The following is a 576716-nucleotide window of genomic DNA, read 5'->3' as shown; positions in this document are numbered from 1 at the left end:
TTGGCTCAGTTGCCTAAGGCCCCTTCTACCAGAGGAGCCCTAAGCGCCTGGGCCAATCAGGGCACAGGGCCCCTCCCCGGTGCATCCCATAATGCACCGGGAAGGGGCAGGCCCATCATTCGTGAGAAGGCGGGCCAGCCAGCTGGAGGCAGGAAGGATGCTTCCAGCCGGCCAACATTTTAAGATAGGGGGGTGGCTGATGGGGTCCAGGGGGATGGAGGAGCAGGATCTGGTAGAGGTGTGATATATAGGCATAAGAGCCAATTTTTCAAAATATTTGCTCAAGCTCTGACCTAGACCCCACCACCATAATAATAGAACTAATTGTAATGACATTTTTTCCATTCATTTTTTCATATATACAGGTATACACAATGTAATCTTAACAATACATAATGGTCAACCACAACATTAAACTACATAAAGCACACCGTATGGCGCTTCTCAATCTTCATTCCTACTAGAGCACCTGGCTTTGGTCACACATTCAGAACAGAGATAAATGCTATGCAAATACAAGACCACAAACTAAAAGTCCTAATATACACAAATGAAACCCTAAGATGCCAGACTTTGCATGCAGTACAACACCAGAGAAATAGAAACAAATGCATTTCTTCTTGAACAGTGCAAAATATAAACAGCAGATGCAAATTCTCAAAAGCACCATACAGTCAAACCTTGGTTTGCGAGCATAATTCGTTCCAGAAGCATGCTTGCAATCCAAAGCACTCATGTATCAAAGCGAATTTCCCCATAGGAAATAATGGAAACAATTTGTTCCACAACCCACAAACTTTAATACAAAATACTATACGTACTCATTCATTTAGAACAGTCACTACATTCCTGCAGCATCAGAGAGAGAAGAACCATCAGCTCAGTTGTGATGTGTGTACTGTATACTGTATGTACTTGTATTGCAAGACATTGCTTGTATATCAAGTTAAAATTTAATCAAATGTTTTGCTTGTCTTGCAAAACACTTGCAAACCAAGTTAATTGCAATCCAAGGTTTTACTGTATTTCAATCACTAAATTGAAAATATAATTATTTTCCTACCTTTGTCTGGTGATTTTATTTTTCTAGTAGCAAAAATGGGTGGAATCGTCCAATCAGAAAGGTGCACAAATAAAAGTGTCTTTAAACTCATCTGATTGATCTTTATTCATCCAAAGTCACTCGACCCGACATGTACATGTTTCGGCCCTAAGGCCTGCGTCAGACTCGACCCGACATGTACATGTTTCGGCCCTAAGGCCTGCGATTTTATTTTTCTAACCATGTTTTCCCAGTCTCTGGTTGAATTTCCTTCTGTCTTAACTGTGTTTCCAGGGCTTTCTTATCCATTTGTTGTTTTTCTCTCCTTCACTTTCTGTCCTACATCCATCTTTAGCTTTAACTTTTAATATTCAACTTTATTCAATTTTTCTGCTTCTTTCTCAAAATTATCTACTGTTCCATGTCTTCCCTTCCTATCTATCCATGTGCACCATCTCCTCCCTCCCTCTGCTCTTCTTCTCTCCTCCCCTCCATCCATGTGTACCATCTCTTCCCTCTTTTTCCTTTCTTTCCATCTTTTCTTAAACAGCATTTCTTGCATCTCTCTTCCCTTCCCATTCCTGTGCACCATCTCTACCCTCTCTCTTCCCCCCCTCTGGTGGTCTGATATCTTTCTCCTCTCCTTCCCACAGTCTGGCATCTTTCTCCCCTCCTTCCCTTCTCTCCTCCCACTATGTGGTCACTGTCCTTCTCTTCCCTCTCTCACCTACTTCTTTCTCCTCCTTTCCTTTCCTGTTATAGCATCTCTCTCTTCTTCCCTCTCCCTCCAGTAGGCTGACACTTCTATCCTGCCCTTTCTCCCTTCTTGCGGTCTGGTATCTCCTCTTCTCTCCTTCCCTCCATCTCCCTACCATGGTCTGGCATCTCTGTCCTCCCCTTCCCTACCCCGGAGGTCTGGCATCTCTTTCTTTTTTATCGTCTCAATCACCACAGTCCAGCATTTCTCTAATGACCACCCATGCGTTCCAACCCCCTCCTCCTGCGTTCCCCTCCACCACAGGATCCAAAAAGGCAGCTACTCAAGCACTCTTTGGGCTGCCAGTAGAGTGAGATAAATAAACATGCTGTCTTCAGCGGTCCAGAAGCTTTCTCTCTGCTGAGCTGAGAACTATTCAGCACCCCATTGTAATGGAGGGAGTCAAATCTGATCCTCTCCAGTTAGCCTCAGATGTCAGCAAGTATTTGCCTGCATGAAAGGTTGCTGTGCTCTCTACCTTAACTTTGATGTGCCTTTAACACAGATTCTTGCATGACTGGGCTTGGTGCTATCTTAAGTCAGGAACTGGAAGGCCAGGAACACATTATAGTCTATACCAGCCAAAGTTTCAGAAGGACCAAAACAAATGACAGTCATTATAGCACCTTCAGACTGGAGCTTCTTGCTCTTAAATGCACAGTCATGGAGAAATGTCCAGGCTATCAAATATATACCTTTTGTCATTCAAACCCATTATAATCTGTTACTTGAATACTGTGAATATGGCAGCTGTGGTCAACCCAACTAAGTATGAATTCTGGGTGCATAAGAAACAAGACTGGAATGCAAATATTCTGTCCTATTTGCTGACTGAGAAAGAGCCTGAAGACTTTCTTCAGATGGATACATTTTCTGCAGAACGCCAGGATATTGGCAGAGATACCTCTACATATGAGGTTAAATGTATTTATTTATTGATATAAAGCAGCTGGTAGTCTAGCAGTAGGGGTGTCTGCTTAGATCCCCATTGACCATGCAACCACAAATAAATAAAACAATACAGAAATCTTTCGCAGTTATGAGAAACCTTAGACCAGTCCGAAAATTATTTGAAAGAACACAATTCCAGCTCATAATACAATCCCTAATCCTAGGCCTACTGGACTACTGCAACATCCTCTACCTCCCCTGTCCTGCAACAATGATTAAACAATTACAAACTATTCAAAATACAGCTCTGAGACTTGTCTACTCATTGAGGAAACACGACCACATTACAGAGGCATACATCAACTCACACTGGCTTCCAATTCAGGAAAGAATACTATTTAAATTCTACTGTATACTATTTAAAGCTATAAATGGAGATAGCCCAACCTACCTGAACAACCGCCTCATCCAAACAACCGCCTCAAACAGACATAGAAAAATGCACACCCCATTCACACCCCCCAATCAAAAAAGTAAAACGGAAAAAACTATACGACGGCCTACTAGCCACTCAAGCAGCAAAATTAGATAACCAAATCGCCAATCTACTGATAACAACCCCAGACTACAAGATGTTCAGAAAAGAAATAAAAACTATACTCTTCAAGAAATCCCTGAAAAAGGCTTAATACCACGAGTACTTTCCTTCTTCTCATCTTCTCTCTAACCCACTGATACCACCTAACCCGCTCTTGGAAATGACATGTGATCTTACTTTGTAACCCTCCAGCTATACCTCTTTTTGTAATCCACCTTGAACCGCAAGGTAATAGCGGAATAGAAATCTCTAATGTAATGTAATGTAATACTACCTAGCCCAATAGGATTTTATCTCTTGTTTGACCTCAGTGGTAGGCAGGCAGATCAAAATATGAGCAGTTGAATATTCTGGCCTTTTCTGGATAGCCAGGAGAAGCTGGAGGTGACATACATATTGTATTAAGAGGGAGGACTAGTTTGTAGAAGAAAACTTCCCTTGACTATAAAACCCAACTCAATGTTGAAACCCTGTCTTTGACTTTTTCTATTCCTTCCCGTTCTCTAATCCTATTCACAAGGGGAGAGTCTGCATGCCAAAGCCTTATAACCCAGATAATATAAAGACTAGTTCTGGGCTACCCAAGACAATACAGAAAAGTCAAAGGAATGCACAGGAGTACATAGGTGATAGAAATGCTTAAGCTGCTGTCATATTAGATGGCAGAAGGAAAAGGGACCCTTACCACCCTCTAGTTTTACTAAGGAAAAGGAGAGACTGGGCTATGTTTTTATATATCTATTAAATACAGCAAGGCAACCTGGGAGTCACCTTAGCTACTGGTTGTTCAGGAATATAAAAAGGTTGAAGGAAATACATCACTTACAACATCTACAAGATTGTTGGAGATCCAAGAAATCAAGCACTGGATCCCAAGTATAGAGAGATGAATGGCCAATTAATGTGCTGATTTTATCTTTTGTAAATCACCTAGGACTGCGAGGTATCTGTGATTCATAAATAAAATTTTATGTTATGTCTATTACTAAAAAAGAACCCTAAAAAAAGGTCAGGCAGGATATACTCATATATGCTACTCCAAAGAAACACTCCTCATGATTGTTTATTTCATTTGGAATTTAAAACGGATGTTCCTATGCAACAATATATATACAACCACATGTCAATCTTGTTACTTTCCAACAAGGAGTGAATTCAGTATGAAAGGGTTCAATGCAGAGCAAAACCAGAATTTATTTTCATTGGTCCCCTTTATACTAAATTCACTCCTTGTTGAAAAGTAACGAGATTGACATGTGGTTATATACTGTATATATGGTTGAAAATGGTTGTTCCTATGCAATACTGTAGTTCCAAATGAAATAAACAATCTACGGGGATGGTTTCTTTAGAGGACAAATGCCACCTCTCTCGCAGAACACTACTGTTCACATTTCCTTCTCCCAAAGGATGCAAATTCAAATGATTCCATAACAGGACACTCTCCTTTCAAGCAGGGATATGGAACAGCACCTTAAGTGACCTAATCCTGAACGCACTAACATACCACTCATTCAGAAAAATACTAAAACCCCACTTATTCAACAAGGATATCTGATCCTTCAATTCTGCTCATCACCTACCTCGTCTTACACGTTCCTACCTCCTTCCCCTTACCTCCCCGTTACTCAACTATCTTCAACTCCTTCCCATATCTAACTGATGTAATACCACCTTGCTGTCCTCTTGCTGTTCAACATCTTGAACTGAGAAGGTATGACGGGATATAAATAAAGCTATTATTATTATTATATTATGTTACATAGCTGGTCACTGGCCAATACGGAGACTGGGATATTCAGCGTGAGATAGCTGGCTATCCCCCATTGAATATCGGTGGATAGCCGGCTATGCGCTGTTTAGATGTCCGGGAATTGTTCCCAGCTGTGTATTGAGCCCTCTATAAATACTGTATGTTGATTGACACTGTCTTTGCCTGATGCTTCAGCCACCCTAATTTATAATTTGCCAAGGATTTATTTTAGCTGTGAAGTCTGTAGGCTTGTCCATAAATGACATTATGCTCTTGGGCATAATGTGGCAATGTGTGACAAAGGGGGTTTGAACTACTGTGATGTCACAAAAGTCTTAATATAACCATCACTAAGATTATATACTGCTCAGCCTAGCTAGATAGACCTCCAACACTGAACTCATTCTAAGCCTGGACTAAGCATAACCTATAGCTCAGCCCAGTTGTTATTCAAGATACAACTGATATAGCTTTGGCTGACTCAGCTCAGGCCTGGCTTGTAATAAGGTAACACACAATATGGCCTCCAAGACTGACTGAAATTTGGTAACAGTTGATAGTTGACTATTATCCAACTATTGCTGAATATATTCAACCAACAAAATCTGAGCTTGTGGAGCAAAATTTGTTATCCAATCCAGAGATCAAAACTGATGGGATATCCAAGTGCAGTTAAGCCAGTATCTGAGGCAGATTGTGAAATGTGATGATGAAACATGCTGTTTAAAACCAAGGAGTTCATTTTTCAATGTGATTATAGACAAGTTTCTTCCACCTCCCTACCTATTGTTCAAACTAGTGAAGGACTTAGGGATTCTGAACAAATGACAGATGGAAAAACATACAAGTTTCAATCCCTATGTGCAGCTTTGAGTTTGAAGGTGAACAACATCTTTCACTGTTCAACTACAATATTTTGCAATATTTCCTAAGATCTTTACTGTCTGTCTGTATTAAATGGCAGGATATACAAGTCGTGCCATAACTATTTTGCCGCTCTGGTAATGCTACAAAAGAAAACCATACCGTCTGTTCTGACTAAATTAGTCAGACTTTTTAAAGTGGCTGCCTGTCGGGCAACATGAAATAATAGTGATTATAGCACGTTGTGAAAATGGAGAGAATGTGGAGAGGCGTGATAAAGGCAATCTGTATTTAAGGGGACTACCTCTTCCAGAAAAAAAGGTTGATGTCAACAGTCTTCCTGTCTGCACAATGGTAAATCATTTTCCCTCACCGTGGCAAGATAAATGAGTAATTAAGTTACGGAATAGCCCAGCAAACTCAAGATCATAGGCGCCAGCTCATGTGACCAGCGCCGGCACGAGGTGGTCCAAAAATCTCATCCTCTTCTGACCTCCCTCACTTCCCCGCAGGGGCTACATAGGAGGTGCTCTGAGGGCCAGCCTCAGGAAGGAAGGAGATGGCAGAGCATGGACGGGGAGGGATAGGTGCCAGACCAAGGGAAAGAGACAGAGATGCCAGACCAAAGGAAAAGGATGGAGAGGAGATGTCAGAAAATGGAGGGGGAGGGAGAAATGGAAGGGAAGGATAGAGATGCCAGAGCATGGAGGGAGAGAAGGGAAGAAGACAGATGCCTGAACAAGGGGAAAGGAAGGAGAGGAGATGCTACAGCACGGAGGGGGAGGGAGAGATGGAAGGAAAGGAGCGGAGAAAGATGCCATTGCCTAGGGTTGCCATATTTTGAGAATGAAAAACCTGGACACATGGTCCCTACCCACCCACATGGCCCCATCCCCACCCAGTTTCGTCTCCAGCCCTATCCCATTCCGCCCCCAGAAAGCCTCATTTCTTCCCTGACCTCCAAGCAACATCTGGAGGGCCTTGAGAATGCGTTGATATGTATGACATCTGCACATGCTCAGAGGCCCTCCAGATGTGGCCAAATCTTGGGGCTTTCCAAAACCTGGACAAACTGCTGGGTTTTGGAAAATCCATCCGGGCACCTGGACAATCCTCTGAAAAGAGGACATGTCCAGGTTTTCCTGGACATCTGGTAACCCTACCATTGCTAGGGCATTGGGGGACAGAAGGGAAGGAAGGAAAGAAGAGTGAGATGTCAGAACACAGGGGAAGGGTTGGAGGCAGATAGAGAAAAATGGAGAGGGAGTGAAGCTGAAATTAATTATGTACAAAAGAGAGAAGGGATACAGGCTAGACAGTTTATGGAAGGGACATAGAAAGAAGGAAGATGCCATATGGAAGTGAGAGAGAGTGGACAGTGGGTGGAAGACAGAGAAAGGGCGGAGAGTGGATGGAAAGGGCATAGAAAGAAGGCAGAGGCTGGATGAAAGGGACAGATGTATGGAAGGAAGAGAAAGGACAGACGTTGGATAGAAAGAAGAGAATGAAGAGAAGATGATTAAAGCAGAAATGACAAAAGGTATAAAAAAGATTTTTGCTTTAGAATAAAATAGTATTGTAGTTGTATTGATAAATGTTTATAAACAGAAAATGGAATGGATTAGTCCAATAAAATGGTACTTTCTTATTTTCCATTTTTTATTTTATTTCTATTTGTTAATTTGTAAAATGGTGATTGTTGTCTGTTTTTTCAAATTTACATCTGCTATCTTTATATTTTTCAGAGTATTAGGGGCCATTTGTCACTGTGTGGTGTTTCACTGTATGCAGAGTCTGGCTTCATGGCGGTTCAGTTTGAATTTTTTCTACATACACTTCTCCCTCCGTATTCGCGGTTTCTGCACTCATAGTTTCACTTATTCATGATTTTTGACATGCTGACTTCACCCAAAAAAATTACAACATGAGTAAAGTTCCTTTTCCTTTACTGTACCGATAAAAAAGTTTAGCGCTTACCAACATTCACTCTGAAAATCGCTGCTTCCATGCTTTCTCCCATAAAATCGCTACTTCAAATCTTTCACCCTCAAAATCGTTGCTTTCCAGCTTCCCAGTGTGCACAGAAAAAAATGCTGCTTCCCAGCATCCATAGAGAGAAACACTGTTTCCCAGCATGCACGGAGAAAATCGTCATTACCCTGAAAATCGCTGGGAATCGCTGCTTGCCTGCTATCAGCCTGAAAATCACTGGGATATTGCCTCTCCTTCAGGAACAGGTCAGGTCTCCCACCATGGTAACAAAGCGCAAGAGTTCAAGTGCTACCGAAAGTGCTCCCAAAAGGGAAAAAAGTGAAAACCTTACAAGAAAAGGTAGAATTACTGAATATGCTTCAGAGACTAAAGTCATCCTCCACTGTTGCTCGACATTATGGCATTAATGAGTCAACCGTTAGGTACATAAAAAAGAATGAAAAACAAATCCATGAAGCTGTTGTGGCAGCTGCGCCAGCAGGTGCGAAGACATTACATGTTGTGCGAGATGCCAATCTCTCTCGTATGGAAGCTACAACATTTCTGTGCGAGCAGGATTGCTACAAAAAGAAAATCCCACTAAACTCTGTGATGATAAGAGAAAAGGCAAAGTCTTTGTATGATAACTTGAAAAGTAGAGAAGGTGGAATGTTGCAATCCACCGACTTTCTGGCCAGTTAAGGGTGGTTTGATAAATTCTGTCACAGGTATGGCCTGCGTAATGTGAGAGTGACAGGAGAAGCAGCAGCTGCTAACCAAGACACAGCTAGAGAGTTCCCTGCTAGATTAACCATGCTGCTTTGTGCAAATGCAGTAGGCCATATGATAAAGCCAACACTGATTTATAAAGCCGCAAAGTCTTGAAGGGAAAAGATAAGTTCCAGCTGCCTGTTTACTGGAAGAGCAATAAGGCTTGGACAACCAAAGCTCTTTTCCTAGAGTGGTTTCATCAGTGTTTTGTGCCAGAAGTAAGAAAATACCTGGCAAATAAAGGAATGGAATTCAAGGTTCTGTTGGTATTGGACAATGACCCTAGACACATGAGTTCCACATTGAGGGTGTTGAGATCGTCTACATTCCCCCCAACACAACATCTCTCATCCAGCCTCTCGACCAGGGGGGTAATAAGGACCTTCAAAGCACACTACACATGGTTTTCATTGTAGAGGATTGTCCATGCTATGGATGAAAGCCCCAACGTGGAGAATATCATGAAAAATCAGAAGTACTTCACTATTGCCGATACCATCAATATTATTGAAAGAGCGGTGAAAGCTGTCAAGCCAGAGACAGCTTTTGTTTGTATTTATAGGGCTGATATATATTTAAGGCCTTTCTATATAATAAGCCAGAGACAGTAAACATATGCTGGAAGAATCTTTGGCCTGAATGTGTTAAAAGGGATAACACTGTCAATATCAAAGAGCCAGGCCAAGAAATTATGGAAGACATCATTGACTTGGCAAAGCAGGTGGGTGGGGAAGGCTTTGAAGATATGGATATGGAGGATATTCAAGACTTAATAGACACCAGAGCAAATGAACTAACGGAATATGATCTCATTGACATGACTGCTCCTGAAGAAGAGGCAATACCAGATGAAGAGGAGGAAAGAGGAGTAGAAGAAGAAGTGCTGGAAGACAAGTTTACACTGGATAATGCAGGGGGCATACGCAGGTTCAATGGTGCGATTGACTTTTTCTATGACATTGACCCATCCATGGTGCGTGCATTAAAGATGAAGGAGTTAGCAGAAGCAGCAATTTCTACATACAAAAATATATATAAAGAAATGAAGCAGAAGAGCCAGACGGAAATCACAATGTATTTCCAAAAGATACCTAGAGTCACTGCCTCTCCATCTACTGCCTCACAATCCACCTCTTCCACCCATAAGGAGGCATCAAGTTCAAGTTTCAAGTTTATTAAAATTTGATATACCATCTTATCATTTATTTCAAAGTGGTTATACATTTTAAAATAAGTTAAAAACAGATAATACAATTTAACATAACTTTAACAAAATAAACATACACGATTAGACAAAACAATAACATACATGACTGGACAAACGGGTACGAGTGGAAAAAAAGGGGAGAACTACAATGATTAAAGAAAAGTAAGATATAAAGGTATAAACAAAAGGATGGGGTTAAAAACAAGTAAGTCCAATACATGCGAACTCATAAAAGATTTAAAAATGTAAAATCCCCTTCGTCTCTTCGTCTTCCTCCTACTGAAGACCCACTTCCACTGCCTGAGGAGGCCCCTGGTGCTCACTTATCCTCTTTGTCTCCTCCTCCTGCAGTACTTGTACAGGACAATGAGAATGAAAACACTGTATATAGTACAGGTATTCCAGTATTGAACTTTTTTTTTTTCCGTGTTGAGAAACCAGTGTTGAACTTTATTTTTTACCCTGTTGAGATTATTACTGTACACTACTGTATTGTCATGCAATAAATATTGTTATTCTCCCAAAATTGTGAATTTCAATAGTAATAATAGTGACTGTTTCAAAAAAACCGCGAATATAGTAACATAGTAACATAGTAGATGAAGGCAGATAAAGACCCAAATGGTCCATCCAGTCTGCCCAACCTGATTCAATTTAAATTTTTTACATTTTTTCTTCTTAGCTATTTCTGGGCAAGAATCCAAAGCTCTACCCGGTACTGTGCTTGGATTCCAACTGCCGAAATCTCCATTAAAACCTACTCCAGCCCATCTAAACCCTCCCAGCCATTGAAGCCCTCTTTAGCCCATCCTCCCCCAAATGGCCCTTTACAGACACAGACCGTGCAAGTCTGCCCAGTACTGGCCTTAGTTCAATATTTAATATTATTTTCTGATTCTAGATTTCTAGTTCAATATTTGATTTCTGATTTCTAGTTCAATATTTCTAGTTCAATATTTAATATTTCTAGTGCCAATATTTAATATTTCTAGTGGCTGTCTGTCTGACAGCCAGTTTCTAACCCAGTTCACCACTTTGGGTCCTAACTTCAGCCCTTCATGTTTGTTCAACAGCCTCCTATGAGGAACTATATCAAAGGCTTTGCTGAAATCTAAGTAAATTACATCTAGCATATGTCCTCGATCCAGCTCTCTGGTCACCCAATCAAAAAATTCAATCAGGTTCGTTTGGCACAATTTACCTTTTGTAAAGCCATGTTGCCTCGGATCCTGTAACCCATTAGATTCAAGGAAGTACACTATCCTTTTCTTTCAGCAACACTTCCATTACTTTTCCACAACCAAAGTGAGGCTCACTGGCCTGTAGTTTCTCGCTTCATCCCTGTGACCACTGTTGTGAACAGGAACCACATCCACTCTCCTCCAATCCCCAGGAACCACTCCCATCTCCAGAGATTTGTTGAGCAAGTCTTTAACAGGACTCGCCAGAACCTCTCTGAGCTACCTTAGTATCCTGGGATGGATCCCATCTGGTCCCCTCGCTTTGTCCACCTTCAGTTTTTCAAGTTGCTCATACATACTCTCCTCCGTGAACGGCGCAGAATCTACTCCATTTTCTCATGTAACTTTGCCAGACAATCTCAGTTCTTCTCCGGGATTTTCTTCTATGAACACAGAATAGAAGTATTTGTTTAGCACATTTGCTTTTTCCTCATCACTCTCCACATATCGGTTCCCAGCATCTTTTAGTTTAGCAATTCCATTTTTCAACTTCCTCCTTTCACTAATATATCAGAAAAAATTTTTGTCTCCCTTTTTTACATTTTTAGCCATTTGTTCTTCCGCCTGTGCTTTTGCCAGACGTATCTCTCTCTTGGCTTCTTTCAGTTTCATCCTGTAGTCCTTTCTGCTCTCCTCTTCTTGGGTTTTTTATATTTCACGAACGCCATCTCTTGCGTCTTTATTTTCTCAGCCACTAGTTTGGAGAACCATATCGGCTTCCTTTTTCTCTTGTTTTTATTGATTTTCTTCACATAAAGGTCCGTAGCCATTTTTATCGCTCCTTTCAGCTTAGACCACTGTCTTTCCACTTCTCTTATGTCCTCCCATCCTAACAGCTGTTTCTTCAGGTACTCTCCCATTGCATTAAAGTCCGTACGTTTGAAATCTAGGACTTTAAGTATCGTGCGGCCGCTCTCCACTTTAGCCGTTAAATCAAATCAAACCGTTTGATGATCGCTACTTCCCAGGTGAGCACCCACTCGAACATTAGAGATACTCTCTCCATTTGTGAGAACCAGATCCAATATCGCTTTTTCCCTTGTGGGTTCCGTCACCATTTGTCTGAGCAGAGCCTCTTGAAAGGCATCCACAATCTCCCTACTTCTTTCCGATTCCGCAGACGGAACATTCCAGTCCGCATCCGGCAGGTTGAAATCTCCCAACAGCAGAACCTCCTCTTTCCTTCCAAACTTTTGGATATCCACAATCAGATCCTTATCAATTTGCTGCGATTGAGTCGGAGGTCTGTAGACTACACCCACGTAGATAGAAGTTCCATCTTCTCTTTTCAGAGCGATCCATATCGCTTCTTCCTCTCCCCAGGTCCCTTACATTTCGGTCGCTTGGATATTGATCTTCACATAGAGAGCTACTCCTCCACCTTTTTGACCATCTCTGTCCTTCCTAAAATGATTACATCTTTGAATAACAGTTGAAAAGTTATTCGTGGTTTCAATAGTAAAAACGCTGGCTGTTACAAAAAAACACAAATAACATATAAAAAGTTATTCACAGTTTTTCCATATTCCCAGCTATGTTCCGCCAGCATCCACCGCTAATACGGAAGAAGTGTATTTCTATTTTTAGTTTGTGATTACTTATTCCATACTGGGCAAGAATGTATCTGTGTTCTGTATGTAGGAAAATTACATTGTTTTCTATTAGCATTGATCTGTATTAATCTGGCTCAATTCAGTGTTTAAGATGCAGCCTGTGAGAATGGCTGCCGTGTCAGGGCCCCTCTGAAACAGAAAATTTTGACTTTGAAAGGAGACCAGGAAGTGAGGGAGGGAGATGGAAAGAAAAGGAAGAGATGCCTGGACTGCAGAGCCCCCTGGAACTATTTTAAGATATGTTTTTTTTGAGCCAAACCAGCTAACGGCCTTTCTCTCCTTGTCCCGCCTGGAGAAGGGGTAAGAATGAGGGCTTCAATAAATTAGACGCCTGAATATCAGTTTACCATGTACAGCTTATCTTTAATGAAATAAGTTTCTTTTAGTTCTGTTTAATATACATCATGGATCATAATTGTGGACTTGAGAGATTATACAAAAATTTTCATTTTCTATGTAAATTTATGAGGTTTATTTTTTTTGTTCATTTGATGTAATCACTTTCTGTACAAGATTTATCTTGAATTGTAAATTTGAAATTTATAAATAAATAATAATAAAAAAAAAAGATAGCCCAGGGGTAGGGGTGTGGGCGGGAGTGGGAGTGGGGAGTGATAAGAACAGGGGAACATCCAGAATGGGGGAGGGGAGATGTTGCACTGCAAGGGGCAGAAAGGAGGGAAAAATGTTACATGGGAGGGAGGAGAGATGACTCAAGGAAGGGAGAGAGAGATGCCAGATTGCAGTAAGGATGATTGATGGAAGAAGGGAGAGAGAGATGCCATACCAGGGAATAGAAGGGAAGGAGGGGAGAGATAGATGTCAGATTGCAGGAAAGAGAGGAGAGAGATGCCAGACCACGGGAAGGGATGGAGAGAGATGTTGGACTGTAGGAAGGGGGAGGAAAGGAAAGAGGATTGCCAGACCATGAGAGAGGAGAGAAATACCAATCAATGGGAAGGAGAGGAGAAAAATACCAGACCATAGGAGGGGGGAAGGGGGAAAACAGGGCTATCAGACCACAGGAGGAGATTGTGCACAGCGATGGGTGTGGAAGGGAAGAGAAAGAGAAGATGGGAATAGGGGAGAAGAAAGAGGGAGAAGATGGTACACATGGATAGTTGGGAAGGGAAGGGAAGACATGGAAAAGTAGATAAGTTTTGAGATGAAAGCAAAAAAATGTAAGAAAGTTGAATATTAAAAGATTGAATATTAATGCCAAAAATGGATGTAGGGCAGAAAGTGAAGTAGTGAAAAACAGCAAATGGATAAGAAGGCCCTGGAAACACAGTTAAGAGCACAGACAGAAGGAAGTGCAACTAGAGCCTGGGAAAACATGACTGGAAAATTAAAATCACCAGACAACAAAGATAGGGAAAATTATTTTATTTTCAGTTTAGTGATTGCAATGTGTCAGTTTTGAGAATGTATATCTGCTGTCTATTGTTTGCTCTGTTCGGGAAGAAATTATTTTCTTTCCATTTCTCTGGTGTTGTACTGTATATAGAGTCTGGCATCTTAGAGTTTCATGTGTGTATATTAGTACTTTTAATTTGTGGTCCTATATTTGCAAAGGTGGTTATCTATGTTCGCATTTGTGACCAAGGCCAGGTGTTCTGGTAGGAAAGAATGTTGAGAAGCATGCAGTGTAGTTTAATTTTGTGGTTAATTATTATATATTGTTAATACGATTATATTGTTATGAAAAATAAATGGAAAAATAGCATTATAATTACTACTATTACTATGTGGACAGGGTCTGGGACGAAGTTTGGGTGGGGTCTGTGAGCAGAGCTTTTGAGCATCCTCAATCATTTTGAAAAGTTGGCTCCTATGCTCAGGATTACATGGAGTTTGCAACTCTGAACTGAATTCCTTCGCTCCACTAGTGCACTGCGATACTCAGGAAAACAGAAGGGAGGTGGGACTTGAACCAATGAAGGAAACTCAAGAGAACAAGAGCACCCTAAGTACAAATAAAAAAGCCAAAAACAGAAAACTATTACTGTTGGGAGATTCCATCATCAGAGGCATTAACCTTGGAACACAGGGCGAGGAGACCAAAATAGTGAAATGTCTTCCAGGATCCTCAGCTATCAGGAGTTCCAGGCAAATACTGACTATAATTAAGGAAGAAACTAAGGATTTTAACACTGATGTTGTTATCCATCTGGGAACAAATGACCTGGCCAACAACTCCACACTTGCAGCACAGAAAGCTTTTCGGGAGCTTGGTGAGGGCGTGAAACCTTTTGTAAAGACTTTAGCTTTTTCTGAAATACTGCCTGCATATGGAAAAGGAGAGCAAAGAGTGAAAAACACAGAGGACTTTAATAGATGGCTCAGAGCCTGGTGTCATCAAGAAGGCTTCAGGTACATAGGAGGATGGGGAAATACATGGAAGGACAAGAAGCTATATTGCACTGATGGGCTACATATTACTACAGCAGGAAAAAGAAACCTTGCAGAGAAATTTAGACAATATTTTTCTAGGCATTTAAACTAGAAGGTGGGGGTGGTGTATGTACGAAGGACAATTATAGAGACCACCCCCGGCAAAAGAAAAGATGTGATAGTAGTAAAGGCTGCAACATAAGCAATATCAGCAACTCATTTCTTAGTATTGCAACGGAAAGTGAAACGACACAAAAATCCATACGAAAAAGGAGATTATCGCTGAAAAATAGCTGGAAAGCGATGACCACAAATGCTCGCAGTCTAAGCAACAAAGTTCATGATCTGCAAGCCCTGATATTAGAGGCAGATCTAGATATTGTTGCTATCACAGAGACATGGTTCAGTGAATCACATGGATGGGATGCAAACATACCGGGATATAATCTTTTTAGGAAGGACAGAGATGGTCATAAAGGTGGAGGAGTAGCTCTCTATGTAAAGATCAATATCCAAGCGACCGAAATGCAAGGGACCTGGGGAGAGGAAGAAGCGATATGGATTGCTCTGAAAAGAGAAGATGGAACTTCTATCTACGTGGGTGTAGTCTACAGACCTCCGACTCAATCACAGCAAATTGATAAGGATCTGATTGTGGATATCCAAAAGTTTGGAAGGAAAGAGGAGGTTCTGCTGTTGGGAGATTTCAACCTGCCGGATGCGGACTGGAATGTTCCGTCTGCGGAATCGGAAAGAAGTAGGGAGATTGTGGATGCCTTTCAAGAGGCTCTGCTCAGACAAATGGTGACGGAACCCACAAGGGAAAAAGCGATATTGGATCTGGTCCTCACAAATGGAGAGAGTATCTCTAATGTTCGAGTGGGTGCTCACCTGGGTAATAGCGATCATCAAACGGTTTGGTTTGATATAACGGCTAAAGTGGAGAGCGGCCGCACGATACTTAAAGTCCTAGATTTCAAACGTACGGACTTTAATGCAATGGGAAAGTACCTGAAGAAAGAGCTGTTAGGATGGGAGGACATAAGAGAAGTGGAAAGACAGTGGTCTAAGCTGAAAGGAGCGATAAAAATGGCTACGGACCTTTATGTGAAGAAAATCAATAAAAACAAGAGAAAAAGGAAGCCGATATGGTTCTCCAACCTAGTGGCTGAGAAAATAAAGGCGAAAGAGTTGGCGTTCATGAAATATAAAAAAACCCAAGAAGAGGAGAGCAGAAAGGACTACAGGGTGAAACTGAAAGAAGCCAAGAGAGAGATACGTTTGGCGAAGGCACAGGCGGAAGAACAAATGGCTAAAAATGTAAAACAGGGAGATAAATATTTTTTCAGATATATTAGTGAAAAGAGGAAGATAAAAAATGGAATTGCTAGGCTGAAAGATGCTGGGAACAAATATGTGGAGAGTGATGAGGAGAAAGCAAATGTGCTAAACAAATACTTCTGTTCTGTGTTCACAGAAGAAAATCCTGGAGAAGGACCGAGATTGTCTGGCAAAGTTACACGAGAAAATGGAGTAGATTCTGCGCCGTTCACGGAGGAGGGTGTTTATGAGCAACTTGAAAAACTGAAGGTGGACAAAGCGATGGGACCAGACGGGATCCATCCCAGGATACTAAGGGAGCTCAGAGAGGTTCTGGCGAGTCCTATTAAAGACTTGTTCAACAAATCTCTGGAGACAGGAGTGATTCCTGGGGATTGGAGGAGAGCAGATGTGGTCCCTATTCATAAAAGTGGTCACAGGGATGAAGCAGGAAACTACAGGCCGGTGAGCCTCACTTCAGTTGTTGGAAAAATAATGGAAGTGTTGCTGAAAGAAAGGATAGTGTATTTCCTTGAATCTAATGGGTTACAGGATCCGAGGCAACATGGCTTTACAAAAGGTAAATCGTGCCAAACGAACCTGATTGAATTTTTTGATTGGGTGACCAGAGAGCTGGATCGAGGACATATGCTAGATGTAATTTACTTGGATTTCAGCAAAGCCTTTGATACAGTTCCTCATAAGAGGCTGTTGAACAAACTTGAAGGGCTGAAGTTAGGACCCAAAGTGGTGAACTGGGTCAGAAACTGACTGTCGGACAGACGCCAGAGGGTGGTGGTTAATGGAAGTCGCTCGAAGGAAGGAAAGGTGACTAGTGGAGTCCCTCAGGGTTCGGTGCTGGGGCCAATCCTGTTCAATATGTATGTGAGTGACATTGCTGAAGGGTTAGAAGGAAAAGTGTGCCTTTTTGCAGATGATACCAAGATTTATAACAGAGTAGACACCGAAGAGGGAGTGGAAAATATGAAAAATGATCTGCAAAAGTTAGAGGAATGGTCTAATGCCTGGCAACTAAAATTCAATGCAAAGAAATGCAGAGTAATGCATTTGGGGATTAATAATAGGAAGGAACCGTATATGCTGGGAGGAGAGAAGCTGATATGCACGGACGGGGAGAGGGACCTTGGGGTGATAGTGTCCGAAGATCTAAAGGCGAAAAAACAGTGTGACAAGGCAGTGGCTGCTGCCAGAAGGATTCTGGGCTGTATAAAGAGAGGCGTAGTCAGTAGTAGGAAGAAGGTGTTGATGCCCCTGTACAGGTCATTGGTGAGGCCCCACTTGGAGTATTGTGTTCAGTTTTGGAGACCGTATCTGGCGAAAGACGTAAGAAGACTTGAGGCGGTCCAGAGGAGGGCGACGAAAATGATAGGAGGCTTGCGCCAGAAGACGTATGAGGAGAGACTGGAAGCCCTGAATATGTATACCCTAGAGGAAAGGAGAGACAGGGGAGATATGATTCAGACGTTCAAATACTTAAAGGGTATTAACGTAGAACAAAATCTTTTCCAGAGAAAGGAAAATGGTAAAACCAGAGGACATAATTTGAGGTTGAGGGGTGGTAGATTCAGGGGCAATGTTAGGAAATTCTACTTTACGGAGAGGGTGGTGGATGCCTGGAATGCGCTCCCGAGAGAGGTGGTGGAGAGTAAAACTGTGACTGAGTTCAAAGAAGCGTGGGATGAACACAGAAGATTTAGAATCAGAAAATAATATTAAAGATTGAACTAGGCCAGTTACTGGGCAGACTTGTACGGTCTGTGTCTGTGTATGGCCGTTTGGAGGAGGATGGGCAGGGGAGGGCTTCAATGGCTGGGAGGGTGTAGATGGGCTGGAGTAAGTCTTAACAGAGATTTCGGCAGTTGGAACCCAAGCACAGTACCGGGTAAAGCTTTGGATTCTCGCCCAGAAATAGCTAAGAAGAAAAAAAAAAATAAAATAATAATTTAAATTGAATCAGGTTGGGCAGACTGGATGGACCATTCGGGTCTTTATCTGCCGTCATCTACTATGTTACTATGTATTACCAACTGACTTAATATAGTGTTGTTTTAGCAACTGTACTATAGCGCACTATAGCAACTGTTTGCAGCAGGGCTTTTTAAATTCAGCACTTTATGTATTATGATGTTTTCCATTAGTACAGTGCCTCTTAAGTCAAGCCTTATGGCACACCCAGCCAGCTAGGTTTTCAGGATATACACAATGCATATGCATGACTAGATTTACATATCAAGGAGGCAGTGCATGGGTGTATAATCTGTATGAGAAATGTTATTCTAGTACCATAACAATAAGACATTGAAATTGCAAATTCTGATTTGTGATAGCTCATTGGCCATTCTTTACAAGCAATCCACTTTTCTGTTATATGAGTTTATGACTGACACAGTATATAAAATTTCTAATGTTATGTTTGCAGAACTTCAAATAAAATTGTATTTATTTTGTTTCCATCTCAGCTTCTTTGTTCTATTAGGTCAGTGGCCCCAACCCTGTCCTGGAGGACCACCAGGCCAATCGGGTTTTCAGGATAGCCCTAATGAATATGCTTGGAGCGGATTTGCATGCCTGTCACTTCCATTATATGCAAATCTCTCTCATGCATATTCATTAGGGCTATCCTGAAAACCCGATTGGCCTGGTGGTCCTCCAGGATAGGGTTGGGTACTACTGTATGACCAGGCAGGATAGCTATTGCCCAGTTACCTGGAGATTTATTAATTCATAGAGCCATAGAAGAAATGAAAACATGATCATGGAGGACACATGGCAGGGGAGAATGTGTTAAACATGTTCCAAAGGATCTGTTATTGCTGGGAAATCAACAAGACATCCATCACTGGATTCAAATTTGCTCTCATTGTGTATTGTCCAAGGATTTATGTCCTAGTGAAAAAGCCCCATTAAACTGTATCCACACTTCATTCTCTGCAGAGGTCTTGGACCCGGATGCACTAAATTCACCGTGCATCTAACAATCATCGTTAAACCAGTTGAACCAGTTTAGCGTTGGATGTAATTTACCGACCGATGTCCACAGTGGCTCACTGCAGACTTTTCCGTGTGTTTGTTGCAACCTCCGACTCTGCCATGCAAATGACCTCATTAGTATTAAAACAAGGTCATTAATATTAAAACGAGCACCCTGATCGATGAACAGTAACTTATAATTTTAAATTTTATTCTAATTCATCAAATCTATTTCATTGGGTTCTAACAGCTATAACGGCAGCAGGACTCATACCTGTCTTTTACCGCCAAAGTTGTATCGGCTATTGTAAATCCAAAGGTAAATCATGGTCACCTTTGCTTTGTGCCTGATAAGATGCTACGGTGAAGTACAGTGGAGGATGGTGATAGAAGGAGATCATTGCTTCCTGTGGCTGGTTGGTCGGGAAGAGGAAGGCAATCAGAAAGAACTCGGAGGTGGTGTTTCTAAAGAGAAGATGGCCCTTGAAGGTCCCCATCATGTGAGGTGAAGAAGGAGCAGTCATCCTAGGAGCTGGCCCGCTCATCTAACAAACCCTGTGGTGATCAGCGAGATTTGTATGGGCAATAAGATCCGTTTCAACCTGGATACAGGTGAGAAACAACGGTCCAAAACGACGGCCACGGTGCTGAACTTCTGAAAAGGGAATTATGAAGGGATGAGACTCATGGTGGGGAAGAAGATAAAGAAAAGGATAAGCACTGTAAAAACACTAGAGCAAGCTTGGTCCCTTTTTAAGGACACAGTCACCGAGGCACAAAATCTATATATACCGCGTATCAACAAAGGATCCAAGAGGAAAAGATCAAAGAACCGGCGTGGCTCACTGTAGAGGTGAAGAAAGCAATCAGAGACAAGAAAACTTTGTGTAAGGAATGGAAAAATGGGTGAAAACTGGAATAAGCACAAACAACATCAACGCAGATGCCATAAGGCGGTAAAAGGGGCCAAAAGAGACTACGAGGAAAAAATAGTCAAGGAGGCAAAAAACTTCAACTCGATCTTTCGATATATTAAGGGGAAACGACCTACGAAGAAAGCGGTGGGGCCAATGGATGACCATGGAATAAAGAGAGTGCTAAAGGAGGACAAAGAAATTGCCAACAAACTGAATAAATTTTTTACGTCTATATTTACCGAAGAGGATATACACAGCATACCGTAACCCATCAGGCTATATGCTGGAAACAAAGACGGGAAACTGACAGGGTTGATGGTCAGTCTAGAAGAGGTATGCAAGCAGATTGAAAAGCTTAAGAGCGATAAATCCCCTGGCCGGATGGCATCCATCTGAGGGTCATCAAGGATGAAAGGGACTATAGCTGAACTGCTTCAGCTAATAGCCAATCTGTTGATCAAATCGGGAAAGATTCCGGAAGACTGAAAGGTGGCGAACGTTACACCGATCTTCAAAAAAGGTTTGAGGGGAGATCTGGGAAACTACAGACCGATGAGTCTGACCTCGGTACTGGGAAAGATGGTAGAGGCGCTGATAAAGGACCGCATCATTGATCACCTTGACGGGCACGATCTGATGAGGACCAGCCAGCATGGTTTCAGTAAAGGCAAATTTTGCCTGACAAACTTGCTGCACTTCTTCGAGGGAGTAAACAGGGGGATAGATAAGGACGACCCGGTCAACATTGTATATCTGGATTTTCAGAAGGCGTTCAACAAAGTTCTACATGAAAGACTACTTTGGAAAATTGCATACCATGGAATCGAGGGTGAAATACTCACATGGAGTAAAAACAGGCTGGAGCATAGGAAACAGAGAGTGGGAGGTAAATGGACAATTCTCAGACTGGAAGAGCGTCACCAGCAGGGTACCGCAGGGCTCAGTGCTTGGACCTGTGCTCTTCAACATCTTTATAAATGATGTAGACATTGGTACGACAAGTGAGGTGATTAAATTTACGGACGATACGAAGTTATACAGAGTAGTGAAGACACAAGGGGATTGCGAAGATCTGCAACGTGACATAATCAGGCTCAAGAAATGGGCATCGACATGGCAAATGAGGTTCAACATGGATAAGTGCAAAGTGATGCATGTGGGGAATAAAAATCTCATGTACGAATAAAGGATGTCCGGGGCAGTACTTGGAGAGACCTCCCAGGAAAGGGACTTGGGAGTTCTGATTGACAAGTCTATGAAGTCACCTGCACAATACGCTGCAGCAGTGAAAAGAGTGAACAGAATGCTAGGAATGATTAAGAAGGGGGATCACAAACAGATCAGAGAAGGTTATCATGCTGCTGTACCGGGCCATGGTGTGTCCTCACCTGGAGTACTGCATCCAGCACTGGTTGCCATACATGAAGAAGGACACAGTATTACTCGAAAGGGTCCAGAGAAGAGCGACTAAAATGGTTAAGGGGATGGAGGAGTTGCCGTACAGTGAGAGAATGGAGAAGCTGAGCCTCTTCTTGCTTGAAAAGAGGAGACTTCGAGGGGACATGATCGAAACATTCAAGGTACTGAAGGGAATAGACTTAGTAAAGAAAGACAGACTGTTCACCCTCTCCAAGTAGGGAGAACGAGAGGACACTCTCTAAAGTTGAAAGGGGATAGATTCCGTACAAACGTAAGGAAATTCTTCTTCACCCAGAGAGTGGTGGAAAACTAGAACGCTCTTCCGGAGTCTGTTATAGGGACAAAGCTGGACAAGTTCATGCTAAACTGGTGAGACTGGACTCATTTGGAGCACTGGTCTTGACCTAGGGGCCGCTGCATGAGCGGACTGCTACGCAGGATGGACCACTGGTCTGACCCAGCAGCGGCAATTCTTATGTTTTATGTTCAATTGGCTGTCTGAGTTTTCAAGTCCCAATCTGCCTGTCATACTTTTCCTGGATCGAGTTCATTTAGAGCATGGGTGGCCTGCACTGGAATTTCTTCGTAACGGTTCTACCATTTTGACTGATCTGATTTTTAGTAATTATTTTCTTGCTTTTATTTTTAGTTTATTTTATGTTCTGTTGGATCTGTCTGGAGCTGGCATGGAGATGGTCTGTCACCTCATGTCTCTGGCAGTTGTTTGCCTCCCAGCCCTTTTGGAAAGATTGATTACGGTTGACTTTAAAGACCCTAAAAACTGAACTATTCAAAGTACAGGTAGTTTAATTCTGACAGGATCTTTTTATTTTGACTTAACTTTATTTTGGTTTTTTCCTTTGGTTTTTCTGTTTGTATTCTTAATATATAAGCTAGTGTTCATTCAGATGCTTTAATCATTTTGTGAGCCTATTTGTACAGTTAGGGATATTTTCAAAGCACCTAATATTTGTTTGTGAACCATTGTGAGAGAACGTGAGGGCACTCTCTAAAGTTAAAAGGGGATAGATTCCGTACAAACGTAAGGAAGTTCTTCTTCACCCAGAGAGTGGTAGAAATCTGGAACGCTCTTCCGCAGGCTATTATAAGGGAAAACACTCTCCAGGGATTCAAGACAAAGTTAGACAGGTTCCTGCTGAACCAGTACATATGCAGGAAAAGCTAGATTCAGTTAGGACACTGGTCTTTGACCTAAGGGCCACCGCAGGAGCGGACTGCTGGGCACGATGGACCACTGGTCTGACCCAGCAGCAGCAATTTTTATGTTCTTATGTTCACCCGGTTCCACAATGAATATGCATGAAAGAAATTTGCATATAATGGAGGAAGTATATGCAAATCAAGTTAGTGCATATTCATTGTGGATATCCTGAAAATCTGACTGGCAAGGGGGTACTCCAGAACTGAGTTGAGAAACTGCGCTAAAGCACCTGGACCCGACGGATTTCCAGCTGAGTTTTTAAAAGTCTTTAACGCTTTTATCACTCCAAAACTACTTTTGTACTATCAAAGTTTTATATCTCATTTTATATCTCATCTTCCCCTATTTTTTGTTTAACCAAATAACATACATTTAGACGAGAAGAACTAATACATATATGCACACACCATTAATAATTTATTAATCAACCATACTTTTTTCATAAATATTATAAATATATTGAATATACCACCCTCTGACTTATAACAAACACCTATTTCAACAGACAACCCAGGCAAATGCCCTTGTTGCCCCGAAAACCTGGATAATCAGTTCCACACTGTCCAGTGTTTTATTTAAAATGTCCTTGCCAAACTGGTGCTTCATGGATTAAACTCCTGCTTTTATGATAAGATCTTGTTCTCTCTTGAATAACAACTGACAAAATGTTCAAGCCAGCCTAACACAATCTTGTGTTTCGTCACATAGGCATCCTCAGGAGCTGAAGCCACTTCAGGTTTTCACTGTAGTTTTCTCGCTATAATCACGTTTGTTAATCATGCAAAAACTCAAAAACCACATCTCCCCTCTGGAAGGAATAAACCAAACTTATTCATTATTAGGGACATTTCTATTTGCTAACATTATTGTTTTACCTAGGCTTAATCATGATCCTCGATTAGTACAAAACTATCACCCAAACTCTTTGTTGAATCTTGAATACAAAATATTTACAAAAATGTTGGTTTCACAACCAAGTTGGTTGTTTGAAGGGTAGATTTAGATCAGACAATACAAGATTATTCTGTCATCTAATCCACTCTGCCTGGTCAAAGAATTAAGCTTTACTAGCAGTTGCCATCAATACAGTGGTGGGGGGGGGGGGAATGCTTTGATGGCAAAGCCTGGAAAAGTGATTGGAAGTTATCAGAGACTTCAGAAGTGATTGGAGAGGCAAAGTGACTTGTGACCAGAGCAGAGAGGAAGGTGGCCAAAGCAAACCAGACTGACCAAGCCAGATCACACACTTAGAGATAGATCAAATATTAACAACCCTCTTGTCTAAATCACTCTTATTACCCTTTTTGGTACAATCCAAATATATTAATAGATTAAAAAATGATTTCTTGGAATATTTGGCAATCTTCTAATATATGGGACTTAAATGTCCTATAAATAATATCAATCCTACATGGAGATCATTTGCTAAACTACAATCTATTAAAACCTCCATGATAATTCTATAAATGGATTCAATTATTACATTCTCTAAAAAAAAAAGTTAACCACAGAAATTAAAGACTTAAATGCTTTTCCTTCATTAATCATTTATTATAAACAATTTATGGCTACAGGTCATTTAGCATCTCAATTTTACAAGTTAATTATGTCTTAACTTTCTGAAAATCTAACAGGATTAAAACATAAATGATAGGAAGATTTACAATACAATTTCTCTAATAGTGACTGGGAAAAATTTTGGAATGTAACCTTTTCATCATCAAGGTCAGCAGCTATTATACAAACAATGTTTTATATAGCCCATAAATCATGTTGGACACCAATTAAGTCACACTATATCAATTCATCATTCTCTCATTCCTTTTGGTCTTGTAAAATTGCTTTAGATACAGTAAAACACGTTTGAATCTAAATTTGTTCCGTTATACTGGACAGAAGTATGGAATAGTAATTGTTCAATATTTAATTTGATAAACAAACTAACATATAGATGTATTAGCTTGCGATCTATATGTTTCCAACATATCCTAACTCTGCAACAATGCCTATTGTTAGATTCTTTGTTATTCATTGCTTTGAAAATTATCTTAAACTTTTGGAAAGATTTATCCAAATTATACTATATGCAGTAGTGGAATTTAGGGTTCCTTTTATGAAGGTGCGCTAGCATTTTTAGCGTGCGCTACAATGCCACGCGCGCGAAGCCCGCACTACACGGAAAATAGTAATGCAGGCTCTATGGAGTCGTTAGCATCTAGTACGTGCGGCATTGTAGTGCGCGCTGAGCGCGTAATAAAACCAATAGCGCACCTTCGTAAAAGGAGCCCATAGTTTGTTCAACATATTGATATGAAACTTACTTAACCAAAAAATCCTTATTGCATTTCCCAAAACACTGATAAATGGTCTATTTTATCTACAGGTATTTATATGGATATAGATGACATGTCTTTTACATTGTCTTAGGTTCATCTCTGTTCATGTTCTTCATAGTTATAACAATATTTGTTATATAAATTTTGCTGATTACATTGTTTTTGTAAAAAGGGTTTTTCAATAAAACATACAAGGTCAATACTCCTAGAGAGTGTATGATGTTGCATGATTGTTTAAGTGTGGATTAGGCTTTTGTCTTGTGTGAAGACTTCCTTGAGCCTTTAATTTGTGTCCAGTGTAAAGTGGATGTTACGGGCCAAGGCTTTAATACCAACCCCTGTCTTCTGTTTATTCAAGAAGGAGTGGAGCAGCAGTTTGGCCCTCAATCTGATAGAATCAAGGAGAGATAAATCTCACTCAAGAGCTGGACTACAGGAAGAGGTTCAGTAGACAAGATTATACCTCTGCAAAAGTCTGTGTGGAAGTGGATCCCAGGAATCTTCAGGCTATTGACCCATGTGCTCTCTCCACCACTGTCTCCCCCTCCTCTCAAACACTACACTATGTAAATCTGTCAATGAAGCAGTCTCTTCCTATAATACTATTCTCTCCTCTTCTCTTGATACCCTTGCTCCTCCTCCCATGTCACATCCTTTAAGGCACGCCAAATCCCAGTCCTAGCTAACCTCTTATGATCCAATACAGCAGATATGGGGAACATCACTAGCTGAAATCCTGCACTCATGCTGACTTTGTTCACTTCAAATTCCTACTGACCTCCTTCCAGTTCACCCTTTCACTTGCAAAACAATACTACACCCAAGTGATTGATTTTCTAGCATCCATCCCTCACTGTCTCTTTGCCATGCTCAACTCTCTACTCAAGGTGCCCTCATTTCTGACTCCTTCGCATTCTCCCCAGACTATGGCTAAGTACTTCCACGACAAGGTTCACAATATTAAACTTGAGTTCTCAACCAAATCTTCTCCGCCTCTCCTTCCTCCTATCTGCCCTGCTGACCCCTGCCGACTTTTCTTCCTTCTCTGAAATCACAGAGAAGGAAATTGCATATTTTCTCTCCTCCAAACTAGATACCTGCTTCTCCGATCCCATCCTCACCCACTGATCACCATCTCTCCTACTGTCATTCCTGCTCTTTGCCATATCCTCAATCTATTGCTCTGATCTGCAACTGTACCTGATATCTTCAAAAATGCCATAATTATGCCTCATAAAAACTCCTCAAAAACCATCGCTGGACCCTACCTGACCCTTCAACTATCTCCCTCCTCCCCTTCTTATCCAAGCTACTTGAACATGCTATTCACCTATCTCTCCCAACGTACTTTTAGCGTATGCTCTGGAGGATCCTCCTCCACTGCCATTCTGCTATCGGTCAGTATACCTCATTGTTCTGTTCTGTTCTTCCCTTGGTGCTGTAATCTCCTCCCATGGCTTCACAAATTTACCTCTCTACATCCTTCATTGGCTACGGGAATCCAGGTCCTAATCTCAGCCTGCCTGGCCAACATTGCTACCTGGATGTCTCACCAGCATCTAAAATTAAACATGGCCAAGACTGAACTCCTTATCTTTCCTTCTAAACCTGCCTCTCCCCTTCCTCTGTTCTCTATTTTGGTGGATAACGCTCTCATTTTTCCTGTCTCATCAGCTCACAAACTTGGGGTCATCTTTGACTCATCTCTTTCCTTCTCTACTGCCAAAACCAGTTGCTTCTTTCTTTAAGTCACTAAAATCAAAATTTCCTTTCTGAGCATGCTGCCAAGACCCTCATCCATGTTCTCGTCATCTCTCGCCTGGATTACTGCAACTTGCTTCTCACAGGTCTTCCACTTAGCCATCTCTCTCCCCTTCAATCTGTTCAGAATTCTGCTGCACACCTCGTATTCCATTACATTACATTAGTGACTTTTATTCTGCCTTTACCTTGCAGTTCAAGGCGGATTACTTAAGAGGTTATCTGGACATTTCCAGAAGAGTTACAGTATTGAATGGGTTACTTTGGGGGATTGAAGTGCTTCCTAAGGTGTTAGTTTGTTGTGATGGATTTCTTGAATAGCAGGGTTTTTATTTCTTTTCTGAAAGTTTTGTACTCTGGAATCGTGGTCAGTAGATTGGATAGTTGGCGGTTTAGTTTCGCTGCCTGCGTGGCCAGAAGGCCATCGCACATTTTTTTTTGCATTTGACGCCTCTGATTGGGGGTGCATGAATGGTGTCTGGGTTCTCCTTTACCTGGTTGTGGTAGTTCGGATAAGGCGGTTGTTTATATAAGCTGGAATGTCTCCATTCATAGCTTTAAATAATAGACAGTAAAATTTGAATAGTATTCTTCCTTGTATTGGGAGCCAGTGTAAGTCGAGGTAGGCGGCGGTGATATGGTCGTATTTTTTCAGCGAATAGATCAGTCTCAGGGCTGTGTTTTGTACTGTTTGTAGTTGTTTTATCATGACTGTGGGGCAGGGAAAATAGAGGATGTTGCAATAGTCTAGAAGTCCTAGGACTAGGGATTGGACCATTAGCTGGAATTGTTTTCTATCGAAGAATTTTCAGATTTGCCTTGTTTCGCATGACAGCGAATGATTTCTGTATTGTTTTGTTGATTTGTGGTTGCATGGTACAGCCTCTATCTATCATCACTCCCAGAAGTCTTAGGGTGGGTTGAATGGGGTATGTGATTGAGTTTATTACTAAGTTTGTTATGGTTGGGGTTTTGTTCTTTTTTCGAGGAGTATAAATTTTGTTTTGTCTGGGTTTAGTTTTAGTTTGTGTTCTTTCATCCTTGTAGCCACTGTTTCTAGTGTTCTATGTAGTTAGTGTGTCTGTCATGGAGGGTGTTGGTTGATCAAAAGGAAGGAGGATGGTGATGTCGTCTGCATAGCTATAAGAAGTTAAGCCTAGTTTGTCTAGGCAGGTGCTGAGGGATGCAATGTAGATATTGAAGAGTGTTGGGGATAAAGATGACCCTTGGGGTACGCCGTAGAGGTTAGACCATGGTTCTGATTTTTCTTTGTTTGTCGTTACCCTGTAAGTCCTGGATTGTAGGAATCCTTGAAACCATGTGTGCACCTTTCTTGTGGAGGGAGGGAGGCAGGGGTGGGAACTCCCTGCAACCATTTGCTATGAATGATCTGCACGGGGCAGGAGCATAGGAAGATTGCTCCTGCCCTGAAAGCCCGCTAAACCACTAGGTAAGGTCTGGGATGCCGGGAGGGAGGCGGGGAAGGTCCGGAATGCAGTTTTATTTTTAAAAAAATTGTGAATAACCGAATCCGCAGATACTGAACCCGTGGATTCAGAGGGCTCACTGTACAGGCTGGTCACTCACTACCAGATGTATTTTGTTTTTCCTTTTTTTGTTTTTGTTTTCTGGATGAGGGAAAATGTGTTCTCATATGCTTCCATGGCTGGCGTCATGATTGTTACACTTGTCCAAGTCTCGCTAAGGTGAGACCCGGACAACTGCAACAATCAAGGGAAAATTTGTTGCGAGTTATTAATTGAACACCTCCAATCATTTTCAAAAGTGGGCTCCTATAGAGACTGGTACATTTGACTCAGAAAGGTATAGGTTGCTCCAGCATCTGAGAGGCTTGTTACCCCAAAAAGACTGAATATTATTTCTGTTACATCTACTCAAGAGTCCGTACGTTAGGTGATCAATCCATTCCTGCAAACCAGGTTTTGCAGAAGTGTGTTACTCACAACTTTCAGTACCTCCCACATTGCCAGTGGAGTGGAGTTCCCCTTCCATTTTTTTCTTCTGCAAGCAAAATGTACAGAGATGTTTCTGATCTGATCTGCTTAGTTTTTCTTATTTTTGGTTATAAATTCATTTTTTTTCTAAGGCTTTGGTGCCCTGAGACCCCATATTTGGGATTCTCTGCCAAGGAAAGGATGCAGGTTCCACAGACTTGGACTTCAGTTCGCAGGGCAAGCCTTTGGGTGAACCTGTGGAGCCAACCTGCTGTGTGCTACTTCAAGGCTCGGGATCTATTCCCCTGGAAGCCAACTCACCATCTGAATTTTTCAGGGGATTGAGTATGGGCGCCCTGAGTAAGAACCTTTGGGGTATCAGAGCCGGATGCATATTTTACCCCCTCCCCCTATCATGTTTCAAGGTTCCGTGGGAGTGGAGGTCTTGGATGGGGTCAGTCTGACTGACTCCTGGTTTGGGGTTGTTATTTGGAGTTACTGAGGCAAAAAGTTCTTTCTATCTCTTCCATCTGCAAGGAAAGCTGACAGGTACGTTCACAGAATTGTAAATACTGCCCCATTATTTCCTATGGGAAAATTGGAGGGGAGGGTTCAAAAAACCTCATTTGTGAAGGGTCAAGGGTCAGGTCCCCCATCTCTAAAACCCTCATTTCAACTTTTTTTTATTTTTCAAAAAAGTCTGAATGGGCCATTTTTGGCACAATTTTTCTGGCAGCAGTCATCTTGGATTTTAAACTATCTTTTTGTTCCGAAGCCTCTATCTGCCTCAAAACCCCTCAATTTATACAAAAATCGACAGGAATGGACTCTTCAGTATTTGTTGATACCATTTCATGTGAAGTTTGCGTCAGATGGCCAATGAAGGAGCAAATAGTAACCTCAAAAAGTAGTGCTCAGGAAACCTTACACACTCCAATGGGAATTCAGATTCCACTGTACTCAGAACAAGTCAGTGGTGTTGGAATTCTTCACCATTCCCTTTACATGGAGAGTGAAAAATATTTTTTGTGGAGATACATTTTTGTTCTTTTTTTCTTTTTACATCCTTGTATATTCTACATCCCAATAACTTATAATAGCTTAAAAAGCATATATATCGAAAAGGAATTAAAAGTGTATCACTTAGCTTAAGATCCTTATCGGTTCCCCTTCCCGACGCGTTTCGGATCTTTTTCAAGGTCGGGGGAACAAAAGATAAGGTTAGTCCTTAACCATACATTTTCTGCCACTGGCTTATCTTGTTGGATAAGCCAGTGGCAGAAAATGTATGGTTAAGGACTAACCTTATCTTTTGTTCCCCCGACCTTGAAAAAGATCCGAAACGCGTCGGGAAGGGGAACCGATAAGGATCTTAAGCTAAGTGATACACTTTTAATTCCTTTTCGATATATATGCTTTTTAAGCTATTATAAGTTATTGGGATGTAGAATATACAAGGATGTAAAAAGAAAAAAAGAACAAAAATGTATCTCCACAAAAAATATTTTTCACTCTCCATGTAAAGGGAATGGTGAAGAATTCCAACACCACTGACTTGTTCTGAGTACAGTGGAATCTGAATTCCCATTGGAGTGTGTAAGGTTTCCTGAGCACTACTTTTTGAGGTTACTATTTTCTCATATTTTGTTGTGAGTCATAAAAGTTTGGCACAATGAAGGAGCATCCATGTACCAAGTGCCGCAGCGCAAGGGAGAGAAAGGAGCCTCAAGCTTAGCCCCATTCGTGTCCTCCAGGGATGGAGAATAGCTCTATATTTCGGGAATGGGTAGAAAGTCCTGTCCAGAGTCTGAATTTTGCAAAGGTTCAGAGCCCAGTTAGAGGTTCTGCAGGGTTTGTTTATCTCCCTGCACAAGGCTTCTCCCCAGAATTTGTAAATCTCATGTGGAGAGCATTTTTAACAGGGCCAGGATATGTGGTGCAGCCTGAAAGCTCACCACCATTACTCCAGTGAGTGGCTTCACTTCCTGTGATTTCTCAGATAAACAAACTGACTCTCAGCTCTAGCAATCACTCAGAGCCAGACAGACTGGATTGGAGATCAGACTCCATGCCTCTTTTATCATGGGGGCTCGGAGACAGTCTTGGAAGGATCCGGTTCTCTGCTTGGGTCCAGCAGCCAAGATGCCTCTCTGGCACTTGACCAAGGGGACGATCCTTTGATCCACCAGCTATTAAGTCAGTCTCTGTTCTCCATTATTTAGCGTACGCTATTAAGAAATTGAAGCTGGAGGCCCTCCACTTCCCAAAGCATGGTCACAAGCAGCTCCAGTGCTTAGACCTCCTTTTTTCCAGTGCATCTGAACATTACTGTGCAGTGGGAGATCCCAGAAGGATCATTAATGATTGCAAAAGCCATGTATAGACTCTACTCGATGACACCAGAGTTCCAGCAGCAGTATAATCAGTTGAAGGAAGACTCTGCGGTGGCTCAGGTCACCAAGCACATGGCTCCTCCAGGTAAGGGAGGAGTTATGCTGAAAGATATGCAAGATCACAAGGTGGACATGGTTTTGAAGAGTTAATTTGAAGCTATAGCTCTAGGAATCAAAGCGGTGGCAGCAGCAGCTTTGTTTGGTGCACATCAGATTGAGATGGGAATCTTTTGCAGAGGAGGACGGCTGTCCCCAGCTATTGCTAGAAGAGGTACATTACATTGCAGATGCCCTATATGACCTTATCAGTGTCATGAGCAAGGTATTGGTGTATGCGGTCTCTACTCACAGAATTTTCTGGATTGGGCAGTGGGTTGGCATCAGCCTCCCCAGACTCAGCATCCAAGGCAACCTTAAGCAGACTGCCTTTTTAAGGGCAGATTCTTTTTGGTAAGGGCCTAGATGATCTCATGGCCAGTGTGACAAATCACCATCCTAAGTCTCTACCAGAGAACAGGCCACGCTGACCCCTGGGGGGGGAGGTAGAGGTAGTTTTCATCCCTCCCGCAATTCTCGCCAGTAAAACCCAAGTTCCTTCCATGGTTACAGGCAGCAATTTAGAAACCCCAGACGCTATCATCCCATAGGGTCTCGCATCAACCCACCCCCCAAAAAGTCCCAATGATGCCAAATTGGCAGCCGCACCTTTGCACATTGGAGGGAGGCTGTCAGCATTTCGGAGGGAGTGAGAGAAAATTTCCTCTGACCAATGGATTTTGGTCATTATCTGAGTAGGTCACAAGATTGCTTTATCGTCCTGCAGATTTGTTCCTTAATTCTCCAGCTGGACAGCCAGAAAAAGAAGCTAAGGTCCGAGCCACACTTCAAAGGCTCTAAGAAATTTGGGCCATAGATACTGTCCCCAATGACGAATCAGGCTCAGGCAGATGCTCCAGATACTCCATTGTGCTCAAGAAAAGCACAAAAGACTGGAGACCCATCTTGGATCTCAAGACCATCAATGTGTTTCTAAGAATTCCACATTTCCACATGGAAATAATAATAATAATAACTTTATTCTTCTATACCGCCATAGTCGAAAGACTTCTAGGCTGGCACTTTTGATCACTGTGGCAGTAGCCACAAGGAAATTTCTGGCCTCTCTGGATCTGACAGAAGCATATCTGCATAATCCCATCTTTCTGGGCCACAGGAAATATCTGAAGTTTCATGTTGATGGAATTATGTGAATAAATATAAAAATGGACAGAAGTGTGGGTAGCAGCATCTTTTATTAGATATAAGATGTATTGTTTTTAAATACTTTGTATGTTGATGGTAAACTGCCTAGATTTTTAGGCAGTATATAAATTTTATAAATAAATACATTTCCAGTTTGCGGCTCTCCCATTGGAGTGACAAAAGCCCCCTACACTTTCACCAAGGTAATAGTGGTAGTTGCGGTTCATCTCTGAAAGATGGGGATCCAGGAACACCCCTATCTGGACAATTGGATCATCAGAGCTCCGTCCAAACCAGAGTGTGAGCAATCAGTGCAACAGATATTGGATCTACTCCAGCGGTTAGGCTGGATAATCAACTTCAAGAAGAGCCATTTAGAACTGACCCAGAGTTTAGAGTATCTGGGCATTCACTTCGACGTGGCTCAAGGCTGTGTTTTTCTTCCCGAATCATGCCAACAAAAACTCAAGCAACAAATCTTGGATTTCATAGCGATGTCGATCCCTACTGGTTCCAAAATGTATGGTGAACCCCCTTCTCTCTATGGCTGTAATAAGTTAATCACAAAGGTAATAGCAGTAGTGATTATAATTCCCTATGATGTCATATATGCTAATAGACCTGGAGATACTGTGAGATTGTTATCTCACTTGGATTCTCACCAATCATTGCATATGATATATAAAAGTAAAATTTACCTTTTTGGGCTTCTTTGACTGGGTATGCTTGTAGCCCTGTATTGAATATTTGACAGTGTAGTTATTGTATTGTCTGTGACATTTGCTCGTCTGCTGCTCCATGCCTTTTATTTCTTTATATTTCTTCTTTTTTTTTTTTTTTTATTTCTTATGGGTGGGGGGAGGGGGAGGTTTTTATGGTTTTGAAAATTTGGTCTATGCTGTATTATTATTTCTGGTGGTTTTTGATTGTGTTTTTGACCAATAAACAGTTTTGCAAATAAAAGTAAAAATTCATTCACTTGTGCAGTCACAAACTTCAAAAACTGAAAATCAAAAATCACATAAACTTATCTTAAAGCTGTAGCCTCAATATTTATGGGGTCGAAACATGGACCGTGTTTCGTTGTCTGCCTCAGGGAACCCGAAATGGAATTCAAATACAAAAGGTCCAGGTCCCTGAATATTTTCAAAAAATTTGCATTAAACTTTTTTAAAAAATAAAATTTTAAAAACAAAACAAAACTTTTTGAAAACATTCAGGTTCCATTTCAGCCTCCCTGGAGGTTGTTCCCTGGACCAGGGCACTCAAGCGGCTTCTCCAGGATGCTCTGCTGTCTCGAAGGTCCCTTCTGTGTCATTCTCTACAGATGCAGCTCCCATGGACAGGGACAGTAAGTAACAGCTCGGCTTTAAGGAGACTTCATGTCAAAGAACATTCCTCTCTGAATCACAGAGTGGGTGACTCTTACAACCGATACCAGCCTATTCAGCTGGGAGCCCATTGCGGGGACCACTTAATTCAGGGCCAGTGGACTCACCAGCAGAAGGGTAGTCCATAAACCGTCTGGAGCTCCAAGCCTTCAGCTTGCATTGAGAACTCTAGAAAAGATCCTAGAGGGAAAGACAGTAAGAGTGTTCTCTGACAATACCACAACAGTAGCTTATGTGAATAGACAAGGAGGCACCAGAAGCACTTCCTTACATCTGGAATCTCAGATGCTCTTCTGGTGGATGAAAATCCATCTGCAGGCTCTTTCCGCTGCCCATGTGACCAAAGTGGAAAATGTTCAGGTCAACTTTCTCAATCGGCAGTTCCTGGACCCAGGGGAATGATCTCTATCCCAAAGGGTGTTCAATCTCATTGTGCATCACTGGGGCAGCCCGGTAATGAATTTGATGGCTTCTGCCAAAAACTCAAAAGTGAAGCACTTCTCCAGTTAAAGAGAAGAACCAGAAAGCTTAGGGTTGAACGCGTTGGTTCAGCTCTGGCCCCACTCAAGGACTCCTTTATGTCTTCCCACCTTGACCCATGGTGGGCTGAGTCATCCGCAGGATCGCAACTCATCCAGGACTTGTGATCTTAGTGGCCCCAGAATGGTCTTGCTTACCATGATATGCAGATCTAGTACGTCATCAGTAGAACAGAAGCCTCAAGCTCCCTCATCATTGCAGGCTTCTCATTCAGAGGCAAGTTTCCATGGAGAATTCAGAGCGCTTTGGTTTTACAGCATGACTCTTGAGCACATGTCCCTAGTTTGCAAGGGATATTCGGATGTAGCTATTGCCACTCTACTCCAGGCCTTCTACTATGGTGGCCTAAACCAAAGCTTGGAAAGCTTTTCAATAGTGATATGAAAGAGACCAGGTGGAACTGTTCCGAGCTCCCATTCTGGTTATCCTTGCTTTTCTGCAGTCTGGTCTGGAAAAAGGTCTTGCAATGGCTTTCCTCAAGATGCAAGTGGCAGGCCCTTCATGCTACCGGGCACAAAGTGGTAAACTTTCGCTGACATCTCACCCAAATGTGACCAGATTCCTAAGTGGTACACCCCAGTTAAGGCCTCCACTAAGGCATGCTTTTCCATTATGGAACCTTAACACCATTTTAAAGAGAACATAAGAATTGCTACTGCTGGGTCAGATCAGTAGTCCATCGTACCCAGTAGTCCACTCACTCGGCGGCCCTTAGGTAAAGACCAGTGCCCTAACTGAGTCTAGCCTTATCTGTGTACTTTCTGGTTCAGGAGGAACTTGTCTAACTTTGTCTTGAATCCCTGGAGGGTGTTTTCCCCTATAACAGCCTCCGGAAGAGCGTTCCAGTTTTCTACCGTTCTCTAGGTGAAGAATTTCCTTATGTTTGCACAGAATCTATCCCCTTTTAACTTTAGAGAGTGCCCTCTCGTTCTCTCTACCTTGGAGAGGGTGAACAACCTGTCTTTATCTACTAAGGGCTCCTTTTACAAAGTCGCACTAGTGGTTTAACGCGCGTAATACTATGCGCTAAACCACCGGCCGCACTAGCCGCTACCGCCTCCTCTTGAGCAGGCGGTAGTTTTTAGGCCAGCACGGGGGTTAGTGCATGATGAAAAGTCACGCTCGTTAACCCCGCTAGCGCGGCTTATTAAAGGAGCCCTAAGTCTATTCCCTACATTATCTTGAATGTTTCGATCATATTCCCTCTGAGTCTCCTCTTTTCAAGGGAGAAGAGGCCCAGTTTCTCTAATCTCTCACTGTACGGCAACTCCTCCAGCCCTTAACCATTTTTGTCGCTCTTCTCTGGACCCGTTTGAATAGTACTGTGTCCTTCTTCATGTACGGCGACCAGTGCTGGACACAGTATTCCAGGTGGGGGCATACTATGGCCCAGTACAGAGGCATGATAACCTTCTCCAATCTATTCGTAATCCCCTTCTTAATCATTCCTAGCATTCTATTTGCCCTTTTCACCGCCACCACACATTGCACGGACGGCTTCATTGACTTATCAACCAGTACTCCCAAGTCTCTTTCCTGGGGGGTCTCTCCGATTACTGCACCGGACATCTTGTATTCGTGTATAAGATTTTTGTTACCGACATGCATCACCTTACATTTATCCACGTTAAACCTCATTTGCCATGTCGCAGCCCATTTCTCGAGCATATTTATGTCACATTGCAGGTCTTCGTAATCCTTCTGTGTCTTCACTACACCTTGCTCATCGTACCAATGTCATTTATAAATATGTTGAAGAGCACGGGTCCAAGCACTAAACCCTGCGGCACTCCACTCATGACGCTTTTCCCGTCCAAGTATTGTCCATTTACCCCACTCTCTGTTTCCTATCCGCCAACCAGTTTTTAATCCACGTGAGTATTTCACCCTCGATTCCATGGCTCACAATTTTCTGAAGTAGTCATTCATGCGGGACCTTGTCAAATGCCTTCTGAAAATCCAGATATACAATGTCAGCTGGGTCACCCTTGTCTATCTGCCGCAGGGCTCGGTGCTTGGACCTGTGCTCTTCAACATCTTTATAAATGATTTGGACATAGGTACGATAAGTGAAGTGATTAAATTTGCGGACGATATGAAGTTATTCAGAGTAGTGAAGACACAGGGGGATTGCGTAGATCTGCAACGTGACGTAGTCAAGCTCGAGAAATGGGCATCGACATGGCAAATGAGTTTCAACATGGATAAGTGTAAAGTGATGCACGTCGGTAACAAAAATCTCATGCAAAAATACAGGATGTCTGGGGCGGTACTTGGAGAGACCTCCCAGGAAAGAGACTTGGGAGTTCTGATCAACAAGTCGATGAAGCCATCCGCACAATATGCTGTGGCGGCGAAAAGGGCAAACAGAATGCTAGGAATTATAAAGAAGGGGATCACAAACAATGAGTGGAGAAGGTTATCATGCTATTATACCGGGCCATGGTGTGCCCCCACCTGGAGTACTGCATCCAGCAATGATCATCGTACATGAAGAAAGACACGGTACTACTCGAAAGGGTCCAGAGAAGAGCGACTAAGATGGTTATGGGGCTGGAGGAGTTGTTGTACAATGAAAGATTATAAAAACTGGGCCTCTTCTCCCTCGAACAGAGGAGATTGAGATGGGACATGATCGAAACATTCAAGGTACTGAAGGGAATAGACTTAGTAGATAAGAACCGGTTGTTCACCTTCTCCAAGGTAGGGAGAACGAGAGGGCACTCTCTAAAATTGAAAGGGGATAAATTCCGTACAAACATTAGGAAGTTCTTCTTCACTCAGAGAGTGATAGAAAACTGGAACGCTCTTCCGGAGTTTGTCATAGGGGAAAACACCCTCTAGGGATTCAAGACAAAGTTAGACAAGTTCCTGCAGAACCGGAATGTACACAGGTAGGGCTAGTCTCAGTTAGGGCGCTGGTCTTTGACCTAAGGGCCGCCGCATGAACAGACTGCTGGGCATGATGGACCACTGGGCTTACCGACCAGCGGCAATTCTTATGTTCTCATGACCGGGTCACCCTTGTCTATCTGTCTGTTTACTCCCTCGAAGAAGTGCAGTAAGTTCGTCAAGCAAGATTTTCCTTTGCTGAAGCCGTGCTGGCTGGTCCTCATCAGATTGTGTCCATCTAGGTGATCAATGATGTGGTCCTTTATCAGCGCCTTTAGCATCTTTCCGAGGTCAGACTCACCAGTCTGTAGTTTCCCGGATCTCCCCTCGAACCTTTCTTGAAGATCAGCGTAACATTCGCCACTTTCCACTCTTCTGGAATCCTTCCTGATTTGATCGACAGATTGGCTATTAGTTGGAGCAGTTCAGGTATAGCCCCTTTCAGTTCCTTGATTACCCTCGGATGGATGCCATCCAGTCCTGAGGATTTATCGTTTTTAAGCCTATCAATCTGTCTGCATACCTCTTCTAGACTGACCGTCAACCCTGTCAGTTTCCCATCTTTGTTTCCTGCGTATAGCCTGTCGGCTTCCTATATGTTGTAAATACAGACGCAAAAAATGTGTTCAGTTTGTTGGCGATGGCTTTGTCCTCCTTTAGCACTCCCTTTATTCCATGGTCATCCAACAGCCCCACCGCTTCCTTTGCGAGTCATTTCCCCTTAATATATCGAAAGAATGGCCTGAAGCTTTTTGCCTCCTTGGCTATTTTTTTCCTCATAGTCTCTTTTGGCCCCTCTTACCACCTTATGGCACTTGCTTTGATGTTGTTTTTGCTTTTTCAAGTTTTTGTCCGTTTTTGACCTTTTCCATTCTTTACACGAAGTCTTTTTGTCTCTGATCACTTCCTTCACCACTACAGTGAGCTACGCCGGTTCCTTGTTCTTTTTCCTCTTGGGTACCTTGTTGATATGCGGTATATATAGATTTTGCGCCTCGGTGACTATGTCCTTAAAAAGGGACCATGCTTGCTCTAGCATTTTTACAGTGCTTATTCTCTTCTTAATCATCTTCCCCACCATGAGTCTCATCCCTTCATAATTCCCTTTTTGGAAGTTCAGTGCTGTGGCCGTCGTTCTGGATCGATGTTTTGCCCCTGTGTCCAGGTTGAAGTGAATCATATTGTGATCACTGCTTCCCAGCGTCCCTTCTACTTCTACACCTTGCGCCAGTCCTCATAGTCCATTTAGAATTAAGTCCAGAATTGCATTTCCTCTCGTATTTTCCTTTTTTAAAAAAAATAATCTTTATTCATTTTTAAAACATATAATATAATCATTTTATACTTTAACATCACTTAATATATCATCTCGTATTTTCCTTGACAAGTTGTTCCAGGAAGCAATCGCCTTCAGCATCCAGAAACTTGGTCTCCCTACTGCAGCCGGAGGTGCCTATGTTCCAGTCTATCCCCGGATAATTGAAGTCTCCCATGATAACTAAAGCCCCATATGAGTCTCTCAAAGACACATCCCACTTGGATCTCATGGTCAAGACAGTGTTCATGGTGATGGTCATCTAGGCAAAACATATCTCGGAACTGCAAACTCTCTCTTAGAGAGCCTTTCTTTGGATCATGGTGTAGTTCTGTGGGCAGTTCCCTCCCTTTCAAAAGTTGTATTTGGTTTTCACATCAACCTGGAGGTTTGTCTGCCTGCTTTCAACCTACAGGTTCGGACAAGCAGGATAGGATATTGAATAAACTGGATGTGCGAAGAGTTTTTCTTCACTACTTGGAAAAGACCAATGAGTTTCATCTTTCAAACCATCTGTGCTAAGTCCAGGCGTAAAAGACTGGCGTCCAAGGCCTTTTTAGCCAGAAGGATTTGCATGGCCATTTCATTGGCATACATCAACTGTAGTAAGCAGTTGTTGGTTTCTCTCAAGGCGCACTTGACTAGGAATGTTGCATCTTCATGGGCAGAGTTTCGAGCAGTTCCTCCCACAGAGATTTGTAGAGCATCTACTTGGTCTACTCTTCATATCTTTACAAGGTTTTACAGCATGGATGTGGGTCCTCAGTCTTGGACCTAACGTATGGACTTCTGAGTAGATGTAACAGAATGAAAGATTAGGTTCTTACCTGGATATTTTTTCTCAGGAATCTCTGTATGGCCCACCCTCAGTATATCCTGTTTTGCTTGCTTTGTGCCTCAGATATTTCTAGATTCCAGGCCTAGAGTTCTCCTTTCAGCCAGATGACTAAGCATAAAAAAAATCCTGTATAAGTAAATGAATTGCTCAGCCTCTGGTTCCTTTGATGTTAGTACTTGTTGCACACAGCAGGTTGTTCACTGTTGCTGATGTGTTATAAATTTATGCTGATAATTGTTCTTTTTTTTCTAAATTGTAGAGCAGAACAGAATTGTACGATGTCTACGAGGAAGTTTCCCGTAGCCTTACTTATTTATGTTCTATTATAGAGGAAATCGATTGCTTTGGAATGAACTGAAGGGGGCACTATACTCCACTGGCATTGTGGGAGGTGCTGAAAGCTGTGCAAACACACTTCTATTCACGGGAATGGATTGATAATCTAACATCTGGACTCCTGATAAGATTAACAGAAAAATAAAGAGGAAAATGTACAACATCATAATGTGTATTCAATGCTGCACACCCTCAGGACAGAAAGACTATCGGGACAGTACCTGTTTTGTAGTTAAGTTCAGTAAAGAGAGTTGGAAAACCCCATGTTTATCTCTGTCATCTTTTGGAAGGATTTCTCCATTACAGTATTGAAAGAAAACCCCTCCTCCCCCAAAGAAAATCTGCCCCCCTGAAGAAAACTGTGTATCTTGACAGCAAAGTGAGGAGAGGATTGGTAAGAAATACTGTAAGTATTCTGTGGTATGCCTGGCATGTAGTTCTAGCAATGAAGAATTTTGTGACTAGGACTCCCCTTCCTTATACAAATATGCAGATTTAAATGTGTGAATGAGGTTTGTTGTTGTTGGGGTTTTTTTTAACAGATAGACACAACATCTTACCATTCTAAAATCACCTCATGACATGCCAAACTGCCTATTGAACCCTCAATCTTATATTTGACTGTGGCCAATCCAAATTACTAGGGACTTAAGAAGTACCCAGCAGATCCCAAAATAGTTCCCCTCCTTGTGGCTTACTCCTGGTGATAAGTGGTGGCATTCCTCGAGTTGATCCAATGGGTAGAATTATTCAGCTGAAGCAACAGTTGATCAGAAAAAGTCTCTTGTCCACAGCTACCCCAGCTGGTGTCTCTGTTGCAACTGGTGACTCCATAGGAGTTTCATTCAGGTCTTGCTCAGGCATGGCTATTTCTGCTTTGAGTTATGTAACTTGCGTTCTTCACTTAGAGCTGTAATTAAGGAATTGTTATAACTGACTCATCCAGTCTATTTATTTTCGCTGCTTATTAGAAGTGCGCAACTACTTCTTTCAATTTATGCTTCTTTGTTCCTTTATTTGATTCTACTAATTTTCTGTTCTTGTGTCATGTGTATATGAATCATGACATCATATTTGCTCCAAAACCGAAGATTCTACCTTGTCACGATAGAATAAAAGAAAAACAAAAGTGGCAACCTATGGTGCTCAATATCTTTATTCATTATCAAGACCCGACATATGTTTCAGCAGTAAGGCCTGCCTCAGGGGTCTGATTCTTAATGTAGAACGCCGTACCACAGTTGTTATCTTATAATGAGAGTGTTCAAGTCAAAGTAAACATTAGATGATTCATTAATCACCCATGGAAGCTTGAACGTGATATGGGGTGAAGTGAACAGTCTCGTGTTGCTGCTGATGCATATTTGCTTCAACATTTCCAGTAAAAGGCTATTTTATGTTTCTGCTAATTCTTTCTGTGAAGAAGTATGTATTTTCTTCCATTATTACTGAGTCTATTCTACTCCAACCTTATAATCATGATCTCTTGATCTAGTCATTAAGGGGTCCATTTACTAAGCATGCACTAGTAGACATTAGTATGCTCTAAGTGCCACTTGGCCCATAGGTATAAAATAGGACATACAACATTTAGCCTGCACTGATGTCCATTAGCACTGACTAATGGACTGTAAGGAAAGTAAACAAAAGTAAGAGGAAAAGAAGACTGCTTTGGTTCTCAAAAGTAATAGTTAAAAAGGTAAGGAAAAAAAGGTTAGCCTTCATAAATTCCCTAAGATCGCTTAAAGAGGAAGAAAGGCAAAAATATCTAAAAAAAAAAGTTAAGAGAAGCTGCTTGAGTAGTCAGGAAAGCAAAGATAACAACTGGAAAAAAATAGCTGACTTGGTAAAATGGGGGACAAGACATTTTTTAGATATGTCACTTTAGTGGCATAGCCAGATAGCTAATTTTGGGTTGGCCTGAGATCAAAGTGGGCTCAAAATTTTTTTCTCAGCCTCTACCTTCCACTCCTGAAGACTTCCTCCAAAGACAGCCAAAACTCCCTTTTACTAAACTTGGCAAAAAACATTCATGAGCCTCTGATGCCAATGCTTTATGCATGCTTCGTTGTCAAAGTCTCAAGGATGCTGCTGCCGACTGTAGAGTCTGGTAGAAAAAAGTTCTGGCCACCATTGGAAAAGGTCCTAAGCTGGTGATACATGGGGATCCTCACTAACTACAGCAAGGGCTCAGGACTTCTGGGAGACATGCTAGGTCCCAGGTTAGAAAATAAAGAAGGGGCCCCCCTGGATCCTTCTCCTCCTTGTCTCCCCTGTGATCTCTCCGCCTGCCATTACAATCACAATGTTCTTATTCAAATGGTCAAGCTTATTAAATCGCTCGACTCAAAGATGCTACAATCATTGAAATATATAATAGTTGCTATGAGTGATACTATATCATATATTAGCTTAATATATATATTTTTTATTGGAACGAAGCCTCAGTTACACCCCCTCCTCTGCTACATTGAAGAAGCCGGTGAGGATTCATCACCCAATAACTCCCAGCTAAAACAGTAATGTAGCGGAGGAAGGGGTGTAACTGAGGCTTCGTTCCAATAAAAAATATATACATTAAGCTAATATATGATATAGTATCACTCATAGCAACTATTATATATTTCAATGATTGTAGCATCTTTGAGTCAAGCGATTTAATAAGCAACTATTATATATTTCAATGATTACAATCACAATAACATACCCTCACCAAATACAGAGCAAGGGATCACAAATTAGAAATAAAAATAGCATGTATTGCAACAGTGGAGAAATAAAAAGATAAATGCATTTCCTTTTCTAGTGAACATAACACAAAGATATCTACTATGTGAATATCTCAAACCTAGCATATTTCAATTAATAAATTAAAATAAAATGGGGTGGGTATTTTTTTGTCTGGACATTTTTCCATCAAATTGGTTCCAGTTTCTCTTTTCTGTTTTCCTGTCCTCTACTAATTCTCTTACGAGCAGCTGTTGTCCATTTGTCTTTTGTCCTCTCTCCTGTCTTGTTCCATTCCCTCATTATATCTTCCTCTGACATATTGGTCTTTCCTCTCTTTTTTTCCTTCCTGTTTGTTTACTTGAATTTTACCCTCTTTCTTCTTTTCAGCTATACATCAAATTCTGTCTCCTGTTCTCACCTGTTGGATCTCCCATGCCCTTCATTTTTAACCCACTTCTACCCCTCTCATTTCTTCTCCCTCACCCGGCCTCTCCCAAATCGTTGCACCATTCTCAGCATCTTCTCCCTCCACCCTTCCAGGTCAGCATCTCTCCCTTCTCTGAAAGCCTCATATTTCCCTGTTCCTTTAACTGTATCCCCACCAGCATCTTCCCATCCCTTTTCTCTCTTGTCCCCTTCCCCTATGGTCCAGTATTTCTCCTTCTCTCTTTCCTCACTCTCATTGTCCTGTATCTCTTCTTCAATCTCTTCTACCCCGGTCCAATATTTCCTTCTTTCTCCCCTACCCCTCCTATGCAGCTCTTCCATTGACTACCATCTCTCTCCCTCTTTCCCCTCCACTGCAATATCTAACACCACTCCCTCTCTCCCATAATCCACCATCTCTCGTTCTCTCTATTCCCCTTTCCCTGTCCACTCCACTACCATATCCAACATTTCTCCCTCTCTTGCCCCTCTCTCCCATTCAACGTCTCTCCCTCTCTTGCTTCTCCCTATGTCCAACAATTCTCCCTCTTTCTTTTCTCCCTCCCATTGTCCAGCATTTCCTTGGGATAGACCGCATCAGCTCTAGTTTCTTAGATATGGTTGAATTTATAATTTCTTTTACCACTATTTAAAAGATTTCTTCTGCAGAATTGGGATGTCATAACAAGCTTTCTTTTTTGAATGGGACATTTATATATTTAAATTACCCACTTTTTTTTGTTTATAATGACCTGAACATACACAAGACGAAGATCATGAACATGGAAAATGATGACATTTTTGAGCTTGAAGGCATTAGAATAGAAGCTGTAAAGGATTTCAATCTCATGTGCTCTTTTGTAAACAAAGAAGCACCATCAGAAGAGAGAGATCATTAGAGAAGGACATCATAAGAACATAAGAAGTTGCCTCTGCTGAGGCAGACCAGAGGTCCATCTCGCCCAGCGGTCTGCTCCCGCGGCGGCCCATCAGGCCCATTGCCTGAGCTGTGGTCCCTGACTATCCCTATGACCTATCTCTACTCCTATCTGTACCCCTCAATTCCTTTATCCTCTAGGAACCTATCCAAACCTTCTTTGAAGCCTTGTAACGTGCTCCGGCCTATCACAGCCTCCGGAAGCGCGTTCCATGTATCCGCCACCCTCTGGGTGAAAAAGAACTTCCTGGTGTTTGTTCTAAACCTGTCCCCTTTTAATTTCTCCGAGTGCCCCCTTGTACTTGTGGTTCCCCATAATCTGAAAAATCTGTCCCTGTCTACCTTTTCTATACCCTTCAGGATCTTGAAGGTTTCTATCATGTCTCCTCTAAGTCTCTGCTTTTCCAGAGAGAACAGCCCAAGCTTTTTCAGTCTGTCAGTATATGAGAGGTTTTCCATACCCTTTATCAGTTTAGTTGCTCTTCTCTGGACTCCCTCAAGTACCGCCATGTCCTTCTTGAGTACGGCGACCAGTACTGGACACAGTATTCCAGATGCGGGCGCACCATTGCACGATACAGCGGCAGGATGACTTCCTTCGTCCTGGTCGTGATACCCTTCTTAATGATACCCAACATTTTGTTTGCTTTCCTTGAGGCTGTGGCGCACTGTGCCGACGCCTTCAATGTTGTTTCTACCATCACTCCCAGGCCTCTTTCAAGGTTACTTACCCCTAGCAGTGATCCTCCCATTTTGTAGCTGAACATCGGATTCTTTTTCCCTACATGCATGACCTTGCATTTCCCTATGTTAAAGCTCATTTGTCACTTTTTGGCCCATTCTTCTAGTGTCGTTAGGTCCCTTTGCAGATCTTCGCAGTCTTCCGTGGTTTTAATCCTGCTGTAGAGTTTGGTGTCATCCGCAAATTTAATAATTTCACATTTTGTTCCCGCCTCCAGTTCGTTAATAAATATATTGAACAGGAGCGGTCCCAGCACCGACCCCTGCGGAACTCCGCTCATGACCCATTGCCAGTCTGAGTAATGGCCCTTTACTCCAACCCTCTGTTTCCTGCCTGCCAGCCAGTTTTTGATCCATCGGTGGACCTCCCCTTGCACCCAGTGACCTTGTCGAAGGCTTTTTGGAAGTCAAGGTAAATGATGTCAATGGATTCCCCTTTATCCACCTGGCTGTTTACCCCCTCAAAGAAGTACAATAAATTTGTGAGGCATGACCTACCCTTGCAGAAGCCGTGCTGACTCGACTTTAGCTGTCCATTGTTTTCTATGTGTTCACAGATGCTGTCCTTAATCAGTGCTTCCATCATCTTTCCCGGGACCGAGGTCAAGCTCACCGACCTGTAGTTTCCCGGGTCACCCCTTGAAACCTTCTTGAAGATGGGCGTGACATTTGCTATTTTCCAGTCCTCCGGGATCTCTCCGGATAGGTTACATATTTGGCGAAGTGGCTCTGCTATTTCGTTCCTTAGTTCCTTGAGTACCCTTGGGTGAATGCCGTCTGGACCTGGCGATTTGTCGCTCTTTAGTCTGTCTATCTGCCTGAGGACATCCTCTTGGCTTACCTCTAGTTGGACCAGCTTTTCATCCCAATCCCCATTTACAATCTCCTCGGGTTCCGGAATATTGGATGTGTCCTCCCTCGTGAAGACTGACGTGAAGAACTTATTCAACCTGTCAGCTATCTCTTTTTCCTCCTTTATCACTCCCTTTTTGTCTCCATCATCCAATGGCCCCACTTCCTCCCTTGCTGGTTGCTTCCCCTTCACGTACCTGAAGAACGATTTGAAGTTTGTTGCTTCCCCCGCCAGTCTCTCCTCATATTCTCTTTTAGCTTTCCTAACCACACGGTGACACTCCCTTTGGTGTTCTTTGTGCTCCTTTTGGTTGTCCTTTGTTTGGCCTTTTTCCATTTTTTGAACGATGCTTTCTTGTCACTTATCGCCTTTTTCACTGCATTTGTTATTCACACTGGGTTATGTTCGATTTTTTTTGCACCACTTCCTGAACCTGGGGACATACAGGTTCTGTGCCTCGTGCACCATGCCCTTGAGTAGGGACCAGGCTTTTTCTACGGACTCCATCTTCCTTGTGTTGCCGTTGAGTTTCTTTCCCACCATTTTCCTCATGCCATCATAATTCCCTTTTTTGAAGTTGAGTGCTGTCGCTGTGGTTCTTTTCACCTTTGATGATCCAATTTCTAGCCTGCACTGAATCATGTTGTGATCGCTGTTTCCTAGTGGTGCTAGCACCACCACCTCCTTTGCGGGTCCCCCTAGCCCGTTGAAGATTAGGTCAAGAGTGGCATCTCCCCGTGTTGGTTCTGTGACCAGCTGTTCCATGAAACAGTCCCTCATGGCTTCCAGGAATTTGGTCTCCCTCATGCAGTTTGAGTGACCAATACTCCAGTCTATCACAGGGTAGTTGAAGTCCCCCATCACCATCACACTTCCGCTTTTGCATACCTGCCTCAGTTCAGCCTCCAGGTCCTGGTCGATTGCTTCCAGTTGTCCAGGTGGGTGATAGTACAGACCCAATTTTATGTCTGCTCCAGTTCCTCCTGGTAGCTTAACCCATAGCGATTCCAAGCCATCCGCCCTTACTGTTGTTTCCATCCTGGTTGAAGGTATGAAGTCCTTTATATATAGCGCTATTCCTCCACCCTTCTTGTGTGTCCTGTCTCTCCTGTAGAGTTTGTACCCTGGTAAGGCCACATCCCATTTGTTGTCATCAGTCCACCACGTTTCTGTGACTCCAATTATGTCCAGGTCCTTTTTACTGGCTATGACTTCCAGTTCTCCCATTTTGGCTCTTAGGCTCCTAGCATTAGTGTATAGGCAATTTAAGTCCCGGTTGTTTGCCTTCCTCGCTGGTTCTCCTCGTGGTTTGGCGCTCCTGTCGACCCCCTCATGGGTTGCCAGCCCCCGAGCCATGTTATGTTCATCCCCATTCTGCGGTGTGTCTGTGTCATCCTCAGCCTGCTTCCCCATGTTTGGATGCCCCTCTGGCTCCTGTTGTTCTCTCTTAATCCTGCTTGCTAGGTTCATTTGTGCTTTGGCTCCCTGCATTGCATCCTTGGGTCCTTTTCCCAAAAGTTCTCACTCAGTCCCGAGACCTCTTTTACAAATTCCTGGTTCAGTTTCCTTGTTTGATACTTTGGTCCGATGTGTCGAGGTCAGATCGACTGTCGGCTTTCCCCTTCTCCTCAGTTTAAAGCCAAGTCTATGCCGCTCTAGATGTTGCGTGCCAGCATCCTCGTCCCAGCCATGTTCAGGTGCAGTCCGTCCCTCCTGTAGAGCTTGTTTCGTACAAAGTGGAAACCCTCCTCTTCGCACCATCTCCTCAGCCAACCGTTTATTGTTTGTAGCTCGGTCTGCCTCTTTGCATCCGCCCTCGGTATTGGCAGGATCTCTGAGAAGGCTATCCTCCTTGTCCTCAGCTTCAGTTTAATCCCCAGGATCTTGAACTGCTCAGTTAGTGTAGTCCTGTTGTAGCTCCTCCTGCTGACGTCGTTGGGTCCAATGTGGATTATTACTGCTGTCTCCTCCGTCTCAGCTCCTTCCAGGATTCTCTCTATTCTGTCGATGATGTTCTTCGTCCTCGCCCCCGGGAGACATGTCACTAGTCGGTCCTCTCTCCCTCCTGCTATGTGACTGTCCACTTCTCTCAGGATTGAGTCTCCCACTATGATTGCAGACTTCCCCTTCCTCAGTTGTCTCTCTGGTCTCAGGTCTGTATCAGTGGCGCGATCCGCTAATTCTTCCTCCGGGTTCTGTTGGGTCTCCATCACCTCTGCCTGTCCAGATCCTCCGCAAGGTCCTACTCCCATGGCGTCTGGTGGATTCTGTCATCCAACTGTTGGTTCCCTTCTGATTTGCTGGTTGTCCTGTGCCACCACCATCCTGCAGGCCTCCTTGATGAATTTCTCGAGCTCTCTAACTTGCTCCGTGATGTGACTCTCTCTGGTGGTATCCTCAGTTGTCCAGCACGGTTCCTCCATGGTGCGGAGTCCCTCCAGCTCCTGGACCCTAACCTGCAGTCTCCAGACCTCCTTCCTCAAGCTATCCAGTTCCTGGCATCGACCGCATATGTACGCCTGCCTCCCGGAGGGTAGGTAGTCATACATAAGACACTCGATGCAGTACACTGGGTAGCTCTGCTGGGTTCCTGCAGCCTCCATTTCTTTTTCCTTGTTCCTAAGGTCCCTCGGTGTGTATGAGTGGTGCCCGGCGTGCAGCTAGCTGAAAGAGTAGAGAGAGAAGAGAAGAATGTGAGAGAAGAAAAGTACCTTTTTTTTTTTTTAAGAGGTCAGATTTTGCTGCTGGGCTGTCTGGGCTCCTGGGCTCCTTCTCAAGGCTCCTTCACCATGCGCCGAACGGCTGGGCATCGTTGGCTCCCTTCTTCTTAAAGGGGAGCCCGGGCCCAATGCAACCTGTGATGCGGGTGGAGGTGGGCGGAGCTACCTCTCGCCGCGACCCCGGTCTCCCAGCCTGCTCTGGCTGCTCTGCCTACCTTCCCCTCAGCTTCTCCGCTCTGAAAAAAAAGAAACATACAACCGCTGAGGTTTGCCTCGTGCCCTGGCTCCCTTCTTCTTAAAGGGGAGCCCGGGCCTGATGCAACCTGTGACGCGGGTGGGGGTGGGCAGAGCTACCTTTCGCCGCGACCCCGGTCTCCCAGCCTGCTCTGGCTGCTCTACCTACCTTCCCCTCAGCCTCTCCGCTCTGAAAAAAAAGAAACAAACAACCGCCGAGGAACAAAGCGAAGAGGGTGGCCTGCAACCAGATGGTTGAACATATTGAAAACAACCATGGGGATGATGCTGGAGGATCTTTCCGGACTAGCACAAAACTGATTTCTTTTTAGATCCGCAATTCATCAAGTCGCTAGGACTCGAACACGAGTTGATGGCATCTAGCAACAATAATGACCTTTGTTTCACAACTATTCATCCACTTCCTTTCTTATAATGCTCACTGGCATAAAAATGTAAAGCTCAAATGACAAAATTGCCTTTGTTCTGTTACATAATTATGTCCAAAAATTTAGATGGTAAACATTGTTTCCTTAGATCACATAAATTTGTATTTCAAAGGTTTCTCAACCTGATCTGTTAGCATAGCATCAATGAATGAAATCAAATCATGTGCCTAGTCTTCATTTGTTCTTGTTGTGAAAAACTTTCTTGCATCAAGAAGGTAGACAGTTACACACAGTTAGTAGAGGATACACGCTTTTTCATTTCAACAAGCTTGGCTGTAACATGAGTATTAAAGTCCATTATCTGCACAGTCACTTGTCTTAGATCGCTTTCCAGAGACCCTTGGTGACTTAAGCAAAGAGCAAGGTGAAAGATTTCACAAAGACATAAAATCAATTGAAGCCAGATACCAAGGAAGATGGGATGTACACATGATGGCAGACTGTTGTTGGAATCTTATGCAGGATTGTCCTGGCAGATCCCACTCTCGGAAATCTTACAAAAAGAGCTTCTTGTGTGTCAAATGACTGGAAAGTTTGTATAATAAACTTGTGCTTTTGGTATGAAATAAGTAGATTTTCATGTTGTACACTTTTCTTTTAATTTTTAATATGTTTCCTTCATGCTTAAAAGATATTAATTTAAACACTACATTAAAATATCGTGATTTTTTTCATGGGCGAGCAGAGTGAAGAGTGGTATATGGCACATGTTCTGTAGCTCAAAAACTAAAGCCGATTGGAGAAAACTGGTGCCATTTTTGGCACCAACACATCAAATATACCCAGAAACAGGTCTAACCTTGAGGCACCAAAATGAGTGTTGGCCAGTGTTATTATTAAGAACATAAGACTAGCCATACTGGTCAGACCAATAGTCCATCTAACCCAGTATCCTGTATCCAAATCCAGATCACAAGTAGTTGGCAGAAACCCAAATAGTAGCAACAGTCCATCCGATCCCAGAGCAAGCAGTTGTCAATCAGCCACTAGATGCCATTTTTAGAATCACACCTAGCAGTGCCTAAGTGGACCTGGGTGTCACTAGTCATCCTAGACATAGGCACCACTCCACTAGACCAGCTTTTCACTTGCCTAATTTGGCTGCGCCAAGTCGAACGCCTAATGACACCTAAATCAACACCTATTCTCTGCTTCTAACCACGCCTACTATTTGAGAGAAGCGTCATTAGGTGTCCTTGGGCATGGGAGGGTGCCTTCAATTCCTCCACCTCATCACCCTTGAAAACCATTTCCAGTTCAGAAAGATTCCTTACATCTTCTTCCATAAAGACCGAAGCAAAGAATTAATTCAGTCTCTCCGATATGGCCTTATCCTCCCTGAGCACACATTTTACTCCTTGATCATCCAACAGTCCCTTGGATTCCTTCACAGGTTTTCTGCTTTTTTGTTTTGTATCTAAAAAATGTGTTACTATGAGTTGTTGCCTCTTTGGCAAGTTGTTCTTCATATTCATGTTTAGCTTTCTTTATCAATGCTTTGCATCTAACTTGCCAGTGCTTATGTCTCTTCTTATTTTCATCATTGGGATCCTTTTTTCTTTCTTTAAAGGATGTTTTCATGGTTGAAATAGCCTCTTTCACTTTAGCTTTTAACCACACCGGCTCTCATTTTCTCTTCTTTTCACTTTTAATATGTGGAACACATCTGGTCTGGGCTTCCACAATGGTATTTTTAAACAACATCCACACCTGGTTTACACTTCTGACCTTTGCCACAGACCCTTTTAGCTTCTGTTTAACCATTTTCCTCATTTTATCATAGTCACCCTTGTGAAAATTAAATGCCGCTACAGTAGATTTCTTTAGCGATGTCACTCCAGTTAGCTCAAATTTGATCATGTTATGATCACTGTTTCCCAGCGGACCCAACATAGTTACTTCCCATACTATGTCCTGTATTCCACTAAGGACCAAATCTAAAATAGCTCCCCCCCCCCCCCCCTTTGTTGGTTCTCGGACCAGTTGCTCCAAGAAGCAGTTATTTATGATGTCTAGGAATTTTACCTCCCTAGCACTCCCTAGCCATGTGTGCTTGCTTAACTATTTGGCATTAGCTTGAATTAAGCAGAGTACTGTGTTTACTGAGACCTTTTTTCTCCACTTTTTTGAAGTGTTTAGTGACAGTGATTTTAGCGTTTTTGGAGGAGAGGAGAGCATTTATTTTCCTGATAATTGCTCCTACTCTAGCCCTTTTGATAATTTTTCTGGTAGTTGAAATCACCCATTATTATACTGTTGCCCAATTTGCCAGCTTTCCCAGTTTCTGTCTGCTCATTTTGTCCTGGAAGATGGTAGTATAACCCTACCTTTATACTCCTTCCCTTCACACATGGAATTTCTGTCCATATGGATTCCACACTGCTGTGTTGTGCCGAATGTTTATTTTGTTCAAGTCAATTCCCTCTTTAACATATAGCACACCCCCCTCCCTCCAATTTGATCTACTCTATCATTGTGTTATAATTTGTACCCAGGTAACACAGTGTCCCATTGATTGTACTCCTTCCACCAGGTCTCTGAGATGCCTATTATATCTACCTCATCATTCAGTGCTATATACTCTAATTCTCCTATATTGTAATGGAACAATCCAAACTTCAGAATAGCCATATCAATCAGAAACATTTATGAAGTTCACAGTACCCCAATGTGCTATAGCAATACATTATTCTTCATACCCTTGAGGGCTCACTGACATCATAATCTCAGCTTTGACTTGAACCATTTGATTGAGAGAGTAGGCAGGCAGAGAAATAACTGATGGGGGCGGAGCTCTAGAATGACACACGTATCTACTAAAAAAGATATTAGCAACCTAAACTCTTTTTCTAGTGCAATAGATGTGTCATTCTGGCAGTAGGGATGTACAAAAGCAATCCCAGAAACCTAGGGTGGTGCTCATAACACTGAGGACCCAAATACGGTGTTCTCTCATGCTGCCATGTCCACTCTATAGAACTTATAAAATGTATGCAGTGTGGACCAGTTGCTGCCCTACAAATCTTGAGTTGAAAGCGCCCAAGCTTTCGCCCACAAAGAAGCTACACGTCTTGTCATATGCACTTCCAAGAAGACCGGTGATTGCTTGCCATAGGCAATATATGCTGATGAGATGGCCATGCAAATCCATCTTGAAATGGTAGCCTAGTACGCCGGTCTACTGCATCTAGCCTGACTAGTGAGCACAAATAGATGGGCAGTCAGAATTCATTGGTGACCTTTAGATAACGTAGGAGGACTCTCCTTGCATCCAACTTTCTCTGAGTCTGATCCTTTTTCTTTGACTTTGTGTTCTGGAATACCGGTAATCTTACTACTACTATTTCTATAGCGCTACCAGATGCATGCAGCACTGTTCATTAAACATGCAAGAGATGATTCCTGCTCGAAAGAGTTTACAATCTAATTATGACAGACACACAAGACATAGGATGAATCAATATATGCTGCTCATGAAGGGGCAATACAAAGGGATGAAGAGGTAGAGAGGGTAGGAGGCTAAAGAGGGAATGAGAAATAGATATAGTGTATTACAACTTGGAACAAACACGTTAATGTGCATAGAGAAACTCCCACCTTAGTGATCCTAAGGAAGAGCTCCCTACACGACAGCACCAAGACTCATCTTGCTGATGTAACAGCCACGAGGATGGCAAGGTCCATCATGGACACTTCTTGAATAGGCTTGCATGGAGCTTGTCTGAGGCCATTAACAACCATATTAAGGTTGCATGATGGAAACGGCTGTTTTACCTGTGGTCTCAGCCTTAGTTCCCTTTTTAGGAATCGGACTATGTCTGGATAAAAAACTAGGGGAGCTTTGTGTTCTCAGGCTCTAAACACAAGAGGCCTGCCACTTGAGATTGGAGGCCTACCACCGAGATTGAAGCACTAAACAGAACTACGTTTTCTGTTGTGTACCAGTGCTAAAAAGTCTTCCATGCCTTAACGGAAGCGGAGACTATCACAGGCTTCTTGGTTCTAAAGAGAGTGGCAATAACTACCTTTAGGTATCCTTTGTACTCTAACACTGTGTGCTCAAGAGCTATGTCATAAGACCAAAGCAATCTGGATCTTCTATGACCACTGGTCCCTGGGAAAGAAGATTGGGCTGAACCTGCAGTCTGAGACCTTTGTCCCTCTGTGGCCAATCTATAGCCATGATGACTACTCTTTCTGGGTAGTTTGTTATTCTGCGGAGAATTCTTTTCATCATGGGCCATGAAGGAAACATGTACAAAAGTTTGCTCTTTGGTCTGGGCTCAGATCTTCAACTAAAGAAACGGTCTGCCTTGTTCCTAGCTGGACTGTAATGCTGCTGCAGAATCCACCCATTTTCCTGGGTCTAAGATTTGTCTGCTGAATAATTGGCCTGGACATTGTCCATTCTTGCTATATGCGCTACGGAGATCACCTGTAAGTGTATCTCTGCCCACCAGACAATAAAGTGGAACTTCAGGCTCAGCTGCACAATCTTGGTGCCTCCTTGGTGATTGACATACACCACTGATGTAGCATTGTCCGAGAAGACCCAAACAACCTGTCCTTCCACAATCTTCTCCAGCTTCCAGCACCTTGAATCTCAGGAACCTCCTGTGCTCCTGAAACAGAAGAATTCTCCTGGAGCTACCACTGTGCTTACTGACTGTACTGTCTCTATGCGAAAGCATGGAATCTTCAGGGCCTTCTTGACATGTGAGAGATGTAGGCTGGGTTTCCAATCTTCTGAGCCTTTCTTGGGCTCTAAGAAGTATATGGAGTATCTGCCTGAGCCCAATTCTTCTGGCGGCACTGGTTCTATGGCCTGAATTTCTACAAGTCTCTGTACTGTTGCTAAGACTCTGCATGCCTTTTCTAGGCGCCCCACTGGGACAGTCCACAAACCAATCTATTAAGAGATGGACAAACCCGAGCTTGTACCATCCCCGAATGATCTCCAGCACCCAGCGGTTTGACAAGATCTGCGCCAGACCACATATGCCGAAAGCTTTCCATCTATTCTCAGGAGGAAGGCTTCGACCCTGATGTCATAGTGCTTGGAGGCTGAAGCAGGATAAGAACTGGAGACTTTGCTTCACCTAGGTCCTGTGAATCTCTGCCGTGATCCCTTATAGTAGGGGTGCCCACACTTTTTTGGCTTGCGAGCTACTTTTAAAATGACCAAGTCAAAATGATATACCATCAATAAAATTTTAAAAAACACAAAGCACAGTGTACGCAGAGAAAATGTTTTATATTTGGGGGGTTTTCAAAGAAGTCAAGGCAGATGACTTTAAAATATGTAATGTCACCTCAGTAACAACTATACAAAAATAGACAAATATATCCCCTCCATTTTTACTAAACCGTGATAGCGGTTTTTAGCGCAGGGAGCTGCGCTGAATGCCCTGCACTGCTCTCGACGCTCATAGGCTCCCTGCACTAAAATCCGCTACTGCGGTTTAATAAAAGGGGTCCATAGTGCAAAATATAGACAACAGATATAAATTCTCAAAATGGATACATTTTGATCACTACATTGAAAATAAAATCATTTTTCCTACCTTTGTTGTCTGGTGATTTCATGAGTCTCTGGTTGCACTTTCTTCTTCTGACTGTGCATCCAATATTTCTTCCCTTCTTTCTGCCTCCTGCATGCTTCGTCTCCTCCAGACCTCATTCTATTCCCCAACCAACATCTCTGTCCTTCCATGAGTCTAACTTTTTCTTCCTCTCTCCCTGCCCCCCTCCCCTTTCTTTCTGTCTGTCTCCCTGCCCCTTTCTTTCTTTTTCTCTCTATCTGTCTTTCTGTCTCCCTACCCCTTTCTTACTTTCTTTCTCTCTCTGTCTTTCTTTCTGCCTCCTTGTATTTCTGCCTCCCTGACTTTTCTGTCTCCCTGTCCGTCTCCCTGCTCTGCCTTCCTGTCTTTCTGTCTCCCCTTTATTTCTCCCCAAGCCACTGTTGAGGCTGTCATCTGGAAACAAGCCCCCAAGCCACCGCTGACTTCTGGGAACACCGCCAACTTCTGGGCCCCCCAAGCCACCGCATACACACCGTTGCCAAGTTCTTTGTTTTCTCCGACGCTGCAACAGGCCAGCAGCCTTCTCCCTAACGTTAATTCTGACGTTTGAGAGGAAGTTCCGGGCCATCCAGGCAGCGATTGGCTGGCCTGGAACTTCCTCTCCGACGTCAAAATTGACGTCGGGGAGAACGCTTCTGCAGCGAGAGCTTGGGGCGGTGGTGGGGGACATCGGGGAGAGGAAAGCTGATCAGCCCAGTAGATCGCAAAAGTAACGCAAGTCTATCATGGAGCCCGGATGGGCTCTGCCATCGACTCGCATTGCCTTTGAGATCTACCAGTCAATCGCAATCGACGTATTGGGCACTCCTGCCTTATAGGATCTCTGAGCTGAGTCTCCTCCTGAATACTGTTGAAAGCATCCGGAATTACGAACATTAGACCACTCAGAACCTCTAGAGCAGTGGTCTCAAACTCAAACCCTTTGCATGGCCACATTTTGGAATTGTAGGTACTTGGAGGGCCTCAGAAAAAATAGTTAATGTCTTATTTAAAAAATGACAATTTTGCATGAGGTAAAACTCTTTATAGTTTATAAATCTTTCCTTTTGGCTAAGTTTTAATAATAATATTGTAATTTATAGTTAAAGAGATATATGATCAAGAAACTGTTTTATTTTACTTTTCTGATTATGATAAACATACCGAGGACCTCAAAATAGTACCTGGTGGGCCGCAAGTTTGAGACTACTGCTCTAGAGTCTCGCGATCTGGTATCAGGCAGAGATTGGGCCAGCGGTCTGCCATGCTGGCTATCAGGTCATCCTTTCCAAACATCTGTCCTTTGAAAGGGAGTCTGCTGAGGGTAGCCTTGGAGGCAGAAGCTAGATCAGGAAGATACCTACTGGCTCATGTATAGAAGGAAAAACTGAAGGGGCAGTGGAGCCCTTAGTAGGTGGAGGAGTTGAAAATCTGGAGTGGATTCCTTCTACACGGCTCATGAGCATGGAGAGAATACCCTACTGTCTAGAACAGTGTCTCTCAAACTGTGTGCCACAGTTCAGTGATATGCCCCACAGAGATTCAAAGTGTGCTACAAGAGATTCCAGAATTTTACTTTATTTTAAAAAATTCCCTTCATAAGTATACTCTAGAACAGATGACATGTATGTCGCATAAGTAAGAGTCTGTCAATGTTATGAGCGTCTATGTGTGTAAGGACACAACCACCCAGACAATCATTATTCTTTGACCTGATTGGTCCTTAACAGCAAGAAATTTTATTTTTATTTTTTATACAGTACTTATTCTAACTTGAGCAACACAGCAATCAAGGCTTTGTTACTATTTGGCTCTTCTTACCTTTGCGAACTTGGATTTTCTGCTTTGAAAGAAATTAAATTGAAAAAAAGAGAATGACTGCAGATAGTGGATGATGAAATGCATGTTTGCTTGTCGATTATTGAGCTCTGTTTTGAATTAAATTGCACTCAAAAGCAAGTATATCCATCAAATTGATTAACAATTCTATGCTATCTGCTTTAGTTCCACCATTCTTACATTTGCCCTTACATAGCTTAACGAACTTTAAATAAATAACTCTCAAATTTAATTTTTTGTTGGTTTTGCAATTTTATAATTTCAATTATAATGTGCCACAAAAAACATTTGCTCCGTTTAGTGTGCCAGAGTTAAAAAAGTTTAAGAGACTCTGGGCTAGAATGACACACCTATTATACTAGAAAACAAAGATAATGACAAAAAACATCAAAATTTATAACTCATTAATCTGGAAGATATGAAATGTAGGCTGATCGGCCAATTGGGTCTACCCTCACTAGGTTAGCTGGGACTGAGGATTGTGCAGAGGTACTGTTTTCAATACCTGGTGGATGGGGGACATTGTGGTCATTGCTAAAAGGTGTCACCTAGTGGTCAGACTTAGTTCTAAGATTACAGGGTCCTAGAAAGAGACCTGGTACATAGTCCTTGTCTGAGGACTGTCACTGTCTTGATCAAGATATGAAAAAAAGGGAGAAAAATCCCAGAGGTAGTTGCAAAGACTAAAGGCTCCAGATCCCAACCCTGAATGCAACTAAGCTGGAATGCAAAGATCTGAGTTAAAAAAAGAAGCAAAAGTTTTGAAAAGGAAGGAATTGCTGGATCAAAAAAAAAGATGCAAAAGTGCCTAAGAAAATGAGGTAGAAGGAGTCTTGATTTGGATTCTAAATGCTCCAAAAATAATTGAATTCCTACCTATACAGATGTATTTCATTCATCATGCTTCAGCACACACAAACGGAATCAGTTCAGTTTTCTGAAATGGCAAGAGGATAGTTCCTGTTTCATCTTCAAACCTAAAAAACCAAATCCAAGGAGGAAAACAAGGTTCAACTGTCTGCAGTGAAAAACAATCCAGAACAAACAAAGCAAAAAACTGCAGACCTTGTACACGATGCAGGCAGGCTTTATTATGACAAGTAAATTTTAGGTTAAAAACCTTTTACCAGGTGAGGGACCCAACACGGTCCGTGTTTCGGACTAACCTTCGTCAGGGGTCCTAATAGGTACAAATACAATATTTAAAACAAACATATTTAAAAATACAGTATATTTTAAAAAATTTTTTAAAAAAACAATATATTAATTACAATAATGGTCTAATTTATTCAATTAGAAAAATAGATTATATTAAAAAATAGAAAGAAAAGAAAGAAGGAAAAATATTCCATTAAAAGAATAAATGATATGATGGATAGTCCGAAACACGGACCGTGTTGGGTCCCTCACCTGGTAAAAGGTTTTTAACCTAAAATTTACTTGTCATAATAAAGCCTGCCTGCATCGTGTACAAGGTCTGCAGTTTTTTGCTTTGTTTGTTCATCTTCAAACCTGCCATTCTGAACTCTTGCTTCTTCATCCTGAAAAGATGTATTAAAACCAGTCTGACTGCTTTTCATAAAGCTATGCGCTGCAGGGCCTTTGACAAAACACTCTTAAACAATATCTGTGGTAAGCACAGAAACTTAACACTGCATTTTCATCCCATGAATGTTTCTCTAACATTTATTTTTCTATTGTAAGTAAAATCCAGGATTTCTTGCTAAGAACTCATTTTCTTATCTGCAATCTAAATTGCCAGGTTTTATAAGAGGCTCAAATGTCTATAGTATCGAAGGAGCATAGCAGATATAATTTCCAAACTAAATATGATGGATTTGATTAGGGCATGTGGAACTATCCATGTTTTTATGCAATCTGTGAACTAAGCATGACTAGATATATGCCCCCCCCCCTCCCCCTGATATTCAGCAGTACTTAACTGATGAATATTGGCTTGGCTGGCTAGGTCTGAGGCAGTGAACTTTGACCCAGATATTCAGTCCTGTTATTTTGCTATCTCTGTACACCTGGTGGAATTCTGTGCAAATGTTTTGAAAATTCTGCACACAATATTTCAAAATTCTGCAAAGTTTATTTGTAGTGTTTTGCATAGAGGCCTGAAATTCCTTCCTGCCTTTTCCTCTCTCAGGTTCCAGCCTCCTCAGTTCCCGCTCTCACTCTAACTGCAGTTCTGTCTCCCTCTAAATCTCACCCCTCTCTCATTTGCACCCTGAATTCCCTTGGCCTGCATGGTCTGGCATCTCTCTCTCTCCCTCTCTCCACTGGCTAAAAATCTCTTCCTCCCTTCCCATCCCCTTTCTGGACTTGGTCACTTTCGCTTCCTCTCTCTACCATCGCCTCTACCCCTACCTGTGAGTCCAGTATCCATGTCCACTCACCCTACTCACCACCTCTCTCACTTGCACCCTGAATCTCTTCCCTATTCCCCATGGCCCCATGGTCTGGCATCTTTCTCTCCCTATATGGTCAAGCATCTCTTCCTTTTCAACCCCCCCCTTCCTCCCGCCTTTTCTGGCCTGGGTTTCCTTCTCACCCTCTTCTCCCTCTACTTATGGGTCCTCTTCTCCCTCTACTTATGGGTCCAGCATCCATGACCCTCCCCTCTCCCCCTGCCAGTCTAGCATCCATTTCCCCTCCTCTCCCACCCCTTGCAATGTAGCATTCATGTCCCCTCCCCTCTCCTCTTCCTGTAGATCTAGCATCTGTGTCCCCTCTTCTCTCCGCCCCTTGCAGTGCAGCATCCATGTTCCCTCCACTCTCACCCCACCATGAGCCTATTATCCACGTCCCCATACCCTCCCCTGCATGGATCTGGTCTCTCTTCCTCCAACCAACCCCTCCCATGCGATCAGACATACCTGCATGCCTCCCAGAGCAGCAGCAGTCAGCCAGCAGAGGCAGCGCTGTGAACAGGCTTCTTGTGGCCGGCCCTGCCAGGGCTTTCCCTCTGCTTTGTCATCTATCACCAGGAAGTGATGTGGCAGAGGAAAGGCCTGGTAAAGCCAGCTGCAAGCAGCCCATTCACAACACTGCCTCTGCCGCTACTGCTGCTTCATTGAGAGGCCCACAGTATGTCTGATCTCACGAGGAGGGGAAGGATCGGTCAGAGGGAGAGAGGTCAGACCCGTGCAGGGGAAGAAGGGATGGGGCAGAACAGAAGATTTATGCAGAATTCTGCACAGCATGTACAGAATTCTGCATGGATGGGGAATTTTGCACAAATTCTGCACTACGAAGTTGTACAGACTTCCACCAGGAGTATCTCTGCCTTTATATATAATTGCTGTTCTGTTACGTTCCTTCCGGATTCCATACGCTAGATGTTCAATCCCAGCCTGCAGTCTAGGTGTTGCAGAAATCCACAACTTTTTTGAGCCTATGCTACACCCCCTTACCCTGCGAGCTAGTACACAAATCCAGTTACAATTTCTGCAAGCAGTCCGTGTAGACGTCTTTTGCAGTAGCTCTGCTTATTGTTTTTATTTTATTATTAAAGTTTATTTCTTGGTGGCTTCAGTGCCTTGAAATCCCTCCCCAGTGGTTCCCTGTCAGAGAAAAGGACACAGTCCTGAAGTGCCAGACTTCAGCTTCACAGAGAAGCTCTGGTGGATCTGTGGAGTCAGCCTGCTGTAAGCCACCTTCTTGAAGTACCCAGGGTCCCTTCCTGTGGGAGTCTGCTGGCCGGTGACCCTGTCACTGGTTTCTAGCGCAGACTGTGTGCATCTGGATGGAAACCCACCAAGCTGCCTTTTCTGCCCCCGAACGCACAGCAGAGGATCTGTGGTTGTAGTCAGTATCTGACCAGCTAGCAGTCCAAAGACCTTACATTCTGTGCATTTGATACTGTTTCTGAGGCAGAAAGTCATTTTTCTCCACTCAGCTGCTTTTAAAAACGCTGACAGGCAAAGGTACTACTGAACTGTGAGTACCTCCATTATTTCCTAAGGGAACTTCTGGGGTGGTTTGTGGAATGATTTCAAAGTCATTTTTTGCAATTTCTGTGGGTAGAGCTCAGGTCCTCCACCTCCCCAGATCCCAAATCGCTATTTTTTTTGTTTTGTTTTTGTTTATTTTTGCCGTTTATGGTGCGTATTCGTGACAGCGGCCATCTTGAATTTTAAAATCTATCTTTTTTTTCTAACCTTTATTTCTGCCTCACAAACCCCTTGATTTGACTCAGAATCATTTGAGATGGGCTCCCCAGCCCCTAATCTGTTGAATGTGGACATTGATTGCACCTGATTGGCGCTGGATCAGCGATTGTGTACCACGTGCTGTAGCAAACTGAGTGAGGGGGTGGGAGCTTCGGACTTTGCCTCCTCTGAGTCATTTTGGGCTGGGGAGCCAGCCTGGGTCCATGCCTTCCGAAGAAAATCTCACCCAGAGGTTGTTCTGGAATTTGGCGCAGAATGCCTGCGTTCCAAGTCTGGGAACTCTTATGATGCGACGCATGTACCTCAACAGAGCTCTGCCATGGTTGCGGAGTGGGCCTTTTCACCAGATTTTATTTGGCTCCTCTGAACGGCGTATCCTCAGACCCTGCTCGTTTGATGCAGCTGGCGGACTCGTCAGGACTTTTTTGGTCTATTGAGTCTGTGGCGAAGCTTCCTATTTGGAAGCCCTCTTGTCTGGCAGTGCCAGACCTCAATTGCAGGGCTTGCCATGCAGATTCTATGATTCTTCTGTCTCCTGCCACTGTATTAAATTTGGATCCGGCTGATACTTTTGCTGAGTCTGGTCTCGGCCGCCCTGAGTGTCCGGATTTGGGGTGCTGACCCTTCTGCACATTTTAAGCAGTTTTCTGTCCGTCTCTTTACAGATGCTGTTCTGAAAGAGCTCCATTTGGATTTTCTACCTTTAAATTCTCTGGCTTCGGCCCTGGACTGTTCTGTGCCTTTTTTTCCATTCAGTCCACAGCTCCTTGGCCTGGTTTCAGAACAATGTGATCCCCGGAAAGCTCTTTCCAACCTGCTAAAGGTATGTCTATGCTTTATTACCTGGATCCTGATTTTCGGCAGGTTTTGAACAGCCTGAGGTAGATTCCGCTGTGGCACAGGTTCTCCAGCACGCAGCCCTCCCTAGTGATGGGGGAGTAGGGTTTAAGGACTCTCAGGATTGCATGGTGGATGTTATGTTACAAAACATTATTTTCTAGTGGTATCCTCAGGTAGCTGAGTGGTGTGACCACTTCCTTTATGGTGCGTGCCAATCATCTTGGCCTGTGCAGTATGTCCTCTGTGGAAGTGCATGCCTCTTCTCCACTAGTGATGGTTGGTATTGCTTCGGTGCCAGATACCCTTTATGATCTCATTTGAGTTCTTAGTATATTTTTTTGCTGGTACAGTATCTGAGCGCCACCTTGGATCCATCTGTGGATGAGGACGCTGCCTCAAGGGTCACCTTAAGTCAATGTTTTTTCAAGGGCTAGCTTCTTGTTGGTATAGGTCTGGATGACCTCTACACAGGTGTTGCTGAGCATTGCCCTAAGTCGCTCCCTGTGAACAAATCTTGCTGGATGTCGGGAGGGGGTCATAATATTCTTCGTTCCTCCAACAGGTGTCATCAGTGATACACAGGTTTTTCCTACCAGAGACATTTCCAGGGCTATACCTAGGTTACAATAGTTCTCCTCTGATTCGTCCTCAATCCTCAGGTTCCTATGTAGTGGCTACGTCTCAACAACAAAAAAAAGGGAACACCGATGACGCCAGGGGTCGGACGTTGCTTCCTCAACTCAAAGGCTGTCTTCTCAGTTTTGTCAGGAGTGGACTCAACTTTCATCAGACACTTGTTAGTCCTCCTTTGCCTACCTCCAGCTTGTTTTCTGGACTCTAGCAGGTCGACCACAGCAGAGTCCAAGGTCTGTGATACTCTGCAATGCCTCTTAGTCATCGGGATGCTAGAACCTGTTCCAGACCACGAATGAGGGCTTAGGCAGATACTTTCTATACTTTCTCGTGCCATAAAGGCTCGGCGGATTAGAGACCCATTTTGGATCTACATTTGGTCACCCACTCCTTGTGAATTCCCTTTTTCCAAATGGATAATGGAGTAGACGGTGATAGCTGCTGTCTCTCCAGGGGAGTTTCTAGTGTCCTTGGATCTCACAGAGGCTTACCTCCATATTTTAATCTGCAACAGCATGTCCAGTTCACAACTCTGCCTCTTAGCCTCGCTACAGCTCCTGCACTTTCGTCAAAGTGATGGTAGTTGCGGCGGGAGATATGGGCTTCGTCTTGTGGGGTGTTCATAGGTGTGGTGGCGATGGTAGTGGCTCTGCTGCAGGCATTGGCAAGTTCAGGAAGAGACACTTGATGTCCTCCCAGTCCCTGGAGTTTCAGGGGCTTCTCTTCTTCTCAAGACAAGCAGACTGAACCTTCATCAACAGATCAGACTTCTCCTTGTTCATCTGGCTTTATCTGAAGGTTCTAGGGTCTTGGGCAGCCTCCTTGGAGGCAATTTGCTGGGCCATAGTGCCCATGCGCCCTTGATGGGAGTCCCTCCTATTTTGGATGAACTCCGCAGAATCTTCCCCTTCAGATGCCACTCCCCTGGTTGGAGCCAGCGAGCAGCAACTTGGGCTGGTGGCTTCAGGGGGAGGCTCCCGGCAAGGCTGGCTTCTTCAGCTTTCCCGTATAATAGTCTTTTCCTTCATGGAGTCTGAATATTGTATTGCGGGCCCTTAGCAAAGCCCCATATAAACCCTTCCAACAGGCATCGTTGATGGATCTTGCCATCAAGACAGCTTTTCTGGTGACCATCACTTCAGTCAGAAGAGCTTCAGGCGCTCTCATGTAGAGAGCCTTTCCAGAGATTTACAGAGAATGGAGTCCACACAGTTCCATTCTTTCTACCACAAGTACCGTTGGCATTTCATATAGAAATATAGAGTATGACGGCAGAAAAGGGCCCACGGCTCAACAAGTCTGCCTACTCAAGAATCCTCCCTCCTCAAGAATTCATCTTTTAAGCATTCCTCTGGAGTGACCCCACCAGACGGTCCCATCGTCCCTTGAAGTCGAGCGTGGTACTGGCCTCAACTACTTGACATGGAAGATCATTCCATCGATCAATTACCCTTTCAGTGAAGAAGTATTTCCTGGTGTCCCTATGAAATCTTCCCCCCCTGAGTTTTAGCGGGTGCCCTCTTGTTGCCGTGGGACCCATAGGATAAAAGATTTCTTTCTCCACCTCAATGCGGCCCGTGACGTATTTGAATGTTTCTATCATGTCCCCCCTTTCTCTGCGCTCTTCAAGAGAATATAAACGCAGCCTGTTCAGACGTTCTTTATATGGGAGATCCTTGAGTCCTGAAACCATCCTAGTGGCCATTCGCTGAATCGACTCCATTCTCTTCACATCCTTTTGATAATGTGGCCTCCAAAACTGAACACAGTACTCCAAGTGAGGTCTCACCATGGATCTGTATAACAGCAGTATAACTTCAGGCTCTCGGCTGATAAAGCTTCTAAAGCATCCCAGCATTTGTCTAGCCTTTGCTGACGCTTTCTCCATCTGATTGGCAACTTTCATATCATCCCAGATGATTACTCCCAAGTCCTGTTCTGCTGCAGTTCTTGTTAGGTTTTCACCATTCAGGGTGTACATTCTGCATGGATTTCCATTATCAAGGTACATTACCTTACATTTTTTGGCATTAAAATTCAGTTGCCAAGTACTGGACCATTGTTCTAGTAAAAGTAGGTCCTGTTCCATGGTGCCGGGCATGGTTGCGCCGTTAGGTTCTGCCGGGCTGCCCACAACGTTGCATAGTTTAGCGTCATCAGCGAATAATGTAATTTTGCCTTGAAGTCCCTGAGGCAGATCCCTTACAAAGATATTGAATAGTACTGGGCCCAAGACCGAGCCCTGCGGTACTCCACTGGTCACTTCCGACGTGTTTGAGGAAGTACCTTCACTCCACTGGTCACTTCCGACGTGTTTGAGGAAGTACCGTTCACCATCACCCTTTGAAGTCTGCCACTAAGCCAGTCTTCTACCCATGCTGTTAGTGTTTCTCCAAGGCCCATTATTAATCAGGAAGCTGACTCCTGGCAACCAGGCTTCTGACAAAAATAAACATGCTAGACGTTTGGAGAATCCTTCTCTGATACTTAGAAATAACAAATGACTTTCATCTTTCAGATCATCTCTGTGTTTTGACAAATTTGAGCCACCTGGGAAAGTCAGCCTCTAAGACTACTAACTCCAGGTGGATCTGCATGGCCATTATTTCACTGTGCATTGGCTATGGTAAACAGCCACTGATCGCATTGAAAGCACATTTCACATTTGTGGGCAAAGTACTGGGTGGTGCCACCAGAGATATGTAGAGCTGCTACATGGTTCTCGTTCCATTCTTTTACTAAGTTTTATAAAGTGGATGTGGCAGGTTGAAAACATGGTGTTTATTGAGTCTCGGTCCTGTAAGCAGGTGCATCTGTCCCGCCCTAGGTTCTGGGGACTGCTTTGTTATATCCCTACTATCCAGACTACTATGATTTTTGCACTAGATAGGAAGATTAGGTTCTTACCTTGATAATCTTTCTAGTAGAAGGACATAGTAGCCTGGACAACCCACCCTGACAGTTTTCGAGTATGCCTGCTTCAGATCTCAGACATGCTTATGTGGCTTCAGATACTTGTCTTTAGGCAGCCAAGTAATAAGAAATTGACTAGTGGATAGATATGGTATGGCAGCGTGAGAAGGTAATGATGCTCCTCAATTGAGAGGAAGGATATGAGAGCTATACAAATGTTAATGTTGGTTGCACTTAGGTAAGTGGGTTATTACCTTCCATCTGGTTATTTTTTGCTATGTTTTAATTGTTAATTCTTCCAGTTGCAGAGCAGAACTACTTTAATTTGGTTGGTGAGTTTCCCATACCCTCCTTGTTATTTCTCCTATTTATGACTTGTCAACTGTTTTTGGTATGAACTGACAAGGAAGGGCTATGCTCAGGAACAAAGACCTACTATAGTGATGTAATATATGATGTCAACAGCCCCCAAACCAGCTTAAATTACTGTGCCCCAAACTATCGGCATTCATTTTTTCATATCTATAGGTGGAGCACAAATTTGCCCACCAGAAAGGAAAATTTAGGCAGTCGTACTTCTTCCAATTTCGGGTTACCATCTGCGTGGCTATCCCAGTCATGACAAGAAAAAGACGGCATTTATAACGATCCAGAGGGGGTTTAACATGTAATAACGTTCCACATATGACCGCCTCATACATCAGTGGAATTGATTATTCCAATATGTTGATAATCGTACCCCATATTGACCTCCAAAAGTTAAGTATCAAAGGACAATAGAACAACAGATGATCCAGTGTCCCTATGTCCAGATAACAATACCAGCATCTATTAGATTTAGAACTGTCTAACTTGTGTAACCTAACAGGGGTCCAAAAAGATGTAAGGCATTTCTTATGTTTTTATATGTATGGGTGATAAAGAGAGGCTGCGGTAGAGAATGACACAGGGACAAATTTGTCCGTCCCCGCAGGAACTCAATTATCCCTCCTCATCCCTGTGAGTTTTGTCGCTGTCCCTGTCCCTGCCCCTGCCCCATTCCTGTAAGCTCTGCCTTATCCTTACAAGCCTCAAACACTTATGATTTTAAAGAGTTTCAAGCTTGTGCAGATAAGGATGGAGCTTCCAGGAATGGGGCTGGGATAGGAAAAGAACTTGCAGGGACAAAACATAAGAACATAAGAAGTTGGCCCCGCTGAGTCAGACCAGAGGTCCATCTTGCTCAGCGGTCCGCTCCCGCGGCGGCCCATCAGGCCTAGTGCCTGAACAGTGGTCCCTGATTAATTTTGTAACTTACCTCTAATCCCATCCCTATAATCTACCTTTACTCTTATCTGTACCCCTCAATCCCTTTGTCTTCCAAGTACCTATCCAAAGCTTCTTTGAACCCCTGTAGCGTGCTCCTGTTTATCACATCCTCTGGTAGCACGTTCCATGTATCCACCACCCTCTGTGTGAAAAAGAACTTCCTGGCGTTTGTTCTAAACCTCTCCCCTTTCAATTTCTCTGAGTGCCCCCTTGTACTTATTGATCCCCTTAATTTGAAAAATCTGTCCCTGTCTATTTTTTCTATGCCCTTCATGATCTGGAATGTGGAAAAATTTGTCCCCTTGTCATTCTCTAGCCCGAGGCTCTTGGTGGAGGGTATAAGGGTAAAGGAGAGATGCTGAGGTTGCTGGGGTGAGATAGAGTAGGAGGCTGAGGCTTTGGCTGTGGTTGTGGTTGTAACTACTAGAAGTTGATTGAGTAGGAGATGAAGAAAGGTAGATTGGATTGGGTGGGTGGGTTACACCAAAATTTGTCCCTTTCTTTCTGAACATGCTACCAAAGCTCTTATCAGTTCCTTCATTATCTCCTGTTAAGACTACTGCTGTCTGTCCCATACAGGCTTTCAGTAAATAATTAGGAATCACTATTTACTAAAATTTACTCCAAAGGCAGCTGTGATACATCTCTCACCATGTCAATTACACCTATTTATGTTTAAATTCCTACTGCACATTGTGACTGGGTAATTTATTAATGTGTGTGCATAGATCAAGCAATCAATCAAACAGTTCCCATACCTAGTTCAAGATTTATGGGCTGACTCTTTGATCTGGCAAAATTTGTTGAGGCCTCTATTAAGGCCCTTTCTACCTTAATAATCCTGAAAGTCTGCATCAGTAACCCCCTCTTCTACACAACCGCGCTAGCAGTTTTTAGCGCAGAGAGCCTCGCTGAATGGCCCCCACTGCTCCCAACGCTCATTGAGTTCCTATGAGCGTTGGGAGCAGTGCGAGCCATTCAGCGCGGCTCCCCATGCTAGAAACTGCTAGCACGGTTTCGTAGAAGAGGGGGTAAATGTTCATTAGTGTTACAAAGGTATCATTTCTCCTTATTTCCTTTTATATTTTATGGATGGTTATTTTGAAATGTCTGAAACTTGAAAAGCATAAAACTATGACCATTTTGTTGGGTTATGAAAATACTACGATTGTTTCTGATAGTCTCTGTGACTATAATTACCCTACAGAGGTGATCTAATTGGAGGCAGCATTTCCCCTATGAGCTTGTCTGACTCATTCTCTGAAAGGGTTATGCTATCTTGAGATCTGAGGTCAGATAGAATTAGAAACCTCAAAGTGACTTACAGAAGAGCACCCAAACTGCTTTGAAGAGTCAAATACTTATTAAGTCAGATCGGAGAGCAGGAGTTCAGTTTTGAATGGTGGCCATGCCACTGTCTATGGAAGAACAGAGAGAAGCACACAGAAGACCTAATATTATAGCCATTTATCTCTGCCAAAATTTGAATTTGCATCCAATGAACTTTCCTGCTTCAGTTTCTACCTACCTGGAGTTTAAACTATATCAAAGAATCAAAACTGCCCACTTCAAACCCCAGCCAATCAGACTTGAGGACCCCACTATATAAAGACAACCTTGCACACTTCACACCTCCCTAAAGAAAGCTATGGCTGGATGGCTAAAACATTGGTTTCACGTACCCAGATAGCCTCAATGGACAGCACTGCTATAGAAGTTCAAATCAGGATATATGATTATCTACTGTACATGCCCTTCCTTACTGATTGATACTTTATTATTTATTACATACACCTAGCATTTGCATGTATTTCTGAATATGCATAAGTTGATCTTAATTATTCGGATATGAAATATTCCTATTGAATGCCTTCTAAAACAAAGTGCAGAGTAGACTCAAGAACATAAGAATAACGTTACTGGGTCAGACCAATGGTCCATCAAGCCCAGTAGCCCGTTCTCATGGTGACCAATCCAGGTCACTAGTACCTGGCCAAAAACCAAGGTGTAGCAATATTCTGTTCTGTTATAGAACAGTATCCATTTTGTGAGACCACATGGCTAGGGTTACAGATATCCAGATGTACCCAGATATGTTCTCTTTTTAGAGGACTGTCCAGGTATCTGGACGGCTTTTCAAAACCTGGCCAAAAGCTGTTGAGATCCGGGCCAAGTCTAGAGTGCATTTGTGCATGCGTCGATGCGACGCAGTGATGTCAAACACACATGCGCGCATGCGCAGACGCACTCCAGACTCGGCACCTTTAAAGTCTGTGAAGATTGTATTTGCAGTAACCCTGAGAGTTCTTGTTTGAGCGTAGCCTGTTTCTCCTCAGGGAGAGTCGGCATCTGCACCAGAAGAGACAACAGTGTGGAAATAGTCTGCGGTGCTGGCAAGGGAGACCTTGATGTCAAGGCATGCCTGGGAGGAGACATGATCTGCAGTGATGGAGAGTGATCCACAATGTGTTGACGCTTACTATGTGTCAAGGAAGTGAACGTCTGAGAAGACAGTGTACCAAGCCTTTCTTATGTGAAATGTCCATCAATGCATGAGGCATGGATGAAGATGATGTTGAATATTGTCTTTGAAGACAGCCTGATGGTTGATGCTCTCTATGTGGCGCTGGTGCATGCTGTGTCGATACCGATGCCGATATTGATGCAAGTTGAGAATCAGGTCATAAGAATATAAGAACTGCCATACTGGGATAGACCGAAGGTCCATCGAGCCCAGTACCCTGTTTCCAACAGTGGACAACCAAGGTCCCAAGTATCTAGCAAGATCCCAAGTAATAAAACAGATTTTATGCTGCTTATCCTAAGAATAAGCAGTTGATTTCCCCCAAGCCATCTCAATAATGGCCTATGGACTTCCCTTTTAGGAATTTATCCAAACCTTTTTTAAACCCCACTAAGCTAACTGATTTCACCACATTCTCTGACAACGAATTCCAGAGTTTAATTACACCTTGTGTGAAGAAATATTTTCTATGGTTTGTTTTAAATATACTACTTAGTAGCTTCATCACATGCCCCCTAGTCCTAGTATTTTTGGAAAGAGTAAACAAGTGATTCACATCTACCCTTTCCACTCTACTCAGTATTTTATAGACCTCTATCATATCACCCCTGAGCCATCTCTTCTCCAAGCTTAAGAGTCTTGCCATGCTCAATGCTGATGCTAAGCTGAAGTTTTTTACACTGGATCTTTCGGGCTTTTAGTGACCTCTTTTGCATACGCAGACAGATATCACAATGAATGCCCTGATGTTGAGGACCCAGACAATGAATACACCAATTATTGGAGTCAGAGCCTGAAATGGTTCAATTATATTGAATATATTTCTGAAGCCACTTGGCACCCTCATTGACATGAAGGGAAAAACAGCCAATGCAAAGTCAAAAGCCTCGATAGCCTGGGAAGCTTGAGTGAAGGTATACCAAAAACATTAACGTTCACTAGGAGGAAAAAGGCTTCAAAGTGACTCGAAGGCCAAAACTTGACTAAACTGAATAAAAGTACTGAAGAATTATGAAATTTATGAAAATTATGAAGAAAACAATATGAAAATAATACCGGGAAGGTGCAAAAACATTTCAAAAATTTGAGGCACTGAAGAGAGACAGCCTCTCAGCTCCATGGCAAACTTAGAACTGTTGGTCCCACATGCCAACTTTGGGTGGTAAGGTGCCTGCATGTGTACGGTGTGGGCACTGTCTAAAGATTTAGAGCTCCTTTTACTAAGCTGCGATAGCGGTTTTAGTGCGCGCTAGACGCTAACGCCAGCATTGAGCTGGCGTTAGTTCTAGCCACGTAGCATGGGTTTAGCGTGCGCGGCAATTCTGCGCACGCTAAAAATGCTATTGCAGCTTAGTAAAAGGAGCCCTTAAAGTAACAGTGCACTTGGCAGTGTCCAAACCAGGTTCCGTGGATGATGTCACCCACATTTGAGAATATTATGCCTGCTTATCTTCAGAGAAATTATGTTTTAACAATTTCTTAAACTGCATGATATCAAAAACCCTCCAGAGATAACAGACGAACACAAACTCCTCCATGAATAAAGTACCAGACAACCAACAACGGAGTAAGGCAGCAAACAGAGTAGGCATGACGTAGGTAACAACCCAAACTTTATTGGAAGATAGTGTTGTAGTGGCTTAAATTACTCAACACGAGTCATGTTTCGGCCAACCGAACTGCATCTGGAGTCAAATTTGTCAATGACAACAATGAAGAAACTGAAATCTATTATGTCTTATGTAAGGAAATGCTCTATGTGCAGAACACAAAATCACTGTGAAAAGGTGCCAAACACTGCAAGAGCTACTGCTGTGTAGGGTTACCAGATTTTCACAAATGAAAATCCGGACCCAAGGCCCCGCCCTAGGCCCAGACCCTGCTCCAGCCCTGCTCCCTCAACCCGGTCACTTGTCGGGAGGGCATCTGCGCATGCGCTGGTGTGACGTGATGATGTCACATGCATGCATGCACGTGATGTCACCACGTTGCATCTGCACGCGCACAGATGCTGTCCCAACGTTACTACTAGCTGGAAGCTTTTTTTAAAGACCGGACAAAGTGCCAGCTTTTGAAAAGTCATCCAGACCCCCAGACGTGTCCTTGAAAAGGAGGACGTGTCCAGGGAAATCTGGACGTCTGTTAACCCTCCTGCTATGCGAATATCAAAAATATACATGGGATCTCATAGGGAAAGGAGGAGATAGTGGATGCTGTAGATGGGCAGGCTGGATGGGCCATTATCTGCCGTCATGTTTCTATTTAAGGGTAATAAATTCCACATTGTGGGACCTACGACAGGAAAGGAGCTCTTCCAAGTTCTATCATTACGGAAATTCTGAAATGATGGAACAGAAAGCCTAACTGTGGTCTCGGACCAAAGTGAACATACAGTTGTAAAGCAGATGTTAAATAGAAAACAGATTCATTCTTTAAAGCCTTATGAACTAAAGTCAGAACTTTAAAAGTGATCCACTCGTGAACTGGGGGTGAATGCAAAGAACACAAGAATGGAGTAACATCCTGGAAACGGGGGCTACCAATAACTAGGCGGGCATCCACCAACATTTTGGACTATTTGTAAAGCCCTTGCAATAATCAAGGCTATTCAACACCAGGCTCTGGAGAACCAGTCAAAAGTCAGAAACAACCAAGGAATTCTTTATCCTGCTCAACATTCTAAGCTTAAAGAAAGAATTTCTTATCATGCAACAAATCCATGGTGTAAAAGTCAAGGTTGCATCTAGGAAAACACCTAAACTAGTAACCTGAAGTACAATATTTACCACATTATCTATCAACAAAATCATACGTAGTAATATCAGGAGTTAGCAATAGGTTTTGTAAAAAAAAATAGTTTGCAATTAAACAAAGAATCATCCTGGTTTGTATTAAATTCTGAAGGAAATACTGGTATTTAAATTAAGATTTTTAGAAACTGTGGACAAACTAAGAACTCCTTTTACAAAGCCACAGTAGTGATTCTTCCTCGTCAAATGCACTGAAGCCCATAGGAATTGATTGGGCCTTAGTGCACTTGCTGTGGGAGAATTGCTCAGCCCATCCTTATTAGACATTTCTGCTCATGCCTCAAGTAAGTGATTGATAGAGATTGTTTTTCTTCAGTGGAAATGGTGTAATAATGAAAGCTAAACACTCTTTTAAACTATTAAACATTAGTAACTTAGGACAAAGACACCCAAAAGAAGCAGCAAAAGCAGGTAACTTGATATTTTAAGCAATTCAGATAGTATGTTGCTGTCTAATAAGGGTGATACCCGGGGAACACTACTGAGACCGATGGTGTTACGAGAAAGGAGAATACTTTGGCTGCTCTTCCAACTGAAGAGAAGGGGCCCAATATTCAAAAAAGCTGAGTGCCTAAATTTATGCTCCTAAGTTAGGTTCACAAATTTGTACCCTACCTTCAGCCAAGCCTATAAGACTACCCACCTCCCCCTCCCCTTCCCCCGCTCACACACACACTTTTACTATGCTGCGGTAGTGATTTCTATCATGGCCTGGAGCACTAAATGCTTCGATGCTCATAGAATTTCTATGTACATTGGATCAGTGTTGAAGCATATGGCACCTCAGGCCGCAGTAAAACCTCTACCGCAGCTTGGTAAAAGAGGGCCTAATTTTCAGCTAAACGGTCATCTTAATATAGGAGCTTAAAAGTTATCCAGTCAATATTCAGTTTGCGGTGGCCGGCATGTTTTTAAACGCTGACCATCTCTGGCTGTTAGACCCAGAAATTCGATGCCGGACTATGTCCAGGTACCGGCATTGAATATCCAGGTCTGACCAGACTGCTGCTGGCTGCCCATAATTATGCAGGTCCCAGCTGGCATTCAGCTGAGACCTGCGTAAGATACTTATATAAGTACCACGGTTAGTTTCATTCTCTCGAACACCCCTGCAGATGCAAAACCACCCTCCTCGAAACCTTGCATTGAGATCAGACTCTCTTGAATCAGGCCCCCATAACCTATGACAACCCTCCTCCCCCAAGGCCTACCTCCATCCCTAATTGTCCAGTGGGGGGTATCCTGGACAGGAGCAATACCCAAGTATGAGTGACAAGAAGGTGTTGCACCTATGGCACTGGCTCATAGGAAAGAGTGGCAACAGAGGAGGATGAGGACCTCTGGGCAGAAAATATACAGCCACTTCCTCCAGAACAGGGTCTTTCCGGCTGCCAGAGGAAGTGTAGCACTATTATTATGCACTGTGGCTACATATGTAAATATTTTACATAACTGCTTATAAGCTGTTCAATTCATTATTAGTGCTGTAGTTTTTCTGCAGCCTTATCTGTTTGCAGTGGCGTAGCGAGGGTGAGAAGCGCCCAGGGCGGTGGGGCCCCTTCCCACCCTCTTCTCTGGCCCCCACCTCCACATGCTCCTTCCCCACCCCTCCTGCTGCACGCCGCTTCCCTTCCCCCTTACCTCTGTAACATTCCTGGCGTGAGCAGCAACCACCGAGATGCTGTCGTGCCAGCGTCGGCTCTTCCTCTGATGTCACTTCCTAGGCGCAGCTCCAGGATGTGACGTTAGAGGAAGAGCAGACGCTGGCGCAATAGGAGGTTGGGGGTTGTTGCTCACTCCAAGAATGTTACAGAGGTACGGGGGAAGGGAAGCGGCGTGTAGGCGCGGCAGTGGGGGGGGGAGAGCGAGAGGAGGACTGTGACCTCACCAAGAGGGCGCCCGGGGCAGACTGCTCCAACCCCCAACCCCCCTTCCCCCCACCCTTACTACACCACTGTCTGTTTGCAGGTCTAGTAATTAGAGCTTCTCTCTTGTTCAGGGGGGGAAATGGGGATCTTCACTGGTTGATTGTCAGGGTGTATCAAAGTACAGCTCACCGACGAGTGTGCCTACTGGTTTTCTTTTATCTGGAGGGTTGGGGATGAAGTTCGTTCTGGGAGATATTTTCTACTATTGGATCTTGGGGGGGGGGGAACGAGCATTATTCTGGGCCTTTTCCACCTTATTGTGTTTGTTGGGGGGATCTCTTTTTTTGAGGGGGGTCTGTGTGTGTGTGGGGGGGGGGTGTTGCAGGGTGTGGAGGGGGGGGCACTTACCATTTGAAAATTCTTGATGACTGCTTTTTTGTTGTACATTATTCCTTGCTTGTTACCTTTGTATGTATTCCTGGAGAGTGGTTTTGGATTTGTTTGGTTTTGCTTGGGATTTGTCATCAATAAAAAATTATTTGACCTAGAGCTTCTCTCCTGGATGTTTGTTTATGCTTGGAGCTCTCTGCACATGCTTGAGCTAGAGCAGGGATGTCAAAGTCCCTCCTTGAGGGCCGCAATCCAGTCGAGTTTTCAGGATTTCCCCAATGAATATGCATGAGATCTATTAGCATACAATGAAAGTAGTGCATGCAAATAGATCTCATGCATATTCACTGGGGAAATCCTGAAAACCCGACTGGATTGTAGCCCTCGAGGAGGGACTTTGACACCCCTGAGCTAGAGAGTTTCAAAGGGAATTGACACACTGTACAGGCCTGCTGGCTCCAGCAACAGCCAGAAGCCCAGGTCAATAGTTCTAGTAGTTTCTGGAGGCAGATTCTATTAGAATCCAGGGTAACTCTTGGATTTTCTGAAGAGATGGGCTAGTGGCAGTAGCTACATCCCCAAAGAAGATTTAGGCTCTGCATTTGACGCCACAACTGTCTTTTGGATCCTCTCCTGCCAAATGACCATCTCCTCTGAAGGCAAGCTCCTTCAATTTGCCTCTTGCCTGAAGCTAAACTCCTAAGAGAAATAGACTCAAGCCAGTAGTATAGTAAGGGTGAGAGACGCCTGGGGCAGTGGCACCTCTTCTCTACCATCTTCCCCGGCCCCTCAGACGCATGCATGCACCCCCATTCCCATTCCCATTTAACTTCTCCATTGTAAGCAGCATGCCTACATCGGTGTTGGCTGGCCCTTTGACATCACTTCCTAGGCATGGGTCCTGGAAGTGACATCAGAAAGAGCGCCGATGCCGACACAGGCAAAAACCTCACGCCGGGGGAAGTAAAAAAAGGTACGGGAAAGGCAAGGGGTAAGGGCTCTGTGCTGAATGTGAGCAGCCGGTATGAGTCACTGCTTGCTGCTAGCCCAGCACTGAAAGATTTAATAGGTATCGTGGGGAGGCTGGGGAGTGAATTTAAGAGATGTTGGATTGTCTGTGGAAGGAAAGATGCTGGGTGGGATGGAGTCAGTGGTGTAGTGAGGGTAGGAGGCACCCCCCCAGTACCTCCTCTCCGCCCCCTGCTCCTTCCCCACTTCCATGCCACACTCATGCCCCCTCTTCCCCATACCTCTTTAAATCTTCGCCAGCATGAACAATATCCTCTGCCTGGTGCCCATGCTGCCACTGCTTTTCCTCCTGATGTCACTTTCTGGCTCCAAGACCCAGAAGTGACCTCAGAGGGGCACCAGGCCAGCACAATTAAAGCTAATTAAAACAATTAAGTTAGGCGGCAGTAGGGCGCCTACTGCTGCCTAACTTACAGCGTCATTTACAAAATCAGGCCCTAAGGGGCAGATTCTGTAAAGGACACCTAACTTTAGGCATCCACAATGTTGACGTCCATCGACTTAGGCTTCCAAATAAAATAGATAATAAGCCCAATTAACAACTTTAACAAGTAATAATTGAAATTAAGACATCCAAAGGCTGGACGCGATTCACAAAATAGGTGTCCAGAAAAAGCTGCGCCTAATGGGATAGACATGGCATGGGCGAGGCTTTGATATAGACGTCCATTTACAGAATCACATGTCACTCAGTATACTAACGCGTCTTCCTAACTCCTAAAATGTAGGCATTGCAAAAGCAGGTCTACTTTTGATTGTGAGTTGGGAGGCACGAGTTAGGCGTCACTTAGGCTTGCTGGAGGCGTCCACATATAGGCTTCTATTTTGGGGGGTATAGAGGACTACATTTTGATATTAAGGTCAAAAGATGTTTAATAATGCATTACTTAAGGAAAGCACATGAAATATATATATATATTGCATACTAAACCTTCTATTTTGGGGGTAAAGAGGACTCCTTTTTGATAATAATAGAAAAAGATGTTTAATAATGCATTACTCAAGCAAAGCACATGAAATATATAGCATACTAAACCTCATTCCCAAAAGGCTAAGACAATAAAAAAAGAATCCCTACTCACAACAGCTGTGCATAAATAAATAAAATTTTACTGCTTACAATTTTAATGTAAAAAAAACAGCATAAAATTGCCATTCTAATGATGTCATAACACTAACACACGATAACGCTATAGATGTTATTAGGACATCTATGCTATGCCTAAAAGGCAATTCTGTAAATGATGTCTAACAATATAGAGGCGCTTAGATTCGCTCAGCATTGCTGAGCGCGATTCTCTATAGTGCATCTATGCATTATACAATTGTGCTCAACATTGTGCTCCTGAACGCCTAAACAACACCTAACTTTTAGATATCCTTTACAGAATTTGGCCCTTAGTGTCCAGAACCAGCCATGGTAGTGCATAAATCTTCACACACAAGTTAACACCTGCTCTGGGTGTGTATATACAACTCCATCCCTGCTCCATTCACACTATACCTTTGGTCAATGTCTACATACAGATGATGTAAAAATAGTTGTTCTGTGCCAGCTTTATACATGTGTACCCATGCACAATTGCTACACAACCATCTTCCTCATGCAAAATTTATTTATTGGGATTTATTTGCCACCTTTTTAAAGGAATTAATTCAAGGCGGTGTACACCAAGAATAAGTCAAATATAAGCAGTGGCGTAGCGAGGGTGAGAGGCACCTGGGGTAGTGACACTGTTCCCCTCCCCTCTTCTCTGCCCCCCACCCTCATACGCTCTTTCCCCCCCCCCCCCCTTCCTGGCATGTATGTGTGTCCCTTCCTTTCCCCAGTCCCTCTTTAATGTTCCCGGTACGAGCAGTGACCTCCAAACTGCTGCTCACACCAGTGTTGGCATTTCCTCTTATGTCACTTCCTAGGCACAAGTCCAGGAAGTGACGTCAGAGGAAGAGCCGAGACTGGTGCAAGCAGCAGGTTGGGATTGCTGCTGGTGTCGGGAACGTTAAAGAGGTACGGGGGAAGGGAAGGGGCACGGTAGTGGGGGGACAAGGAAGGAATGGGGGGTCAAAGAGGAGGACGGGTGCCGGCACCCCCATCATGACGGCACCTGGGGCGGACCGCCCCATCCCCCCTTACTACGCCACTGAACATAAGCAATAGACAATTACAGCAGTAAAAATATTCAAATTACAAAGTATGGCATTACAATGTAAACACAATGCATTATAAAACATTTTAATAGAAAGCATAAATTTTCTTAAAATGTCTTTACCTTTGGAAAATGTTTTATAAAGTCACCCTCACAGGGACCAGAAGTTTGCAGCTTCTAACTGCCTTAAGAGGACATGTTCCCAGGGTCATGTTTAGCTCACAGGAGGTACACTTCTCCCTCCCTATTCGTGGTTTCCACAATCGTGGTTTCGATTATTCATGGGTTTTTGACTTCTGGCTCCTTCCACTTGAATTAGGTCATCCATGGTTGCAGAGGAAAATTTTGCCACATTTTTACAAGCACCGATTCGCAGGGTGCACAGAGAAAATCACAGATTACCAACCTCTTTTCAAGAATCAATCATAAGAGACCAAGTCACACGCATTTGCACTCTCCCCTGTCAGCATGACTGCCTCTTCCCCCCCCCCCCCCCCCCCCGTGTCCACAGTCCGGTATCTTTCCCTCCACACTCCTACTGTGGCCAAGGTCTGGAATCTCTTGCTCATTCTCAAACCCCACTGGTTCTACCTTCAAACTTGTCTGAGGTTTCCGGCAGCGGCGGTAGTTTACATGGGGTTGCCAGCGGTGGCCCTGGATTTTTCCCTCAGCCGCGTCCTGCCCTGCCAGAAACAGGAGGTTGAGTCAAAATGGGAGGCAGAATGCGGCACAGGGAAAGTGATTGCAAGAGAGGGGGAGCGGGGATGAAGTAAGGTTGGAATAAGGTTGAGCTACCGGAACACGAGATTGTTATTTGCGGTTTCACCAAATGCGGGAGGGTTTTTAAAAGAAAACCACGCATAACATATGAAAAAGTTATTTGTGGTTTTCCAGTATTCACGGTCATGTTGAACCTTTAACCCTCGCGAATACGGAGGGAAAAGTGTAAATACTGCAAACTTAATGTATAAATTGTTAAATTTTTAATATTTTATGTTATTTACTGTTTCAATATTGTGTTTACTTACAAACTGTAATTCGCTTAGAAATAATCTAATTAAGCGATTAATCAAATATAAATAAAACTTGAAACTTGAAACTTGAAACGTGCAGTCTGTAAGTTAAAAGTACCCTCTGCTGTTAGGTACTGGAGTAAGACAAAAAAAAAAAAAAAAAGTAGCAGTGGACTTTGTCCCACTGTAGACAGTGTGAACGTTGCTCCCAGAGTGGCTAAATCACAAACTACTAGAAAGTGGACTCTAGGAAGAACAGAGAAATTGTGAGCTTAAAAAACGGTATACATCTCTTACTGTGAAACAACAAAGACACCAAAGATAATATCAGGATACAAAAAAAACAAACCAACAACAAAGACAAAAAAGTTTCAATAAAGATCACGGGAATGAAACAAGAAGAAAAATACTAACTGAACTATACCAAGCCATTAAACCATGAATACTTCACAATTCCCATCCTGCAGCACTTTGGATCATTTCTGCATTTCCAATAAACGTAGAACCAAACGGATTTTCCTATTTGGTGCATCTAGCCCTCAAAACAAAACAAAAAAATCCTAAAATAAATAAATATAATAGCAACATTTAGGACTCCTTTTAAGAAGCTGCGGTAGCGGTTTAACGTGCATAATAGCGTGCGCTAAACCGCCGGACGCGCTAGCCGCTACCGCCTCCTCTTGAGCAGGCAGTAGTTTTTCGGCTAGCGCAGGGGTTAGCGCGTGATTAAAAGTGGCACGCGTGGGACAAGAATCCACCTGAGGAGGTGGTTTTTTCATTGTCCACAGAGGCTAGTATGGAGGGCTCGCCGAATATGACAACGCAGAGTGGAAGGATCTCTCTGCAAGGACTTGCGACCGGGACAACAGAGGTTGGAGGAACACAAGACGTCACTGAGGTAAAGCTAATCTCAGAACATTTAGATACTACACCATTACAACTTTTTTCACCTACAAAACCTCCTACAGTCACACTTGAAGCATTATGGGACTTGGTAGTGAATTTGGGGAATTCCTTAAATCCTCAAATAAAAAGTTTGGATAAAGAATTAAAAGAACAAAAGGAAGAAATAAAAGTTTTAAAGCAGGATATGTCACAATTTAAAACAGAGACACAAAATACAAATAAGGAGCTAATGCTATTGAAACAAAATCAAGATATGCTGGTTAAAGATAATATATTACTCAGGAAGAAGTTAGAAGTGCAGGAGAATAATGGTCGAATAAATAATTTGAGATTTATAAATTTTCCAAAGATCCTGTCAACTTCTCCTAGAGAAATGGTGAAAAGATATTTTATGGAAATTTTGGAAATTCCTGAAAATTCTTTACCTCCTCTTACAAGAGTGTATTACCTACCTACTAAGCCCCAATCTAAAGAAGAAGGAAAAAAAATTGAGGAACCCCGGGAGAGGTCATTGGACATTTCGGCAATACTGGAACAATCAGATAGAGAAATGGTTGTTCCAGCTACTCTCTTGTTGTCTGTTGCTTTGGCTCCAGACAAGGATTGGATATTAAAACTTTTCTTTAAAAATAGATCCAAAGACTTCCTGGGGCAGTATATTCAGATTTTCCCTGATGTCTCTAGAGAGACTCAAAAAAGAAGGAAATAATTTTTAATTCTAAAACCTGGAGTGACTCAAATAGGGGGTATTTTCTTTTTGAGATATCCATGTAAATGTGTAGTTAGATACTTATCATTGAAGTATATATTTACAGAGCCAACTCAACTGATTAGTTTTCTCTCAATGAAGCGTCTTGAAAAAGGAATAACAACGTCCATGGAAAGTCAGCTCCCTGCACTTTAGTCAGATAAGGATTTTTCTTATTTAATTAGTTTGAATTACATATGTTCTACTCTTAATTGTGGATCCAATAATATTGAGGACTAGTGAGAGATCAGCTAGATTAGTATATTTTTGTAGTAAATATTAATATTGGAAATTTTTGTTTAATATGTTGTTTGATCTCACTTTACTGTACAAGATGTATATGCTTGGAAATATTGTAAAATTCTATAAATAAATAATAAAAAAAAAAAAAAGTGGCACGCGTTAAAGCCGCTACCGTGGCTTCGTAAAAGGAGCCCTTAAAGTGCCTTCAGTGGGGTGATGGTTATTGACTTGCCAGCCCTAAAGGATACACGAATAATTTTTTTTTTTGGGGGGTAGGGACAACAAACCAGCAAAAGGGGTTGTTTTGGGCAAGAAGAAAACCCAGTCCCATGGTTCTGACCCTGATCACATGGCAAACAAATTCTCTCTGCTCCATGCTCCAAATAAAGACGTTCTTTTACTAAACTGCAGTAAACTGTGACCTTAGCATGCCCTTATGTGGGTCTTTCCTAAGCACTAACGCCATTATTACTGCAGCCGTAAAAATGGCTCTTTTTTTGTGTTTTTTTTTGTTGTCATTAGCACACAGGCATTTGGTAAAATTACCATGTGTTCACTGATTTCCAAATCCTATAAAGTTCACCTAAAGTTAGACGCCTACATGAGCGTGCATAGCGGATGTAGGTGCCTAACTTAATTGAGTAATAGGTTAAATTGGCACTAGATGGAGTTAATTGGAAGTTAGGCACATAACTTGGTAGGTGATATTCTGCAACAGTTAGGCACCGTCCTACTGCAAAGCGCATAATTAAAAGTGGGCATGGCTAGTGGGCGGATCGTGGGCATGCTTTTGAGTTAGGAGTCATTGGGCGCAGGCATTTATGCCAAGAAAAAAACTCTGAACACGTAAATCTCTCAGTCATTAATATGGCATTGATAAATCATTCATAAGCACATACCAAAATCAATGTCCAGCAACTTATAATACTCTCATAATGAACTCTCCGGGCTTCAGACATGCCATTTGGTCACCACATATTTTTATGATTGCCAAATATTTCGTAATGGCTATGGCTTCTTCACTAGCCCTAATTTTCCGTGTTTTTTATTTTTATAAATATTTTTGTATTTTCTTTAAAGTGCTTAATGTTAATAACAATAACTTAATTTTTGTTATTAAAAACTTATCTTAAATGTTTGCTTTGTTCATTTCTCTCTCTCTTATCATGTCGGGACAGCAGCTCTAACCATTAGGCCACGCTTCCAAATCTGATTGGATCTCCATGATTTATATTTCATAAGCCAGCTGAGTCTTTTGTTGTCCTCTCTGTATCGAGATTGTTATCGAGCTAGTGGATTGACTATCACCCACTAATCAAATAACTCCCGACTCCTCCCAAACTCCGCACTGGTTCTAGATACTGAATGGCATTATCAAGACAGTGCCACTGACATCCAGGACTGTCCCAGCCTGAGTAAATATTTAGACAACTTTCAGAGTTATCCGGATTATTTGCATTTGGATATCAGGCCTAAAGTATTTACAAAACAAAGAGAAGGAAAACAAAAGCCAAACTGATGTAGTCCACATTGGCCAGTTTCTTTTACTTTGAAGTCAAAAGTAGGAGGCAAGCTTCTCAGTGATTACTCTGATCTTGAGTATCACCCTGAGAAATACATGGTAAAAAATGCCGTAGTGGGAGCAATTTTTCTTATACTGCTGATTCTCAGCACAATAGCATGCAAATTATTTGCACGCTATTTGTGCAAAGAATCACTGGTAAAGGGGGAAAGGAACTGTGCCTGGTGCTTGCTCAGAAGAGTAATCGCTAGGTACAGCTCCTCCCTCCTGACAAGGCTGCTCTCCCTGTCCCAATCAACTGAGCCGCAGATCTTCCCATCCTGCCAATTCAGCTGATTGATCGGCAGGGAAAGCAGCCGAAGGAAAAGTCCCCCTCACACCAATATCCCTCCCCTTGCCTGCCGCTGCGCAGCCTTCCTCACACCCTGTACAAGATAAGTAGGAGAGATGCCCACTCTCTCCTGTCTCGGTCGTCGATGCCCGGACCCCCCACCCTGGGTCCAGCCCCACCCATCCCTGATTCCTCCCTCCCACTGATCCCCCCCCTGGGTCATTTGATACCCCCTGCCCCAATACTTAAAAAAAAAAATCAGCAGGAGGGATGCCTACTTCCTCCTGCCGCTGGGGTCCCCAACCCCCTGACAACCTCCTGCTCCTGTACCTTTAAGTTGAAGGACAACAGGAGGGATCTCTTATCATCCTGCCGGCAGGCCTGCCTCTTCAAAATGGCAAGCCTTCCCCTTCCTGGTGCATCCTGGGATGCACTAGCAGGGGCCTAAAGCACTGACTGGCTCAGATTCTTAAAGTCCCTCCATGTCCCAGGATGCACCGGGCAGGGGCCTAAGGCTCTGATTGACTCAGGTTGTAAGGCCCCTCCCAAGGGAGGAGTCTTAGGCACTAGAGCCAATCAGGAACTTAGGCCCCCTCCAAGATGCACCAGAAAGGGTAAGGCCCACCATTTTGAAGAGGCGGGTGGTGAGACAGTAGGTTTGGGATTTTGGGTTTATTGCCTTTGTCTCTGAGCATCAGTTTCATTACTAGTTGATACACTTTTCATTACTAGTTGATACACTTACTAGTTTTACTCTTTACAAGAGTGATTTTCTATTAGATATGATATGCTTTCTTTAATCACTCAATTTTTGGGGAAGTATTGAGTTTAGTGTCCCCATTTGGATTCATTTAGCAGGAGGGAGTGGGCAAATCATTTGCATGTAAAGAAGATAGTGAATCAATCGCTGTTTTAAAATCGGCCAGGAATCATCCAACAGCGATTGACTCCCTATCTTTAGTGAATCTGGGCCTTATAGGGGTGTTGGAGGGTGGACTGGTGTTCGGGCCTACTTGGGCCATCAGCATGTTTGCCAGGTTTATCTGAGGTGAAGTGCTGCTGCACTTCACCTCAGATGACCCAGTGGCTCCTGTACATTTAGAGCAATTACTTGTTCTGCTGGTTTCCATGTGCTTTGCTTGCTGACTGCACTACCTTTAAGTTTGATGATTTTATTGTGCATTTTTTCCATGCTAAAACTTATTAGCACGAAAAACTCCAGAGGAAACTTCTTTGCTACAGCTTATTACATTGGTCCTATATCATTCCCAGCTAACACATCCAGGACTTACCAATGACCTATAACAGGGGTGTCCAACCTGGCCCCGTGACGTATTTTGTGTGGCCCCAGTCGAGGGCGATACAATGTTTTCCTCTGCTGCTCCCAGGTGCTTACTGTCTTGTAGGCTCCTTGCTCTGTCTTGCTGCAGCGTTTGCGCATTTGTGCGGCCCCAGAAAGATTTTTTTCAGCCAATGTGGCCCAGGGAAGCCAAAAGGTTGGACTCCCCTGACCTATAAAGAGGCATCATCACCTCTTTGTTTTACTGATGGTGCCAAGCACTCCCCCTCCCATGTTCCCTGCATCCCTCTGCCTCAGGCCATTGTCTTTTCTTTGCAATACATATTTTGCTACCTTCAAATCATAAAGCTCTGTCATCACTTGATCAGTGCATATCAGCTCTTCACCATCTGTCACAGATTTCTAAACTCCAAATGCGTGATTCTGCATGTTTTTGCATGAATCTTAACTGACATGTATTCAACATAACAAACCAGGTGGAGTCCCCCAAGGATCAATTCTCGCTCCCATTTCGTTTAATAATTTGTCCTTCAACCTTAGCTCAGGTTTTAGATTTGATGCAGATGACATCAAATTATTGATTAACATGAAACCTGAAAATAAGAATGTTTTAAATACCATTTTTGAGACACCTCTTACCATGGTTGATTTGATCAAGAAATTAAAAGCTATGCTATTCACCTGCCCAAATCCTCCAGTGTCATCCACTGAATTGGACATGTGAGAATAGAACAAGGCTTGATGAACAAGAAGGGCAAGTTACTTAATCCTCCCATTGCCCAGGTACATTAGATAGATTGTCAGCCCGCCGGGACAGACAGGGAAAAATGTCTGAGCTCCTCTGGAAGAAGTATAGAAAATTGAATAAATAAATATGTCTAATATTTTTATTGATTATAAATTCAATAAAATATTAGACATACTTATTTATTTATTCAATTTTCTACACTGTTCTTCCAGGGGAGCTCAGACATTTTTCCCTGTCTGTCCCGGCGGGCTGACAATCTATCTAATGTACCTGGGGCAATGGAGGGATTAAGTAACTTGCCCTTCTTGTTCATCAAGCCTTGTTCTACTCTCATATATCTACTATATATATATATACTACTACTACTACCATGTTTCCGCAAAAATAAGACAGTGTCTTATATTCATTTGGAGCCCACAAAAGGTACTAGGTCTAATTTTCGGGTAGGGCTTATTTTTTCATGAACATAATCATCTCTTCCTTCCTCTCCTTCACCCCCAATTCTTCCTCTTGCCTTTCCCCCACATGTGCAACATCTTTCCTTCCCTCTCACCCATCCCCTTGTGCCTTCTGTCTGCAGCATCTTTCTATCCCTCCATCCCTCCCATCCCCCTGTGCAGCAGAACCCTTGCCCAGCTTCTATCATTCCCTCCCTACCATCCCTCGTGAAGCAGAACCTTTGCCCAGCTTCCATCCTTCCCGCCCTCCCATCCCTCGTGCAGCAAAACCCTTTAGCACCCACCCTGCCATGCAGCTGAACCGCAGAACCCCCCTTGATCCTCCATCCTTCCCTCCCAACCGATCCCCACCAACCATGACCATAAATTCCTTCCGGCAGAGGAGCGTCAGGCCAGCAGCACTCACAGGCTGCTTTGCAGCCTTCTCGCTGGGGCCTTCTGTATGCTACATTACTGATGATGACATCAGTACACAGAAGGCCCCAGCGAGGCCGCAAAGCAGCCTGTGAGTGCTGCTGGCCCAACGCTCCTCTACCGGAAGGTGATTTATCACTTTTTAACTTGTTGATTTGGCTCATTACATCTTCCGATTCATCAAGATTTCTTTCAGTTTCTCTGTATCATCACCCTTGAAAACCATTTCAGGTTCAGATAGATCTCTTATAACTTCTTCTGTAAAGACTGAAATAAAGAATTCATTCCATCTCTCCATTATGGACTTATCCTCCCTGAGCCCCTTTTGCACTTTGATCATCCAACTGTCCCACGGATTCCCTCACAGCTTTTCTGCTTCTGATGTACCTAAAAAAATTGTTATGAGTTTTTGCCTCTTTTTCAAATTTCTCTTCATATTCTTTCTTAGCTGTCTTTATCAATGCTTTGCATCAACTTGCCAGTCTCTTCTTATTTTCTTCATTCGGATCCTTTTTCCATTCTTTAAAGAAAGTTTTTTTGGCTCTAATAGACTCTTTCACGTCACCTTTTAACCATGCTGGCTCTTGTTTCCACCTCCCTCTCATGTACATCTCTCCCACCACCATCTCTCTCTCTCTCACATACACACACACACACCCTAGGCCCAAAACCCTCCCTCTGTTCCCTCCACTGCCATATTCAATACCTCTCTCTCTCTCCCCCTCCTCCCTCTATCACACTAGCCATCTCTCTCTCTTTTTCCCCTCCTTTGCACCCTAGGTCCAACATCTTTTCCTTCATCCTACAGCATCTCTCTCCTCTCTTGCCCATCTCCCTTCCCTGCAGAGTCTCTATTTCCTTTCTCCCCATGCAGCATCTTTCCCCACTCTTGCCCTTCTTCCCCACAGCATCTCTCCTCTCTCTTGTACCCCATGCAGCATCTCTTCCTCTCTCTCTCTCCATGTCCAATGATTCTCTCTCTCTTCCCTTCCTCCATTCCATTGTCCAGCTTTTCCTTTCCCAGTTTAGATCCCCCTCCCCCCATGTCAACCTTAACAAGTTTCTTCAAAAGCTCAAACCCATCCAGCCACAGTGTACACCTGAGCTGCCATGGGGTAAAACTCTGTGGCCTTACAGTTACTTCTGTCCCTCTCTTCCTTCAATAACTAGCTTCTTCAAAAGGCCAATCGCAGTGGTAGCGATTCTTACTCGCTGCCTGCCGCTGACCTGGAAGCTTTCTTCTCTGACGTGTACCACCCCTCTCTGACAACTGCCTGGGTGGAAAGCACAGATAAGTAGGCTTCTGGGTCAGCGACAGGCAGCAAGTAGGAATTGCTACTACTGCCACTGGCACTGGCACTTTCAAGATGCAAGGCCAAGGAGTTTTACCCCATGCTGGATCAGATATGCATGGTGGCTGGATGAGCCTGAGCCTCAATTGGGGTAGTCCAGGTCTACACATGGCTTCGACCCTAGTGTGTATTTGTGGCTGTGGCTAAGCACCTATGTGATAGACAGCCAGACAGAGCCTTCCCAGTAGGTACTGTCCCTTTATTGAAACATGCCTAAAAACCTATAATTTTCAAAAGGCCTTTTGTGATAGAATGGAGGATTGCGATCAATGATATTACTATCCATTCACAAGTTCCCCATAATCTAGCAAGCTAATACTAATTTTTTCAACTACTGACATCATGCTATTGTATTTTTAATTTGTAAACCTATTAATCTGGTACCCATTGAAGCTATTATTAACTTTTTTTTTCAACTTTGTTCAACTGTTTACATTATGTTATGTAAACCAAATAGACTATTACAAATTTATAGCATATTAAATAATTTGAACCACTAAACCAAAGTGGCCAAGTTTAAGCTGCCATGCAAGGGAAACCCTGAAAGGTGCAGGTATCTTCAAATAATCAACAGCAGCCTGAGGAAGGCACTATTTCCAGGAGGGGAGCAGCTGTGAGGTTTCCATGGCTGCCTGAAGAACCTTAGACCCCTGATGAAGGCGTATTAACCGAAACACGGACCGTGTTGGGACCCTTGGTTTGTAAAAAGGTGGTAACATTAACTGCATTAAATAGCTAAAATAATAAACTTAGCCTGCATCTTATATGCTTGTCTGCAGTTTTTCTTTTTGTTCTTTGTGCTGCATCCTCTTCACTGCAGATTGTGTTGGATTTTTTTGTTGTTTTTCGTGCCTGAAGAACCTGCCCTTAAAACATTCTTCTAATTGCATCCATCATTTGAGCTGAGATCAAACTAAAGTATGGCTAACTGGGCCATATTAGGAGTTATGATCGATGATAAGCTTTCTTATCATGAGTACATAAATAATATAGTTAAATCTTGTTTCTACAAACTTCGTTTGATTCGTTCACTTACAAAATTCTTAGAACCAGAATCAATCAACATTCTCATTCATTCCCTCATTATGACTAAATTAGATTATTGCAATTCTCTTCTCATTAATATAACTCAAAAAGAAAAAAGAAGGCTGCAACTCATACAAAACACCGCCGTGAAACTAATTTACAAAGCTAAAAAATATGACCACGTTACTCCGCTGTTGGTTAAATCTCATTGGCTTCCTATAAGCCATCGCTTCACCTTTAAATTGTTGCTTTTGGTGTTCAAAGCTTTAAATTACAATGAACCCCAATTTATTAACAGATGGCTTATCCCATATAGTACAACACGCTCACTTCGTTCATCCTCAACTAATCTTCTTACAGTTCCATCTATTAAAATGATAGGAACCAGAAGACAGGACATGTTCTCAGTTAATGCACCTCAATCGTGGAATCTTTTACCCCAACACATCAGAGAACTAAAAGACCTAACACAGTTTAAAAAAATGCTAAAAACTTTTCTTTTTAAAGATGCGTATGGTTATTATGAGTAGTAAAAATTGATAATCTTATATACATTTTCGGTTTTTTCTTTTCTTTTTTTTTTTTTTTTTATTAAAACAGCCATCTTTCACCCACCTTTTGTTTTTCCCTTTTATGTTTCTTCTTCTCTTCTATCAAAATTGTAACTATTTCCCCATTTAGCCTCACATGTCTTGTATGTTTTACCCTCACATTATTGTGAAATTAAGTTTTTGATCAGTTTGTAAAGTATGTTATATGTTTACACAACAAATTTGTTTTTATGTCATTTTTAACATTGTACTTGTTTCATTTATTAATACATGTCATTTTTATTGTACATCGCCTAGCAAATTATATAGGCGATTCATCAAGACTTAATAAACTTGAAACTTGAAACTTGCTCAGGACTGCCAACTCATGATATTTTTTTTTTTACTGACATTCTACCAGATTTGTACTGACAACATATTTTTATGAACATTTTTTACCACTACTAATAGGTCATTTACACTGTGCTATAAGATATACAAAACAGTGAACAGAAACATAAGAAACAGGCCCTGCTCCATGGAAAAAGAATCGATTGGACCACTAGATGGCCGAAGGATAAAAGGGGTGTTCAGGAAAGACAAGGCCATAGCAGAGAGATTAAATGAATTATTTGCTTCAGTTTTCACCAAAGAAAATGTGGGTGACATATCAGTGCCAGAAATGATATTTAGTGCTGATGAGTCAGAGAAACTGAAACAAATCTCTGTAACGCTGAAAGATGTAATGGGGCAATTTGACAAATTGAAGAGTAGCAAATTGCTTGGACCTGATGATATACATCCCAGAGTGCTGATAGAACTGAAAAATGAACTTGTAGAGCTATTGTTAATAATTTGTCATTTATCTTTAAAATCCAGCATGGTACCAGAAGACTGGAGGGTAGCCAATGTGACGCCAATTTTTAAAAAGGATTCTAGAGGTGATCTGGGAAATTTTAGACCAGTGAGTCTGACATCAGTTCTGGGCAAAACAGTAGACAGTATTATAAAAAACAAAATGACAGAGCATATACGTAAGCATGGATTAATGAGTCAAAGCCAACATGGATTTAGTGAAGGCAGTGGCGTACCTAGCATATGTGACACCCGGGGCCCATCATTTTTTGACACCCCCCCCCCCTCATCTATATGAAAAATATGATTTTTAGTAACAATCCACATATCGCACAACAAGAGTGTACCCAGGAAAAGGCAGCATCTTAAACACTGCAGTGAGCACTAGAACACCAACACATACATTGTAAAACTAAACAAGCCAGATCCTGCACAGTCAATTGATCCTGCAGTCAATGCCAACTGAAAACTATGTTCTTTTCATACACACATAACAGAGATACACCCTCGCCCAATATAGAATAATCACAAATTAAAAATAGAAATATGTAGACAAAAGTTAAACTGAACCACCAAGAAACCAGACTTTGCAAACAATGCAACACCACAACAACAGTAACACATGTCCTCTAATACTGTGCAAAATATAAAGACAGTAGTTGTAAATTTGAAAAAACTAATACATAACAATCACTACTTTACAAATTAATAAATAAAAATAAAACAAATAATGAGAAATAAGAAAATACCATTTTATTGGACTAATCCCCGTAAGTTTGGTCCCCATCCCCGCAAACCACCTGATTCCATCCACACAAGCCTTGAATTGTTTTATATTGAACTTATTATATTAAAGTATAAAAAGAAACAATATTCTGTACAATTGTCAATTTATAAATCGGCGTCTTCTCCCCACTCTCTCTTCCCCATTTCCCTTCAGCGTCAGCCCACTCTCTCTCCACTTTCCTTCAGCGCACACTCATAAAAACAAGCAAGTCATTTTATATCATTTTCATTCTATTCATTCATAGAAATTAAAGTCTAAATAATGCCAGTCACATAACAAAACATGATTTTACAAAAATAATTCCCTGCACAGTCAAGCTTGCAAGGATTACTAGATGTCTTTCAGCAGCTCCTCTCCCTCCCTCCCCCTTACCTTTGTGGCCAAGTCAAAATGATCTACCAACAATAAAATTTTAAAAACACAAAGCACACTGTACGCAGAGAAAATGTTAATTATCATTTATATTCCACGGGTTTTCAAAGAGGTCAAGGCAGATGACTTTATGCAATGTCACCTCAGTAACAACTATACAAAAATAGACAAATATACCCCCTCCCTTTTTACTAAATCACGATAGTGGTTTTTAGCGCAGGGAGCTGCACTGAATGCCCCACGCTGCTCTTGATGCTCATAGGCTCCCTGCGCTATTGCGGTTTAGTAAAAGGGGCCATAGTGCAAAATATAGACAGAACATAAGAACATAAGCAGTGCCTCCACTGGGTCAGACCCGAGGTCCATCGTGCCCAGCAGTCCGCTCACGCGGCGGCCCAACAGGTCCAGGACCTGCGCAGTAGCCCCCTATCTATACCCCTCTATCACTTTCTTCAGCAGGAAATTGTCCAATCCTTTCTTGAACTCCAGTACCGTACTCTGTCCTATTACGTCCTCTGGAAGTGCATTCCAGGTGTCCACCACACGCCGGGTAAAGAAAAACTTCCTAGCATTTGTTTTGAATCTATCCCCTTCCAATTTTTCCGAATGCCCTCTTGTTCTTATATGTTTTGAAAGTTTGAAGAATCTATCCCTCTCTACTTTCTCTATGCCCTTCATGATCTTGTAGGTTTCTATCATGTCTCCTCTGAGTCTCCGCATTTCCAGAGAGAAGAGCCCCAGCCTCTCCAATCTTTCAGTGTATGAAAGGTTTTCCATGCCCTTAATCATTCGTGTCGCTCTCCTCTGGACCCTCTCAAGTATTGCCATATCCTTCTTAAGGTACGGTGACCAATACTGAACACAGTACTCCAGGTGCGGGCGCACCATTGCCCGATACAACGGCAGGATGATTTCTTTTGTTCTGGTCGTAATACCCTTCTTAATAATACCCAACATTCTGTTTGCCTTCTTCGCGGCTGCTGCGCATTGTGCCGTTGACTTCATTGTTGTATCCACCAGTACACCCAAATCTCTTTCAAGGTTACTTCCCTCTAATACTAATCCCCCCATTTGGTAGCTGAACATCGGGTTCTTTCTCCCTATATGCATGACCTTGCATTTCCCTACATTGAAGTTCATCTGCCATTTATTCGCCCACTCCTCCAGTTTGTTTAGGTCCCTTTGTAGGTCCTCACACTCTTCCGTAGTTCTAACCCTTCTACAGAGTTTAGTGTCATCTGCAAATTTTATAACTTCACATTTCGTCCCCGTTTCCAGGTCATTAATAAATACATTGAACAGCAGCGGTCCAAGTACAGACCGCCTGCGGAACTCCGCTCATGACCTTCCTCCAGCCCGAGTAGTGACCCTTCACTCCAACCCTCTGTCTTCTGCCTGCCAACCAGTGTTTGACCCATCTGTGTACGTCCAACCCTCTGCCTTCTGCCTGCCAACCAGTGTTTGACCCATCTGTGTAAGTCCCCTTCCACCTCCATTCTCAAAACAGACACATTTTGATCACTAAATCGAAAATAAAATCATTTTTCCTACCTTTATTTGGTAATTTCATCAGTCTCTGGTTGCACTTTATTCTTTTGACTGTGCATTCAATATTTCTTCCCTTCTTTCAGCCTCCTGCATGCTTCCTCTCCTCCAGACTTCATTCCCTCCCCCAACTTTTTCTTTGTTTCATTCTGCCCCCTTCTTTCTTTCTATCTCCATGCCCCTTTCTTTCTCTATGTTTGTCTTTCTCTCTCTCCGTGCCCCATTTCTTTCTTTCTTTCACCCTGCCCCTTTCTTTCTTTCTCTCGCCATGCCCCCTTTCTTTCTGTATGTCTGTCTTTCTCTCTCTCTCCATGCCCCATTTCTTTCTTTTACCTTGCCCCCTTCTTTCTTTCTCTCTCCATGCCCCCTTTCTTTCTCGATGTCTGTCTTTCTCTCTCTTCATGCCCCATATTTTTCTTTCTTTCTTTGTTTCACCCTGCCCCCTTTCTTTCTTTCTTTCTCCCTGCCCTCCCCCTTGCCACCACCATTGAGAAACATGCTGCTGCCACTGCCACCCGGAAAGGCTGCCACTGCCGCCATCGGGAACAGGTTGGCGCTTAGTTCTCCCTCCCTGCTTTTCTTCCCCACAGGGCCGACCAACTCTCGCTGCCCGACGTCCCTAGCGCACCTTTGTAAAAGGAGCCCTAAATATAAGTAAGTGCAAAGTGATGCATGTGGGAAAGAGGAACCTGAACTATAGCTATGTGTTGCTGGGTTCTGTGTTAGGAGTCACTGCCCAGGAAAGGATCTAGGTGTCATTGCTGAGGATATGTTGAAACCCTCAGCTCAATGTGCAGCAGTGACTAAGAAAGCAAATAGAATATTAGGAATTATCAGGAAAGGAATGGAAAACAAAGATGAAACTGTTATAAAGCTCTTGTATTGCTCTTTGGTATGGTCACACCTTGAATACAGTGTGCAGTTCTTATCACTGCATCTCAAAAAAGATGTGTAAGGTCATTTTCGATATGATATCCAAATCCAAGTTTGGATATCTGGTGGAAGATACATAAAAATCCAGTTCCAGATAGTGAAAAAACAATGTGCTTATAAAGACAGACTGCACAACCCGTGTGCCTAAAAACTGTATTGGACAAAAATAAGCACATGGTATATTGTGGCCAGCCAGGCACCATGCTCGTCAAGGTCCCAGTCAAGGCTGACGTGAAGGTGAATAGGAAATCCAGGAAGGGTATTTACAAAGTCCGTCCTCACCCTTCTCATGATAATTTCCCGGCTCACCACCAGGGGGAGCCTGAACTAACTAAGAAACTAACTGGCAATCAGTATTTAGGTCACCACCAGGGGAGCCCAAGAGCCACCCAGTTCCCTGCTGACTCAGCTAGATTAGGGCGTGTCCCTAGAGTTGAAAAGCCAGCAGTTGAGAACAGACAGGCAGGCAGGCTAGGGAGAAGGTTAAGGCCTTTCTTCCCTATCGACCTCCCTGGGCCAAACAGGAACAATAGAGCTACACCTATGGAGGTGGAGGAAGCTAGTGAGCCCTGAATTTGCCTTCACCTGATGTGGAAATGCCGATGGAAGTACAAAAGCCATCGACAGAGGAATTGGGGAGTTTTCCTGAAGACATGGAAGTAGGCTTTTCCACCAACTGCAAACATTAAGCTGATAACAGTGAGTTTGATGTTTGGAACTCTGCATTTTTTGGTTTTGCTTTATGAAGCTGGAAGTGTCACTGGGGAGAGGTTTGCTATCACCCAGGGAGGGAATTTTGAAGGCTGTTTGAAAAGTTTTTTCCAAGGCAAACCTAGGGTACTCTCCTATTCCCAGCAGTACTACAATTGCTGCTAGAGGCTTTATTTTTGAGGAACTGTGAATGGTGGAACAGTGCAGAGAACTGTATTGGTTTTCATAGTAACCTGCTTGGAGTACAAGCTATGCAGGCTCTGAGGAGAGCCTTACCTCAGAAGCATTTTTGACTGAGTTTGAAGCTAAAGGAAAGATAAAGTTTGAACTTTACCTAAATTGTTTATTTTCCTTTCTTTTGAGTTTTGCATTGAGCATTATTGACTTTGTTGGTGACATCCTGACATTTAGGTTTTTGCCAAGTAAAATTGAAGTATTTTTCATTTATATATCATTGGTGTGGTGTGATTTTTAGTTCCCAAATTGTGGTGTCAGTCCATTCCTGCAGGGTGACTCCAGGCCGGGTCACACGCTGGTGTTCTTTCTATGTTCAGCCACTTGGAGTACTGTTGAGTCCCGGTCTGGGACTACAGCATGGCTACAATATGAATGATGCCCTTAATATGTATAATATACTAAGGAATAAATAGAAATACATTTTGAACAAAACTCTACTGTCAAATGCTAATGAGCAACCAAAAAAGCCCATCAAAACCCTGTTGGAATTGTCTGTGACAAGCATCAAAACACGTTTTTCAAAACAGAATGTTAAAAAGAACTGAAATAGAATAAAAAGGAAATGCAGCTTCCTGTATAGCTCATAAGAAATGAAAACAGATGTAAGGCGCGAATGGTAGTTAATATGGAAATGACTCTGTGACATCATGACTAGCTCGTAAATATTGAAAAAGCTCTCTGGAGTTTAGTCTAGTAAATATGGTTAGATGTCACTTATGAATGAATCACAAAATATTTAAAAAAGTGTTAATATCTCAAAATCTGGTATGTAAAAAAAAAAAAATAATAAAGTATGCCAAAATCAAAATTATATGCTCCAGTGTCAGCTTCTAATAAAAAAGATATATAAAATTATTTTTAAAAGACTAAGATAAATAAAGTAAAAATATATGTAGTCTCACCAACATATAGCTTCCTGTGTAATTCACATAAAGTAAAGGCATAAATGGCAATAAAAGTAACAGAAATGTTATAGCTGGTCCATGCACAATTTGGTAAACATAATTCAATACTACTTATCAATGAACCATCAACATCGCAGAATTTGTGGATAAAACACCACAAAACATCAAGTCAAAATATAAAATACACTCCTACAGAATCAACTTCTAAAAAAACTAAAATCTGGATTTCAAGATGGCTGCGGAACAGACGTGCTGAGAGATACACACCTGAACCGCTTTACTCCGACTCTTCTTTGCCAACAGCTTTTGTGGCCCAGCTTTCACTGATGCCAAAGAGGAGGGGCAGGAGTGCCGCTGGCGCCTCGCGGCGCTCCAATATGTCGACTCTCGGCAATATCGAGGACTTGTTACAGCAGATACAGGGAGATGCATCGTTAACATCGGATGTCAGCCCACAGAGGGCACCTGGACACTGCGAGACCGGAACTGCTTCTCTTGGGCTGTATACTACATTTAGCCCCGACGTAAGACCACCACCCCCCGCAACCTCGGATTACCAGTTCTCCAAGTGGCGAGGAAATCCCAGAGATGGGGGTGGTTCTTTCTCCTGAGGCGGCAAGTTTAACATCGGAGACTGTGGAGACAGAGCTCCCTGTTCAGGGTGTCTCTGTAGGAGAATCTGGGGCTGATTCAGCAGCAGGAGGTGAAGGAAACCAGCCAGAGCAAAGCCAGGAATCCTTTTCTTCTTCTGAGGGTGAGCATTTTTACACTCAGCAAAAGTTTCAAATTTTGGAGAAGCCAGCACAAGTGACCCTGGAGTCCTTATGGGATTTAGTTGCGAACTTTACCAAGTCTATCAGTCCCAATTTCCAGTATATCGAAAACAAATTGATTCAACATACTAAAGAGCTGAAGGGTTTAAGTGAAGATCTGACTGTTTCAAAATCTTCAGTTCAAAAGCTTAACCAAGATTTAGTATTGGTTAAACCAGTGGTCTCAAACTCGCGGCCCAGGGGCCACATGCGGCCCGCCAGATACTATTTTGAGGCCCTCAGTATGTTTATCATAATCACAAAAGTAAAATAAAACAGTTTCTTGATCATATGTCTCTTTAGCTATAAATTACAATATTATTATTAAGACTTAGCCAAAAGGAAAGATTTATAAACTATAGAGTTTTACCTCATGCAAAATTGTCATTTCTTTAATAAGACATTAACTATTTTTTTTCTGCGGCCCTCCAAGTACCTACAAATCCAAAATGTGGCCCTGCAAAGGGTTTGAGTTTGAGACCACTGGGTTAAACAGATACAAGAGTTCCTAATCAAGGATAACATGAATCTTAGGAAGAAATTAGAAACACTTGAGAATAATTCACGGAACACAAATTTGAGACATTAATTTTCCTAGACTAACTATGGTAACCCCTAGGGAAATGCTTAGGAGATACCTGGTGGAAATTCTGCAAGTCCTGGAAGAAACTTTACCACCATTTACCCAAGTGTATTACTTGTCAAATAAAAATGGGACTCAACAGGTTAAAACACCTGATCAAGCTTCACTGAATGTGTCGGAACGTCTAGAAACGTCAGATAGAGATATAGCAATACCATCTACAATGATATTAACTGTAGCCCTTTCAATTGATAAAATGTGGTTATTGAGACTTTTCTTTAAAAATAAACAGAAAGAGTTTCTAGGACTTAAAATTCAAATGTTTCCCGATCTTTCAAGAGAAACTCAAAAGCGACTGGATGAAGGAAAATCAACTGCTCAATTGTTTATGTAAAGCACACCTACCTCAGCTCTATCTGTAGCCTATATTGCTATGTTCTTTTTGTTCACCTGTATATAATCTTGGAATCACAGGTTGGGGACTTGAGTTGAGTTAGTTGAAAAAAAGTTTTTCCTTTGTTATAAAATTAGGATTTCCTTACGCATCCAGGGGGGTGGGTGGGGGGAGGGAAATGTATTAAAATGTCCATTCTCAAAAAGTATGTCTAAACTATTCAATTTTTTGAAAATCCAGGCATTTGATCATCCAGACTGCCACTACATCTATCTTTATAGCACATTCTCGACCAAAAATTATTCCAAGTCCCAAACACCCAGAATAAGACCTTTTAAATGTGGGAGGGGCCAGCATTGTGATGGACTGGCCACCCAGACATGGCAACAGAGCAATGGGGCACCTTACAGGGCACTGCTGTGAACTTCACAAAAAGGGTGTCACATAAATATCTCACCAGAACTCTCTTATAGGTTATGGTGAGGACCCCCAACCCACTATACCAGTGGTTTCAAACTCAAATCCTTTGCAGGGCCACATTTTGGATTTGTAGGTACTTGGAGGAAAGATTTATAAAGTATAAAGAGTTTTACCTCATGCAAAATTGTCATTTCTTTAATAAGACATTAACTATTTTTTTTTCTGCAGCCCTCCAAGTACCCTATTTTTTCTGTGGCCCTCACAGTTAAAGTTTAACATCTTTCCTTTCTCAGAACTGACACATTTCAATCACTATATTGAAAATAAAATCATTTCCCCTTCCTTTGTTGCCTGGTGACTATTTTTCTGTGCTTTCAACTATATTTCTAGGGCCTTCTTGTCCATTGACTGTTTTTCTCTCCATCTTCACTTTCTGCCTTGCATCCATCTTTGTGTAAAGAGAGAACACTACCCCTAGTTTCACTTAAATAGTTGTTCAAGAGATGCTATGCATATGTAAAGATCAGCTCTGAGACACAGAGGTTTTTTTTGGAAGGTATTTCGCTACCTTTTTTGCAATATATGTATACCTTCTTCCTGTGTACGTCTGACTTAGTCTTCACTTGCATCCATCTTTGGCATTAACTTAACATTCCATTTTTCCATTTTTCTTCTCAAAATCTACGTTTCTATGTCTTACCTTCCCTTCTTATCTCTCTCTCCTTCCCTCCCTATTTCCATGATCTGACATCTCTCTCCTTCCCTTCTTCTCCCCCCAGTGTAACATTTATCTTTCCCTTCTTCTTTTCTGCCCCCCCAGTCCAACATTTCTTCCTCCTTTCCACCAGTCCAACATTTTTTTTTCTCTCTTTCTCCTGCATGCTTCTCTTCTGGTCCTCCTTCCCTCAACCAAACCATCTCCCTCTCTCTCCCTCCTTGAGTCCAACTTCTGCCCTCTCCCCCTTCCCCAGAGTAACATTTCTCCTTCCCTTCTTTCTGTCCTACCCATCCATTTTGCCCTCTCCATGAGTCCAACACTTTCTGCCTCCTGGACGCTTTCTCTCTCTGTCCTTGCCTCTTCCCTCAGTGGCATCCCTCCTTCCCACCCCCCAACCCAACATGCTCTCTCCCCATGCACCATCTCACACTCCCCTCCAGTGTGTAGCACCTTTCCTTTCCCTCCCTTCCTGCCAGGTCCAGCAGCACCTCTTCTCCCTAACTTTTACCTTCCCCTTATCCAGCAGTACCCCTTCTCCCTTCCCTGCTCCACCTGTCCAGCAGTACCCCTTCTCCCTTCCTTGCTCCCCTTGTCCAGCAGTACCCCTTCTCCCTTCCTTCCTCCCCTCCTCCCCTTGTCCAGCAATACCTGTATTTTACAGCCGTGGTCTTGTACACAATTTCGCACACTGGGCAGGAAGAGAAGTGCCGGCATCAGCTGACTTGCAACTTCTTGCTGCCATTGCTTATGCCAGGACTTATGCCTTGGCATATCTGGGTGGACATATGTAACATTATATAAGATATGTTGTGAAGATTTGTATTCAGAACAGAGAATCTTATTTTTGACTATCTCTGTCTCCCAGCACGGACAAAATATAACACATTCACATATTGCTATGATGACTAGTTATTGATAGATGGGAATCTAGAGACCTTGAACTGGACTATTTCGGGTGCACAGAGATACTGGTTACAGCTTGGTGCCTGGTAAGAAATTTATTCTTACTCCAGAATGGCTGGGTCTTTCTGTCTGGTCCCTTCAATGCCTCTGAAAATTTTATTTTATTTTCCCCCGTTAGTGCCTAGGCAATCTGGCATTATAGAAACTTTGAAAGTGGTTTATTTGACTGAATAACTTGGCCAAATACTTCTGCCTGCACTTTTGATATATCTTTTTCATGGCTGGGAATATTTCTGTTTTAATCTGTGTTTCAGTCCGTGGGTTAGTTTGGTAATATTCTTCTTTCCTGTTTGAAGGATTCTTAAGCTTCTCTGGGTGACTTCCCTCTTTCCTGATTGAGGGGTCCAGTTTCAGATTAACCTTGTTGACTTGTTACTCAATTAAGATGCACACGCAATTTGGGCACACAATTTTGGGTGCCATATATAGAATCCGTGGATTTCAACCCCACTGGAAAAAAAAAACAACAGTGAGGTAACATCGAGTGAACAGCCTGTTTGTAGCCTGTTGGTAACTGTGGCCGTACTGACCCCTACCTAACCCAATAAATGCCAGTAGTTCCCTGCTGGGTCTGATGCAGCACAAGAAGGAGTGAAGACCAGAATTTATTGGGGCAGGCTAAACCTGTTGTGATTATACTGGATAGTATTTGGACAGCATTGGTAGCCTTGGAGAAAAGTGTAAATCACAGTTTCAACCTGAAACAGGACTTTGGCCAGTCAGACAACCGGTACAGCTCTATAGAAGAAAGATGGTGTAACAGCACGAGAGGTTGAGGAATTTAGACCACTGTTCCCTCTATGCCACGTGGCTGCATAGCCACTCACCTCTTCAGGAACTGCACAGCAATTTGGAACCTGTCCCACCTACCTCCATCCACTGCTGCTGCTGTAGAGAATGACACGGGGAAAAATTTGTCCCCCGTCTCCGCCCTGTCCCTGTGAGCTTATCCCTGTCCCATCACCGTGAGCTCGGTCCCCATCCCGCCCCTACATATATTCCCCACCAAAGTGTACAGCGTCTGTTCCTCTCCACTCCCCTTCACCCGGTCCAGAAGCCCCCTCCCTCCCTCTCTTCCTTCCCCTTACTTTTTCAGAGGAACCAGCACCTTACCACTAATGTCAAATAGTCTCTGCTTGGGTTGTAGATACCTCTAAATCTTCAAACAGAGTGTCCATTTCAGCTCATTAAGCATTGTTTATTGTGACTTTCTATACTGCTGTCACCATTTACATCTTGGAACAAGTGCTGGTCCACCTCGCCTTGTAGCTGAAGGGTTCACTGGGTTTCCCTCGTCCATGTGATTAAGGCTCTTAGGGAAAAGTGCGCAGATCCAGTATGAAAGCAGTAAAGTATAGCCCCATCGCCAAAGGAAATTGGAAAGCAGTGTGCAACCACCAAGATTGCTGGCTTACTTTAATTTTCATCTTAACAAGCCGCCGGAGCCTTGAAGTCGCGTATACTGCCGGAAAGTCCTCCTCTGACAAAATCGGAAACAGGAAGTTGCATCAGAGGAGGACTTTCCAGTAGCGCACTCGACTTCAAGGCTCCGGTGGCATGTTAAGATGAAAATTAAAGTAAGCCAGCGAAGGGAAGGAGGGAGGACAATGCCCGGACCGTGATTGGGAGGAAGGGGGGAGGGGGGAGGTGGCTACTGGACCACGTGATCCTCAGTTAACTATGGGGACAAGGCCATTCACTGCTCCATGGGGCGGTGAATGGCCTTCTCCCCGTCCCAGCGGCGACCGTTTTTTTTGTTCCCGTTATGGCAGGTAACACTCACCGTGTCATTCTCTTTGCTGCTGCTAGCCAGAGGAAGCAGCAGCAGCAGGGGGTTTCAAGGAGGTTGGAAAGAATTCCATGAGCCATGGTCTGCATGCTTCCTCTACTTGTTTGCCTGTAGTTTACAGCTAATTATATTACATTACATTAGAGATTTCTATTCCGCCATTACCTTGTGGTTCAAGGCGGATTACAAAAGATATATAAATGGGGGTTACAATGGAAGAACAATTGTCATTTCTAGAGTTGTAAAGAGTAGATCATTTTTCAAGATCATTTTTCATTTCTAGAGTTGTTAAGAGTAAGTGAAGTTAGGACTGTTTCAGGAATTTCTTGAAGAGTATAGTTTTTATTTCTGTTCTGAAAATCTTGTAGTCTGGGGTGGTTAACAGTAGGTTGGAGATTTGGTTATCTAGTTTTGCGGCTTGAGTGGCTAGGAGGCCATCGTATTGTTTTGTCCGTTTTACTTCTTTGATCGGTGGAGGTGTGAATGGGGAGTGCGTTTTTCTATGTCTGGTTGAGGTTGATTGGATGAGGCGGTTGTTTAGGTAGGATGGGCTATTTCCGTTTAGGGTTTTGAATATCAAGCAGTAGAATTTAAATAGTATTCTTTCTTGGATTGGTAGCCAGTGTGAGTTTATGTAAGCCTCTGTGATATGATCATGTTTTCTCAATGAGTAGATGAGTCTCAGAGCTGTATTTTGGATTGTTTGTAGTTGTTTGGTCATAGTGGCAGGGCAGGGGAGATAGAGGATGTTGCAGTAGTCTAGCAGTCCTAGGATAAGGGATTGCACTAAAAGCTGGAATTGTGTTCTTTCAAAGAATTTCCGGACTTGTCTCAGATTTCTCATTATTGCGAAGGTATATGGGCTTGTCATGCCACTGGGGCTTGTGTTTATCTGAGAAGATGAAAGCTATGCCGTTGGTAGTTTCAGTACCAGCAAGGTCTCTCCCAAGGCGGACAGATTTCAGTGGAGATGTCAGACTAACAATTTACCACCCATCTGGACAGCAGCAGATGGGTAGTATTGGAGGCGGAGGATCACATTTGATGCGACATCAAATTTATACTGTGCAGAAGAAAGGTCCAGCAATCTACTGTATTTTGTCACTAGGACTCAAACACGAGTCAATGGCACCTAACACTGGATGTTTAGCACAGCTTAAAAGGGAAACATAGAATGGCCCACCCCCTAACTACCTCCATGAAGAGATCCCACATGCCAATCCCATCTTTTCTTAAAATCTGGCACGCTGCTGGTCTCAATTACCTGTTGTGGAAGATTATTCCAGCGATCAACCACCCTTTCGATGAAGAAATATTTTCTGGTGTCGCCATGAAATTTCCCTCCCCTGATTTTCAACAGATGCCCTCTTGTTGTCGTGGGTCCTTTAAGGAAAAAGAGATCCTCTTCCACCTCGATACGGCCTGTGACATATTTGAACGTCTCGATCATGTCTCCCCTCTCTCTGCATTCCTCGAGTGAGTACAGCTGCAACTTACCCAGTCGTTCCTCATATGGGAGATCCCCGAGTCCCGAGACTATCCTGGTGGCCATTCGCTGAACCAACTCAACTCTCCGCACATCTTTTTGATAATGCGGCCTCCAGAATTGTACACAGTATTCCAGATGGGGTCTCAACATGGATCTGTACAACGGCATTATGACTTCGGGCTTACGGCTAACGAAACTTCTACGGATACAGCCCATGATTTGTCTAGCCCTGGATGAAGCTTTCTCCACTTGATTGGCAGTCTTCATGTTTTCGCTAATGATCACCCTCAAGTCACGTTCTGCTACAGTCCTTGCTAGGATCTCACCATTTAGGGTGTAAGTCCTGCATGGATTTTTGCTGCCAAGGTGTTAATAAAGGAAGGGACAGTTGGGGCACTTTTAAACACAGCAGGAAAGGACTCATCAGAGTACAGAGCTCTATTTGCATGGTATTTTGGACTCTGGTGTTTGGGCCTCCCCAGTGGCACAGGGTTGGGATGCTGCTGGTTTCTGGGCTTGCATATTCTTGTTTCTTCTTTCTGCTGCTTGGATGGTTTTGGTTGGGGGGTAGGTTGGGGAGGGGTTGGGTTTGGGGGGTGGGTGGGTGTTGGGGGACTTGTTGTTCTTTCCACATGATTGTATCTTTTTGCTGTGTTATTTTCACTTCAATAAAAATTGCTTTACACTAAAACACAGCAGGAAAGAACCCCCTTCGCTGTCTATCAACTGCTTTCCCCCAGTACCTCTTTTACCACCCACAGACCTCAGGGAATTATGTACCAAAGAAAATCAAAACAATGCATGGCAAATAATACAAATAGTAGTTACAGTACCTTTAACACTTGGCTCTTAATCAGCCCTAGCTCCCCAGTTCAGCATCTTCCTGATGGCTATGTGAACAGTGAGCAGAACTGTAACAGAATTCTGAGGTTACTGTCAACAAATGTTTTTGCTAGTTTGCCAAATGGCCACCAGGCACCGGCTAGCAGACCTTGAAGTTTGCTGTTGAGTTACCAAACATTACGTATAGCTGAATGTATTAGCTGCACCTAATAGAGAAGCAGGTTTGAAATCTCACTGATGCTCCTTGAGATATTAACTTGAATCACTTAACCCTCTATTGCCTCACTCAGATGTAAAACTTAATTGCAAGCCCTCCAGGGTCAAGAAAAAACCTACTGTACCTGAATATAACTTGCCTTCAGCTAGCACTGAGAAAGATGTTGTCTAAGTCCAAATCCAAAATCCAGTCCCATACTGTGAAGTAATACAAAACACTACAAATGTAATTTAGGACATGCAGAGAAATTCTACCATACCATAATAGCAGAAACTTTCACAAGTCAAACAACAAGGTCCTACCTAGGAAAAGTTAGTTAGGTGCCATCAACTAATGTTTGAGTCCGAACAACTTGATGAATTACAGATCTGTGCTAGTCCGGTAAGGTCCTCCAGCTTCATCTCCATGGTTGTTTTCAACATATCCAGACATTTGATTGTAGGTCACCCTCTTTGCCTGGTTCCTTCGATCTTCCCAAACATAATGTTCTTCTCCAGTGATCTTTCTCTTCTGACAGTGTAACTTCATCATTTGGGCTTCAAGTGACATAACCAGTTTGATCTCTTCCAGATTTGATTTGTTAATTCTTCCAGCGGTCCACGGCACTCATAAAATCCTTCTCCAGCACCAAAGCTCAACTGAGTCAATCTTCTTTCTGTCTTGTTTCTGTAGTGTCCAGCTTTCATATCCTATAACTGACCACTGAGAAAATGAGTGCATAGACAAGTCTGGTCTTCGTTTGGAGTGTTATTTCCTTACCTTTGAATACTTTGTCAAGAGCCTTCATTGAAAAAAGACCCAGTGCTATTCTGCAGAGTATTTCTTCCCTGCTAGTTGCTTCTTTGTTTATGAAAAAGCCCACTTTCAAGTTCAAAATCTTCCTCATTTTCCATGTTCAGGATCTTCGTCTTATTTATTTTCAGTTCTAATCCCATGTTGTGACTTTCGGCTTTGACTTTTCTTAGTAGATAAGGGAAAGACAGCACTATAAATACTTCAGTGGGCACTAGAACACTAATAAATCTACTGTAAAACTAAACAAGTCAGATTACTACAGATAGATTCTGTAGTCAATGCAAACAGAAAACCATGTCTTTTCGTACATGTAAGACACAGACCCTTACCAGTATAAAATAAGCAACCACAAACTAAAACTAGAAATAAAAATTAAACTGAGCCTCAAGAAGCCAGCCTCTGTATTCAGTGCAAAACCAGAAAAAGAGAAAGTGATCCATGTCCCCAGTACTGTACAAAATATAAAGATAGCAGTCACAAAATTTTAAAACTGGCATGTTTCAGAGGAGGAGGTTGGCAGGGAAATGAATGAGCAGAGGATAGTGATTATAGTGGGCAAAAATATAATAATGTAGAATAGACTGAAGATGGAAGTGAACAGAAGAGTGGGTGAGAGAAGATGGAAATTTGATAGGTAGCTGAAAATTTATGAAATTTTAGTGGACTTAGGTAGAAAATATAATACATTACAATATAAAAAATTATATTCCGCTTCATTGTTAAAAGACAGTGAGGATTACAATAAAGTTAAATAGAAGGAAGCAATCCTCCCTGATTTGCTAATATTAATAAACAATCAAACAGTGGAGATGTCCAAAAAGACACAGGTGTACTGGTTTATTTTTTAAAAACTCTGCTTTATTAATTCAATGACTCAACACTATGTGTTTCGGCTCAAATAGCCTGCATCAGGAGTCTACAACTCATTGACACACAAGTAAAATAATGTTAAAAGCCATAAATATAACTACATCCACATATATAATGATAAAAAAAACATTTAAAAACAACAAAAATAATATACATCTAAGTTAAAACGGAATGAGTAAAAGAGCAACTAATATTAGAGCCTGGACCAAAATGATACATAGAACAAAAAGGCATTTCAATTGCATATTTACGTTAATAAAACATTCATATCCATGTAAACATGTAATTGAAATGCCTTTTTTTCGATGTACAGTTACTTTTTAGCAAATATTTATGGTATTATTTTGAGCTGTTGATCAATAACAAAGCAATGTAAATGTGTATTGATTTAGGGTTTCGGTCCAGGTTCTTTTACTCATTTTGTTTTAACTTAGACATATGTGTTGAGTCATTGAATGAAATAAACTAGCACACCTGTGTCTTTTTGGACATCTCCACTGTTCGATTGTTTGCTACTGACGTGTGAAGGTGATTCTCCTGTTATCTACGTCTTACATACATTAATTCCATAAACATCTTAAGTAATGCCTAATAATACAGTCTCAGCACATAAAATAACATCTTAGAGAGATATGTTTTCAATAATTTATGAAATGTTATATAAGAAGGTTCTATTCTCAGAGCCACTTGGAGAGCATTCCAGAGTTTTATAGTTTGATATGAGATTGATACCACCAGATATCGCTTGAAGTGAAATTTTCAAGCAGATGGAAATAAAAGTTGCAAATATTTTGAGAGACAATTACTCTTTGACAATGTAAAGCAGGCAAATAAGATGGCACCATCCTATGAAGGATTCGGAAGACAGTTGTGTGTTAGGCGCCATTAGCTTGTGTTCGTGTTCTAGTGACGATGAATTACAGATCTAAAAAGAAATCGTTTTTGTGCTAGTCTGGTAAGGTCCTCCAGCATCATCCTCATGGTTGTTATCAATGTGTCTAGCCATCTGATTGCAGGTCACCTTCTTCACCTAGTTCCTTCAATCTTCCCAAAGATAATGTCCTTCTCCAATGATCTCTCTCTTCTGACGGTGTGACTAAAATAAGACAGTTGTAACTTCATCATTTTAGCTTCTAGTGACATGGCCAGTTTGATCTCTTCTAGAATCCATTTGTTAGTTCTTCTGGCAGTCCACGGCACATATAAAACCCTTTTCCAGCACCAAAGCTCATATGAGTCAATCTTTTTTCTGTTTTGTTTCCATAGTGTTCAGCTTTCGCATCTGTAATTGACCACTGAGAAAATGAGTGCATGGACAAGTCTGATCTTTGTTTGGAGTGTTATTTTCTTGCCTTTGAATACTTTGTCGAGAGCCTTCACTGAAGAGTGACCAAGTGCTATTCTGTGGAGTATTTCTTCCTTGCTAGTTGCTTCTTTGTTTACAAAAGAGCCCAGGAGATTGAAATCCTTTACAACATCTATTCTATCACCTTGGCTTCAAGCAGAAAATCATCATATTTTCCACGTTCATGATCTTTGTCTTATGTTCAGTTCTAATCCCATGTTATGACTTTCGGCTTTGACTTTTCTCAGTAGATAAAGCATGTTTTCTTTGCTTCTAGTTATGAGCGTTGTATCATCTGCATAACTCAGAATGTTTATATTTTGGCCACCAACTTCAAAACTGGAGCTCTCTTCTTCCAAATTTGCTTTTCTGATGATGGCTTTTTCATAAAGGTTGAACAAGTAAGGTGACAAGATGCATCCTTGCCAGACAACATGTTTTATTGGAAATCAATCAGTGTTGCTATATTCAGTTCTCATTCCATGAAGGATTTGGAAGACAGTTGTACACATCTTAAATTTACATTGAGCACGAATTAGTAGCCAATGAAGTTCTGTCAGATAAGGGGTAACCCTATCACATCTCTTAACTCCAAAAATAAATTTAGCTGCCATATTCTGCAGTAATTTAAGGCGATATAAACACCCTTCAGAACAACCAACATATAAAAAATTGCAATAATCAAGGAAGGACACTATAATTGCTTATATCAAGCGTGTCAAATGTTCAGTAGAAAAATAGTACCTAATTCATCTCAAATTTTAATATGTTAGAGGCAGTTGTATTGAGGGAATGGAACAAGACAGGAGAAAGAAGAAATGACCAATGTACATAGTCTATTATTAAGACACTAGTATTTTAGCCCTTTACATTAACGGGTGCTAGCTGCCTGTCTTTCTTTCCACCCCACTTCCCTGTGCAGCAGCCACAGCAGCATTCCCTCCCCCTCCATGTCCCTGTGCAGCAGAATTTTCCCCCACCCTACTTCCCTGTACAGCAGCATTTTGATCTCCCCCCACTTCCCTGTGCAGCAGCCACAGCAGCAGCATTCCCTCCCCTCACACCACTTCCCTGTTCAGCAGTAGCATTTCCCTTACCCCCCCCTTCCCTTCCCGCAGTCTTGCCCCCCACACACACACACTACCCTGTGCAGCAGCATTTTCTGGCCTTCCCTGTGCAGAAGCAGCATTTCCCCACCACACACACACTTCCCTGTGCAGCATCAGCATTTCCCCCCCCACACACACACTTCCCTGTGCAGCAACAGCATATCCCACCCTTCCCTGTGCAGCAGCAGCATTTCCCTGCCTTCCCTGTGCAGAAGCAGCATTTCCCCACCATTCAAAGCAAAAGTTCGCACTCCGAATGTGTGCACATGCAAAATTTGTTATGGCGACCGTGGAATGTGCCTGCTATTACCCGGATGGGAGGTGTTTAAAGAAAGTGGCTGAAAGCTTAATTATTGATCGTTTTATGCTCCTGAGGAAAGGAGAAGTAAAAGCAGGAGTTTTAGCGTGTTAAGCTGAAAATGAAGAGGTGGTGGCGTCGGGGACTGTTGGTGGTGTCGGGGGCTGGTGTGGGCGGGTTCTATCGCCCCATTGAGAAAGTATCCTTGCAGCAGTTTATTTTTTGTAAAGTGTAAAGTTGCCGCCGCGGCTCCTTGCCCGATCCCCGCCTGCATCGACACGGGGGAAGCCTCTGCTTGCCCTGGATCGGTAGTATGGAATGTTGCTACTCTTTGGGTTTTGGCCAGGTACTAGCGACCTGGATTGGCCAATGTGAGAATGGGCTACTGGGCATGATGGACCATTGGTCTGACCCAGTAAGGCTATTCTTATGTTCTTACAGCAAACACTTGAAGAAGAATTTGCAAAAGACAGGAAAGCAGAGGACAAAAGAGAAACTGGAAACAACTTGATGGAAAAATAAATCTCCAGACAACAAAGGTTAAAAAAAGGAATTTATTGAGTGAAATACACTAGATTTGGGAAATGTATATAGCAGATATCTTTGTATTGTGTTCAACTGGAAAGGAAATGCATGTCAAAGACTTTAGTGCAGGAAGAGGCGGTCGGAGCATACTATGAGTGATTTCCTTTCACTCGCCGGTGCTCCAGCTGCTCTCTCCTGCCTCTCTGGCTGCCCTCTCCTATCTCCCCTGCTGAAAACCATATTCGCGGTTTTTCAAGATTCGGGAGGGTTCCTGGAATGGAACCCCCCCGCAAAAATCAGGGAAGTACTGTATACGAGTAGGCCTATAGAGACAATCAGAGAAGGTGGAGAGGGTGGAGAAGGTTAGAGCAGCTGCCTCAGCACCCTGAGGTTGTGAATTCAATTCCCACTGCAGCTCCTTTTGGGCAAATCACTTAACACTTCATTTCCTCAGGTACAAAATAAGTGCCTGTCTAAAATATGCAAACCACTTAGATTGTAACCACACAGAAAAAAGCAGTATATCAATTCCCATCCCCTTTAGCCTATGTATCCCTAATAACCAATCAAGCCAGATTGCATTCTCATATCATCAGGCTAAGACTAGGAGCAGTGGAAAAGACTGCATCTCATTTCTTTTACAAAAGGAGCCACCTGGAAGGTAAATATGTGACTAGAGAATGACACAAGGATGGGGATAAACTGTGTCTAGGACCAGATTAACGAATAGGCCCAGTAGGCACGTGCCTAGGGCCCAAAATGGTCAAGGGCACCCGATGAAGGAGGGTATTTATTTTTTCAAACGGCGATGGGCCCCACCACAACATCGATCGGCAATGCAGGCCCCCCCCCAATCGATGAACCGATCAGCAACAGACCCCCCCCACCCCTCCCCCATCGACGGAAAATAAGATGAACAAGGAACGCAGGTAAGAAAGGCAACAGCAACTGTTATTTTCCAAGTGGTGCTGCTTGCCCAAAGCTTCCCTCTGACGCAGCTTCCTTTTTCCGCCGGGGCACATCAGAGGGAAGCTTTGGGCAAGCAGCACCACTTGGAAAATAACAGTTGCTGTTGCCTTTCTTACCCGCGTGCCTTGCTTACCTTACTTTCCATCGATGGGGGAGGGGAAGGGGGTCTATTGCCAATTGGTCCATTGATGGGGGGGCTGCATTGCCGATTGGGGGGACCGCATTGACGATCGATGCTGAGGGGGCCTCGCCGTTTAAAAAAAAAAATCAGAGTGAAAGGTCAATAATGAGATGGGCCTAGGGTGGAGGGAGAGAGAGAAGGGGGCAGAGCAGGGCAGATGATGGATGTGGGAAGAAAGGGGCAGGGTTGGGCAGATGATGGAAGTGGGGAGAAGGGAGACAGAAGGAGCAGGGCGGGGCAGATGATGGAAGTAGGGAGAACTTGTGCCCAGCCCTCACCTCCTCACCACTGCTGCTGCTTTCCCACATGCTGGATGGGGGGAAGAAGATAGTTAGTGAGATAGTGGAGGGGTGAAGGAAAGGGGTCGCAAGCTGTGAGTAAAAACAATGAAAAGAGGAAAATTGAGGGCTGAATAATAAGAAAGAATTTAATTTAGACAGAGGCAGAAAATATAGAAGGAAGACCAGAGAAGAAAAGGGAAGGGAAGAGAGAGGAGAGATATGCCAAAGATATCAGATCTGAGTGGAGGAAATGAGAAGAGAGAGAGATGCTAAAAACCACAGGGGAGGAGGGATGGAAGGAGAATGATGCCAGACCATGAGAGGAACAGAGGGAAGATGATGGATGCCAGACCAAGGGGGGGAGGGGGGCAGGAGGAGAGATGGCAGAGGGAGGCAGACATTTTCTGAAATGGGCAGACAGTGGATGGAAGAGAATGACAAGAAGATGAGGAAAGCAGAAACCACATGACAAAGGTAGAAAAAAAATTCTATTTTTTATTTTTTTGCTTTAGGTAGCTGTCTTGATAAATGTTTAGAAATAGTGATCCTTTTATTGGACTAATTTTTATACATGTTTGATTCCTCAGGTCAGGACAGGATACTGTAACAGCAGTATACTTTACTGACCTAAGGAAAGAGGTTTTGACCTCTCAAAAGCTAATTTAAAAATGTATTAGTCCAATAAAATGGTATTATCTTATTTTCCATTTTTTGTTTTATTTTTATTTGTTAATTTGTAAAGTGATTTATTAGTTCTCTTTTTTCAAATTTTCATTTGCTATCTTTATATTTTGTTCAGTATTGGGGAATATGTACCACTGTTTCTTCACCCCCTAAACTGTACTGTACATCGGTTTGTAGCAAAAGCCAGCATGCTGAATGCACTACTCTGATGGTCATAGAATTCTTATGATCCTCAGAACAGCGCAGAACATTCAGCCCGCCAGCTAGCGCTAAAAACCTCTTCTCTGCTTTTCTAAAAAAAATAAAAAAGGGGGGGTAGTTAGTGATTACTTATTCAATACTGGGTGAGGGTGGTTCTGTGTCCTGTGTATATGAAAGACATGGTTTTCTGATAGCGTTGACCAACCTTGTTTGGCAAAATACAACAGGCATGGTTCCTGGGAGCACCTTGAAAAATAAACCTGATTTGAATCTCCTTATTGTCTGCCGATCTTCTTTTGTTCAACGTTGGATTGTTTGGTGGACCACTTGCCTTGTTGTTTTGTTACAAATTAACATACATGGAGTGGAACGTACCAGAGGAGTTACAGATTTGGTTGTTTGTACATATGGGTTAAAGTTGGATGACATAGAGTGAGGCAGTTGAGAGGAGTTGCAAACTTTGTTATTAATATAGACTTATGTTTCAGATAGTATTACAAAAAGAGAGGCAAAAATGTCAATAAGGACTCTATGAGTGGGTCTATCAGCCAATCACTTCTAGCAAACCAAAACACACTAATAATAAATGTCAATTTAGAGATAGGGACGCTCTCAGTGTGAGGTTATTAGCGACGGGAGAACAAACTCCAGCGCTTCCACTTACAAAGGCGAAGGTGAATCACCCCGCCTGCACACCATCATCGGGCGTCCCTAGTGTGCAAAATCAATAGTGCAGAATTAATATAATAAATAAGTCACAAACTGTGAACAAGTGAGAGAGTGAACAAACTGAAAACCCACTCATAGAGTCCTCCCCAGCCTGATCCCCAAGATGTAAAATGAAACCACAGCCAACTTAGCTTTTAAAACGAGCCAAATGAAGTCAATGAAAATTGCAGGAGACCAGAATAGTCATTGGATCATCCGGTTTCGGGTGGAACCCTTCATCAGGATCATATGGCTGGAGCAGAACCGGCTGGGAGGGAAGCAGGAGAGCTTCCCTCCCAGCCGGTTCTGCTCCAGCCATATGATCCTGATGAAGGGTTCCTCCCGAAACCGGTTGATCCAATGACTATTCTGGTCTCCTGCAATTTTCATTGACTTCATTTGGCTCGTTTTAAAAGCTAAGTTGGCTGTGGTTTCATTTTACATCTTGGGGATCCGGCTGGGGAGAACTCTATGAGTGGGTTTTCAGTTTGTTCACTCTCTCACTTGTTCACAGTTTGTGACTTATTTATTATATTAATTCTGCACTATTGATTTTGCACACTAGGGACGCCCGATGATGGTGTGCAGGCGGGGTGATTCACCTTCGCCTTTGTAAGTGGAAGCGCTGGAGTTTGTTCTCCCGTCGCTAATAACCTCACACTGAGAGCGTCCCTATCTCTAAATTGACATTTATTATTAGTGTGGTTTGGTTTGCTAGAAGTGATTGGCTGATAGACCCACTCATAGAGTCCTTATTGACATTTTTGCCTCTCTTTTTGTATCTTTTTAAGCACCTTTTGGCAAACGTTGAGGAGTTTATAGTATCAGATAGTATTACTGCATTTGAACACTTTTATATACGTATGGAAAGGGTTCTGAGTTAAAGTCCTGGGCAAGTATTTGGGAAGGGAAGGAAGGGGGATTTGTTCAGAGATGTTTTGGGATTGCATAGAACTAAAACTGTACACTGGCACTGGTATGGTAATCTTTGTTGATTGTTTTGAATTTTATAATAAAAGAAAAAAAGAAATACAAGTGGAAATTAAGAAGTAAATAAAAAAACAGGTAAATAAATGGGGCAGGGCAGGGCGTGGGTTGGGCATGGGCAGGGTACAGCTAGGGGCCCAGTGTACTTGTGTGCCTAGAGGCCCTCAAAGAATTAATCCTGCCTTGACTGTGTCCCCGTGTCATTCTCTAAAAGCTTGAGACTAGTCTTAAACAGGCTGTTCCAACAAGATGGAACAACATTCATAAAATGCTAGTATCAATATATAAAAACACAACACATCTTAGACAATTGGCAATTGAATTCAATGATTTATAAAACTACATATGCTGCTTTTGGATTTAAATAAACTACTGTTAAATTACATCATTTGTGTCTTGCCTGCTGCTAATCAGACTCCTACCACCTACAACTTTCTTCCATCATGTGCCTAGTTGCTCAAGCATCTTCCTGCAACAGATTTACCATCATTGCTGGCATCATTGACTACTTCCAACATTTAATAGACACTTATTTTTCTGTTCATCCACTACATAGTATTGGTTCTCTTCTATGCCCATGTCGGAAAGACAATCCAATTATTTCTCCAGATAACGTGAAAACAAAGGCAACTGAATCTTTGGGAAGGTTGTACCAAAACCAGATCAAAAGGCTCAGTTTGTGATTTACACGCAACAGTTGTCCAAAATATTGTCCCTTTTTATACTTTAATAGAAAGATTTAAATATAAAATCATAAGTATTCAAGGCTTGTGCAGATGAGGACAGAGTTTACAGGGATGAGGTGGGAATGGGGCAGGGCAGGAACGGAGACAGAACAAACTTTGTCTCCGTGTCATTCTCTATGGTGACACTTATTTATTAAACTGTGTTGTTTAATGTAGGCATTAACACATGCTAATGCATGGTAAAAATTGTTGCATGTGAAACCCCAAATTAAAACGCTAATACAGAATTTTCTAAATGGGTGGGAAAGGTGGCACAGAGGTAAACATGTTTTCCATTAAAACACGGGGAGGGGCATAATTTTAAAAAACGTCTAAGTCCCCTTTTGGTTTAGGCCCTGAACGTTGAAAATAGAAGCAGGAAAATGTCCATTCTAAAAAAAAAAACATCCAAAAGGAGGTTTTTTTGATAATGGCCTGCCTCTACGTTCAGCTGTTTAAACGCCCAGCCACCACTACGTCTACACTTACAACAGAATAATGAACCCAAAAAAAGCCTAAGTCCTAAACGCCTAAAACCAGACCTTTTAAGCGAAGGAGGAGCCAGTCCTTCACCTAAAAGCTGGATTCTGTAACCAGTGTCTATCAAAAAGAACACTGGTTACAAAATCCAAAGCCCCCTCCCCCTCAGCAAGGATCGTGGCAGGAGAGATGGCTCATCTCCCCTGCTGCGATAACAATCTCGATGTGCTGCCAACTGTGGCACTTCGGATCGCCAATCTCTCCAGCTGCGATCGCCCCCTCGACACGACCGGGGCAGGAGGGAGCCCAAGCCCTCCTGCCTAAACAACCCCCACCCACCCCGCCACCACCGGGGCAGGAGGGAGCCCAAACCCTCCTGCCCGAACAACCCCCACCCTCCCCACACGACTGGGGCAGGAGGGTGCCAAGCTCTCCTGCTTGAACACCCCCCCATCCCCGACACAATCAGGGCAGGAGGGAGCTCAAGCCCTCCTGCCTCTGCGACCCTTCATCCCCCACCCCCACTAAAATACAGGCAGGAGGGAATCCCAGGCCCTCTTGCCCCAATTCAGTCCCCTACCTCCAGCCCCCCGCACCCCAATCAACCCCACCCGAACATCCCCCTGGTTGTGTCGGGGGGGCGATCAGAGCAGGAGAGATTGACTATCTCTCCTGCCGCGATCCTCACCCCGAAGTACCGCGGTTCGGGGGGGGGGGGCAATCGCTATCATGGCAGGAGAGATGAGCCATCTCTCCTGCTGCGATTGTTACTGGGGTTGGTAAGCAGGTTGCCAGGGCCACTGAGCTGATCGCAGCAGCCGCGATCAGCTCAGTGGCCCCTTTTTTAGCACTTATACCTTTTTTAACTTGGTCTGTCAAAACGTATAAGTGCCGTCTAGGCAAGCTATCAAAAGGTTTGGTTATACCTGCTGTACGACTAAGTGAAGGTCGGCCTATCTCCCGCCCTTTCCCCTCCTCTAAAAATGCCTCTTTTTGCTCTATGCAGGGGAAAGGCCTAAGCTGGTTTTAGTTACGTCTAAAACCAGCTTTGGTTATGGGTACTTGGACAATCAGGCTTTTTGATCTTCCAAGTACCCATTTAGGCCACTTTTTAGACGTTTTTTTTGTTTTGATTATGAGCCCCATAAGCTGTAAAGCAGACTGAGACTGTAGAGATTATAATTAGTTAACTACTTTCATGGTAACAGCTGTTCTGATAACATGCAATAATGTAGTCAGTAGCTGACTTTTCCTAATGCTAGACACAGATCCTTTTCCTGAAAACATTATTGGGAAGGTTTTATATCTAACAAGCATTGATTTTAATAACACAACTTTACTGTGCTTAGTAAGTAGGCCCCTTCAAGATAAAGGGAAGCCAGCTTAGACTAGATGAGTGACTTAAAGAACCACATTCACCAAGATAACTGGCTTCTCTTTCCCTCCCCTAGGACAACAGAACTTAGATCAATTGACGCCTTTGGCAGAAGAACATAACGATAGCCTTACTAAGTCAGACCAATGGTCCATCTAACCCCGTATCCCGTCTTCATGGTGACCAGTCCAGGTCACAAGTACTTGGCATAAACCCAAATAGTAGCAGCATTCCATGCTACTGATCCAGGGAAGCAGTAGCTTCCCCCATGTCTGTCTCAATAGCAGACAATGGACTTTTCCTCCAGGAACTTGTCCAAACCTTTTTTAAAACCAGCTACGTTAACCGCTCATACCACATCCTCTGACAATGCATTCCAGAGCTTACCTATTCGCTCAGTGAAAAAAAATATTTCCTCCTATTGGTTTTAAAAGCATTTCCTTGTAACTTAATCGAGTATCCTCTAGTCTTTGTAATTTTTGATGGAGTAAAAAAAAAAAAAAAATCGATCCACTTGTATTTGTTCAACACCACTCAGGATTTTGTAGACTTCAATCACATCTCTCCTCAGTCATCTCTTTTTCAAGCTGAAAAGCCCTAGCCTCTTTAGTCTTTCCTCATATGAGAGGAGTTCCATCCCCTTTATCGTCTTGGTCACTTTTCTTTTAACCTTTTCTAGGTCCGTTATATCTTTTTTGAATGCTATACTCAAGTTGAAGTCATACCATGGAGCGATACAGAAGCATTATAACATTCTTAGTCTTGTTTATCATCCCTTTTCTAATAATTCCTAGCATCTTGTTTGCTTTTTTGGCTGCTGCCACACATTGGGCAGATGGTTTTAGCATATTGTCTACAATGACACCTAGATCTTTTTCTTGGGTGCTGAGCTGACCCCTAAGGTGGACCCTAGCATCTGGTAACTATGATTTGGGTTATTCTGCCCAATGTGCATCATTTTGCATTTGTCTACATTAACTTTCATCTGATGCGATAGTGATGGTGGCAGATAATTTAGTACTGCAGTGGTTGTCTTCAGCCAGGCCTGTTTAGCTAGAGTTAGGAGGAACACATGAAGGCCCTGAATCTATTAAAACAACACCTACCATTAGGAACCTAAATTGGTGTGCCTAGCTGATCTTGGTGCCTAACTTAATTTTTTAATTGCTTCAACGGGTGCTGTTAAAGCAGTTTTTTTTTTTTTTTTTAAATTAATTTTTGGGTAAGTGCCAAACTCAGTAGGTGCCATGTAGGCATCTACACCGAGGCACCTACTAGCGCCTACCAATGTCTACCTGAAAAGCAGGCATGTTAAGGGTGGAGTTTAGGAGCAGATTGCCTTAGGTGTACCAAAGAGACCAAAACCCTCCAAACACTTCCTGGTCATGCCCTCCAACTGCTAACTGAAAGACGATGATCCTACTCACATTTCTTACCAAACTACTGCAACCAACTACCCCCCACAGATAAGATCTACCGGAGGGATCCTAAACTTTAGGAAAGCAATTAAAAACATACCTCTTTACCTAATCACTTGCCCACTCGGTAGGTTTTCTAGGACAAACTCACTGTAATGTAAGCATGACAAATCGTAACCTCGCTGACTGTATCTTATGTATGTCAACCATGACAAATGGTAAACCGTCTGATTGTATATTATGTATGTTAGCCTGTAACCTGTTCTGAGCTCGTTGGCGGGAACGGGATAGAAAACGAATTAAATAAATAAATAGGTGCCAGAAAATTAGGCCAAGAAAACCCTGGCCTAATATACCAGTGCCTAATATTATGACACCCACTGGCGCCTAAGTTGAGTTAGGCACCACCAAGTACGAGGAAAAGGAAGTGGCGGACAGATTAAACACGTTCTTCTCGTCGGTCTTCACAAAAGAGGACACATCCAATGTTCCGGAACCGGAAAAATTCTTCAAGGGGGACAAAGAGGAAAAATTATCGTGCATGGAGGTAAGCCTCGAAGACGTACTCAAACAGATAGATAGGCTAAAAACTGACAAATCGCCAGGCCCGGACGGAATTCACCCAAGAATACTAAGAGAACTTAGAAACGAAATAGCGGAGTTACTGCAACAGATTTGTAACCTATCCCTGAAAACAGGGGTAATACCGGAAGACTGGAGGATAGCAAATGTTACACCTATCTTCAAGAAAGGAACCAGAGGCGACCCGGGGAATTATAGACCGGTCAGCTTGACCTCAGTTCCGGGGAAGATGGCCGAATCATTGATCAAGAACAGTATCAGTGAGCACATAGAAAAAAATAAGCTGATGAGAACAAGCCAGCATGGTTTCTGTACTGGAAGATCCTGCCAAACAAACCTACTGCACTTCTTCGAGGGGATAAGCGGACATTTGGACAAAGGTGACCCCATAGATATAGTATACCTAGACTTCCAGAAAGCCTTCGACAAGGTACCTCATGAGCGCCTTCTACGGAAACTGTGGAACCACGGGGTGGAAGGGGACATACACAGATGGATCAAAAACTGGTTGGCAAACAGGAAACAGAGGGTAGGAGTAAAGGGACACTATTCTGACTGGAAAGGGGTCACAAGTGGCGTCCCACAAGGGTCAGTGCTGGGACCGCTGCTATTCAATATATTTATTAATGACTTGGAAACAGGGACAAAGTGCGAAGTTATAAAATTTGCGGATGACACAAAGCTCTCCAGTAAGGTTAGATCTGTAGAGGAATGTAAAAAACTCCAAAGGGATCTGGACAAACTGAGTGAGTGGGCAGATAAATGGCAGATGAGTTTTAATGTGGAGAAATGTAAAGTTATGCACATAGGGAAAGGGAACCTGATGTACGACTACATGATGGGGGGGATGACATTGGGAAAGGGCAACCTAGAAAAGGACTTGGGGGTTTTGGTGGATAAAACAATGAAACCGGCAGCACAATGCGCAGCGGCCTCAAAAAAGGCGAACAGAATATTGGGCATTATCAAAAAAGGTATCACTACCAGAACCAAGGAAGTTATCCTCCCGCTGTACAGGGCAATGGTGCGACCGCATCTGGAGTACTGCGTCCAGTACTGGTCGCCGTACCTAAAGAAAGATATGGCGATACTCGAGAGGGTCCAGAGAAGAGCGACAAAAATGATAAAGGGCATGGAAAACCTCTCGTATGCTGAGAGGCTGGAGAAGTTGGGGCTCTTTTCCCTAGAAAAGAGGAGACTTAGAGGGGATATGATAGAAACTTATAAGATCATGAAGGGTATAGTGAAGGTAGAGAGAGACAGATTTTTCAGACTGGCGGGAGCAACAAGAACTAGAGGACACTCAAAAAAATTGAAGGGAGATAGTTTTAGAACAAATGCTAGGAAGTTCTTCTTTACCCAGAGGGTGGTGGACACCTGGAATGCGCTTCCAGAGGGGGTGGTTGAGCAGAGTACGGTTTTAGGTTTCAAAAAGGGATTGGACGAATTCCTGAGGGGTAAGGGAATCCAGGGGTACAATTAGAGGGTTACTATACAAGACAAAATGCTCTTGAGTAATAGATCACTACAGGTCATTGACCTGGGGGGCCGCCGCGGGAGCGGACTGCTGGGCGTGATGGACCTACGGTCTGACTCGGCAGAGGCCATGCTTATGTGCTTATGTGCTTATGATTGACAACTGCGCTGAGCAGCGCCTAGGTGCTCAGTGCCATTTATAGAATCAGGGCAGAAGGCTCAGTGAGAAACCCGTATCAGCAATCAGGTGGCTTCTGCCAATGAAGCATTCAGTTCTGCAAGCAAGGGCCAACAAAGGAAGACAGCTGTCAAGATGGCTACATTGTCATTTGTGTCCTCAGCAGAACTTGGGCTTTCGTTTGCAGCAGCCTCAAAGAAAGCAAACCGAATGTTGGGTATTATTAAGAAGAGTATTACAACAAGGACGAAGGAAGTTATCATGCCGCTGTATCGCGCGATGGTGCGCCCGTATCTGGAGTACTGTGACCAACATTGGTCACCATACCTCAAGAAGGACATGGCAATACTTGAGAAGAGCGACGAAAATGATAAAAGGTATGGAAAACCTTTCGTACGCAGACAGGTTAGAAAGGCTGGGGCTCTTCTCCCTGGAAAAGCCGAGACTCAGAGGAGACATAATAGAGACCTTCAAAATCATGAAGGGCTTAGAGAAGGTAGAAAGGGACAGATTCTTCAGCCTACTGGGAACCACAAGAACAAGGGGGCACTCGGAGAAATTGAAAGGGGACAGGTTTAGAACAAATGCTAGGAAATTCTTTTTCACTCAGAGGGTGGTGGGCACCTGGAATGCGCTTCCGGAGGTTGTAATAGGACAGAGTACACTACCGGGTTTCAAAGAAGGATTGGATAAATTCCTGAAGGATACGGGGATTGAGGGATATAGATAGAGGTAGAGATAGGTTATGATAGGGTATAGATAGAAGGACAAGGGGGATTATCACCTTACAGGTCATGGACCTGATGGGCCGCCACGGGAGCGGACTGCTGGGTGCGATGGACCTCTGGTCTGACCCAGCGGAGGCAACTTCTTATGTTCTTATAGGCCTTCCAAGTATCAATCAAGAAGACAGTGACCTCAGGTAGCAAAAAGGTAGGAAAAGTGAACAGAAGCAGTTAACAGAAGTCTCTGACTGTAAGCCTGCTCCTATCGGCACAAGAAACTGAAGTAGCTACAGCGCTGCCAACCTTGCCCGAGTGTTACTACAGAATGATGATTCAGTCCTGGGTTTCTTTGCAATTTATATTTGTGTTTGAGGTGCACAAAACACACCCACAGACATACACACCACTAAAACTTTATGATTACAAGGGGTGCAACACAAGGACAGATTGCATAAGATTCCAGCATGGTGAATGCAGTGTGGCAAAGAAAGAGATTATAATACAGTGCCCCACCAAGAATCGACCCTGCTCAGCCGGACACCCCTCCCTAACCAGCAGGAACCCAACCGCGAAGCACAGGCAACCTCCGATACCAGCCCACCGACCACAGAACCTGCCCAGACCACTACAGTCACAGCCCAGCACTCCAACAAAGACTCAACCGTCTCAACCCAAAAAGGAACTCCTTCCCAGACAGATCCAACAGCATCGACGCCGGGTCTCGTGGATAGAACCCTGACACCCCCAATCCGGATACGTTTTACTGTTACAAAAAACTCTAATGTACAACCCTGCCGGACCTATACAGATCATAGCACCACTGTATTGAAACCACATTGTTTATCCTCGTTACATTGCTTAACCTTCAGGACAGCTTACAGGAATATACCAAATCGCCCTCTGACCCACCAATATAGAAACCCCAACTTCCGTTCTTTCCCCCTTACACTAATCCTGTCCTCAATCACAGGAAACACCCCAACGTCTCCAACCACAGCTGGGACGAGCCCCTCACAATGGCCAAGCCAAATACACAACAATGCGTAGCTCTACTTACACTCCTCTTGCTCTCTTCCAGGCTCTGCAACGCAGACAACTCCAATGCATCCCCCATTCCCATCCACATCACGCTGCACCGATCGGTAAAACCCAGAACCACTACATACACTCTCCACACCACACAAGACCACCCACACGCCCACTTGCCCAACAACCCCCCCCATCACTACAAACCGACCAAGTCCCACCCAAAAAAACTAAGAACCCTAAAAAAACTGGCGTACTCCCACTACTCCCCACCCAATCACACCAACCACCAGTCCCTGCAGGGCTTTTACCTGAATATCAGATCTATGAGGAATAAATCCACACTAATCAAAGACTGGCTAACTGAAAACAACCCCGACTTTGTCCTTCTCACAGAAACCTGGCTGCTTTCAGACAAAGACATCATTATTAAAGATTGTCTTCCACCAAAATTCAAGATACTCTCCCTAGCCAGAACATGGGGAAGAGGAGGAGGACTAGCAATAATCTTCCGAGACCATCTCAATGCTTCCGTTCTTAACACAACCTCTTCACCTAATTCCGAAATGCTAACCATCGCCCTAGCATCAACATCTCTGCCCTCCTCACTAACCATCACTCTATTTTACATACCCCCCAAAAAATGGACCACGACCAAAGACGACTTCGCTGAATTACTTCTTACCAATTCTCTAACAAGCCCATACAACCTACTGTGTGGGGACATCAACATACACCTCGAGCAAACTGACCAACCTGAAACCGCGGACTTCTGGTCACTGCTCTCACAACTAGGCTTTGACAAACACCCCCCGATCAAAACCCACCAAAGAGGACACCAGTTAGACCTGGTAACTCTATCCTCCAAGGAACAGACCAATCCCACTTTTTATTGGAAACAAGGCAACTGGTCAGACTCCCTTTGGTCCGATCACCGCCTATGCAGCTTCACCATTGGATGCCAACTTAAACCCCCTAAAAGCGAAAAAACAAGAACAGTCAAAACCCACAATACCAGAGGAAAGATTGACCCAATGGAATTCTGGTCCCACTTCGAAATCAACACCAATCCAATAGAAGATACGGAACAAATCATGACCTCCTGGATACAAGATAGTACCAATATACTAAACGAGATTGCCCCCAAAAAAACCCGCAGAATAAGAACCCCCAACCAAGAAGGCTGGTTCGATTCTGAACTGCTGCAATGCAAGAAGGACCTCAGAAAAGCCGAAAGATCATGGCAAAAAACCGGAACGCTAGAACACAGACTGGCATGGAGACAAAAATTAAAACAGTACAAAACCCTCACTAGTGAAAAAAGAAAAAAATTCTACTCCAACAAAATCGGTAATCCTAATACCAATAGCAATAACCTCTTCAGATTGGTCAATGATCTTTACAACATAGAAACCTACACAAACCTACACGAAGAAGCCACCTTAACCGCCAACACCCTGGCTGACTTCTTCAATACCAAGATCCAAAAAATAAGAACAACTCTACCAGCCAGCCCCAACCCCCTCGAGCTCTTCCCCATCCTCACAGACATGAATCCACCAAACCCAGACCCGGGAGCCAAAGTCGACCTTAGTTGGAAACAGTTCGCTATAACCGATTGGCAAACCTTCAATACTTACTATAATAAGTATACTCACTCCTATTGCCAGCTGGACACATGCCCACCAAAAATCATGAGAACGGCCCCCCCCCATTTTAAAGCAAAAATGATGACATGGGTTAATTACCTATTATCCAAAGGTAACTTCCCATCGGAGCAGGGTCAAATAATGATCACCCCAATTTTAAAAAATGAGAAAGAACCACCAAACTCCCCTTCTAATTATAGGCCGATCGCCAGTATCCCCCTATTTACCAAAATAGCGGAAGGGCTGGTAAAAGCGGAACTTTCCGCATACCTTGAAAAATTTAACATTCTAAGTGACAACCAATCAGGATTTCGGGCGGACCACAGCACTGAAACCATCATAGCCTCCCTTCTCGACCACCTCCTCACACTCTTCAGTCAAGGCTCAAGTGCCCTGATCATACAACTCGACCTGAGCAGTGCTTTTGACCTGGTCGACCACACCATTCTCCTGGAATGCCTAGCGCACATAGGCATCTCAGACCAGGTCCTCAATTGGTTTCAGGGGTTCCTACAAAATAGAACATACAAGGTACTCAAGAATAACTCTTTCTCATACTGCTGGGACAACACCTGCGGGGTCCCACAGGGCTCCCCCCTATCCCCCATCCTATTCAACATTTACCTTGCCTCACTAGGTAAACTCCTACACAACCTAAATCTCAAATTCTTCATTTATGCAGACGATATCACAATAACCATTCCATTAACCAACTTTTCACAAGAACTACTCGACCACATCTCTAACACTCTCAACCAGATAGAACTCTGGATGCTTTCATTCAGACTGAAATTAAACCCAGACAAAACAAAATTTTTTCTAGCCTCCCCCAAAGATAAAATTAAGGAAACCACAATTCAACTAAAAGGAAAGACCTTCCCCCTTGATCCGACCATAAAAATTCTGGGAGTCACGCTGGACAAAAACTTATCTCTAGATAACCATACCGACCTCATAATTAGGAAAAGCTTCTCGGTACTTTGGAAACTCCGCACCATAAAAAAACACTTCTATGACAATGCATTCCGCCTACTTGTACAATCCTCCATCCTCAGCATCCTCGACTATTGCAATATCATCTACCTTAACGCCACTAAGAAAACTACCAGAAGACTAAAAACAGTCCAAAATACCGCGGTGCGCCTCATCTTTGGCCTAAAGAAATGGGAACATGTCACCCCTTTCTATCACCAACTACACTGGCTACCATTTGAATCTAGAATTCTTTTTAAATTTGCATGCTTCTGCTACAAATCGGTTAACGGCTCCTCCCCAAGTTACATAAACACACACTTTAACCTCTACTGCAGCAACAGGACATCACGGAGAACTCAATTGTTCGCCTTCCCTTCGCCTAAACATTGCCCTCTCAAAAGATTCCTGGATAGAACTTTTGCCTTCCAAGCAGCCAAGTCGAACCCATGGCTAGCTCAGATGATACTCGAGGCCCCCACTTACCTATCATTCAGAAAACTACTAAAAACGTACCTTTTCAGCAAACACGACCCTTAATAACCCATTCACCTCACATGACACTTACCCCACCGCTGCCCCCTTCCTCCTTCACCAGTCCCTCCCTCCCCCACTCTCTACCTCCCCTACCTAGCTCGGTCAAACCTGCAATTTCTGTAATATTGATGTAAACCTGCCCTCCTTGCAGACAGTTAAGAATCGCTGTAACTTCACGGCTGACTGTGGCAAATCACTGTAATTTATCGTAATTCAGCCTGCAATTTTCTGTCAAAAATTCTTCCAATTATGCTGTAAATCTGCTTCTAATTTTGTAAACCTACTGCTAATTCTGTTGTAAATCTGCTATCCAACGCTGTAAATCTGCTTCTAATTTTGTAAATCTACCTCTAATTTTGTTGTAAATCTGCTATTCAATGCAGATCATTTGCTAATTGATGTAAACCGCCTAGAACTCACTGGGTATGGCGGTATATAAGAATAAAGAATAATAATAATAATAATACATAAAGCCTCCATTGCAGAGAAAAACATTACGTGTAAGACACACATCTTGGAAAAGTGTTTTGAAAGTTGAAATAGCTTTATTGCTAGAGACAATCAGCAGGGATTAAAGGTCACCAACACAGGGATTTAAATGCAATGGAAATAGCGTCTAGATATTAATTTAATTCATTTAATACATGTACAATTGTTTAATTTTAGGCAAGTTACAACAATACATACATACATTTAAAAAGTTTATCACTCTGGTTACCTACGTTTGTCATTTCATATTCGGTTCTCTTTGTATGATGTGGTTGTTTTTAGATATTTATGTGTTTTCTATTTGATTATGAATTTAACCCCCCCCCCTTTTATGAACCCACGTTCGCTGGCCGAGGTAGTAAAAGTTCCGACGCTTATAGGAATTCTCTGCGTGTCGGAGCTTTTACCTCCGCAGCCAACTATATAAAACACTAACGTGGCTTCATAAAAGGGGGGTTAATTTTTAGATATGGATGTAATTTTTATGGATTTATGGCAGAATAATTGGCTTTTATCTTCTTAGGAGTGATGGCTTACTTGGTTTCATCACGCGCTAACCCCTGCGGCAAGCCAAAATACTAATGCCTCGTCAATGGAGGTGTTAGTAGCTAGCGCGGCAGGCGGTTTAACGCACCTTGATAAAAGGACCCCTAGGAGTGACCTTAAGCTATTTTAAGTGTTTTAAATATGTTCTTCTTAAGTTATTTTAAGTCATATGTTGTTACAAACATCTCAAGGTTCTCTTTTAATGATTTTTGTTTTTATTCACATTTTATGTTCTCTGTGTTTTTGAGACTGAAACAGTAGGGTGTGTGAAAATTATTTATTGTTCATTTTATTAGTTATTGTTCATTTATTAGTATTTATTCAGTATTTAAGCTTTTATTTATAAGTGGCCTTTGTGTGTTTTTATGGCGCAAATAGTATTGTTTTTAAGGTTTAATTATGTTGCACAAGGTTTTTACATGTTCTTCTTATGCTTATGATTACAGTTTCATTGCCCTTGATGCAGCCTTTGTACGGTGAAACATGGCCATGCCAGGCAACAGTTTTTAATCCCTAGAACTTTGTATGTAATAATAAAGTCTACAGTTGATTTATCAAGGTCTATTGTTATACTTTCCCCAGTGACACACAATACTCACATCAACACAATGGGCTCCTTTTACAAAGGTGCGCTAGCGGAGTTAATGCGCGCGACTTTTCATCACGCGCTAACCCCCGTGCTGGCCAAATACTACCGCCTGCTCAAGAGGAGGCGGTAGCGGCTAGCGCATCCGGCGGTTTAGCACACGCTATTACGCGCGTTAAACCGCTAGCGCGCCTTTGTAAAAGGAGCCCATTGAGTCTATGAGTTTTTGTGGCATATTCATAAATAAAGTGACTTTTTAACTATACACCCTTGGCTGAGCACGTGAAATCTCATCCTCATAACTTCATTGTTGTGTGAGCGATCTATCTGTACCAGAAATGGTTTTCAAGGTTGATGGTGTGGAGGAACTGAAAGAAATCTCAGTGAACCTGGAAGATTTACTGAGCCAAATTGATAAATTAAAGAGTAATAAATCACCTGGACCAGATGGTATAGACCCCAGGATACTGGAAGAACTCAAACATAAAATTGCTGATCTTCTGTAAGTGATCTGTAACCTGTTGTTAAAATCATGCATAATTCCTGAAGATTGAAGGGCGGTCAACGTAACAACAATTTTTAAAAGGGGTTTATCTGGGAAATTACAGACTGGTAAGCCTGATTTCAGTGCTGGACAACATAGTGGAATTCTAATTTCAGCTTATTTACCCTCCTCTTTGGTTTTTCCCTTCCCCATTAATTTTTAATTTATTTTATGTGATGAGATGATGTAACCATTGTCGTCTTCCTTTTGTATCCTATGTTGTCTCTCCTGTTATCATAATTGTTCATGTTAGCTCTCCAGGTTTTAGATTATTTTTTTTTTTTAATGTAAACCACTTAGAATTGTTTTAAGTGGTATATTAAACTAAAATAAACTTGAAACTTATGCAAAATAAAATTCTGGAGCACATAGACAAACATGGTTAAAGGGACACAGTCATCAGGGGTTCAGCCAAGGAAAATCTTGCCTCACCCATTTGCTTTATTTCTTTGAAGTGTATCTAGATTTTCAGAAAGCTTTTGACAAAATTCCTCATGAGATACTCCTGAGAAAATTAAAAAGTGTAGCAGGAATTGTGATTAGAGAAGATTGTACAGATCTAGGAATACTGTGCCTAGAGCAGAAATTACCTTGATTTGCAATCTTCTGGACTTGTAAGTGTCTAGGGAAAATGGTCCTGTAGTAACCACTAGTAACCAAACACTTATCTCAGTAGTAGTAATTAATGAAACAATACCAAAGTGGAATATATGTTATTGATAATAATTAGTGAAATAGCACAAAAACACACAATAAATACTACTCATATTACACTGAAGAACTAGCAGTGCATAATACACAAAATACACATAGATAATAAATATTCTTTTACTGTACTAAGCAGAATTCCTGAGAAAAGATTAATGACAACCAAATACTTCTGGTCAGTAAACCACGCACTTGTGCAATAACACTGACTATGCCAAAGATAATAGAATCTAAGATCCCCAACTATAGAAGTGAACCCCTTCTTGACCATTCCTCTTAGAAGTCCTCTAGATAAAAGATGAGAGTGTAACAGCTTTTGCCCACACGGTAATTCATCCAGCAAGAACTTGGTTATTTCCTGGGGTAGCAGTCGATCATCCAGTATTTTTTCAAGCATACCTGGACTGTTCTGATTGTAACAATATTTTGTGATTCTGTCAGAGTCTGTGGTAACAATCAAAGTGGTTTATAAATTATATAGAGGTACTTATTTTGTATTTGGTGTAGCAAAGGATTAAGTGACATAGGGACCACCAGTGTGTGTCACCATCTTGAAATGGGGGTGTGGCCTGGGTGGGGTTATGACATCAGTGATGTCACTAAATAGGTGGGGTTTGGGCAGGGTTATGCTAAGAAGGCTAGGATTTGGGGTGGCATCATGCAAATGAGGTAGGGCTAGGGGTGGGGTATACAAATGGAACAGGGTTTGGGCAGACCACAATTTCATATCCAATGACATCATCAAAGGGTGTGGGCAGGATCAGGGGATCTTTTCCCTTATTTGCAGGTGATAAATTATATTATGACATTTAAGACGATGGAAAAAGGAATAATGAAGAAGACAAAATTTGAAAAGAGTTACGAAAGTGTGTATCTCCTGGTTATACAAATTATACATGTAGATGAGGGAAAGAAAACATCTTGTATAAGAGCGTAGGAACAGGATTTGGGAAGGGAATGGACCATTGATGAATGGGGGGAAGTTGTGTTCCATCTCTTTCACACAGATTCAGCTTCTACTTTGGTGGACAATGCTCTTAAACTTTTAGTGCATTGGTATATTACCCTGGTTTTAATTAGTAAATGTGTAAAAGGGAAAAATGATGGTTTTTGGAGTGCCCTGAAAGAGGCACGTTCTATCATATGTGGTGGGAATGTCAAGTTCTTCAGAGGTACTGGGAACAGGTGTTTCAGTATGTGAGCAAATTAATTCAGATCCCTGTGGATATGAAATCTGAAAGGGCATTATTGGGAGTGGGGGTTGAGGGATTACATCCCCTCAATCTAAACTTATGAATCTGGCATTTATAGCTGCCCGATAAAACTGTGGCCCAGCAGTGGCGTAATCCCATTGCTCCTAAATTAAGAGATATGAGGGATCGTTTAGGAATAGTCTGTGAAAAATATAGATTATCAGCTCTCTTAACAAACTGGTGGTTACAATTTAAAGATTTGTGGGGGAAATATATTGAAATGGAGAAGGAGGATATGGGGTATGGTTAAGAGGGGGAAATAAGGATGTTATGCATATTATCCTGTCCTTATGAAAAAATTTATTTTTCTTTTAGATTAATTAGAGGCTCCTTGGGAGGGGGGATGGGATGGGGTGGAAATGTTATATCTAACTATATGTTTAAAGTTGTGTTACTTCCACATTTTAATGCATTGAATATGGGTTTTTTGGATAATGTTATTATTGGTTTGTATTTTATGCTTTTCTATGGAAAGTATTATGCTATATTTTGTTTAAAATAAACAATTAAAAAAATAAGAAGTTATGGGACTGAGTTTCTCAGTAGATGGAGTTATTAATGTATGATGGGACTGAGGGCTAGATGCACAAAACTCTCCGATCATGTGCCAACCCGATTCTCAAAATGGCTCACCACATGGTTTTCTGTGTGGTTGTACATTCTCTGATTCTGACATGCAAATGAGATAATTAATATTAAAATTATCCATCTGATCAATGGCCTAACATTACATGCCAGAATGGGATTGGTAATACTGACCTGAAAAAACTGACAGATCTAGTAACTGTGTTACCGACCGGTCTGCCTGGTTTTTTTTTGTGTTTTTTTTCTATGGGCACAGATGTTTTGTGTGTGTAACACACACACAATATTTGGCCCATTAAAAAAAAAAAAGTTGAACTACACCCCCCCTACCCCCTACATAACTGAAAAATCAGCAGGAGGGAGGCCCACTCCCTCCTGCTGCCGTGACTCTCTCTCTACAGAACTGAACCCCCCCTCACACGGAGCCCCATGAGCCGACCCTTCCCCACTTTACCAAAGGGATGCCCACTCTTTCCAGCCACTGGAAACCCCTCACATCCTCTGAACCTTCCCTGTAATTCTAAATTAGGATGACAGCAGGAGGGATGCCTAGTCCCTCCTGCTCGCAGGCCTGCCACTCCAAAATGGTGGGCCTTCCCCTTCCTGGTGCATCCTGGGATGCATGGGGAGTGGCCTAAGGCCCTGATTTGCTCAGATGCCTAAGGCCCCTCCCCATACTGGTTCTGCACATGTGTCAAAGTCAGTCTCACAGTGACCAATCGGACAGGATTACATCACACCTCCGCACAAATCATTTGCATGCAAACCTCTTAGAACATTGATCGCTGTTTCAGATTCAGCCAAAAAATCAGCCCACAGCAACCATGTTTTGTGCATCTAGTATTAAGGAGTGTTGGACCTAGTGATTGAATGGATGGGAAGTTATTTATGAGAGGTGAGGCTAAGTACATGAGTGGATGGGGGGGTTTATTAATGAGTAGTGGAGATGAGTGATGGGGCTGAATGAGTGGATAAAGGTTTTTTAATGAGTGGTTAAGAGCTGTAGCAAAATGAATAAATGGATTGAGGGTTATTAATGATGGAGTGGAGTGACTTGGTGAGCAGGAGTATTTAAAGGTGGTGGGGCTGAGAGGTTATGTGGACATGGTCGGGCTGAGTGACTAAGTGGATGAGGATTATTAATGAGTGATAGGGCTGAGTATTGATTGGATGGAGATTATTTAAGAATGTTGGGTCTCAGTGTCTTAGTAGATGGGGTTATTAATAAGTGGTGGGGTTGAGTAATTGACAGGAGGGAGATTAATGAATGGGGGGCTGAAAGATTGAGTGACTGGGGATTATTAATGACTGGCGAAGCTTAGTGACTGATTACTACTACTATTATTATTATTATTATTAATAATAATAATTTCTATGGTGCTACTAAACATATACTGTGCTGTACATCAAAACATAGAAGAGATGTTCCCTGCGCAAAAGAGTTTACAATCTAGTCAAGACATTCAACTGGACAAGAAGGTGCATCAATACACTGTGCTCAGGTGGGGTAATTACAGAGGGAATGATAAGACAGATATTAGTACTTAGAAGGTAGGTTGGAGTTTGAAATTGAAAAACATTTCCAAAGAAGGGGGTTTTGAGCCTGGATTTGAATACTGCCAGAGATGGAGCCTGACGTATCGAGAGGGGCAGTTTGTTCCAGGCATATGGTGCAGCAAAGTAGAAGGTATGGAGTCTGGAGTTGGCTGTAGAGAAGAATACATATAGGAGAGACTCATCTGATGAGCTGAGTGTCAGGAGGGGGGGGGGGGAAGAGATGAGAGAGGATAGATACTGAGGAGCTGCAGAGTGAATACACTTGTAGGTTGGTAAGAGGAGTTTGGACTGTATGTAGAAATGGATAGGGAGCCAAAGAAGTGACTTGAGGAGAGGGCTAATGTGGGTGTAGTAACACTGACTGAATATGAGGTATGCAGTAGAGTTCCGAACATATTGTTCAGCGGAAGGCCAGTGAGAAGCAGGTTGCAGTAGTCTAGACAAGAAGTGACGAGGGTATGGTTGAGGGTCTTGGCAGTGTGCTCAGAAAGGAAGGGTCTGATTTTAGTGATAATGCAGAGAAAGAAATTACAGGTTTTGGCAGTCTGTTGGATATGTGAAGAGAAGGAGAGAGATGAGTCAAAGACTACTCCAAAGTTGCAAGCCAACATGACAGGGAGGATGAGGGTGTTGTTCACAGAAATAAAGAATGGGGAAAGAGGTGAGACAAGTTTAGGTGGAAAGATAAGAAGTTCAGTCTTAGACATGTTTAATTTTAGATGGTGGCAAGCCATCCAGGTAGCGGTCAGACAAGCAGGTTAAAATCCGGAACTGAATATCTCTCGATATTTCAGGTGTAGAGAGCCAGATCAGCGAGTCGTCAGCATAGAAGTGATACTGAAAGCCATGGGAGATTAGAGCAACAAAAGAAGAAGTGTAGATGGAAAAAAGAAGTCCCAGGACAGAGCCCTGAAGTATACTGACCAACAGTGGGATAGCAGTGGAGGAGGATCCACCACAGTATACGCTAAAGGTGCAATGGGAAAGATAGAAAGAAAACCATGCGATAACAGAGTCCTGAAATAAAAGCAAAGAGAGTGTATCGATGAGTAGGTGGTGATTTACCTTGTCAAAAACTGTGCATAGATCAAAATGGATGAGGATGAGGCCTTTGGATTTGGCCAGGAGCATGTCATTAGAGACATTTGTAAGGATAGTTTCTGTAGAATGAAGAGGGCAAAATCCCGATTGAAGTGGGTCAAGAATAGCTTGAGATGAAAGAAAGTCAAGATAATGGCAGTGAACAGCACATTCAAGTAGCTTGGATAAGAAGGGAAGGAGGGAGACAGGACGATAGTTGGAAGGGCAGGTAGGGTCCAGTGAGTGTTTTTTGAAGAGTGGTATAACAATGGCATGTTTGAAGGCATCTGGCACAGTTGTGGTGGAGAGTGATAGGTTGAGGATACAGCAGAGAGAGAGGATGACAATAGGAGAGAAAGTGGTAAGTAGATGGGTGGGGATGGAATCAGAAGAACAGGTAGTGAGAAAAGAAAATATGCAGCTTCCTCCTCAGTAATTTCAGGAAAGGAAGATAAGGTGGCAAGGAATGAGAGGGGTTGGTAGAGCAGGCTGGGAAAGGTGGTTCGGTTGAGAATGTAAGGTTAAGGAGTTAGGTGTGGCAAAGAGATGGCGAGGATTGAAGTTGAGAGAGTCAGTCAGGTGGGTGTAGTAATCTTGTTTGGCAAGAGGAATTTGAAATGAATGAAGTCAGCATGAGTATGGGATTTGAGCCAGATCCGTCCAGCAGACCTGGCACAGGAGTGTAAGTAGAGGATTTTAGAATTTAGCCTGGTCTAGGGTTTGCGGGTGCCTTGCAGAGTATGGGATAGGGGAGCAAGGATATTTAGAACAAAGGAGAGAGTGGTGTTATAGGAGGAGACAGCCTCGTTTACAAACTTGTATAGCATAGTGGTAAAGAGGAAGGGTGAAACAGCATCGGAGAGAGTGCTGGGGTTGATGGCCTGAAGATTCCTAAAAGTAAAGTAGGAGATAGGTTGGGACTGGTGGTGGAGGAGAGCGGGGGTGGGGTGAGGGGGGAGGGGGGAGGGGGTGGAGATGAACTGTGAAGGTTTTCTGATGATGGCCAGAGAGAGGAAGGATTTCCATGGAGAAATTAGTGATAGAGCATTTGGAGAAGAAGATAAGATCAAAGCAGTAGTCATTCTGGTGGGTAGGAGTGATGGAGCACAGCTGAAGTTCAAATGAGGATGTTAGAGCTAGAAGCCTAGAAGCATAAGAGTCAGAGGGGTTGTTAGCATGAATGTTGAAATCACCAAAGATGAGGGAGGGAGATGGATGCTCAAGTAAGAGGGAAAGCCAGAAGTCGAAGTCAGTGAGAAATGAAGAGAGGGACTTATCAGGGGGGTCAATAAATGATAGCTACGCGGAGGGGTAGAGATGCAAGAAGAGAAACTATGAGACTGAGATGGAATAAGGGGTTGAAATGTGCAAGAGGGTGAGAGCAATAGCCCATCATCTCCATGACCTGCCAGGTGAGGTGCATGGGAGAACAGGTAGCTTCCATGATAAAGGGAGACAGCCAAAGCAGAGAAAGAAGATTAGATGGGGATTATTAATGAACTTTAAAGTGGAGTGATTGAGTGGCTAGGAACTTGAGTGTTAGGGCTGAGTGTTTCAGTGCATACAGTGTTATTCATGAATGGTGAGACTAAGTAATTGAGGAAATGGGGGTTATTAATGAGTGTGGTGGTGGTGCTGAGTCATTGAGTAGATGGGGCTTATTAATGAGTCATGGGGTTGAGTGATTCAGCAGATGTTGTTTATTAATAAGTGGAGGGGCGGAGTAATTGAGTTGATTGGGGTTATTAATGAACGTTGGTTGAGTAGAAGGGGGTTATTAATGAGTGGTAGGCTGAATTATTGAGGTGATAGAAAGGTGATCAGTGTCAGGGGGGCTGAATAAGCGGATTGGAGGCTGTAACTATCAGGGGACCAAGTGAGTGTATGAGAGGTTATGAGCAGTCGGGTAAGCTGAGTGATTGAATGAATGGGATACTTGTGCCTAGGGTGGAAGATGAATGAGTATTGGTGAGAATTGTGAGTGAATATGGAGGAAAAGGGGGTGTTTTCAGACTGCTAGAATTGGTGTTTGAGAGCTGTGGTGTAGGGAAGTCTCTCCCTTTTACTTTTCCTATCTATTCCCTTTCTCCTCCACTCCTTTTACCTGAGCTGCGTTTGCCTCCTCACTGGCCTTTCCACTTTTTGGGGAAGATAGAGAGCAGATTCCCCACCTGGTGTGATACTTGTTCCCCCTCTAGCCTCTGCTTATTCGGCAAGTAGAATTCTGGCTCCTCACCTGCTATGGCACACCTTTCCAGTTGTGTTTCTACTTTATTTTTTTTTTTTTTGCTAGCAGGGCCCAAACTCTCCATTTGCTATACTCCTCACATCTCTCACTGAGAGTCTTTAGCTGTAAGATTCAGCAGGTGGGGAGAGGTTCCTTCTCTTCCTTTGCTGTGATGGGAGACTTATGTACTAACATTTATTCAGTAACTGCTCAATGCAAACCAGTCGATAGGGCAGATGGATGGACTAAATCTTAACAACAGAATATATTGCCTGATGTATAACACACCTAAAACAAAAAGAAATAAAGAGTAGCCCGAGACCCCCGTGTCGATGGGCGTAGGATAACACGGGGCTGGCAGGCCTGCGTGTTGCCCATCGGCTGGGGCGGTCGGAGGGGCGGTGAGTGTGAGGGGCGGGTTGATTGGCTGTGCAGGGCAGGACAAGTTCAAATCGATTGGTGGCGGTGGGGGAGCGCGCGGTGGGGGGGGGGGTTGAATTGATAAAAGGGAGAGTGTGGAGGACTCAACCATCGTGGGTCCTCCTGAGCCGGTATTTCTCACCTTCGCGGCGTTCCAGTGTCCCCTCTACTTGTTGGCAATGGCGGAGCGTTTGGCGGCGGTGGAGGAGCAGGAGCGCGACGAGGCTGAGATATCGTTTCGGGCGGGAGACTCTTTGGTGGAGGACCCGGCGGAGCAGGTGGGTGTGGAAGGCGGGTTTGCACTGGGCAGGCCGGAGCGACGCTCAAAATGCGATGCGCTTTCGGCGATCGCTCTGGCTGGCTCAGCGGGCCTTGCGAGGGGGCGGGCTTCGGGGAAGGACCGGCCGGAGCGCGTGGCGACGCAGAAGGGGGCAGGGCCCAAAAAGAGCACTGGGAAGACAAAGTCGGGCGGGCAGGCGCCTGTCCGGCCAGTGGACCGCAGCAGTGTAGCTCCTAGCATTGTGCAGGAGCCGGTGGGGGAGGTGCGAGGTGCAGGGCCAGCTCTCCGTGATGGGTCGGGGCATTCAGGGTTTTTGGGGCAGCTTCCGGGTCTGGTGCGGGGGATCCGAATACAACGCCCTTGTTGGGAGTAGATGGGTTGTCCCATGGGGAGGGGGGCAATTTTCAACCATCGCCTCAGCCTTCCACTAGCTGGGGGTCTGGTGTTTGGGGTGTGAGTCCCATGGGTCCTTGGGGGTCTCCTTATGGCATGATCCCGGGGTGGTCTGGGCAGCAGGGTTGGGGTTCGGGTTCTTTGCCCCCGTTCTGGGGGAGTGGTGTGACTCCGGGTTGGATGGGTGGGTCCATGCCTTTTGGGGTTGGAGGCCCTGGTTGGGGTATGCAGGGGGGCGGTGTTCCGGGCTCTGTTCCTGGTTGTGGTTTCTTTTCGCAGAGTCCAGCGAGGGTTCCAGAACACCAGTGGAGTGCAGCGGTAGCGGCTCCAGGTCCCTCTACCGGCAGCGTGGATGGCGTCTCTGATCGGCAGCGTGGCGTGGGAGCTTCAGCGACATCGGCGTTGGAGTCAGCGGCTGTTGGCGGAGGCGTCGCTGGTCCCTCCTCGGGTGTGGTGGTTGCTGGCCGTGGCGTCACTGTAGAGGATCGACGATCAGTGGCGTCTGCAGAGGCTGCTGCGAGTGGCCCCTCCTTGGCCGAGGCTGGACCTTCCACTTCAGGTAATGTTGCACCTGCTGTGGTTTCTGGGGCTCAATCTGGGGGGCGGAAGAAGAAGGGGAAGCGGCGGCGCAGAAGGGATTCATCCTCTTCGAGTCGGTCTTCCTCTTCGTCCTCGTCTTCCTCATCGGCATCTTCTTCTCCTCGGGCGGGGCCGGCTAAGGAGGGGGGTCCCGGGGGAACGGGGGGCGTGCTGCAGTCAGGGGAGGATAGAGGTGTGCCGGCGTTGGTCGCTCTGACCGAACTATGGGAGCGAGTACCACGCGACTTACGGCACAAGATCAGGCGACGTGCCTGTATTGACATTTTTCGTCTCATGGAGGGTAGAGCGCATCGGCGTAGCAGGAAGAAATCCAAACGTGCGGCGGGCGCGGTTAAACCTTTGCCTGTCTCGCGGTCCATCCTTAATTGGATACGGGCCTTCATGCGGCTAGCCAGTGTTTGGAGGAGGTCCCGTCCTGTGGATTATGGTTTATTGTTAGCGTACGCCGATTCTGTACTTGATGCGTATCAGCGCTTTGGTGGCTGGACGTGGTTAAATTACGATGAGGCTTTTAGGGACAAGATGGAGGAGAACACACATATGTCGTGGGGCACGCAGGATGTTAATCTGTGGCTCACCCATATGTCCTCTAAAGCTGGGGTGGCCCCGGTGGGTGTGGGTCGTGCGTCGGCAGTTACTCCGGGTGGGGGGCGGCCCTTTCGGCCCGGACTGGGGGGGAGGTCTGGCGGAGGAGGGCTTGGTGATGTGTGTTGGAGATTCAACAAGTCCAGCTGTTCCTTCACAGACTGTAGATTTCGACACGCGTGCTCACAATGTGGGCAGCCGCATTCCCTCCTCAAGTGCCCCAAGAAGCCAGCGGGAGGTCCCCCAGGGGTTGGCAAGTAACGGCGGGTCGCGGGCTGTTCCTACTCCGGTTTTGGTAAGCATGTTGCTCCCGTGGCTTCGTTGTTATAAGCCGGTGCGTGTGGCTATTCTTTTGGAGCGCGGGTTTTCTGAGGGTTTTGAGATTCCGTTTCGGGGGGAGTTGATTGGGGTTCGGGCACGTAATTCGTCCTCTGTTACTCATTTGGGTGCCGTGGTCCGCCGCAAATTGGAGGAGGAATTGCGGCTGGGCCGGGAACAGCCTTTTCCGGTTATGATGGTGTCTCCGCTAGCGGTGATCCCTAAGAAGGAACCTGGTAAGTTTCGCCTCATTCACAATTTATCTCGGCCCGTTGGGTCTTCAGTGAATGATGGTATTCCAAGGGATCTTTGCACGGTTCGTTATTCATCCGTTGATTGTGCCCTGCGGCTCATTCTTAGGGCGGGCCGCGGGGCTTTGTTAGCTAAAGTGGATATAGAATCAGCCTTTCGACTGTTGCCAGTTCATCCGCGGTCTTATCCGCTGTTGGGTTTCCGCTTTGACGGCGCTTATTTCTACGATCGATGTTTGCCGATGGGTTGTTCTGTCTCATGTTCCTATTTTGAGATGTTCAGCTCCTTCCTGCACTGGGTGGTGGTGCAGCGGGCTGGGTTGGATGCGGTCGTTCATTATCTTGACGATTTTCTGTTCATAGGACCGGTGGATTCGGATGAATGTTCGCGTTTGAAGGGAGCCTTTGAGTCCATGGCTGCTGAGTTTGGGATACCTTTGGCGAGGGACAAGTCTGAGGGTCCTGCGTCGTCTTTGGTTTTTCTAGGGATTGAGTTAGATTCTGAGAATTTGGTGACTCGTCTTCCGGTAGGTAAGGTTCAGCAGCTGCTCGGTCTGATTGAGCGTGTTTTGTCGGCGCAAAAAACTACGTTGCAGGTAGTTCAGTCCTTGATAGGCTCTCTTAATTTTGCCTGTCGGGTTTTGCCCATGGGGCGTGCCTTTTCGCGTAGATTAGCGGCTTCAACGGCGGGGGTTAGGGATAAGCGACATTTTTTGCGACTGTCTGCGGGGGTTCGAGCTGATCTGCCTATGTGGGCTTGTTTTTTACGCGACTTTAATGGTCATTTGCCTATGCAGGCTCCTGAGGTGTCTAATTGCGACTTAGAGCTGTTCTCGGATGCGGCTGGTGGGGTGGGATTCGGTCTGTACTGTCAGGGGGCATGGTGTGCGGAGCGCTGGCCGCAAGCTTGGGTGGAGAAGGGTATTACACGGAATATTACTCTCCTGGAATTGTTTCCTTTCATTGTGGCCTGTGACTTGTGGGCGGATAGATTGCGTGATAGGCGGGTAGTGTTCTGGTGCGATAACTTGGGGGTGGTAGAGGTGGTTAATAGACAGGTGGCGCGTTGTCTAGTGGTGAATGGGTTGGTGCGAGCCTTGGTGTTACGTTGTCTGCGTCTTAATTTGTTTCTCAGAGCACGACATGTCCCTGGTTTGCACAATGGCATTGCTGACGCTCTTTCTTGTTTCCATTTCTCACAGTTTCGTCGGCTGGCGCCAGAGGCTCACGAGGAAGGTGCTTCGATGCCGGCACATTTGTGGAGCCTGGTCGAGAGGGAGTGTGGGACATGCTCCGCCTGTCGGTAGCGCCAGCTACGTGGTCACATTATTCAGCGGGGTTCCGTTTGGTGGCTACTTTTCTCTTCAGTAGGGGCTGGACACCTGGGGATGTGGCCGAATCCTTGCTAGAGGAGTTCGTGTTGGATTCCTACAGGTCCCGGCTTTCCCGTTGGGTGGTTCAAGGGCGTTTGGCTGGGTTTGCCTTTTTCTGTCGGGCTTTGGGTTGGTCCTGTCCGGCTTCGGGTTTCCTGGTGCGTCACCTGCTTCGAGCTTTGGGGAGAGCGGTGCCTTGTAGACCTGATTCTCGTTTATCTATTCGGCATGACTTGCTGGTGAGGCTGTTGGCAGTCTTGCCGGATTTGGCCTACTCCCCTTATGAAGCTTTTATGTTTCGGGCGGCTTTTTCCCTTGCGTTCTTCGGTGCGTTGAGGGTGGGGGAGTTGCTGGTGAGCGCAGCTGACAGGGCTAGGGGGCGCGGTTTGTGCGTACAACATGTGCGATTAGGTGACCACCAGGTAGAGATTCATGTGGTCAGCTCCAAGACAGATCAGGCGGGACGCGGTCAGTGGTTGGTTCTCCATAGGATTGCGGGTTGTCTTTCTTGTCCGGTGTTTTGTTTGCGGGAGTTTTTATTGATGCGAGCGGGGGAGTCCCAGATTTTGTTTGTTCATGCTGATGGGGTTCCGCAGTCCCAGTTTCAGTTTCTGGCGGTCCTACGCCTAGCTCTAGCACGTTGCGGGGAGGATCCTAGTTGTTACGGCACGCATTCTTTTCGGATAGGTGCGGCCACTAGTGCTAGCGCCGCTGGGATGCCGGAAGTCGGTATCCGGCGGTTGGGGCGTTGGGCCTCAGGAGCCTTTCGCTCTTATATTAGACCGACCGAGTCGGGTCGAGGGCAAAGGGGGAGAAGGGAGAATAAGTAATTTGGGGATTGTTTTATGGTATGTGTGTGGAGTCATAGTTCGGGACTGTTGCATTTTGTTGTTGTTTTTCAGGTGCTGAGCGGAGCAGTACGGCGGTGTGGATCATTGGCCATTCCTTCATTCATTGGGCTGGCGAGAGGGCCTTGCTGCGCCCGGGAGGTCGACATCTTGGGCTGGGACATTTAGGCGTCCGGGTATCCTGGTGGGGGCAACGGGGCATGAGGTGGCATCAGCTTTTGCCGTTTTTGTCGCGTTTGCGGTTCGGCCCACGTCGTCCGGACGTGATTATCCTTCATTTAGGGGGTAATGATGTTGATACATTGCCGGCTAGGCAGTTGCTCAACATCATTAAGGATGACTTACGGGTACTTTTTGAATGGTTCCCGAGTACACGGGTTATCTGGTCGGATGTTATTCCGCGGCCTCGGTGTTTGGTGTCTCGACGCTGGACTCGAGGATTGGCCAAGTTTAACCGGCAGGTAGGAAAGTGGGTTGTGTCCCAGGGTGGTCAGCAGATTTTGCACGGGTGGGTCGAGGTTGGTTGTGCGGGGCTTTTTCATAAAGATAAGGTGCATTTGTCAGATGTGGGGTGGGACCTGCTTTTAGACGACTTTGCGGTCGGTTGTGAGAGTGTTCTGGGTTTCTGTTAGCCGTGGCTTGGTTTCTTGGGGGGGGCCTGTGGGATCACAGGCCTGTGGCGGATCTCCCGAGCTACTGGGTCATTGGGGCTCATCCGGTGATGAGCGGTGGGCCGGCGGGGTGCCGTGCCTGGTGGGTCAGGTGACCCGGATAATGGGGCATGAGGGACATGCCACCCCTCTGACCCTTGCTGGGGTGGCAGGGTCGAGGGCACTGATGTTATGGGTAGCTCGGGAGGAGCTCTGGGAGTTTAGGTTAACTAATGTTAGAATGGAAATTATACTATGTTAATTGTTATGATTAATAAATTGAGCTGCGGTTAATTACCAACAATTGTAGTCTGAGTGTTTTTTGGGGTAAGGCTTGGGGAGTATGGGGAGAAGGGGTGGAGTCAAGGTGTTGGGTTATAGGGCAACAGCGGACGTGTCCAGATCCCGCTGTTAAGAGTAGCCCGAGACCCACGTGTCGATGGGCGTAGGATAACACGGGGCTGGCAGGCCTGCGTGTTGCCCATCGGCTGGGGCGGTCGGAGGGGCGGTAAGTGTGAGGGGCGGGTTGATTGCCTTTGCAGGGCAGGACAAGTTCAAATCGATTGGTGGCGGTGGGGGAGCGCGCGGTGGGGGGGGGGGTTGAATTGATAAAAGGGAGAGTGTGGAGGACTCAACCGTCGTGGGTCCTCCTGAGCCGGTATTTCCCTCCCACCCACCCCCATGTTTTTTCAGGTAGTTGGGAGTAGCTCGGGGGCGGATCTCCCGAGCTACTGGGTCATTGGGGCTCATCCGGTGATGAGCGGTGGGCCGGCGGGGTGCCGTGCCTGGTGGGTCAGTTGACCCGGATAATGGGTCATGAGGGACATGCCACCCCTCTGACCCTTGCTGGGGTGGCAGGGTCGAGGGCACTGATGTTATGGGTAGCTCGGGAGGAGCTCTGGGAGTTTAGGTTAACTAATGTTAGAATGGAAATTATACTATGTTAATTGTTATGATTAATAAATTGAGCTGCGGTTAATTACCAACAATTGTAGTCTGAGTGTTTTTTGGGGTAAGGCTTGGGGAGTATGGGGGGAAGGGGTGGAGTCAAGGTGTTGGGTTATAGGGCAACAGCGGACGTGTCCAGATCCCGCTGTTAATAAAAGTAACAGGTGAGTATAATAAAGCAAACTATTTACTAGGAGTAATCTAGTGCTTAAGAAGCAGATATGCCAGGGTTGAAATCCTGCTTCTCACACTTACCCATCCTGTAACCTTGGCCAAGACACTTCGCCCTTCATTGTAGATTTATAAACCCACTTGGGCAAGGAAATACCTCGTGTACTTCACTGTAACTGGCTTTGAGTCTCTATAAGGAAAAGGCAAGGCAAAAAAACAACAAAACAACCAACCGCCACCCCAACACCAAAAAAAAAGACAGTGTGCCCTTAGGGAATAGGGGTGCATCCTTATTACCTCAACTCCTGTAAACGTGAGGGGGGGGGGGAAGAACAGGAAGAGCAGAATGCCAAAAGGAAAGAGTCTCTTAAAGCTTACAAAAAAATAGATCCATCTAATCAAAAGACATCGTCAAAAGACCCATGAGCCAAATGGAAAGGGAAAAAAACCTCCCAAAGACAGGGTAGGAGCTGCAGCAGCCTAAGTAACACGTCCCCAGGAGAGCAGCAGGATCAACACGTGATGTGTCTACTTATCAGGGTGAGAGGGAGAGAGGCAGGAGCCACTGCCTGAGCGTGTGTGTATTGTGAGGGGAGGGAGCCTATGTGTTCAAGGAGGAGAGAGCGAGGAGGGTGGGGAGGCCAGAAATGAGTTCGCCCTCCAAACTCTTTGCCCATCTTCCTGCAAGAAGGAGGAAGAGGAGTCACTCTGTACTCGGTGAACTTTGCACATCCACTGCAAAAAAAACCATCTTCCGGAACAACTTTGCATCCCTTTCCCTCTTCGACTTTACTTCGTTTCAGTTTACAAGCATTATTATTACTTTTTTTGTTTCATTTTGAGAAGAGGGAGTGTGGGACATGCTCCGCCTGTCGGTAGCGCCAGCTACGTGGTCACATTATTCAGCGGGGTTCCGTTTTGTGGCTACTTTTCTCTTCAGTAGGGCTGGACACCTGGGGATGTGGCCGAATCCTTGCTAGAGGAGTTCGTGTTGGATTCCTACAGGTCCCGGCTTTCCCGTCGGGTGGTTCAAGGGCGTTTGGCTGGGTTTGCCTTTTTCTGTCGGGCTTTGGGTTGGTCCTGTCCGGCTTCGGGTTTCCTGGTGCGTCACCTGCCTCGAGCTTTGGGGAGAGCGGTGCCTTGTAGACCTGATTCTCGTTTACCTATTCGGCATGACTTGCTGGTGAGGCTGTTGGCAGTCTTGCCGGATTTGGCCTACTCCCCTTATGAAGCTTGTATGTTTCGGGCGGCTTTTTCCCTTGCGTTCTTCGGTGCGTTGAGGGTGGGGGAGTTGCTGGTGAGCGCAGCTGACAGGGCTAGGGGGCGCGGTTTGTGCGTACAACATGTGTGATTAGGTGACCACCAGGTAGAGATTCATGTGGTCAGCTCCAAGACAGATCAGGCGGGACGCGGTCAGTGGTTGGTTCTCCATAGGATTGCACATAAGCACATAAGCACATAAGCATGGCCTCTGCCGAGTCAGATCATAGGTCCATCATGCCCAGCAGTCCGCTCCCGCGGCGGCCCCCCAGGTCAATGACCTGTAGTGATCTATTACTCAAGAGCATTTTGTCTTGTATAGTAACCCTCTAATTGTACCCCTGGATTCCCTTACCCCTCAGGAATTCGTCCAATCCCTTTTTGAAACCCAAAACCGTACTCTGCTCAACCACCCCCTCTGGAAGCGCATTCCAGGTGTCCACCACCCTCTGGGTAAAGAAGAACTTCCTAGCATTTGTTCTAAAACTATCTCCCTTCAATTTTTTTGAGTGTCCTCTAGTTCTTGTTGCCCCCGCCAGTCTGAAAAATCTGTCTCTCTCTACCTTCACTATACCCTTCATGATCTTATAAGTTTCTATCATATCCCCTCTAAGTCTCCTCTTTTCTAGGGAAAAGAGCCCCAACTTCTCCAGCCTCTCAGCATACGAGAGGTTTTCCATGCCCTTTATCATTTTTGCGGGTTGTCTTTCTTGTCCGGTGTTTTGTTTGCGGGAGTTTTTATTGATGCGAGCGGGGGAGTCCCAGATTTTGTTTGTTCATGCTGATGGGGTTCCGCTGTCCCGGTTTCAGTTTCTGGCGGTCCTACGCCTAGCTCTAGCACTTTGCGGGGAGGATCCTAGTTGTTACGGCACGCATTCTTTTCAGATAGGTGCGGCCACTAGTGCTAGCGCCGCTGGGATGCCGGAAGTCGGTATCCGGCGGTTGGGGCGTTGGGCCTCAGGAGCCTTTCGCTCTTATATTAGACCGACTGAGTCGGGTCGAGGGCAAAGGGGGAGAAGGGAGAATAAGTAATTTGGGGATTGTTTTATGGTATGTGTGTGGAGTCATAGTTCGGGACTGTTGCATTTTGTTGTTGTTTTTCAGGTGCTGAGCGGAGCAGTACGGCGGTGTGGATCATTGGCCATTCCTTCATTCATTGGGCTGGCGAGAGGGCCTTGCTGCACCCGGGAGGTCGACATCTTGGGCTGGGACATTTAGGCGTCCGGGTATCCTGGTGGGGGCAACGGGGCATGAGGTGGCATCAGCTTTTGCCGTTTTTGTCGCGTTTGCGGTTCGGCCCACGTCGTCCGGACGTGATTATCCTTCATTTAGGGGGTAATGATGTTGATACATTGCCGGCTAGGCAGTTGCTCAACATCATTAAGGATGACTTACGGGTACTTTTTGAATGGTTCCCGAGTACACGGGTTATCTGGTCGGATGTTATTCCGCGGCCTCGGTGTTTGGCGTCTCGACGCTGGACTCGAGGATTGGCCAAGTTTAACCGGCAGGTAGGAAAGTGGGTTGTGTCCCAGGGTGGTCAGCAGATTTTGCACGGGTGGGTCGAGGTTGGTTGTGCGGGGCTTTTTCATAAAGATAAGGTGCATTTGTCAGATGTGGGGTGGGACCTGCTTTTAGACGACTTTGCGGTCGGTTGTGAGAGTGTTCTGGGTTTCTGTTAGCCGTGGCTTGGTTTCTTGGGGGGGGCCTGTGGGATCACAGGCCTGTGGCGGATCTCCCGAGCTACTGGGTCATTGGGGCTCATCCGGTGATGAGCGGTGGGCCGGCGGGGTGCCGTGCCTGGTAGGTCAGGTGACCCGGATAATGGAGCATGAGGGACATGCCACCCCTCTGACCCTTGCTGGGGTGGCAGGGTCGAGGGCACTGATGTTATGGGTAGCTCGGGAGGAGCTCTGGGAGTTTAGTTTAACTAATGTTAGAATGGAAATTATACTATGTTAATTGTTATGATTAATAAATTGAGCTGCGGTTAATTACCAACAATTGTAGTCTGAGTGTTTTTTGGGGTAAGGCTTGGGGAGTATGGGGGGAAGGGGTGGAGTCAAGGTGTTGGGTTATAGGGCAACAGCGGACGTGTCCAGATCCCGCTGTTAAGAGTAGCCCGAGACCCCCGTGTCGATGGGCGTAGGATAACACGGGGCTGGCAGGCCTGCGTGTTGCCCATCGGCTGGGGCGGTCGGAGGGGCGGTGAGTGTGAGGGGCAGGTTGATTGCCTTTGCAGGGCAGGACAAGTTCAAATCGATTGGTGGCGGTGGGGGAGCGCGCGGTGGGGGGGGGGGGTTGAATTGATAAAAGGGAGAGTGTGGAGGACTCAACCGTCGTGGGTCCTCCTGAGCCGGTATTTCCCTCCCACCCACCCCCATGTTTTTTCAGGTAGTTGGGAGTAGCTCGGGGGCGGATCTCCCGAGCTACTGGGTCATTGGGGCTCATCCGGTGATGAGCGGTGGGCCGGCGGGGTGCCGTGCCTGGTGGGTCAGGTGACCCGGATAATGGGGCATGAGGGACATGCCACCCCTCTGACCCTTGCTGGGGTGGCAGGGTCGAGGGCACTGATGTTATGGGTAGCTCGGGAGGAGCTCTGGGAGTTTAGGTTAACTAATGTTAGAATGGAAATTATACTATGTTAATTGTTATGATTAATAAATTGAGCTGCGGTTAATTACCAACAATTGTAGTCTGAGTGTTTTTTGGGGTAAGGCTTGGGGAGTATGGGGGGAAGGGGTGGAGTCAAGGTGTTGGGTTATAGGGCAACAGCGGACGTGTCCAGATCCCGCTGTTAATAAAAGTAACAGGTGAGTATAATAAAGCAAACTTTACTAGGAGTAATCTAGTGCTTAAGAAGCAGATATGCCAGGGTTGAAATCCTGCTTCTCACACTTACCCATCCTGTAACCTTGGCCAAGACACTTCGCCCTTCATTGTAGATTTATAAACCCACCTGGGCAAGAAAATACCTCGTGTACTTCACTGTAACTGGCTTTGAGTCTCTATAAGGAAAAGGCAAGGCAAAAAAACAACAAAACAACCAACCGCCACCCCAACACCAAAAAAAAAGACAGTGTGCCCTTAGGGAATAGGGGTGCATCCTTATTACCTCAACTCCTGTAAACGTGAGGGGGGGAAGAACAGGAAGAGCAGAATGCCAAAAGGAAAGAGTCTCTTAAAGCTTACAAAAAAAATAGATCCATCTAATCAAAAGACATCGTCAAAACATACATTTCTTCAAATGAATGAAGAGGTATTCCCCCAAATTTATTCTAGAAACAAAGACCCATGAGCCAAATGGAAAGGGAAAAAAACCTCCCAAAGACAGGGTAGGAGCTGCAGCAGCCTAAGTAACACGTCCCCAGGAGAGCAGCAGGATCAACACGTGATGTGTCTACTTATCAGGGTGAGAGGGAGAGAGGCAGGAGCCACTGCCTGAGCGTGTGTGTATTGTGAGGGGAGGGAGCCTATGTGTTCAAGGAGGAGAGAGCGAGGAGGGTGGGGAGGCCAGAAATGAGTTCGCCCTCCAAACTCTTTGCCCATCTTCCTGCAAGAAGGAGGAAGAGGAGTCACTCTGTACTCGGTGAACTTTGCACATCCACTGCAAAAAAAACCATCTTCCGGAACAACTTTGCATCCCTTTCCCTCTTCGACTTTACTTCGTTTCAGTTTACAAGCATTATTATTACTTTTTTTGTTTCATTTTGAGAAGTTCCCATCGCTCCCACCAGCAGCATCCACGCCTAAGCGCTAGCAACCCATCCCCGGGCAAGTCAGTCGTAAGCAGGACGTCAGGGCAGGATCCTGTGCAACACCATCCCTGGGGCTGCTCCTCGCAAGACTACAACTTTATTACTACTAGCAAGAAAGGTAAGAGAGACGCTATCACGTTGTTATTTTTGCAAAATATTGCGTTTCTTTACTTTTAACAGGGATGTTAAAAAACGGAAAGTTGTGTTTTTTCCCCTCCCACTTCGCCCGAAAGTTGTGCGGTGAAGATGCTGCTGCTGCTCTTTTTTATTTTTTTTTCCAGTCTCCCTTCACTCCCCCTCCACGCTTGTCCTCCTCCTCCTTTCTCCTTCCTTGTTGAAGTCTCTCTACCAACCAGCTCCGAGCACCAGCAGCAACAGCAGCAGCGTTTGCCTGCAAGGACCTGATGCTCATCCATATTAAACCCGTCTGAGCTCAGGAATCCGGCCAGATCATCTCCCGTGCTGCTGCAAAGTTTATTTTTAACCGAACCGGCCACAGAATTTGGATGCTGGTGGTGGGGGGGCGACAAGTACACTTCTTTGAGCTTACGTGCCCCCCCCTCCCTCCCCTTACAAAAGAAAGTTCGCTTTGTTGGCTTTCCAAGTTTGAGAGTGGTGCAAAAGTTGAGATGACGCTTCTTGACTAAGGTTAGATTCCATCTATCTGTCTATTTATATTCTTTGATCACTCTGGGTCTTTTGGATTCACGTTCTCCAACGTAACTATGGCTTTTATTCGATTTCTTTGGCGGATGGGGCTGGAAGTGGAGCACTTTTATTTGACTCCACTAAGTCGAACGATGCACCGTGTGTCTCCAATTTGCACTTTGATACCTCTCCCTCCCTCCCAGTGAGGTGAGAAGAGCATTTCGTCCTGCTGGCCTTTTTTTTTTTTTTTTTTTACAGCATTCTGGAGCTCAGCGTTTTAAGTAATCCAGTGTAAACTTTAATCTAGCCCCCCCCCCCCCCCTTTGATAACGCTTCCCATCTTTCCTGAAAAGTTGTAGTTTTGAACGTTAAACTTCTGTTTGGCTTAATATAGAAACCATCTGTGACTGACTGAAATGCAGATTTTATAGGAAGAGAGCGCACGGTCCGAGCACATCGTCATGAGTACAGGAAGGAAGAAAATAGTTTACTTTTTTTTTTTTTTTTGCAAGGTTAGTTTTCTCTAGTGGGATCACAGTCTGCTGGACCAGAGCTGCTTAATGACTGATTTTTATTCTTTTTTTTTTTTTAAATCAATTAATTGGTGGCGTGGGGGATGGACGGTGTTGTGTCTGATTCTAATGAAATGATGTTCCATTATCGATGAAGGGATTATCTTATTATGCGATTGTGGCGGTGAAGTTCTTTTCTGTGCCTCCGCCGTGTAGATGCGGACTAGTCGGGACTCGTCTCTTAGGAAACTGCGACCTTAATGGTTGCTAAGAGGCAGCCGGGGAAGGGTTTTATCCTCTCGCCCTTTGCTGATTAGCGTTTTCCTTCTCGGCGTTAGTGGGGTGGGTCAAGTTTAGGATGTTTCTTTCCATCTTTTTTTTTTTTTTTTTTAAATCTTTTTACACACATGCAGCTTCTCTCACCAGGGCCGATTTGTGTTTTCAGTTTGTTTCTACCACCCAGCAGTATTAAATTGAAAGGTTGAGGGCGGCCTGTTGTACTTTTTCACCTCTCTCTTAGGTGGGACGTGTTACTCTGTAGAGGATGGGGGGGGGGGGGAATCGAGGCTAGGCAGTTTGTAAATTTATGCCGATCTTCCAAGATACTTTTTTATTAGTTGTTTTTTTGAAGACGTGGAATTATGTTCTTCGCTTTTTTCAAAGGGGGGGGGGGTCAGTGTTTGAGTTGCTGATGAGTTAGTTACTAAGGAGTTTGCCACTTTATCTCGTTGTGCTCTGCAGTGCATCCTTGATGGGTAATAAAAGAGGAGGAGAGCAGTTCTCCTTGCTCAGCAGATTTGTCCTCCCCTGTTTCTTACTGGTTAGGAGATAGGAGAGCCCAGATCCGGATGAGCCATTTACATTCCATTACGAAATTCTACACTGCTTCAGAGCCAGCAGTAGCAGCACCAGCACCAAACACACACTTGTACAAGAAAACACTCCCAGAAAATGAAAGGGAGGGGGGGGGGTGCACATCAGCTATCACTCTCCCCAATAAGTGATTTAGCATGGTAAAAGTACAGAATATTAGTAATCCCTAGGAAGGTGAGCCACTAAGTACTGACTGGTGCAGAGAAGGTGACTTCTTTGAGCAAGTGATGTTTCATGGGGTGGTTTTTGTGGTTTTTTAAAAAAAATTCCTTTATAAACTTGTGGGAAAAATTAACGTGCATAGTATTTTTGAACCAAGAGTAGCATTTTCATTTTCATTTTCATTATTATTTTGTTTTAGCAACTTTCCATTTAGTCTAATTTAGTTTTTAATAAGTTTGCCATTGTTCCAAGGTTATGGCTGTGGAGACCTGATGGCCTGTGCTGAAAGTCAGTTCCTCCTTAAATTCTCTTCACTGCATCCCCCTTTTTAACAGAAGGAGTAGCTGTTTCTGCTGAAACAGAGGTGTGTAGCATGAGCTGTCTGGCTTTCAACTGGCTTTGTGCTTTTGTTTTCTCTCAGAAGGATCTCTGTTTCTGGTGCTTGGAAAGGAAGTGAACCCATCCATCCAGCTCAGGTTGCCACAACACTTCTTTGCAATGTTTGGTTGATGATACATCCCTTGCTATTGACTGGTTTTAATTTGGATTTTAGATTTATATTACTCACCTTTTCCAAATCTGGACTTGAGGCAATGTGGGTTCAGGTATATAGAACATGAGGTGATAGAGGTCAGAGGTTAGAATGAGTGTTAGTGGGGGAAGTGGGATTTCAACCCTGACTTCCCTGGTTAACAGCTTGCTTCTCTAAACACTAACCACTTGATTTTAATTAAGCATTGGCATTCTCCTTGTATTCCTTAAACCTGCTTTATGTCCCCCTTTTATCAAGCTATGTAAGGTTTGTTTGTTTTTTTTAAATCACAAGCTACTGCGGTAAAAGTTCTGATGCTCATAGAATTCTTATGCTTTTACCACAGTGACCTGTGATAGAAGCCCCTAACGCAGCTTGATTAAAAGGGACCTATGTTTGATGGTGGTATGAATTTTTGATGTTAGCTATATTTTTTGGATTCTGCCAGGTATTTTGGCCTGGCTTGGCTACTTTTAGGAGCAGGATACTGAAATAGATGGGTCTTTGGTCTAATTTAAAATGGCAGTTGTTCTATTGTTCTTGTATTCTTGTTTTTACTTTGTTTAATGCTGGCAGGCAAATAAAACCTATAGTATATTTCTACATGTTTTAAAGCAAAATTTAAAGTGAATTGCCTTATAAACTTTTTTTCCCCATATACTGCATGTGATGATGCTGATTCAGATCTGCTCAAATGAAACAACATCACAGTTCCGCTGAGTTGTTAATACCATTATTTTAATGGAAGAGTAGTGCAGTGTTCTGGAAGCTGTATTGGTACCAGAGAAAACTAGATTTGTAACTACCAATGGGACCAGTATAAACATTAGCCTGGATTCAGTAGCATATGAGCTTTTTAAGGTTGCAGGGTGGCAGGTTTAGGAGCAATAATAGGAAATTATTTTTCACGGAGAGGGTGGTAAATACCTGGAATGCTCTCCCGTGAGAGGTGGTGTAGATGAAAATAGTGACGAAATTCAAAAAAGCTTGAGATGAATGCAAGAGGATCTCTAATAAGAAAATGAATGGCATTAAACAAACTAAGGCCGGTACTGGGGAATCCTGCATGGTCTGTGTTCCATATATGGTGATTCGGTTTAAGATGAACTGGGGAGGGCTTTGATAGAAGCTCCAGTGACAGGTTGGTTAAGATAGGCTGGAGTAGGCTTCAATGGTAACTCTAGCAGTGGGAACCTAAAGACAGTACTGGGTGGACTTCTATAGTCTATTGCACAGAAATATTAATGAAAAGCCAACTCTATTCCTCAGATAAGTCACTCTTAGCATTACCCTTCTCCTCCAATTGCCAATTCCATGAATATACTGTATAATGAGTGTGACTATTGGGCAGACTGTCTGGACCGTTCAGGTTTTTAGAGAATGCTACTTAAAGTGCTTTTTAAATCCTCCTTCCTTTAAATCTGGAGGTGAAGTTTCATTCACCAGCCAGCTGAGGTGCCTGCTGGCTGCCTGGGAGGAATGCTTAGGCTGACTCGGCTTGTACAGGTGCCGGCTGCCATTTCTGGCTTTGCATATCGCACACTGCTTTCTCAAGGAGACAGACTGTGTTTTTGGTTGTCGAGAGATCCCGGAAGCCCTAGAACTGGAAAGCAGCACACCTGCCTTCTAGAACAAGCGGTTCTTTTGGTGACTGTTTTTCAGTGTTCGTGATGAGCAAATGCTGCTGTCTGCTAAAAACACCTTTCTCTCCCATCATGGTGTTGTTTCATCTTGAGGACTGCTGCATCACCAGGCCCTGAACTCTGATGTTGTAGCTATCACTCTTGCGTTATGTAGCTAAAGTTCACTTTGCCACTGCATGGTGTCTCCTTTTTTTTATTTTAAGGCAAACCAAGGGAGTGGGGGATGTGTTTGCTGTTGCTTTCCCATGAATGCATAGATGTCAAAAACACATGGTCAGGCTCTGAAACGGAAAACTGTCACCCTTGGGTTGCGTTGCTCCATTATTCTTTGTAAAGGTACTGTAGGTGGTGCTTAAGAGGTTGGAGGATAGGTGTTGCTAAGCAGCTAAAGAGAAGGATGCCAAAATGACCTCCCTTTCTTTCTGAGGAAACAGATTATTTTCCAAGTTTTTAGACCTGTGGTTAGCTTTAGGACTGATCTTTTTTTTTTTCTCCCAAGGCCTGTGCTGGTGGGTTGGCATATGCTCTGTTAGATGTCCTTCATGGGAGGTGGCTGTCATTCTTTGCATTCTGAGCTTCTGATGTATGTTGAAGGCTTTGGTGCTCAATACAGATAATATGCAAGCATTTTTTTTTTTCTTGATCATGGTTTCTTCAAGTATGTATCTGAAATGAGCAGAGACTCAATTTGGATCTATTTATACATGCTCAGAAGAAAGCAGCACTTCGCTACAAGCTTTTTCACATGTTACTCATTTGAAGGGGTAGTTGAGGTCAAGATGGCAGGTGAATGCACCCTGCCGGTTAAACTTTAGCTCCAGTTTTAGCTAGATTGCCACCTTACTTCAGTATCGACCCTCTCCCTTCCCCCCCCCCCCCTACTTCTGACTGTAGTATAGGCAGCAAGAGGTAGACACATTCGTCTACTTGTGGCACCGAATGGATGCTCCCAGCATTGGAAGTTTCTTCAGAATAAGTGCCAGCCCACAGAGCTCACTCGACTGGTGTAGCAGGCACTTTGAATTGTGTGCATGAGAGCACCTCTTTTAAAGGGTGGACTAACCGCTGATTCTTGTCACTGACCCAAGTTTAAGAGAGAGCTTCTCGTGAAAGGATGCAGTGTACTGGATTCGTTGACTTTTTCTGGTTTCTTATTCATCTCTGCTCCATGCCTCCAAGCACAGGCATCCTCCTTTTATCTGCACATGTACCAGTCAAGGAGACTAAGGTTGCTATTCTTGGAACAGCCAGTGCCCGTTGATACGCAGACACACTGCAGCAAACTTTCAGCCAGTGCAGCTTGGGCCTCTTTAACGCCTCTGTCCCTTTTACAGTTGGCTCAGCTCATCTTGTTTCTGTGGCTGCTCCTTGCCCCCCCCCCCCCAGTCAGAGCTGAGGTGCACTTCATGAGGCAAATTTTGGGGAGACTGGGAACAGTCTTCCTGTGCCTTACTGGGAAACAAGTCGTTATTTATAGTATCATGTATGCAAAACAGAGAAATCCAACAGTCTGCAGTAAAAGGCAAATGCCAAGAACAAAAAAAGAGTGCAATGTACAAGGTATAGGAATGTTTATTAAAAAACTATGGGGTCCTTTTACAAAGACGCGGTAGCGGTTTAACGCATGGAATACCGCACGTTAAACCGTCTGCCGCGCTAGTACCTAACGCCTCCATTGACGAGGCGTTAGGATTTTAGGCTGCCGCGGGGGTTAGCGTGTGATGAAATGTCTGGCGTGCTAACCCCCGTAGCGCGCCTTGATAAAAGGAGCCCTATATAAAATTGTAATCCAATGAAGTGACCCTCATATACATGGAGTATGGACCATGTATGTTCACAGGTTTGTGTTTGATTTTCCTTTTGGAGGGTTAATGTTGTGTGTGGAGTTCTCTTAAACAGTTGGGGCAGGTTCAAGAGTATCGGGCATCTTAGGCAAACTTTTTATTATGTCTATTCTTGAGTAATATGTTGTACTTTTATAATTTTATAATTTGCATATTGTAATTCGTTGATTGTCCAGCTCTCTTCGGTGTGAACCGCCTAGAAGTCGTCTGATTATGGCGGTATAGAAGAATAAAGTTATGTTATGTTTTATCCTTGCACCCCCCTCCAGTTTAACATTTTAATCCCCGGCCCCCCTTAGCAATCATGACCACCCCAAAAAAGAATAATCTGTTTAAATGAGCTATTTAAAAACTGTCCACCGTACTGCTGATCAAAAGCATCTCCTGTTATTTCTTTGTGTGGTTGTCGGGACCTATTATTGACTGTAGCTGATCTTTAGTAAGCCCCTCCCCTGAAACCCCCCTCCCACCCCAAGGCTGCTTCCCCAGGCAATCACCTAGTCCTGCCCAATGTGTGGACTGGCCCTATAAATTGTATCTCAAGAACTCTGATTCACTGTCCTTGCATGTAGTGAAACAAAATCCTAGTAACAGACGGTTTTCCTCTGTGTTACAAAGATGGGGCAACTTTTCTTCCTTGGATCTGGGTTGATTTCACTGATGTAGTGGATTGATAATAGTCTACATATCCAGGGGCAGTGAAATTTGCTTGTGTTTCATCATAGATTATTTTTAAAAGAGGATTAAGGAAAGGAGCACAACTTCCTAAGATTCATCCGAACAGCAGCTAGGAAGGGACACAAATGCCCTTCATGGGTCTTGGGTGAATTCCTTATCATCTGATGGGTATATCCTTAGGCTTTCCAGTTCCAAAGCATCTCCAGACTCCACCCTGAGCAATTGTTCTGTTTTGTATAGCAACACTTTTCATCCTGAGGCACTGTACACCTGGTTAATTGTATATGCACTCAACAGATGCACAGCTGATATGTTTGTGGGAATATGTGTGTGAGTGTGTGTATATATATATTTGAATAAATAGTCAAAGGGAGTTGCTGAAAACTCATGACTCTATCAGACAAACTGTATACTACCAGGTTAGAGAGCACACAGAGTCCCGACAGACAAAATAATTTTATGTGGTAGAAAAAAAAAGTAAACAGATGATGATAACTTACCATTATTTTTATTAGGAAGGTAACATGTTTCAGTCATTTAAACAAAACTCGTAGTATACAGCCTGCCTCTCATCCAGGATAGTCAGAACCGGATTATAGTGAATCAGTATATATATATCCATAGATATACATCTAAGTACCCATTCTTCACCTGGGGTGGTGGTTTATGGTTTTGTAATTGCAGAGTTCTCGTACAGTTTACTTGGGTGAAACATATTGTCTATCTGAGAAGTGGAACAATCCCATCAGTAGAAACCTCCTCCCCCCCCCCCCTAGAAAAAAGGACTTGTGGTGAAAATAATCTGAGGAAACATTTAGTAATTTTAGTTACCGCTAAGTTTTTAGAATTTAGAGGACTATCCATTTCAAGTTATAAACAAAGATAAAAAATATACTTAGGGCTCCTTTTAAATATTAGCACGCACTAACCATGCCTAAACGCTAATGTGTGCATGTTAGTCTATGGACGCAGTAGCAGATAGCGCACATAAATTTAGCGTGCGCTAAAACGCATAGCGCACCTTAGTAAAACGGGGTAAATTTTATTGGTGCAGCCTTGAAATGAATTTTTAATATTCACTTCCTCATACATTATGAATGTTGGGTACAAGAGAGAGAAACTCCCTGCTTCACACTCAAGCAGTGACTCTACAGTGCGGTGCATATTCAGAGTTGTGCTGGAAGCAAGAGAGAATTCACTACTTTTTTTTTTTTTTTTTTTTACAGCACCACAGTTGTGGTCTGGGGTATCTCCTTTTGAAGGTACAGTGCTTGCGTTTTCAGGTTATCCAATCTGCCAATCAGTAAAGGTAACCAGCTGAATAGGTTTCTCCAGACAAAAGTAGGTGATGGGTGGAGACTGTTTGCTCAATGTGATTCAAACAAGCCCTGCTAAGAAACTTTGAAAAATCCCAGAGCTAGAGAAGGGCATCTCAATAGCTCCACAAGGGATTCACCTACAGACTCGCAAAGTTTTCTATGTGTTGGCACTCTTAGGGGTGGAGAAAAGCTATTGAAACCCCCCACAGGCATTGTTAGTCTTTTCTAGAAAAAGCAGTCTGAGAGTGCCTAGATAAAAGCTTTTAACCTGTTTAGTTTAATAGTTGTTTTAAGCCTGCTGGTGCAGAAAAAAAGTCTATTCAATGCAGATCTGAGTCTGCAGCTTAAAATGTTATCAAGTGGAATTAAACAAATATAGTTGGGCCTTGCAGCAGTCCAGAAACCATAAGCCATGGAAAGCTGGCCTGCTAATTGCTAAAGTTTCACACGTACTTTGCTCTTGCCTTCCTTCATAATCCTCCTTGCAGTGTTGCATGGCACCCCATTACTTTGAAAGGGGGTCAAGTATATGCTCTTAGCCTCTGGAATTTTGAGACTGAACCACACAGCGGTGGATATGGATAACTTTACCTTGAAAACAAGTAGAAACTGGTGTCCACAGATAATTATGACTGGGAGGGATAGAAAGTTATTGTTCTTCACTCAGACTTATGATGGCTTTATTCAGGACTTCTTTTTTCCCCCCCTGTATCCAGGGCTGCATTTACAAATGGGCAAAGGAAGCAGCTGCCCCAGGCCTATTTTTACAGGGGGCCCACAAGTAAACGAGGTCCTAGGCACAGGATTCACTCCAGTTCAGCATCTTCCTTCTCTCCCTTACACAATTACTAGGGATAAAAAAGTGGCGTAAAGGTGCAGAACCACCATCAGTGCGCTACTGATGGCTCTTCTGGTCCTGTCCTTTCTGATGTCGCTGTCCGTTTTAGGAGCAGGACCGACAGAGCCAACAGCACCATGGACCAATGGTGACTTTGTACGTTATATCCAGGATGTAAGGTAAGCTATGCTGCTGGACCCGGGGGGGGGGGGCCGAGGGCGGAATGGACACTGCTGATCCAGGGAAAAATTCAGGGGTTGGCACTGCTGGACTGGGGAGGGGCATCCCCAAAAGTTTATCCAGGGCCTCATGGGTGGTTAATGCAGCCCTGTCTGTGTCCAGTGTGTTGGGGGAGGAGGGGGGGGTCTTCATTTGTAGTACCGTAACTGTTGCAGAATGAAAGGGCTTGCCAGACTAAATGTAGTTATGATGTAGCAGCAAATTAATTCTCACAGCTGATTTAAAATCCAGACTTGTGGATCAGAACCAAATACTTTCTATACTAAAAATATAGGTTTGTGAATATAGTGATTGATAATAACATAAGAATTGCCACAGTCCGCTCGTGACCAGTGCCCTATTTGAGTCTAGCCTTACCTACGACGTTCTGATTCAGAAGGAACTTATCTAACCTTTTCTTGAATCCCTGGAGGGTGCTTTCCCCTATAACAGCCTCTGGAAGAGCGTTCCAGATTTCTAACACTCTCTGGGTGAAGAAGAACTTCCTTATGTTGGTACGTAATCTGTCCCCTTTTAACTTTAGAGAGTGCCCTCTCGTTGGAGAGGGTGGACAATCTCTCTTTCTCTACTAAGTCAATTCCCTTCAATATCTTGAATGTTTCGATTATGTCCCCTCTCAGTCTCCTCTTTTCAAGAGAGAAGAGGCCCAGTTTCTCCAATCTCTCATTGTACGGCAACTCCTCCAGTCCCTTAACCATTTTTGTCGCTCTTCTCTGGACCCTTTCGAGTAGTACTATGTCTTTTTTCATGTATGGCGACCAGTGTTGGATGCAGTATTCCAGGTGGGGGCGCACCATGGCCTGGTACAGTGGCATAATAATCTTCTCAGATCTGTTTGTGATGCCCTTCTTAATCATTTCTAACATTCTGTTCACCCTTTTTGCGGATGGTTTCATTGACTTGTGTACAAGTACTTCCATGTCCTTTTCCTGGGGGCTCTCTCCGAGTATCGTCCGCAAATTTAATCACCTCTTCCGTCGTACCAATTTCCAGGTTGTTTATAAATATGTTGAAGAGCACAGGCCCGAGCACCTAACCCTGTGGCACTTCACTCGTGACGCTTTTCCAGTCCGAGTATTGTCCATTTACCCCCCCCCACTCTCTGTTTCCTATCCACCAGCCAGTTTTTAATCCACATATTTCACCCTCGATTCCATGGCTTGCAATTTTTCAAAGTAGTCATTCATGTGGGACCTTGTCGAACGCCTTCTGAAAATCCAGGTCACCCTTGTCTATCTTCCTGTTTAGTCCCTCGAAGAAGTGCAGCAAGTTCGTTAAGCAAGATCTTCCTTTGCTGAAGCCGTGCTGGCTGGTCCTCATCAGATTGTGTCCGTCAAGGTGATCAATGATGCGGTCCTTTATCAGTGCCTCTACCATCTTTCCTGGTACCGTAAGTCAGACTCGCTGGTTTGTAGTCTCCCCTCGAACCTTTCTTGAAGATCGGCGTAACATTCACCACTTTCCAGTCATCCGGACTCCTTCCTGATTTGATCGACAGATTGGCTATAAGTTGAAGCAGTTCAGCTATAACCCCTTTCAGTTCTTTGATTACCCTCGGGTGGATGCCGTCCGGTCCAGAGGATTTATTGTTTTTAAGCCTATCAATCTGCCTGCATACCTCTTCTAGACTGACCATCGACCCTGTCAGTTTCCCGTCTTCATTTCCTGTGTATAGCCTGTCAGCTTCTGGTATATTAGATATATCCTCTTCGGTAAATACAGACACAAAAAATGTGTTCAGTTTGTCGGCAATGGCTTTGTCCTTCTTTAGTACTCCCTTTATTCCATGGTCATCTAACGGCCCCACTGCTTCCTTCGCGGGTCATTTTCCCTTAATATATCGAAAGAACGGCTTAAAATTTTTTGCCATGTGATAGAGCTGTAAACTGGTGGCTCAGCGCATGAGTTCTACTGTGAGATTAGTGAGAAAATTATTCTGTGCGAGTTAGTCAGCCAATAAGATGCTAATTGAAAGTGCACAGAGTTTGCGTGCTAGATCAGAGAAAGCCTGTGGGACACATGACACAAAGGTTCTGCAGTAAAGATGGCTTCACTGTGAATATGTTTGAAGAAAATAGCACATCTGTGCAAGCTATTCTGCACATAAAATATTTGCCTTGTAAAAATTGCTTTCACATAAAATTTCTACAAGTTTGATATTTATGTGCAAAACATGTGCAGATATGTGCTGGTCTTTTGTTTTCTTCAGGCATGTGCACAGTACATATTGTATATACTAAAAAAATGGGGGTCTTGGTTTATATTTGAATCTTCCCTCCTCCTCAGACCCATTGAAGGCCTCTCGCTGAGCCTATGCTAGTTCAGTGGTGAGCCAGGGCAAGAGTGATCCTCCTATGCTCCTGCCCTGTGCAGATTCACTACTCAAAATAACTGATGTGAGTTCCCACAGTCAGTCACGTAGCGAGAGTAGAGTTGGTGGCGTCCCCCCGCCCCCCACCCCCGCTGCTTCCACATACACCCCCCACACCACACTCGTGCCCTCCCTTCCCCCCCCCCACCCCTGTACCTTTTAAAATCTTTGCCAGTGCAAGCTGCTTCTCTGACCTGTTGCTCATACTGGTGTTGGTTTTCCTTCTGACATCACTTCCTGGCCCTGTGCCCCGGAAGTGATTTCAGAGGGGCACAAGATTTGGCAACGTTTCTCTTGCTGACAAAGATTTAAAGAGATACTGGGGATGGGAAGGGGGGAAGGAGCTTGAACCCAGGGCAATTTGCCCCCTCCCTCTTAGTATGCCACTATACACAGTGGTTGCTATGCTTATTTATCACCTTTTCATGAAGAGATTCACCCAAAACGATTACAATACATTGAATAGTAATCAGGTACTCTTTAAGTATTTTCCCTATCTGTCCTGGCAGGCTCACAATCTAACTGTGGTACCTGAGGCAATAGAGGAATTAAGTAACTTGGTGAGAGGCGCAAGGAGCAGGCTAGGATTGAACTCATAACCTCAGGGTGCAGAGGCAGCAGCGCTAACCACTAGGCCACTCACTCCCACAGTAACCTTGTGAGGCTGATTTGAGTTCAGTTTATGTTCGAATCAACCTTTTTTTTTTTTTTCACCTTTTCTAGAGGGAAAAAGGTTACCTCTGTTTATATTTGGATGGGTTTATATTTAAGTATATACGGTATATTTTACCTCTGGGCTTAGCTGTTATTCCATTCTGCCTTTTAAAGTTACAGGTACTTGTGGTTGCAGAAAAACAAGAAAACTGGCATAAAATCCTCTCAAGTAACCCTTCTATGTTGCCTTGGACCTGGTAGTGAATTTCTTGCATTGTATACATGTTGAAATCCCTTTTACTTCCCTGCATTGCAGCAAAATACCTAATGGTCTCATTAACAATGCATTTTTTAATAGACTCTGCATTCTTGTGCACTGGGCAAATTACTCAGGGCTGCATTGAACCTCTCTGTGCATTCTGTGCCCATTAACGTATGTTTACTCTACATGGTTGTGTTTACAACAGCTTTATGTATTGATCTCATACAGCATGGGGGCCTCAGAAGGTTGACCTGGTGGAAACATTTTTTTGAACATCTCTCCTAGAGAAGAGAAGCACACTGAATATTTTGTCCTCAAAAATTGTTAGTAGATACATTATGGCAGTGTCTTTCAAACTGTGTACCCCAAAGAGTTTCCGGGTGTGCCACAAGATATTCCAGAATTTTAAAATTCCCTTCATAAATATAAACTAGAATAGAGGACATGTATATCGTGTACGTAAGAGTCTTGTCAATGTTATGAGCGTCTGTGTTCGTAAGAATAAAACTACCCAGACAAGTATCATTCTTTGACATGATTGGTCCTTGAAAACCAACGGCAAGTAATTTTTGTTTTATTTTTTATGCAATAGTTATCCTAAGTTGAGCAACAAAATAATCAAGTCTTTGTTACCATTTGGATCTTCTTATCTTTGCGAACTTGGATTTTCAGCTCTGACAGAAATTAAATAGAAACAAAAGAGAATGACTTGGATAGGTTTGGATAGGTTCCTAGAGGACAAAGGGATTCAGGGGTACAGATAGAAGTAGAGGTAGGTTATAGGGATAGGAGTAGAGGTAGGTTATAGAAATAGTCAGGGACCACTGCTCAGGCAATAGACCTGATGGGCCGCCGCGGGAGCGGACCGCTGGGCGAGATGGACCTCTGGTCTGACTCAGCGGAGGCAACTTCTTATGTTCTTATGACTGCAGATGGTGTATGATAAAATGCATGTTTGTTTGTCAACTATTGAGCTGTATTTTGAGTTAATTTGTGCTCAAAAACAAGCACATCAATTGCATTGATTAGCAGTTCTATTTACTTTAGTTTCACCTTTATTACAATTACCCATACATAGCTTAAAGAACTTTAAATGACTCTTAAGGTGCACTAAGCGTTTTAGCGCGCGCTAAATCAAACCATGCACTAACCGCTAACGTGTCCATGAGATAACATGCACGCGTTAGCGTTTAGTGCGTGATTAGCGCACGATAATATTTACCGCGTGCTAAAAAGCATAGCGCACCTTAGTAAAAGAGGGGGTTAATTTTTTGTTGATTCTGCAATTTTATAATTTCAATTATAATATGCCGCAAAAAAACATTTGCTTCATTTTTAGTGTGCTGCAAAAAATATTTGTTCTGTTTAATGTGCCGGAGATTAAAAAAAAAAGTTTTAGAGACCCTGCATTCTGAGATACCGTATTTTCACGCATATAACGCGCGCATTATACACGATTTTTACAAACCGTGCATAACCTTGCGTGTTATACGCGTGAGTGCGTTGTACAAAATTTTTTTTTATATAGTTCCCCCCCGACGTCCGATTCACCCCCCCGCAGGACTGCTCGCACCCCCACCCTGAAGGACCGCTCGCACGCACCCCCACCCCGAAAGACCTCTTGCACGCACTCCCACCCGCACCCCCAGCCTGAAGGACCGCTCGCACCCCCACAGCCTCCGGACCCCCCCCCATCATGTAGAAGCTCCTACCGGTGTCCTGCTGCTTCCTCTTGGCGGTCCCGGCCCTTCTGTGAGCCCTGCGCCTGCGCTGCTTCCTCTTCCGGTGGTCCCGCCCTTTCTCTGACGTCAAGCCCTCTTGCCCCGCCGACTCCCCGACTCCCCGACACGACGGGAGCCAAACCCGCCTGTCCGGCAGGCAGCCAACAACGTAATTAGGCCGGATTGGCCCATCCGTCCCAAAGCTCCGCCTACTGGTGGGGCCTAAGGCGCCTGGGCCAATCATAATAGGCCCGGGAGCCTTAGGTCCCTCCTGGGGGCGGGGCCTTGGGCACATGGTTCTTGGGGGGGGCGGTCGTTGGGGGGAGGGGGGTTTGCGTCGAGGGCAGGAGGGCCTGGGATCCCTCCTGCCCGTAATGTAGTGCGGGGTGGGGGTAGGGGGTCGCCGTGGCCAGGAGGGTTTGGGCTCCCTCCTGGCCCGAACAACTAGCGTGGGGGGGGGGGGTCGCCAGAGCCAGGAGGGCTTGGGCTCCCTCCTGGCCCGATATTGTCGGGGAGTTGGGGAGTCGGCGGGGCAAGAGGGCTTGGGCTCCCTTTTGCCCCGATCGTGTCGGGGAGTCGGGGGGGCAAGAGGGCTTGAGCTCCCTCTTGCCCTGATCGTGTCGGGGAGTCGGCAGGGCAAGAGGACTTGACGTGAGAGAAAGGGCGGGACCGCCAAGAGGAAGCAGCAGGACACCGGTAGGAGCTTCTACATGATGGGAGGGGGGGTCGGGAGGCTGTGGGGGTACGAGCGGTCCTTCAGGGTGGGGGTGCGTGCGAGCGGTCCTTCAGAGTGGGGGTGCGAGTGGTCCTGTGGGGGGTGGTGAATCGGACATCGGGGGGGGCATCAGGCTTTCAGGGTGGGGACAGGACTTCAAGGGGGAGAGGAGAGTCGGTGCGGGCGAAAGGAGAGTCGGGGTGGCCAGAGGAGAGTCGGGGCGGGCGAAAGGAGAGTCGGGCGGCAACGGGAGAGTCGGGCTGCATGCGTGGTATACAAAATTTTTTTTACATATATTTCGGTTTCCCGCACGCTATACCCGTGTGCACGTTTTACACTGGTACGCGTTATCTACGTGAAAATACGGTAATTCTAACTATATTTGTCAGGAAATAATGCAATCATTTTGGCTGACTAGCTCTTTTCAGATAGATAATACTTCGCAAGGCTGGGAATATATATGATCCCCCTATACACTAAGGGGCTCATAATCAAAACTTAAATACGTCTAAAAACCTGTCCAAGTTGGCACTTGGACGATCTAAAAGACAGGAGGTTGTCCAAGTGCCAATAATCTAAATGGCTTTTTTTTGGATGTATCCGGGGACATTTTAGGCCTCTCAATCCCGCTGTGCACCCAGAGCTGAAAGGGGCATTTTTAGAGGGGTGATTAGGGCGGGATATGGGCTGACCTAGACTTGGTTGTCCTGCAGGGATAATTGAATGTTTAACGAGACTGCCTAGGCAAAACTTATAAGTTGTGAGTTAGACGATGTAAAGACAAGTATAAGTCCCCAAAAAGTATCCAAAGTGACCAGATAACCACTGCACAGACAAAGTAAAGGCCCACACACACTCCCCCCATACTCACTTCCCCTGTCGCACCCCCACAAAGTTCAGAATAAAAACATACATACCTGCCTCTGGAACATCAGCACCTGCTATAGGAAAGCCTAGTAGTGCTGCACACAGCGTCTTAAATAGCCTGGGGGATGGGCTAGTGAACCATAGAGAGGAGGACTCATGCCCATAAGCCACTCCAACTACTGCATTTATGGTAGAACATGTGCACCCACCAAACTCCCCCCCCCCAAAAAAAAAAAACCCTATACTGATATATAGGTGCTTCCTGCAGCCATAAGGGCTATTGGGGTTATAGACAGGTAGGTATAGTGGGTTTTGGGGAGCTCACCATAACCTATAAGGGAGTTCTGGTGAGATGTTTGTGGCATCCTTTTTGTGAAGTTTACAGCACTGCTCTGTAAGGTGCCCCACTGCTCTGTTGCCAGTTCATCGCAATGCTGGCCCCTCCAACGTACAAATGGTCTTGTTCTGGACGTTTCGGACTTGAGATAATATTTTGGTCAAGAATGTGCTATAAATATGGACGTATTGGAGGTCTGGACGATCAACCGCCTGGATGTATAGATTGATGATTTTTGAAAAAAAATATTTTAGACGTACTTTTCGAGAATAGACATTTTCCCACTGTCAACTTTGAGCGACTAGCGCCCTACGTCCAAATCAGACTAAGATGTATGTTTTGATTATGTCCCTCCACGTTAAAAGCCCACCTGTTTGAGACTGCTTTCAACCCTTTGATCTCCTTTTACGAAGCTGCGTTAGGGCATTAATGCGTGGAATAGCGTAGCGCATGGTAATATCCTGCGTGCGCTAAAAACGCTAGCGCACCTTAGTACAAGGAGCCTTATATGTCATGTCTGGCCAAGTTAGACTGTAAACTCTTCTGAGCAGGAACCAGCTATTAAAAGTCAAAATGTGTAGCGCTGTGTATAACTTTCAGCGCTATAAAAGTGATAAATAATAGTAGTAGTAGTATACACCTTTGGTCCATTCAATTTCTCTTCAGACCCACCCAGTGGTGACAACCATTGTTAATGTAGCTGTCTGGGTTCCCCTGGCCCCGCCAGCTGAAGAGTCCTTTCTGAAGTCCCAAGCAGATTCATTCTCCTGGCAGTCAGTGGTGCGTTTCCAGCTGCCAATGGCGACATGCCCCCTCCCTCCCGAGCATGCTCAGTTCACTTGGAACTCCCGTGTATGAGGGATACCAGTTGAACTGAGCATGCACCGTGAGGGTGCAAGTGTTGGCGGATGGAAACATGCTGTTTACTGCTGGGAGGATGAGTCTGCTTGGGACTTGTCCAGAAAGCACTCTTCAGCTGCCGGAGCCCAGGGGTCCCTACCAGTCAAAGTAGTTATTGTTTCAGTAGGGTGAGGGGAACACAGTGAAAATGTGTGGATCAGACCCACTCAGAGCATCCTCCCAAACTGAGGTCTGGCTACATTTCTGCTATACACATTAAAAAAAATATTTAAATAAAGTGGAAGATGAAATGTGCACAATTGCAGTTTTCTTGCTTTCGTTTTCTGACTCAGGCAACCAACCACCCCTCACTCCATCCTTCCCCTCCCCCCCCCAATTCATTTTCTTCGACCCTGCCCTTACTACTCTTAAATTGAGCTCTGGTTCTTGACTATGGCCTATACACTTCTTCCTGTGTTGTGAGGCTTTGGGATTACCACTACATAGTATATTCCCACTGCACAATCTATTTTCAATTCCCATGGCTGCCCCTTTATTCCTGTGCCATAGGTCTGGGGATCCACATAGAACATTTAGGATGTCCTTCACTGCTCATATAATCTTGCTGTTCTTCCTGTTTCTTGGGGCTTGGGATTCCTGCCGTACACTCATCTCATCTTCTCTGAGCTTCCTATTTTTCTCAACATTGATTTCTTTGTACATTTTGTAAACCTATGCGTATGAATAGACAGAGTCTCCTTAAGTGGTGCTCTTGCTCAATCGAAACATGTCTAAATAGGGTTTGGCTTGAACTTAGTCATCCACATTTAAAGAGGAATATCAGAATTTATTTTTTTTTTTTCTTTTGTAGAAAATTTAAATACAGGTGTCTTTAACGTTTCAGGATTTGAGACTGAGTCTGTTTCTCTGACCTTTGATATAGTAAGACAACCTAGTGTACTGGCCAATGAGAAAAGCTGTGGTAGCCTGTGTACAAAATAAATACAGAAGCTCAAGCACGAGAGGTTGTGTTTGAGGTTGAAAGGAGAAGGCTGAATGAAAATGTGGGAAAACACTACTTTAGTGGAGTTGATGGATACCTAGAATAGTTCAGCAGCACAGAGACAGAATTCAGGCACACTCAAGACAGAACCAGATAAAGTGAGAAGATCAGTGAAGGAGAGCAGGCAGGGTAAACTAGGGGTCAAGAGATTCCTGTTGATGGTTAATGTTGCACTGGGCCCTCTGTACTAAGCAGTTTTCCTGTAGACTCAGTGTGGGGGGAAACCCTTTTATCCCAGGACAATCAGGCAGCATATTCTCTACATGTGGGTGATGTCACCGACGGAGCCCCCTAGTGGACGTTTTCGCAAGCTTGCGATTGGCCCACGCATGCGCGCGTACTCCTCCCGCCTGGTCTAGGGCATGCGTCTCCTCAGCGTGGCCTCAGTTCTCTGTTTTCCGCGGAGCCAAAAGCACTGCTCCCTTGCTTCGCGCGATATCGTTGTCCCTCTTGCACCACGGCTTGTTTGGTTAGTTTCAGTTGAGTCGCTGTGCCCGCGTCTTTATTTTCCTTTCTTTTTCGTTTTTTCAGTTCGCATATTTTTGACCGAGTTCCCGGTCTTACTCTGGCCGCCTAGCCTCGCGGGGCCGCGGCCATATTTTCTTCTGATGTCCCGGCCTCGTTCCGGGTTTAAAAACTGTACTAAGTGCAACCGGGTTATCTCCATCACCGACCCTCATCGTTGGTGTGTGGAATGCCTGGGTGCAGAGCATCGCGCTGAGTGGTGTCCCCGTTGTGCGACTTTGCAACCACAGGCTCTTCGTAGGAGGGTGGCCAAGATTCTCCAACTCTTTGGCCCCATGGATCCTGCGGAACAGGCCTCGAGCTCGGCCTCAGCGCCCTCGGGTGCCTCGGCCTCGGGTAAGTCTCTTCTTTCCTCCTCAGGTGTACCGGCAAAGAAGCCTACCTTGGAGTCATGTCAGTGCTGCCTTGTTGGCGTCTTCGAGACATCACTCTAAGCATGCCTCCTCACGTAGGGAATACTCTTCCTCGAGGTCGCCCCCAAAGGAGCGCACTGCTGCATCTAAGACCCAACCACCTTTGGTCTCAGTGCCTATGTTCGAGGACATGCTTAATTATACTTACTACGCAGCTTTCCTCGGTGGTGAGCCACCTGGTCCCGACTTCGACACCTCTGACCTCGGTCTCGACCCAGTCTCGGTCTGACCAGCCTGAGCATCCCCTCGTATCTCGAGGCCATGCCCGCAAGACTCGCCGGGTTCCCTTGAGTGATTCTTCATCCCCCGAGTCACCTGGGACTTTTCGGGGGTCCAGGCCAGGGGCCCGTTTTTCCCCTGCTGCTATGTCGTGGCTTGCCCCTCCTAAAAAGCCCCGCTCTTCTCCGCCCCTTCGGGCCAGGTCTCCGACCGCGAAACCTTCCAGGCACACGTTTGTCCTCGAGTTGGACTCTAGTGTGTGTTCCCCATCGAGGCAGCTGCCAGCCTCTAAGGGGTCTTCTTCAAAACCTCTTTCTCAGCTGCTCCCAGATCTCGCTTGGGGTCTCCTCAAGAGGATGTGTCTTCTTCTTGAAACTCCTCCTTTACTCGTTTCATCTCTGACATGAGTAGGGCCTTGAACATGGACCTCCAGTCTGAGTCCCGTTATACCCAGCAATACCTGGCGGAAATGGGTGTTGATCATCCGCCCCGTGAGGCGCTATGATTGCCTTTGCACCAGGTTCTCCGGCAGACTTTTCTCTGGAGCCTGGAGACCCCATATGCAGTCACAGCCATTCCCTCCAAGTTGGAGTCCCGTTACCGGACGATCCTGGTTAAGGGGTTTGAAAGTTCTCAGTTTTCTCACCAATCCTTGGTGGTTGAGTCTTCCTTGAAGAAGGTTTATGCTGCCGTCCCTCTGGGCAGGGAGGGCCCTACGATGGACAAATTTGGTCGCCGTCTTTATCAAAACTCAATGATGGCGAATCGTGTCCTAAACTATAATTTTATCTTCATGTCCTACCTCCGGTTCTGTGTGGATGCCCTCGGCTCGTTCCGGGAAGCTGTGCCAGATTCTCGGTGGCAGGAGTTTAGTCTCCTCAAGGAGACCCTCTCCCAGCTCCGCCTTAATATGTTTCAGGCGACCTATGATGCCTTCGAGCTGTCATCGAGGGTCATGGCCTTTGCAATCGCCATTCGTCGCCACGCTTGGCTCCAGATTGTGGATATGGATCCGAATCTACAGGATCGTCTTGCCAACCTCCCGTGTGTGGGTCATGAGCTCTTCGATGATTCCATCGAAGCGGCCACCAAGTGCCTCTCGGACCATGAATGGTCCTTTGCCTCCCTGGTGAAACTTAACCGAAAGCCCCTCTGGCTCGGCAATACAAAATTCCTCTCAGGAGGTACCTACAGAAATCTACTCCTGCCTTCTCTTGGCCTCCTTCGAAGCGGCCACAGCAACAGCAGCAGCATCAAACTAAGGCCCAGCCGCCGGCTCTGGTGAATACTGGGCCATCTTTTTGACAATTCCGGTCCGAGCCTTTGAGCTCCCTTCCTCCTGGAGCCTTCTCCCCCTTCCCATCGGGGTCGTCTCCATCATTTCTATGCCCAGTGGGAAAGTCTTACCACCGACAGTTGGGTGCTTTTTATCATCCGGGAAGGGTACTCCCTTCACTTCAGTCACGTACCTCCGGACCTGCCTCCAAGAGAGTTTCCTTCTGCTCGGCTTCAGCTGCCTCTCCTTCTGCAGGAAGCTCAGGCCCTTCTTCGCCTTCAGGCGGTCGAGGAGGTTCCCCGGACCAGTGGAACACCAGAATAAAATCCTCCCAGCAGACTCATCCTCCTTCTTGCCTCGGCCTCGGCAGGAGGCCGTTGTTCGCTTATGCCGGAGGGTTGCCCATCTGTCCTCGGCCCCGGCTCAGCTCATGATGGTCCTCCTAGGTCACATGGCCTCCAAGGTTCACGTGACTCCTTTTGCCAAACTTCACCTCTGTATTCTTCAATGGACTCTAGCGTCCCAATGGAATCAGGATCGGGATCGTGTCTCTCGATTCATTGTCGTGACTCCTTTGTTGAAGCAGTCTCTCCATTGGTGGATGCTTTCTTCCAATCTTTCCAGAGGTTTTCTATTTCATGCTCCTCCTCTGCAGAAGGTCCTCACGACGGATTCGTCGACCTATGCTTGGGGGGCTCATCTGGACGGTCTTCGCACAAAGGGTCTTTGGTCCAGTGCCAACCGCCTTTGTCACATCAGTCTACTGGAGCTTCTAGTGATTTTCCTCGCCTTGAAAGCTTTTTGTCACCTGCTTTGCGACCGAGTGGTGCTGGTTCGCAAGGACAACCAGGTCGCCATGTATTATATCAACAAACAGGGGGGAACGGGGTCCGGATCCCGGTCCCTATGCCAGGAGGCGATGCGGTTCTGGGATTGGGCCATCCACCGCAACATATTCCTTCGCGTGGTCTACATTCAGGGCCAGCACAATTGTCTGGCGGACAAGTTGAGTCGTCTTCTGCAGCCTCACGAGTGGTCCATCCATTCCTTGACCCTGCGTCGGGTATTTGTTCATTGGGGAACTCTGGACGTCGATCTGTTCGCATCCCCCCCTCAATCACAAGTTGCCCCGCTTCTGCTCCAGTGTTTACACCCCTCTCAGGCTTGAGGCAGATGCTTTTCTGCTGGACTGGATGCACCTGTTTCTGTATGCAGTCCCTCCATTCCCTCTGATTCTGAAGACTCTCGTCAGGCTCAAGTCCACGAGTGCCACCATGATTCTGATAGCTCCTCAGTGGCCCCGACAGCCGTGATTCACCCTTCTGTTGCAATTCAGTTCCAGGGAGCCTCTTCTTCTGCCTATTTTTCCTTCTCTGCTTACGCAGAGTCGAGGTTCTCTATTTCATCCCAACCTTCAGTCTCTGCACTTTACAGCTTGGTTCCTCGAGACTTAATGCCCTCGTTCCAGTTCTCACAGCCTGTGCTGGCAGTCTGGAGGCGTCTTGGAAGGAGTCCACTCACCAATGTTACCATCAGAAGTGGACCCGTTTTTCTTCCTGGTGTGCTACTAGGCAGCAGGAGCTGCTGTCTGCCTCCTTACTTGCTGTCCTGGATTATCTGTTACACTTGTCTGGCGCTGGACTCAAGTCCTCTTCGGTTCGAGTCCACCTTAGTGCCATTGCTGCTTTTCATCAGCCGATTGACGGGAAGGCTATCTCTGCTCATCCTGTGGTTTCCCGCTTCATGAAAGGCCTTTTCCATGTTCATCCGCCTCTTAAACCTCCTCCTGTGGCTTGGGATCTTAATGTAGTCCTTCCTTGCTCAATTGATGAAACCCCCATTCGAACCGCTTGCGCGGGCTCACTTGAAGTTTCTTACTTGGAAGATTGTATTTCTTATTGCTCTCACTTCTGCCCGTCGGGTCAGTGAGCTTCAAGTCTTAGTTGCGGATCCACCTTTCACTGTCTTCCATCATGATAAGGTGGTTCTCCGTGCCCATCTAAGTTCCTGCCTAAGGTTGTTTCTGAGTTTCATATCAACCAATCCATTGTTCTTCCTGTGTTTTTCCTGAAGCCCCATTCTCACCCTGGAGAAGTGGTTCTGCATTCTCTTGATTGTAAGAGTGCGCTGGCTTTGTACTTGAAGCGCACCGCTCCTCATCATCTTCTCCCCAGCTGTTCCTCTCTTTCATCCTAATCGCTTGGGTCGCTCTGTTTCTAAGCGGACCATTTCTAACTGGTCTGCTGCTTGTATCTCTTTCTGTTACGCTCAGGCTGGTCTATACCTGCCGGGTCGAGTCACGGGCCACAAGGTCAGAGCGATGGCGGCGTCTGTTGCTTTCCTCTGCTCGACTCCGATTAAGGAAATCTGTAAGGCTGCCACTTGGTCCTCGGTTCATACGTTTACCTCGCACTACTGTCTGGATGCTTTCTCCAGACGTGATGGCCATTTTGGCCAGTCCGTTTTGCAAAATCTGTTCTCCTAAATTGCCAACTCTCCCTCCATCCCATTCTGGTTAGCTTGGAGGTCTCCCACATGTAGAGAATATGCTGCCTGCTTGTCCTGGGATAAAGCACAGTTACTTACCGTAACAGGTGTTATCCAGGGACAGCAGGCAGATATTCTCGCAACCCACCCACCTCCCCGTGGTTGGCTTCTTTGCTAGCTATCTGAACTGAGGCCACGCTGAGGAGACGCATGCCCTAGACCGGGCGGGAGGGGCACGCGCGGGCCAATTGCAAGCTTGAAGGTCTTCAAGCAAGTCTGATTGCAAAAACGTCCACTAGGGGGCTCTGTCGGTGATGTCACCCACATGTAGAGAATATCTGCCTGCTGTCCCTGGATAACACCTGTTATAGTAAGTAACTGTGCTTTTTGTACATCTGGTGCCTTATGTACTATTTTCTGTCCTTGGCATGACTCCTTAGAAACATCCCCTTAAACTGACCGGCCTTATTCAGTTCTCTCTCAATAGCTTCTCCTTCTCTTCATCTCCACTGCTGCCTCCCAATTCATCATGTAAGTTATTGCCCTGCTTTGTCTGTAAGACCTGCTCAGTATCTTATTCTCCTTACCACCCATTTTCTAGCCACAGTATTTATTTATTTGATTTTGTAGCCCATCCTCCCTAAAGATCCCAGAACGGGTTACAAGTTTACATACATAATAAAGGTTAGTGAGAAGATCAGTGGCATAGTAAGAGTAGGAGGTGCCCCCACTCCTTCCTGCTCTCCACACCACACTCATGTTCTCCCTCCCCCTCATACCTCTATATCTTCACCAGCTTGAGTGGCTTTTCTCTAGCATGCTCCTCGCACCAGTGTTGGATTTCCCTTTGATGTCACCTCCTGGCCCCATGACCTGGAAGTGATTCAAAGGGGAATCGGGCTGCTGCAGGCAACAGGCAGGAGACGTTGCTTGTGCTAGCAGAGATCTACAGAGGTATGGGGTGGGGGGAGGATGGCGCAAGCATGGCATGGTGTGGCAGGGCGGAAAGGTATCTGCACCCCCACCAACACGATGCTGTTGCCCCCCCATCCCTCCTTACGATGCCACTGGATAAGATAGTTGGAGTAAGATCTTCAAATAAGGATAAGACAAACATATTTTGAGTTAATGATAAGATACGGGCACATTCTTCATATAATAATAAAGAGAATTTCAAGACACAGTATGGAAAATCGGATATATGCGCTGGGGCTTATTACAGCAACAAGACGATTGGTAAGGCACTTTTAACGATATAGGCACAGACACTTACAATAATAGGACAAATTCTGTTCGCAGCATGAAATCTAGCATATGAGTTGTGATTAATTGCAGCAACATAACAATAACTTGTTACAACAGTAGGAGAGTTTTGACAATTCTTTATAAATCATCCTTACCCCTACATTCCTACAACACGCGGCACAGTCAATCCGGGAGTGTACCAGTCTTGAATTCATCAAAAGACTCCGGTTCACAAATGTGGAAATAAGGGTAAAGCAGAAATTTACAGACCTGTTAGTCTTACACTGGTGTTGGGCAACATAATGGAAATACTCGTATGTTGAAAATAGAACAGTGCAGAATTTATTTATCTTATTTATTCCAGGCATTTAATATACTGCCCTTAAAGCAGTAGCAACATAGCAGAGCAGAGCAGTTTAAAAAAACAGGGCAGGGCTGGGAGGTAGAGCAGGGCATAGCCACACATCCTCTTTTTCTAGATGCAAAATCTGGTGGCTGAAATGTTGGTTCTACTTACTCAGATACAGCGAGACCCAGAAAACAACAACAATCACAATGTGGCCCTGTCTCAGGTTGCTTCCTTTGCTGCACAGGCCTTTAATGTAATGATTTGACCTCCATTCAAACCACCATATTTTGGAAGCAGATCGGGCTGTGATGTTTATGCTTTCTGTTTCCCATCACAAAGGTCAGATTGGTGAGGGAGCAGATGGCACTGGTTCTGTCTTTCCTTTTTCTCAAAATCCCAAATATTCCTCTCCTTTCTGCTCCCATTTCCCTCCTTTCTCCCTGACATCCTTCCAAGATACCTTCTCCAACCCTGTTTCCTCTTCCAGTTTGACTGGTTTAGCGACTGTTGGAATTTGCCAACCTGATGTTGAAAGCAGCTCACCGTGTGGTTTTCCGTGCGGTTGTACAAAAGTCCGACTCTGCCATGCAAACAGCCTCATTACTATTAAAATGAGGTAATTAATATTAAAACAAGCCATCTGATTGATGGCCTAACATTTGCAGTACCATAAGCAGACTGCAAATACTGACCGGAAAAAACTCACGGGTCTGCTTGTTTTTAATTTTTCTATGGGCACAGATGTTGTGTGTGTAACACACGCATCTGGCCATAAAGTTGAGCCAAGCCCCTGGGACATAAATATAAGCAGGAGGGATGCCCACTCCTTCCTGCTGCCGTGACCCCCCTCCTGTACTTTAATAAAAATCAACAGGAGAGATGCCCACTGCCCACCAGCCAAACTGACTTACTCCTCCCTCCAGGACCCCTCCCCTACTTTACAAAAAGTTGACAGGAGGGATGTCCACTCCCTCCTTCCACTGGATGCCATCTTGCTCTGTCCCCTGATCCACCCCCTCCACCCACGAACCATCCCCATACCTGTACATTAAGATGTCAGCAGGAGGGATGCCTAGTTTTTCCTGCTCGTAGCCCTGCCACTCCAAAAATGGTGGGCCTTTCCCTTCCTGGTGCATGTATTTTAGCGCCAGATTATCAAAACGGCTTACCATGGTCTTTTATGAGTTTTCTAGCAGTCTCTAATACTGCTATGAAAACATAGTACATCAAGGTCATTAATATTAAAATGAGCACTCCAAGCGATTCTCTATAATCACATTCTTTAATCTCACTGTGCCACATTTGCGACCAAAATTTGCCAACAGGTTTAAGCTCTTGAAGATCAGTAGGAGAGATGCCTACTCTCTCCTGCTGCATTGCACGATCGTCTGACACTGCTACCCCCCCTCTGCCAGCAGTGGGAGAGTGACCCACTCTCTCCCACAGTCGCCCAACTCCCCCCGTGACTCTGACTCTACATCCCACCCCCCACAATGGGAGAGATGTCTACTTTCTATAGACGTTGCCCAACCCCTTCCCCCAACAACTCCTCCCTTTAAGCAACCTGGGCCAATCAGAATCTTAGGCCCCGCACCGGGAAGGGGAAGGCCTGCTATTTTGTAAGAGGTGGGCCTGCCAACTGCAGCAGGTAAGCATCCCTCTGGCTGGACTTCCTGAATAAGAGAGGGGCGGGGGGTGTCGTTGGGGGCACAGGGGGATTTGTCAAGGGGTTGAGTAATGGCAGAAGAGAGTGGGCATCTCTCCCGCTGCGGGGGGGGGGGGGGTAGAGTCCAGGGCATGGGGAAAGTTGGGGGGGGGGTTAGAGTCCAGCACATGGGGAAAGTTGGGGGGGGGAGTTGGGCAACGGTGTGAGAGAATGAGCATCTCTCCTGCTGCGGGGTGGGGAGGGGTTGTAGAGTCGGGGGCACAGGGGGAAAGTTGGGGTTTGGCGACAGTGGGAAGAGAGTGGGCATCTCTGCCACTGTCAAGGGTGGGTGTTGGAAGGTTATGCGGCATGGCAGGAGAGAGAGGGCATCTCTCCTGCTGCGGGGTGTGTGTGTGTATAGTACAGGCATGGGGAGAGTTGGGGGGGGTTGGGCAACGGCGGGAAAGAATGGGCATCTCTCCCGTTGTGGATGTGTGTGTGTAGAGTCAGGGGCATAAGGGGAAAGTTGGGGGGGGGGAGAGAGTGGGTATCTCTCCCACTGCCACTGAGTATTGGGAAGTTGTATGACGCGGCAGGATTGTGGGCATCTTTCCTGCCGATCTTTGATTTGGGTTTTTAAAAAAAATTGGGTGTATTCTGTACATGTGCTGATCGTGACTCATCTCAAGTAAATTTAGCGAGTCTATGTTCTGCTCCGCGAACCTCATTTGCATGCACAGTTTTTGGAGAATGACTCGCCTATTTAAAATCGTCACAAGAATGGCTTCAAAGCAGCCCGTCAATTTTTACTGCAAAGCTTTGGGAATCTTCCCCTGAGTTTTGTGAGGGGCACTCCCTCCTCCCTTATCCTCACTTATCTCCTGCAACCTTGGTGTCATCTTAATATTCTTCTGGCAGGGCTGGGCCTGACCTCCCTTCCAGCAACTTTCTTCATTGGCATGAGTCTGGCCAGCTGTTCTGCTGCTGCTAGGTCATGGGAATCCTGCCTGTCTTTTCATGCTATTGCATCGTATGACAGAAATTAAAACTTCTTCTGTGGGTTGGATGTAGCCATGGGAAGGGAGAATGATGGTAGGCCTGAAAAACAAGCTTTTTGTTCTGTGGTTTGAGAATCCTTGATCTAGATATGTGCTATGCTTGAGGTTTTTAAGAATATTTTGAACCAGGCCAAATTTTTAAGAGCCAATTAAAACACAAAATGGCATCTTGACTTATGGCACTATTTTTGTCCAAGCAAGCTTTTTCTCTCCTGCTCAGAAGCAAGGCTGGGATCTGATATCATCAGGTCTCATTCATAGCTACATGGGGCATTTCTTATAGAAAAAAAATTTCCACCACCATATTTTCTCTAATAATTGTCCACCTTCTCTTTCAGCTTCGACTTGTAAATGTCATCTTAAAAGCCAAATTTAATTCTTCCAATAAAGCCCATCCCCCCAGAATTTGCAGTAATCAGCATTGCTCTCCTCCATCTTCTTACCTTTACTCCGTTTTTGACATGGGCCATTGTGGGGTTTTGAGCATGTGCAAATACTTAAGGCCCTGTACCAGCCAAGTGCGATAACCATGAGGACAGGTAAGATGAGAAATGTGGTGCAGTGGTTAAAGCTACAGGCTCAGCACCCTGGGGTTGTGGGTTCAAACCCATGCTGCTCCTTGTGACCCTGGGTAAGTCACTTAATCCCCCCATTGCCCCAGGCACATTAGACGGATTGTAAGCCCACTGGGACAGACAGGGGAAAGTGCTTGAGTACCTGAATAAACTCATGTAAACCGTTCTGAGCTCTCCTGGGAAAATGGTATAGAAAATTGAATAACTAAAATGAAATGAAAGTAGTCTTGAGGTGGAGGAGAACAGTGCTGGTTTCTTTGAAGGAGAGAAATTTTGACTTTAGGATGGGCTGTTAATAAAGTTCAGAAAACTCATTGTTTCTAATAATAGCCAGGGTGAATATTAGAGAGAATATGGTATTTTTTGGGTGAGGGAGGCAAGGGGTACGGAGGTTAGATTATGGATGAAGAGGTGGGAAATTTCACTCCTTTCATTTCCTGCCTTGCATATTCTATAATGTCACCATTTTTTCTCTCAAACCATTTCTAACCCCTATACTGCAACATCTCCCCATTGTCCTCTGCCCTACAGGTTGTACACAGTCTTCTTTTTGTACTGCATCCCCCCTATCTTTCTCCCTTCTGTTGCCACTCTTCTGGCTAATCAGAATCTCCATCTTCAGACTGCACCAGCAATAGCATAGGATGAAAATTTAAGGGTGTGGCTTGCAATTTGTACTTTGCAAGCCTGGGTCCATCCTAGGAAATGCCTGCAAGGAATTGGGCTCATTGCAGGTCCTGTGCAGCATTTCGGTGTTTTTAATTAGTGCGAAGAGGCATTGCCCTACAACCCTAAACTCTGCTCATGCTCTTCTGCATTTCCTTTCCTCCGGGCAATATGCCTAATCTTACTGCAGCAAAGGTTCTGGTCTGGGGTCCTGGCAGTCATGATGATAATCATAACATTCTCAGGTGAAGGCAGTGAACACTGCCTCAACAGCATTCCCAGCCAACCTGGAAAGTGGGAGACCTAACTTGGAAAATGAACTGAGTGCCTGTAACGTGGCAGTGCCAACGAAGCTACAAGGCTGATCCACGTTGCCCATTTAAAAACACATGGGGATTGATAAAGCAACAAAATTGCCTGATCTTGTAAAAAGCTTATTTTCAATGTAGTGTGTCCCTTGCAACAATAAAAACGATGGAAGTAAGTACAGTAAAGGGCAGGGGTTAAGATGGTAATGTTCTCCTCTAGTTTTCTTCTCTCTTCCTCCTTCCTTTTTATGCTCTTGTTCAGCCATTAGTAGGATGCACCAGGGAGGGGAAGTCCCACCATTTTGAAGAGGTGGGCCTGCTGGCCAGAGGGGTTTGGCATCTCTCCTGCCAGCCATCATGAACAAGGTAGAGGGGGATTGTCAGAGGCACGGGGGGGGGTTATTGATGTTGCGGTGGGCATCCCTCCCGCTGTCGAGAGATTGCTTTACGGCAGGATAGCGAGGGTGTCGGGGGGGGTGGGGGGGGGAGTGTTTGCTTGACGGCAGTGGCGAGAGGGGATGGGCATGCTACTGCTGATCTTTGATTGTGGTCCTTTTTTTTTTCGCCAGCAATCAGCATATTCAAATTTAGACCCTCTGTGAACCTCATTTGCATGTGCAGTTTTTTTAAAGAATGACTCGCCTTTTTGAAATCATTACAATAGCGGCTGTGAGAGCAGGCCCGTCGGATTTTACCATGAACATTAGAGAATCTTCCCCTTATTTTAAAAAAACTCAATTCAGCCTTAATACTCAAACCAGTATAGCCAAGGTGTAACATCAGTATTGTGAACAACAATGCAATATTAGGTTTTCAGAATCTAAGTTCTATAAACAAATGTTATGTTTTTCTGTGACATAATCTCTTTTATCTTTGTGAGGATTCAAGTTGGTAGACTGCAGCTGTGTGTGATGTGTCTGCTGAAGCGGTCCTGTACAGTTGAGACCCAGTTCATACTGGCGATGGAGATAAGGCTATCTTCATGGTGCTCAGTGTCAGCATTTGTACCTAACATCAAAAGTTCCAGTTTTCAGCAAATAACATATATGGGTTAGTTTTATTGCATTTGGGATGAGATGATTTTTTGGGGTGGGGTTTGAATTAACATGGGGGGCTCTACCCCCAGTTCTTTTTTCGTTGGTCCATACTGCTGATTGGATGGACATGACTTCTAAAGTGGAAGTGTATGGCCCTCCTATGACTGCATCCCTAGCTGATTTTGAACCTTGTGGGCTGGGTCTAGCTTTATTCAAATACCTTATGGTTCCAGAACTTCCAAGTTATCCAGTTCCAGGAAGGAGATTGTTAAATCAGTCCTAAATTTTTTTCCAGTCTCATCCTGATGCATTATGGGACCTGTTGCACTGATTTCAGTGGGTAGAATCATGGACTACAAATACCATGTTGCTTTGAAATATACCGTATTTTTCGGACCATAAGACACCCCCTAAAAAAAGGGGGTGCATCTACACTGCGCCCCCCCCCCCCGGAACTGACTGCAGTCAGTCACAGAGCGGCGCTGGACCAAGCAGGAAGTGCAAAGGTCGCACTCCTACATTGTGTGTCGCTCTTCTAAGACAAAGGCAGCCGTCCAGAAGACCGCGCTGGCCCACCACCACTAAAAAAGGTACCGGGGAGCTTTGGGCGGCTGTGGGCTACAGGCGGTTTCAAGCTTTGGCCAGCTGTGAGCGGCTGCGGGCTTTGGGCTTCCCAGCACCAGACACACCTATGTGTAGAGGAGGAAAAACCAAGAAGAAAAAAATTCTGAACCAAATTTTTTTTTCTTGGTTTTTCCTCTTCTACAGGTGGGTGCATCTTATGGTCCAGTGCGTCTTATGGTCTGAAAAATACGGTAAGTTTAAAACCTAGGTCTGGCCAAAAAGTTCCCCTCCTGGAACTGGATAACTTGTCAGCTCTGTGGTTCTTTAAGGCAGTGATTCCCAACCCTGTCCTGGAGGAACACCAGGCCAATCGGGTTTTCAGGCTAGCCCTAATGAATATGCATGAGAAAGATTTGCATATGATGAAAGTGATAGGCATGCAAATTTGCTTCATGCATATTCATTAGGGCTAGCCTGAAAACCCAATTGGCCTGGTGTTCCTCCAGGACAGGGTTGGGAACCACTGCTTTAAGGAGTCTTGTCAGTTTGGGCCAGTTCCAAACAGTTGAATGACTGCAAAAGGGATTAATTTCAGTAGGAGGTTGGGTGTATTTAAAAAATTTTTTTTAATTCGTATTGCTCTCGTATCACAACAAAATAATACATTGCCAGGGTTCAGCGACTTCCCTGTTTTGCTAGGAGTGAACACTGAACCTGCCTTTTCACAGGGACTTTCTCCTCTTGGTATAAGCTTTTGAGGAGTGGCTCAGCATCTCTACTATATAATGGCTCTGAAAGAGACTGTGTGACACCATTGTGTTAAATGCTTCAGAGTCCTCTGTTTTGGTGTCAGAAATATGGATTGCAGTGCATTAAACGGGATCAAGAGTGAATGCTTAGTCATGCTGGTATAAAAAGCACCAGGAGCCAAAGGAAAGCCTGCTCTTGCCAATCACTATAAATGATCTAGTTTAAAAATTGACCCCACTGTACCAATATAACCGCAGGAAGGCACTAGTTTTGTTTTGGATGTTGAGGACATAGAAATGTTGAAATATGTAAAATCCCAGGTCTTGGGTTTCTAGCATGTAAACCAATAAGAACCCTGTCAAGTGGTGTTGCAGGGTTTTGATTGGCAGAAAACTTACCTGAGCCTTAACAGTAACTGCTAATAATACAGAAAAATGTTTATCTGGACAGCTATGCGTTTTTAAAATTAAAATAGTGTTTACTATGGGGGTGTAGTGTTGTTGTTTTTTAACATATATATATATTAGTGGGTTTATAAACCATCATATTCTTATGTTATGCAATTCTAATATTTTGGGGTGGAGGCAGTGGCCTCTCCCTTACTCACACTTCCAGCTGAGTCGAAATCCATGCTAAATGTTTAAAAAGTATATTACCAAAATTATAGCCATAAAACTCTCAAATCCTAACAACTCAAGGCCAAACAGGCCTGTCTTTTTTTCAAACAAAATTCAAAATACAAGTACAGATATCTCCAGGAAGGTATATTAACTATTGTACAATGATAATAATGATATTATTAAATATTTGTTTATGTGGGATAGCCTCAGTGTGACGGTATAGCTGAAAAGAGCAATACTAAAAGCTCTACAATTTTGGTCCAAGTTTAAATAGTGGTTAGACTTGACTATAGGCTGCACAGTATCCCAGGATATCCCTAGTGTGCTTTAAATTAATATACATTCTTTGTGCACTAATCAAATAATCATGTACTGTACAGTGATAATTGTATGTATATATAAATATACACTCCCTGTGAATATTGTACAAAAATGTTTGTGAAAAGCCAGATAGATTCAATGAAAAAAATGTTGACTGCACTTAGCTTTAATAGTCCAGTCAGTGCGTCGATGTGGGGCACAAGTTGTCTGTATAAATTTTAGACTCCACTTGTACTCGCTCTACAGAGCTCCGTTTCGAGGAACAAAACCTTTTCTTCAGGAACCACCCGAATTAAAGAACAACGGCGTGAATGAATGCTGCTGAGGAACACCAGCCTTGTTATTGTTCCAAGTGTTTCTGGGTCATAAAGGAACAAGCTGAGAGGCACGCACTTTAAATATGTAACATCAGAGAGCAGCCAATGGGGACTGACAGAAGGAAATATAAAGCAAAAATATCCCAACGGGAACTTACCAGAGTGAAAATATAAAACAAAAACTCTCAGCAGAAACTGCAGGGGACAGTAGGGAACTGAGTATTAGAGAGGGTGAAATAGCCTGTATTGGAGTGTCCAAGTTCAGTCCTTTGACAGCTGCACCGTAAGTACTATGAAATGCTAGTGAATATGCATGAGATAAATTTGTATATAGGAGAGAAGGTATGCATAAAGATGTAGCTCATGCATATTTATTAGATAATCCTGAAAACTCAACTTGTTTAATATAGCCGCTTAGACTGAACTCGGACACTCATGAAGGAGTTGCAGGCTCGTTGCCTTTTTGTTCAGTGTTTCCATGTTGAATTCTGGAGCAGGATAGAGTTTTGAATTCCAACAGAACTGATTTGAAGCTTGTGATCTGAACTATAAAGACTGAGAGATTCCAGGTTTGAAGACTTTGTAACTGTGAAGTGGTATTAACATCCTACTTCCTCTTATCAGGCAGGTGGGGGTCAAGCAACCATCGGAGTATGAAGCTGTGGTCTTTGGTTCTGGCCTACCAGATGTTATTATTTATTAATCAAAAAACACTTTCAGTATGGGAAAACCTCAGTGTAGCTTCTCAATATATAATATTAATAACACTAAGGGCCTGTTTTACAAAGCCGTGCGGTAACGACCCCGAAGCCCTTAGAGATTTAAAGGGCTTCGGGGCTGTTGCCGCGCGGCTTTGTAAAACAGGCCCTAGATTGAAGCTAAAATATACATTACTTAATGCTTCTTTCATAAATATTGTAAATCAGTTGATTTTCATTATGGCCCTCTTTTACTAAGTTTCGGTAGAGATTTCCACCATGGTCCGAGGCGCTAAATGCTCATAGGAATTCTATGAGCATCGAAGCATTTACCGCACTGACTCACGCTAAAAATCTCTAGCACGCAGCTTGATAAAAGGGGCCCCTAGAGCACATTACAATTTTTGAATGGGTGTTATGAGTTATTAAATGTCAATATATTTCATGATATTGATAATGTAATAAAAATCAATTGGTTTAGAATATTATTATTTTTTAGGATTTATGTACAGTAGACTCTGTTAACCAGAACTCAAGCACCAGCAAAAAAAAAAAAAATCAAAGAAACACTGTAATACTTTAAATAAAAATGAAAATAAAATCAATTTCTGGCAGAAATTTAAGTGTAAACTTGGCATGCCACACTTGACTGAGTATGCCAACTCTTTGCCTACCACATGTCTGGTAGTTTGCCTGGAACGATTTTATGGCAGTATATCACAAACTGTGTGCTGCATATCACAAACTGTGTGCTGTATATCACAAACTGTGTGCTGCAGCACACTAGTGTGCCTCCTGAGATTTCAGGTGTGCCGTGAGACACCGGGAAGGAGGAGAGGCACCGGCTGACTGCTTACAGGACATGCCTTTCGTGACGAGAGGCACATCCTGTAGGCAATCAGCTGGCGCCCGCGTCTCTCCTTCTCTTTGCGCATCTTCCCTTCTGCCATCCCCCACTGGCGGCTCGGGGCCCATCTGTAGGGCCTTCGCGCATGCGCGGGCATCATGATGACATCACACATGCGCATGACATCATTGTGTTGACATCTGTTCATTTCCGGTTGCCTCGAGCCACGGCTAATATGTTTAGTGTGCTGCAGCTTGAGAAAGCTTGCAAGATGCTGGTTTATGGTATGGCATAGTATGGGGCATAGTTTTAGGCCTATTTTTAATAGTAAACTAAACTAAACCTTAAGCGTATTTACCGCATCTTCTCTATAAGGATAGAACTCGACACAATTTACAAGAGTTTAAGAAAGGAAAATATAAGAAGAATTAGTGGTTATATAGAAAGCAGCGGAATTTACATTTTTGAAAATAGCCACATTTTCAGATGTTTTCAAAATAATTGGAAAGAGCCCAAATTACGCAGCCGGTATTGGAATATAAAATATTTTTTTTTAGATTTTAAAAGTGTACTCCTCTTAAAACCTGCAGAATCAGTGATGAGTATTAGTGGGCTTTGACAATCAGATAATGCTCACTAGATCTTGCTGCTGATTGGCTGATGGAAACATTTATTTTCAGACTTATTTTCTGCAAATAAAGTTTAGTTTTCCTGGACTTTGTGCCTACTGTGTCTGTTACAAAACAGTTGTGTTGCAAAAAGCATACAGTTTCTTGTTGACAAAGCCTCCTTGAGCTGAGCTATGTTATGACTGCCTTAAGCTCACAGGTGGCAGGTTCAGCTGGAACCAAATGAGAGTAGGACTGTGGTACTTTCTCTTGTACAAAGGGAGGACAAGGGGGAGGGGGACATAGGTAACAGGTAGCTTGGTAACACTGTCTAGCTCTAGCTTAAGGATAAAAGGGTGATGATTTGCAGGTAGTCAAGCTTGTACAATTGATATCTAGGAATTCTGTTTAGTGCACAGGGCAATGGTAAAGACAAGGAAAAGTGATAGAGCTAGAACAGTGTAGATAGGGACAACTGGTTAGAGGGAGTTAACCAAAATTGTCCTTATTTGCTGGCATACACCAGTGCATAGTTTGCAGGTGTGGGAAGCTTGGAATATGTGCCATTTTTGCTCAGGACTTTTTTTTTTTTTCTTCTTTATTTTAGTGGTGCATTTTGAACTGTAGGGTTACCATATAGCTCCAGAAAAAGGGGCGGTGGGTTTGGCTATAGGAGCTAATGCTCTTGGTCAAATTTCACAATTCTGAGTATGTGAACATTTTACTTATTTTATAAGCCAGATATATATTTTGCTTATTTGCATACTGAGAAGACTTATCCAGTTATACAGTAATTCTTTGACTTCTTTGCCCTTTACGCTACGATTACACACACCCTCTACTATATTCAGTGTGACTTAGTTCAGAAAAAGGAGGACAGATTCAGACATATGGGTTTTACTTCCATTGAAAGTAATGGAATAAAGAAAAAAAGAAAGTAATGGAAGTAAAACCCGGATGTCTGAATCTGTCCTCCTTTTTCTGGAGCCATATGGTAACCCGTCTGTACAGGATTGTCATATTTGTAGCAACATTTCCTAACAAGGGGCCAGATTCACTAACCTGCCCAATTGGGCCCGATCCAGGCAGGTCTAACAAATTCACCAAAGACAAATATGCAGATGGAGGCGATCGGAGGAACGCCTCCATCTGCTTGCCCGGATCGCTGGTCTGTGCATGCGTTTTGTGTCTGTCTTTTTTACAGGGGTTTTTTTTTGCGGGCCCGACTCTCTTGCTCCTATCTCTGGTGGCGGCAGCCTCTTCCCTCCTTCCCTGCAGTGCGAGCCCGCGGATTTAAAGCGGGGCTGCACTGAAGCGTGCAGCCCTGTTTTAAACCAATGGGCTCGCACTGCATGGAAGGCTGCTAATACTGATTTCTGCTAGATGCAGCATAATTGGAAGTCAGGGAGCCAACAGGCTCTGCTCTTCCCCCTGCCCCATGGCTTCTGCAGCCCCTGGAACAGGCAGCGAGATTGGGGCAGCAGAGAGCAGGACAGAGTACAGGGTGGCAATGGAGCAGGAGAATCAGTAGAGAGGCGTGCGACTGGTCCCCAGCAGTCACTTTAGGAGTTGATCGGCCAGCCCAGTCGGATCGAGAATTTTGGTTTGTGAATCGCTGCCTTCCCTAATTTTGAATGTCCCTCCCCTCATTTGCACGCGCGGATCAGAGGATGGTCGGCAGAGAGGTAAGTGAATCGGGCCAGAGGGGAATTTGGTCACTAAGGGGTCGCAAACCGATCGGTTTGCTTTGTGAATCTAGCCCAAGGTGACCAGCACAGTTTGGGTAATAGAGAGAGGCAACATATTCAAATTCATTAGGTATAATTTAATTAAACAGCTCCTAAAACAACAATTTAATTGGCTGATGAACTGCCTTTTATGCTGCTTCATGTATCTTTGCATGTAGTGCTTTTGTTTATTGATTTACCAAGAGTAATGTTTTTCTCCCCTAGATTGGCGGGCAATAAATATTTCTTACAGAAAGAAATACATCTTGAATATTTTAAAATTGCTTTGCTCTTCCCAAGACGGAGAATTTTTATTAGGTAAAAATGATAAAATATCCATACATCCCTCACTATCCACCATTTTGATGTTGCCTTGGAGGGAGGAGGGAAAGATGCCTACTCCCTCCCTGCTTGCCTCCAGTTTCTTCAAGGTATGTCAGGGCCACGGGGTAGGCCCCTAGGCCACCAGAGGTGTCTCTGGGCCTTCATTGGTTGGGGGAAGTGTGATGTCTCTTAGCCTGCCTGGGGAGGTATCGGGGTCAGCCTGCCTCAGGGGCAGGATCCCACTGGACCACCAAGGCTAGGGTTTAGGGGGCTGGAGTCCACTGGACAACCAGGGACGTTTATTTCTAAAGGGCAAGAGGGGGTAATGATGGATTTGTTTTTTAAATATTAACTTTCCTGTTGGTACCTGAGCCAATCAGCACTCAGGCACTGACAGAAAAAAAGTGTGGAATAATAAGCAATTACTGAGCGATTTTAACTCGGCATGAATTTACGTGCTCATCTGAGCATGCCTCGCTGGATTTGCGGTAGAGCTTGCTATACCATGAATCTTTTGTGCATGGGCCCAATGGTGAGTGTATTTCATCTCTAGCAAGTTAAGTTCTGAAAAATATTTTCAAAACCTGGTTATTTTAACCAGGGCTGTGGAGTTGGAGTCGGTAAAAATGTACTAAGTTTGACTCCAGCTTCAAAATAAAAACTTAAAGCATTATAAAATGATAAAATTAACATATGTATTTATACATTAGAACATGAGCAAAAAATATATTTGTTCAAATTTCAAATATATTTTGTGGTCTATTAGTCCTAATTTTATACATGAAAAAATACCTTATGTTTCTGTATATAATCTAATTTCTTAGTTTTACTATATGTAGGAGTTGGAGTCGGTCAGTAGAAAAATAGGTGTTGAGTCGAAGGTTTCATGTATCGACTCCATCCTTGATTTTAACTAAATAACGTGAAATGTGCCTAAGGTCTGACATTTAATTCCAGCTGTTTTTGCTGGATTTGTGTTTGAGGCTGTTGGGTGACAGTAGTGTGTTAGCACTGGAACCCAAGGTAGGGTGGAGGGAAGAAGCAGGCCAGGGAGTGGCGCTCTGAGAGAGAGAGAGGGAGGCGTTTCTTTCCATCACCTCAGGACTTGCAATGTTATCTGAGCCATCCAGGCATATGACATCTGAGGTTGTGGGTTTAAATTGGGAGTGGAGAGGGGGAGGGGGAGAATAAATGTGTCCTAGAGAAAACATTGACTCACAGTAACTGTTGGTTTGGCCTTGATGTGGTTAGTTTCTGGACCATTCTATCCTGCTCTGCATCAGTGAGATGTGGATCCCAGATGCAAGGCCATGACATTTCCATAATGTTTTTGCCCCATCTTCCCTCCAGCAGCACAGTACAATCTATTAGTTCAGTTTTCCAAATGTTTTTCCAAGAGCTGCAACCAGGAAGTAGGTAGGATCAGGGTGTATATGATAACCATCCTGAAGTGCAAAACAATTGAATTAATGATAACAGAGGATGACCCTTTTTAGACCTTAGAATATGCTACTTTGTCCTATTTGGTTATAACACTACAGGTTTAATATTCTTATGTCCACAGGATTCAGGAACCAGTTTTCATGCAGGTGAAAATGATGCACTGGTTGCTTCTGTGGTTGCAGTGTATATTTAAGCTTATGAGACTTCAACTAGTGTGGATGACACCAAATAGGTCCATTGTTTTGCAAAGCTCACTTGTCTTGCTGTCTTGGGACTGGCACTATTAACTAGTTGTCACAAAGCCTGATGGGACAGTTAAAACCCCCAAAAAACATCCAAAACAAAACAAAAACCCTTATTATCTGGAAGGTTAAAAAACTGAATAACCAGGCAAAGGTTCTGCCACACTTCTTTATACAAGTTTATTTATTATGATTTATTTACTTCCTTTTTGAAGGAATTCACTTGAGGCAGTAAACAGCAAGAATAAGTCTAAACATAAGCAATAGACATCTACAGCAGTAAAATTATTCAAATTACAATCAAACTATGGCATAATTTGTAATGTAGCGATGTTGACACAATACATGGTAAAACATTTTAATATAAAACAGGCAGTTCCCACTGATAGTCGAGTGCAAACTCTATTCTGCATACAGGAGTCGGCCTCAGTAGTGGAGCCTACGCGTAGTCATATTCAATGACTGAGGTATTCAGCGTAGTTATATTAGCTCCTTTTTCTCCAATCATTGGCCTTACTCCAGTATCTTATTTATTCAAAATCATTAAACTCTACCTATTTTATTATAAAAGGTTTCAGTTAGCTATTTCTATTTTTTCATTTTTTGAACATTGTGTTAAAATTCAATTTTCTATTAACTTATAGCATTTACTTTCACTACACTCTTTCATATTTCATGAGACTACATTCTTTCATTTATCCCTCTTTACAGTTGCTGTCAATAGATAGTGTTAAGTGCTGTTAAAGGTTACTTATCTTTAGTCAGCGCTTGTATTTCAAAAAAGCCAACGTGGCCAGCGTTTCGTGGGCAAAGATTCAAACCCACTGCATCAGGGCAGTGTTTGTTGTTGTTAGCCCGTTCTTGAATTGATGTTAGACAGGTAGTCAGTTTATTCAGATCTGTGGGTAAATTGGGTTCATTGGGTATGAATCTGTGTAGATGTAGAACTTAATGTCCATTGACCAAATCAGCTTGACTAGTGGCTTGAAGAAGATATTGAATAGAATAAGTGACACTATCAATCCTTGTGGTACCCTATAGGTCAGAGCCCATGGTGGTGATGAGGTGCTGCCAAACAGTACGGACTAATAGGATATTAACTAAACAAGAGTTTAGTTGCTTGTATAATATTTTGTGTTGAATTGTTTTTTTTGTGCTTTTTTTTTTTAGCAGTTGTAAGAAATCAAAAACTTGAACATAAAAATGTAGCTATCTTGTCATAATTGTGATCAGAATTGTTTTTGCTTAGTTTGAAACTTAAATTTGGGCCATTATGCAATATTCCTGCTGTGTTGTACCTTCACAAAATATGGACATATTTTCTTGAAATGGAAGATGACTAGTCCTCTAAAGGGTTGCAATATGATGCTGTTTGCATTCCTGCATGCAGGTTTGTCAGCTATTCCTCCCCCCTCCTACTTCCCTCTCCTTCCTTTTGCTAGCCATGAAGATGGATCTCTGAGATGGGCCTGTTCAGGCAAACTCCTCAGCCTCTGAAGCCAGTGGCAGAAGTGCCAGGCCTCTGGAAGTACTGCTTTTTTGCTTGCTTCTTTAATGCTTTTTCTAAATTTCTTTGTGGTATGTGTGGAGAAATAGGACAGGATTGTTTTTTACTTGTCCTATAGTTAATATTGTACTTTACAAAACAGAAGGTGTAGTTTTAAAGTAGCCATAAATGGCTCAGTCTATTTTTAATACCATCTCTAAATAGAGATTCTGTTAATGCTGAGTAGTTTTGTTTCATCAAATGCTTAACATGTGACATGTTAAGAGCATGGCCTAATTATATGACCTCAAGGAAAAAATATCATTTAAAACTGCAGACTAACTGGTTGGTTTAAAATCAACCTGGATTGCCAAAGCAAGCAAATGATTTCCCCATTTTTGTGTGTGTTTTCCCCTTTCTTTTATTTTTATATTACTACTTTTACATTTAAGTTGTCAGTATTTGTACTTATCCCCATTTTCTTCAGTAGGATCTTCTTTCCATTTTCTGAAAGATACCCTTCTAGCTTTCACTGCCTCTTCCACCTTACCATTAAATTTACTGGCTGTTATTTGATCACTATCAGATGTGATTTAGTGGGTGGAATGTGTTGTATCTGGGCTTCCAAAATGCTCTTTTTTAAAAATGATGTCCATACCTCATGCAAACATTTGTTCCTGGTAAATGTTCCTTCGTTTTTGGGTTTTTTTGAACTATAATTTCTTCATAGTAATTTTTTCAAAATTAAATAGTACAGCGGTAGTTTTTCTGAGTGTTTTCTTTCAGTAAATGAATAATTTTGATGCTTGTTCATAGGAATGACTGTTTAGTTTGATTCCTGTGGTTGGAGAGGCGGCCTGTGAAATGATATTGCAAGCTTATGTTTTACTATTGTAAACTTAGCTTCAGTAAATGTGGAGCTTTTTTTCTGACTTTGATTGGTGTGGGGCTGTTAGTTTGCAATCGGTAAGGCTATTAACAGTGCCCTGTTTACACTGAAGTCTTTTTCTGCACGGAGTAGATGGAATCAAGTACATAAGCAGGTGTATTAATAGGCCTCCCCTCCTCCAACAGAAGAAGGGATTATTCTTTTTTTTCTGGTAATTGAAATTTCCAATTGTATTTATCAAATTTGTTAGCCTTTCTAATTTTTCTTAGAATTTCATCCTGATCATATGAACCATATTACATTCCCCCCACCACCACACACACACATACTATGCTTCTTGCCATCATGCTTGTTAGGGTCAATATTCAGAGGGGCTTATCAAAGCTAAAGAGGCTCCTATTTGGTTAAACCCTGCTGAGTTAGCATTACACTGATATTTACTGATACTTAACTGGGTAGCGCTGCTGAATATTGCCCTATTAGCTAGGTAAGCGTTAATCCAGGGGTGGAGTTTGAATGGATCCACAACTTAGTTGAGTAGTGATGATATTCAGTTCAATAACCAGTTAAGTAAGTGCATAAAGTTAGGATAGGAAAACAACTGTCCTAACCTTATTTACTGAGTGCTAACTGGGCACCAGTCCAAATATCGGCTGACACTCGGTTAACTTCTGGATGACTACAAATACCCAGACATTCATTCCAGAAGCCATGCATATCCTGGCTTTGAATATCTTGGGTTAGTTCCGCCCATGGCTGTGAGAGGCTTACAAGCTGCTTACTGCTCTGGGCTGAATATTGGGCTCATAATTTCTATCTTTAGAGGTAAAGGGTAACCGAAACAGGACTTTTGGTTACAACTGAAACCAGAGCCAAAACCAAAACTTGTCATTGCACCACCCAAAGGCTCTCCCCAGGCAGTGGTGTAAGGGGGGGCAGAGGGGTGGTCCGTCACAGGTGCCATCTTGGTTAGGGCGCAGGCACCCATCATCCTCTCCGCCCCCCTCCCCGCTCCTTCCCCGCGCCTCACTGCCTTGCGTAGGAAGTGATGTCAGAGAAGAGCCGATGCTGGCGCAGCTTGGGGGTTGCTGTTCGCGTCAGGAATGTTACAGAGGTACGGGGAAGGGAAGCGGCACACGTGTGGCAGGAGGGAGCATGGAAGGAGCATGTGGAAGTAGAGAGGGGGCAGAGAAGAGGTGAGGGAGGGTCAACACCGCCCTGGGTGCCTTTCTCCCTTGCTACACCACTGTCCCCAGGCCTATCATTAGAAGTCCTGGTGGTCTAGTAGCCTCTTTGGGGCCCCAGTCACTCTTGCCCTTGCTGGTCCCACAGTCATGGGAGGTCATGGTGGCCATTTTGAGATTGGAGCTGGCATGGGCAAGAGCAACAGGAGATTACTCCTACCACAAAGAGGCCGCTAAGCCACAAGGGCTTCTAAAGGTGGGTCTGGGGAGGATCTTCAGGTGGTGGGAGAGCAGCAGAGAGCAAGTGGTCATGTTGTAGTTAGGGAGGAATGGTTTCATTTGAAAATGTAACACCCCTTGGATTGCAAGTGTTTTGCAAGACAAGCAAAACATTTTATTAAATTTTAACTTGATATACAAGCAAGGTCTTGCAATACGAGTACATACAGAATATACATATCACATCATCACAACTGACCAATGGTTCTTCTCTCTCTGATGCTGCGGGAGTGTAGTGACTGTTCTAAACGAGCAAGGTCTTGCAATACGAGTACATACAGTATACACACATCACATCATCACAACTGGGCCGATGGTTCTTCTCTCTCTGATGCTGCCTAAAGAGGAGAAATTGGGCAATGCCAGTACCTAACCAATTCTGCCATCTGGTAAAGGACATTTTATGCACTTGGTACTTTTGTCATAGTCTTTTTAGAAAAAGAATGGGCTGTGTTCATGTGTTTTTTAAGTCTTGTTGAGTAACAAAAGTGGACTTGGCCTGCTTTTTGTTCTCAGGGACTCAGTTGTAAAATGTTTATTTGTGTTTACAATCTGCATAGCAGTTAACAGGGGTAATTTAGAATAATGTATCTCTCTATTTTAAATACTCTTGGGCTACTTCCAAGATATAGTTAATGTTAACCTTTGAGATTGAGAACATGCATCTAAATGAGCATTTGAGAGAGTCCATCCCCATATCCATTGAATGAGATGGGGAGGAGGCATGCTGATCTGAGGTTGCTCACAAATTACAATTTATATGAAGGCAAATCAAAAATTAAAGGCAATTGTTAAATTACGTGATAACTGGAACAGAGCTATTGAAATACAGCATATGTACTCGTACATTGCCCGTTGGATAGTTTGGCCAAGCATAGTGCAGTGCTCAACCTTTAGTTGTGTGGCGGCCACGCTGTCAGAAACATGGACGCTTCATTGCAAGATTGCACCATCGAAGAACAATGTGCAGTGGTGCGCTTTCTTTGGGCAGAGGGAGTGAAACCTTTGGAAATTCACCATAAGATACTTAGTTAGTATGGACATAGCACCATGAAACAATGAAAGGTTTATGAGTAGGTAAAAAGGTTTAAAGTGGGAAGAACAGGTGTAACTGACGAAGGTCATTCTGGTCGCCCATCAACATTGCGCACACAAGAGCACATTGACAAGGTGGATGCCTTGATTAGAGAAGACCGATAGATAATGGTGTCTCAGTTGACTGCAGATTTGGATATCAGCTATAGATCTGCATTTCCCATAATGCACGATGACTTGGGATATAGGAGAGTCGGTGCACGATGGGTTCCCAAACAGTTTACTGATCTGCACAAGCAACAGTGTGTGGAGGTTGCGACCCAGTTCCTGAGACAGTATGAAGAAGATCCGAGTATTCTGGAAAGAATTGTCATTGGCGATGAGACATGGGTGCATTACTGAGACCCTGAGCGCTAAAGACGAAGCATGATGAAGTAAAGCAGTGGTTCCCAACCCTGTCCTGGAGGACCACCAGGCCAGTCGGGTTTTCAGGATAGCCCTAATGAATATGCATTGAGCAGATTTGCATGTCTGGCACCTTCATTATATGTTGATCTCTCTCATGCATATTCATTAGAGCTATCCTGAAAACCCGACTGGCCTGGTGGTCCTCCAGGACAGGGTTGGGAACCACTGAAGTAAAGGAAGCGGTGCTTACCTGTCTTCGATAGCAGCTGAAAAACTTCTTATCTGCAGAAATGTAGAAGCTAGTTGAACGATATTACAAATGCGTCGTCTTGCATGGGGACTGTGTGGAAAAGTGATATGTTCAATTGCTCGCAGTTACTTCTATTAAAACCATTGAATGTATTTTGCCTTTTCTTTTTGATTTACCCTTCTGCATTCAATTCCTATTGTTTGTCTATCAACCCGTGGAGGGGAAAGGGAAATGGAACTTGAAGAGTGATGGTATCCGAGCATGGAAGGGAAGGAAGGAGTAGAGGTAGAAATTAGACAGATTTGAAAAAGAGGAAAAAACATGGAAGAGAAGTTGATTGTGGAAAAGATGGATATAGGGCAGGAAGTGAAGAGGGCAAAAAGAAAAGTGAATAGACAGGAGGCCTGAGTTCAGAGCATGCCATTTCTGAAAAGATACCTAAAGTACAGATAGGACCATTAGGGCATAGGCCTGAAACTCAAATAACATATTCTTGGGATTCCGACCACCACATGTGCAGTAACTAGGGCTGTACATCAATTAAAAATTTTTGATTGCACAATTAATTGCATACAGCGTCCCCTTACATTTCCTCCTGTATACATACAAGGTGCGTTCAATAATTTATCTACCTCAGTAGGAAAGAAGAGTTTTCAAAAAAATTTTTGTTTTATTTTCAATATAGCCTCCTGATAGCTCCATACACTTCATGCACTTTTCCTGCAATGACTTTAACTCCTTTGAAAAGAATTCTTCTGCTTTCAAATCAGGACATCACAGCTTCCTTGATATCTTCATTACTTGAAAGTCGCTGTCCATGGAGAGATTTCTTCAAGACTCGGAACAGGAAATAATTTGAGGGAGCCAGGTCAGGACTGTAGGGTGGATGGTTCAGCTGCTAAAACCCACATTATTGGATGGTAACCTATGATTGTCATGACATGTACACCAGTGCATTGTCGTGAAGAAGCAGCATGCTGGCTGTGAGTTTTCCTAGTCTTTTCTCCTTGATTGACTCCTGTAAAGCGATTGTTGTATTGGCGTAACTCTCCCCAGTTATGGTTGTCATGTGGCATGAACTCCAGAAGCAAAAGTCCATCATCATCCCAGAAGATAGTTACCATGACTTTGCCTGCAGATTTTTCTGTTTTGAACTTTATTGGGGGATGACTTGTGCTTCCACTGCATTGACTCCATTGTGAACGCAGGATCACAGTGATAGACCCAAGTCTCATCTCCAGTCACCAAATAATGAAAAAAATTTAACTTGGTCTTCACGGAGCATCTCCAAGTTCTCCTGACGGAACTGGAGCCTCATGGCCTTATGACATGGTGTCATGACATGGCGTCAGCATTCTTGGAACCCATCTTGCACTAACCTTGAACGTGCCCAACTTTTCATGAATTGTTTTCCAAACTGTACCTGCCAAGATGCCCATTTCTTCAGCTATTCGGGAAACCTTAATTCGTCTGTCTGACAAAATTAAATCCTCGACTTTCTTGCACATTTCTGTGGAAGTTACTTCCACAGTTCGTTCAGTGTGAGGTCATCTTCAGTGGACTCTTTCTACCCCATTTAAACTGCTTACTCCAAAATTTTACTTTGTAGGTTGATGGGGCAGACTTACCATAAACTGCAGTCATGTGTTCATGGATCTCTTTTGGCTTTTTTCCTTCTTTTGTCACTGAACAGTGCTCCAAATCTAGCAGTTTATTATTTGATTTGCAAGAGGATTCTTCTGACATCCTGTCTCTTGGAATGTTAGACTTGCACTGAGCCACAACTGTGCATGAATAACCTTGAGACATGTCACAACATGCGCAGACTTGTTTCAACATGTTTGCTACTTTCTTTCATACTCAGATAGATAAATTATTGAACGCCTCTTGTAGAAAGCAGATGTAAATTCTCAAAATTGATACATTTCAGTTTGATTGTCCCACAGAAAGGTGGTATATTAAATCCCATTACAACCCCCACCTTCCTAAACTAAAAATAAAATCATTTTTCTAGCCCTTGTATTTTTGGTGATTTTTAATCTTTCTAATCATCTCATTCCCTATCTGTAGTTCTGCTTCCCTGTGCTCTTAACTCGGGCCTCCTGTCTATTCACTTTCTTTTTTTTCTTCTCCTCCTTCACTTCCTGCCTTATATCCAACTTTCACAATCAACTTTTCCATTTTTCTTCCTCTTTTTCAAATCTGTCTAATTTCCACTGCTCTTCTCTTTCTTATTTTCTCCCCACCACTTCCACTCCACTCTGTGATCACCAGTTCTCCCTCCCCTGTCACCATTTCTCTTTTTATCCATCTGCTATTTCCCCAGCATCCTCCTTTTCAAATCTGTCTGGTTTCTATCTTTTCTCTTCCCTTCCCTTCTTAGGCACCATCATCTCCTCCTTCCCCTCTCCTCTGCTTTCCCTCCCCTCCATGGGTACATCTTTCCTCCTCTCCCCACCACTCTACTCCATGATCACCATTTTCCCAACCCTTTTTTTTCCATCCACTATTTCCAGCATCCTTTTTCAAATGTGTCTAGTTTTCACCTCTTCTCTTCCCTTCATGGGCACCATCATCCTTTCCCCTCCCCAGTCACAATCTTCCTTGTTTTTTCTATTTCCTATTTCCAGCATTTAGCCCTCTCAAACATCACACACCCCAGTTTACACCTTTTTCTTTCTTCCAGCAAATCTTCTTCCACTCCTGAACCTTCTCACCACCTGAGGCCCTCATTCACTCTCTCTCTCTTCCACCTCCTTCTGTCGCCCAGCAAATCTTCCTGCACTCCTGAACTGAACACTTTCCCCATCTCTCTCTCTCTCTCTTTCCCCATCTCTCTCTCTCTCTCTCGCTGTCTCTCTCTCCAGGGCAATTCAACATTCAGCGTTCATCACTCTCTCCTTCTTCCTGCCCATTTCAGCCCTTCAAAGCTCATTCAGTTCCTATGAGCGTTGGAACATTTACCTCATCATCCCATGGTAAAAAGCTCTACTGCAGTTTGATAAAAGGGGACCTTAATGCATTAATTGCATTAACACGTTAAATGTGTAGCCCTAATGGTAATTAAATCCTTGTGTACAAGTCAGAACAGGCCATCTTATGTGTGCAAGAATTCTAAACCTGGAACCTTGTCCCATACAAATGGGACAGGTGAGACAGGGGAGATAAAATACAAATGTTTAAATACTTAAAAGGTATTAATACAGAACCAAATTTTTCCAGAGAAGGGAAAATGATAAAACTAGAGGGCATAAATTCAGGTTGTGGGGTAGTAGACTCAGAAATAATGTTAGGAAATTATTTTTCACAAAGAGAGTCGTTGATGCTTGGAATGCCCTCCTGAGGGAGGTGGTAGAGAGGAAAATGGTGATGGAATTCAAAAAAGTATGGGATGAACACAGAGATCTCTAATAATAAAATGAAGGTCTGTGTCCTGTATATGACTATTTGGTTTAGAATGGGCTGGGGAGGGATTCGACAGGAACTTCAGTAATATGGAGATGGTTTAGATAGGCTGGAGTGAGTTTTGATAGCAACTCCAGTAGTTGGAACATAAGGATAGTACCAGCTGACTTCTACGGTCTATGACTCAGAAATATCAAAAGAAAAATGACAATGTCACTTACTATGTTATTATGTAAAATGCATCACCCTATCCATAAACCAAGACTCCTCAGTCCTAAAAGTGTTTGTTGTGATAAGCTGTTTGGAAAAATACCACAAACAATGTGCAGATTGTGTATGAACCACATTTGATATATAGGGCCCACAGATCAGTTAGAGAGCAATAAACTGGCCCTTTTAACTGTCCTGGATACAGAGACCCTAATGTCCAGCTCTCCCAGTAGTCACTAGTAGCCACACATTGAGATTTATGCAGCCCAAGGGATTATGAACCGCTGCTCCATTAAACAAAATGGTTAGCAGTACAGTTGTAGAAAGCCATAGGACATAGATTCCCAGATTGGTACAAATGAGATTCTGGCAATCACATCATGTGACATAACTAGAAACATAGAAACAAGATGGCAGATAAAGACCAAATGGTCCATCTAGTCTACCCATCTGCAGTAATCATTATCTCTTCCTCTCCCTAAGAGGTCCCACGTGCCTATCCCACACTTTCTTGAATTCAGACAGTCTGTCTTCACCACCTCTTTCAGGAAACTGTTCCACGCATCTACCACCCTTTCTGTATAAAAGTATTTCCTTAGATCAGTGGTTCCCAACCCTGTTCTGGAGGACCACTAGGCCAACCGGGTTTTCAGGCTAGCCCTAATGAATATGAATGGAGCAGATTTGCATGCCTGTCACTTCCATTAAATGCAAATCTCTCTCATGCATATTCATTAGGGCTAGCCTGAAAACCCGATTGGCCTGGTGGTCCTCCAGGACAGAGTTGGGAACCACTGCCTTAGATTACTCCTGAGCCTATCACCTCTTAGCTTCATCCTATGCTTTCTCATTCCAGAGCTTCCTTTCAAATGAAACTCGACTCATGCGCATTTATGCCATGTAGGTTTTTAAATGTCTCTATCATATTTCACCTCTCCCGCCTTTCCTCCAAAATATACATATTGAGATCTTAAGTCTGTCCCTATGGGACGCCTTATCATGAAGACCACACACCATTTTAATAGCCTTTCTGTGGACTGACTCCATCCTTTTTATATCTTTTTGAAGGTGCGGCCTCCAGAATTGTACACAATATTCTAAATGAGGTCTCACCAGTCTTATACAGGGACAGCTGACCTACCACACCCTTTCCTGTGGGCTGAATTTGATCTCCTTGACTAGGTTTGGCACACAACGAGCAGGACTCACCATGGATTCTGGAAAGCCTGAAATTGAAATGCCCGTATTGAAAAATAAATATCAATGATGGCTCTCTAATCAATGTTGATACACATTCTAGAATGTCCTACTTATCAATTCTACTGATGTTATGCCTGTTTAAGATAAGAGCAATGTGACAGGTTGTTGTTTTTTTTTTTTACTCCTAATGCAGGTGCTTCAGCCAAAACATGACTGTGCTCAGTCTTCTTTCTGAACGTATGATCTTCTACTAGCTGACATGTTGATGTTTTTTGATATTGTTATCTTGCTATTTTCATACTTGGTTTTATTTTTAAAAAAAAGATATTTTTCACTAGGCTTTCTTTTGGTTATCTCACTTTTTTTTTTTTTTTTGGTTGTACGTTGCAGCATAATAGGGCTGGTTGTTGTACAGAGAGGGAGTCCTCTGTGGTGAGAGAGATAGCAGGGTTATGAGTAGGTAAAGTGAACTCACCTAGCAGGCATCTCCTGGTGATCATGCCACTCTCAAAGCAGTCACGGATGCCAGATTGTGACAGAATGTAGGCGTTGTGACAGGAGCCTGGGTATCGGGCACACATCAGTTATTATGTCTGAGGCATTGCATACCACCTGCATAATAAGGGAATGGTATGACTTGTGTTCCCCATAAAAGGCCTCTTTGCCAGAACATGGTCAGATGGCAATGTGGGAGCTTTCAATGGCATTGGCCCCTAGCTCTAAGGGGAAGTGTACTAGCTCAAGAGAATTTTTGTCATAGTTTGACTTTGCTGTTGTTCATATTGAGAGAAGATAGTGTATTCTGAATCTCTCCTGAGTATAAACTGAGTTATGCAGCTTGATGATGCAGGCTGTTGCCCCCGAAGGGCATCTGAAAATTTTGGGTGGCCAAAAATGCTATGACTTCAGGGACCCGAAGATGCACTGTCAGGGCTTGCCTCCTCCAAGTGTTTTGTTCTGGTTCTTCCTCTAGCTCAGTGAATCGCAAACTGTGTGCAGCGGCGAGATTTTGGGTGTGCTGCCAGGATTGAGTGTCACTTCTGGCGTTGGTACCTCTCCTCCTCCACATGAACCTTGTCTCGTTTTCCATGAGCTCGGGGCCTCCGAGCATACGCAGACGTCGACATGATGACATTGTGCGCATGCGCATAGGGCTAAGGAATTTTCCTCAGCTCTGTATATTTTATAACATTTTTGCTGTGAAGAAGAAGAATGTTATCTCTGCAGACACAAATTCACTGTTTTGAAAAATGCAGAATCGAGCATCTGTGATGATATCTTCTAGATATAAAAATTGCCCATGACATTATGGATTATTAGAATCATTTACCAAAAAATGTAAATATTACATGAATATACAGCCTCATGATACATAATTAAAAACTAATACTTATTTCATGATTAATGTTTGAACTATAAGGTATTTTACATAGAAAACTATCTTAAGAAAGATTTTTCATCAGAAAAGCATTTTATTTTTAAAAATTTGATTTTGTTTTATATATTTTACTTAAGCAATCGATTTTTATCCACCCTGGCTACAACAAAATAAATATATTGTCTGGATAGAGACATGTTAAATCCATTTTGGGGTTCAAAACATTAACCCTCTCTTTTCCAAAACTGTGATAGCAGTTTCTAGTGCAGAGAGCTGCGCTGAATGGCCCGCGCTGCTCCCGACACTCATAGGAACTCTATGAGCATCAGGAGCAGCACGGGCCATTCAGCGTGGCTCCCCGCGCTAGAAACTTCTATCGCAGTTTTGTAAAAGAGGAGGTAAGTAACTTGAAGACACCTGCAAGAAAAAATGTCCAGAAACAAGCCTGTACCCTACAGAAAAGTGAAGGAAGGGAAGTCGCAGAAGCCTCTCTGGTGTTATCTAAGATCAGGTATGCTATGCAGTGTCATAGAGAATGGAATGCAATGACAGCCAAACTTTGCTAAGCTCAGGTACCATAGAATGCCAGACATCTTTCTAGGATTACTGGTGGTACTTTCCCATGTGAGAGCTTCCCCTTTTGAGTGCCAGTTTTCTGTGACCATTACTTATACAATAAATACACATAAAGCTTATAAACATTTAGATCTTTGTAAGCTTTGATGAAATTCCCAGACAAAATTACCGGGGCTGGGGGAAACTTGTACCACCTGGCCAGCGACAAGGACCTCTTGATTTGCTCTAATTTGGAATTGATATGGGGTTTATTTTTGAACGGAAATATAGTGGTGATTGGTGGGTGTTTTGGGATGCATAGAGTTTGAGGCAGCCAGTGGTAATATTCTCCAGGACACACAGACTTAGGCAGCGTTAGGTGCAGGAAATACTATCTATGTGCTATTTATACAGGATTGTTGTCAAGGAAAGGGGGAATGGGTGCTAGAGGGGCATGTAGCCTTTGAGGGTAAAGGCATGCTGGAGAGTTAAGAGTTGGAGGCAGTAAGTGCTCAGAGGTTGGGGGTCCTTTTTGGATTGTGGTGAGAATGGCTTACTTTTGGTGGCAGGCAATCACCAGACGGTATCTCAAAACAAAATGTTTAAAGGTGATTAACCACTGGGCGATGATAAACTGGCTTCTCAAATACCAGGGCTGAAATTTGTAAGAGAGGGTGGAGGGTTTGTTTTTCAAACCTTGCTATTTTGAAGGCTCAAGTTGTGATAATAGTAAACCTTGGCTCTCTTTAAATCCAAACATATGTGATCATATTTTATAAGTAAGGTAAGGTTGAGGAGTGATAATGGCGAATTTGCCAGTATTATGGTTACTATTTAAAATTCTGGAAGTAGACAGAATTTTTTTGTTGTTCAATGGACTATATAGAGTAATCTTTGAATTAATATTTGACAGATATTCAAAACTAGAAATACAGTTAATTCAAACAGAATTCAACTTTGGGGGTCTTTAGCAGTAGGTAAACACCGTGAGGGGCATAATCGAAAGGGACGTCTAAGTCCGTTTTCGTCTAACTCGCAAGTCGTCCAAAGTAAAAAAACAGCCTAGGACACATTTTCAAAAAATACGTCCAAAATTTTTTTATTTCGAAAATCGTCTAATTATACGTTCTGCAGATTTGATCGTCCATCTTTATACCACATTTTCATCCAACTTTTCGTCCAAGTCAAAAACGCCTAGAACAAGCCCTGTTGGACTTGGGAGGGGTCTACAAAGTGATGGACTGAATACCCAGACATGGCACCTAAATAGTGGGGTACCTTACAGGGCAATGCTGTGAACTTCACAAAAAGGGTGTCATGTCTTCTCTTCGCTACAGCTCTCTTATAGGTCCCCCCAAACCACCTCCAGAATCCCCTAGACCCACTTATCTACCACTCCAGTAGCCCTTATGGCTTGCAGGAGCCACTTATATGCCAGTACAAAAGGGTTTTGGGGGTGTATAGGGGAGTGCACATATCTAAGTATCAATGCAGTGATTACAGGGGCTTATGGGCATGGGTCCTTCTCTCTATAGGTTCCTAATCCCCCCCAAGACGACTTAAGCCACCTCTGTGCTGGACGACTAGGCTTTCCTATGCCAGGCTGTCAGGTGATGATGGTCTGGAGGCTGAATTTTAAAGGTGTGATTAATATTTTTATGGGGATGGGGGGGTTCAGTGATCACTGGGGTAGTGTGGGGGGGGGTCTGTTTTATGTGTTTGCAGTGCTTATCTGGTAACTTTAGGAGGTGTTTTGTGACTTAGACCATGTTTTACATGGTCTAAGTCACAACGTCCAAGTTCTATCGATCCTGAGCTGTATAACTTTCGGTTATACATGCTGTACGACTAAGTCTAAGCCGGCTCACATCCCGCCCAACTCCCGCCCTCGACACTCCTCCCGAAATGCCCCGTTTACTTTGGTCGTTCAGCAGCACTATGAAGGCCTAGGTCGTTTTTAAATACGTCCAAAACCCGGTTTTATTATCAGCACTTGGATGTTTATGACTTAAGATTGTCCAAGTGCCGACTTAAGCCGGTTTGTGGACATTTTTCTCTTGATTATGAGCCCCCATGCCTTTATAGGGTTAGATAAAAATATTGCATATTGTTTTTTATATTACTCCATTAAATATTTATGTGTATGTTTTATTAATTTACTGAAATGTCAGAATTGCAATGGAAATATGTATATGATGGTGTGTGTGTGTTACTAGTCATTAAGCCCGTTACATAAACGGGTGCTAGAATATATGTATGTCTGTCTTTCTGTCTCTCTCCCTCCCACTGTCTCTCTCTCTCCCTGGCCCCCTTTCTCTTTCTGGCTCTCTCCCTGCCCCTGTGTCTTTCCTCCTTTCTTTCTGTCTCCCTCCCTCCTGCTGTCTGTGTGTCATTCATTCCCTGCATTTCCCTGTGCAGCTGCAACAGCATTTCCCTCCCCCTCCATTTCCCTGTGCAGCAGCAGGTATTTCCCTTCCCCTCCAAGTCCCTGTGCAGCAGTATCAGCATTTTCCCCCACCCCCCTTCCCTACTCTTAGCACGATGTGGCCTGCTCCTTTTGGCCCCTCCCCCTTCCCTCCCGCGGTGTAGCCTGCTCCAAGGGCTCCCCCCCTTCCCTTATCGTGTTTCCCACAGGCAGGCTCAGCTTCTCCCTGCACGTACCCTTTTTTGTTTCCGTTTCCCTCCCTTGCATGGCTGCCTGCCTGGTCCCACTGAGCGGCTCGCAGCTGGAGTCTCTTTCGTCGCTTCCCTGCCCGGCCCGCGGTCTGGCCTACTCTGGGCGAGTGTTGCAGCGGCTCCTCTCGATCCCCGCCAGCGTTGGAAGCCTTCTCCGACGCTGGTGCGGCTCATGAGAGGAGCCGACACCGCGATCTGGAGAGGAGGGAGTCCAACACTGGCGGCTGGGAAGCAGTAAGGCAGGGGACTCGCTCATGTGCACTCCTGCGGCCACGGACCTACATCTCACAGATCAGAGATCATGGAAGCATGCAGTTGAGTGCGCATGTGCGGCTAGGATTTTATTATATAGGATGTGTGTGTATCTTTACCCTGCTGTCTATGGTGGTAATGTTATAACCATCTACATCAGCAAAAGGTATACTTTTCATTGCAGACTTTGTCAGATCTTTGGATCTTCAATATATGCTTCTGTTTTGAAAATTACCCTAGGAGATTTACTCCTGCTGTTTGGGGTATATACCGTAGCTGTTGTAGTTTAAAATATGTGCATACATTTAAAAAATGTTCAACTTTGCGTGCATAAATGCAAATCCCACCCTCAAGCCTCTCCTAAATCAACAGGTAAATGTGCACACTGTATATTCTTTACCTCCCTAATGGATGAGAAATTTTCATTTTGCCATTTCTGTAGCTTTACCCATGAAAATAGTTTTGAAAATCACCCTTAACAATGTGCAGACTTCTAAGATTTAGGGGGGAATTCTTCAAGGTGCAGGAAAAGATTTCTGCACCTTGATGCCTCACAGGATTCAGCCTGCAGGATCCCAAGTCAGGAGAATAATGCTGCTTATGAGCCACCTCACAAGCACTGTTATTCCCAAACCTGAGACCATCAGGCTGCAAAGTCACAACCAATAAATACTGGACTACTAGTGCAGGAACCCCTCAAGTAAATGGTCCCTCCACCACCACAAGGCCTGCCAATCCCCACAAGAACAAGCCCCCCTCCCAGACCCCTAAGGTCTACCTTATCTCATTGATGGTCCAGGGGTGGGCAGGATGTTTGACCAGGAATGATGTGCATGCTGCATTCCAAATAGTGTCCCTAGCAGTAGTCTCGTGTGACTACCCCTAGGGGTGATATTCCCATATAAGGGAATAGAGGCAGTCACGCCATTTGGAATTCAACACAGGGCTAGCCAGAAGCGACTGGGCATCGCTCCTGGCCAAGGATCCCCACCCCTGGACCACCAAGGGTGGGCCTTGTGGCAGGGAAGTGGATACCTGGGGGGACTCTGTACTGGCAACCTGGGAGTATTGGGCCATGCTCCTGGATGGTAAAATTAACCCCAGCAAAAAGCTTGGGATATTTTACTATGGTTTTTGGGCCCTAACATGACTTGAGATGCATTTGCATAGTAATGAGATGCAAAATATGCATTTGCATGATTTGCATCTCATTACTAATTAACCTGTGATGATTTAGATATTACCACAGTATTTTTAGTCAAGCGGTGTTAGGGCCCTTTAAGTTATGTTAAGGACCAAATAACACACATTAAGGCTCTAATGCTGCTTGATATAGCCCCCCATCCTTAATATGTTTACTAGGGGTATATTAGTGTGCATTTAGTTTTAACACCTTTTAAAAAACTTATTGCATACTAAATTGATTTTAATGCATATTAATGTGCATTAATTCCTATTGTTTTTTATTTTACTGAAACAAATGTTTATATGAACCAAAAACCGGGGTAAAAGGTTGAAAATGACTTAAAGTGGAACAAAAAAGTTTTACATACATATCCCTAATGTCTACTGCTGCCTTGCTGAATACCCTGTTTCCCCGATGGTAAGACACTGTCTTATTTTTTTTGGAAGGCCAAAATATGCTCTAGGGCTTATTTTCGGGGGGATGCCTTATTTACATTTTTTTCTAAAAAGGGGGGGCTGTCTTATTTGACGGCTGAAGAATCGGTCGGCCGAGAAATCGTACCGTGTATGGCCAGCTTTATCCATCATACCATATATTGTACCATTTAATGTCCCCAATGTTCTCCATCAGGGAAACACAGTAAAGAGATTATTCTGTAGTACAGCATCAGAGGGGACTTGACAATGTGAAACCATTGTTTATATACCGTATGCATTTTAAACAGGCTTTATATACAGTAAGTGGTATTGCTCACAGCAAAAGAAACCTGTCTGCGTGTCTCACTTTTGGATGTTCTGGCCGTGAACAAACTCCTGCAGTCTCCGTTAGGGAGGGATGAGGGAAGCTGCCTGTGTTTCCTTGTGCGGAGTCACGTGCGCGCGCTGCAGTCCTGTCACTTCCTCCTCTTCACTTCATGACGAGGCGCGGCACGCAGCCATGGAGGCAAATACGGTAGATGGAGGGACCACACGGAGTCACCCACCGTACCACCCGATTCGGGTAAGCGCAGGTATCGGTGGGTGGCTTATTTGCGGGGGGTGCCTTATTTTACATTTTTTTCTAAAAAGGGGGGGCTGTCTTATTTGATGGCCCTGCCTTATCATCAGGGAAACAGGGTAATATTGGAAGTATTTCAGGCAAAAGAGGATGTTTCTGCTGTCAGGCTGAAACAGTTGAGGATACCTCAGGCAATTGGGAATCGTAAATTATGTTCCAAGGGCAGTATACCCAGTAGGATCTAATTGGAGATTCTCTGTGTTTACCCCATGCCTTTTTAAAATTCCATCATCATTTTTGTCTCCACCACCTCCCTCGGGAGGGCATTCCAGGCATCAACCACCCTCTCCATGAAAAAGAATTTCCTGACATTACTCCTCAATTCATGTTCTCTAGTTTTACCATTTTCCCTTCACTGGAAAAGATTTGTTCCTATATTAATACCTTTCAAAAGACTGGAATATATATACCCTAGAGCAGGGGTAGGCAATTCCTGTCCTCGAGAGCCGGAGCCAGGACAGGTTTTCAGGAAGACCTGAATATATATACCCTAGAGCAGGGGTAGGCAATTCCTGTCCTCGAGAGCCGGAGCCAGGACAGGTTTTCAGGAAGACCTGAATATATATACCCTAGAGCAGGGGTAGGCAATTCCTATCCTCGAGAGCCAGAGCCAGTACAGGTTTTCAGGATATCCACAATGAATATGCATGAGATGGATTTGCATGCACTGCCTCCTTGAGATACAAATCTATCTCATGCATATTTATTGTGGATATCCTGAAAACCTGACCTGGCTCTGGCTCTCAAGGACTGGAATTGCCTACCCCTGCCCTAGAGGAGGGACAGGGGAGATAGATGTTTAAATACCTTTGGTTGGATGTGTGTCTTATATGTAAGTGTACTATTTGTTTTGTTTGTAGACTTTTGAAGTAGGTACTACTTATGATTCGAAATTCCTGCAGCGTTGAGTCTTTTAATTGAATGATCACTCATCAATAACGATCCCTTTTGGAAGCATCTCTACTATTCCCACTCATTTGGTTTTTGGCAACTATATAAACATTCAGAGTGGGCCTGATAGGAGCTTATTCTGTAAAGGTACTGTATATAGGTGTCTACTTTCCTTTATAGCAGGGGTAGGGAACTCTGGTCCTCGAGAGCCGTATTCCAGTCGGGTTTTCAGGATTTCCCCAATGAATATGCATGAGATTTATTTGCATGCACTGCTTTCAATGCATATTCATTGAGGAAATCCTGGAAACCCGACTGGAATACAGCTCTCGAGGACCGGAGTTCCTTACCCCTGCTTTATAGCAATGTATTGCAAACTGTGTGTCGTGGCGAGATTCTGGGTGTGCTGTGAGACGCCGGCACCAACTGACAGCCTACAGGACGTGCCTCTCACGGTGAGAGGCACGTCCTGTAGGCAGTCGGCCAGCACCCGTGCCTCTTCTCCTCGCCGGTGCCTTTCCTGCTCCAGCACCCTCCACTGGCAGCTCAGGGCCCAATCTGGAGAGCCTTTGTGCATGTGCAGATGTCTGTGCATTTCCAGGTGCCCTCCATTTGCGGCCCGGAGTTTACTGTGCCGCTGAGTAAAAAAGTTTGTGGGACACTGCTTTATAGAATACCAGAGTACGAGCAACATAGAAAATACACATCTATAATTTCGGTGTCACCATTTACACTGACCATAGAGCTGCAATTTTTAAATAAATTTATTTATGTATTTATATACCACTTTTCGGGATTTCTAACCAGTTTACAATCAGGTACTCAATCATTTTCCCTATCTGTCCTGGTGTGCTCACAATGTATCTAACGTACCTGGGGCAATGGAGGATTGAGTGATTTGACCAGGGTCACAAAGAGCAGTGTGGGATTTGAACCCACAACCTCAGGGTACTGAGGCCTGTAGCTCTAACCATTAGGTCGCTTTCCTAGTATGAGATTCTCTGAGACCTTGCCTGAATACCTGAATACCTATAAAAAATGCTGTGTAAGATGTAGAATAGCCCTTAAGTGGAATTGCAGCATAAAAGCACGTCGGTACACTTGCCATTATTGTAATAACCAGCACTTAACTGTTGTGTGTACTTTGTGCAATTGCCTTGTAAATGCATGGGTTTGTAGCTCTGCTTTTCTGACTGAGTTCACTAAGAAAATCAGTGTTGCAAGTGCAAGCATGCAATGGGGGCAAAACCAGAACTGGATCAGCCTGTTCAGGTGAGGCAGCAATCTCAACGTGGTAACAAGGAAAGTGTTGGGTGTTTAGAAGAGCTGCATCTCAAAGGAGAATTCAGTCATACAAACAACTTATTGCCTGGAAAAAAAAATATCCTTTGTGAATTTTTAGCAAATTTTAATGTTGGTATAGTTAAGTAAAAAAAGCAGGAGGGGAAGGGAGATCCCAACAACTCTCCCTGTAGCTTATGGAGTTTTTCTGTCTTGCCCTATGAATTATGAACTTTGATCATTTAACCTAGTAGAAAGAAATACAGGTAGTCTGTAGACATTAATAGTTATCCCAGGACAAGCAGGCAGGTATTCTCACTAGTGGGCGATGTCATCCGACAGAGCCCCGATACGGACATCTGACAAGCATGTCTTGCTTGAAGAAACTCAGAAGTTTCGAGATGCCCGCACCGCGCATGCGCCAGTGCCTTCCCGCCCGATGGTCCGGGCGTGTCTCCTCAGTTCTTTTTCTTCCGCGGAGCTGAGAAGTCTATCTTCAATTTCACGCCCATTGAATCTCTTTTTTGCCTTCTGTTTTGCTGCGGGTTGAGTTTTTTTTGGCTCTCCTGTGCATTTATTTCTTTCTTTGATTTATTTTTTTTAAAAAAAAAAAAAAAAAATTTTTTTCTTCCAATACTGGGTCGGCCGCGTGGCTGGGGCCCCACGTCTTCGAGCTTGCGGCGGAACTTTTTCAGCCTATGTCCCAGCCGATTACCGGTTTTAAAAAGTGTAGCAAGTGCCAGCGCGCGATTTCGCTCACGGACCCTCATCGACGCTGCTTACAGTGTCTGGGACCAGATCACTTTCCGAAATCGTGCAGGCCTTGCTCCACTTTGACGGCGAGAGCGTTCAAACGCCGCTGTCTGCTATGGGAGTCCATGTTCAAGATGGAAGCTTCGTTGGATCCTTCGGCTTCGACATCGACTGGTGCTTCGACTCCATCGGCAAAGCCCTCCGCCTCCCCGGCTGCTTCGGGCCTCCTGAAACCGGCATCGACTTCGGTGCCGGTGCCTTCCTCCGTCTCCTCGGAGCAGGTGTCGACCCCCTACAGTTCCACCGGTGGTGCTTAAAGTGCCGAAGGCTGGCAAGCAGAAGCACACAACACCGAGAGAGCGCGGAGACCGTGCGGAAGGGCACCCTTTTGGTGCGGATCCCTCCATATCGGCTTAACTGAAGTCCCTTCTAGAGGCTCAGTTTGTGGAACTCATGAACACCATGGGACCCCGGCTGATTGCCTCGATCCAGGGTGACCTCCCGGTTCCGAGGGGCGGACCGCCCCCTCCTCCTCCCCCGCGCCGCACAACCTCGTTGCTCGGCGAGGAGGAGCGGCGAACGGTGTCAGGGTCCTCGAGGAGGTCCTCGGTTAGTGCGATGCCTCCTTTGGAACCGATTCCCTCGAGGAAGGCCTCCCTTAGTGATATGCCCCCCTTGGAGCCTACCCCCTCGAGGAAAGCTTCGTTTAGCGATTTGCCTCCATTGGAATCTGTTACCCCGTCCCATGACTCAGTGTGGCGTCCACCTTCGAGGCCTCCCAGTCCTGGGCATAGCAGGAAGCAGGACGAGTTCTTCCGAACCCCCTATCAAGCCTGGGCGGCGTCGGGGGAGGCCCCGACTCTTCCGCCTCTACGATCGACGACATCGAGTCCGATCCGCTCCTTGGAGGCGTCTGACCAGGTTTCTCACAGATGGGCTCGATCACCTTCCAGACATCGAGAGGGGCATCGATCCAGACACTCTTCGAGGCATTCCTCTCGACACTCGACTGTCTCGCCTCAGAAGAAATTGCCTCGGATGGGTTATGCTGCATCGGCTGGGTCTCCTCTGGGCCCGGAGTTCGAGGACCCCGATGTTTTTTACTCGCCCTGTTGTTCACAGGCGTCTATGGAGCCCGAAGCCTCGTCTTCTTCTAGTCCTTCTCGAAGACCGGCGACAGCGGATCAACTGTTTTTTTCCTCCTTTCTCAGACAGAAGGCAGATGACATGGACATTACCCTCGATGCTGGGTCTCGATACTCCAAGGAGTACCTCGATACCATGCACTTGCCTCGGCCTCCGGCCGAGTCCTTGCGCCTTCCTCTGCACAAGCTCCTCGACCAGACCTTCATGAGGTGTTTTGAGTCTCCTTACTCTATCCCTGCGGTCCCTGGAAAATTGGATGCTCGGTACCGCACGGTGCATCATAAGGGCTTCGAGGGTCCTCAACTTTCTCACCAGTCCCTCCTGGTCGAATCCTCGCTCAAGCGGTTTCATCCTGGCCAGGTCTATGCTTCAGTGCCTCCAGGCCGCGAGGGCAGAACCATGGACAAGTTTGGTCGACGCATCTATCAGAATTCTATGATGACGTCCCGAGTCCTGAATTACAATTTCCACTTTGCAGCCTACTTGGAATTTTTTCTGCCTGTGCTTCAGAAATTCACACCATACATCGAGTCCCAGGCTCGGTTTGAGTTTGAGGAAGTGGTTGCTTCGCTGTCCCAATTTCGGCTTCAGTTGATGCAATCTGCCTATGATGCGTTCGAGCTCTCAGCCCGAGCGGCGGCCTGCTCGGTAGCGATGCGTCGTTTGGCCTGGTTGCGGACCATTGACATGGACCCAAATCTTCAGGACCGCCTGGCGAACGTCCCGTGTGCTGGGGCGGATCTCTTTGACGAATCCATCGAGGCTGTCACGAAGAAGTTGTCTGACCACGAAAAGTCCTTCCAATCTATTCTTAGGCCGAAGCCTAAGCCTCAGCAGTCTCGACCTTCTCGTCCGCCATTGATCTATCAGCGGCGTTATCAGCCGAGGCAAACTCCATCTGCGAGGCAGCCGGCGAAGCGACAGCCTCCTCAGAAGGGTCAGCCTAAGTCTCAGTTGCCTGCTGTCCCTAAGGCCACTCAGCCTTTTTGACTGTCTCGTCGAGGGCATAACCAACCTCGTTCTGCCTCCCCCTGTTTTTCCCATCGGAGGGCGCCTCCATCATTTTTATCATCGCTGGGAGGCCATAACAACCGACCTCTGGGTCCTTACTATCATCAGGGAAGGATACTCTCTTCATTTCCATCGGGTCCCTCCGGACCACCCTCCAAGAGAATATCCTTCCAACTTGACTCAGACCGCCCTTTTTCTTCAGGAAGCTCAGGCTTTGCTCCGGCTTCGTGCCGTAGAGCCGGTCCCGACGGACCAACTGAACCAGGGGTTTTACTCCCGGTACTTCCTTGTTCCGACGAAGACGGGCGACCTGCGACCCATTTTGGACCTCAGGGTCCTCAACAAATTCCTAGTCAAAGAGAGGTTTCGCATGCTGACACTCGCTTCTCTCTACCCCCTCCTCGAGCAGAACGACTGGTTATGCTCTCTGGATCTCAAGGAGGCCTACACTCATATTCCCATTCATCCGGCCTCCCGCAAGTTTCTCAGATTTCGGGTGGGACATCTCCATCTCCAGTATCGAGTGCTTCCATTCGGCCTGTCTTCGTCCCCCAGAGTCTTTACGAAGTGTCTGGTGGTGGTGGCCGCAGCACTCCGGAACCAGGGTCTTCAGGTATTTCCCTACCTCGACGACTGGTTGATCAAGGCTCCCTCGGCCTCAGGGGTCATCTCGGCGACCCTGTCCACGATTCTGTTCCTGCAGAGCTTGGGATTTGAGATCAACTTTCCCAAATCTCATCTGCAGCCTACCCAGTCGCTCCCCTTCATCGGGGCGGTCCTGGATACCATACGTCTCAGAGCATTCCTTCCTCCTCAGCGTATGGATGCTCTTCTTCATCTCTGCCAGTCTGTGTCCTCTCGCCAGTCCATCTCAGCGAGACACATGATGGTCCTCCTGGGCCATATGGCCTCTACAGTTCATGTGACGCTGTTTGCCAGACTCCATCTCAGAATTCCTCAGTGGACCCTGGCATCTCAGTGGAATCAGGTGTCGGATCCGTTGACTCGACACATCATTGTCACTCCTGCTCTTCGGCAGTCTCTACTTTGGTGGATGACCTCTTCGAATCTATCCAGAGGTTTGCTGTTTCATTCTCCTCCCCACCAGAAGGTTCTCACAACCGATTCCTCGACCTATGCCTGGGGAGCGCATCTGGATGGACTTCGCACTCAGGGATTCTGGACCAGTGCGGACCAACTCCATCAAATCAATCTTCTGGAGCTCAGAGCCATCTCCAATGCTCTTCAAGCTTTTCAACATCAGCTTCACGACATGGTGGTCCTCATTCGCACCGACAATCAGGTCGCCATGTATTATGTCAACAAGCAGGGGGGCACGGGCTCGGCCTCTCTCTGCCAGGAAGCTCTCAGAGTCTGGGATTGGGCGGTTCGCCACAACACCTTCCTCAAAGCTGTCTACATTCAGGGGAAGGACAATGTCTTGGCAGACAACTTAAGTCGTCTCCTCCAGCCTCACGAATGGACACTCCATTCCGAACCCCTTCATCAGATCTTCGCTCAGTGGGGGACGCCTCAGATAGACCTCTTTGCGGCTCCCCACAATTTCAAGCTGCCTCAATTTTGCTCCAGGATCTACGCTCCTCATCGCCTCGAGGCAGATACTTTTCTGCTGGATTGGGGGAATCGCTTTCTGTATGCGTTTCCTCCATTTCCTCTCATTCAAAAGACTCTGGTCAAGCTGAGGTCCGACCATGCCATCATGATTCTGATAGCTCCTCGGTGGCCCAGACAACCTTGGTTCTCCCTTCTACTTCAACTCAGCAGCAGGGAACCGTGCCTACTTCCAGTGTTTCCTTCACTGCTTACTCAGCATCAGGGGTCTCTGCTTCATCCCAACCTGCAGTCTCTCCACCTGACAGCTTGGTTCCTCTCAACGTAACTCCTCACCAGTTTTCCCAGGCGGTGAGGGATGTCTTGGAGGATTCCAGGAAGCCTGCTACTCGTCAATGCTACTCCCAAAAATGGACTAGATTTTCTTCATGGTGTGTTTCCAATTCTAAGGAGCCTCAGCGAGCCTCCCTATCCTCTGTGTTGGACTTTCTTCTACACCTGTCTCAGTCTGGTCTCAAGTCGACATCTATACGAGTCCACCTGAGTGCTATTGCGGCTTTCCATCAGCCTCTGCAAGGGAAACCTCTCTCTGCTCATCCTGTGGTTTCCAGATTTATGAAAGGACTTTTTCATGTCAATCCTCCTCTCAAACCGCCTCCAGTGGTTTGGGATCTCAATGTTGTCCTTTCTCAGCTTATGAAACCTCCTTTTGAGCCTTTGAAAAAGGCTCCACTAAAGTTTCTCACTTGGAAAGTGGTTTTTCTGGTGGCCCTCACATCTGCTCGTAGGGTCAGCGAGCTTCAGGCCTTGGTGGCGGACCCACCTTTCACAGTATTCCATCATGACAAGGTGGTCCTCCGTACGCATCCGAAATTCCTCCCTAAAGTGGTCTCTGAATTTCATCTTAACCAATGCATTGTACTTCCAGTGTTTTTTCCAAAGCCTCATTCTCATCCTGGAGAATCAGCTCTTCACACTTTGGACTGTAAACGTGCTTTGGCTTTCTACCTGGATCGCACCAAACCACACAGAACTGCTCCTCAACTTTTCGTCTCCTTTGATCCAAACAAGTTGGGAAGACCTGTATCGAAGCGCACCATCTCCAACTGGATGGCGGCTTGTATCTCTTTCTGCTATGCCCAGGCTGGATTACCCCTTCCCTGTAAGGTCACAGCCCATAAGGTCAGAGCAATGGCGGCCTCTGTAGCCTTCCTCAGATCGACACCGATTGAGGAGATTTGTAAGGCTGCCACTTGGTCCTCGGTTCATACATTCACCTCTCATTATTGTCTGGATACTTTCTCCAGAAGGGATGGACAGTTTGGCCAATCAGTGTTACAAAATTTGTTCTCCTAAGTTGCCAACTCTCCCACCATCCCATTGAGGTTAGCTTGGAGGTCACCCACTAGTGAGAATATCTGCCTGCTTGTCCTGGGATAAAGCAATGTTACTTACCGTAACAGTTGTTATCCAGGGACAGCAGGCAGCTATTCTCACGTCCCACCCACCTCCCCTGGGTTGGCTTCTCTGCTAGCTACCTGAACTGAGGAGACACGCCCGGACCATCGGGCGGGAAGGCACTGGCACATGCGCGGTGCGGGCATCTCGAAACTTCTGAGTTTCTTCAAGCAAGACATGCTTGTCAGATGTCCGTATCGGGGCTCTGTCAGATGACATCACCCACTAATGAGAATAGCTGCCTGCTGTCCCTGGATAACAACTGTTACGGTAAGTAACATTGCTTTCTTTAACCTTAACACTTAACTAGCCTGAGATCAGATTCAGTTGGTATGGTGATGTGGTCCACAAATGCTCTGTTTATCATAGTAAGATGTGTCTATGAAATTGAAAGCAATTAAAAAGATCCTCACAGTCCTAATGAAACGCTGTAGGTGGGAGCATGGATCATTCAGGACCTTGATCTTGCTAAAATGAAGTGGAAGAGTGTAATTTGAGTGCATACCCATGTTGGTGATGGGTTTTTCTTGTTGACTTGCCCTGCCCAGAAAGACATTGTGCCACTGGTATCAAAAATGTAACTCTTGCTTTGTGCTGAAAATGGACACATTCTGGGCATTGCACAAATTGTAAGTGGCAGCCTATACGGCAGCTGATTGGTTTGTTTGTTAAATAACTGGAGTGTCACATTGGATATTACAGAGTTCCAGAAACTGGATTCTTTGGGCTAGCCCATTGGCTGGCTGTGTTGCAGTATTGTAGTGTTGTGTGCTGTTTGCCAGAGGACTGGCCTTGATATGTAGGCCAGGACTCTACTGCCCTTAGGCCAAATTTAGGATCTATAAATGAAGGGGGTCCTGAAAATGTTCTGGTACATAGTCACTTGTGAGGACTGTTGATGAAATAAGGGGGCTAAGCAAGCTTGAGAGGAGGGCATGGAGATGATGGAGAGGGGAGATCCTCCAGATATTTGTGAATGAAAATTCATGAAACCATAGTTCAGTAGAAGCCGATTTATAATTGAATTGGAAGCTTGAAGAAACAGTGGAAACTGCTAGTCAAAAAAAAAAAAAAAGGAAAACTTGATTCTTTCATAGCTGTTGCATTAACACAAAAATATGTTTTATTAGAACATTTTCTTATCTGCCATTTATAGAGCTCAGCAAAGTGGTTTTACAAAAGAGTGCATATGAAATCTGTATTGGGGAAAAACCAAAGAGAAAAAGTGTTGTCACCTCCACCAGTCACTGCCCACCATCCCACAATTTTAGCAATAGTAGACTTGAGCAAGAAGAAATACCTTTAGTCCAATTTTAAAACATGGATAGAGAAGGCTAAGACTGCAAATGTGGTGGTAGAGCTTTCCAGGGCTTAAATGCTAGATAGGCGAAGGTGATCCAGCAACCAGCTTTGAGACAAATGATTATGGCAAATGCAGTGGCGTAGCAAGGGTAGGAAGCGTCTGGGGACATGCAACACTGCGACAAGGTAACTAAAAAGGTAGAAAGGTTTTACAGTAGTGGGAAGTTTTTCATCATCCGATTCATGTCTCCTCAGACTACTTAATCAACCACAGTATGCAAGAGGAACATAACAGTTGTCTGACTTCCAAGATTCGATTTCAACACACCTTTTCGTGTACCCATTAAAACTGAGAATGCTTTTGGGTGTGGGATTTCAAACAATCATTACTTCAGTCTGAAATGGAAATCCATGGTGCATACACTGAGCTGTAGCATACAAAGGAGTGTTTTCTCTGTATTGGGCAGGATTAAAGAGTAAAATCTTGATTTACTTTAGCAAATTGAATTTCAGTGTTTTCTAAGTAGAAGTTCTTTTAACTTGATAGAGCCTTCTGGGCATGGGCATCTCTGGGGAAGAAGCAGAGGTGAAGACCACAGTAAGAGTGATTATAAGGTAGCTGCTGGAGGTTAGAATTTCATATGTTATTTGCTTAATTCAGATCAAGGCAACTGATGGAAGAGGGTGGAGAGGGCAACCCAATGTTCAATGCTGGAGTCTCTCCATGGTATTTTTCAGCACAGAGGGCCAGTGTCAGTAAATGGAGCCCAGAGTTAGGAACCATTAAGATAAGCGCCGTGTCAATTCCATAACCTTAATAATTTATTATCAGCACCTAATTGTTAATTAGTTTGTGCATGCATCTGGGATCTGTGACCAACTTTGGGTGACCTTTATAGAACTGGGAGGATATTGGGTATGTGTTAATTTACAGTACCAAGCTCTAATAAAATCTACTTCAATGTACTAATGATGGCTGAGGTGCAGAAAGGAGTGTGGAAAATCCAAGCCCATTTTTTTTTCTTTGAGTGTGTGTGTGTGTGTGTGTGTGTGTGTGTGTGTGTGTGTGTGCTTCATGTATTTTTTTTTTTGTTTGTTTGTGTGTGTGACTTGTCTATATACATTGGCTGCCACTGCAGTTGTGGCATGTTTGGACAGGGCCGCCATCAGAAATTTCTGGGCCCCTTACTGAGCAATCCTATTGGGCCCCCCCCGCATCCCTTCCCCCCCCCCCGACTCCCCCTTCTTCCATGGGCCGAATACACACATACTTTTCTCTGTCGCCGCACTCTTTGACCAAAAGATTTGTAAGCCTGCAACCACGTCAAGGTAGACTCTTTCAGCAGGGCCCTAACCTAACCTAAACTAAACTAATCTATACCTATCTATTCTAAACTAACATATGTCTAATACTGAACTAATAACAAACTAACAAACATCTGCATAATAAATAACTAATAAATAATAGTGCTAGGAGCTATAATTCACTTTTGAATGTAAAATCTCCGTTAAGGATTTCTTTTGACCTTTGTAGGCCAGAAGTAGATCACAATTGCACAATATTTTTTGTAACAAGTATTAAATGTGTTTTTATAAATACTGTAAGCTTAATAAATATATCAGAAAAAACTACACATCTGAGCGCATATCTGAACATACACATCTGTATGATCCCATACTCCTCTGCTTGCCTATAGCTTCATCATGCATGTTAAAAATGTACGATATGTTGATATGTGCACCTTCCTTCCTTCCCATCCATCCTCCTCAGCCTGTCCTTACACATCCACAGCTGCATGTTAATGATGATGTATATGTTATGATGATAAATAAGTGCATATGAGCACATCATTAACATGCAGCTATGTATGAATATAAAAAAGAAACAATATTCTGTACAATTGTCAATTTATAAATCAGCGTCTTCTCCCCATTCTCTCTTCCCCATTTCCCTTCAGCGTCCTCAGCCCACTCTCTCTCCACTTTCCTTCAGCACACGTACATAAAAACAAGCAAGTAATTTATATCATTTTCATTCTATTCATTCATAGGAATTAAAGTCTAAATAATGCCAGTCACATAACAAAACATGATTAAATTCCCTGCACAGTCAAGCCTTCAAGGATTACTAGATGTCTTTCAGAAGTTCCCCTCCCTCCCTCCCCCTTACCTTTGTGGCCAAGTCAAAATGATCTACCAACAATAAAATTTTAAAAAAACAAAGCATGCTGTACGCAGAGAAAATGTTAATTATCATTTATATTCCGCGGGTTTTCAAAGAGGTCAAGGCAGATGACTTTATGCAATGTCACCTCAGTAACAACTATACAAAAATAGACAAATATTCCCCCTCCCTTTTTACTAAAACGCGATAGCGGTTTTTAGCGCAGGGAGCTGCGTTGAATGCCCCACGCTGCTCTCAACGCTCATAGGCTCCCTGCGCTAAAAAACGCTATTGCGATTTAGTAAAAGGGGGCCATAGTGCAAAATATAGATAGCATATATAAATTCTCAAAGCAGACACATTTTGATCACTAAATTGAAAATAAAACCATTTTTCCTACCTTTGGTAATTTCATCAGTCTCTGGTTGCACTTTATTCTTCTGACTGTGCATCCAATATTTCTTCCCTTCTTTCAGCCTCCTGTATGCTTCCTCTCCTCCAGACCTCATTCCCTCCCCAAACTTTTTCTTTGTTTCACCCTACCTCTTCTTTCTTTTTCTCTCTCTCCATACCCCCTTTCTTTCTGTATGTCTGTTTTTCTCTCTCTTACCCTGCCCCCTTCTTTCTCTCTCCACACCCTCTTTCATTCTGTATGTCTGTCTTTCTCTCTCTCTCTTTCCGTGCCCCATTTTTCTTTGTTTCACCCTGCCCCCTTTCTTTCTTTCTGGCTTCCTGTCCCCCCTTTCTTTCTTTCTCCCTGCCCTCCCCTATGCCACCACCATTGGGAAAATGCTGCCACCGCCACTGGGGAATAGGCTGCCACTGCCGCCATTGGGAACAGGCCAGCACCGAGTTCGCCCTGCTTCTCTTCCCTGCGGGGCTGACCAACTCTCGCCACCCGACGTCAATTCTAACGTCGGAGAGGACGTTCTAGGTCAGCCAGGCAGCGATTGGCTGGCCCAGAACGTCCTCTCCGACGTCAGAATTGACGCGAGTGGCGAAAGTTGGCCGGCCCCACAGGGAAAAGCAGGGAGAACTTGGTGCCGGCCTGTTCCCGATGGCGGCGGTGGCACTCAAGTGACTAAAGAGCCGCAGTTTGCCGGCCTAGGGAGAACACTGGAGGGTGGCCAGCTGTGCATCCCCTTGGGACGTAAACCCGGGGCGGGGCGGACCGCCCCCCCCCCACCCTGGTATGCCACTTTCTGTACCTCACTCCCTCCCTATGACCAAAAATTCTCCTTTCTTCTATTCCCCGTGTACACAACCATCTCTTTCCCTCCCTTCCTCTCTCCCAAGTCCATGCCTTCTGTGTCCAAAAACCCATTCCCTCCCCCACCTCAGCATCTCTTTCCCTCCCTTCCTCTCTCCCAAGTCCATGCCTTCTGTGTCCAAAAACCCATCCCCTCCCCCACCTCAGCATCTCTTTCCCTCCCTTCCTCTCTCCCAAGTCCATGCCTTCTGTGTCCAAAAACCCATTCCCTCCCCCACCTCAGCATCTCTTTCCCTCCCTTCCTCTCTCCCAAGTTCATGCCTTGTGTCCAAAACGCACTCCCTCCCCCCTTTTGTGTTCCGCGTTTGCCTCCCAGCCCATCTTTGCAACTTTCTCAGCAAAACGAAGCTCAAGCCGCGAGGCTTGTCTTCTGTTTCCTGCCCGGAGCTGACAGGGGGCCCGGGCTCCCCCAGGGTCCTAGGCCACAGTCTAGGGGGAGGAGCGGTCCGCCCCACGTGGACAGGAGAGAGCTGGACGGGGGACCCGCGGAGTTCAATACATCTCTAGCCGCGAGGCTCGTCTTCTGTTCCTGCCTGCCCTGCCGCTCACATATAGCCGATCGCAAGTGTTCCCCGATGTCAGCGCTGACGTCGGAGGGAGAGCTTAAGCAAAGCCTGCCCTCCGACGTCAGCGCTGACGTCGGAGAATACTTCCGGTGCGCGGCAGGGCAGGCAGGAACAGAAGACGAGCCTCGCGGCTCAAGATGTATTGAACTCCGCGGGTCCCCCGTCCAGCTCTCTCCTGTCCACGTGGGGCGGACCGCCCCTCCCCCTAGACTGTGGCCTAGGACCCTGGGGGAGCCCGGGCCCCCTGTCAGCTCCGGGCAGGAAACAGAAGACAAGCCTCGCGGCTTGAGCTTCGTTTTGCTGAGAAAGTTGCAAAGATGGGCTGGGAGGCAAACGCGGAACACAAAAGGGGGGAGGGAGTGCGTTTTGGACAAGGCATGAACTTGGGAGAGAGGAAGGGAGGGAAAGAGATGCTGAGGTGGGGGAGAGTACGCCCAGAGCTAAAAGGAGCATTTCAGGAGTGTCGAGGGCGGGATTTGGGTGGGCCGTGCCACCGAGTCCCTCCTTCCGATGTAATTTCCAACCTAAGTTACATCGGAAGGAGGGACTCGGCAACAAGAAGGTTCCGGTCCGAGCAGCCCTGTGTCACACATGCAGGAAGCTTCCATTCCAGCAGGCTGGTATGCCCACCCCAGGAGGCGCGAAGGGGTCAACCGAGAAGTCACACTCGCAGGTTTGTTTTTCCCATCTACCATCGGGAGGGAGAGTGCAAGGTTGGAGGGGCTGTTGCACTGGCAATAGGGAGGGGGGGCTAGCTGCTCAGGCACCCGCGATGGAGAGATGGGGCTGCTGGACGTGCGATCGTGCTGAGGAGGACACAGAGGCAACTTGTGGCAGATACTTCACTTGGGGGACAAGGCCATTCGCTCCATGGGGAGGTGAATGGGCTTGTACCCGCAGCAACCGGGCCCCCCCCCCCTCCCGGTTCCTGTGGGTTTGTTTGTTCTTTGATTTTTTTGCTGTCCGCCATCTGGAGAGAGGGTGCAAGGTTGGGGGGCTGTTGCACAGGTGATAGGGAGGGGGCTGATCCTGCATCCGCGAAGGGGGGAGGGAGTTGCTTGGGCTGCTGGACGTGGACCGGCTGGAGCTGAAGGGAAGGGAGATAGTTGCTGGATCTAGTTTGGGGTTGGGGGGAAGGGAAACAGGTGCTGGGCCCATATGGTGGGTGGAGTGGAGCTGGAGAGAAGGGAGAGGTGCCAGACCCACACCTAGGCGCTGAAGGGAAGGGATAGAGGTGTTGGACCCATGGGAAGGGGGCTAGAGGAAAGGGAGAGAGAGGTGCAGGACCTGCAGGGAGGAAGAGAAAAGGAAAGGGAAAGAAGGGGATGAAGGAAGAATGAGTGAAATATTGAACATAGTGGAGGGAGGGAGGATGTGAGAGACATATTGGTGTAAGGGAGTAAGAGAAGGGAAAAGCTGGACACGGATATATATAAAAAGAGGGAGCATAGGAACAGGGACAAAAAGGGGAATGCTGAATCTGCATGGGGGAGGTATATGGATACAGAGGGGTAATGCTAGATATGGGAGGGTATATGGACACAGAGAGAAAGAAGATGGCTAGACATGGGGGAGAATAAGAACACAGAAGGAAGATGCTGGACAGGCGGGGCATTGAGATATAGAGGAGTGATACTGTACACAGGAGAAGGGGATCATAGAATGGTGAGATGATGAAGGCAGGGAGATGGGCAAAGGGGAAATACTAGAAAGGGAAATATAGGAGACAGAGAAGGGATGCTTGCTGAACATGGGAGAAAAATATGTACAGAGATGGAAGATGAATGGTGAGCATAGAGAAAGAAGACATGTCAAATGGTCAGGAGACCCTAGCAAGTGAGTTAAGAGTAGACAGATGGAAACAGAAACCAGAGCTTGAGATCAATGTAATGTGAAAAATAAAATAACCAGACAACAAAAGGTAGAAAAAATATTATTTTCTATTTTGTGATTAGAATATATCAGATTTGAAATAGTATCCTGCTAGAGCTGGTGTTAGACATAACTGGGGACTGCAAAGCCCAGGCTGTTCTGTTTTAGCTTCCAGCTGGCTTAGGGCTCTCTGTAACTGGGGTAGTTGCCCTCTCCTGTCATGTGTGATGTAGGTATTCTGTTAGTATGATTTTTTTCTGTGTAGCATTCTGTAATAATTTGTCTTATTCTGTTTTCTTCATAGGGAGGGGATCAGGGGATAGTTATGAAGGGGAGGGGAGACAGTTTTGTTGGTCCTTGCTCTGTAGTAATTATGTTTATAAAATGACAATTTTACAGAATATTGTATCGCTTTATACTTCAATAAAATAAGTTCAATATAAAATCATAATTCGAGGCTTATGCAGATGAGATCAGATGGTTTGCGGGGGTGGGGCAGAGATGGGGACTGAGTTTGTGGGGATGGGGCAGGGACAGAGACCGAGCTCGCGGAGATGGGGACAGATTTTTCCCTTCATTCTCTAGTTTGCATTTCAAAAATAGGCTTGAATAAGAGATTTTTTAAATCATTTTCAGTTTGGGTGTAGATTAGATCTGCTTTTAACACATTTGTTTGGTGGAAAGGCTGACTTTACTGCCAAAACAGCCTGGCTTATATATATATATTTTAACCCAAATATATATAATAATTGAAGGAATCCCTATTAACTCCCTTACCTTTTTATCATAAAAATTCTACAAAAAATTATCACATATTTGCTTTGCTGTATTTTTTCTTTACATTTCCTGTGCTTTTGTTAATTAAAAGTCAGACCTAAATCATTTTTTTAATGAAGATGTTACTGTTCAGCTTCCTAGTCCCTGTGGTGGGGAGGAGGAGGGAGATGAACAGTAACACCTAGGGGCTTTTGTGCCTCACATAGGAAGTTGAAACATTGGGTTTCCTCGTCTGGGATTCTGTAGAAAATGGAGGCAGTCGTCTTTGCAGTAGAGAGATTAACTCTTGTTGTCCAGAAGCCTGGCATTCATGCGAAATGGGTGGATGAGAGTTACAGAAAGTTTAACATGTCACCCGAACACTAAAGCGCTCAAGATAAGTTACATCCCCAGGCAGTTCCTGGTGTGCTGGTGATGTGTGCAGGGAATATTTTCTTGGTCCGGGTAGAGAGGGGGAGGGAATGGCTGTTTCCTCTCCTTGCCTTGCCTCTCCTCTGTCAGGCAGGAGTTGCTGACTAAACACTTCTGTTAGCTGGCAGTTGGCGCAGCCTGCGGATTGGGGAGGGGGAGGGACGCTGCTGTTCCGACAGAAACTTTTTTTTTTTTAAATCACCTGAAGGGCGTGTGCTGCTGCTTCTTTTTTTTTTTTTTTTTAAACTAATAAAACGAATGTGGATTCCTTTCTTTCCTTGAAAGGTTCGGGATGCTAGGGTGGGGACCTTTCCGCTAGCACCGGGAGTGCAGCGGTTGTGAGATGTCTTCCTTTTGCCGCCCTTTCTCCTCTACCTGCGAGCCGTAGGCTCCACGGCTGTTTTCCGCCCTTTGTCAGCCTGAAGGGTTGTGTTTGGAGCCCGGGTGCGCGAGCGCCGTGTGAACAGTTCTCTTCGCGAGGCGGGTTACACAATGGTCCTTTCTCACAGGACAATTCATTCTTCTCTCCTCCCCACCCCCTCCATACTCGTCTGAGCAGCCGGTTGGGAGTTTCATAACTTGGCAGAGGAGGAAGATACCGGAGTGGATCTGCCAAACCTGCCAGGACTATTGCTGTTAGCAATCCTGGAAAAAAAATAATGACAAGGATATTTTTTAAAGAATATCAAATGTTGAATGGATTAATCGTAATAGCTGCTTCTTACAACTTTCCAAAATGTATACCCCGCCTCTAAACTTTAGGAATATAACGTTTTTGGGCACAGGGCCAAATAAACCGCAGCAGTAGGATGTCTGCTGGCCCAACAAAATGGAGTGGGATGGTTACTAACTCTGCCTGGCTTGGCACCACAGCCTATCTGTTATTCTGTATCCCATTTGCTGGATTTGTGGGAGGCATCCAGAACCAGGTTGATTGCCTCCTTAAGCTAGTGTGCTGTGTTATCTGGGGGAGCAGAGTGCCAACTCAAATATTTTTTTGAACATGAGTGCCATAGGTGCCACAGATTGTCATCCTTGTCTTAAGAGAATCCCAGATAAATTAAGGAGGTAGGCAACATGAACCAAGACTCTTGACTTTTTAATAAAATAAATATAATAGTTGCATATTTTTAGTTGATAAATTAATTTTTTGAATTTAAAAGTCATTTTGTAATCCTTCCCTTGGGGCACTATCTTCAAATGGGGCAGTTTGTCTGTACCATGACAGTAATGAACATCACACCCAAGTCAGTGGATGTGGAGTATGATCTTAGTCTCTCAAATTTACTGTTTTTTGCTTGCCAAAGTGAGCTTCCTTGTGGAGTTCATATGATTTACCTATAAGCAACATAGCATGGTGTGCTTCAAAAGTCTGCAACACCTAAAATAATGGAAATTATTTCTGTATCTTTGATGCTTTTTCTTTGTCTCCAGCTGCATTTCTTGGTACTTGAGGATTTACTCTCTCCACACAATTCCCAGAAAAATTACTTGACTTGCCTACTATCAATGCAGTTTATTCTCTTTTCTCCTTCATCACTGGGTCTGGTTTTGAATCCATCTTTTTATCTATGGCAGTTCTCACAAACTGTGTGCTACGGCATAATGGTCTGCCCCAAGGAGATTCCAGTTGTGCCAAAAGAGATTCCAGAATTTTACTTAATTTTAAAAAGTACCTTCATACGTATGCACTAGAATAGATGACATGTACATTGCATACGCCAGAGTCTGTCAATGTTATGAGCATCTATGTGCATAAGGATACAACCGCCCAGACAAGCATCATTCTTTGATGTGTTGGTCCTTGAAAATTAATAGCAAGGTTTTGTTACCGTTTGGATCTTCTTATCTTTGCAAACTTGCATTTTTAGCTCTGACAGAAATTAAATTGAAAGAAAGAGAGCAACTGCAGATGGTAGATGATGAAATGCATGTTTGCTTGTCGACTATCGAGCCGCATTTTGAATTAATTTGCAAACAAAAACAAGCACATCCATCGCATTGATTAGCAATTCTATTCTATCTACTTTAGTTTCACCGTTGTTGCAATTAACCCATACATAGCTTAAAGAACTTTAAAATAAATAACTCTCAAAATTTTTAATTTTTTGTTGGTTTTGCAATTTTATAATTTTAATTATAATGTGCCGTGAAAAACATTAATTATAACATGCTGTTTAGTGTGCCGAAGCTAAAAAAAAGTTTGAGAGACACTGATCTATGGAAATGGGAATGTCCAAAGTGATAATGAGCTGAGGAGGTTATGATGACCGTGCTTTTCCAAGACATTAATGTATTTACAAAATTCCCTAAAGGTGAGACACACCCCTTTATTGGGCTAGCTATGAGATTTTTCATGAGATGCTTGTTTCCAGCTTTTTATTTATTTTTACAGAATCCACAGCTGTCTACCATTTTTTTTTTTTTCTATTCTTGCTGTGAACCATTTATTTGTAAACTGCTGTCCTGTGCTGCAGGAATCAATCCCTCATCATTAGGTTTCAATTCACCTCTCCTTAACCATTCATGTTTCTGGTTTTGATCAACAAATGCTCCTAGAGTAACACTTTATATTTCCCACTTGTTTTTCCTTATTTACTGATCTAATTCTTTGAAGAATTTATTTCCTTTTTGTACATTGTGTTGCCTGAATACTTGTCCAAGTTTAAATGATGGAGGCAGAATCTGGAGATTTACTTTTTATCATCTTTAGAGTATTTGCATCTGATGATGTTGTTAGGTAAGCCTAGAGGCCTATGATAATCGCTCTGTAGATATAGCCTGTATCCATGAGGCCTGTTCCTTGGTACATATGAATTCTTATAAATGACCATGCAGGCACAGAGGAGTTTTCTTATTCATAATCTCTTTCCTTATCTAAGGCTGCACTATTCTGTAGGTGTTATCCCCTCCTACCAGCAGATGCAGCTAGACAAAAAGCTAGGCTTTTCCAGTGAACTCACCAATATAACCTGCTTGCGTTCTAGGAAAGTTCTAGTATTTTTCTCTACCTCCTAGCAGATAGTAGGCTGGTCCCAGGCCTAGCTCCCCTCTGCTGGCTGAGGCTGCATAGCGAGCTGAAGCCTAATGTCGCTCCCACTTTACCCAGTTTATGGACCAGACCTGGTCAGATACAGAGCTTTGCTCTGCTTCTCCCAGTTGTGTTTTTTGCATCCACTGGGCGAGATGTTTGGTTTTGCGCCACCCATTGTTACCTGTCTGTTGAGTGTTTCTCCCACGGGCTCCCTCTGCAGCTTCTAGGCATTAATTATTTTTTTTTTTAAAGTGCAAACCTGGCTTTGTTTTTAAATTTGAAAGGCACAAACAAAAAAAAACTCCCGAGCACTCCTGCAGAGAGCAAGGAGACATGGAAACGCCAGAGCCCTGGGCTAAAGTAAGCCAGTTTGAGGCAGTTTTCATGCACCAACAATATGGCTGTGTATGCCTGTCAGCAAACACTGTCCAGATTTCAAGAGCCAGCAGCTCTCTTGCTTTGTCCCTCTTGTGAAGGGCCATTTCTAACCAGAAACAGTTGTGTTGTGTGTCTGGGGGGCTGCTGGTGTGATTTCCTCTTTCTCCAGTTAAAGCATTGGGATCTGCGGACTTTACCGAGGCCTTTCTCTGCTTTTGTGTACTTGATTGCTATTTCCAGTTTCAGGCTCTGCCTGTAGGGCTGATCATGGTGGTGCTGGTGGCGGTAGCAGCAACCTATTTGAGGTCAACTCGGAGATGGAGTCCAAGGAGGCCACTACTCAGGTCTTTGCTTTCTTGGAGGAGCTGGGCTAGGTGGTGAATTGTCTGAAGAGTCACTGCTTGGGAGTTCATTTCAGTACACCTAGAGGATAATTTTCCTCCCAGAAGACTGAGGGGCAAAGCTAAATGCTCAAACACAGATTCTGCAAGCTATCAACTCTATGTACAGCTCTCGGGCTCTATGGCAGTTGTAGTGGTTAATGGGGCTTGGATCTGCTCTTATGGCAGATGTATGCTAGAACGTTCCCAGAGCACCAGCAGGTTATACTAGTCAGTTCATTGGAAAAGCCTAGCCTTTTCTCTACTTCTGCCTTGCTGTGCCGTATGCTTGGAACAAGCTACCCGAATTCCTAAGGCGGCTCCGTCTCTGGCAGTGTTCAAGGCCCAATGTTCGAGCCTACCTTTCACCTAACCCATCCCCAACCCTGTATATCATGTCTGTCCAAATTAGATAGTAAGCTCTTCCAAACAGGGGACTGTCTATTAAATATAAAAATGTATAGTGCTGTGTATGCCCTTCAGCGCTCTATAAGTGATAAATTGATTTATTTCGATTTCTAGCTTGTCCTCCCCGAAGCTCAGAACGGGCTACATCAGGACATTCACAATGCAGACATTATACAAAAGCGGGGACATGACAGGTCTTAGGGAAGTGGGTACGACGGGAGAAAATTGTTGAAATTTCACAGAGACTAAGTTTGATACATTAAATACAGGGGCACAAAGACGGGTTACAGAAAGGGGGAGGCAGTCTGTTTAGACGAAAAGTATGGTCTTCACTGCTCTTCGAAAAGTAGTAGTACTTTCATCTGCTAGTAGAAGGGGATAATGCCCACTAAAGGAAAGGAAATTGTTAGGTAAGACATGCTTCCTCTAAAATGATTTGCCAGTGGCGCTTAGTGTATATATTTTTAAGAACATAAGCAATGCCTCTGCTGGGTCAGACCTGAGGTCCATCGTGCCCAGCAGCCCGCTCACGCGGCAGCCCCAACAGGTCCAGGACCTGTGCAGTAATCCTCTATCTATACCCCTCTATCCCCTTTTCCAGCAGGAAATTATCCAATCCTTTCTTGAACCCCAGTACCGTACTCTGCCCTATTACGTTCTCTGGAAGCACATTCCAGGTGTCCACCACACGTTGGGTAAAGAAGAACTTCCTAGCATTCGTTTTGAATCTGTCCCCTTTCAACTTTTCCAAATGCCCTCTCCGCTCTCTCTATGCCCTTCATGATCTTGTAAGTCTCTATCATATCCCCTCTAAGTCTGCTCTTCTCCAGGGAAAAGAGTCCCAGTTTCTCCAATCTCTCAGCATATGAAAGGTTTTCCATACCTTTTATCAGACGTGTCGCTCTCCTCTGAACCCTCTTGAGTAACGCCATATCCTTAAGGTATGGCGACCAATATTGGACACAGTACTCCAGATGTGGACGCACCATCACCCGATACAACGGCAGGAGAACTTCTTTCGTTCTGGTAGTAATACTCTTCTTGATTATACCTAGCATTCTATTCACTCTCTTAGCGGCCGCTGCGCACTTTAATGTCAGCTTCATTGTCATGTCCACCATTACCCCTAAGTCCCTTTCTTGGGTACTCTCCTTCAATAACATCCCTCCCATCGTATAGCTGTACCTCGGGTTTCTGCTTCCCACATGTAGTACTTTACATTTCTCAACATTGAACTTCATCTGCCATCTCATCGCCCATTCCCCTAGTTTGTTCAAGTCCCTTTGCAGTTCTTCGCAGTCCTCTTTAGTCTGAGCTCCACTAAATAGTTTGGTGCCCGCAAATTTTATTATCTCGCACTTCGTCCCTGTTTCTAGATCATTTATAAATATATTAAATAGCAGCGGTCCGTACACCGAGCCCTGCAGAATACCACTCGTGACCCTCCTCCAGTCCGAGTAGTGGCCCTTCACTTCTACCCTCTGTTTCCTACCCAGCAACCAGTTTCTGATCCATCTATAGAAAGAATTAATAGAGTTGCCGTTTTGCTTTTAATGTACAGCATCTTTGAACCAGAAAGTCATGGGTGGCACTATGAATCTTAAATATTATTTTATCTAAAATGTTCAGACTTAAATTTGAACAAGAACGTGCGCTGGTAGGGCTAGTCTCAGTTAGGGTGCTGATCTTAGACCAGAGGGCCGCCGTGTGAGCGAACTGCTGGGCATGATGGACCACTGGTCTGACTCAGCAGTGGCAATTCTTATGTTCTTATGTTCTAGATGCAAATCGAGTAAGCTGCTTTAGCCATAATAAATGAATTTCAGAAAGCTCAGTCTAGAGCCCAGCTGAAACCAGGATCTTTGATTTCTGGTGAAACTGATTCATTGCCCAAAATTGCCCGCTATGTTTTGGCAGAAAACAAATCTGCCCCCCCCCCCCTCATCCCCTCCTTAGCCTACCTAATCATTGATGGATTGTGGCTGCAGAAGTTTCCTCTTACGCCTGCCTGTGCTGGTTCAAATCTCAAAATGACTGCTGGGATCTCCCGTAGCAATCTTGAGGGGTCGCTAGTGGAAGTCTTCCTAGTCATTTCTTCTGAGCAGTGATATCGGGTAAGGAACAAGTGAGGTTTGTTCCTGCCCTTGAGCAGGTCACTAGACCATTTGGAGGTTTCTTCATGTGGGCCCAGGGAGGAGACTACGTGAGGTCAGGCAGGATGGGGAGGCAGAGAATGACTGCGGGGAGTGGGAGGAATTTTTGCTTTCAGCTGAAAATGCACTGGCAGTTTCAGTCAAAACCTAACATTGAAATTGTCAGCCTTTAGCTCAGTCTTTAAATTCAGGACATCGTGGTGAAAGCTTGCAGTAGCAGGTCCAACCAGAATTGCCAGCCCTATTCATGAGCTCTCTGCTCTGTTATACGGGGTGATTGGTGTAGTCGCGGCGCGCTTCACTGCAAGCCTGCCCTACCTGTCTGTTTCACCTCTCTCCCTGTCTTGTAATAGAGAACATATATATGGCGAGGCTTTAGTGTGCTGTGTACCTGCCATTGGTATTCCCTTACTAGAATTTTGACATCAGGGCCAAGAACTCCCTTGCCATTGTGTGAACAGAACAATTTAGGAAGCATAAGTCACATTTCTTTGTGCAGTTATTTATATTCCCATCCTAGACGTGAGAGAGTCAAAACTAGCAATGTCAGTGACATACATACAGTATTGATATAGACTAGGTGGATAATACTTGGAGATGCCATATATTTAAACTAGATTTGGGAGGAGATTTGGGAGGAGGTGCAGAATGGTAGAGCCAGATGAGAAATTTTGGTTTGTGTAGCATCTGTACTCAGTTTTCTGGGTTTGAGATCCAGAAAAGGGGTTTGCGCAGAAGTTAACCCTCAGACAACTTTGTGAAAGATGCCAGCACAGAGTATTTTAACATGAATGATAATGAGGTTATTAACTATTTGGATAGGTGAACATTGAGCATGGAGTGCGCCGTTGAAGTCCACGCCCATCGAAGCCCTGAAGCAGCCGAGTGGTGAAAACGGTAGGCCATCGTTGGCGAGGGATGACCGGTTGTTTGCTTCACCATTGCCGGGCAGGAATTAAAAATAAGTGCATTGGCCTTTAAAGTCATTGAGATTGCATTGTATTTGTTTGTGTCTAACTGACTTGAAGTTTGTGTATAATGGACTCTGTTATTGCAATGCACTGATACGTGCATCTTATACACCCTCTGCTTACTCTATAAGTGACGCACACAGCAGTTGTACATAAGATTTTGAAAAATTGTGTTTGCTCTATGGGAATTTTTCAGTGATTTCAGATTCCATAAATAGTGGGGTTCCCCAGGGGTCTGTGCTGCTTTTTAACATATTTATCAATGATCTTGAAATGGGAACAGCTAGTGAGATAATTAAATTGCTGATGACACAAAGTTGTTAAAACACAGGAGGATTGTGAAAAATTGAAAGAGGGTCTTGTGAGACTTGGAGTCTCTGGTTTCTATGTTCCTCTGTCGTCTCTGGGTGCAGTGTTTCCTTGTATCCAGAATATTTTACCATTCCTTCCTTTGTGCAGCAACAACACCCCCCCTCCCCCCACAATCCCACACCAAGCTTCCTCTTTCTGCGTCTTGTCCGGAACCTTCCCCATATTCCTTCCCTTGTGTTGCATTTCTTCTCTATAATCTTTTTCTCCCCTCCCCATCCCCAAATCTAACATCTCCTCCATTTCCCTACTTTCCTACGTCCTGGGCGCTTGGAATTCTCTTCCTGAGGATGTTGTGGTGGAGACTACTCTTCGGGGTTTCAAGCACAAATTGGATATACACCTTTTTGCAAATCATATTGAGGGATACGGTAATTTCAGGTTTTCATAATAGACAACCTAAATGGGCCGCCGCTAGGTCACATTTCCCTGTCAGTCACCTACCTCTCCTCCCCTCCTTTAGCTTTTCTCCAGATCTTCCTGTCCCTACAGTAGATTTCCAAGACCAGCAGCAGCGGGCCTTCCCGGTTTTCACAGGGGGAAGCCAGCAGACATCTCTACTGCTGCTGCTGTTTGCACCAGATCATCTGAAGACATGCAGTGGCCAAACATCCTCAGATGGAACCTTTCCAGCCACATGTATGCAGCTACAGTCCTGCATCTTAGGACACAAACTTCCTGTGTTCCTTGAGGCTGAGATGCTATAGATTTGTTGGCGCGTAAGCAACGAGAGAGGTCCTGTGCTGCATTCTGAAGATGACTTCCGCTGCCGTCTTCAGTTGAACCCTACGGTGAAAATTGGGCACCTCTGTGGCCCACTCAGGAGGGCTCTGACTGTGGACTGGGTTCTGCCATTTGAGTATCGCTGTTCTATAGAATAGTCTCCTTAGCAGTTGCTCTGTCATGGAATTGTCCTTTAGCAATTTGATGTTAAGGTTTCTAGACAGAGGGCCAGCTTTTTGACGTGTGTAGTTTATGTGATTGTGCAGAGTTCCATGCTGGTGCTGCCTCCATGTTCTATCACATCATGTGGCACAAAGGCAAAATAGAGGAAGGGTTGACGGAATACAGGCATTTCCCAGGTTAAGAATGAGTTATGTTTTTTTAAAGTTGTTCTTAAGTCGGATTTGTATATAACTTAGAACTTGTAGATTTTAAGATTCTTGCTGCTTACCTCTGTTCCCAGCTGACAAAAGGGCCAACTCTCCCTACCAGTGTTCAGTCTAAGGTACAGCATGCACAACCACACACTGTAGCAGGCATCATTCCTGAATCTGCTACAGGAGGTGTAGGAGCCTTTACCTCTGGAAATACTGTTGGTGAAATCAAATGAAGCTGCAACTGTGTTCTTAAGTATGAGTCGTACTTAAGTCAGGCGTCGGTAACTCTGGGACTGCCTGTAATGGCACTGGACAGAGAACTTGAGGGTGGAAAGGGGTTGCTCAGTTTCAAGAGAGAGAGAGAGAGTGTGTGTGTGTGTCCTTTCTGGGTCAGACCAATGGTCCATCGAGCCCAGTAGCCCGTTCTCACGGTGGCCAATCCAGGTCACTAGTACCTGGCCAAAACCCAAGGAGTAGCAATATTCCATGCTACCAATCCAGGACAAGCAGTGGCCTCCCCCATGTCTTTCTCAATAACAGACTATGGACTTTTCCTCCAAGAACTTGTCCAAAACCGTTCTTTGAAAGGCACCTGTTAAGCCTAGAGCCAGTCCTGTTCATATACAGCTTCTTTTGTTTCCAGGAAAAGGATTGGTCCCTTACAAAAAGCTCCCTTGAAGTTATCCCTGTAAAAATCTGACAAGGCTGACTGGCTTGTGAGCTATCTAAAGTTTTCAAGTCTGCCTTTATAGTTAGACTTGCGCTTTGAGAAACATAGGCTGAAAGGTGAGAGAGCAGGCCTCATTCTGCAGAGATTATGTTGGTCTTAAACTAGAAGAGCCCTATATTTACTTTTACTCTGACAAAATACTGGGACCTATAGAGAACTGTAAAATCAATGGTACTCCTTGCCAGCAGGGTGCAAGACAGTACATGTATATAATACAAACCTTTTTGTTTCCTGAAGCTAAAATCCATATTAGGCATATGTTCTTAGGTGTCAGCTCTAAAAACATAAAAACAGCCATACAGAGTCAGACCAGTGGTCCATCTAGCCCAATTTCCTGTTTCCAACAGTGTCCAATCCAGGTCCCAGTACCTAGTAGAACTCCAAATAGTAGCAACATTCCATGCTACCAATCCAGGGCACGCAGTGACTTTCCCCATGTCTGTCTCAATAGCAGACCATGGACTTTTCCTCCGGGAACTTGCCCAAATCTTTCTTAAACCCAGCTACGCTAAGCACTGTAACTACATCCTCTGGCAATGAGTTATAGAGCTTAACTATTTGAGTATTCCCATGTAATTTCATTGTGTCCCCTGGTTTTTGTATTTTTGAAAGGGTGAAAAATTTATTCACTCTTACCTGTTGTACTTCTATTCAGGATTTTGTAGACCTTAATCATATCCCCCCTTAACCATATCTTTTCTATAGTGAAGGACCACAGCCTCTTTAGTCTTTCCTCATACAAGAGGAGTTCCATCCCCTTTATCATTTTGGTCGCTCTTTGAACCCTAATTCCACAATTTTTTTTTTAGATACGGCGTGCGCAGTTATCAAGATGAAGATGCACCATAGAGTGATAGAAAGGCATTATAATAATCTTGTTCTTATTTATCATCCTTTTCCTAATAATTCCTAGCATCCTTTGTTTTGTTTTGGGCAGATACTGTCTTCAATTACACCCAGATTTTTTTTCTTGGGTGTTGACTCCTAAGGTGGATCCTAGCATAAAGAAAGTAACTGATTTGGATTATTCTTCTCCAAGTGCATTATTTTGCATTTGTCCACATTACATTTCATCTGCCATTTCATCTGTGTGTGCTTAAACATCCCCAGTAGAGAATGACATGGGGACTGTTTACTGCGGTAAACCGTGGTCACCACAGTAAATCCGCAGGAATGGAGACATTTGCAACTTATTTACCGCAGGAATGGGAACAAGACCTTTTACCGCCCCGTGGGAGCGATGAAAAGTCTTGCTCCTGTGTTAAAAAATTGTGCCTGTGTCAGACTCGGCATCTCATCCCCAGCTCCTCTTGCGCCTATTTTACTTTCAGGAGCCAGCCATACCACGATGAAGATAGAAGGAACCCAAAACCAAAGTCTGAGACTAATGTGATTTGAAGAATAAAATTACCAGACAACAAAAAGTAGAAAAAAATTAATTTATTTTATATTTTGTGATTAGAATATTTCAGATCTGAAATATGTATCCTGCTAGAGCTGGTATTACAAAATGAATCTTTAATGTAAACCACTTGCATCCCATGTACTGACTAAACGTATCTTTATTGTAAACCGTTTCTATCCCATGTACTGTCAAATGTATCTTTATTGTAAACTGCTTTGAACTTCACGGTATAGCAGTATATAAGAAATAAATTATTATTATAACTGGGGACGCAAAGCCCAGGCTGTGCTTCTTTAGCTTCCAGCTGGCTTAGGGCTCTCTCTCTGACCAGGGGGCAGTTGCCCTAGTTGCATTCTGTAGTAATTTGGTTTGTTCAGTTTTCACAATAGTGGAGGGGATATTTGTGAAAGGGAGGGGAGACAGGGGTTTGGTTGATCCTTGCTCTATATTATTTGTGTTTATAAAATGACAATTATACAGAATATTGTCTCTTTTTATACTTTAATAAAATAAGTTCAGTATAAAATCATAACTATTCGAGGCTTGTGTGGATGGGATCTGACAGTTTGCAGGGCGGGGACGGGAGACTGAGCTCGCGGGGATGGGGCTGGGACGGGACAGGGATAGGGACAAGCTCACAGGGACAGGGTGGGAACAGTGATAGATTTTTTTTCCCGTGTCATTCTCTAATCCCCATCACCGTGTGCAGGGAGGTGTAATTTATATTGTGTTTTAGGATACCCCCACCCCAATCATTTGCTCCTATGGGTATGCTTCTTACTTTGGTTCACTACATGCTGTTGTATTGTGCACTCAAATGGTTATGTGCATGTTAATTAACAGGTAATTTAATGCAAATCAAGCAGCTAATTTAATGTGTGCTAAATAAGCTAATATGCACTACATGTTTTAAAACTTTGTATTAGTGATGCAAAACCAAACCAAATGTTCAGCCTCAAAACGTTTCCTTTTTCCATGAACTCAGCAAAAACTATACTACTTAATATAATGCAGAAAGGATGTGTGTTTTGTATACATGGGTTGCAAAATAATTGTTAAATCATCTGTGAAAAAGGATTATTTGTTACTAGATTGGAGGTATGTTGACCTTCTTAGCCTCAAGAGCCTGCCTGCCATTTGCAACCAGCAGTTCCTCACTTCTAAAGCGCCTCAATCTCCACACACTGAACGAATGCAAGAGTTAACACTCCTGAGTCCAGAATTACTCAGCCGCCCCTTGCCCTGCCTGCCTCGTACTGGTTGAAAAGGTACCTCTGTTTGTTCTGCAAACACTGGGTGCAGTTTGTTTCCAAGGTGACTATGATTCTTCTGCTGCTGTACAGCTAAAAAAAAAAAAAAGAGAAGTTAAACACCTGAGAGCATCCTGCTAGGGCATGGGGGAAGGGAGGGAGAGAGTCTTTTAGATTTTTGCCAACTGCTAGTGGAGGAGAGAAGGATGCTTTTCCTTTGGTTAAAATGCGACTACTGCAGGGAAAATAAGATGATGCAAAAGAGCCCCCGCCAATACAACTCCTTTCTAAGGGAGATATTTACTTAAAATATTTTTTTCTCATATTGTGGTTAATGAAAAATGCATACTTTTAAAAAAAAAAAAAATCTAAGCTGCCTCCTTGCCGATAGATTAACATGATTCCAAAATAGCAGTGTTTGAAACGTTCAGTTAAAATGTGTGCGGGAAGGACTTGGCAGCAGTGGTAGGGGCTGGACTGGGGGGGGAGGGGAGGGGGGTTCCCTCACTTGCACCTTTTCATTACCTGCACAGCCGAGGCTCCCCAAGAATAGCTGTCGAAGTCCTAAGCAAAGTGAACCCCCCAACCCCCAACGTTGCTTTTAATATAGTTAACACCTTTGACGTGCCCATTTTGAAAGGTTTAATCGAGAAGGAGAATTGCTGCTTTCTTAATTGAACATGGATGCTGTTAGTCAAGAAAAGACAAAGTTCTGCTATCGAGTTGAGTACAGTTCATGCACAGGTTCCTGTAAACATTAACCACTTTTATCAGAGCTTTGCAGTGTGCCGAATGGTTTAGCAAAGAGAATGTGCCCAGAAACACAGATGAAACAAACGAGTCCAAGGTCAAAAGGATGAGACCGTTTTTATTTTATTAACTTTTTTTTCCCCCCTCACCATTTTTTTTTAAATGCCACATGTTCCTTCCTGAGTCTCAATGAATTTGCACAAGTCGATTATTAATATGGTATTTTATACTGTTTCCTCGGTACTACCTGTCCTTGATCAGTGCTACAGGACTAACCAATTTAGTAGAGATGATTTGTTCAAGAACAATTTGCATTTCTGCTTTTTTAGGTCTAACCAGAAATACAAATGATAAGGTGAACTGGATAAAGAACCGTTGTGGCTTTTGGCTGTGGATCATTTAGAAAACGCTTTCCTTTTTTTTTGGGGGGGGGGGAGGGAGGAGGAGGCAAATAGTAAGAAATAATCACGCATCTAAATTCGCTCTTCTGCACATTTGTGAGGAAAACTTGACCCTTTGGGAAGCAGTTATTTTGCTTTAGAATTTTGATCGTAGGAGCCATCTTTGAGGGTTTAGGGATGGGGTACAGACACTTGGAAGAAAAAAAAATGGAGTTTTAACAAGCTCACCTAATATTGAGCAGACTCCTTGAGTGTGGCCAGGGAGGGGTCATTTCTGTTGTGTTCAGCACTCCCAATCATTTTGAAAAGTTGGCTCCTATGATTTTGATTATTGTTATAACTTCCATATTCTGAACTTTACATTGTATTTTTTTTTTCTGTGTTAGCGTTTAGGATTTATTGTCCTCCCCAAGTTAAAGTTGCCATGTTGAAAACTAAACATTCATCCCTGATGACTTGAAAGAAAGAAGCCTCGAGTCTGCAGTTTTTGCGGTTTCCCCTACCGGCTGTTTTTCGGCCCTGTACTGGGAGCACAGGCCGGAGTTGTCTCTGCGCGTGATGGATGACACCTCGTGCAGTAACTGAGCCGCGTTGTCACTCAGCCGAGCCCTGATGGCTGGGTGGGAGCGCGCTGATTGGTGCAGAGGCACCGGGGGGAGGGGGGGAGTTGTTGCTGGGAGGAGGGAGCCGGTCGCGGGTGCTCTCCTCGTACTTTGGCCTGCATCTTTGTGCCCTCAGCCTTGCGGGAGTGGGGCAAAGTTGGAGGTTAGGTAGAAACAACCGAGTATATGAGCTGCAACCTCTTAGAAGATGGCCTGTTTTTTATTTACCTAAGCGGAAAGCTTATTTGGAAGAGAAGAAAGTGCTTTGAAATATTAGCTGCATAAGATCACCACTACTAAGCAAACATTAAAAAAGGAACTACAGTACAGTACTTTTCTATTAGTGAACCATAGAGATGTTTTGCTTCAGCTGAAAAATCATGTTCTACTTTTTTCACTGTGACCAAAGGGGGAAGAAATTGTTTAAAATGCACATGAGACATTGTAGTTAGCATATACTGTATAAGATTTAGAAATGTATTTTAAGCCATTATTTCACTGACTCACATTTTTGGTTTCTATTTCATTTTCACAGTGATCTTGTATTGATGATGGGTTTTTTAAATTCCATATCTGCCTCTTAACAGAGGTTTAGCATTTATAGAAACAATTCCACATGTTACAATACTTGAAAATCCAAATAAGGAGCCTGGAGATTAGCAAAAATTATTTTGAAACCTAAGTATGTTTTTCATGCTGTAGAGTCTGCAGTTGAAGCTACTGAGCTCTTTCTCTGACAACCCCCCCCTTTCTGAATCTGCATCAGTGCTATTCTACAATACTTTTGAAGTGAGAGTAGGTAAATGAACCTGCAGTACCCCCACCCGCTCTGTTTCACTAAGTACTTGTAGAATGATTGATGATTTTTAAGGAAATGAATTTTTTAGAAGCTAGAATTTGGGAAGATTCATCTGACAGGGCCAGTGTGGTACCAGATGTTCTTTTTTCAGAGTTGTGGAGGTGGCATAGCAAATAAGGTAGTGAAAGTGCTAGTCTTTGTACAGTTTCTGTGGGTTGTGTAAGTCTGTTTTCTTTCTTTGAGCTTGCTAAATTCAATTTTTTCTTCCAAGCATCTGTACCCCATCCCAAAACAAATACAAACTGAAATTGTTTTGTTTACTGTTTCTCCATTCTACTCCCCTTCTCCCGCATCTTCCTCATTTTATGCTTCTTGCACAGTCTTTCCCTTTGCTCAGTCCTTCATACCCCTCAGTCTTCCTGCTCATTGGTCCATAACACAGGTTTCTAGAGAGAGACTGCTTTACCTAAAAAAAATCTTTCTAGAATTCAGGCCTAGATTCTCCCTCCCCCCCCTATTGAGGAGGGAGGTAGAAGGGAGAAAGAGGGGGAAAATATCCTGATGGTTTCAGTGTGAGAAGTAAGAGCCCCTGAATAGACCCTTTTCTACTTTTATGAATGAGCCATTTGTTACCGAGGGCACAACTGTTGGATATAACCAGCTGCAGCCCCCTCTGCCTGGGACCAGAATCCGTTAAGAAACTTTTTATACACATATTTTTCAGACAACTGCCTTTTTTTTTCTTCTTTTATTTATTAAATACTACAGTTTAATTCATAATGATAGCGACTGAATTTCCTACCTTTTTTAAAATAATATTTTTTGGGGTGTAAACTAACGAATAGAAAATGTTCCCATCCAGACCCTCAAATACACTTTTTTTCTGTGAAGTTGCATGTAGAACTGACTTTGCGGTACACTAGATGAATAATGTTGGGTTAAGGAGAAGGTTTGATAGGGTACAAGGTATGATTGGCAACAGAAAACTCCTGGTAATTCTGGTCTTCATAGAAGGACATGATGAAGGTTTGTATTCCAGAAGATGGTTTATTTCAGTAGTTATGCAACAGATTAAATATAGGTTTATAAGTATAAATCATGACCCTAAAGAGTCTAGAGACCTTATGTACAAACTTTTTCATATACAGAATTGGCAAAAAAAAGCCCCCATTAGTACATAGTCCCCTAAATGGATATGCAGCCAATAGATAAAGGTAAGTAGGAACAAGTGCTCATTGCAGCAAAACATAGAGACATGATGGCAGATAAAGACCAAATGGCCTATCCAGTCTGCCCATCCACAGCATCACCCTATCCACTGTTCCACGTTTTCTTGAATTCAACATAGAAACATGATGGCAGATAGTCTTTGTCTCTACCACCTCTACTGGGAGACTATTCTATGCATCTACCACCATTTGTGTAAAAAAGTATTTCCTTAGATTACTCTCTGGCCTTTCACCTCTTAACTTCATCCTATGCTCTCATTCTGGAGCTTTCTTTCAAATGAAAGAGATTTCATGAGCATTTATGCCACATAGGTATTTAAACATCTCTATTATATCTCACCTCTCTCGTCTTTCTTCCAAAGTATACATATTGAGATCTTTAAGTCTGTCTCCATACACCGTACAAAGACTACCAACCATTTTAGTAGGCATCCTCTGCCCAACTCCATCTTGTTTATATCTGTTTGAAGATACGGTTTGCAGAATTCCACACAGTTATTCTAAATGACGTCTCACCAGAGACTTATACAGGGGATCAATACCTCCTTTTTTCCTACTGGCCATACCTCTCCCAATTCATCCTCGTATCCTTCTAGCTTTCATTGTTGCCTTTTCAACCCATTTGGCTACCTTAAGATCATCACATGCTATCACACCCAAGTGTGCTCAGTCGTTCTGCAGTAATTTAGGATCAGTGTTTGCTACCCATATGCTAAAAAAATATAGCATTTATTTTTTTAGGGGTGGGGAGTGGGCGTGCTAATTGGTTAGCACATGGGCATTGCCTTGCGCTAATTGATTGGTGCAGGTCTAGTGTGAGTCCCTATAGCCTACAAAATATATGGTGGTAGGGGCTCGCGTGCTAATTTCCATGCACTAATAAATTAGTATGTGACCTTTAATAGGGAAAATAGAAATATCACCCATTTTACCCTAGCAGTAAAAAGTTATCTTAGCATGAGGGAATTACCTGCTAAGGACGTACTAAGGCCAATTTTTTAAAATCACAGTTTGGTAAAAGGGCCTTGAGGTGACTTGCACAGGGTTGCCAAGTGTGTCCATGAGAAAAGCTGTTCCTGGTTTCCTTTTAATCTTAAGATGTTGACACAGAAAACCATATAGTAGAGCTGTGTGCTGATGGCTGAGCGCGTGGCTTCTACAATGAGGTAGAAAATATTCCGTGGGTGATGCAGTAAGCTTCTTAAGATAGAAATGCAAAGTGTGCTAGACTCTTGCGTACTAATCGGGGAAACCTGCTGGACACATGCGCACAAAGGTTCTGCAACAAGGGCGACTTCACTGTGTGCGTGTATGAAGAAAATGAAAGTGCCATCACACCTGTGGCAGGTTATTCTGTGCATCAATATTAGTTTTGCAAATATTTCTTGCACATTAAAATTTCCACAACGCCGATATTTTATGTGCACAGTGAAGTTGTTTTTACCTCTGGGCGGGTTGTTACTGCTTTCTTTTTAAAGCTGCAGGTGCTTGCTATGGTCACTGAAAAAAACAGAAAAGAAAAAAAACAAACCTAGCCCAAAAACTGGCAATGAATTTCTTGCATTGTGTGTCTGTTAAAATTTTCTATTTACCCCTGTGTGTTGTGGCAGAATATCTAATGGCCTCATTATTGTTCATTTTAATATGCTGTGAAACCACGTGCACCGTGTGAGTTAATGCCTCCACTGAACCTCTTTCTGCACTCTGTGCACATTAATTTAAACATACATCTCGTGGTAATTACACGCTTGTGCTCATGGTGGCTTTCTGTATCAGCCCAGGAGTTGATTGAAATATTGTGGCAGGTGTGTGAGACATTTATTTAACTGTCCCATATGTTAACTTTTTTTAACAGTTTTGCCCATTCAGTATTGTGTGTGCTCTGACGGTAGCTAGCATTGGAAAATGCAACTTGATTTAAACAAATAAAAATTGGCGTCAAAGTCAGAATGTAGAAGAAAAACCCAAACCTTCAGCCATGTACACGCTAGATGCTGAGGTTTAAGGAGCCTGGATGGTGCTTTTAGGCCTAATGAAGGATGTTTTATCAGCATTTTAGGCCTTTTATATTGGGGGTAATGTGTAGGCAAAAGGTCTGGTTTGGGTTCTAATCTCTTTGTTTGTTTTAATTTTTCTTAACGCGTTTTCAACAGAGCAGTCATAAGTTAAAAACCTGACCAAACAGTAACAAGACAGGGAAGGAGGTGATCTTTAGTTATCTTGTTATGCAGATAGCATCCTTTTTCAAGAGTGCTGGTGAAGTTCCTATCAGCCAGCTTGCAGTTGGGTGCTATCTGCTAGTGTTTTTAGGAATTGATATAAACGAGGTAACTTTTTCATGTTAATTTTTCTACTGATTTTTCTTTTTAATGCCTTGCAATTTCACTTGCTCTCAGACCTATAGACAGCACTGCCTAAAACGTGATGTTTGGCTGTTTAAAAAGGACAGTGCAAAAAAAGATGCCAACAGACATCTTGGCCCCAATACTCAAAACACCTTCCGTGCTGGTAAGACTCGTTAAAGCAGTCTTACTGGCATGGAAGTTCAGCTTCTGATGCACAAAAGGATTCTCCGTGGCTGCTACCAATTCTCTTAGCATTCACCGAGAACCCTATGCAAATGAATTACAAGAAACTCAGTATTCTAATAAACTCTCCTTGTAATGCACTAAAGCGAATCCCCCGCCCCCTTTTACAAAGAAATTTTTCTGACAGCTCTGGAGCTACTAGTAGTTGTTGTGTATGTGTTGTGCACTCACACAACAGCTGTACCCTCCCCAAAAAGATTGCAGCCACCGTTTTCTCCCTCTGCCCAGCTCTGGAGTCTCGATCAGCTGAGAGCTGGTAGAGGGGAGAATGACAGCTGCCAGCTCAGTTGATTTCATGGCTTCCCCTGCTGGCTCTGGAACCATAATCAGCTGATCGAGGCTTCCACTGCCGGCTCCAGTGCAGCAACCAGCAGGAGAAACCCCAGTCAGCTGACTGCAGCTCCAGAGCCAGCAGGGGAAGCCCCAGTCAGCTGACTGAGGCTGCAGAGCTGGCAGGGGAAGCTGCGAATCAGCTGATTCGGCAGCCATTGCTCTCCCCTCTCCTGGCTCAGCTGATCATGGCTCTGGAGCTGCCATCAACTGAACAGAGGGGGAGAATGGCAGCTGCAGGCAAGAGGAGGAGCTGTGCTTAGTGATGTGCTCTTCTGAGCAGGCGCCGGGTACAGTTTCTCTCCTTTTAACTGGGGCTGCTCTGCACAAATAGCTAATACAAATAGATAATTTCTATGCTATTATGCTGATCATCACCTGATAAGAAAATAAAATCACTCTGAACTCATTGTCAGAGCATTGAGCATCGAGGCCCTTATGGAGATTTTATTTATACGAGGGTCATTTCATAAATAATGCACAGGTTGGCAACATAGGGGAGTGGATGATGCAATTGCAGTAAATCTTGTTTCACTTTCACTTCAGTGCTTGAAGCAGCAGGACATGCGCTTGGGAGCTCTGTAGTGTAAATAGTGTGAGTGTGACAAATGTGAAAATGGAGGCTGCAGGTGTCTCTGGTACTGTGTCTGTTGACGATCAGAGGTCGTACATTAAGATTGAAGCTCTACGTGGCAGAAATCCACAGTGCGTTACGTAGGCAACTCGTTTTCGGAGTGGTTGTGTGAGCATAGATGATGATGCAAGACCAGGAAGGCCGAAATCAACAACCGATGAACGCTGTGTGAATCTTGTGGCTGATGCTCTTGAACAAGATCATGCGACATGCGAGGAACTTTCTGAAAACACAGGGATTCTACCAAAATCAGTATACCAAATTCTGACAAATGATTTAAAAAAGAGAAAAATTTCTGCACGATGGGTCTCCCACTTCATGACTGCTGAACAGCAGCAGAGATGTCTGGACAATGCAACCATGCTGAAACAAAAATTCAACGTTGAAGCTCAGGCATTGTTGAGTCATATTGTTGCTATTGATGAAATGTGGGTCAGAGACTTTGAGCCGTAGTTGAAATGGCAGTCCAATGAGTGGAGAGCTCCATCTTTCCCACGACCAAAAAAATTTTGACGAGCTCAATCAAAAGTCAAACAAATGATGATTTTTACTTATGATCATGAAGGCATCATCATCATCACAGACAGTGGATAGGAAACAGAGAGTGGGGGTAAATGGACAATACTCGGACTGGAAGAATGTCACCAGTGAGGTGCCGCAGGGCTCAGTGCTTGGACCCTTATTCTTCAACATATTCATAAACGATCTGGAAATGAGTACGACGAGTGAGATGATCAAATTTGCGAACGATACAAAGTTATTCAGATTAGTGAAAACACAGGGTGATTGTGAAGATCTGCAACGCGACATAACCATGCTTGAGAAATGGGCAGCGACATGGCAAATGAGGTTCAATGTGGATAAGTGTAAGGTAATCCATGTCGGTATCAAAAATCCCATACACAAATACAAGATGTCCGGGGCGGTACTTGGAGAGACCCCCAGGAAAGAGACTTGGGAGTACTGGTCGACAAGTCAATGAAGCCATCTGTGCAATGTGTGGCGGCAGCAAAAAGGGCGAACAAAATGCTAGGAATGATTAAGAAAGGGATCACGAACAGATCGAAGAAGGTTATCATGCCGCTGTACCGGTCCATGGTGCGCCCTCACCTGGAATACTTTGTCCAGCACTGGTCGCCGTACATGAAGAAGGACACAGTACTACTTGAAAGGGTCCAGAGAAGAGCAACTAAAATGGTTAAGGGGTTGGAGGAGTTGCCGTACAGTGAGAGATTAGAGAAACTGGGCCTATTCTCCCTTGAAAAGAGGAGACTGAGAGGGGACATGATCGAAACATTCAAGATAATGAAGGGAATAGACTTAGTAGATAAAGACAGGTTGTTCACCCTCTCCAAGGTAGAGAGAACAAGAGGGCACTCTCTAAAGTTAAAAGGGGATAGATTCCGTACAAACATAAGGAAGTTCTTCACCCAGAGAGCGGTAGAGAACTGGAATGCTCTTCCAGAGTCTGTTATAAGGGAAAACACCCTCCAGGGATTCAAGACAAGGTTGGGCAAGTTCCTGCTGAACCAGAACGAACGCAGGTAGGGCTGGTATCGGTTAGGGCACTGGTCTTTGACCTGGGGGCTGCTGCGTGAGCGGACTGCTAGGCGTGATGGACCACTGGTCTGACCTAGCAGCGGCAATTCTTATGTTTTTATGTAAAGTTCCATGTGGAAGAAATGTCACAGCAGTGTATTATTGTGATTTTTTGCAAAAAATGCGCAGAAAAATGCACAAAATCTGACCTCATCATTCTTCACGACAACGCTCGCCCGTACATACGGAATGTCATCATTGAAGAACTACGTGAATATGGCTGGGAGGTTTTACCTCATGCTACCTACAGTCCAGACATGAATCCACCAGACTTCGACCTTTTTCCAAAGTTGAAACATGGACATCGTTTTGCATCTCTAAAAGAGCTTTCTTGGGCCGTCACCCGAGCCATTCGGCAACTGAGCAAAAACGGTGTTTTGGATGGAATAATGAAGTTTCCCGGACGTTGGGACTCAGTCATTGCAAAGCAGGGAGACTATATTGACGGATTGTAAAGAAATACTTGGAAAAAAAAATAGTGTGCATTATTTATGAAATGACCCTCATATTTAATTCTCTATACTGTTCTCCCAGGGGAACTCAATATTAGTTTACATGAATTTATTCAGGTACTCAAGCATTTTTCCCTGTCTGTCCCTGTGGGCTCACAATCTTATCTAATGTACCTGGGTCAATGGGGAATTAAGTGATTTGCCCAGGGTCACAAGGAACAGCATGGGTTTGAACCCACAACCTCAAGGTGCTGAGGCTGTAGCTTTAACCTCACCATACACTCAGGCAATGTCTCCAAATGGGTTAGTTTTGTACATACGACAGCAATGAACCTCATTCTTAGGTCAAGGTAGATAGAGTATGATATCAAATTTACTGCTAAAACTCACAGTAAAAATTTTGTTTCAGAGATAGTGGGTTATCTTGGTGAAATGTTATTTTCAGTAAAGCTATTTGAATTGTAGCTGGTTTTTCTTCTGTGCCTTTTGTTTAAAAAGTTGGAAATGGCGTCTTTTCACGCTCTCAAATGCACATTAATTGCATTCATCGTGTTTTCATCTCATCAGTTGTATAACTGTCCTGAGTAAATAGGCTGCTAAGCATTCTGAACAAACAAACAAAAATTCTGGTACCTTACAAACAGGAAATGGCAAATGTGTGAAAACTAGCAGCTGATAAATCTAGGGGACAAGCAGAATCGGGGTTTTACCTCACCTTTTATTGTAAACTCTGAAGGTCACCTCTTTTTTTTCCTCCTTTCAGTTTAAGAACTATTACACTAGCAAGTAACATCAATAGTATGGTGCTTTGTCAGTTGATTTCTCTTCCTTATCCTCTTTCTTTCAGTTCACTCAGAACCAGTGCTGGGATCCTGACACCAAAAGCCTTCCTTCACAAGTAGCCAGCTGTTTTTTATGCTGTTTTATGGTAATCCTCCTTTCCACTCTTCCTAGTTTTAAAAAACTGGTCATTGCAGCCATGCTGACTGAGGCTGGGAGCACCCAGGCAATTTTCAGAAGCCCATGTCATGAATGCTTAATCTAGCCACCAGGTGTCATCCTTTAAAGATGACCTTGACTCTTGTCTAGGGGCTGTGAATGCAATCTTTTCCCATTACCTGAGGTTAAGACTCTGATCCATGGCAGAGGGAAATGCTGTTGAGCTACTAGTTTGGCCCTAAAAATGTGATTAATTTAAAGTACCATTTATATCCTGCTTCTATCCTAAATAAGTTCAGGGTGGGTCACTACAAAGCAAAAAATACAATTTAGAACATAATTTTTAAACATGGCTTACTAAAGAACTAGACTCAAAAGAACTTTAAGTAATCGTCATCATCATCCTCTATAAAAAGCCAAGTTATTTTAAAATTTTCACATAAACGGTCTATGGTTTTGTTCTAAGCAAAGGAATATAGAAATCTCATGCTATTCTTGCCCCTTCTCCCCAGTAAAAGGAATCTATTTGCACATATTAATCTACAAACATTTTACTGATGGACAATCGAGCTGTATGAGGGGATGCTGAAAAGTTCTCAGCCCAACCAACCAACTATGGCCAGGATTCACTAACCTGCCCGATTGGGCCCGATCCGGGCAGGTCCGACAAATTCAGCAAACTCCAACATGCAGGATCATGCTATAGCGATCCCCGAGCATGCGCAGACCATCTGTTGATGGTCTGAGCATGCGCGGGACCTCCGGGCTGTCAGAGTTGGGTTTTTTTCCCCCCTTCTATTTTTTTACACTGAGCACAGCCAGGGAACCTGAAAAGTGCTGGACCTCAGGGCCGGCATAGATTTTTTAAAAATAAGTGATCAAGGAACTTTTGGGTGCCCGTGGTTTTAACCCACTTAAGCCCGTGATTTAAAATCACACGCTTGCAGTGTGAGGAAGGGTGGGAGAGTTAGGGCAGGCAAGCAGGGTATTGGGGTTCGGGGCTGCAGGAGATGTGGGGCTGACAGGGCAGAGAGCAGGGCTGCAGAAGGCAGGGCAGTCGCAAAGGGCTTCAGTGACTGGTCCTCAGCAGTCGCTTTTTTTTGAACGGCCAGCTCAGTCAGTGTTGCAGGGTTTTGTTTAGTGAATCGCATCCCTGCCTACTTTGCATGCCGTTGCCCTCATTTGCATGCGCGGATCGGAGGCTGGTCGGAAAACAGGTAAGTGAATCGGGCCGGGGTCGCAAACCGATCGGTACACGATCGGTTTGCTTTGTGAATCTAGCCCTAACTTCCTAAATTCTGAGCGTTATTTTGTCACTGTAGCTGAAAAAAGTTATCTAATTTCATTAAGTGCCAATTTTCAGAAACAAAATTCTGTTTTTAACATTGTTTCATTCTCTTCTTGGGCTGAGAACTGTTCAGCACCCCCTCATAACCCCCCCCCCCTGAACATAGTGATCTTTGTGGGATATGGACTGACAGACAAGTGCCTTAGTATTTTTCAAATTAACTCCATATTATCCTATGAATAATAGTTAACCATTTAAATCAAACTTGTATCTAAACTGGCAGCCAATGAAGTTTATGAAGTGTCGGTGTTGTTCTTTCCCATCTCTCTGTTCTTTTACTTTTGCTGCAGAATTTTTTAATTATTTTTTTTAAGGTGATGCTACTGTAATAAATGGTGCCCACTTTGCTTTTTTTTAAAAAAAATTGTTAAGCTGGAAAGTAAGATCGGAAGAAACAGCGGAATTGAGAAAGGCAGGACTTTCTTTCAAGTATGCCACTTCCTGCTGCTGTTTGCTTCTTTCAGCTGGTGTTTTGGTACAATTGTTTGCACCTTGTTCTGTTTTGCCACCTTTGACTTTGTTAGTAAAGCTGGCATGATTCATGGGATCTCTTTTTCCTAAAAATGGCTATCAGACATTACCAGATTTTCTCTCCCTTGAAGTTTGACCGAACTTGCCAACCTTTTTTGGTCTTGGCGATGTTTTCGTTCTCCATTGAGATGATTGAGCTTTGGTTTCTACGTCATAACCGTAAACCCACGTCACATCACCTGTTATCACTTTATCAAAAATGTTTCGTCTTCATTTGCCTGCTCGAGAAGATTCTGACGCGGTGGTTGTTCTGGTTGTCAGTCATCAACTGTGGAACAAACTTTGCCACAATGCGAGACATCCCCAACTTCTCTGTTAGAATGTTGTGGCATGAACCAATGGAGATGTTATATTTCTCTGCCAATTCTCTAACAGTTAAGTACCGATTAGCGCACACAAGAACCCTCACTTGATCAACATGATCATCGTTAGTTGATGTCAATGGTCTTCCAGTTAGCAAATCATCTTCCACTGATTCACGACCACTTTTGAAGCTTTAATATCATTCAAAACACCTTCCACGACTCATGACATGTTCCCCATAAGCAACGTTTAACATTTCATAAGTTTCTGTAGCAGTCTTATCCGATTTAAAACAGAACTTCACGCTGTAGCACTGCTCGTTGAGGTCGCACATAATAAAAAATAGCTAATCACAAAAACATATGTTCACATAAACTGCTGTAGCTCGGAGACAAAAACAGGTATCAACAAACGGAAAAAAGGAGGTTACCTGTGAGGTTTCCAAGCTACTCAACGCCGCCTAGTGCGTCTCAAAAGAACTTCCCTTTGGTGCACAATTCAAACTGTCCTGGAAATTTTTGAACAGACCTCATAGTTTGGTCTTTTTTTTGTTTGTTTGTTTCTAAGATAGTATGCGTCTGCTCTTCTAGCTTGTCTGGCTTCTTTTTTTTGGGTGCATGGAGTCTCCCAAGAAATGCTCCCTGTTCAAGACGTTGGACTGGCATAGCATCTCTGGGTCCTAAGGGCTTGGCTGGGGTTTTTTTTCATGAGGAGGGTTTTTCTTAAATACTCGAAGTGGGAACATATGTATTTTGTGAAGTTTGGGTGGGGGGCAGTTTTGCTGAAAAAATAAAAAGTTAAGAGTAAAGCATGGCATAACTGTTATCCAAGGTTCATGATAAACAATGATGCAGGACCCAGTAGCCTTTAAGTTTTGGTACACTACCACTGTTGGTTTACTGTTTACTTAATATTTTAAGATTGATGTGCTTGGTGGTTAATTTGTGCTTGGCTGTTTTTCTTCCTCCTCTCTTTTATGTTTCATGCTCAGTTGGAACTATTTATTTATTTAGTCATTCAATTTCCTATACTGTTCTCCCAGAGGAGCTCAAAACAGTTTACATGAATTTATTCAGGTACTCAAGCATTTTTCCCTGTCTGTCCTGGTGGTGTCACGATCTATCTAATGTACCTGGGGCAATGGGGGGATTAAGTAACTTGCCCAGGGTCACAAGGAGCAGTGTGGATTTGAACCCTCCTTGGGACTATGATGCCCTGAGCTGCCATAGTCAACCATAAAGGATTTTCCCTGTTTTTAGCACCTCCCTCCCTAGCTAAAACCCAGTAAAAAATACCGACAGTCCTGGGCCAGGATGCACAGACCTTTGTTTATTACAAGATCCCAATAAGCACCCACTCAGGTGAATCTGGCTGGGAACTGTCACTATTGAATCGGTGATTAAAACTACCCTTTCATGGGGAAGGGTAGAGAGGGAGGCCTGAATCACAATTCAGACTTGGGCATCAAACCTGTGTCTCTCAGTGGACTATCATGCTCTTCTTTTCTGTGTATGACTCTTGGGTGAGAAAGGGGAACATGAGCCAAATGGAAAAAAAGGCTTTGGTTTTACCATCTGAATGCCAGTGAGGAGTTAAATGCAGTGTTCAGCAGAACAGGTTAGACCAGGCTTCTCTGCAGCCAGCCATGAAGCTCTGTGTAATGCATGCTCTGAGGCATCCTGTGTAAATCTTACTCCCCTCCCTGACTTTTGATTTTTGTCTAGAAAATCAATTGGTGGAAGGAGGGGCTGGCTTTCCATATGGGGGTGAGAAGTGAGAAGCGGCTTGAAGATGCAGCTGCTCCTTAAGAAATAGCCTGTGCACTTGTTTGTGCCTATCATCCCAGGGAGCAGACGGCATTCTTTCAGTGTGTATTCCTGCCCTCTGTGGGGTTGTGGAGTGAATTTTCTGAGGAGAAAGGGGAGTGGAGTGCACTGTTAGGAATGGGGTGTGTATCTCTGTGGTTGGGAAGTGGGAGTGGGAGGAGAGAAGGAGGCAGGCGCTGGGGATGGACTCTGTAAAATAGTGATTCAGCTGGAGAGGCAGATATTCCTATGAGGTTAATGATTACAACAGAGCTGTGCCTGCATTTAGGAGGGTTTTTGGGCATCTGTGTTCAGATCAGTGTACATGAGATTGCAGAGGGTAAGGTGGGGTGGGGGGTCTGCAGAATGGTAGCTCTAATCGGAGCCCCTGCTCTTCACTTCCTTTCTGCCCTGTTTCTTCCTCCCTCCTCATGCACTGAACATACCATATATAGTAGGGTTCATGCTCGCTATAACACCATAGCCTCTCTAGTAACACAAATTCCTTGGCTCACAGAGAACAGGCTGATAAATGGGATGTGCTGCTTATAACTTAAATATCCCACACCCCTGTTTCCACGTTCTAGGTTGTGGTTTGTGAAGCACATGGTTGTGATAAAGACGGTGTAAATCTGGAAACTAGGGATGGCTAAAAAAAAAAAAAAAGCATCCTTCCTTAGCACAGCAGCAGATGAATCCAGAGACCAGTGGGATAGCACACATCAACCAGCAGGTGGAGATAGAGAAACTTATTGACAGGTGGTCCTATAGGTTGGCATTCCTCCTGTATATCCAGTATGCTCTATCTCCCAGCGGGGGTTGGTCGCTATCCATCTAGCTCCTGAATTCTGGCTGTGCCTACTGAAATTCTGAGGAATATTAATTTCTTCTGTTGAGATTATTTCTCTTCAGGTAGAAAGGGGTGACTGGCTGAACGTTGCCAGCTTTGGGATTTACACCTGGGCCCCCCCCCCCAGTTCCCTGCTCCACCCTCCCCTCCAGTGGATTGAGGGGTTTATTTTGGGCTCTTAACTTTCTTCTTTCCTGGGTTGCAAAAAAAAAAAAAAAAAAAGAGAGCCTCACAGTGTCGAGCTGTGCTGTACTTTATTGTCAGCTTACATCTGCCAGCCCTAACTTCTCTCCTGTTGAGTCGGGCTGAAGTGTTGTGGTGAGTAGGCTGTTCTTTCTCGGGTATCTGGTGCTGGTTGAGATTGTTTCTGACTGTGTAGGGTGCGACATTGTGTTGTTCGTCAGGCTTTCTCCCGCATGGTGTTTTGCCTTTAAAAAAAACAAAAAACCATGGTGGCTGAGGCAGTTAAGCGGTGTTCGCGCTATGGGAAGTGCCGAACACCATCGGGGCGGTGTTCTGGGTGTACAGACGCTATGGCCGAGGATTTGAGTTTGCCGGCTAGCAAGTCTGGGTTTTCCCGCGCTGGGGAAGCGCGGTTGAGTTCCTCTTCACTCGCGGTGGGCCTACCATGCTGCAGTGCACGTTGGCATCTGGGGGGAGTTTGGCGGCTGTTGGCGCTTCTTGGGAGCTGGTGGAGGATGCGATGTCTCTCCAGACAACGGTGCAGGCCGGCCCGGCAGGGTTTGTTCAGGGCACTTTTTCACTGGAATTTGTGATATTGATGCACCGTGCCTTTTTATTGCAGAGCTCTCAGCCTGCACACTCCCTGGATTTCAACGTTTCTTTGCTCCCTTCTACCTTTACTCCTCCGGGGCAGTCTCAGGCGTCGTCGTAGGCTGGCTATCGCAGATGAGGGGACCCTGCCTCAGTTTCCCCCTTGTCTCCGACTCTTCCCGAGTCCTTGGAAGAGGGGGAGGTGACAGAATTGTAGGCGCTAGGTAGGAACGTAGATGATCCTACCACGCTCCGTCTGTTTCACAGGGAAGAACTTTCCTCATTGATCTCTAAGGCGTTACAAGGGTTGAACATCTCTCAGGAGGATCCACTCGTATCTGGATCTGCTAACCCTCTTATGGCGGGAACGCGAAAGTCACCTACAGCCTTTCCGGTTCATGAGGCCATGCAGGAGCTTATTGTGGATCAATGGGACACGCCGGAGGCAGGTCTACAGGTGATGAAAGCCATGCGGCAGTTGTACCCACTGGCTCAGAATGAGCTGGAGAAGTTTAAGCTCCCTAAGGTGGACACGGTCACCAAGAAGACTATCTTGCCTGTTGAGGGCGGTATTGCTCTAAAGCAGTGATTCCCAACCCTGTCCTGGAGGAACACCAGGCCAATCGGGTTTTCAGGCTAGCCCTAATGAATATGCACGAGAGAGATTTGCATATGATGGAAGTGATAGGCATGCAAATTTGCTTCATGCATATTCATTAGGGCTAGCCTGAAAACCCAATTGGCCTGGTGTTCCTCCAGGACAGGGTTGGGAACCACTGCTCTAAAGGATGTCCAGGATAGGAAGTTAGAATCTTCGCTTAAGTTGTCATTTGAAGTTGCAGCGGTTACCTTGCAGGCGGCGGTGTGCAGTTCCTATGCGGCGCAGGCGTGTCTTCAATGGTCTCAACAGATGGCAGATAGAATGATGGAATCAGGGTCTGCTGTTCCGTCCGAGTTGGCAGATGTGGAATCGGGTTTAGCGTATTTGGCGGATGCCTTTTATGATATTATTCGGGCTTCTGCGAAACAGATGTCGCTTATAGTAGTTTCTCGCAGATCTTTGTGGCTCCGTCACTGGCAGATTCGGCGTCCAAGCTTAGGCTCGTGAAGCTTCCTTTTAAAGGTCGGCTGTTATTTGGTGAGGATTTGGATAACCTGGTAAAAGATTTTGGTGATACCAAAACGCAGCAGTTACCGGAAGATAGGCCTAAACCACCTTTGAAAACCTTGTCTGCCAGACCTCGCTTCCGGGATGTTAAGTGATATAGACCAGGAAGGCCATCATTTCAGCCATCTTACGGTTCTTTCTACAATTCTCGACCTAGATTTCCGCAAAAGAATTCCTTTCGTGCTGCAAAACCCCCGACTGTTCAGCCAGCCCGTGCTCCAGCAGTTCACAATCAACAATGACAGGATCTCGGCTCCCTCCGACATTTGTTTGGGAGGGCGGCTGTCTTCCTTTCTGGCGGAGTGGGCCAAGATAACGTCTGATCAGTGGGTATTGGACATTATTCAAGAAGGTTACAAATTAGAATTTTCCTCTCCCGTCGCCGATTCTTTCTTGGTATCCCGCTGTAATGGGGCAACCAAGAGAAACTCAGTACAGCTCACCCTTCAAGTGCTTCTGGATCTGGGGGCTGGGGTTCCAGTTCCCACAGCAGAGGTGGGCCTCGGCAGATATTCCATTTACTTCGTAGTGCTCAAGAAGGGAGGGTTGGTCAGACCAGTGCTGGATCACAAACAGATCAACAAATTTCTCAAGGTCAGACATTTCCGTATGAAGACGGTGTGCTCCATCATTGCAGCGGTTCAACCAGGGGAGTTCCTTACGTCCCTCGATCTCAAGGAGGCTTACTTGCATATTCCAATATAGTCTCTGCATATTCCAATATAGTCTCAAAGAGATTTCTTCGGTTTGCGATCCTAGGCCAGCATTATTAGTTTTGGGCAATGACTTTTGGTCTCGCCATGGCACCATGCACCTTTTCGAAGGTGATGGTAGTTGTGGCGGCGTTTCTTCTCAAAGAGGGGATTCAAACTTGGACGACGGGTTGATCCATGCATCTTCCAGGCAGGAGAGTGTGTCGGTGACCCAGAGGGTGATATCTCTTCTTCCGTCTTTGGGGTGGATCATCAACTTTCCAAAGAGCTCTCTTACCCCGTCCCAATCGTTGGAACATCTGGGAGTGCGGTTTGACACTTGTCTGGGGAAGGTGTTTCTACCCAAGGACCGGGGAGACAAGTTGCAGTCGCAGATTCACCTACTTCTCCAGTCGCCCAGACCGAGAGTTTGGGATTATGTGCAAGTTCTGGGATCAATGGTGGCGCCATGGACTCGCTTCCACATGAGACCGTTGCAAAAGTCTCTTCTGTCATGGTGGTCCCCGGTGTCTTAGGACTATGATCGGCGTCTTCAGTGGAATTCTTAAGCTTCCCTCAGCATGCATTGGTGGCTCAGGGAGGTCCATCTATTCAAAGGCATGCCTCTTGCAACACCGGATTGGATCGTGGTTACGACGGATGCCAGTCTTCTGGGATGGGGAGCTCAGTGCCTTCAATCATCAGCGCAGGGAGTTTGGTCTCAGGAAGAGGCTTAGTGGTTGATCAGTATGCTGGAGTTGAGGGCGATCAGGCTTGCTCTGCTAGCATTTCAATCCTTGATTCAGGACCGACCGACGAGAGTCTTTTCGGACAGTGTCACGGCGGTGGCATATATCAACCGGCAGGGCGGTACACGGAGTCCTCAATTGGCCAGCGAGGCACTGGTCCTGTTTCAATGGGTGGAAGCTCCTATTCCTCTTCTCTCGGCAGCGCACATTGTGGGTCAGGCAAATGTTCAGGCAGACTTCCTCAGCAGAAATCTTCTAGATCCCGGAGAATGGGAACTCTCCGCTCAGGCATTCGACCTGCTAGTTCAGAAGTGGGGTCTTCCGAAGATGGATCTCATGGCCTCATCTCGCAATGTGAAGCTTCCTCGGTTCTTCAGCAGGTGCAGAGAGGGGGAGCCCGAGGGGGTACATGCGTTGGCTCTTCCATGGCCTCCGGGTTGTCTTCCTCCTTGGCCGATGATAGGTCTGGTTTTGTGTCGCATATCTCTCTTTCCGGGCAGAGTTATCCTGGTAGCTCCGGATTGGCCATGTCGTCCTTGTTATGCGGACCTGATCCGCTGTCGACGGGCGATCGGTTGACATTTCCGGTGACTCCGGACTTACTAACTCAGGGTCCGATCAACATGGAAAATCCGTCCCACTTTGGTCTTACGGCCTGGCTGTTGAAAGGTCGCGGCTGAGGCGTAGGGGATATTCCGAACAGGTCATTTCCACTCTTCTTCAGGCCAAAAGAGGTCTACCTCTGCCTCCTATGCGAGAGTCTGGCGGGTTTTCGAGTCTTGGTGTGCTGCTCAGGGTCTTTCGCCCTTCAAGGCTTCTCTGTCTGGTATTCTTTCCTTTTTGTGGGTGTCGCCAAAGGTTCAGGTGGCGGCCATTGCTTGTGACAGGGGCTGGGTATCTCATTTGCCGCTGGCGTCTCAACCTGATGCAGTTCATTTCCTGAAAGGGGTACACCATATTTGGCCACCTGTGAAGAAAATCTGTCCGGAGTGGAGCCTTAAGATTGTCCTTGGGGGGTTACAGAAGACTCCACACAGTATAGGATCCTCACTTATCAGGATTGAAAGTCAGCATAAATAACAATCAAAAAATATCATAATGAAGATTGGTAAAAAGTCAATAGCAGACCAGGTTAGTCATTCTTTACTTATCCTTTATTATATTGTAGTATGCTTGCCCCAATGCTTATGTGCCCGACGGGACCCTGCCCAAGAAGCGAGAGGAAGCCTAAAATGAGTGCTCCCTGCTGGAACCCTTGAGAAAGCCTGTTTTGGCGAAACGTTGGGTCAAGGAGACCCTTGCTTCAGCTTACTTGATGGCCGGGAAGCAGTTGCCGGAACAGCTTCGTGCACATTAAACACGAGTGATGGCTACGTCTTGGGCCGAGTCCAGGGGTCTTTCCTTGGAAGAAATTTGTTGTGCAGCTACTTGATCTTCTAAGAATACTTTTTCTAAGCATTACCAGTTGGATGTGGCAGCCCGTGCGGATGCTGACTTTGGCGCTTCGGTTCTTGTGGAGGCGGCGTTTGCTTCCCACCCAGTTTGAGGTATGCTTTGCTACATCCCACTGGTCTCTGGATTCATCTGCTGCTGTGCTAAGGAAGGAAAAATTATGTTCTTACCTGTTAATTTTCTTTCCTTTAGAAGCAGCAGATGAATCCAGAGCCCCACCCTTTCTTCAGATGATCTGTCCGTTTCTTTGTTGCGTGGTTCGTTTTTGTTATTGTTGGTAGTTGTATTCTGTATTTTACCCATTGCAATTGGTTGCTGAAAAGAAGTTTTTTACATGCTCAATATTTCCTAGTTCTGGATGCTTGGGCAAGGAGCGATACTGGATATACAGGAGGAATGCCAACCTATAGGACCACCTGTTAATAAGTTTCTCTATCTCCACCTGCTGGACAATGTGTGCTATCCCACTGGTCTCTGGATTCATCTGCTGCTTCTAAAGGAAAGAAAATTAACAGGTAAGAACATAATTTTTCCTTCCTCATTAAACGGCTGGGATCTGTTGAAGGCCCTTGCCATCTCCCTAATTTATTTTGAGATTGAAGAAACTTCTTTTGAATCCATTTATTTTCTTGTCAGCTTTTTCCTGATTCCTCTTGTTCACTTTCAGCCAGGTATGAAGCAGCTTTTGGTGGGGCTTTGGCACACTGAGCCTTCATATATAGCTCCCTGGGAGATTCCACCTTTTTAATTCCTTCCCAAAATGCTCAGCCATTAAAACAGTTCTGTTTCTGAACACAGTGGTTCTTTATGGAATGGCACAGGTGTGCTGATAGTCCTGTCACATGTTGGGATGGGGCTTCTTTTTTCAGGGGGTTATAAATGTCCCTCCCATACTCCTTCCCAGTCCAGCCTAAGGTGTAGAAGTGATCTTGGGGACATATCCAGGATTTCCTGAAGGGGGCAGCAGATAGCAGCTCCCACAAGCCTTCAGACTAACTATGATTGAATATCTTTTTAATGTGCATTGTTACTTTTGTACTTCTTGTTAGTTGTATTTAGGAAGGGCAATTCTATAACTGGGCGCACACATTGATATGCCACTTGAATGTGGAAGAGTACAGAAAAGTGGCATTTTCATGGGTAGGTGTACACGTTTTCACATAAATGGCAGCAAAGTGACTAAACTCTTTTCTGTAAAAGCACTTAATTGGTGTAATGAGTAAATACAAGGGGGTGTTCCATGTGGGCAGAGCATAGGAGGGGCAGAATACAATAAGTTTATGTGTGCCCTTGCAACATTTATGTGACTGCAGTTAAGCCAGGACCTTGACTGGGTGACCAGAGAGTTGGATAGAGGGAGAGCATTAGATGTGGTTTATTTAGATTTTAGCAAAGCGTTTGACACTGTTCCACGCAGGCATCTAATCTAGTAAATAAACTAAGTGCCCTCAGTATGGGCCCCAAAGTGACAGATTGTGATAGGAACTGGTTGAGTAGAAGGCAACAGAGGGTGGTGGTAAACAGGGCTCACTCTGAGGAAGGGGTGTGCAGTAAGGTTTGGTTCTTAGGCCTGTTCTTTTTAACAGTAGGCACTGCACTACTCCGATGGTCATAGAGTTTCTAAGAGTGTCGGAGCACTGCAGAGCATTTAGTGCTCTAGCCCAGTGTTCTTCAACCTTTTTACACCTGTGGACCGGCAGAAAAAAAGAATTATTTTGTGGACCGGCAAACTACTAGGACTAAAATTTTAAAACCCCGTTTCCGCTCCATCTCCGCGAGCTCGGTCCCCACAAATCATCTGATCCCATCCACACAAGCCTCAGTTATGATTTTATATTGAATGTATTTTATTAAAGTATAAAAAGAAACAATATTCTGTACAATTGTCATTTTATAAATACAAATAATTCAGAGCAAGGATCAACAAAACCCCTGTCTCCCCTCCCCTTCACATATATCCCCTTTACTATCAAGAAAACTGAACAAGCCAAATTATTACAGAAATATCATGCTAACAGAATACTGCAGTCACATGTGACAGGAAAAGGGTTAGGGAAGTGCAACTAGGGCAACTGCCCCCCCTGGACAGAGAGAGCCCTAAGCCACTGCCTGGACTTTGCAGTCCCCAGTTATGTCTAACACCAGCTCTAGCAGGATATATATTTCAAATCTGATATATTCTAATCACAAAATAGAAATAAAATTATTTTTTTCTACCTTTTGTCGTCTCTGGTTTCTGCTTTCAATCTTCTTTTCACTCTCTTCCTTCCAGCGTCTGCCCTCTCTGTCTCTTCAATCCAGCATCTGCCCCTTCCATCCATTGTCTGTCCTCTCCCCCTTCCATATAGTATCTGTCTTCTTTCTATGCCCCTCTCCCCTTTCCATCCAGTTTGTGCCCCCTCTCTCCTTTTTACATGATTCATTCCAGCTTCACTGCTCTCTTCATTTTTATCTCTCTTACACCAGATCTATCATCGTTGTCCCTCTCTGCTTATTTTTCTGCTGACCTCTTCCTATCATCAATCTCTCTACTTTCCCATGCCTGTGTCTCCCCTTCCCCTCCTCTAATTTCTCTGCCAGCTGTTTCCTTCCTTTTTTCATTCTCCCTTCCCTCCTCCTCCTGTCCAGCAGTAACTCTCTTCCCTTCCTCCCCTCCCAGCAGCATCTCTCGTTCTGCCTCTCCAGTAGCAGCTGTCCCTTTTTTTCCTTGCCCAGCAGCTTCCAGACTTCCATCCAGACTTCCTTCCTCCCCTCCCAGCAGCATCTCTCCTTCTCCTTCCCTCCAGGTCCAGTAGCAGCTGTCCCTTTTTTCCCTTGCCCAGCAGCTTCCCAGATTCCTTTCCCTCCTCCCCGCCCAGAAGCATCTCTCCTTCTCCCTCTCCAGTAGCAGCTGTCCCTTTTTTTCCCTTGCCCAGCAGCTTCCCAGACTCCTTTCCCTCCTCCACTCCCAGCAGCATCTCTCCTTCTCCTTCCCTCCAGGTCCAGTAGCAGCTGTCCCTTTTTTCCCTTGCCCAGCAGCTTCCCAAATTCATTTCCCTCCTCCCCTCCCAGCAGCATCTCTCCTTCTCCCTCTCCAGTAGCAGCTGTCCCTTTTTTTCCCTTGCCCAGCAGCTTCCCAGACTCCTTTCCTCCCCTCCCAGCAGCATCTCTCCTTCTCCTTCCCTCCAGGTCCAGTAGCAGCTGTCCCTTTTTTCCCTTGCCCAGCAGCTTCCCAGACTCATTTCCCTCCTCCCCTCCCAGCAGCATATCTCCTTCTCCCTCTCCAGTAGCAGCTGTCCCTTTTTTCCTTGCCCAGCAGCTTCCCAGATTCCTTTCCCTCCTCCCCTCCCAGAAGCATCTCTCTTTCTCCCTCTCCAGTAGCAGCTGTCCCTTTTTTTCCCTTGCCCAGCAGCTTCCCAGACTCTGATAGTGGTTTTCTCCCCTCCCAGCAGCTCTTCTTACTTCCCAGCGCAGCGATTCAGGAAGGCAGCCTCGGGTCCTTTGTTGGGTCGCGCCGCCTCTGAGGAAAGAGGAAGTTGCATCATCAGAGGCAGCTGCGACTCAGCAAAAGCCCCGAGGCTGCCTTCGTTAATCGCTGCGCTGGGAAGTAAGAAGAGCTGCAGAGAGGGGAGAAAGCCACTGTCGGAGGCTCCCCAAGATCTCTCCGGCCCTGCGCGGACCAGCAGGAAGTTGAAGTGAGTCAATCTTGCCGGCCATGCGCGGACCGGCAAAAATTTCCTGCGGACCAGCACCGGTCCGCGCACTGGCGTTTGAAGAACTGCTCTAGCCCAGTGGTTCCCAACCCTGTCCTGGAGGACCACCAGACCAGTCGGGTTTTCAGGCTAGACCTAATGAATATGCATGAGAGAGATTTGCATATAATGGAAGTGACAGGCATGCAAATCTGCTCTATGCGTATTCATTAGGGCTATCCCGAAAACCCGACTGGCCTGGTGGTCCTCAAGGACAGGGTTGGGAACCACTGCTCTAGCCAACGCTAAAAACCTCTTGTGCGGTTTTGTAAAAGGGGGGTTAGTGCGCTAAGTGATCCACATAATTTATAATATTGTGAAAACTACATACATAACTGGGAGATGCCTCCTTCTCCCCCTTGCAATTAAGTGCAATGGCACTGAGGCATTGCATTAAAGAATAGGGCCTAGTTCACATAGACATCGGAGAATAGATAATAATAATAATAACTTTATTCTTCTATACCGCCATAGGCAAATGACTTCTAGGCGGTTTTGGCGTCTTTGAAGTGTTTAAGTGAAATATTGTCTCATTTCTGTCTGCTAGGGCCTTTTTTTTACTTTGGCCTCGTTAAGGTGAATTATCTGGCTACTTGGAAATTTACTAGACCATCTTTAACACTTAAGCTGATAAGCTCCTCTTCAGTCTGCCCTGTGTGACGCCGCTTTGCTGAGAAGTTATTAATGCTGCTACAGAGCACACAGTGACTGCTTTCTAATTTCCAGACCACTAATTACAGCATCATGCGTACTAACGGTGGCATTTCTCAGGTTGTTCATGGTAGTACTTGTGCTGATGGGTGCTTTTAACAAATGAGCCTGGTCTGCGCTCTTGACAGCCGATCAGTGAAAATCACGTGGTGATTCCTTTTGTACGTTTACACCGAAGGGCTAATTCCTTGCAGGTCGAGTTGATTTCACAAAGCCTTCTGTGACTTGTGGCACGCTCTGATGCTGTGTCCTGAGCCGAAGGGTCAGGGGAGTAAGTCTGTAGGGATGTCTGTAGTGCATTTCTGATTCTGGGCTTTCCCCTATTATTTCAGAATGTAATCAGGCGGTTATGGAACCCTGACCATTAGACCCCCAAAGGGTCAAGAAATGATGATATGGGAAAGAAAAAAAAAAAATCAGCCATCTTTTTGTTATATGATGCTAAGGTAATCAAGAAGGTGTAAATCAGGGATCTCAATCCAGTCGGGTTTTCAGGATTTCCCCAATGGATTTGCATTGAAAGCAGTGCATGCACATAGATCTCATGCATATTCATCGGGGAAATCCTGAAAAACCGACTGGATTGCGGCCCTCGGGGAGGGACTTTGAGACCCCTGGTGTATATGGTAGCAGTTGAGAGCTCCTGAGGCATTGCATGTTCAGATGCTGCACGCCCAGCACTTTTTATATACTGTTCTCCCGGGGGAGCTGAAAATGGTTTACTGGTACATTAATTTTTTTAGGTACTCAAGCATTTTTCCCTTTCTGTCCCCGGGGGTGTGTGTGTGTGTGTGTGTGTTACAATCTATCTAATGGGGCAATGGGGGATTAGGTGACTTGCCCAGAGTCACAAGGAGCAGTGTGGGTTTGCACCCACAGCCTCAGGGTGCTGAGGCTGTAGCTTTAACCACTGCGCCACTTTCTCTGGACTACACACTTTACATATTGGTAATTGATAGCTAATGCTGTCTAGCTTACAAATCGAACCCTAGTTTTGGTCGCTTGACTTTGCACTCTAGAGTGGTCTGTATGATTCTTGATATATAATAATTGAAAAGCATGTTTAAAATCCTGTTTATTTAGTTTTTTTTATAACGAGACACTGGATATGTGGAAATCCATTATTGTATGAGTGACCGTGAATCTTAGGAAATGAAATACAAAACATGCTCTCTTTTTTTCCTGCATATTATTCTGATATGGTGGTTAACAAATAGGGAAAGCTTTGTTTAACTTCAGGACCAAGGGGTTTCTATTCCTTTCATGCTTTTATGCCTAGACTCTATTATGACCACACTGAACCCATCTGCCCTCCATTTCCCACGTACACCGCTTCATTCTCTAACTTACCATATCCAGGGGATGACGCAGAAAGCAGTGCATTAGGGCAGTGTTCTAAATGCCCAAGTGAACAAGAAAATTGCACAATGCATTAACCAGATATGCTGCATGCAAGAAACGTGTGTTAATGTGGGAGAACACGCTGCACTAGTGCACAAAAAAAAAAAAAAATTATTGTATTTGGATCTGTTACTAAGCTGCACTAGAAAGTGGCCTTGGTGCACAGGAAAGAACTGCATAAGGGTACACCAAGGCCACTTTTAGTTCGGTTGGAAAATGGCCAATTTTTGCATCTTCTGAATTAATGCCCATGACAAATTAATTTTGTTATTAGCAGGTGGACGTTATGAGCTCTTACCACTACCTGGTTTGTAGGTCATAAGGGCTCAGATGGGAATGCAGATGACCTAACTGATTAATGCAGAAATGTCCACTTTCTGCTCCCAGATACACCCCTGTGACAAAACAATAACCCTTCACCCCCCCCAATTTAGTGTGTGGCTTGCAAATGCACTCTGCAAAATTGCCGCATGTCCTACACAGGGCAGGATTAACCAATAGGCCAAGTAAGCACGTGCCTAGGGCGCGAAATGGTCAGGGGGGCCTGATGAAGGAGGGCATCAACATTGTTTTTTCCAAACGGCGATGGGCCCCTCCAGCATCGATCAATGCAACCCCCCCCATCGACGGAAAGTAAGACAAGCAAGCAATGGGAACTGTAATTGTGCAAGCGGTGCTACTTGCCCAAAGTTTCCCCCTAACGCAGCTTCCTGTTTCCGCCTGGGCGCATGGTGGGGTGGAGTGGGGCAGGGGGCCCAGTATACTTGTGTGCCTAGGGGCCCTCGACGAATTAATCCTGCCCTGGTCCCACGGTAAGCCCTTTTCAGCTGTAGGAAGCCTTCAATAGTGCTTATCACAGCGTTGTAAAAGGACCCCTAGAGTTGTTCTCTCAGGGTTTCCAAATTGTGCTTGTTGCAGGTTTCTGGGTCTCACTGCATCAAAGATGCAGCGAGACCCGGAAATCTGCTGGGCTGTTATGGTATTCTGTGCATACAGTTTCACAATATTGTTATGTATCTGTAGAATAGCATTCCAGCCCATGCACAGATGTTCGTTCTTGCAAATTTTGAGTGCTGATGCAATATTTTTTGCAATATGCCACCAGTCCAGTACTTTACTATTTGCTACCATGCACCTCACCTTCAGCTCCTCATTCCTATCCTTTTTAACTCATCCTTTTCAAGGAAACTGGAAAAAATTGTTATAGGTCCTGTATGCCTGCAGTAAAGAGATGAAATGTTAATGAAATCCGTGTGAATGCTAACCACAGAAACATGGGCTAATTAACATTTACTCTTCCTCAGACCATTGGGGGGCTAAATGGTGCTGGGTTGGCTGCTGGAGCTTATGCAAGTCTTGTCCAATATTCAGCCAGGGCCCCTCATAAGACAGTTATGCGAGCCCCAGCTGAATATCGACTGAGACTCGCATAACTCACCCCCTTTTTTTGTAATTACTCCCCTTGAGCCCCCCCTCCTCTCCCAACAAAGCAACCAATCTCCCTTATAGCCTGCTGCCATTCTTAACCCCCCTGCAGGCCTCTGGAAGCCCACTCGCTCCTGCCCCTTGCGACTGCCTTCACTTCACTTGCCTGCTTAAATCGCTCTGAATATCGGGAGACCAGATAACAAAAGGTAGAAAAAATAATTTTATTTTCTATTTTGTGATTGCAATACAGGTTTAAGAACAAGTTATGTTTTTAAAGCTGTTCTTGTCGGATTTGTATGTAACTCAGAACTTGTAGATTTTAAGATTCTTGCTGCTTACCTCTGCTCCCAGCTGACAAAAGGACCAACTGTCCCAACTAACTGTTCCCTCTAAGGTACAGCATTCACAACCACACACTCTTCTTAATTTGGCCATGCTTCATTCCTGAATCTGCTACAGGAGAAGTGTAAGAGTCTATGCCATTGGAAATACTGCTAGGTGTAATCAAATGAAGCTGCGACTGCATTCTTAAGTACGAGTTGTACCTAAGTCGGGTGTCTGTAACTCGGGGACTGCCTGTATGTCAGATTTGAAATGTGTATCCTGCTAGAGAGCTGGCATTAGACAGCGAGCTTGAGCTAGGACATAACAGAGAGCGTTAGTCTTTTTTGTTTTGTTTACACCACAGCACCGGTGTGGGGTTGGAAAGGGCAAAGGGAAGTGTGGAGAGAAGAGGCTACAAAATAAACCCACCAGTCCGTTTGAAAAAAATGCCTGATTGGGCAGGAAACGTGAATTTAATTTAAAAAAAAATCAATTCAATAAGCCAAATTAAATCGAAAATTTATTCCCTGAATCGGGCAGCACTAGTCTCCAGTGCTTTTCCCAAGAGCATTCCTTCCCCTTATCTTCTGAACTTTGTGCCTTCTGAGTACTGGTGAGATCACTTGATTCACTATCATATACATACAGTATGTACCTTCTGTTTTAGGCACTGTGAAAGAGCAAGTAACTCCATTACAATATAGTGCTTGGCTTCTTTTTACCACAAAACCTCTTACTCCCACTTTAGACTTTGGCTACTCAAGAGAGTTAAACTCTTGCCTCATCTGTAAGTGACTGCATTTTCTTAGTGTGTCACATCAAGAACGATCAGGATTATATTGAATATTTTGAATTAGATGGTGTGATTGCCTGAACTGGTCCTGAAAGCCATTAAATTCCATTTTAATTTTTTTATAGGCTGTCTTTTTGAAAAGTGTTTTGGATATATTCTACTAGTTACCAAACAATTTATCACTGACTAATCAAAATCTATAAAGCTCAGAAAACGTATCAAGAAATTTATGTGGACCTTCAGAATGTGAGCTGATTTCAAAATTATACTGTGTGAATCACTCACTCCACTCTTCAATGGTTCATTTTTTCAGACTTTCTTATTGACATCACTGTGCTTATAAACATCCAAACAGTTTTTTTTATATTCTTCCACTTATCTTAGATAGTTTTAGAGCTCTTCTTCATTTATCCAGCTCATTTATTCATATTCATAAATACAGATCAATCTTCCTGCAGATACCCCAACATAGTATCATATGTTTTGCGATTGGCTACATCAGGGGTTTTTATTTCAGAAACTGATCCAAACATTTTGTGTAGCTTCTCATTCTTTAAAAAAAAAAAAAGGGAGGGGCACAAAAAATTCTTGATAAAATTTTGTGACCTTTATAGATTTTGATTAGTCCATGATAAATTGTTTAGTAGCTCGTGGATTGTGAATTGTTGTGGCATAGGATTATAAAGGCAATTTCTTATAACAACTTTGGATATCTTCCAGACATTTGCACATGGCAGGGGATACTGAAATGCAGAATTGCTTCTTGTCTCCTTTCCTTTAAAACATATTTTGTAATGGTATAAGCCAGTGGTCTCAAACCTGTGGCTCGGGGGGCCACATGCGGCCCGCCATGTACTATTTTGAGGCCCTCGGTATGTTTATCATAATCACAAAAGTAAAATAAAACAGTTTCTTGATCATATGTCTCTGAAGCTATAAATGACAATATTATTATTAAGACTTAGCCAAAAGGAAAGATTTATAAACTATAAAGAGTTTTACCTCATGCAAAATTGTCATTTCTTTAATAAGAAATTAACTATTTTTTTCTGAAGCTCTCCAAGTACCCACAAATCCAAGATGTGGCCCTGCAAAGGGTTTGAGTTTGAGACGACTGGACTGGTATAAGCCAAGGCACTACTGAGACACCCCTCCTCCCCCAGACAGCATTCTTTAAGGCAAGAAGAACATAACAACTGTGACCACACCTACTTACAACATCCCATCCCACTCACTAGCCTCCTACAATATGCCCCCTGCTGTGCCTTATTGTTTAAATAGAGCCCCCTGCTACCTGCAACTCATTCACTGACAAGATATTTCATTTCTAAATCCTCTGCTTCATTGTGAATCCCATTCTACCACAGATTAAAAACTTGCCCAGATTTAAGTACAAATGTCTCTATAAAGAAATCCAAAACACTTTTCAAAGACTTGAACTACAAAAGAAATGGAATCTAATGACTTTTTGGCCTTGACCTGTGGAAGTGCTAGCAGGGCACACTTAAGAACTAGTCAACAAATGCATTTATTTGTTCAATTTTCTATACCGTTCTCCCCAAGGAGCTCAGAATGGTTTACGTGAATTTATTCAGGTATTAAAACATTTTTCCCTGTCTGTCCCAGTGGCCTTACAATCTTTCTAAAGTACCCGAGGCAATGGGGGGGGGAGGGGGATTAAGGGCTCCTTTTACAAAGGTGTGCTAGCGTTTTTGGAGCGCACGCTAGCTGAAAAACTACCGCCTGCTCAAGAGGAGGCGGCAGCGGCTAGCGCACGTGGCATTTTAACGCACAATATACTGCGCATTAAGGCCCTAACACACCTTTTGTAAAAGGAGCCCTAAGTGACTTACCCAGGGTCACAAGGAGCAGCATGGGTTTGAACCCATAACCTCAGGGTGCTGAGGCTATAGATAACTGCGCCACACATTCCCTGCCTCAAACATGCAAGATTTTTGGGTCAAAAAAATTGCCCCAAAATGGTGACCTCGGTTTATATTTGAGACCTACCTCCATCCCATCCCTATGGTGTCTAGCATTAGCCTTCCTCCAGGTAATGTCCCTCCTCCAGTCCCTTGAACCAGCAGTGTTTTCACTGCTTCCCTCCCTCCCCCTGAACAGGCATCGCTGCATCCAGTTCCTTCTTCCCCTCTTCTAGAACCATCGGCAGCCCCCCCAGGCCTACCGTACCTCTTTGGTGGTCCAGTAGCGCACCTAAGGAGTGATCCCCAGTCACTTCCACCCACACTGTCTCCATGGCCACACACGCTATTTCATAACATCTACTTTCATTTTTAAACCCTTTAGTTTTCTCATGGCGTTTTTTGCTTTTACCCTGCTTCCCCGAAAATAAGACCTATCCTGAAAATAAGCCCTAGCATAATTTTTAAAGATGCTCCTAATATAAGCTCTACCCCAAAAATAAGCCCTAGTTAAGATCTACCCCCGAATGTCCCCGACACTCCCTGACTCCATCCTTGACACTAGTGCTACCTGATTTATTGAAAAAAAAATCAAACTCATGGATTTAGCAATCCTCACACCTGCTTTAGGAGGCCTCGGAGAGGAAGTAGGTCAGTCTCGGTGGGGTTCTGCTGCACAGGGGGATGGGAGGGAGGGATAGAAAGATGCTGCACAAAGGGATGGGTGAAATGGGAGGAAAGATCTGCACATTGGGGGGAGAAAGGAAGAATTAGGGTGGAGGAGACGAAGGGAGAGATGATTGTTGTACATGAAAAAAATAAGATGAGAGGATGGCAGCGAGTGGCAAGAGTTAGTCTGGAGTACTCTTTTGCCTGCTAGTGTTTCTAGCTTTTCCTCTTATGATGCCTCATACGAAGCGCAGAGGCGCAGTCTGGATGGAAACCTCACCGATGGACGCTTCGATGCCCCTGCGCCAGACGACTCTAGACTTCAACGCCAGGACTCCTACATATCCTGAAGAGCAAGGCTTGCTTGTGCCGGCACCAGGGGGCATGACGACTGCACTGGAGCCGAAAGTTTCTTTATCGCCTCCAGATCCATTTGTTCCTCCCACGAGTGAGACGCCCGGTCTGCAAAGTGGACCCTAATGCCGAGGTGGCTGCGGGGATCGTCTTTGTTGAGGGATGTCAGGTGGAGAAAGATCCTGCGGAGAAGGTAAAATCAGCTGGGGTGACAGGTTCTGCTTTAACCCAGATGGAGGAAATCTCTATTGGACGTCTGGAAAATGCTCCAAAAAATGGACGGACAGTTCAAAAGTCTGCCCAAGAAACAGCTGATTTGGTGATGAAAGTAGACTCTGTCCAAGATTGTTGAAGACTGACAATGAGATTAAATTTACTATAGTAAATGAGGATATATCTACTTTAAAATCAGCAGTAGATACTTTGATTAAGGACAAATTAATGACACACAGAAAAATAGAGCAGTTAGAAAATTTTAACAGAAGGCTTAGGGCTCCTTTTACTAAGCTGCGCTAGTGGTTTTAGCGCACCCTTAGCGCACGCTAGACACTAACGCCACCATTGAACTGGTGTTAGTTTTTACGGGTAGCGCGGGGGGCAGAGCGCGCAAACTGCAGTGCACGCTAAAAATGCTAGCGCACCTTAATAAAAGGAGCCCTTAAATCTCTGAAGGTTAAATTTCCAAAGGTTGGTGGAAATTTCTGTTTCAGCAAGCTTAAAATTCTGTTCTAAAACTATATTTTCGTAAATCGCAAACCCCATGTTTTGGGCAGCGATTATGGATATTCCCTGATGTGAATAAAGAAACTCAGGAAAGAAGAAAACTTTTCCTAGTGATGAGGCAAGAAACAAAAGAGATTGGGGCTACTTTTCAACTAATGTATCCATGCAAGTGCCTCATTAAACACGCAGGGACAAAATATACTTTTTTTGTTCCTGACCATTTGTGGACTTTTCTAGACTTAAAGACTCTAGAGCAGTGGTTCCCAACCCTGTCCTGGAGGACCACCAGGCCAATCGGGTTTTCAGGATAGCCCTAATGAATATACATGGAGCAGATTTGCATGCCTGTCACTTCCATTATATGCAAATCTTTCTCATGCATATTCATTAGGGCTAGCCTGAAAACCCGATTGGTCTGGTGGTCCTCCAGGACAGGGTTGGGAACCACTGCTCCAGAGGATAAAAGGATGTATTAACAGACTATAGGAGCCACCGTTAAGCCTTTAGTTTTTTCCCCTTTTTTTTTCCTCTTAATAATTTGGTCCCATGTTTTAAGACCACTCCCTCTATAGATTGTTGAGGTCTAAGGAGGAAAGAATTTGTTTCTTTAATGTCTAGTTAATTCTGAGATTGTTAATTGTTAGCTGTTTTCCTCCATTTTTCCTGCTCAAGTTGTAATACTTGTATATTATTTCAAACTAAGTAAAAGAATTAAAAAAAAATAAGACATCCCTGAAAGTAAGCCCTAGTGCATTTTTTTGCCCCAAAATTATTATAAGACAGGTAGGGAAAATGCTTGAGTACCTGAATGTAAACTTCTTAGGCTATAAGTGGAGTATAAATACTAACTAAAATTAATACTTTAAATAAAAACCAATAAAATAACATAAATTATTTGACTGACTGAGCCACCTTTTATTGTGCTGTGTACACAACTAGGATTTAGAAAACCTATAAGGATGAGCTTGCGCAGAGGGGCCTGGGTTCTTTTCATAGCTGAAGAAGCCATAGACTAGAGCGTCTCAACCCAGCCTTTAAGAAATACCATGTCCCATCGGGTTTTCAGGATATCCATCATGAATATGCATGAGATAGATTGGCATGTGCTTCCTCCTTGATATGCTAATCTCTCTCATATATCCAGAAAACCCAATGGCAATTGGTGTGCCATAAGGACTGGGTTAAGAAGGCCTGCTATAGATACAGCATGACTGTTTCTATTGTACGTGCTCTTATAGGTATTCTAAAACCGGGCTGTAAGTTAAGAGAACCTTTTGCAAAATAACAGGTAAATTGAGAACTTTCAGACTCATCATCTTCTTTTTTCTTTTTTTTAAATTATCTGTGCAAACTTTAGCAACATATGTTCAGGGGTGACCCAGGTCACAAAATGCCCTAGTGATACGTTTGCCCACTGCTACCTCTGTTGTTGAAAGCAAGGTTTGATTTTTCTTTATCATGGTAACATAGTAAATGATGGCTAATAAAGCCAGCGTAGTCTACCCAGTCTTCTCCATGTAGTGATTAGAGTTGTGCTGATTACCCATTGCCTATGCCTCTGTTTAGAGTTGTAAATATGTTCAATAATTTCTATTGCTTACAATGAATGTTATGTTTTATGTTGTGATTTAATATGAATGTCTTAGGGTTTTTTAAAAAATGTGATCTGTTTTGGAGAGGCAGAATATAAAACCTGAAATAAATTCATATCCTTTGCATGACTGTAGTAAAATAGATTCTATGCTGCTTATCCTAGGAATAAGCAGTGGATTTCCCCAAGCCATTTCAATAATAGCCTATAGACTTCTCTTTTAGGAAATTATCCAAGTCTTTTTAAAACCCCGCTAAGCTAACTGATGTCATCACATTCTCTGGCAACGAATTCCAGAGTTTAATTACACACGTGAAGAAATATTTTCTCTGGGTTGTTTTAAATCCATTATCTAGTAGCCTACTGTAAACAAGTTGGGTATTTCAAACATTTTTCATCAGGGTATGGAGTTATAGTCATCAATAGACTCCAAAGTATCTTCAGTTGTTATGAAATCAGATTGGTGTTAAAAAATTTTTTTTAAACTTCCTGAAAAGTGATAATAGTTATAAAATCACAAGGAAGATCAAGAAAAGTAGGTAATGCAAGAGCTACAAAATAATCCAACAATATAGTGGATGACTGCAGATAATGTGTAATATTTAAAAGTCTGTACATGCATTTGCTAGATGGGTTATAAATGAATGGAATATCTTTACCAGGTGCACTTAACATGGAATCTCTCCATGTGGCCTTCAGCATGCTTTCTTACATTTCAACTTTCAATGGCTCTTAGTTTTGCAGTAAAAAAAGAAAAAAAGTCCATTAACATCTCTTACTTTTCAGGAGAGAGAAAACAGGATGAATTCTGTAAAGAGAAGAGAGTGCCTGCAGCCAAGATGAAGAGGACTGTAGGTAATATTTAAATAGAATTGACATGTACTGGGTACAGTAACCTGTTGAATAGAGAGTTGCACAGGGAATGGTACAGTTTAGGGGTTGAAGAATATATGTGCACGACAGAAAAGTGGGACTTGGGTGTGAATGTGTGTGATGATCTTAAGGTGGCCGTAAAAGTGACGGCGAAAGCTAGAAGGATGCTAGGTTGCATAGGGAAAGGTATGACTCTAGTGAGACCTCATTTAGAATAGTGTACCCAATTCTGGATGCCGCACCTTCAAAAAGATATAAAAAGGATGGAGTCAGGTCAGAGGAAGGCTACTAAAATGGTGCATGGTCTTCGTCATAAGGTGCATGGGGACAGGCTTAAAATTCTCAATCTGTATACTTTGGAGGAAAGGCGGGAGAGGGGAGATATGATAGAGATGTTTTAAATACCTACGTTATGTAAATGCACATGAGTCGAGTCTCTTTCATTTGAAAGGAAACTCTGCAAAGAGAGGACATAGTATGAAGGAGTAATCTAAGGAAATACTTTTTACAGAAAGAGTGGTAGATGCATGGAACAGTCTCCCAGAAGAGATGGTAGAGACAGAGACTGACTGAATTCAAGAAAGCCTGGGATAGGCATGTGGGATCTCTTAGAGAGAGGAAGAGATCATTGTTCTCCTAGGACAAGCAGGATGAGTCAGCCACATATGGGTGTTGTCCCAACACCTCCCAATTTGCGGATAAGCTCTCCAATAGCTCAGAGAGATTTTTTTTTTTTTTTTTCTCTGAGCACGTGCAGTGCCCAGGCCCCACTGGGCATGCCCGAGCCCTACCCATTTCCCCCTGCTTCCCCCTAATCCCCAGTCTTTAGTTTCCGCCCGTTCCCATCGGTCGGATTTTTCTACAGCTCTCCATTACAACTTTTCTACTCATCAACTTGAAGATGCCTGAATCATCTAAAGAAACAACTGGGATGCAGGAGGAGGATGAACACACTGGATCCTCATGAATTGTGCGCCCACTGATTGGATCCGGCGCTCGAGGTTTCCGTGTGGCTTGCATTGTGCGCACATGTCCCCACGTGCACGCAAGCTAAGGAAGAGGGCACTGAGAGACTTCATGAAGAGAAGTGAGGCCCGAGAATCTTCCTCCAGCAGCCATCCTCATCGGAGCGTAGCAGCGGGGGATCCACAGACGAATCCGGTGAGGAGCCTCCAGGACGTCCTGGCTCAGTCAACCCCCCCGACTGCAACTTGCCCGGTCGAGAAATCTCTCCCGGAAGTCTTGCATGCTGTCGCTAGCCGTCGGCCCCTGCAGGAAGCCGATAGGAGTCTCACCAGACCGAGAGATCTCTCCAGGAGTTCATGCATGTCGCTGCTTACAGCCAGCCTCCGCAGGGCATAAAGAGAAGTGAGGCCCGAGAATCTTCCTCCAGCAGCCATCCTCATCAGAATACAGCAGCGGGGGATCCACATGCTACAGTGGCAAGGAGCCTCCAGGATGCCCTGGCTCAGCTAATCCCCCCGCCTGCACTTGGCCCGGTAGAGAAATATCTCCCGGAGTCCCTGCATGTTGCCGCTTTGAACCAACCTCTGCAGGGCAGCCCATAGGAGTCTCGCCAGACCGAGAGATCTCTCCAGGAATCCCTGCACGTGCCATTTTCAGCCATCCTCTGCAGGGCAGCCGATAGGAGTCTTGCATGCTGTTGCGTAAATCCACGGCCTCTGCAAGCAACAGATCGGGGCTTTCACCCTCCAGACGGCATGCTGCCTCTTTCAGCCAGCCTCTGTAGGGAGCCGATTGGGGTTCAAAGGTAAGTCCTATCTGCTTGTTTTTGGGAAAACCTCTGATAACCTGTTGCAGCCCCGAGGGCTCTGCCCCACCCTCCTCCCAATCTGAATTTAAGGAGAAAGAATCTCCCATGCTTCTTTCCCTTGGAGGGGACCTGCAGACCTCTCCCCCCAGTAGGAGACATGCTGCCCCAGAGTTCAGCTTATAAAGGACATGCTGAAAAAAAAAATAAAAAAAAAACCCAACTCGATGTTTCTTTCCCTCTTTGGGTCCTGCAGAGTCTACAATTCACACCTTTCCCCCTCCCCCTCTCAGGTTGGGAACAAGGAGTCTGCCTTTCTCAGCAGGGTGCTGATATCATCAGAGATGCGGCATGTCAGACCATGCCTCTCCAAGGGTGGGGGTTTAAAACTCCTCAGTCTAAAAAGCTGTTTGCTCTTCATAAAACCTAGGCAGAGTGTTTTTCCAGCTAGCATGAGGGACTCTGTACTATTCATGATTTCTATAGCACTGAAAGGCATATGCAGCGCTGTACAGTTTAATATACAATAGGCAGTACAGCAGCAGAAGCCCACTCAAGAGGCATTATCACTCCTCTTTCTCTGCCTCCAGGCACAGTGGGAAACGCAGCCAGGAGCACTGGCACAGATGAAGGGGTGCATCCTGCCCCCTCTCTGCAGGCTCTCCCCCCCTCTCAAGAAGGACAGAGAAGGGTGGTGGGGTACATGGAGCCACCCAACCAGTCAAGTGGAGCAGCACATGAACCTGCGAACCACCAGGGGTGGGACCAGCAGCCACAGTTAATCCTCCTGCTGACCCACTCCTCTCTCAGCGGGCTACATTCCCCACTATGCCCCCCTTTAGAGGGAGCCACGCACAACAACATGGCGCGGTTCAGCGGCATGCCATGCACCCAAGCAACGGAGGAACAAGCTACACACCAGCCTCCAGCCACGCCCCAAGTCACCACCCACAAAAATAAATAAATATTTACTAAAAAAAACAAAAAACAAAAACCCACAAACGAGGACTCACCCCAAGTCCCTCCAGAAACTCACAGCCTTTCTCAAGATCCACGTGGGTGGACAACAAGTACCCAAGACAGAGTACTACAAGGCCTGAACTACCAGTACCAGTACTTCACGCAGGCAGTGGCGATTCCAGTCCACAAGAACCTCCTGGACTGCAGAGACAAGATTTGGCTGACTCCCTCCTCAGGGCAACCAACATCAAGGAGACTGGGATTGAAGTACCAGATCTTTCCAGCCCAGGGATTCGACAACCCGCAGCAGCCATACATGGACATTGCGGTAGCTTAAGAGAAACAGGGCAGCACGACCCCCCCCCCTCCAACCCCCGTCAGGGAAGGACCTGAAAAACCCTGGTTTCCACGGGGAAAAAGACCTTCGAGGGCGCAATGCTGAGCGCACGAATTGCTGCGCTCCAGTTCCAGATGCGGCTTTATCAGGAGGCCAGTGAGAGGAAATAAATAAATAAAATAAAATAGAGACTCCAGCTCACAACTGAGCCAGTCCACACTGGCAGCAGTCTGTGCCCCAGCGCTCGCAACAGTAACATAACTGCTACGCAAACAAGCACCGCCCGAGGGGCAGGGGCATCCAAGGGCAGCCCTCTCCCCAAGACAAAAACAGAACCTTGACCACCCTCCGGCCCAGCAAGATCAGATTGTCTGCGAAGGCTTGGCCCAGGATCACTATCGACCAGTGGGCCCTCAGCATCATCAAGCAGGGATTCCGAATTCGTCTCCACTCCCGCCCCCCCCCCCGAGTGGGCGGGGCACCCTCCATCTGACGACCCAACTTTCCTGCAGCAAGGAGAGGACCTGCTTCGGCAGAATCAATAGAGGCGGTGACGAACAGAGGAGATCACCAAGGGGTTTCTACTCCAGGAACCCCCGCGTCACCATGGACAAGGACAACGCTCGTCCCTGGATCTCGGTAAGCTCAACAGATGCATACACAAGGTCCAGATGCACTCTCTGGGTACAGTCTTGGCCCTGTTAAAGCCCGAGTATTGGCTAGTATCCCATGCACCCAGCCCACAGGAGGCATCGTCGCTTCTAAAGCCAAGACAGACGCCTCCAGTACAAGGTCCAGCCCCTTGGACTCTCAACGGCTCCAAGAGCGTTCACAAAGTGCGTGGCAGTGGCACATCCTCGCCTTCAAGGGGTGCGCATCCTATCTTATCTCGACAGCTGGCAGCCCCGTCAACCACCATAACCCTCCTCCAAGAACTGGGGTTCCTCATCAACTACATGAAATCCCACCTGATACCCACCCAGGGGATATCGTTCATCTGGGCAGTCATCGACACCACGCAGACCAAGGACGTCCTACGGGACTACCAGATCGACGCCATGACATCCCTGGCCCAGTGCATCCCTGCCAGCAGCTCATCGTCAGCACGCTCCGTTCTTTGTTGTGCAGCACACCAGACTACTCATGTGATCCCTGAAAGGGCACCTCAGACGTCACTGGGACCAGCGTACCCAACCTCTGACCACCCACCCACTGGAGCTCAGGGCCTTAGGGAATGCCCTCGAAACCTTCAAACAGGCAGGGCAGTCCTCACCCAAACAGAAAACCAGGTGGCCTCGCACTATATCAGCAAACAGGGAGGGACAGGGTCAACCCCGCTATGCAAGGAAGCTTGCCACATGTGGGAGTTCTCCGACTCCATTCAATGCGCCATCCAGGCAACTTACCTCCTGTGGGAGCAGAACGACCTGGCAGAAAGACTCAGCCACCTGCTGGATCCTGATGAGTGGTGTCTCAACCCAGCGGCGATGAAGAAGATCTTCAGCACCTGAGGCACACCGAGCATCAACCTGTTTGCAACCGAACCGAACTCAAAATACTCGACCTTCTGCGCAAAGAGATCAACCCATCGCCGTCTCAGCCCCGACGGTCTGTCTGTGAGTTGGAACACCCTAAGTCCTGCAGAAGATTCTTCAGGACAGAGCAACGGTGATCATGATTGCCCTGTTCGGGCTCCTGCAACCATGGTTCCCGTTCCGGCAAGGGATAGCGGTTCACCCACCTCTCCCCGCTCCCGATCAGTACAGTTCTCATTACCCCCTCCACCACGACCTGCGTTCCTTAGCCCTGACCGCATGGATGATGAGAGGATGAACCTACCACAAGACGTGGAGCACACTCTTATGGCAGCCAGAAGAACTTCAACCAGAAAACGCTATGGGTTGAAAGAGAGAAGGTTCCGCTACCAGTGCACAGACACGCAGCGAGACCCCTACAACTCCCCCATACCGGGCATCCTGCAGTACATACTGAGCTTATCTCAGGGGGACCTAAAACCCACTTTCATCAAGGTCCACCTAAGTGCAATCACAGCATACCACGCTGGCCTAGACAGCAAACCAGTGTCGAGGCATCCAGTAATCACAAAATTTCATGAAGGGACACCACCGCCCGGATGGGACCTCAACTTGGTGCCGCATCATCTCACCTCGACCCCTTCAAACCTTTGGGGGAGGCAGATCCCGTATTCCTGGCTGGGAAAACCCTGACCATCGTGTCTACCTTCACACTCCCTCATGAGAACAGGGTGGTACCCAGAACCCACCCCCGACTCTTGCCGAAGGTGGCTTCAGCGCGCCTCCCGGCACTCTACATCTCCCCACAGGGAGGCACTCTGCCTCCTCAGCAACACCTCTTGGACTGTGTGCGGGCCCTGACTATGCAGCAGATTAGACAAGCCTCAATTGTTCGTCTCCTACGACCAAAACAGACCAGGTCTTCTGGCCACCAAACGCAGGCGCGCGCGCTGGATATAAGAGTGCATCCCCTTCACCTATAGAAAAGCGCAGCATCAACCGCAGGTGGGAGCCAACGCCCACCAGCGCAGAACCATAGCCAACACAACGGCACATCTGCACCACACACCAATAGGGGACATCTGCGATGCAGCCACTTGGTCCTCCATGCACACCTTCACCAAGCATAGGTTCCCTCCCGGGAGGGACAGCAACCACTAGCACAGCTTCGACAAACACTGTTCAAGTAGGGTGTTATAAATATTGATTAAGTAGGTCTTCCAGCACTCCTTCCTAGACTGAATGTGGAATAGGCAAGTATGAATTCTCACATGCAAGTACGATTTGTCACTGTTGACCAGTTGGTTTCTCACTGTTCATTGATTGTCATTGACCAATTTCACTGTTCTGTGAGTTAAGTAGGTCTTCCAGCAATCCTGTCTAGTCTGAAGGTGGAATAGGCAAGTATGAATTCTCATATGCAAGTACGAATTGTCACTACTGACCAGTTATAAATTGTCACCGTTGACCAGTTGGTTTTCTCACTGTTCATTGATTGTCATTGACCAGTTTTCGCTGTTCTGTGAGTTAAGTAGGTCTTCCAGCACTCCTGTCTAGTCTGAATGTGGAATAGGCAAGTATGAATTCTCATATGCAAGTACGAATTGTCACTGTTGACCAGTTACGAATTGTCACTGTAGACTAGTTGGTTTTCTCACTGTTCATTGATTGTCATTGACCAGTTTCGCTGTTCTGTGAGTTAAGTAGGTCTTCCAGCACTCCTGTCTAGACTGAATGTGGAATAGGCAAGTATGAATTCTCACAGGCAAGTACGAATTGTCACTTTTGACCAGTTGGTTTCTCACTGTCCATTGATTGTCATTGACCAGTTCACTGTTCTGTGAGTATTATTGCTCAGTTAACACAGCACTTTATCTAAAACCTTGTTTCCACAACTTTACCTGCTTTGCCTGATTACCCTGCCCGGCTCGGCCTCCACAGCCAGGCGAGGGATGCACAAAGCGCTAAGGCGCAGGTCCAGTCGGTACATCCCTCGGCTAGGGAGTCACCCATATGTGGCTGACTCATCCTGCTTGTCCTAGGAGAAAGTGTAGTTACTTACCTGTAACGTAGGTTCTCCGTGGACAGCAGGATAGTCAGCCACACAACCCACCCGCCTCCCCATACGGCCGACCCGGCCACAGCTAGGAACATCCTGGGGATTAGGGGGAAGCAGGGGGAAATGGGTAGGGCTCGGGCATGCCCAGTGGGGCCCAGGCACTGCACGTGCTCAGAGAAAAAAAAAAAAAAAAAAATCTCTCTGAGCTATTGGAGAGCTTATCCGCAAATTGGGAGGTGTTGGGACAACACCCATATGTGGCTGACTATCCTGCTGTCCACGGAGAACCTACGTTACAGGTAAGTAACTACACTTTACTGCGGATAGGCAGACTGGATGGGCCATTTGGCCTTTATCTGCCATCATGTTTCTATGTTTAACTGTTAGAAGGGTGTTCACACAGGTGGCCCAAGAGCAGCCAACACACAGGTAACTTACAGCATAGTAATTATCACATTTATGTGTGATAAGTACATGAGCTTTAGACCTGTCATAAATGTCTGCACCTACATTTCAACACACTGATATGATTTTAGACTAGCTCACCTCCTGTGAAATGTCTGTGCCTTCCTTCGTCTAAATGAAGTGCCCTGTTGTATACTGTTTCCAAAAAAAACTATGCCAATCTTGTTTTCTGAATAACTTTGTCAAAACTTGACCAATTTTAATATCATTTGGGATATATCATCCTGAATAAATTTGCAGTAAGCTTATACCCTTGCTGGCCACCTTGCTTAAATGACCCATCCACCACCTAGCGATTATCATCATGATATGCACAGATGACATTTTGCTTTAAACATAAAACATTATTACGGTGGCTTTCAGTCAGGAGGGTCTGATTAAAAATTGCATCTGGAGAAAGATTATGGAAGAGGGTAAGTGTGCAATATGTTCTGAAGAAATTGCAAGAAACACGCTCAACCAATTTCCATTCAGAAAGCATCATGGCCAATCAGTTTGAACCGAAGAAAACATTGCGACAACTCAAGAACCAGGTAGTAAAGTAACGTTGATTCCAGTGCAATAGGTCTGTCATTCTAGACAAGCGGGTTATTTCCCCATGGCCGCAAGCCATAGCCATATGCAGAAGGAATCCAGTCCGGATTTTTTCTGTGTCCCTATTACTTCACTGGGAGCTCTACTGCCATCTGCTGTTAGTTCTGTGCTTCCCTGTTCTTATTTTATTCAGTGGTTTTCAATGTTTTCAGTATCTTCAGTGCTTGGAGCTTTCATCCTTGGCTTAGCTCTGCCTGCATAGAGAAGAAGCAGTCGGCAACTAATAGGACGATCCCTGGTGGTACCTGTTAGCCAGCCTGCTTTAGAGAGGCATAATTAAAGGAAACATCTAAGTCCAATTCAGACGTATGGTGCTAGATGCCCAAAATCGGCATTGGTAAAATGTCCATTCTTGAAAACTACGTCTAGAATATTTTTTATCGAATATCGTCTATCTGGACGTCCAGGCCATTGGTCATCCAGACCACCAGTACATTTATCTTTATACCACATTTTCGACCAAAAATTCATCTTAAGTCCCAAATGCCCAGAATAAGACCATTTGGGCGTGGGAGAGGCCACCCTTGTGATGGACTGGCCACCCAGACATGGCAAAAGAGCAGTGGGGCACCTTACAGGGTACTGCTGTGAACTTCACAAAAAGGGTGCCACATAAATATCTCACCAGAGCTCCCTTATAGGATATGATGAGCCCCCCCAAAAAAAAAACCACCCCCCAAAACCCACTATACTCATCTGTCTACAACCCCAATAGCCCTTATGGCTACAGGTGGGATTTGGAGGTCTCACATTTTCCGCTATGAATGTAATGGTTAAAGTGGCTTATGGGCCTGGGTCCTCCTCTCTATGGTTCACTAGCCCACCCCAAGGCTAAGAGACTGTGTGTAGCTCTCCTAGGTTTTCCTATAGCAGGTGCTGATATTCTGGAGACAGGCATGTACGTTTTTATTCTGATCTTTGCAGGGGTGTGGAGGGATCAGTGAGCACTGGGGGAGTGTGTGGGGATCTTTACTTTGTTTTTGCAGTGGTTATCTGGTCAATTTGGATACCTTTTGATCACTTAGACCTGTTTTTACATCGTCTAAGTCACAATGTATAAGTTATGTCCAAGAAGTCTCGAAAAACCTTTGATCATCTCTGCAGGATGACTAAGTCTAGGTTGGCCCCCATCCCGTCCACATCCCACTCTAACCACTCCTCTAGATATGCCCCTTTTAGCTCTGGGCGCGCAGCGGCATTCAGAGGCCTAAAATGTCCCTGGATACGTCCAAAAAATAGGTTTGATTATCGGCACTTGGATGACCTGTCTTTTAGGTCGTCCAAGTGCCGACTTGGGTGGGTTTTTAGATGGATTTAAGTTTCAATTATGAGCCCCTATGGTGTTTTTGGAGCCCAAGGCCGTCCCCGCTTACTGTCCTCACTTACTGATTAGCAGGGGTTTAAGAGCAGGCCATTAGTCATCTGTTGGAGGATCAGCGGTGTCTTACAGAGTTTTGGCTGCATTTTTTGCTTTCCCCCTTCTGGTAGTGAATCCGTCGATCCGCGGGGCTGGGGGAGAGGTCAGATGCCCTGTCTTGACTGGCAGCCCGAAAATTATCTTAGAAGAGGCAAATCCTGCATAAGGCAAAGATTCTTCTTCATTCCAGCTACTTTAAGAGAGCTGAGATAGACTGCAGCACAGGTCACAGTGAGTAAGGCTGTTAGTCTCTGAGGTGAATCATGGGGAGTCTTTGAGTTGAATCGGGGTTGGTGTCTGAAATTCATGTTTTTAAGGGTTCCAGCATGTTCCCCCTCAAAAATCCCAAAATTTCTGATTTTTAACTTTGGGAAGTTAGTTTAATTAGCGATTTTAGGTGTGAAAATTGTGACGGTGGCCATTTTGGATATTTAGCAATCTTTATCAAAAGTTCCCTGCACTTCCAAAACTGCAGTTTTTGTCTCAAAACCTGTTGGGATGGAGTCCTTGGGTTCTTCTACCCTGAATTCATGCCAGGATTGCACAAAATTTGTGCCTCAGGAGTATCCTTGCATCAAGTGCTGTCCAGTGCAGACCAGAGAGGCAGGAACAGCCAGCTTAACCTCTCCTCTGCATACTAAGGTGTCAAAAGGGCAGCAAACAGAGTTACATCTCTATGTCGGGAAACCTGCATGCTATTTCACTAGGCGGAGTGTTATCTTTAGGCAGCAGTGAATATCATGGACAGTGTTCAGGCTGGCTTCCTCAGCAGACAGACCATCCGGCCAAGTGGACGCTGTCAATGGCAGAATTCAGACCATTGTCCATTGCTGGGGTCGTCCATACTTTGACCTCATGGCAATGATGGAAAAACAAGAAAGCAGACAGATTCTTCAATTGAAGATTCGAGCCAGGCAGCGAGGGTCTAGATGTTTTAGTTCAGCTGTGGCCTCAGGGCATCTGTTGGTATGTCTGTGTAGCCAGTCCATTAAAATGCTGGCCCTTCCCATGTCCAAATGGTCTAGATTTGGACGTTTTGATTGTCAAAAATGGCCAAAAAAGATAGATGTCCTAAGGACCAGAATGTCTAGATAAGACATCTTGCGGTTTTGAAAATGGTAATTTTCCTGACCTGACTTTTGGACTTCTTTATGGAAACGTTGAAAGATGGACTTAAACATCCTATTGAAAATGTCCCTCTAATTCTACCATCTCATTTTTTAGACTTATAACATTTGTAAACAAACACTTCATAAGAGTTGCCATACTGGGACAGACTGAAGATCCATCATGTCCAGTATCCTGTTTTCCAATATTAACCAACCCATGTCACAAGTCCCTGGCAAGATCCCAAGGATAAAAACAGATTTTAAGCTGCTTGTCCTAAGAATAAGTTGATTTCCCCAAGCCATCTTAATAATGGCTTAGGGACTCATTGAGTGAAGAAATATTTCCTTTGGTTTGTTTTAAATGTACTACTTAGTAGTTTCATTGTATGCCCCCTCGTCCTAGTATTTTTTTTGAAAGAGTAAACAAGCAATTCTCGTCTACTCGTTCCACTCCACTCAGTATTTTATGGACCTCTATCATATCTCCCCTGAACTGTCTATTCTCCAAGTTGAAGAGCCCTAGCTGCTTAGCCTTTCCTCATAGGGAAGTCATCTAATCCCTTTTATCATTTTTGTCGTCCTTCTCTGTACTTTTTCTAATTCTGCTATATCCTTTTTGAGATGGCGGCGACCAGAATTGCACACTGGATTCAAGGTGCGGCTACACCATAGAGTGATACAAAGACATGATAACATTTTCATCTTTGTGTTCCATTCCTTTCCTGATAATTCTTAACATTCTATTTGCTTTCTTAGCCATTGCCACACACTGAGCTAAGGGCTTCAATGTATCCTCAACATGATATCTAGATCTTTTTCCTAGGCAGTGGCTTCTAACATAGAACCCAGCATCATGTACTGTAGCTATAGTTTGGGTTCCTTTTTTCCCACATGCATCACTTTGCACTTGTTCACATTAAATGTCATCTGCCATTTTGATGCTAAGTGTTCAATTTTGGAGACAGTATCTGGCGAAGGACGTAAGAAGACTTGAGGCGGTCGACGAAAATGATAGGAGGCTTGCGCCAGAAGACGTATGAGGAGAGACTGGAAGCCCTGAATATGTATACCCTAGAGGAAAGGAGAGACAAGGGAGATATGATTCAGACGTTCAAATACTTGAAGGGTATTAACGTAGAACAAAATCTTTTTCAGAGAAAGGAAAATGGTAAAACCAGAGGACATAATTTGAGGTTGAGGGGTGGTAGATTCAAAGGCAATGTTAGGAAATTCTACTTTACGGAGAGGGTGGTGGATGCCTGGAATGCGCTCCCGAGAGAGGTGGTGGAGAGTAAAACTGTGACTGAGTTCAAAGAAGCGTGGGATGAACACAGAGGATTTAGAATCAGAAAATAAGATTAAAAATTGAACTAAGGCCTCTGGGCAGACTTGCACGGTCTGTGTCTGTATATGGCCGTTTGGTGGAGGATGGGCTGGGGAGGGCTTCAATGGCTGGGAGGGTGTAGATGGGCTGGAGTAAGTCTTAACAGAGATTTCTGCAGTTGGAACCCAAGCACAGTACAGGGTAAAGCTTTGGATTCTTGCCCAGAAATAGCTAAGAAGAAAAAATTAAAACATTTAAATTGAATCAGGTTGGGCAGACTGGATGGACCATTTGGGTCTTTATCTGCCGTCATCTACTATGTTACTATGTTAAGTCTTCCAATCTCACAAGATCCTCTTGTGATTTAACAACTTTGTGTCATCAGCAAATTTAATTATCTCACTAGTTATTCCTATCATTGATAAATATGTTTAAAAAAGCGGTGATCCCAGCTCAGACCTCTGGAGAACCCCACTATTTACCCTTCTCTGTTGAGAATATTGGCCATTTAACACTACTCTTTCAACCAGTACTTAATCCATAATAGGATGTTGTCTCCTATCCCATGACTTTCTAATTTTCTTCAGAAGCTTTCATGAAGTACTTTGTCAAATGCCTTTTGAAAATCCAGATACACGATATCGATCAACTCGCTTTTATCCATGTGTTCATGCATTCCTTCAAAGAAATGTAGTAGATTAGTGAGGCAAGATTTCCCTTGACTAAATCCACGTTGGCTCTGTCTCATTAATCCATACAAAAGTATGTATGTGCTCTGTTATTTTGTTCTTCATAATAGTCTCAACCATTGCGCCCGATACCGACATCAAACTCACCGGTCTTTAATTTCCTGGATCACCTCTGGAACCCTTTTTAAAAATTGTGTTACGTTGGCTACTCTCCAGTCTCCTGGGCACCATGCTGGATTTTAAAGATAAAGTACAAATCACTAACAACAGCTCTGCAAGTTCATTTTTCAATTCTGTCAGTACTCCGGGATATACAGCATACCATCAATCAGGTCCTGGCAATTTGCTACTGTTCAGTTTGTCAAATTGTCCCTTAACATCTTCCAGTCGGGCAGGATTAATTCTTCGAGGGCCCCTAGGCACACAAGTACACTGGGCCCCCTAGCTCTGCCCCGCCTATGCCCCACCCTCATTTAATTACCTGATTTCTTATTTACTTCTTTATTTCCACTTGTATTTCTTTTTTTCTTTTATTATAAAATTCAAACCAACAAAGATTACCATACCAGTGCCAGTGTACAGTTTTAGTTCTATGCAAGCCCCAAACATCTCTGAACAAATCCCCCCTTCCTTCCTACCTGTTGCCCAGGACTTTAACTCTGAACCTTTTCCATATGTATATAAAGATGTTCAAATGCATTGTAAAGCAGTAATACTATCCGAAACATAAGTCTGTATTAATAACCAAGTTTGCAACTCCTCTCAATTGCCTCACTCTGTGTTGTCCAACTTTAACCCATATGTATATATAAACAACCAAATCTGGTACATTCCACTCCATGTATGTTACTTGTAACAAAACAAGGCAAGTGGTCCACCAAAGAATTCAACGTGAAACAAAAGAAGATCAGCAGACAATAAGGAGATTCAAATCAGGTTTATTCAAGGTGCTCCCAGGAGCCATGCCTGATACATTTCGCCAAACAAAGCTAACAGAAAACCATGTCTTTCATACACACAGAACACAGAACCACCATCATTCAGTATGGAATAAGTAATCACAAAATACCCTCCCCCCCTTTTTTACAAAAGCACGGAAGAGGTTTTAGCGCTGGCCGGCCGAATGTTCTGCGCTGTACTGACGATCATAGGAATTCTGTGACCATTGGAGCAGTGCAGAGCATTCAACATGCTGGCTTATGCTACGAACCAAAGGAACGGTACAGTTTAGGGGGTGAAGAAACAGTGGTGCATATCCCCCAATACTGAACAAAATATAAAAATAGAAGATGTAAATTTGAAAAAAGAGAAATAACAAATCACTTTACAAATTTATAAATATCCTGAGGAAGGAGAATTTGGTCTCTGAAAGTTAGTCAAAAATGTATTAAAATTAGTCCAATAAAACAATCGCTGTATTTGCAGTTTCTATTTATAAACATTTATCAACAGAGCTACAATACTACTTTATCCTATAGCAAAAAAAAATTAAATAATTGAATTTTTTTTCTACCTTTGTCGTCTTGATTTTCATATAGGCTCTCCATCAGCTGAATTATGTGTTTGGGTATTCCCATTTGCACTAGAGTTCTCCATAGATTATTGTAATCCACACAGTGAAAAGCTTTGATGTAGTTGATGAAGCAAAGGTATAGGGGGTTTTGGAATTCTTTGCTCTTCTCCAATATTCATCTAATATTGGACTAGGACTTGAGCTCGAGTTGATGGCACCTAACAACCTTTGTCTCCCAGTTTCTGCTTTCCTCATCTTGTCATTTTCTTCCTTCCATCCACTACGTGTTCCAGAAACTGTCTGCCAACCTCCTTCCATCTTTCCATTTCTCCTCCAGCCCTCCCCCTGCCCCCTTGGTCTGGCATCCATCTTCTTCCCTCTGTTCCCCTCATGGTCTGGCATCTCTCTCCTTCCATCTTTCCTTCCTTTAGCCCCAGGTATGATAGATAGATTGTGAGCCCACCGGGACAGTTAGAGAAAATGCTTGAGTACCTGATTATAAAACCACTTAGATAACCTTGATAGGCGGAATAGAAAATCCTAATAATAAACTTCCTTCCCCTTCGTAACAAGTTTGCTGTCCTTCTACAATTCGACCTCTCCGCAGCTTTTGACGTTGTCCACCACGACATTCTAATTTTCCAACTCTCCGAGATAGGCATTAGCTCCATAGTTCTTGATTGGTTCTCCAAATTCTTGCGCTCCCGCTCTTACATGGTTAACATGAGCGGCACCTCATCCTCCCCCTGGACCCCGACTTGTGGTGTCCCACAAGGCTCACCCCTCTCCCCAATCCTCTTTAACATTTACATGTCCTCCCTGAAACTACTCCAACTATCCCCCCTTGAAACTCTTTACACTTACGCTGATGACATCCTCGTCCTCCTTGAGACCGACTCGAACCTCACTAACCTCTCCACGAACATATCCTCGTGCATAAAGAACCTCCAATCCTGGGCATTCACAATGCATATGAAACTAAACGAGTCCAAAACAAAACTCCTTTGGCTCGGCCCAAAATTAGACCATCTACCTTCCTCCATCCCATTGTCCTCCGGCCCTCCATTACAGCTCGAGTTCTCAAGCAAAGTTCTGGGTGTCACCTTAGACTCTTCTCTATCCTTCAACGAACATCTCCAATCCCTGGTGAAGAAATGCTTCTTCAGCCTTCACATGCTAAGGAAAGTCAGACCCTATTTTCACCAAAAACACTTCGCAGTCCTAGTACAATCCATCATCCTCTCCAGATTGGATTATTGCAATTCTATCTACCTCAGCCTAACCAAGAAAAGCCTCCACAGACTTCAGCGGATTCAGAACGCCACAGCTAAGCTTGTTTTCGCGAAAAGCAAATTTGATCACGTCTCACCACTCCTGTCTAAGCTCCATTGGCTCCCAGTAATCCCCAGGATCCACTTCAAATGTGCGTGTCTGGCCTACAAGATCCTACATGGCATCCTTCCTGCCGTTATCCCTCTATCTTGGAACTCCCCAACCCCTACTTCCTCCAGATCCTCCCAAATTTTTAAACTATCCTTCCCTTCCATAAAAGGTATTTCCCATGTAGGCAAACTTGGGTCATCCCTCCCCTTTAGAATCACTGAGATCTGGAATAACCTCACCTCCCCTCTCCAAACCTCAAGCTCCCTCCAACTCTTCCGCAAACACCTAAAAACCTGGCTATTCTCAAAACTGTAACACTTCCCCCCTCTTAGGCCTCTCACCTTCCCCCTTTACACCTAACTCTTTAATCTCTCCACTGTAGTTCCTCTCTCATCTTTCTTCCTGTAAACCGTGCCGAGCTCCGCATTCGTGGAGATGGTGCGGTATATAAACCCAAGGTTTAGTTTAGTTTAGTTTTAGTTTCTCTTCTCATTTCCTCCACTCAGATCTGATATTTCTGTTTCCTTCCCCCTTTCCCCCCATGCTCTGGCATCTCTCTCTTCTCTATTTTCTGCTTCTGTCTAAATTAAATTCTCTCTTACTATTCAGTCCTCAGTTTCTCTTTTTTTTACTGTGTCTACCCATAGATTGCCACCCCTTTCCTTCACCCCTCCACTATCTCACTAACTTCTTCCCCCATCCAGTTTATGCCCTTTTTCTTTATCCTCTCCTTCCATCCAGAATGTGTTCTTTCTTCACTTCCATTCAGCATTTGCTCTCTCCTCTGAACTGATATCCGTCTGCCCCCTTTTCTCTCTCCCCACTTCCATCATCTGCCCCATCTCTCTCTCCCTCTACCCCAGGCCCATCTCCCTCCCTTCTCCTCACCTTGGCGGGTCACCACTCACCTATCTTTCTGCTTTTTTTTTCAAATGGTGACAAGTAAGTTCATAAATACCCTCCCCAAGAGCGGCAATGCCCCCTCCCTCTGGCATCAACGGCACTTAAGATCAGCATCGGTAACGACCCTACTGTCTCCCTTCACCTCATCTTTTTTTCTTCAAATGGCTACGGCAAGTAAGATCAGCTACGCCCCCCCCCCCCACACACACACTTAAGATCATCAACGGCCCCCCCCCCCCCCCCCCCCGGTATCAACAACAAGTAAGATTGGCAATGCGGTGCTCAGCCCAAAGCTTCCCTCTGATACAGCTTCCTGTTTATGCCCGGACAGTTCGTGTCAGAGGGGAAGCTTTGGGCTGAGCACCACGTTGCCGATTTTACTTGTTGTTGATGTCGGGGAACCTGTTGCTGATGTTATAAGTGCCGTTGATGCCGGAGGGGGGGGGCCCATAGCCGATCTTAAGTGGGGGAGCGTAGCCAATCTTACTTGCCGTAGCCGTTTAAAAAAAAAAAAAAAAAGGTGAAGGGAGACGGTAGGGGCAGCTGCTCTCTGTTTGTCCTCCTTCAGCGGGCCCCCCTGAAAATTTGGGCCCTAGGCACGTGCCTCCTGGGCCTATTCATTAATCCGGCCCTACTTCCAGTGTTAGAGATTTGCTTCAGTTTCTCTTGCTCATCAGCACTGAATATTTCTGGCACCTGTATCTTCCCCACATCTTCCTCAGTGAAGACCAAAGCAAAGAATCCTTTTAATCTTTTTGCTATGGCCTTGTCTTCCCTGAGCACTTCTTTCCCCCCTCAATCATCTAGCAGTCCAATTGATTCTTAGCCCGGCTTCTTGCGTTTAATTTACCTAAAAAAGTTTTTACTATCTGGGTTTTTTTCTCTTGCATAGAGATAATTTGCATCCTTTACTTTGCTCTCCCCTTAAACACTCCAGGCTTTTTTCACCATTGTTAAAACCTTTCTGTTGGGATTTCTTAAATGTCCTGTTTCAATAGTTTCCTTCAAAGATACTGCACGCTGAACTAGGCATTCCTGGGTGACTGGTGGCTTCACCTCACACCCCTATTTTAGTTTAAAAGCTGCTCTGTCTCCTTTTTAAATGTTAGCACCAGCATCTTGGTTCCATCCTGGTTAAGATGGGGTCCATCCATTTAGAATAGGCTCCCCCTTTCCCAGAATATTGCCCAATTTTTAATAATTTAATTTGTGAGCACATCTTAGGATCATATCCATGTTTTGGCACATAAACCTAAGTTCAATGTATAGGGTCGAAGTTTGTTTTAGCAGGTAGATCTGTTGGTGCTATTTGCTCATCTTTTGCTTCTCAAAATGGTCTAGGACAGAGTAACAGTATTCAAGATAATTTTCATCTAGGGTTGCCAGTGTGTGTTTGTATCTGTGCAAGAAATGTTTAAGTATAATTTTTTTTCTATTTGTTGAAAAGATTCTGTTGGAAAGTATCAGTGGTGTCTGTCCTCTATCTGTTGTGAGTTTGGATCTCGCTGCTGGTCAGACAGGCACTGGCCTGGGAGCAGAAAGAAATAGTGGTTTCAGTTGATCATAATTTAAGAGAGTAATTTGGACTTAAGGGGCCAGCGCTAGATGGGAAAACCTACCAGGCCAGAAGAGTTGCACTCTTTCATTTTTACTTGCAAGAGGTCCCCTCAGAAAGGATATCTCTAGAAGACCTCAGTAAAAAAACCCCTTTGATGGCTCTAGTGAAATGTATGCAGGGGAGATACAGAGGGTGTGCCTGAGTAGCCTGGTGATAGAACTAACTGAAAAGTCTCTCTCTGTTCTGGTCCTGGTGGGGGGTTTTTCCAAGTAAAAAGGGTGCCATTGCTCAAATGCAAGACCATTCTTCAGGGATAGAATAATCACTGAGAGACCCACCCCATAATAGCAAAGCTCCCTGTAAGCAACCAGAGAATCTCTAAAAAGTCAAAATTAGTGTGTAGGACTTGGGCTCTATGGGTCAGTTTTGGCAGACAGTAAAAATAGGCACCCGTACTAAGTACCCTGAGTACCCCCTGAAAAAAAAAGCCCTGCTGTTTAAACTGCTTACTTTGTGTGACTGGATATTCTTGTAGTGTCTCTTGTGGTCTTGGAATATTCCAAGGCCGAGCACCGTGAGACGTGCCACAAATGGCTGCCTTTCCTGCAGAGATAGTTGCATCTAATGCCTTGTCAGCCTTTGCAGGAGAGATGGAACCAATTCTTCACACATTAGCTAGTTCAGCAACTAATAGCTTTTGGGGGAGATGTTTTGGTTTTGTTTTTGCTTCGTTTAGCTCTCCTCGCCTTACAAAGTCTGCTCAACACAATTTTGCCCCACGTTCTCCCCCCTTCTCTCTCCAGGTGGCTGGTTTAAATTCTACAGTGGTGAGGTGGCTGCTGTTGGTTCAGATGCATTTTCGGCCTGCTCTCATTTAGTGAAATGGAGTTAATGTATAGTGCTGTGCATCCTTGGGGACTGACAATGTATTTTGATTTAATGCTACATTTTATTATTATTTTTAATTAAAACTTTCCTGAGTTGTTGGGGTGTATGCTGGACTGCTTAGTGAGTGCATATTCTATGAAAGCTATGAGACGAAACAGCAGTTCCCAAACGGGGGGGTGGGGGGCTGTCTCCGAGTCCAGATGAAGTTGCAAAATCCTCATTTGGAGATAAAACCAGAGAAGGAGAGGGGCATCGTTGACCAGTGTACTTACAAGTTACTATTTAACTTAGCTTGCATGGGCTTGACAATAGGTGGGGATCTGTAGCATCAATGTCAGGTGAAGGTGAAGCTAGAAGTCAACAGGGAAGGGGGTGGGGACGGGAGTCTCATAATTTTTTTTCCCACTTGGGAGTTGCAGCTGGAAGGCTTGGATAGCATTGTTGTAAAGCAACAGACATCTGCTCCTTATAGAAGACAGATTGTGTTCAGCTTGGATAGGTTTGCAGTGTAATTCCACAGGACTGTTTCTGCTTGTACTTTAGGATTCGGCTATCTGGTCACCTTTTTGTTAATGTGAGAAATGGGCAGGCGGGATGCATAAACTCAGCAGTAGAGAATGGCACGGTGACAAAATTCATCACCGTTCCCGTCCCCGCAGATAACTGCGGGAAACCATCTTCATGTCATTCTTTAAGGAGAGAGGAAAGAATCAGATTATAATTGGGTACAACCACTGACCCACAAGCTTTGCTTTGAATAATGCCGGTGTAGAAGGACTGAGGTTGAGATAAACACTACAGAATGACAGTCTCTGGTATCCAGAGCAGATATTGTGATGTCATAATGCCTCATTCCACCAGTGCCTAAGAGCCAATCACATCAGTGATGTCACAATAGCTTCATTATCCTTGGCTCACATAAGAATCAGAGTATGAATGGCCACAACCACTGACCCGCAAGCTTTGCTTTGAAGAATGCTGGTGTAGAAGGACCGAGGTTGAAATAGACACTAGAAAATGACATGGGATTATTTCCCGCGGTTATCCGCGGGAACGGGAATGGTGATGAATTTTGTCACCGTGTCATTCTCTACTCAGCAGTATCGCAAAATTAGCACTGCAAGCTCAGTCCTGACACTCGGGCAGGCAAGCTCCTTCAACCAAGAAAGAAGACCAGGGATCAAAGTTGTACAGTTCAGATTTTCAAATAAACTACAGTATACCCCCCCCCCCCCCCCCCGCAAAGTTGCAGTTCAGAGTTCTCGGCCTGCACTCTTGTTCCCTGCTTCTTATTTCAATTTGTGTCCATAATGCTGCCAGCATGGGAGGAGGTGTTAGCAAAGTAGGATCACCTGGCCTACTCATTTTGACCATTTGCCTCTGTTTAAACAGTTCTAGCTAAGGACAGCTTCGATATAGAGCAGGGGTAGGGAACTCCGGTCCTCGAGAGCCGTATTCCAGTCGGGTTTTCCCCAATGAATATGCATTGAAAGCAGTGCATGCAAATAGATCTCATGCATATTCATTGGGGAAATCCTGAAAACCCGACTGGAATACGGCTCTAGAGGACCGGAGTTCCCTACCCCTGATATAGAATAATGTTCTTCAACCGCCTGTCCGCAGAAATTTTCTGCCGGTCCACAGGGCCGGCACGCCAATCGGGCAGAAGACAGTGTTCTTCAGCTGCCGGTCCATAGTGCGATCAAGGTGGCATTTTCGGGCCGGCTCCCTGAGTGCTGCAGTGCACAAAGCCATGGGAAAAGGCTCCTACGCGCGTCCTGTGCCTGAACTGGAAGCCTTCTCTCTGACGTCGCAACGTCAGAGGGAAGGCTTCCAGATGAGGCGTGCGAGGAGCCGCTGCCCACAGCTTTGTGCAATGTAGCACTCAGGGAGCCGGCCCGAAGATGCCACGTTGATCGCACCGTGAACCAGCCCGAAGATAACACCGGGGGGGCAGGCCAGAAAGCAAGGCACAGCATGGAGGGAGAGAGACAACAATGGTAGGGGGAATGCTTTTATTTTTTTTATATAGTGATTGATTTATATCTGCTGTCGGTTCAGGAAGAAATGCATTTGTTTCCTTTCCTCTGGGATTGTACTGTTTGCAGAGTCTTGCTTCTTGGGGTTTTGTTTGTAAATATTAGTACTTTTAGTTTTTGGTTCTGCATTTGCATGGGCTTATCCGTTTTCTGGTAGAAATGAATGTTGAAAAACATACAGTGTGCTTTGTGTATTTTAATTTTGTGGTTAACCATTATGTATTGTTGATACGATTATATTGTGTGTATATATGAAAAATGAATGGAAAAAATGGTGTTACAATTAGTACTATTATGGGGACGGGGTCTGGGGCGGAGATTGAGTGGAGATGGGCACGACTTAGCCCAGTGTTCTTCAACTGCCGGTCCGCGGACAGGTGCCGGTCCACAAAATAATTATTTTATTTCCGCCGATCCATAGGTGTCAAAAGATTGAAGAACACTGATATAGAGGGCAGGAAATCACTTATTCAAATCTGTCATGTTACCTCCCTCTTTGGTCCTTTTACTGTTCTGGGTAGGTTAACATATGAGTTTCCATATTTTTAAACCTATACCCAGCTCACCCTGTACATTCAACATGTGGTGATATTGTTTTCCTCCTTTTTAAAGTATGAGAGGTGTTCAATAATTTATCTATCTCCGGTAGGAAAGAAAAGAGATTCAAAAAATTTTTTTGTTTTATTTTTCAATATACCCCTCCCAGACTTAATGCAGGCTGCCGCCAGACTCTGCACCCTGCCCTGTCCATTGTACCTCCTCTGCCAATTCCTGGTGGTCCAGAGGTGCAGTGGGCAGGAGCAAGCTTGCCACGCTCCTGCCCCGCTGCTAACCCGCAAATTCTCAGGAGCCAGTCAGGAAGCTGCTCAGCACCGAGCAGCAACGCCAAAGCACGCTCAGCGCCAAGCAGCAGCACCAAAGCGCGCTCCTGCTTGGTGCCACTCAGTGGCTGAAGAAACCAGAACTCGTGGCAGCCACCGACTGACTGGGTTACCAGTGGGGCAGGAGCACGGAAAGCTCGCTCCTGCCCACTACCAGGGATCGACAGAGGAGGTACGATGGACAGGGCAAGGTGCAGAGCCTGGAAGGGGGGCTGGGTGCAGAGCCTGACAAGGGAGGGGAGCAACTAAGTTTCAATGCCAAAAAATGCAAGGTCATGCACCTTGGCGGCAAAAATCCATGCAGGACTTACACCCTAAATGGTGAGATCCTAGCAAGGACTGTAGCAGAACGTGACTTGGGGGTGATCATTAGCGAAAACATGAAGACTGCCAATCAAGTGGAGAAAGCTTCATCCAGGGCTAGACAAATCATGGGCTGTATCCGTAGAAGTTTCGTTAGCCGTAAGCCCGAGGTCATAATGCCGTTGTACAGATCCATGGTGAGACCCCATCTGGAATACTGTGTACAATTCTGGAGGCCGCATTATCAAAAAGATGTGCGGAGAGTTGAGTCGGTTCAGCGAATGGCCACCAGGATAGTCTCGGGACTCGGGGATCTCCCATATGAGGAACGACTGGGTAAGTTGCAGCTGTACTCACTCGAGGAACGCAGAGAGAGGGGAGACATGATCGAGACAAATATGTCACAGGCCGTATCGAGGTGGAAGAGGATCTCTTTTTCCTTAAAGGACCCACGGCAACAAGAGGGAATCTGTTGAAAATCAGGGGTGGGAAATTTCATGGCGACACCAGAAAATATTTCTTCACCGAAAGGGTGGATGATCGCTGGAATAATCTTCCACAACAGGTAATTGAGGCCAGCAGCGTGCCAGATTTTAAGAAAAGATGGGATTGGCATGTGGGATCTCTTCATGGAGGTAGTTAGGGGGTGGGCCATTAGTGTGGGCAGACTAGATGGGCCGTGGCCCTTTTCTGCTGTCATGTTCTATGTTCTATGTTTCTATGAAGGAAGGGTGCTGGGTGCAGAGCATGACAGGGTAGGGCACTTGAATATTAAGCTGTGTGACTTATATTCGAGTCAACCATTTTTCCTCCTTTTTGGGGGGGGAAAATGGGGGTATCAACTTATATTCGAGTATATACGGTAGTCCTCTGATAGCTCTATACACTTAATCTACTTTTCCTGAGTTTAACCCCTTTGAAAAGAATTCTTCTGTTTGACCTTCAAACCAGGATATCACAGCTTCCTTGACATATTCATCACTCAAAAACTGCTTTCCAAGGAGAGATTTCTTCAAAACTTGGAAAAGGAAATAATCGGAGGGAGCCAGGACAGGACTATAGAGTGGATGGTTCAGATGTTGAAAAGATGGCTTTGTAATGCCTTTTTTTGAGACATATGCAGCATAAATAATATAGTACCAAGAATACAAAAAACAATCATCCATGCAACTCATGTAGTTGCACAGGTCCAAAGATTTGTTATGTTTTTATTAATCAAGCTGGGTTAGTGGAAGAAGCCAGGGTAGTTGCTCCTGATGAATTAATCTTTTGATTTGACTCCTTTTTGGAGTTTTCTCAGGACGTCATTGCTACCAGGGCTACTTTTTTTTTTTTTTTTGTTACTCTTCCTACTGAACAGGGTAAAATTAATTAAAGTATACTTTTGTAAAAAGAATGCTTGGATCTGTGGCTGTCCCATCTAAATTTTTCCCGATGTGGTACAGGCCACACAGCTGGACTAGAAAGAATTTCTGAAATTGAAATTTAGGATTACAGTGATTGGAGATTCCTTTTTTCTTTTTTTGCAGTTTCCTGCAGTTTCCCTGCAAATGTTTAAGGTTAAAGATGTTCAATATCTTTATTTCATTCTGAACCAGCTTGAAATATTTCTGATAAGGTTGATGTTGAAAAGTAGTCTGCAGGAATTAACCTGGGAATTGTAGTGAATGTGGAATGAACGTTCTAAATTCTGATTTATCTGGGGGTTGTTTTTGGTTTTTTTCTTTGCTGGTAATTAACCATTTGTTTCTGTTAACATAGTCTATTTATACTGTATTCTTGATTTCTTTATGGAAATGTAAGTTTTGAAAACCTGAAATAATAATAAATAACTGTGACCATAGGTTAAGCCTCCCTAACCTGAACTGCAACCTTCCCTGCCCGTTGGACCCACCGCCTCTCCCCTTTCATTGTCCCTCCCTGCCCTGCAGCACAGTTTGGATCCCTCCTGCTGCACCTCTGTTGCAGGGCCCATGCTAATAAGCAGCCATAGAAGAGCACAGCAGCCGGTTCTCTATGGCGCTGCGAATGCTTTCTGTGTCGGTCCCGCCTCCTCTGATGTAAACTTTTCATTCTATTCCCACGGGCTTCTTCACATTCAGCGCTCCACTAATTTGTTAAAAGAACCCTTAAAGAAGGAGCTTTTGGCCTCCAAAAAATAGTTTTAATAAAATGTAATAACTTTAATCCCAATTAGAAAGTATCACCTTATTTTCTGGTTTTGTTTTATTTGTGAATTTTTAATGTAGCAATTGGAGTTTGTCAGTTTTTTAAAAAATTTACATCTGCTCTCTATATTTAGTACAGTACTAAGGGGTGTGTCGCTGTTTCTATTTCTTTGGTTTTGGACTGAATGTAGTGTATGGCTGCTTGGGATTAAGTTTAAGAACATAAGAATTGTCATACTGGGACAAACTGAAGGTCTATCATGCCCAGTACCCTGGAGGGTTTTCAGTGTGCTTATTACAGAGGTACATAAGAACATAAGCAACGCCTCCGCTGGGTCAGACCTGGGGTCCATCGTGCCCAGCAGCCCGCTCACGCGGCGGCCCAACAGGTCCAGGACCTGTGCAGTAATCCTCTATCTATACCCCTCTATCCCCTTTTCCAGCAGGAAATAGTCCAATCCTTTCTTGAATCCCAGTACCGTACTCTGCCCTATTACTCCCTCTGGAAGCGCATTCCAGGTGTCCACCACATGGGTAAAGAAGAACTTCCTGGCATTCGTTTTGAATGCTAGGAAACAGCTGATACAGCTCCACCAGAGCAACACAGTGAAGGACTCATTCTTTGCAGTGCTCTGCTATCCTTTTACTGCTGACCTGGGGTGTCCCTCATCCCTCCCAAGTATTTTAACTTACTCTGTCCCATACCTTAACCTAGTCCTATCCTATAACCTCACCTAGCCCCACCTACTTTAGCCTCTCCAAACAGCTGAGTCACCCACCACCATTGACTCTGACAACCCTGTGAATAAATTTAGCCACCCAAATATATCAGCAAATCTAAATATGGAAAGAGATGATCAGAAGTAGCTCATGCAGCAGACACTCAAGGTTTCAGTCTTGTTGCAGTGATTATATCCTGAGCTTATAATAACCACTGTTTATATGGTATACAAAACTGGTAGGGGGATTTTTGCCACCTTAGGTCTCTAAAAACACATGAATAAAGTGAAAATATTTCTATAAAATAAAGAATAACTGCGACATTATTTTTTTATTTATTTAATTTTCTATACTATTCTCCCAGTGGAGCTTGGATTGGTTTACATGTATTTATTCAGGTGCTCAAGCATTTTCCCCTGTCTGTCCTGGCGGGTGTATAATCTATAAATGTCCTGGGGCAATTGGGGGATTAAGTGACTTGCCCAGGGTCACAAGGAGCAGCGTGGGTTTGAACCCATAACCTCAGGATGCTGAGGCTGTAGCTTTTAACCACTGTGCCACACTATGGGTACTCCAAAGCGGCTGCTTATTAATACGTCACTTCTCAGTTTATTCAGAGGGTCGTTACAATTTTTGAGTCGTTTTGAACAATCTTCTCATTCACAAGAAAATCGATGGAAAGCGAAGTTATAGCCAGCTGATTTACCGCCCCCCCCTCTTTTACTAAACTGCGGTAGCGGTTATTAGTGCAGGGAGCAGCGCCGAGCATTCAGCGCAGCTCCCTGTGCTAATAGCCGCTATCACGGTTTAGTAAAAAGAGTGGGGGTAGTTTTTAGATATGCGGTATTTCAACGATCTATTAGTCAGGCTTTAGACTCCATGAAAGTGCTGATGCAGGATTGGTTACACTGATAGAGTAAACTGCAATATTTGCTGACTTGCCTGTAAAAGCTGGGTGTAGGTGGCCTCGTTTTTTTCTGGGTTTAAACCAAGAGAGATGGCTGATTGTGATTACATTTTTGTGGCATTCTACAGGGCTCAATTTGATCTCTTCTTGTTGAGATAACTTATACTTCTGATAAAAGCACAGATTAGAGAATGACACGAGGACAAATTTGTCCATATCTCCGCAGGAACTCGGTTTCCCCGTCCCATCCCCGTGAGTTTTGTCACTGTCCCTGCCCCATTCCTGTAAGCTCTGTTTTAACTGCACAAACCTCGAATACTTATGATTTTAAAGTGTTTGAGGCTTGTGCAGAGGAGGACGGAGCTTAGGCATTGGTGGAATGAGACATTATGACATCACAGTCTGAGCTCTAGAATGTTGCCACTTATGATCTTAAAGTGTGTGAGGCTTGTGCAGATGAGGACGGAGCTTAGGCATTGGTGGAATGAGGTATTATGACATCACAGTCTGAGCTCTAGAATGTTGCTACTTATGATCTTAAAGTGTTTGAGGCTTGTGCAGATGAGGACGGAGCTTAGGCATTGGTGGAATGAGGCATTATGACATCACAGTCTGAGCTCTAGTATGTTGCTACTTATGATCTTAAAGTGTTTGAGGCTTGTGCAGATGAGGACGGAGCTTAGGCACTGGTGGAATGAGGCATTATGACATCACAGTCTGAGCTCTAGTATGTTGCTACTTATGATCTTAAAGTGTTTGAGGCTTGTGCAGATGAGGACAGAGCTTAGGCACTGGTGGAATGAGGCATTATGACATCACAGTCTGAGCTCTAGTATGTTGCCACTTATGATTTTAAAGTGTTTGAGGCTTGTGCAGAAGAGGACAGAGCTTGTAGGAATGGGGCAGGGACAGGAAAAGAACTCATTGGGATGGGACGGGGAAAATGAGTTCCAGCAGGGAGGGGAGGAAAAATTTGTCCCCGTGTCATTCTCTAGTATAGATGTCTTTTATATAAGAAAAAGACTAGCTACTTAGCTGAGGTTATGGCTAGTTGAAAAGTAATAGATTGGGTTGTTATGATCCTGGGACTGATTGGCAGCTGTCTTGGAATGGGGATGTGATGCTGAGGGTCTCCAAGAGGCCTAGGAATCATTTTGGACTCCTCTGTCTATGGCTATACAGTTCTTTGCAGTTTCACAAAATGGATTCAGATAATGGAAAGTTTTTTGGCAGATTAGGGCTGGTTTATACAGTATATTGAAGATTTAAGGGCAGAAGTACAGGTATGCGTTAAAACAATAACTGGTTATAATCATTTATTTAAAATATTTATTATCTGCCTAAAACTTAAGTGACTTACGATAAAACATTCATAGTCAGTTAAACAAACAAATATTGCATCGTTTACATCACCCAAAAGCTATAGTAATGATACAGAAAGCTCACCAAGTTCATAGATCTTCTCAATTACATGCCTAGACAAAAATAATAAGTTTTTAACAATTTCCTAAACCTCATGACATTATCACATAAACATAAATGCCCAGGCATATCATTCCATATAACTGGGCCAGACACTGAAAAGGAGGATTTTGCTGTATCAACATAATGTACCCAGAGGTAGGTTATTGCGGAATCCACCGTTCTAGGATTTAAAAACAAACTAGATGCACATCTCCTTACGAGAGGCATAGAGAGATATGGGTGACTAAAATTACGCCAGGTGTACACCTGGCTGGGCCTCCGCGTGTGCAGATCGCCGGACTTGATGGACCAAAGGTCTGACCCGGAGATGGCAGTACTTATGTTCTTATGTTTACATCTTCTCGCATCTAATAATATTCAACTTTCAGATCTCAATGTACGTCCTGGCTTGGATACTTGACTAAGACAAGGGAGCGTTCAGAAGTTGTGGCGTATTTAGAATGCATGTGAAGGGCAGTTCTATAACTGGGTGCCCACATTTTTGCATCTCTTGTGCTCGTTAAGTTTTTTAGTGCTTGTTAAACACCATTGCTCAGAAGATTTACCTCCTCTCCTTTAAAATACAGTGAAAGTAGTTTTTCGCGCCAGCCGATGCACTGAATACTCTGCGCTGATCCCGATGCTCATAGGAACTCTGTGAGCATCGGAGCAGTGCAGAGCATTCAGTGCGCCGGCCGGAGTTAAAAAACGTTTTTGCAGTTTTGTAAAAGGGGGTTTAATATGCTGATTATCACAAGTACTTCTCATTAGTAAATGTCTTGAATTGAAAATAGTTCAATAAACTGTTTGACAGTTCAGCAAGCCTGTGAGGACGGGAAATCTTACCCGCTGACGTCTTTCTTCCTCAGGTGGAGGCACCGGGCGCCAATCATGCCAGGCCCTGATGCCCAGGGCGGCCCTGGACTCAGGAACCCGGACAAGGGGGTGTTAGCATACATCAGTGCTAGTATTCTGTACACTAATGTATCTTTGAAAGTGTCAGCAGGGTGCCTAAGCACTCTTCGGCAAAGGTATATGTGAGTGGCAGCATATGTAAATGCAAGAGGATGTACTAATAGGTGAGGCATGGGTAGGACTCTCACTTGATATGTGTAATTGACACATGTCTCTGCCACATTTACACAGCTGTAGAAATGCCAGCTCTGTCTGATGTGGGCATATAAATGTATGATGCACTGATTATTGTGTTATGCCAGAATTTTCCAACAGAATCTAGGTGCCCAAATGACATTCTAAAAGAGGATCTCACCGCACAGCATGGGGGTATCTAAACGGAGGCACCTACTTATAGAATTGTTTCCTTGGTTCTCAAATACAGGTTAATGAGATCATATTGTGCTGCTGTTTAAGTTGCATTGATGATCAGTCGAGTACCTTTGCAAGTTTGAGGACCATCTGTGGCATTTAAGGCTAAACTGGATCTTACTCTGCTATAGTTGCAGGATAAGATTAAAGCATATGTTCCTTTGTGTCACGAGATCTGTGCAGGAAAGCTTGATGATATTCTGTTCTTTAATGCAACTTACATTAATGAGAACTTCTAAGAGGGTTTTCTTAGTGACAACTCTGTTTTGTGGAACTTCTTGTCACTTGATTTATGATTATAATCAGACTTGATGACATTCCCAAAAGATGTGACGTGGTTTTTCAGGCAATATTTGAATGTTAAATGGGAATAAAAACAGAGACAGCAAGGGAATGTAATACGAAGTTTGGTGACAACATTTCTTTTTAAAAATTTAAGCTGATCCTCCTTTTTCAGGAATCCTCCTTTATCTTCCCTGCCATTCCCAGAAACCGGCTACTGCTGGCCCTGCAGCAATGGCCAGACAAATCATCCATCTCAAATATCACCACTGCCTACAGCTCACCCAGACATCTTCTGAGCATCCACTTTAGAGTCTACATTTAAAGGCCTGGGAACCTCCACATACCCTACCCTTGCCAGTGCATGGTGGGTGGAGAGGCCTATTCTCAGCAACTCATTTTTCGTATTTCACAAACTCATCTTGGGGTGTTTTTTTTTTTTTCTTTTTTAAATACAGAGAATAAAGGTCTTTTCTTCCCCTAAGCAACTTTAATAAATGGCACTTTTAGATCAATCTCATTTAATTAAAACATGCACTGTGTATGGAAGAATTTGGACAATCAGGACAGAGGGGAAAAGAATTCCCCGAAGTAGGGCTGTAGGGAGCAAACATCTGAGCATAGAAACCTCCCCAGTGCTCAAACAACGGAGATACAAAACAGGAACATATTTCATAACGTTCCTGTAAAAGGCATCTGGAAAATCCTTGGTTAAGACTTTTTAGATTCCTCAGCCTTGAGAAACTGCAGAAAATGGTGAATGTTGAGCAGCAGCAAAAGCTGTGGATGTGAAATGTGTGCTGGATTTTTGCATGCTCTTTAGTCCAGGGGATCGCAGCTCTGATACCTAAGATGCTCCTAGTAAATTATCCATCAGAAATCTGCATATGTGCTATTCAAGAACTTAATGATTTTGCATAGTTTGGTTACTCTGAAAGCCCAGATCTGTTTGCATCCCTCAAGGTCTGAAATTGAGAATCTGCTCTGTTATCACCAGGCAGTTAAAAGCAAATCCTTTTCAAGGCAGCTCTTCCTGACCCCTCTCCCTTTAGCTTTTCACCATTTAAAGCTGGGGACTATTCCCCTCCAGGCACAGGCATTCATATACTCTGATGGTAGCTAGCAGTATATCTGCTTTAGACTGTTACATTCATTTTCTTTAGCAATACTCTCTCCACCCCAGTTCCTGGATCCCTATTCTATGACCAAACAAGTTAAACTTACTCTTATTTTAAAATAGCTATATTCACTTTCCACACAGAGTGATTTATAACATTTGTGCCTATGTATATATCTGGGGAACAGGCAAGTCACTTAACCCTCCATTGTCTAAGGTAGAAATCCTCCCACCCCCCAAAAACCAAAAATAAACTAGATTGTGAGTAGAGAGTTGCATTTGGACAGAAATCTAACCTATCCCTGCTAAGATCCATTCCAACCCTGCCCATCCCTGCAAGTAATCTCTTCCATCCCCACTCGTACTCATAATCTTCAGAAGTAATTATTTAATTATGCTACTGAAGTATGTTAGAGGCTCTGGCAGAACCTATTTACAAAGTATGTATTCTGCCAAATTAACATTTCCAAATAAGCAAAGGCAATTTGGAAATATTAATTGGGAAGACTACATACTTTGTAAATGAATCTCTGCCAGAGCTTCTAATGTAAATATAAGTATTCTAGCTGATGAGGGACCCCAAGCTCTATTAGCTGAAGACTTCCCCCAGAGCTGGCCAAGACTCCCTTTTATCAAGCTTAGCAGGCTATAGTAATGTCCCTGAGTCACAGATGCTGGCACCCCAGTGGCTCAAGGATGCTGCCAGTGACTTCTATGCTTGGTAGAAGGGAGTTTCGGCCACCTTTTGGAGGAAGTTCTCAGCTGGTGGTGCTTAGGGATCCCCACCAGCTACAGCAAGGGTTGGGGCCAATGTTGGACATGCTGGTGCCCAGGGCAGAAAATACAGGAGCTGTGCCTCCCGCCCCAGTTCCTTCTCCTCCAATCTCCCCACCTGTTTTTACTATCACGCTGACAGACCCTCACCAAATACAGAACAAGGGATCACAAATTAGAAACAAAAATATGTAGACAAAAACTAAACTGGGAACCCCAAGAAGTTAAACTCAGCAGGTACTTCAACGCTGGAGAAATAAAAACAGGAATACATTTCCTTTTCTGTTGAATACAGTGCAAAGACATTCGCTGTAAACATTTCCTAAAGCTAAAATTTCAATTGAAATTCAAAATATTTTTTCTATCTTTGTTATCTGGACATTTATTTTAACATCAAGTTGGTTCCAGTTTTTCTTTTCTGCTTTCCTGTTTTCTGCATATTCTCCAAAAAGCAGCTGCTTCCGATTTGTCTTTTCTCCTCTTGTTCCATTCCCTCACTACAACTGTCTTTGACATATTATCCTTTCTCAGTAGCTCTTTCCTCCCTATTTTTCTTGTCTCAGTCCACTCAAATTTCACCCTCTTTTTGCCTTCTTAACCCCTCCCCACCAATCTCTCCCACATGGTACCACCTTTGTCAGATTTTCCCTCTCTTCACCCTTCCTACCCAGCATCTGCTCCCTCTTTCTCTCCCTCCTGCCCTCAAAGCCTGAAACCTTCCATCTCTCTCTATCTCTCTGTCCCTTCCATTCCACTCCCTCCCCCACCAGCATCCTCATGTATAGGATTACCAGATGTCTGGGGAAACCCGGACATGTCCTCTTTTTAGAGGACTGTCTGAGTGCCCAGATGAACTTTCCAAAACCTGGCAATTTGGGTTTTGGAAAGCCCCACCTCATCTGAAGGGCCTCTGAGCATACACGGATGGTGTTGCATGCATCCGTGTATGCTTGTAGGGCCGCCAGACCCAGCAGGAAAAAATAGATGAGGCTGTGGGGGATGGGGCAGGATTTGAGGCTGTACAGAGCGGGGATGTAGGTGGAACGGGATGGGAAAATGCATCCAGGATTTTACCGTTTGAAATATGGTAACCCTACTCCTGTCTCTTCTCTCTTGTCTTTTCTACTGTGGTCCAGCATTTTTTCACTCACTCTTCCCTCCCTCCCCATTGTACAGCATCTTTAGTCCCTTTACCCTAGATCCAACATCTCCCTCTGTCTCTCCTCCCCCCTCCACAACATTTTTTCTCTTATCTCCTTCACCCCCATGTCCAAACTGTCTCACCCCTTTCTCATTGCCCACATCTCACTCCCTTCCTTTCTGCACAAGTAGTGGGAAAAGAAAGAGATTATATCCAGAGAGCATCTCTCCCACCCAATCTACTGTCATGTCCAACATTTCTGTCTTTCATCCCTCCCCCCGAGCAGCTTATCTCGTCCATGCCCAACATTTCTCCATCCATTCCCTTCACGACCATGTCCAACACTTCTCCCTCTTCTCCCACTGTACAGCATCTTTTTCTTCCTCCCTCCCTCCCACCCACTCCCATGTTCAGCAATTCTCCCTTTTTCTTCCTTTTACCATGTGCACCATCTCTTTTTCTCCTGCCCCTCACCCAAGTTTAACAATTCTTCCTTTTTCTTCCCTCCCCACCTGCAGCATCTCTTTCCCTTCCTCCCTACCACTCTATGTCCCAACAGTTCTTCTCTCTCCCTTTCCCCAGATGCCTAAGACCCCAATTAGCCCAGAGTCTTAGGCCACACTCGGGAAGGAGGCCTAAGGTCCTGATTGGCCCAAGTGCCTAAGGCTATGGAGGCACTTGGGACAATCAGGGCCTTAGGCCCTTCCCTGGTGCATCCTAGGATGCACCGGGAAGGGGAAGGCTTGCCATTTTGAAGAGGCAGGCCTGCTGGCCAGAGGGAGTAGGCATCCCTAAGGCTGGCCTTACTTCGAAATGTATGGGAGGTGAAGAAATGTTGGGGTGGGTTTAGGGGTGCTGGAGTGGGATGTTGGGGTTCTGGGGAGAGGAGTTTGAGGGTTCAGCAGGTGTCAGCAGTTGGGGGTTATCGGAGGATCGAGGGCCGGCAGAAGGAGGGAGTGGGCATCCCTCCTGGCAATTGGGGAGATTATCTTGGGATCAAAAGCTGACAGCAGGAGGGAGTGGGCATCCCTCCTGCCAATCTCCGATGGGGGTGTGTGTAGGGCGTGTTAGGCAGGAGGGAGTGGGCATCCTTCCTGCCGATTTTCAGGGTGGGTGTGAAGGGCGGGGGTCCTCTGCTGCAGCCGGCTCAGCTGATTGCAACAGGGATATTTCCCTCCAGTCAACTGAGCTGGCAGAACTCTCCAAAGCACGGCTTCCAGGAGTCCTGCCGCCTCAGCTGATCGGGATTCCCTTGCTGCAAACAGCTTAGCCAGACGTGTGTACTTTTAAGATCTGAAATGTAGGCCAGGATTTTGCAGGCCTACATTTCAGGCGCCTGTCATGGCTCTAGGGAGACGCCTAGGGCCGTTTAAACTCACTCAAGGCCACTTCCTGTGAAACCACACCCAGCCTTGGGCAAACTTAGGTGTCCCTATGTGTCTCCCTCCACCCAAACGCCTACAACAGTGTATCGTAAACTATGTGCAGTAGCACACCAGTGTGCCTCCTGAGATTTCAGGTGTAACATGATACAGGCGAGAGGCAGTCAGCTGACGCGGATGACTCTGCTCCTGGCCAATGTCTCTCTTCCTTTTCCCGCACTTCCCAAATCCCTCCAGCGAAGTGGGTCGCGGCCAGATGGGCATCCGCACACTTCCGGGTGCCTTCGACTGGGGTACTGGATTTAGTGTGATGCTGGCTGGAAAGTTTGTGAGACACTGGCCTACAGTGTAGGCGTCCAGCTTCGGGAAGCTTTTTTTCCTAAAAACGTGTATCCTGATGAACATAAGAATTGCCGCTGCTGGGTCAGACCAGTGGTCCATTGTGCCCAGCAGTCTGCTTCTGCGGTGTCCCATAGCCTTAACCGCGTACTTTCTGGTTCAGCAGGAACTTGTCTAACTTCATCTTGAATCCCTGGAGGGTGTTTTCTCCTATAACAGACTCCGGAAGAGCGTTCCAGCTCTCCACCACTCTCTGGGTGAAGAAGAACTTCCTTATGTTTGTACGGAATCTATCCCCTTTTAACTTTAGAGAGTGCCCTCTCGTTCTCCCTAGCTTGGAGAGGGTGAACAACCTGTCTTTATCTAAGTCTATTCCCTTCATTATCTTGAACGTTTCAATCATGTCCCCTCTATCTCCTCTTTTCAAGGGAGAAGAGGCCCAGTTTCTCTAATCTCTCACTGTACAGCAACTCCTCCAGCTCCTTAACCATTTTGGTCGCTCTTTTATGGACTCTTTCGAGTAGTACTGTGTCCTTCTTTAAGTACAGTGACCAGTAATGGCCGCAGTATTCCAGGTGGGGGTGTACCATCTGTTCATGATTTCCTTCTTAATCATTCCTAGCATTCAGTTCGCCCTATTCGCCGCCACCACCACACATTGCACGGATGGCTTCATCGACTTGTCGACCAGACAGGACTCCTGTTTATAGAATCAGCCCCTAGGAGTTTAAATTGGGCTTAGACATTGTTTAAAAATACCATCTAGCAAGCCCAGACCAGTTATGTTCCATGTATTAAGGAAAAAGGAAAACCAAATAATTGCCGGTGTAGTTAAAAGATGAGGGCAAAGAAAACAATTATATTTATAGGAAAAAAAATCTTTAAAAAACTGAATACTGATCCAGCATAAGCAATAACAAGATAGATGTAAACTATTGATAAGGAAGTCTACAAGAGATAAATTGAAAATAAGCTTGCTGTAGAGACAAAAGCTCATAACAAAATGTTCAGGTTCATTTGAAACAAGAAGGTTGTAAAGGAGTCAGTTAAACTATTAGATCATTATGGGGTAAAGAGGGCACTTGGGGAAGACTGTCAGTAGCTGAGAGACTGAATACATTCTTTGTTTTGGTGTTCACTGAGAAAGATGTAAGGGAGACAACCATGCCAGACAAGGTATTTAAATGGTGATTTGGAGGAACTGAAACAAATCTCAAGTGAACCTGAAAGTATTATAATAGGGCAAATTGACAAACTAAAGAGTAGCAAATCACCTAGGCCCAATGGTGTATACCTAGAGTGCTGAAAGAGCTCAAATATAAATCTGCAGCACTGTTTGTAATTTGTAACCTAGTATTAAAATCATATATGGTACCTGAGATTGGTAAGTAGCATGGAATTTAGCTGCTGTTTGGGACCTAGCCAGATACTTGTGACGTGTATTGGCCACTGTTTGGAACCCAGATACCATACTTGATGGACCTTTGATCTGACCTAGTATGGCAATTGTTTTGCAATCTATATGTGGTGAAGTGGGAGTTTATTCTTTGCATTAGAAAACAAGTGGGAAATACATGTGGAGCATGCTTGTATTTATATCTGTTTCTTCAGTTTGCATGTCTCTGACCTGGAGGCAAGGGGGAGGGTGGATGATTCAACTAGAGCAGTAGCATCCTTATTCCCTTACTCCATTAATTTGAAAAGAATAATAAAATATTAACCACGATATATGGTTTAGCTATATCATCAGATTTTAAAGGATGGATCTTTTAACCACATGGTGTCATAGTCCCAAATACTTTTCCATCATTAGGAGGCAGTACACATACTATAGCAAACAGTAGCAAATTACACAGTGCAGTAACTAGGTAAGAAAGCTATAGTACAGGCAGTAGTGCTGCCCGATTTACGATTCAAATCAATTCACCGATTCACTTTGGGTGAATCGATTCAAATAGGAGAGAGATGGTGGACAATGGGATTTAGGGAGGGAAGGAACAGAAAGGGAGAGAAGTTGGACACAAGGGATGAGGGATAGAGATTCTGGATAGGAGTGTAGTTGGGAAGAGAAAGGAAGAGCTGGTGAACCCTGGGGTGGTAGGGAAGGAGGGAGAGATGCTGGATGAAAGAGTAGTTGAGAAAAGGAGAAATAGTGGATCTGGGGATGGTGGGGTCCATTGCTGCAGCTGCAGGATGGAGATGAAGAAAGGAAAGATGCCAGACCTCTGGAAGGGGAGGACAGAGATGGAAGATGGATGGTTAGCATGCAAAACGAAGAAAATGACAAATGGGCAGGAGACCTTGGCAAGCGAGTTATCTGAAGACAACCAGAGCCTGGGACCAACATGATTTGAATAATGACCAGACAACAAAAGGTAGAAAAATAATTTTATTTTCTTTTTTGTGATTATAATATGTCAGATTTGAAATGTGTATCCTGTCAGAGCTGGTGTTGTTAGTCCGCGAATATGAGCTAGGATTTAACAGAGAGAGGAAAGGTCTTTTTTTATTTGTCTATTTTGTTTACACCACAGTGCAAGTGTGGGTAGGAGAGGACTAAGGGGGTGAAGAGGCTATAATATAAACCCACCAGGATGTTTGAAAAAAAATACCCAAGTGGGCAGGAAAATCGAATTGAAAAATCAATTCAATAGGCTGAATCAAATCAAAATTTTTTTCCTGGATCGGGCAGCACTAACAGGCAGTCTCTGAATTACAGACACCTGACTTAAGTACTACTCATACTTAAAAACGCAGTCGCGGCTTCATTTGATTTCACTGAGCAGTATTTCCAGTGGCACAGACTCCTACACTTCTCCTGCAGCAGATTCAGGAATGATTCATGGCCACATTAAGAACAGTGTGTGGTTGTGCATGCTGTACCTTAGTGGGAACACTTATGGACAGTTGGCCCTTTTGTCAGCTGGGAGCAGAGGGAAGCAGCGAGAATCTTAAAACCTACATGTTCTGAGTTACATACAAATCCGACTTAAGAACAGCTTTAAAAACATAACTCGTTCTTAACCCGGAGACTGCCTGTATTCTTATCTAGATTTCACAGGACAATTTACAACAAAGAAAACTGAATGCACTGTACATCTGAATCGCCAAGACTCAGCCCAGCAAGGGTAGAGGAGTGGCAGCACTGGGGAAAGGGGATGTGTGATGTGAAAGCATACACGGTATGCCTCATGGAATTTGTCCAGTTCCTGTGTGTATAGGGGCTGCAGAATACCTTTTTAGTTAGAGAAGGTCCAGACAAACCAGTCGATCTGCTCTGCCTCAAAGATTTCTAGTTAATGCTATGTTTAGGGTTACCAGATTGTTCAAGGGGGGGAAAAAAAGAGGACACGCAATCCTGTCCTGTTCTGTCCCCCACCCCCATTCCACCCTAATCCCATTTCCACACAAACCTTATCACTTCTCTTTTCCCAAGTCTGGAGGGCCTCCGAGCATGTGCGGATGCGATGCGATGATGCCACTTGCATGTTTAATTCAGTTGGTAAAGTTATTCCATGCTTTTTCTGCTAGATAGGGAAAAGAAGAGGAAACATGACTTTTAGACTGAACACCTTTGGAGCTTGGAAATTGCAGCAGTAAATTTATTGTGTATTTGAAAGTCATGCAATATATATAGTTTAAACCAAATCGTAGCTTCTGTTGGCGGCCAGTGTGACTGAACATGAAAAGAGGGCACATAATCTATTCATTAAACAGATAATACCTTCATTAGATTTGCCATATTTGCAAGATAATTCTTGTACAATCTCTCTGGCAGCTGAATGGTTGGGATCTTGTTCTTATGTTCTTATTGGCTTCAGCTGCTAGGCAACTAAAAGATCCCTCCCCTTTGGGCTACCTGCCCGGGAGCTTCCTGCCTGTCTTGCTCAGTTTGAGCCTGCAGTTTCACTGCTTGGTTTCATCTCAGTTAATTCTACTCGTGATTTTTTTTTTTCAATTCCTAGTCTTATTTTGATTTTTTTTTTTCCCACGCGTTTGCCCACGTGCTGCGGATCAACTCGGTGCGAGTGATCCTTCGGCGGGAGATCGCAAACAAATGTTACAGAAATCCAGTTGGGATAATAGTAAAGACTGAACTAGTAATCCTTAAATTGTTCTAATACTATATTTTTTTTGAGTGTGGCATAATGGTTAGAGCTACAGCTTCAGCACCCTGAGGTTGTGGGTTCAAACCTTGTGCTGCTCCTTGTGATCCTGGGCAAGTCACTTAATTCTCCACTGCCCCAGGTACATTAGTTGGTGACGGGTCAAAAGCGCGTGAGGACAAAGGTGCGCCAACAACCGAGCGCGGACAACTGAGCGCAGGGCTTGATCGCGCCGAAGAAAACCCCGTATTTTAAAGGGCTCTGATGAGGTGTGTGAGGGGGAACCCCCCCACTCTACTTAACAGGGATCACGCTGCCATGTTGGGGGGGTGTGGGGGGTGTAACCCCCACATTAAACTGAAAACTTAACTTTTTCCCTAAAAAAAACCCCCACAACACCAGCGTGATCTCTATTAAGTAAAGTGGGGGGGGGGGGGTTCCTCACCAACACCCCCTGTCAGAGCCCTTTAAAATACATTTTTTCTTCGGTGCGATGAAGTCCTGCGCTCAGTTGTCCGCGCTCGGTTGTCGGCGCGCCTTTGTCCTCGCGTGCTTTAGACTATGAACCCATTAGATAGACTGTGAGCCCGCTGGGACAGATAGGAAAAATGCTGTATGTAAACCGCTTTGAGTGTGACTGTAAAAACTACAAAAGGCAGTATACAAATCCCAATCCACCCCACCTCCTTTCTTTTCTTAAGATTATATATAGCAGGCAAGTTGTGGAGGTTGTTTTAAGATTGTGTGGACTGTTAATTTTGTCGTATTATGCATTGAACTCAAGTGAATTTGCGTACAACCAAATAATTATTATTCTCCCACAGGAATACATAAAGGGCTCCTTTTACTAAGGTGTGCTAGCATTTTTAGCGCCTGCATGAAATTACCGCGCGCTACACCGCGCGGTATGCTTCTAGAATAACGCCAGCTCAATGCTGGCGTTAAGGTCTAGTGCGTGGGGCCCTAACGCACCTTAATAAAAGGAGCCCAAAGTATATTTTTTTATTTGGTGGGGGAGAGGGTGTTATTTCCCTCTCCCCTGGCCTTGTCTGGCTCATTTTCAAGCTCAGCGTCTTTTTCACTCATTTTTCCTCCATGACAAATTTTGGTGTCCCTCTGTTAAGTTTTCAGAGCTATTTTTCCCCAAGACACAACATTTTGTTCAATCCCTTATGTTTATTTTTTTTTTCTGACATTCCTTTGGGCTGGAAGACCTGGAAAATCCTTCTACTGCCATCACTATGGATCTAACAAGCATAGGGTGCCTTTTCTTTCATCACTGGCGGCACGTCTGTAGTAATACAGGGTAAAGAGTTGTGGCTACAGCAGCATGGAGGCAAACAAGAAAAAAGGCATAAAGAAGACAAAGACTGGTAGGAATACACAAAAGACAAAGGGACAGGCCTGCTTCCCAGGTCTTTGAGGGCAGTAAGGCTGCAACTTGCTCCTTTTAAATGAGCAATAAAAGCACTTGTTGCTCTTTATGTCCTGATTAAATTCAATTAATTCCTTGAAATAAGCTGGCTTTTGTTTGCATAGCTCAGTTAAGTACTTGTAAGTTATCACAGGGTAATGGGTCACCCCCCCCTCCCCCCCCACACACACACACACACTCACTTGGTGAGAGACAGCCAGAAGCCTCTGCTGATGCTTCCCTCCCCACCACCTTCCAATCTGATTATTCTCCTGATAACCCAGGCAGCAGAGCTGCCTTTCATGTTGTCCTGCTTATAAATCTTTTTGCCTGAGGAAGGCAGAGGTGTTTTGGTATAATGTACTTTAAATCACTTTTGAGCAAAATACAGAAATATGAGTGAAAAAAAATAACCCAAAATGTTATTTATAGAATGTGCAGGGGTGCATTTTATGTTTATGATTTTGGAAAAGGGAGGCAGTGGTGTTAACTTCTGTTCAAAAACTGCGCAGAAGGGAAAGAATTACAGAGGAAAAACTGTGCTTGTATGTATTTATTTTGTGATAAATCTTTTGGCTTAAGAGTAGTACTCAATTGTGAGAGAGGCTGTGCTGAGTATGAAGTCTCACCTTCTGCCATGGAATTTCTCATTTCTAATTTATGGATGGGTACAGTATTTCTCACAGAAGCAAGGGATTGGCCTGCACATGGGCAGAACTGAATTTGGTTATGGGATGGCAATTTTCAGAAGCTGGATAAATACTGGATAAATACTGATATAGACAGATAAATTGTTATATGGAAAATGATCACCCCCTTGCCAGAGTAAAAAGTACATGTGAGGATCAGCCACACACATGCTTTTGCCTGGGTATAAAATAGGAATTTGTTTAGGTCAGAGGAGGGAAATTGCATGTGGATTAAATTTTTTTTCATATCTACCTATGATATTTGAAGGAGAAAAATACCCATACAGAAAGCAGGTGCAAATGTCTGCGGGTACTTTATCCTCCGAGAGCTTTTATTTTGGGAACTGGTACAAAGCTTGTGTGTAAAAGTAATTTAAAATTCTGTCCTCCTCAAAGAAGGCGGACGACCAAGATGGCGGCGATGTAGAGGAGCTGCGAGAGACGCTGTTAACAAGCTCTTAGCCTGCATTTTCATTTATACCTTATATCGATGCCTTCTAAGAGGAAAGGGGTGCTTAGGGTTTCTGCCTCGTCGGCCCTGACGTCCACCCCGACTCAGCAGACGATGGACCGTTTCTTCGCGCCTTCTCCGGCGCTCACACAGGCTGGACTGGAGAGCTCGGCGTTGGGCGGTGACGGGAGGGAGTCATTGGCCCTTTCGGGCACTGAGACATCGTTGTCTCCTTCGGCTCCCATGACGACTCCGTGTCCGGCAACAGCCGAAACGCTGTGGCGAGAGACACACGCTTCCGGAAGTGAAAGCGTGGGGTCTCCCGGCAAGGGCACAGCGTTGTCGGCGGAACGGCAGATGGAAACAACAGCAGAGAGAGGGGATCTTTCCCTCTCCCAGACGGAGGTTTCCATGAATAGCATCTGGCAATTGCTGCAGAGGATGGAAGGAAAAATTGAAAAATCAACTAAAAAGGTAACAAAACTAAATGAAAAACTGGAATCATTGACTGGGTCAGTTGAATCTATGAAGTTAGAGTATACAGGCCAAGCCAAGCAAATGCAGGTGGATATACAACATTTGCAACAATTTAAATTGGCTTCAATTAAAGATAGCTCCACTATTCACAAGAAATTAGAACAATTTGAAAATTTTAATAGGCGTTTGAACCTCCGCTTTCTAAATTTTCCTCAAACTTCAGGCGTGTTACCTATTGACTTGCTGAAAAGATACTTCATTGAGAATTTGGAAATTTCTTCAAACTGTATTCCTCCAATTAATAAAATTTATTACTTACCAAATAAAAAGATGCCTAATGGAAATGGAAAGGTAAATGGAATTGAGATTGGGAAAGTAAGAGAAGGAGAGACAAATGTGATAGATTTTGCAAATGTGACGGCTTTACTGGAACAAACGATAACATCTGAAATGGACAGAGCAACGCTACTAGTATCATTTGTTTATGAACAGGATGTGAATATGATTATGAAATTGTTTTTCAAAAATTATTTGGGGGACAGAAAATATGGATATATCCTGACGTAGCTAAGACTACACAAGAACGGAGGAAAGAATTTATTTCAATGCGACAACAGACTATAAATATTGGAGCAACTTTTTTATTGGTATATACCTGCAAATGCATGGTTAGGTACTTAGGTGTTAAATATGTTTTTTTCTCTCCTAACCATCTGAAGGAATTTCTAGATGTTAAGCAGATCATCAAGGATTAAGGGATAATAATAGTAATGGGCGCATGATACATTATGCCTTTCTTCTTTGCAGTATTCCTCTAAATTTCTCTCTAATTTATGTTATGGTCACCCCCTGTTATTGTGGTCTAAGAAGGGGTTTATCATTATGATGATTGTTGTAAAAGTATTATTGTGCTGAAATTTTCTTCCCTGTATTTTATGTAACAAGAATTAATTCTTGTAAAATAAGATTGTATAATTATAAATTAAAAAAAAAAAAAAAATTCTGTCCTCCTCAAAGTGGCCGGCATCTCTTTTTCTTAACCTTACCAACCCTCTCCTAGGTTGCCAACATTGCTCCTTCTCTCTATCCCTCACCAGGTGGCTGGCATCTCCCCTGCAGTTCTTACTACCTGTATTCAGCTTCTCTTCCCTTCTCTTTGTTGCCACTGCCACTGTTCCCGTGCTGAACTTTACAAGCAGATTTGGGGTTGGCACAGGACCTTTAAACATAGGTTCATGCTCATTGTTGCCACAGCTTGCTCACCTCCAATGCAGGATTTTCTGTCAGAGAGGAGGAGGGAAAGGGTTCAGCATGGACCTACGATTAAAGGTTCTATGCCAGCACCAGATCTGTTTGTAGGCTTATACAAGAATTGAGTCCTCTTGTAGATTTAACACAAGAAAAGTTAAGGTACTAGCAGGGGGAAGGCAACAGGGGAGAGAAGTGGGACATGTACTGACACCCTAGGCAGATGCCTAGTCCTCCTGATGGCAGTGCATGGGTATTCAAAAGCACCTATGCAGATTATGGCATCTTCTCTTTGGAAAGTGTGGCTGACTCCCTCTAGTTTGTGTCTCTGAATGTCCTTACAGACCACCTTTGCACTATGCAGATTAGTAATAGGGTATGGGAGAAGCCAGGGTGCTCCCAGAAAATACCTGGTAGTGGCAATATGCAGTCTGCTATCTAGGAGCCATAGGGCAGCAAAATGATGTCCTCAGTTACCCAGATTTTTATTTATTTATTTTAAAAATTTTCTATACCATTTATCACTAAACGGTTTATATCATTTACATACAAAAAATTATAAAAAAAAAAAACATAATAAGACAAAACACACAAACAATCCTCAGAGATCATATCTGCAAGCTAGAAGAAGGCGTCCACAAATAATTGCATCTTGAGTAGTTTTCTAAACAAGCCCTTTTCACGGCAATTTCGTATTTGGCCCACAAGGGAGTTCCATATTTTAACTCCTGCATAGCAGAAAGTCATCTTACCAGTCTCCACAAGCCTTGTGTTCATATTTGTTTTCAGGAAAGCTAAATTCTCAGAACATAATGATCTGTTTGGTGAATAACTAAACATGTTATTTTTAACAATTTTGGTATGATTCCATATAAGAACTGATGGTAGATCATTACTGCTTTATATTGTATTCTGAAAACAACTGGTAACCAGTGCAATTGTTGGAGGTAAGGGGAAATGTGATCATATTTTGACAATCCCATGACCAATCTTGCTGCTGCATTTTGTACAACCTGCAATGCCCTGCACCTTGCTTTTGTTATTCCAAGATACAGGGCATTGTAGTAATTAAGTCTTGATAAAACCATAGCCTGGACTACTGTAAGAAAAGCATATGGCGATAGCATGGGTTTTAACCGGTGTAACAGATGCATTTGTGCAAAACATGCTTGTATGGTCTTGGTTACTTGCAACTTCATTCAAGTCTTACACCTAAAATGGTTATAGACTCATTTACTGGAATAACATCATCAATTACTTTCACTTCCTTAGGCAAATGATGATTAGACTTTCCTACGAACATTATTTCAGTTTTATCCACGTTTAGTTTCAAACCTTGTTCTCCCATCCACTCCTCAATTTTATACATATATTTACTCAGTAAATTTTCAAAATTTATATCCCACCCACCTACTGGAAAAAATAAAATGATATCGTAATTCGGTATTCAACTCCTAAAGATTCAAATAATTGGCCTATAGCAGCATATAGATATTAAATAATAGAGCATAAAGTACCGAGCCCTGTGGTACTCCACTCTTAGCTGAATATTCTCCTGAGATCTTACATCCATTTCTCACTTGGAAAGAACGTCCTATAAGGTACATTTTAAACCAATTGAAAACAGCATCATTCATTCCAAGGTTAAACAGTCTCACCAATAATTTATAAAGATCAATTGAGTCGAATGCTCCAGATATATCCAATAACACAAGACAAAAAGTCATATGTTGATCCATCCCTAATCGTAGGGTATCAATTAAAGAAATCAATAATAATTCTACACTGTGAGCTTTCCGAAAACCAAATTGATTGCAGTCCAAGCAATCAGTCTTCTGTACAAAAGAGAGAACAATTTTTTTTGCTTCGAGACTGGTCTAACAGTAGATTGTTTATAAACCACTTGGAAAAATTCCATCTTCCAGTGATTTGTTTACAATTTTAGAATTTACCGGGGTCACCTTGTTAACCATTTGTCTAATAACTGTTGAAGAGCCAGGATCTTGTATTGCACGGGTTGGATAGATTGAAGCACTCTGCTATCTAAATAGGTTTTAGCACTGACAACATTATCCGGCTAGTCAACATCTATTATCCAGATAGTGACACTGAATATCCATATATAGATATATATATACATAGAGTGTGCGTATCTGTGTATGTGTATACATACATATAAATAAATATATACACACACACATATATATGTAGTTCAGTGGAGTTGTTTTGTGAAGATAGTTATTGTTCTATTAGGCTTCCATGGCTGGTGTCATGATTGTAGCAGTTTTCTGGATCTTGCTGTGTCGGAGTGGAAAGAACCGACGTTCCAGACATCGTGCTGTGGTTTTCTTTAGGGTATGCTATGAGGTCTGCAGTGCGTCTTTATATATAGTGGGTTTCACAGACCTGATTGAGAACAGGGCAGTCTGTGGATCAAGACATTTGAATTTTGGTGGGAAAGTTCGTTAGAAATCCCTGTTTTAATGTTGAATATTGGTGGGAGTGTTTGTGGATCGAATAAGCATAAAAAAAACTCTGAAGCTACTAGATCAGCTGAATATAGAAATTTAAGCAAAGATGTGAGCACAACTATAACAATACTACTACTAGTAATTATTTCTGTAGTGCTACCAGATGCACTCAGCGCTGCACAGTCACAAAGAATAAGAAAACAGTCCCTGCTTGAAAGAGCTTACAATTTAAACAGGCAAGATAGAGAAACATGATGTCATGGATACAATTAAGGGGAACGGTTAATCAGCAGGCTGGGTTGGAGGGCAGAGGGGTGTACAGGACAATCAAGCCATTGTGACATCACTGCCCGGGCTGGCTCTTATTGGTGGAATGAGGCATTATGACATCACAAGCTCAGCTCTGCTTCCCAAAGACTGAAACTCTTCTCACTACTACTACTACGAATTATTTCTATAGCAGACGCACGCAGCGCTTTACAGAGTCACAAAGAAGAAGAAACTGCCCCTGCTCAAAAGAGCTTACAATCTAAACAGGCAAGACAGACAAACAAGATGTCATGGATACAGTTAAGGGAAATGGTTAATCAGCAGGCTGGGTTGGAGGGCAGAGGAGTAGGGTTAAGGATTGAAAGCTATATCAAAAAGGTGGGTTTTCAGTCTGCTTTTAAACAAGGGAAGGGGCTTGACAGACAAACTCAAGTAATTTATTCCATGTATAGGGGGCAGCTAGATGAAAGGAACGAAGTCTGTAATTGACAGTGGAGGAGAAGGGTAACGCTAAGAGTGACTTATCTGAGGAACGGAGTTCTCTGGGAGGTGTATAAGGAGAGAGAAGCGAGGAGAGATATTGAGGGGCAGCAGAATGAACACACTTGTAGGTCAGCAATAAGATCTTGAACTGTATGTGATGGCAGATAGGGAGGCAGTGAAGTGATTTAAGGAGAGGGGTGACATGAGCGTAGCGAGGTTGGTAGAAGATGAGTCGCGCAGCAGAGTTTTGCACAGATTGCAAGGGGGAGAGGCGACACTGCGGGATACCAGTTAGGAGTAGATTGCAGTAATCTAAGCGTGAGGTTACGAGAGCTCGAACAAGGGTCCGGGAAATGTGCTCAGAGAGGAAGGGGTGATATTGAAGAGACAGAAGTGGCAGGTCTTAGCCATATACTCCCCCCCACCCCCCCACATGTACACATATATTAGCTATCTAATTTAATTCCTGTTCTAACAGTTTGCAAAAGGAAACATGCAGGCAAGCCAATAGAGTACAGTAATAGCAACACAAAACATTATATACTTCTCCCTCTGTATTTGCTGTGATAGGGGATTAACAGAACCGCAAATACTGAAAAACCGCAAATAACTTTTTTATATGTTGTTCGCTGTTTTCTATTAAAAACCATCGTGAATATAGTGAAACCGCGGATAACATGGTGGGAGACCTGGCCTATTTCTGAAGGAAAGGCCAAACATGGTGAACAAAGTGCTGGGAATCAGCGATTTTCTCTGTGCAAGCTGATGTAATTTGGGGGGAGGAGCCAGCAAGCTAAAAACCGTGAGTAATCAAAACCGAGAATACGGAGGGAGAAGTATAATACACAATTCTTCAAGCCTTCATTAAGGGAGAATTTGACAAAACTCTAAGGGAAAAAACTGAAATAAAGAAACTGTTTTGAACTCCCCTTGGAGAGCAGTATAGAAAATTGAATAAAGATATAACTGAAGATTCAAGTATTAGACATTTATTTGGCTATCTTATTCCATCTTCCGGGGTTTGGTACTGCTATGGATTTTGGGACCACAGGACCCAAAACACTTGTGAAGTAGTAGAAGTGCATCAAAAGTCAGTACGGGCAAAGGCGCAGAAGTCAGTAAATGGGATGGGGTAGGACTGCTCCCAGATCTAAGGGAGGGACTGGATTCTGCTAGTGAAGTTGAAGGCTTCAAAGCTGGAGCAGTTGTCCTGCTCTGAATTGGCTTTTACTTCTATTCATCTTTCCCCATGCTAGTTCAAAATTCAATGGTCAGTAAGACTGGGAAGGAGTCCCAGAGCAGCAGATATACAAAAAAAGGCTCTGTTGCTGCTCTGGTGTGTCTCCATAGAGCAAGGGAGCAGAGCTGTATGTCCTACCTCATGTAGGGAAGGGGTAAAACGCGGACCTCTCGGACCTAAACCCGCACATCCTTAAAAATCTGAGGTCCGTGCCGTTTGTAGTTAGTTTCTGGCTCTGACAGACCTCGGTGACAATTTAGCACTGACGGATCCGTCTCAGCATAGGGGGGGGGAAAAGTATTAGGATCCGTCAGCGCTAAATTGTCACGGAGGTCTATCAGAGCCGATTTACTGGGGCTGCAGGAAACCAGTTTAAAGGATTTGTTTTAGAGCCGCTCCAGCACTAGTCTCTGGCTCCGACAGACCTCGGTGACATTTTAGCGCTGACGGATCCTAATACTTTTCCCCCCCTATGCTGAGACGGATCCGTCAGCGCTAAATTGTCACCGAGGTCTGTCAGAGCCAGAAACTAACTACAAACGGCACGGACCTCCGATTTTTAAGGACGTGCGGGTTTAGATCCGCCAGGTCCGTCAAGTCCGCGTTTTACCCCTTCCCCCCTCATGTACCTTCCAGGTTTCACTCTCTATCACTCACACTTCCATGCAAGGATTTTGGCTTCCAAATATTTGAAATTGCTGCTGTACATGTTTTGGACTCTAATGTCTTTCTTTGCTCTTGCTTGCATGAACCTTGCATGAACCTTGCATGAATTTTAACTGGGGGACAGTAGAGCGATTTCAGTGAACAGCATGACGAGAAGATAGTATTGCTATCTGTTGCAAGCTACTTCATATAATCCTTTTTTTTGGGGGGGGTTGTAAAATTAACGAATGGGAGGCATGGCTTATTTAATTTTCACAACAAAAATTCATTTTAAGGGCTGCAGCAGCTGAAATAGATGTCTGGGGTCAGGTGAAGCAACGTTTGCTCTTTCTATTTTACATTTTGTCATAAATAAACAAAAAAACAAAAGAAAAGAAAATCCTGTTTATTAATGTTGAAAATATCTATCTTTACAGCAGTCTGTAATATGTTGATGGGGTGAGCTAGGTGACTGGGAACTCCTGATAATCACATTATGATAACAAAGTGTCTTTGATCAGTAGAGCTGGTGAGAGATCCTTAATAAACAGTTGTTAGCCCCCCAAAAAGGAGTATCCTGTGGCATCAATGTCCATGTGAATCCTTACATCTTGAACTTTTTGGCGTTAAAACCACAGTTGGTAGATTTTTACATGAGAGATCTAGGGCTAGGTTCATGCTGTTTACGTTATGTCCCATTTTCACTCTATGGGATTCACTAACCTGTGTACCAATCCGATTCCGATCCGTGAATGCAAATGAGGGGATATGGCATGCAAAGTAGGCAGGGACGCGATTCACTAAAAAAAAAAAAAAAAGAGGGACCTTACTGGGCTGGCCGATCCAAAAACAAGCAACTGCTAAGGACTAGTCGCTTGTGCAAAAACCCTACTCTCAGCCCCAATTCTCCTGCCTTTTGCCACCCCTATATTCTTCTGCTCCCTTCCCTGCAGCACGAGCTCGTGAGTAAAAAAAAAAAAAAAGCACGGACTGCAAATGCATGCGCAGACCATGTACAGGCAAAGTAGATGGTCTGCGCATGTGCTGGGATCGCTTTTCAGTGATCCGTGCGGTTGGTTGGGGGCGTAACTCCAATCGGCCTGCTTTGCAAGCAGGCACGTTCAGAATTGGTCGCCTGGCCTTAGATCGCCCATGGATCGGATCCGTGGGCTTAGTGAATCTAGCCCTATGTTCTGAATTGCCAAAATATGCATGTAAGCAAGAGTGTGGAGTCTGTATACCAAACCTCTGACTCCAAAGCCTCTATTTTTCTATTGTCCAACTCCTACTGATATTAAGCTTTAAATTTTTTGTACTGTATCTAAAGTACTGACATATAATGTTTAATGTTTACCACTACTTAGTAAATATAACATATTTATCAGTGCTTTAGATTAGAGAGTGCACGGGGACAGAAATCCCACCCATCCCCGCCCGTCCCCACCAAGATCCTCTCCATCCCCACCCGTCCCCGCCAGGATCCTCTCTGATCCCACCCGTCCCCGTCAGAATCCTTTCCGTCCCCACCCATCCCCGCAAGGAATTACCTCCATCCTCATAAAAAGCAGCAATTACTTCTGACAGGATCATCAATTGCACAGTTTCTTTTGTGTTTGCGCTGCTGTTTTCCTTGTGGAATCTCTTTGGTGGAACCCTTTTTTTGTTTTCTGTTCAGGTAATTAACTTAAAAAACCCCTCTTTTACTAAGACTGACGTATACATTATATTATATGGATGAACCCTGCTTCCAAAGCCTTCCATCCCTATGGGAGTCCCGTTGGCTAGAAGGGGGTCCCCGTGGGAGTCCCGTGGGCCATAGGGGTTCCCTGTTGGAGTCCTGTGGGTTAGGGAGGGATTCCCACGGGACCCCCGTTCCCGTGCAGACCTCTACTTTAGATCCAGGACAAAATACAGTCGTCATCAAATTAAGTAGATAGTTAGCCAGTTGGGTGGGAGGCTTAGAGTTGGGAGGGCTAGGATGGGAGATGGACAAGAGAGGTAAGGTGGTGAAAACGGTGAAAAGTAGCAGCAACAATCCTATGTGTTATTATAAACGTGTTGAAAAATCCAAAGTTTTTATTTCAACCTTAAATTGCTTAAATGAGGACTTAACGTGGATTTGAATAGGGAGGGAATTTCAATAGGGACAGCAAAGTAAAAAGCTAGGGGCTAGAAAGGACCAAACAATTAATAGAGTGAAAGAGATGGGTCTGAAAATATGAGAGAGTAACTTTTGCTAGATAATGTGGAAGGCCAATTATGTAACAGTAGTAAACTCACATTTGTTCTGCCTGTGAAAAGAGTTTACTGGATATTGCTTTTGTGTTTGGGTCCTTAAGTTTTTAAATTTGAGGACGAGTGCTGCCAAGCCAGGGTGAGGAAGACTGTAGCACATCTGCCAAGGGCAATAATTTTCTTCAAGTACCTCCCTACCTCTAGACTAGAGAGCTACATGAGAATCTCTTCATAAAGGTGATTAATAAATCCAAATAATGAATGAATGGGGATTGTGGGAATCTTATAAATGCCACGGGATTCCCACAACAGTATGGCCAAAATCTGTGATGACACCAGAATGAGGCTTGGAATCACTGAGAGAGACACATGGAATACCGGAGTGAGGCTTGGAACCTATGGAGAAATACACTTGGAATGCCCAGAGAGGTTGCTGGAACACTCACTGGTTGAATAGTAAATACCATTCAAAAAAAAATCACAGGTTGGGAGAAAACAGACTAAATAAATGAGTGTCGACTCCTGTGGGTGTGGTTGGGGATGGAGGAAATTAATTGTGGGGATGGAATAGATCTTAGTAGATATGGGTGGGTATGGGTTAGATTCTATTGAGGATGAGTGAAATATCTGTTCCAGACTCCATCCCACTGTCAGTGGCCTGAGAAATCCCCACAGGATGCTAAACTATGGCGGCGAAAAGGGAGAACAGAATGCTAGGAATGATAAAGAAGGGGATCATGAACAGATCGGAGAAGGTTATCATGCCGCCCTCACCTGGAGTACTGCGTCCAGCACTGGTCGCCGTACATGAAGAAGGACACGGTACTACTCGAAAGGGTCCAGAGAAGAGCGACTAAAATGGTTAAGGGGCTGGAGGAGTTGCCGTACAGTGAGAGATTGGAGAAACTGGACCTCTTCTCCCTTGAAAAAAGGAGACTGAGAGGGGACATGATCGAGACATTCAAGACTTAGTAGATAAAGATGGGTTGTTCACCCTCTCCAAGTTAAAAGGGGACAGATTCCGTACAAACGTAAGGAAGTTCTTCTTCACCCAGAGAGTGGTAGAAAACTGGAACGCTCTTCCGGAGTCTGTCATAGGGGAAAACACCTCCAGGGATTCAAGACAAAGTTAGAAAGTTCCTGCTGAACCAGAACGTACACAGGTAGGGCTAGTCTCAGTTAGGGCGCTGGTCTTTGACCAGAGGGCCGCCGCGTGAGCAGACTGCTGGGCATGATGGACCACTGGTCTTACCCAGCAGCGGCAATTCGTATGTTCTTATGTTCTTTTCTTAACACTGCCTTGCCAAGCGGCACCTCCTGGTGTTACTACTTGTGAGCCATTTCCTGGTCTCTGTCTCAAGGATCCATTGCCGAGATGAGGGCCTCTGTTTGGGTAGTGTGTCTATGTGGACAGCTTTCATTGAATACTTGGTGCCTGGTTTTGTGGTTAATATAGTAAGATAGCTAGCTGCCTGTTTCTCGCTGTCCATCACAAGGCTGGCATCTTCTTAAACTGAGAAAATGCACTTACTCTTTCATTCAACATCTCTCTCCCTCCCTCCCTGCTCCCCACAGCCATTTTAAATTTATAAAATACACTGATCACACAGTCAGTAGGTTCTGATTATCTCAGTGGGTGTTTGGCATTTTTCACATCCTTTTGTAGGTAGAGGTGTGAAAGCCAGTTGACAGGCTAGGCTGTTCCTGGTTCTCTGACAGCACAGTTTCGGTCCAGGGCAATTGTGATGAAGTGTTGTGACAGAAGAGCAGAGGCCCTTTTATTTTATCTTAAATTATAACGTGCGCTTAATTCAGCCATTTTGTCTCGGGGGGGGGAACGACCATGTGTCCAATATCTATGGATACTTTTTCTTACTACAGCTTAATCTACTAGCACAGGCTGGGAAAAAGACTGCTGCCATGATAACAGAGGTTGGAAGGGGGGGGGGGGTGTTATCCGGTTATTTAAAAACTTAGTGTGCATAAGCTTCCTTCCACTAGCACAGCTGAAATTCAAGTGGAGGTTGTGTGTACATATGGATTGGGGTGTGGGGGGAAGGGGGAGGACAGTTTCCATCCTTGCAAGGGGGAGAGTGATGGAAAAATGGTGTTTTGTAACTGGTGTCTGCCATGTGGCAGCTGTCTCCTGGCTTCCAGGGTCTAGCAGTACTTCATCCTGTCAGGAAGGTACAGCTCCTCAGAGAAGCAATCAGAAGCAAAGACCTGGGAAATTCAGAAGTGTGTTTGTCTTAATGTCTCTCTCCCTCATTCTTAAAGCACAAAATCCGGCAACATGTATTTTCCTGCAAGGGAACGATAGAGAAAATCCGGATATACAGTACTGAGATTGGGTTATACTGATATCCTGTGCTAAGAGTGACTTTTAGCAGTTCATGCAAAACAGCATGGCAGGATACTTTAAAATAGGAGCCCGGTTTCCTCCTCTTCCTTCTCTTCTTCCCCCACCCCCCTTTTCAAAAAACAAAACAAAACCCAACATTGTAAAGAAAACAGGATCTTTCTCCCAAGTTAATTAAATGAAAGCCTCTAATGGCAGAGGGCATTGTTTGCTTTGGTGTAAGGCATCTTGTGCCAGCTGCAATGTAAAAACGGTGCTTTGGCATGCTGCAGGAGTTTCTCGGGGGGTCTGGCTGTGAGATGGAGTTTTTTGGTGTATTGGGGGGGGGGAGCGGGTTTACTGGAAGAAAATGATGGCTCATGGCAGATGTGCTGCAGACCTCCGCTGTGTGGGAATGGCTCACAGTGCTTCTGCTCCCTTCCTCTCCTTAGTTGGTACCCTGCCCCCACCCATCCCTCTAAACATGAGCCCTGCGAGGCGGTGGCATATCATGTGACCAGAACAGTCCAGAGAGGTCAGGACAAGAGAGGAGGATTCTGCTGTTTCTCATTACAGAGAGGCATAGAGAGAGACATACATCATACAACTCCCCCCTCCCCCCCTTGCAATTCATAATTAGGAACTGGGATAATAATATCTATAACGAGCCACCTAACTGGTTTGGTAAGTATGCACAGAAGTGTGCACATACACAATCTATTCTCTTGAGTACACAAATGTTTCAAGGCTTAACTTTCATGCACATGTGTCCACCATTGCTGGTCCCACTGCCAGAGGTAAACTTGTGCACATACAGGAAGTATACGTGTATGCTTACCCACAGGGGGACAAGTTTATAAAGCACTTTTCTGGCCCTTTTATAAAATTGTGTGAGGGCATTTAAAGGTAGAAACGTATAAAAGCAGTACCGTCTTACAGCTGGCTGTGCATATGTGATCTTGGCAGCAGTTTTTGGGTGGGGCTACAGAAGAACTGCAGTGTATGTGCACGTTATAAAACACACACACATAAACGCACACTCACATACACACAATCACTCCCCCCCCCCTTGCAATTCATAATTAGGAATTGGGAGGAGTGGCCTAGTGGTTATAGCAGCACCCCGATGTGAGTTCGATTCCCTCTGCAGCTCCTTGTGACTTTGGGCAAGTCACTTAACACGTCATGGCCCCAGGTACAAAATAAGTTCCTGTCTAAAATATGTAAACCACTTTGAATGTGCAAACCACACAGTAAAGGCAGTATATCAAGCCCCATCTCCTTTACTCTTTTTGCTCTCTCTCAGAGCAGGTATAATTTGTGTGCTGCTGGGGGAGGGGGAAGGTTGTAGGAGTTTGTATTTGCTAAAGCTACATAAATGCCTAATACTTTACCCCTTTATTGTCCAGCAGTTTTGAAAGAAGTCACTTTTTTTGCTTAAAGCTCTGCTTTACGCATTCAAATAGTTTAAAAAAAAATACCCCCTTAGTACCCAAGGCAGGTAAGCAGATTTGTACCTCTTTTCACTTCTGTTCTTCCCCATCTTTCACAGACAGTGTAGTTTTCTTCCTGGCTGGCAGGAGGCACGTGGTACTTTATTTCTTCTCGTCTGAGGTATAGTAGGAGCTACATGGGCAAACTACAGCCCGCGATTAGTTTTTTCAATCCGGCCTGTGGCATCAAAGGCGGCCATAGTTTGCCCATGTCTTCGCAGCCGAGAGCAGAATCATCCATCCCTTTGCTCTCTTGCTGCACTGGTGCCCAGCACCTCCGCAGATAGCGACTTCAGCCAGCCTCAGGACTAACTCCACTATCCCAAAATAGTTTGTGTTAAATATATGCTAATCATATTGGTACAGCAAAAAACAACCTGGAATATCCCCAATGCCATTTCACACAATTGAAATGACTTAAAAGTGCAGAAAACAGAAAAATTGTCCTACAACTCTCCAGCCTGCGTAGTGGTACGTGCCAATCAGAAGAGAGTACTTAGTGACCAATAGCTAACCGCGTCCAGTGCGCTCCCCAGGAAGTGTAATCACAGGATGGCAGTCGTGGTTGCTGTAGCGATGTTCTCAATCCCCACCCCCTTCTCAATCAGTGACACTGTGTATAGGAAGTGCTTTGCTAGGTCCTCGCAATGAGCAGCAGGGTGGTGGGGTCCCCGCTGCACAGTCTGCGTACGTGGGACATTCCGGTCCCGGCCGCCATCTTGGATCAACTCATTATAAAGGGTAAGGTAGGGTCGCTGGGGAAGGCGAGAGGGATAGCTCACTTATTTGACTGGAACTTTAACTTCAGGTTTGTTTGACCTGTAAGCCCTTTCTTCATAGGTGCCAACTAGAAGGGAGCTCATAGATTTCATCTCGAAGAGCTAAAAGCAGTGAAATATCAGTGTTTGTAGTTTTCAGCCTTTCTCAGTAAAATGGGAAGCCCTTGTGTTGACTCTCATCTTACTGACATTTTTTGTCTGGATCATGAGTATGGCTCTAGCATGGGCAGCAGAGAAATATACTTGGGAAAAATTTTTAGTTTTTTAAAAACCTGCCTAAGTCCCAATAAATATTGCAGTTCTTGTCTCGAAGCCTGTACAAATTAGTAAGATTAGCAACTCTGGAGAATATCTCGCAGTACCTGAAGGTATCACTATCTTGGCTACAGCCCCAATTCTATAGAGGACTATCATAGTCTTGGAGGAGAGCTCAAATCTGTAGAGAAATATGAGTATCCCCAGGACGAGTGCTCAGATCTGAAGGGTCTAAAAACCAAAGTAGCTGAATCAGAGGCCCGGATTCTCAAAACTTTAACGCGGTCGCTAAACTGGTTTCAGCCGCCCAGTCCTTCAGGGAAAATACCATATATGTTAAAGACACTTTGTAAAAACATAATTCTGCTACTATTTGGGTTTCTGCCAGGTACTTGTGACCTGGATTGTTGTTGTCCCCCCCTCCCCCCTTTTGCCCTGCCCCTCTGTCAAATTTAAGAACCCATAGTGATCCACAAGTCAAAGTTTGCCCACCCCTGGACTAGCAGCTCCTGCAAGAATAGCACAGCACGAGATCTACGTGATCCCACCTGTGTAGTGCATAGGTGACACTGGAACCTGGCTATTCATCTGCTGCTGGGCCCACACTATTGCTTTGCTGCAACTCCTGAGAAGCTTTGGGCAGCTGTCCACTTGCCCACACTAAACAGTGGCTGCTAATAGACTCTGCTGTCATTTTCTGTTTTTATCTTCCAACTGACAAACTTTGCAATCCCTTTCTTTCTCTTGGAGATTCTCTGTGCATGTTCCATGCCACATTGAATTCAGCCCTGTCCCCTCCCCAACCCCCTCCATTCCATGATGCAAGAATGATAATTATTCAATTGGAAGAAAATATGACACATTCTTAGCATATTTTTTGTTGTTTTCTGTGTTTTTTTTAGAAATTCAGAGCTGGATTTGTAGGTGCATTAGATAGATTGTGATCCCACCAGGATAGATAGGGAAAATGCTTGAAGTACCTGGATGTAAACCACTTTGAGTGTGGTTGTATAACTACAAAAAGGTGGTATACGAGTCCCAATCCCTCTTTCTCTTTTTGCTGTTTTAATTTTCAGCTTCTAAGCCTGGCTGAAGCATGGAGATATTGCAAGATTAATATGGATTGTACTATATAGGTTAATAATTACTACTATTACTGGTATACATTTAGCTGTGCATGGTGAGCAAGGCTAAGCAAGTCTGAATAGTGATAGCCGCAAAGGCAGCAATCTTGAGAATCTTATTATATACCACCTAAAAGGGACTTCATAATACTTTAGTTGGTTTGAAAAGGTCTTGGCGGTCCATGGTGAAATGGGCTAGCTGTTCTTCCAGTGTGTACTAATAGGGGCAGGTGGGGTCCTGGAGCACATGACTGTCTCATCTTCTTGTGCTGTATAATGCTCTTATGGGGACATCTATTGGCTAGATGGAAAAGTTCTAGATGGAAGCACAAGGCATTTGGAAACTACATCCCCCATCAGGCTGGGATGAGAGTGACACAAATGAGACACTGCAGCCGAGGGGTGAAATAGGATTAGAGGGGATGCGTCTGGTGTAGAAGGAGTTAAACCGGACAAAAATATTGCTTGATTTATATCCTATTACATTTTAAACAGTAGAAATCTACCCTGTAGAGATGACTTGGAATTAACTACGTTATTGATTTGATGTATAAAGGAGACCGTCTGGATTATGGAGGCACATGGTTTTTTTAAAGCAACAAAAGTATTCCAACTCTTACTTTTAAACTCAGTGAGCAGCTAAACCAAATTCTTAGTATTCCCTTTTTTAAAAAAATTGGTTATGTTTTGTTCCCTGAGAGATGTTGGTGCTTAATGTTTGATGGCTCATCCTACCTTGTAATGTGCATAATTCTGACCTAGGTCAGAGGCTGGCAACCGTGGTCCTCGAGGACCACAACCCAGTCAGGTTTCCAAGATTTCCACAATGAATATGCATGGGACTGAGTTGTATGTACTATGTAAGCAAATAAATCTCATGCATATTTATTGTGGAAATCTTGAAAACCCAACTGGGTTGTGGCCCTCGAAGGCCATAATTGCATATTTCTGGCCTAAGTAAATGGTGGGGCTGTTATGTTGAGTCTTATCCTTAGAGATATCCCAAGGGGACATGTATAAATCTATACTGTTACTGCTTACCTTTTTTAAAAGGGCTGCTAGGCATTCACAACGCCATCCATGTGACAAGCTGCTGAAGAGCACCCCAGGAAAAGGATTTTAAAAACGTTGGAACATAGAACATAATAGTGGACAAAGGCTTTTGTCCTTCCAGATTTTTCATTTACTTTTTCTGCTGCAGCACTACAGAGGCCACTCGACCCTTGGCTTTATCCTTTACTCCTTCCTAACTAGGAACTTTTATTCCGAGTAAGAAAGCGGTAAAATAATTTTGGTACAAAAAAAGGATGATGGTCGATGAATAAGCATCAGCCACAAAACTGAAGGACAGGCGAGTGCTAGTGTTTGAAAATTCTGGCTACACAAAAGCTTTAAATATATTTCTCTGCACTTTCCCCCACCCCAAGCCTTTCTTTTACTGATGAATTGCAGTTAAGAATTTGTTCCTTGTAAAGTAAAACTTTTTTTTTTTTTCTGCTAAGCCCTCGGGCTCTCATCAGAGAGAAAGCAAGGTGTGTACACATACAGAATGAGAAGGGCCAGATTTCTTTAAGTAAACAGATTTCTTCACAGGGATAGAACATATTTAATACATCCCTCGGAACAGACAGTAGCAGAGTGAGATGAAGCACTTGGCTCTGGTATAATGCTGATGATGTTAAATCATCAGCATATGATAGGGGCACTCTCTCCGTCTCTGGGACCAAGAGGCATCAGATCTGAATGCGGCCTAGGTTTTCTTACAGTCCCTCGTTGCAAGGAACATCGCTTGGGCTTTCCCCCCCCCTCCCCCCACCCCAAATATTGTCTTTGCAGTTAGTATAGAAACTTCCATTTTTTTTCTGTCACATTATTAGCTGGCCTAGGGCTGATGTGTATATCTTAGGCTTGGTCACAGACTTAACCTGGTTTCTCTTCCTCAAGTGGTTGGCATGCTGCTCTGTGGCCTGATGGCTGTGAGGAGGCCAAGCCCATGTTGAAGTCTCAACCCTCTGCCTCTGAACCTGTTGATGGTGGGGGAGAATGAAAAAAAGTTTAGGAAAGGGGGGGGGACTTTGCAAGCAGAGTAGCAGAATTTCTGGGGTCATGTATTTTGCTAGTCTTTGGGAATGGTGACATGAGAGATATGGAGTCTGAACAGAGCAAAAAAGTTTCTGTCTTTCCCTGTTCTCTTCATGGGTCACAATTAAATTGGTCCCAGAAAAATCTCATAGACTTCGGGGGGGGGGGGGGGAGGAGGGGGGCAGACAAGAAGTGCTAAGTTTTGTCTAGGTTCTAGAGAAGGATGCAGAGGATGTGTGGCTACTGCCTTTCAGGCAAACTGTGGTAGTGATGGTGTGTGTCTGTCAGGTGAACAGTGGTGCATAAATGACAATTCTTGCAGAAAAGTGAAGTAATTTGCACTTTGATATTTCATTATGGGCTCTTCACTTCTTATAAATGTAGGATAACCCAGTACGGACATAGTGAGTCAAGATGATCCTCAAGGATTTGTATGCCAAATGTTTTTTATTTTGCATCCACAGGGAAAATTGCTTAGTTTATAGTCTTAAGCGCGCGAGACAAACGAGCGCCGACAATTCAGCGCAAGACTTCAGCTTGCCGCAGGAAAACCTTCTTTTAAAGGGCTCCGACGGGGGGTGTTGTTGGGGAACACCCCCCCTCACTTTACTTAATAGGGATCGCGCTGGCATTGGGGGGGGGCTTGGGGGGTTGTAACCCCACATTATACTGGAAACTTAACTTTTCCCCCCACACCCCCTCAACACGGCAATGCGAGGCAGTGCGATCCCTATTAAGTAGAGTGGGGGTTCCCCCCCCACACCTCCTGTCGGAGCTCTTTAAAAGAAGGTTTTCCTGCGGCACGCTGAAGTCTTGCGCTGAATTGTCAGTGTGCGTTTGTCTCACGCGCTTTTGTCCCGTCATCGTCTAATAGCTCCTATAGGGAGGATAGTCTCTTTACTGGAAATATCTTTGCCTCAGGAAGTGGGGATTAGTTTTGGATGCATATTGAGCACTCTGTCGTCCTGCAAACCTGCGCCAGGCTCCCACAGGAGCAGCGGCATGTGGCTCTAGCCAAGGATATTGAGCTGCAGCTAGAGAAGAAAAAGATTGAAATCATAGGGGTGAAGAAACCTCACGGTGCACTGCAATTGGAAACCCAAGAGTGAGGACAATTAGGACAGATCAGAAAGAAGAAGGGAGAAGGGTGGGAAAAAAAGCACATTTTTGACAAAAGCAGATCATGAATAGTCAAGAGCTGCTCTATTTGTACTCATTTATCGAAAGCTTTCATTTTAAAGCACTTACCCCCCTCTTTTACGAACGCATAGCGGTAACTGCTCCGACACTCATAGGAATTCTATGAGTGTCGGAGCAGTTGCTGCCGGCGCTAAAACCGGCACTATGCGTTCGTAAAAGAGGGGATTATTAAAGTTCCTCATGAGAATTGGGATCGCCTTAGTTTTCCTTTCTGGTGGGTGAGCTTATACTTAACTTATAAGTATGAGAAAATGAATGCTGACTTGCTAGGGCATAATAAGATATTCAAATTGGTTTGGGGGTCCATTGACGTCTTTTGTAGATTTGTTATAGTTGCCCTTTATCTTTATTTTCCACTAGTCTTTAAGCCCGTTACATTAACGGGTGCTAGAATAGATGTGTAGACTTTTAGCACAATGGGGGGCTGAGGCATTTTTTTCTTTCTGTCCCATGTCCAGCAGTACCCCTTCCCTGCTCCCCATGTCCAGCAGTAACCCCTCTCTCTTCCTTTTACTTACCCATATTCAGGCTCCAATTTCCCTTTTTACCTTCCCTATTTCCACCTTTTTCTCCCCATCCAGCATCATTCCTTCTTCTCTCTCTCTCTCTGCTATCCCATCCAGCATGCTGCTGTCTCTGTCTTGCCCTCCATCAAGAATCACCCCATCTTTCTCTATATATTTCTTCCCTCACCCATCACCAATTTATTTGTCAATCCCTAGTATCCCTTCCCCCTCATCCAACATGGCTCCCTTTGTCTCTGTTTCCCCTTTCCAACATCCAGTGTCATCCTTTTACAAAATTTCAAGTTCAGTGACAGAGCAGCAGTAGTATCAGATGTAAAAAGAAAGTCCACTTGCTGCAACTGGAAGTGGCCCTTTCCCCCTTCTCAGTTCCTTCAGCAGTACTGCTCCCAGCGATCATCCTTGCCGCTTCACTCGAGCCCGCTATCGCGATGCAGTAGTAACTTCACCCTCTGCCTGGGTTTCTGCACCCGGGTGCCCACACCACCCTCCACTTTCTCTCCTCCTATCACCCAGATCCCTGGGCCCTCTCCTCCCGGCCTGGCTCTCCCCCTATAGCGCTTCACAGGAGGAATGGGGTCACACAAACTATAGCGCGGGAGCGGCCGCTCTCAACCCGACCCTTTACCTGCTCTTCCTGGTCTGCCCCGAATAAAGAGAGAGAGAGAGCGAGCAATCTACAATTTAAAAAAGGTTACTGAGGATCGCGGCTGGCTGTAGCGAACCTCGCAGGCGCTAAGCACCTCGGTAGCACGTTCCCTCTGACGCGATCCAGTGCGTCAGAGGGAACATGCTACTGAGGTGCAGAGCGGCCAGCGAGGTTCGCTACAGCCAGCCGCGATCCTCAGTAGGTTTTGGCAGATAGAAGAGGCCTTTGGTGGACTCCACCAGTAGGCCTCCCTTTCTTTTCCCCTCCCCCTTTCCAATAGCACCTCTTCGTGCTCCTCTTGTCCAGCAGTAGGCCTCCCTTCCTTTCCTCCCCTTTTTCTATCCCCCCAACAGTCCAGCATCTCCCATCAACCAAGCATCTCCCCTCTGTCTCCTCCTGTCAGCCGCTGCCATGGTGTTCAGCTCCGGCGCGTTGCTCAAAGGCAGAGCAGCGGGAGCAGCGCCACCAGCAGCAGCGCTTCCGGACACTGTGAGAGCCCTTCTCTGCTGAGGAGCTTCGGGGGCTGCTGCTGTTAGCCCTTGCAGAGACGTCTTCCGATATAGGTTCGATTTTTACATGTCACCGCTGAGCTGGCGGCAGTGTCAGCGCCGCTTTCCCTCTCAGTGGGCCGGGTTTTTTTTTAAATTTGGAAAGCCACTGCCGCAGCTCCTCTCTCGATCCTGGTGCAGTTCCAGAGAGGAGCCGTTACGATGCACAGTGAGAGCCGGGGATGAGGAAGGCCGCCGCAGCTGTGTAAGTTGTTTTTTTTTTTTAATTTGAAAGCCGCCGCTGCAGCTGGGGCCACGCATGCACACTCGTATTTTCGCGACGGATCAGGGAACACGTTTTTTTTAGTGCGCATGCGCGGCCTATCATTTTATTATATTAGATTGTTTTGCACCCGCACATCCGGGGGGGGAGGCGGGAGGGGGGTATATCTTTTGTTTTGGTATTATTCCTGATGGTAATGATGGATGGGGGAGGGAATTTTTATCTTTTGTATAGATTCTGATTGTTTATAAGTGATTATTTGATTATTATTATTTGTATGTAAATTGTATTGCACTTTTTGTTGGCATTAAAAACTAAATAAAGTTAAAAAAAAGGTTCCTCATGAGAGACTCCTGAGAAAATTAAAAAGTGCTAGGATATGAGGCAGTGTTCATTTGAACAGAAAACAGAGGATAGGTTAAAATGGCCATTTTTTCTCAATGGTTGATGGAAGTAGAGTGTCACAGGGATCTGTACTGGTACTGGTGCTATTTAATTCCTCCTTATACAAAACCACGCGTCAAAAGCCCCGAAGCCCTTTAAATCCCTATGGACTTCTGGGCTGTTACCAAACAGTGTTTTTTGTAAAAGGGAGGGTAAAATATTTATAAATGATTTGAAAATCAGAACAAGTAAGGTGATTAACCCCTCCTCCCCCCCCCCCCTTTTTTTTTTTACAAAAGCATAGTGTGGTTTTTAGCACCGGCCCCGGTGGTAACAGCTCTTAAAGCTCATAGAATTCCTATGAGTGTTCGAGCTGTTTCGCTGCTGGCGCTAAAAACTGCGCTACGCTTTTGTAAAAGGAGGGGTAAATTTGCAGATGACATGAAACTAATCAAAGTTGTTAAAACAAACGACGGCTCTGAAAAATTGCAGCAAGAGCTTAGGAAATTGGAAGACTGAGCATCTAAATAGCAGATATAATTTAGTGTGGACAATTCAAAGTGATCCACGTTGGGAAGAATAATCTAAATCAGTGTTCTTCAACCTTTTTACACCTATGGACCTGCGGAAATAAAAGAAATTTTGTGGACCAGCACCGGTCCATGGACCGGCGGTTGAAGAACGCTGGGCTAAGTCGTGGGCTGGACTCCACCCATCTCCGCCCCAGACCCTGCCCCCATAATAGTACTAATTGTAACACTATTTTTTCCGGTTCATAGACAGTAACGCGGAAGACAAAGGCGCGCGCCGACAACTGAGCGCAAGATGGAGGCGCGCGCTGAAGAAAAAGACTGTTTTTAGGGGCTGCGACGGGGGGTTTTGTTGGGAAGCCCCCCCACTTTACTTAATACAGATCGTGGTGGCGTGGGGGGTTTGGGGGGTTGTAACCCCCCACATTTTAGTGAAAACGTAACTTTTTCCCTAAAAACAGAGAAAAAGTTAAGTTTTCAGTAAAATGTGGGGGGTTACAACCCCCCAAACCCCCCACAATGCCCCCACAACGCGGCGTGATCTATATCCACACCCCCTGTCGTAGCTCCTTCGGCGCGCGCCTCCGCGCTGCGCTCAGTTATCTGCTCGCGCCTTTGTCCCGGCGCACTTTTGACCTGACACCATTTTTTCCATTCATTTTTCATATATACACACAATATATTTGTAATTTGTAATTTATTTCTTATATACCGCTACATCCGTTAGGTTCTAAGCGGTTTACAGAAAATATACATTAAGATTAGAAATAAGAAAGGTACTTGAAAAATTCCCTTACTGTATAATCTTTACAACACAAATGGTTAACCACAAAATTAAACTACACAAAGCACACTATGCTTCTCAACATTAATTCCTACCAGAACACAGATAACCCCTATGCAAATATGGGACCAACAACTAAAAGTACTAATATATACAAAAGTGTTCTCCCCAGAAATTTTTTCCAGCTGGGTGGCATGAAAAAGTAGCCGGGGGGGGGCGGGGGGGGAAATTTGGTGGTGGGGAAAATTAACCCCCTCTTTTACTAAGGTGCGCTAACATTTTTAGCATGTGCAAACTCCCGCACTACGCGGGAAAACTAACACCAGCTCAATGCTGTCATTAGCGTCTAGCATGCATGGTAATTCTGCGCCCGCTAAGCACACACTAAAACCATTTTCGCAACTTAGTAAAAGGAGCCCTAAATGTGTACTATTTTTATTAGTTAATTATTATTATTTTCCAATGCTCAATATGACTTCCTTTTTTAAGGTTTGACATTTGTTCCAGAATATTTGTACTAAATTTAAGAAGCATCCAATGCTAGAATGGAATAATTAGATATTTGCCCTCTTTCAAATGGTATAGAGATTTAAAAAAGGGAAAGGTGTTAATGAAGTCATTAGGTTCAATCTAGCCATTTATTTCTGCATGAATTTAAACAACTAAAAAAAAAAGATAAATATAGCTCATCCAGTCATACAAGAATGGCTCTACAGCAGGAGTGCCCACATATTTTGGGCTTGCGAGCTACTTTTAAAATGACCAAGTCAAAATGATTTACCAACAATAAAATTTTAAAAAACACAAAGCACACTGTACGCAGAGAAAATGTTAAGTATCATTTATATTCCGCGGGTTTTCAAAGAGGTCAAGGCAGATGACTTTATGCAATGTCACCTCAGGAACAACTATACAAAAATAGACAAATATTCCCCCTTCCTTTTTACTAATCCACAATAGCGGTTTTTAGCGCAGGGAGATGCGCTGAATGCTCTGCGCTGCTCTCGATGCTCATAGGCTCCCTGTGCTTAAAACCGCTATTGCGGTTTAGTAAAAGGGGGCCATGGTGCAAAATATAGACAGCAGATATAAATTCTCAAAATGGACACATTTTGATCACTAAATTGAAAAAAAAATCATTTTTCCTACCTTTTTGTCTGGTGATTTCATGAGTCTCTGGTTGCACTTCCTTCTGACTGTAAATCCAATATTTCTTTCTTTCTGCCACTTCCCTTTTCTTTCTGTCTCTCTTTCTTTCTCTCTCCCCCTGCCCCCTCTTTATTTCTGCCTTTCTTTCTCTCTCTCTCTCCCCCTGCCTGTCTATCTTTCTCTCTCCCCCTGACCCCCAAGCCATCGGCAGATTTCTCCACTTCCCCGATTCTTTCCCTACCCCCTAAGCCACCACGCTGATTTCTCCCTGCTGCTTTCCTGAGCTAAGCCAGGCACGTACAAGCGCCGGACCCACAAGACTTCACCTCTGACGTCAATTCTAATGTCGGAGAGGAAGTTCCAGGCCAGTCAGACAGCAATTGGCTAGCCCAGAACTACCTCTCCGTCGTCAGAATCGACGTCGGAGGTGAAGTCTAGTGAGTCTGGCACTTGTATGCGCCTGGCCTGGCTCGGGGAGGCAGGAAGAAAAAGATTGCAAAGGCGACGCAATCGACTCACATTGCCTTTGCGATCTACTGGTCGTTGTGACGTCAGAGAGAAAGCTTCCAGTTCAGGCGCAGGACGCGCGTAGGCTTTGTGCACTGCGGCAGTGAGGAAGAGGGAGCCGGCCCAAAGATAATGCCGCATCGATCGCACTGTGGACCGGCGGTTGAAAAACACTGTGTTGTGCCCGATGCACATGCCGGCCCTGTTGACCAGCAGGAAATTTCTGCGGACCGGCGGTTGAAGAACACTGATCTAAATCATAGTTACCTTTGCTAGGGTCCACCTTAGAAGTCAGCACCTGAGCAAAAGATTTAAGTGTCATTGTAGACAGTATGTTGAAATCTGCCCAGTATGCAGGATTCTTGGAATGATTAGGAAAGAGATGGTAAATAAGACCAAGGATATTATAATGCTTCTGTATTGCTTGTTCTGTGGTATGACCTCTCCTTGAGTAGTGCATTCAGTTCTGGATGGAACTCCTCTCATACGAGGAAAGACTAAAGAGGTTTGGGCTCTTCAGCTTGGAAAAGAGACAGCTGAGGGGGAGATAAGATTGAGGTCTTCAAAATCCTGAGTGGTGTAGAACCGGTAAAAGTGAATACTTTCAAAAAGTACAAAGATTAGGGGGCACTCAGTAAAATGACATGGAAATACTTTTAAAACAAATAGGAGGAAATATTTTTTTTCACTCAAAGAATAGTTTAAACTCTGGAACTCTTTGCCAGAGGATATAGTAACAGTGGTTAGGTTTAAAAAAGGTTTGGACAAGTTCTGGAGAAAATCAAGGTTTAGTAAAAATTTCTTATACCGCTTAATCAGAAATGCAAAACGGTGTACAATAAAATACGTATACAACTTACAGTAATGCAAAAGATAAATATTAAAACAAATACATATCATTACTGGGGATTGATTAGTAAAAACAAACAAGATTCAACAGACGAACCAAAAAACAAGAGGAAAAGAAGGGCAGAACTACAATATATAAAGAAAAGGACAAAAAAGGAAAAAACAATAGGAAATAGGGTTCAACTGAAAACAAGAAAGAGATTTTTTTTTTTTGCCCTTATGAGGGCAGTTATGTATCAAAAGCATCTAGAAATAAAAAAAAAGTCCATAATCTGCTATTAAGATGGATATGGAGGAAGCCACTGCTCGCCCAGGAATCAGTAGCTTGGAATGTTGTTACTGTTTGGGTTTCTGCCAGGTATCTTGGAACCAGGCTACTGGGCTAGATGGACCATTGCTCTGAACCACTTACATGCATAGTATATACATATAGATTCCCCCACCCAAAAAAAAAACCAAAACCAAAAAAAACAACAACCATAAATATCCCCGTCAGAATCCTCTAGGACAGGGATCTCAAAGTCCCTCCTTGAGGGCCGCAATCCAGTCGGGTTTTTAGGATTTTCCCAATGAATATGCATTGAAAGCAGTGCATGCACATAGATCTCATGCATATTCATGGGGGAAATCCTGAAAACCCGACTGGATTGCGGCCCTCGAGGAGGGACTTTGACACCCCTGCTCTAGGACTATGCATACTTGGAAAGTAGACTAAACTTTGGTTTATATCAGCAGCACTGTACTTCCTAGTGTAAAAATTAATGTTATTTTCTTCAAAAGTTTAAAACAAGAGGAACTCTTTTGTTAGACACGTCAGCCCGGAGAGGGACTGGATTGTATTTTAATGCGCTCTTGTGCTTTGGGCTCAAACAATGAGCTGTTTTGTGGCTTTCATGAGCTTTGCATTTCTTGCTTGCTCTGTGCATTGTGTGTTTCTTCCTATGGATGTGGCGATATGGGGAGTCGGAGGGGGGAGGGGACGGAAGAGCAAAAGGAAGAACTTATCATGTTTAAGACAGGACAGAATCACTGCCGTGAACCTTGAGCAGTGGTTCCAGGGGACTTGATGTGCTCTTGTCTGTCGCAGTTTTCAGCTGGCTCAAAATCTGCTGGACAGGTTGATCTAGTCCTGGTTAATCCATTGCATGCAGGAACTTGTAATTTTATTTATTTTTTTTTAATATCGAAAATACCATAGGGAAATCATAGCTTAGTGAATCCAACCCTAGAAACACCTTATCATGCATATTTTGAGCTTTTTGGCATAATTGGCAACACTACCGTCGAGGGGTACATATTTTTCTCATGGGCTGTGGTTGAGAGTTAGGTGTTCCCTGACTTAGGGTTGGTTTATTTTTAAAAAAATTTAAATACTCCCTCTTCTCTCCCCCTACTTTAGCAAGCATAGTTTGACTTTCTCGATTATTAATCCTTTGACTGGAGGATGAGAAAGGGGATGCAGCGGGCTAGGGGTGGTGAAAGACTGGTGGCGGAGATGTGGCTGTGCTGACACGGTTGCAGCTTCAGCCCTCTATGGTCACGTTTTATCCTCCCGGAGGAAACAGCTTTAGCTAATGTCTTCCTGTTCAGACTGCATGAGGAAGAGCTGCAGCCCCCCCACCCCCAGGCTGCTGTGAACTAGATTTCCAGTTAAACAGAGCATGTTGAAATAATCTTATTCATGTTTTAAGTGCAACGAGCGATAGTAACCTGTAATGCAGTAACACCCACAAGCACAGTGTACATTATTTTTCTTAATTCGTTTTTAAGTTGTGAATCTAGCTAACGGGTTCTCATTGGGGAAGTTTAGTGTAGTTTATTTCTTGATAAATCTTGCATTTGGTGAGACAGCAAAGTAGTTTACAAAGGTAAATTAAAAGGAAGTGGATTAAGGACTGTATGAGGGAGCCTATTTAGACAAGAAAGAATAACGGGAAGAAAATGTTGGTCATGGAGGAAGAACCACTGAACTGTTTCAGAGAAAAGAACACTACCGAGAGCACATAAAACGGAAATTATGGACAATGTCGGAAAGTAGACAGGGGGGGCAGCAGGATGAACAAACAGCACAGAGAGCAGGCAACGAGGGAACATGTATGCTGTTGTCTGAAGGCCTGCACATAAAATTAGACAAAGCCTAGTCCTGAAGCATGGATTAGTTGGTTCTCAGGTTGTGAGGAACATATTCCATACTCTTGAGTCAGTGGGTGGATTCCAGATGAAATTTTGATGGAGATGGTACTGTCAAAAGATCAAGTGGAGATGATTGGAGAATACAGAATCAGGAAATCATGAAGATATAGTGGAACATGTTAATTTTTATGACTCCTCTCCTGCCCTCTCCTTCCCTTCTTCCTCAAGTGTATCAGATTAAACTTTTTCGGATGGTTCACTAGCAATTCTGCAAGACCTGTGCAGTAGATCTGGATTTTATATGCAAACTTGCTGGCTTGTTGAGGTTACAGGTAGAGAATGACACGGTGACAAAATTCATCACCGTTCCCATCCCCGCGGATAACCGCGGGAAACCATCTTCATGTCATTCTTTAAGGAGAGAGGGAAGAATCAGAGTATAATTGGGCACAACCACTGACCCACAAGCTTTGCTTTGAAGAATGCTGGTGTAGAAGGACTGAGGTTGAAATAGACACTAGAAAATGACATGGGAATTTTGTCACCGTGTCATTCTCTAGTTGCAGGAAAAAAGAGCTCTTACAGCTAGTGAGGAGGAAAAGGGAAAGGGGAAAGAGTTCACAGTCATTGCTCACTAGTGACTTCTAGTGACCAGACCTGAGTTGTGCCAAATTCCAGAAGGAATTGTGATGTATGGCCTCTGGACCCAGGGCTACTGATGGACTTAAATGAAAGGGAGGTTAAACTTGTTTGGGGAGGGGGGGTAGAGTATATCCTGTATGTCTTTTGAATGGAGATCTGTGATGCTGACGAGGCTAGTTCTTCTGTTTTTAAGTTATAAACTTTTCTTACATTTAAAGGCATACATATGTCATTTTCTGAGATGGTGAGTGTATACAGATGAAATCATGTCGGCATGAAAACATTTACCCTTCTCCCTCTATATTCGCTGTGATAGGGGATTAACAGAATTGCAAATACAGAAAAACCGCAAATAACTTTTTCATATGTTGTTCACTGTTTTGTATTAAAAACCATCATGAATATAGTGAAACCGTGAATAACATGGTGGGAGACCTGGTCTGTTCCTAAAGGAGAGGCAAAACACGGTGAAGAAAGTGCTGGGAATCAGCGATTTTCTCTGTAAATGCTTCAAATCAGCGTTTCTCTATGCAAGCTGATGTAATTTGGGGGGAGGAGCCAGCTAGCTAAAAACCGTGAATAATCGAAACCGCATATGCTGTGAAACCGTGAATATGGAGGGAGAAGTGTATTCACAACAGATCCTTCTGTCACAGTGGTCTCAAACTCAAACCCTTTGCAGGGCCACATTTTGGATTTGTAGGTACTTGGAAGGCCTCAGAAAAAATAGTTAATGTCTTGTTAAAGAAATGACAATTTTGCATGAGGTGAAACGCTTTATAGTTTATAAAGCTTTACTTTTGGCTAAGTCTTAGTAATAATATTGCCATTTATAGCTAAAGAGACATATGATCAAGAAACTTTTATTTTACTTTTGTGATTATGATAAACATACCGAGGGCCTCAAAATAGTACCTGGCGGGACACATGTGGCCCCCAGGCCGTGAGTTTGAGACCACTGTTCTGTCACTAAGCTGAGCGCTGTACCATGAGATGCACAATACTTGGGGGGTGGAGGGGAAGGAGAGTCAAATCACAAAACTTATGGAAACTTTTATGCCAAAAATACATTTATAGCCATGTTGATAGTCCAAGCCAGGAGTATTCTGGAGTCTATACTAGCTTATCTCAGGAAATTTTCTAACCAATTCGGCATGAAAAATACATGATGATTACTCTGGTAAAGCATGAGACACTTGCAGGGAACCTGCAAGGCTGCCCTAGCTGTAAGACTAATGTTTTCTGAATGTGCGTGTGTGTGTTTTACTCATCAGGAATGACAAGTGCTGACCTGTTCAAAAACAAATCATTAATAGGCTCCAACGTAAATGTAACTATTAAAAATTGCTTTAAATTGCCAGGTCATTACTGGATTTTTTTCCCCCCCCCCATATATCAGAAAGATTGTAGCTCTCTAGAGAAGCCTGAGAATCCAAATTCTTGCCATCTTTCTCCCCCCCCCCCCACCCCAAGGTAGATAATGCATTGTTATTTATTGGGGTGCCAGTATCAGATGGCATTTTTAAAGTATCTACTGCATATTACTTGATCGCAGCAGAACCTCAGCAAAGTTTAAGAAACGTGCGTTCTTCCTCCAGAGAATGTTCTCCAAGGTTTCTTAGAAGCACTTGGTTACTTGAAGCCAATAAAAGGGAAATCTTGGGAAAAAAACAGGAAATGAAATGTAATCTATTGCTTAAGTTTTTTAAAATTGTCTGTCTGTGATTGCACCAAGAGAGCTGTTCCATATTTTGCGGAGACTAAAATTTTGGGCTGAAGCTTTGCTCCATATGGTTGTTTATAAATATAATTTTTATATTACTTTCGAGAAATGATGATAGTTATGTGCGACAGGAGGTAGAAAGGTTAACCCCTTCTGGTAATGCCCATCTGTAAATTTGACTCCGAATCAAGGAAGATCAAGGGCTCCTTTTATAAAGCCGCGCTAGGGCCTTAACGCACGCTAAATTTCCACATGCGCTAGCCGCTACCGCCTCCTTTTGAGCAGGCAGTAGATTTCCGGCTAGCGTGCGCTAATCCGGTGCGTGCGATAAAACCGCTAGCGCGGCTTTGTAAAAAGAGCAAGAGGGAGAGTGGCACTGTGACGTCACGTTTACACATCTCTGGGATTGAACGGGGTGAAGATAGGTGTGTATATGAGTTGTGGGTTCAAACCCCGCGCTGTTCCTTGTGACCCTGGGCAAGTCACTTAATCTTCCATAGCCCCAGGTACGTTAGATAGATTGTGAGCCCACTGGGACAGATAGGGAAAATGCTTGAGTACCTGATCAAGAAGAGGATCACGAACAGATCAGAGAAGGTTATCATGCCACTGTACCGGGCCATGGTACGCCCCCACCTGGAATACTGCATTTAGCACTGGTCGCCGTACTTGAAGAAGGACATGGTACTACTCGAAAGGATCCAGAGAAGAGCGACTAAAATGGTTAAAGGGCTGGAGGAGCTGCCGTACAGTGAGAGATTAGAGAAACTGGGTCTCTTCTCGCTTGAAAAGAGGAGACTGAGAGGGGACATGATCGAAACATTCAAGATAATGAAGGGAATAAACTTAGTAGATAAAGACAGGTTGTTCACCCTCTCTGAGGTAGGGAGAACAGGAGGGGATAGATTCCGTACAAATATAGGGAAGTTCTTCTTCACCCAGAGAGTGGTAGAAAACTGGAACGCTCTTCTGGAGGCTGTTATAGGGGAAAACATCCTCCAGGGATTCAAGACAAATTTAGACAAGTTCCGGGTAAACTGGAACGTACGCAGGTAAGGCTAGTCTCAGTTAGGGCACTGGTCTTTGACCTAAGGGCCACCGCGTGAGCGGACTGCTGCGCACGAAGGACTACTGGTCTGACCCAGCAGCGGCAATTCTTATGTTCTTAAAACCGCAGAGATAACCTTGATAGGCGGTATATAAAATCCTAATAAAACTCAAAACTTGAGTTCTTTGTTCACTTGTTCTTATGTTCTATCTAAAGCCTGTGTGAATACAGTAGACTGTCCTTATCCAATGTAAACGAGGCTGATTAGATAATCAAAAAATTGGATATTGCAAAAAAAAAAAAAAAAAAAAAGTGAATGAAGGGTAAAATAAAAGTATATTAAGTGGAAGTTTCCAAAGAGGAAGCAGTAAAAGAGTCAAAACTTAATGTGCCCAAGAATCTTACCTAGCACTGCTGTTTTTTTTAACTAAACATGATGCTTGGGGGAGGGGGGGTGGAATTGGGACTTGTATACTGCCTTTTTGTAACTACACAACCACACTCAAAGCGATTTGCATATATGTAGCTACTTATTTTGTACTTGGGACAATGGAGGATTGTCACTTACCTAGGGTCACAAGGAACAGCTTTGGGTTTCAATCCCACAACCTCAGGATGCAGAGGAAGCGGCTCTACCACTTGGCCACTCCACTCCACATTCAGAAACCCAGACGCATATCAGTGACAATGCCATGATGTCACTGCGGTATGTTGGATAAGCCAAACTCTACCGTAGTTTGAACCATGTCATCATGAAATAATCAAAACAAAACAAAACATGTAACACACTTGTGGCTAGTAAAGCTACAGTCACCACTTGGTCTTGGTCACAAAACATCTACGCCTCATTTATTAAGCTACACTAAGGTTTTACATTTACTGTATGCTAATTGCAAAACCTTGCGTTTAATTGGAGGGGAGGCCTGCAGCCTCTTGTGATGCAGTTAAAGTAAAGAAACCTGCTCTGACAGGAAATAATGTGATGCCGTTCAAGATTACTTTTTGAGGTGATGTTAACCTGGCAGATAACGCAGATTAATCTATAAGCTTTATGAACTATAGCCCTCTGTGAAGTATGGATAAGTGAATAACTGCTGAATAATTGAATCAGTTTGAACTGAAAACCATTTCTTTGATGAATAGTGAGTGTGTAAATATTATCTCGCACTTTATAGAGTTACCCCCTTTTAGAGACTGGCGGGAACGTGAATTGCTAAAGTTCAAAAAATGCCAATTTAGGCAAATGTTTTGGGGGTCCCTTGTTTGGATTATTATCCAACTGCCCTTCAGTCCGCATCAGTAGGCAGTTTTTAAGCTGCTGAGAGCCACAGGCTAAATTAAGACCAGATATTTAATGCTAGACTGTCGGTACTGAAACCCTGAAGGTATCTAGGCATCAGCCTGTTTTTGTCCTGACTTCATCCACTAACTTAACTAGTTAGCAGAATGAATATCACCACTATCCAATTAAGTGCTGGCTTCGCCTTTGGACCACCTCGACGCTAACAGATGGTCAGAGAAGATATTCAGCGGCCCTGCCTGATGAAGCACTCCTGAATATCCCCTCTTGGTCCGCTCAAGAGTGGTTTAACCAGACAGGAGCCTCTCCTGACCAGTTACACCCTTTTGAATATTGGGCCCTATTGATTAAGCATATAAGAATACCCACACTGGGTTAAAACAATGGTCCATCTAGCCCAGTGTCCAGTTTCCATAGTGGTCGATCCAGGTTACAAGTACCTGGCAGAAACCCAAATAGTAGCAACATTCTATGCTACCAATCCCAGGGCAAGCAGTGGCTTGTCTGTCCCAAATATAGACTATGGACTTTTCCTCAAGGAACTTGTCCAAACCTTTTTTTTTTTTTAAACCCAGCTGTGCTAACCATTGTTAACCACATTCTATGGCAACGAGTTCTAGAGCTTAACTATTATTGATTAGAGAAATAAATAGCAGCACAAGGTTGAAGGACTGGAGTTAAAATATTCTTAGATTTTGGTTATGCATAGCTGTAACATATTTTGTACCTGTACCAGATTCCAGCATTGTCCAAAATGCACCTCAATGTTGTCCACTCTGTAAGGAAAAAATTACCCAGGAAGATCCCAAAAAAATTCTAATGCTTACCTGTGTGCTTTTACCATTGTACAGGCTTCATGTAAAGCATAAATGTGCTTTAAGTTGGAAAAGGAAAAAAAGAGTGCCCTGGAGAACTCTGTGCGGTCCATGAATCTAGCCTCTGGTTTTTAACAAATCCTCATAGCCAGCTAGTCTGAAAGTGTGCTATTATTGCTCTCTAGGGGACATGAGATAAAGTGACTACTGTGTTCATTCAAATCACCGATTTTTTTTCACTCTTCTAGTTTCGTGGCATATGACCAAAGACCCATGTTCTGCCAGTGTGCAAATGAGGAAGAACAGTACCTAGGAGGCAAATTTCACATGATGCAGCAGCCAGAGCAGCAATATGGAGGTACAGTGTTATTCAGCTTCATGTAGCTGGGAGTTTGCTATGGGACTCAGAATCTCTGCCTTAGAGTGTACAAATCATAGGACCCACATTTTGCAGGTACCCAGAAATACATGAGATGGGCTTCTGAAATATAGTTGGGCTCTCTGGGTTCATGCCTCTGTGTATTCCTGCAGACCATGGGACATCTTTGCCATAATAACATAAGAATAGCCACACTGGGTCAGATCAATGGCCCAGTATCCCGTCTTCATGGTCGCCAATCCAGGTCAGAAGTACCTGACAAAAACTCCAAATAGTAGCAATATTCCATATAACTAATCCAGGGCAAGCAGTGGTTTCCCCCATGTCTGCCTCAATAGCAGACTATGGACTTATCCTCCAGGAACTCATCCAAACCAGTTTTAAAGCCAGCTACGTTAACCGCTCTTGCCACATCCTCTGGCAATGCATTCCACAGCTTAACTCTTCTCCAAGTGAAAATATATTTCCTCCTAATGGTTTTAAAAGTATATCCCTGTAACTTTGAGTGTCCCCTAGTCTTTGTAATTTTTGATGAAGTAACAATCCATTTGTATCTGTTCTACACCATTCAGGATTTTGTAGACTTCAGTCATATCTCCCCTCAGCCGTCTCTTTTCCAAGCTGAAGAGCCCTAACCTCTTTAGTCTTTCCTCATATAAGAGGAGTTCCATCCCTTTTATCATCTTGGTTGCTCTTTGAACCTTTTCTAATTCCACTATATCTTTTTTTGAGATAAGGCAACCAGAATTGAATGCAATACTCAAGGCAACCAGAGCTATACAGAGGCATTACAATATCGTTAGTCTTGTTTATTATCCCTTTTCTAATAATTCCTAGCATCTTGTCTACTTTTTTTGTGGATATTAGTTTTAGATGCAAAGAAGGTAACTTTACAACAGGTTGCTAAAGTTTGGAGGTTGGACTTATGTGCCTTTATAAAATATATATGTAACTATTGGCACTTATCTAATAATATTTGTAAACGAAGAACACTCTGATATCCAATATGCTCAAATGTAAGAATTTATCTCACATTCTTGCCGTGCTTCATTCAATCCAAAACTTCATACTGCCTCACTTCAAGCTTATCTTACTGGTCCTCAGCGGGCCACCAAGCACTCAAACTACTCTCATTGTGCTGGGCTTTATGCTCCCCCTCGTCATCGGATCCAGTGTAATAAACATTTCAAATATAAATTTAAATATTAGCCTTAAATATATAAATATGTACTAAAAGTACTTAGCTGTGAAAAAAGACGCTATTCAGCGGGGGTAGAGTCACCAACGTGTTTCGCCCGTGTTGGTGACTCTACCTCCGCTGAATAGCGTCTTTTTTCACAGCTACTAAGATAAGCTTGAAGTGAGGCAGTATGAAGTTTTGGATTGAATGAAGCACGGCAAGAATGTGAGATAAATTCTTACATTTGAGCATATTGGATATTATATTTTATAAAATGTATATTCATTTATTCATGCCTTCAATTTTCTATACTGTTCTCCCAGGGGAGCTTGGAACATGAATTTATACAGGCACTCAAACATTTTTCCCTGCCTGTCCCAGTGGACTCACAATCTTTCTAATGTACCTGGGGCAATAAGTGGATCGGGTGACTTGCCCAAATACTAAGGGTAAATCACCAGAAGTTATTACTACGTTGAACTGTGAACCTTTCTGACTGCTTGGCAACAGGGGTAAACAATGGTATATAAGCCACCTAATTTTGGGCTCCTTTTACAGAGCCGTGTTAGGCCTTTTTAACATCAACCTCAGTGATATTAGCTCCGAGGCTCATTGAATTCCTATAAGAGCCACAGCCAGCGATTTAAAAAAAAAAAAAAAAAAGCCTAACCCGTCTCTGGAAAAGGGGGGGGATTTATAACAGGACACCCACATTTACACACCACTTGGGCGCGTAAAAACTTATGGGTAAATGTACATTTGGTACCAGATTTTATAAATAGCACTGAAAATATGTCACAGATAAAATTTGGCACTCAGTGCTGTTGTACAAAGGGGACTTCGAGGTGCTCAACTTTGGGCGCGAGGACTTATACCAGCTGAAACCTGGTATGAAGCCTGGCATGCAGGTTGGGCATGGATCCTCACTCTTTCTAATACTGTGCACATCGTTTGTGAACCCCCCTTGACCTGCCCATGCCCCTCCCATGGCCAGCCCCTCCCCCCCCCACACCTTTTGAGTTGCACGCACTCCAATTTAGATGCCATTATTACAAAATAGTGCAGAGTCAGATGCAACCCAAATCATAATTAGTGCCAATTAAAGTGTGTTAGCTCCAATAATTAAATCATTGGAGCCCATTAACTAATGAATTATTTTGGGCACCCTTTATAGAATCCAGAGGTTAATGTGGGTAATGTGGCAGCAAAACACTGTTCTGAAAGGATGCCTATAAGAGGCACAGCGCGGCTCGTAAACTTACAGAATTCAGTAAGTTATGTGTGCCCTTTTCACATTTGGGTGCCCACATTAGGAGACCAGCGAGGGTGCTATCTCTCGACATAGGCACCAATTCTGTGGGTGCTGAGCACCCCTAGTATTGAACAAGCTCCTTGAATGCGTCCAAGATGTTTAATTTGTACTATGTTTAGCATACTCAGTTATAAAATGTTGACGCTTTTGTCTCACAGCAGAGTGAAGTGTACCTGAGTTTCATAGAGAGCCCCGAACCACCAGCGTTTAAGTTTGTCCTGTTCTAAAGCAGAGAGATATAGGGTTTTCTTAAAACAGGAAATGTATCTGCCCTTTTTCTTTTCAAGGCTTGTAGGATCTTCATTCTCTTGACGGGGGGAGGGGGGAATGATTCTCACATTCCAAGGAAAAAAAAACCCCTCTACATTCATATAATAAAAGGGCATTGACAAAGTAAACATAATGAGGAAGGTCATCACAGCTTGCCAACCCCTCTCTCCCCTTAAATTTTCTGGCCACAACCCAAATCGATCTCACACATCTTCCCAACTCCTGTCCCTCCCCTTCTCCCATATATTTATAGAGAAATAGAAAAATTTTTTTTAAACCCCTCGATCTCCCAGCTGAATCCCCATTTTCACTAGTACTCCCCCCAACCCCAAAGGGAGAAAAGTTACCAAACCAAAGACACCACCCATACTACTTCATCCCCCCATCCTACCTCTAGAAAGACCTTAATCTTACCCTCAAATGACAGATGTATTAATTCTCTATCCATGACTAATTAGAAAAAAAATCTTCAATTATCTAACGAGGAGAGCCAAGCAGTCTCATTCCTGTAGAGTAACCCAATATTCACTGTAGATCAAGGCAATAGACCATAACATAAGGTGAACTTTACCATACAGATAAAAGAACTTCAGATTAAAAACAAAATACTAGCTAAAACAATAGAACTATCACGAGAATATTTCTGTGCTCTATTACGATCTCCATCAGAATGTTTTCCCCTCTGTAGCTTCCTTGCACCATAAGTCCCAGACCACTTCCATATCTGATTCATACTTTTGTGAATATATGTTCAAAGAGGCCCCAGGAAAAGACTTGGGGAATCCAAGAAACGTAGAAACATAGAATATGATGGCAGAAAAGGGCCGACGGCCCATCAAGTTTGCCCAATCATGATCCCTTCCACCCTAGAGAAAATTTCCTCTATCATACCTCTGTAGCAACCCCCACATGTTTGTCCCATCGTCTCTTGAAGTCGAGCGTGCTACTAGCCTCGACTACCTGACGTGGAAGACCATTTCATCTATCAATCACCCTCTCGGTAAAGAAGTATTTCCTGGTATCCCCATGAAATCTTCCTCCTCTAAGTTTTAGTGGATGTCCTCTTGTCACCGTGGAACCCGTACGAGTAAAGATTTCCTCCTCCTCCTCGATGCGGCCCGTTATGTACTTGAAAGTTTCTATCATGTCCCCCCTTTCTCTGCACTCTTCGAGCGAGTATAAGCGCAGACTGCTCAGACGATCTTCATATGAAAGATCTTTAAGTCCTGAGACCATCCTTGTGGCCATTCTTTGAACTGACTCAATTTTCTTCACATCCTTTTGTTAATGTGGCCTCCAAAACTAGACACAGGACTCCAGGTGCAGTCTCACCATGGATCTGTATAATGGCATTATAACTTCCGGCTTTCGGCTGATAAAGCTTCTTCTGATGCAGCCAAGCATTTGTCTAGCCTTTGCTGAGGCTTTCTCCACCTGATTTGCAGCCTTCATGTCTTCACAGATGATTACTCCCAAGTCCCTTTCTACTTCAGTTTTTGTTAAGTTTTCTCCATTTAGGGTGTATGTGGTGCAAGGATTCTCGCTGCCAAGATGCATTACCTTATATTTTTTGGCATTAAAGGTTAGTTACATATACTACAAGCAAACCCTTTTCAGTAAATATTATTAATACATTAATAACACAAATGCTGATGTGAATTAATCAAATAATATCTACATAAATATATAGTTAATATAGTTAATAAATATATCTCAACTTTATTAATATCATAACATCAAAAATATTTTATAAAAAACCATGCATATAAACATACTCAAACAGACATGATCACACGAAGAACAAAAAACCCCATAATCATGTGCAAAAATTGACACACAAAGAAAATTGATCTATTCAAATTAAAATTGAATTAATGCTGAATGAATACTTATCTAGGGATGGTCCGAGTAAACACATGAAACGAGCAACTAAAATTCCCGAAGGAATCCAAGATGGCAAATAGAGCTCCTAAAAAGTTCAGAGTTCAAAATGCAGAGTGCAAAGTCGCACACAGCCAAGTCTATGTGCCAGAAAAAGCAAAAATTCCACACAATGAAGTATATAAAGTGCTGGTGCAGATAAATCCTCCACAAGTATTAAAGAACAAAATCCTTCATATGATCACGGGACCGAACAAAACGGTGAGACAACATCCTTCACTTCTTCTCTCCTCCTTAAGGAAGGATGTTGTCTCACCGTTTTGTTCGGTCCCGTGATCATATGAAGGATTTTGTTCTTTAATACTTGTGGAGGATTTATCTGCACCAGCACTTGCACTTTATATACTTCATTGTGTGCCAGTCTTCTACCCATGCAGTCAGCGTTCCTCCTAGTCCCATCGCGTTCATCTTGTTCATTAACCTGCGGTGTGGAACACTATCAAAAGCTTTACTAAAGTCCAAGTACACGATGTCAAGGGCCTCCCCCCCCGTCCAGCTTTTTTGTTACCCAGTCAAAGAAGCTTATTAGGTTGGATTGACAAGACCTTCCCTTCGTAAAACCATGTTGGTGGGGGTCCCTTAATTTTTCCTCGTCCAGAAATGTGTCTAATCTGTTTTTGATCATTGTCTCCATTAGTTTACACACTATTGAAGTGAGGCTTACTGGTCTGTAATTCTCAGCCTCTGACCTGCATCCCTTTTTGTGAAGAGGAATAACGTTGGCGATTTTCCAGTCCAAGGGAACTCTTCCCTTGTTAAGGGATAAATTGAAAATCTCGGCTAACGGCTCCGCCAGGACATCTCTCAATTCTCGAAGCACTCTGGGGTGTAAATTATCTGGACCCAAAGCCTTATTGATCTTTAATTTTGTCAGTTCTTGGTAGACACTGCTCGGGGTAAATCCAAAGTCCCGGAATGGATCCTCCAAGCTCTCCTTTGTCTGTAGCTGAGGTCCAGAACCCGATGCTTCACAAGTGAATACTGAGCAGAAGTAGTTATTTAGCAGTTCTGCTTTGTCTGCATCCGAGTCTGCGAAGTTACCGTCAGGGTTTTTTTATGCGCCCGATGCCGCTTATGTTCTTCTTTCTGTCGCTGACGTACTTGAAAAAGGATTTATCCCTCTTTTTAATCTGCCTAGCTATATTTTCTTCCATCCGGAGCTTGGCCTCCCTGACTGACGTTTTAACTTTCCTAGATTTCATCATATAGGTTTCTTTTGCTTCCGGTAGTTGTGACTGTTTGTAGGTCACGAAAGCTTTTTTCTTTTGTTTTACTAGTTCTGAAATCTCCTCGGAGAACCACTGTGGTTTAATTTTTCTGCGTCGCTTGCTCACGGTTTTTATATATATGTTGGTTGCTTCTTGTAGGGTTGATATCAGGGCCGACCATAGTATCTCAACACTGTCTGATGTGTTTTGGATTTGCAGTTTTTTGTGGACATAGTTTCCCATGCTTTGAAAATCGGTTCTTTTAAAGTTAAGGACCTTAGTGGATGTATTTGATCTAGTGGCTCCTTTCTTCAGGTGGAACCATACCATGTTGTGGTCGCTGGAGCCCAAGGTTTCTCCCACCGCTACTTCTGTGATGCTGTCTCCGTTGGTGAGCAACAGGTCCAGGATTGCTTGATCCCTGGTGGGCTCTAGTACCAACTGCTTGAGGCTTGCTCCTCGCATGGAGTCTAGTAGCCTCTTGCTGCCGCTGTTTGTAGTGGTAAGTTTGTCCCAGTCCACATCGGTCATATTGAAGTCTCCCACCAGCACTGTGCCCCACGCAATGTGATGTTCTCAATGTCTTCAATTAATAATAAATAATAATAATAACAACAGTTTATATACCGCAATACCGTGAAGTTCTATGCGGTTTACAAAAGATTACAAGAGGTACAAAATGAGTGACCTGAAGAAAGTAAGAAATAGGTCAAGAAAACAGTTGTTGAGAGTGGAGTACGGGTCAGTTGTCTAGGTACTTCAGGAATAGGTATGTTTTTAGGCGCTTCCTGAATTCCTTGTAAGTGGAGGGCGGGAGCAATTGTTTTAGGTCTTTGCCCCATAATGCTGCTTGATGTGAGAGAAGGTGTTCGTAGTGTTTTTTTAATTTGCAACCTCTGACTGGGGGGGAAACGAAGTTCAGGTGTGAGATTCTCTTGTGTTTGTTGGTGGAGAAGGTGAAAAGGTCTGTTATGTATTTAGGGGCTAGACCATATAGTACTTTGAAGCAGATGCAGGCGAACTTAAACTTTACGCGTGCTTCTGTCGGTAGCCAGTGCAACTGCCGGTAATAAGGAGTTACGTGATCATACTTCTTTAACCCGAAGATAAGTCTGACCGCTGCATTTTGCACAAGCTGCAGACGTCGCATGTTTTTTTGGGAAATTGTTAAATAGGTGATGTTGCAGTAGTCGAGTTGACTTAGTACGAGGGATTGTACCAGGATTCTGAATGCTGACGTATCAAAATATGATTTAACGGATCTCAGTTTCCAGAGAGTGAAAAAACCCCTTCTGATTAAGGAATCCACCTGGTCTTTCATGGTTAGGCACTGATCTAGAGTTACACCCAGTATTTTCATGGTGGACTGAAGAGGGTAACTAAGGTCGTTGATGCTTAGTCCGTCGTCCACATCGCCCTTTGCCTTGGTGGCCTATATACAACACCAAGATACATGCATTTATTAGTGCCCCTGGCAAGGTTCACCCAGAGGGATTCCCCTTTATATTTGATGTCTGTGATTTTAGTAACCTTAATGTCTTCCCTGATGTATAGAGCTACTCCTCCTCCTGATTTGCCTTCCCTGTTGCGACGGAATAAGTTGTATCCTGGTATAACCATGTCCCATCCGTGGGTTTCTGAGAACCATGTCTCTGATATCGCCACCACATCAAGGTCTGTGTTTCTCATTTCTATTTCCAGTTCCAGGATTTTATTGCCTAAGGTACGGGCATTAGCATGCATAGCTTTCCATTCTGTTTGCTTGTGTGTATTGTTTTCTGACCGAGACAGTTTGTCCTCATTAATCTTGTCCTTGTCGCCCTCATGATATCTTTTTTTTTTTAATATTTAGATATTTATTGAAAAAAAAACTTTGTATATTACAAATGACCTCCATTATACATTATACAGTAACAACTGCTCCCCCTCAGCCGAGTAGGAGCAAATAATACAAACAGTTGAACCATACATTCGAAATAACAACTTAATCCTGCCTCCTGTAATATTCTCAAGACACGTTCCATTATATTCATTCAATCCCTATTTTCTCCCCATAAATCCAATTCCCCTTCCACAATATCCCCCTTATCCCCCCCTCCCTGTCCCCATACTTCTGGCAGACAACAAAACATAGAATTTTGAGAGATCCCCTAAAGAGCCTCCAATATTTCTTCAAATTTATTCCATGTACGCAAGAACGGTATGTACATATGTCGCCTCTTGGCCAATGCTATTTCCATCTTACCAATCGATAACAGTCGGTTTACCCATGCAGTCTGTGATGGAGCTGCAACATTTTTCCAATGGTTGGCAATAAGACATTTCGCTGCCGCCAAGCCCCATCTCAAAATTTTTGTTTGCCATGGTCTTTCCCTATTATTATGTAACCCCAAGAGACAGCTCTGAGGGGACACCCCCACACATTCGCCCAGACATTCAGATAGTTTGTTAGTCACTGATAGCCAAAATGGTTGAATGATCCTACACTCCCACCAAGTATGCACAAAGGTCCCCTCATGCAGACCACATCTCCAACAGAATGCTGATGTGCCAGGGAACATTTTATGTAGTCGGTCCGGAGTGTAGTACCATCGTGTTAAAACTTTATAAGCATTCTCCTGTAGCAATGCACAGGAAGAGGCTTTATAGGTTTCCCTACAAACTGTATCCCAATCTTTATTAGACATCCGTATGTCTAAGTCCCTCTCCCATTGTTTTCGGTACAGGTAAGTAGTAGGCGAGCAACCCCTCCTATATTGATATATCACGGATAGTGGTTTCGGAACTCTCTGTAGTAATAACCAAAGATTTTCTATCGGTTCTTTATCTAAGTGGAGTCCAGATCCCCAACCCTGCGCTACCATAAAATGTCTAATGCCCTCATGATATCTTATGTCCCCTATAGTATTTACGCGATTTGCTACCTCCGAACCCAAGGTGAAATCTCTGTCTCTAGCTTTTTCTCCCTTTGTATTGACGAGAGGTAATTTGCTTTCCTTGGTTGTGCCTTTGTCCCCTCTGGTATTACAAAAACAAGAACATTATTGCAACTAAGCCTCTTACTCTAAGTGCTGCAAGCGGAGAATTGTGTGTGCAATCAACTCAGTACTCTAGGAGACTAACTTCAAATCAGTACACAGTAACATCATGCTACACTAAAGAAAAATAGTAAAGTAAAAGAAAAGAAAGAAAAAAACCTCTTAATAAACAGGATAGTTCTTTGGAGTTTAAAAAAATATAAAGTACAACAGTGAGATTTTGCAACCATGACTGCTTCTGAATGATATCAAGTCATTGCCCATATGAGAGAGAAGATGGTTCCCAGGCTGATAGGTCTAGAGACACTGCTAATAGATTTCAGTAATAACAAGGTACAAATGTATGTGTAGAAGCCATCCAACAAGTTCCAAAATGAAGGCTTGCCACTAGTGCTACCCGATTCAGGAAAAAAAAATTTTGATTCGATTCAGCCTATTGAATTGATTTTTCTGCCCAATTGGGTGGTTTTTTCCAAACATCCTGGTGGGTTTATTTTATAGCCTCTTCACCCCCTTTGCCCTCTCCTACCCACACTGGTCCTGTAGTGTAAACAAAATAAACAAAAAATGCTTTTCCTCTCTCTGTTAAATCCTAGCTCACATTTGTGGTCTAACACCAGCTCTGGATGGATACACATTTCAAATCTGACATATTGTAATCACAAAACAGAAAATAAAATTATTTTTTCTACCTTTAGTTGTCTGGTCATTTTTCAAATCATGTCGGTCCCATGTTGGTCTGGTTGTCTTCTGATCAGGCTGTCCTTCTTTCTTATTTCTCCATGCTAACCATCCATCTTCCATCTCTGTCCTCCCCTTCTGTTTCCCTTTCCTCCCCTGGAGGTCTGGCATCTTTCCTTCCCCCCTCAGCTGCAGCAATGGACCCCACCATCCACAGATCTACCATCTCACCTTTTCTCAACTACCCTTTCATCCAGCATCTCTCTTCTGAGTCCCTGTCCCTATTCTCCTCTCCAGTATTGTCCCCCTTGTGTCCCTGTTCCTATGCTCCCTCCATACCCAGAATCTTATCTCTCCCCATATCTAGCTTCTTCTTTCTCTCTTCCTTACCTCCTGTATCCCCTTCCCCAGGTACAGGCTTTCTCCTATCTCTCCTGCCATCTTGAACCCTGCCCACCTACTTTGAAGCAGTATCTGTCCCTCTTGTACCCTTCCCCTTGTGGTCTTGCATTTTTCTCTCCATTAGTCCAGCACCTCTTCTCTGCTTTCCTCACCCACTTTTTCATTTGATCTCTCTCTTCCCTTCACCCCCGGTCTGGCATCTCCTCTCCCCTCTCTTACTCCTTCCTCCTCCTCCCTTTGCACAGGTCTGCCTCCTGCCGCGAAGGCACTCTTCCTCCTCCTCCTCCTCCCTCTGCACAGGCCTGCCTCCCCGCCGTGAAGGCCTGCTCCCCCGTGAAGGCCTGCCCTCCTGCCGCCAAGGTCTACCCCCCACCACGAAGGCCTGCTTCCCCCCAGCTTCCCCGTGTTTACCTTAAGCTAATACAGCAGCCTGCAGGGTCGCTGGTGCTATAGCAATCACTGCAGCTGCTGTCATCCTCAGCAGCACGTTTCCTCTGCCACGATCCTGACCCTGATGTCAGACAAGGGGCGAGACCGTAGCAGAAAGAACGTGCTGCTGAGGACATTGGGCAGCTGCAGGGATCGCTATAGCACCAGCAATCCTGCAGGCTGCTGTATTAGCTTAAGTCTGTAAGAGCGAGGAAGCTGGGGAAATATTCAGGCGTTTCCGACTGACCCTCCCCCCTCAAGCAGGAGCGGCAACGGACGGCCAGCAAGAGGCAGCGCTGCCGCTCCTGCTTTAGAAAGGCACGGGGGGAAGGGTCAGCCATCGAATCAGGAGGCCGATTTTTCTTAAAATTGAATCGATTCGAATCGTGAATCAGGCAGCACTACTTGCCACACCAAAAAAGGGGAAAATCTGATTCTGGCATCCGAACGAAGAGAAAATTTTCTCTTGGGAATTACAGTCCAGAATCAAGAACAAGGCTACTGATTAAAGTTGATCTTGTGCCTAAATAGGCAACCTCCCTGTAGTATCTTAGAGCTGCACAATATGAGCCAAAAATTATTTTGCCACAGACACTGACTCCAGAAAATGTGAAGTCCTTTTGTGGTTCACTTTCAGTGTTACTGGGTAGAGCAGCACAAAATGAATCGTCTTTTCAAATAGTGTCTTGCAAAGAGGGCTAAATTTTTTCTTGTGCACGAACCCCCATACAGAATAATCCTAGAAACAGAGCACTTGTTGCCCATCATAAACCAATGTTTATGACAAAAGTTCAAGAGCCTAAAAATCACCACTCTCAGCCTTGCGCCCACATCATGCTTTGAGCCCAATGTGCTTATTCTATGCGGAGAGGCCCCGCATTATTCTTCAGTTGTAAGGATGATCCCAGCCATGTCTTCAAGCAAGCCAATTAAGTGTAAATTATTCCACCTCGAGTGGTTTTCTAGATCTTCAATTTTATCTTCTAGAATCTAGCTGAACAGTTTCGTTATCCACATGTTGAACTGTCATCTCTAATTGATGTACGGAAGTCTCTAAGGCTTCTGCCCAGTGCTTGGTCATACTAAACTCATGTCGCAGGTCCAACATAATACATTAGAACGTTGTTTCTAATTTATCCACAGTTTGTTGATAAATTAGAAACAGTTCTTTTAAAAGAGTGTCCATGACAGCCTTCATTTCAGTCACAATTTTAGCTGTCCACGTCAAGCTAATTGACCATGATGAAGGACTGAGGTTTCAGATGCTTATTCTCCTTGCAACCCCATTTCGATGCATGAAAACTAATAAAATACTCAGGCATTTCTGTTTCAAATTAAGAATCCGAGCCAAGTCTATAGTGCAAAACAAAACTGAAAAAAGCAGATTGGGAGGGAATTCAGGGCAGTCAGGCCCGAGAGCAACAAATAACAGCTACCACTCTCAAGCACTCACAGGACTCCCCTTATTTATGTGTTGGAACGTATTAAAAGCTTTGAAATCCTAGTAAGTCGCATCCATCAAATTGCTTTTGCCTTAATTTCCTGACAAAGAAATGATGTGGTAACCATCATAGTCCACTTTTAATTTAATTTTAAAGGTAATGCATATAGAAATGAAACAAAACATAAAGGAAATAAGATAGTACCATTTTATTGAACTAATTTAATGCATTTTTCGATTAGCTTTTGAAAGTAACCCTAAACAAATGTTGACAAATATCAGTATACTGTATATAAGTTAGGCACCGTTTATAGAATAACACTTGGTGCCAGGATCTAAGCCTAACTTTAGGCATAAGGATTTACACCAGCTAAATCCTGATATAAAATCAATCACGCCTAAATTAGGCACGGGCTGTCTTTCGGCTAAAAAGCCTGCATTGGGTCCTCAAGAATCTATAAAAATTTTAAAAACAAATAAATAATAGCAAAAGTAAAACCAATAAAGAATAATAAAAGACTTGTGGACCCCTGATCCAGGCTTTTTAGCCAAAACATGACCCATGTCAGGTTCTTGTCCACTACTTTACATATTTTGGATTTCATTAAAATTCATTCACCAGCTTGAAGGTTTGGTCATCTTTGGATTTTCTTTTTGTGTTGTTGCTGTCTTTGGTAAATGTGGACATCTACACATTAGATATACCAGTACTGGGTTGTGCAAGTATTCTATAATAGAATCTAGATGCCCAGGTGCCATTACATATTATAATGTCACTGCATTGGATCAGAGTGCCTAAAAGGATGCCCCCATTTAGTATTGCTTCCAGGGCACATGTATGCTTAGTTTATAAAGAATGTGTATACTTTGATGTTCTACCCAAACTCCATTCCAAAAGACGCCTGTATATGCTTTGTCACTGCCTGTATTTTTATGCATGAAACCCTTGCTCTCTTATGCTTGGAAAATAAATCCATAAAATTACCTCCAAAATGGGGAAGAGCCATGAGAAAGCAGAACTGGAATGTAGCTGATTTTTGGCATCATCTATTAAGAGTTATAATCATTACTTGTATCATAAGAGCCAGCTGTATGGGTGCTTGAGCACCCCTATAAATGAACAAATTCATTGACTGTCCACAGAGAAAGGTACCCCCAATAATTCTGAGATGTTGGCTTCTATGGCCTATATTGCAGCTTAATTTATTTATAAAAGCAATGCATGTTGGTTGAGTTTTCTGATAAAACCATGGTGCCTTTTTTTTTGTTGTTGTTGTTTTAATTTCTCTGACAGACTAGGGGCTGACGAGTGAAAAGAAGAAGAAAGTCTTCAGGGAAATAGTCTCAGATTTGCTAGACTCCTCCTAAACTCCAGACTCGCCCTCCACAAGCATCATGATGGCTGCGGCACTGAGCATAGTGAACATCACTGAAAATGGTGGTGACTTGCAGAACATCAAATCCCCATCAAAGTCTCCTGCGCCAAATCGGATCGGCAGGAGGAACCAGGTAAAGACTTCCAGGCAGAACGTGTAGGATAGGAAGGAGGGGTTTCAGCCTTAACTCAAAAGGTAGCAAAAACAAGGTCCTACTGCTCTGCAGGTGGGCTTTTGCCTTCTGACAGACTAGATAGCTCTTGGATCTGTATATCAGCGCATCCCAAACTTTTATCTAAAATTCATATGACTGCAGATGACGATGAAAACAAAATAGCATGCAGACAGTAGTAATAGTCTTCACAGAGCCCTGTGTGCTAGTGCTCTGTATGGGTTTCAGTCTAACAGGATGCTTGCACTGGAGGAGGAGACAAGGCCTGTGAACATTCACTGACTTGTAGGCTCTCTGCTGACTGCCACAGCTGTGTTCAGGTTACAGGTGAGGCCCAGAAGAAGGGAAGCAAGCCTGGTTCTATGACCCCCATCTACTGATGATAGAATCCCAACTGGGCAAAATGGTGAAAACAACTAAAAAAAATAAAATTGTGGGACACCTAGACAAACATAATTTAATGAGACTGAGTCAGTATGGGTTCAGCTGAGGGAGATCTTGCCTCACCAATTTGCTTGACTTCTTTGAAGGTGTGAATAAACATGTGGATAAAGGTGAGCCAGTTGATGTAGTGTATCTAGATTTTTGGAAAGCTTTTGACAAAGTTCCTCATGAGAGGCTCCTGAGAAAATTAAAGTCATGGGATAGGTGAAAAAGTTCAGTTGTGGATTAGGAATTGGTTATTGGATAGAAAACAGAAGTAAGGTTAAATGGTCATTTTTCTCAATGGAGGAGAGTAAACAGTGCAGGGGTCTGTACTGGGACTGGTGCTATTTAACTTATTTATAAATTATCTGGAAATTGGAACGATGAGTGAGGTGATTAAATTTGCAGATGACACAAAATTGTTCAAAGTTGTTAAAACGCATGTGGATTGTGAAAAATTGTAGGCAGACCTTAGGAAATTGTAAGACTGGGCATTCAAGTGGCAGAAGAAATTTAATGTGGACAAATACAAAGTGATGCGCTTTGGGAAGAATAACCCAAATCACAGTTTACATATTCAACCATTGACACTTAGAACTATGTTATCAATGAGAGTGACATCTTTTTTTCTTTTTTTAAACCTTTATTATTTTTCAAATATTAACAATGCATTACAAAGAATTTAAACATAAACGAATCAGGAAAAGCACTTTAAATATACAAACATTTTGAAAACAATCATTTTCTCCCCCCTCCCTTTCACCAATAAAAGTAAAAACACCTATATAATTTCAATAAATAATAATGAAATCTCTTTTAGTTGCTGTGAAGAACTTTTGAAGCTGAGCAGCACTATAGTACAGTATTGTCTATTTTTTTGAACCTCATACCTTTGTCCTGCTTACCATAACACAGGGTGCTTTCATGCACCAATTTATAGCCAAGACATTTTGGGGTAATTTCTGCAAAGAGGGCCCCAACATCTAGGCACTAAGAACCTACCTAAATTGCCGAAATACTAGCATATATTCACCATAAGCTGTTTGTGCATTTATATATACAAATACCAGTGTTTTGGCTGCATGCTGTTCTATAAAGAGGTGCCTAAAAGCCAGGGCATGTATTCTCATACCCTGATGGCTGAAATGTCACTTCTATGTATTTGAAACAGTAAAACCTTGGCAACTGCAACAAATCGCCATGGCATATAGTTTGAAAGTGGAGTCCGAGTTGACAAGGCACTCAAGTTATTTACGTAAAAATATAGAATAGTATCATTTACAGGGTTTTTTGCAGTCTAGGTATGAGCATATACCACCATTATGGCTAGTGCAAGTGGTCACACCTAATTATACTCGCATTTTTTACTGCAACACTAGAATTCTAAAAAGAAAAGTAGGCCTTTTTAGTAGTTGCCCATTTATATAACTCCCCTCATTAAGTACTGGAGACTGATGTGCCTTTACTGTTTTAATACAAATGCTCCTTACAAAGTTGTCTAGTGCTTTTCTGATTGTTTGATAAAAACTTACATCACCATCACTGGGGCAAAGTACCTGTTCTTGGCGTGTTAAAATTTAGAAAAGAATGATGGGAGTTAAGAGCCTGCTATTTTGACCTGGAGGGAGGTCATTATTATGACAACAGAATACACAATTGTTTGTTTTCATTGACTAAGAGAAGAGTGTTTGGATCTTATATAGAAAAATAATAGGTTACAGAGGGGGCAAGGGACAATTCTTGATCATTAAGAGTCCTATGTTGCCTTCTCATGTGGTCAGCTAATCAGCCTATAGGACTCCTGGTCAGGCATTTTAAGGCTAATTATTGTTGAGGCAAGGAGTGCATTACCTTACCCAAGGCAAATCTCAGGGTCTCGTTAAGTCCTTGAGAAATTAACTTAGTTATAAAGCAAAAAGTGTGCAAATGAGCTCTTTTTATCCTTGAAAACTGTTGTGAAAAATGTCAGTTATCACCCTAATATTACTATGATAAAAAGTAGATAGGAAATATTTTGTGGTTTAAATTTTCCTGTTTTTTTGCATCTGTATTTACCGAAGAGGATATACACAACATACCAGAAGCTGACGGGCTATACGTGGGAAACGAAGACGGGAAAATGACAGGGTTGATGGTCAGTCTAGAAGAGGTATGCAGGCAGATTGATAGGCTTAAAAATGATAAATCCCCGGGACTGGATGGCATCCATCTGAGGGTAATGAAGGAACTGAAACGGACTATAGCTGAACTGCTTCAACTGATAGCCAATCTGTCGATCAAATCGGGAAGGATTCCGGAAGACTGGAAAGTGGCGAATGTTATGCTGATCTTCAGGAAAGGTTCTAGAGGAGATCTGGGATACTACAGACCAGTCTGACCAGTCTGACCTTGGTACCGGGAAAGATGGTAGAGGTGCTGATAAAGGACCGCATCATTGATCACCTTGATGGACACAATCTGATGAGGACCAGCTAGCATGGCTTCAGCAAGAGGAGATCTTGCTTGATGAACTTGTTGTACTTCTTCGAGGGAGTAAACAGGCAGATAGACAAGGGCTTCTGGATTTTCAGAAGGCATTTGACAAGGTCCCGCATGAACGACTACTATGAAAAAGTGCGAGCCATGGAATCGAGGGTGACATACTCATGTGAATAAAAAACTGGTTGGCGGATAGGAAACAGAGTGGGGTAAATGGACAATACTCAAACTGGAAAAGCATCACGAGCGGAGTGCCGCAGGGTTCGGTGCTTGGACCCGTGCTCTTCAACATATTTATAAACGACCTGGAAATTGGTGCGACGAACGAGGTGATTAAATTTGCAGATGATACGAAGCTATTCAGAGTATTGAAGACGCAGAAGTATTGCGAAGACCTGCAACGTGACATAAACACGCTCGAGAAATGGGCTGCGACATGGCAAATAAGGTTTAATGTGGATAAGTGTAAGGTGATGCATGTTGGTAGCAAAAATCATATACACAAATACAGGATGTGTACTTGGAGAGACCCCCCAGGAAAGAGACTTGGGAAGACTGGTCGACAAGTCGATGAATCCATCCGCATAATGCACCGCAACGGCAAAGAGGGCGAACAGAATGCTAGGAATGATTAAGAAGGGGCTCACGAACAGATCGGAGAAGGTTATTATGCCTCTGTACCAGGCCATGGTACACCCTCACCTGGAATACTGCGTCCAGCACTGGTCGCCGCACATGAAGAAGGACACAGTACTACTCGAAAGAGTCCAGAGAAGAGCAACTAAAATAGTTAAGGGGCTGGAGGAGTTGCCGTACAGCAAGAGATTAGAGAAACTGGGCCTCTTCTCCCTCGAAAAGAGGAGACTGAGAGGGGACAAGATACTGAAGGGAATAGACTTAGTAGATAAAGACAGGTTGTTCACCCTCTCCAAGATAGGAAGAACGAGAGGGCACTCTCTAAAATTAAAAGGGGATATATTCCGTACAAACGCAAGGAAGTTCTTCTTCACCCAAATCTGAAACGCTCTTCAGGAGGTTATTATAGGGAAAAACACCCTCCAGGGATTCAAGACAAGGTTGGACAAGTTCCTGCTGAACCAGAACGTATGCAGGTAAGGTTGATCTCAGTTAGGGTTCTGGTCTTTGACCTGGGGGCTGCTTTAAGGAGCGGACTGCTGGGCGCGATGGACCACTGGTCTGACCCAGCAGCGGCAAGTCTTATGTTCTTATGCAGATACTTTTGTGTCCAACCCTCCCCCCCCCACCATCACCACCACCACAAATTCTGCAAATTTGGCAAAATTTAAACCAGGGGTGTCCAACCTGCGACTCGAGGACCGCATGCAGCCCCGTGAAGTATTTTGTGCGGCCCCGGTCAAGGGCAATGTAGTGTTTTCCTCTGCTGCCCCCAGGGTGTTTACTGTCTTGCCGGCTCCCTCCTCTGTCTTGCTGCAGCATTTGCGCGTTTGAGCAGCTCCAGAAACATTTTTTTCAGCCAATGCGGCCCAGGAAAGCCAAAAGGTTGGACACCCCTGATTTAAACAATATTTATGCTAATTATTATCCATATTCCATTTAAAACTGTCAAAATGTTTTTCTTCTACCTTTGTTGTCTAGATATTTTATTTTTCCAACATGTTGGTTCCAGTTTCTTTTTTCTCCTTTCCTATCGTCTGCTAATTCACCACACACAAAAGCCGAGAGTGAGGCAATGATTAGAGGAAAATGTCATTTAGAAAATCCTATATTTCTCATGGATATATTTACAGCTGCTTTAAAGCAAATATCTTGGACCTATCATCCCTTGCAGATTAGAGTTCCAAAGGGTAACCCTGTTCAGATTTCCCTTTGAAATTATGCTTGTGAGCCTACATGCACAACTTATTCAGAAGCTGCAAGCACCATAAGTGATTTAAAAATTGACCCTTGAATGTTGCAGTAACAGTTGAAGTGGAAAGTTTTAAGAAAGTGTTTCTAACAAGCAAAAAAGCACAATGGGGAACAATCTGGTTAAAATTTTCCTACCAGATTTAGTTAGATAGCACTGCATGCTGCATTTGGTTAAAGGTTAACCATGCCACCAGCGTGCTTCTGACTTCTCCCATATTTTTAACTAGTTGAGTTTTGGCCAGACATCAAATCTGGTCTGTGGGGTGGGAAAATAGAAAGTAAAGATTTGTCTCAGTAATTCCCGGGCTTACCCAATCTTTTGAATAGTGGTGCTGTGAATGCCCATTTTACAAGGGGATTCTACAGGTTAATTTTTGACAGTATTTTACAGAAGGCTTTACTGAATGCAGAGTGCATGTGTATTTACCAGTACTGCTAGTCAGAGTATTAGTTTTGCAAACTCACACCTGCAACAAAAGAACTGAATCAATTGAGGCTTTACATGTATAAGGGCTGCTATGTACATCTCTTTGTGTTCCTATATACCTATTCTTTCATTGGCACTTACATGTGTATGTGCTAATTTTTGCAAACTTGTATGTATAAGAGGAGCCAATTAAACTTTACATTTACTCTCTCTTTATCCGTGAGAAAAATCAACAGTACCGGTCTGTATAGTGAATATAAATGTTAATTTTTTTCTGAGCCCCCCTAAAACCCATCTATGGACCCCCCTAGGAGTCCATGGAACCCAGGTTAAGAACCCCTGCTTTAAGCCTTCATTCATAACTACCCTGTTCTCTATCTGCTACTATCTCACTTGGCTCAGTCATTTGCTGTGGCAGTCCTCTGACGGAAACCACCCACTTGAGGCAGCTTCTGAAACCCTAAATACGGCCAGTGTGTTCACATTATATAGTGACTACAAGTCGTCCGCCCCTCCCCCAACCCATGGACCGTGAACGCTTCCTTCACAGCATCCCCAACTCTGTCTGACCTGGGGAATAGAAGACCAGAATTCTGAATCAATCCCAAGTCCTCATGTCCAAATTACTGTCGTCAACTCAAGCTGATCTTTCAAATCCAGATTTTATTACTGTTGTCAACTCAAGCTGATCTTTCAAATCCAGGTTTTAATTTTTAAATAAAGTAGTAATTTCCAAGGAAAAGGAGGATGCAATTGTAGAAGAAGCAGACACTCATTTTAATGCTCTGTGTAGTAACTTTTGGAACTTGAAGTTACCTCAAAGTTGACAAAGTCCAAATGTGTTACAGAGTGATACAGAGCAAAACCCCAAAGAGCAGACAGTGTTTTCTTGGGAAATCTAGCCAATGTTGGGATGTGAGACCTGAGAGTGATGGTGAACACAACATTGAAGGCGTTGGCGCAGTGCGCCGCAGCCTCAAGGAAAGCAAACAAAATGTTGGGTATCATTAAGAAGGGCATCACAACCAGGACGAAGGAAGTCATCCTGCCACTGTATCGAGCAATGGTGCGCCCACATCTGGAGTACTGTGTCCAGTACTGGTTGCCGCACCTCAAGAAGGACATGGCAGTACTTGAGGGAGTACAGAGATGAGCAACTAAGCTAGTAAAGGGTATGGAAAACCTCTCATATACTGACAGACTGAAAAAGTTGGGGCTGTTCTCCCTGGAGAAGCGGAGACTTAGAGGAGACATGATAGAAACCTTCAAGATCCTGAAGAGCATAGAAAAAGTAGACAGGGACAGATTTTTCAAATTATGGGGAACCACAAGTACAAGGGGCACTCGGAGAAACTGAAAGGGGACAGGTTTAGAACAAACGCTAGGAAGTTCTTTTTTACCCAGAGGGTGGTGGATACATGGAACACGCTTCCGGAGGCTGTGATAGGCAGGAGCACGTTACAGGGCTTCAAAGAAGGTTTGGATAGGTTCCTAGAGGACAAAGGGATTGAGGGGTACAGATAGGAGTAGAGATAGGTTATAAGGATAGGAGCAAGAGGTAGTTATAGAAATAGTCAGGCACCATTGCTCAGGCAATAGGCCTGATGGGCCGCCGCGGGAGCGGACCGCTGGGCGAGATGGACCTCTGGTCTGCCTCAGCGGAGACAACTTCTTATGTTCTTATTACAAGTGATCTCCAGAATACCAAGAAATGTGCATACATGCTCTTTCAGGCCATTGTTTATTCCACTAAGCTGAAAACATGAGTTCCATTTACTGCAGTCTTTCTTGGCTGTAGTTGATCTGTCTTTACCTGAGCTGTTGTCTGTACAGATGATGGGTTGGTTTGGAAAGTAACATGCTGGTCTGGACCTGCAATTTGCCGCAACTCTGCAGTTTCTTTGTCTAAAAAGGAGAGGGAGAAAAGAGGCTCTAGGGCTTTCTAAAAAGAAAGATGGGGTTGGGGATGTGAAAAGACTTTGAAGAATGCCACTGTAGGTGATTAGCTGATTGTGGAAGGTCTGGTGCTAGACTTTTTATTTAATAAAAACAAGGAGAGTTATCAGATTGCTCAGTTTATCTTTCTAGCACAGGAAATGCGATGTCACTAGCATGGTTCCAGGAGTGAAGATTACAAAGCCAGCTGGCAAGAGAAAAAGACCCCCTTTAAAAAAAAAATATTAATTTACTGATGGTATTGAAATGCCATGACCGCTGCTAGGTCAGCAGTTTTCTTCACCTATCTTTTGATTTTAGTTGACCCATGGTATGTACCAACTAACCCTCCTTTCGGTACTGGAGAAAGTTTGGGTTCTGGTTAATGATCAGCTCCAGAGTCAATACTTCATAAGCTGTGACTGAGCTGTACTGTGTATCTGACTCCTTTTCTTCAAGGTGAAGCAGTCATTATTCTACCATCATAATCCTAACTCTTAAAGGTAGGAGTCTTTAGCAGTGGGATACTCAGAATTGTGTTCTGCAGCTATGGTGGTCTATTGGTCTTTTAAGATTGGCAAGATGATGTGTTACTTGTGGGGAGAGCTGGGGCCTCATAATGCAAATTGCATCATTCTGCCTTCAGTGGAATTCCTAAGAGTTCTAAGTAGTCATCTTGTTTATCCCTTGCATCACACTAAACCTGCAGAAATGTTTCCTATCACCCCATCATCCTTTGTCTCCAAATAGAATATCTTTTTCTGGCTTCTCTGACCAACCTGCTTTCTGTAATGGAGACATCCTTTATTTTATGTTTTTTTGGCCTTAGCTTAGAGCATCTTCATTTATTAACTGAACAATGGTGGTGATTAGTCAATAGCCCAAACCATAACCAAAGTCACAATGTTTTTATAAAGGTTTGATGTATTTAGGGTTAGAGCTTCCAAAGTTTGAGATATCTGTGTAATTTGGCTCCAGGTGAGATGTAGTTATATAGTAGGTAGGTGCCCCTTTTAGGTGTCCAGTCAAATGGTTTGTAGACATCTCTCATGGCGTTGTGGGATAAGAGTCAGGGCCAGATGTCTTCAAACCCTCTGTCCCTCCACCAAAAAATCTACATTGATCATGTCCCCTGAGGATAAGCAGGCATTATATTCTCACATGTGAGTGACGTCATCCAGAAAACCTGGTATGGACACTGCCAAGTGCACTGTCACTTTAAATTTTTTAAGGTAGTGCCTGTAACATGTGCATGCCGGTGCCTTCCCACACAATGTCGGCTTGCAGGACCTGCAGTTCTTCATTTTCTGCGAAGCTGAGAAGCTGTGTCTTCAGTGTTCTCTTTAGAGCATCAAACCTTTTGATATTTTGGTGCCTTCCCATCACTTCTTTTATCACTTCTTGTCATTCTTTATTTTTATCATGTTCCTTCATTCCTACCAACTTTTGTTCAGTTTTGGTATCTCTTTCATTTTTGGCCTTTTGGCCACTTTGAGTTCTTGCCTTTGGGCCACTTTGAGTTCTTTTTTGACCCTGGAAGCATCAATCATTTTTAAGTTCCTTTCTATTGGGGCCATTGAGTGTCAGCCCACAATCTTCAATTTGCAAAACTTTTTGATACCACGTTGGCATCGACATTGTGCATGGCTGGGGACTCGGAACCTGGCACTCAGCCTTAAATGATCCAGGCATCGACATCATCCCCCCCCACTGCATCAACACCACATCGTGATCATTGGGCTCTTTCAAGCACCGGGACTCTACTTCATCATCATTGATGCCTCCAGCATTGAGGGACATAGCATGTAAGAAGCATAAATATTTTTCCCTTCTAGGCAATGACTTTGACACACAGTAGGCGTTGATGTCCAGATGAGCATTCTCCATCCATTTAGATGATGTCTCTGCAAAGGCATACCTCAACATCGAAGTCTCCTTCGCCACATCAACCGGTACAGCAGGCTGCTTCCATGCCATTGTCTTTTTCAATACTGCTACCAACTCTCCAGGAGGAGATCTAGACTGTGCTCATACAAGAACTTTCAGGGATACTGCAGATACAATCTTCACAGGCATTAAATGCTTCCATGCCGGTCTCAGCCCAGCCCGAGGATGCATTGAAGCATCGATTGAGGACAAGGTCACGCGTTCCTGCACGATGTTGAACATCAGAGCCTACATGGACCCACTCGATGCATGCATCATTGTCAATGGAAGAATTATCCCCTGTTTCACCTTGATGTAGGGTAGACGCTCTCCTCGAAGCACAATCTCTGATACACCTAAGAAAGACTACTTTGAGGAGTCTAACTCAGATTTCCCCATCCACTCAAGTGAAGAGTTGCCAGAATATTCAGTAGAAGAGTCCTATGGCATACCTTATGATCCTTCATCATCACCTCCATGACTAAGTCACATATCCCCATAGGTCTATGTCCCAAAATCCAACCTTTCCTCTCTGAGCACTCTATCAAAATCCTTATCCATGCCTTCTTCACCTCACGCTTAGGTTACTGCTACTCTCTGGTCTTCTGCTCTGCCATCTTTCTCCCCTTCAGTCTGTCCATAATTTGGCTGCACAATTTATATTCCGTGAGAGCCGCTTTGCTCACATTACCCCTCTCCTAAAATCATTTCATTGGCTTCTCATCCGTTTCCAAATACAATTCAAACTCCTCTTACTGTCTTACAAATGTATTCACTCAGCTGCCCCTCATTATCTCTCTTCATGTCTCTTCCCCTATGTCCCCCCCCCTACTTGGCCCTTCTATCTGTCCCCTACTCTTTCTCTGCCAACTCCAGACTCCATCTTTTCTGTCTTGCTGCACCGTATGCCTGGAACAAACTGCCTAAATCTCTTTGGCAGGCTCCATCTCTTCAAGTCCAAGTTAAAAGCACACCTCTTTGAGACTACTTTCAACTCCTAACTCTCCTCTTTAGGTTCTGCATTCCCAATCCTCTAGGTCATGTTTGTCTATCCAAGTTAGATTGCAAGCTTTTTGAGCAGGGACTATTGCACTTTGCCATCTTTGATCCTAATCAGCTAGGAGTTGTTGTTTCCAAGAGAACCATCTCCACTTGGCTAGTGGATTGTATCTCCTATGTGTATACTTAGGCTGGGCTGAGGCTGCAAGGCCGTGTAACAGCCCTCGGTAGCTCATTTTCATTTGCATTTATTGAAAAAATCTGCAAAGCAGCTACTTGGTCCTCAATCCATATGTTTACTTCTCACTTCTGTTTAAAACACAACTCCAGAAAAGACAATCAGTTTGGGCAAACAGTTCTGCAGAATATATTCTCTACTTAAAAGTCAACTTTCCCTTCAACCCTGTAGGATTTCGCCAGACTCCTATGCATTCAAAGTTAAACCTTTTCCAGAGACATGATCCTGGGAACTTGGGAGTCCACATGCTTGTCCTTGGAGAAAGCAAAGATACCTGTAGCAGATGTTCTCTGAGGACAGCAGGCATTCTCACAACCTACCCATCTTCCCTAGTTGACTTCTTAGCTTTGTTACCGAAATGATGCTCTTGCAAACCGACATCAGGCAGTAAGGTACCAGCAAGCATGCGGTATGGGTAGTGCCTAAAGATCTAAAGTGACCATGCACCTGGCAGTGTCATACCGGTTTCTGTGGATGACGTCACCCACATGTGAGAATGTATGCCTGCTGTCCTTAGAGAACACCTGTTACAGGTAAGTATCTTTGCTTTTTGTGGCAAAAGACATACAACCTTTGCAACCTTTGGGGTGGATAGAGTGCAAATGCTAAACACTTTGGCCGCAGGAAAAAAATAAGCATGTTTTGCTGTATGTTCCTTTCACGCTCCTTGCTAAGAGATTATCTTCCTTTGTGTGTTTCATAAGTTCTTGCTCTCTGTTCAGGAAAGTAAAGAAGAAAAATCATCCTACATCTGTCCTTTGTGTGAGAAGGCTTGCGGCTCACAGCACCAGCTCACGATGCACATCCGTCAGGTAGGCTGGCATCAGGCTTGCTTTCTGTGTCAGGGTTGTAAAGGGCTGGATTTTCATGAAAGTGTGATACAACAACAAAATAGTCTAAGCACGCACACCTCCACTCATACTCGCACTCACTCTCCAGTAGTTTGCTGAGTTTTAAATGACTAATCCCATTCACCAGATGTGAGAAACAGTTTGCAGCGTGCCCTTAGAACCAGCAAACACGGAGGGGAACTAGTGTGGCCTGGAAAAATTGAACTTGGTAAAAAGCAAGGATCCAGTGTGTGCTCCCATTTGAAAGGTTGATGTCTCTCTGTTCCCTCTTGCTGAACAGAAGTCCTCCAACAGCATTGCTGCCGTTGGTGATTAAATATTGTTTTTACAGTCACTAGGGACAGGCAGATCTCTCACTAATAAAAATGTGATAGTGAAAGAGCACACCTCACTGGTAGGACTATAGGTGAAAGACTCCTGCACAGCTTAGGAACAATTGTACACAGGTCATTTTAGCCTCATTACAAGCTACATGAGAGCCAGCTTTTCAAAATTATTGGAGATGCTAAACCTAATGGAAATCACTTCTTTCTGGATATAGCCAAGGAGTTTGTTCAATATTTGGAGGTGCCAGCACCCTCAGATCTGACTCCTTTGACAGACTACTTTTTCTCAAGCATCAGGTCTCTCATCAGCTACTGTTGCCCTGCTGCTGAGCTCTCTCCCAATGAATGAATTGCTCTTCAGGTACCAGAGGATCTGTTTCCTGGTCACATCATACCACACTGCAGCCAGTCCTGAAACCCAGGAAGCAGTCAACGCACCCCAAAGGGATGTGCCAGAGCCTCCTAGGTGCTGATATTAATTTGTGCACAGAGAGATTTTATTTATTTTTGAAAGTCTTCATAATATTATAGTGATAAATGGACTTAGTGTATCCATTAGATATTCTTTCTTTGTGCAGAGATGCTTAAAAATGGTAATCTCTTGAGATTGGTTGTGTCTGCGTCTTGATTGGTGTAGCAATTTTTTTTTTCAACCAGAACTATGGGTTATTTTCTTTATAAGTTTTATTTTAAGTGGCACAAACAATTGACACACCAGATTACATTCCACAACGTTTTAGGTTCTCTCTCAAATCAATTTTGAATTCAAGGCAAAACCATACCTTCTGTTTTCATGAAATTAAAAAGATAAAATACACCAGAATTTTCAATTCAACCTGGGCTTACCAAACAGCAAAATTATGGAGAAAATTGCCTATTATGATCAATAAACAATTTAACTTTAAGAGTTTCAAAAAAGAGCTAAAGACCTATGGGGCTTATAATCAAAATGGAAATACGTCTAAAAACCAACTTACAAAACAGGTCGCCCAAGTGGCGATAATCGAAATGTCTTTTTAGATGTTTCCGGGGACATTTTAGGCCTCTGAATGCCGCTGTGCGCATAGAGCTGAAAGGGGTGTTTTTGGAGGAGTGGTGAAGGCAAGAACTGGGCGGAGCATTGGCGGACCTAGACTTGGTCGTACTGCAGGGATAACTGAAAGTTTTATGAGGCTGCCTGGACGGAACTTATACGTTGTGACTTAGGCGATCTAAAACCAGGTCTAAGTGCTCAGAAGTTATCCAAAGTGACCAAATAACCACTGCAGAGACAAAGTACAGACCCTCACATACTCCCCCAGTGATCACTGACCCCTCACACTGCTATAAAAATCAGAATAAAAACATACATACCTGTCTCCGGAACACCAGCACCCGCTATAGGAAAGCCTAGTAGAGCTGCACAGAGGTCTTTTAAGTATCCTGGGGGGTGGGCTAGTGAACCATAGAGAGGAGGACCCAGGCCCTTAAGCTACTCTAATCACTACATTCATGGTGAAAAAGTGAGCCCACCAAAAAAAAACAAAAAACCCCAAACCCGTACTGCCATATAGATGCCACCTGTAGCCATAAGGGCTATTGGGGTTGTAGACAGGCGGATATAGTGGGGCTCAACATTATTTATATGGGAGTTCTGGTGAGGTGAGGCACCCTTTTTGTGAAGTTCACAGCAGTGCCCTGTAAGGTGCCTCACTGCTCTGTTGTCATGCTTGGGTGGTCAGTCCATCACATTGCTGGCCCCTCCCACGTCCAAAAGGTCTTGTTCTGGGTGTTTGAGACTTGGGCGAATATTTGGACGAGAATGTGTTATAAAGATAGACGTAGTAGTGGTCTGGAAGACCAAATGCCTGGACGTATAGATGGATGATTCTGGAAAAAAAAAGTATACTTTGGACATACTTTTCAAAAATAAACATTTGTGCCCTGCCGACTTTGGGCAACTAGTGCCATACGTCCAAATTGTACTTAGACGTTTCTTTTGATTATGGCCCTCTATTTGTTTGAAGAATTTGTACTTAAAAAGATATAACTTTTGCTAACCAGTTTATAATGTTGTATTAGCTCATTTAATTTTACGTAAACTGCTATGAACTTCCATGAGGTATTGGCGGTATATAAATAAAGATTGTATTGTATTGGTTATGTTTTGGTTATGGTGCAAAGTGCTACTTGGGTTATGGTGCAAAGTGCTACTTGATGGGTTTCTTTGTCATGTCCAGTCAGTCCTCCACCCTGACCTTCTGCTCTTGCCTCCTGTAGCACAACACTGATGTGGGAGGGACAGACCACAGCTGCAGCATCTGCGGGAAGTCCTTGAGCTCTGCCAGCTCCCTTGATCGCCACATGCTGGTGCACTCGGGCGAGAGACCTTACAAGTGCAGTGTGTGCGGCCAGTCCTTCACTACAAATGGCAACATGCACAGGTGAGCTGTTTTCCCGAACAGATAAGCATGTCATGTGTAGTAGTTCCTGGACTTGAGTCACCAAGCTATTCTTGTTTCCTATAGACAAATAATGGAAGAAAAGCTTTATGAATCAGATTCTTTGTCCTGTTGAGGGAACCAGAAAAACAACAAGAGAGAGCCAGTCCAGTTTTCACAGTGGATTAATCTTCTGTTTCTTGGCTGCCAAGCCTCGGTGAGGTGGAAGCATCAGTAATGGCTTTCAGCTCCTGAGGCATAAGGAGGATTCTGAACTTCTGGGAGTGTTAGTTTTTTTTGATTTGTTAAAATGTCAGGGGAGGGGTAAGCGTAGGCATATGAGCAGGTACTCAAGTGATTATAAGCCAGTAACTTTCAGTACGTTGTTGAGGGGTGGAGATAGGGAATCTTGGTTTGTAGTACTAAGGGGGTGGGGATAAAGTCATTGTCTACTGAAATATGCAGTGTGGTGGTTGGCAGTGTGGGTTTGTTTTGGGGGGTTTTTTGTCAAATGCCTGGCTATCGGGTGTGTTCACTGAAAACAATAGGCATGGTATGCTGTGTGTTCCTTTCACGCTCCTGCTAGATTAGTGATCTAGATTCTCTTCCTTTCTATGTTTAGAGTTTGTGTTCTTAATATGTTTATAAATTGTAAATATAGGTGTTTCTTTTCTAGGTAAGGAGTTCCTTGAAGATATAAAAATGTGTGTTCATTAGTGCATTTGCTAGTGAAATCGCACATTTTTTCAAGTTTATTTAAAATTTCTTATATCGGCCCAATCAACCTTCTAGGCGGTGTACAAAGTCATAAAAACATGTATTGACTTAAAAAAACCCCAACATATTTAAGATGACAGAACATCATTAAAAACAAAGACGAACGGGAACAAAAGGGAAAAGGGCAAGAACTACAATAATCAAGTAGAAAGAAAACATATAGGGAACAAAACAAAAGGAAGGGTAGCTAAAGATAAAATCAAGCTATGTAGCCCTGAAAAGGACATTTAGGTCTCAAAAGCATGTTTTTAACTTCGTCTTAAAATTATTATTATTATTATTTTATTTTATTTTTTTTAATCTTTATTCATTTTTAAACTTATAATAAGTGTGATAACATATCCATACAAATAACCATAAATATATCACTTAATAATCAACAATGATACATATAATATTCTCTTTGTCTTAAAATTATTAAGAATTTATTCTTCCCGCAAAAGGGATAGAATATTATTCCAAAGAGAGGGAGCGCTAACAGAGAAGATGGTAGACCTTATTTTTATTTATTTTTTTTAGTATCCAGGATATATCTTTGTGTGTAGGTTAAGTGTAAATTATGATTCCAGTATTCAGTTCGTTGTACAGATTGTCAGGATGTGACACCTTTCCAAAAACCAACACAGGGAGAGAGGGATTCTATACTGTATGAGTTCTGAAGATCATATACTCGCATGTACTTCTTTTAGAGCTCCTATGTAGTCTCAAAACTCTACCCCATGTAAACAGACTGTTTTTCAAATTGCCCAGTCAGTGTATGTGTTCCAAGTATGCATGTTCTATAACCCATTCAGCAGAGGGATTCCCTAGGGGCAAGGTTAGAGTAGGGATTACTAAAACATGCTTTTTTAGTTGAGCGGTGTGTGTGTGTGTGGGGGGGGTACCTGTACATTTGTATCCCCTAGGCCAGTGGTTCCTCGAGGTACCCCAGCCTATCAGGTTTTCAGGATATCCACAGTGAATATTCATGAGAGAGATGTGCACGCAGTACAGGCAGTGCATGCAGATCTCTCATGAATATTCATTGTGGATAGCCTGAAAACCTGACTGACTAGGGTTGCCTCCAGGTCCAAGTTTGTGAATGATAGCCCTAGGCAGATTTGAAAAGTGAAAGTACATGTATGCTTTTACTATTCCAACTGGTGCAAAAACTGCAGCTAAGAAGTGCCTGCAGGTTGGCAACGATGTGGGCAGTTTGAACATTTTCATCTTTCAGTGGTAATTCTTGTAAAGCTTTTTCTACACATTAAGCCACCTTTTTTATGTGCAGAAAAGGGCTTGTATAAAATTATTGGCTACATGTATAAAAATTAGACATAGGAAAGTGTGCATCTATTTTTTATGCAATTTGTGTGTAGGCATTCTGGAGTTGTAGTTTGGATCGTATAGGGGTAGAGTTGTGATGTGTGTATTTTATAAAATATTGGGTACATGGAATTTGCAGGTGGGCATCTTTAAAAGGCACAGAGGTGCCCATATTGCTGTTATAGAAATAGTTAAATAAGAACCTTTTGGGATTTTTAACAGCTTACAAAGACCAAATTTTCTTTCCAGGACCTAAAACTGGCCTGCTATAAATTAAAGTCACCAGTTGCATATTCAGAACTTGCATTGCTATTAGTTTGCTGCTGCTGAATTTAAAACCATGCCTTATATTTATGAAGAATTACAAAAGGAAAATGTTGTGAGTGCCTTATAGAATATTATTACTTTGCAAGAACTGGGTAGGAACATCATATAGGAGGATGTGATCCTCAGTGAGGACATAAACTATAAAACAGCTGGTCAACAGGAAATGTAAAATAAAGGTTTTAGATTTTGAGGGGCTTTTATGTGTGTCTGTGCTTGTTTTATCTTGCAAAATATTACATTCAGTCACTGCCTTAGGGTAGTTTTTGCAGGCTGAGAGGCCTGTGGCTTTAGAAACCAACGCCTTTTGAATCCTCTGCTTGTGGGCACTAGTAGTAAAAATGTTTCAATGTAAAGACAGCTTTCTATAGAGAGAATTTTCTTTGAAAAACACACTGATAGGAATATATTTCTGTAAAGGGCAGCAGGAGCTATACAGATAGATATTATAGCTGTAAGTTTGTCCTTGCGCAATTATCTTCCCTTCACATTTGCTAACCAAACAAATAAGCATGTTGGTTCCACAATTTCTTATGACCTGGGAGAATTGTCTTCCATGATTGTCCTCAATACAGATCCAAAGATGGCTGATGAGGCCATTTTGGGGTTCAAGAGACTTCACTGCAACATGGGCACTTGTTTCTTGTTTCTAAATGTTATGGGTGGACCTGGCTTGTTCTATCTGTTGGATGCTGTTCCTGCCACACTTGGATATTTTTCTATATGCCTTCTGTTGTTTCTAAGTTTTCAAATCCTTATAGTAGATGACTCCTATCCTGCCAGATAAATTCAAGAAAGACATAAGAGAGATCAAAAACTCTACCCCAAGGGGTGAGGAGGGTTACATAAGAGGCACTAATTATCCATATTCTAGAGCAAGACAATTTTCACTCAAGAAGAAAACTATTTTTCAGAAACAAAATAATAAGAGAACACTCGGAAAATAGAAATCAGGAAGAACATAGCAGAAAGAGAATCAGAAGTGAATCTGGTGATCTTTACACTTCAGGAAAAACAGTGAAGGTGTCCTATGGTGCTAAAGTACTTTATTGCATCTAAAAGGACTCAAGAGTCCTTTTAGATGCAATAAAGTACTTTAGCACCATAGGTCACCTTCACTGTTTTTCCTGTCATTCTACCTTTGAGATGGTGGTTTCTCCTGTTTTGTTGCATATTTGGCTATCTGCCTTTTAAAAAAATATTATGCAGGGAATAATTTATATTAAAAAAAGAACCCTTGATATTAAGGCCCCCTTTTATCAAGCTGCATTAGAGTTTTTTATTGATAGCCTCTGCAGTAAAAGCTCCGATGCTCATAGGGAATCTATGAGCGTCGGAGCTTTTACCGCAGCAGCTGGCGACAAAAAAAAAAAAAATACTCTTAACGTGGCTTGTAAAAGGAGGCCTAAATTTGACTCCGGGTTGCAGATTTCTGTATTTTGGCACAGAAAACTTGGGTTCAACAAGTTTGAAGTAGCTAAGATCAAGCAAGTCATTGAAGTAACATGGCTTCTGTTACTATTTAAATTCTTCTCATTCAGTATTTTACAATTCACACTACAATCAAAAATGTGTTTTTGCATGAAGCAGATTATAATATAATGGTGTCTCTGCTGGCGGAGAGTGATGCCAAAGAATGTTCTAGCAGAGAGCATTCCAGCCCTTAGAGCTAAAAATATATATTTTGCCAGGTTGTGAGGGTGCTATACAAAAAAATTAGTGATGGAGGTGAAATGACTAACTTGTTTTCTTCAAGCCCAATGAAAAGAACCAGGAGGAATGGTGACATGTTCAGAAATTAATTCTATGGTCCTGGTTTAATATCTGTGGCAGGTCCATTGGTAAGGACTCAGACTGTGTGAGGGGGTGCAAATTAGTTTATTTTCCTTACTTAGATTTTATTTTCCACCCTCAAGTCTCTAGAGGAAGTGCTTAGTACTAGAGAATGATATAGGGACAAATTTTTCCCCATCTCTGCAGGAATTCAATTTCCCTGTCCCGTCCCTGCAAGTTTTGTCAGTGTCACTGTCTCAGTCCCGTTCCTGCAAACTGTGCCTTAACCACACAAGCCTCAAACACTTATGATTTTAAAGTGTTTGAGGCTTGTGCAGAGTTTGCAGGAATTGGGCAGGGACAGGTAAAAAACTCCCTGGGATGTGAAAATGAGCTCCCGCAGGGATGAGGGAAAATTTGTCCCCGTGTCATTCTCTACTTAGTACCAGAGGCCAACTACTGTACTCACTTTGCACCCTCCTTAGCCAAACCTGCAAGCAGTAATAGCGTCTCACATGACACCTGAGGACTTACAAAGGATGTGTCAGCTAGCCATTGCATATTCTGACATTTGTTCTGCATAGGATAGCTGATGCAATAATGCAGCACTGTTGTCAGCCTTAGAACAGGCGCGTGTCTCTCCAGCTGCTGATCCCAGTTTCCTCACAGCATGGATAGGTGTTTTATTCTTAGTCACGAGTTTCATACAGGATGTGAGATATTGAGTTACCTTCCTGCCTGTTGGCAATGGGAAGCTTCTTGCAGTGGTTTTGAGGGGCAGTAGAAAGGTGAATCATACGTTCACTGAGAGTGAAGAAATAGTCTGGAGAACAACTCCATCCCATTTATTATGTGCTGTTTGTTGGAAATGAATTCCTTGAAGATCTCATCAATGTACTGACACCTTTTGATGCAATTATGGAACATGGGAAGATTTCTCTTGCCACCTCAGGGGCCAATGGGAAAAAAACCTCACAGTATAGTCGGCTCAGTGCGTGACTCTACCCGCAGACTTTCACTCAAAAACTAAGGTGGCATGTTACAAGCAATGAGCATGGAAATTGTTGCGTAAAATTGTGGCAGTACTCCGCAGCTCATTACAAAAGTCACTCTTCCTATCAGTGCCTGAGTGGTGATTGGCTCATGCACTGACAGGAAATGTGATGTTAAAAAAAAGGTTGCCAGGGGTCATGGGCTCTGATTTTCCACCTGATGTGACTATCTGCACCACCCCCCCTCCTCCCCCAGATACTTTTTTATAAATTGTCCTGGCAGTCTAATAGCCCCTTTCCCTCACTCCTGTCATACTTTGAAAAAAGTCTCTTATGTCTAGTGGTGCTTGACCCACCCCCTCCCCCAACTTGACTTAACTGTGAAAAAAAAACCCATCCTTGATGTTCTGGTGGCACCCTTCTACCCCTTTTCCACTCCTCCGACTGCCTGAGCCCACCTTCCGTACCTTAACATGAGAGGCAGGAGCGATGTCCACTCATTCCTTCCTCCAACATCACCATCTTCAAAATTGACAACATAAGAATAGCTTTACTGAGTCAGACCAATGATCCATCTAGCCTAGTAGCCCATCCTTACGGTGGCCAATCCAGGCAAAACCCCAAAGAGTAGCAACATTCCATGCTACCAATCCAGGGCGAGCAATAGCTTCCCCATGTCTTTCTCAATAACAGACTATGGACTTTTCCTCCAGGACATTGTCCAAACTTTTCTTAAAACCAACTAAGCTTTCTGCTCTTACCACAACCTCTGGCAATGTGTTCCAGAGCTTAACTATTCTCCGAGTGCGCAGTGCATCCTAGTAGACTTACCCATCTCTAAGATGCCCCAAACTAGGTAAGATGCTGCTATTTTTCAAGATGGTGGCACCTGTGGCAGGAGTGAGCGGGCATTACTCCTGCCTTTCATGTTGAGGTGTGGCAGGTGTGGGGTGCCACTAGATACAGGGATTTAATTTTCTTTAGTTTGGGGAAAGAGGTGTTTCAGTTGTGGGGGACAGACCCAAATGTCCATCATTTGAATTTGTTTTAAGTCTTGATTGTTTCAGAGAACAGGTGCTTTTTATTTTATTTTTTTGTGTTTCTCAGTTTCAGAATTTACAACCAAGTAGAAACTCTTGTAGAGAAAAGCGAGTTCAACAGAACAGTAAATACAAACAAATCAGAATAAGAAATTTTTAAGCTAAAAGCATTGAAGTCCATAAACAAAATAATTGTAAGTCGTAAAAGGATGAAATAAGGGAGAATAAATAAAGTTGTTAAAAAGGAACCAAACTCCTGGCATCTTCACGGGAGCACTGGCTGCATGATGGAGTCCAGAGCTGAGAAAGTAGAAAAATATGAAAGTCCAAGAAGTATACTTTATTTGATAGGGAATCTCAGTAGGAAAGGAGTGCCGAATTGCAAAACCTCTGGGTGTTCAAGCAAAAATTACCTATACCTCTTATATGTTTCCCTAGAAACATTGGGGACACTTCTAACTTTACAATTAAGATTAAAAACAAAAACATTTTTGAAGATGAGGTGCTTTTACTTTAGCATACAGCAAAAAATTCAGGGGTTTTTTCATGATGGCATTGCTAATTTGTCTGTGTCAATCATAAAGTGATGGACTCTCTATGTAGGAACCCGTCACTGATGATTATGGGAAGAGACATCCCAAGTTGCAGAATCACCAGTTATCTATTCCATTCATCCAAAATGTACTAGAGAGGAGATTCTCCGCCCCCCCCCCCCCCAAGTTTCTAGTGGATTGGGCCTTTGATACTTTTTTATGTGGATTATTAAGTTGAAATACTAATAAAGCCTGCATCAAAAACATCACCTCTCCAAAGAGTCTTTTGTTTTTGGCGGATATCCTTTCTGTGGAGCAACAGGGTATTCTAATTGTTTACATATGCTATTTTGTCTTCATTGGTGCATACGTTTGTAGGTGGGCATTCATGTGGACAGAGTTTGAGTGGAGCATGGGCCCGGTGTGCACATATCCATGTAAATTACAGAATACTATGGTTTACGCATGTACTTCTCCAATCTAGATGTTGGCATTTACATTAGAGTGACACGAGGACAAATTTTTCCCCGTCCTCACGGGAACTCATTTTCCCATCCCGTCCCTGTGAGTTATTTTCCTGTCCCTGCCCCATTCCTGCAAGCTCTGACTTCATCTGCACAAGCCTCAAACACTTTAAAATCATAAGTGTTCAAAACTGTGACAGTTGAATAACTAATGTCAACACTGTTGACAATTTATGCTTAAAACAACGAGGAAGTACTGAACAGCTTATAACTTGAAGAAATCCTGACATAAAACTGTCAAATCCATTAAATTGGGTTCTGTTAAATCCAAATCCGTTAAATCTGGGCCTGTTAAATCAAGGGTTGACTATGGCCAATAATTCTCAATTGGGGTGAGAGGACAAACTGTATTCTTAAGTAGAAAGGGAGTGGGCAAAGGATGATCATTTTCCTCTTACTTGTGATCCTACAATGGATCACTGAAACAATAAGGGTCATAAAAAAAATATAAGCTCAGTCTAATCGCTATTCAAAGTGATTCAGTAGCAGGTGACGTTCCTGCCTGCTCTAAAACACTTGGAACTGGGTATCTGCCAGCATTCAGTGACACTTATCCAGGCAGTTGGGAACTAGGCCGCACAGGGGCATAATGGGGTGGAGTTGGGAAAGCTCCAGCAGTTATGCAGGTGCTGACAGTATTCAGTGCCGATGCCAGCAAAGCTAACCGGCTATGTAGGACTACATAAAGTCTTATTTTGCCTGATTAATTAAGCTGTTGTCATAACTGAATATCAGCTGGCACCTACATAACTGCCAGGTAACGGCTTGTGCCAGTCCGTGTTCTTCTGGCTCCAATCCTCCTGGGCCCTACCACTGCCACAGTAAAAGCCTCTTACCCCTTCTCTGCGTATACCTTAACATTATTAGTGTTGCAGGGGATAAATGAGGCAAGGGCGAGGCCTACTACCTTTAAAGGTCATGGCCTCCATTTATATTCCATAGCCACTAGGGGCAGGAGCGAGTGGGCTTTGCTCTAGCCACGTTTAGCCACTGGATCACTAGTTAACATTGATAGGCCCAGGGGGGGGGGACCTACTGCAGTGGGGGTGGAGGGCTTTTGTTCTCACAGTGGTAGGATCCAGAAGGGAACTGGGTGGTGATGAGCTTTTATTGTGGAGGTGGGGGTCCAGGAGGTTTGGGAGAATTCGGTCTATAGCTGGCAGTTATGTAGGCTTCTGTTATGTCAACAATAGGGTCTGGAAAAGGAGATAAGGCGATATGGTGGAATGACTTGAAAACTCCTTATACGGGTCCTGGCTGAGTATCGGCCATGGTTTGTTTACACTCTGGTGACCAGCACATCCCAGTGTGATCCAGGATATTTAATGCTGGTACCCAGATATGGCCCAGCATTGAATGTCCAGGGTTAATTCTGCCTGCAGCGGTCAGTGTTTAAAAAAAGAAATGCTGACCCTAGCTGAATATCGACTGGAGTATGTATAGAATTTTGTTAGCAAGTAAACTCCCTGAAGTTCTTTGGAAGGAAGAATAGCAGATTATTCCCTTCCACTCCTCCTCCTTCTCACAGGTTATGTGGTGGTGTTTGGCTGCAGTTTTTCCTCATCACACAAATGCCTTGCGCAAGGGAAATAAAGCTGAACCTGTCTGACCTGTTTGCCTAGAGCATGCTGGCACTAGCAAACAGTAAGTTATCCCAGCTTCTCTTGTTTTGCAAGATTTTGATGCTGTATTTTACTTTAGTTTGCTTGAAAGAGGTTTTCAAGCAAAGGACAGGGTAGAATACCTGGCGGGTTTCCAAGCAAAGGAGAAGGTAGAATACTTGGCTGAATTTTGATGGAAACAATGGTGTCCTTTCACGTCCTCTTGTAGTCTGTCACCAAATGCATCCTGCTTTTATATAACTACAAAACTTCAGCTATATAAACAGTACAGCATGTAGGAAAAAGAAACCTGAAATACAGCTATATGATGGGAGGGCTGGTAATGGGTGAAAGTACTCAAGAAAAGGACTTGGGGGTAATAGTGGACAACACAATGAAGACGTCGGCACAGTGCGCAGCGGCCTCTAAGAAGGCGAATAGAATGCTGGGTACTATCAAGAAAGGTATTACAGCCAGAATGAAAGAAGTTATCCTGCCATTGTATCGGGCGACGGTGCGCCTGCATCTGGAGTACTGCGTCCAATATTGGTCGCCGTACCTTAAGAAGGATATGGCGATACTCGAGAGGGTTCAGAAAAGAGCGACACGATTGATAAAAGGTATGGAAAATCTTTCATATGCTGAAAGATTAGAGAAAATGGGGCTCTTTTCCCTAGAAAAGTGGAGACTTAGAGATTTACCAGATCATGAAGGGCATGGAGAAAGTGGAGAGGGACAGATTCTTCAAACATTCGAAAACTACAAGAACGAGAGGGCATTCGGAAAAATTAAGCGGGGACAGATTCAGAACCAGTACTAGGAAGTTCTTCTTCACCCAAAGGGTGGTGGACACCTGGAATGCGCTTCCAGAGAGTGTGATAGGACAGAATACGGTGTTGGGGTTCAAGAAGGGATTAGATAATTTCCTGAAGGAAAAGGGGATAGAAGGGTATAGATAGAGGAATACTATACAGGTCCTGGACCTGATGGGCCGCCGTGTGAACGGACTACTGGGCATGATGGACCTCTGGTCTGACCCAGTAGAGGCACTTCTTATGTTCTTACCAGTCTGGTGTACCTGGGCACCTATTAAGTGTCTCTTTTGAAACTTGCATGGGATGTGAGTTCCCATCTTGATTGCTACTTATGTATACAAACACTATATGGTTTCTGTGCAAACTGTCACAACTAAGTAAAATCCTATCGATTACACAAAAATTGGTACTTTTATTTGTAAATTTTTATGAGAGAAAAAGAGACTTCAAGACCCCTTAGGGCTAATAGATCTCTTTGTTGGACATATACCGGGTATGTTTAATCCAACTTACTGGGTCATTTTCAGTCATAGTTTCATAGTTTATTTAAATTTTGATTAAACGCTTATGCAAAGATACAAAGTGTTGTACAAAGTAATTAAAAATAGCTAGGAGATGAACATTTTTAAATTATTAGACATACACAAACTAAACAAACATACTTATGACCTGAAAACAGTGGGGGGAAAAAAGGGAAGAACTACAATTTCTTAGAAAGAATACATAAAAGGAAAATACAATAAGAAAAGGAAAAAGTTAAAAAGTACAGAAGTAAATACGTTTGTAAAAATCAGCTGTAGGCATCTTTAAAAAGGAAGCATTTTAGACTGCTTTTGAATTTCTGCTCCAAACAACTCTCTCAGTGAAACTGTGGCTTATTTCTGGTACAAAACATTCAACTTTATAAATTATTAGTGCACTTAGCTTCATGTATCCCAACAGGGACTGCCTCCATTTCACCATATTAATTGGCTTCCTCAGGGGAATGCTTATGTGCCGTATTCAAATTGACCTATCATAAAACCAAAGTTTGATATTAAACGAACTACTCCTACTCAAAAGACAATGCAGATGACTAGAAAGAAAATAGAGTAAAAAGTAATCAAGAACACACAAAAACATCACGGAGAAAACTAAACCAACAATACAAGCAAAAGCTAAAAGAAAAGAGAAGAGAAGGACACACTACACCAACCAAATTGGCATAGAAGTTCAAGACACAAAAAATACGGTACTATTCCATATTACTAAAAGAACTCACAGACACCAAACCCTACCTGGCCAATAACGACACTCCACCCCCTTCAGCCACCCTTCTAGCTGAATACTTTAGAAACAAAATTACAACAGTCAGGACAACCTTCGCAGGAACCCCAATCCACCTTGATGAGATCACAATGCCCCCCACAGAAAAAGAATCAGCTGCAGCAGACACAACCTGGTCCGACTTTACCACAATACAATGGTCCGACCTAAACAGACTCTACCAAAAATACAGCCATGCAGCCTGCGACCTCAACCATTGCCCTCCATACCTGTTAAAAGCCTCCATCACAAAATTCTGCACTCTCCTCATACAATGGATACAATCCATGCTCACAAATAGCCTTTTCCCACAAGACCTCAGCGAAATCATCATCACCCCGATCATAAAAGACCCAAAAGTAACAACAGAGCTACCATCCAACTACAGACCCATAGCCTCAATACCATTATATGTCAAGCTAATGGAAGGCCTTGTAGCCAAACACCTCACCAACTACCTAGAAAACCACAACTTACTCCATCCTACACAGTCTGGTTTCAGAACCAACTACAGCACAGAGACACTACTAGGTTCCCTCCTGGACACAGCTAGACAACACCTCAGCACAGGCAAAAAAAATGCTGGTTATACAACTAGATCTCACCGCAGCATTTGACCTGGTAGACCATGACATTCCACTACAAATACTAGAAACAATAGGAATCACAGGAAAGGTGCACACACGGTTTCAAGGATTCCTACAATCCAGGACTTACAGAGTAAAGACAAAGAAAAATCAGAACCATGGTTCAACCCCTGTACAGTTTAGGGGGTGAAAAACTTATGTGCACGACAGAAGAGCGGGACTTGGGTGTTATTGTATGTGAAGATCTTAAGGTGGCCAAACAGGTTGAAAAGTTGACAGCGAAAGCTAGAAGGATGCTGGAATGCATAGGAAGATGTATGGCCACTAGGAAAAAGGAGGTATTGATGCCCTTGTATAACACCTCCAAAAAGATATAAAAAGGATGGAGTTGGTCCAGAGGAAGGCTACTAAATTGGTGCGTGGTCTTCATCATAAGGTGTAAGGGGACAGACTTAAAGATCTCAATATGTATACTTTGGAGGAAAGGCTGGAGAGGGGGAGATATGATAGAGATGTTTAAATACGTATGTGGCATAAATGCGCATGAGTCAAATCTCTTTCATTTGAAAGGAAGCTCTGGAATGAGATGGCATAAGATGAAGTTGAGGTGATAGGCTCAGGAGTAATCTAGGGAAATACCTTTTTACAGAAAGGGTGGTAGATGTGTGGAACAGTCTCCCAGTAGAGGTGGTGGAGACAGAGACTGTGTCTGAATTCAAGAAAGTGTGGGATAGGCACGTGGGACCTCTTAGAGAGAGGAAGAGATAATGGTTACTGCGGATGGGCAGACTAGATGGGCCATTTGACCTTTATCTGTCATCATGTTTATGTATTAGTGGGGATAAAAGGTTGCCCAAAGTTAGGTGCCAGGATGATGTGTGCTAACAGCAAATTCTATATTGGCAATTATGTGTGAGATTGCTGTTTCATAATACTAGCATAAGTCCTACGTTACGCACCTAACTTAAGGCATGAGCACTTGCACAAGCTCAAAACCGGGTGTAAATGCTTACACCTAACTGTGGTCAGGCGTGTAACTGATAGCGTTCTATAACTCATGTGCGTCTTAGGCACGTCTGACCTGCCCCATGCCCCTCCCCCCTTGCAGTTGCACATTATGGATTTTGTGCATACAGTGCAGCGCTAAATGTGATTCTATGAGGTGCTTAGCGCTGCCTACGCATTCTAACATTTAGGCACACCTTATTTTCTTGGCCTAAGTTAGGCGCCCAATGGCACCTAACTCAAAAACACGTCCACGATCCACTCCCTAACCATGCCCACTTTTAACAGTGCGCTTTGCACTAGGTGCCTAAATGTTGTAGAATCACGCCTACCAAGTTAGGCACCTAAGTTTCGATTAACTCCAATTAATGCCATTTAAGAGGGGTTGAGTTAGCCTGTTTCTCAATTAAGTTAGGTGCCTACATTGGCACCTAACTTTAGGCGCACTTTACAGAATTGGGGGGTAAAGGCTCAAAAAATAAGTGCTAACCAGCGCATCTACAAAAGGTACGTGCATCTAATGGAATTACGCTAAGTGCCAGTGCGTCGCATAATTTTTAGAGGCACCCATTTAGGTCAAAGAAAAGCAGGCCTAAACTTGTGCACACATCAGGTGTATTCTATAATAATGTGCATAAATGTTAGGAGCGCCCTTGATCTGCCCATTCTTCTCCCCTGGCCATGCCCCCTTTTCAAGTTTGCACACTAGAGCTTGTGTGCAGCACTTGACAGAATATGCCAACCAAGATGTGCTTGTAACTTTTCATTAATGTCAATTGGCATCAAGTGTGAATTGCGAATTATCAGCACCGATTAAGATTGCTAAACAATTAAGCGGCAACTGCAAACCAGCTGTGTGCACCAATTTGTATGCCTAACATAAGGCACCATTTGCAGGGAAATGATGGGATAGATGGCTGCATTCAATATCGGGCCCTCAGTTTAGTGCCAAGGGTGGACAGCACCACAAGCCAAGAAGGAACATTTCAACCAAGTCGATTACTGCTGCTGTTTGCTTTCATTTGGTTTTTTGGTCCAAAAGTTTCTCTTGGTTCCTTTTAGATCCGGACCCCTAGGCCCACTGAATGACACGGTGACAGAATTTGTTACCATCTCCGTACCTGGGAATAACCATAGGAAACCATCCCGTGTCATTCTTTAGTGTCTGTCTCAACCTCAGACCTTTTACACCAGCATTCTTCAATGACATGAGGATGATTTCCCACGATAACCCTACCAATATTATTTTGAAGTGAGACATTGGGGAATGTGAATGACAGTAGTCTCTTGAGCTCACATTTTCTGCCACCATCTGCTGTAGAAAAACACGTGAGCTGCATCTGCATCTATGTAGCACATTTTTTAATACCTGCCCTCAAATCTTTCCCCGGGCATCAAATCCTGCCTTAAATCTACTTCTTTGGGATAGAATTTTTTTGATATGCCAACCCCATCCGACTGGGGAGAGAAAGGGTGAACGAAGACCAGGTAAGGGAAAGGGAGGAAGGGAAGGAGATGCCAGACTATGGAGGGTGAGAGAGAGGGATGCCAAGGCATGGAGGGGAAGGGAAGGACACAGTTGTCAGACCAAGGGGACAGGAAGGCAGATGGGAGGGAAAGGAAGGACAGGAGGTGCCAGAGTATAGAGGTGGAGGGAGATATGGAAGGGAAGGAGAGTAGAGAGATGCCAGGGCATGAGGAGAGGGAAGGGAAGAAGATAGATGCCTGACCAAGGGGAAAGGAAGGAGAGGAGATGTCAGAGCATGGAGGGGGAGGGAGAGATGGAAAGGAAGGCAAGGAAAGAGATGTTATTGCCAGAGCATGGGGGAGAGAAGGGAAGGAAGGAAAGAAGAAGAGAGAGATGTCAGAGCATAGAGGAGGGAGTGGAGACAGAAAAATGGAGAGGGAGTGAAGCTAAAATGAATCATGTACAAAAGAGAGAAGAGGCACAGGGTAGACAGTTTATGGAAGGGGCATAGAAAGAGAAGATGCCATATGGAAGGGAGAGAGGGCGGACAGTAGATGGAAGGTGCAGAGAAAGAGAGAGAGAACTGATGCTGCATGGAAGGGAGAGAGCGGAGGCAGACACTTGCCTTTGTGACCCCCCACCCCCACCCCACCCCTTCCTCCAGCTCACCAGCCCAGCCCAAACCAACTGCTGCTCACATCATGACTTGCACAGCTGCTTCCCTGGCTTAGAGGGAACATTAGGTAGCTATGCTAATCCACTTTTAAAGGTAATAAATAGAAATAAAATAAGATGCACTCTTTTTTATTGGACTAAAAATACATATTTGCTAAAAACTGCAATATTTCAGAAAGCCTTTTTGGCTGCAAGAAATGCTTTCCTTGTGGCTAACAGAATCATGAAGTAGGTGTCTTAAGCCACATTAGGCTGAAATGGTTTTCTGACATCAATAGACATCCCTACCTTGTTTTACCCTCCCAAGCATCTGTTCTGGAAAGTGCCTTTGAATCAACCTAGAGGTGGCTCCAGGTGTGACAGTCATAGGGCTAGATTCACTAAACTCAATTATTTTACAATTTATTTTACCAATTTGTACATCGCTTAGTATTTGGAATAGGCGATTAATTAAATAATAAATAAACTTGAAACATGAAACCTATCAGATCCGATCCGTGGCCGAGTGTTCTTGGGCGACCAATTCACTATGCCTCCTCATGCAAATTAATGCGATTTGAGGCACTCCCCACAGCGACTGTACGGATCACTGCAGAGCGATCCAGACGCATGTGCAGACCATCTTCTTTGCCTGTAGATGTGGTCCGTGCATGCGCTAGCTCTCCGCAAAAGCGAGGTAAAAAACAAGGGGGGGGGGTGCTGGAACAGAATATGTTTGGCTTCTGAAAAAAAGAGTAGAGAAACTGGGACTCCTGGCGTTCTAAGCACAGTCCTGTAAGAAACATGTGAAGACAAAACGCAAAATTCCTGATATTTGTACTTATGGAACAGAACACGCTGCAGCCAGGAACAGAATACACTTTTAACCCGCGAGTTAAAACCATGGGCTCGCACTGCAGGGAAGGGCGGCAGCGAGCAGGAGAGTCGGCAGGGACAGGGCGGCAGAGAGCAGGAGATGTGTTTAAAATGTTTTATGTGGTTGGTTTTATTTTTTTGAAAATGGGATTTCAGGGCTGCAGGGCTGGGATTTCAGGGCGGCAGAGAGCAGGACAGTCGGCAAGGATGTGAGCGACTGGTCCTCAGCAGTCGCTTCTTTTTGGATTGGCCAGCCCAATCGGTGTTTCTTCAGTTTAGTGAATTGCTGCCTTCCAACTTTGCATGCCATTTCCTCTCACTTGCATGCGCGGATTGGATCGGGAGGAAGGTTAGTGAATCGGGTCGGGGTCGCAAACTAGTCGGGATACGATCTGTTAGCTTAATGAATCTAGGCCATTGTGAACTTTACATTTTCCAGATGCACTTTTTTTTTTAAATTAGCACTTGTATGATTTGCCATTTAAAATTACAATCCAGGCAAAAAAGAAGAATTAAAAAAACCTTGCTTAAGAGGTTGTAGAGGCGCTCTCATATTGCAGTGATAGCAGTGCAGGGTAGGGAATCACTCAGCATTAGTTTTGTTGAGGGAGGAGGTGTTGTGAAAGTTCGCATAAGGATAATAGCAAGTAATGATGAGAATGCAAATCTCTCAGCTGGGGCTTGCCACGGCCTGCTGGCAGTTCCACAACTACAAGCAAGGCCCTCACATAACTCTCACCACAATCATGCTTTTTGTGTGTGTTTGGGAGTAGGGGGAGAGGGTCAGCATTGTTCTGCTTGTCCTTTCATGTTTCCTATTGTGAAACTCCAAATTCAGGGCCTCACTTGTATATATTTAGAAAAAAAAAAAAAAAAAATAGGGCAAAACAGACCATGCTTTTCTCCTGAGATAAGGCACAGATAGCACATTTTCTCATCGGTCTGTCTTCTGCCAGAAAGGTGAGACAGCAAGAGAGCCTTTGTTTTGCTGGTAGCTGTATAAAAGTTAATCTTACCATGGTAGTCACACTGCATAGGAGAAGTTTGGACTTGTAGCTCTAAGAAAAGCAAGACTGGTTTAGCCTATGATATGGAGTTTCTTCTTTAAGTCAGTCAAACCCTGTCATGAGGTGAAGATTCCACATAACCCCCTTCCACTGATCCCCTGGTAAGCAGGAGTACAGAGCTTTGTGCCTCAGAGCATCTGTGGTGGGGGGAAATGATGCTTGGTGGCTCTGAACTCTTCCACAGCGTAGCCGTAGAGTGTCCTACATGGCCCTGTGCCTGATCTTTGTGATATGGGTCTGAGGGTCTAGAGTATTGGACTCTGGTCTTGTCTTCCTTCTCACCTATATGTTCCAAATGATTTCAAATATCTAAACTTAAAAAAAGAGAGCAGCTTCAGATATAACGTGGCCTGGCATTCTTTTTAAGCATTGAAGCCAGAATGAAATATATGAGGCACAGTGGGGGCTACTTTCTTTTTACAGGTGGATTAATGCTTCTACTTCAGACCAAGCTATGTGTCCACAGAGGTGGTAAGCCCCTTAACCCTATTTCCTCTATTTCACAAACACATTTTACCTAGTTCTTAGTTTCAGCCAAACAAGAGCATCCTCTTTATATAGGTGGGAAGGTGCTCACTGTTAACTTTCCTCACCGTTACTGTTGTAGTGTACACACTTTGCATGTGAAAAATTATATTCTTTTCCCCGACATGGAGGATGCATTGTGCATGCCCTTGTATCTCTCGAAATACACAGCTTTGGAAGTAGGAGTGAATTACTCTTTAATAAGCTCATTGGGAAGAAGAAATATGGCCCTAGATTCCTCTTCCAGGTTATGTGGTGTCTGCCACTGATGTTGGAATTGGAAGGTGTGCATGCCTTTTTCCAAAGAGAGCATAGGGTCTGGACTTACCCCTGATGACCTGAAGTCGGACTTTGCTTGTAAAGCAAACTGATTTTCAATTTGTGGCTGACAGTTTTTTGCAAATCCCTCCAAAAATGCATTTGTGCATTTCCACACATTTGACACTGTATGCATTGATAGAACTTTCTAGTTACCCATGAGAAAGAATGGGACAGCAACAAGAGAGCTAGTGTTAAAGCATTACTGTGCAAACTATATTAACTTAACTTGAATGCCATTAAAATTAATGCCAATTTTCAAAAGTGAAATAAACACTTTCCAAATTTTAGGGCTCCTTTTACTAAGGCGTGCTAGCGTTTTTAGCACACACTGCGTGCCAAGAACTAACGCCATCTCAATGCTAAAACCACTAGCGCAGCTTAGCCCTTAGTTGTTTACAACTTCTTGGTTTTGCCTGATCTCATCTCATTTCTCCATTTCAGTTTTTCCCCTTTTGCTTTCTCTTTTTCCTTTCCCTCCTTTTTTTTTCTGTCGCTCCCACACCCACCCAACCTCCCTCCCAAATATTCTCTGTCACACTGGAGTGTGACATTTTCAACATTCTTCCCTGTGGCTTTTAACATATCCTCTCTGACCATTGTCCCTGCTTAATCATAAGCACCAACATTTCAAAATCCTTTGGGGTATCAAACAAAATACAAGTTACCCCTCTCTGATACTTTGAAGGAGCTTGTTCAATACGAGGGTGCTTAGTACCCCTGGCACCCTCCGGGCTGACTTCTTTTAGTGGTTACTCACTGTTTCTCCTGTTGGCAGGTGTTTTTTTTTTTTATTGCCTCCCTTTTACTGACCTCTTTTCATTACCACCTTTCTGCCTTCTTTGTCTCTCACACCTCCTTCCTCTTTCCTGTGTAGGGCACAGTGTTATGGTAGTGGCTGCAATGGGAATGAAGATAATCAGTAGCAAAGATTACCCTGGGGGAGTGCAGGAAGCTGTGGTCATAGTGAGAGAGAGAGAGAGGAAGATGAGGACCATGAGAGAGGAGGAAGAGCAACCCTAGGATCAGTGGTGGGTTCACTTAAGTGGTGGAAGCCAGCTTGCAACTCTTATTTCGCAGGGGCATGTCACCTTTCTCACATTTCACAGCTTTAGCCGCCTTCCATCATCCTATCATTTTAATTTGTTCCCTGAATAGTAACACTCCAGGCCTTGTCATGTGCACAAGACAAGTTTAGGACATGTGGGTTTTGTGTCCATCCACCAGCAGGTGGAGATAGTATAGAATTGTGCTGTGCCTTAATAGAACTCTGTGCGGTTCAGACAGTTCAGTATTCTATCTCCAGCAGGTGGCAGATGGATGCTGTGCAGCTCCTGGTTTGGTTGGTGACTAGTTTATCAGCAGTTAGAGAATAGGAATTGCAAGTTTCTATAGAAAAGGGCTGCTCATTATTTTGGCTTAATTGGTCCTTTGGGGATATACCTATCTTTCTCCCCCCCCCCCCCCCAGCAAGGCTCTCCATTTCTTTTTGCCTTCTCTACTAAAGGTAACACTTGCTGACAGAAGAGCAGAGACTAAAAGGAAAGTTGGGTCTGTTTCTGAAGAAGTCTGTTGGTAAGAGCTGCATTTGCTGTGGTGGGGGGAGGGGGAATTTCTGTGGCCAAAGTATTTTTTTTGTCTCCAGTGAAACCGTGATGACTGGACTGTGCATCTCCTGGATTGTTTGTCCAAGGCAGCTCCTAACCCGGTTCACAGTCATAAGCGCGCGGTGACATTTGAGAGCGGACAATTGAGTGCAAGACTTCAGCGCGCTGCTCTAAAAGCTTATTTTAAAGGGCTCTGACGGGGGGTGTTGGGGGGAAGCCCCCCACTTTACTTAATAGTGTTGGCGCTGCCGTTGGGGGGGGTTTGGGGGGTTGTAACCCCTAAAACTAATAAATTATGCCCTATTGGAAACCATAGGAAGGACCTACCTAGACACTACCAGGTCTACCCACTGCACTCATACAAACACCCACTCATGACCTGGTAGTGTCTAGGTAGGTCCCTCCTATGGTTTCCAATAGGGCATAATTTATTAGTTTTAGGAGTTTTGTATGTCCTTCCTGAGATTTTTTTTTTGGGTTGTAACCCCCCCATTATACAGAAAACTGAACTTTTTCCTGAAAACATGGCAGCCCTTTAAGATAAGCTTTTAGAGCGGCGCGCTGAAGTCTTGCGCTCAAGTGTCCGCTCTCAAATGTTGGCGCGCGCTTTTGTCCCGTCACCCCTAACCCAGTTGGAGAACTTGGAGTCAGTTGAGCAGAAGAGTACCTCACTTGAGCTTTTACACTCCTTAACCCCCCACCCCCCCAACAAGAAAAGACACAAAGCAATTGAATTGGACCTGTAGCAGGGATGATACTTGGAGGAGTCAGAATTATTCACCCCATCCCTTTCCCTTCCTCCTTCACCATTGTTATGTCCTTTTCCCTTGAAAGGAGTTTAATTGTATAGGAAGTTGCTTCTTGACTTTAACTCCAGGGCTGTGGAGTCAGTGTTGGAAGTCGATAAAAATGTACCGACCAACTCCATATGTGTGGCTGAATAGATCAACTGTCCGAATGAGAGTTCATGATAGACATTTTTTGATTACATTTCAAACATCATTTAAAGCCCGGTTTCATTTTGTCAGGCATATCGATTATTTGTATTGCAAAATCGAAAAAATAATTGAATGGAATGTTGAAACACGGAATAATATAGCTGACTAAAAGGAACTAGCTGAACGGGATGCAGACCACGTTGTGGAAAGAAAAAAACTGAGCGGGGGAGGGCTTGGTAACTATATTTACAGGAGGTACAGTAGGCGGGAAGCCTGGTACATTCACTAACAATGGTAGTAGTGGAAGGGGGGACATAAACGGAATCTATTAGGCCCTGCTTTCATAAGACACCTTGCCAATTAAATATATAGTGGTATCGGAGGAAGCTTTAGGGTTCACATATGAAACTAAAAAATCATTGAAGCTATAGTGAGTAGTGGTGGATAATGGTTACAAAATGTTACACCAATAGCATTATACATCAGCATTATTGACACATATGTATGGAACTAGAAGTGATCTTTGATGGCAATCGTATGGTAAGAAAGGCACCTTCCTTTTCATAGAATAGTTTATTGAAAATTTATAGGAATATAATATAATAACATAAGAAAACAATACAATATAAGGGGAAAAACCAATTAAAAATGATCAAAAATTAGTCCTGGGATGTCACAGTACTACTAACATGACTCCCCCTCCCCCCCCGCCTATATATAGTAGCCCAGCCCCTGGCCACCCTGGAAGTAGAAGTCTGGGCCTGCTGCTAACCTCCAAGGAACCAGAGAAGGGACGGGAGCGACGCTACACCTTTTCGCCCAGAATGGGGAGGTGGTACTCCTACACGCTCAGCACTGTGGGTGTGTGGAAGGCTGCTGGTGGAAGTGCTGGACTACTGGGATTACTATAAGGTACCCGGGGGGGAAGGAGGCGCGGTATTCATTCCATAAGACGCATCCTTATTTTCACCCACTTTTGGGGAGGAAAAAGTGCGTCTTATGGAGCAAAAAATATGGTAATTTATAATGGTGTGTCTAAAGAAAGTAAGACAAAGAACCAACTTGTTTTATAAAGAGGAACGTAATGTGTATATGCCCTTATAAAATACTCTCCTAGAAAGTCCCAGATTATTTATAACATCTCCCACACAAAATTACACTGGGACAGGTATAACTATGCCACATAAATGTATGATGTTAGTGTATATTATAAAGCTAATATACAGATGTTTAACAACTCTGCCCTAATGCTATCCTGAAGTCCCATGGGATGCATGCAAACCATCTACATAAAAGTTCACATTAGGCTGTTGTCACACATATTTTAATGCATTTACACCCCTATGCTGTTTTATCAGAGTCATATGAAAAGGCTGTTTTGAGGGCAAGGCTTAAAGCATGCTTTGTTTTCACCAGAAAAAGGAGGTTCAAGTGTCTGCAGGTACTTTCTTCCCTAGCCAGTTTTCAAAACAAAGGTACACATGGACTTTGCAATGATGTGGGTGTCAGGAAAATTGCGTTCTTAACATGGAATAACTCAGAAAAAAAGTTAGGATGCGTCTCCAGTCTAGCAGTGTCCTTCTGCATTTCCTCAGTCTGCTTATGTTAACTGTTTTGAATAGTTCTGTGTCATTTACAAATTAGATCAATTCACTTGTTGGTCCTTTTCCCAGATTGTTAATGAACATGTTAAACACTACCAGCTCCAGCACAGATCCCTGAAGCACTCCACTTTTATTCCTTTTCCATTGGGAAAAATTGACCATTTAGTTTGACTGTTTGCTCACTATCTTTTAACCTGTTGGTGATCCACAGTAAAATTGTGTCCTATCCTGTAATTTTTTTTTTTTTTTACTTTCATAAGGAATCTTGTCATGAGAGGCTCTGTCAAATGCTTTCTGAAAATTAAAATAAACTTTACAAACTGGTTCACCTATATTCACATACTTATCCACGTCTTCAAAGAATTCTAATAGATACTAACTAGAATTAGCAGGCACAGATCTCCCTTCTTTAAATCCATGCTGGATCTTTTCCCCCCTTCATCCTTCTTTGTTCATATGACCAGTAATTTTGTTCTTATCACTAGCTTCCACCATGTTGCACAGCACTGATGTCAGACTCACCAGTCTATGGGTCCTGTGAAATATATTAGTATGGGCAGAGGTTTAAGCTTGTATTTTCCCTTCTCTCTTTTAGGCACATGAAGATTCATGAGAAGGATCCCAACAGTGTCATAAGCATAAGCCCTCCATCTCCTTTCAAACGCCGACGGCTATCGGCCAAGAGGAAGCTGAGTCATGAAGCCGAGACAGAGGACCCCATGCCTGCTAAGAAGGTCTGTATGATGGAAGCACCAGAGAAACTATACGTCGTTCAGTTTTATAGGGCTTTTTCCTTTTTCCATATCTGTGCTTCTAACCCAATTAGAATCTGTCCAAAGTTTGCTCGGCGCTGTAATTTTTAGGGGGGGGGGGAATAACGAAGGTCTATATTTCTTGTGACCAATATTTTTTTCCCTGATTATGCCCCAATCACCCATGTTGTAGAAACAGTTTTTGCTGACTGCTGTTCCCTTCCGAAGCTTTCCTTTCTGTTTGTCTCTCTTTATTTGCTTGAATTTATTAACCACCTTTATGAAGATATTCACCCAAGATGGTGTACAGCAAGTACAGTTTAATATAAAACTTTGCTCTGTTAACAGCATAATGGTAGAAATAACTCCGATCGTAGTACATGGGCTTGTCATGCCACTGGGGCTTGCTTGCGTCTGAGAAGCTGAAAGCTCTGCCCTCAGTAGTTTCACTAGCAGCAGGGCCTCCCAAGGCGGAGAGGTTTCTTCTGAGATGTCAGACTAACGATGTACCACCCATCTGGGCAGCAGCAGATGGATAGTGTTGGAGGCAGAGGATCACGTCTGATGCGACAATGGTGACAACATCAAATTTATACTGCGCAGAAGAAAGGCCCGGCAATCTACTTCTGTATTCTACCATGAAAACTTGATATCATCGTCAAGTCACTAGGTCTCCAAAACGAGTCGATGGCACCTAACATATTAACATATAGAAATAAAACAAAAACATTGGACTAACTTAAAGCATTTTATGATTAGCTTTTGAAGGTAAGCCTGATCCTGAGGAAGAAGGGGTTACCTTTGAAAACTACTCATAAAATGCATTGTTAGTCCAAATAAAAAAGGTAAAATCTTGTTTCCTTTATGTTTTTGTTTTATTTATATATATTATGTTAACAGCATAATAATAGTGAAATGACCAAACATTAACATAAATACAGTAAATGAGGTTCACTTGGAAATGGATGATTGAAACCTAGTAATAGGATTGACATGTTAGAGTATCAGAAATATACACATTCAACAACACTGTAGAGCAATCATGTAACAAATTTGATAACATGTCTGTACAATGCAGATGATATCATAATAGCATGGAAGGACATTTAGATAACATACAGTAGATATACAATGGTCAGCATAATCCAATGAAACACATCATAGACACACATTAGAAATTCAAGTACTATATATTTATACTGTATACTCAAATGTAAACCCATCCAAATATAAACTGAGGTAACCTTCCCACCACTACCACCCAAAAAAAGGGGGAAAAAGGTCAACTTGAATATAAACCAAGGTTAGAAATTTGGGTTATCGTGGTGAGAAACCAAAGAAACACTGTGGAAAGATGATGTTCCTGAAATGGACTTTATTAAAAATGCATAAATATGTAGCAATCCACATAAACACCTTAAGGACCTAGTCCGCTGGGAACACTGGACCCAACACGGTTCGTGTTTCGACAAACAAGTCTTCCTCAGGGGTCCCTGCTAGTCCTAGGGTGAAAGATACGTGGAAAGGCTAAACAATCCAAAAGTACTCTTTTCTGCACCGTCCAGTCCTAGTCCGATCTCAATACCATCTCCCAAAGCAAACGCTCACTGCTGTGCACACCGTCCCGTGCTAGTGCGATTCTGACACCACCTCTCTGTGGAATCTTCGGGTCAACTTGTTTTTTTTTCTCTGTGGAATCTTCGGGTCAACTTGGTTTTTTTTCTCTGTGGAATCTTCGGATCAATTTTTTTGTTTTGGCTATCGTGGTGAGGCAGTCTACAAAGACTAGACATCTTTGCCATGTTTTAATACAATTATTAACTTTCACCACCCCCTTTTTATACTCATTGATCGGAGGCCAGACTTGGGTTACCAGACATCCGGATTTTCACAGACATGTCCTGACGGCTTTTCAAAACCTTGCACTTTGTCTAGGTTTTGAAAAGCTAGCAATGAATGACGTCGGGACAGCATCTGCGTATGTGCGGATGCAACACGGTGCCATCATCGCATCACACCAGCACATGCGCAGATGCCGTCCCAACGAGCAAACAGGCTGTGGGTGGAATGGGGCGGGGCCATGAGTACAGATTTTCAGGTCCGGAAATCTGGTAACCCTAGGCCAGACAAGAACCTTCCAGAAAAGCAAAGCAATCTGGCATTATTAAAATTGCTCAGAAAAAAATATAGCACTGAGGTTCAGTGTGTGTTTTGTGTTGTTTTTTTTTTAACCAGTTCAATGAAGAATCTCACTTATGGATTATTTGTAATGCCCACGCAGTCTGTGCTGTAAGCATCGGTAATTTTTATCCAGCCCTGGCTTTTCATTAAGAATGTAGTTGACTTCCCCATTGGCTTCCCGCTGCATTCTGGGAGAAATTTAAAGTCTTCATGTTTTTCTTCCTAGGCTTACATCCTGATGCCCTACTATCTAGTCTTTTGGCTTTTGCTTTACCTTCCCCACAGCCTATTCCCTATCTCTCTGTCTTAAATACTCGCTCCACCTGCCTACAAGTCCCCCCTCTCTTGCCACCTTCAAATCACATCGGACAGCTCATTAGTGTATATTCTCTTCTCCCTCCCCCAACCAGCATTGCTCTTATCAGTGCTCCTGTCCTCTGCCTCCTCACCTGATGATCGGCATAGCACTTAACAGTACTGCTCTTTTCCTGGTTCAAGCTGACACCCGCTGTGTGTGGGGCTGGTGAGGGACCTTCACACGTTCCTTTGCTACCAACGCTGGATCTTGCAGTTTGCCTTACTGTTGTATTTTTCCACATATGCTCTCAACTTATCAAATAACTATCAATTGCGAGATATGCTTGGCACACTTAAGCAGGTGCATTTACAGCCAGGTCTCCATTTAGGCACACCAATGAGGGTGTACGCTATTTATTTATTTATTTAATCTGTTTTCTATCTTGTTGTCCCCAAAGAGCTCAGAACAGGTTATAGGTTAACATGCATAATATACAATTAACAGATTACAATTTACCATATTTTAGCCCTTAGGCAGAATTAGCTACCGATATTCAATGCTTGGCCGTGTCTGGGCACCATCACTGAACATCCAGGTGCTAGCTGCTGGGTCTTATGCAGGTCCCGGCTGAATATCAACCGGGACCTACATAAATTATTAGCCTAGGTCCTGATCCTCCCTCCCACTCCCCTTTCCTTGAAATTCCCCCTCTCATTCCCTGAACCTTTACAATTGCTCTCCTCCCCCAAGAACATCTAAGCCAGTGTTGTTCTCTAATTTTTAAGTTGGAGCTACTTTGGATTCACATGAGCTGAAGGAGAGCTGCCAAGTGTCTTCCTGCGGACCAGTGAGTGTCAACAGAATCTGGACACCCAGATGCCATTGTAGAATAGGCTTTCCCCAAGCTACATTTGACACCTACATCTGGCACTCCTTTAGAGAATTGCTACCTATATGCATAAGTGTTCCTGGGGTGAGGGGGCAGAGAGTATTGGAGCTGGGATGAGATTGGCACTTATCCATATGTATTATAAAGGTCACTCATATGCGCCTATTATGCTTGCCTTGGGGTTATTTATAAAGGTACATATACACCTGTGTGTTCTGCCTAGGATCCTATTTTTAAAATTACCCTTTGGTAATAAAACTTGTAAATCAAGTTCAAAGATTGAAAGAGTATTGATCAGATCCTTTGCAGGCCTAAAGATTATGCTACTGTTAGTTTGTGTCTCCTCTCCCCACATCTTCAACTTTGGCCTTCTAATAAGCATCAAGTATTAAATATTCGTCATCTTTTCAGTCATGATTCCTTAGATTTTAGTGAGGTCATGCTAGTATGAAAAGTGCTTATGTGCTTCATGCTCATAATTATTGGAAATTTATGCATATTATATGCATTTCCACATCATAAAGGTGGTTGAAGAAAGTCGGCCCAGTGAACCTGTCAAAAAGAATGCAGAAGATATCTTCCACTGTCCTGTGTGCTTTAAGGAGTTTACATGCAAGTTTGTTCTGGAAACCCACATGGAAGCCCATCCTGAAACCACACTGAGGTAAGAACAGCGGGGCCAGTATTCAGGAGGAAAAGCTGCTGTATAAAGATATATGGATTAACTTATCTTTATGTCCTATATTTAGCAGAAAAAAAATGGTATGCATTATAAATAGCAAAAAACAAGAGCAGCTCTGTTTAGAAGGATATTAATTCACAGCACAGTGGTCACATAAATCCCAACATGCTTTGCCAACATGTTGCATCCAGATTAGACTGTTGCACACCACTTTATTGTGTTGTGAATAAAATCCTTTCTACACATAGATCTTCTTGTTTTATGTATTTATGTATTCCATATGTATTTTTCATACAGTTCTTCACTGTCAGTTTAATTTCCATCCTATAAATTCACATAGAATTTTTCTTTTCTCAACCATCTTTATTTTCTCTTCTTTATTAATTTCCAGGTACTTTAGTTAGATTGTGAGCCTTCGGGACAGTAAGGGAATTTTTAAGTACCTTCTTACTTCTCATTTATAATCTTAATGTATATTTTCTTCAAACCGCTTAGAACCTAACGGATGTAGCGGTATATAAGAAATAAATTACATTACATTTTACACTGGCAGGGGTGTCCAACCTTTTGGCTTCCCTGGGCCGCATTGGCTGAAAAAAAATTTTCTGGGGCCACACAAACGCTACAGCAAGACAAGAGGAGGAAGACAGTAAACACCCGGGGGCAGCCGAGGAAAACACTGCATCGCCCTCGACCGGGGCCACACAAAATACTTCATGGGGCCGCAGGTTGGACACCCCTGTTTTACAGTATATTTGTAGTGCATGGTATTTTTTTCTACATTTCTTCTACACTTATTTTAGTTTGCGCTTCTCTGCCTTGATTTGATTCTATATCTTCTGAGTGCCATTCATTGATCCACACTTTTCCACCGATGCGTTCATTACTGGAGTGTTAGTTTTGTCCTAATCATATGTAATCGCCGGTGCATACCCATATAAACATAATCACAATTATTTTTTTTTAATGCAGTTCCTTTTCACCTTTTTATCTTTTATGTTTGCTCTAACTTATTTATGCAAACATACCTTTTTGGTAATCTAAATTTTTATTCTTATTTTTTGTTGCCATTTGCAGCTTTTGCCATTAAAACCACATGATAATAGTTCTGCATGTGAAGAGATGCATTCATTTATCACCTGTTTCATATTTCTCAAAATTATGTATTTTGCACCATGTTCTTTGTACCATATTTGCATTTGATATCTCTAGTCTTTTCAATGCTGTGGAGTGCGTTTTTGGGGGATTTATTTTTTTTTAAGTTGAGTAGGGGGAGGGGTGAACAGCGGGGAGGCAGAGGAAGAGAACGCTTAAGGCCAGATTTCGGAGGAAGCTGTTTCTTGCTATGCATGAGGAAGTAAAAAGTTTGGGTGCAACCTTTTTGCTTAGTTATCCTTGTAAATGTTTGATAAGATACACCGGAATTAAATATATCTTTTACATGCCTGAACATCTTCGTAGCTTTCTGGATACTAAGAAAATGCTGTTAGGGTAGCATTAATTAATGACCGGAAGTTTAAAACACATTAAGCTATTTCTTTATTATAATGATCAGTATCTTCTATGAATGAGATCTCCCTATCTCTGAAATTTTGTCTCTCTCTGTATAATTGAGGTCTTCTGAAGAGTTAAAAATTTCCTTTAAAAGTTCTTAATTTCAATTTGTAAAAATTAAATACTGGAAGGATTTTCCTAGAATATTATGTTAATATTGGACTTTATTGTATGTTACTATTCAATACTCTGATTTGCTGTAACAAGTCGATACTTGTGATATTGTTTGAAAAAGGATAAAAAATAATTCAATAAATGAAAAGTTGAGCACGGATTGTGAAATTAGGCTTCGCTAGGCATCCTCGATTAGGGTGTCTAGCAGCGCCCGTTGTAGGCGCCCTATACAGAATCTGGTCCTTAGTGCCCTTTCACTTTTTCACAAAGCCAGAGCATTCCAAACTGTTTTCCATCTTGATAAGGTGGTCCTCCATACCCATCATAAGTTCTTGCCTAAGGTTGTTTCTGAGTTTCACATAAACCAATCCATTGTCCTTCCTGTGTTCTTTCCGAAGCCCCATTCTCACCCTGGTGAGGTGGCTCTGCATTTTCTTGATTGTAAGCGTGCACTGGCCTTCTACTTGAAGCGCACCGCTCCTCATCGTTCTGCTCCTCAGCTGTTCCTCTCTTTCGATCCTAATCGCTTAGGTCACTCTGTTTCTAAGCGGACCATTTCTAATTGGTTGGCCGCTTGTATCTCTTTCTGTTACGGTAAGTAACTGTGCTTTTCTCCTCTCCCTTCAGATAGGCAAGACCTGTATTCTGACAATATGAATTTAGTAAAAAGGTGCCTTCTAGCCCTTGGTTCATATTGCCGCACATGGTACACAGGCTGTAGAAGTCCGCCTGGCATCAGTCACACTGCCCCACTGCTGGACTCCTCTTGATTATGTTTTATCTTCATTTTTTGTTGTTGCTGTGCAGGCCTGCTTTCTTATGGTTTTACAGAGTGATTGGCACTAAGGGTGTGCATCTCTTTATTTTGGCTACAATTTCCAGTTTTGGAAGATCTTGCAAATATGTACTCCTTGGTTATTTGTGCCTTGTATCAGCCAAACACACTTCAGGAGGTTCTGGTAAGAACCAATACAGAGGCACACGGATTTTAGTTAGAGCTCTAGTGCTGGGAGAGGTTTTTTTCCAGACTTGTGGTGCTCAGTATATCCTCATACAAAAAAAAGAAAACCAGAAAAAGTGGAAGATCTGAATTTTTGTTGCTTTTAAGACTTATTAGATTACTTTCTTTTTTTCAAGTGTTCTTATTAGAGGAAAGACAATAGTCATCTTTTTATTTAGCAAACGCTCATGTGTTTCTCTGCCACGAATCAGTCTGAGCTGGGCTGGGTAGTATTGTACTGTACTCCTAATCCTGTAAAGTCAGAGCTAAAATTGTAACATGTCACAAAATCCAAACCTCAATGTGGGCTGGCTGTCCCATACTTGTAGATGGAGTCTAGGAGATGTCTGAGGTCCAGGCTATAACCTGGAACATAAACAGCAGCTCTGTTCCTTTACTGCCACTTGTCTCCTAAATATAGACCTCCAATGTGAAATGACTCCAGGCCTGAAAGCCACACTGCTAGCAGAAACAAAAACAAAGTTCTTTAGATAATTCCAGCCAGAAAGCAACGAGATTCTTCAGGGAGTCACTCTTTCTGTTATGAGATTTCCTATTTCAGAGGAAATGTTGATGTTTCAAGAGCTATTTTTTTTTTAAAGCTCTTCCTGCCAAACCAGATCTTTGTTTTATGAAGATAAGTGGAGTCTTGGAGAAGGAAGGGTTGGGAGGAATAGCTTAGTTGGTAGAGCAGTGAGTGGGTTGTGAACCAGGAAGCCTAGGTTCAGATTTCTCTTCTTCCACAGGCACTGCTTTTGACCTTAGCTATTCACTTTACAGCAGTGGTCTCAAACTGGCGGCCCGGGGGCCACATGCGGCTCACCAAGTACTATTTTGAGGCCCTCGGTATGTTTATCATAATCACAAAAATAAAATAAAACAGTTTCTTGATCATATGTCTCTTTAGCTATAAACGACAATATTATTATTAAGACTTAGCCAAAAGTAAAGATTTATAAACTATAAAGAATTTTACCTCAAGCAAAATTGTAATTTCTTTAATAAGACATTAGCTATTTTTTTCTGAGGCCCTCCAAGTACCTACAAATACAAAATGTGGCCCTGCAAAGGATTTGAGTTTGAGACCACTGCTTTACAGGGTCTGTCTTCCTGTTGGTGAATTAACAGTTTCTCAACACGCGGTATGAGTACCCCAGGTGTTACACGGTTTCCAGTGCTGTATGTCGCCCAACTTCCTTCTGCTGTCGAGTATCTCCCGTCTTCTTCACCTTCTCTCTCTGCTTCCCCCTCCCTGGACCAGCAGTTCACTGTGTGCTTTTAGCTTCCCCACACAGCAGCCGCTAGCATTAGTTTAGCCGCGGTTCCATAAGGCAGCCTTAGGGCCCTTGCTAGGCCAGCCCGCCTCTAATGATGCAACATCCTCTTTCGTCGAAGGCGGACCAGCTTAGCAAAAGCCTCAAGGCTGCCTGACGAAACTTTAGCGACAGCTGTGTGGGGAAGTTAAAAGCACACAGTAAGCTGCCGCTAGGGAGAATAGAGGTACTGCTGGACAGGGGAGGCAGGAAAGGGAAGGGAGACAAAGTACTGCTGGACACAGTAAGGGAGAAAATGTACTGCTGGACACAGGGAAGGAGGGGAAGGGGGGAGAAGTGATACTGCTGGACATGGGGAAGGGGAGGAGAGAAGAAGAAGGGGTACTGCTGGACATGGGGAAGAGGGAAAGGGAAGGGAGAAGAGGTACTGCTGAACATGGGAAAGGGAGAAGGGGTACTGCTGGACATGGAGAGAGGAAGAGGTGCTGTTGGACAGGAGAGAGGAAGAGGTGCTGCTGGACAGGGGGGATGGCAAGGGAATGGAGAAGAGGTGCTGCTGGACCTGGCAGAAGGGGAAAGGAAAGGTGCTGATGGACTTGAAAGGGAGGTAAAGGAAAGGTGCTGCACACTGGAGGAGAGGGTGAGATGGTGCATGGGGAGAGAGCATATTGGTTGTGAGTTGGGTTGAGGGAGGGAAGGAAGGAAAATTGTTGCAGGATGGGTGAGAATGATGAGGGAGGGAGAAATGGACATGGGGTGGAGGAGAGGGATAAATAGTGCATGGGGAGAGAGCATGTGAGTGGGGTTGGGGAGAAATGGACTGGGGGTGGGAAGGAGGGATGTCACACGAGGGAAGGGGCAAGGAGAAAGAGAGAAAGCATGTAGGAGGCAGAAAGTGTTGGACTCATGGAGAGAGAGATGGATGGGGAGGGTAGAAAGAAGGGAAGTAAAAATGTTATACTCAGGGAAAGGGAGAGAGAGCAGAGAATGAAAAGTTGGACTCAAGGAGAGAGAGAGGGAGAGATGGATGGGAAGTGCAGAAAGAAGGGAAGGAAAAATGTTATACTCGGGGGAAGGGAGAGAGAGCAGAGAGTGAAAAGTCAGACTCATGGAGAGAGAGAGAGTGATGTTGGTTAGGGGAGGGTAGGAGGGCTAGATTAGAGGAAGCATGCAGGAGGAAGAGAGAAAGAAATGTTGGATTAGTGGAAAGAAGGGAGAAATGTTGGACTGGGATGAGGGCCAGGAAGGGGGAGGGGAGATATTGGACTGCAAGGGGAAGAAAGGAGGGAAGGGAGAGAGAAATGTTACACTGGGGAGAGGAGGAGAGATGACTCAAGGAAAGGAGAGATGCCAGACCAGAGAATGGAAGGAGAGAAGTCTGGTAGTGCTATAAAAATAATAATTATAGTAGTAGTAGTAGTAGTAGTAGTAGTAGTAGTAGTAGTAGTAGTAGTAGTAGTAGAGAGATGCCAGACTGTGGAAAGGAAGGAAAGAGATGTTGGATCACTGGGAGGAAGGAAGGAGGAAGGGGTAAGTTGGACTACTGGGGGGAGGGAGGGAAGGAGAGAGATGTCAGTCCATGGAATCCATACTACAATTCGACAATGGGTTTGAGATTCTGTATCTAAAGCTACCTTGAGCAGACTACTTTTTATGGGTCACATGTTTTTTGGAAAAGAGCTGAATGATCTTATGGCCAGTGTAGCGGATCATCAACCTAGGTTGCTTCCAGACAGCATGGTTCCTTTTGTGGTCTTGACGTTTTTGTCAGACTGCTGCAGGCTCTTACACGCAGAGCGTTTCAGAAATTTTGACAATATTTTAGGGGTACCAGACATGCCCAAGGAGCAGCTCTGCACTCGGCGGGGGCCTCTAAGAAGTCCTAGTGATGCCAGGATAGAAGTTGGTTTGCCCTGTCTGGGGAGAGGGGGGAGGCTGTCAACCCACTGGGAGGCCTGGAGAGTGATCTGTTCAGACCAATCAGTGCTGGACATCATTCGAGAGGGCTACAAACTGGAATTCTTCGACCTTTCCCAGATCTCTTTGTAGATTCTCCCGGAGGACAACCGAAGGCAGTGCAGCGGACTCGGGCAGATACTCCATATAATTCATTGTGCCAAAGAAAGACTAAGATGTTTGGAGGCCAGTTCTGCTAACGTAGCCCTGAGGGTCCTGTGATTCCACCATGGAAACAGTGCCGAGCTCTATCTTTATGGAGATGATGCGGTATACAAACTTAAGATTTAGTTTAGGTTAGGTTGGTTATCACTTCCTTGGTGCTGGAGAGAATTCCTGGCATCTCTGGCTCTTGCAGAAACATATTTGCATATTCCTATGCACACAGTAAGTTCCTCAGGTTCTATGTGTTGGAACGGCATTTCTAGCTCTCGGCGTTTCTCTTCGGCTGGCAACAGTGCCTCACACCTTAACCAAAATGTTGGTTGTGGTAGCAGCTCACATACACAAGGCAGGGCTCCAAATGCATCCATAACTGGACAATTGGTTGATTTTGAACACTGTCCAAGGCTGCCTGCGACATGGCAGTGGTAAAAGTGGTCCAGCTCTCGCAAGATCTGGATTGGGTGATCAACTTTCAGAAGGGCCATCTGGAGCCGACACAGTCCTTGAAGTACCTGGGGGTGCACTTCAACATGGCGGAGGGCCATGCTTTTCTTCCAGAGCTTTGCAAACTGAAGCTGAGACTCCAAATTCTGGAGATCCTTGGCCTGTTGGCTGCAATTGCTTGGTAATATAGAAACATAGAAACATAGAAAGATGACGGCAGAAAAGGGCTATAGCCCACCAAGTCTGCCCACACTACTGACCCACCCCAATAAGTCTAGATGCTAGTGAATCGTCTTATGTAGGGATCCCACATATATGTCCCATTTGCTCTTAAAGTCAAGCACGCCGGTGGCCTCGACCACCTGCACCGGAAGCTTATTCCAGTGATCTACCACTCTTTCCGTGAAAAAATACTTCCTGGTGTCACTACTAAATTTCCCCCCTCTGAGTTTAAGCGGATGCCCTCTTGTGATCGAGGGTCCTTTGGGGAAGAGGATGTCATCTTCCACCTCGACACATCCTGTGATGTATTTAAATGTCTCAATCATGTCCCCCCTCTCCCTGCATTCCTCAAGAGTGTAGAGCCGCAGTCTGCTCAGTCTCTCTTCGTACGAGAGACCCTTGAACCCCAAGATCGTCCTAGTGGCCATCCGCTGAACCGACTCGACTCTAAGCACGTCTTTATGGTAATGTGGCCTCCAGAATTGCACACAGTATCTGCACACAGTATCTGCACACAGTATCTGCACACAGTATCTGCAAGTACTGGATTGATCCCCTTGATCGCTGTTCTTTGAACCTTTTCTAGTTCTGCTATATCTTTTTTGAGATAAGGCGACCAGAATTGAACACAGTACTCAAAGTGAGGTCGAAGCATGGAGCAAAACAGAGGTATTATAACATTCTTAGTTCTGTTTACCATCCCTTTTCAAATAATTCCTAGCATCTTGTTTGCTTTTATGCTGTTTGCTTTTTTGGCTGCCACTGCACATTGGGTGGAAGGTTTAAGCATATTACCTACTATGACACCCAGATCTTTTTCTTGCAAGCTGAGCCCCAAGGTGGACTCTAGCATCTGGTAACCATGATTTGGGTTATTCTTCCTAATGTGTATCACTTTGCATTTGTCCACATTAAATTTCAACTGCCATTTAGACACCCAGTCTTCCAATTTCCTAAGGTCTGCCTGCAATATTTCATAGTCTGTATACATTTTAACAATTTTGAACAGTTTAGTGTCATCTACAAATTTAATCACCTCACTTATGGTACCAATTTCCAGATCCTTTATAAATAAGTTAAATAGCACTGGTCCCCGAACCCTGTAGCACTCTACTATTTACCCTCCTTCATTGAGAAAAATGGCTATTTAACCCTACCCTCTATTTCTGTCTGATAACCAATTCCTAATCCACAGCAGAACATTGCCTCATATCCCATGAATTTTTAGTTTTCTCAGGAACCTCTCATGAGGAACTTTGTTAAAAACTTCCCGAAAATCTAGATACATTATATCAACTGGCTTACCTTTATCCACATGTTTATTCACACCTTCAAAGAAGTTATGCAAATTGGTGAGGCAAGACCTCCTCCTTTGGCTGAACCCATGCAGGCTCTCTTCCATTAAATCATGTGTGTCTATATGTTCCATAATTTTAGTTTTTATAATTGTTTCCACTGTTTTTGCCCGGCACTAAAGTGAGGCTTACCGGCCTGTAATTTATAATAATTTTTAAAATTTATTTGAAATTTAGGTTTACAAGCTAAAACCCTCCTGTAAAAATATTCTTGTCTTCATCTGTTAAGAATGGAAACTGTTAAGAGTTGGAAACCTGTCAGGCAGGTCCAGCATCTGGTGCCAGTTTCACAGTAAATCATACATCTGGACTGCTCCAAGCCACCATCCGGCTAGGCTTTCTGGAACGTTACCATCCTGTTTGGGATGTGGCCAGGTACAGAGAGAGAGAGAGCTGGCGAGGTTCTCCTCCCATCCCTTACCCAATTCTCAGAAGTTCACACTGTTTTGTGTGCTGTGGGATTTTCACATCCAGTGCTGGCTTGGCATTGGTTTTCACTAGTTTTGCCTTTTAAGAAAGATCTACCGAAAATATCCTCCCCACCTTTCTATAGTTTTGCTTTTCTTTTTGTATACATTAGTTTGCTTTGTGCAAGTCAAGGTGAGAAGGACACAGGCCTTCGAGTGTGGAGGCTGAAAGTGTATTTGATAGGGCAGGGGAGTGCAGGTCACCTGATCTTTTTCATTCTAAACATTGCTCACCTAGCATTTCATGATTTACAGCCATTATAGTAAGAAAACCGGGCTCCTGATGCTTCTTTGGCTAAATGGTGAATTTCTTTGAAGATTTCTGGAAACACAGAGAAGTGGACGCCCAGTTTTTCTCTTAAATAATGTGTCCTGGCAACCATTGCTTCCTGCCTGGCATGGATTTCTGAACTGCAGAGATCTCCGATACTGAGATGCCAGGCAGGGGGCTCTCACCTTGCACTCGATGATACAGTTGCGCTCATTTCAGCTGGGAGTGGCAAGTGAGGGCTGCAAAACTTGTGAGATTTTAGGAGCCAGAAGATCTGGCAATGTCTCTAAACTAGTGGATTTGTAATGACCTCGGTGGACCTTAGGGGGCAACTTGGAGATACTAGAGACCTGTGAGCTGGCAGCCTTAAGGAGTGACTTGTTGTAACGAAGCCTCCAGCTGATAAATGCTGCCTTGACTGTGGATAAAGTTGTTTTAGACCGTTTTCAGTTTTGTTTTCTTGGCTGAAGCCCCAGCCAGCAGGTGCTGAGAGGATCAGGTGGTTATTTTTCACATCACTGGCAGGTGTTCCAGTGTTTTGCTTACTTCTCTAGTCTTTGTTAGGCTGAGCTGGAATCTGTGAACCTTGTCCTTAGGTGTGTCATGAAAGTGAAGAGTGCGAGAAGGTAGAAGGTGCCAGGATTTCAGTATGAACAGCGTTGCAGGGAGGTCCTGCAACAAGTGCACCTCTCAGGAGAAATTTTAAGGGTACAAACTTTTGATAGTGTGGGAAGAGATTGTGTTCTCAAAGACCATATTGCATGTTAGACCTTAGTTAGGGCCAGTGTAAGGCTATTAGGCACCCTAGGCAAACCTTAAAGCTTTGCATCCATTTTAACATTTACCGCCTCTTTTACAAAGCCATGCTAACGGTTGTGCTGCGCTAACGGCCCTGAAGCCCATAGAGATTTAAAGGGCTTCGGGGCTGTTGCCGCGCGGCTTTGTAAAAGAGGCCATAAGTCTCCCACCCCCCCTCCCATGAGAATTTGGTTATTAAACTAGCACTGGTCACACCAACACCACCTCTTCCAAAACAAACTTGTAAAAAGGCATAATTAGACATCAATTTTTAAAGATTAAACTGTTCATCATATATATACAGTATACTGTATAGTACATGTGTAATGAAAGCACTTTCAAAAAGATATTTGCCCAGATAAATGAAAATTGCCCACCCTCGCTGCAGGTGAAAGTTTGCGCTGATGGTTCGTTAGGTTAGTGCGGGTATCAGGAACTATTGTTTGACTACAGTCTGCTATTAATGCCCCCCCCCCCCTACAAGCTGCTGCCCTAGGCGACAACCTACTCTGCCTATCTCTTTGGTATCCAAACAGTAGATTGGTATCTCAAATACTGGATGGGGGGGTCACAGAGACTGTGACCTGTGCTTAATAGCGGCAATCATCATGAGGCCTCTGAGTCAGGGATTGTTCACAGGTTCCTGCCCCCTCCTCCTGTGTGGGCTTCCTGCTAGACTGGAGAGCTGTATCTTGACTTTGGTGTATAAATTTTACACAGTTCACCTAATAGCAAAAGTGAGTGCATGCTTGTCAGCCACCCAAACTAATCTAATACTCAGAATGCCTGCAAAGCTTGTGTTTGAGGATTGAATTGTCAAACTGATAAAAGTACCTATGCTCTTTATCACCTAAAATTAAGGAATATACTTTTTGGCTATGTGCACACAGTTTTGAAACTTTAATGTGTGCATGTGGGGGAAGATGACCCAGCGTGGAAGACCCATTTCAGAATTTCGAGTTCACACCTGGCGACGTCTACTACGAACTGGCAAGACTCAAGGTGAACAAAGCCATGGGACCAGACAATCTACACCCCAGGGTGCTCAGTGAGCTGCGTGATGTCCTGGCAGAACCGCTATCAGGACTCTTCAATCTCTCCCTAAGTTCGGGAAGAGTCCCCATAGACTGGAAAACAGCTAGTGTCGTTCCACTGCACAAAAAGGGTTGCAGGGCAGAGGCTGCAAACTACACACCAGTGAGTCTCACATCAATAGTATGCAAACTCATGGAAACACTAATCAAATGTAAATTAGACGCAATCTTGGATGAGGAGAATCTACGGGATCCCAGTCAACACGGATTCACCAAGGGTAGGTCCTGCCAATCCAATCTCATCAGCTTCTTTGACTGGGTAACAAAACAGTTAGACTTGGGAGAATCCATGGACGTCGTATACCTAGACTTCAGCAAAGCTTTCGATAGTGTCCCGCATCGCAGGCTGTTGAGCAAGATGAAATCAATGGGGCTGGGAGAAACACTAACTACATGGGTCAATGACTGGCTGAGTGGCAGACTTCAGAGGGTGGTAGTTAACGGTACCCTCTCTAAAACATCGGAGGTGACCAGTGGAGTACCGCAGGACTCAGTCTTGGGCCCGCTCCTTTTCAACATATTCATAGCTGACCTAACTCAGGGGCTTCAAGGTAAGGTAACGTTATTCGCTGACAACGCCAAACTATGCAATATAGTGAGAGATGGCAATTCACCCGATAGTATGACACAGGACCTACATTTGTTGGAGCTTTGGTCCTCGACCTGGCAGCTGGGCTTCAATGCTAAGAAATGCAAGATCATGCACCTCGGCAGCAGAAATCCGTGCAGAACTTACACCTTGAATGGTGAGACCTTAGCTAGAACTTCAACAGAACGAGACTTGGGAGTGATCATCAGCGCAGACATGAAAACTGCTGATCATGTGGAGAAGGCTTCATCTAAGGCAAGACAGTTGTTAAGTTGCATCCGCAGGAGTTTCGTCAGCCGGAAGCCTGAAGTCATAATGCCATTATACAGAACCATGGTGAGGCCTCATTTGGAATACTGTGTGCAATTCTGGAGGCCACACTACCGAAAAGATGTGCTGAGAGTAGAGTCAGTGCAACGGATGGCCACCAGGATGGTCTAGGGGCTCAACGATCTATCGTACAAGGAAAGGCTGAAAAATTTGCGGCTGTACTCACTCGAGGAACGTAGGGAGAGAGGAGACATGATTGAGACGTTTAAGTATATTAACATAAGAACATAAGAAGCGCCATCTCCGGATCAGACCTTCGGTCCATCAAGTCCGGCGATCCGCACACGCGGAGGCCCTGCCAGGTATACACCTGGTTTATTTTATAGCCAACCATACTTTATATGCCTCTCTCAAGGAGATATGCATCTAGTTTGCTTTTGAAGCCTAGGACTGTCGATTCTACAATAATCTCCCCTGGGAGAGTATTCCAGATGCCAACCACTCTCTGTGTGAAGCAGAACTTTCTGACATTAGTCCTGAACTTGTCCCCCCTTAGCTTCATTTCATGTCCTCTTGTCCGTGTCAAATTGGACAATGTAAATAATCTTCTCTGCTCTATTTTGTCGATTCCTTTCAGTATTTTGAAGGTCTCGATCATATCCCCACGCAGTCTCCTTTTCTCAAGGGAGAACAATCCCAGTGTTTTAAGTCGATCCTCATATACCAGTTTCTCCATACCCTTCACTAGTTTGGTTGCTCGTCTCTGCACCCTCTCCAGCAGTTTTATATCCTTCTTTAGGTAGGGAGACCAATGTTGGACCCAGTATTCCAAGTGGGGTCTGACCATTGCCCTATAAAGCGGCATTATAACTTTCTCTGATCTACTCGAGATTCCTTTCTTTATCATGCCCAACATTCTATTTGCCTTCTTTGCCGCTGCCGCGCATTGTGCTGACGGCTTCAGGGTCCTATCTATCAGTACACCCAGATCCCTTTCTTGTACACTTTTTCTCAGACTTGCACCTGACATTCTGTACTCATATTCCTTATTCTTATTGCCTAAATGCATTACCTTGCATTTCTCCACGTTGAACTTCATCTGCCATTTCTCCGCCCATTTTTCTAACCGACACAAATCGCTCTGGAGTTCCTCACTATCCTCCTGCGATCTGATTGCCCGGCAGAGTTTTGTGTCATCTGCAAACTTGATGATCTCACTGGATGTTCTGTTTTCCAAGTCATTGATATAAATATTAAAAAGGATCGGTCCAAGTACTGAGCCCTGGGGTACACCACTAGTCACTATCTCCCAGTCGGAGAACTTCCCATTAATGCCCACTCTCTGCTTCCTGTTATCCAGCCATTTGCCAATCCATCTTTGTATATCTCCCTCTATGCCATGGCTTTGTAGTTTCCTGAGAAGTCTTTCGTGTGGAACTTTGTCGAACGCTTTCTGGAAGTCCAAGTATATTATGTCCACCGGCTTTCCACTATCAATTTGCTCGTTCACGGTCTCAAAGAATTGGAGTAAATTCGTCAAACACGATTTCCCTTTCCTGAATCCATGTTGACTGGGTTTCATCAAGTCGTGTGTGTCCAAGTGCTGAACTATGCTATCCTTGATCAGTGATTCAATCATCTTGCCTGGGACAGACGTAAGACTCACAGGTCTATAATTGCCCGGTTCTCCTCTCGATCCTTTTTTGAAAATTGGCGTGACGTTCGCTTTCTTCCAGTCGTCTGGTATCTGACCAGTTCTGATTGACAGGTTTGCAAGTTTTTGCAATAACTCTCCGATTTCAACCTTCAATTCCTTCAAGACTCTTGGGTGAATTTCATCCGGTCCAGGTGATTTGTCACTTTTAAGTTTGTCGATCTGGTAGTATATCTGATCTAAGTTCACTTCAACTGTGGTGAGGCTGTCCTCTATTTCTCCTGTAAACAGTTTCTCCGCTTCAGGTATTGTTGAGGTGTCCTCCTTCGTAAAGACGGACGCAAAGAAGGAATTTAGTTTGTCTGCGATCTGTTTATCTTCCTTGATGTACCCTTTTCTTCCCTTGTCGTCCAGGGGTCCCACTGCCTCTTTTGCAGGTTTTTTCCCCTTCACGTATCTAAAGAAGGGCTTGAAGTTTTTGGCCTCCCGGGCTATTTTTTCCTCATAGTCCTGTTTTGCATCCCTCACCACCTTGTGACATTTCTTCTGTTCATCTTTATGTTTGTTCCAGGCTTCGGTTGTCTTTGTGCATTTCCATTTTTTGAAAGAGTCCTTCTTTTCTTTTATGGCTTCCTTCACCTGTATGGTAAGCCATGCCGGTTTTCCTTTGCCTTTAGTTCTCCGATCTTTAGAAATCCTCGGAATGTAGAGATCTTGCGCTTCTGCAATAGTATTTTTCAATAGGCACCATGCCTGATCTACTGTTTCAAGTTTGTCCACCATCTTCTCGAGTCGTTTTGTTACCATGGCTCTCATGCAATCGTATTTACCCTTTTTAAAGTTTAAGGTGGTGGTTAAGGTTTTGGCATGTTTCCCTTTCCCGATGTCCAGTTTAAAGTTGATTACATTGTGATCACTCGTTCCCAGTGGAGCCATGACTTCTACTTCTGTTATCGGTCCCGTGAGACCATTTAGGACCAAGTCCAAGGTGGCGTCGCCTCTTGTCGGCTCTTTTACCATTTGCTCCAGGAAGCAATCCCCTAGCACCTCCAGGAACTTTGCCTCCTTGCCGCAGTTGGAGGCTCCTAGTTTCCAGTCTATTCCTGGGAGATTGAAGTCTCCCAATATAACTACATTGCCTGTCTTGCATACTTGTTTGATTTCCTCCATCATTTCTGAGTCAGTGTCTTCCGCCTGTCCTGGGGGACGATAGTAAAGGCCAATTTTTGTATCTGCGCCATTTTGACCAGGAATTTTGATCCAGAGGGACTCCAGCTTCTCTTTCCTGTCTGTTGTAATCATTCCAACAGAATCTATTTCTTCCTTAACATATAGGGCAATACCTCCACCTTTCTGCCCTTCTCGATCCCTTCTATATAGTTTGTATCCCTGTAGTACTGTGTCCCATTTGTTTTCTTCATTCCACCATGTTTCTGTTATGCCAATGATATCCATGTTCTCATGTCTTGCTATCGTCTCTAGTTCTCCCATTTTCTTTCCTAGACTTCTAGCATTTGTATACATGCATCTAAGTTCCCTTCGTGTTACCTTTTTGGACCTTCTACTCTTGGCTGTCCTTACAGTTTCATTTACGGTATCCTTTACTGCTCCTGTGTTATCTCCCATGTTTGCTGTGTGGTCATCCCCTCCTGTGTCTGAGTTGTATTGAGATGGAAGAAGAGATTCTCTTTCTCAAAGGACCCTCAGTCACAAGAGGGCATTCGCTCAAACTCAGGGGCGGGAAATTTCATGGCGACACCAGGAAATATTTCTTCACCGAGAGAGTGGTTGATCCTTGGAACAAGCTCCCGGTGCAGGTGATCGAGGCAAACAGCGTGCAAGAATTTAAGAGCAAATGGGATGCCCATGTGGGATCCCTTAGAGGGTTAAGCCAAGGGAACCTGTCACCAGGAGTGGGATCCCTAGGATAGTAGACTTGGGGGTGGGTCAGTACAGTGGGCAGATCTGATGGGCTATGGCCTTTATCTGCCGTCATCTTCTATGTTTCACTGTTGAGATACCTTGTGCCAGCCAAGGAGCAGCACTGATGATGCATCAGGCTGGTGAATGGTATAAGTAAGGAGAAAAAAAAGGGAAAAATTCCCAAATGTGTATTTTAAGATACTAGGAAGATAATTTGGTAGATCATGCTGTGCTCTTGTTTCCTGGATCCAGTGTGTGATTTTCAAGCTAATAGGAGCTAGTTTCTTTTGCAGAGGCAGCACTCGGAGGCATCTGGGTGATGGTGGAAAGGAGTTCCAGCCACCACACAATGATGACACCTAGTGGCCAAGCCCAGGGTATATTCAGTGACTTCTCAAGGGAGCTGTGGTCTGAAGGCATCATAGCTACAACTCCCAAGATAAAATGGGATGTAAAAAAACCCCACAAAACTTCCAATAGACAAAAGATACTGGTAGATTCTGGGAGACTGCTGTTGTATTTAATGCATCTTGTAGCTGGAATGAATAGTATAGTAATAGAAGTATCTCATATCCTGGCAAGACAATACATGCCTGTGTAAACAGAATCAGAGATGTGGAGGAATTTTAAAATTTGTGCTTTCACTTTTAACAAGAGTTTTTGCCTTGTGCAATTTTGGGGGGATCAGAAAATTCTGAAAACCTTTTCCTTATCGGAGTTTGCTACCTTAATGGCACCTTCTTAAAAGGAATATTGATGTATAAATGGTTCTATGCCTCTATTAATACATTTTTAATTGAGTATAGATAGCAAATAGAGAAATAAGACAAATGATGCTGAAGTGCAGTAGAATACCAGGAATGAAGACTAACACTGCCATTCATGTGCTGAGACTCCACTAACTTGGAGCATGAGGACTTTACAGTAGATATCCTGCAAACAATGGGATGATTGGATAGGCTGGAATGAGCTTATATTATACTAGCTTTATAGCCCATTACATTAACGGGTGCTAGAATATATGTGTGTCTGTCTTTATTTCTTTCTCTCTCTGTCTCCTTAGCCGCTTTTTCCTGTCCATTCTCTCTTATTTTTACCTCCCCTGTGTCCACCACCACCCCTTCACTGCTCCCCTTATCCAGCAGCAGCCCTTCTCCCTTTGTTTTACCTCCCCCCTGTCCATCAGCACCTCTTCCTGCTCCTCCTGTCCAGCAGTAAGCCTCCCTTCATTTTTCCCCCGTGTCCATCATCACCTCTTCCTGCTCCCTCTGTCCAGCAGTAGGCCTCCCTTCATTTACCCTCCTGTCCATCAGCACCTCTTCCTGCTCCCCATGTCCAGCAGTAGGCCTCCCTTCATTTCCCCCCCCGTGTCCATCAGCACCTCTTCCTGCTCCCCCTGTCCAACAATAGGCCTCCATTCCTTTCCCCCCCGTCCATCATCACCTCTTCCTGCTCCCTCTGTCCAGCAGTAGGCCTCCCTTCATTTCCCTCCCCCCGTGTCCAACAGCACCTCTTCCTGCTCCCCCTGTCCAACAATAGGCTCCATTCCTTCCCCCCCCGTCCATCAGCATCTCTTCCTGCTCCCCCTGTCCAGCAGTAGGCCTCCCTTCATTTCCCCCCCCCTATCCATCAGCACCTCTTCCTGCTCCCCCTGTCCAGCAGTAGGCCTCCCTTCATTTCCCTCACCCCTGTCCATCAGCACCCCTTCCTGCTCCCCCTGTCCACGGGAGTTAGTACAGGGCCGGTGTCTGCCATTCTCCCCAGAGTCCTTGCGCCCCCCCCTTCCTTTCCCTTCCCACGAGCCTGACTACCTACCCGGCGATTCAAGCAACGTGTGCAGCAGTCTTCACACGCTGCTTCGGGTCCTTCTACTGGCCTGATTTACTCTGGCACGTCCCTGATGATATCATCAGAGACGTGGCAGAGCAAATCAGGGAAGTAGAAGGGCCCGAAGCAGCGTGTTAAGACTGGTGCACACGCTGCTTGAATCGCCAAGGTAGTCGGGTCCGCGGGAAGGGGGGTGAGCGGAAAAGGACACGGACTCCTGTGGTCTGTCGCGGAGGGTGGCCAGGCTCCATTTCAGCCGCAGGGAAGGCTCACTGCCCCAGCTTCTTACCCGTCCGCAGCCCGGGCCAGGCCTCCCGCGCTTTCTCAGCGGCCCGGCTCGCTCGGTTGTTGTTTTTTTTACTCCGCTTCCTGCATTCGCTGCTCTCAGTGACGTAATAAGCGCGCATGCGCACTTGTCTTGCCACATCCCGACAGAAAAGGGATCAGGGAACACGCGAGGCAAGTGCGCGTGCGCGGCTAGCATTTTATTATTTAAGATTTATTCTGGTTTTTTAGCCCATCCTCCCAAAGGAGCTCAGAACAGGTTACAAATCAGATACTCAAGCATTTTTCCTCTCTATCCCAGTGGGCTCACAGTCTGTCTAATGTTCCTGGGGCAGAGGAGGATTAAGTGACTTGCCAAGGGTCACAAGGAGTAGTGCCGGGGTTTGAACCCACAACCTCAGTATGCTGAGGCTGTAGCTCAGTGCTGGGATTTGAACCCACAACCTCAGGATGCTGAGGCTGTAGTTGTAACCATTACACCACACTCTTCTCCCTCGGTTTATGATGGATTGTCATGCTTAATTCAAGCTGCAGGGCAGAGCAAGCATCCTTTTGATGCATGCAGTGGCCACAGATAAGAACCCCAGCAGAATGGTATTTACAATGCTGAATGGGTTGCTGGGCAGCTGTTTTAGCACTGCAGTTTGTTTGGTTTTTTTAACCAGGGGGCAAAATTGACATTTCTTCTGTAAAAGCCTACAACCTGTTCCATATGATGCATTATGTTTGCCTGCTGTTTTGGCCACCTTTCGACTTATATTTATTGTATCCTTATTCAGTGTGTGCTTTAAAAAAATTGCCTATGCTAAATTATTAAGCTACTGGTATTATATGGAGGTTGTAGTATTTAGATTTTGAATGTTTATATAAATATAGGCTGCATCCTTAACTTGACTTTCTGTTATTAAACAGTAGGCCTATCCAGTTCTTTCTGGGCTTGCTCTGCAAAATTTCCTGTAAGGAAGTCTGCTGCTTGTGGTTTCACTGTCAGACATGTTGTTGCAATCTCATGATTTCTATTGTGTGGGACAGTCAGGTTTTCTGGGAGTTCATCGTAACGTAGTAGATGATGGCAGATAAAGACCTGCATGGTCCATCTGGTCTGCCCAACAAGTTAAATCCTAGTACAATATACTGTAACATATGCATATTTGACCTCAAGCTGTCCTTGTCTGGCAGTGGCTAATTGTCAACTACTGGAGTTGCTATTGAAGCCCACTCCAGCCTCTCGAGATCTGTCTAGTCATAATCTGGAGTCACACTGTAGAAGTCTGCCTGGCATTGGCCTTGCTTCCCAGCTACTGGATTTGTTGCTTAAGCAAGGCTAACTTGTTTTGATTCTATTCTCTTTCCATATAAGGTTTCACATATTTCCCTACTTAGACAACTGGTTGATCAAGGCTTTATTATCATAAACAGCATGCCATCAATTCAACAGTTTGTCTCCTGGAGCTGCTCGAGTTTGCAGTCAACTACCAAAAGCCACATTTGTATCCTTCTCAAATGCTGGAGTTCATAGGGGCTATCCTGGATACTACTCAGGGTCAAGCTCATTCTATGTCAAACTGCCTCCTCCCTTCGATGCACTTCCGCACATCAGATGTTATGCCTTCTTGATCACATGGCATAAAATAACATACCACCAGATTTCTAGACCGCATAACCATTAGTTCAGAAGTTTATAAAAATTAATACAATGAAGGCGATTAGTTCAGAAATTTTGAGAAAATAAAAATTATCAGTTGTTTTCTAACTGTTCATATGAACTAGTTGTAAACAGTAGGTATCAAAACTCTTTATCGTCATGAGCTGCTTGATATGCTAAGGTATGTTCAAGATAGAGCTTACTTTTGCATCCCTTAACGGATGGAAAAACAAAAAAGGGATGTGACTTATTGCTATTCTTATGAGGCGCTATGTAAAATCTATCTGCTAGATATAAGGGGGCCAAACCAAAAGCAACTTTATAATATGGGCATCCCAACTTAACGATGACGCGGGCCTCCACAGGGAGCCAATGTAATTCGCGATAAAAAGACGTCATATGATCGTCAATTTTAACCTAGCCATATTTTTCTTAGTACTTGACAAACAGATGATGTTACAATAGTCAAGAAGACTGGCACATCTTCACCTCAGAGTTTCACAATGGACTTTGTTGAGTTGGCCCAATGGTCTGAAGCCATGGGACATCTGGTCCAATATGTGTCATCTTGGACCTCCATCACTCTCTCCAATGGCGGATGATTCCTCACAATCTCACTCAAGGTCTTCCCTTCTAGCCCACTCCCCCCCAACATCATAACTTTCTAACCACAGATGCTTCAATGTTAGGATGGGGTGCCCAGTTAGACACCCTCCGCACTCAAGGAGTATGGTCTCAATATGAATAAACCCTTCATATCAATCTTCTCGAATTGTAAGCAATAGCAGTGCTCTCAAAACATTCTAGGACCATCTCCTCCAACAGGTAGTGCTTGTCTGTACAGACAATCAAGTGCCATGATCTACCTGAACAAGCAAGGGGACACAGGATCTCATCCACTTTGCATGGAAGCAATAGAGATTTTGAATTGGTAAACTGCCCGCGGCATATTTCTCAGAGTAGTTTACTTAACGGGGAAGCAGAATGTCTTGGCAGACAAATTGAGCAGACTCCTTCAGCCTCATGAATGCAAACCATCTTGCATCAAACTTTTTCCAAATAAGGAACACTGTACATAGATATCTTCGCTTCCTCCCCCCTCCACACCAAACAAACTTCTAAGATTCTGCTCCAGATTCTATACCCCTAATCACATGGCATTGGATACCTTCCTCGTTCATTTGGGGGGAGAGGACAGATTCCTCTCTACATGAACCCTCAGTAATCTCTTGATATTGACCAGGCTTCTCTCTCTATTTCCTATCTATTCTCCCGTTCTTCCCCCAATTCCCCTCCATGTCATATGCATCCTTTTCTCATTACACTGTAAGTCACCTTGAGCCTGCACAAGTATGCGCAACACACAAACACTATATTAGATTAGAAACAGCTGTTTCCCCAAACAGATTTTGAGTAAAATGACACCTATATGATTTGGGCCTGCAGCCTCAAGCTGGCACCTGTTTTACAAAAGATCTGCTCTCCCAGATGTCAGAACCAGGCAAGGCTTCTGGTTTTAACCATTCTCAGGCTCCCATACGAGCCTCCCTGATCCCTCATTTGTTCTCTTTATCTTTCTTGAATAGATTGTTGAGCCGGGATTGTCTCTTACATGTTTGTGTACAGTGCTGTGTATGTCTGATGGTGATATAGAAATTAATAGTAGAAGGTGGGGTTAGATCAGTGAGTCAACAGCGTATGTAACTTTGCATTTCAAAATGATGTGCCTTGTTTTCCACTGAAAAATTGCCAGTCAAAAAAAGTAAAAGCCAATCAGTTTAGCTATTTCTTTCCTAGGTAAGTTTCAGAGAGAGATTTCTGAGTCGATTTTACTGCCTTGTCATCAGGTGACGCAGAAGTGTGCAAATGGATGTATGGTATGCATAGAAGGCGCATAAATCATAAACAAGATCACTTCTTTTTCCATGTGGCATTTTTATGCTTTGGTGGTCTGTTCACTAAAGAGATCGAGGCCCTGGTTCAAAACTTTTAACGCCGTCGCTAAACTGTTTTCCGACGGTTTAACCTGCACGTATTTTAGCAGCAGATTATCAAAACGGCTTATCTCTGTTTGTTTTTATCGAGGTTTTTTTTAGCAGTCTCTGACACTGCCATGCAAATGAGCTCTTCAACATTAAAATGAGCACTTCGGTGAATTATTAAAAATCACCGAGTCATTTTCTAACAGTGATGTCAGCTTTTGGTGACCAAAATCAGCAACTGGTCCGGGGTGCTGGTACAGTGACAGCACTGTTTAAAACCCCGGCAGCGGGAAAGAAGCCCAATCTCTTCTGCTGCCACACAACACCCCACCTCCTCTTCAGCAGGATAGATGCCCACTCTCTCCTGCTGCCAAACGAACTCACACACACACACACACAGCGGGAGACTGGGCATCTCTCCCGCTGCAGGGGGGGGTTGTGTGGCAGCGAGAGAGAATGGGCATCTCTCCCACAGCTGGGGGGGGGGTTCACTTGGCAGTGGGAGAGATTAAACATCTCTCCCGCTGTTGTGGTTTGTTTGGGGGCGTTTTTGTATTTTTCTTCTGTGCATGTGCCCATTGCTATCAGCAGTGATGGGCACATGCAAATTTAGCAAGTCTTCGCTACTCTCCCTCTGCCTCATGTACATGAGCGTTTTTTGGAGAATGACTTTTTAAGATTTGCTTCCAGAACGGCTGTGATAGCGGCCCATCATTTTCTAACGCGGTTTTTTAAGACTCTAGGCCTGATTCCTTAATATACTCTTCATTTCCAGGCCCTTCATGTGTACATGTGTTTATAACTCCCTAATTATATGTTAGAACAGCCTAAGATGTTTTTATTGTCTAAAGTACTTTCCCTTCGGAAGTACCTTTAGACTTTGCACCCATGCAAGCAGGTATGAAAATTGCCTAAGTATAGCTTTCCCAGTTAATATATGAAATTACTAAATACTTGTGATCTTTGCTCATGTCCTTTTACAGATGTGACATTTGCTGTATTACCTTTCGCACACACCGGGGTTTGGTGCGTCACAATGCAGTCATCCACAAGCAGCTTCCAAAAGACCCTTCAGGGAAACCTTTCATTCAGAACAACCCCTCCATTGCAGCGGGCTTCCATGATCTGGGATTCACCGACTTCTCCTGTAGAAAATTTCCCATCATATCTCAGGTACCTTAACCATTGAAACCATTAAGGTGTGTGTGAGTTCTGACTCTTGTCAGTGGTGGAATTAGCTTCGGCATGTGAGAATAAATTCATCGGGAGCCAATGGAGTCATATAGGCAGGATGGCTTGGATCAGTAGGTTTCATATCTTTACAGAAAAAAAAAAAAGTAGGGTGATTTGTCACGTTAGTCCATTTGATTGTATGAAAGTAAAGATCAAGAAACACATTTTTAATTTGACACATTTTTATTGGCTTAATTTTTTATATATGTAAAATTACGAAAAATGGAAAAAACTTGATTAAAATCAGGCAAGGATGAGGACAAGGTGAGTTGGAGAAATAAATTGAAACAATACAAATAAACCATGTAACTCCATTTGAGCAAAAGTTGCATTGGTAGCCGTTTGAGGCAAGAATATTGTTCAAGTTCGGTTGTATTTGTTTTAAGACCTTATTTGGTCTGGCTCCTATTTACCTGTCTTCATGTTTTGAATGATATAAACCAAACAGGATCACTTGAGGACACTATCTGTTTGTTTATCCAACCAACCATAAAATCTTGCCGATATAAGAAATTTTTTGACAAACTATTTGCATTTCAGGCAGGCAAAATGTACCATTATTTCTCAGGCTTATTCTTATATGTCTTTTAGGAAGCTGTTGAAAACTGATCTGTTTGGTAAATTTCTAAATTGAAGTTTCAGTTTTGATTGGTAAACTGTATACTGATATTTTAAAATGTTCATTTGAATTTGAATGTATTTTTAAGTCAATTGTATTTTACTCACTGATTGTACAGTTCTTCTATATGTGAACCGCCTAGAACTATGTGGTGTGGCAGTATACAAAAATAAAATTATTATTATTATTATAGGTCCCAAGATACATCATGGCATCAAAGCAGCAAAAATAGTTTAGCAAAGCAATTTCGGAACAGTTGAAACAAATTTTAACTGAAGTACCAATTCATCTAATCCCTTAATTCATCCTCCCACCTCCTTCCCTTGACTTTATATGTATCTTGAAGTTCACTCCTTTCCTCAGGCGAAAATAAAGTGAGAATGTCAAGATAAGTTGACGTTGCCTGAAAATACAAGTGAATGATAGAAGATTATATTGTCTATTGAAAGCTTCTGTACCTTTACTAATGACTGGGGAGTCAATTCAGAGCGGTTTACATGAGCTTCTGTAATGGTGTTTCAATACATGGTAATGCGACAGATGGTACTCACTCATGGTTTAGTATATAGTTTATATACACTATACACATATTACTGTGGTGTGGTCAATGGAGATGGTGTTGTGTTGGCAAGGTGATAAAAAAAGGTGACAAGGATGGGGGTGGGGCTGTAGGGGAATTTTGTACGTCAAGTCTAGGTTGTAAGAACCAACACCGAAGACTCCAGCTGTTTTGCCTGTATTGTTTCATTTGGGACTTAAGGCTAGATTCACTAAACTGGATCGTCGTTGGGCGATTCGTGGCCCAGTTCTGCCGGGCGAATGATTCACTACTGAGTCCTCATGCAAATTATCTGATCGGACACACCTCCCCCCCCCCCCCCCCCCCCGGATCGCTGCAGAGTGATTGCGACACACACACAGACCATCCTGGTTGGCTGTAGATGCGATCCACGCATGTGCTTGCTCGCCGCACAAGCGAGGTCAAAACAAGGGGGGAGAGGTGGCTGCCTCGCTGGCCCCACAAGTGGACATTGGAATCATTTCAAATCATTGGAATCATTTCAAATTGTGCAGCAAGAATGGCACAAAACACGCTTTGCAGCAAGACTATTTGGTGCAGCCAGATATGCAACAGAACACGCTTTTAACCCATGGGTTAAAACGACGGGTTTGCACTGCACTGCGCTTTTATGGGGAATAATGGATAGTTTTATTTTTTATTTTGAGGGATGCTTACTGGGATTTCAGGGCGGCAGAGAGCAGGAGAGTCAGCAAGGGCGGCAAGCGACTGGTCCTCAGCAGTCGCTTCATTTCGGATCGGCAACCCCAATTGGTGTTTCTTCTTCTGCTTGGTGAATCGCTGTCTTCCTACTTATGCAGGCAATTTCCCCCTCATTTGCATGTGCAGATCAGATTGGAGATTGATCACACAGCAGTTTAGTGAATCGGGTCGGGAAATGATCGCAAAACCTTCGGTATAAGAATAGATTTACTGGGTCAGACCAATGGTCCATGAAGCCCAGTAGTCCGTTCTCACGGTGGCCAATCCAGGTCACTAGCATCTGGCCAAAACTCAAGGAGTAGCAATATTCCTCCAGGAACTTGTCCAAACCTTTCTTAAAACCAGCTACGCTAAGTTTAGTGAATCTAGGCCTTAGTGCACTGTTCGTGTACAAAATCTTGTATCAGTGTATATGTGCTTGACTTTTTCGTTTGAATAAATTATTTAAAAAAAAAAAAAAAAAAGGTGACAAACATCAGAATTAGGTTTGGTAGTAAGGAAACAAAAGGTAAACGTTGGCAAGCATCGCAGAGTTACACCTAATCATCAAAGCAGAGCAATGCAGGTAGTTTTGCTTTAATTACCTGCAGAGATTTCCACTTGCTTGTTGTGGAGGAATAGCCTAGTGGTTAATGCAGCAGCCCTGAGAATCGGGTTTTGGCTTCCCATCGCAGTTCCTTGTGGCCCTGGGCAAGTCACTTAACCCTCCATTGCCCCAAGTATAAAATAACTACCTGTATATAATATGTAACATAGAAACATAGAAACATAGAAATAGACGGCAGATAAGGGCCACAGCCCATCTAGTCTGCCCACCCTAATGACCCTCCCCTACCTTTCTCTGTGAATAGATCCCACGTGTCTATCCCATTTGGCCTTAAAATCAGGCACGCTGCTGGCCTCAATCACCTGTAGTGGAAGACTGTTCCAGCGATCAACCACTCTTTCAGTGAAAAAGAATTTCCTGGTGTCACCTCGTAGTTTCCCGCCCCTGATTTTCCACGGATGCCCTCTTGTTGTCGTGGGACCCTTGAAAAAGAAGATATCTTCCTCCGCCTCGATGCGGCCCGTAAGATACTTAAACGTCTCGATCATGTCTCCCCTCTCTCTGCGCTCCTCGAGCGAGTATAGCTGTAATTTGTCAAGCCGTTCTTCAAATGGAAGATCCTTGAGTCCCGAGACCATCCGGGTGGCCATTCTCTGCACCGACTCCAGTCTCAGCACATCCTTGCGATAATGTGGCCTCCAAAATTGCACACAGTATTCCAGGGGGGGCCTCACCATGGATCTATACAATGGCATAATGACTTCCTCCTTACGGCTGACGAAACCCTTCGTATGCAACCCATTATTTGTCTTGCCTTGGATGAAGCCTGCTCCACTTGATTGGCAGACTTCATGTCCGCTTTTGATTGTAACCACAGAAAGCTTGTACGTTAATCCGAATTCATCTAGTATTTTTAATATTTGATAAAATATTGCTTTTATTTACCTATTTTAATTGTCCCTTGCAATCTTTTTATATTGTACACCGTCTAGACATTTGTTTTGATAGACAGTATATCAAAAATAAAGAAACTTGAAACATATAGGATCTGTAGTTTTGAAAATCTAAAGTTATTCATTTTGCTGTCGTCGTCCCCCCCCCCACCCCGGAGTGCATCCAAACAGTGACCTCAGTAAAATAAGCTTCAGCACAGCTTCCAACACACTTGCTAAAAAATACAATAAACTAATGGCATGCAAATTTACCTCTTAGGTCCTGGGAACATTACATTACATTGTGTTTATTAACCGCATTACCAAAAAAGTTATACGTGGTTTACAAAAGATTATTAATTATAAACATGATCCAGTGTATAGGATGGATTAAGGCAAGCGGTCAAGTATTTAGAGAAAAGATAAGTTTCAGCTTTTTCCTAAAATGTTTATAGGAATCGGCTGAGAACATCCACAATGCTACCTCTTTGTGCCTGTCTAAATTTTCTCCAGATAAGTTACTTGATAAATATTTATCCAGGGAGAAGAAAATAATATTGAAATCTAAGGTTTTGTCTAGCTAGCTCCAAGACTTTGCCTACAAATCCTAGAAATATGGACTCATCTTTGGCATTGATAATTTTCTTCAGAGAATCAAGCATTATCAAATTTTTTAAAATATTTTTTTGATAATGCATTCTGCATTTGTTTAGTCTCAATATTGACTGTGTAGATAGTAAATATTGATTATATTGGATTGTATGAACTTGAAATGTGCTTAAAAATGTCCAGCTTGATTCACATAGGAGCTCATTTTCAAAGCACTTAGACTTACAAAGTTCCATAGGTTACTATGGCAGTCTAAGTGCTTTGAAAACACATCTGTTAGTGCTCCTTTTACAAAGGTGTGCTAGTATTTTTAGCGCACGCACCGAATTAGTGCATGCTAGCTGAAAAATTACCGCCTGCTTAAAAGGAGGCGGTAGTGGCTAGTGCGTGCGGCATTACTAAAACCACTAGCGCACCTTTGTAAAAGGAGCCCTTGGGCCCTGATTCTGCAAAGTGCATTCCGATTTTAGGCAGCTGTAGGCGTCCTACAGCTGTCTTAACCAATCGGGATGCACGTTTAAAAAAAAAAAAAATGCTCCCTGGGCAGGCTGCCTATATTGAAGGTGCCTCCGGGAGCCTAGGGAGGCCCGCAAGACCGCCTAAGCTTGCCTAAGGGTCTTAGGTGAACCTAGGTAGCCCTACACATATCCCTAGTTGAGGAAGAGATGCTTACAATGTAGGCCAGCAAAATGCTGGCCTACATTGTAAGTAGACGCCGCTATACTTATCGCGGCAAAGGATCTCCCTGCCGCAATAAGTATAGCAGCCGCCTGTCCCCCCACCCCGATCGCCAGCAGGAGGGTGCCCAGCCCCTTCTGCTGGAACGCTGCCCACCCGACACCCCCGATCACCAGCAGGAGGGTGCCCAACCCCTCCTGCCGGAACGCTGCCCACCAGACACCCCTGATCGCCGGCAGGAGGGTGCCCAACCCCCTCCTGCCAGAGGATGCCTCCCCCCCGGACCCCTCCATACTAACGCCCCCCCTGCTGCACTAACACTTCCCGATGACCCCCCTAATCTCCTCCCCCACCCAAACTAACCTCTTAATTGTTGGCCGGCTGGACGGGTCTTGGTGCCGTCCAGCCGGCAGGCCCGCCTCGTCGAAATGAAGAGGACCCGCCCCTTCCCGGCCCATCCCTGCTCAGCCTAAGGCTTTAGAAGCCTTGGCTGGGAAAGGGCGGGCCCGCCTCATTTTGAAGAGGCGAGCCTGCCAGCTGGACGGCACCAAGACCCGTCCAGCCGGCCAACAATTAAGAGGTTAGTTTGGGGGGGATTAGGGGGTCATCGGGGAGTGTTAGCGCAGCGGGGTGGGGGGGCGTTAGCGGGGGGGATCCAGGGGGAGGTGTCCTCCGGCAGGAGGGGTTGGGCACCCTCCTGCCGGCGATTGGGGGTGTCGGGTGGGCGGCGTCTACTTTAACCCGATTCTGTAACCGGCGTCTGTAACATGGACACCGGTTACAGAATCGGGGTTAGAGTAGGCCCGATTCTGTATAGGTCACTCCTCCCGGGCGTCCTATACAGAATCCGGGTCTTAGTGTATTATGTATCTCTTACATTTGAAGAACTAAGTACTTGTTTGATTCAAAACAGCGTCTTTGTTAGTGGTTTTATTTTATTGTTTGTTTGTTTTTATGGTCTTGCAGGTCTGGTGTGAGACAAATCTGCGAAGGTGCATCAGTGAATTTCATCGTTTTGTCTGCGAATCCTGCAACAAAGCATTCCCAATGTTTTCTGCTCTCAAGCTGCACAAGGAAACCCATCAACAGGATCAGGAAAATGAGGAGCAGAAACTAGACTCTAAAGATCTGGCCAACAAGGATCTAGAACAGAAAGCCTTTATGGCATCCTTGGGCCTGCAGTATACCAAAGAGATCAAACCTGTGCATAAGGAAGATCCAACTCCACATGACTTCCAAGCAGTTCAGTTCGAAACACTGAAGTGTAACCTACCTCAAGAACCAGGCAGCACAAGCATGTCTCCTCTGGAGGCCTCATCTGTGGGAGGTCCATTTTCAGCCTTTCCACATACAAAAGAGAACGTGAAGCTCCTGTCCCTTCAGCCTTTCCAGAAAGGATTTATCATTCAGCCCAACAGCAGTATTGTGGTAAAACCAATTTCTACTGAGCTGGCTGACATTCAACAGATTTTGAAAATGGCTTCCTCAGCACCTACTCAGATCAGTCTCCCACCACTTCCCAAAGCCTGTCCTGGTGCTGCCCCGCACATTTTCAAGTCCATGCCTCCTCTCAAGCCAAAGCCTTTAGTGGCACCACGGACTATGGTTGCAGCCTCGACACCACCTCCACTGCTCAATGCCCAACAACCATCTCCAGGCTGCACCAGTCCAAGCCTTCCTCCCCCACGACTAAGGGTGATCAGGAATTCAGTAGAGTCTGCCTCAAATGCTTCCTATTTGCAGTCTAGATCAGGAACAAAGCCGCCTTCACCTACTGCACAGCTCTCTCTCCAACCCAAAGAAGACCCTTTAAGTCAGAATGAAACAGAAACACCATTAGATCAGGACAACATAACAGACACTCTTTTGCCTCTAGATTTAGAATCCAAGAATAAGGATGAGACCGCAGAAAGAGATTTCAAGGCCATGATGTCAGGAGCTGCTAATAAGAAATCTCTTGCCATGAGAAAAGTATTGTACCCTTGCCGTTTTTGTGATCAGGTGTTTGCCTTTTCTGGCGTCTTGAGGGCTCATGTTCGCACCCACTTGGGCATCTCCCCTTACCAGTGCAACATTTGTGACTATATTGCAGCTGACAAGGCTGCATTGATACGGCATCTGAGGACACATAGTGGGGAGAGACCATACATTTGTAAAATTTGCCACTATCCTTTCACAGTGAAAGCCAACTGTGAGAGACATCTGCGCAAAAAACATCTCAAAATGACCAGGAAAGATATTGAAAAGAATATTGAATATATCTCCAGTAACACCCCAGAGATGGTCGATGCCTTCTGCTCTCCTGATACTGTATGCAGGTACTGTGGGGATGACCTGAAACACTACAGAGCCCTTCGCATGCACATGAGAACTCATAGTGGCCTCCAGAAGAAGAAACCCTTTGCATGTAAAGAGTGTGGCACTACCTTTTCAGCCAAAAGAAACTGCATTCACCATATCCTCAAACAACATTTGCACATACAAGAGAAAGAAATAGAGAATCACATTTTAATGGTGGACTGCAACCCTGAAGAGGATAAGTCTGAGTCTTTGCCATCAGGGGAGAACACTTACCTGGACCAGAAGCCAACAGTATCCTCCTTATCTTGTTTAGAACCCCATAATGGGTTTGTACACGAGGCAGTGCCGAATTTCCCAATAAAACTTGAATCCACAAGTAGCTTCCCACAGGATTTGGATGAGCCCTTGGACTTTTCCCAAAAGAACAAATCCCTATGCAGTGTGCAGGTGAAACAGGAAGACTTCTACAGCTCCTCCCCTTTCATACACTACGACTGTTCCATGGAGCCCATAGACTTGTCCATTCCCAAAAACAGAAAGGACAAGGAAAAAGAGACTCCTGTTGAAACCAGCAAACAAGAGCAAGTTTCTGAACCTGGAAACCAGCTCAACAACCATCAGCAGTGCTCACCAGCATTCAGTGTTAATGGGAACTCCGACAGACAGGTGCTGCTCAAACATTCCCAGCCACTCAATGGTCCATTGCATTTAACTGTTCCTATCATTTCTCCGGCCATTGTTAGCAACTCGAGCTTCTTGCGTCCTTTGAGACCCAAGCCACCCCTCCTTTTGCCAAAACCTCCAGGAGCTAAAGAGTTGCCACCACTGGCTTCTATAGCACAGATCATTTCATCAGTATCATCTGCCTCTGCTTTGCTTAAAACTGACGTTACAGACTCTAATCTACTCAAAGCCAATAGTGCCGTTGGATCTGAGAAATCAGGGACTCCCAAATCAAAAGTGACAATCATGGCAGCCATGCAGACAGAGTCAAGCTTCCCTGGTAACCTCAGTTTGAAAGCAAGCAGCCCAGATGTGGCCGAGAAGCTCGCTGCAGTGGGCATGTCTGGGTTAACAAAGAAAAGAGGTAGGAAGAAAGGAACAAAAAACAAACCTAAAATACCAGCCGAGCAAGACCTGGAATCTAGTGGGGAGTTTGCAAGCATAGAGAAGATGCTTGCTACCACAGACACTAATAAATTCAGCCCATTTCTGCAGAACACTGACGGTGTCAAAGAAGAAGATGACCAACATGGAACAAGTGAGGATGAGAGAGAAGCTGCTGAAGATAAATTGCTGAAAGGAAAAAGGAATTCCTATTCCAACTCTTTGCAAAAAATCATTTGTCCTTACTGTCCTCGAGTCTTCCCTTGGGCAAGTTCTCTACAGCGGCACATGCTCACACACACAGGTAAGAGCATCCACAAGCTTTGCTGTAACTGTTGAAAAAGATAGGTATTTGATTTTGACCTTACATTTGCCTAGAAAAGTTATTTGTAGAGGTTGCCTGTGAATTTGACAGATCATAATCTCCTTCATCAGATGACCACAGTTTTCTTTGGTTGACTCAATAAAAGCAAACCCTGTAGGCCTAAAAAGCCATAGTTTTTCTTTTCAAGTGGTGTTGGTCTAGCCTTTTTCCTTTTTGTGCATATGCCTAAAGTATTAAGTACTCCTTGCACCTAGAAATTAAGTAACTATGCATTTCTGGTTTACATGAATTACTGTTGAAGACCTTTCGTTATGTTTTGTAGTGCTGAGGGGTTCCATTTTGTTGTTACCCAAAGAAGGTGCAGATGTTTATTGGGTAGGCTTGCAGGATGATTATCATCTACTCTATATGCCATGAACATCAAAAAGATAGCAGAGGTGGGGAAAAAAATAAAAGGAAGGGATACCAATTTTAATGTGTGCTTTAAGTATTAGTGCATGCTAAATTGAACTTATGTTTATATTGTTGTCTTGGTGTGAATCTTGTGTAAGCATAGACTAGCTGAAACCACTGTTAAATCTCTGTTTTGTTTACTACCAGTCTTGGTGGAAATTAGATATTTATCAGTGGCCCTTCAAATAACTATTTTCTTTTTAAGTATTTTGCACTAGCCTCCAGACCCCTCACCTGGTGTGCTAGGCAGGCTGTATTGCAAGCAGAGGTATAGTGAGGTCTTTTAATATGGTTTATAATAGCATTGGAGATTGGTTTCACAGCTAACACAATCCACAGATCTCTGGTTGTTGGTGTGATATACAGGCCTCATTCACAGTCAGAAGATATGGACAAAGATTTAGTTGAAGACATTCAGAAGAAAGTTATGACAGGGGACTATGATAGGTGATTTTAATATGCTGGACGTTGATTGGGCCATCTCTGCTGTGGAATCGTTTAGAAGCAAGGAGATATTGGATTCACTACAGAAAGAATTGTTCCAGCAGGTACTAATGGAACCCATGCGGAATAGAACTATTCTGGATCTGATGCTTACAAACAGGGAAAGTGTTTCTGATGTTACGGTGGATGATCATTTGGCATCTAGTGATTACTGAATGGTGTTGTTCAGTATTAAGTCACAGGAGGAGAGAACTTATTCAAGACTGAAGGTTCTAGACTTCAAATGAACTAACTTTATCAGTGGGCAAAACTGGAAGGAGCTATTTTAAAGGCCACAATCCTTTATGTTAGGCAAAAGGAAAAGGCTGCTTTGGTTCTCAAATGTAGTAGCTGGAAAGCAAGGGAAAAATGGCTAGCCTTCATAAATTACAAGACATCACAGAAAGAGGAAGACGGGCAAAAATGTGTGGAAAAGCTATGAGAAGCTAGAAAAGCTGCCGGAAAAGTAAAGATGCAAATGGAACATAACCAATACAGTAAAATTGGGTGACAAGACATTTTTTAGACATGTGATAGAAGGAGGTGTCAAAATGGCATTGTGAGGCTCAACGGTGCAAAGGACAAATATGAAGAAACTGATAAGAATAAGATGAAACTGCTTAACAGTTATTCTGGGGGTAGGACCGCAAAAAAACAAATGCAAATGGGAATGGATGTGTGGCAAACCAGGATAAATTCTCAGAAGACCGTTTGTGAGAAGCTAGCTAAATTAAAAATAGACAAAACGATGGGGCCTGATGGGAGATATCTGAGGGTACTCAAGATCTCAAGAGAGGTTCTGGTGGCTCCGTTATCTTCAATTCTGCTTTAGTGTCTGGATTGGTCTCAGAGGACTGGAGAAGGGTGGATGTGGCCCCTCTGCACAAGAGCAGAAGTAAGGAGGCGGTTGGGAATTACAGGCCAGGTAGTCTGACTTCAGTAGTGAGTAAACCAATACAAAACACTCCACCCCCTGACATCTTTGCTGACAAATGTGAAGCCATTGTTTTCCTGTCAGCTCCACTGCAGAACTTCTCAATTAGAGAGATGAATGGGGAGTTTTGAAGAGGTTTTCTTCTGCTTGTGAAGAGAGGAAGGTTCCAAAAGAGCCATGTTTGCTGGAAATTGTCTTGTATTAACTAACACACTTGAATGGTTAGTGCCCGGGGATTGAAATATCCAGAGCATATTGCAGTTTAAAGACCCAGATTCCCTTTAACGTGATCATTTTAGCTTGTGCACAATCTACATATTGTTGGCTTAGTGATTAGGCTATTAATCAAAATTTTAGCATGCACTAAGCTTTTTGGCTGGGCCTTTAATTACTTGGCCCTCTTTGACCTTGTTGATTTTGTATTTTTTTCTCATTTTTAATAAACATCGGGGCTGTACTTCCTGTGTTTGGGTCTGATAGAGCCAGTGGCAGCAACATAGGGGGGGGGGGGGGACATCCCTGCACCTGCCTTTTGCTTGCTGCTTCGATTAAAGCCACGGTGAAAATAAGCAGCAAACAGGCGCAGGAGCTTGAAACCACATAAAATGGGTGAGACAGCGAGGGAGGGAGAGGACATGGAAACAAGACAGCACAATGTAGAATACGGAAGAAGTGGGAAGAGATGGGGCAATGCAAGATATGGAAGTGGGGAGAAAAAGAGCAGAGCAGACTCTGGAGAGAGGAAAAGGTGGGCCAATGCAGGATAGATGGAGCAGTTTAGACCATTGGGGGGTGAATCTAATCTAATCTGCGATTTCTGAGTCACTGTTTGCGTAACAAGGTTCAAGGAGACTTAACAATTCAAGAGAAGTACAATGTGATTAGGAGTAATAATAATAATAATAGTTTATTTTTATATACCGCCATACCCGGGAGTTCTAGGCGGTTCAATCAATCATTATACATGCAGTACAAATAGATATTTAAAACTGAAATCATCTAAAATTTTGGCAAAGTTAAAAGCTTACAGTGGGAAGATACAAACAATTTAAAATGAGATAAAAATTATAAGTAAGTAATAAGATACATTAGGTTGCCAGTCTATTGAATAATTGAGTTTTTATCTGTTTTCTAAAATCAAGATAAGAGGAAGCTTCTAACGCAATTTTGGCAAGCCATGTATTCAGTGTGGCTGCCTGAAAAGAAAAGGTTCTGTTGAGGAATCTTTTGTAATGACAGGATTTTATTGAGGTTTATGCAAACAAGTGTACTCTTCGAGAGCTCTTATTAATGTAACTCAGGGTAAAATGAGGGGTAAGATAGCCTGATAGCAGATACACAAGAACTTAAATAAGACTCTGGATTCCAATGGCAGCCAATGAAGCTTTTGATAGAATGGAGTAATATGCTCCCATTTTTTTTAAACCAAAAATAACACGAACAGCCGTATTCTGAACTACTCTCAACTTCTTGAGAATTTTCTTAAAAGCACCTAAATATATGATGTTACAGTAGTCCAGAATACTCAAAATGGAAGATTGAGTTAACAAGCGAAAAGAGGCTTCATCAAAGTACTTCTTGATGGTGCGGAGCTTCCAAAGCACTGAAATGCTTTTTTTAAATATTAAATCAGAATGTTTTTCCCAATATGAGGTGTTTATCCAAAGTTACTCCCAATATTTTTAAAGATTGTTTGATAATGTAATCCATCCCATTTACATGTATAATTGTTTCTTTGATTTTAGAAGTTGTAAAGCAAGCAGCGCATATATATATATATCTATATATAGATATATATAATATAGCAATTATAAGGCAAGATAGAGGGGGGAGATGTGGCAATGCACAATATGGGGTTGGGAGCAGATGGAGCAGTGCAGAATATTGGGGGGAGGTGGCAAAGGATTAATGCAGTATATATTGGGGTGTAGGGGTTAGAGCTACAGCCTCAGCACCCTGACCTTGTGGGTAGAGAATGACACGGGGATAATATTTTCCCATCCCAGAGAGTTCTTTTTCTGTCCCTGCCCCATTCCTGCAAGCTCCGTCTTCATCTGCGCAAACTTCAAACACTTCAAAATCCAAAGTGTTTGAGGCTTGTGCTGTTAAGGTAGAGCCTACAGGAATTGGGCAGGGTCAGCGGCAAAACTCACAGGGACGGGGCGGAGAAATTGAGTTCCTGCGGGGACAGGTCAAATTTGTCCCCATGTCATTCTCTAGTTGTGGGTTCGAACTCCGTGCTACTCCTTGTGACCATTGGTAAGTCACTTAATCCTCCACTGCCCCAGGTACATTAGATAGATTGTGAGGCCACCGGAACAGAGAGGGAAAATGCTTCAAGTACCTGTATGTAAACCACTTTGAGTCCCAATCCCTTACTAGATGGTTGAGGGGAGAGCTGGAAACGAGATAGATTTGAGAAGGAGGCAGAAAAATAGACGAAAGTTGGATGTGAAAGATGGATATTGGGCAAGGAATGAAGAAGAAGAGGAGAGAAAAGAAATAGTGAATGCATGGGAGGCCTTGGAAACAGAGTTCAGAGTGCAGAAAGAGGGAAGCGGAACCAGAGACGGGGAACAAAATGATTAGAAAAATAAAATACAACAAAGGTAAGAAGTTTGATTTTATTTTCAGTTCTGAGAATTTACTTCTGTCTGTGTATTTTGAACTGTAGAAGAGGAAATGTGAGGGGAACACTTTATGCAATTGATCGTGTAACTACAAATTTTAATCAATGTGCAGCCCTAATATTTACTTCACACTGAATAATTTTAGCGTTGAGCTGATTTTATTTTATATTTTTTTTCTTTTCACGGGTATTAAAAAGCAGAGGGAGAAATTTTCTTTAAAAATGAAACTGAATAGTGTTTAATGGATTTTACTGTAGAAATATTTCATTTAAGACTCCTGCGTGCGATTTCTTAAAACACGCAAAAAAACAACAACAACAACCCCAAATTCCCATTTGACCAAAAGTGTTAAGCTCTGTGCAGGAAGTATTTCCAGTTTGTCAGAAGTAAGTCTGACCAGAGACAGGTTATTTTCTGTAAGTAATCCAGTACAAGACGATTCTTCAGTCTGCCCAATGGCGTTGCCTTGGAACCAGAAGGGCAGTATTCCATTGATCTTTAAGGGCTCCTTTTACTAAACTGCGTAAGGGCATTAGCGCGCGCTACAATGCCGTGCGTGCTAGACACTAACGCCACCATTGAGCTGGCGTTAGTTCTAGCCACGCAGCTAATCTGCTGCGTGCGCTAAAAACGCTAGCGCACTTTAGTAAAAGGAGCCCTAAGATACTGTCTTAATTGTGTTTCCTTAGAAATCATGTAGGAGAAAGACTTGCAGTTAATTTTTTTGCTTACCTTACTGCAGTTTTGCTTTTTGTCACGAGTGATGCTGTGGCGATGTTTCAGAGTCCAGCTATTTTGCAAATCCAGATAGGTGAAATTAGGGAGCTGAAAGCAAAATCCGTGCAGTTTGACTGTGTATCTCCTTTAGCAAAAGTGGGCAGGTTTTAACCCCTTTGTTTTGGCGGGTCTGTAGTTAATAAAAGAACTTCAAGTCTACAGATGCAATAGAAGTAAACTTATGAGCAACTCAGACATTTCCTTTGATATGAAGCTGTAAGGTCATCTTATACAGGGGTTATTAACTGGGGTCTTCAAGAGGCTCAAAAAGTCCTGATTTTCAGAGTAATCAGGCTTTGGCCTTATCTGCTCCGAGAGTCCCCTTCTTATACACAAGAGAAGCTACACTAAGAAGACGTGATCTCCTAGCAAAGATTTAACCCCCCTCTCCCCCTTTGATAGCGGTTATTAGCGAAGGGAGCCATGCTGAATGCTCCGCACTGCCCCCTCTTCCCCCCCCCTTCCCCCGATGCTCATAGAGTTCCTATGAGCATCAGGAGCAGCTTGGAGCATTCAGCACGGCTCCCTGCGCTAATGACCTCTATCGTGGTTTAGTAAAAGTGGGGGGGGAGGGTTAGTTAGCTTGGAAGCTAAGCAAATATGCAGGCGTAGATGCCGATCCAGCATCAGTTGTGCTCAAAAGAGGCCCTCTTCTGTTTCAGCAAGGCACATAACTTCTTTTCTACCCTCTCTTGAAATCCATTGGTTTTGATGTAGCATGACAGATTTTCATTCCATAGTTTTATTTTTATTTCTCTCCTCCCCCTCCCCCCACCCCCATTTGTTTGTCTTGTGTCATAATGCTCCTGGCTGGATGTCTGCGATGGACTCCCAGCATTCTTTTCAGCGGCAAGGTTTCCTCTCGCTTCAGGGAAAAGATAGGAGGCTTGTTCACCTACAGTTGACCAAGACTGTTTAATAAAATAAATATACACTAGCCAGTCAGGTGAATACTCTATTTTTTTGTTCCCTGCTTCAGGTCAGAAGCCCTACCCCTGCGCAAAATGTGAGGCATACTTTTCTACCAAATCTAACTGTGAACGCCACCTCTTGCGCAAGCATGGAGTTGCCAACCTCTCCTTAAGAAGAAACGGTCTTATCCCCCTGTCTAAAGAAAGTGATGTTGGATCTCATGATAGCACAGGTAGATCTTTCACTTTGTTTAGCATAAAAGACCAGGAAAAAAAAATACCCAAACACATAAGAATTAAAACCATGGTTGTATTTGCTGCTGAAGGCAGATGGAATTGTAATAGTATATTTCACAAGGTGTAAGATTATTTTACCCAGTAAAATCAACATTCAGTGGCAAATCACTTAAATATAGGACTCTGTATTGTGGATAAGGTTGTCATCTGACTTGTAGACTGTGTTGAGTTTAGTAGTTAAAATTTACTTTTTGCTCAACATTCAGTTATTGCATTGCATATGCTAGATGTGGAATTATTCTTTCTGAATCCAATTTTGCTGGGCAGTTGACATTGGTTGCTGAAAGAATTGTCCAAACTTTATATCCTGTTGCAAAGTAAAATTATTTTGCATGAAGAGGAGGGTGAGTCTAACCTGGAGTCTAACCTGGAGATAAGCAGCTCCGTCTATGCAGTTTGTTCTTTCTAACTGAAACATTGAGTTGATTTGAATGCAATGGGGTGGGAGCAGCCATGAGCTGTGGCAGAGCTGGCAGGCCCCTGGCGCCTAAGTGCCTGAGCAAGTACTGCCCCCTTTTTTTTTAACATGGTCAAAGTGAAGGAGGAGATAACGTTTCAATGATGTGTGACAGACTTTGATTTGGGGAATTTGGTTTGCTTTTCTCTTTGTCAACAAAGCAGGATGAATGAGCCACACAAATGGGTGACTTTATGGTGACAATGCTGTCATGAGCTCTCTGAGCCCAGCAAAACCTTGTAGGCCTTTTCCAAACATGAATTCCATTGTAGCCACTGCCTTGGAAGTTCATCACAGTCTGTGCCATCCATGTTTGTGCTGCTACTACGTTTCTGCTTTTCATGTTTCTTATTTTTCTTCCTTTTTTTTTTTTTTTTTTTTTAACCTTTGTACAAATTCACAAAAATAAAACCAACCCCTTTTCTTTTTGAATTGCTCCTGTTTTACATTTAATTTAAATATTGAGTTTAATTTTAGTTGACAGTGTGTTTCCATGCCAGGCTTCAGGAGATACCACTGCAGCGAGAACGGGGGAGAGCAGCCTTTATACAAACAGAGAATTAACAAAAGCACCATATAATTCACTACCAACAAAACTCAGTGTGACAACTGAACACAAATTATTACCACCACGTTATCATATACTTCTGCCATTTCTTTAAAAGTTTGAGATCTTTGCCGCTGTTGTGAAAATATTTGTGAAATACATCATTTGCAGTTTTTCTGTATATACATCTCATAGTCTTGTGGGCCACATAAAATTCAGTGGCAGATCACAAGTTGCCCACCCCTGAGCAAGAAGATGGCAGCCAAGGACAACTCTTGTGGAATGCACAAACAGCTCAAAAGTTATATGTTAATGCAGAGTGCAGCCATAATAAGATCTGTTCATGAAGTATTTAATAGCTTCCTCTCATACTTCAATCATCACCAAGGAGACAGGTATGCCTTAGAACCTTTGGACTAAGGGAAAGATGTCTCTGGTAGACTAGCAGATGTGTTTTACACTGTTGAAAATTTGCTTGGAGACAGCGAAAGAAATGTAGATATAAAAGATTAGTGTATCACCCAATAAACTGTTATGCCAGTTAAAACTGACCAAGTTTCTACAGGAAATTTAAAAAACAAACCCCAAAACAACCTTCCTACCCATACAGAAAACAATATTTCCACTAAAGGAAAAATTACAAAGGATATCCTACACAAACACAGCAGCCTCATTCAAAACAACGGCCCAAGTAGAGAGAGCTTCTTTTATAAAGTCAGCTATTGGTTCCCATGTGATAAATGCAATGTAGCCCATAGGAGATGAATGGGCTTGGTCGCATTTACCATATGGGAATTACTAGTGCGGCTTTCTATTCTACCATTGATGAAAAGGTTTTACTATTTCAGTTGGCTTTGGTCTGATGAAAGGCGACAAATAGGTCCTAAATTTAAGACAGGGTGGTCACCATTTGCAATTCTCTTAGGCCCTTCCAGATCAACTCACTCAATCTCAGCAACACAACAGAATTCTTTTCAGAAAAGTTCAGTCACTGTTACACGACAGTGCTGTGGAAATGGTCCTGGAGTCAAAGATCAAAAAGGAGTACTGTTCCAGGTATTTGGTTTATTTTAAAAAAAAAAAAGTTAGGAGACCATAACATATCCCCCACACCTAATGGGCTTCAATTCTTGAGTTTGGTAGAAGTTTATTCCTACTACTTCTGAATATGGGAAACTGGTTATGTTCACTAGGCCTGAGAGACGTGTATACTCACACAATGATTTACCCTTTTCACAGAAAGTATCTAAGATGCAGAATCATGAACACTCATTACAAATACAGAGGGTTTTCTTTCCTTGAGTTTGTCAGCCAGTCCTGTATTATTCATAACAAAGGTAATTCTATAAAGAAAAATAGACATCTACGTTCATTTATAGAATGCTAGCATAACCAGGTAAAAACAGAGACATGGAGTTAGGCATGGTCGCTTATGCCAGCCATAGAGCTGGTATAAATGCTTGGGCCTAGATGCTGTAGATATGCATATAACCTATGGCAGGGGTGCCCACACTTTTTTGGCTTGCGAGCTACTTTTAAAATGACTAAGTCAAAATGATCTACCAACAATAAAATTTTTTAAAAACACAAAGCACACTGTATACAGAGAAAATGTTAATTATCATTTATATTTGGGTTTTTTTTCAAAGAGATCAAGGCAGATGACTTTAAAATATGCAATGTCACCTCAGTAACAACTATACAAAACTAGACAAATATACCCCCTCCCTTTTTACTAAACCGCGATAGCGCAGGGAGCTGCACTGAAAGCCCCGTGCTGCTCTCGACGCTCATAGGCTCCTTGCGCTAAAATCTGCTACTGCCATAGTGCAAAATATAGACAGCAGATATAAATTCTCAAAAAGGAAACATTTTCATCACTAAATTGAAAATAAAAACATATTTTTTACCTTTGTTGTCTAGTGATTTCATGATTCTCTGGTTGCACTTTCTTCTTCTGACTGTCCAACTTTTTCTTCCTCTCTCACTGACCCCCTTTCTTTCTTTCTCTCTGACTCCCTGTCCCCCTTTCTTTCTGTCTCCCTGCCCCCCTTTCTTTCTTTCTGTTCCTGTCTTTCTTTCTCCCCAAGCCGCCACCGCCGCCGTCTGGGAACAGGCCCCCAAGACGCTGTTGCTGCTGAATTCTCCTGTTCCCCGACGCTGTAACAGGCCAGCAGCCTCCCCTGACATCAATTCTGACATCGGAGAGGAAGTTCCGGGCCAGCCAATCGCTGCCTGGCCTGGAACTTCCTCTCCGACGTCAGAATTAACATTGGGAGGAGGGGGGAAGGCTGGTGTGCCCAACACTTCTGCAGTCTGGACTGTTACAGCATCAGGGAACAGGGAAAATGCAAAGGCAACGCAAGTCTATTGCGGAGCCCGGGATGGGCTCCGCGATCGACTCCCGTTGCCTTTGCGAGCTACTGGTCGATCACAAATGACCTTTTGGGCACCCCTGACTTATAGTATTCTAAAAGTTATAAGCATATGTGCGAGTCCTGTCCATGCCTCACCTAGACCAGGGGTATCAAACTCAATCACATAAGGGGCCGAAATCTAAAAAAAGGCTAAATCGCGGGCCAAATTTTTAATTAAGATACTTAAGGGTCCTTTTATTAAGGTACGCTAACCGATTTAGCGTGCGCTAAATGTGCACCTTAATAAAAGGACCCCTAAGTGACTAAGGCTTAGTCTTAGTAGAAGTATAGGGTTATAACGTCTCCAACCTCACGCTGGCTCTGTGGTTAAACAAAATAAATTTAAAAAGACTTAGCCTCTCTCTGTTAGGTCCTAGTTCATGCTCGCTGTCTAACACCAACTCTGGCAGGATACACATTTCCAATCTGACATATTGTAATCACAAAACAGAAAATAAAATTATTTTTTCTACCTTTTGTTGGTCCTAGGCTCTGGTTGACTTCTGATAACTCACTTGCCAAGGTCTCCTGCCCATTTGTCTTTTCCTTCTTTCTCCGTGCTAACCATCTATCTTCCATCTCTGCCCTCCCCTTCCGTTTCCCTTCCCTCCCCCGGAGGTCTGGCATCTTTGCTTTTTTTCATCTCCATCCCTGCAGCTGCAGCGATGGACCCCACCATCCCCAGATACACCATCTCTCCTTTTCTCAACTACCCTTTCATCCAGCATCTCTCCCTCCTTCCCCACCACCCCAGGGTCCACCATCTCTCCCTTTTTCTTCCCAACTACCCTCCTATCCAGTGTCTCTATCCCCCCTCCACACCATCCCTTGTATCCAACTTCTCTCCCTTTCTGTTGCTTCCCTCCCTTCATCCCCTTATCCACCATCTCTCTCCCTCTCCTCTATTTCTTCCCCACCCCACCCTACTCTACTCTCAGTCCGGCATATGCATGTCTGGACCCTTCCTTCTCTCCCTCCGGGTACTTCTATACCAGGGCCCATCCCAAGTCCCGAAGGACTGCATGTTTTCCCTCTTCTTCTTTCCGGTCTCACCTTCATTTTTGGCCCGCCGTTCCTTCCCTCCCTCCATCTCCTCTTCAAAGAAGCCTGCTGAGGATCGCCAGCCAGCTGTAGCAAACCTCGCAAGCACTTTCCCTCTGCCATAGTTCCGCCCCTCCTCTGACGTACGTGATTGCATCAGAGGGAATATGTTACTGAGGTCAACGGCAGCCTGCAAGGTTCACTACAGCCGGCCAGCGATCCTCAGCAGGCTGCTTTGAAGAGGAGACCAGGAAGCCAGGAGGACCAGGCGAAGGCAGATGCTCAGCAGCAGCAGCAGTTTGTGCTGGTGGGCAGATTTGGCCCGCAGGCCAGAGTTTGACATGTCTGACCTAGACTCTAGCCTTGTGTATGTCCACCTGTAAAATCTGTTATGGCAGACATGCTTATATTTACAGAATCTTGCGCAGCCAGATTTTTGGCATATATGGGCACACATGGCACATAATGATCATTTACAGGCATATTTGCCATGCAAATATTAGCATCTTCTTTATAGACTTACTCCCAAATCACCTAACTGTAGCAACTGATCATCTTCCATAAAAGGTTATTTATTTTCCCCTGTCTAGACAACTGGTTAATCAAGGGCTCTTCGGTATTGTACTGGTAGCCTGTGAAGTTTTTGCAGAAAAGGTGTGATGCAGTCATGTCACTTACAACCTTCTATCGGTTTTGCTGCAGCAATCTGAATCAACTCAAACAGGAGCAAACCCTTTGTAGTCAGACCATTGTGAAGTGCATTACAATAATCCAGTCTTAATGTTACAGCATATGAACCACTGTGACAAGACTTGTCTTCTCAGTGTATGGAGAGAGACAGCATAGTTGTTTCACATGATAGAAGCAGCTCTTGAAAGCCGATTGGATTTGGGGGATCAATCTAAGTGTTGAATCTACCTGTACCCCACGGTTCCTGGCTTGTGATTTAAGAGGGGGGGGGAGTTCATATTTCCCAAAAAAGATTTTGATGTTAGGTATGTGCCCACTTGTGTTAGGGATCCATAGAGCTCAGTTTTACCTGGATTCAAGCCAGGTTTGTTTTTAGACCATTCTTGCTATTAAACAGGTTTTTTTAGAGCTGTATGTGAGTCTGATTCAGTCGATTTGGGTAGATGTAGAATTGAGTGTCCATCAACTGAATTAGCTTGGCTAGTGGTTTGAGATACTGGACGGAATGGGCAATAGCACCTTGTGGTACCCTCCAGGTTAGCACCAATGGAGGTGATAAAGTGCAGAAATACAGTACGAACTGATAAGAACATAAGAATAGCCTCACTGGGTCAGACCAATGGTCCATCAAGCCCAGTAGCCCGCTCCCATGGTGGCCAATCCAGGTCACCAGTACCTGGCCAAAACCCAAGGTGTAGCAATATTCCATGCTACCAATCCAGGGCAAGCAGTGGCTTCCCCCATGTCTTTTTCAATAACAGACTATAGACTTTTCCTCCGGGAACTTGTCCAAACCTTTCTTAAAACCAGCTACGCTATCTGCTCTTACCACATCCTCTGGCAACGCGTTCCAGAGCTATTCTCTGAGTGAAAAAAAATTTCCTCCAGTTGGTTTTAAATGTATTTCCGTGTAACTTCATCGAGTGTCTCCTAGTCTTTGTAATTTTTGACGGACTGAAAAATGGATCCACTTGTACCCGTTCTACTCCACTCAGGATTTTGTAGACTTCAATCATATCTCGCCTCAGCTGTCTCTTTGCCCCAGCTGAAAAGCCCTAACCATTTTAGTCTTTCCTCATACGAGAGGAGTTCCAGCCCCTTTACCATCTTGGTTGCTCTTCTTTGAACCTTTTCTATATCTTTCTTGAGATAAGGAGACCAGAATTGAACGCAATACTCCAGATGAGGTCGCACCATGGAGTGATACAGGGGCATTATAACATTCTTAGTCTTGTTAACCATCCCTTTTTTAATTATTCCTAGCATCCTATTTGCTTTTTTGGCTAGTTTGATAGATAGAATCCAAACCAAGCAAGCACTGTGCCTGAATACTTATTTCTGCTAGTCCACAGTGTCAAAAGTTGCAGAGGCTGAGCACAAGTATTATAACCCTTACAACTACCAAAGGATACAAGTATGTTCTCATTGCACACAGAAGGAATTTTCGGTACAAAAAAATCTTTAAAATAATATTTTCCATTTGAAAAACAATTGTATCATGCTTTCAAAAGAATATGAGCTAGTACACCTGTCCCCTGCCCACTCTTCACCAATACTTGTTCAGCCTTTCTTAGGGTTTAAACACTTCCTCGGTAAAGATGTATCCAAGTGCTGTTGCAGTATTCCATACCTACCTGGATTGTTTCTCAATTTGAGAGGCTTACAAGCGCATAACTCCTTAGGTCCCAGGATGCTGGTGGCTTCTTAACCAAAGTGCTGTCTCTGTCCAAATGACTCCTTTCTGAGTCAGTACAAAGTATATATTAAATACTTAACATAGAAATCTCTTCTCTTCTTGATAGTAGTAAATATTAGTCGGAAAAGTTGATCAACCTTGAGTTCTTGCCTTATCTATACTGTTTCAACAGGGCAACCATAAGCACACAGCCAGACCTTTTACTTAAAATTAGCAATGTCCTTCCACATTGGTTGTGCTTCCTGCCTGTTTCTGAAATCATATTCCAGCAAAAGGGGCTCTCTGTATATTGAACTGCAAAAGAGCTCTGGCCTATTGTTGAAAATCTACTGATCTCTTCATATCATTTAAATCGCAGTAATTTGGGTGTACTAGTAATGAACTCCATCGGAAAGTCTAAGCAATTGAATTGTTTTCTGTTACTGAACTAGCAAGACTACCCCTTAATGGATGCAATTAAAGCTCAACAGAGCAGAGCTTTGGTTACTTCAGTTGCTTACTCCATTCCCTTCCAGTTGAAAACATTTGTAAGGTAGCAATATGGTCCCTCTATTCATATCTTCACTTCCTTATAGAGCTGGCTTTAATAAATGTTGCCCAAAATTAGGCGCCAGAAAGATCCACACTAAACTCACATTCGATGAGGTGAGGAGGGGCCTAGTGGTAGAGCTGCCTCTGCACCCAGAGGTTGTGGGATCAAGGGCTGCTCCTTATGATCCTGGTCAAGTCACTTAATCCCTCCCATAGCCCCAGGTACATTAGCTAGATTGTGAGCCCGCCGGGACAGACAGGAAAAAATGCTTGAGTACTTGAACAAATTCAAGTAAACTGTTCTGAACTCCCTTGGGAAAATGGTAAAGAAAATTGAATAAATAAATCATGCCTGCATCATCAATATCAAATAATCTGAGGCCATATCATATAAGATTTTAAAGACCAGCAACTTCACACTCGCCTCCACGGGCAACCAACGTAGCCTAATCAAAAATTGTCAAGTTATTAATACTGTTATATACGGGGTATCCTTCAGCTTTGGGAGTGCTTTCCTGTAACAGCAATTCTCTGTAGGGGGTAGGATAAATCAGATACATACACTCCCGCTCCCCAAGGAGGTTTTTTTTTTCATAAGCTTTTGAAAAAATTGAGCTGAACTTGCAAGGTAGCAGACGCCAGCTTGAAAGAAACCACCTAGGTCTCTGAACTCTGAGTGAGGATGCCACCCACTTATGGATCTGATTTATTCTGCTATCTGAGGGATAGGGGGATCGTGGGATACTGAGAGAGGTGCTGGGATGTAACACAGGTATAGAAAGCAATCCAAGTAATAAGTATAGAAATCCAACCAGGTCGTGCATGTGCAAGACCGGAGGGTTAGGACTTCGATGGGAAGATAAGACTCAATGAGAAACCAAGGTGGCAAGGGGGCCCCTTCTGGTGACTCAGACAGGCCGTGACCTGTTCGGGCCGCCGCGGGAGCGGACTGCTGGGCAAGATGGACCTGTGGTCTGACCCAGCGGAGGCACTGCTTATGTTCTTATGTTCTTATCTACAGAAAACCTTTTTGTTACAGGTAAGCAATTTTGCTCACCATCAAATTAGCCATAATCAGAGAGGTTACAGGTTTCATTTATTTGATATACCGCTATCTCACTTGCAAATAAATAAAGCAGTTTACAATAAAAATATTTTTTTTAAATCTAAATAAAATAGAAAAGAACTCCATTAAAAAAAAAGAAAAGCCCATCCCGTAGTCAAACCCCAAAAGACACCATTATACCATACAAAACCTCCATACACACACAAACACTATGGGCTCCTTTTACTAAGGTGCGCTAGCGTTTTTAGTGCGCGCTAAATGAAAAATACTAACGCAAGTTCTATGGCGGCGTTGGCATTTAGCGCACCTTAGTAAAAGGAGCCCTATAACTCATATTCAAAAGCCTATTGAAATAAGGGACTTTTTATTTATTTTATTTTTTTTTAATATCTTTATTCATTTTGAAGCCATGATAAGTGCAACATATTATACAATCATATTACACTGCAAAAGCACTTAAAATCAATCAAAATTGTAACCTACGACAAATCACCCCCCCCCCCCCATACTCATATTGAAAAATTAAAGAATTAAAAATATTTTTGAATCCTCCCTGGACATGCATGATCAAAGGCCAAAATCAACAATCATTCTTTGCAAAATTTTGTCAATGGTTCCCAAATCTTCAAAAACTTCTTATATTGTCCCTGTTGTATAGCCCTTGTACTTTCCATTTTAAAGATGTGACACAGAGACTCCCACCAAAAAGTATAGTTCAAACGATCCCAGTTTTTCCAATTCTTTAAAATAAGCTGTATGGCAACCCCTGTCATAATTAAGGGACTTTTTAAATCTAGGTACAGAGGTTTCTTAAAAAGGAAGTAATAAACTGTCTTTCTTGTACATTCCAATCTTGCATTAATTAAATTTGGACCTTCCCAAAAAATGAGCTTGACTGGAATGCAAAGATCTAGATGGCAGCATGGTTTCAACAATTATAAAAAGAGTTCCTGGTACTCCAGTATTCAAAATTTAAAAACAATTAAAATCAACTTTCCCCTGTTTGAACTTGATGGCACATGAAAGGGTGTGGAGGAGAGACTTCAGTCAGGGCTCTTACTCTCCAAAGTTGAATAAAATGATTACCATATTCCAGTTCTCACTTGAGATTTTCTTTACTCAAGTACAGTACAGAGAGGATGTTAATGTCCTTTTTAGAGAATAACATGGGGACAAATTTTTCCCCGTCCCTGCGGGAACTCATTACTGCAAGCTGTGTCCTCATCTGTGCAAGCCTTTAAAATCATAAGTGTTCGACGCTTGTGCAGTTAACTCGCAGGGACGGGGACAAATTTGTCCCTGGGTCATTTTCCAGTCCTTTTCTTGCTGTTTTGTTTTTCCAATTTCAGTTAATTGCCACTGCTTCATTACATAGAAATACTTGCTCTTTATCCAATGCATTTTTTATTTGTTTGTTTGCTTGCTTGCTTGTGGTTAACAAACAAAAGATATTACCTTTTATTTTTTTAATTTTCATTGGACCAACTTAATACATTTCTTTTCTAGTTTTCAAGAGTTAACACACTAGTCCTCAGTCAGATGCAGTGGGGAAAGTCCTCAAACTTAATAATTCTGAAGAAGGACATATTTCATGCTTCAGAAGATGATCGGGCCTAGTTGCTTATACCGGTAGTATTTTTAGCTCAGAAGATTAATTTCTTCAGTATGTATTGCCAAAAGAATCATTCTGGATGCTGAAGAGCTGCCATCTAGAGCAGAGTGTGTGAATTGCAGTTTCTACCCAAGGCTTGGAAAATTGATGGTGTTGGCTTTGAAAATGAAAACAGCTTCTTGGATATGCCTTTTGTGACTCTTTTCCTGTTGCAGCGTACTATTAGTGGATTATGGTTTCATTATTCTTAGCTAGGAAAAATAGTGGTCCAGAAAACTCAACTGAAAATAACTTTCAAGAGGGTTTGCTAAACAAGATAGATAATTTTGCTAACTCTGTTTCAGATGGCTATGATAGCCTCCAGCTTGCAGATCTTTTATCCCTGACTCCACTAGGTGCTGTTCTGGCACAAAACGTGTAATTTGAAGTGAAGCTGTCATTTTGCAGTGTTTTGGTTCCTACATTTTTGCTATGATTTGTTACAGATCCACTGGTTCCATCTCAGAAGAAAAGAATGCTTGAAGGGTTGCTTAGCATTTGTGTGACTTCCTTTGTCTAAAACAGGGTTGGGCAGCCTCAGTCCTCGAGAGTCCCAACCCAGTCAGGTTTTCTCCAATGAATATGCATGAGATCTATTTGCATACAATGGAGGCAATGTGTATAAGAAGAGCTCATGCATATTCATTGGAGAAACCCTGAAAACCTGTCTTGGTTGCGGCCCTCGAGGACTGAGGTCACCCATCCCTGCTGTAGGGGGATCTAGCTGGGAAAATTCCCTGTAAAGACCCTGCTGTCGCCTCCAACTTCTGCGCTGAGGTGAAAAATGATATTTTGATGCTAAGAAAATAGAGCTGCCCCCATTGAGAGTACCAGCTAGGAATCTTGGAGGTCTTAACTCATGCCAAGGATTAGGATGGGAGGAGAACAGCTATTGGGTAAAAACTGGCTCCACATACCAGTACTGCCACAGTTCCTGTTCATTTTGTCTGGAGACAAGAGTTAGAGCAGGGCTGCCCAAGTCCGGTCCTCGAGATCTTCTGGCAGGCCATGTTTTCAGGATATCTACAATGAATATGCAGGAAAGAGATTTGCATATCAAGAAGGCAGTGCAGGCAAATCTTTCTTATGCATATTCATTGTGGATATGCTGAAAACCTGGCCTGCCAGTAGATCTCGAGGACCGGACTTGGGCTTGAGGACCGGACTTGGGTTAGAGTCTCATGATCTTCGGTGCAACAGGTCTACTACACAGATCTAGAAAGAGTAAACGTTCAGTCTTCAAACCTAAATAATTCTGTTGTCTCATTTCACTTTGGTGCCATTCTTACATCTACATGGTGCGGCAAAGGACGGTCCTTGACACAGAAATTTATATATTTTCCCCTTTCATTTTTCTTACATTTTATGTTCAGTGCCTTCTACGTCTTCACAGCTTTGCTCATTTTCACATAATGCTGTCTAAAAAAAAATACAGTATAAAGTGAATTAAAATAGTTTTTCACTGAACTACATAGCACACTCAACACTTTCAACATAACAACCCAATAATAGAAATATTAAAAGCATTAAGAATAAGCAACCAAACGTCTTAAGTTTTCAGACCTCTTTAACACAATACTTGGTGGAAGCCCCTTTTGCAGCAGTAATAATTTTCCTTGTGCTGCAACTTCCCATTTCCATCAGGGCAGATCACCGCAGAGGGAAAGCTTTGGGGCAGCCACCGGCAGCTTGCAAGAGATGGCTGCCATGTCTGGGCCCCAGTGAAAAGTAACAGATTGGGAAGTGAGGGAGATAGAGAGAAGAGGAAAAGAAGTTCAGACTGCGGGGCCCCCTGGATCTGTAAATGGTCCATCTAACCCAGTATCCTGCCTCCAGACCTGGCCAATCCAGGTCACAAGTACCAGTCACAAACTCAAATAGTAGTTATTTTTCTCAGACTTTCAACTCTACCTCTTTATTTTTTCCTCTTATCTGTTTATACTGTATTCTCTTTATTCTATTTATGTATCTTCCTATTAGAAGTTTGCTCTCCAATTCTTCCTTCCTAGCCTGTTACCTTAATTTCCCTCTCCCCCTTACCTCCACAGCCCATTTCTCCTCTTCTCTCCATCCACTGGGGAATTGAATTGGTATTGTTTTATACATTAAAACGTAAATATGCACCTGCGTTGATGCCACCTCCCATCAGTAAAAAAACTGGACAGCAAGAGTAGCAGTAATTACAGGAAAGAAAAATTTATGCTTACCACGGTGAAACTATCCCAACACGTGCTTACACTGACGGCGTGGGCAATAAAATTGGACTGTCTGATACAACTGTACTTAATTCTCCATCTTGCTTTTCCCATTCCTTTAATTCGTTTTCTTTGCCTCACCTCTCTTTCCTGTCACCCCTTACTTTTGCTCTGAAGAACCCGGTGGCAAGGCCGAACCCTCAGCCTGTTTTGTCCGTTCTGGGGGAAACAGCTGCACCAAGAAAATAAAGCACAACTATTGAGATTGAAAGGCATGAAATTAGTGGAAAAACGGAGGGCCCTGAAAGGCATGAAATTAGTGGAAAAACCGAGGGCCCAGGAAAGCTTCCCCTAACGCTGGCCCGGAGGGGAGGGAGGATAAAGAGAGTCCTTCTGTCTTTGGCTATCTGGCATGCACTGCACTGTGTGTGTATGAGGTGGGAGGGCGAAGAGGAGAGAGGAGGTTCCAGCGCAGCATTAGGTGACCAGCCGGCATGTGCTGACAAGGCTTTGCGTCTGAGCAATGGACTGCTATAGCTGGGTCATCTGGAGCAGCGCAGTGCTGATTTTTAATTTTTGCTCTCCTGCTGCTCCCCCCCCCCCCAACACTAAAACCCAGGCAAATGAGACCTTCTGAGGGCAAATTCAAAATCTGAGTCATCCGGACATTTGGTAACCCCTACGCATTGGGCCCCCCTGAACTCCTTTAATCCGGCCCTGGCCAACTGTGCACCCCCTTGGGGCATGCACCTGGGGCAGACCTCCCCCCCCCCCCCTTTGGTAAGCCACTGCTTCAGATTACCATCATTCAATAGAACCAGCTTGATTCTTCATCCAGGAAGGAGTGGCATAGTGGTTAGAGCAACAGCAGCACCCTGAGGTTGTGAGTTCAAATCCCACACTGCTCCTTGTGAATCTGGTCAAGCCACTCAATCCTTCTTGCCCATCGGGATAGATAGTGGAAATGTTTGAATATCTGATTGTAAACTGCTTAGATAACTTTGATAGTCAGTATATAAATACCTAAAATAAATAAGTATTCAGATCCGCTACTATTATTGGGCATAAGTGGACTCTGCCATAACAAGACCCATAATAAGTTAAATTTTTGGAAACTGAACTAATTTGGTTAGCTATGACAAAGGATATGAAGATGTATTCAATCCAGATTCACTTGTTTCTTGCTCTTAATTATTTTTTTTTTTAATATTTTTATACAAATGTTTGTTGAAAGTATTCCATATTTTGTGTAGATCATTGAAACAAACTTCTACTAAATGCATTTTAAATAGTATTTTTTAGATTGGAAAATGTGAAAAAAATGTAGAAAAGTGTGAAGGTTTTACAAGAAGCTGTATACAATATGTAAATTGATATATTTTACTGTATGTTCTCCTACACATGTATGGTGTCCTGTTGAAGAAGAAAAGGTGTTGGAATCTGCCTGGGTTTTCCTCAAGCCTTTTTTGCACCTTTTCCATATCTTTCCCCATCATCAGCAATAATTTAATAAGCATTTTTATAGTTTTAGCTTGTCTTTCCAACTCAAGTACACTAATGCCCAGATTCTCAAAACTTAACGCGGTCACTAAACTTGTTTCCGACGGTTTAGCCGGCACGCATTTTAGCGGCAGATTATCAAAATAGCTTATCTCTGTCTTTAGCGAGCTTTCTAGCAGTCTCTGAAATTGCCATGTAAATGGACTCTTCAACATTAAAATGAGCACTCTGGTGGATTCTTTAAAATTGCCAAGCCATTTTCTAAGAGCAGCGTTGGCTTTTAGTGACAAAAATCAGCAACTGGTCCAAGGATGCTAGTACAGTGACAGCACTGTTTAAAAGCCCAGCAACGAAAGAGATGCCCAATCTCTCCAGCTGCCATACAACCCCCCTCCCCCCCGTGTGAGATGCCCACTCTCTCCTGCTGCCAAGTGAACCCCCTCCCCCAGCAGCGGGAGAGATGCCCATTCTCTTCTGCTGCTGCACAACACCATCCCCCTCTGCAATGGGAGAGATACCCACTCTCTCCTGCTGCCAAGCGAACCCCCTCCTCCACAGTTGCGGAAGATATGCTCATTCTCTCCCGCTGCCACACAACACCCCTCCTGCCTTCAGCCCCTCTCCCCATACCTTGACTTAGATGGCTGACCGGAGGGATGCCTACTCTCTCAGGCCAGCTGGCCCATCTCTTCAAAATGGGCCTTCCCTTCCCTGGGATGCACCAGGGAGGGGCCTGAAGCTCTGATTGGCCCAGGTTGTTTAAGGCCCCTCCTATGGGGTGTCCAGGCAAATCAGAGCCTTAGGCCCCTTCCCAGTGCATCCATGGAGGGTCCTGAGGCTCTGATTGGCCAGTGTACCCCAGGATGCACCGGGGAGGGGAAGGCCCATTTTGAAGAGGTGGGCTAGCTGGCTGGAGGGAGTAGGTATCCCTCCAGTCAGCCATCTAATTCAGCCATCTAATTCATGGGGGAGAAGGGTCAGAGGCAGTAGGGGGGGAGTGTTGTGTGGCAGCGGAAGAGATTGAACATCTCTCTCGCTGTTGTTGTTTTTGTGTTTTTTTGTCAACCTCATTTACATGAATGGTTTTTGGAGAATGACTCGTTTTTTTTTAATTCACTACCAGAATGGCTGTGATAGCAAGCAGCCTATCGTTTTTTAACATGTTTTTTGTTTTGTTTTGTGGGTTGTTTTTTGTTGTTTTTTTAAAAATAATCTAGGCCTAAATCTCTTTCTTAAAGAGCTTAAAGTCTCAGTGGCTACCTATGACAGTGGGTCTTAGAGACCTGCAAGGAGTGTCAGTGGGGGAAATAGGTTTTGAGCCCTGGATTCTCAAAACTGCTGTTGTAATCACTTAGGCAATTCATCACAGTAGATATACATGGCTTTGTGAGAACTCTTACTTACCCAGCTTGGAAGTGCAGTTGTTGCTTTTTGAACTGATGTCACTCATTTCACAGTCTTCATGTTGAAAGAGCTTGAGACCCTGCTCACCATCGGTAATGCCCTTTGGTGCACTCTTACCAAATAAAAATGGACTTTTTGGGAGGGCGGGGGTGGGAGTGGGGCGGGTATGCACTTTTCTGGCTGTTGTATTCTTCATTGTCTCAACTCTCACAGATGAGTGCTGGGGTATATTGTGAGGAAGGGGAATTCATTGGGTCATTGTCTAAAAGATCCTGTATATCAGAGAATCTACATAGGAAGTTTTCAGATGAGGGAAAAATAATCAGTAAACTATTTCATTTTTACACCTAATTGTACATCATCAGAATTGCTAATGAACCTGTTCCTTTGTCTTCTGCCACAGACAGCCAGTCGGATCTGGAAGTGCAAGCTACAGGAAGTGATGTTCTGGATGTAGCCTTTGGTGAAAAGGTTCAAGTACCAGGGCTAGAACTCCAGGACAGCAAGTGTGAGCCCAGAGAGAAACAGAAGGTAGATTCATCCCCAGATGGAGAAGATGATACAGATGAAAAAATGATTGAGGACAAAGAGGAGCTCGAGGATGATACTGTCAGCAACCGAAGCCTTGACCTCAATTTTGCCAGCAAGCTGATGGACTTCAAACTGGCAACAAGTGACCAGAGTTCTACCGGTGCCTTTCAGAAGGAGAAGAAAAATACGTGTGACATCTGTGGGAAAAGCTTCAAGCTTGCTGCCACTCTAGGCCGTCACAAAAAAGCCCATTTGTGCGAGAATAAAGAGGAGGAAAAGAATAGCGAGGATGAAAGCAGGCATGGACAGAAAGGGGTAAATGGAGCAGTGCAGGAATTGGGCCCAGCTCAGGGAACTCAGGAAGCAGGGAGTCCCGTGGACTTAAAGGTGCCAGGGTCTCCAGTGGAATGTGAAGCAACAGAAAAGAATGAGTCGAGTGCAAACCTTTCTGAGACGGAGACTTCAGAAAGGAAGAAGTTGGAAAAGAATGATAAGGAACCAAAGACTAATGTGGCTAAGGGCCCTACAAAGGCAGACAAAAGGAAGAAAATATGCACTGTGTGCAACAAGCGCTTTTGGTCCCTGCAAGACCTAACTCGGCATATGAGGTCTCATACAGGTAAAGAACAAAACTGAAATGCTCCATAACCACCATGATGCAACGTTGATCATTGGCCAAATAAAAGAGGGTAAAGTGACTCACACAGCAACCAAATGTCCTATATCCGTGATTTCTAAACGGTTGCCCTTTTCACACATTCACACTGTAACAAACTAAACTAAACTTATGCTTAAAATTAGACCACCCTGTCCCAGAGGGCTTTCCCCCTCCCTAAGGAGAGAAATGAGCCAAGATCCAGGGAGAAGAAATTAGTGTTACAGACCGGCGCAAGAAGCATTATTAAGCCCATATTTTCTTAACACATTCTCATTTTTAATATTTTATTGATAAATGCAAGGAGCATGAACAAGAGCATAATATCTTATAAAGCTTATAAAATAACACCAACACATCATCTGTACCATTCCATTAGAAAAGCATTCGTTACAGTTTTATCCCCTATCCTTTCCTCTCCCCCTGAAAGTACATTAGACTTATCCATAGCAAGAAGGCCAAATTATCTTTAGTGGGATTTGTTGATGCCAGCATATTCAGCTATGTTTTCAGTCTCAGTGGGAAACCGACTTAAAACACCAGCACTAGAAAGATCCCCATGCCAAACCACTTTATCCTTTAATAATGCAGTTTTTCCATTAGACACAGCTTTTTTGCAGTTGCCTCACCCCCCATGCCTTTCTACCAGCTACAATCTCATATTCAGTTATTTTATCATAGGGATTCTCAACCCAGTTCCCGGGACACACCAAACCAGTCAGGTTTTCAGGATACCCACAATGAATGCATGAAAGAGATAGATTTGCATACAGTGGAAGTAGTGCATGCAAATTTAGCTGGTGTATATTCATCGCGGGTATCCTAAAAACCTGATGGTCTGGGTGTGTTTCAAGGACTGAGCTGAGAATCACTGTTTTATATGTGCATGTGTCAAAGGTACGCATAGGAATGAAAGCACCTTCCCAACCTTATCCCTTTGGAATTCCTCTACAGCAGGAGAGTCAAAGACCCTCCTCGAGGGCCGCAATCAAGTCAGGTTTTCTGGATTTCCCCAATGAATATGCATGAGATCTATCTGCATGCACTGCTTTCATTGTATGCTAATAGATCTCATGCATATTCATTGGGGAAATCCAGAAAACCCAACTGGATTGCGGCCCTCAAGGAGGGACTTTGACATCCCTGCTCTACAGTTTTGAGTAAATTTGTGTGAATAACTAGTACGCCTATAATGCTTTGGTGTAGGCTAGCCAGCCAACTAGCTACAGAGTTAGGTGTGATGTGGCTGGCTTGTCAAGGTTAGGAGATTGGGACTGGTGAGGTCAAAAATGGGTTGAGAGAGGGAAGCTTGAGAAATGATGGGGGAATATGCAATTTGAGACAAAACTAAGAGGGGAGATTGCTAAGGCCAGAAGAATGAGAAAGAAGGCAAAAACTGAATAAGGGCACGGTACAGGAAAGAGAGACTGGTTGGAACATAGAGCAGTACTACTCAACCCAGTCCTTGAGGTACGCCCAACCAGTTGGGGGTTTCAGGATATCCATACTGAATATGCATGAGATTAGGTTTGTTTGCATTGCGTCCTTGATATGCAAACCTAATCTCATGCATATTCAGTATGGATATCCTGAAACCTCCAACTGGCTAGGTGTGCCCTAAGGCCTGAGTTGAGAGGCCAAGTGTTAGGGCAGGGGTGGGCAGTGCATGCAAATAGATCTCATGCATATTCATTGGGGAAATCCCAAAAACCTGACTGGATTCCGGCCCTTGAGGACCGAAGTTGCCCACCCATGTGTTAGGGGAATGCAAGAGCTAGTGATAGCTGCACTAGTGATTCTCTTTTTTGCTTTACACATTGGATCATATATTAAGTAGATTTCTCATTTTTGAAGGATTTAAGTGAAAATGTACACAGAATAATGGTGTACCCCAAATATCAAGTAGCAGCATTTTCAAGATGAAAGCACTTGAATGTGGGCAGTTATAAATCAGCCATCTTAATGGTTACAGCACAAGCAGCAGTAGTGGCTGTTTCTCTTTCCATGCTTGAGCGCCTGTTCAGTCTTTAGTCCCATCTGCTAAGGCTTCTAATGAAGATGTAAACACGTACTGCAAATGTCACTGAACTGTAATAAAACCATAGGTTTCTTTCACATTAGCCTTTTCAGTTACTGTCCACCTGGGTCAGATTTGACAAAACAAAGCCTTTGTATCCACATGCCGAACCATAGAGCTGTCCAGCACTGATGATAGCTGGAGCAATTTATAGAGTGTCTTTCACGCAAGCAAGATCTTAATAAACTTCACTACTTAATACTTCAGACACTTTCATATAGATACTTGTGTTAAATTGGATGCTTCCAGGTGAATGAAAGAAAAATAACATTGTTCTAGTCCACTTGCTTAAACTGAAATATTGGAGGCTAAAGGAGGTAATTCTATAAATTGGCACCTATATGCTTCATAGGTGCCAGTAATTAGTAGTTATGCATGAATGTACACTAGGCATTATTCTATAAGATAGCACCTAAGTGTAATTGCAGGCCAAGAGCATGTCTCCAAGTGCAGCCTGTAACTTAAAGAATCAGTAAACGTTTCACTTGGCACATCCATGTACACCTACTGTTGACATGTCTAATAAATAATGCAAGAATTCTATAATGCACTTTGGTGCTTGAATGCCATGGTAGAATTGATGCGCCTACATAGGAGTACCAAGTTACAGGATTGGTGCCAAGGTGACCTGTTTACTCTAGCTCTCCTGGCTTGTAATTCTACATGCTAGCCATTGGACCCTTCTCATCTTGTCTCTTTTCTTGTGTTTGCTGGCAGTGTTATATGAAGGGTTCATTGTAAAAAGGAACTGTACTCTGCCATAAATGTCAAGTGTGTTGAGGTGCTCAACTCGTTTATTGTCTTCTAGGTGAAAGACCGTACAGGTGTCAGACCTGTGAACGAACCTTCACTCTGAAACACAGCCTGGTGCGTCATCAGCGCATACACCAGAAGATCAGGGATCTGAAGAATCACAGGGGAGAGAGTGAGGAGGATAGTGAGCAAGAATCAATTCACAGTGGAACAAACCACATGTCTGAGAGCGAGAGCGATCCGGCTCCCGGCTTTGGCAACAATTTGTCTGTTACCAAAAGCCAGAAGCATATCGTGGTTGATGGTGCTCTAGAAGATCCTTTGGCTGGGGAGTTAAAAGCAATTCGAACAAGTAGTGCTTCCCTAAGCAAGTCCAGTAAGGGCTTACAGAAACAAAATGCCTCGAGAGGCCAGGATTTTCACTGCAGCTTACAAAACAGGGAATCCCCTGACTTTAATCAGGACCTGCTGGAAATACATGAAAAATCCCCTACTAATTGTAGCCTCATTGTCACAGACAGCAATGTACCTCAGCTACTGGGCACTGAATGAATTAGGCATTCATCCCAATGTCGTCTTCTCCATACAGAAAAAATCCAGCAGTGTGGTATTTGGATCTCACTTGGATATTTTCAGACTTGTAGGGGAATGTAGCAGGCTAAATTGAGTGCCATAACCTTTCAGTGAAAATGGTGCAAGAGAAACAAGAGACTGAACTGTTTGAGTGCCTTACTACTTTACTAGGTTTTTTGGTATTAAAAAGCTTGCATTTTTTTTTTTTTTTTAAAGAAAAGTTTTTAAATGAATTATTTGGACAGGGCCTTTTCATAAGCAATAACATTACTTTTTTGTGTGTTTGATGCATGAGAGCACTTGTTCTCATGAATCTGTTATAGTTACTGTGTCTTTTGTTATCTGGAAACTGGACAAAAACTTTGAACACAACCACCAATAACTGGAAATTTTGATTATTTTTGTTTTAAACACCAGAAAAAAAATATAGATGTGAAATTGGAAGAGCTTATTTCCAAACCTGAAGTCCATCTTAGTTGCATTGGACATAGAGGGTTTTGAAAATGAGCCCTTCAATTGATCACTGTATGATGGATATATAGTTCTGCATGTTTAAGGGTTGATCCAGTTCCAGGTGTTAGATATGTAACTGATGAAGGTATTCAAAAATTGATTAAAGCCAAAACTTGGAGGGGAGGGAGGCGTTTCAACCTCATGCTTGTTTCTTCTTGGACACATCTATGAATGATGGTATTGTAATTTGAAGATTCTCTCTGCCATTGTGAACCAAATGTCCTGGGAAGAGCGACATAGCACCTTGACATTATGGAAGTGGTTCTGTCGCAGATCTTGAGCTTTTATATATACCTGTTTTGAATGCATTGAATTTCTGCTTTGCAGTGTTTATCCTCAGGCATGGAGACCTAAAACACTTCCCTATTAGTGTTGGATTGCAGAGTTCTCCACTTTAGGAGATCCTGGGCTGTGCTTTACAGAATCCATTTCTATTCTTAGACGGGAAAGTTGCATGGGGGCCACTGAATAACAATCAGGAGGGCAATGAATGTGGAGAAAAAAAACAACTTTGTGTCCTTGTGCTAGGATGGTTCAGCGTGATGAAAGAAACAGAACCTGAAGAAATGGAAGCACAGCAGGGAGGGATGTGTTACCTGTGTGAAGAGCTCAGTCTTCCATTAGAAAAGGCACACCGTAATACCTTTTTTCAGGAGTTTCTCACCATTGACATTTGAAGAATGCAATAATATTCTACTGGTTTAAACAAAACTTTTCTTCCTTAAGATTGGTACTTGAAAATGAATGAATCTATACCCACCTTTACATATACATACAGTGCTGTTTTAAGGAAATGTGTCCTACTGTAGCTGTGCATGTATGTTTATGCTTGACTTTATCACTGTTTTGTGTGTGTGTGGTCATGATGTTCATGTCATATGTGGCAACTCTCTCAATGCTGGCTGACCCTCTCTCCTTTGCCTCCCTCTTGCAATGTGTGGTTTTGTATGGCTGTAATTCATATCCATATACCCCTAAATGTGTATACAGTATATGTGCCCACCTAAGTCTGCATATTTGTTAAGATTCTGTAGCCTATCATGAAATAGTTGGAATTGGGGATGTAGTCTCAGATCACCTTTGTACATGCACAGGCTTCTGGATAGTGAGATTCAGCTGCCCATAAATGGAAGAAAATTCCTAGAGCAGTTTAAGTACAAATTTATTTTCTTAAATATGAATAAGAAGTAAGATACATGTGATTGAACTTGGAATATATAACCGAATTTGTCAGAATGAGAAAAAAAAAATGTATGTAGGAAAATGATAATCAGAGCCAATGATTTGTTTTAAGTTTTGAAATAACACCAATTCACACATAAAGCCCTGAATTTATTTTATTTTATCTGTGGATATATAAATGGATTTTTTGTTGTTGTTGTTTTGCAACTCTCCACGCCAACCTACGCAATAATGTGGGAGAGAAGCCATTACTAAACTATATGCTGCAGATTTTTGTAGCAAAATAATCAACCCCCCACCCTCCAGCAGCTCGCCGGGACATCTACTAGCAATAATCACTTGATTTAAAGCTTTATTTAGCCTTTGTCTATAATCTTAGTAGATAATAAGATTTTGCCACATTGTAGACATTTTTAGTAGAGGAGTTTGAGAAGTGTATTGGTTTTCCCCTTCCTCCTATTAAACTGTGAAAATTATTATATGTTTAAACTATGGGTGAATCATAGGCCTAGTTCACATGTTCATCTAATTTGTCTCTTTAAATTGTGATTTCTTTTTTTTTTTCCTCTCAGGGCTTTTACAGAATGGATCTTATAAACAACTTTTTTTCCCTTCTGAGTTGCAAATATTTTTCACTTGTTGTACTTATAGCTGAGAAGTCAATCACTACATTAAGCACTTGACTGTGAAAGCAAATAAATTAAAAAAAATTTAAATAGCTTTTTGGGTTTCTAGGACTAATATATGTACAGCCTAATACTAGAATTTGGAAAGATTTAGAATTCTCTCTTCAAGAAGGAATTGCACCATTGTGATTTTAACACATGCATTAACAGGACACAGTGATGACCATGTAGAATTCAATATTTTTCTAAAGGGATCTTAAAAAACTGCTGCTATAAAATGTGTACAAGACCTGGTTTATGCCACAAGAACAGATTTCACTTTGATTGTTTTGGTACTTTTTATTCTACTCTTTGTTCAGTTGTACAGTTCTTCCAAATTCAGAATAAAAGTAAATTGTTCTGTATGAAACCATCCAAGCAATAAAATGTTATATTTAAAAAAGATTCTTCTTCTAAGAGGAAATTGTCTGTGTCATTTTTCTATGCCTGTTTCTATGTCCTTTCCTACGCTGAAAGGCGTTACCTACATTGGCAAATTAGGGAAGTCTCTACTTTTCAAAATTACTGAGCTGTGGAATAATTTTCCTATTCAATTGCACAATCTGGGTTCTTTCCAACCATTTCAAAAACATCTGAAAACTTGGCTATTTTCAAAGTTGTAAATTCTGCTCCTCTCCATTCTGTTCCAAATCCATATTGTATCTATTCTTTCTAATTTCTTGTAAACCGTGCCGAGCTCTACTGTTATAGAGAAGATGCGGTATATAAGCCTAAGGTTTAGTTTAGTTTTTGGCCTGCTCATTTAAAAGAGTACCTTCATCATATAATGTATATTCTGCCTGAACAGCATAAAGCACAGTTACTTACCGTAACAGGTGTTATCCAGGGACAGCAGGCAGATATTCTTAACGTATGGGTGACGTCACCGACGGAGCCCCGGTACGGACCTTTTTAACTAGAAAGTTCTAGTTGGCCGCACCACGCATGCGCGGGTGCCTTCCCGCCCGACGGAGGAGTGCGTGGTCTCCAGTTAAGATAAGCCAGCTAAGAAGCCAACCCGGGGAGGTGGGTGGGTCGTAAGAATATCTGCCTGCTGTCCCTGGATAACACCTGTTACGGTAAGTAACTGTGCTTTATCCCAGGACAAGCAGGCAGCATATTCTTAACGTATGGGTGACCTCCAAGCTAACAGAGAGGGAGGGGGGATGGTTGGCCATTAGGAAAATAAATTTTGTAACACAGATTGGCCGAAGTGTCCATCCCGTCTGGAGAAGGTATCCAGACAGTAGTGAGTAGTGAATGTGTGAACTGAAGACCAAGTGGCCGCCTTGCAGATTTCCTCAATAGGCGTGGAACGGAGGAAAGCCACAGAAGCAGCCATAGCTCTGACCCTGTGGGCCGTGACAGCTCCTTCCAGTGACAGGCCGGCCCGAGCATAACAGAACGCAATACAGGCAGCAAGCCAATTGGACAGCGTTCGTTTAGAGACAGGACGACCCAGACGGTTGGGATCGAAGGTCAGAAAAAGTTGAGGAGAGGATCGGTGAGCCCTGGTACGGTCAAGGTAGTATGCAAGGGCACGTTTACAATCCAGTGTGTGTAACGCCTGTTCTCCAGGATGAGAATGGGGTTTCGGGAAGAAGACAGGCAATACAATAGATTGGTTGAGGTGAAAAGCCGAGACCACCTTGGGAAGGAATTTAGGATGGGTACGCAGAACCACCTTGTCATGGTGAAAAACAGTGAACGGTGGATCGGCGACCAGTGCATGCAGCTCACTGACCCTCCTGGCAGAGGTGATGGCAATGAGGAAAAGCACCTTCCATGTGAGAAGTTTGAGCGAAGTAGTAGCAAGAGGCTCAAAAGGAGGTTTCATGAGGGCTGACAAAACCACATTTAGGTCCCAGACGACAGGAGGAGGCTGTAGAGGTGGTTTGATGTTGAAGAGGCCTCTCATGAAGCGGGAAACCAGAGGGTGAGCCGTGAGAGGTTTTCCGAGGATAGGCTCATGAAACGCAGTGATGGCACTGAGGTGGACTCTGATTGAGGTAGACTTGAGACCAGCATCGGACAGAGAGAGCAGATAGTCCAGAATGGTCTCTACCGCCAATGAGGTGGGATTGTGATGATGCAGGAGGCACCAAGAGGAAAACCGGGTCCACTTCTGATGGTAACATTGGAGCGTGGAGGGTTTCCTGGAGGCATCCAGAATGCGACGGACAGGCTGAGACAGGGTATCTGGAGAGGTCAGCCCGAGAGAAACCAAGCAGTCAGGTGGAGGGAAGACAGATTGGGGTGCAGTAGAGACTGATGCTGCTGTGTAAGCAGAGTAGAAAACACAGGAAGAGGAATGGGCTCCCTGGAGCTGAGCTGGAGCAGGAGGGAGAACCAGTGCTGTCGGGGCCACCGGGGGGCGATGAGAATCATGGTGGCCCTGTCCTTGCAGAGCTTGAACAAGGTCCGCGACATCAGAGGGAGTGGAGGAAAGGCATAGAGGAACCGATCCGTCCAGTCGAGTAGGAATGCATCTGGGGTCAGACGATGCGGAGAGAAGAGTCTGGAACAGAACTGGGGCAGCTGATGGTTGTGAGGGGCTGCAAATAGGTCCACTTGCGGAGTGCCCCAGCGAGCAAAGATGGAGTGGAGAGTAGGAGGGTCCAGGGTCCACTCGTGAGGTTGCAGGATGCGGCTGAGCTGGTCGGCCAGGGAGTTCTGTTCGCCCTGGATATAGACAGCCCTGAGGGACAGATTGTGGGCTATGGCCCAGGTCCAGATTCGGAGGGCCTCCTGACAAAGGGGACGAGATCCGGTGCCGCCTTGCTTGTTGATGTAGTACATGGCGACTTGGTTGTCCGTGCACAGGAGAAGAACCTGAGGGTAGAGGAGATGCTGGAAAGCCTTGAGAGCATAAAATATGGCTCTGAGCTCCAGGAAGTTGATGTGATGTTGACGCTCCTGAGGGGTCCAAAGTCCCTGGGTGCGGAGATCGCCCAAGTGGGCCCCCCATGCATAGGGGGAAGCATCCGTGGTTATGACCATGGAATGAGGAGGCGGATGGAAGAGAAGTCCCCTGGAGAGATTTGAGGAGTTCAACCACCATTGAAGAGATTGCTGAAGAGACGATGTCACAGAGATGGGATGAGAAAGAAGATTCGTGGTCTGTGACCATTGGTTGGCAAGGGTCCATTGAGGTATCCTGAGGTGGAGTCGTGCCAGAGGAGTCACATGGACTGTTGAGGCCATGTGGCCTAGAAGGACCATCATCTGGCGAGCAGGGATGGATGGATGAAGGAGCACCTGCCGGCAAAGGTGAAGTAGCGTCCGGTGCCGGTCGGCAGGAAGGAACGCCCTCATCTGATTGGTATCGAGAACTGCTCCGATGAACTGCAGGCGCTGCGTAGGAAGCAGATGTGACTTGGGATAATTGATCTCGAACCCCAAGAGATGGAGGAAAGAGATGGTTTGATGAGTGGCTTGCAGCACAAGCGGAGATGTAGGTGCTTTCACCAACCAATCGTCCAAGTATGGGAACACTTGTAGGTTGTGGGACCTGAGAAAAGCCGCTACCACAATCAGGCACTTGGTGAACACCCTGGGTGATGATGCAAGACCAAAGGGCAGCACCTTGTACTGATAGTGGTGATTTTGTATCTGGAATCGGAGGTAGCGACGCGAAGCCTGATGGATTGGGATGCGAGTGTAGGCCTCCTTGAGGTCCAGGGAACATAGCCAGTCGTGTTGAGATAGAAGAGGATAAAGCGTGGCCAGGGAGAGCATTCTGAACTTTTCTTTGACCAAACACTTGTTGAGGTTCCTGAGGTCTAAGATGGGACGAAGATCTCCCGTTTTCTTGGGTACCAGGAAGTAGCGGGAGTAAAATCCCTGACCCCTTTGGTCTGGAGGAACTTCTTCGATGGCATTGAGGAGGAGGAGGGATTGGACCTCCCTGAGGAGGAGAGGAGTTTGGGAGGAGTGAAAAGCAGACTCTACGGGAGGATGATCTATGGGAAGAGTCTGGAACCTTAGTGAGTATCCGTGGCGGATGATGTTGAGAACCCACAGGTCTGATGTGATGGCCTCCCAGCGTTGGAGAAAGATGGTGAGGCGGCCTCCGATAGGTTGAGGAAGAGGCATCGAAGGGTGGAGACTGGCTATGCCCTGGAGAAAGGAGTCAAAAGGGCTGAGGAGGTTTAGTCTGAGGGAGAGGCTTGGTCGCCTGGTGAGACTGAGAGCGAGCCTGAGTGTGCTGTTGTTGGCGAGGACGGCGAGATTGCTGCTGAGGAGGATTCAGCGGCCTGGCAGAGAATCGACGTTGATAAGAGGACTGAGGCCTGTATGGTCGTGCCGGTGGAGTTTTCTTTTTGGGTTTAATGAGGGTGTCCCATCTGGTCTCATGAGCCGAAAGTTTTTGTGTTGTGGTATCAAGAGACTCCCCAAAAAGTTCGTCACCAAGACAGGGCGCGTTGGCGAGACGGTCCTGGTGGTTTACATCAAGGTCAGACACCCTCAGCCAGGCTAGGCGTCGCATGGCCACAGCCAGTGCGGAGGCTCGTGAAGTAAGCTCGAAGGAGTCGTAAATCGAGCGCACCATAAACTTTCTGAGCTGAAGGAGGTTGGAAATCTGCTGTTGGAAGAGTGGGACCTTACGCTCAGGTATATATTTTTCTAGAGCAGAAAGTTGTTGGACCAGGTGTTTCATATAAAATGAAAAATGAAAGGTGTAATTGTTGGCTCTGTTAGCCAGCATGGCATTCTGGTACAGGCGCTTTCCAAATTTGTCCATTGTCTTTCCCTCTCTGCCAGGAGGGGTGGAGGCATAAACGCTGGAGCCTTGAGATTTTTTGAGAGTGGACTCTACAAGGAGGCTCTCATGGGGCAATTGGGGTTTGTCAAATCCCGGAATAGGGATGACCCGGTATAAGCTGTCCAGTTTTTTAGGGGCACCTGGAACAGTCAATGGAGTCTCCAAATTTTTATAAAATGTTTCCCGGAGGATATCATGTACAGGAAGTTTAAGAAACTCCTTGGGAGGTTGGTCGAAGTCCAAAGCTTCTAAAAAGGCCTGGGACTTCTTAGAGTCAGACTCAAGGGGGATGGAGAGAGCCACTGACATCTCCCGAAGGAACTTCGTGAAGGAGGATTGCTCGGGCTTAGAAGTGGTTTCAGCCATGGAGGGTTCCTCATCTGTAGAAGAGGCATCCTCCTCGGTACCGAGTGGGGATTGTTCCCATAGGTCTGGGTCCCTGATAGCCGGTTCAGTATGGCGGGTTTTAGAAAGGGACTTGCCAGATCGCATGGATACGGTGCCGGGGGATGAAGACCGGCGTCGATCTCTGTCCCTGGAGGAATGGTGCCGATCCCGATCCCGAGACGACCGGCGTCGATCTGGGGCCTGGGAAGGGTCCTCTGCCGAGCAAGTCTGAAGTGCAGGCTGAGCAGATAAGACCGGCATGGATGTGTTCAACGGTACCGAGGGGGTGGATACCGGTGGAGCGGTGCGAAGCTCGGGCTGGACCGGTACCGGAAGGAGCGGTGCCAGTAAGGTTGGAAGGAGCTGTTGGAGTTGCTTCTGTAGCTGCTCCTGAAGCTTGTCCTGGAGGATGGCCGAGATTCGGTCCTCCAATGGGGGCACCGGTACCGCTTTAGATTTCTTCGGTACCATAGGTGCTGCTCGACGCTCCGGCGATGAGGAGGCCGATGACGAGGCACTCACCGTGATCGGAGCGGAGCGTTTACGGGAGCGGCGGGACGTCGGAAGAACCGGGGTCACCGCTGTAGCTGGAGGTCGCTCAAGGGAAGTGGAAGGCTTCTTAGCCGGCTTACCTGGCGCTATCGACCCCGAAGGAGGATCAGGCGGTGTCGATGTGGTCGGTGCCGAGTTAGGCGGTGCCGTCGACGTCGGGGCCTGATCCATGGTAGAACCGGTACCGAAAAGAATATTTTGCTGTATTTGCCGGTTCTTAAGAGTGCGTTTCTTGAGAGTAGCACAGCGGGTGCAGGTGTCAGCCCGATGCTCTGGACCCAAACACTGAAGGCACCAGTTGTGTGGGTCAGTTAAAGAGATCGGGCGTGCACACCGCTGGCACTTCTTGAAGCCCGGTTGAGGGGGCATGAAGGGAAACACGGCCTCCGCGAAATCAAACCCGGAGGCTTGGATGATTACAACAGGCCCCGCCGGGGCCGGCTGCAAAAATAAGGAAAAAGACACGAAAAGAAATTTTTTTTTTTTTTAGAAGAATGAAGTCGAAAGACAAAAATAGAACCAAAATTGGATCAAAAATCGCGAGCGGGAAGGCAAATTGAGAGTTTTCAACGGCCGTTGAAAAGCACATGCGTCTTCTTCGCTCCGCGGAAACGAAGAAACTGGAGACCACGCACTCCTCCGTTGGGCGGGAAGGCACCCGCGCATGCGCGGTGCGGCCAACTAGAACTTTCTAGTTAAAAAGGTCCGTACCGGGGCTCCGTCGGTGACGTCACCCATACGTTAAGAATATGCTGCCTGCTTGTCCTGGGATAATAATAGCTTTATTTATATCCTGTCATACCTGTTCAGTTCAAGATGGTGTACAGTACAGAGACAAAATAGAGATACTTTGTGGTTATCATGGGTAGCGATAGAGGTGGGGAGAGTAGTGGTGTAGCAGAGGGTATTGGGGGGGGGAGACAGGGATTGTGGTGGCATTGGGGGAGCAGGGGAATGAGAAAGGGGGATGGGATAGTTGGAGGGTGGCTTCTTATTCGATAAATTTTTCAAATAGGTGGGTCTTCAGGGATTTTCTGAAGGATTTGTAGGATGGGGAGTTAAGGATGAGTGAGCTTAAGGTGTTCCAGATGCCAGCCTGAAAGGATAGGGTCGTCGAGGAGTTTTTTTGTAGCGGCGTCCTTTGAGATTGGGGAATGAGAATAGAAGTGTTTTTCAGGTGGGGCGAGGATGGTCCTGTAGAACGAAGTGTTTCATGAGGTAGGTGGGTGAAGCACCGACCATGGTCTTCTAGCAAAGGCAGCTGAATTTGAAGATGATTCTTGCTTCAAGAGGGAGCCAATGCAGTTTTCTGAAATAGGGGGAGATGTGGTCTGATTTTTTCAGGCCGAAGATCAGTCTTACTGCCGTGTTGTGGACTGCTCTTAGTCTCTTGAACCGCTCATTTACTTACTGCATAAACAGCTTGATTAGTACCACTGGATGACCCTAAAAGGTACATCCCGCCCCAAAATGGTGTTTAAGTACCTAGCATTATGTCCGCCACAGCTCATATTTTTTCTTAATTATCTCTCTCTTGTCCCTGCTGTGAACTATGAATGGCTCATGGGGCTGCCATGAATGTGACAGTTTGAATGGCAGAGTGAGGATGCCAGAGGCAAACCTGGACAGGTGGTTGGCCAAGAGCACAAGGAGCTTCTGTGGGATTTGAACCTGGGTACTCCGGTTCCCAGCTGGCTACTCTAACCAATAGGCTGGTCCACTCTTCTTAACTAGAACATAAAAACTTAAGAATTGCCCGTACTGGGACAGACTGAAGGTCCACAAAGCTCAGTTTCCTTTTTCCAACAGTGGCCAACATTGTGAAACAAAATTCTGGATAAAACAATTTAATAAAATCTCCCCGCCCAAAAAACAAAAATAAAAAAAAGCTAAAAACAGTAGCAATGTAATTACTATACATTAGCTCACAATAGACCTGCTGAATACAACAGCATCAGCCAACCCAGGTCAGAAGTACCTGGCAAGATCCCAAGGAGAAAAACAGAATTTATACTGTTTACCCTAGGAATAAACAGGAGCTTTCCCCAAGCCATCTTAATAATGGCTTACGGATGTTCCTTTAGGAAATTATCAAACCTTTTTTAAACCCTCCTAATCTAACCGCTTTCACTACATTCTCCGGCAATGAATTTCAGAGTTTACCCATTAAGTGAATAAAGATTTTCTCTGGTTTGTTTCAGACTATTACGTGGTAGTTTTATCACATGCCCCCCTAGTCCTAATATTTTTGGAAAGTGTAAACAAGCAATTCACAGCTACTCATTCTACTCTACTTGATATTTTATAGACCTCTATCATATCTCCCCTAAGCTGTCTTCTCTAGGATGAAGAGCCCTAGCCACTTTAGCCTTTCCTCTTAGGGAAGTTGTCCCATCCCTTATTTTTGTCGCCCTTCTCTTTTACCTTTTCTAATTCCGCTATATCTTTTTTTAGATGCAGTGACCAGAACCACACACAGTAATCAAAGTATGGCCACATTATAGAGCAACACAAGGGCAAGATAACATTTTCATCTTTGTTTTCCATTTCTTTCCTGATAATTCCTAACATTCTATTTGCTTTCTTAGCCAATGCTGTACACTGAGCCAAAGGCTTCATTGTATCCTCAACAATGACACCTAGATCATTTTCCTGGGTGATGACTCCTAATGTGGAACCCTGCATCATTTAGTTTACAGTTCACATTCTAGATACAGGTTTTATTGTAAACCCGCATCTAGAATGTTACCATACTCTGTACAAATATTTATGTACTCAAAGACTTCATTGTTTTTTCGCTGTATGTCCAGCTCTTCTTTATTGTAAACCACCTCAAACTACTTTGTCTTTGGCGGTATATAAACAATAAATTATTATTATTATTTTTCCACGTTCATCACTTTGCACTTGTTCACATTAAACATCTGCCATTTTGACAACCAATCTCCCAAGGTCCTCTTGCATGATAACATTTTCATCTTTGTTTTCCATTTCTTTCCTGATAATTCTTAACATTCTATCAGTGATTGACTATGTGGAGACATACTGTACATATTGATCTCAGACAAGAAATTGTACTCCGCTTACTACCTATTGGTCACTACTTACTGGAATGGAGGACCAGCCTAATGATTTGTGCAATTGCCTGAAAACCTGGAAAACTGGGTTCATTTCCCACTGGGGTTCCCTGTGACTCTGGGCAAAACACTTAACCTTCCATTACCTCAGGTTCAAATTAAGTACCTACAGTCATGTGAAAAAAATTAGGATACTCCATAAAATATTTAGTTCTTAAGAAATGTTCACATATTGATGTCAAATCTTTTATCTCTGGCAAAGAAAGTGATGTAATTACAAGTAAATAAAACTTTTCCTTGATTTACTCATGAAACAAAAAATATCCACAAAACTGTATTCGGACACCCCCACATATCCTCCCACTTCAAGTGGCTCAAATTACACACAATTGTATCGCATCAGATGCCCATGATTATAACATTGTTACTCAGCATTTTGAAGATTTGCCCTACTTAAACCTCAGACATTTAGTTTGGTGTACTCATGATTGCTGTGGTGACATGAACACCATGGTGAGATCAAAAGAGGTGTTTGAAGCCTTCAGAAAGAAGATTGTAGCAGCTTATAATAAGAGATTTAAAAAGATCTCAAAAGAATTTGACGTTAGCCATTCCACTCTGGAAAAAAGTGTACAAGTGGAGGACTTTCCAAACAACTGTCAACATGCCCAGGTCTGGCCATCCAAGCAAGTTGACCCCCAGAGCAGACCGCAAGATACTAAGTTTCCACTCTAAAATGTCATCACAGGACCTACTATTGATGTGAAAGTGCATGCCTCTACAACAGGGGTGTCAAAGTCCCTCCTTGAGGGCCGCAAACCAGTCGGGCTTTCAGAATTTCCCCAATGAATATGCATGAGATCTATTAGCATACAATGAAAGTAGTGCATGCAAATAGATCTCCTGCATATTCATTGTGGAAATCCTGAAAACCCAACTGGTTTGCGGCCCTCGAGGAGGGACTTTGACACCCCTGCTCTACAATAAGAAAGAGACTGCACAAATTTAACTTGCATAGAAGGTGTGCAAGGAGGAAACCTTTGCTAAGAGAAACAAGGCCAGACTGAAGTTTGCCAGAGAGAACATAGACAAACACAAAGTCTTCTGGAATAGTGTTCTATGGACAGATGAGTCTAAAATTGAATTATTTGGACACCAGAAAAGAGGACATGTTTGGCGTACACTAGCAGCATTCCAGGAAAAGAACCTCATACCAACTGCGAAGCATGGAGGTGGGGATGCTTTGCTGCAGCAGGATCTGGCCAGCTCACCATCATACAATCCACCATGTATCAGAGGGTGCTTGAGGAACATGTGAGACCATCTGTAAGAAAATTAAAGCTGAAGCGGAACTGGACCTTGCAACACAACAATGACCCAAAACATACCACTAAATTCACCAAGGACTAGCTGAAAACTAAGAAATGGAGAGTCCTGGAGTGGCTGAGTCAAAGCCCTGAGATTCTGTGGGGCGATTTGAAGTATGCTGTACATGCAAGAAACCCCTCGAACATCTCACAGCTGAAAGAATTCTGCTTTGAAGAGTGGACCAAACTTTCCTCAAACCGATGTCAAAGACTGATAGATGGCTACAAGAAGCATCTCACTGCAGTAATTTCAGCCAAAGGGAGTAACACTAGCTATTAGGGTGTAGGGTGTCCTAATTTATTCCTGTTAGAATACACAGTTTTGTGAATAACTTTTGTTTCATGAGTAAATCAAGGAAAATTTGTGTTGTTTACATGCAATTATATCACTTTCTTTTCCAGAAAAAAAAAAAAAAAGATGTGAACATTTCTTAAGAAAGAACTGAATATTTCACAGGGTGTCCTAATTTTTTCACATAACTGTATGGTCTGGGCTTACATGATGGTATTTTTAAACATCATTCAGACCTGCTTTACACTTCTGACTTTTGCAACAGATCCTTTTAGGTACTTTTTAACCATTTTCCTCATTTTATCGTACCACTCTTGTGAAAATTAAATGCTACAGTAGATTTCTTTCTAGTTATTAGCTCAAATTTGATAGTTATGATCACTATTTCCCAGCAGACCCAACACAATTACCTCCTGTACTATACATAGAAACATGATGGTAGATAAAGGCCAAATGGCACATCCCATCTGCAGTAACCATTATCTCTTCCTCTAAGAGATGTTTATGTTTATTTAAGATTTTATATACCACTCCTGCATTTTACTGACCTAAGCGGTTTACAAAGTATCAAACTTGAGAAAATGCTCTTGAATCGAGTCTGTGCGTTAATGCTTTCCCACATGCTGTAACTTCAGCAGCGTCTCCAACTGCCAGTACTCTGTTTGGTAACATTTTCAGCAGAGATCCAATAGGGTAACCCCGTTTTGCCTACCGGTTTCTTGAGGAATCTCCTGCCTAGGTCCACTCAACTCTTGGGCCAGCACCACTGCTAAGTCAAAAGCAAAAAAACAACAGCAAACATGGCTTCAGAGCGCTCTGAAGCCACGTTTGCTGTTTTTGGTTTTTTGCTCTCTGCCCTTGTTTGCCTATTTGCATCCAATTTTGTTACTTGTCGTTGTTTGTCTTTATTGGTTTTTATTTTTTGTAAACCACTTTAACTTCTTGTTACAAATGGCAGTTTATCACAATAACTATCTCTGAGATGCCTATTAAATCTACCTCATCATTCAGTGCTATCTACTCTAATTCTTCTACTTTATTTTTTAGACTTCTAGCACTTTTCTTTGTATCTACAGGGTGCTGAGAAGATGATAGGGATAATATCTTTACTCTGCTTCCCTCTTCAGCACGCTTGGCTTTCTTTCACAGTTATTGAAACCTCGCTATTGGGACTCCCTATGTGTTCTGATTCAACAGTATCCTTCAAGGATACTCCACACTGAACAATCTGCTCCTGGGCAACTGTTTGCTTTCCCCCATCTCAGTTTACAAGCTGCTCTATCTCCTTTTTAAACGTTGGCACCAGCATCCTGGTTCCATCCTATTAAGGAGGAGTCTATCCTTTCAGAATAGGTTCCCCCTTTCCCAGAAGGTAGCCCAGTTCCTAACAAATCTAAATCCCTCAATCCTGCACCATCATCTCAACCATGCATTGAGACTTCAGAGCTCTGCCTGCCTCTTGGGTCATGTGCATGAATGGGGAGCATTTCTGAAAATGCTACCCTGGAGGATCTGAATTTCAGCATTCTACCTAAGAACCTAAATTTGGCTTCCAGAACCTCCCTCCCACATTTTCCTATGTCATTAGTACCTACATGTACTAAAATAGCTGGCTGCTCCCCGGCACTATTTAATATCCTATCCAAGTGACGTGTGAGGTCTGCCACCTTCACACCAGGCACGCAAGTGACCAGGCGATCTTCACGCCCACCAGCCATCTACATGCCTAATTGAATCTCCCACTACAACTAACTAAACTAAACCTTAAGTTTATATACCGCATCATCTCCACAGATGCGGAGCTTGACACGGTTTACAAGAACTTAAAATATAGGAAGAGAAGGGAAAAAAAAGGTTTATATGAACTTATATATAGAAGAGAAGAGTAAGGGGAGATGGAATTACATTTTAATGAAAAGCCAGGTTTTCAGTTGCTTGCGGAATAATTGGAGGGAGCCCAGCTTCCGCAGCGGGGTAGTAAGGTTGTTCTAAAGACCTGTGATTCTGAAGAGAAGGGATTTTCCCAGTTTGCCTGCATAGCGAATACTGTGTAGAGAGGGGAAGGATAGTTTATACCTTTGGGCGGGTCTGGTAGAGTCAGGACTCGAGGAGTTATAAGATAGTGGGATTAAGGGAGGAAGGATGCCATGAATGATCTTAAAAGCCAAGCAGGAGCACTTGAAATGGATTCTGGAAATCACTGGGAGCCAGTGAAGTTTGGCTAGGAGTGGGGAGACATGGTCAGACTTGCATTTTGCAAAAATCAACTTGGCTGTAGTATTCTGGATTAGCTGGAGTCTTTGAAGACTTTTTTTTGATAGGCTTAAATAGATGGCATTGCAGTAGTCTAGTTTGGAGAGGATGATGGATTGGACAAGGACGGCGAAATGTTGTTGGCGAAAATAAGATCTTACTTTCCTCAGTATGTGGAGGCTGAAAAAGCATGATTTAGCCAAGGGGTTGAGGTGGTCATTGAAGGAGAGAAAAGAATCGATAATGATGCCAAGGACCTTGCTTGTGAAGAGGGTGGGCAGGTGTTCTAATTTTGGGCCGAGCCAGACTAATTTTGTTTTTGATTCATTCAATTTCATCTGTACCGAGAAGGACCAGGAATGGAGTCTCATTATGCAAGCTGTAATGTTTTCTTGGAGGTTGGTGAGGTTCTGATCTGTCTCAAGGAGGACAAGGATGTCATCAGCGTATGTGTAGATTGTTTCAAGGGGAGATAATTGGAGGAGTTTCAGGGAGGACATATAGATGTTGAAGAGAATAGGGGATAGGGGTGATCCCTGAGGGACACCGCAAGATGGTGTCCAAGGAACGGACATGGTGCCATTTGTGTTGACAGAGTAGGAGCGAGAGCGTAGGAAGTTTGAGAACCACTTTAGGACAGTGGAGTCAATTCCTATCTTGGAAAGTCTGACAACAGCCATCCTAACTCCTCCCTTCTGGGCAGAAGCCCCTGGCGATAAATCTTTGGTGCAAGAGGATATTGCATCTCCTGGTGGGCAGGTCCTGGCTATATATCATTTCCTGCATCACCAGGGTGATGCTCTCCTTTCAGAAAACCTTCCTCCAAGGCAGCACAGGGGCTCCTCTATGTACTTCTGTCTTCCTCCGCTCCTCCAAGTCTGCAACTCTGGGCCTTGAGGGAACAGAGGCTCGTTCTCTGAACCAGGAGCTCCTTGCAGCAAGCACACACATATAACTTCTCACCAACTGGGAGATAATCATATGTGACACTGGATAGCTCCTTTCCTGCTGCTGGACTACTGTCTGCATCTTATTGAGATGCTTAATTAAATCCTATTAAGGTACTGGGAATGTTAGACTTGTATAGAGAGCCTTAAGCTAATTTATATGCTTTATTTAGTGTTCGAGTCTTAGCAAGTAATGAAATAAGACTATGTAATAATCTGTTTATCTATTGTCCTAAGTAGGATAATTGACTATTTAACTTAGACTATAAGTAAAGGAAATGAGCTGGGTATGGGGTGGGAGGGAATGCACACTAAGCCAGACCCTGCCTACCAGAGACTATTTAACTTAGACTATAAGTAAAGGAAATGAGCTGGGTATGGGGTGGGAGGGAATGCAGACTAAGCCAGACCCAGCCTACCAGAGACTATCTCTAGCAGAAAGTTCAAGTTTAAAAACTATAACAGGCTTTGCTTTAAGATCTAAAACTATCTTTATAAAAGGAACCTACAGTTTAGCTTTTATCCTCCAAATCAGCAAAGCTCAGAGCAAAATAATGTATACTTGCCCAGAGAAAAATCCCATCTCCTCTCAAGATATGTCCTCTCCTTTCCTAAGAGAGAAATATGTCCTCTGCTCCTCTCCTCTCCGAAAGACTTACATTGGACTAATCCTCTCTCATATATCTATAGGTTTAAATTATAAGGGACTGCAACAGGCCCTTTGAAGCTAAGTAATCATTTCCCTGGTGACCTTTAGAGTAGAGAATTGCACGGGGACAGAAGTCCCACCCGTCCCCATGAGGACTCCCACCCGTCCCCGCAAGGAATCCCTCTGTCCCCGCCCATCCCTATAAACTTCAGAAATAGTTATTTCAGTTAATTATGCTACTGAATTAAAGGCTCTGGTAGAAACCCATTTAAAAATAAGCAAAAAGACTTTATTAATTTGGAAATATTAATTGGGAAGAATACATACTTTGTAAACGTGTTTCCACCAGAGCCTCTAATGTTTATCAACACAACTAATATACTACTTTATCCTGAAGCAAAAAAAAAAAAGAATTTTTTCCCTACCTTTGTTGCCTGGTTTCTGCTTTCCTCATGTTCTCATTCAATTCCTTCCATCCACTGTCTCTCTTCTCTCTGCGTCTTCCATTTGCTCTGTTACTGTGCCTCTCCCTTTCTCCCCCCTTCCAAATTGGTCTGGCACCCATCTTCTTCCCTCCGCTCCCCCCATAGTCTGGCATCTCTGTCTTCTTCCCTGCCAGCGTCTTCTCCCCACTCTCTCTTCCCCATTTCCTTTCAGCGTCCTTCTCCCCTCCATCTTCCCCATATCCTGTCAGCATCCTTCTCCTCCTCTGTCTTCCACATGTGCTTTCAGTGTCCTTCTCCCCCCCATGTCCTTTCAGCATCCTCCCCATCTTCCCCATGTCCTGTCAGCATCCTTCTCCCCCCTCTATCTTCCACATGTGCTTTCAGTGTCCTTCTCCCCCCGTTTTCCCATGTCCTTTCAGCGTCCTTCTCCACCCCTTTGTCTTCCCCAGTGCTTTCAGCATCCTTCTCCCTCCTCAGTTTTACCCATTTCCCTTAAGCGTCTTTTGTTCTCCAATCCACCTTTCCTCCCTTTCTCCCTCCCTGCCCCTTACCTTTGTGGCGCTTCCCCACCCGACCGACAACAGAACAGGCCCGGTCGGACAAACCTCCCTGCCCTGTAGTCGCGGATCTAAATTACCTTCTTACAGCAGCTGGAGTATTGAAGCTACAGGGCAGGGAGGTTTGTCGGCCGGGCCCGTTGTCGGTCGATCGGGGGAAGCGCCACAAAGGTAAGGGGACCTGACCAGCTGTGCATACTACCCTCCCATGCTGCACCCGGGGCGGACCACCCCCGCTTTGGTACGCCACTGCCTTCTCCCTACCTGCCCTGCCGCACACAGCCGACCGGAAATCTTCCCCATGTCAGCGCTTTGCTTAAGCCCTCCCTCCGTCAGCACTGACATCGGGGAAGACTTCCGATTGGCTATGTGTGCTGCAGCAGGGCAGGCAGAAAATGGAAGACGAGGCCTCGCAGCAGGGCAGGTAGGAAAGGCATTGAACCCCGCGGGATCCGCGAGAGCACGAGGGGAGTCCCCACGGGATCCCCACGACCCTAGGGGGCGTCCCCACAGGATCCCCACGACCCGAAGGGGGAACCCGCGGGATCCCCATCATCCCCGTGCAGCTCTCTACTTTAGAGCTATTCTACCTTCCCCACAAAACTTAACACCTAATTGAGGTCAGGAGCTCTGCTTCTGCTCCTCATAGCAATGACAGAAACTTTCTGTTTGTTTTAAACAGAAAGTTTGAGCTCTGCTCCTAACTTTAAATTAGACTGTTACTGCTAAGTTTCTACTTCTGATAAAACACTTTACATTTAAAACTATGGGAACAGGATTGTATACTATTAACTAGTTCTAAAGTTTGCCTTTCTTTTTATAATGCAGATTAATGGAAAAAATGTGAACTCAACTCCTCTAATTATTACTCAGAAGATGACAAAGTTTAACATACTAAATTCACTAATAAAGTAATTCTAGGCTGACATGAATGTGCTAAATTATCAAATTAACTGGTGATATGATTTAATGGAGCAGGTAGTCTAATCATTAGAGCAGCAGGCTGAGTTCCAGGGAAACCTGCTTTAAATCCTACTGTGGATCTCGGGCAAGTCACTTAATCTTTCTTTGACTTAAGATTCTAAGCCCCCCTGGGAACAAGAAAATACCTGCTGTACCAAAAAAGCAAAGTTACTTATCTGTAGCAGGTTTCCCCAAGGAAAGAAGGCCAATTATTCTCACATGTGGGTGACATAATCCACTGAGCCCATTGCTGAAATGATGCCCAAAGTACTATTTGGCCTACTGTCCTCGAAGAATACCCGCTAGAAGTAACTTCACTTTCTCCGAGGACAAGCAGGTCACATAATTCAAAACATTAGAACAGGAACTTGCAAAAGCAAGTCCAAGATCAATCAACCTGAAAACAAACTACTACTACTACTTGTTATTTCTATATCGCTGAAAGGCATACACAGCGCTGTACATTCTAACACACAATAGACAGTCCCTGCTCAGAAGAGCTTACAATCTAATTTAGACAGGACATTTCCGGGTTGGGGAGATTATAGTAGGTATAGGTATCTGACAGCAGTGAGTGTAGTTAAGAGTTGAAAGCAGTTTCAAAAAAGTGGGCCTTTGTGAAGATGCTGCCTGGAACAGAATAAAATAGACCTTAGAGAGTTTAAAGTTGGATTCTGGACCCCCAAACAAATTCTGTAGGACTGTCTGATCAAACCAGCTGTTGGGCTGGGTGTTCTGCTCAAGGCAGTAGTGAGATGTAATGTGTGGACTGAAGAACATGCTTCAGCTTTGTAAATCTTTTCAATGGAGGCTGACCTCAAGTGGGCTACCGACACAGCCATAGCACAGACATCGTGAGTAGTGTAATGGCTCTCCAGAGTCAGCCCAACCTGGGCATAAGTGAAAGAGACACAATCTGCCAGCCAATTCGAAAGAGTATGTTTATTGTTGATGGTAACCATTATCCTGTCGAGACTAAAATAAACAAAATGTTGAGTAAACAGTCTATAGAGCCTAGTCCGCTTCAGGTAAAAGGCCAAAGCTAGCTTGCTTGCAGTCCACAGTGCACTTTCACTAATGGGCATGAGGCCTGGGATAGAATGTTGACAGGACAACTGACTGGTTTAGATGGAATGCTGATACTACCTTAGGGAGGAACTTGGGGTGAGTGCAGAGAACAAATCTATTGAGGTGAAACTTTCTATAAGGCAGATCCTGAAACTGACTGACCCTGCAAGCTGAAGTAATTGCCACCAAAAACAAGACCTTTCAAGAGGTTTTACAGGGGAGCTTTGTTAAAAGCAAACATCTCATGAAGCGAACTAAAGACTGTCCATAAAGGGGCTTACCTTCCACATGATAATGATCAGCACTAATTGGGGTCCTGGAGCATCCTCCAAATCTGGGTCTTGAGTTCCCAGGGATGCAGGAGTATCATCTGCCAGAGCAATCAGATATGGAACCATTATCATCCGAAACATTATCTGACCCAGCATCTCCCACCTGCACTTGGCACTGCTTTGGTGGAATTGCACTTTGGAAGCAGGGTGGAGAACATGAGCAAGGTTGCATTTCCAGAGGGATCCATGCAGCCTTGTTTAATCATATAGGCCTCAAACATCATATTAAATTCAGGGGGAAATCCCTGCCTCTGCAGTCCAGACTGCCCCTGCAGAAGCTGCTTAGCACCTTCCTGGGCTTTTGTAACCTTAAAGCAGCTGTGTTTCGCCATTTCAAATTAGGACATTTCCTCTGTTCTTTGGAACAACTGGGCACTAATACCCCCAGAGAGGCCATAGGGGGCTAAGCCAGCAACTCCCGCTCCCTCCTCACGTAGTGCATGGCACATGGATGCTTCTTGGACTGCCATCCACCACAAATGGCAGGAATCCAAAGTATCTTGATCTGAGTCCATGCCACCTGTTTTTAAGCAAAATGAGGCTTTTTGAGGCAGATTGGGGCTTTTAAATTCAAATTGGGAAATTCAAGATGGCCGCTACAGCAATTTTAGTGCCAGAAACAGTCTTGGGGAGCTACACCAAAAATTTATTTTTTAAAAAAGCTGATTTTAGAAGTCGGGGAACCTAGCTGTAACCCCAGAAACAAAGAAACCCCAGTTTTAAAGACACTCCATCCAAATTTGCCTTACGAGGTTGTCAGCATGTTACTCACTATGCCATGCTGTGTGCTGGGAGCTGTTAAGTGTGGAAGCTGCAAACAGCTTACAGGGAGAATCTCTGCCTCAACAAGCCTAGAAACCGGACAGCTTGTGTCTTCTGACTGCCTCTTGTGCCCTATCCACTGGCTAGAGAGCTCATTCCTCCTCCATGAACCTCATGCACGTCAAATGGGGAGAGAAAGCAGTCAGCCCCAATCCTGGAAAACCGCCACGGAGACTCACAGCCTGCTCAAGCCTACTGGGGAAGAACCTGGGGTGGGCAGTGGTCCCAAGTGAACGAAAGATTAGGTTACTTACCTCTGCTAATCTTCTTTCTTGTAAATATCCTCTGGAATCTTCACGATAGGGTTATGTATCTCTTTCAGCCTTGAACTGCAGGGAACTCAAACTCTAGCCCCTCCCCCTGTGGTCATCTCATGCTTCTCACCCCTGGAATGCCAGTTGGTACCAAAGCCAGGTAGCTCTATTACAAACAGCAAACACAAGAAGAGAGAGGGGGTGTGGGGACTCCCTGCTACATATCAATTGTGCTCATGAGAAACAAATTCAAAACAATTAGCACCATAAGGCCAAACTTTGCATAACATCAAATTGGAACATTAACATATCTAAAACAGGATAACTTTGAACAAGAAGACACAGCCTTAGGGTATAGAAGGGGCCACCATCCAGGGACTCCTCTAACCCCTCAAATCTTACTGAGAAGGGATAAGTATGGGATTCTCAGTGAGGCTGGTCAAAGACAGAAATCCAGCTTAACAGTTACTGGCAAGTGACCTGCAAATCAGACTGAATAGACAGTGGGTGTGAAAATTCTAGAGGATATTTACAAGAAAGATTAGCAGAGGTAAATAACCTAATCTTTCGTTCTTATACAATAACCTCTGGAATCTTGACAGGGATGTATCCAAAGCAGTCCAAACACATCGGGGGGAGAGGGGGGCTGATGAGCTCGCCACCAGAACTGAAGCCCTAAAACTGCATTTTGCTTAGCCGTCACATTAAATCAGTAAAACTTGGTAAATGTATGCAGAGGCCCAAGTGGCCACCCTGCAAATCTCAAGAGAAACCACTGTGGATTCTTCTCAAGAGGAAGCCATTCCTCTGGTAGAGTGAGCCTTCACCCCAAGGGGAGGCTTCTTCCCCGCTGACATAAGCAGTGGAAATGGCCGAACAGATCCATCTAGAGATGGTAGCCTTGGAAGCAGGTTGGCCCGTCGTGCGGGACCCACCAGAAAAGATGGTCTGAAAAACAGAAGTCATTCATGGCCTCCAGGTATCTCAGGAGATGCTGCATGTCCAGAGACCACAACACCCAGTCCCTGGACTTGGAGCCCAAGGGAACAAAGGCGGGCAACTAAACTTCCTGACTGACATGGAACACTGAAACTACTTTCGGAAGAAATGAAGGCACTGTCCTTAAGAAAACCGCAGTCTGCAATGCAGAGAAACGAATCTCTACACGAAAGAGCTTGGAGCTCCGACACTCTACATGCAGAAGTGACCAACAAGGAAAACAGTCTTGATGGTAAGATCTTTCAGAGAGATTTGATCCAGGGGTTTGTAGGGTAGATGAGCCAGCGAGTGGAGAACCAAGTTCAAATTTTATGTTGGACAAGGCAGCCGCAAAGGAGGCCTCAGTCTCCCCACCCCCCGCAAGAAGCAGACAACGTCCAGGTGAGACGCCAGTGAACCCAAGAGCAGCGGGACCCAAACACGAGATTCCCGCAATCTGAACACAGAGCGAAGAATGCCAGCCTGCAGGAAGTCCAGGACCTATGCCATGGAGGGGGGAGGGGGTTCGAGGGATTCACCCAAACCCTCTCACACCAAGCCTGGAAGCACCGTAAGGCTTTTGCATATGCAAACACAGTAGATTTCTTCTTACTCTGAAGGAGCATAGCGATGACCACAGGCAAATAGCCCCTAGCAGTCAATGCCACACACTCAAGAGCCAAGCCATAAGACCAAAGCGGTTTGGAACTTAAGAGAGCTATGGGGCCCTTCGTGAGCATCTGCTGACAGGGAAGTCATAGACCCCTCTCTATGCTCAACTGCACCAGGTCTGTATACCACGGTTTTCTGGACCAGTCTGGGGCCACCAGGATCACCTGAGATGCCACCCAGCACAGAACGCGCCCTATCATGGGCCACAGAGGGAAAATATAGAGCATCCAACCCTTTACTGCTGACCTCTCTTCAGTGGCTTAAGAATCTATTTGCCTTCCTGTTTGCGGCGGATGCCTTCAGATTGAAAGAAGACGGACCCACCACTGGACGATGGACTCGAATGCCATTCTGGACAAGGCCCATTCTCCTGGGTCCAGAATCTAACTTAGAAAGTCTGCCTGAACGTTGTCCACACCTGCCACATGGGCCGCGGACAAGGCCACTAGATGCTTTTCTGCCCACGAAAAGAGCATCCAAGCTTCCAGACTCAGCAGGGGACTCTTGGTGCCCCCCTGATGGTTGACATAGGCTACAGCCGTCGTATGGTCTGAGAAAACACGAACAGCCTTCCGATGGAGACATTGTTGAAATCGCAACAATGCCAAGAGGATCGCTCAAAGTTCCAGGCAATTGATCGACCATCTGCTCTCCAGCGCAGTCTACCGGCCTTGCACCGGGACAGATCTTCAAACTGCCCCCCGACAGACTTGTGTCCGTCGTCAGGGTAATCCAGTCCAAGACTCGCAGAAGAAGCCCTCCTTCTAGAGTCACAGGATCCAGCCACCACAGCATGCTGCTGCAGGATGCCACCGTCCAAGGCAGCAGTATACCCAGCGAATCCTGCTGGGGATTCCATCGAGTCAGGACAGACAGCTGAAGAGGCCGGAGTCGTGCTTTGGCCCACGGAATCACATCTATGGTCGCATCAATGAGACCCAGCACCTACAGGTACTTACAGGCCGTCGGAGCTTGAACCTCCAACATGGTCCGAATGGTACTCCGTAACCTGATCTTCCTGGAGACTGGCAGAAACACCTGGTTCCTGCCCATGTGGAACCGGACTCCCAGATAGTTCAAGTCCTGCATCGGATCGAGGTGGCTCTTCTTCAGATTGATCACCCAGCTGACACACTCCAGAAGATGCACCACCTGGGAAACTGCCTTGCGGCCCTCCACCAGTGAGGGGGCTCTGATCAGCCAGTCGTTCAGGTACGGGTGGACCAGCACAACCTGCGAGCACAGTGGGCTGCCACTATCACCATGACCTTGGTGAAGGATCTGGGCGCTGATGACAGCCCGAAGGGCAGAGCTGCAAATTGGAAGTGTCACCCGAGCACTTGGAATCTGAGACCTCCTGTGTTCTGGAAAGATTGGTATGTGAAGGTACGCTTCCGTGAGATCCAAGGCGCTACTACTACTATAACGGAATGCACCGTTTCCATCCAGAAACGCAGAACCTGCAGGAAGGCATTCATTGCCTTTAGGTCCAGAATAGGTCTCCAATCTTCAGAGCCTTTCTTTGGCACGATGAAGTATATCGAGTATCTACCTGAGCCCAAGTCATCACTAGGAACAAGTTCTATGGCTGCCAGATCCAGCAGTCTGAACCGTGGCCCACATGCATCAGACTTCCCATGCTCAAAGCCCAGCCCAGCCCAGCACAGGGAAGAGGGAGGATCTCCCTCGCACCGCCCAGCCCAGCCCAGGCGAGAGAGGATCTTCGGGCACTGGCACGTCCTGTGCATTGGTGCTGGTGCCGGTGCCCAATCGGGTAAGCGATGTCTTTGCGGTGCTGGGGGGGGATGTAGGATCGCGGGGGAGGGGGATGACGCGAGCGGGGGGGGGGGGAGGATGCCGGTTCGCAGGCCAGAAGAGGGAGTAAGCGGGGGTGGCGGGAGGAGGTTATAGCAGCATGCGCGGTATACGCGTGTGCGTGCTATATAGATTTTTTTTTAACAGCAATGCTTTGTTCCCGCACGCTATACGCGTATGCGTGTTATACACGTATGCGCGTTATATGCGTGAAAATACAGTACTCTATCCCATGGAAAAATCCTTCGGGGGTGCCCCAGGGCTCCCCACTATTCCCCATCTATATCTCATCTTTAGGACATCTATTGCAAAAGTTAAACTTAAAACTATTACATATATGCTGATGATATTTCTATTTTAATTCCCTTGAACAGCATAACTAACGAAACTTTAGATCACATCTCTCATATGACTGAAATTGAACAATGAACAACCAACTTTAAACTGAAAGTAAATACAGAAGAGACAAAAGTTTTCTTGGCAAGCCCAAAGGACAAAATTTCCAGAACATCGATACATCTAAATGATCACGAATACCCAATTTCTAAAACTATAAAAATACTGGGAATCACACTAGACACACATCTAACTATGGTTGAACACACGAATATAGTGGTGAAGAAACGCTTTAGCGCACTGTGGAAATTAAGGATTCTGGAGACCCGATCTGACTTGCAGGCTGTCCAGGGAGCTTACTGTAGTTTTACTAACAGGTAACCTCCCAGAAGCAGACAATATAAATGCAAGCCTGTGATCTCCCGCAGATGGATGTCCCTGAAGGGTGAATCCACAGCACTAGGGCAAGACCCGCACCTAAAAGTAACTAGAAATGTAAAATTAATCACAAGCAGAAGAGGCAAGACCCTGCAGATAAGGCTGCAATAAACTAGACTGGCATTCCCAGGGTGAGTAGCAGGAGGGAGGGGCTAGAATTTGATTTTGAGTTCCCTGCAGTTCAAGGCTGAAAGAGATACATAACCCTGTCGTGAAGATCCCAGAGGTTATTGTACAAGAATGGGTCGCCTGAGCCCTCAAATTGTTAGTGCAGGATGTCAAGTGGGAGATAACAGAGCAGCCTGCTCCTTGGAAGCAGACTCTAGCCCTCAGAGTCTGCACTCTCCTGCACCAAAAGCCTTGCAAAAAAAAAAAAAAAAAAGTGAAAAAGTTTTGAATTTAGAGAAAATAAACGAGCAGAAAAAACAAGGTCCCATTCTCTCGCTTGTAAGAAGACAATTGAGGAGTTGAAGGACAGCCAAGAAGTAAAAGAGAAGAAGCAAAAAAAAAAAAAAAAAAAAAAAGAAAAGTGCAAATGAAGCTTCCTACAAGAGTTCTTGCAAGAAAGTAATGACAACCCGAAGTTTCAAGAATGAAGTGTCTGTCGTACTATAATTTTTTTTCCTGAAAACTGTGGCAGTGATAGCACCAGATTCTCTTTCAAATGGCAGAGGTAATAGTAGCCCAAACTGCTAGTAACAGAATCACCTCTTCCCAGACCAATGAGGGCAGCAACATCAACAACCGTCTGTTTCACTGAGCAGGTGACAACCTCAGATCTCAAGTACCACATTTTAGGTATCCTGATAACCTTGGCACTTGCAATTTTTCTAGCCCTAATATTAACACAGTTGAAAGTCTTATTCATTCAGTTTCTGGTGCCAAAGAACAAAGATGGGCTAACATGATCCTATTTCACAAAAAAATGGTATTAAGATGAAAGCTGGCAACAGTGAGGATATTAATGGAAGGAATTCTGAAGAAAGAATGGAGGATCACCTTGTGGCAAAGATACTATAAGTTATGACACAGCATATTTCAAGATGATCTCATTTATTTAATTGGATTACCATAGAATACAACCTGAGATGGTAATGAATGTAATGTATTTGAACTTCTGTAGGAGTATAGCCACATTTCTCAAAGAAACCAGATGTGATAAAAGTGGCTAGAAACCATCTGAGTGATAAACCTAATAAAGTGATGCCAAATGGAGCTAATTCCAGAAAAATGAATGTAAACTCTGCAGCATCACAGGAATTTGTTTAAATTCATAATCTGCATTAAGTGATACTGCAGAAGGACAAACAAGAAGGTGGGGTCTCTGCAAATGGTAACATCTGTACCAAATATACAGTTTTTCTACAATCAGAAAAAAATGCAACTATTTAAGGAGAGGAGCTTTACATTTGCAGTTTATAAATTTTTAAAAAATTCACAGAACAGATAATAAAAAATTGTCCATTTATCTAAGAATTTGTTCTTTTGTACATCTGTAGTAAAACAATTTGAAATTAAACCAAACCTTTATACTGAACTTGGCATTCTTGACTAATAGCTTAATGAAACAGTTTTCTGTACTTATATTTAGCACTTTTGATATTCATAATCCTTGTGATCTTTAAAGAATTAGAACAATCATTTAAAGGAAAAGTACAATATTCTGTTTACTTCATAATGACTTGAGCAAGATTCAAATGTTTTACACATTAAGTTTTTTCCTTCCTTTTGTACAAAACTACCCATCCCTAGGACAAAAAACAACCCCCCAAAACACCCCTCCCCCTGAAACATCTGTTCTACTCCAACTCCAAATGTACTGCATATGACAATGTTCACATACAGATTCCATGCCTTAAAGAGTTATGCTAAGTAGAAAAACTTACATTTATGCAAATGTTTGGACTTTTCATAGTTATCAAAGTGCTACCAAACAGTGTGCATGTATATTAGACAGCAGTAAAAACACTGCAATCACCAGCTATTCCGGCATGCGCCTTTAAGACTAAGTTTAAAGGAAAGAGCTGGTATTACTAAATCATTGCTGAATTAAATTAGCAGCATGCTGAGAAACCATTTTTGAAGACGGAACCAAGTTGTGTGTAGTAAAGCCAAGAGGAGACAACTCAAGATTCTAAAAAGCTGCCAACAGAGTGATGCAAACTCCATCCAGGCAGCCCCAGCAATGCAGGGGGGCCCAGGAAAGAAGGGACCCACTTACAGCTACTCCCATATCTTCTGAGATAGAATCTACCTGCTCTAGAGGCACTTTCCTATAGTTTACATGGAGCCCTTAGTCTAAATTTTTTCCACTGTGCTAGCAAATCTGTTTTTTCAAGGAATATAAAAGCCTGCTGATTTGCTTACATGTGGTCTAACTGCCAGTTTGATGACCATTGTAGGTATCCTGGAAACCAGACCTATCAGTGGCTCTCAAGAACCAGAGGTGCCCCGTCATGCGATACAGTCAAGCCTCTACAATACAATACCCACTTGGAATCGGAAGTTCATGTCTACCAGAATCCAAAGAAACAGCGTCATACCAGCATTTCACAGAATTCTGAAGGCACCAACCAGGCAGCACAACAATGTCTTGGTGAAGAAAGTTTTCAAAACAAACAAACAAAAAAAAAAACACCTGGTAAAAAATTACTTTTATGGAAAATTCTGAGGATAGTACACCTATAGCATTAATTTCCTGTAGTCAAACTTTCAAACACTGCTCAGTCCAGATGTTATGTAGTTTCCCTCTACTCTTTAGATGTGTTGATATGGTTTCTTTGCACCATTTCCACTCTGGCAAAAAGAGCAAAATTAGCTGGAATCATCATGGCACCACTGCTCATTTATTCATCTGATCCTGCTGATCTTTTCTGCGCTCTTTTACGCGGAGATTTCCTCGGTGAAGCTTTGTCTAAAAAGGAAACACACACACTTTCAATTTCCTTAAACTATGGAATTGGGTCAAGTTTCAATGCACCAAAAACCTCTTACTATATTGTTTATAATCCCTCCAAGAAAGTTATATAAAGAGCACCTATAGAAATGGTATGACAATAAGAAAATACAATGTTATGCTCTTTAACTGCTAATGGGTGGTAAGGATCAAGACAGAATCAGTCTTTGTACACATTAACCACACAATCTTCTAAAACTGGCTCCAAATGATGGCTGCATAGGGCAGAGGAAAAAGAGATTAAGAAACAATGATATGAAAGGAAAACAAATTTTACTACTTTAAATACCTCTTTCATTTAATAAACTAAATTGACTACTGTGTCGTGAAATCTACAAAGTATGACTATGTGGTTCATAAGATTTCTTCATCTTATTTAACTAGTTTTTACCACCTTGAACATACATAGCATGGTGACCCGTCATTCGCGCACCGACAATCCCACGCAGGACTGATGCGCGCCAGCTTAAAATACTTCCTGTTAGTGCTGTGAGGAGGGGTGTGGGGGAACCCCCCACTAAACTTGCATGTGTTTGCGCTTCTGTTGGAGGGGACCCCCCACACTTAAAAATGGCGAATACCCAAAAAACTAAGGAAAACAAATAGTTTTCAGTGTAATGGAGGTTCCCCCCCCCCCCACAGAAGCGCAAACACTTGTAAGTTTACTGGGGGAGTTTCCACACCCTCACAGGAAGTGTTTTAAGCTGGCGTGAATCAGTCCTGCGTGGAAGTGTCGGCGCGTGATTGTCAGTTCGCTTCTGTTATGGTACCACATAACATAGACTGCAATTTCCTCACACTAGTCAAAGTGCTTGTATCCTGTGCAGTTTACCAATAAAGTAGAGGATGACATGACAATTGGAATGATGGATCTGGAGGACATTCTTAATAAAAATAAATAAATAAAAATACCAGCTTCTCCTATACCATAGCTACTAATGTACTCATAAACAAATTTCTTCTATAAGAGATACTCACAAGGAAGCAATTCAATATAGCTAAGTTGTAAACTAGGCAGAAATGCTTGGAATATCCATCTCCTGAGGCAAAAATCCAACCCTTGCTGCGATTCATCAAGGAAACAAAGAACCAGACTGAAGTAGAGGTGAGCTGTCAACACCCCCCCCCCCCTTTTTACCTGTAATCTGCGCTTGCTGCTGAGAGACCAACAACTGTGCTTTGCACCAAATCATCCTCCTCTGCTATTCGAGCCTGAAGTATTGCATCCCCATCTTTGTTAGAACATAGCAGCCATACTGGGTCAAACCAATGGTCCATCTAGCCCAGTTTTCTGTTTTCAACAGTGGCCAATCCAAGTCACAGTGCCTGGCCAAAACCCAAATAGTAGCAACATTCCATGCTACCGATCTAGGGCAAGCAGTGACTTCCCCCATGTCTGTCTCAATAGCATACTATGGACTTTTCCTCTAGGAACTTGTCCATATCTTTCTTAAACCTAGTAATGCTAACTGCCATAACCACCTCCCTCTGGCAATGAATTTCAGAGTAGAGAATGACACGGGGGGAAAAAAAATCTGTCCCCATCACTGCCCCATCACCAGACCACCGTCCCCTTCACCGCCCTGTGCTCGCCGTCCCCTTCACCACCCTATCCCTGCAGCATCAACCCTTCCCTCTGGCACCCCTCGTGCGGTCCGTGCATTTCCCTCCCCCTTACCTTCACGGCGCGTTTTAAGATTTCAGTCTTGTTAAAAGCCACCGGAGTGTTCGTGCAGTCACGTGCATGTGTGGGCGGAAGCTTCTCCTCTGATTGGAAGTTGCGTCAGAGAAGCTTCTGTATGCGCCGGCAGATTTCAACAAGACTGAAACCTTAAAGCGCCATGAAGGGGGAGGGAGGGGGCTGCGTGAAGTGACCGCATGCGTTCCCTCTCTTAACTGCGGGAACAAGGCCATTCACCACTTCACGGGGCGGTGAATGGCCTAGTCCCCGTACCTGCCGTGAGCACCTTTCCCCCCTCCACTGTTTTGGCGGGTTACCCACGGCTACTCACGGCTAGCCGTGGGTAATATCCACCATGTCATTCTCTATTCCAGAGCTCAACTATTCTATATGTTAAAAAAATATTTTCTCCTGTTTATTTTAAAAGTATTCTCATGTAATTTCATTGTGTTCCCTGGTTTTTGTACTTTTTGAAAGGGTGAAAAATAGATTCACTCACCCATTCTACACCACTCACGTTTTTGTAGACCTCAATCATATCTCCCCTTAACTGTCTCTTTTCTAAGCTGAAAAGCCTTAAACCTCTTTAGTCTTTCCTCATATGAGAGAAGCTCCATCCCCTTTTATCATTTTGGTCATTCTTTGAGCCTTTTCTAATTCCACTATATATTTTTGAGGTACATTAATCAAAGCTGTGCACAACACTCAAGATGAGGACGTACCATGGGGCGATACAGAGGCATTATAATATTCTTGGTTTTATTTACCATCCTTTTCCTAATAATTCCTAGCATTCTGTTTGCTTCTTTTGTTGCTGTCACACACTAGGCAGAGGATCTCAGTGTAGTGTCCACAATGACACCCAGATCTTTTTCTTGGGTGCTGACACCTAAGATGGATCTTAGCATGTTACTTATTTGTTGTTCTATTCGTAGGGACTGTTTTTCTTTTTTTTTTGCTGCACTGTAATTTGAACAACGACTTAGTGGTTCACATGTTTTAAAGACCACCACTATCCCTGGACAATGATGGACAGAACCTGAGGTGTCAAAGTATTGTTTTCCTTTTAACATTAAGCATAGTAGCAGGGACAGGGCTCGAAAATCAGAGGGAGAATGGTGTGTTAGGAAAAGGTTTAGGAGGAGAAGTACGAATATGGACCTCCTCTCCAAAATTTCTACTCTGCAATTCCCTGTCTCCCCTCTATTGTGATTTCCTTTCTCCAAGATTCCCCTTTTTTCCTATATTCCCTCATTACCTCTATACTTCTTCCATTCCCAGCACCAGTTACTAAAATCCTTTCTCCTCCTGAGAACGAACAGAGGACTACCTTCACTAAAAGCATCACATGTTCATACTATCACTGTGCTTTGTCTCCTGATATTAGTCATCTAAACTCCTGACTACCAAATAAAGCAAAGAAACTTACCTGTAGCAGGTGTTCTCCAAGGACAGCAGGCCAATGGGTAATCTCACATGTGGGTGATGTATCCATGGAGCCCCAGGTACGGACACTTAGAAAAAGCATGTGTGTCTTAAAATCTTCAAAACAGTATCCCACCACACATGCACGGGGTGCCTTCTCACCGGCCTTGTGAGTGTAAGACCAGCAGTACAATATACATATATAAATATATATATCTAGAGAATGTAATTCCTAGGAGAGGTGGGAGGGTATGTGAGATAGTTGGTCTGCTGTCCTAGGAGAACACCTGCTATGGGTAAGTACCTTTGCTTTCTCCGAGAATAAGCAGGCCATAGAATCTCACATGGGGGAATCCCTAGCTACCAGGCTTACTGAAAATAGTTGGTCAATAGGAACTCGCAATGGCGAGTTGAAGAACAATAACCTGAAGCAATATATACACTACATGAAGGTGCAGCCTGGTACAGAATAAAATGGGATAATGAACAGTCGACACTTTGAATGTGATGAAAATGATGCCTAGGAAGATGCAGTAGTATGCCTAGAAGGGGAGAAATACTTATGCTGCTTAGCCTTCTTATGTGCTGTCCCCTGATGTTCGCAGCATCAATGAGGAAGTAGCAGAATCTCTATGTTGAGTCGATCCCAATGTATGATGCTCCTGATGCAATGTCAATGCGGGCGGTGCAGAAGTCAATGCTGGGGTCGCAGGAGGTTGAGCTTTGGACTTCAAATCCCCAGCCATGCTCAATGTTGCAGATGTGGTATCAAAAAGGTTTTGGAATTAAAGTTTGCAGGCTTTCAGTGACCTCTTTTGCATATGGGAACAGAGGACAGAGTCAATGTCCTGATGCTCAGGACCAAGGCACTGAACATACCAATTGAGCGGTTCAGAGCCTGAGATTACAATACATTTAAATTTATATTCTGCCAATACCTCAAAGGAGTTCATGGCAGACTACAATAAAAATACCTTACTGGAAACAACCCCAGTTAAATAAGTATCGTTGCACTAAACACACATATAGCTTGTAAAATACAGTTGAATGACAGCAAATACCAAATCAATTTGTCAACAAAAATTTCCTAAAAAGAAATGAAATGGTTTTATTGCATCGAGAGTATTTCTTTTTTTTTTTTTTTCCAAAATTCTTTATTCATTTTTCATCTTATATCAAGTACACAATATTACATCCTTTGAATTCTTTATTCATTTTTCATCTTATATCAAGTACACAATATTACATCCTTTGAAACTTTTGCACAATCACTTGAAATTCGTTCAATTATCATTTTACATGCATAAATTTATTCCCTTTCCACCCACCCTTCCCGCAAATATTTAATTCAAAATATCATATAAATATTGTATTCTTATCTATTAATAAAACCTTTAAAATAACTTATATACCATCCCCCTCCCCCCTATGTATAAATGTACTTTCAGTGGAAAATGATGTCTATTCATTACAATAATTTAATGGCCCCCAAATCTTTTTAAAATTATTATAGTTCCCTTTTTGTATGGCAATTGTTTTTTCCATTTTATAAATATGACATAACGAATTCCACCAAAATGTATAGTTAAGTCTATTGTAATTTTTCCAATTACTGGTGATATGTTGTATGGCGACTCCTGTCATAATCAATAAAAGTTTATTATTACTTGATGAAATTTGACTTTTTGCTCTCATTGACATCCCGAACAGAATTGTATCATATGATAAAGCTACATGGTTTTCTAGTAAACAATTAATTTGAGACCAAATTGATTTCCAAAAGGCCATGATACAGGGACAATAGAATATTAAATGGGCCAGAGTCCCTGCTTCCAGATTACAATGCCAGCATCTATTAGACTTAGAACTTTGTGATTTATTAAGACCAAATTTATGTTGTAACTGTGAAAAATCAAGAGTATTTCTTGAAGCCGCTCAGTACTGATTTGGACATGAAGGGAAAAAAAACAGCCGACGCAAAGTTAAAGGACTCAATGACCTGGGGAGCTCGAGTAGTATGGAAGCCAAAAAATAATTGATGCTCATGAGAAGGGAAAAAGGGCTTGAAGTGGTCCACAGACCCAAAAATGCAAGTTAATAGGAAGGAAGGAAGGAAGAGAGAGAAAAGAAGAAAACGACAAAACCAAAAAGGAAAAAATGACGGGAAGGTACAAAAATCAAAGAAGTTTGATGTGCTAAGAACCACCTCAGCTCCACGGAAAATAAAGAACTGCAGGTCTTGTGAACTGACATTGGGTAAAAAGGCACCAGTATGCGTGTGATATGGGCACTGTCTTTTAAAGTGACATTGCACTTGGTATGTCTGTACCAGGTTTCATGGCTGACATTACATTACATGATTTCTATTCCACCATTACCTTGCAGTTCAAGGAGTCATCCATATGCAACAAGAATATTACCTACTTGTCCTCTGAAAATTAATTTTCCAGTGAATGTAAATTTAGTTTCTTTGAGCATGGTGCTTAATTTTCAGGTAGAAAAGAGAACCCATGATACAAATTACTTAAAAAAACCTAAACTAAATGTATGCATAAGTTTGAGGACAGGGTATGTGAGAATAAGACAATTGACATTGCCCACTGCTGGGAAATGTATGACAGATACATAAAGAATTGCACAAAAAGCCTAGGGGCAACATGTCTAATAATAGCAAGATCCCAGAATTAAGAATACAGATTTCCCTCTTAATATAGCTGCAATAAAGTTTATATTAGTGATTAAATAAGAGAAGTTTTAAACATTTCTTAATTCAAGATCACAAGCTGCTACTTGAAACCACAACATATAACTAAAATTCTCACCTCTTCTATTCTGCACTGAAGCACCAAGGAAGCAAAAACAAAAAAAAGCAAACAGAGTAAGAGAAATTAGAAAGATTCACATATAATATCAAACCATACAGTAAAAATATGGGATCAGTTTGATAAGAATATGAAGGGCTATTTTTTTAAAAAGACAAACACCATCACTTGACATCATCTGTAACATTACATGGGCTAAATATCCGATACAGCACATTCACACTAAAGAGAGGCTTAAAAAAAGGATAAAAAAATTAGGGTCTTACCTCATCACACTAAAAGGAGGCTTAAAAAGCACAGTTACTTACCGTAACAGTTGTTATCCAGGGACAGCAGGCAGATATTCCCACATATGGGTGACGTCACCGACGGAGCCCCGCAGCGGACAGCCTCGAAAGCAAACTTGCTTGAAGATCTCGAACTTTCGAGTGCTGCACCGCGCCTGCGCGCGTGCCTTCCCGCCCGAACCAGGGGGCGCATCTCCTGAGAGGATCCTCAGTTCAGATACCTAGCCAAGAAGCCAACCAGGGGAGGTGGGAGGGTTGTGGGAATATCTGCCTGCTGTCCCTGGATAACAACTGTTACGGTAAGTAACTGTGCTTTATCCCAGGACAAGCAGGCAGCATATTCCCACATATGGGTGACCTCCAAGCTAAGTAAAAAGGGATGGAGGGAAGTTGGCAATTTACGAAAAAAGATTTTGCAAAACAGATTGGCCAAAATGGCCATCCCTCCTGGATAAAGTATCCAGACAATAATGAGAGGTGAAAGTATGAACCGAGGACCAAGTGGCAGCCTTGCAGATTTCCTCAATAGGAGTTGATCGGAGGAAAGCTACAGATGCCGCCATAGCTCTAACTTTATGGCCCGTCACTCGACCTTGTAGAGGAAGACCAGCCTGAGCATAACAAAAAGAAATGCAAGCAGCCATCCAGTTGGAGATGGTACGCTTCGATATAGGACGACCCAACCTGTTTGGATCAAAGGATATGAAAAGTTGAGGAGACGTTCTGTGAATCTGAGTGCGTTGCAGGTAGAAAGCCAAAGCACGTTTACAGTCCAAGGTATGAAGGGCCGCCTCTCCTGGGTGAGAGTGAGGCTTTGGAAAAAATACAGGTAGAACAATAGACTGATTGATGTGAAATTCTGAAACGACTTTAGGTAAGAATTTAGGATGAGTACGGAGAACAACCTTGTCATGGTGAAAAATTGTGAAAGGTGGATCAGCCACTAGCGCTTGTAACTCACTGACACGACGAGCAGAAGTGAGAGCAATCAGGAACACAGCTTTCCAAGTGAGATACTTGAGATGAGCTTTGTCAAGTGGTTCAAAAGGAGATTTCATAAGTTGAGCTAAAACAACATTGAGATCCCAAACCACAGGAGGTGGTTTAAGAGGAGGATGTAGATTGAGAAGTCCTTTCATAAAACGAGAAATCATAAGATGTGCAGAAAGGGATTTTCCATCCAAAGGTTGATGAAAAGCAGCTATAGCACTAAGATGGACTCGGATAGATGTAGTTTGAAGTCCAGATTGTGATAAATGAAGTAAATAGTCCAGAACTGATGTCAATGAAGCAGATCTGGGTGGTAAATTATGTGTAGAACACCAAGCAGAGAATCTTGTCCACTTTTGACCATAACATTGCCTAGTGGATGGTTTTCTGGAAGCAAGTAAAATATCTTGTACAGACGGAGAGAATTGAGAAAAGTCTGTTAAAGAGAAAGGTACCAAGCTGTCAAATGTAGAGACTGTAGATTGGGATGAAGCAAAGATCCTTGATTCTGCGTGAGTAGAGAAGGAAATATTGGTAGAAGTAGAGGCTCCCTGGTGCTGAGTTGAAGTAGAAGGGAGAACCAAGGTTGTCTGGGCCACCGAGGAGCTATCAGAATCATGGTGGCATGGTCTGATTTCAACTTGACAAGAGTCTTGAGAATCAGAGGAAACGGAGGAAAAGCATAAAGGAACTGATTCCTCCAGTCCAGTAGAAACGCATCCGCTTCGAGACGTTGAGGAGTATAGATGCGGGAGCAAAATTGAGGCAGTTTGAAATTGAGAGGTGACGCAAACAGATCTATCTGCGGAGTCCCCCATCGAGCAAAAATTTGGCGAAGAGTAGGAGAATTGATTGTCCATTCGTGAGGTTGTAGAAGACGGCTCAATTTGTCCGCCAAATAGTTGTGTTGACCCTGAATGTAAACTGCTCTGAGGAAGATGTTGTGGAGAATCGCCCACTGCCACAATTTCAGAGCCTCTTGACAGAGGGAGTGAGATCCCGTCCCTCCCTGTTTGTTTACATAATACATGGCTACTTGGTTGTCGGTACGTACTAGAATCACCATGTCGTGAAGAAGATGCTGAAAAGCTTTGAGAGCATAGAATATCGCTCTGAGTTCCAACAGATTTATAGGACACCTCCGGTCTGCTTGGGTCCAGAGCCCTTGAGTGCAAAGACCGTCTACATGGGCTCCCCATGCATACATTGACGAGTCGGTTGTGAGGACCTTCTGATGAGGAAGAGGGTAAAACATTAAACCTCTTGAAAGATTCAAAGAGAGCATCCACCAACGGAGAGACTTCTTTAATGAAGGAGTGATGGAAATTAGTCGAGTTGGTGGATCCACTGATTGTTGCCATTGAGATGCCAGTGTCCATTGAGGAATGCGAAGATGAAGCCTGGCAAAAGGAACCACATGAACTGTAGAGGCCATGTAACCGAGCAGAACCATCATTTTCCTTGCTGGAACAGTGGAAAGTTGGAAGAATTGTTGAGAAATTTGAAGGAGTGCATCCTGACGTGGTTGAGGAAGGTATGCTCTCATATTGATAGTGTCCAGAGTCGCTCCTATGAACTGGAGAGACTGAGAAGGAATCAGTTGAGATTTGGGAAAATTGATGTGAAATCCTAGACTTTGAAGAAAGAGAATAGTCTGTTGGGTCGCTACAATAACCCCTGAAAGAGAGGGAGCCTTGATGAGCCAGTCGTCTAGGTATGGAAATACTTGGAGACCCTGGTTGCGAAGAGCTGCCGCTACAACCACAAGGCATTTTGTGAAAACTCTGGGGGAAGAAGCCAGTCCGAAGGGGAGAACTCTGTACTGAAGATGAAGATTTCCTACTTGGAATCTGAGGTACTTGCGAAAAGCTGGATGAATGGGGATATGAGTATAGGCCTCTTTGAGATCGAGGGAGCACATCCAATCCCCTTGATCCATCAAGGCATATAGAGTTGGCAGAGTGAGCATTCGAAATTTCTCTTTGACTAGAAATTTGTTGAGAGCTCTGAGATCCAAAATCGGTCGCAAATCCCCCGTCTTTTTGGGAACTAGAAAATAACGGGAGTAGAATCCCGAGTTCCTTTGGGAGAGAGGAACTTCTTCCACTGCTCGCAGGAGAAGAAGAGCCCGAGCTTCTTGAAGAAGAAGAGGAAGATGCGACTGATTTGAAAGACACTCTCTTGGATGGCGATCTGGAGGCACCTGAAGGAGTCGAAGAGAGTATCCCTCTCTGATAATGGTGAGTACCCAGAGATCTGATGTTATGAGCTCCCATTGATGATAAAAATTGGACAGGCGACCCCCTATGGGGAGGGGAGAATTTGGAAACGGAGAAATTAGAATGCTCAAGTTGAGATTGTCAAAAAGACTGAGCAGGCTTAGTGTTAGCAGGGGTCTGTGACTTTTGTTGTCGTTGTTGTGGAGGAGGCCGACGAGCAGGAGGTCTAGAAAAAGCAGGAGTTGTTTTCTGTGGATAGCGACGTGGAGTTTGTTTGAAACCTCTAGTTGGTACAGGTTTAGGTTTTGGACGGATGAGGGAAGCAAAAGAGCGCTCATGTTCTGAAAGACGCTTTGTAGCTGCCTCAATAGAGTCATCGAATAATTCATTTCCTTGACAAGGAAGATTAGCCAATCTATCCTGAAGGTTAGGATCCATGTCCACTATCCGTAACCATGCTAATCTACGCATGGCTACTGCAAATGCCGAGACTCTAGACGAGAGTTCAAAGGCATCATAGGAAGCTTGTAGCATAAATAGTCTCAATTGAGAAAGAGTCTTAAGGATATTTTTAAATTCTGATAGACGATTGGTAGAGATATCCGGGTAAAAGGAAGACAGAATCTTTAAAAAATGATTGAAATAGGACGTAAAAATGTAATTATAATTCAGAACTCTATTTGCCATCATAGAATTCTGGTATAAACGTCGACCAAATTTATCCATGGTACGGCCTTCCCTACCAGGAGGAACTGAAGCATAAATTTTGGAGGGATGTGCTTTCTTCAATGATGACTCTACCACTAGAGATTGATGAGAAAGTTGAGACTTTTCATATCCTTTAGATGGAACCGTTCTGTAACGAGATTCCAATTTAGATGGGATGGCAGTGATAGAATAAGGAGTCTCCATATTGCGAGTGAAGGTTTGTTGGAGAACAGGAGTCATAGGCAATCTGAGTGACTCTTTAGGAGGATGGGGAAGCTCCATATCCGCCAAGTACTCAGGAGTATATTTAGAGTCTGAATGAAGGTCTAGCTTGAGAGCTTGGCCCATATCAAAAATAAATTTGGCAAAAGAAACTGATTTTGGGTCAGATGATTCTTCAGGAGAGCCACTGCGAGAGTTATGTTGTACTGAGTAGGATGGAGAATTTTCTCTAGTGTATGTGGAAATGTCCGATTCCATACGCATAGTAGGAGAAGAAGCTGTACTCTGAAGTGGAGTAAGAGAATGTTTCCTCTTCAGACTCCTGGATGGAGAAGTACCCGGTGTACGTGGTACAGAATGAGTCGAGGTGTGTGGAGAACTGTCTCGACGGACTGGCTTCGATGGGGTTCTGGATCGAGAAGGGCTTCGAGTGGAGGCTCGATGTCGAGATCCCTGCTTCGTCTTCGAAGAACGAGACAAAGAAGCCTCGGTATCCAACGTCGAAGACTCCCTCCGAAGCTTGGAGGCAACATGTCTCGAATGCTTCGACCGATGCTTCGGGGGAGGTGAGTCCGGAGACGACTCCGATGAAGAAATGTTTTTCGGTGTCCGGGATCGGCTTCGGGAGACTGGAAGCTCCGGTTGAGTAACAGGCTAGTCAGCCCGAGGCAAGGTCGAGGACGGGACCAGTTGAGCCACTAAAGAAGTAATTTGAGTGGTGAGGATAGATTTTAACATATCCTCCAGCATCGGCACCGAGACAGAAGGTTCTGACCTCGTATGTGCAGCAGTACGCTCCGAAGAGGGCGACCTCGAAGGTGAGTATTCCCTTATCTTGGAGGTACGCTTTGAAAGTGGTCGCGCCGAGGACTCTGGTGGCTTCTTGGATACGGCACCTGAAAGGGAACTCGGAGACTTACCCCCCGTAGAAGGCTTCGTGGAAGACGTCGTCTTCGAGGCAACCGAAGTAGAAGAGGTCGAGGCCTTCGAGACCGAAACTCCAGCCGGAGTCTGGGTCGAGGCCTTCGAGACCACAGGTGTCGAGGTCGTCGGAGTCGAGGCCTTCGAGACCGGTGCAGCCGCCACGGTCGAGGCCGGCTCCGAAGATTGCTCCATACCGAAAAGTTGAAAAAATTGAGCACAACGCCGCCGAAAAGCTCGTGGAGTGAGGGTAAAGCAGCGATGACAATCTTCTGGGGAATGAGAGGAACCCAGGCACTGTAAACAACGGCAGTGGGGATCGGTGACCGAAATCACCCGATTACACTGTCGACAACGTTTAAACCCGGTAAGAGGCCGGGACATGGAAAAAATAAAGTCCGTGTCGAACGAAGGAGCCTAGGCCTAGGCCCAAAGCTCGACGGCCGAACTGAAAAGGAAAAAAGAATATAATTTTTTTTTTTTTTTTTAAACACGAAATAGAAAGATAAAATGAACACAGCGACCGACTTTAAATTAAAAGAAACAGCCGCGGTGATGAGAAGGCAATTTCGCTGCAGAGAAAGAAAACGTGTCTTCTTGTCTCCGCGGAAATAAACGAACTGAGGATCCTCTCAGGAGATGCGCCCCCTGGTTCGGGCGGGAAGGCACGCGCGCAGGCGCGGTGCAGCACTCGAAAGTTCGAGATCTTCAAGCAAGTTTGCTTTCGAGGCTGTCCGCTGCGGGGCTCAGTCGGTGACGTCACCCATATGTGGGAATATGCTGCCTGCTTGTCCTGGGATAATGACAGTATCTTAAAAACAACAGCACTATTCTCAGTATCAATCCTGTTTTTCTAGGCTCTTTAAATTAGAGCCCAGGTTTCTTGAGTAGGGGCAAGGCTACTTATTTTTTCTATTATGGCTAGTAAAACTTAGGGAAGAAAACCAGCACAAAATAAGCAGGAGGTTTGAACTATCCCCTGGAGACCAGTGATGACTGGTATTCATTACTCAGATTCTATGTCTACCTCTAACTTGACAGTCAAGAAACTTTACACTGAAAACTGTACTTCCTGGGCCAGTAGGGTTTTGAGAATAACCCTAGTGAATATGCATTAGACAGATTTGAATACCTGTCACTTCCATTATATGTAAATCTCTCTCATGCATATTCACTAGGGTTATCCTGAAAACTCGACTGTTTGGGGGTCCAAGAGGGTAAGTTATGTTTCATCTAACTCACTCCTCCATTTCTTGAGGATCTAGCTCCCATTCAGAGTTATGTTGCAGCAAATCAGCTACTTAATGGCCAAAGAAGGTCAAAACTGTCTCAAAGCACATTGGCTACCCATCAATCATAGAAATACAAACAAATGGCACTAATTACATTTAAAGTACAAACATCTAAAGCCCCGCTATTCCTGGATAGAGTAATTACCCCTTATACAGTACTCCCCCGATATTCGCGGAGGTTCCGTACCAGGAACCCCCACGAATGCTGAAAACCCGCGAATACAGTTTTTAGTGGGGGAGATAGGAGAGACAGAAGAGGGCAGCTGGAACGCCAACAAATGAAGGAAATCACTCGCGGTATGCTCCGACTGCCTCTTCCTGCACTAAAGTCAGGCCTCACCAATCAGGAGCTGCTTTGACATGCGGTCGGAGCATACCACGAGTGATTTCCTTCACTTGCTGGCGCTCCGGCTGCTCTCTCCTGCTGCCCTCTCCTGCCCGGTCATTTGCGGTCGGTAAATCCACGAATGACTGGAACTAGAGAATGACATGGTGACAAAATTCATCACCGTTCCCGTCCCCGTGGATAACCGCAGGAAATAATCCCATGTCATTTTCTAGTGTCTATTTCAACCTCGGTCCTTCTACACCAGCATTCTTCAAAGCAAAGCTTGCGGGTCAGTGGTTGTGGCCATTCATACTCTGATTCTTCCCTCTCTCCTTAAAGAATGACATGAAGATGGTTTCCCGCAGTTATCCACGAGGACAGGGACAGTGATGAATTTTGTCACCGTGTCATTTTCTAACTGGAACCATAAACAGCGAATGACCGGGGGAACACTGTAATCCATTTCGAACTTTAAAATCAGAAGATAAAAATCTTCTTACAATTTCATCCTTGCGTACAATTATTACCAGGTGTAACACACTTTTTTCTGTCACTACTCCTCAAATTTGGAATCTATTACCGGCCCAGGTACAAGAAGAAAAAACCCTTGACAAGTTTAAAGGGAAACTAAAAAGTTACCTATTTAGGGATGCTTTTGAATAACCCGTCCCATTGCTAATTAGACAGTGATATTTAAAGCAGGCAAACAACGATCAACGTAACTCCCCTTCGTTTTTCCCTTACTCATTCTCTTTCCTATACCGATTGTTGTTCTTTCCTATTCTTTCCTCTTGTTTGAAGTAAGTCAGCATTTCCCCAATTGTTTGTCTCCCCCATTTTTTTAATGTACATCACTTTTGAAATTTTGTAAAAGTGATTTTATCAAATTTTAAATAAACTTGGAAAGCTACACCTGTGCAGAGGATTCCACTCTCTCTGTTACATATCCACTAGTGGCCACTAAGAAGCATTGCTTACCTTTAACAGAGGTTCTCCATAAACAGGATAATGTGAACACAGGCCAAAAGCCACCTGGAAAACTCTAGGCTTTGAAGTCATGGCATAACATCAAGTGTGGTTGCATTATCCTTGCTGTCACTGGAGAACTATGGCTCCCTAAAGAGGAAGAACTTCAGACCAAGTATCCTTACTGCATGCATCTTGACTCCTTCAGTATAGGCTAGCTTGGCTGTAAGTGAACAAAGAGCCTACTATTTGCCAGAATCTGTAAGACTTGTGGCCACAGTGAGACAAGTGGTAAGCAAGAAAGAATCCCTACTGAGATTATGAAAGGAATATAAATGCCTGGTCCCTTCTAAAAAATATATATATAATTTTAACAGCTGTCAGTACACATAATCTTTGTTGTAAATACTAATTCAGCAATAGCTCAGAAGGAAAAGTGAATTTATATCTTGATTATCAACATCATGCCCTATAGCACCCCGAGTTCTTGAATATTCCTACTCTTGTATCAGTCAAGAGTGACAGAACAGATTTTACCACTATGGCTGCTTGTTAGTCTTCAATACACACTCTTGTATAAAGTGCATTTACAGTAATTAAATTATTTTTAGTAAATTTTCTTTTACTTACTGATCTGATTCAGAGTTTCTGGAGGAATCCAGCTCATGTCCACATCATTCTGACTTGCAGTACCCATCTCCACTTTCTGTGCTGGTCTTTTTCTCTGCATAAAAGAGAAAGCCTTCAGTACTCTGTAGAACCCCCATCAATCCAACAAGACCCACTGCAACAAAATCACCTATGGAAATACCAGCAGACAGATCTTGGAATGATTTTGAAGAGATTAGATTCAAAGACACAAAACAACTTCTCTTAAAATACTCCAAAGCATACTGCAGCCTCCACATCTTACCTGATCAAAGCAGCCATAGGAAAAGTAACCCAATGGCTCAAGTATCACCTAAAAACTGGTCTTTGCCTCAGATCAGGAGGAGGAATTAACTCAGCCCCTCTGATGTGACCAACTATTGGCCAGTAGCTTCCATCCTCCTACTCATCAAAATGATGGAGGGATATATCACAGAACACCTCGAAAAAGAGAGATTAGGTTCTTACCTTGATAATATCTTTTCCAGTAGATAGGGATGGTATGCTGAACCAAGGGTCTTACATCCGCTCCTTTGAGTCCATTGCAGGAGATAACGATTACTATTTTCATTACTTTCTCCTTGTCTCTGCTGCCCTCAGTTAGTTAGTTTCAAAGCTGACGACAACACTACAGGAGAAAATATGAGAAAAATCGGGGAATCCCCCCCCCCAACAAATATGAGCATATAGCTCATAAACACGCCATGGATAGGATAGGAACAAATAACAATCTCTATTATCAAAAGGCCATAAAAAAATGTGGAACTTTGGGAAATGCCAAGTAACTATATACATTCAATATAAAATGTCTTCCAATATATGATAGCTGTCAGAAAGTTCAGAGATGCAGATTTCAAGTAGCAGGAAGTCCAGGCAGGCGCATTGACAATAATGGGCAGAGGGGGTTCAGCATACTATCCCTAGCCACTGGAAAAGATATTATCAAGGTAAGAAAGCAGTTACTTACCATAACAGGTGTTATCCAGGGACAGCAGGCAGATATTCTCACACATGGGTGACATCACCGATAGAGCCCCGGCACGGACCAGTTCAAAAGTGCATCGCCACTTTAAGTCTTTGGAAAGTTCGAAATAGCCCGCACTGCACATGCACGAGTGCCTTCCCGCCGAAGGTGCGCAGTCCCTCAGTTAAGATAAGCCAGCTAAGAAGCCAACCAGGGGAGGTGGGTGGGTTGTGAGAATATCTGCCTGCTGTCCCTGGATAACACCTGTTACAGTAAGTAACTGTGCTTTATTCTGGGACAAGCAAGCAGCATATTCTCAAACATGGATGATCTCCAAGCCATCCCAGAATGGGATGGTGGAAGTGTTGGCCTTTAAGAAAATAAATTTTGTAATACTGACTGGCCAGTGGTATTACATGAACTGTGGAAGCCATATGGCCTAGAAAAACCATTATGCATTTCACTGATATGATTAAAATTTTCAACATCTGTTGACAGAGGATGAGAAGATTGTTCAGGTGCTCTAGAGGGAGAAACGCTCTCATGAGAGTAGTATCGAGGATAGCCCCAATGAACTGAGCCGGAATTAGATGAGACTTGGGGAAATTGATTTCGAATCTCAAAACTTGCAGGAAGGCAATGGTCTGAGACGTTGCTAGAACCACCTTCTGCGATGAGACAGCTTTGATCAACCAGTCGTCCAGGTGAGGAAAGACTTGAAAACCGTGGGATCGTAGAAATGCGGCCACAACAATCAGGCACCTCGTGAAGACTCTGGGAGAAGATGTCAGGTCGAAAGGAAGGACTTTGTACTGATAGTGACATCCATTCACCAAACTCTGTAGCAAGGTCCAAACCACGGAAGACTGTGAAGACCTGCAAAGGGACCTGAAGAGGCTGGAGGAGTGGGCAAAAAAGTGGCAAATGAGTTTTAACATAGAGAAATGCAAGGTCATGCATGTGGGGAAAAAGAACCCGATTTTCAGCTACAAAATGGGGGGAATATTGCTAGGGGTGAGCAACCTTGAAAGAGACCTGGGGATGATGGTGGATACAACATTGAAACCATCGGCACAGTGTGCGACAGCCTCCAAGAAAGCAAACAGAATGCTGGGCATCATCAAAAGGGGTATCACAGCCAGGTCAAAGGAAGTCATCATGCCGCTGTATCGTGCAATGGTGTGCCCGCACTTGGAGTATATGTCCAGTACTGGTCGTCGTACCTCAAGAAAGACATGGCAGTACTCGAGGGAGTCCAGAGAAGAGCGACTAAACTGATAAGAGGTATGGAAAATTTTTCATATGCTGACAGGTTAAAAATGCTGTGTCTGTTCTCCCTGGAGAAGAGGAGACATGATAGAAACCTTCAAAATCCTGAAGGGCATAGAGAAAAGTAGATAAGGGCAGATTCTTCAAACCGTGGGGAACCACAAGCACTAGGGGTCACTCGGAGAAATTGAAAGGGGACAGGTTTAGAACAAATGCTAGGAAGTTCTTTTTTACCCAGAGGGTGGTAGACGCATGGAACGCTCTTCCAGAGGTTGTGATAGGCCAGAGCACAGTACAGGGGTTCAAGGAAGGTTTGGATAGGTTCCTAAAGGATAGAGGGATTGAGGGGTACTGAAAGAAGCAGAGGTAGGTTATAAGAATGGCCAGGAACCACTTCACAGGTCATGGACCTGATGGGCCGCCGCGGGAGCGGACCGCTGGGCAGGATGGACCTCTGGTCTGACCCAGTGGAGGCAACTTCTTATGTTCTTATGAAAACAAAGGTATTTACGGTAAGCCTGATGATTTGGTTTATGCATTTAGGCTTCTTTGAGATCCAGAGAGCATAGTCAGTCATTCTGATCCAGAAGTGGATAAAGAAGGGCAAGAGAGAGCATCTGAAATTTCTCTTTGACTAGAAATTTGTTGAGATCTCTGAGATCCAGAATGGGTCATATACCTCCCGTCTTATTCAAAATTAAAAAACATTGGGAGTAGAGTCCCTGATTCTGCTGAGATAGAGGAACTTCTTTGATTGCATTTAGAAGGATGGATTGAATCTTCTGAATGAAAAGAGAAGACTGTGCAGGGTCCAAAACAGACTCTTGGAGGATGATCTGGAGGTAAGGTATAAAAAGTGGAGAGCATGCCCCTGACAAATGATATCTAGGACCCAGAGATCTGTAGAGATGAGCTCCCACCAGTGGATGTAATATTGAAGCCGTCCTCTGATCAGCTGAGGCAGAGATTTGAGAATGGGAACAGTGGCTATTCTCCTGAGGAGCACATCAAAAAGGCTGCGTAGGTTTTTGTTGAGCAGCCTGTTGCTTAGGTTGTTGATGCGATTGCTTCTTTTGCTTCCTAGGTTGAGAAGGAGCAGTGAAAGCAGTAAACCTGCACTGGTAAGAAGAAGTAGGTCTGAAAGCATGAGGTGGTTGAGGCTTTTTCTTTGGTTTGACCAATGTGTCCCACCTGGTCTCATGTCCATGAATGGTCCAAAAAGTTCACCCCAAGACACGGAGCATTAGCTAAACGATCTTGGTGGTTGACATCAAGTTCAGAGACACGGAGCCAGGCAAGGCATCTCATAGCCACCGACATGGCTGCCACTCGTGAGGTAAGTTTAAATGTGTCATAGGTAGAACGAACTATATACTTCCTCAATTGGAAAACTGTAGCAATAAGATTTTGAAAAGCTTGAGTTTTGTGTGAGGGAATGTATTTTTGAAAAGCTGAAAACTGGGGGGGGCGTGGCTTAACGCGAGCACAGAATGGATGTGTGATCGCGACGCTCCTCTCCAAATGGGCAACTGACATTAAATAAAAATATCCCAATACTATTTATTTCAATTGAAAATAATCACAATTGAAGCAGAAACTATTGAAAATCTATATTTAACATCCTCTTGAAGAAACGAAGACAAGAACTGAGTAAGAGAAACCAAAGAGAGATTTGCCGGTTTACTCTCCCTCATCGATGAGACGGCGAGACATTGAATTAAAGACAGAAGAAATTAAAGAGAGAAGAGTTGGCAGATTGGATATTGTCCTCCTCTGAAACTGAAAAAGTTTTTAGCGCTGAAGTGAAGACATCGGGGCACTAGAGCGGAGAGACACTGGTGGCAGGAAGCTGACGGTTGTTTGAATAAAAACTTGTGCCTGCTGAAGGGGATAAATCCCGAAGTAAGAGAACAAGGGGAGTGATAAAATCGGCGAAAACTGTGACAACAGAAAATCAAATGCTGAAGATAATAACTTAAATATAAAAAAAAGAAAACATTTCCTGTCAGAAAAAACGCAGAAAAGATCTGAAGCGAAGGAGAAAAGTAAGACAACTAATTTTACCGGTCTTTCTGTGTGGTGATACGGCATGAAAGTGAGAAGAGCTGTAAAAAAATTTTATTAACTGACTAATATTGAAAAAGGGACGGATCCTATTGTGAGACCGTTGTTAGCTAGATTCCTGAACTGTGGCGGTTTGAAGCGCTGAGTCGGAGCCGAGAGACTAATTGATTGATACTTTTATTGTTTTTCCCTCGGCGCTAAATCGGCGCAGCATCAAGACAGATAACATATAAAAAGGAAAAAGAAATATCAGCGAAAACAATCTGATGATACTGAAGGTCATAAAAGTTAAAGAAAGTGTGATTATATCATTTGCCGATTTGAAGGCTAAGAAAATGAGAGAAGGCTCTTGAAGACTTAAATTGAAGAAGACTTGCAGCTTTCTCAGAACGGTAAATTATTCAAATTTAACTGAGAGGTGTCTGACAAGAAAGAAAGAGGGGATAAGGAAAGATAAATTACTGATTCTAACGGCTTGTCTCTGTACTGATGTGGAGTTGAACTCCTAAGTGTGGCAGTTTGAAGCAGCCATTTCCAGATTAAGCTGAAACGGAGACCTGAGTGATTATACTGATCTTATAGCCTGAAGCCAATCTTCTTGTTTGCTCACTCTCAGCGTTGGATCGGCATTGAAGCAGATAACAGGAAAAAAGAAAAAAAAAAAAAAATTAATTAAAAAGGATTTATTCATCAAAGGAGATATTTTGATAGAGAGATCGACATCAATTGAAGACTTGAAAGAAAAGAGACAAGCGGCGAAATATTGAAACTGATACAGAGAGACAGTGAAGGCAGGCTGAAAAAAAAAAAAAAAAAAATTAAATTGACCAAAAGAGGAACTTTGACTGAAAGTGACTATTGTGTCTCCTAATAAATATAAAGAAAGAAGAACCAAGAAAAAGAAAACAACAACATGGCAAGTACCAGACAAAACAAAAATGAGGCTGGTACATCTGCAAAAAGACAGAAACAAGATCAAATAACACCAAGCAAGATACCACTTCCTATTGATGAACCAGACATATTAAGCAAAGCTGAAGTCATGGAAGAATTAAAACAAATCAAACAAATGCTTAAAGAAACTATAACTAATATGTCTGAAATGAAAGAAGAAATTTTAAATATACATAGACAAATGGAAGTTAACAACAAAAGAACAACTGAACTAGAATCAAAAATGGAAAATATAGAATGTGAATCAAAAAGATGTAAAAACGACAGCCTAGAATTAAATAAATTAAAAGATCAACTGGAGGATTACGAGAATAGAGGAAGAAGAAAGAACATCAAACTCTTTGGAATACAAGAAAATTTAGAGGGAAAAAATACTATCCTTTTCCTTGAAAATTTAATTCCAAAAATTCTACAATTAGACTTGAAACAACCAATTGAAATTGAAAGGGCGCATAGAATCCCAATTAAAAATTTAGAAAATAAAAACAGACCAAGACCAATCATTTTCAAAATGTTGAGATACCAACAAGCAATAGAGATACTAAATGCTGCAAAAAAAGATAAAAACTTAAATTATAAAGGATCAAGATTATGGTTTTTACCAGACTTCGCCAAAAACACAGCAACTAAAAGAAAAAGACTACTAGACATGAGACCTCTACTCAAAGAAAAAGGATTTAAATATGGTCTATACTACCCGGCGAAAATGAGAGTGTCATCTGGAGACAAGTCCTTATATTTTGAGGATCCCGAAAAACTAAAAGATTTTCTCTCTAAACCAGAACCTATGATATATTAACATAATATATTAAGATGGTTTTGAAGACTCTATGAAAAATTAGAAAATATAACATATCGAAATATTTGAAGAAATGGAGGAAAACAATACAAAGAAAAGACAATAATAATTATATGAAAGAAAGAACAGAATACAGGAAAATTATTAAATAATACACTGCATATATGTTTTAAAATAATTATATGTTGAAATCATAATACTAAGGAAATACAAATTAACATATTGTTAAATGGAAAATGATACATTAATAAAATGTTATGGAAAATGATTAAATAAATATAAAAGATCAATATAGATAAATAGAAGGGAAATTTGTTTAAACAATTGAATATTGATTGCCTGGAATGGGGAGAGTGTTAGGATTACAGTTCCAATGTGTATCCTTAAGCAGCCAATGTATTGGGTGGGAAAGGGAGGGATAAGGAGAATATTTATTAGAATAATTAAGGGAGATACATTAGGGTTAAATATGTGTGTCGTGAAAAAAATTTTTTGGATATTAAATATGAAAGAGGAGAGGAAGAATAAGATAATGAAAAATATTAAAATATATAATGTCTTTTAAAATATATTCTATTAATGTCAATGGCCTGAATCACGTAATTAAAAGGAAAAAAATATTAACATTTTTAAAAAAACAAAATGCAGATATTTACTGTCTGCAAGAGACCCATCTTAATATGAAGGAATCACAGAAATTATCAGGTGGATGGATAAAAGAATGTTTTTTTGCTCCAGCAGTGGGTAAAAAAGCAGGGGTTGCAATCCTTATAAATAAAAAATGTATGGCCAATATAAAGGTAAAAAATTCAGATCCACATGGAAGATGGATACATATCGATATAGGTATGGGAAATGATACCCTGACGTTATTTAATATATATGCCCCTAATTCGAATCAATCAGAGTTTTTCAAAAAGCTACAAAATATGTTATTACCACTGGCTGCCTCTAATTTAGTGGTGGCTGGAGATTTTAATGCTGTAATGGATCCATTATTGGATAAAAAACCAGGTAAAAATATTAAATCTTTAGGTCTAGATAATTTAATTCGATCATGTGATTTGAAAGATATATGGCGTATTCTTCATTTTAATGATCAGGAGTATTCATTTTGTTCACAGGTTCATAAATCATTTTCAAGAATAGATTATATTTTTGTTTCAACAAATAAAGTGCAACAAGTGATTAAAGCCTCCATTGATCCTATTATCATTTCGGATCATGCGGGAATATGGATAGAATTACAATTAGATCAATTAGAAAATAATAGACCTCTTTGGAGATTTGATAATGCATTGCTTGTGGATGACAAATTTTTGGAAAATTTTAAAACACAAATTAATGAATTTTTTCAAATAAATTTAGTGGAAGATACATCTATAGAGAATGTATGGGATGCATTTAAAGCAACTATGAGGGGTAATATCATATCATATTCAGCTTTTATTAGGAAACAAATTAAAAAACAATATATAGAATTAGAAAAAGAAATAAAAATATTAGAAGCTAAATTGATAAGTAAATGGGAATATGAAGTTTTGCAAGCTCTTTTGAAAGTAAAAGGTAAATATAATGAATTAACTTCAAAAATGATAAGAAAAGATTTGTTTTCCAAACAAACGGTGTATTATGGAAATTCTAATAAGGCGGGAAAATTATTAGCAAATTATCTTAAGGCAAAAAAAAGGAGAACTAATATTAATGGAATAAAAGATGATAATGGTATAATAACAAATCAAACAAATATAATATTAAAACAATTTTTAAATTTTTATAAGGATCTATATTCTTCCGAACCTTATTTGGAGAAACAAAAAGATGGAAAAAAATTTTTAGATTTAATAAATGGACCTAAGATTCCTGATCATATAAAACGAAGTTTAGAAGAACCTATATCATTAAAAGAATTAGAAACAGCATTGAGATCTCTTAGAGTTGGATCCGCTCCAGGTGGTGATGGTTACACAGTAGAATTTTATAAAACATTTCAAAATATCCTCTCCCCACATTTATTAAAATTATATCAGACACAACTTATAAAAGGTAATATAAAAGGTACTATGGCTGAATCAATAATAATTGTTTTGCCTAAGCCAAATAAAGATCCTACTTTGGTTTCAAACTACAGGCCTATATCTTTGATAAACGTTGATAATAAACTTTTGGCGAAAATTTTGGCTTTGAGATTAGCCAAAGCTCTCCCACATATTATAGATATGCATCAAACGGGTTTCGTTGCTAAAAGACATTCCTCCAATAACTCTAGACTATTATTTCACATGCTAAACTTATCAAAAAAAATGGATGAACCGGCTTTTACAGTTTCATTAGATGCTGAGAAAGCATTTGATAGGGTAGAATGGAATTTTATGTATCAGGCTTTAGAATGGTTTGGTATAGGTTCTGGATTTATACAAATGGTAAAAATATTGTATAGCTTCCCGATTGCAAGATTAAATATTAATAATAAGATATCTGATGGTTTTCAATTGCAGAGGGGAGTTAGACAAGGTTGTCCTTTATCTCCTTTGTTATTTGATGTTGTATTAGAACCCTTATTGTTAGCAATACAGCAAACAAGGGAGATACAAGGAATTCCATATTCAGATATGGAATATAAAATTTCGGCTTATGCTGATGATATTTTGCTTTATTTGAGAAATCCAGAGTCTACCTTATCTTCTTTATTGGAATTAATTGATAAGTTTGGCAAATTTTCAGGTTATAAAATTAATTGGAATAAATCTGAAATTATACCCTTGAATGTTTACTGTGTAAAAGGATTATTTGATATTTTTCCATTCATATGGAAAGAAGAAGGATTTAAATATCTAGGCATTCAAGTTAAAAAAACAATTGAAGATACTGTAAAAGAAAATGAAAAATATGTATTAAAAAAAGTAACAGAGTTATGTGAACAATGGAACCCATTACATATATCTTGGTGGGGCAGAGTTCAAACTATTAAAATGATGATGTTGCCTGTGGTTTGCTACCAAATGAGTATGATACCTATTTATTTTCAGGGGTCCTTTTATAAGAAGCTTAATAGAATTTTAACAAAATTTCTTTGGCTTGGTAAAACACCTAGAATAGCTTTAGTAACCTTACAAAAATCAATTAAGGAGGGAGGGGTAAATTTTCCAAATTTCTATAGGTACCATCAAGCCTATATTCTACGTCAGGGTATGTATTGGATCCTCCCAGAACTTATAGATAATGCACCTGATTGGTTATATTTGGAATGGCGCCTTATGTTTCCCCTAAATTTAGTTCATTTACCAAGTATTAATATACCTAAAAGATACAGAGAAAATAAAATAATAATGGATACTTGGAAAACATTGAGATTTATTGATAAATTAACACCCATCCCAATATATAAATCAACTAATCAATCCATATGGATAAACTCCAAGATCAAAATTGGCGGAGCTCAAATCCTTTGGAAGAACTGGATTATTGCAGGAATTAGATCTCTAGATGATATTATTTCAGAAGGTAAACTGCTGGATTTTTCACAATTGCAACATAGATTTGGTCTTAATAAAACACAAAGTTTTAAATGGTTGCAATTGAAGCAGGCCATTCAGGTTGGGTTCCCTGAATGGAAATCATTAAACAATCAATATAGTTTAAAGTTCTTATGCTTTAAAGCAGACTTCCTAGGACATCAAGCCGCATTGTGGTATAAATTAATATCTGGATATTTGAATAAAAAACCAAAAAATGGTCTAAGAGACATTTGGAGCATTGAGATTAAGCATCAAATTACTGCATCTCAATGGCCACTAATTTGGTCTTGGAGAATGAGATGTACAGTGTCAGCATCTATGAGACAAACTTGGTTCTTTTTATTACATAGAGCTTTTTGGACCCCTACACGTTTGCAAAAATTAGATAGTTCTAAGTCCAATAAATGCTGGCACTGTAATCTAGAACCAGGGACATTAGATCATTTATTATATCATTGTCCTTATATTAAAATATTTTGGAATTCAATTTGGCCACAAATTAATAAATTAATGGAAAATCATATTGCAATATCATATGATACAATTTTATTTGGAACAATGATGAGAAAAAAAAGTCAAATTTCACCAGAAAATAATAAACTTTTATTAATTATGACAGGGGTTGCCATTCAACATATAACTAACAATTGGAAAAATTACAACAACCTAAACTACACATTTTGGTGGAATACAATATGCCATGTTTTTAAAATGGAAAGAACAATAGCAGTACAAAAGGGGACATATAATAAATTTATAAAAATATGGGGGCCATTGACAAAATACTGCAATGATTAAATAATAGAATACTTTTTCTTCTTTTCTTCTTTTAGAGATTTTTTTTTTTTATGACACACATATAGGGGGGATAAGGAAAACAATTTATATATAATATATTATAATATATGATACAAAATGTAACAAATGATTAAAAAATAATAGAAGGGTGGGGGGAGGGAAAATGAATAAAATTTATCCAGAATATATTGTAGTAGATATAAATATGTTATTGAATAATTATCAATTGTATTCCAATATGTTGTATACTTTTATAAAATTTGAAAATATTATATTAAAGCAATAAAAGGGTGGGGGGAGGGTGAAGGGGAAAATCAAACTCAGACATACATTGTGTTAGATATAAAAGTGATACCATGCATATATCAAATGTATTTTATTATTATGTACACTTTTTGTAAAATTTGAAAATAAAAATATAATGGAAAAAAAAAAAGAAAAGCTGAAAACTGCTTAACCAGATGTTTCAAGGTAGAATGAAAAATGGAAATTATACTTTCCAGCTCGGTTTGCCAACATTGCATTTTGGTAAAGGAGTTTACCGAATTTGTCCATTGCTTTACCCTCTGCTTGCCCCTGCAGACTTCCAAGGTTGACTCCACCACAAGAGACTCAGAATGGGAACAAGTGACTAGCGGTGTACCCCAGGGCTCGGTATTTGGACCCATCTTATTTAATATTTTCATAAATGACCTAGAAGAAGGAACATCCAGTGAAATCATCAAATTTGTAGACGACACAAAGCTATGCCGGGCAATCAGATCGCAGAAGGAAAGGGAGGAACTCCAGATCGACTTGAATCAATTGGAGAGGTGGGCAGATAAATGGCAGATGAAGTTTAATGTGGAAAAATGCAAAGTGATGCATTTAGGCAGGAAAAATAAAGAACACAAGTATAGCAAGTCAGGTGTAACTCTGGGAAAGACCAAACAGGAAAAGGACCTGGGTATACTGATAGATAGGACCCTGAAGCTGTCGGCACAATGTGTGGCGGTGGCGAAGAAAGCAAATAGAATGCTAGGCATGATAAAGAAGGGAATTACGAGTAGATCAGAGAAAGTTATAATACCACTCTACAGAGCCATGGTCAGACCGCACCTGGAATACTGCGTCCAGCATTGGTCTCCATACCTAAAGAAAGATATAAAACTGCTAGAGAGGGTGCAGAGACAAGCAACGAAGCTAGTGAAAGGTATGAAGAACCTGGACTACGAGGAACGACTTAGGAGACTGGGGTTGTTCTCCCTTGAGAAGAGGAGACTGCGAGGAGCCTGATCGAGACTTTCAAAATACTGAAAGGATTCGACAAAATAGAGCAGGGGAAGCAGTTATTTACAATGTCCAATGTGACACGGACAAGAGGACATAAACTGAAGCTGAGGGGGGACAGGTCCAGGACGAATATCAGGAAGTTCTGTTTCACGTAGCAAGTGGTGGACACCTGGAATGCTCTCCCAGAGGAAGTAATTGCAGAATCTACCGTTCTAGGATCTAAGAGTAAATTAGATGCACATCTCCCTTGAGAAGCATACGGTGATATGGGGACTAAAACTAGGCCAGGGTACACCTGGTGGGGCCTCCGCGTGTTAGACCCAGGGTCTGATCCGGAGATGGCAATTCTTATGTTCTTATGAAGCTGAGGTTTATCGAACCCAGGAATAGGAGTCACTCTGTATAATGAGTCAAGCTTTCTAGGAGCCACAGGAATAGAAAGTGGAGTTTCTAGATTTTTTGTAGAAAATCTCACGCAAAATGTCATGAAGAAGAAGCTTCAGCAGTTCTTTTGGTGGTTGGTCATAATCTAGAGCAAGATACTCACAAAGGTTAACCACCCCGGAGATTAGTTACATGAAGGAAAGAATCTCAGAATTGCCACTCCGTGGATCATAATGAAATTATCCAACTAAGGAATTGTGGCAGGAGTATCTTTCATAGATCCAAAACCTTCATATACTAGCATATCTCCATTGGTAGAGCTACACCATTAGCCCGACTTTAAAAACCCTGAAGAAGCCGCCTTGCAGCGGCGAAACGGGTTCCCGTTGGATAATACTGAAGGGGCTATAGCGACAGTTTAATCTATGTTGCTACTTTTGGACATAAGCTAAAAGATAAGTGCTTTTGTCCTTTCTAATTATTATAAAATTTGTTATTTGCACAGAGCATTTGCACTTTAACTGAACATAAGTTAAAAAGATCAGTGCTTCTGTCTTTTCAATTAGTATAAGACTGTTATTTGCACAGAGCATTTGCACTTTAATTAGATGAGGATGAAGTGCGTTTGCAGCTTTTTGCACAATTGAGTCACATATTTAGATAAAAAAATTAAAAATCTCTACAAAAAAAGAACATATTTTTAAAGTAGTAATCTATTTAATAATTTTTTGAAGTGTTTTAACAAACACATTAATAATATGAAGGTTTTGGATCTATGAAAGATACTCCTGCCACAATTCCTTAGTTGGATAATTTCATTATGATCCACGGAGTGGCAATTCTGAGATTCTTTCCTTCATGTAACTAATCTGCGGGGTGGTTAACCTTTTTGAGTATCTTGTTTATACTGGTTAATCTTTTTTCTATTTCTTAATATCTTTGCATAATCTAGAGCAGTGTTTTTCAACCGCTGTTCCGTGGCACACTAGTGTGCCGCGAGATGTTGCCTGGTGTGCCGTACGGTCAGGGCCGCCATCAGGGCAGTACCACCAGTCTAGGGAGAGGGGCGGTCCGCCCCACGTGGACAGGAGAGAGCTGGACGGGGGACCCGCGGAGTTCAATATATCTCGAGCCGCGAGGCTCGTCTTCTGTTCCTGCCTGCCCTGCAGCTAACATATAGCCGATCGCAAGCGTTCCCAGATGTCAGCGCTGACGTCGGAGGGAGGGCTTAAGCAAAGCCTGCCCTCCGACGTCAGCGCTGACGTCGGAGAATACTTCCGTTCGGCTATTTGTGCGCGGCAGGGCAGGCAGGAAGCAGAAGACAAGCCTCACGGCTTGAGCTTCGTTTTGCTGAGAAAGTTGAAAAGATGAGCTGGGAGGCAAACACGAACACAAAAGGGGGGAGGGAGTGCGTTTTGGACACAAGGCATGAACTTGGGAGAGAGGAAGGGAGGGAAAGAGATGCTGAGGTGGGGAGGGAATGGGTTTTTGGACACAGAAGGCATGGACTTGGGAGAGAGGAAGGGAGGGAAAGAGATGCTGAGGTGGGGGAGGGAATGCGTTTTTGGACACAGAAGAAATGGACTTGGGAGAGAGGAAGGGAGGGAAAGAGATGGTTGTGTACACGGGGAATAGAAGAAAGGAGAACTTTTGGTCATAGGGAGGGAGTGAGGTACAGATAGTGGCATACCAGGGTGGGGGGGGGGGGGCGGTCTGCCCCACCCCGGGTTTACGTCCCAAGGGGGTGCACAGCTGGCCACCCTCCAGTGTTGTCCCTAGGCCGGCAAACTGCGGCTCTTTAGCCACTTGAGTGCCACCGCCGCCAACGGTGTTGTTGGCGGTGGCAGCATTATAAAATACTTTCTTTGTGTTTATTTGATTCCTATTCAAGTTAAATTTTTAACATTTTCTAATGGTGGTGTGCCTCGTGATTTTTTTCATGAAACAAGTGTGCCTTTGCCCAAAAAAGGTTGAAAAACACTGATCTAGAGCAGGCATGGGCAACTCCAGTCCTCGAGGGTCGGAATCTAATCCCATCCGTCCCCGCGAGGAATCCCCTCTGTCCCTATAAACTACAGAAATAGTTATTTCATTTACCGTATTTTCACGTAGATAATGCGCACAAGGGTATAGCGCGCGCGGAAACCGAAATATACGTTAAAAAAATTTTGTATACTGCGCACACCCGTATACCGCACATGCTGCCCCGGCTCTCCCGTCGCGGCCCGACTCTCCTTTCGCCCGCCCCGACTCTCCTCTGGCAAACCCGACTCTCCTTTCGCCCGCCCCGACTCTCCTCTCTCCCTTGAAGTCCTGTCCCCACCCTGAAAGCCTGCTGCCCCCCCTCCCGACGTCCGATTCACCCCCCCGCAGGACCGCTCGCACCCCCACCCCGAAGGATCGCTCGCACCTCCACAGCCTCCCGACCCCCCCCCCCCCCCACCATCATCATGTAGACGCTCCTACCGGTGTCCTGCTGCTTCCTCTCGGCGGTCCCGGCCCTTCTATGAGCCCTGCGCTGCTTCCTCTTCCGGCGATCAGAGAAAGGGCAGGACCGCCGGAAGAGGAAGCAGCGCAGGCGCAGGGCTCACAGAAGGGCCGGGACCGCAGAGAGGAAGCAGCAGCAGGACATCGGTAGGAGCGTCTACATGATGGGGGGGGGGGTCGGGAGGCTGTGGGGGTGCGAGCGGTCCTTCAGGGTAGGGGTGCGGGTGGGAGTGCTGCGAGCTGTCCTTCGGGGTGGGGTGCGGGTGCGTGCGAGCGGTCCTTCGGGGTGGGGGTGCGAGCGGTCCTGTGGGGGGGGGGGGGGGAATCGGACGTCGGGGGGAACTATGTAAAAAAAAAATTTGTACAACACGCTCACGCGTATAACGCGCAAGGTTATGCATGGTTTGTAAAATCGTGTATAACGCGCGTGTTATATGCGTGAAAATACGGTAATTATGCTACTGAATTAAAGGCTCTGGTAGAAACCCATTTACAAATAAGCAAAAAGACTATTAATTTGGAAATATTAATTGGGAAGAATACATACTTTGTAAACAGGTTTCTACCAGAGCCTCTAATGTTTATAAATTTTTATCAACACACAACACAACTAATATACTACTTTATCCTAAAGCAAAAAAAAAAAAAGAAATAGAATTTTTTTTCCTACCTTTGTTGCCTGGTTTCTGCTTTCCTCATTTTCTCATTCAATTCCTTCCATCCACTGTCTCTCTTCTCTCTGCGTCTTCCATTTGCTCTGTTACTGTGCCTCCCTTTCTCCCCCCTTCCAAATTGGTCTGGCACCCATCTTCTTCCCTCTGCTCCCCCCATAGTCTGGCATCTCTGTCTTCTTCCCTGCCAGCGTCTTCTCCCCACTCTCTCTTCCCCATTTCCTTTCAGCGTCCTTCTCCCCCCCCTGTCTTCCCCATGTGCTTTCAGTGTCCTTCTCCCCCCTGTCTTCCCCATGTCCTTTCAGCGTCCTTCTCCCCCGTCTTCCCCATGTCCTTTCAGCGTCCTTCTCCCCCATCTTCCCCATGTCCTTTCAGCGTTCTTCTCCCCCCCATCTCCCCCATGTCCTTTCAGCGTCCTTCTCCCCCATCTTCCCCAGTGCTTTCAGCGTCCTTCTCCCCCCTCAGTTTTACCTTAAGCGCTTTTCCTCTCCACTCCACCTTTCCTCCCTCCCTGCCCCTTACCTTTGTGGCGCTTACCCGCCCGACTGACAAAAGAACAGGCCCGGTCCAACAAACCTCCCTGCCCTGTAGCCGCAAATCTAAATTACCTTCTTACAGCAGCTGGAGTATTGAAGCTGCTGTAAGAAAGTAATTTAGATTCGTGGCTACAGGGCAGGGAGGTTTGATGGACCGGGCCTGTTGTCGGTCGGTCGGGGGACCTGGCTGGCTGTGCTGCACCTGGGGCGGACCGCCCCAGCCTTGTACCACTGCCTCTTCCCTGCCTGCCCTGCCGCAGCACACAGCCGACCGGAAGTCTTCACGATGTCAGCGCTGACGTCGGAGGGAGGGAGGGCTTTGCTTAAGCCCTCCCTCCGACGTGAGCGCTGACATCAGGAAGACTTCCGTTCGGCTGTGTGCGGCAGGGCAAGTAGGGAGACGAGCCTTGCGGCTGAATATATCCAGCCCCGCAGGAACCCCGCGACCCTCGGAGGCGTCCCCACGGGATTCCCGCGACACAAAGGGGGAACCCGCAGGATCCCCGTCGTCCCCATTCCCGTGCAGCTCTCTAGACCAGAGTTGCCCATGTCTGGTCTAGAGCAGGGATACCCAAGTCCGGCCCTCGAGATCTACCTGCAGGCCAGGTTTTCAGGATAGCAACAATGAATATGCATGAGAAAGATTTGTCTGCACTGCACTGCAAATCTCTCTCAAGCATATTCATTGTGGATATCCTGAAAACCTGGCCTGCCAGTAGATCTCGAGGATCGGACTTGGGCAGCCCTGGTCTACAGCCTGCAAGAACTGTTTGCTATACTTCGGGGTCTCAAAGTCCCTCCTTGAGGGCCGCAATCCAGTCGGGTTTTCAGGATTTCCCCAATGAATATGCATGAGATCTATGTGCATGCACTGCTTTCAATGCATATTCATTGGGGAAATCCTGAAAACCCGACTGGATTGCGGCCCACAAGGAGGGACTTTGAGATTCCTGCTATACTTGGAGTCCACCTCCAGTGGAATGGAAAGGTCCTCAGCCTTTTGCCGGAGAAACTTTGCAAAAGAGGATGTCTCAGAAAAAGCAGGTTGAGAAGAGGCGAATCTGAACTATCAGTGTCCTCATCAACAGACGAGAGTGGTTCCCGCTCCAAGTCTCCCAATAAGTCTGAGTCCTGAATGGAATGAGGACGGTGTCAGAGACTTGGTGCTTAAGGCTCAATATGTTACATCTTATGAGAGGCCTTCCGAGACTGCACTGGCGTCGCCTCTCTAAATGTTTGAGTCGAGGATGACTGGTGCCATGGAGTGAGATCAATCGACTCCCGTGCTAAAAGTTCTCGCACTGGTGGAGCATCAACTTGAGGTGCAGTCGGTGTCGTTATCTGCTCAGACTGAACCGTCACCTGGAGAGCCGGTGTCGACCTAGCCATAAATTGGGTCGGTACCAGCATTTGAAAATGATTACCCAATTCCTCCCTAAGCAAATAATCAATTATCTGCTAAAGGAAGAGCACCGGTACCACTAGCTTTTTCGCCGGTACACCTGGTGCAGCACTCTGGTCCGGTGATGAGGAAGCCAAAATCGAGGCACTCACCAAAATAGGGACCGGGCGCTTACGGGACTTTTTCGAGGTCGGCATGACTCGACTCAATGCCACTTTGACCTGAGTTCCAGATGAGGTAGGAGAAGGCTTCTTAGCTGGCTTACCCACATGAGGTTGTGACACCAAAGAGGTTTCTGCCGGTTTCGATATACGCGGTGTGGTCTTGGTTGGTGCCGCTGGTGTCGGTATTGATGTCGACTCCCCCTCCATAGCGACACTGAACAATAACTTCTGTTGAAGAAGGCAGTTTTTCAAAGTCCTCCTCTGAAGAGAAGAACATCGGGTACAGGTTTCCGGGCAATGCTCCGGTCCCAAAAACTGGAGACAAAAAAAGCTCAAAAATGCCTTAACTAAAAGTTTAAAAAATCTCAGAAAACAGGATTTTAGAGGTGGGGGGGAGGGTGTCCCTAGATGATTTAGCAGAAACTTTCGAAAATAGGTTTTACTCACTCTGACATGTGCAGCCTGCCTCAGCTCTTAAGTAGCTGAATCTGGAAGAATTCCTGCCTCAATCAGACAATCCTCCAATCGCTGAGATCTTTGGGCTGCCAATCAGACTGATCCTCAACCCCTGTGGAACTGCGCATGTGAAGGGAGGTGAGGAGGCAAAATCGCAGCTGGCATCCTGAAGAGGCCCCACTGAGCCCCTTGCAGATGTCTAACAACCTGTGCTCGAGCCCCTATGTTTCAGAAGGCAAGCTAAACTACTAAGGATATGGACCCCGAGCTCCAAAAAGCTTTCCACAGACTGGCCAAACAAGTCCCCAAGGGATTAACCTGCCAGCTGCATACCCAAGTCTGCTGCTTCTCCACACAGGCAGAGTTTTCCCCTGCCCCAGAGAGCTCTGGTGCACTGAGAGCCGAAAAACCACAAAAAATACCAAAGAAAGAAATATACACATGCAGGGGGCAGCAGAGCCTTCTGGAGAAAGAGGAGGAGTTGAAAATCTGGAATCGATTCCTTCTGCATGGCTCGTGAGCATGGGGAGAATACCCTATTGTCCAAAATGATACACCTATTGCATTATATATGCTGTTAAGTCTAATAGTCATAGTGTAGAGTCATGAAATAGTTAACTGTTGTTTAAAATATTGCTCTGGCCTACATAGCTGAAAACAGTGTATAATCTATTTACATCTGCCTGAAATATATGTCCCTGTTCGGGCACCAAATGAAAGGTCACTTGGATACACAAAGTCGGACGGGACCCTGTAGGAATTTAGAACTGGATCAGTGTGCCTATTGCAAGGAGAGGGGTCACTGGAAGAACGAGTGTCCAAGCAAGCCCCGTACCTGTCAGGCTAAAACTACGGACCAACCTACTATTGGTTTGGCATCCTTTCAGTCTGACTCTGAAACTGATTACTGAGACAGACCGGCTCGCAGTGAGTACCAGGGACTTTCCGGATTGTTCCCAACTTACTCGCTCGGTTCCCACGAGCCCTTGGTCAATGTCCATATAGGGGACCATTCTATCTCTATGCTGGTCGACACCGGCGCCAAACACTCAGTTCTGACCCGCCCTCTCAGTAAGCGTTCTTCCAAATCTATCTCCATTATGGGTGCAAATGGCTCTTCTGATTCTGTCCCTATCCTTGAACCAGTTTCGATTTGCATTAGTGGTCATTCCATACCACATTCTTTTGTGTACATGCCCCCTTGTCCTGTCCCCTTGTTTGGTCGGGACCTTCTCCAGCGCTTGGGAGCCACTATTCGTCTGTCCTCTCACGGTCTGACTATGGACCTTCCTTCTGCAAACCTCACACCCATTCCTGACCGCTCCGCTGCCCCCTCACCAAGCTTCCTGTTCCCTATTGTCAGAACCCATGGCAAGCAAACCCCCACTCTCTGTACCTGATTTTCTTGAGGGCCTTGATTCGACTGTTTGGGCTGAGTCTGGGTCCCCCGGACTAGCACGTAACATCCCACCCTTTGTTGTTACCCTCAAGGCTTCTGCCAGTCCGGTCTCTATCAAGCAGTACCGCATATCCCAGTCTGCTCTCCAGGGAATACACGTCCATTTGTCTCGTTTGCTAGATTGTGGGTTTTTGGTTCCTTGCAAATCACCTTGGAATACCCCCCTCCTTCCAGTTTTAAAATCCGGTGATCCCCCTGATTACCGCCCCGTCCAGGACCTCCGTGCTGTCAACCGTCTTGTAGAGAATATCCATCCTACTGTCCCTAATCCTTATACCCTGTTGGGATTGGTTCCCCCTGGAGCTACCTACTTCACTGTTTTGGATCTCAAGGATGCATTCTTTTGTTGTCGGTTAGCCCCTACCAGTCAGCCAATTTTTGCATTCCAATGGGAAAACCCTTCCACTGGACAAACCTCCCAAGTAACCTGGACCCGTCTACCCCAGGGCTTTAAAAATAGCCCCACTCTATTCAGCACCGCCCTTGCTTCAGACCTTGCTAATTTCTCCCCTTCAACTGATTCCCAAGTCCTGCAGTACGTAGATGATCTTCTTCTCTGCTCTCTATCTATCTCTGCTTGTCAGGAGGACACTCGCTCTCTCCTTCAGTTTCTCCTCCATTGCGGATACCGTGTGTCTCTCCGGAAGGCTCAGTTGTGCCTTCCTCGTGTCACCTACCTTGGGTTTCATATTTCCCAGGGTACCAGCTCCCTTCCCCACACCCGTGTCCAGGCTGTCTTTAGTCTCCCTGTTCCTGATACTCGCAAAGCCCTGCGCGCCTTCCTCGGTATTGCCGGATACTGTCGTATCTGGATCCCTGATTTCTCTACTATTGCTCGTCCTCTGTATGATTCCACCAAAGGCGCTGACTCAGCCCCTTTTGTCTGGACCCAACTTCAGGAGCGGTCTTTTCGCTGCCTCCAAAAACTTCTGACTCAGGCTCCTGCCCTTGGCCTTCCTGAACCCTCCAAACCTTTCCAGCTCTATGTTCATGAAAAATCTGGTATCGCAGCCGGAGTCCTTACTCAATTCCTTGGTTCCTGGCATAGGCCCATTGCCTATCTCTCTCGACAATTGGATCCTGTTGCTGCTGGGTGGCCTCCCTGCCTTCAGGCAATTGCCGCCGTATCAGATCTCTTACAGCACGCTAATAAACTCACTTTTGGCCAACATATTGACCTCTTTGTCCCACACTGTGTGACCTCTCTTCTAGAACATAAAGGCTCCCTGTGGCTCACGAATGAGCGCCTCCTTAAATACCAAGCCCTTCTTTGTGAAAACCCTCAGGTCTCTCTTGTTGTCTCTTCACTCCTTGACCCCTCCACTCTCCTCCCTGTCTCCTCCCAGCCGGTCGTACAGAACTGCCTTGACACCGTTGACTTAGTTTATTCTTCCCGTCCTGATCTCACTGATATCCCCCTCCGGGATCCTGATCTCACTCTTTTCACAGATGGCAGTTCGTCTGTCACCCCTTCTGGTACTCGTATTGCTGGTTATGCAGTAGTCTCTGCCACTTCCCCTTTACTCATGGGCCCTCTGCCCTCTGGCACTTCCGCCCAAGAAGCTGAGCTGTATGCCCTCACTTCTGCCCTTCGCCACTCTGCCTCTCAGTCTTGCAATATATATACTGACTCCAAATATGCTTTCCTTACCTTGCATGCCCATGGGGCCATCTGGAAACATCAAGGTTTCATTACAGCCTCCGGCTGCCTGATTCATCATGCTCCCCTCATTCTTGATCTCCTTGAGGCCGTTAAATTGCCCTCCCGTGTTGCGGTTATGCACTGTCGTGCCCACCGTCGTGTCACTGATCTCATCTCAGGTGGCAATGCCCTTGTCGACCGCACAGCCCGAGCTTCCAGCCTCTGCCCCCCTCCTTCGGCTCCTCTGTACACCATCATTCCTTTTCTGGACTCCCTTACACCCCAATACACTTCTCAGGAACAGACTTGGGCCTGCACTCTTTCGGGCCAGTCTGTCCTGAAAGGGGGGTGGATACAAATATGCGCCAATTCAAGTGCCAATCCAGACCCACACACTGATACTTCAAACACGAGCACAGTGGGTACCCTCATATTCATTCCTCAACATCTGGCCCTCACGATTGTCAAAAGATGCCATGATTTGGCATACTCTGGAGAACCCGCTATGAAAATGACTCTCAAGAGACATTTCTTTATCAACCACCTTGATCAGCTAGTCCGGAATACGGTCCGACAGTGTGTTGTCTGTTCTAGAATAAATTCCCCAATCAGACGACTGCCACCTCCTGGACACCAACCCATTGGAACATATCCGATGCAGGTTCTGTCTGTAGACTTCACCTACATGCCCACTTCCCGTTCCTTCAGTCACCTTCTAGTCTTCACAGATACTCTGACTAGATGGGTTGAAGCCTTCCCTACTTGCACTGAACGCGCCAGAAAAGTAACCCAGCACCTCCTAAACGACATAATTCCGCGCTTTGGTCTCTCTGTTTCTATAGGCAGTGACAACGGCCCTGCTTTCATTGCCGATGTTGTCCAACAAACTGCTCAGGCTCTCCAAATTGAATGGAAATTACATGCTGCTTACCATCCTGAGAGCTCTGGTCAGGTCAAAAGAATTAACAGAACTCTTAAGACCCTTCTCACGAAACGAATTGAAGAAACCAATCTGTCCTGCTGCCCTCTGTCCTATTTCAGATTAGATGCACCCCATCTAAACCCACTAAATTGTCCCCATTTGAGCTCATGTTCGGCCGGCCACCACCCATTGTGAACCCAGATCCTGGTTCCTTTGCTACTCTGGGATCAGATATCCTCCAGAGTCAGGTCCAATCTTTAGCTAAGGCCCTTCAAGAGCTCCACAAATGGGTCCTGGAAAGGGCCCCACTACCGATAGCTACACAAGTCCATGGATACATCCCTGGGGATACGGTATGGCTATAAAGTCAGACCCCCTGAAACCTAGGTGGACAAGCCCTTTCACTGTCCTCATTTCTTCCCCTACAGCTGTCAAGGTGTCCGGACACGGAACCTGGTTTCATTACAGCAGTCAAGCCTGCTGCTGTATGGCAAGCCACCCCAGGCAAGACATATCTCCAGCTGAAGATTTCTAAAACCTCAAAATTGCTTTAAACATTTACCACTGTATTTAGCAGGTGTTCTGAATATAACCTTTTCATAAGTGTTTGAGTTTAACTGACTGTTTGTGGTTAACCACTGCCCCAATTGAACCTTCTTCTATGTGCATTGAGAGTCACTCTTTGAGAAATGGGTTTTCTGTGTATACATTGCCGAATGCTCCTGTTTTCTTCTTACTGTCTTATGCTTCTTCCTTTTGTATTTGTTTCCTGTTGTGCCAGAAGCTCAGGCACAACCCCTTAAGTCCTGTAAACCATGCCTTTCTGAGGTCCGTAATGGAAATCAGGTAGAAATGGCCCTCCTGTATAGAACCCAATTCCGTTGTCATATTGCTCCCTTACCTGATGTCTGTTCCTATGAGGGAGTCAATTATCGCAAGTGCCAAACCACTGATGGAATCATATGTTACCAACCCACTAGTATTAAAGACGAAAAATGGGTAGAAGTCCGCATTAATGGAGCTGATGGTCCGCTTGTTAACCAAACTCCCATAGTGGATCCCAGGAAGCCAGTAACTGTGTATTTTGATGCATGTGGGGTTGCTGATAGAGTTCTCCAGACCTGCAGCCCTAAGTATTCTGTTACTTGTGGGTCCCTCAGTTGGCAGAGATATTACTCCACATGTGATAAATACATGTGCCCTTTCATAATCTCTCCACTGTACAGGCAGAGAAAGTATGGTGCCTTTGCCTGTCAATATGAACATCAGATTAAGTGGGCTACTTACCCCCTAACCCACGAAAAAGGCCAGCCGCCCCCAGCTTCTGCTACTCTACGTTTAGGCCCTATGCCTAGCCCAACCTGCCCGATAGGGGCCTGCAACCCAGTTTCCTTCACTATCATGAAACCTCAAAATTGGAATCAGAAATTAGAGTATGTGAAATGGCGTATTGGGTTTAGAATTTCAGGCAAAGGGTCTGACCCAGGTGAAGAACCTATACATCCACGTAGTGACCTGACCCCGAGCACCAGTACATCACTCCATTGTATTTCCACAGTTTTATGAAAACATGAAAGTAGACATTGAAATTCCAGCAGTTACTCGAAACTTGTTTATACAGTTTGCTGAGGCTATTGGACAAACCCTTAATATTAGCAATTGTTTTGTTTGTGGTGGCACTAATATGGGTGAGCAATGGCCATGGGAGGCAAAGCAGTTAGACATGTTAAGCTTATCTACACAGAACCTTACTTTTGCTTCCACTCCTCGGCCTCCTCGATGGACTTTGCGGACCTCCATTATTGCCTCTCACTGCCTGCAGCGGATTGATGGTCCCTTCAATGTTCAAGTCGGACACCTCAAATGTACCTCGCTCTGGTCCTTCAATGCCACAACAGCTACCTGGACTCCCTGGCCTGCTAACCTCATCTCCACTCTGCCAGGTAGTCCCCTCCAGAATCTGCTCAAGGGTATCTCCTATGATCACTGGCCAGCCACTGATGGTCGATACTGGCTCTGCGGCTTATTTGCATACTTCTGGTTGCCAGCAAATTGGACTGGAACTTGTGTACTCGGCATGATCCGCCCCAGATTCTTCCTGTTACCGCTGGCCGATGGTGAACACCTGGGAGCCCCTGTATTAAACACCTGGGGGGTCGCCAAAAGCGGTCTACTTCCACCAATTCCCTTAAAATAGGTGAATGGGGTGATGATTGGCCTGCAGAACGGATAATTGCTGTTTACGGACCTGCCACATGGGCCGAAGATGGCACCTGGGGCTATCGGACCCCAATCTACATGCTAAACCGCATTATTCGTCTACAAGACGTACTCGAACTGATAACCAATGAGACCTCCTGAGCTTTGAGTACCATTGGCAGAGCGAATGCTAAAATGCGCACTGCTATTTATCAGAATCGTCTAGCTTTGGACTATTTACTAGCTGCTGAAGGGGGTGTCTGTGGTAAATTCAACCTTTCCAACTGTTGCCTTGAACTTGATGGTGATGGTAAAGTGATTGAAGAAGTTGTGGATCGTATCACCAAGCTGGCTCATGTTCCTGTTCAAACCTGGCATGGCCTCAATACAGACTGGTTCTCTGGTTCCCTGGGCTCTTGGTTACCGTCTGATACGACCCTGAAAACAATTCTGCTGATAACTGCTTTGTCCTCCCTGGTACTATGTTGTCTACCTTGTTTAGTTCCACTGGCTATGAAATTTCTTCACCGCACTGTGGACTCCGCTGTCAACCGTTCCACTGCTGCATTGGCCCTTGCCCTCTCCCAGTATCGTCCCTTACCCACTGGGAACCCCGACTTTCCTGATCCCTAACTTTATTTTGTCAGGCTTGGCTCCTTAGGTACACCAGCCTGAAAGGGGGGAATGTAGGGTCATGAAATAGTTAACTGTTGTTTAAAATATTGCTCTGGCCTACATAGCTGAAAACAGTGTATAATCTATTGACTACAACTGCCTGAAATGTATGTCCCTGCCTTACCACATTGTAAGCTGAATAGATAAGAGTTTGAGCCATGATGTGCCCTGCCCTTCTGTACATGTAACATTTAGACCTGTAAGATTTAGATAAGCAGAGAAATGAGCTAGTTTCCTATAGGACTATAAGTTGTACCCCTGAACCTATCATAAGTGCTGGCTTAGGACCAATAATAATTGTAGAAAGTTATAGAAGTAACAAATGAAAATTGTAGTTTTTGCATATATTAGTTTGCGAAAAGGGCATAAAAGTCCGTGTATTTCCTGTTTCTGACACTCTAGTAGGCAGGCTATTAACTGCACTAGAGTCCCGGCATGCTGTGAATAAAACTCTTGTACTTTCTTCACGCCTCTGACTTTGTGTATCCAAGTGACCTTTCAACAGGTGAAATGCACATTTTTCCAGTATGCTTTTGTATACCACAATTAACCACAGGCTACCAAGACAGTTCATGACATATATTACCTAAATATATTAACTTGTGACAACAAGCAAATGTCCACTAGTTTGTACCTATAGATAAAAATACATCTTATTCCATTTCAGTTATTTACCTTTCTCGATTCTAGTAGTTGATGCAGACCAATGACGACAAGCAAACCAAGTCCACCAAGAAACAAATACATAAAGATCCTTAGAAAAAGAATGAAAAAGTAAATTAGAACAAAAGCTCTTTAGGTGCTATATTTAACTATAAGTATGCAGTATTACCTAATTAGTACACAGCCAATTATGCAATGCATTAGTCAGAGCATACTCTAGTAAATTCATACTTGAAAACGTGGCTTTAGTAAATAGAATCTGGACCATAAGTTATGGCAATGAGTTTCAGATTTTTTATACTAACTATAAATGGGCTCCACTTAATGTTTCAAATGTCAAAAAAAAAAAATCTGTGAAACCCATAGAACTTTACAAAATCCCTATCAATTCTCCACTGTCTAAATTCAGAACAGGAAGTTTAAATCTTGTAAAGAATAGCTCAAAAGAAATTCTTAACTACCAGTACAGTGGTGCCTCGCATAACGGCCGCCTCGCACAGCGAACGCTGCGCACAACGAACTTCTTGTCTTGATCCGTACAACGGACTTCGTTTCACACAACGAAGTCGCCCGAGCTGCATCGCTTAACTGGCGTTACATATTTTAAACCTCCCCCCGCCGCCACCGCATATTTTTAAACCTCCCCCCGCCGCCACCGCATATGTTTAAACCTCCCCCCGCCGCCACCGCATATGTTTAAACCTCCCCCCGCCGCCACCGCATATGTTTAAACCTCCCCCCGCCGCCACCGCATATTTTTAAACCTCCCCCCCCGCCGCCTGGGCCTGCGCTGATCTCTGAATGGCTGCAGTCAGCTCTCGCGGGACTCACAAGAACTAACTGCAGCCAGCTCTCGCGGGACTCACAAGAACTAACTGCAGCCATTCGGAGATCGGCATGGGCCCACACAGGCGTGCAGAGGAATTGCTCCTGATCTCTGCGCTTCTGGCCTGTACGCCACTGGCTGGGAAAGATGGGAGGAATTAAAAAAGGTACTGGGGAGTATGTGGGGGGTGATTATAATACACAGCAAGGGTCAACAAAACCCCTGTCTCCCCTCCCCTTCACATATATCCCCTCTATATCATGCTAACAGCTCTAACAAGGTAAATTTATCTTTTTTTATGTCATCTTAGCATATTTTATGCTACAGAACGAATTATTTTTTTTTACATGTATTGTTATGGGAAAATGCGTTTCACATAACGAACTTTTCGCATAACAAACTTGCTCCTGGAACGAATTAAGTTCGTTGTGTGAGGCACCACTGTAATTTCTTAAAAGGAGGAAAAGAGAGAATGACATAGGGAGAAGTCCCAGGACAGAGCCTTGAGGTACACCAATTGATAGCAGGATGCATATACTGAAGATGCGATGGGAGAGATAGGAAGAATACCAGAACCCTGGAATCCTAGCAAGGGAAGCATATCAAGGAGTAGATGGTGATCAACAGTATCAAAGGCTGCAGATAGATCGAGAAGGATGAGGATAGAGTAGAGACCTTTGGATCTCCCAAGGAACAGGTCACTGGAAACTTTAGTAAGAGTAGTTTCCATGGAATGCAGTGGGTGAAAGAAAGCCTGATTGAAGCGGGTCAAGAATAGCTTATGATGAGAGAAGTCCAGACAACAGCAGTGAACAGTGCATTGAAGTAACTTGGATAAGGAGGGGAGGAGGAAAATAGGGCGATTGTTGGAGGGGCATGTGGGGTCTAGTGAGGGTTTTTGAGGAGGGGTGTGATGCGGCATGTTTAAAGGCATCAGGGATAGTTGCAGTGGAGAGCGATAGGTTGAGGATATGACAGATAGGAGGGATGACAGCGGAGAGATAGTGCTAAGTAGGTGATGGGAATCTGATCAGAGGAGCAGATGGTGGGTTTGAAGAATGAGAGATGTGAACTTTCCTCCTCAGTCATTTCAGAGAAGGAAGAGAGGGTGGCAGGTGTTGAGGGGAAATTAGCAGAAGGTGAAGATGAGGGGAGGGGGAGGCAGCCTGGTTGAGAGTTCAAGATGAATCTTCTGCATATTATTGTAGAAGAACTCTGCCATAGTCTGGGAAGAAATTGAAGGGGGATAGGAGGTGAGGGTGCTTTGAGTAGCAAATTTAGTGTGGTAAAACAGACAGCAAGGGTTGGAGCTAAAATCAGTGGTTAAATGAGTATAGTATTCTTGTATAGCAAGCAAGAGGACAGACTAGAATATCAGCATGAATTTGAAGTGTATGAAGTCAGTGTGCATGCAGGATTTAAGCCAGAGACGTTCAGTGAATGGGCACAGGAGAATAGGTAGCAGATGTGTATGTGTGGGGTGGGTGGTGTCAGCCAGGGTTGGGGTTTGGCATGCCTAACAGGACATGAAATTGGAGGAGCAAGAGTATCTAGAGCAGAGAAGATGGTGTTATTGGAGAGGACAGCTTCATTGACAGTCTTGTGTGATATAGTAACTGAGGAGAGGGATGAGACAGCAGAGAAGAGGGCTCCATGGTCAATAGCCTGAAAATTCCCAAATGTATTGGTAGTGATTGGCTGGGTCTGGGGGGGGAGGGGTGATAAATTGTGAACATTAGTAGATGATGGTCAGAAAGGAGATTGCAGAATTTGATGGTCGAGCTGTTGGAGGATAGGACTAAGTCGAGGTAGCGGACATTCAGGTGTGTAGGAGTGGTGAAGCACATTTGGAGATTGAATGAGGATGTTAGGGCAAGGAACCTAGAAGTGTAGGAATTGGAGGTGTCGTCAACATGGATGTTGAAGTCACCAAGGATGAAGAAAGAGGATGAAGGCTCGAGCAAGAAAGAAGGAGAGCCAGGAGTCAAAGTCGGTGAGGAAGGAACAGTGGGACAAATGGGGGTGGAGGAGTGGGTTAGTCGGAAGATAATTGCTACTCAGAGAAGTAGGGGAGTGAATAAACAAATGGAATGGACTTCAAAAGGAGGGAGAGTGTTGAGACTGAGGTGAGAGAAGGAGTTGAAATCTGCAGGAGGGTGAGAGTAGCAGCCCAACACCTCCTCTTTGACCAACGGGGTGAGGTGTGTGGAAGAAAAGGTAACCTCTATGACACAGGGCAGTGGCTAAAGTAGAGTCATCAGGGCAGATTCAGGTCTCAGTGCGATTAGATGGAGAGATGAAGAGGTCATGGATGTAGGCAAGCTTGTTGGGAATAGGGCTGGCATTCCATAGGGAATAAAAAAGAAGGGCAAGGCGAGGGGAGGGGGGGAGGAGAGTAATAAAAATAAGGTTGATGAGATTGTGGTTTGGCCTTCAAGGTGGCCCATACGAGTAGGGTGGGAATTGGTTGGGATAAACAGGATTGAGGTTGATGGACCCAGCAGAGAACAAGAGAAGAAGGAAGAAGATACGGGCGAGAGTAGGGAAGGTATGGGGGGGGACCTGCTGCTGCAACATGGACGAGGTGCATGCAGGGAGAGTGGGGATGACCAAATGAGAGGGAGAAAGTGTTGGATCTTTAGAGAAGAGGGTAGTGGATACGAGGTAGGGGAGGTAATGGGTTTAAAGAGAGATTTGATAAGGGGTTCAGTGGCTTGGGGAGAATTTGGGGAAGGTTAATAGCAGGAGAGGGAGTATGGGTGTTATCAAAGTGGAAGGAGAATGAGGAAACTGGAAGAAACTTGGTAGTGTGCTAGTCTAGACAGCAGAGGGGTCACACACGAAGATAGTATGTCAGTATCATAAAGAGGCAGCAAGGTTGAGGGGTAAAAAAATGTTCTGCTCATGTTGAAAGACCAATCCGTGAGCAGTCCTTTTTAATCACCTTTTCACCTTGGAGGTGGAGAAGGGAAGTCAGTTCAGGTAGGCTAGGTGTTACTCAACTGGGCCAGCAGGGGTGATTCACAGAAGAAAAAAAAAAAACCCAAAACTTTTAAATCCTAGAGACAGATACTCATACATGTGCCATGAAGTTGAACATTGGGCAACCCCTTCAAGTTTCAAGTTTATTCGAAATTTGATGAATCGCTTATACATAAAATACTAAGCGATGTACATTAAAATCCAAATTTGGATGTACAATAAAATACAAAATAATGATAACAAATAAAACACTAAGCGAATTACTATAAAATCCAAATTTGAACATACGTTAAGATACAAGGTAATAACTCACAGTGGCCTGGAAGGCTTGCACAAACAATGTCCATGCTCCTGGATCAAATGTTTGCCTGCTGAGGTAATCTGCTTGAACATTGTCCACTCTGGCCATGTGCATCACCGAGATCGTCTGCAGATGAGTTTCTGCCTAACAGAACAATGCTTCACCTCCTCTCGTAGTGAAACGTTCCTGGTGCCTCCCTATCTGTTGACATAAGCCACCACTGTGGCACTGTCAGAGAAGACTGCCTTACCCTTCAGCAAAGACTTCAGTCGGAGCTGCCATTCGAATTGTTCAGAATTCCAGACTGTTGACAGACCACTTCCATTGAGATGGGGTCCATTAGCCTTGGACTGGGTAATCACTGCAATGAGCATCCCAGCCGAATAAGCTTGCAACCATTGTTAGAGTGATCAGGAATCGAACCAAAGGGGGATCCCCTTTGCCAAAGACTGTGGATGAAGCCACTAGCTCATGCTGCACTGGACTGCCGCTGTCCAGAAGAGCGGAACTTGAAGCAAGTCTCTCTGAGATGACCAGTAAGACAGCAATGCATCCTGGAGGGGTCTATTATGTGCCCTCACTCAGGGCACTACCTCTATCATGGCTACCATGCAGATAATGCCATGAAGTAGATTCTGGCTTGGTTAACAAGGATGTAATCCAAGCCTGAAGCTTCTGTTTGCGTGCTTCTAGAAGAAAGCCTTGGCCTTTTGCTGTGCTGAATAAGATTCCCAGATATTTCAGGGACTGGGTCAGCACCAGGTGGCTCTTATGGAAGTTCATAATCTGTGCAGCATCTCAGCAACTGCTGCAACACCTTTTCTCTCTCCAGGCAGGACAAAGCTCTGATGAGACAATTGTCCAAGTAAGGGCACACCTGCCAATACACTCAGAGTTGAGCGGCCACCACCACCATAACCTTGGTGAATGTTCAGGACTCTATTGCTAGCTCAAAGGAAAGTGTTGAATTGACAGGTCATTTTCCAGCACATGGAATCTGAGGAACTTCCTGTGTTCCGGGAAGAAGGGAATGTGAGGGTAAGCTTCTGTCAAATCTAAGGGGCCAGAAATTCTCCTGGTCGTACCACTGCAATGACTGAGCAAACGGTTTTCATCCGAAACCAAGGAACTCAGTGCCACGTCGACATGCTTGAGTTCCAGAATGGGCCTCCACTCCTCTGAGTCTTTCTTTGGCACAACAAAGTATATGGAGTATCTGCAGAGCCTAAGTCTTCTGGAGGAACTGGCTTGGATATCTAGCAATCTGTGTAGTTTTCCTCTGATCCCGTTTGCTTTCTTTGGCTGGCCTGCCAGCGAATCCACAAACCAGTCGGAGAGTGGGTGTGCGAACTCCATCTTTGATGATGTCCAGGACCCAGCGGTAGGACATTAGGTACTCCCAAGTCTCCAGAAAATCTGAGAGCTGACCTCCAATTTTCAGAGGAGTGCCATGAGAGTTGGCATCATTGTGACTTTTTGGCAGGCACTGCAGAGCAGGAACTTGAACCTATAAAATCTCTGTCTAGAACCTGGTACGGTTGTCTTGAGTGAAGGATGCTGTGGAATATTGACAAGAATGCCGTGAGCCAATACCCTAACCCACTAAAAAAACCTCCCTCAAGCCTGCAGCAGCAGAGAGGCCTGAACCGCCTCTCTAAAGAAGGCAAGCCGACAACAGCGTTAAGGGAATCCCCAGCACTATCGACAGTAAGGGAAACCTTATTTCCCTGACCGTCAGCGGCTGGGGAAATCCCTGTGTGGGCGGTGAGGGAAGCCTGGATTTCCCCACTGCTTGCTGCCGACGTGCAAGGCACTCGAGAAAGGGGATACCTGGATGTCGGCACCCGAAGCCAAGGCTTCCCCCTCCGCAAACAAAGGCCAGCCGCATCGACCTCGTGTCTGGAGCACAACGAGCACTTTTTCCCTTTAAAAGTGTTCATTGCGCAATACGTGCCTAAGCTAAAAGAAAACATGCCGGTTAGCAATAAAAATCAATTAAAGGCTTCCCTGCAGACCAGCAGTGCCTCAGGATTTTTTTTTTTTTTTAACAGACTCCACTGGCTCTTTAAGCCACATGCCTTGCCGGTATCGGTGGCAAGGCTTATAGCTGAGGCACCTTAACAGAAAAAAAAAAATTGGGGGGAGGTAGAGGAAATGGGAGGAGGGATTTGACCCATCAAATGGTCCCCCCCAAACTCAGTCTGGCACCAGAAACGGGGATCAGAAGGCGACTAATCAAAGTCCAACAGCCCTACAATAAACCAGGGAAGACTGCAACAGCTGCTGGAGACTGAGAGCAGATAGTGTATTAGGGACTGCACAATACTACACTAGTACTACAGCCAAATGTTTATGTCTCAGTCTACACCTGCTGGTCATGCTGAACTATTACCCATCAGTGAGCTGTGCTGGTCTGTAGAGATGCTGAACAACAGTCAAATCACAGGGTTTTTTTTGAAACCCCCTCCCTCCGATTTTGCCCATAGGCTGTCACAACCTGTACTCACAGACCATGTGCCAGCGAAAAGGTGCTGCAGCCTGCCTCAGCTCCTTGAGAGAGTAGTTGAATCTGGAGGGATTTTCTGCCTCAAAACACCAGTCAGCTGTCACACCAAGATCTTCGGACTGCCAGTCAGACTGAATTTGAACTGCAGAAAAGAGAAGGGGGAGCGAAACTGCAGCCGGCACCATGAGCCTCCTGAAGAATGCTATTGATGCCTAACAGAAGTTCAAGTGCCTGACCAAATCAAAAAAGGAGCAAATGCTAAGGGCCCTAAACCCTGAGCTCTATAAATATTCAGCAGGCTGGCTGAACAGGTCCTTGAAAGATACACCTGCTAGCTGCAGAGTCTGCTCCTCTCCAAACAGGCACAATTGATCCTGGAGCCATGTAAAACTGTGATCAAAAAAGACTGCAAAAAAATACGCAAAAATAAAGAAATAAAGGGAGCAGATCAGAATAACACCTTCATGTTCTTCTGCAGAAGGAAGAACTGAAGAGGGCAGTAGAGATTGGGGGAGGAGAAGGAGCTGAAAATCTGTGATTGACATCTACTGTAGAATGCTCACAAGCAGGCATGGACAACTCTACAGTTCAGCATAATATTCCTATTGCACTGGAAAATAAATTATCAGTGTCTGATTCCCCTTCAGACTCTGAGGGAAACTGGCAACTCGCACCAAAAGGCTACTCCTGCCACAACCACATTGGAGATGAATGAACTTTGGGGTGGGATGGTGAAGGAATGGTGTTCTACTTCAGTGAACTCCTAGAATACCTCAAGATCCAATGTTGCTGCATTTCCCTTGCACCTACAACAGTAGGAGCTAGTAGCACTACTGATCCATCAGCTTCCACAAACTCTGCAACATCTTCCAGCATACAGACCATGAAAACTTTGTTCATGGATCCCTCCCCAATTTCCTTTTTTTAACCAGTTATTGGGAAGGTCTCTCCTGGTAATGGCTCTATAGTGTTATTGCTAAGGGGGGGGGGTTCCTCCTAATAAACATTTGGAATATAACTCTGAGGTGAGGAGTATCAAAAAAGGAATATTCAAACCCCACTAGCACAGAGCCCCATGGGCACCTATGCCAGTCATCCACTCCAAGCAAAAGCCTGCAAGGTTCCTCATTCAAAAGATGACACTTCAAAATAATCTGTGTAGCATTTCCTACAAAAAAGTCAGAAATACTATTTCACCGTATGGCAAGCATTGAATTTTATTTTCTTACGTCTCTCCATCGAGCCCATCCTCCTTCTCGATAATTGTGACAGTCTGATTAAAAACCGCATCTTGGAACGCATTTCCCTGAAATGACAAAAATAAATGCAGCAGCTGTTAATGACCTTACACACAAACACACAACCCCCCCCCCCCCAAAAAAAAAAAAAAGGCATTCAGTTAATCAGAAATAGTTGTTCCACTTTAGACTAAAAATCAAAGCGCAATTTAGGAACAGATACCATCTGTGTTCTGTCAAACTAGGTCTTCTGTTGGAACACTTCACAAAGAAGTATTTCCCAGAGTGTTTCAAATAGTGCTCTGCCATGTTTGCCTTGGCTTCATGCTGACTCAGTTAAAAAAAAAAAATTACAGCAGAGCACAGATCTATTTTAACAGAGGAAACAGCTTGATGCTCTCTACACATCACTGTTAACAGCCTTAGTTTTCCGACCTGCTGCACACTGATAGTGACAGGACATAATGTAGCTGCCAGTACTGAGTAAATCATTAAAGAGCAAGCATAGGACAAGACAAATTAAGTTGCCGACACAAACAAAATGATCTACTTTATTAATAGAACTAAGTTCACCATACCATACTGTTTCTTATACCCTGCAATTATCAGCAAGGAATCATTGCAGCTTACATAAGATTAATAAGGATTCATAACAGTAACATCAAGGACATTACAGAAAAAGTATACCGTAGGTCAGTTATTACAGTTAAAACATCTTTGTTCGTCAGAAGAGAGTTTTCAATATAATGTGCATTTTATGAAAAAACGGTTTTTGCAGCTTTTAGGCAGTCATTTTTAAAGGCCAAGAATGCAGAGTCTGATTTTTATGCCAGCATTCACCCAACTACATTTCTTTTTTTTTTTAATTGAAAAGCTTTTATTGAAAAACACTCCGAACAGTACATAACAATTGCACATGAAATGCAAGAACAAAGATACATGGAGCCGAGTACCACACTCTAAAATAGCACACAATTAAAATCAACAACATAGACATGTGCAAGTCCTACAAACTAATAAGAACAATCTAGAATGCCCACCAAAACACAGCCAATACCCCCCCTCCCACCCCCCCAGGGACAAAACACAATACCTACAGCTCTCAATATGGTTGAGAGATAGTCAATTCCAAACAGATACCAAAAATTGGAAAGGAATATGGTTATGGGATCCCCCCAAGCATCGCCCATCCATTCCGACTCCAAGGCCAACTCAAAGCCCCTGACCACCCCTGCCACAAACCCCCACAGAAGCCCGAAAACTACGCCACACATGAGCATAGCCATGTAGTTTACCATGTCGCAAGGCCGTTAAGTGATAAAGGTTCTGCCAATTAAGCAAACGTTGCTCCACCAGGGCCCACGTGGGAGGGAGCGCCTGATTCCACAAAGAGGCAATGGCCAATCGAGCAGCAGTGAATGCCAACTTACAAAACAAAGAGTCACCCCCAGCCAGATCCAATTGATGCCAAAACAACAAGGCGTGTCGCCAATCGGCCAGTATCTGGACATCTAGGATCCGGGACACCCGAACAAAGACCTCAGTCCAGAATCCACACACCTGCCCACACTGGCACCACATATGAAAGTAGGTACCCACTTCCCCACAGTAGAGAGCTGCACGGGAACGGGGACGATGGGAATCCCGCGGGACCCGCGGGCATCCCGCGGGTTCCCCCTTTGGGTCACGGGGATCCCGTGGGGACGCCCCTAGGGTCGCGGGGATCCCATGGGGCGCCCCCTAGGGTCGCGGGGATCCCGTGGGGACGCCCCCTAGGGTCGCGGGGATCCTGCGGGGCTGGATGTACTCAGTCGCGCGGCTCTTCTCCCTACCTTCTCTGCTTGCAGCACAGAGCCGAACGGAAGTCTTCCCGACGTCAGCGCTGACGTCGGAGGGGAGGGAGGGCTTAAACAAAGCCCTCCCTCCTTCCGACGTCAGCGCTGACGTCGGGAAGACTTCCGTTTGGCTCTGTGCTGCAGGCAGTGCAGGTAAGGAGGAGAGTAGCCTCGCGGTTCGAGTGGCTACCAAGGGAGGGGGCGGTCCGCCCCGCCACACCCCGCCCCGGTTGCAGCACAGCCGGCCAGGTCCCCTTACTTTTGTGGCACTTCCCCGACCGACCGACAACAGCCCCGGTCCGACAATCCTCCCTGCCCTGTAGCCACGAATCTAAATTATCTTCTTACAGCAGCTGTAATAAGGTAATTTAGATTCGCAGTTAAGGGCAGGGAGGTTTGTCGGACCGGGGCTGTTGTCAGTCGGTCGGGGAAGTGCCACAAAAGTAAGGGGACCTGGCCGGCTGTGCTGCACCCGGGGCGGTAGAGAAGGAGTGGGGAGAAGGACGCTGAAAGGCCATGGGGAAGACGGGAGGGGGGGGAAGGACTCTGAAAGCACTTGAAGACAGAGGAGGGAGAAGGACGCTGAAAGCACATGGGGAATACAAAGGGGTGGAGAAGGACGCTGAAAGGACATGGGGAAGACGGGGGGGGTGGAGAAGGACGCTGAAAGGCCATGGGGAAGACAGAGAGGGAGAAGGACGCTGAAAGGACATGTGGAAGACAGAGGGGGGAGAAGGACGCTGACAGGACATGGGGAAGATGGGGGGAGAAAGATGCTGAAAGGAAATGGGGAAGAGAGAGTAGGGAGAAGACGCTGGCAGGGAAGAAGACAGATGCCAGACTATGGGGGGAGCGGAGAGAAGAAGATGGGTGCCAGACCAATTTGGAAGGGGGAAGAAAGGGAGAGGCACAGTAACAGAGCAAATGGAAGATGCAGAAGGAAGAGAGACAGTGGATGGAAGGAATTGAATGAGAACATGAGGAAAGCAGAAACCAGGCAACAAAGGTAGTTAAAGAATTATATTTCTTTTTTTTTATTTTGCTTCAGGATAAAGTAGTATATTAGTTGTGTTGATAAAAATTTATAAACATTAGAGGCTCTGGTAGAAACCCATTTGCAAAGTATGTATTCTTCCCAATTAATATTTTCAAATTAATAAAGTCTTTTTGCTTATTTGTAAATGGGTTTCTACCAGAGCCTTTAATTCAGTAGCATAATTAAATGAAATAACTATTTCTGAAGTTTATAGGGACGGGCGGGGACGGAGGGGATTCCTCGCGGGGACGGGTGGGGACGGAGGGGATTCCTCGCGGGGACGGAGGGAATCCTCACGGGGACGGGTGGGATTCCTCACGGGGACGGGTGGGATTTCTGTCCCCGCGCAACTCTCTACCCCACAGCCCCTCCAACATAGAACATTCGCACCTCCCCGCCAACGAGCCACAACCTGAGGGGTATAGTACCACCGAAAGAGGACCTTGTAACCATTCTTGATCAGCAAAGCAGCAATACCCGCCGAGGAGATCTCCGATCATATGTCACCCCAAGTGTCCCAGGAAATAGCCGAACCACAATCATCTTCCCAGGCCCTCATGTAGGGAAGGGGAGCCCCCCGACAATTAAGGCACCTATATACCGCAGAGAGAGCTCCCTTCCGAAGCACTGGACCCAATAGCAGCTCAAAGGGCATCTTACCACCCCTCAAGTCTCCCAGAAGACCCGAGGTCCTAATATAATGTAAAACCTGCAGGTAGGGGAACAAATCCCTTATCCCAAACCCAAACGTACCCCTGAGTTCTGTAAAGGATGCCGCCCTGGACCGGGTCCCACAACTGTCCCACACAAACTAAACCCCGTGACTCCCAGTCTGCAAACACTCCCCCATCCCTTCCCGGTGGAAAGTCAGGGTTGTGTCTCAACGGAGTATACCAGGAATGTCGCCTACTCCCCAATAAACAAGCTCGGGTCTGATTCCATACCCTCAAGGAAGTCACTACTGAGGATACCCCCCCTACCAGTCGCGCCCTACTAGGCACCCACGGCCTATGTAACAAAGGCACCCCATCACTTAAATTTTGCTCAATTTCCACCCACGGTTTCGGCGTCTGCGTCTGCCATTCTAAAAGGGCGCGCAGCTGAGCAGCCTGATAATATTTCACCACATCTGGGACCCCCAACCCCCATCCCCTCTCCCCATACATAAGACCTTCCTACTCACCCTTGGCCGCCGACCAGCCCAAATAAAATTAAAGATATGCCTTTGAACCCCCTCTAGCGTTTTTCTACCCACCCAAAGAGGCAATACTTGGAATAAGAACAACAAACGAGGCAGAATCATCATCTTCACGATGGCCACCCGGCCCAACCAAGAGAAATACAGATCTTTCCAATTAAGCAAATCTTGGCGAATACGACGAAAGAGCGGAGGAAAGTTAAGGCCATATAAATCCACTCCCGGCGGTCCAAAATAAACTCCGAGATATCGCAAAGAACGCTGAACCCACCAAAACGGATACCGGTCTCGGAGATAGGATACCCGGTCAGCAGGCAAGTTAATGTTGAGGAGCTCCGATTTGCCAACATTGACCCGAAATCCCGACACCTCACCATAAATATCCAACTCCCGCAATATAGCCGGCAAGGAGGTCGCAGGTTCTTCCACCGTGAACAAAATATCATCCGCAAACAAGGCCAACTTAAAATCCCCTCCCGGCACCGTAACCCTCTTAATATCCTGATTCATCCGCACTCTCTGCGCCAGGGGTTCCACCGTCAAAGCGAAAAGGAGCGGGGAAAGCGGACACCCCTGACGTGTTCCCCTTGCCAGAGAGAAAGTCTCCGAATAACCACCATTCACCTTGATGCAACTCAAAGGTCCACTATATAGGACCCAAATCCAGTCCCGCATTCGTGGACCCAAACCCACAGACTCCAGGACCTGAAATAAAAAAGGCCAAGCTACCCTATCAAATGCCTTCTCAGCATCGATAGACAAAAACACCGTTTCTCGCCCCCCCCCCTGGCCCGATCATACAAGTTATAGACCCTACGAGTATTATCACCCACCTGTCTGCCTACCACAAAGCCCGACTGATCTGGATGGATCAGCCGAGGGATCCAACTCATCAATCGGTCCGCCAAAATTCACGTGAAGATCTTAGTATCAACCCCCAGCAAGGATATCAGCCTGTAGGAAGCACATTGGAGGGGATCCTTCCCTTCCTTAGCCAACACCGTCACTCCCGCCAAGCGCATGAAGTAGGGGAGGGTACTATTCCCTTGTAAAGAGTTAAGAAAACGCAACAAAGGAGGCAGTAGCAGATCTTGAAAACGTTTGTAATACCGAACGGTAAAACCGTCCAACCCAGGCGACTTACCAAGCTTCATAGAGCGCAGCGCGCTACGAGCCTCAAGCAATGTAAGTGGGCGGTCCAACCGCGCCACATCAGCCTGTGCAATCCGGGGCAACTCTGCTGAAGTTAAATAAGCATCCTGGTCCCGCGAGGGCTCTGGATCTTCCGGAGTATAGAGTTGGGAATAATATTCCACAAAACGGGCACGGATAGCATCCTCAGTCTGTAACACTTCCCCAGAAGCCACCCGGAGTGAAAAGATCTGGTTGCGCGTCTGTCGCACCTTAAGACGATGTGCAACCAGTCGACTAGCTTTATTAGAAAACTCAAAATATCTCTGTTGGAGGAGCTGTACGTTATGGTGCAATCTGTCCAAGTCTAAAGCCTGGAGATCCCGACGGGCCTGAAACAAGCGCTCCCGCAGTTTCACATCCCAAGGAGAACGCTTATGCAAACTCTCCAACCTACCAATCACAGTCAACAGGCCCGCTGCATCCTCCCGCCGCTTACGCTGTCGGGCCGACGACAGGGCTATTAATCTGCCCCTAAGGGTAGCCTTTAACCCCTCCCAAACCGCTTCCAACGAAGCTCCACACTCCACATTTACATCTAGATATTCTTGTATCCACCCTTCGATCTGTGTTCCCACCTCTGGGTCATCTAAAAGACTCATTAAAACGCCAAAATTTCCGTCCCGAGCCTCCACCCACCCCCTGGAATCGCAACCACACCGGGGCATGGTCCGACCACGTGAGGGACTCAATCCCCGCGGACTCCACCCTCCGGAGTAGTCCCCGCTCCACAAAACCATAATCAATTACCCCCAACTACATTTCTAACAGTTAGAAAAGACCTCATAGCTGTAATAGCAAAAATGTTATCAGGACATTATCTGTAAATAAATGGCTAGAAAAACAACTATTAATAGTGCATTACCCAACCCCAGAAAATCAAAAGTTCTTACATTTCCATCCTTATAATTCAGATTAATAACCAATCCAAATGGCCGGCCACCCATAGGCTCAGCAGGTATGAAGGAGTATTCAAATGTAGCCTGTCGCTGGGGTGGCACCACTGTGTTCAAATACAATGCTGTAAAATTCTGGATGTAGAACTGGTAGTCTTGTGGATACCGGAATGAGGCATCTAGCGATTCAATAATAAAATCTTCTGTGCCCTTGTTGGTGAAGCCAACCAAGAACTTGACGATGTTATTTGCTGGGAAGTCTAAAGAGAAGAATTTGCAGAATGTCATAAGATATTTACAAATACCAACTACTATCAAATATAAGATGGGCAAATCACTGCATATCACTGACCCGTTTCTTTTTACAACTCAAAGGATAAAGTTTGTTAGACTTCAAAGGCTGGTAAGGTTTAGTTTCCAGGAAAACCATACAGCACAGTTACTTATCGTAACAGATGTTATCCGGGGACAGCAGACAGATATTCTCAACATATGGGTGACATCAACCGCGGAGCCCCGATGTGGACAGCTTCACAAGCAGACTTGCTTGAAGAACTTTTAGAAAGTTATCAACTGCTGCACCACACATGCGCAAGTGCTTTCCTGCCCGCTCAGCGTCTCATCAGTTCAGATAGCTAGCTAAGAAGCCAACCAGGGGAGGTGGGTGGGCTGTGAGAATATCTGCCTGCTGTCCTTGGATAACATCTGTTACGGTAAGTAACTGTGCTTTATCCCAGGACAAGCAGGTAGCATATTCTCAACATATGGGTGACCTCCAAGCTAACCAGAATGGGATGGTAGGAGTGTTCGCAATTCAGGAGAATAAATTTTGTAATACTGCCTGGCCAAAGTGACCATCCCGTCTGGAAAAAGAATCCAGACAATAATGAGAGGTGATTTCCTCAATAGGAATAGATCTAAGGAAATCTACCGATGCCACCAAGGCTCTAACTTTATGGGCTGTGACTTCACCCTCTAGATCAGGAGTACCCAATAGGTTGATCGCCAAAGCAACGTGAGTCGATTGCAGAGCCCATCCCAGGCTCCGTGATAGGCTTGCGATGCCTTCCCAATCTACCAAGCTGATCACCCTTCCTCTCCCTGAAGTCAATTCTGCTGTCGGAGAGGAAGATCCGGGCCGAAAGAAAGATGGGCCACCGCGGGAGCGGACCGCTGGGCAGGATGGACCTATGGTCTGCCTCAGCGGAGGCAACTTCTTATGTTCTTATGAAAGAAAGGGGGCAGGCAGGGGAGACAGAAGGAAAGAAGGGAAACAGAAAGAAAAAAGGAGGCATGAAGAGAGAAAAAAAGAAAGGGAGGCAGGGAGAAAGAAAGGGCAGGGAGAGAGGAAGAAGTTGGGAGAGGAAGTATACAGGCTGAAAGCATACAGGCTGAAAGAAGGGAAGAAAGATTGGATGCACAGTCAGAAGAAGTGCAACCAGAGACTCATGAAATCACCATCACCAGACAACAAAGGTAGGAAAAATGATTTTATTTTAAATTTAGTGATCAAAATGTGTCCATTTTGAGAATTTCTATCTGTTTTCTATATTTTGCACTATGGCCCCCTTTTACTAACCGCAATTGCGGTTTTTAGCGCAGGGAGCCTATGAGCATCGAGAGCAGCTCTGGGCATTCAGCGCAGCTCCCTGTGCTAAAAACTGCTATCGTGGTTTAGTAAAAAGGGAGGGGGTATATTTGTCTATTTTTGTATGGTTGTTACTGAGGTGACAGTGCATAGAGTCATCTGCCTTGACCTCTTTGAAAAAACCCCAGAATATAAATGATAATTAACATTTTCTCTGCGTAGTGTGCTTTGTGTTTTTTTTTTTTGTGGGGGTTTTTTTGACTTGGTCATTTTAAAAGTAGCTCGCAAGCCCAAAAAGTGTGGGCACCCCTGCTCTAGATGCAGTTCAGCCTGAGCATAGCAGAATGAGATGGAAGCAGCCAACCAGATAGAGATAGTTCTTTTAGACACTGGATAACCCAGGATGTCGAAGAAGACAAAAAGTTGAGGAGAAGATCTATGTGGATTAGTTCGTTGTAAGTAGAAAGCCAAAGCATGCTTGCAGTCCAGAGTATGAAGAGCTGTTTTGCCCAGGTGAGAATGAGGCTTTGGAAAACACACTGGAAGTACAATGGATTGATTTAGATGAAATTCTGAAAACAACTTTTGTTAAGAATTTAGGATAAGTACGGAGTACCACCTTATCTTGATGGAAAACTGTGAAAGGAGGGTCCGCAACTAAAGCTTGTAGCTCACTGACTCTGCGAGCAGACGTGAAAGCAATGAGAAAAACTACTTTCTAAGTGAGATATTTCAGTTGAGCCATAGACAATGGTTCAAATGGAGGCTTTATCAATTTGGCAAGAACCACATTGAGGTCCCAAACCACTGGAGGCAGTTTGAGAGGTGGAATGACATTGAAAAGTCCATTCATAAATCTGGAAACCACAGGTTGAGCAGAGGGGTTTCCCTTCTAGTGGCTGATGGAAAGCAGCAATTGCGCTGAGATGGAGTCTAATGGATGTTGATTTGAGGCCTGTTTGAGATAAATGAAATAGGTAATCCAGAACTGAAGACAAGGAGGTAGACTGAGGCTCATTGTGATGAAGGTTACACCAACTCAGAAAACCTAGTACGTTTCTGTTTGTAACATTGCCTGGTGGTAGGTTTTCTGGAAGCCTCTAAAATGTTTGCCACAGATGGAGAAAACTGTAGGTTGGCAGTCACATTGAAAGGTACCAATTTGTTAGGTGCAGAAACTGCAGATTGGGATGAAGCAGAGAGTCCTGACTCTATGTAAGCAGAAACAGAAAAACTGGTAGAAGTAGTGGCTCCCTGCTGCTGAGTTGAAGTAGAAGGGAGAACTAAGGTTGTCTGGGCCACTGAGGAGCTATCAAAATCAGGTTGCATGTTCGTGTTTCAGTTTGACGAGTGTTTTGAGAATTAGAGGAAATGGAGGGATACAGAAATTTGTTCGTCCATTCCAGAAGAAAAGCATCTGCCTCCTGGCGGTGAGGAGAGTATATCCTGGAGCAAAACTGAGGCAGCTTGTTGATGTGGGAAAACGCAAAGAGATCTATTTGATGGATTCCCCACTGAGAAAAAATGTGATGGAGAGGCAACGAATTGAGTGTCCATTTGTGAGGTTGTAGGAGACGACTCAATTTGTCCGCCAGAAAGTTTTTCTCTCCTTGAATGTAGACCGCTTTCAGAACGATATTGTGAAGAATTGCTCAATTCCAAACATTCTGAGCTTCCTTGCAAAGGGGGAGGGATCCTATTCCTCCCTGCTTGTTAACATAGTGCATGGCTACTTGATTGTCTATACAAATGAGGACTACTTGATCGTGAAGATGTTGAAAAGCTTTATGTGACTCAGACGATCTGTAATGGACCAATGACCTTGAGTACGGAGACCATTGAGATGAGCCCCCCTCAAGCGTAGGTCGAGGAATCTGTCGTGAGGACCTTCTGATGAGGGGGCGTTTGAAACAATAAACCTCTGGAGAGATTGGAAGAGAGCATCCACCAGTGGAGAGACTGTCTGAATGAAGGAGTCACTGCAATGTGCCGAGAGAGTGGATCGGAAGCCTGTGCCCACTGAGAAGCCAGGGTCCACTGAGGAATTCTTAGGTGAAGTCTGGCAAAAGGAGTCACGTGAACTGTAGAGGCCATGTGACCTAGGAGACCATCATGTGTCTCGCTGAGATTGACATGAGGGTCGACACTTTGTGACAAAGTTGTATGAGAGTATCCTGACGTTGTTGAGGGAGGAATGCTCTGAGTTGCACAGTGTCCAGTACAGCTCCAATGAAATGTAGAGTCTGAGAGGGCTGTAGTTTATTTTGAACCTCAAACTTTGGAGGAACAAAATAGTCCGTTGGGTCGCTACAATAACCCCCTGAGATGTTGAATCTTTGATGAGCCAGTCGTCCAGGTACGGGAAAACCTGAAGACCATGGCTGCTGCTGCTACTACCAGCAGACACTTGGTGAAAACTCTGGGAGATGATGCCAGGCAGAAAGGTAGCACTCTGTACTGAAAATGATGAGTTCTGTATGTGTCTGATCCTTGTTTTGGTTCTTGAATTAGGGTGGGGGGGGGGAATGTTTTGTAGTACTTCTTTGATCGATTGTAAGTGCTGTCTTGATGTCAATTGTATGTATATTGTAATGCACTGTTGTCGAATGGAAAATTAATAAAGATTTAAAAAAGAAAATGATAAGTTCCCACCCAAAATCTGAGAAACCTGCAAGAGGCTGGATGAATGAGAATGTGAGTATAAGCCTCTTTGAGATCCAGAGAGCATAACCAATCGTTGTGATCCAGAAGGGGATACAAGGATGCTAGAGACAACATCCGAAATTTTTCTTTGAAAAGAAATTTGTTGAGAGCTCTGAGATCTAATATAGGTCACAGATCTCCTGTCTTCTTCGGGAAAGGAAGTAACCCCTTGCTCCGCTGTTCCAGAGGAACTTCCTCGATGGCACAAAGACGAAGCAGAGCTTGAGCTTCCTGAAGAAGGATGGTCTGCGACAAACTGGAAGGACACTCTCTTGGGGGGGAGATCTGATGGAACCTGAAGGAATTGAAGAGAGTAACCCTCCCTGATTATGGTGAGGACCCAGAGGTCGGATGTAATTAGTTCCCATCGTTGATAAAAATGATGGAGACGACCTCCGATGGGATGAGGGGAAGACAGAGGCAGAAAGATTGATGTTATGCTCTGTGTTAGATGGTCAAAAAGGATGAGTGGACTTGGATGCAGCAGGAGCCAGAGGTCTACATTGCCATTGTTGCTGTTGTTTCTTAGGAGGTGGCCTTGAATAAGGTGCTGACTTCTGAGGATAACACTTCTGATAAGATAACTCTGCTTCGGCTTAACTATAGAGGCAAACGATTTTTCATGCTCAGACAAGCGTTTTGTGGCTGCCTGAATGGAGTCATCAAACACTCATTTCCCCGACATGGAATGTTGGCCAGTCGATCTTGCATGTTTGGATCCATGTCCACGGTACGTACTAAGCTAGACGACGCATGGCCACCGAGAACTCAGTGACCCTGGAGGACATTTCAAAAGCATCATATGCAGCCTGAACCATATGCATGCAAAGTTGACCTAAAGTAGAATGCATATGCTGGTACTCTGGTAGCTGATGTTTTGGGAGATACTTGAAGAAAGTAGGTATAGCATTGGCCCAATGCTTGAGATAGGATGTAAAGACAAAATTATAGTTTAAAATGCGATTCGTCATCATCGGATTTTGATACAGATGACGGCCAAACTTGTCCATAGTCCTTCCCTCTCGGCCAGGAGGGACTGTGGCATAAACTTTGGCAGGATTGGATCGTTTTAAAGAAGACTCCACGAGAAGAGATTGATGGGACAGTTGAGACTTCTCAAATCCTTTACAATAAACCATCTTATAATGAGATTATAGCTTTGCTGGCACCGCAGGAATTGAGTATGGGGTATCCAGATTTCTCTTGAAAGTCTGACAAAGAATGCCATTCATTGGTAATTTGAGAGAATCCCTAGGAGGATTAGGCATACCCAGCTCTTCCAAATACTCCTTAGAGTATTTCGAATCAGACTCCAAGGCAATGTTGAGATCTTTACTCATTTGACATAGGAACTTAGACAAGTACACCGGGTCAGAAAAAGGATGACCCTGTTGAGTGGAAGGTGATCAAAAGCCCCTCAAAGTTCCCCTCATGGCAGAGAAAGAAGGTGAAGCCTCTCTGGAATATTGGTACCGAAGATCTGAATCCATAGGCAAAGATGAAGACGAAAGTCCACTCCTGGAATGAGTGGGAGAAGCAGAATGTTTTCTTTTTGAGGAACCAGCTGGTGAAGAAAACCTCGACTAGTGAGAATCCTGTGGCTTCCGGATGTGAGGTTCCACAGTAGATGTCCTCAACAAGGAAGTTGGTGGCCTTGGAGAGTTTCGATGCACGAGATCTACCTCGAGAAGACGACCTGGGTCTCGACGAACACCTCAACATATGGCATGGGGATGAACTATACCTCGAAGAACGAAGCATTGATCAAGTCGAATCCAGCTTCGCTGTGGAATGTTGAGGTGTCCTTGCCCTGTGCCTCGAAGAAGGCAATGCCTTATGTTGTGAGGTAGGACTGGAAGTTGGAGATCGAGGTCAAGACACTTGCAAGGACTCAGCTCCTTGTATAGAGTATTCAGACTGGCCTCAAGGCACTCTCAAGGACTCGACTCCTTGTAATACTGCTGAGTGCTCAGGCTGGACTGCAGAAAGCAGGGTCGAGGCAGGAGTCAATTTGGAAAGCATGTTACCAAACTCCTGATGCAGAATAGTTTCCAACATATTCTGCAGAATCGGCACCGAGACCACTGGAGCTGGTACAATTGGTGTGGCTATAGATTCTGAGGAAGATAACCTTTTGAGACATGCTTCTTTGGAAGTCTTGAAGCAACCGGTCCCACCAAACTCGGTGTTGAAATGGGTTGTGACTCCTGAAGGACTGGCTTAGATAACTGACCTGATGGAGACACTGAGGATAACGGCCCCTCCGGAGATGATTTTGCAGATTTCCCCATCGAGGAAGGCTTTAGCGAGGTCAAGGCCGAAACAGGGGTCAGGGTTTGGCTGATGGAAGATCCATGCCCCCCAAATTTTTTCAATTTGAACACGACATTGTTTAAGGGTCCGATTTTGAAATGTAGCACAGCGGGCGCATGACTCCGGACGGTGATCTAGTCCTAAACACTGAGCACATCACTTATGTGGGTCAGTGAGAGAGATCACGTATTGACACCGGCTACACTTCTTGAACCCCGTGACCAGCTGAGACATGGAATGAAAGATAGCCATGGCCAAATCGAAACCTAGGCCCCACCGTGACATCATTAAAAAAACCCAATAAATTTTCTTTTAAACATGCTTAACACAACAACTCTGTAAAAAGGATGAAGATACATGAGCTGTGGTGTAGAGAAGGCACAAGTTAGAACTAACTCACATAGAGCCTTGAAACGAGGGCTTCTCAGCTCCGTGGAAAACTTAGAACTGAGGAGACACGCTTGCTCTACGTCAGGCAAAAAGGCACTCATGCATGCGCGGTGTAGCAGTCGTGAACTTTCTAAAAGTTCTTCAAGCAAGTCTGCTTGTGAAGCTGTCTGCATCGGACCTCCATGGTTGACATCACCCATATGTTGAGAATATGCTGCCTGCTTGTCCTGGGATAAAAAGAGATTAATAATAATAACAACAGTTTATATACCACAGGACCATGAAGTTCTATGCGGTTTACAAAGATTAAAAGATGGTACAAATAGATTGAACTTAATATGGTGGAAGCTAGTGATTAACAGTTCAAGGGATCAGTTATTGAGGAGAAAGAGTTGTACGGGTCAGCTGCCTAGATATTTCAGGAATAGATATGTTTTTAGGTATTTTCTGAATTCCCCATAAGTAGTAGGCGTAAGCAATTGTTCTAGATCTTTACCCATAATGCTGCCTGATGTGAGAAAGGGTGTTGATGGTGTCTCTTGAGTTTACATCCTCTAACTGGAGGGGAAACGAAGTTCAAATGTGAACTTCTCTTATCCAGTAGATAGATGAGACATTCTAGACAACAGGGTTATTTCCCCATTATCGCATGGACTGCATAAGGAATCCACTCTGGATTTTTCACTCTGCCTCAAGTGTACTTCACAGATCATCTCAGCGCCCTCTAACAGTCAGTACCCAAGCACAGAAAGGCACGCAAACACATGACGTAGAAACACCAAAAACTACAGGCTAAACTATTGTTCTGCTCCTAAACAACGAAACCATGGGTGTCCAACCTGCGGCCCAAGGGCCGCATGAGGCCCCGTGAAGTATTTTGTGTGGTCCCGGTCGAGGGCGATGAAGTGTTTTCCTCTGCATTTGTGCGGCCCCATAAACATTTTTTACAGCCAATGCGGCCCAGGGAAGCCAAAAGGTTGGACACCCCTGAACTAAACAGTACCGTTAACTGCCAATACAGGCATCAAAGGAGCTCAGAAACTACTCCCTAACAAACTGAACATATGTACAGATTCTTCGCAACCCCAAAGGGATGAAGAGGCAAGGCCCGACAGCACAATATTAAGGTCCCAAGCCGGGAAAGGATTCTTAAGGGGCGGCCGGACCCAAAAAAAACCCTTCAAGAAGCGACGAAAGAGAACCAACTGTCCCAGGATTTAATATGGCTAAAACTGAACTCCTTATCTTTCTGCCTAAACTCATCTCCCCCCTCTCGCTGTTCTCTATTTCTGTGGATAACACTATCCTCCTCCCTGTCTCGTCAGCTTGCAACCTTGGGGTGATCTTTGACTCCTCTCTCTCTTCTGCTCAGATCCAACAAGCCGCCAAATCCTGTAGCTTCCTTCTCTATATTACCAAAATCCGTCCTCTTATCTCTGAGCACACTACCAAAAACCTTGTCCATGCTCTCATCACCTCGCGCTTAGACTACTGCAATATACTTCTCTCGGACCTCACACACCATCTCTTGCCTCTTCAATCCGTTCAAAATTCTGCTGCGTGATTCATTCCATGAGAGCCGCTATTTTCACATTACCCTTTTCAAGTCACTTCATTGGTTCCCCGTCCATTTTCGAATACAGTTTAAACTCCTCTTACTGACTTACAAGTGCATTCGCTCTGAAGCCCCCCCCCCAAATATCTCTCTTCACTTTTCTCCCCCTATGCTCCTCCTAGTGATCTCCGTTCATCGAGTAAGCCCCTCTTATCTGTACCCTTCTCTTCCACTGCCAACTCCAGCCTCCGTTCCTTCTTTCATGTGGCACCATATGCCTGGAACAGGCTGCCTGAATCAATACGTCGTGCTCCATCCCAGGCAGTGTTCAAATCCAAGCTAAAAGCCCACTTTTTTGAATCTGTTTTCAACTCTTAATTCCCACTCACTGCTGTCAGATACCTATACCCACTGTATCATTTCCTCTACCATAATCTCCCCAACCCTGAAATGTCCTGTCTAAATTACATTGTAAGCTCTTCTGAGCAGGGACTGTCTATTGTATATTAAAATGTACAATGCTGCATCACCTTTCAGCGCTATAGAAATAATAAATTGTAGTAAAACAGGACAGTCCTGCCACCTGAACCCCCAGAGATGCCAGTGAGGCCTTTATTCAAACCAGCTTGAAGAAAAGCGAGAATCCACACAACCAGAGCTGAATAAGGATCCACCTGGTCTTGGGCAAGGTCTTCCACACCTTAGCATAGGCTAACACCGTGGATGACTTCTTAGCTCGGAGAAGCATATCAACCACCAGATTTGAAAAACCTTTATGTTCTACAGCAGCGCACTCAAGAGTCATGCCGTAAGCGCAAAGCGACCCGGATCTTCCATGGCCACCGGACCCTGACAGAGAAGGTGCGGATAGACAGTCAGACGGAGATTGCATTCCACATGCATGCAACTGCAGCAGATCCGCGTACCACGGTCTTCGAGGCCAATCATGTGTCAGCAGATAAAAAACGCACCCATGAGGACCCGCAATCCTCTGAAGGACTAGGCCGATCATTGGCCAAGGAGGAAAGACAAAGAAATCCCGGAGGCCATGGTTGCACTAGAGCAGTGGTCTCAAACTCAAACCCTTTGCAGGGCCACATTTTGGATTTGCAGAAAAAGTGGTTAATGTCTTATTAAAGAAATGACAATTTTGCATGGAGGTAAAACTCTCTATAGCTTATAAATTTTTCTTTTTGGCTAAGTCTTAATAATAATATTGTAATTTATAGCTAAAGAGACATATGATCAAGAAACGTTTTATTTTACTTTTGATATTATGATAAACATACCGAGGGCCTCAAACTAGTACCTGTGGGCCGCATGTGGCCCCCAGGTCGCGAGTTTGAGACCACTGCACTAGAGCATCAAGCCTCTCGCTTCCGGTCTTGGATTTGCGATTGAAGAAGCGCTGTGCCTTCTTGTTCCCTGCCAAGGCCATGAGGTCAAAGCTGGGCTGCCCCCAGCACCGTACAACTGCCTGGAACACATCCGGTGAGAGGGTTCACTTGCCTGGATCCAGTCTGTCAGCTGAGAAAATCCGCTTCAACGCTGTCCACTCCAGCCACATGTGCTGCCATCATCGCCAAAAGATGACATTCCACCCAAAGGAAAAGGGAGAGTACTTGGTCCCTCCCTGGCGTTTGACATAAGTCGCTGCCATTGCATCTGCTCCCCTCTTCTCCCCACTTCTTGCCAGTGACTGCTCCCCTCCCCACTTCCAAGCAACTTCTACTACCCCCTCTCTTCTCCCCATTTCCCTTTGGCGTCTATTCCTCTCTCCCCTTCCCCCCTCTCCACTTCCTTCCAGCATCTGTGTTCCCCCCTCTCTCTCTCCTCCCCACTCCCTCCCTATTTCCGTTCAGTGTCTGTTCCCCTCGTTGGGCTATCTCCCTCCATTCCCATCAACCTCAATTCTGAAAAGCGCCCTTGGACGCCATAGCCTTCTCACAGGTTACGTGCGACTGCCCAGTAAAAAAGTGTGAGTATGTATATATAGTTTAGGGTTGTTTTTTTTTTTTGATACATTGGTCACTGTGTACATGTGAGATTCAGGGCTTTTGAAAAATAAAGGACTATTGTCTATGCATAGACGTGAATTATTGTGCGTGAGCTCTTTGGCCAATTGGGGAGGGGGGGAGACAGTGATGGTTGCAAGGTGTAATAACCTTACAGGCCTTAGAATAAGCTGAGACTGTCAATTGCTTTTGGCTCAGAGTGGTAATAACTATCTCCAAGTATCCTCTGCGTGCTAACGTCTCATGCTCAAGAGCCAAGCCATAAGACCAAAATGATCTGGATCTTCTAGAACTGGTCCCCGGAGTCAGAAGCTCTGGATGTACTGGCCACTGGAGACTCTTGTCTGTTTGGAGGTGGATTAAATCCATGTACCAAGACCAACGGGGCCAATCTGAGGATACTAAGATTACGCTCCCTGGATGGTCTGCTATCCAGAGGATCATGCAACCTATCATGATAAATGGCGGAAACACGTATAACAGTTCCTTTTTCGCCCACGGCTGAACTAAAGCATCTAGACACACACTTCTGGGCTCGCATCTTCGGCTGTAGAAGCATGCACCTTTCTTGTTGGTTGCTGTGCAAACAAGTTGAATGTTGGCCTATCTCGGTGTCTTACAATGCTTTGGAAGGCTCTTTGGGACAATGACCATTCTTCCATGTCTAGAGTGTCTGCAGAGAATATCAGGTTAGCTCCACAGGTACTCCAAGAGATTGGCCTGTGAGCAGCAGCCTGCCTTCATGGGTCTGCATCCTTTCCTCCAACGGAGAAAGCCCAAGAAGGGAGAATAGCCTGAGGACACCGGGAAGCCATCAGAAGGCGAATCTACGACTGCAACTTGACCACTCAGGCCTCTGGCAGGAAGACCTTCCCCAAGTTGGTGGAGAACGAACTGTTTGTATTGGGGGACTGCACAGCCACTTGTACTACAGCCAAAAGTTTGTCTCGGTCTCCATCTGCTGTTCATGGTAAGCTATTACCCATCAGTGAACTGTGCCGGTCTAGAGAGGCGCTAAAGAAGAAAGCAGTATTGCTATGGAGACAATTTCCTTTTTCTCTCTTATCTTGCAGAAATGTAACATAGCAAATGATGTTCAGCTCTCTACCAAACCTGATCTACTTCACAACAGATGGTTCACACAGCAATCTGTATCCTGTTCCAAATGATAAATTTGCAATCCTGCAAGTCATTCCAGATATGCAAGAACCCTAAATCATTAAATCTTATGGAGTAATGTCCATACTAACATATGTTATTTACCTTCTCCTTTAACAAACAGGATCGTTGTATCAGCATTAGGAGAGGCTTTGGGTTCCCCTGATGTTAAGTCTTCTTCTTCATCTTTTTCTTCAGTCTAGAATAAAATACACAAGAGTTAAATGGGAGGAGAAAGAAAAATAGTACAATCTTTTTCTGTTAAAATGAGAAATTAGTAGATGATTAAATGAATCACTTCAGAAATACTTGTTAGTTATGATTTATATGAGAATACTGATACTTCAAAGATCTCAGATTATATGAGAATATTGATACTTCAAAGATCTCAGATTATATGAGAATATTGATACTTCAAAGATCAGAAGAATTTTATATCCTTGACCCTGAAGGTCAGGAAGGGCTGATTGGCATTTTCCATTTTAATCTATGGAAACAAAAAGGTGTGATATTTCTGATGTTCTTGGGACTTCTGTCAGTGTCCACAGGAGCCCCTGCAGGCCTGACCGAACTCCCAATTTTCTGTATGTTTGCATATATGAGTGCTTGGTAATATGTCTCTTTTCTTTCTGTGTGTATGAGCTTATCCCTGTCTGAAGTGCTTGCTGACAATTATTATGCTATATGTCATAGAATGGTAGTTTCCCACAAAGGAATGGTGAGAAAACCAAACTACAGCTTTACAGATATCCACCAGAGGTATAAGAGAAGACTCAGCCCACGAAGCTGCCTGACCCCAACTGGAATGAGCTTAGAGAAATTCCGGAACATGCTTCTTTTGAAGAAGGTACGCTGGAGTGATAGCCTCATTGATCCATCGTGAAATGGTAGCCTTAGACGCACAGTCCCCCTTACGAGGACCTGCTAAAAGGACAAAAAGACAATCCGATTTCCAGAACTCCTGGGTCTGCTGAACATAAGAGCGAAGGACCCTGACATCCAACTTGCGCAACAGTCTCTGCTCCAAAGAGCCTTCCTGACTACCTAAGACTAGAAGGACAATGGACTGATTGACATGAAAAGGCGAAACCACCTTCGGTAGAAAAGGAGGAACTGGCTGCAGTACAAGCCATTCCCTAGAAAACTCCAGGAAGGGAGGCCTACACGAAAAGGCCTGCAGTTCGGAAATGCGTCCTGCAGAAGTAATGGCCACCAGAAAGACTGCCTTAAAAGTAAGATCCTTCAACATGCAGGAGCCAAGAAGCTAACAAGGAGGATGCACGAGCACAGAAAGAGCCAGATTGAGATCCTAGGCTGGAACCGAAGACCATACTGAAAGTCGAAGCAATTTTGCCACCCTCAAAAAACGGACCACATTTGGAGAAGAGGCCAAACGCCAACCATGCAACAAACCGCAAAATGTAGACAAAGCCATAAGCTGAACCTGGAGGGAGGACCAGGCCAAGGTCCCTGTCCAGACCATCCTGCAAGAAATCCAAGAAAGAAGCGCGAAGGGGAACCATGACACATGTGGAACATCACTCTTCAAAGAACCGTCAAACTTGCAAATAAGCCCGAGAGGTGGAAAGTCTCCAGGAACCCAAGAGGGTGGAGATCACTTTATCCGAATAACATTTTTTACTTAGGCATTCCCTTTCAAGAGCCAAGCTATAAGACAAAAGGGACCTGGATCAAACATTGGAATGGGACCCTGCATCAGAAGGTCAGGCGAGAGGGGCAGTGGAAAAGGATCTGCCATGAGAAGTCAAACCAGATCTACATAACACGGAAGCCTGGGCCAGTTTGGAATCACCAAGATTACACAGTCGACGTGACAAGCAATACGAAGGCAGACTCTGCCCACCATTGGCCATAGGGGAAAAACATACAGGAGGCCATCCATTGGCCAAGGCTGCACCAGAGCATACAGCTCCTCGACCTGGTAACCTCTGCACAGACTGAAGAACCTCAGAACTTTGATGTTGGACACTCGTGGCCATCAGGTCCATGACCAGCTGGCCCCTAGCCTGCACAATCAACTGGAAGGACGTGGGACCTATACCCAAGTCGCCGGGATCCAGCATGTGATGTCTGAGGAAGTACCAACAAATGCCAGAGGTGGGCTGATCAGTAGAGAGTTTTTTGCCAATGACAAGTAGTGTGGCAGCTTGAAGTCCTTTTGGACTGCTGTCCGTATTTATGATATTTGAGGCTTTTTCTCCACCTTTTTGTGTTAAATGATATCTCTTCTGGCCAGCCCACCTCTGGCTGGTAGCATTTGTTGAGATTTTTAGAATTATTTTTGCTACTATTTGGATTATTATTGTGAGATTGAGGAACTCCGCCTGGACATTCTCCACTCCCGCTATGTGGGAAGCCAAGATATCCAGAAGACAAGTCTCTTTCTAAGCCATGAGCAGAGAAGCCTCCTGCACCACTAAATGATTGACATAAGCCACCGCCATGGCATTGTCTGAGAGACCCCAAACTGATTTGCCCTTCAGCAACATTTGGAACGCTAGTAACGCCAACCAGATGGCTCTGGTCTCCAGAACATTGATCGACCAGGATGCCTCCTCTAGAGACCAGCTGCCCTGAGCCAAGCGACCGAAACACTGAGCTCCCCAATCAAGGAGACTGGCATCTGTGATAAGCACTGTCCACTGAAGCTGATCCAGACTTACTCCCTGCACCAGATTGGAAGACTGTAGTCACCAGCAGAGGCTGCGACAAACTAACCCCCAAAGAGGTACTGGAGAGTCCAGATAGTGCATCTAAAGTGACTACCGCTGAAGAAGAATATAATGAAGTCAGCGCATGCAAACCCAAGCCCACCTGACCACATCCAGGGAAGCTGCCATCAACCCCAAGACCTGTAGAAAATTCTGTGCCAGAGGACACCGATAATCTACGACTGCTACTTACACACTCGGGCCTCTGGAAGAAAGACTCTCCCCAGGCAGGTGTCGAAGAAAATTTTGAGGTACTCCAGGGCGCTGAGACGGAGCCAACCAACTCTTGGACAAGTTGACCACCCATCCCAGTGACTGCAGGAACTACACAACCCGAGTCGTAACCGGGAGCTCTCCTGAAAAGACTTTGCTCGAATCAACCAGTCATCCAGATAGGGATGAACCAGGATGACCTCCTTGTGTAAGGCTGCCGCTACATCACCATAATCTTGGTGAATGTCTGCGGAGCCGTGGCCAGATCAAAAGGAAGCCCGAATCAGAACATGTAGGTAGGCCTCCATCAAATCAAGAGAAGTCAGGAACTCTCCAAGATGGACCACCAGAATGACAGATCTCAGGGTCTCCATACAAAAAGACAGAACCCAGAGCGCCCTGCTGACACTTTTCAGATCCAAAATGAGCCAAAAAGACCCCTCCCCTTCTTGGGCACCACGAAGTCAATGGAATACCTGCTGATGTGAACCTCCCGAGGGAGCACTGGGACCACTGCTTTGAGGTCGAGCAAACTTTGAAGCATCTGATGACAGTGTTCTCCCTAGGGCCTTTTAGCCGGGCAGTCCACCCAGGTAATTTAGATGACCGCCCGGCTAAATTCTGCTGCTGCCACCGCTGCTCAACATTAAAAAAAAAAAAAAAAAAAAAAAAAAAACACGGCTTGGAGATTTCAGGCCTTAGCCCATAGCGAACTTATGCTCCGGGGCTCTAACGTGTGCGTACCGGTTTCCCTTCTCTTCCCTCCGAAACTGGAAGTTATGTCCGGGGGTGGGGGAAGAGAAGGGAAGCCGGCACGCACATGTTAGAGCCCCAAAGCATGCATTCGCTACAGGCTAAGGTGGGAGACAGGTCAGTGAAGCTTACAATTTGCTCTTCTTGCTGCCGGGTCCTGCCTACTTTCTGTTTCCGCGAAGGCAGGACCCGGTAGCATTTCTCCCAAAAGGTCGATCACAATCTTGGGCCGATCAGCCTTCCTCTCTCCCCGACATCAATTCTGCCGTCGGAGAGGAAGTTCTGGCCAGCCAATCACTGCTTGGCTGGGCCGGAACTTCCTCTCAGACGGCAGAATTGAAGTCGGGGAGATGAATGCTGGTCGGCCTGAAGCAGGGAGAGCTTGGGGCGGCAGCAGCTTTGGGGCCTGTTATCTGATGGCGGCGGCTTGGGGGGGCCTGTTCTCGGATGGCATTGGCAGTGGCTTGGAGGAGAGCAGGGAGAAAGAAAGAAAGTAAAAGTAAGAGGACAGGCAGGGAGACAGAAGGAAAGAAGAGAAACAAAAAAAGAAAGGGGGCATGAAGAGAGAGAAGAAGAAAAAGTTGGGGGAGGGAATGAGGTCTGGAGGAGAGGAAACATACAGGCTGAAAGAAGGGAAGAAAGACTGGATGCACAGTCAGAAGAAGAAAGTACAACCAGAGACTCATGAAATCACCAGACAATAAAAGGTAGGAAAAATGATTTTATTTTCAATTTAGTGATCTAAATGTGTCTGAATTTATATCTGCTGTCTATATTTTATACTATAGTCCCCTTTTACTAAACCGCAATAGTGGTTTTTAGCGCAGGGAGCCTATGAGCGTCGAGGGCAGCGCTGAGCATTCAGCGCAGCTCCCTGCGCTAAAATCTGCTATTTATCTACTTTTATATGGTTGTTACTGAGGTGACGGTGCATAGAGTCATCTGCTTTGACCTCTTTGAAAAAACCCTGGAATAGGAATGATAATTAACATTTTCTATGCGCACAGTGTACTTTGTGGTTTTAAAAAATTTTATTGTTGGTAGATCATTTTGACTTGGTCATTTTAAAAGTAGCTCACAAGCCCAAAAAGTGTGGGCACCCCTGCTCTAGAACATCGCTCCTTAGTTGTGGTGCAGTGAAGGGCCAGCACTTTACATCTTATCAACTTGTTCTTTCTTTTTTCTCCTCATGTACAGCACGGTTCTTTATTCTAAGCAGCTCTGGCACTAACAGTACTACGGGTGCTTTATGCTACTTTCACAACCACTTGCAGTCAGGTTCGGCATTTTATCATGGTTTTGGTTTTTTATTTAGTTTTTCACCAATATTTTCATTTATTTATTAAAGCAGCCTTTTTTAACAGCCCAATGCCCCTCCCTTATCAGTGTGCATTCAATCCACTGCCGACACTTTTTTGGCACCTCTTTCAATGGATCAAATATCATAGCCCCACTGTCACGTGTTCACATTTATTCTGCGTACGAGTTTATCTCATCAGTACAGAGACCTTTTCGGTAAGTCCATTTTACTCTCCCGAGTGCTGTGGTTTTATTCTTTGGTTTTAATAGAAGCTCATTTGAACAACAATTTAGATCTTTCCCAGGTTTCACTTTTCATCTACCCGGTCAACTTGTCTATGAGCTACTATCGGCTTATGTTTTCAAGATACACTCTGTATTATCAGCTGTTTATTTCCCATATGTTTACTTTTGTCCTGTTTAGGTCTATATAGTCTAGGCATACTGTTTGTAACCAGTCATCATTTTAAGTATGTACCTGTATATGCCCTATTTTAGGGGGGGGGGGGGGAGTTCTTTTAGCATGTTATTTCATTAATTCTGAGTTCAGTGTTACAATATGTTGTTCTTGTTTTTTAGTTTACACATTATTTATTCTTTTCTATGCATGTTCACATCGCAATTTTACTCAAAAGTATAAATAGGTATCCATATTTCCATTCAAGTTTCATCACGGTGCTCTGTTTTGGCTCCAGTATTTGTCACTTCCATCCACCAGGTCTGGCTATCCGTTACCGTCTCATATTTTAAAGACTCACTCGTTATAATTAGCGGTAATAGAAACATAGAAAAAAGCAGCAGAAAAGGGCTATAGCCCACCAAGTCTGCCCATTCCAAGTATCCCCTCCCCTGAATTTACTCTCTTAAAGATCCCACATGAGTATCCCATTTTCTCTTAAAATCCGTCACGCTGCTGGCCTTTATCACCTGAAGTGGGAGTCTGTTCCAATGATCCACTACTCTTTCGGTGAAGAAGTACTTCCTGGAGTTGCCATGAAACTTCCCTCCCCTGATTTTCAGCGGATGCCCTCTGGTGGTCGAGGGTCCCATGAGCCAGAAGATATCATCTTCTGACTCGATGCTTCCCGTGATGTACTTATATGTTTCAATCATATCTCCTCGTTCTCTTTTCTCAAGTGAGTACAGCCGCAATTTTTTTAATCTTTCTTCATACGTGAGATCCTTGAGCCCCAAGACCATCCTGGTGGCTGTTCGCTGAACCGACTCGATCCTCAGCACGTCCTTTCGGTAGTGTGGTCTCCAAAACTGAACACAGTACTCCAAGTGAGGCCTCACCATGGCTCTGTACAACGGCATCATAACTTCAGGTCTCCTGCTGACGAAACCTCTGCGGATACACCCCATCATTTGTCTTGCCCTGGAGGAAGCCTTCTTCACTTGATTGGCAACCTTCATGTCCTCACTAATGATCACCCCTAGGTTGCGTTCCGCCGTGGTCCTAACCAAGGTCTCACCATTTAGTACATAAGTTCTACGCGGGTTTCTCTTACCCAGGTACATTATCTTGCGTTTTTTAGCATTGAAGCCTAGCTGCCAAGTAGTTGACCATTGTTCCAGCAACAGTAGGTCGTGTGTCATATTATCAGGTAATAAGCTTTTGCCTACTATGTTGCAAAGTTTGGCGTCGTCGGCGAACAGTGATACCCTTCCTCTAAGTCCTTGTGTCATATCTCTTATGAATAAGTTAAATAGAATCAGGCCCAGGACTGAGCCCTGCGGCACTCCACTGATCACGTCCGATGCTTCGGATGGGGTACCGTTCACCACCACCTTCTGAAGTCTACCGCTCAGCCAATCCCCAACCCATGTAATTAGAGTGTCTCCTAATCCTATTGATTTCAGCTTGTTCAGTAATCTTCGATGAGGGACGCTATCAAATGCTTTACTGAAGTCCAAATATACCACGTCCAGTGACTCTCCGGCGTCCAGTTGTCTAGTAACCCAGTCAAAAAAGCTAATCAGATTAGATTGGCAGGATCTACCCTGGGTGAACCCGTGTTGGTGTGGATCACGCAGTTTTTCTTCGTCTAGGATTGTGTCAAGATTCTGTTTGATCAGTGTTTCCATGAGTTTACACACTATAGACGTGAGACTCACTGGTCTGTAGTTTGCTGTCTCTGTCCTGCAGCCCTTTTTGTGGAGTGGGATTACGTTGGCGGTTTTCCAGTCCAAGGGGACCCTTCCTGTGCTTAGGGAAAGATTTTAAAGAACAGATAATGGTTCTGCCAGGACTTCCCTTAACTCCCTGAGCATTCTGGGGTGTAGGTTATCCGGTCCCATGGCTTTGTTTACTTTGAGTCTTGATAGTTCGTCATAGACGCTACTGGGCGTAAATTTGAAATCTTGAAACGGGTCTTTCTGGTTATCTCCCGTCTGCAGCTGTGGACCAGCTCCGGGCGCTTCGCGGGTGAACACTGAACAGAAGTATTTGTTTAGTAGTTCTGCCTTCTCAGAATCTGATTCCGCAAAGTTACCGTCCGATTGCTTCAGGCGTACTATCCCATCTTTGTTTCTTTTCCTGTCACTAATATAGCTGAAGAAAGATTTATCCCCTTTCTTAATTTTCCGTGCTAGCTCTTCCTCCATTCGGAGTTTGGCTTCTCTGACTGCTGTTTTGACAGCTTTAGATCTGTCTAGATAGTCCTCTTTCGCCCCCTCTCTGCCTAAATGTTTGTAGGTGATAAATGCGTCTTTTTTCTGTTTAACTAGGTCTGAAATTTCTTTACTGAACCATTGGGGTCTTTTGTTTCTCCTGCGTTTACTTACTGTCTTTATGTATCGGTCTGTTGCATCGTGTAGGATGGACTTCAGAGACGACCACATATCCTCCACATTGTCAGATATTGCTTGTTTATGTAGCTCCTGATGGACAAAATCTCCCATGCGGTTGAAGTCTGTGCCTCTAAAGTTGAGAACCCTTGTTGCTGTGTTTGTCTTAGGGAAACCTTTCTTGAGGTTGAGCCATACCATATTATGGTCACTGGAGGCCAGTGTGTCTCCTACTGAGACTTCCGTGACGCTATCTCCGTTGGTGAGAACTAGGTCTAGTAACACCTGGTCCCTGGTGGGCTCCAATACCAATTGCTTGAGACGTGCACCACATGTCTCTTCATAATGGACATGTCCAATTTTAGTATTTGGATCTTAGTACTATGGATTTGGTCTTTTCTGGTTTCCTTTCTATAGTCTGCTTTTCATCTGGAGTCTTTTGAGTTTAAAATTACATTTTATGACATTTTTGTAGTTATAATTGTGACATGTCTAAATCGGTCAAGTTATCCATTCTTTTTATTATTTTTTGTCCCTTCATACAGTGGCAGACCGCCCCGGGTGCCAGCCCTAAGGGGGTACACAGCCGGCTGGATCCAGAACCTTCCGAGCTGCTCTAAATTACATTACATTACATTAGTGATTTCTATTCCGCTTGTACCTTGCGGTTCAAAGCGGATTACATAAGAAGAAGCTGGACATTTCCAGGAGGGTACATGACATTTAGGGTAAGACATAGTAACAGAATGAGTATAGTCTTAGTAACATTGGATGAAAGCAGTTATATTACATTACATATCAGATCTTTTCCAGGCGTTGGTAGGTAATATGATTCGGTAGGATGAATTGGTTTTGATTTTTAATTTAATTTTTTTTTTTTTTTTTTTAATAATTTTTTTTTTTTTTTATTTTTTGGTCGGTTGAGGGTATGGTGCCAGGGAGTGGGTAAACCTGGTCGGTGTACGTGGAAGAGGAGAGTGAGATTAGGTGTTTTGAATATGCTTTTTGAAAAGTAGCGTTTTGATTTCTTTACGGAATGCTTTGAAGTCAGATGTTGAGGTTAACAATCTGGTTATGGAGGGTTCGAGTTTTGCTGCATGTGTTGCTATGAGGTTATCATAAAGCTTTTTGCGATGAGTGCCGTTGAGTGGTGGGTATGAGAATGGTGTCAGTGATCTTCTTATTCTGGGTGGAAGGTTACGGTTTAGACGATCGATTAGATAGGCAGGTGCTGTACCGTTGAGTACTTTGAAGATTAGACAGTATAGTTTGAATTGGATTCTGGCTCTAATCGGTAGCCAATGTGAGTCTAGGTAGGCGTTAGTTATGTGGTCATATTTTCCGAGGGAATAGATTAGTCTGAGAGCTGTGTTCTGAATGGTCTGTAGTTTTTTGATCATTTTTGTAGGACATGGTAGATATAGGATATTGCAGTAGTCCACAAGTCCTAGTACCAGGGATTGAACAATGATCCTGTAGTGTTCTTTGTCGAAGAATTTTCTTATTTTTCTTAAGTTGCGCATTGTGAAGAATGCTTTTTGGGTAGTTTTGTTGATTTGAGTCTGCATAGTGCAGCATCTATCTATCAGCACTCCCAGGATTTTGAGGGAGGTCTGGATTGGGTATTTGATAGTTTTAATTTCCAGGTCTGTTATGGATGGGATTTTGTCCGTTTCAAGCATTAAGAATTTGGTTTTGTCCGAGTTTAGTTTTAATTTGTGGTTTGTCATCCATTTTTCTACTTCGTCCAGTATTGTTTCCAAGTGTCCAGTTGCAGAGTTGTCTTGGGTTTCGAAGGGGAGGAGGATAGTTATGTCGTCTGCATAACTGAAGGATGTTACATTTAGGTTGTCTAGAGTGGTACCAAGGGAAGAGATGTAGAGGTTGAATAGAATGGGTGAAAGTGGAGATCCCTGAGGGACTCCACATGGATTAGACCATTTGTTGGATTTCGTATCGTTTATCTTAACTCTGTAAGTTCTTGTTTTAAGGTATCCTTGGAACCAGTTGTACACCACCCCTGAGATCCCTATTGCATCAAGTATCTGGAGTAGTATGGTATGATCAACTAGATCAAAGGCTGCGGAGAGATCTAGTTGGATAATTAGGATCCTGTGACCTTTACTGAGGTGTTGTCGGGCTATGTCCAGTAGTGTTGCTAGTAGTGTTTCCGTGCTGTGGTAAGATCTAAATCCTGATTGGGATGAGTGAAGTATATTGTGGTCAGCTAAGTAGTTAGAGAGGTATTGAGCCACAAGTCCTTCAATCAGCTTGACATAGAGTGGGATCGAAGCGATCGGTCTATAGTTGGTAGGTGTGTCTACAGGACCTTTTTGGTCTTTCAGTATGGGTGTGATTATGATCTCTCCTAGATCTTGTGGGAATTGGCCTTCTATGAGAGTGCTTTGTATCCACTGCATGAGGCTGGTTTTGAATTTAGGGGAGGCATTTGTGAGTAGATACGATGGGCAGTAGTTCAAGTCGCATGAGGTGTGGCTGTATTTTTTATATAGTCGGTTCAGTTCAGGCCATTGTAGAGTTGGGAAGGTGGCCCATGTTCTGTCTGCTGTTATGGCTTCTTCTGTTGTGGGGGTAGTTATTAACTCGTTGAGTATGGTGGTTGAGTTGTTGAAGGTAGTTCTGATTTTGATGATCTTGAGTTTGAAATGGTCAGCTAGTTGGGAAGCTGTTGGAGTTTTGTTGCCTTGAGTGGCAAGGTATGGGTTTGTGTCTGTAAGTTTTTTTACTAAGTTGAAGAGTGTTTTTGTATCGGGGTTGTTTGTGCCAATTAGTTTAGTGTAGTATGTTTTGCGCTTTTCCTTAAGTTTGTTGTTATATAGTTTGATTTGGGTTCTCCAAGCGGATTTGGTTTGGTCATTTCTCTTTTTTCTCCAAGATCTTTCAAGTTGTCTGCAATGCCTTTTTAGTAGGTGGAGTTCTGAGTCGAACCACTTGTCTGATGGTCTGCAGGTTCTGTGTTTGGTTTTTTCTGGGGCTAGCTCATTCAAGGTTGTTTCACTTAGGGTGCGCCAGTGTTTTGTGAAGTCTGAAGGGTCTATGGGGTCAAGTGCAGGGTCCACTTTGTCCCAGAATGTGGCTGGTTCAATTTTCTGTCTAGATTTGAAGGTTGTTTTTTGGGGCATAGATTTTATGTTGTTTTGAAGCCAGTTGATAGTGAAGGTGTATTTGTGGTGGTCTGACCAAAGAGAGGGATGCCATGTACCATTGGTGATGTGAATATTTGGGGAGTGTAGGTTATGAGGTGTGAATGCTGCAATGTCAAGTTGGTGGCCTTTATTGTGCGTGGGTTCCTGATTGAGGACCTGGAAGGATAGGGCGTCGAGGTATGAGAGTATTTCGTTTGCTTGTTTGGATGTGTGGTCTTCGAGGTGGAGATTAATGTCTCCTAGGAGCAAGTTGTATGAGGAGGATAGAGAGTTCTGGAATATGAATTATTCAAGATCATGTTTTGAGGTGTTCCATTTTCCTGGAGTGATGTAGCATAGTAGACAGTTCAAGGTGCCTGTGAGTGTGTTGTCGGATAGTTGGCATGCAAGGAGGTCTAAGTGAGGGGTCGATTGTTTGTGTAGCACTTTTATGTTGAGATTGTTTTTTACTAGAATCGCTAGGCCACCCCCTCGTTTGTTTTCTCGACATACCATTTCTACTTTGTAACCTATGGGGCAGAATTCGGTTATGCATGGGTCCGTGTTGGATGTTAGCCAGGTTTCGGCTAGGAAGAGACAGTTTAGTTGTTCTTTGATTATCCAGTCTTTGATTAGATTTGCTTTTGGGTTTATTGATCTTATGTTCATGTAGGCACAGGTTAGCGAGGTGTATTTTGTGTTGGAGTTAAGGTTGCGATTGAGGTAGAGGATGTTATTTGCTGGTGCTTGTTGTTTTTGCGTGGTGGTCTTATGTTTTGGTGGAGGTCGTTTTCCCCAGATCGTGGGAATGTGGTCTAGGCTGGTCAGTGGGCAGGATGTTAGGGTTCTGGTGGTGTGGATTTTTCTGGGTGGATGTGGTTGTCTGAAGGTTGATGTCAGAATTGGGATGGGTGATAGGTGATATCCTGTGGTTTGCCAGTTTGAAGTGAGTAGTGAGAGTATTAGGAGTGCAAGTGTGATTTTGTATGCGTGGTTTTCCATTTTGTTTGTGTGGTGGAAGATTCTTTGGACCTAGTAACTCTTTGGTTAGAGTTGAGGCAATGGTGTTATAGTTTATGATGGGATTTCTGAAGAGGAGGGAGTTTCTGATCGCTCTCCTCTCTGGTGAAGGTAATCGCCTATGTGTTTAGACTCTAACTTGTGGTGGCGTATGATGAGTCTGGTCCCTCGCAGATTGGGGAGAGGGGCGGCGTGGCTGGACTCTAAAAACTAATGACAGCGCTGCGGGGGTGGAATTGGGTCCCTCACTGGTCGGGGGGAGGGGCGGAGCAGGGCTCCCACGCTTCCTCTCCTCTGCTGGGCTCTGGAAAGAAACGAAAGTCCGCTGCTGCGGGGAAATCGGGTCTTTTTCTGGTCGGGGGGAGGGGCGGAGCAGGGCTCCCACGCTTCCTCTCCTCTGCTGGGCTTTGGAAGGAACAAAAGTCCGCTGCTGCAGGGGAAATCGGGTCTTTTGCTGGTCGGGGGAGGGGCGGAGCAGGGCTCCCACGCTTCCTCTCCTCTGCTGGGCTTTGGAAGGAACAAAAGTCCGCTGCTGCAGGGGAAATCGGGTCTTTTGCTGGTCGGGGGAGGGGCGGAGCAGGGCTCCCACGCTTCCTCTCCTCTGCTGGGCTCTGAAAGAAACAAGTCCGCTGCTGCAGGGGGTGAAATCGGGTCCCTCGCTGGTCGGGGGAGGGGCGGAGCAGGGCTCCCACGCTTCCTCTCCTTTGCTGGGCTCTGGAAGAACAAAAGTCCGCTGCTGCAGGGGGTGATATCGGGTCTTTTGCTGGTCGGGGAGGGGGGCGGAGCAGGGCTCCCACGCTTCCTCTCCTCTGCGCGGCTGCCGTACTTATTCCGAAGCAGAATCGGCAGCCGCATTGAAGTGCAGGAAGGTCCCGCAATGACTGCATTTGCCGCCTCTGCCTCCGGAAGATGTAAGTGACGTCGGAAGGGGTGGACAGGCAGCTGCAGTCATTGCGGAACCTTGCCGCAACTCCCTGCGTCTGCCGGCCTACCCCCTCCAACGTCACTTACATCTTCCAGAGGCAGAGGCAACAGAAGCAGTCATCATTGGACCTTGCTAGTTTGGAGGGAGAGAGGAGCATAGAAGGGTGGTGGAGGGAGAAAAAGGGGGTCAGGGTGATATTGAAGGGTGGTGGAGGGAGAGAAAAGGGGCAGATGTTGATGGAACTGGTGTGCAGGGAAAGGAGAGAGAGAAATAAGGGCGAAGGATACTGAATGGAATTGGGTTGGAGGGAAAGAAAGGGGACAGATGCTGATGGAAGTGGGGGGAAGGGAGAGGAGAGAGTGAAATGCCAGACCATGGGGGTGTGGTAGAGGGAAGGGAAGAAGAGGAGAGAGATGTCAGACCATTGGAGGAGAGAAGGGAAGAAGATGGATGCCAGAATAATAGGGGTGAAGGGAGAGATGGAAGGGGAATACATGGAGGGAAGAATTGGGGAGTGTGTGGCACAGTGGTTAAAGCTACAGCCTCAGCACCCTGGGGTTGTGGGTTCAAACCCACGCTGCTCCTTGTGACCCTGGGCAAGTCACTTAATCCCCTCACTGCCCCAGGTACATTAGGTAGATTGTGAGCCCGCCGGGACAGACAGGGAAAAATGCTTGAGTACCTGAATAAATTCATGTAAACCGTTCTGAACTCCCCTGGGAGAACGGTATAGAAAAAATTGAATAAATAAATAAATAAATGTAGAAGGGGTAGATAGTGGATGAAAGGAAGAAAGTGACAAGACTATGAGGAAAGCAGAAACCAGAGAAGACAATGTAGAAAATAATTATATTTATTTATTTATTTGCTTTATGGGAGATGCATTGCTGTTTCTGTGATATTGCTTTGTATGCAGAATCCAGCTTCTTGGTGGTTCAATTTAACCTTTATCTACGTTTTTCTATTTTATCCCCCCCTTTTACAAAACTGTAGAGCGTTTTTTTAGCACCGGCCATGGTGGTAATTGCTCAGAATTCTATGAGAGTCTGAGCTGTTACTACCATAGCTAAAAACCACATTACAGTTTTGTAAAAGGGAGAGGAGTTAGTTTGTGATTACATATTCCATACTAGGCAAAGGTGTTTTCTGTGTGTTCAAAAGACATGGTTTTCAGTTAGGATTGACTGTGTAGGATTGATCTGTACTAGTCTGGCTTGTTTAGTTTTACAATGGGTGTATTGATGTACTGCTCACTGCAGTATGTAAGATGCTGCCTTTTCCTAAGTACACTCTTGGTGTGATGTGTGGATTGTTACTAAAAATCATGTTTTTCATACAGATGGGGGGGGGTGTCAAAAAATAATGGGCCTCAGGTGTCACATATTCTAGGTACACCACTGCCTTCATAGTTTATATCTAATCCACAAGCCTGCTTTTAGGATCTACAGGGTATGTATCTCTCTGATTCATGACAATTTCAATTCTCATGTTATCTTATCCATTCTTTTTATTGTACAACTGCCCAGATAAGCATCATTCTTTGACGTGATTGGACCTTGAAAACTAACGGCAAGTGTTCTCCCCCGAAATTTTTTCCAGCCATGAAAAACATTTGCTGCATTTAGTGTGCCGGAGTTAAAAAAAAGTTTGAGAGACGCTGCTCTATACCATTTGAAAGAGGGCAAATATCTAATTATTCACTTCTAGAATTGGATACTTCTTAAATTTAATAAAAAATTATGGAACAAGTGTCAAACCTTAAGAAAGGCAGTCATATTGAGCATTGGAAAATAACTAATAATAATGAACTAATACAAATGGTACACATTTAGGGCTCCTTTTACTAAGCTGCGATAGCAGTTTTACCGCATGCTTAGCTCACGCAGAATTGCCACACGTGCTAGACACTAATGCCAGCATTGAGCTGGCGTTAATTCTAGCCGTGTAGCGCGGCAATTCTGCACGCTCTAAAAACGCTATTGCAGCTTAGTAAAAGGAGCCCTTAATTTTCCCCACCACCAAATTTCCCCGTCCCGCCTGGCTACTTTTTCATGCCACCCGCCTGGAAAAAATTTCTGGGGAGAACACTGGATGAAAAGCTCGCTTCTTCCAAGCTTCTTGACAAGGAAAAGAGAGGAAACAATCTCTGGGAAAATTCTAGAGCTTAACCACCCCAAATCACCCCACTGATCCGTTATGATCTCGGCCCACCACTGGTAAAACTCCCACAACCACATTTCCCCTCCCCCCTATAATAATTTATTTTAACCTTTCATTTTTAACATTGTAAACCGGCCAGGTGCTCGTTGATGGTCGGTATATTAAACTTAAACTTTAAACTTGCTCCCACTGGCACCAGGGGAAGGGCTCGCAACCTGTCATTGGGCCAGGCAGGCAGTGGAGGGGCCTCAGAGGAGTCACGACCCCCCAGGCAGGCACACCGAAAGTACTGCATTCACTGAAAGAAACAGTCTCTAAACCAGTGCAGAAACGACGAAAATCACTCAAACGCCATCGGGCGATGCTACCCCGCAAAGGCAGGTGAGAATAATCCTCAGGAAAAAAAGGCACCATAGAGTCAGTCAAGGCCTGAACAAGCTTGTTGAAATCCTTGCCAAACACGAAAGTCTCGAAAGGCAAATCTAAGCTTAGCCTTAGACACCACATCCACCGACCAACCCTGGAGCTAAAGGGTATGGTGAGAAGCCACTCCGAGAGCCATGGACTTGGCCGAAGCCCGCAGCAGATCATACATGGTATCTGAGAGATAAGCGCCCAGCTCGATTTTAGCAACCTCCTGATTCACCAAGGACCAGTCATCAGAATCCCGGTCAAGAACACACTCGGGCCACCAGACCGCCACATACCATTGCCTGGACTGCAAGGGCAGCTACGTTAAAACTTTCCTTAAGAAGAGACTCCAACCTATGATCCTGAGAATCCTGCAAGGCTGAGCCGTCTTCAACTGGCACCGTATGCCTATGCATGATGGCTAAGACCACCACATCAACCACAGAATAGTTCAATGTATCCCAATCAGGAATGGGATAAAGCCAAACCATGGACCACGCCAATCGAAAATGTGCTTCCAGTGCCTTTCATTGCGCATGTACATCATCCTGAATATCCTGATGCATAGGAAAAAGCGGGAGGCTGAACAGATACCCCAAAGTATGGGATCCACCACATGTGGAGCTCCTTTGCATCTTCCTCAAAGCACAAAACCGACAAAACCTGAAGAATAAGCTCCCGTAACTCTTCCCGCTGAAAAATGTGCACCACCGACACATCCTCGCCAGCCGATGTCTCTGAAAAATACATGCCCATGTTATCCGCACCCCCCCTCCCGAGAGGATCTCGGGGATCCAACAAGGGGTCCAAGTCTTCATCAAGCAAAAACATATCTGCAAACAGAAAATCCTTGTCCCACAAGACCCGTGGCCACTTGGACAAAGGGGGATTTGGCTGGAGCAAACTCTGAGGGGGCCAAACAGAGGTGGACACAGAAGGCAATAACCCCCCCGAAAATCCAGAGACCCCCGGGGAAGAAACAGGACCTCCAGCCGCCTGCAAGCAAGCCTTGTATATGGCTAAAACAAAATCTGGGGCAAACAGGACTCACTGCTAAAGCAGGAGGCGCAGCACAAACCTGTTCCTGTCTCTTTAAGACAAGTGGAAGGTCACCTAAAGCCACAGGCAAAATGGCAGCACTTCCAGCCAAAACAGGCGAAAAACCCGCTGAAAAATCTCCCCTGAGGCCTGCAGCGGCAACGAGGCCTGAACAGACCCAGCCTTTAAAGCAGGCAAGCTAGCAGCCATGAAAAGGGAGTCCCAAGCACTATCGGCAATAAAGGAAACCTCATTTCCCTAACCGTCAGCGGCTGAGGAAATCCCTGTGTGGGCAGTAGGGGAAGGTCAGGCTTCCCCACTGCCTGGAGCCAACAAGCGGTGCACACGTGAAGGAGAACCCTGTTCACCGGCACCCAAAGCCGATGATGATTCACCTGCATGGCAGCAAGTGCCCTTCGTGCACACGCTGGTCGCATCGACCGTGTACCTGGAACACAAAGAGCACTTTTTAAACTTCTTAAAAGTGCTTATTGCGAAGACCGCTACAGTACCAGTTAGCAATAAAAATTAATTAAACTCCATTGAAGGCTTCCTCCCCCCACCCCCCAATATAACGAAGTTACACTTGAATAGACCCTACTGGCTATCTAAGCTATATGCCTTGCCTGTAATTGGTGGCAAAGCTTACAGCTGAGGTACCTCTAAAGTAAAAAAAATTTGGGGAGGTGGGGGAAATGGAGGGGAGGGACTTGACCAGCTGCATTTGGCACCCCTGAGGTTTGCCAGACACCCAAAAGGGTCTTTCAAGCTCAATCTGGCACCACAACAGGGACAAGAAGGGCAAATCAAACAAAATCCAACAGCCCTACACTAACCTAGGTAAAGACTGCACAGGCTTACCCCTTCCACCTACTAGAACCGAGAACAGACTGATTCTACTTGGGACTGCACAGCCCACTACAGCCAAAAGTTTGCGTCTCAGTCTCCACCTGCTGGTAATAGTGAGCTATTACCCATCAGTTTCTATGCCAGTCTAGAGGGATAATAAAGAAATGATTGCTTTTGAAGTCAGCTGTTCCTGGTGGCTAGTGCCTGCTAACACAAAGAGATAGTCAAATAGTTGAAACTCATTAGACACTTCTAGGTAATGCAGCAATATTCTGTACATGTCTAGCAACTTCATGATCCTGTCAATCTTCTTGGATCACTAGAGTCCTGCAAGGCTGAGCCACCTTCAACTGACAACATATACCTATGATCAATGGCTGAGACCACCGCGTCAACCACAGGAGACTTCAATATATCCCAACCAGGAATAGGATAAAGCCAACTTGTTTTTTTGTTTGTTATTTTTAATCTGCTTAGGTATAAGAGGGATATAAGATTTTTTAAATAAATAAATTCAAGCCTGCTGAACAAAGGACAGAGTTAATGCAGGGCTAGGGAATGGATCTGAAACTGTGGACTGCTAAAAGAGGAAGACAACAAAGCAGACTTGGATGGAGCAATGATGCAACTATGTTGTGCACCTGAAAACCAAAATGGTAGAGCTTTGGAATGAGGTGAGTAAGCTTCCAAACATAAACAGTAGAACAGCTTGATTCCAGTACTAAAGGTAAAAAGGCTTTAAAAAAAACAACCTACAGTGGTCAGTTTCAGTTCAGTTTATTTGATATATCATGTTTATTAACAAAAGTCAAATCTAGGCGATTTTTAATATTAAAACAAGAGGGGGAATATTTCTAAAATACTAGACATATAATAAAACCAAATCAACAAATACAAAAGGGGAAAGAGGTGAGGAAAGATTACAAAATATTACAACTTAAAAATGGATGGAAAATAAAAGAATAAAATATAAGAGGGCTAGATATTGCAATAGGGAACAAGTTGGAAGTCAGTGAAGCTAATAATGAGGAAGACCAATTAGGACAGAATTGCAGTAGTTAAGTTCTGAGAATTTAATCGATTTAAGAACAAACGTATAAAACGCAGGCGACGAAGCGTAATAAATGAAAAAGAAACAATTCTAGAGATAGAGGAATGAAATAATAAAGTGTTGTCCAATGTTACTCCAAGAATTTTAGTAGATATAGAGCAGTGTTCTTCAACCTTTTTACACCCGTGGACCGGCAGAAATAAAAGAATTATTTTGTGGACCGTCAAACTACTAGGACTAAAATTTAAAAACCCCGTTTACGCCCCATCTCCGCGAGCTCGGTCCCCGCAAACCATCTGATCCCATCTGCACAAGCCGCAATTATGATTTTATATTGAATGTATTTTATTAAAGTATAAAAAGAAACAATATTCTGAACAATTGTGATTTTATAAATACAAATATACAGAGCACGGACCAGTAAAACCCCTGTCTCCCCTCCCCTTCACATATATCCCCTCTACTATCAAAAAAACTGAACAAGCCAAGTTATTATAGAATGCTACATAGAAATATCATGCTAACAGAATACTGCAGTCCCCAGTTATGTCTCTAGCAGGATATATATTTCAAATCTGATATATTCTAATGACAAAATAGAAATAAAATTATTTTTTCTACCTTTTGTTGTCTCTGGTTTCTGCTTTCATCTTCTTTTCACTCTTTTCCTTCCAGCATCTGCCCATTTCATCCAATGTCTGCCCTCTCCCCCTTCCATATGTATCTGACTTCTTTCTATGCCCCTCTTCCCTGTCCATCCAGCCTGTTCCTCCTCTCTCCTTTTTACATCATTCATTCCAGCTTCACTGCCTTTTTCATTTTTATCTCTCCTACACCAGATCTAGTATCTTTATCCCTTTTTTATTTCGCTGCTGACCCCCTTTCCAGCATCAGTCTCTCTACTTTCTCATTCCTCTCTCTCCCCTTTCCCTCATCTGATCTCTCCATTCCACCCTGACCCCCTTCCCCTCCTGTAATCTCCCTGCCAGCTGTTTCCTTCCTTTTTTCTTTCTCCCTTCCCTCCTTCCTTTTTTCCTTCTCCCTTCCCTCCTCCCTCTATCCAACATTAACTCGCTTCCCATCTCTTTCCCTCCTCCCCTCCCAGCAGCATCTCTCCTTCTCCCTTCCCTCCTCCCTCTATCCAACATTAACTCTCTTCCCATCCCTTTCCCTCCTCCCCTTCCAGCAGCATCTCTCCTTCTTCTCCCTTCCCTCCTCCCTCTATCCAACATTAACTCTATTCTCTTCCCATCCCTTTCCCTCCTCCCCTCCCAGCAGCATCTCTCCTTCTAACTCTCTCCAAGTCCAATAACAGCTCTCCCTTTATCCAGCAGCTTCCCTGCCTCATACAGTGGCTGTCTCCCCTTCCAGCAGCTCTCAGTACTTGCCTGCAGGAAGTTGCCGGTAAATCACTGCCCTGGCAAGTAGGAGAGCTGGTGGGAGGGGAGGAAGTCACTGTGAAGGCTCCCCAGGATCTTGCTCGCACACGCTGACCATCTCCCTCCACCTGCACCTGTATCTGCAGCTCTCTCCATTCTACTTGTAACTTCCCCGCAGCCCTCTTCAGCAACTCGGCAGGGGCAGCGATCAAGACAGGCTGCCGACGTCGGGACCTTCACTCTCTGAGTCCCGCCTATTTTGTTTCAACTTCCTGTTTCCGAACAGGCGAGACTCAGAGAGGGAAGGCCCCAACGTCGGCAGCCTATCTTAATCGCCCGAGGCTGGGAGGAACATTAATGAGCAGGAACCGCAGTCGGCAGGAAATTTAACTGCCGACTTGATCTCGCCGGCCCTGCGCGGACCGGCAGATATTTTCTGCGGACCGATACCGGTCCGCGGAACGGCGGTTGAAGAACTGTGATGTAGAGTACAGCAGAATAGTGCCTTTCATAGTGAAGCATGGAGAATTAAGTGAACAAGTTCCTGGAGAGAAGATCATAGATGTAGACTTTCAATGTCAGCCAGTCAGCCACCAGTGTTCCCACTAAGCTGCGCTGGGGTGCGCTGACGCACAAAATATTACCTCGCAGCGCACAAGTTTCTCGTCACAGCGCACACAGTGTAGAGCACAGTTCTTCAACCGCCGGTCCGCAAACAAAATCTTGCCGGTCCGCGAAGGATTCGGTCCCCGCCGCAACGAAAGGCCGGCGTCAGCTGACTTGCAACTTCCTGTTGCAGTCGCTGTGCCGGGACTCCTGCCTTCGCCGGGACTCCTGCCTTCCACCGCGTTTGCCTCCTGCCTTGTCTCCGCACCTCCAGACCAGCAGCGGCAGCTGTGTATGCTTTTAACTTCGGCACAGAGCTGCCCCTAATCAATAGTTTAGCGCGGTTTCATAAGGCAGCCTCGGGGCCTTTGCTAGGCCGGCCCACATCGCATCATCGAAGCGGGCCGGCTATCAAAGGCCCAGAGGCTGCCTCATGAAACCGCGCTAAACTATTGATTAGGGGCAGCTCTGTGCCGAAGTTAAAAGCATACAGAGCTGCCGCTGCTGGTCTGAACTCTTGGGCCGCTGAAGGAGGGCAAAAAGCAGCTGTCCTGGAGGTTTCCCTTCCTCTCGCCTTTACAGGTTCCTTTTTTCCACCTTTTTTTTTTTTCCTTCAAACGGCAACGGGCCCCAGCATCGACATCAATCAAGTAAGTTCCACTGTCAATCAAGCGGTTCTGCTCGGCCAAAGCTTCCCCTGTGACATGAGCCACCCTCAGGGGAAAGAAAGTGACCCACAAAGGTGAGGGGAAGGGGGGCAGATGATGGAAGTTGGGGGGGGGAGAGAGAGAGAGAGAGAGAAGGGGCAGATGATGGAATGGAGGAGATGAGAGAGAGAGAGAAGGGGACAGATGATGGAAGTGAGAAGAAGGGAGAGAGAGCAGAAGGCAGATGGATGTCAGTTGAGAGGGGAGAGCAGATGCTAAATGGAAGTGGGGAAAGAACACATACTGGATGGAAGGAGGAGATAAATAAAGGGGGAAGAAAATAGTAAGATAATGGAGGGGTGAGGGAAAGGGGTGACAAGCTGTGTGTAGACACAGTGAAACGAGGGAAACGGGACTAAATAGTAAGAAAGAATTTAATTTAGATGGAGGCAGAAAATAGAGAAGGAAGACCAGAGAAGAAAAGGGAAGAGAGAGCAGAGAATGATCAGATCTGAGTGGAGGAAATGAGAAGAGAGATATGCTAAAAACCACAGGGGGGAGGGAAGGATAGAGATGCCAGACCATGAGGGGAACAGAAGGAAGATGATGGATGCTAGACCAAATTGGGGGGTGGGGGGGGCAGGAGGAGAGATGGCAGTGCTTCTTTAGCTTCCAGCTGGCTTAGGGCTCTCTCTGACCAGGGGGCAGTTGCCCTAGTTCCACTCCCCTAACACCATTCCTGTTATGTGTGACTGTGATATTCTGTTACTTGATATTTGTGTAGCATTCTGTAATAATTTGGCTTATTCAGTTTTCTTGATAGTAGAGGGGATATATGTGAAGGGGAGGGGAGACAGGGGTTTTGTTGATTTTGCCCTGTATTATTTGTATTTATAAAATGACAATTGTATAGAATATTGTTTCTTTTTATACTTTAATAAAATATGTTCAATATAAAATTATAACTATTTGAGGCTTGTGCGGATGGGATCAGATGGTTTTTGGGACCGAGCTTGCGGGGACGGGGCGGCGATGGTTTTTAAAAAAAAATTTCAGTCTTAGTAGTTTGCCGGTCCACGAAATAATTATTTTATTTCCGCCGGTCCATAGGTGTAAAAAGGTTGAAGAACACTGCCTTAGAGAGTTTCCCTTTGTAAATTTTCCTGTTACACTATACGGACTAGAGTATGTCCCCATGAACCTACAAATCTTAAATTCAGTTCCATAACTGGCCTGGAACTTAAGCTGGCCTGATGCCTTGACAACATATTTATTTGGCTCATAACTTGCTGGCGCCCGATATTTTTAGCTCACAGTGAAAAAAGTTTGCTCACAACACCCGCCCGCTTAGAGGGAACACTGTCAGCCACCTGATCTAGTTTTGCAGATATGGAGTAGTAGTCAGTGGAAAGATGGGAAATAAAAGGATGAAGTTGGATATCATCAGTATAGATGAAAAAATTAAAACCAAGAGACTGAAGTAGTAATGTAAGTGGAGCAAGGAAGATATTGAAAAGGACTGGTCCCAAACTGACCCCTGGGGAACACCTGAATGAAGATGGCAAGCCTGTACAGATGGCAGATCTCTTTCACTGCAGAGGAAAGTCAAGTCTGAGAAAGGGAGACAACGGCGACTGGGCTGACATTTACTATTATCACTTTTCAGATTCCTGGCTCAGGCTCACACAGAATAAGCATGAGTATTACAGTCATTTCATTTCCAAGTATTAATTAATTTTTTTTATTTTTATTTTTTACCAGATCTGTTGTTTCATCTTCTTCAACTTCAGCTTCATCATCTTCATCTTCTACCACCGAGTCTTCTACTGCTTCTTCATCCTCTGTAGCATCTTGTGCTGCAACTAGTGTACTTGAACCTTTAAAACAATACAAGATAAAAGATTTAGAATTTCCATTAGTTTCCTTTCCTCAAATCCTGCCAGACCATGCCAGGTTAAGTCCCCTAGCAGAAGGCTAAGCAGAGAAGAACTACTATTTAGATTAGGGATGAACAATTTATTTTTATTAAATCTAAGAGCCAGCAGCTGAGATCTCTCTTGCTTCTCCTTCCCCACCCATCCAATACTGTCCACGTAAAAAAAAAAAAAGTTTCTCTTGGGGTGGGGGGGAGTCCCCTCTCAGAACAGCTATAGCTCTTAACAAGTGGTTTACTGAGCTTTTTCCTATTCTGTGTCTGTGGGCAAAGAAACTTCAATAAATCAGTCCCAGAAGCAAGAACTGCATATTCTTCCCCCATAAGGTACGAGGGTCATTTAATAAATAATGCACACTATATTTTAAAATGTACATTCCCCCCCCCCCCAAGTATTTTTTTACAATCCTTCAATATTGTCTCCCTGCTTTGCAATGACCGAGTCCCAACGTCCGGGAAGCTTCATTATTCCATCCAAGACACCGTTTTTGTTCAGTTGCCGAATGGCTCGGGTACCTGCAGAAAAATGCTCTTCCAGAAATGCAAAACAATGCCAACACATAGGCTGTTTCAACTTTGGAAAAAGGTCTAAGTCTGGTGGACTCATGTCTGGACTGTAGGGAGAATGAGGTAACACCTCCCAGCTGTATTTGTGTAGTTTTTCATTGATGAGTGGAGAGCTCTATCTTCCCCATGGCCAAAACAATTTCAATAAGCTCAAAAGTCAAACAAATGATGATTTTTGCTTATGATCATGAAGGCATCATCATTACAAGTTCCATGTGGAAGAAGTGTCACAGCAGTGTATTATTGTGATTTTTTTGCAAAAAATGCGCAGAAACATGCACAACCTGACCTGAGTTGCTCTTGGCTGGGCCACTCATTCTTCACGACAATTTTCACCCGCACATAGGGAATGTCGTCATTGAAAAACTACACAAATACGGCTGGGAGATAATAATAACTATTTTTTCTATTCCGCCATAATCTTGCGACTTCTAGGCGGTTTACAGTGAAAGAGAGCTCTACAGTCAGCAAATTACAATGTGAGAACAGGTAGGAAGTCATTGAGTAATCAGTGTTTACAAGTTACAAATAGGTTACAGTATAAACTTGAACATTTTACATCAAAGGGGTACTGTTACCTCATGCTCCCTTCAGTCCAGAAATGAGTCCACCAGACTTCGACCTTTTTCTAAAGTTGAAACAACCTATGTGTGGACATTGTTTTTTGCATCTCTGGAAGAGCTTTTTTCCGCCGGTACCGAGCTATTCGGCAACTGAACAAAAATGGTGTCTTGGATGGAATAATGAAACTTCCCGGACGTTGGGATTCGGTCATTGCAAAACAAGGAGATTATATTGAAGGATTGTAAAGAAAGCTGCACAGCCTGCGCTCAAACCCACTGCAGACAAAACCTGGGGTGAGTCAGCTCCCAAGGGAACAGTCCCTGAGCCTCCAGACTGTTAATGCAGGCTAGCCACACAGAAATCATGCAAAGCAAAGTGCCTGCGGGCTACAGACTTCTACCCCGAAAGTCTGTACCTTCTTGCAGCCAGAGATGTCTCAGGGGAACCGAGAGAGAGCATCTGCGGCACCAGAGTCTCACTTTCGGAAGAAAAAACCCCAAAATAAAATATGAGCAGAATAGGAGAAGCTCTTACAACTTCTCTGTAGAGAGTAAAACTGAGGAAATCTAGTACAGCCCAAAGTGAAAGGAGGAGGAGCTGAAAAATATGCAAGTTAGGCTCTCTACAGACTAAATCAGTGTATTGCAAAATCCTCACAAGATTCCAGGTGTGATGCAAGATGCCAGGGAGGAGAGGCTCCAGCCGACTGCCTACATGATGTGCCTCTCATGGCAAGAGACACATCCTATAGGCAGTCAGCTGGCGCCTCTCTTCTTCCCTGTGCCTTTTCTTTTTCAGCACCCCCCCCCCCCCACACACTGGAGTCTCAGGTCCCCATTTGGAGGACCTCCGCACATGCCGATATGACCACGTCCATGGACTTCTGGATGCCCTCTAGCTGCGGCTCCCAATTTAGTGTGCTGCCAGCTTGCAAAGTTTGAGAGACACTGGACTAAACAGTAAAGGAGGGTAAATATCCACTGGTCAAGTATGATATTCCTGTTGCACTAGAATGTTTTTTTTAGACTTCATGTGAAGCCTTCCCTACAAAAATATCCTCCAGCTTACAAGGAAATCAATGGTTTCTCAGCATATATGCCCTCAGCTATAGTTCCCCCCCCCCCACAATGATTGAAAACTAGCAGTATATGAGTTGGCTTATGTGATCAGCATCCTGCCACCTAATGGCATGGAGGGCATTACTAATTTATGATTACTTATCAAAGTGGTAGGGTTAAACCACTTGTTGAAATAGAGCTGGGGAACCAGTAAAAGATCAGCATAAATAACTCTACAAATATCTTCATGCAGAGTTATTACTTGCTAAATTTGCTCTCTCTTTAACAATAAGACAAAAGAGAATTGCCAAAGCTACAAATATACAAACAGAAACACTAAAATTAAGGGAAAACTGTGCAGTGCCCTCCAGTTTTCCAGCAAGTGGCTGTGAGCCGCAGAAATGAATGGAGACAGCATGGGAGGGAAAATGACACGTCAACTCCGAAAGGCAAGCAGTGTGCAGCAGATAAACACACACCCTCACGAAAACAGATACTTGACAGCCTAGCTTAACAGCCCTTCAGCAACTAAAATATTATTTTTTTTGTTTTCTTACAACTCAATTCACGTTGCGCCAGAGACGCCGCCTCCTAGTTTTAGTTAAAAACATCAACACGAGACAAAACATCACTCTACTGCAAACCCAAATAGACTTAATTAATTCTTCGAGCAATTAACAACCCATGCACTAATATCAATTATTTCTCTTTTCTACTACTCTATTTAATATTATGCCTAGAAAAACCCATATAAGAACGAGAAAGCCAAGGGAGCTCATGCATATTCATTGGGGAAATCCTGAAAACCCGACTGGATTGCGGCCCTCGAAGAGGGACTTTGACACCCCTGCCCCAGGGTGAGAAAGCCTTCCGCGTCCGCAGCTGCCCGTTCTCTCTCTCCAATGGGCAAATCTATTCACTGTGGCACAGCTCAGAGTCTCAGGGAGGGAGGCAGGGTCTGGGCAACCGCCACCTAGGCACCTTTCCCCGGACCCTATGGGGAAGGAGGAGGGAGTGTGGACCGCGTGCAGCCACATCCACAGCACCCGAATATAGATGCTCAGAAGTCCTACAGCAAACTTACCTCTGCCGGGACTCAAGAGAAGGGTGGTTGGGAAAGCCAGCAGAGCGAGCAACAACAGCGCCTTCATGGCTGACGGGGCACCTTACTATCTCCTCTAGCAACGTCACCGTCCGCACGACAGCTCTCTACTGCACAGCTAATGGCGCCAAGACCAACGGGCTTCATACATCCGGGCACCCACGCGCAGGCGCGCGCGCACCGCCCCTCCCTCCGCGGCGAAAGGGGCGAACGTGGCTCTGAGGAACCATAGAGATCAAGGCTGAGGCCTGAGACGACTAATTGCGTGACGACACGTCGCGCTGTGACGTATAACAGCGCCAGACGAAACACCTATTCCGCTTTCCGAAGAGCGGCGCGTCGAAAATGCATCAGAGAGGGCGGGGAAACGCTGAATTCTGTGCACATCCGTTAATGACCATTTCTAAGACATTGGGGGGGTTTTCCCCTATTTCTCTCTCTACGGAAGTATTTTATCAAAGGAACCAGGCGAAGAGGACGACCTGCATGGCTGGACATGTTGAAAAACACAGCAACCAAAGAGGACCCAGATTTCCAGAGAAGAAAAAGGACAATTCAAACAAAAGAGGCTGTGGAAATCCAATGTTCTTGACGCTTCCTTTATTCAGTAAAATCCTTTAAAATACAATGTCCACATTTGTCATTGGAGGACCCAATATGGGCCATGTTTCGGCAAAACACACCTTCCTCAGGGATCCAAACTATTATATAAGCAACCTTATGCAAATACGGGTTAACTAATGTGACCATAAGTCCAGTTTTTAGATTCCCTGTACCGTTGTCCCCAAGCACAGCTTCGGGACGCCAAAATGTCCCGTTTTTAGAGAGAGCATCCCGAAGCTGTGTGTGGGGACAATGGGACAGGCGATCTCGGAGCCTGGGCTCTCTCCCTGCTTCCGACGCAGGAACAGGGCGAGGCGAGTGCAGCGACTGCACAATGGTCGGCCCAGAAGCCTTCTCCCTGATGTCAGTTCTGACATTGGAGAGGAAGATCTGGACCAGCCAGACAGTGATTGGCTGTCCCGGAACTTCCTCTCTGACATCAAAATTGACGTCGGGGGAAGGCTTCTGGGCTGGCTGTTGTGCAGTCGCTGCACTCGTATCACCTGTCCCTGATGCTGCTGCAGTGTTGAGGAAACAGGGAGAAATTTGCAGTGGTGTGGGGAGAGAGAAAGAAAGAAAGGGGGCAGTTTACCCTTTATATTTTCTTTACTTTTAAATTGTAATTCCCACCACTTTCCTATCGTTTCGAGTTTGTGATATATAGTTTAGTCGGTATTTATATGTTTAGTGTTTTCCCCTTATTTTAATACAATCTGTAAAACGCTTAGAAATCTTGATTTGCATTTTATCAAAAATTTTAATAAACTTGGAAAGAAAGAAAGGATGTGCACAGTTAGAAGGAAAAGCAACCAGAGACTCACCAGACAACAAAAGTAGGAAAAATGATTTTATTTTCAATTTAGTGATCAAAATGTGTTAGTTTTGAGAATTTATATCTGCTGTCTATATTTTGCACTATATTTGTCTATTTTTCTATAGTTTTTACTAAGGTGATATTGCATATTTTAAAGTCATCTGTCTTGACCTCTTTGAAAAACCCCCCCGAATATAAGTGTGCTTTATGTGTTTGTTTTTTTTATTTTATGGTTACCATTATGAATTAAAATATTGTGTGTACATGAAAAATGAATGGAAGAAATTGGGGGGCGGGGCTAGGGCAGAATTGGGGTTGGGACTGAATATCAGTAGATGTCCCTTTTTTGATGAAAAAAATAAATAGTCACGTTAGGGATAACTTAAAGGGCTTGCCAAATCCAAACTGAAATATGCCTGAAAGGCACAAAGTCTGAGTGCAGGAGAAACAGTAACATAAGCGTCAAGAACATTGGATTTCCATATGTTGAAAAATAACCATGAGAATGACGCTGGAGGACTTTACCAGACTAGCACAAAACCAATTTCTTTTTAGATCTGTAATTCATCAAGAGCAAGATGCATTAAAGTCACCGCTCATCTTACCATCGTTGCTAAACCAGTTTGACTAGTTTAGCAACCAATCGTAAATGCCGACCCGATGCATAAAACAACTCACTGCTTGGTTTTCCATTCTCATTCTCTGACTTAGCCATGCAAATTAGGTAATCTCCTTGCTAACTAGCCACTGACTAAACTAAACTAAACCTTAAGTTTGTATACCGCATCATCTCCATAAAGATAGAGTTCGGCACAGTTTACAGGTAAATTCAATAAATGAGGGAAGGACATAAGAAATTAGAGGTTATGAAGAGGATAGCTAGGTTTACATTTTAAATAGATAGCTTTACGTTTTGGAAAAAAGCCAGATTTTCAGATGCTTTCAGAATAATTGGAATGAGCTTAGGTTCATCAGCGGGGCAGGGAGGTTATTCCAAATCTCAGTGAATTTGAAGAAAAGGGATTTCCCCAATTTACCTGCATACATGACACCTTTTAACGAGGGGAAAGATAGTTTGAGTTTGTGGGCGGATCTGGTAGTGTCAGGACTCGAAGAATTCCAGGATAGTGGAATTAGGGGAGGAAGAATGCCATGTAGGATCTTGAATATTAGGCAGGTACATTTAAAGTGAATCCTAGAAACACCGGAAGCCAGTGAAGTTTTGACAGAAGTGGGGAAACATGGTCAAATTTGCTTTTTGCGAAGATCAACCTAGCCGCAGTATTCTGGATCCGCTGAATTCTTTGAAGATTTTTATTGGTTAGACTTAGATAGATGGAATTACAATAGTCCAGTCTGGAAAGAATGATTAATTGTACAAGGACAGCAAAATGACACTGACACGACACACAAAAAAATTGTGATCACCTCCACCGACTGGAAAAAAACGACAGGTCTGCCTGTTTTTTTCTTTTGCTTTTCTGTGGGCACAAATGTGCCCATAAAAAAAAATGCAGTGCTGATAACTCTTTCCTCCCCTACCCCTCCCGACAAACTACCCCAGTATCCAAAAATAGGCAGGCGGTTGGCAGTCCAAAGATTTCGTCGAGCTGTTTCTGAGGCAGAAAATCCTTTTCCTCCATTCTAATGCTGTTTAAAACTGCCGACAATCTAGCACGCATAACTGTGAGCAAACCTCCATTATCTCTATGGGATCTTCAGGGGTGGCTAATAAAATGATTTTAAAGTCATTTTTCACAGTTTCTGAGGGTAGGGTTCAGGTCCCCCCCATTCCCAAATCGCTGTTTTTTCTTTTCAGTGCAAATTTGTGTCAGTCTTTTTAAAAAACTTTTATTTCTGCCTCAACCCCTCGATTTGACACAAAATCATTTGAGATGGACTCCCCAACCCCTAGTCTGTTGAATGTGGTCATTGACTGCACTGGATTGGTGCCAAATCAGCGATTGTGTACTGCGTGCCATAGCATGCTGGGGAAGGGGGTGGACATGCAGGGGGAGGGGGTGGAAGCTTTGGGCTTTGCCTCCTCTGAGTAATCTTGGAATGGGGAGCCAGCCTGGGTCCGTGCCTTCTGAAGAAAATCTCACCCAAAGGCTGTCCTGGAGTCTGGCGCAAAACGCCTGCATTCTGAGTCTGGGGACTTTTTTGGCATGGCGCATGTATCACAACAAAGCCCTGCCATGGTTGAGGAGTGGGCCTTTTCACCAGATTTTATTTGGCTCCTCTGAAAGGCGTATTCCTTAGACCACGCTTGTTTGATGCAGCTGGCAGGTATGTCGGGGTTTTTTCGATCTGTTGCACCTGTGGCGAAGCGTCCTTTTTGGGAGCCCTCTTTTTTGGCTGTGCCAAACCTCGATTGAAGTAGTTGCCATACAGATATTATGATTCTTCTGACTCCTGCCACTGTATTTTGGATCCGGCTGATGCCTTTGCTGATACTGGTCTCCTCGGCCACCCTGAGCATTTGGATTTGGGTGCTGACCCTTCTTTGCAGATTTTTAAGCAAGTTTCTGTCCAAAAGAAGGTCAATGTTTTGTTTTTCCTGAAGAGCCAGGACTACTTTGTTCCCTGTATACTAGAGCCAATAGTAACTCTTATCAAAACAAAATAAACCAACTGCAACTGCTAGAACACCAAGGGCAATTTCTTCAAGGCCATAGCTAATCATTATTATCTGTAGTACTATATTTCCCCATGTATAGGCCATGGCCTATACATAGATTTTACTAACACAAGTACTGGGTGCTGCTTCCTTATATGGGGTGGCCTATCTAAAAAGAATCCCCCCTGTAAATCATCCCCCCATACCTTTTAAAATAGCTCCCTCGCTGGTAAATAGTTCCCTCACTGGATGGCTGACGACTGCCTATGTTGTGGCCAGTGGTGGATCTTTTCGGCATCCAGCTTGGCCCCGCGCCGCTTCTTGAATAATTGCCGTCAGTTCTCGCAAGTCCCACGAGAACTGATGACAGCCATTCAAGAAGCGGCGCAGGGCCAGGCTGGATGCCGAAAAGATCACTCCTGCCCTGCACCGCTGGCTGCGACATTGGAGAAGGCAGCCGTCCAGCAAGGGAGCTATTTACCAGCGAAGGAGCTATTTAAAAAGGTATGGGGGGACTCCAGCGCCGCGGCTTATCTAAGGGGGCAGCCTATCTAACACCTTTAAAACCTACATCGGCTTTTTCTGCGGCCTATACATTGAGGCGGCCTATACATGGGGAAATACAGCAATGGTATCTGCCCTCTTGATCGCCTCTGCCTTTATTTAACAGCTGAAACAAGGGCAAGGTCTGGTACAGTCCTTACCAACTTTACCTCCACCCACCCACACCAACTCCATAAACAAAATCAGATTTCTGAAATTTAACAAATAAGTGCCCATGGATGTGCCCATGTTACCATGCACTAAATCTAAATAATGTAAAATACATCAGTCTTCAAATTAACACACATTAAATCAATTAGCATGTATTAAAGTTCTAATGCACATTTTAAAAAATGTTAAGGCAATGAATAGTGTGAAACTAAGCAAAAACATCTGAAAATTTGGGGGACGGGAGGGGGGAAAACCCTATATGAATCATAAAACACTTGAGGATTTTTAATGCATAATCTTGCTGTATGCAATTTTAATTTTAAGTGCATACAAGCTAAGACAGCATATATCATTCACACAGGTTTTCCAAAGAGTCAAGACTTTTCCTGAGGTAGTTCTTCACCCCACCTGCAGTGCCAATGTCACTTTTCCTCCCTTCTTCCCAGCATCACTGTGCACAAAGAGCATTTGTATTTAATGTATCATGTAATGTATTAATAGCATAATTGGATTTCTTTAGCACTCTCCAGACCAGTAGAGGTTAACTTTACGAATGGGTATATATCTAATCATGACCAGCAGGTGGAGACTGAAAACAAAACTTTGGGACAGTATATACTATCCTCCCTTCTCTATTTCCCTCAGTCTTCTTTCAGTCTCCAGCAGGTGTTGAGTGATCTGTACCCATCTCTCTTGGTAGGGCTGTTGGAATTTGTTTAGGGGTTTATTGTCCCTGTTTTTGGCCGGACGGAGCTTGGTCGGGCCCTGTTTGGGGGTCCGTCCGACCTCGGGGGTGTCAAACCCGGCGGGTCACGAGCGGGGTCCCTCCCCCCACTTCCTCCACCTCCCCACATTTTTTTAGAGGAGCCTCAGCAGTAAGCCTTGCCCCCTAAGTCAAGCAAGGCATATTGCTTCGAGAGCCTGTGGAGTCTGTTCTGTAAAAAAAAAAAAAAAAAAATCCTGAGGTAGTGCTGGTCTGAAGGGTTGTTTCCCTTTAAGAAAACTGTATTTTACTGTATTTTTTCATGTAACCAGCACTTTTTTATAGCTAGGTCGCGTCTGGAGCAATTGTGCCCTTCTCCGGGGGAGTAGGCCACAATTTTAGTCCAGCCGCGAGGCACTCGCGGCCGGCCTGAACTCGGCGGTTTGGGTCGGTGAGGTGGTGGAGCTCCGTCGGCAGCGGCTGCAGGCGCCCAGAGCTCCCCGCCGATGGTGCCTCGCGAGTCGGCTTGGAGCAGTGGGGAAGCCCGGTCTTCCACAACCGCCCACGGAGGGATTCCCCGAAGGATTCCCTCTCAGCTGATTTTTTGACAGCTGATGCCGACTTGCCTGTCTTAGCGGCTGGGACTGTTCAGTCTTCTCAGCCGCTACAGGCCATGGAGGGAGCATTTTTGGCGGGAACTTCGCCATTTTCTTTGTCTGGCCCCTCCATTTTGTCTGCAACCTCAGGTGACCTTCCCCCTGTATGGCGAACACAGGGGCAGGTTTCAGCATGGACCCCTGCTGGGGCAGGGAGTCCCTGGGGACCCCCAGGGGTTTTTTGCCCCCAATTTATTTTCTTTCTTTGTGCGGACTTTTGGGGGTCCCACGTGCGCCTGGGGGGTTTCGGGGGGGGTTTCCCTCCGCGCCCCCTATGGCTTTGCCTCCCTCTTTTCGTTTGGCGTCCCCTCTTCCTCCTCCCTCATCCAAGCGCCCGCGGGGGGGCTTGGATTGCGAATTGGTGGGCGGAGGAGCGTGTTGGCCTGGTTGAGGACCTGGCTGCTTTGGCGGGCTTCCAGGATCCTCTAGAGGGGACGCCTGTTGGCAGCGGGGCGGCGGGTTTCCCGTCTTCCAGAGCAGATGCGTCCGTGGTGCGCTTTTTTATTCAGAGGGATGAGCTTTTAGACCTGTGTAGCAGGTCTCCTTGGTGCTGCATTTTTGCAGTGGCGCCGCCGGAGACCCCGCGTATGGGGGCCCCTCTGCTTCAGGGGGTCTGTCCTGGTTCCCGCTCTTTTCCTGTGCGTCAGGATTTGCGGGATTTTGTGTTGGCGCAGTGGCCTATGGGCGCAGTTTCGTTTGGTGTGCGCCTTGGCTCTTGGGTATCCCGTCCCGGAGGGAGGTAGGGCTACCTTAATTTCGCCAATGGGGAACGCGGTGGTCTCGGCACTTCCTAAGCGGCATACCGTGCCTGTTATGGACGGTTCTGCTCTTAGGGTCTCGGAGGCGCGTGCGTTAGAGACTCTTCTTAAGTATGATTTTGATGTCTCTGCCTTTGGGGTCCAGGCGGCTGTTTGTGGGGAGCTAGTCGCTCGCGCCGTGTTTCGGTGGGCTGAGCGTGTCCTGGATCGGGAGTCTGATGACTGGTCTCTAGTGGATCAGGAGGTAGCGAAGATTGCGATGGCTGCCTCGTTCCTCTCAGATGCTCTTTATGACTTGGTGCGGATTTCGGCTAAGTCTATGGCATGGCCGCGCGGCGTATTTTGTGGCTGCGCGCTTGGGCGGCGGATTCTGCGTCCAAAGCTAAGTTTACTAAAGTTCCCTTTAGGGGGTCTTTTTGTTTGGAGAGGAATTAGATGAGTTGATTCAGACTCTGACGGACTCGAAGGTGCCCCGTCTGCCTGAGGACCGTGCCCGCCCTGCGTCTGGGTGTGGGGCTGCCCGGGGGCGTTTGCGGGAATTTCGCAAGTATCGCCCGGGGCGTGGGGCTGCTTCTTTCCCGGCTCAGGGTTTTTCCCGGGGTCGGTTCTTCCAGCGCATGCAGCCCTTTCGGGGGGCCCGTCGGGGGGCAGGGAATCCCTCCACCGGTTCCCCCGCTTCCCGTCCTGCGCAATGACTCCTTGCCGGCGCCCCCTTTGGTTCCGGTGGGGGCCCGGCTGCGCAAATTTTTCCCCAAATGGGCCGAGATCGCGTCCGATCAGTGGGTCCTTGAGGTGGTGCGGGACGGTTACGCTCTGGAGTTTACCCGCTCTCTGCCGGACCTTTTCCTCGCTTCTCCATGTCAGACTCCATGGAAGACGCAGGCTTTTCGTCAGACCCTTCAGCGTTTGCTAGATCTCGAGGCAGTGGTGCCGGTGTCCCCTACGGAGTGGGGCACCGGCAGGTACTCCATTTACTTTGTGGTGGCCATAAAGGAGGGGACCTTTCGGCCCATCCTGGATGTCTCTCGATCTGACGGAGGCCTACTTGCAGGTTCCAATTCGGGCCTCTCATCAGCACTTCCTTCGCTTTGCGATCTTGGGGCGGCACTTTCAGTTCTGTGCGCTTCCCTTTGGTCTGGCCACGGCTCCTCGGACGTTCACCACGGTAATGGTGGTCGTCGCGGCAGCCTTGCGGTCGGTGGGCATCCTGGTTCTCCCCTACCTGGACGACTGGTTGATTCGGGCAAAGTCGTTGCAGGAGAGCTCCCGGGTTACGGCTCGGGTGGTGGAGTTTTTCCGGTCGCTGGGCTGGGTGGTCAACCTTTCCAAGAGTCGGTTGGTCCCGGCTCAGCGTCTGGAGTGCCTTGGGGTTATGTTCGACATCTCCTTGGGGAAGGTCTTCCTTCCAGAGGCCCGGGTGAGCAAATTGCAATCTCAGATTCGCCTGCTTTTGGCGTCCCGGGGTCCTCGGGCGCGAGATTTCCTCCAAGTCCTGGGGTCAATGGCGGCGTCCCTGGACGTGGTGAGGTGGGCGCGGGCCCACATGCGTCCTCTTCAGTATGCTCTGCTCCGGAGGTGGTCTCCCCGGAGGCAAGATTTGGATGTTCCGGTTCCCCTGCGAGGCTTGGCGCGCTGCAGTCTGCGCTGGTGGCTCCGGACCCCTCACCTGGTTCAGGGGGTGGGTCTGGATCTCCCGCAGTGGACGGTGCTCCTTACGGATGCGAGTCTCCTCGGTTGGGGGGCTCAGTTTATGGGCCACTCAGCTCGGGGCACCTGGTCCGCGGAGGAGGCCTCCTGGTCGATCAACGAGTTGGAGACCAGAGCGGTCAGGCTGGCGCTGTTAGCTTTCCACTCCCTTTTGCTGGGCAAGTCGGTCAGAGTCCTGTCGGACAATGCCACGGCGGTGGCTTATGTCAATCGTCAGGGGGGCACCAAGAGCACTCCTGTGGCGCAGGAGGCGGCTCGGCTCATGGTTTGGGCGGAGTCCCATCTTCTGGACCTCTCGGCTTCTCATATAGCCGGGGTAGAAAATGTTCAGGCAGACTTCCTCAGTCGTCACTTCCTGGATCCAGGAGAGTGGTTTCTCGGCGCCGGAGCGTTTCGGTTGATAGTGCAAGATTGGGGGCAGCCCCTGATGGACCTGATGGCCACGAGTGGCAACGCCAAAGTGCCCCGCTTCTTCAGTCGTCGCAGGGAAGGGCTGGCCGAGGGTCTGGATGCTCTGGTCCAGCCGTGGCCAACGGAGGGGCTGTTGTATGTGTTCCCTCCTTAGCCGCTGGTGGGCAGAGTGCTTCTTCGCATTGTTCACCATCCGGGTTTGGTGGTGCTGGTGGCTCCGGATTGGCCTCGACGTCCGTGGTATGCGGATCTGGTGAGACACCTGGTGGCGGTTCCTCTTCCTCTGCCTCTCTCGGACGACCTTCTGATGCAGGGTCCCATTCCCTTGTTCGACCCGTCTCTCTTCTGTCTTACGGCGTGGCTCTTGAAAGGGGTCGCCTTAGCAAGAAGGGATATTCAGACAAGGTGATCGCTACACTGTTGGGGTCCCGGAGGCTTTCTACCTCTCGGGCTTATGTGCGGGTTTGGCGTCTCTTTGAGGAATGGTGTCGGGCGCGGGGAGTGACCTCTTTTCGCGCTTCTCTGCCTAACATTCTAGAGTTCTTGCAGGATGGCCTGGATAGAGGCCTGGCTTGGTCTTCTCTCCGGGTTCATCTTGCGGCCCTGTCGACCTTTCGAGGGTTGGTGTCAGGTCAGCGTTTATCGGCTCTTCCTGATGTGATTCGGTTTCTGCGGGCGGCCAAGTTGCTTAGGCCTCCCCTACGGCCCTCGGTTCCCTCTTGGGATCTTAATCTGGTTCTCTCTGTTTTGGTGCGCCCGCCTTTCGAGCCCTTGGACGACTGTTCTTTGAAGGACCTTACTTTGAAGGCGGTCTTTTTGGTGGCCATTACTTCTGCTAGGAGTATTTCTGAGCTGCAGGCTTTCTCTTGTAGGGCTCCCTTCTTGGAGTTGTCTAGGGAGCGGGTCGTCTTGCGGCCTGTTCCTTCCTTTCTGCCGAAGGTTGTTTCTCCTTTTCATGTCAATCAATCGGTGGTTCTCCCGGTCTTGGGTGGTCGGGAGGGCTCTTCTGAGCAACGGCAGCTGCGCAAGTTGGATGTCGGTCGGGTCCTTCGCTCTGATGTGCAGTGGACCCAGGAATTCCGGAAGTCCGATCATCTCTTTGTCCTCCTGGCTGGTCCTCGTCGGGGAGCTGGCGCTTCTAAGGCTACTATTGCGCGCTGGATCAAGGAGACGATTGCTTCCGCTTATCTTCTGAAACAGCAGCCTGTTCCGGAGTTTCTCAAGGCTCATTCCACTCGGGGTCAGGCGGCTTCTTGGGCTGAGTCGTCGCTCGTGCCTCCGGTGGATATTTGTAAGGCTGCGGTTTGGTCCTCCTTGTATTCTTTTGTTAGACATTATCGGGTAGATGTTCAGGCGCGTCGGGACGCGGTGTTCGGTGAGCGTGTTCTGGTATCGGCCCTTCGGGGGTCCCGCCCGTGAGAGGGACTGCTTTGGTACGTCCCATTCGTAAAGTTAACCTCTACTGGTCTGGAGAGTGCTAAAGAAGGAGAAATTAGGTTCTTACCTGCTAATTTACTTTCTTTTAGCTTCTCCAGACCAGTAGAGGTCCCCACCCTGTCTGTTGTTGTTGTTGTTGTTGGGGCTGTTTTCGCGGGCAGTTTTTGTTTTTTGCTGCGGGTTCTAGTATTTTTCTAGGGCCGGGGAGAATTAAAGAACAGCGGCTGTGGCTCGGCTGGCTTAGCTGGCGAGCTGTGGGGACATTTTCCTTCGGGTATTTCTCCTCTGCATTTTCCAACAGCATT

At 44.2% G+C, this 576716-nt stretch overlaps 2 protein-coding genes across 13 annotated transcripts; one reads left to right on the top strand and one right to left on the bottom strand.

Moving 5' to 3' along the window:
* The first annotated feature begins 143547 nt into the window (after positions 1 to 143547).
* On the top strand, positions 143548 to 448688 carry RREB1 (ras responsive element binding protein 1). 11 transcript variants are annotated; one of them, XM_033934746.1, is made up of 14 exons: positions 216343 to 217164; positions 238506 to 238586; positions 262703 to 262771; positions 335194 to 335303; positions 348521 to 348735; positions 359816 to 359905; positions 362530 to 362693; positions 384924 to 385062; positions 388973 to 389112; positions 411003 to 411192; positions 416886 to 419631; positions 425909 to 426073; positions 441736 to 442482; positions 445404 to 448688. In XM_033934746.1, exons 5-14 carry the CDS (start codon positions 348622 to 348624, stop codon positions 445898 to 445900), a joined length of 4992 nt encoding a protein of 1663 aa, XP_033790637.1. In that variant the 5' UTR covers positions 216343 to 217164; positions 238506 to 238586; positions 262703 to 262771; positions 335194 to 335303; positions 348521 to 348621; the 3' UTR covers positions 445901 to 448688. The 11 variants fall into 11 exon arrangements, with proteins under 11 accessions (XP_033790636.1, XP_033790642.1, XP_033790635.1 ...); XM_033934745.1 differs by lacking the exons at positions 216343 to 217164; positions 238506 to 238586 and adding an exon at positions 143548 to 143908; XM_033934751.1 differs by lacking the exons at positions 216343 to 217164; positions 238506 to 238586 and adding an exon at positions 144203 to 144438 and having other exon boundaries at positions 262703 to 262767.
* A 23599-nt stretch (positions 448689 to 472287) lies between these two features.
* Positions 472288 to 566183, bottom strand: SSR1 (signal sequence receptor subunit 1). 2 transcript variants are annotated; one of them, XM_033934736.1, is made up of 9 exons: positions 565971 to 566183; positions 562523 to 562641; positions 539851 to 539944; positions 528021 to 528283; positions 521859 to 521935; positions 514027 to 514105; positions 488699 to 488792; positions 480136 to 480150; positions 472288 to 474165 (listed from the first exon to the last, which is right to left on the bottom strand). In XM_033934736.1, exons 1-9 carry the CDS (start codon positions 566035 to 566037, stop codon positions 474098 to 474100), a joined length of 876 nt encoding a protein of 291 aa, XP_033790627.1. In that variant the 5' UTR covers positions 566038 to 566183; the 3' UTR covers positions 472288 to 474097. The 2 variants fall into 2 exon arrangements, with proteins under 2 accessions (XP_033790627.1, XP_033790628.1); XM_033934737.1 differs by lacking the exon at positions 480136 to 480150 and having other exon boundaries at positions 565971 to 566177.
* Between the last annotated feature and the right edge of the window lie 10533 nt (positions 566184 to 576716).

Source organism: Geotrypetes seraphini, chromosome 2 (assembly GCF_902459505.1).
Source record: "Geotrypetes seraphini chromosome 2, aGeoSer1.1, whole genome shotgun sequence".
NCBI lineage: Eukaryota > Metazoa > Chordata > Amphibia > Gymnophiona > Dermophiidae > Geotrypetes > Geotrypetes seraphini.
This window is presented reverse-complemented; position numbering and strand designations above follow the sequence as displayed.

Excerpts from the sequence above, each read along its gene's own strand:
- SSR1 (XM_033934736.1), bottom strand. The coding sequence starts at position 566,037 with ATGAAGGCGCTGTTGTTGCTCGCTCTGCTGGCTTTCCCAACCACCCTT. Across the intron at positions 514,106-521,858 it reads GATGGGCTCGATGGAGAGAC|GATCTTTATGTATTTGTTTC; the intron begins GTAAGAAAATAA and ends TCTTTTTCTAAG. Across the intron at positions 488,793-514,026 it reads AACTACTAGAATCGAGAAAG|AGAAAAAGACCAGCACAGAA; the intron begins GTAAATAACTGA and ends TCTTTTATGCAG.
- RREB1 (XM_033934745.1), top strand. The coding sequence starts at position 348,622 with ATGATGGCTGCGGCACTGAGCATAGTGAACATCACTGAAAATGGTGGT. Across the intron at positions 385,063-388,972 it reads ACCCCATGCCTGCTAAGAAG|GTGGTTGAAGAAAGTCGGCC; the intron begins GTCTGTATGATG and ends CACATCATAAAG. Across the intron at positions 411,193-416,885 it reads AATTTCCCATCATATCTCAG|GTCTGGTGTGAGACAAATCT; the intron begins GTACCTTAACCA and ends ATGGTCTTGCAG.